The sequence below is a fragment of the Diuraphis noxia genome, unplaced genomic scaffold, assembly GCF_037042655.1.
Source record: "Diuraphis noxia isolate RWA-SAM2 unplaced genomic scaffold, SU_Dnox_SAM2 contig0003, whole genome shotgun sequence".
Classification (NCBI taxonomy): domain Eukaryota; kingdom Metazoa; phylum Arthropoda; class Insecta; order Hemiptera; family Aphididae; genus Diuraphis; species Diuraphis noxia.
In genome coordinates, this window is record NW_028301713.1 from 31800681 (window position 1) to 32377396 (window position 576716).

General features: G+C 30.9%; 27 protein-coding genes and 1 long non-coding RNA gene across 55 annotated transcripts; 15 read left to right on the plus strand and 13 right to left on the minus strand.

Moving 5' to 3' along the window:
• Positions 1–668: 668 nt before the first annotated feature.
• Positions 669–9612, plus strand: LOC107163250 (putative multidrug resistance-associated protein lethal(2)03659). The gene is made up of 26 exons (XM_089222047.1): positions 669–781; positions 1136–1222; positions 1565–1663; positions 1734–1868; positions 2992–3202; positions 3444–3666; positions 3744–3900; positions 3970–4108; positions 4476–4586; positions 4668–4958; positions 5016–5180; positions 5252–5373; positions 5439–5536; positions 5605–5690; positions 5776–6164; positions 6236–6513; positions 6579–6658; positions 6765–6915; positions 6995–7101; positions 7159–7282; positions 7341–7511; positions 8202–8329; positions 8419–8664; positions 8772–8944; positions 9034–9274; positions 9363–9612. Exons 2-26 carry the CDS (start codon positions 1143–1145, stop codon positions 9399–9401), a joined length of 4044 nt encoding a protein of 1347 aa, XP_089078173.1. The 5' UTR covers positions 669–781; positions 1136–1142; the 3' UTR covers positions 9402–9612.
• Positions 9613–19566: 9954 nt separating this feature from the next.
• Positions 19567–38672, plus strand: LOC107172710 (putative multidrug resistance-associated protein lethal(2)03659). The gene is made up of 26 exons (XM_089221790.1): positions 19567–19821; positions 25756–25842; positions 29362–29472; positions 29543–29677; positions 31259–31469; positions 31711–31933; positions 32011–32167; positions 32237–32375; positions 32742–32852; positions 32934–33224; positions 33283–33447; positions 33519–33640; positions 33706–33803; positions 33872–33957; positions 34043–34431; positions 34503–34780; positions 34846–34925; positions 35032–35182; positions 35262–35368; positions 35426–35549; positions 35616–35786; positions 36631–36758; positions 36847–37092; positions 37203–37375; positions 37465–37705; positions 37779–38672. Exons 2-26 carry the CDS (start codon positions 25763–25765, stop codon positions 37800–37802), a joined length of 4041 nt encoding a protein of 1346 aa, XP_089077916.1. The 5' UTR covers positions 19567–19821; positions 25756–25762; the 3' UTR covers positions 37803–38672.
• A 10167-nt stretch (positions 38673–48839) lies between these two features.
• Positions 48840–50458, plus strand: LOC149057231 (uncharacterized). Its single transcript, XM_089221791.1, has 3 exons — positions 48840–49820; positions 49897–50040; positions 50105–50458. The coding sequence occupies exons 1-3, from the start codon at positions 49104–49106 to the stop codon at positions 50429–50431; spliced, it is 1188 nt and encodes a 395-aa protein (XP_089077917.1). The 5' UTR covers positions 48840–49103; the 3' UTR covers positions 50432–50458.
• A 124-nt stretch (positions 50459–50582) lies between these two features.
• LOC149057232 (uncharacterized) lies at positions 50583–51833 on the minus strand. Its single transcript, XM_089223348.1, has one exon. The coding sequence runs from the start codon at positions 51831–51833 to the stop codon at positions 50583–50585; it is 1251 nt and encodes a 416-aa protein (XP_089079474.1).
• A 5623-nt stretch (positions 51834–57456) lies between these two features.
• On the minus strand, positions 57457–62345 carry LOC149057233 (uncharacterized). The gene is made up of 10 exons (XM_089221793.1): positions 61969–62345; positions 59677–61688; positions 59378–59618; positions 59210–59320; positions 58832–59142; positions 58637–58769; positions 58402–58578; positions 58241–58345; positions 57689–58184; positions 57457–57628 (listed from the first exon to the last, which is right to left on the minus strand). Exons 1-10 carry the CDS (start codon positions 62171–62173, stop codon positions 57538–57540), a joined length of 3882 nt encoding a protein of 1293 aa, XP_089077919.1. The 5' UTR covers positions 62174–62345; the 3' UTR covers positions 57457–57537.
• A 3448-nt stretch (positions 62346–65793) lies between these two features.
• LOC107166019 (hexokinase-4-like) lies at positions 65794–67593 on the minus strand. Its single transcript, XM_015514507.2, has 2 exons — positions 66666–67593; positions 65794–66302 (listed from the first exon to the last, which is right to left on the minus strand). The coding sequence occupies exons 1-2, from the start codon at positions 67591–67593 to the stop codon at positions 65794–65796; spliced, it is 1437 nt and encodes a 478-aa protein (XP_015369993.2).
• Positions 67594–71721: 4128 nt separating this feature from the next.
• Positions 71722–85681, plus strand: LOC107166512 (high affinity cationic amino acid transporter 1-like). The gene is made up of 12 exons (XM_015515208.2): positions 71722–72321; positions 76355–76483; positions 77179–77334; positions 81433–81537; positions 81632–81906; positions 83849–83946; positions 84110–84249; positions 84402–84504; positions 84600–84787; positions 84864–85018; positions 85127–85235; positions 85447–85681. The coding sequence occupies exons 1-12, from the start codon at positions 72096–72098 to the stop codon at positions 85548–85550; spliced, it is 1788 nt and encodes a 595-aa protein (XP_015370694.1). The 5' UTR covers positions 71722–72095; the 3' UTR covers positions 85551–85681.
• A 1435-nt stretch (positions 85682–87116) lies between these two features.
• mRpL22 (mitochondrial ribosomal protein L22) lies at positions 87117–89042 on the minus strand. The gene is made up of 3 exons (XM_015514726.2): positions 88714–89042; positions 88429–88642; positions 87117–87424 (listed from the first exon to the last, which is right to left on the minus strand). Exons 1-3 carry the CDS (start codon positions 88936–88938, stop codon positions 87204–87206), a joined length of 660 nt encoding a protein of 219 aa, XP_015370212.1. The 5' UTR covers positions 88939–89042; the 3' UTR covers positions 87117–87203.
• A 2741-nt stretch (positions 89043–91783) lies between these two features.
• Positions 91784–133710, minus strand: Tlk (Tousled-like kinase). 6 transcript variants are annotated; one of them, XM_015514818.2, is made up of 15 exons: positions 132837–133710; positions 132447–132513; positions 113036–113124; positions 95562–95990; positions 95214–95417; positions 94874–95121; positions 94436–94805; positions 94165–94368; positions 94012–94103; positions 93800–93947; positions 93596–93707; positions 93398–93536; positions 93203–93314; positions 93031–93138; positions 91784–92845 (listed from the first exon to the last, which is right to left on the minus strand). In XM_015514818.2, the coding sequence occupies exons 2-15, from the start codon at positions 132475–132477 to the stop codon at positions 92612–92614; spliced, it is 2520 nt and encodes an 839-aa protein (XP_015370304.1). In that variant the 5' UTR covers positions 132478–132513; positions 132837–133710; the 3' UTR covers positions 91784–92611. The 6 variants fall into 6 exon arrangements, with proteins under 6 accessions (XP_015370304.1, XP_015370309.1, XP_089078794.1 ...); XM_015514823.2 differs by having other exon boundaries at positions 132447–132550; XM_089222668.1 differs by lacking the exon at positions 113036–113124 and having other exon boundaries at positions 132837–133709.
• A 15699-nt stretch (positions 133711–149409) lies between these two features.
• On the plus strand, positions 149410–153044 carry LOC149057234 (uncharacterized). The gene has a single exon (XM_089222671.1). It carries the CDS (start codon positions 150830–150832, stop codon positions 152507–152509), a length of 1680 nt encoding a protein of 559 aa, XP_089078797.1. The 5' UTR covers positions 149410–150829; the 3' UTR covers positions 152510–153044.
• Positions 153045–157777: 4733 nt separating this feature from the next.
• Positions 157778–163887, minus strand: LOC107166061 (late secretory pathway protein AVL9 homolog). Of its 3 annotated transcripts, none has more exons than XM_015514578.2 (10): positions 163483–163887; positions 163056–163262; positions 162764–162998; positions 162511–162700; positions 162175–162451; positions 161977–162111; positions 161686–161908; positions 161384–161555; positions 159737–159825; positions 157778–159655 (listed from the first exon to the last, which is right to left on the minus strand). In XM_015514578.2, the coding sequence occupies exons 1-10, from the start codon at positions 163543–163545 to the stop codon at positions 159546–159548; spliced, it is 1701 nt and encodes a 566-aa protein (XP_015370064.1). In that variant the 5' UTR covers positions 163546–163887; the 3' UTR covers positions 157778–159545. The 3 variants fall into 3 exon arrangements, with proteins under 3 accessions (XP_015370064.1, XP_089078795.1, XP_089078796.1); XM_089222669.1 differs by having other exon boundaries at positions 163056–163279; XM_089222670.1 differs by having other exon boundaries at positions 162764–163015; positions 163056–163279.
• Positions 163888–176967: 13080 nt separating this feature from the next.
• Lar (tyrosine-protein phosphatase Lar) lies at positions 176968–335700 on the plus strand. Of its 4 annotated transcripts, XM_089222664.1 has the most exons (30): positions 176968–177282; positions 180174–180239; positions 217292–217374; positions 245039–245080; positions 247610–247915; positions 270958–271155; positions 289593–289703; positions 300023–300298; positions 302477–302761; positions 309982–310011; positions 312439–312539; positions 313840–314035; positions 314907–315040; positions 315562–315712; positions 317384–317683; positions 321584–321723; positions 321824–322020; positions 322162–322322; positions 322429–322700; positions 323813–324169; positions 324253–324672; positions 324738–324854; positions 324931–325125; positions 325527–325780; positions 327562–328483; positions 328886–329041; positions 329701–330012; positions 331658–331938; positions 332170–332305; positions 333581–335700. In XM_089222664.1, the coding sequence occupies exons 3-30, from the start codon at positions 217299–217301 to the stop codon at positions 333647–333649; spliced, it is 6195 nt and encodes a 2064-aa protein (XP_089078790.1). In that variant the 5' UTR covers positions 176968–177282; positions 180174–180239; positions 217292–217298; the 3' UTR covers positions 333650–335700. The 4 variants fall into 4 exon arrangements, with proteins under 4 accessions (XP_089078790.1, XP_089078793.1, XP_089078791.1 ...); XM_089222667.1 differs by lacking the exon at positions 317384–317683; XM_089222665.1 differs by lacking the exon at positions 309982–310011.
• Positions 180418–216466, minus strand: LOC149057235 (uncharacterized). The gene is made up of 2 exons (XR_016190826.1): positions 216273–216466; positions 180418–180677 (listed from the first exon to the last, which is right to left on the minus strand). It is a non-coding gene; the product is annotated as an uncharacterized LOC149057235 (long non-coding RNA).
• Positions 335701–338352: 2652 nt separating the features above from the next.
• Positions 338353–360378, minus strand: LOC107166003 (myophilin). Of its 2 annotated transcripts, none has more exons than XM_089222672.1 (4): positions 360048–360378; positions 340564–340766; positions 339440–339560; positions 338353–338794 (listed from the first exon to the last, which is right to left on the minus strand). In XM_089222672.1, exons 1-4 carry the CDS (start codon positions 360237–360239, stop codon positions 338612–338614), a joined length of 699 nt encoding a protein of 232 aa, XP_089078798.1. In that variant the 5' UTR covers positions 360240–360378; the 3' UTR covers positions 338353–338611. The 2 variants fall into 2 exon arrangements, with proteins under 2 accessions (XP_089078798.1, XP_089078799.1); XM_089222673.1 differs by lacking the exon at positions 360048–360378 and adding an exon at positions 345243–345536.
• A 7812-nt stretch (positions 360379–368190) lies between these two features.
• On the minus strand, positions 368191–392898 carry peb (zinc finger protein pebbled). Of its 2 annotated transcripts, none has more exons than XM_015515018.2 (4): positions 392645–392898; positions 372999–375107; positions 372052–372865; positions 368191–371190 (listed from the first exon to the last, which is right to left on the minus strand). In XM_015515018.2, the coding sequence occupies exons 2-4, from the start codon at positions 375098–375100 to the stop codon at positions 370768–370770; spliced, it is 3339 nt and encodes a 1112-aa protein (XP_015370504.2). In that variant the 5' UTR covers positions 375101–375107; positions 392645–392898; the 3' UTR covers positions 368191–370767. The 2 variants fall into 2 exon arrangements, with proteins under 2 accessions (XP_015370504.2, XP_015370513.2); XM_015515027.2 differs by lacking the exon at positions 392645–392898 and adding an exon at positions 389097–389243.
• Positions 392899–479640: 86742 nt separating this feature from the next.
• Positions 479641–486453, plus strand: LOC107166134 (uncharacterized). 3 transcript variants are annotated; one of them, XM_089224865.1, is made up of 14 exons: positions 479641–479699; positions 480110–480211; positions 480272–480401; positions 481381–481524; positions 481955–482089; positions 482181–482309; positions 482404–482512; positions 484616–484753; positions 484824–484941; positions 485118–485250; positions 485315–485465; positions 485651–485855; positions 485940–486115; positions 486171–486453. In XM_089224865.1, exons 1-14 carry the CDS (start codon positions 479656–479658, stop codon positions 486332–486334), a joined length of 1878 nt encoding a protein of 625 aa, XP_089080991.1. In that variant the 5' UTR covers positions 479641–479655; the 3' UTR covers positions 486335–486453. The 3 variants fall into 3 exon arrangements, with proteins under 3 accessions (XP_089080991.1, XP_015370166.2, XP_089080992.1); XM_015514680.2 differs by lacking the exon at positions 479641–479699 and adding an exon at positions 479831–480000; XM_089224866.1 differs by lacking the exons at positions 479641–479699; positions 480272–480401 and having other exon boundaries at positions 479832–480211.
• Positions 486454–486975: 522 nt separating this feature from the next.
• Positions 486976–488876, minus strand: Rpn6 (regulatory particle non-ATPase 6). Its single transcript, XM_015514631.2, has 2 exons — positions 487719–488876; positions 486976–487241 (listed from the first exon to the last, which is right to left on the minus strand). The coding sequence occupies exons 1-2, from the start codon at positions 488705–488707 to the stop codon at positions 487004–487006; spliced, it is 1227 nt and encodes a 408-aa protein (XP_015370117.1). The 5' UTR covers positions 488708–488876; the 3' UTR covers positions 486976–487003.
• Positions 488877–489342: 466 nt separating this feature from the next.
• Positions 489343–494601, plus strand: LOC107166295 (transformer-2 protein homolog beta). 4 transcript variants are annotated; one of them, XM_089224867.1, is made up of 8 exons: positions 489343–489624; positions 489890–490165; positions 490254–490382; positions 490446–490618; positions 490695–490820; positions 491326–491465; positions 491643–491980; positions 493984–494601. In XM_089224867.1, exons 1-7 carry the CDS (start codon positions 489610–489612, stop codon positions 491705–491707), a joined length of 924 nt encoding a protein of 307 aa, XP_089080993.1. In that variant the 5' UTR covers positions 489343–489609; the 3' UTR covers positions 491708–491980; positions 493984–494601. The 4 variants fall into 4 exon arrangements, with proteins under 4 accessions (XP_089080993.1, XP_089080994.1, XP_015370394.1 ...); XM_089224868.1 differs by having other exon boundaries at positions 494245–494601; XM_015514908.2 differs by lacking the exon at positions 491643–491980 and having other exon boundaries at positions 489344–489624; positions 494245–494601.
• Positions 494602–495691: 1090 nt separating this feature from the next.
• Positions 495692–498385, minus strand: LOC107166117 (uncharacterized). The gene is made up of 5 exons (XM_015514658.2): positions 497950–498385; positions 497633–497887; positions 497438–497554; positions 497061–497370; positions 495692–496973 (listed from the first exon to the last, which is right to left on the minus strand). Exons 1-5 carry the CDS (start codon positions 498121–498123, stop codon positions 496735–496737), a joined length of 1095 nt encoding a protein of 364 aa, XP_015370144.1. The 5' UTR covers positions 498124–498385; the 3' UTR covers positions 495692–496734.
• A 6523-nt stretch (positions 498386–504908) lies between these two features.
• Positions 504909–508218, plus strand: LOC107166422 (venom serine carboxypeptidase-like). Of its 2 annotated transcripts, none has more exons than XM_089224393.1 (3): positions 504909–505972; positions 507082–507758; positions 507987–508218. In XM_089224393.1, the coding sequence occupies exons 1-2, from the start codon at positions 505138–505140 to the stop codon at positions 507711–507713; spliced, it is 1467 nt and encodes a 488-aa protein (XP_089080519.1). In that variant the 5' UTR covers positions 504909–505137; the 3' UTR covers positions 507714–507758; positions 507987–508218. The 2 variants fall into 2 exon arrangements, with proteins under 2 accessions (XP_089080519.1, XP_089080520.1); XM_089224394.1 differs by having other exon boundaries at positions 504909–505065; positions 505128–505972; positions 507082–508218.
• Positions 508219–508368: 150 nt separating this feature from the next.
• On the plus strand, positions 508369–513214 carry LOC107166413 (venom serine carboxypeptidase-like). Its single transcript, XM_015515071.2, has 2 exons — positions 508369–509561; positions 511352–513214. Exons 1-2 carry the CDS (start codon positions 508790–508792, stop codon positions 511978–511980), a joined length of 1401 nt encoding a protein of 466 aa, XP_015370557.2. The 5' UTR covers positions 508369–508789; the 3' UTR covers positions 511981–513214.
• A 667-nt stretch (positions 513215–513881) lies between these two features.
• LOC107166055 (venom serine carboxypeptidase-like) lies at positions 513882–519252 on the plus strand. 2 transcript variants are annotated; one of them, XM_089224395.1, is made up of 3 exons: positions 513882–515432; positions 515546–516529; positions 518379–519252. In XM_089224395.1, exons 2-3 carry the CDS (start codon positions 515776–515778, stop codon positions 519044–519046), a joined length of 1422 nt encoding a protein of 473 aa, XP_089080521.1. In that variant the 5' UTR covers positions 513882–515432; positions 515546–515775; the 3' UTR covers positions 519047–519252. The 2 variants fall into 2 exon arrangements, with proteins under 2 accessions (XP_089080521.1, XP_015370050.2); XM_015514564.2 differs by having other exon boundaries at positions 513882–516529.
• Positions 519253–522512: 3260 nt separating this feature from the next.
• Positions 522513–535183, plus strand: LOC107165995 (ATP-binding cassette sub-family C member 4-like). 9 transcript variants are annotated; one of them, XM_089222912.1, is made up of 27 exons: positions 522517–523666; positions 523767–523850; positions 525162–525272; positions 525343–525477; positions 526895–527105; positions 528348–528567; positions 528993–529149; positions 529237–529375; positions 530521–530631; positions 530726–531013; positions 531272–531436; positions 531507–531628; positions 531693–531790; positions 531852–531937; positions 532027–532418; positions 532504–532787; positions 532859–532938; positions 533007–533157; positions 533251–533357; positions 533469–533592; positions 533664–533834; positions 533918–534045; positions 534104–534131; positions 534204–534349; positions 534436–534608; positions 534690–534930; positions 535030–535183. In XM_089222912.1, exons 1-27 carry the CDS (start codon positions 523659–523661, stop codon positions 535045–535047), a joined length of 3978 nt encoding a protein of 1325 aa, XP_089079038.1. In that variant the 5' UTR covers positions 522517–523658; the 3' UTR covers positions 535048–535183. The 9 variants fall into 9 exon arrangements, with proteins under 9 accessions (XP_089079040.1, XP_089079038.1, XP_015369954.2 ...); XM_015514468.2 differs by having other exon boundaries at positions 522519–523666; positions 534104–534349; XM_089222914.1 differs by lacking the exon at positions 535030–535183 and having other exon boundaries at positions 522513–523666; positions 534104–534349; positions 534695–534836.
• Positions 535184–546975: 11792 nt separating this feature from the next.
• LOC107166034 (venom serine carboxypeptidase-like) lies at positions 546976–549587 on the plus strand. The gene is made up of 2 exons (XM_015514530.2): positions 546976–548021; positions 548658–549587. The coding sequence occupies exons 1-2, from the start codon at positions 547256–547258 to the stop codon at positions 549299–549301; spliced, it is 1410 nt and encodes a 469-aa protein (XP_015370016.2). The 5' UTR covers positions 546976–547255; the 3' UTR covers positions 549302–549587.
• Positions 549588–553242: 3655 nt separating this feature from the next.
• Positions 553243–558027, plus strand: Arf1 (ADP-ribosylation factor 1). The gene is made up of 5 exons (XM_015515004.2): positions 553243–553619; positions 555508–555656; positions 555736–555845; positions 556028–556153; positions 556215–558027. Exons 2-5 carry the CDS (start codon positions 555509–555511, stop codon positions 556377–556379), a joined length of 549 nt encoding a protein of 182 aa, XP_015370490.1. The 5' UTR covers positions 553243–553619; position 555508; the 3' UTR covers positions 556380–558027.
• Positions 558028–559256: 1229 nt separating this feature from the next.
• LOC107166028 (26S proteasome regulatory subunit 8) lies at positions 559257–563600 on the minus strand. Its single transcript, XM_015514517.2, has 8 exons — positions 563441–563600; positions 562780–562930; positions 562388–562611; positions 562116–562308; positions 560467–560599; positions 560241–560394; positions 559963–560172; positions 559257–559564 (listed from the first exon to the last, which is right to left on the minus strand). Exons 1-8 carry the CDS (start codon positions 563459–563461, stop codon positions 559424–559426), a joined length of 1227 nt encoding a protein of 408 aa, XP_015370003.1. The 5' UTR covers positions 563462–563600; the 3' UTR covers positions 559257–559423.
• Positions 563601–565774: 2174 nt separating this feature from the next.
• On the plus strand, positions 565775–567358 carry LOC107166190 (NECAP-like protein CG9132). Its single transcript, XM_015514757.2, has 4 exons — positions 565775–565963; positions 566151–566356; positions 566419–566609; positions 566679–567358. The coding sequence occupies exons 1-4, from the start codon at positions 565878–565880 to the stop codon at positions 566925–566927; spliced, it is 732 nt and encodes a 243-aa protein (XP_015370243.2). The 5' UTR covers positions 565775–565877; the 3' UTR covers positions 566928–567358.
• Positions 567359–569330: 1972 nt separating this feature from the next.
• LOC107166176 (transcription factor HES-4-like) lies at positions 569331–573640 on the minus strand. The gene is made up of 5 exons (XM_015514748.2): positions 573510–573640; positions 573271–573355; positions 572961–573101; positions 572701–572793; positions 569331–570036 (listed from the first exon to the last, which is right to left on the minus strand). Exons 3-5 carry the CDS (start codon positions 573084–573086, stop codon positions 569578–569580), a joined length of 678 nt encoding a protein of 225 aa, XP_015370234.2. The 5' UTR covers positions 573087–573101; positions 573271–573355; positions 573510–573640; the 3' UTR covers positions 569331–569577.
• Between the last annotated feature and the right edge of the window lie 3076 nt (positions 573641–576716).

Below are 576716 nucleotides of genomic sequence, written 5' to 3' on the forward strand. Positions count from 1 at the left end.
TCCAGTGCTAAGAAGTCCGAGAATTTCCTGTTACATAAAATCAATTTAAATTTAATAATGTTGAAAGTAAGGATAACGCGCTCAGCATTTTGTCATAATTAGTTTTTAATAGGTGTATGTTGAATACTTATTTAAACAATGTGGCAAATACAATAATTGGTATAAATATACAGGTAGCTCATAAGTCACGGAGGTAGTCAAAATCTGTTGTATACAAATTTTGACTTATTATAGTAGTTATTAAATTAGTTGAACAGTTTGTATAAAAGTCAAATAGTACCTAGTACTTAGTGGGATCAGCAATTAAAACGGCAAACGGGTTAATCAAACTACCAAGTAAGACATAATTTCAGAACAGTTAAGGAATTACTGGCAAACATATTTTTTTGTCGCTTTAAATGATAAATAACATAATAGAAATATCAAAAAGAATATTTAATAGGTACATGATAATAAAATTCCTAATAAGAATTAATTGAGATAAAGTGATTCTTGTAAAATAAATGAACTGCCATGGGATACTAGTACTTCATTGTTTTGACTAGATATGTTATGAATTATGATATTACATGCGTTCGTTTTCGAGTTTAAAATATTTTGCTTTACTCAATGGCGTTGTTTAAATTAAAAAAATTTGGTTTTTTTTTAAGAAATAGAGAAATGTATTAAAGGAGCACATTATACATATTTGTAAATTGTTGTGTTTAAAAAATAATTATTGTTTTCTAATTATTAAAGATAAAATTTAAAATTATTCCATTTTATTTAATGTTGACAGAAAGTAGGTACCTATATTAATTTCAATATTTAGACTAAGTTTTTAAAAACTTAGTAAAATGTTTTGTTAATTGAATTTCATTCATTATCGTGAAGGTAATCGTTACATACACTGATACTTGCAGATTTTTCTATGATTGTATAGTTTTATATTGAAGTATTTTTGAAACTTTTTTAATTTGCTTATAGTCCGGGACTATTAGTCCCAGACATAAATTTATTTGTAATTATAATATTACTTTAATATTGGTGAAGGTACTAATGTTATTATAATATTTTTATATACATTACATTTCTGACTGTATTCTTCTACATTACATAAATTTACCTAAATAAATTGTTTTAAATATTGTTTTAGGTTCAAAATGGAAGCTGCGGGACATAAAGAAAAACAGCTACCAAATCCACGAAACAAAGCAAATATCTTCGAAATTCTTACATTTAGGTGCTACTAAGTTTTTGAAAAATGGTTGTGTTAGAATATAAGGTTATAACTAATAGAATTGAAAAAAAAACAACTTTGTCATGTAGTTGATTTTCTTTTTCCAGCCCACTCGTAACCTAGACAAAATGCCTTCACGTAAAATCACTTTTATTTTTTGAGTTTTTGAGAAATCATAGATAAAAAGCACTCATTTAAAAAACTATGAAAATAATAATTTTTCAGTGTACAACTACCGCCGACTCGTTTATATGTTATTGTCTCAAAACATTTGAAACATAAATTAAATTAATTTTTTCTATTAATTTTTAATACTTCTAATATATTTATTCTTTTATGATATAGCTGGATCTTAAAATTCTTAAAGAGAGATTTGGAGATCATTGATTTATACAATCCACTTAACGATCACAAGTCATCATTATTAGGATATGAAATTGAAAAGTATGTTTATAAGATTTTATTCTTTTTTAAATTAAACTTAACAAATGTTCTTAAATTGTTCCGACACAAGGAGATGGAAGGTAGAGATTATTAATGCAAAAAGTACAAACCGGAAACCTAGTTTATTAAGAGTTTTAGTTCGAATGTTTGGTGGAAGTTTTTTGTACTATGGGATGGCACAAATTTTCGTTGAAACAATGTTAAGGTAAATATATTATTTATTAAATCATAAAAAACATATATTAAATATTCTTATAATCGATTTATACTTGTATAGTTGTTTCATTGAAAGCAAACCTTTGTTTCTATTAAAAAAAAAAAAAAAATATTATATAAAACAAAACTAGGTCACTCGCTCTACTGAATAGTAGGTAATAACTAATAAGTTTACCAAATTATGTAATAATATGGTTCCTCAGGGAAAAGTTCCTATAATATACTATATGATAGTATGAAACGAACATTTTTTTCACCAATGAGGCAAAGATGGCTGTAACACGGTTGCGTCTGTTTTACCTTTTTACCTACAAAAAAATCAACACAATTGCACTCTGAGAAATATATGTTTTGCTCTTCTAAATATAGGTCTTTCCCCGATACAATTTTTTAAAATACAGTGGTAAACTCAAAATTGAAGTTAAAAGTTCGAGTTATCCAAGTTTGACAAGTTTAACAATATTTTCCTTCCCAAACTTGGTTAACTCAAACTTTTAATATCAACTATGAGTTTACTACTTCGACTGTATTTTTTAAAAGTGTATTGGACAAAGACCTATATTTATAAGGGCAAGACATGTTTTTATAATTGATTGCGAACACAGGTGGTGTGGCGTGCGGACGGTGGTACGGTGGAACTTTGATACATAGTACGCGCGGTGCACTATTTCTTTTTTTTTGTAACGTTACAATTGTTATTTTACAATGTGCCTATTAATGTAAATTTATATTTATAAATAATAAATTAATAAAATTAATAATCTTGTATATAAAATATTTATTATTCATACTAACACAAAAACCTTAGTAGAAAACATTTTCACTCAAGTATGTCAGTATGTGGTACATTTATACAGGTGAATACAGGAACGATATTATGAGGTCTAACGCCTTTTCCATAAATGTTGTTTTAATTGCGTCCAATTCCAAATGTACCTTGTCATTGAGTCACTTAAATGGATTAGTAAATTATAATTCAATGATAAATCATTGCTTATAATAATAATTGTTGGGAAAAGTCTAAAAATATTGACTATGTATATAAAAAATATATATCAGTGCTTAATGCTTATAATATATTAGTAGGATTAATGAAAGTGATTTTTTTTTAGAATGACTCAACCTTTACTCATTGGTAGACTGTTAGCATATTTCAACCACGACGAGTACAACGTAATCGACTCTAAACACGCATATATGTATGCGTTCGGTCTGTTATTAAGCATGTTGGCTAACATAATATTATATCATTATTCGCAATTGGAAATGATACACCTTGGGATGAAAATCCGTGTTGCTTGCTGTTCAACAATATATAAAAAGGTAAATTCACTTGCCAAAAATAAATAGTTATAGGTTCAATAAATTATGTATTATTTATTATTATATCTACAACTAAATATAAAAATATCATTGATGTTCATGTCAACATATCTGTTTGATTTTAAAACTTAAGAAGATTTTCTTTATTACTGAGTATCAAATGTTTCTTATGATTTATAATAAATTATTCATAATTGTACTTACGAAGCTATGTCTGATATTTTATTTTATGTACATGTAGGCATTAACATTAAGTAAAATTTCTCTGTCTGAAACTACTGTCGGTCAAGTAGTAAATTTAATATCAAATGACGTAAACCGATTCGATATTGCATTAAGATATATACAATTTTTATGGATCGGACCACTGCAGACTATTTTGGTCACCTACTTTTTGTGGCAAGAAATAGGAGTGTCATCCATAATTGGAGTAATACTATTTCTCGCATTTGTTCCATTACAAGGTACGTACCTAGGTACTAAAAGAATTGTTATCTGGAATATGATAATGTCTTTCAAATCAGAACATTTTTATTTTCAGGATGGTTGGGAAAAATGACCTCCGACTATCGATCAAAAACTGCCCCGAGGACTGACGAAAGAGTGAGGCTAATGAACGAAATAATATCAGGCATACAAGTGATTAAGATGTACACATGGGAGAAACCTTTTGCATTGCTTGTACAATATGCAAGAAAGTGTGTGGATGTGGATATATTTAATAATTCATTGTACAATTACATAAATGTGAATTTGTTTTGTTACAGGATGGAGATCGACCAGATCAGAGGAACATCGTGGATAAGGGTTTTTATGCAATCATTCAGAATATTTCATTTTAGATTAGCATTGTTTATTAGCATTTTATCATATGTATTATTAGGAAATACTATTAACACGAAACAGGTAAATATACGGGTAAAAAAAAAACTATTATAAACAACATGGTAGCGCTAGGAATTGTTTTCTCTTTTGTGTGAACTGGAGCAGATACTTTTGGTATATTGGCCACAGTTTATTTCAAAATTTTCAGTTATTACTCGGGATAAATGATTCAATTAAATTTAGCATAATAATAACACGAGACATTCAATAAGTTATTACATTTTTCAGTTGTAGGGCTGGGGTGGGAGCAAGAAAATTTTTGGGGAAGGCTAAATACCTCCTTGCACTATTAACAACATGCCTGATTATGTATTACCAAGAAAACCATAATACAATCAATGATTAGATATTACCTAGTTATATAAATAAAACGTACCTATTTCTATAGGTTTTCGTTATAATAACGTACTACAATATACTATTGACAACAATGACAGTATTTTTCCCACAAGGAGTTCTAACACTAGCTGAGATGCTGATATCCATTAAACGTATTCAGGTATAAAAAATAAAGAATTACTTTAGATTCTAAAAATATTTACTAATATATAATAAATAATTATTTCGTTCGTTCCAAAAGTCATTTTTACTACAAGATGAAAAGGATAAGTATTACAAACCTTTATTATTGAAATCTGATAAAAAATGGACAAATGGCGTAGAAATGTCAAACATAAATAGCGAAAATTATACAGCAAATACAACTGGAAATCAAGAAGATATGGACCGATTGGGTAATTTTGGAATCGTCGTTTCAAACGCCTCGGCTAAATGGGTACTCAATCAACCCGATAACTCATTAAATAACATTAATTTAACCGTTAGACCGGGGCGGTTGGTTGCAATCATCGGGCCCGTAGGAGCTGGAAAAGTATAAATTGGCTATATGGTAAATGAATAATATAATAAAAAATAATTTTTTATACAGAGTTCATTGATTCAGTCAATTTTAAGAGAATTACCACTTTGCGATGGAAGTATTTCAGTGCGTGGTACCGTTTCATACGCATCTCAAGAACCATGGTTGTTTAACGGTTCAATTCAACAAAATATACTTTTTGGTTCGCCAATGGATCATAATCGTTACAACCAAGTACAATAATTAAAAAATAAAATAATTTGTTTGTATTCATAAGTAGAAACTTCACGTGAGTTATGTATTAGGTTATAAAAGTGTGCGCATTGAACACTGATTTTAAACAACTTCCTTATGGTGACAGATCTTTAGTAGGAGAAAGAGGAGTTTCTCTTAGTGGTGGTCAACGAGCGAGAGTAAATCTAGCAAGGCACGTAAAACACTAGATTTATATGATTATGTTTCAATAATATTTTATGATTTTGATGGTTCTAGAGCTGTATATAAACAAGCTGATATTTATTTATTGGACGATCCTCTATCAGCTGTTGACACACAAGTTGGAAGACATTTATTTGAAAAATGCATTAAAGGTATTTCATATTCTTATTAAGTTGTCGTTAGATTACTCATTTGATGACATAATAACTTTAATTTACAGGTTATCTCAAAGAGAAAACTTGTATTCTAATTACTCACCAAATACAATATTTATCGAGTGTTGATCAAATCGTTTTGATGGAAAATGTAAGTAGTTACATTTGTAAACAGTTTTAATACAAAATATGTTTTGTTATAAATTGAATGATATTCTATTTTTATTTCTCTGTAGGCAAATATATTAGCCGAGGGTTCGTATCAGGAACTACAATCTACTGGCTTAGACTTTACAAAATTACTTAAACCGTCGGATGAAACAACTGCCGATACTGAAATCGATAATAAAAATGAACCTAATAGTGATTTGGAACCGCTCTCAGAATTATCTCGACAAGGGTCTCTTAAAAGTATTTCGTCATCCATTGATGAGAATAAATTAAATGAGACTCAAGTAGCGCCCGTTGAGGTGGCTGAAGCTAGGTCTTCCGGAAAAGTTTCACGTAGTGTTTATTTGTCTTATATTTCTGCTGGAGGGAATGTTTTTAAAATATTTTTTTTATTATGCATATGTTTATTCACTCAAGTGCTTGCTACAGGTGGAGATTATTGGATAAGTTATTGGTAATTTAAATTGTATTTTATTCAATGTCGATAATTATATATAGGTACATTTATTTGTTTAATTATTTTAGGGTTTATCTAGAGGACCATGTTTTTCCTAGAATAGACAGTAAATCAACGAATATCACTAATTTTATTAGTTACCTATTTTCCGATACACATTTGATAATAACTCGTCAGTTTTGTGTTATAATGTACTCTATTATAAATTTGACTCTGCTAGTAGTCATTTTTATAAGATGTGCTATGTTTGTATCATTCCTAATGGGTACCTCTATGAATTTACATAACAACATGTTTAACGCTATCACAAGAGCAACAATGCATTTCTTCAACACAAATTCATCGGGTAACGAGTTTTTTAAATAGTTATTGAACTGATTATTTAATAGGAAGACAATATTATTTTTTCAGGTCGAATTCTTAACCGCTTCACTAAAGATATTGGTGCTATTGATGAAATATTGCCAGTGCCTTTGTTGGATTTTGTTCATGTATTTACATTAAATTCATGTTGTTTCCTCGTTATAATAATCAATTAAAACATATGAATTTATACTGCGTACTAAACTTATTTTTGTATTTGTATCGTTTTTCCAGATAGCGTTGCAACTTATAGGAACTCTTATAGTTGTTGGTTTAATCAACTATTATCTTCTAATACCGACTTTCATCATAGGATTATTGTGTTATTATACTGTTAATTTTTATTTATCAACATCACGTAGTATCAAACGTTTGGAAGGTGTTAGTAAGTACTGAGTTAATTATTGTATAACGTGTAGTGTTTTTAACAACGAATTATTTTATGTTTCAAAAATAAAACACAGCCCGTAGTCCCGTGTATGGATATTTGAATGCGTCGCTTCAAGGATTAACTACTATCCGAGCGTTTGAAGTCGAAGACATTTTGTGCAAAGAATTTGATGAACACCAAGTAAACAAAATATATTACTCCTTAATAAAATGCTAATGATTCGTTTATAACGTTTAGGATTTACATTCCTCGACTTGGTATTTATTTATAACATCAAGTGAAGCATTCGGATTTTCGTTGGACTTGATATGTTTCATTTATATATGTATTTTAACATTAAGTTTCTTAGTCTTAAACAATGGTAATATACAGTTTATTCTTTTGAAATTTATTTTAATTTTTAGTTACTTAATTTTTAGATTATTTTGGGGGAGATGTTGGATTGGTTATAACTCAAGCAATCAGTTTAACGGGTGCTCTCCAGTGGGGAATAAGACAATTAGCAGAATTAGATAATCAAATGACCTCTGTTGAGAGAGTACTTGAGTATACAAATGTTCCACAGGAAGCTTCTATTGAATCTTCTCCAGGTAATAATATATTTGTAATATAAATATTTTGAAACTTTCTAATAAATATTAAATGTTGAGGTAGCATTACACTGTGCATATTGTATGGTTCAATAATTAAAAAGACGTAGGTAAATAATTTTGAAAATAATTAAGATATACTTTTTGTCTTCAGATTAATAAACTTAAAAAGTAATGGGTCTATATTATCAAAATCTTATCGAATCTTATGCTTATTCATCATGCTTATTTTATCAAGGTTATGGTCCGTACTGACATTGATGTACACCTATATAGGCAGAGGTACTAAACATTTTTATCCTGTCGAGTGTTCACAATATGTTGATGGCTCCCGAATTATTATGATAACATTTAAACAACATACGCATAGAATAGAATCAACATCTGTGAAAATGATGGTGACTTTAGTAATTGAAATAAAACTTCAAAAGGTTGCGTGGTGTGATTCGTTAACTTTTCATAATGATTACAAATAATATGTACATATAATGATTACCTATACAAGACCAGAGACCTAAATTATAATAATGTTTTTCGGTGCTTCGACGTGATTCCCTTCACAAATTCTTGTTATAGCTCTAAGAGCCTCAATGCACAGTTTAAAATTAATCCCTTTGATATACACTATTTAATGAATACTATTCACCATTTTAAGGTATACTTTTATTCAAATTTTTGTTTCTGCTTTAGATAAAAAGCCACCTAAAGAATGGCCAGATAAAGGTCAAATTGTGTTTGAACATTTTTATCTACGTTATAGTTTAGATGCAGAGCATGTTTTGAAAAATCTCAATATTCAAATTCAGGAAATGGCAAAAGTAATAATGACCAATATTTACTACTAATTACTATTATTTTTTATTCGATTTGAATTTTGATACAATGATAATATATTCTTTTAATTTAGATAGGAATTGTTGGTCGAACTGGTGCAGGCAAATCGTCGTTGATAGGGGCGTTATTTAGACTTGCTATCAATGAGGGAAATATCACCATCGATGGCATAGAAATACACGAATTAGGATTACACGATTTACGTTCCAAAATTTCAATAATTCCTCAAGAACCAGTTTTGTTTTCGGGATCAATGCGAAAAAATCTAGATCCTTTAGACGAATACCCAGATCATACGCTTTGGAATGCTTTAGAAGAAGTATAATTTCCAATTACACTTTGTTTTTTTATTCATGACATAAATATATTATGAAGTAGTCAAAAAAGTTTCACGAGTAAGGTTTTGTGGATTTATTACTGTTTAAGGTGGAACTTAAAACCGTCGTAGAGGATTTGCCCGATGGTCTGAACTCAAAGATGTCTGAAGGCGGATCTAATTTTAGCGTTGGTCAAAGGCAATTAGTGTGTTTGGCTAGAGCTATTGTGCGTAGAAATAAGATCCTCGTTCTGGACGAAGCTACTGCTAATGTCGATTCACAGTAACTATTGATACGAATCATATAAAATCGATTTCATTAATGTCCTCATTATACTCTTAAAACTGAATGCTTTTAATTTTTATTTTCAGGACCAATGCGCTGATTCAAAATACGATTAGAAATAAATTTCGATCGTGTACAGTGTTAACGATCGCTCACCGTTTGAACACAGTTATGGATTCTGACAGGGTGCTTGTTATGGACGCTGGGACAATGGTCGAATTCGACCACCCTTATTACTTGCTGAAAAATAAAGACGGATATTTGTACAAAATGGTAGAACAGACTGGAAGCGAAACTTCTGAATCGTTACATAATATAGCAGTTGAGGTACAACTCGAAGCTAATTGTACAATTTCTTCGACTTGTTTAATCGAATTTATCATATCGACTAACTGCATTTGTACTTTTTTTTTAGAGCTTTATGAACATTGCCCATGAACCTCATGAGTCATGAAGTCTACGGTTTTTATGATACTATGCAGAAATCGAGAAATCGAATCACAGTAAAAAATACCATCGAAAAATAATCAAGGAAAAATACCGTTGGAAAATAAATAACAAAATTTTATACTTTGCTGCATTAGTACATAGTATCACGTCATATTTAATTAGCTATAAGTTTTATCTTTTGAATAAAAATTTAGATCACTAATCTAGCTACTCAAGTGTTCTATGTGTTGTATATTCTCTTATCCGAATTTTTAATTCTTGATTATTTAAAAATAAAAAATGTTTTTTATACTTAAAAATATATAATAACTAGTTTAACTTTGGTATATTATGTTTTTAGTGTAGGATTTTCGTTTTGGGGAAATTTAGTTAACATCATTCAATTAACATTTTATATCTTATATCGTTGTACCTCTGTATGACTATAGGGGGTATTGAAATCGCCTCCTCGTGGTATTCTCTGGGCAATGTTCATCTTTTAAAGACGAACGGCTAAAGTTCTTTCAACTCGGCGTCCAAACTAGCGTTTATAACGCTCTCCTGGCCTGGTTACATGCAATCAAACCGAACACAATCGAATGATTCAACCCAAAAATATGGCCCTTTTCAGGGCCACCAGACAAGAAAGCTATGGCCTATCCTACGCATTTGCCAAATCAATATCGAAGGTATTAGCAGATCAAAAAGTGACTACATCTCCCGTATCCTGAGGGAACAAGACGTCGACATAGTGGCAATCCAAGAAACCCCCACTCAAGACAAAATCCAACTCAATACCAGAGGTAAGATACACGGATACTCTATAATCGGAGCCACATACCACCGGTCCTACGGGATAGCAACGTACGCCCGAAATAACCAAGCTTGAAAGCGTAACTACCCTACACGACATCCATATCGTCAAAGTCAATGTTGGATCAATCTCAATTATTAACGTATATAAACCACCAACTACTATATGGCCAGGCCATGTCCTAGGAGACATCTTTCATCCAACAATAGTCATTGGTGACTTCAACAATCACCACGTGAATTGGAGGTATTCTAGTAACAATATCAATGGGGAGATGCTCGTTTCATGGGCTGAGACTAATAACGCCCATTTAGTTTTCGATGCTAAATCAAAAGGCACATTTAAGTCAGGTAGATGGAATAGAGAGTATAATCCCGACCTATGCTTTGTGTCAGTAACAACAAACAACTTACCCATGGCAGCTAGCCGAACAGTTATGAACGACTTCCCAAATAATCAACATCGGCTTATCCTAATTGAAATCGGGCTCAAAATCCCACTAATTAACTCCACACCTTACCCCAGATGGAATTTTAACAAAGCTGCATGGGAAGAATATACAAATGAACTAGACAAATGCATCCGGTGTATCCCACCTAAACGTTCGAACTACAATAGATTTTTGCGACTCATCATTGCTATTGCAAAAAAACACATGCCAAGAGGCTATAGGAAAGATTATATCTCCGGCTGGAACGAACTAAGCGAAAACCTATACCGAGAATACATGAACGGGAACATTGATGTAGCGGATGACCTCTTAATTAGCTTTGATGAATCCAGGAGGGAAAAATGGATTAAAACAATGACAGCCCTTGATTTCAGACATTCTAGTAGGGAAGCATGAAATGCTTCTTTCTCAAGAAATTGGGAGGTAAGAAACACACTAGACGAAAGGAATCATCAATCTCACCTAACCAAGTTGCTAACCACATAGTTAACGTATCAAGAATGCCTTCGGACAAGAGACACACAACTCAGATAAGAAAACGCTTTAGAGACCTCATAAAAAAATGCACCCAAACCCATGAACTTTCTGCTCCTTACTCAGAAGCGGAAATTACCTCAGCTATAAAAGACTTAAAATCGGGGAAGGCTGCAGGGCCAGATGGAATGTACCCTGAATTTTTGATAAACTGTGGTCCTAACACCAGAAGATGGCTATCTAAATTTTACACTGACATTCAACAATCCGGCACGCTGCCTCCAGAATTTAGAAAATCTAAAATAATTTCTATCGTAAAACCCGGGAAATCAAACGATCGACCAGAAAACTACCGACCAATAGCACTACTCAGCGTGTGCTATAAGCTACTGGAGAGAATAATCTACAATCGAATAAGCCCAATTATACTAAATACCATCCCGGTGGAACAAGCCGGGTTCAGGCCGGGCCGAAGCTGTTCTGATCAAGTCCTCTCATTGACCACCTATATTAAGGCAGGCTTTCAAAACTGCCTAAAAACTGCAGCGGTATTTATCGACCTAACGGTGGCTTACGATACCGTTTGGAGACACGGCCTGTTGTATAAACTTCTTCATACTATTCGCTGCCGAAATACCGTCCAGATAATCAACACTATGCTTACTAATAGATCATTCAATGTTCACATGAATGATAAAATTAGCAATTCAAGAACATTAAACAATGGCTTAGCCGCTAAGCCTTAGCGCTAGGCTCGGTATTAACACTTCTATTATTTAACGTCTATATATAGCCGACCTCCCAATGACTCACTCCATTAAATTCGCATACACTGATGACCTAGCTATCGTGACTCAACATAAAGACCTTATTGAAACAGAAAGGATACTCACAGACGATCTCATCACTTTAGGTAACTACTTCATGCGTGGAGACTTAAACCTGACACCAACAAAACAGAAGCGTCCTGTTTCCATCTCAACAATAAACTTGCTAGAGCTCAACTAAACATATCTTTGGAGACGCTCTTAAACACAATTTTCACCCCAAATACCTCGGCAAGGACCTAATCAACGCAAACTTCGATATGATGATGAATTGGAAACAAACGTGGGTAGCCACGGTAGAGAATGACAACATCCTAGGTAACATATCACCAGGACATATACCCACAGGATTTGACCTACAGTGCAATCTGTAGTGTACACTTAATAGAATATGAACTTTGCACTGTAGATGTGCAGATTCCTTGCACAAATGGGGCATGAGAAACTCACCAGAATGTGACTGTGGATCAAAGAAGCAGACCATCTACCACATAGCTTTTATGTCCTATCTACGCCTATCGAGGTCCCAGAATCAACTGCCTCACAACCCCACCCTCATTTATTAAATGGCTGAAGGAACTAGAACTATATCTCTAATACCTTATTAATATTACCCATACTACTAATAAATAATATTTACCATATTAAAACTCTAATGCATGTAACCCCCCCCCCCCCCAAACCATACGCTAAATAAATAAATAAATGGCTATAATACCAATATGTGTATATATAAGTATATTGTAAACACGGCCACAAACGTACCAAAGGGCGGAATCATATGTTTATTAAATAAATATGACAAACACATTACACATCATAGAATTGGGACTATTATAAATTAAATAAAATTAGAAATTGCAGCTGATGAAACAAATCCAATTATAATTTACCACAGAAATCATATTATTAAATGTCAGTTATAACATATAAATAATTATTGTTTCGATTTACTATATACGTTTATAGCACCATTCACTGTTTATTATTTATACATGACAATAACTTTTTACTAATATTGGTGTAATGACCATACATTTTTTAAACTTTTTTTTTATGTTAAATCACTACATGGAGGCCGTACTGTATTCACATTGCTTAGCCCCAACATTTTTTAAACTCAATATTTATAGCTATTACAATCAGTATTCAGTGGTGTAATTATGAGACGGGGATATATCCTCCCACAGAGTTAATTATTATAGAATGGCAGTGCATTTAATCTACTTCAAAGCATACTTGGGGTCCTAGATTATAAAATTACTTTTAAATTGTATAATTATGTAAATTTATTCTATTATAAAAACTATCAGCATAGGTATTGTTAAAACTGTTGAACAAAACTTTGTTTTGCCGTACGTGTGTAAGATGTGGGCGACCCCCTTTTTGGCCAATATTTTTCAATTAACATTATTACCAGTAATTTTGTGAAAAAAATAAGAAAAAAAAATATTTGCAATAAATTATTATAAGCATAACCTATTACATTAATCGAATAAAAATTAATATAGTATTATAATACCTATATAATAATAATTAGATATTATATTATAATAAAATATGTATTCATGAATATGTCGAAAGTTAAGATTTCCTAATACAATAGTTGAATAAAAATTAATTTAATCTTATAATTCCTATATTTTTATAATGGCATAATGACTATAATATAGTATATTATAATATAACATATTGGCATTATACTATACTACCATATTTATATTAATTTCACTATTGTCTATACAGTCTATAAGACACATGACACATCACTATAACTGATTGGGTCGCATTTTTCGTTATATTACTTATATATTAAACAACTTACAAGGAATAATACTGGTTCTTTTTTATTTCCAAAAAAACAACTATGAACAAAATTTATATTGAAGAGTGAAGACTATAAAAATATTTTTTCAAACAAATACTAATTGTTAATTCATTCAACTAAGCTAATAATATGTTTATCAATTATAAAAATTAATCATTTAAAAAATCACAGTTTTGAATACAATAATATGAAGTTCAGTTGTTATGATAGTAAATTTAAAAGAAAACTGTAGGTACTGGCCGAAAAGGGAAGGATATATTTTTGCACTGACCGAAATGGAATGTTTACATTTTGGCCAAAAACGGTGACATCCGTAAGACGAAGATCGCCCATCATACGAATGCGACGGTTCCCTTAACAATTTATGTAATAATTATAATATAATGTAATATTTTATAATTTGTTAATTTTTATTAACTCAATCAACATTTTAGAAATCTAATCAAATTATGACCCGGTATTAAATTTGTATAAAACGTTAATTGTTTCTTTAGGCGTGTATATAGTATAAGAAGTAGGTATATTGTCCATTAAAGTGAAATAAATCATTAAATTGATCTCTTTGTCTTCAAAATATCCTTGCGTACATTGGACTTCATTACTATTGTTGTTTAATTACATTAAATCTGTTTTAATTAAACATCATTGCAATTTTTCTGATGAATTATCTTACATTTAGTTTATATAATATTTGATATACAAATGTATATGGTTATATTATTACTTATTTGTATACTATATTATGTTGTACCTGATCATTGAGTAGGTCTTTATATGTAATGGATGTGTTAAATTTGAATTCAATGATAAATCATTGCATAAGAAAAACGGTGTTTCATCGATTCCGCCAGACCTTTTATACTTGGGGATATGGTTTATCGATTCCGCCAGCATCGATTCTGCCAGTGCAGGTAGTCTAAAAACAACCTACCGATTTTATTTATTTAACTATGTATATTGTATTATTTTATGTATATATTAATTAACATTTCATTAGTTTTTCATCATCATATTATAAAAAAATATATTTGACTAAATTAATTTATATTAAAATTAATTATTTAATTTTTTTTTTTAAGCATTTGCTAGGCTGAGGTAAAAATTGGAAGGTGGCGGAATCGATAGGTTGTTTTTAGACTACCTGAACTGACGGAGTCGATACTGGCGGAATCGATAAGTCCCCAAGAAACACGATTATGAGTGAAGACAGCCTATACAGTGTCCCGCGAGGATTTACTATTGCGATATCTCACGAAATAATTGATATATCAAAACTCTGGTTTTGTAATAAGACTCACAGGGAGAAGAACTACAATTATTTCATTTTTAATTCATATTTTAATGTTTTAGTAAAAAATTTAAAAAATATATTTTTTTATTAATTATTTCCAAAAAAAAAAAATTGAAGATAACCATTTTGTAGAGTTTATTTTTCTGAAAATATTGATGTTTCAAAATTTTATTTTTATTAATTTCCTGATTTTTAGTATTTTTTTTAGTTTTGAAGAAATAAAATATTATGTTTTTAACTAGGCACACTAAAAACCAGAATTTCGAATCGACATTTTGGATATCACCGATATTTTGGGTGATATCGCAATTGGTAAATCCTCACGGGACACCCTGTATATATGACATATGTTACAGTAAAAGTACGAATATCGGTTAAACCTAGGATTTACCGGTAAATCCTAGGTTTCGCCGACTATTGTTGATAAATGTCCGAATTTGGGACATTTACCAATTGATTTCGGTAAAACCTAGGATACACAACATCGTTTGGTCAAACCCCGAATGATTTTTATAGTTCGGACTTTTACAAACGAGATTTGGTAAATCTTAGGATAAACAATCAGTGTTAGTAAAAGTCAAAAATTTTTACCAAATTTATTAATTATTATTATTATTTATGTTTATAGGTAGGTACTACATATGCCTATAATATATTAAATACACACATTTATATTATTGTTACCTACCCATATATTATGACAACTAAACTGAGATCGGCTTTTTTCTTCATTATCATAATTATTATTATTTAAGTATTGACTTTGGGAATTTTCATTTGACTTTCATATACATCATGATAATGAAAAACCTTGACACGTGTACCTAAATACTCATACAATCAAATCACTATCAATAGAATCACAATACAATCAATAAATTAGCCAAAAAGGTACCAAGATATGCGATAAAAGTTGTTCCTATTTAATACTGTGTTGCACATACAATTTATGTAAATGCCGATCCAAAAATGTATTGTGCAACTCGAGATGTCACAGTAGCCAAGCCTGCACAAATAAATAATTTAATAATACAATTAATTTAATCATAATGAAAATAATATACTAGTAATAAATGTTCCTAGTGCATTTAATATGTCAATTTTTGCATTAGTATTTTATAATAATAATAATAACAATAATATAAATGTATGTATTTAATATATTATAGGCATTGACGTAGTACCTACCTAAATAAACTTAAATAATAATAATAATTAATAAATTTGGTAAAAATTTTTGGACTTTTACTGACACTAATTGTTTATCCTAAGATTTACCAAATCTCGTTTGTAAAAGTCCGAACTATAAAAATCATTCGGGGTTTGACCAAACAATGTTGTTTATCCTAGGTTTTACCGAAATCAATTCAAAATCAACAGTAGTCGGCTTAGGTTTAACCGGTATTCGTACTTTTACCGTAACATATATACCTATTAGCCTATACTGACGCCTGTATATTTTATTCTGAATTTATATTAAACGACTTAGAACTAATTAAAACTGTCAACTAATAGAATGATTGATAACAAACTTGTGTTTTAGTCTAAAATACATAATTCCGATATTATGCTCTAGTATTATTGGGTAGGTACCAAATATCATTTTCCTTGTCATTCTTTCATCAGAATCATCCGGAAATATCCATTCCTTTTACCTGGTTTCCTAAAAACTAAGTATTAAGAATTACAGCATAATGACTTGTGATTGCAGGGAAATACTTTTATGCATTTTTCAAAAAACTGTGTTTGCTTAAATATTTTGATTAACACATAGTATTTCATTATAAAACTCTTAATATCTTTCTTCGCACAAAATCTTAAAATTTGATTGATTGATGAAATTCATATCAAAAATTTAAACTATAGAAAAATAAATAATTTTTTTTTGTTACAAATTACGTCGATATCATCGATAAATTGTTTATTTTCATTTTTGTAAGTCATATACCTATAATAGGTACCGATGAGCATTTCTTGGCTAAAATCGTACTAATCTTTTTTCGGCCGATTCTCTTTTTCTACCAAATTTCAGGGCCGTTCCTAGGCAAGGGCGAGCGGGGCCCACGCCCCGGGCCCCGCGCTTTGGGCTTATCATTTAGGCCCCGCGCTCACACACATGAAAAATCCCAAGTTTTCTTTATTAAGTACAACAATTTACATAATAAATATTACATATTATTTAATTTAAAATGTTATTAATTAAATTAAATCAAAAACGAAAAAATTAAATAATATTAATAAAGTAAGCAAAACTCTACAAAATGAAAAAATTTCAATTGATTTTGCTGTAAACAATTTGAAAGGCCTGAAACAGTTTAAGTATCGTGAAAATAGATTTAATGAAGCAAAAGAAGAAGCTATTCATATTTGCAAACAAATTGATATAACACCAGAGTTTAAATCTAAAGAAGAAGTTTAAAGAAACGAATGTTTAGTTATGAAAGCTTTCCTCAACAAGCTCAACAAATGAAGAAGAATGTTTTGTCAATGCTTTTTTTACCAATTTTAGATCAAGGAATTGTATCTATAAATCAACGATTCACCCAATTAGATCGTTTTAACAATTATTTTGGATTTCTGTTTGATATTGGAAATTTATCGACGGCTGATTCAAATATATTGTTAAAAAGTTGCCATGATTTACAGATTATGCTACAAATAGGGGAAAACACGGACATTATTGGAGTGGAATTGTATGATGAACATTGCCTTCTTTCAGAAATAATTGATAAAGGTACCTCACCTTTAAGAGTCTTACAAAAAATCCTTTGCAACAGTGTTGGTGATGTTTATCCTAATGTTGCTATAGCAATAAGGATTGTGCTCACATTACCAGTTACAACAGCAACAGCTAAAAGATCGTTTTCAAAATTAAAGTTGGTAAAAAATTACCTAAGAACACTAAGTCAACAGAAAACTAAAAATTTAGCAATAATATCTATAGATGATATAGATATAGATATCTATAGAAATAGTAGATGGATTGGACTTGGATAATGTTATTTGCACATTTGCTGATCTCAAATCAAGAAAAGTTAATTTTTAATTATTATTATTTCTGTCGTTACCTATAATATATAATGTTATCAATCTATTATAAAAATATACAGCAATTTAATCATAGATAATATATACTTGTGCATGTTTGGTGCTTTGGTGCAAAATGGTTATGTGAGGTACTGGTAAAAGTAATAGGCAAAAATACTTTACATACCTACTGAATAAGGGTGCCCGCAAAAATGTAAGTGAGAGTATGAATTTTTTTTTTTGTGGGCCCCGCTAAAAGAGTTTTGCTCCGGGCCTCGGAAATTGTAGAGACGGCCCTGCCAAATTTAATAAAGGTTAATACTTTATTTTAGCCAATTCACTTTTTGACCAAACTCAAAAGTTTAATATTTAATTTTTGTAAAAAATAAGTAGGATTCAATTTAAATACAAACGTATCCATCTCGTTTGACCTTGCTCTTGGACCGGACGCGACTATCATATCATCGCTCGGGTTCTCAAATTCTTGAAAAAAAAACCAATCTGTATAATAAAATAAAAAAAATAAATAAATTATATAGGTGGGTTATTTATAAATTAATAATATATTATTTTTGTCAATATACAATTTTTGTAGATATTATGGCCGAAAATAAAAGGGCACAATTTTAATCGAAAACGTTTCGCCTCACGCATAGAAATTTTTTAATTTGTAATTAGGTTAAAACTATTTTATTGGTTTACTACTTCTTAAAATTACACAATATTTATATTTAATTACATTAGAGTATAATAACATCAATAGACAAATTCATTTACATAAGAATTAGTATATATGCAAATATGCGTATTTTTCTATTAATCGTAAATTAATAGAAAAAAAAAAAACAAACGTACAAATCGCTTGCTCTATTACATAAATAAAAGCGGTTATCTAACATACTATTATGTATACTGGGTGATCAATCAAAGATGTAACATAAATTATTAGAATGACTAAAAGTGTCGTTTATTGTGGTTTTAATTTTTTTATGTCATTTGAAGACTAACAGGCATTAAAGCTACACTTATAATGTTATACGCTTGTCAATACTAAACTTTTAGCATATTTCTCATTACACTAATTTTGTACGAATTATACTTTATTTTAACCCTGATTTAAGAGTCAAACAATTTTGAGTAATAAAAATAAAATATCGATTATAAAAATTGAAATTAGAAAATAAAACACAAAAAAAGAACCTTAAAATCTCATTTATTTATTAAGTATAATATTATATTATACTTAATTTTATAATATATTAATCAGTGTTGGTACATGGTACACGTCAAATCAATCACCCGTTATAACATCATAATATGCTATCGCTGTGACCTATGTGACTTAAGCGACTATTATAGCTAGGTATAGGTACTTGTTGGTATTATATTCTACCATTTTTATTCACAACAGGTGCTTAATTTAAAATTAAATACTACACAAATTATTTAGTTATTTTTATTATCTAGTGTAACAATATTTTTGACTGTGACTTTTAACTAAATATTTTACTTGTAGTTCAAATATCAAAAATTGTATCGATTAAAATTGTTTTAAATTATATATTTTAATAGTTATGTTATGTTTGCCTTCAAGGTAACAATGTTTTTAATGTTAGGAGTCATTTTGTTATATGTTATAATAAATGTATTGTAATTTGTATACAAATAGTTTACCTGTGTACCATTCAAATCTGCATAAATCATACATCATTTTTATAAATTTATTTCATTTGGTACGTATAATCTGTGTTTTTTAATAATTTTTATTTAATTTGTTTTTAATTTATATACGTTCTATTCAGAGTATATTAAATAAATTGTCAGTCGATCAAAAAATTAAGAATTTACTATACGAATGTCGATTGAGAAAAGTAAAATAATTTACAACAAATACTAACAACTAAATTTTTGAAATCATTGATAGAAAATGTAGGAACCACTTCAATATAAATCTTATAAATGAAATTTTTTTAGTAATTTTACTATGGAAAAATATCATAGTATGTAATCGAAACAATAATGGGTATTCCCGAATATTTTGTAGAGGTATCACATATATGATGCATGTACCTACAATTATGCTTTACAATCGACATTGTTATAAAATATTTATGTGTGAGTATATACGTATACATTATGCATGAGTGCTAAAATACAAAATATAAATTATTCGGATTAGCGACAATCATCTGTACTTCAAAAGTTTCAAATAGCCACGAATAGTATTTTTAAATTATAACTAAAATCATTTTTCTTTGTTTACATATCTAATTTCACTAAAATTTGATTTTATATAATCATTATATAATATATTTATCGCTCCGATCAGAATCTATAAGATTAAAAATTAAAACTTAGAATTTAGAAAGTTATCAAAAAAATGTAAAAAATGTTTTTCGTAAAAATGTATTTATTGGTTTTGATATTCATACAATAAAAAAATATACCAAAATCTAGTACCAAGGAGTCCAGGACTTTTCCTCTGCATAAAAACAATTTAAATGAAAAATGTGTTGAAAGTAGGGATAACGTGAACGACGTTTTGTCATAATTAGTTTATACATTATAATATGTATATTATGTTCAATATTTATATAATAATAACTAATAGCCAATATCCCTTGACCTGCTTTAAATATAAAATATGTTTGTACTATTTGAAAAATACTACAATAATACAAAAAATAACAATTTACTTAGATCTTATAACATCTCACCAGTTGTAATAGCTGCAGTATTATAACTTATTAGTAATAAACTAATAAGTAATAGCAATAGACAATAGTTATAATACAATTATAATATACATAATACATATTATGTTCATATGTAACTATATAAGTATAGAATTAAATGACTAATATTTTATTCATGAAAACTTAAAGTAATAAAACTAACCTTTAACAATAAAAATAATAAATATGTATTTTAGATTTTACTATTCATAGAGGAGGATTTTTTGATTAATATATCCTTAATAAATCTATAGAAATGTATCCATGATATAAAAAAGCAAAAGATTGTATATTTTGTTAATGATCTATAAATACGTAACAGGTAACAATTCATATTTAAGTTAAAAAAATTAATTATCAATTTAAAAATTAAAAATTAAAAATTAAAATTTATAAACATAGGTGGTTTTTGGTTAGGTAACTGATTTTAATCCATTAAACAATTGAAAATTTTGATTAAAGTATTTTTTTGTTCGTACATAATACTAGGTAAAATGAAATCATTCGATTAGTAGAAAATATAAAAAGAGAGTAATGAGAATGACAAATAACTAACTTGTATTTTTACTCCCAATTGTTAAAAAAACCACACTAAAACTTAAGAAAATTACCCTAATCGTCACATCTATTACGAGATACCAATAACACAAAAACCGTCTTTACTTACTTGCTGTTATAGTTTGAAAAGACTACAGTCATTGTGTTCGGTGGTGCACGCAACGGTCCCATCAACGTGTTAATTCCCGATGGCCCAATCCGTCCTTGCCAATAGGCAATAGGAGGTATTAATATAGGTACCTAACAGATTCTGTTAGGTAGTAAAAATCTATTGTGTACACATTTTGACCTATTAAAGTAGTTATTAAATTAGTTTAAAAGTTCTTATAAAAGTCAAATAGTACCCAGTATAGGTACTTAGTAGGACCAGAAATCAATAACACTTAACGGATTATTACATGCAACTACCAAGTAGGTAGGTATGTCATAATTTCAGAAAGACTTAAGGAGTTACTGACAAACATACTTTTGTGTTGCTTAAATGATAATTTAAAAAAATAGAGATATCAACAAGAATATTTAAAAGGTACATGAAAATAAAATTCCTAATAAAAATAAAATGAGATTAAGTGATTCTTGTAAAATAAATGAACTGCCATGGGATACTAGTACTTTATTGTTTTGACTAGGTATGTTGTGAATGTTGTGATATTACATGCGTTCCTTTTCAAGACCTTAAAATATTTTGCTTTACTCAATGGCGCGATTTAAATTAAAAAAATGGGTAAGTGGGTATCGCTCTGCTGTACATTGGGGGTGGGGTGGACTTCTGACTAAGGTAGGTTAAATTTGAATGCAATGATAGGTATCAATGTATACGAAAAACGATTCTGAACGTAGACGGTTTATCTGTCTAGGATATATTATAGATTATTAAAAATTTTTAAATCTTAGATTTAAAAAGAAATTTTTTTATGAATTCCTAGCTCAAAATAATTTGCGAATTTTCGTGATTTTTACGTATGTTGTCAAAATTAAAATTTGAATGCATGTAAAAAAAAAATTGTGACTACGCATTTCTTTTATTTTTCAATTTTTATTGTAAAAATATATTATGAGCCTTGTATTAAATTTTCAAATCTTAGATATAAAAAGAAAATTTTTTATGAATTTCTAGCTTAAAATAATTTCTGTATTTTCGTGATTTTTACATAATATGTTGGCAAAACTCAAACTTTGAATGCTTATAAAAAAAATTTGTGACTATATATTTCTCTTATTTTTCAACTGCTATTGTAAAAATATGTTAGTAGCCTTGTATTAATTTTTCAAATCTTAGATATAAAAGGAAAATACTTTATGAATTTCTAGTTTAAAATAATTTGCGAATTTTCGTGATTCTTATGTATTTTGTCAAAATTCAAGCTTTGAATGCTTTAAAAAAAAAAATTATTCATACATATTTCTTTTATTTTTCAACTGCTTTTGTAAAAATATGATAGGAGCCTTGTATAAAATTTTCAAATCTTAGATTAAAAAAGAAAAACTTTTATGAATTTCTATCTAAAATAATTTTCAAATTGCCGTAATTTTTACGTATTAAGTCAATATTTGAACTTCAAATGCTAATAAAAAAAAATGTGCCAATGTATTTTTATAATTTTTTAATTACTATAAGAATAACTTATGAGGAACGTTGTATTACATTTTCAAGTATTTTGATAGAGCTAAAAATATTATATCGACACTTCAAAAGAAAATTTTCAGAAAAATTTAAAATGTCAGTTGTCTATAAATATCTCAAAAAAAGTCAAAATATTTTGAAAATTAAATCATGTAAAGAAAATTCTTTGTGAAATTTTCAAGTATCTACGACTTATACTTTTTGAATAATTACTAATATTTAAAATCGTTTGAGGATAAATCGTTATCGTTACTCTATTTCGTAAAAATTTAAAATTCAAACGCACTTAAAATTTTTTCTATAACGATGTTTCAAGTTTTCTCTATAGCTACTTGAAGTAAAACTAATAGAAAACTTAGTGTTGTATTTTTAATCCTTAGTTATAAACATAAAAAATTTCATGATTTTTCAACTTAAAATTTTCGCGTTTTGGACAGATTTCCTAAAAATTTAAACTATAAACGCTTATAAAAAAATTGTGACTTACGATTTTTAATTTTTTTTTAGCTACAATAACAACTCATAAAGAACCTTGTATTAAATTTTCAAGTTTTTTTGGTCGTCCAACATTTTTTTACCGGCACTTCAAAAAAAATTGAAAATTTCAGTGGTCTATAAATATCTCAAAAATTTGTGAAAATTAAACTGTATATATAACACTAACATAAACATTTGGTGAAACTTTCAAGTATTTATATTGATTAGTTTTTGAGTTACAACCATATAAAAAACCGATTTGGTCGAAAACTGGTTTTGCGTAAAAATTCCCGTTTTTCTGTCATTTTTTTTTTTGTTTTTCTCGATTTTTTTGAAAATTGTTGGAAAATGTTAACTTTTTACCTGTATAGGCACCAAGGATCTACACTTTTACATCGGAAAACACCCCCAAAGTTTGAAATTGAAGCATTATTTCGACTAGTTATGCTGTAAACGTAACGCATACCACGATTATAAAGAACAGGTTAGTCATCGGTAATACGATTTGTACACAGCTGCCCGGTCACAACTCGTTACGGCGTAGTTCCATTAGCTGCCGAGCACTGTTAGTCAGACCTGTCAGATTTTCATTATTCCATATTACATTATTACCTTTTGGTTATTACTTATTATTATGTTAGCCCATCACGATTTTAGATTTACATTTTACATATTAATTATTATTATGTAAACTACCACGGGAAAACTTAGTTGTTAATGATAGAACAGTTGTCTGTGAAAAACATTTTACTGAGGATCGATCAAATTATAAAAATGTGGGAGTCAGGTACTGGCTCCAATAAAATTGTGGTATGTATAACAAATTTTTATATTTTCAGTGAACTCCAGTCTCCAAGACCTAGATAACTATACTAGTTTATAATTTATACTTGTATAGTCATACCTGTGTTTACAATGTGTAAAAAAATTGGTGTAGTGACTAATTTAAGGAAATTACTGTATAGGAAAAAAAAGTTTTTGCCACCTCTGTACTTCATTGGTATTTGTTATTTTTCTAGACAGATTATTCAAATAAAACAAATAAGAATACAAACAAATAGTATATGATACTAATTATGGTATAATTGTACTGCAATAGAAGTTATAGAACATATTATTATGATATTTCAAAACTTTTTTCTTTGAAAATTAAGGAAGTTGAAATTTTTTAAATGTAGATTGCAAAAAAATGTTAGCAAATCATTAGTTACAAATACGTAATCACCTAAAATTCTCGATTATCCGCATTTATGCATACACTCATTAAAATAATTAAGTTCCTAAAAAAATATATTATACTTTAACTTAAGAGGACGCCAAATCCGCATGTGTTGTCTCCGTCGTACAAGTGCGTAGCATACCAAATTTTACGCTCAGCAGATCACGTTTATCTCCATTATTTTAAAATTTAGAGTGAATTGACCTATTATAAAAATTAAAGGCAAGATTATTACCGAGTGCATCTCATAGGCTTTTTATTATATTTTAATTTTAAACCGAGTTATGAGTATTTTTAGATATAAAAATTATTTACAATTTTAAAATACTCATTACTCGCTTTAAAATTAAAATATAATAAAAAGCCTATGAGATGCACTCGGTAATAATCTTGCCTTTAATTTTTATAATAGGTCAATTCACTCTAAATTTTAAACGTGATCTGCTGAGCGTAAAATTTGCTACGCTACGCACTTGTACGACGAAGACAACATATGCGGGTGTGGCGTCCTCTTAAGTGAAATTGTTTCCAAATCATGATAAAGTGATAGCCGATAGGTCATACACGACACACGCAATATCAAATAATGAAAATCTGACAAGTCTGACTAGCAGCGCTCGGCAGTTAATGGAACTACGCTGTAACGAGTTCTGACCGACGATCCAGCTGCACTCGTCGCTTAACCTGTTCTTTATAATCGTGAAGTATACTGATACTAATAACCAGATTTTTCTTTAATTTTAATATAGAACTAGCACGGAGGGCTATAGTTTTATTATAAAACGCTCAATATATTTTATTAAAATCATTTTTGTATAAATAAATTAGTAAATTATCTTAGAATCTGTTATTGTTTTTATACTGATGTATTTTCGAAACTTTTTTCCTTTGTTTATAGTCCTAGACAGCAATTTATACCTAACCTATGTAATGATAATATTACTATAATATTGGTATACTAATGTTATAATAATATTTTGATATAGATTACATTTCTGTCTGTGATATTCCATATTGCATTATCTAACCAAATTGTTTTTAAATAATATTTTAGGTTCAAAATGGACGCGGCGGATAATAAAAAAAAACAGCTACCGAATCCACGACACAAATCAAATATTTTCGAAATTCTTACATTTAGGTACTTATTAGTTTTAAATATGGTTATCTTAGAATATATAATATTCTAACTATAAGAATCGAAAGTTATTTTCGCTCAAAAATAAATTACCTTTCGCTTTTTGCCCATGTCACTTTTTACCAAAATATATTAAAACTACTTTTCTTTTTGGCCCAAGAATATTTTAACAATTTTTAATTTAATACACACTTTGGGAAACACTTTAGTATTATTGTTGAAGTATTTTTTATAACATATATTACAATAACGTCGTTAAAAAATTGTTTATGTTATAAATTCGAGAATGGATTTGTGTTAAAAGAATATTATAAATTAAAAAAAAAAAAAGCGGGTAAGTCGTGTATGTCGCTCTGCTGTACAGTAGGTTAAAAGTGGGTTACTGTAATGGATGGAATTAAATTTGAATCCAATGATATTATATCATTGTATACGAAAAACGATTCTGAGCGAAGACGGTTTATCTGTCTAGGATATATTATTAAAAATTTTCAAATCTAAGTTTTAAAAAGAAAAATTTTTATGAATTTCTAGTTTGAAATAATTTGCGAATTTTCGTGGTTTTTACATATGTAGTCAAAATTCAAACTTAGAATGCTTGTAAAAAAAAAATTGTGACTACGCATTTCTTTTCTTTTTCAATTTCTATTGTAAAAATATATTATGAGCCTTGTATTAAATTTTCAAATCTTAGATATAAAAAGGAAAACTTTTATGAATTTCTATCTAAGATAATTTGAATATTGCCGTAATTTTTACGTATTTTGTCAAAATTTGAACTTTAAATGCTTATAAAAAAAAATTGTGACTATATATTTATTTTATTTTTCAATTGCTATTGTAAAAATATATAATGAGCCTTGTATTAAATTTTTAAATCTTAGATATAAAAGGAAAATATTTTATGAATTTCTAGCATAAAATAATTTACGAATTTTCGTGATTTTTACATAATATGTTGTAAAAATTCAAACTTTGAATGCTTATAAAAAAAAATTGTGACTATGTATTTCTTTTATTTTTCAACTTCTATTGTAAAAATATGTTAGGAGCCTTGTATTAAATTTTCAAATCTTAGAATTAAAAAGAAAAACTTTTATGAATTTCTATCTAAGATAATTTGAACATTGCCGTAATTTTTACGTATTTAGTCAAAATTTGAACTTTAACTGCTTATAAAAAAAAATTGTGCCTACGAATTTTTAATATTTTTTAACTTCTATTGTTACAATGTGTTAGAAGCCTTGTATTAAATTTTCAAGCTTTTCTACCGAAAAAATAAATTTTTATCGATATTAATTAAAAAAAAACTAATAAAGTTGAAAAATTAAAATGTCAGTAAACAGCTCAAAACAAATCTAAATATTTTTAAAATTTTATCAAATATATAAAACGCCTATATAAACATTCAGTCAAAATTTCAAGTATCTTCGGTAATTTGTTTTAGAGTTACACCAAAATAAGGAAATCGCTAAAAGTGAAAATCCAATGTTGTAAAAATTTAAATTTCAAATGCTCATAAAAATTTAATTTGAATTTCAGGTGGAATTTTTATTTGTGATAAAGATTGAAAAACTTGTAAGGAATCTTGTATTAAATTTTTAAATCTTAGATTTGAAAAGAAAATTTTTTATGAATTTCTAGCTTAAAATAATTTGTGAATTTTCGTGATTTTTAAGTATTTTGTCAAAATTCAAACTTTGAATGCTTATAAAAAAAAATTGTGACGATGAATTTATTTTATTTTTCAACTGCTATTGTAACAATATGTTAAGAGCCTTGTATTAAATTTTCAAGCTTTTCTGCCAAACAAATAAATTTTTATCGATATTAATTAAAAAAAAACTAATAATGATCGAAAATTTCAAATGCCTATGAATAGTTCAACTTAAGTCGAAATTTTTTGAAAATTGCACGGTGGATAGAATATACTTATATAAACATTAGGTGAAAATTTCATGTATCTATGGTCATTTGTTTTAAAGTTACATCAAAAACCAAAATCGATTTTGTCGAAAAATTAGTGTGCGTAAAATTTCCCGTTTTTCCCTTAATTTTTAGTTTGTTTTTCTCGATTATTTAGAAAAGTATTAAGAATTTTTCACTTTAGACCCCCCAAAGTACCAACTAGATTCACTTTCTGATCGAACGAGGTACTGAAGTCAAAAATCGAAGCATTTTTACTGCCCCAAAACGTGATGACAGACACAAAAAAAAAAAAAAAAAAAACACACATCATGGTAAAATCAATACATTCATCGCTCCGCTCAGAATCTAAAATATAAACCGTCAAAATAAAGTTATCAAATTTATAATTTATAACAATTAAATGCCATTGATTTAATAAAATTATACCGATTGTTTCTGTTTTAAATTGTATTTTTCGTTATCGGTCAATGATTTTTTTCATCTTTGGGGCAAGTTCGTAATGAATACTATTCAATTCAATACAGTTCTAAGTTTGAATTTCACTTATAACATTTAATCAGGCGTAATTGAGAGAGAAATATGATAAATACTTTTGTTAAAAAAGAATGCCTTGGTGGAACTAAACAACCTTCAGCTTCTGAGACTTAAGTACCGATTAGATAGTCATAGTAATTTGATAATTTGTCGTTTATTGAATAGTCAGATAGTAGGGCCTTTAACAAAACAATTCGTTACTTCATCTAGATTTAAAAATATCTCGATGGCTAAACATTATTGACTTTATAAAAGTACTAGATTTTCAAATAATTTCATGGAGTTATTATCATAATAAAATATAATATTCAACTAACCAGCGTAGACACATAAAGGACATAAATAATTTTAATTGAGTGTTTCCCAAAGTGTGTATTAGGAAAATTCTTGGGTGAAAAGGTAAAGTAGTTTTGAAATATTTGGACAAAATGATAAAAAGTCATGGATAAAAAGTAAAATGTGATTTTTGCGCAAACAGAGTGTTGCCCAAAAAATAACGGTTTTCTGTTCGTTTGTTTTTTCTCTCTAGCACACTCGCGCAACATAGAAAATAGTGTATTTACTTAGAATTATATTTTCAAATTTTTGAGTTATTTTAGATTGAAATCACAAATTCAAAAAACAATAAAAAATAATAATTTTTCAGGGAATAAATCGCGAAAAATATAAATCGATTTGTCTATTATGTTTGTTATTGTCTCAGTTCATACATATCTTAAATTAAAATTAAAAGTTAAATATAAAGTCAAATAGTAACAAAATATAAAACCAATATTATGTCATATTTAAAAAAATATATTATCCTCCATAATTTTAGTTCTATGTGATTTTATTCTAAGATTACTCAAAAATATCAATAAAACTGATTTTAAGTGAAAGTATTTTATCTAGAATCTGAGCTAGCCTTAGAAAAAAAACAAATATTGCGCCGATATTCACTAATCCACCTATTTTACTTTTTTAAATAATAGTGTCGTAAAACCTAGATTCATATAGCTCAAAAATAAATATTTATTTAAATTTTAATACTTCTAATATATTTATTTCTGTATGATACAGCTGGATTTTAAACCTCTTAAAAACGGGACGAAAGAGAGATTTGGAGATCATTGATTTATACGATCCACTTAACGATCACAAGTCATCATTATTAGGATTTGAAATCGAAAAGTATATTTATAATATTTTATTCCTTTTTAAATTAAACTTAACAAATGTTTTTAAATTTTTTTGATACTAGGAGATGGAAAATCGAGATCGCCAATGCAAAAAATACAAACCGGGAACCTAGTTTATCAAGGGTATTAGTTCGAATGTTTGGCGGAAGTTTTTTGTACTATGGGATAATACAAATGTTCATTGAAACAATGTTAAGGTAAATAAATTTATTAAATCGTAAAAAACATATATTAAATATTCTTTAATTCGATCTGTTTCAATTGTTTCATTGTAAGCAAAACTTTTTATCTATTGTTTTTTTTTTTGCATTAATGAGTTCGAATAAAGTTCTTTAGATTTAGCTATTCTCAATATTTTGTAAATCAAATAACATTAATAAAATTTAAATTTGTCACCTAATCAATACATATATAGGCATATATTTTATTATTTTGTGACCGTTCGAAAATTTTTGTACGGAAAATTCTTGTACAACGTCATTTGACCGACTTTTCTTTGGGGCTAGGTCGCCAACCACGATCCGTGACTCGACAGGCCCGGAGCGTCGTGGATTTATGTGTTTTTTTTCTGGAAGAGAAGTTATATAAAGACGAGAAACGGCTAATAATACTAAATAAAACTCAAGAAAAATCGAATTGGTAATTAATATATTAAGTTGGTGCCGAAAAAGCTGAAAGGGTGTAAAACTCGGATAAACAAAAAGTTTGATACTACAGTGAATATAATTATTACCACACGACGACTTACCATAAATATAAAATTGAAATTTGTATAATTAATTATAACAACATTAATATAATAATATGTATATATAGTTCATATTGTGACCTCAATGGCTCCACTAGACGGTCACCGGTTGACGATATATGAGGAAAAATATACATGTATAATTTTTAAATAACAGAATGTACATCATTTGTATCGACCAGAAACATTTAAAAAAATAATTTAGATTACACATCCTCCTTTGAGATAAAGGACCAATGACCAAAGACCCCTCCTTTGAACCACCATGTTCTGCAACATGGACATCTTCGAGGAAGACGTCGGTGGCCGCTACTCCATATTTTTGAACAGCAAAGCATAGGTGGGAAAAATGTGATGCCGGTGTATATCCGTTGACAGCAGAAGGAAAAGAGCGAGAAAAAAAACGGACCGGACGGCATGAACCGGTCGATGTCGTGGAGAGAATTTGTGGGCGGCCGGCAAGACTTTTATTAATCAATATACTAAGTTAATAACATATTATATGCTGTGATTGCGAACACAGGTGGATCGGCGTGCGGACGGTGGTGCGGTGGAATTTTGATACATAGTACGCGCGGTGCACTATTTCTTTTTTTTTGTAACGTTACAATTGTTATTTTACAATGTGCCTATTAATGTAAATTTATATTTATAAATAATAAATTAATAAAATTAATAATCTTGTATATAAAATATTTATTATTCATACTAACACAAAAACCTTAGTAGAAAACATTTTCACTCAAGTATGTCAGTATGTGGTACATTTATACAGGTGAATACAGGAACGATATTATGAGGTCTAACGCCTTTTCCATAAATGTTGTTTTAATTGCGTCCAATTCCAAATGTACCTTGTCATTGAGTCACTTAAATGGATTAGTAAATTATAATTCAATGATAAATCATTGCTTATAATAATAATTGTTGGGAAAAGTCTAAAAATATTGACTATGTATATAAAAAATATATATCAGTGCTTAATGCTTATAATATATTAGTAGGATTAATGAAAGTGATTTTTTTTTAGAATGACTCAACCTTTACTCATTGGTAGACTGTTAGCATATTTCAACCACGACGAGTACAACGTAATCGACTCTAAACACGCATATATGTATGCGTTCGGTCTGTTATTAAGCATGTTGGCTAACATAATATTATATCATTATTCGCAATTGGAAATGATACACCTTGGGATGAAAATCCGTGTTGCTTGCTGTTCAACAATATATAAAAAGGTAAATTCACTTGCCAAAAATAAATAGTTATAGGTTCAATAAATTATGTATTATTTATTATTATATCTACAACTAAATATAAAAATATCATTGATGTTCATGTCAACATATCTGTTTGATTTTAAAACTTAAGAAAATTTTCTTTATTACTGAGTATCAAATGTTTCTTATGATTTATAATAAATTATTCATAATTGTACTTACGAAGCTATGTCTGATATTTTATTTTATGTACATGTAGGCATTAACATTAAGTAAAATTTCTCTGTCTGAAACTACTGTCGGTCAAGTAGTAAATTTAATATCAAATGACGTAAACCGATTCGATATTGCATTAAGATATATACAATTTTTATGGATCGGACCACTGCAGACTATTTTGGTCACCTACTTTTTGTGGCAAGAAATAGGAGTGTCTTCCATAATTGGAGTAATACTATTTCTCGCATTTGTTCCATTACAAGGTACGTACCTAGGTACTAAAAGAATTGTTATCTGGAATATGATAATGTCTTTCAAATCAGAACATTTTTATTTTCAGGATGGTTGGGAAAAATGACCTCCGACTATCGATCAAAAACTGCCCCGAGGACTGACGAAAGAGTGAGGCTAATGAACGAAATAATATCAGGCATACAAGTGATTAAGATGTACACATGGGAGAAACCTTTTGCATTGCTTGTACAATATGCAAGAAAGTGTGTGGATGTGGATATATTTAATAATTCATTGTACAATTACATAAATGTGAATTTGTTTTGTTACAGGATGGAGATCGACCAGATCAGAGGAACATCGTGGATAAGGGTTTTTATGCAATCATTCAGAATATTTCATTTTAGATTAGCATTGTTTATTAGCATTTTATCATATGTATTATTAGGAAATACTATTAACACGAAACAGGTAAATATACGGGTAAAAAAAAAACTATTATAAACAACATGGTAGCCTAGGAATTGTTTTCTCTTTTGTGTGAACTGGAGCAGATACTTTTAGTATATTGGCCACAGTTTATTTCAAAATTTTCAGTTATTACTCGGGATAATTGATTCAATTAAATTTAGCATAATAATAACACGAGACATTCAATAAGTTATTACATTTTTCAGTTGTAGGGCTGGGGTGGGAGCAAGAAAATTTTTGGGGAAGGCTAAATTCCTCCTTGCACTATTAACAACATGCCTGATTATGTATTACCAAGAAAACCATAATACAATCAATGATTAGATATTACCTAGTTATATAAATAAAACGTACCTATTTCTATAGGTTTTCGTTATAATAACGTACTACAATATACTATTGACAACAATGACAGTATTTTTCCCACAAGGAGTTCTAACACTAGCTGAGATGCTGATATCCATTAAACGTATTCAGGTATAAAAAATAAAGAATTACTTTAGATTCTAAACATATTTACTAATATATAATAAATAATTATTTCGTTCGTTCGAAAAGTCATTTTTACTACAAGATGAAAAGGATAAGTATTACAAACCTTTATTATTGAAATCTGATAAAAAATGGACAAATGGCGTAGAAATGTCAAACATAAATAGCGAAAATTATACAGCAAATACAACTGGAAATCAAGAAGATATGGACCGATTGGGTAATTTTGGAATCGTCGTTTCAAACGCCTCGGCTAAATGGGTACTCAATCAACCCGATAACTCATTAAATAACATTAATTTAACCGTTAGACCGGGGCGGTTGGTTGCAATCATCGGGCCCGTAGGAGCTGGAAAAGTATAAATTGGCTATATGGTAAATAAAATAATATAATAAAAAATGATTTTTTATACAGAGTTCATTGATTCAGTCAATTTTAAGAGAATTACCACTTTGCGATGGAAGTATTTCAGTGCGTGGCACCGTTTCATACGCATCTCAAGAACCATGGTTGTTTAACGGTTCAATTCAACAAAATATACTTTTTGGTTCGCCAATGGATCATAATCGTTACAAACAAGTACAATAATTAAAAAATAAAATAATTTGTTTGTATTCATAAGTAGAAACTTCACGTGAGTTATGTATTAGGTTATAAAAGTGTGCGCATTGAACACTGATTTTAAACAACTTCCTTATGGTGACAGATCTTTAGTAGGAGAAAGAGGAGTTTCTCTTAGTGGTGGTCAACGAGCGAGAGTAAATCTAGCAAGGCACGTAAAACACTAGATTTATATGATTATGTTTCAATAATATTTTATGATTTTGATGGTTCTAGAGCTGTATATAAACAAGCTGATATTTATTTATTGGACGATCCTCTATCAGCTGTTGACACACAAGTTGGAAGACATTTATTTGAAAAATGCATTAAAGGTATTTCATATTCTTATTAAGTTGTCGTTAGATTACTCATTTGATGACATAATAACTTTAATTTACAGGTTATCTCAAAGAGAAAACTTGTATTCTAATTACTCACCAAATACAATATTTATCGAGTGTTGATCAAATCGTTTTGATGGAAAATGTAAGTAGTTACATTTGTAAACAGTTTTAATACAAAATATGTTTTGTTATAAATTGAATGATATTCTATTTTTATTTCTCTGTAGGCAAATATATTAGCCGAGGGTTCGTATCAGGAACTACAATCTACTGGCTTAGACTTTACAAAATTACTTAAACCGTCGGATGAAACAACTGCCGATACTGAAATCGATAATAAAAATGAACCTAATAGTGATTTGGAACCGCTCTCAGAATTATCTCGACAAGGGTCTCTTAAAAGTATTTCGTCATCCATTGATGAGAATAAATTAAATGAGACTCAAGTAGCGCCCGTTGAGGTGGCTGAAGCTAGGTCTTCCGGAAAAGTTTCACGTAGTGTTTATTTGTCTTATATTTCTGCTGGAGGGAATGTTTTTAAAATATTTTTTTTATTATGCATATGTTTATTCACTCAAGTGCTTGCTACAGGTGGAGATTATTGGATAAGTTATTGGTAATTTAAATTGTATTTTATTCAATGTCGATAATTATATATAGGTACATTTATTTGTTTAATTATTTTAGGGTTTATCTAGAGGACCATGTTTTTCCTAGAATAGACAGTAAATCAACGAATATCACTAATTTTATTAGTTACCTATTTTCCGATACACATTTGATAATAACTCGTCAGTTTTGTGTTATAATGTACTCTATTATAAATTTGACTCTGCTAGTAGTCATTTTTATAAGATGTGCTATGTTTGTATCATTCCTAATGGGTACCTCTATGAATTTACATAACAACATGTTTAACGCTATCACAAGAGCAACAATGCATTTCTTCAACACAAATTCATCGGGTAACGAGTTTTTTAAATAGTTATTGAACTGATTATTTAATAGGAAGACAATATTATTTTTTCAGGTCGAATTCTTAACCGCTTCACTAAAGATATTGGTGCTATTGATGAAATATTGCCAGTGCCTTTGTTGGATTTTGTTCATGTATTTACATTAAATTCATGTTGTTTCCTCGTTATAATAATCAATTAAAACATATGAATTTATACTGCGTACTAAACTTATTTTTGTATTTGTATCGTTTTTCCAGATAGCGTTGCAACTTATAGGAACTCTTATAGTTGTTGGTTTAATCAACTATTATCTTCTAATACCGACTTTCATCATAGGATTATTGTGTTATTATACTGTTAATTTTTATTTATCAACATCACGTAGTATCAAACGTTTGGAAGGTGTTAGTAAGTACTGAGTTAATTATTGTATAACGTGTAGTGTTTTTAACAACGAATTATTTTATGTTTCAAAAATAAAACACAGCCCGTAGTCCCGTGTATGGATATTTGAATGCGTCGCTTCAAGGATTAACTACTATCCGAGCGTTTGAAGTCGAAGACATTTTGTGCAAAGAATTTGATGAACACCAAGTAAACAAAATATATTACTCCTTAATAAAATGCTAATGATTCGTTTATAACGTTTAGGATTTACATTCCTCGACTTGGTATTTATTTATAACATCAAGTGAAGCATTCGGATTTTCGTTGGACTTGATATGTTTCATTTATATATGTATTTTAACATTAAGTTTCTTAGTCGTAAACAATGGTAATATACAGTTTATTCTTTTGAAATTTATTTTAATTTTTATGAATTATGTTACTTAATTTTTAGATTATTTTGGGGGAGATGTTGGATTGGTTATAACTCAAGCAATCAGTTTAACGGGTGCTCTCCAGTGGGGAATAAGACAATTAGCAGAATTAGATAATCAAATGACCTCTGTTGAGAGAGTACTTGAGTATACAAATGTTCCACAGGAACCTTCTCTTGAATCTTCTCCAGGTAATAATATATTTGTAATATAAATATTTTGAAACTTTCTAATAAATATTAAATGTTAAGATCCAACACAATATTTTGATTTTATACTTATCATATTGAAAATTCAATTTTGTATCCACAGCTTTTAAACTTTAATATGAAATTAAAATAAGTACAAGTATAACGTAAAAATAAAAAAACCAATTTTGAGTTAGGTTTAATATTATGTAAATGTTGAGGTAGCATTACGCTGTGCATATTGTATGGTTCAATAATTAAAAAGACGTAGGTAAATAATTTTGAAAATAATTAAGATATACTTTTTGTCTTCAGATTAATAAACTTAAAAAGTAATGGGTCTATATTATCAAAATCTTATCGAATCTTATGCTTATTCATCATGCTTATTTTATCAAGGTTATGGTCCGTACTGACATTGATGTACACCTATATAGGCAGAGGTACTAAACATTTTTATCCTGTCGAGTGTTCACAATATGTTGATGGCTCCCGAATTATTATGATAACATTTAAACAACATACGCATAGAATAGAATCAACATCTGTGAAAATGATGGTGACTTTAGTAATTGAAATAAAACTTCATAAGGTTGCGTGGTGTGATTCGTTAACTTTCCATAATGATTACAAATAATATGTATAATGATTACCTATACAAGACCAGAGACCTAAATTATAATAATGTTTTTCGGTGCTTCGACGTGATTCCCTTCACAAGTTCTTGTTATAGCTCTAAGAGCCTCAATGCACAGTTTAAAATTAATCCCTTTGATATACACTATTTAATGAATACTATTCACCATTTTAAGGTATACTTTTATTCAAATTTTTGTTTCTGCTTTAGATAAAAAGCCACCTAAAGAATGGCCAGATAAAGGTCAAATTGTGTTTGAACATTTTTATCTACGTTATAGTTTAGATGCAGAGCATGTTTTGAAAAATCTCAATATTCAAATTCAGGAAATGGCAAAAGTAATAATGACCAATATTTACTACTAATTACTATTATTTTTATTAGATTTGAATTTTGATACAATGATAATATATTCTTTTAATTTAGATAGGAATTGTTGGTCGAACTGGTGCAGGTAAATCGTCGTTGATAGGGGCGTTATTTAGACTTGCTATCAATGAGGGAAATATCACCATCGATGGCATAGAAATACACGAATTAGGATTACACGATTTACGTTCCAAAATTTCAATAATTCCTCAAGAACCAGTTTTGTTTTCGGGATCAATGCGAAAAAATCTAGATCCTTTTGACGAATACCCAGATCATACGCTTTGGAATGCTTTAGAAGAAGTATAATTTCCAATTACACTTTGTTTTTTTAATCATAACATAATTAATACATTATGAAATAGTCAAAAAAGTTTCACGAGTAAGGTTTTGTTGATTTATTACTGTTTAAGGTGGAACTTAAAACTGTCGTAGAGGATTTGCCCGATGGTCTGAACTCAAAGATGTCTGAAGGCGGATCTAATTTTAGCGTTGGTCAAAGGCAATTAGTGTGTTTGGCTAGAGCTATTGTGCGTAGAAATAAGATCCTCGTTCTGGACGAAGCTACTGCTAATGTCGATTCACAGTAACTATTGATACGAATCATATAAAATCGATTTCATTAATGTCCTCATTATACTCTTAAAACTGAATGCTTTTAATTTTTATTTTCAGGACCGATGCGCTGATTCAAAATACGATTAGAAATAAATTTCGATCGTGTACAGTGTTAACGATTGCTCACCGTTTGAACACAGTTATGGATTCTGACAGGGTGCTTGTTATGGACGCTGGGACAATGGTCGAATTCGACCACCCTTATAACTTGCTGAAAAATAAAGACGGATTTTTGTACAAAATGGTAGAACAGACTGGAAGTGAAACGTCTGATTTGTTGCAAAGTATGGCTTCTGAGGTTAGTAAATTATACAGATTTTTTTGTTCCTTTTATTTTACATGTTTTTTATATTATTATTTTTGTTTTTTAGAGCTACATGGCCCGGAATAATTAATAGTTAAGCAAACCATCAATGATATTGATAATTATTTTTGATTTTTCAAATTGTATTTACTTAATTATTAAATTAATTTCGGTTTGCTCAATCATACAATTGAACATTTAATGATTTTGATTTTTTTGCTACTGACACTAAGTACTTTCAAAAAATTATAATTTTATAATTTAATTATTTATTGGTATTCTAATATGTTAATGTTTTTAAAATATTAAATTGGAAATTCTTGAATTTCTAGTCAATAGTTAGCTTCATAGGGTGAGCAATGGTTGTCATACGTTAAAAGGACACTACACGCATATCTATTGTCCCGTCTTACAAGTGTGTAACATAGCAAATTTACGCTTGGCAAAGAACTTTATCTGTGTTCGTATGTGGGTTTTTTACGATAACTTAGTTTTTAAGTGAGTTATGAGCATTTTTAATTTTCGTTTTTCATAAATGCATAACTTGCTACAAAATTGAACTAACGTATAAAACCCACATAGATAATCTTCTTAACATTAAGTTTCATAATTTTTTATTTCACTCTAATTTTTTAACTAATGGAGCTAAATGTGATATTCTAGGCGTAAATTTGCTGATTTTACATTTGTTATGCGCTCGTAAGACGAAGACAACAAATTGTTGTGTAGCGTTCTTTTAACCATTAAACTTTCTCGGAGAATATATTTATTATTTAACAATAATGTATTACTATTGAGTGTTGTTTGCTATTATTAAGCATATCTTTTGACTTTCCGTAGATATTCATCTAGGATAATATTATAATATTAATTATAGGATAATACTATAATAGGCTAATCTTAAAATATAAAATTGTTTTATTTATGTATGAATATGAATATGATTATAAAACAATTAATTTTATTTATGTCACTACAATCATTTGTGTACCTAGTTAATTAATTAATATTTTTCAATGCAGTCAGTAATTTAAAATTATTTGTATCTACCATCAGTTATTATACCATTGTACTGGCAGTTGTATATTTACTGTGTTTAATTGTTTATTTTATTTTTTTATTTTTTTTATTAACAAAATAACATTTACAATCTGTGCATACTAAAATACAATAAGCAAATATGTTTACAATTATTATAATAGTGACTTTGGATACATGAGAAGGGAAGCTATCCAGTGATAGAACCCTTTTGATTGAGACGTTTAGGACATGGAGTTGTGTTTCAGTTTAGGAGGTCGCGACACCAACGTCTTTTGAGGCGACGAGATCAGAAGATTTGGATTATGAAGTAATTTGGAATGAAACTTTTTGTAGTTAAGTTCTCAGCTGTTTCAATGTTTAAGTCTTTATGGAGGGTGTGGTTAGAAACAAACCAAGGAGCTGACGTTATTGTGCGGAGGGAAATGGACTGAAATTCTTCGATTGTTTTAATTTGGGTTGGTTTTGCACAACCCCATATTTGGGCTCCATAAGACCAGATTGGTCTTAACAATGATTTGTAAATTTTTATTTTATTATGGATTGGGAGTTTGGATTTTAACATAGGACGTAGTAAGTGAGATCTTGAATTGAGAGACTTTCTTTTGGATTTAAGGTGAGGACCCCAAGTTAGTCTTTTGTCCAAAACTATTCCTAGGTATTTTACTTGAGCCAAGGAGGGGATGGGAATTCCCTGAAATAAGATAATAGGTGTATTTTTTTTATTGAGGGTAAAAGAGACAAGAACGGATTTATCGGCATTAATTTTAATTTTCCAGTCGGAGGACCATTTATCAATAAGGTCAAGGTGGAGTTGAAGATCATTGAATGCTTCTTCTGAGCTTTTATTTGGGGATAAGATGGAGGTATCATCGGCGTAGGTGGCTAAGAGCGTGTTTTGAGTTGTGGAGATATCTGATGTGAAGATGATGTATAGGTCAAGAGAAAGATCGCTACCTTGAGGGACTTCAGCTTAAATTGGAAAAAGAGAAAAAAGAGAATTACCGTGACGAACTTTGAAGGTACGATGTTCGAGGTAAGATCGAATTAATAGGTATAGTGGCGCGGGAAGGAATTGTTTAATTTTATAAAGCAGACCAGTGTGCCAGGCCCTATCAAAGGCTTGCGCCACGTCAAGGGATATTCCTGGGCAGTATTTTTTATTCTCAAAAGAGGAAGAAATTGTGTCAACTAGCCTAGGAACTTGTTGAATTGTGGAATGTTTCGCACGAAATCCGAATTGAGCATTGGGTATTATTTTTTGTGATTCTGTGATTGGTCTTAGCCTTTTCAAAACGACTTTATCAAATAATTTACCTAAAGTTGGAAGTAGGCTTATGGGTCTATATGAAGTTGGTACATTAGGGGGTTTACCTGGTTTGGGTATGAGAATTATGATGGATAGTTTCCAGATGGTAGGAAAATAAGACAATCTTAACATAGAGTTGAATATATATGTAAGCAAGACAATTGTTTTTTTGGGGAGGTGTTTTAGGATTTTATTCGTTATCAAGTCATGCCCAGGGGAATTGTTGGGCTTTAACCTTTGTATAATATTAGAAATTTCATTCGGAGAAACATGGATTGATGGGACGAGACATAGGTAATGGGGCATCAATAAATTTATGTATTTTATCTAGATGAGCGGTATTAGGAATAATGTTTTGGTGAGGTGTGAAAATATTTGAGAGATGTTCCCCAAAAAGATTTGCTTTCTCAAGATCTGAACATGCAAGCGAACCGTCGGCTTTTTTAATAGGACTAGAGAATTTTTTTAATTTGAGCAAGCTTTTCGTGGTATTCCATAAAGATCCATCATGCGTATTTTGAAGTTTAAATATTTTGTCAAAAAGATCGTTTTTATATATTTGGATTAATTTTTTGATGGTATTTGACATATTATTGAGGATTGATTTGTCGGAAGGTAGTCTATATCTTTGCCATCGGGAGCGTGCCCTGCGTTTTTCAGCAATTAAAGCTTTTATATAGGGGGTAAAAGATAATCGTTGTGTTTGGATTTAGGGTGACAATTTGGTTTAGGAGGATAGGAACACTCATAGACCGCTGATTGGATTGAGCTGACTAAATTTTGAGCTGCGGATTCTATTTCGTTGCAAGACTTAAGTGAAATTTTAGATTCTGAACGAAGTGATGAATGTATTGATTTTACAATGATGTGTGTTTTTTAAAAATTTACCATTTTACCATTTAAAAATAGTACAATATTATCATTAATTTGAGGTTTTGACTGTTTTGAGTAAACAATGTTGGTAGTTCTGTTAACAACTACCATACTATTATTAATTTCAAAGCGATGTGAGCAGGATTAAGAGACTTCCTAATCTGTTCTTTATTTGTTGTATACATTTTCCATAATAATAATTTGTTTTAAAATCTATAATTTTCTCAACAAAATTAAAAGTTAAGTGGGTATTTGTATCAGAAAAAGTTAGAAAAATATAGATCAATCATTAAATAAGCTCTTAAAATGTTCTTAATTATTTATAAAAATATACTATACCTAGTAATAATTAGTTTTCAAATCTATAATTTTTATCAACAAAATGAAAAGTTAGGTATTTTTATCAGAAAAGATTAAAAATATACACATATTAAATAATCATAGTATCTACTATCATAGAATATACTATCATTATCATAGAAATTTACTACCTATTTAATACATAAAGGACAATACATAAGATTATATTTTTTTTGTTTTTTGTATAAAATATTATAATAAGGTACATGATAAAAACTGTTTTGACGGGATAAATACGAGTGATATCATAATTTCACAGCCACCTGCACCTTAATATTTTGATAGATGAGTCGGTACAAACGACTAACGAGTGTATATTGTAAAATGTCAAAGTGTGAATCACCCAATAACCTCTCGGAATATAATTCATATAAGAAAAATAAAAAAACAATGTCATTATCGTTATTAATATAGCTAATATAAATGCTAGCTGGAGTGCTCATAGAGTCTGTAAAAATTATCTATTTTTTATTATGCAAGTTATTATGCACTTATTATATAGGTATTTTTATATTTTTAAGTACCTTACCTGTAGTTAAGAATTCTATAGTATTCTGATTGGAAATATTTTAATAAAATAATTTATTATGGCCGTAAGGACGGAAAGGAATTTGCATTGGTCACCCTGAATTGAACTAAACTGTTAATAAAGATATTATATACCTAATTGGTATATGAAATAGGTATACATATTATATTAACAAATTAATTATGAGTTAGAATGAATCAATTCGAATTTGTATATATTACAATATTTTAGTATCCTGATAAACTTGTATACTATAAAATAAATATTATTTCCTACAAAGCAAAATATATGTAATAGTTTATAGTCTCTTTAACATAAAACAAATATTTGATACAGACATATGTTTTTATCGAGGTTGTAATTATAGCTTATAAATATTGTCATGGTAACGCAACTGTGTGTTACAACAATAGAATTATTATCAAGAGCGAGAGGAGTCCGGGCGAGATTTTTTTTAGGGATTAAGGGTGCATTATTTTTATCCACAACCAACAATCACCGCCTGTTGCTGCCATTTCTCAACGAAGAGACATTGACATTTTTTATCGTATTGAAATTTTATGTCAAAATTCATTTAATTTTTCATCATATTACATAAAAATGGTCACTACAGGTAATGGGTATAATATTAGGGCTGAGGGTGAGTTGCGGCCCGACCTTTCGTTTCCGGTGAATTCCGATCCGATAACATTTTGAGTACCTATAGGTTAGTTGCGGCCCGAGTAATTATCATTACATAATACATATGTATCTTATTTATATAATATATATTATATTATATACCTATTTATTATTATTATTTTTTTGACATTATTTAATTATTATCATTATAATATTATACTATATTCTTATAACTCAAAAAAATATTAATAATATATTTTAGATTCTGAACGAAGTGATGAATGTATTGATTTTACAATGATGTGTGTTTTTTTTTTGTGTCTGTGTACAGCATAACTAGTCGAAATAATGCTTCGATTTAAAACTTTGGGGGTGGTTTCCGATGTAAAATTGAAGATCATTGGTGCATTATAGAGGTCAAAAGTAAACATTTTCCAACTGTTTTCAAAAAAATCGAGAAAAACAAAAAAAAAAAAATGACAGAAAAACTGGAATTTTTACGCAAAACCAGTTTTCGACCAAATTGATTTTTTTTTATGGTTGTAATTCAAAAACTAATCACTGTAAATACTTGAAATATTCACCAAATGTTTATGTTTGTGTTATATATATACAGTTTAATTTTCAAAAAGCTTTTACTTTTTTTGAGTTAGGCTAGACCACTGAAATTTTCGATTTATTTGAGAATTTTTTTTGAAGTGTCGGTAAAAAAATGTTGGACGACCAAAAAAACTTGAAAATTTAATACAAGGTTCCTTATAAGTTGTTCTTATTGTAGCTAAAAAAAAATAAAAAATCGTTAGTCACAATTTTTTTTTATAAGCGTTTATAGTTCAAATTTTTACGAAATATGTCGAAAACGCGAAAATTTGCAAGTAATTTTAAAGTTTAAAAATCATAACATTTTTTCTGTTTATAACTAAGGATTAAAAATATAACACTAAGTTTTCCTTCAAATATCTATAGAGAAAACTCGAAGCGTCGTTATAGGAAAAGTTTTAAGTGCGTTTGAATTTTAAATTTTTTCGAAATAGCGTAACGATAACGATATATCCTCAAACGATTTTAAACATTTGTTATTATTCAAAAAGTATAAGTCGTAGATACTTGAAAATTTTACCAGTTATTAATATTGGCATTTTCTTTACATGATTTAATTTTCAAAATATTTTGACTTTTTTGAAGTATTTATAGACGACTGAAATTTTCAATTTTTCTGAAAAAATTTTTTTGAAGTGTTGATAAAATTTTTTTGGCCCTATCAAAATACTTGAAAATGTAATACTAAGTTTCTCATAAGTTATTCATATAGTGATTAAAAAATTACAAAAATACGTTTTAACCATAAAAATAGTAATTTCAACTATAATAAATGGTTAATTCTACTATTCACGATGGTTAATATTTTAACTATAATTTTATATTGTTTTAGTTGTCACTACTATATTATAGTTATCATTGCTATAATACGATAACTATAATAATATAGTATTATCAACTAATATTATAGCTGTCCTATATATAACTATAAAATATAGTTGGAATAATTAATAATTATAATGATAGTAACATCAACCACATATTTTTTTCCGTATATATATACAATTATACAAAACATAAATACTCACTATATACAAACTTATATCTTTTTAAATATTTGTACGTTCCTATAATTCGGAATTATTTAAATAAGAAATGAATGTTTAGGGGTCTTATAAAGGGACTGTATCGTGTAACATAAAAATTCAATATTATATTCCATAGATACCCAATATATACATGAAGAAATATATCTACATGATACAATATTCAATGATTTAAATTCGAAAAGATTTATATAGTTCTTTTGTTGGTTCACTTACGTTTCTGCTGTTGTTATTGACGTAAATTGTAATGTACTACTAAGAATTCCGTTATAACTGTATACATGTTATCCAGTTGGTAGTGATTTAAATTCATAACAGAAGTAATAGGGTACGCAGTGGCGTATTTAGAGATTTGATGCCCTGGGAACATATAATTAGTTGCCTCCAAAATTTTAACATTTATTTACCTTTGTTTTATGATCATTAAAGAATAACAACATTATCAGACATAGAAGTTTAGAACATGATATAATATGAAGCATAATAACATACATTGAAACATTTAATTAAACAAAAGAAACATTAACATTTATATTTTACGATGAGATTTTTGGGCAGCAAAATCTTCAATGACTTCATTATAACTTATTATAACTTCATTATTAGCCTTAAAATAAGTGTTTATGCTAGGAACTTTTGCCATAATATTTGCAATTTCAATTTTTTTATTTTTTGCTTTCTTGCGATTACTAGAACCACTAGGCTGCGTTCTACTGCAGGTTTTAACCATCTGAATACCATAAGCAATTTAACGAAATTAAAAGCAAGAAGCATTAAGCATTTAATAATTATATTTTACATATTATATTGCCAATAACACATTTTATATTGACAAGAACAAAATAATTTAAAAATACATACCGTATATAAATGTTAAGTAGATTGCAGTGATTGCACAGAATATTGTGAATGCCAAAGCCCAAAAGAATAAAAAAAATGTAGACTTTAGTATAAAGGAACGCTTTATTAAACAGTATCACGAAGCACGGACGTACTAGTCAAAGCAAACGCATCGTAATTAATATTTGCCATAATAGTTAGTACATATACGCCGCCCGCCGACGATGTAAAAATTGGTATTATTGACGACTGATGACTGACGGGTTCCGGGGTGTCTCTGAATTTCCCATCGAATAATTTCCTGATATGTACAATATACATCACAGATCAAGTCATCGCTACAACTATACATATAAGTCATACAACTTTATAATACATACTATTATACTATACAACCGCTATCGTGTTTTATAAATAACCAATTTGTATTTCTGAAATTCCGCGTGTTTGGTCGAGACGGTCGAGTATTATCAGTGATAAAACCGTCTCGACCTAACCATTATCTATTATAAAGATAATGGTGATAATTTATCACCATTATCTTTATAATAATTGAGGGAGTAGGTAAGCACAAATAACTTATCATGTAACACTATTATTATTAGCTTTTTTAAATAAAAAATTGATGCCCCTTGAAATTTGATGCCCGGGGCGATTGCCCCCTCTCGCCCCCCCCCCTAAATACGCCACTGAGGGTACGATGAAAAAACTACGTCTTTTGACAAATCCTATGCAATTATAAATAATATAAATACTAACTATATTCATACATATATCAATTGAAATATTTATACGTAAAATATTTCAGAATGATTTACATATGAAATGAATGTTATAGGGTCTGATTATGAAACTGTATGGTTTATCATGAAAAATTCAATATTATTACATGCTTTTCTTTAACTCACAATGTTTCATTTCTGTTGTCATCAAATCTTGCGAGTTTGGGGTGGGGGCTTAGGTTCCCTAATGCTGGAAATTCATCTGGGTCCTTAAAAACTGAGATGCCCCTCGGTCCGGGGTCTCTAAGTGAAATACCCGCTAAGTTAGACTTGGTAAAAAAAAAAAGGTTAAGTGGGGGGGGGAGTGTCGCTTCTATATTATTCTATACTCTATTCAAAATAAGATCAGGCTACGGAAATGGAAAGAATGAGAAAAATTAAATAATTTTAATATAGTCTTACATACTTACTTACTATGAAAAAAAAAATTTTAATAAGCTAATTTATACAAATTTATACTATGCATATTAGAATGTACCGTAAATAAAAAAAATTATGCTTTCAAAAATTCCTTTGTTTCTAATTTATTGTTATCACTAAAAAGTAGAAAAAATAAATAAATAAAAAATAAATTTTTTAAAAACATGCTTTTCTTAATTCTACTTAATACATGAACTAAAAAGTTGAAAATAAACTTACTTTTAAAACAATTTCTTAATGAAACTTCAAGTTTATCAAGATATTACTAAAAGTGTATCTAAAATGTATTTGTTGCAAAATTTTTAAAACTTGTGAATTACAAAAAACGAAAAGCATGGGGCTCCTATGAGTCAAGAATATCTCTTACAAAATTGGAAGTATGATCAATAATTTTTAAAATACTTTTTTAAAATTATTATTTATTATAATTTTTTATAAACCAAGTTTATCTAATGATTCAGTTGTAGAGTGACTTTACATAGGAGTTATCATAAGTGCTTTTCGTTTTTTGTAATTCACAAGTTTTAAAAATTTTGCAACAAATACATTTTAGATACACTTTTAGTAATATCTTGATAACCTTGAAGTTTCATTAAGAAATTGTTTTAAAAGTAAGTTTATTTTCAACTTTTTAGTTCATGTATTAAGTAGAATTTAGAAAAGCATGTTTTTAAAAAAATGTTTTTATTTTTTTTTTTTATTACATACATACTCAATTTATACATAAAATTATATAATACTACATAATACGACTGTATAAACTGTATCGTTTTACATAAAGAATTCAATAATATATGACATGGACGCTAAATATATTCCTGATGATATTTATTCCTTCATAATACGATACTCAATGATTTTATTTGGAAGACTTATATACTTCTTTTGTTGATTCACTTTCATTTTTGCTGCTATTATTGACGTAAATGGTAATGTACTACAAAGAATTCCGTTATTACTGTATACAGGTTATCCAGTTGGCAGTGATTAAAATTTCAAACAGAAGTAATAGGGTCCAATGAAGAAACTGTGTCAACATAAATATAATAAGATAAGCTGGTCGCACACACACACACACATAATTACTGTTCTAATTATTGTTTAATTTTTGTGTGTATTATATAATATGTAGATAATCGCCAATATCGCATAATACCGCCGCAGCGGTTACGTGAATATTATTTAACACAGCCGCCGTAACATTTTTGTGTCGTATAAAACGTTGCCGCGTCAACATCATAAATACTCACTATATACATACATATATCAATTGAAATATTTATACGTACTATAATTCGGAATTATTAAATTGAAATAAATGTTTTAGGGTCTGATGAAGAAACTGCATCGTTTAACATAAAAATTGAATAATATCTGACATGTGGATGCTAAATATATTCTTGAAGATATTTATTCCTTTAATACGATATTCAATGATTTAAAATCGAAAGGATTTATATAGTTTATTTATTGATTCACTATCATTTCTGCGGCTGTTATTGACGTGAATAGTAATGTACTACAAAGAATTCCGTTATTAATGTATAGAGCAGCGTTTCTCAAAGTGTGGGTCGCGACCCACTGGTGGGTCGTCAGTCAATTTTTGGTGGGTCGCAAACAATTTTTACGTGGGTAATAAATAATAATTCATGTTTTCAAATTATATAGATTCCAAGAAATTGGATGAATTGTGAGTAATAATGATTACTAATAATTCGTCATATATTTATTACGAAATACCTAATAAAAATGTATACATATTTATATACAACAAATTTTATTTTTTATTACCTACTTATTGAAAAGTGAAACAATGTGGGTCGCGAAAAATTTTTTCGGGGGAAATTTGGGTCGCAGTACTAAAAAGATTGAGAAGAACTGGTATAGAGGTATAGTGATTTAATTTCATAACAGAAGTATTTGGGGTCTGATGAAGAAACTATCGTTTAACAAATCATATAGAATGTTGCATACCATCAATACTCAATATACACATGAATATATATATGTTGTACATACTATAATATTTTATGATATAAATTTGAAACGAATATATTAAGTTCATATGTAGAATCTCTTTCATTGTTATTTGTTACCTATATTAATAACGTGAATGATTGTTCTACAAAGAATTCTATTATTATTGTATTCAGGTTATCCAGCTGGCAGTGATTTAAATTCATATCAGAAGTTATAGAATCTGATGATGAAACTGCATGCCTAAGCTACATTTTTCAATGTTTTAATTTCGAAATGATAAGACCCTAAGTCTTATGTAGAAACTTTTTCTTTTCTGCTGCGATTATTATTAGGGTTTATACTTAATATGTTATTAATATTTTATGTAAGTTTATCAATTTGTGGTGATTTAAATTCATAACACATACCAGTAGTATGATTTGGTATGTTCAGACCGCCAACCCTTCTGACCCTTCTGACCCTTCTGACCCTTCTGACCCTTCTGACCCTTCTGACCCTCCTGACCGCCGCCCGGTCGTGCACGTGCGCGAGATATATATTATCACTTATTATGTTATCAGTTATCATTTATCGCTTATCATATATGACTGGGAAAAAAACTACAAAATAACTGATCGACACCCTCTTATAACATTAACCCACTAGGTAAATATATTTATTTTAATTAAATATTATGTATAGTATCAAATATAACATAAGTTTAGTGTAATACGCAATAATATAAAATATATTTTATGTCTATCGAAAAATGGAGGCGGCTTTTTTCAAAGGATTATCGAGAGCGTGACTCGTCCTTCTATAATCAGACAATTGTATACGTTAACGGACATGCAATACACCTGCAATGACAGGAAGATGTTTCCCCCACCAAATAATATTCAATGTTCACGTTTAATACCATAAAATGAATTCAGTCGCTCTGCATCCACCCGAGTGTTCGTACGTTCGTATCGTTTTCAGTGTTTAAAATTATTTTTCGGTGCTTAAAATAAGTATGGCTGGACCAGTCGCAAATATGGCTGATATTTGGAAGAAGAAAAATTTTACATATGTACCTCCAGCACCACCCGCCGAACTTCTTGAAGCAACCAATTTCACGCTTGATTTTGTGAGTCGCAAGTTTATCCAAATTGGTATTGACCCGACATATAATTTCAAAGTCGTTTTGCTTATAATAACGCCATCGCGTTATGTTCGAATTACACCGGACTTATTAAAGAAGATATTGGATTTTATGGGTCATATCCTTTCGTTCATATTGGACCAACCACAAAGGTACAAGCGTTTTACATTTTTCGAAACCGATATATTTAAACTATCTAGTATGGTGTATGGTGGCGAAAATGTATTAGTGATGGAATCGAAAAATGTAGAAGGATGCAGAGTTCTTCTAAATCGTACAGATCTTCTTCAACTGCAACGTTTAGAATATGCTATTTTTGAAGCCATCGTTCGAAAAGATGTATATACAGTCCCATTAATTTTAAAACAAATTAATCAGTTTGGTGCGTACCTTGAAGAGAAATGTTCTCGAGAAAAATCGCCACCGAAAAATATTGAAGAAAGGAAATTGTACATTAAGAACATGCAACTCGATCGGGATGATAGGATCGTGAAATCTGCTCCAAATCTTACCAGGCAAATCCAGATATATGCTGTTACACAGTTGGCCGAAAATTGGGAAAATCGGAAGGCGCAAAAATCACAAGAGGTAATTAAAAAAAAAAAATATATATATATATATTATATTCATAGAAATATTTAATAAAAAATATTTTTTATTTTAGTCATGTTATGCTGATCCAAACTGTGAAATGACAGTAATACTGTCACCCAGCTGCCCACCAAAACCCATTATCACCAGCTTACAGGATGATTCCTGTACAATACGTGACGCATTTGATAAGCCGGAGGATCAAATTCTAGCTAAGGTAATAAATAGTTTTTAACTAAAAAAAAAAAAAATATTTATCTAATATTTAATTAATTTTCCAGCCGCTAGATCATTTTGACGGTTCGCAATCCCCCTCATGCCCACGGATCAACATAAGAGATGGGTTTGATTTATTCAATCGATTTGATTCACCAACCTCAACTCACGTCAATCACCTCACTGAAGCACCATTACGTGGAGTGAAGCGTCGACTACCACAATCACCCGCAAGTCCACCATCATTCGACGTAAATGACGGTCCGGATTACTTCAATCCAATCGGTACGTCAACACCATACTTCAATCCAACTTGTACGTCAACACCATATCAACCAACATTCGCCCAGTACCCAGCACCAGTAAGCGGTGTTAGACGGAGTTTATTTTAATATTTGTTTTAATATTTATTTTAATAATTCATGTGAAATAAAAAACAAGCGTGATACTTAAAACAAGTTTTTTTTTTTTTTTTATTAGAAATTAAGGTAATATTTACAAGGTATAAAAATATTTACAAGGTATAAAAAATAATTACAAGGTTCACAATTTTCTAACATCGCCACTAAATGGGTTATAAGTTATAATCTGATCATGTAGTATTAAACAATAAGCTGCAGTCTTTTCTGGAATAACTGTGTCCGTTTCAAAGTCTATTCTTAGGTCCACGGTCGATGATTTAACGTTATCGTTCTGGTACGACAAATCAACAACTACGATTGACACATAGTTTTGAAAAATATGTTTTGATAACAATGGTTCACAATAATCTCTTTCGTAATACGATTTTTGAAAGTCTGTATACGCTTTGTAGAGTATGCTGGTAGTATTGTTCTTAAAATCTGCTCGAAAGTCTTCATATGGATACACTTCAGAGTTTAAGTGTACCTTAAGATTTTTTAGTTGACAGTGATCAAACCGCCCAGCGTCAGTTTCGATATTGTTTTTTCGACTTGTTTGTAATCCAAACAAAACAAATCTCGGTTTTTCCAGTAAGCTGCTAGATTTAACAGTCCATGAGTGAGAAGTATTTCTTGGGAGAACAGGATACTCGCATAGATCCCAGGTCCTGAACGCACACGACAGTGTTTTACGAGAATCTAATACTTTCAATAACTTTAATTTTTCTTTATCACTGACTTTGATAATAGGCATCTTCCAAGTGACCTTGGTCAGTTCAATTGTAATTTTTTTATTTTTATCGACGGCGGCGGTTGCGCCTTCGCCCACAACATGTATCGCATCAAGGTCGGTAGACGCGCGATTCAAAATCAGTTGCTGATTACAATTGAGTAATATTTTTTTATAGTCTTCACAAAATCCGAATACATGTTTTAGAGGAATACATCCGGAAAATATATTATTGGTCATGAAATTTTTATTATCTTCACTATCCATGGCAGAGTCCCAAGCCGCATTCTCTAACGCATTCAAATCGTTTGGAGTATACGAGCAGTATGCTTTCAAGCAAGAAGACACTCCAGGTGATTTCAATTTCTGTATTTCTATTCCGTTTATTTCATATCGCATCTCGGAGAATAAAAATACCAATCCGTTATTCGAAAATCGAACTTCTCCAGATGCATCGGCTGGTTTGTTAACTTTTCCCTCGATGTAAATATAACTCTCGCACGGCAAAGTGTAAGCATCCATGTTTTGAATATTAATTCTAATTTCTTCATTGTATGATAGAGCGGTGCTTGAATACGGTGTGAACGAATGGTAACTCTTTTGAGTTATTTTACAGTCGTCGACATAGTCGGCCGTCACGTCTAAATATGAGTCTTCCATCATTGTAAAGAACGAAGAAAATTTAAATTATTTTTGGTGAGTTTGATATTTTTCGGCTTAGATGTTGATTTCTTAACGGCGGGCGGTATACTGATAGGTTTTTTGATTGTAGCTCTTTTTATATTAAATTTGAGTGCCATATCCACTACGGGTTATTTGTAAACGAACTGTTATTGGCTCACCGCGTAGATTAATCAGACAGTCGTTTTGATCTTTAAGCGTGATATTTACTTTAGTTATTGAAGTCGTGTTGAGACCGTAGAAAACTGGATGCCTAGGTACCTCAACGATTTTATATCCCGCGGGTACAGTAGGATAAAGCTCGTGTATGATCTGGCTCGGTGCCCCGTCACAGAATGAGCCGGTGATTAAATTACACTCTACTTTTATACAGTTTATTTTCATTATGTTGACAATATTTTCAGATTCGTGAGTAGCACCAGTAGTGTATAGCACATTTCTAAAACCTAGCAATTTCGCTATGCTATTCTCGACTCCTAAATCGACTTCATGACTACATGATATCATACACTTTAATGTTCTGCTGTTTGCTTTTAACTCAAAAAAACTGACATAGTCGGGCATCATTTTTTGTATAATAGACTCTAACTGATTCAACTCATACGTCCCCGTAGGTATAATTACGTACTCATTTTCATTGATTATATTACGAAAACCAATAGTATTGCAACCAGGTTCTATGTTTGGTATAGAATTATTCGTCTGCAAACTCAAAAGACAAATCTGTGCTGTATTTTCCACTTCTATCGGTGGAAAAATCTCGCATGACAACTCACTCGAATTTCCGTTTAATGTTATTGTATACATGATAAAAATTTTAAACACAAGTGTCCACAATTTGTAGTATTATAATCCTGCTCTCTGCTGTAATTGAAACGTATGTCGCATCCGTGAAAATATTGTTGTACTTCAATTGGAGGTGGTAAATTTCCAAAGCTGTCGTAATATTCGACTTTTTTTCCGATTTTTTTATACGCTACCCAATGCGTTCCTGTACCGTTTACCGTATCCAAGTTAATAATTGCTGATTCTAGATGTTTAGGACGTAGAGGCAACCTGTCTTTACTAAACACACCGATGAAATGAGGTATTTTCATTGAACGAGCGATTTTTATAAGTTCGAAATCGTACAACGCTCTACTGGGTAACGTGTCAATTAGTTTTTTGATTTTCTATATTTTTTCGCTTTTTGACCCCTACCACGCGGTGTTTCTATTTTGTATGAGTTGCCTTTATACGGTGCGAGATATAACCCTTTGCCCAAATGCGAAGGAATGTTTCTATTAAATTCATTAGCAACCTTCACAACGTTGGCTACACCGCCAGTCAGGGCTCCCAGAGCTGACAACCCGGCGAAAATCGGTATGAGTGGTAGCACACCGCCTTTTTTCGGAATATTTATTGTTCGTGGAACTTTTGTCTTCTTAGTTTTGAATGCTTTTCTCGCGACGGTTACACATTTTTTAGTCAATTTCATCAAGTTTTTTTCACCGGTATTTTTCTTTATAACGTTTTTAGCGGCTTTAAGTGCTGCTTTAAAACCACAGCCGGCGCCTACTTTACGTTTTGCTTTCATGGCGGTAGTCACGCCCCAAGCTACAGCTTTTTCTTTTAAACTTGAATCTTTTGACTTGAACCTATCCCAGGCTCGCTGTTCTAATATATAATCGGCTTTGTTACGATCTGCGATAGAGTTGCTATGTTCATACGCAATATCGTGGTCCCTACAAGCAGAGTCCAGTGGGTTTATGCCTTTATCACCGCGAGCTAATCGTTTTTTCAAATTTGTACCAGGTCCACAGTATTGATAACCTGCAACGAAACATTATTATTATTATGACAATATCGGATTTATTATTCAAGGCTTACCAGGCACGTGAACTTCCAACGGCAATTTGTTTATAAGCGTGTTGATAAGTCCGCCACCTTTATTCTTGCTGCTTCTTCGAGCGAGTGACATTGTGTACTGATTGCATTCCGTCGTTACAGAGATATTTATAATGAAATTCGTCAAACAAGATGTACAACTCACAGTTGAAAACGTGGACCCACCCTCTTCGTTTAAGAAACAAAGACATGGAGCGCTTCTACCTAATACGATTAGAGCACTTATCGTAGGTCCTTCAGGCTGTGGGAAAACTAATTTAATATTTACCTTATTAACACACATTAACGGAATACGATTTCACAACGTTTACATATATTCAAAAACATTGGATCAACCCAAATATAAAATGCTAAGTGAAATATTATCGGGCACTGATGTTGAATTATTTACGTTCTATGAAAACGAACAAGTTATTGAACCTGAGAAAGCTTTACCAAACTCTGTGTTTATTTTCGACGATATTATTACTGAAAACCAAAAGATTGCAAGAACTTACTTCTCCAGGGGTCGACATAATTTAGTGGATGTTTTCTATTTAGCCCAGAGTTATTCAAAAGTACCAAAACAACTTTTGCGCGATAACGCAAATTTTATTGTATTATTCAAACAAGACGAGACTAATTTAAAGCATGTGTATAATGAGCATTGCTCTGGCGATATGTCATATTCAGAGTTTAAAGACTTTTGCACTTCGTGTTGGCGTCTGGGGAGATTTGAGTTTATCGTGATAAACAAAGACTGTGAACGCGACAACGGTCGATATCGTCATGGATTTGACACATTCGTCGTTATATAAAGTGTTGTTATTGTAGAAATGCTTCATTCACAGTCATGGCTGCCAGTGGTGATGTACTAGGAGAATTGATCAAAGCCAAAGAAAATATTAAACGCAAGTATACAGCATTAAAACAAGGAAAAGCCGATATTCATTCATTAGTATCGGAAACGTTAAGTCCGATTATCGAACCATTAGAAAAAATAAAACGTTTCGATCCATCAACATTTCAAGCTCCATCATCTAAGGAAGACAGCGTTAGTGTTGAAGATTCTTTCAAAATAAACGACTGGTATAAGTCTTACGATATAGACAAAACGTATGGACCTAAAATACAGACAAATGGAAGTGTACTCTTAGGTAAAAAAGAAATTAAACTCGTTGATAATACGTTAACTATTGAAGATACGTCATATCCACTAACACAAGGACTTGGTAATTTAATATTTTCAAAAAATCCTAAGCTGTATACCAAAAACGATTTAAAAACATATAAATCAATATTAACTCAAACTTCAGCTCATCTGACAGCAGACGGAACAAAAATTAAAAGAGGTGGGAATAAATACACGGATTTAATCCAAAATCTATTTCCATCGGGCGCTGGACTGTCAGTCAAATTACAAAAACATAATTTAGTATACTGGAACGACCCTAACGAGCTTGTCGAAAGATTGAAGTTACTATTAGCATCAAAAGCAGCTGGTAATACAGGTGTTTCAAACGAAATACTCTCGATTTTCGAGGAATTGCGTGAAGCAGGGATAATAAAACATATTCCAAATGTCTAAACGTGAAATCTCAGTCGAATTGCACAAGCCGGCTAGGAAAAATTATATACGGCGTAGAGTTAATGTTTATGGCAAAAACGATCTATGGCAGGCAGATTTAGTCGAAATGATACCATATTCGAAAAAAAATAAAGGGTACAAGTATATTTTATGTGTTATAGACTGTTATACTAAATTTGCATGGGCGATACCATTAAAATCTAAAACTGCTAAAGAAGTTTCCAACGCAATGTCTAAAATACTGCTTAAACGCACACCAAAACTATTACAGCTCGACAATGGTAAAGAATTTTACAATTCTACATTCGACGCGTTGATGAAGAAACATAATATACACAAGTATTCTACGTATAGTACTATGAAAGCGTGTATTGTAGAACGGTTCAACCGTACATTGAAAGAAAAAATGTTTAGAGAGTTTACGGCACGTGGCTCACACGAGTGGATATCTATTTTACCGAAACTGATAAACGAATATAATAATTCAAAACACAGGACCATAGGCATGACACCAGTGCAAGCTGATGCAGATCCAATGACAGTTAAAATAAAACAACGAAAAATTATTAATCGAAAAAATAAATTTAACGTTGGTGATAACGTTCGTGTAAGCACATATAAAGGTGTATTTGAAAAAGGTTATTTACCGAGCTGGTCTACAGAAATATTTAAAATTGTTAAAATTAACGATACGTTACCTATTACTTATCAGCTACAAGATTATACTGGAAAACCGATTGCTGGTTGTTTTTATTCAGAAGAAATATTGAAAACAAATTATCCGAATGACTACTTAGTAGAGAAAATCATACGTAGGAAGGGGAAACAATTTTTTGTGAAATGGCTCGGATTCGATAATACACACAATAGTTGGATAAATACTTGTGATGTTAAAAAATAGTGTCAGTCTAGCTGCAGACATGAACGTGTTTGGTAGTTCTCAGTCTAGTGAAACTAATAAATTTTTAGTAAATCTCGAACAAATTGTTAAATCGTTTTTGCCTAAATTAGATAAAATCGACCATTTACTAGAAGAAAATCATAAATCTATTCTAATTCAAGAGGAACAAACAGAAAAGCTAGAATTAACGTGCTTAGAGATTACAGAGCACATGACAAGAGGCGAAGTATCATTACAATATATCAAAGAAACTATAGATGAGATTAAAAAAATAATACCAGCTATACTGAGCCGCCTTAACACTATAGAAACTTATTATAAAGACAAGGCATAATGTCTTCAGCCATATTAGACATGCAATGCATACTTGGCGTCAACAATAAATACATGATTAAAGAAATGTCTATTGTAGACACAGAAACATGGGCAACTCAGCATTGGATTTTTAAACATTCAAAATCCATAGAGGATAACAAAAGTCGTAAAACCAACAAGTGGCTGGAACGTAATTATCATCAACTAGCTATAGAATACGGTGATGTCGAGTACGAAGAAATAGGTAAAATATTGAATTCATTAAAATTCAGTTGCATCTACGTCAAAGGCGAACAGAAAAAACAAGTTCTTATGGAGTATATACCACACGTCGCACTCATCAACATTGAAGACTTGGGCTGCCCTCGTTTGGATCAACTATGTGATGACGAAACTTTACCTTGCTGTATTTTTCATATGGAAATTAATCCTAAACAATGTACATTTTATAAAGTTTTTGCTATAAGAAAATGGTTTGTAAATAATTCTTAAAAATGTGATTGTATTTAATAAACATTATATTATATTTTAACATTAAATTTTTTTTTTTATTTATATGTGTTAACATTTGTCAGATTTACAATTCAGGGTTATAGATTACATTTAAACGTAAATACAAATTATTCGAGTGATATTTACAATAAATATATATGGTATTTACAACATAACAAAATATATACATGGTATTTACAATAAAACAAAATATATACATGGTATTTTACAATAAAACAAAATATATACATGGTATTTTACAACAAAACAAAATATATATATACATGGTATTTTACAACAAAACAAAATATATATATGATATTTTACAATAAAACAAAATATATATATACATGGTATTTTACAACAAAACAAAATATATATATGATACTTTACAAAATAGATTACAATTTATATATTATATAAATTACAAAATATACATGATATTTACAATAATTTCAATTGTACGTGTTGTAATAGAAATATATCTCAAGAGTAATATAACAAACTATATACAGGTTGTAAAATCAGGTTATGAAGTGTAAAAGGTCTCTCATTAACCCTTTCTCTTCCTCATTCCAGTTTCCTTCTTTGTCTAATTCAGGCCAATCATCTCTCCTATAAAATTATAAATATTATAAGTAAAATAATTTAAATATATATTTTGTAATAACTTACTCTATACTATAATGTCCATGGGCCAGTGTGTGCACTTTATCTTGCAGCACTATCCTCTTATCATCATAGCTGTTATAAGTTAATTTGTTGGTCTTAATCGTCATGAGTTTATGTTTGAATGACCGTATTGACAAGTTTTCCTTATACGCCTCCACGTCAGCTTCTCCAAATAAACATTTCTTGTGGTCTTCCAATGTCATGTGGTTCTTAACCACATGCTGCCTTACCCCCTTTGCTTTTATTTGTTCACCTCCTACTCTGGCATCATCCCCAGAATGTACGTGGAAAGCGTACGATTTCGCCCGCAATGCACAAAATTCGGTGATTATATCACCATCTACTTCATCTGAGAAGTACCCAGGTTCCTTACTTCTAGCTGCAACATAACATGGATGATCACTGGGTAGGTTAGCTGTATCCATTCGATCCAACAAGCTGTGATTAGCTGCCAAGTCTTCATAAAAATCATTAGTTTTAATGTGGTATATCAACGAATCTAAAAATAAAAATAAATATAATATGTGAAAATTAGATAAGTTTTAATATATTTACCTGTATCAGTATACATTAGCTTAATTTTATCCCTATAGTGCTTCTGCATAACATTGTAGTGATAGTCATACATCAACGTCTTGCTGATATCCAGCACTGCAAATCCTATAGAAAGTAAATGTATGATAAAAGTGTATTATATAATTTTAAAGTATATTTACCAATATATATAGGTTTGTCAAATTTAATAATCTTATTCTCCAACGCTACTGCATTGAGGTTTTCATTGTAGTTAGTGCAGTGTTTAAAAGTAGTTTTATTAATACATTTTTGTAGCCTCCTCTCACAGGATACCAACTCTATTTTCAGCTGTTTTCGTTTCGATTCCATAGTTTTTCCTGCACAATAGTAAATTTTAAAAGTTTTAAAAGTTTTAAAAATTTAAAAGTAACCTACCAAATACAGCGTTGTTCATCAATTTAAAGAAGTCTTTCTCAAATGCGTTCCTAGCCTTTTTCCTCATTTCGGTGTTTAAATCTATATATTTAGCCAGCCAATCTGACTGGTTAAACTGTATCACTCTATGTACCTATAAAAAATAAGAGAAATGTTAAAAATCTGTTTAAAATCAAATAAAATACAAATATTTACTTTTTCAACAATAAGACCATTCTTAATCGCCTGTTGCAGGTTTCGATAGTGAATAATATAATTATTTTTCTTCTCAAACGTCGCCATCAACTTCTTAACCTTTGATCCACGCGGTACACTATTTTGTGGCAGGAAGGGCAGGTCATTGTGTTTGTCGTGTAAATTTTGTGGATATGTTATATCCACCTCATACACTCGTCCTATGGAGGAGGTATCATCCAAATCATTTAATCCGTTTAATGTAGGTTCAACCCACTTGAACCCACCGTATGGCATGTACTGGGACATCGCCCATCCATACAAGTTATTACCTATACAATTTAAATAAATATTAAAAAGTTTTGAAAAAAAAAAATATAAAAATAAATATATACTTACAATCCTGATATATTATCCACGATTTATCTTTCGTATCGTCATAGCCTGGGACCTTGCTATTGTTTGCCTTCGCATACCTCTTACTCGCCTGCACCAAACCCCCACGTATACCTATTTAAAAAATGTATTAGATTATTATATACACATTTAAAAAAATTATATACTGACCATTTTCAAACATCAACAACATGTCGTACTCGTCCAGCAACTGCAGCTTTTGCCCCGTGAACTTTAACATTGCGTCAAAGCTTAAGCCTGGGGCAGTAAAATAATGGGCAGCGTCTAAGTTATACGTCTTCATGCACAAGTCGCGGAAGTTCTCAAAAACATCTGCCAGTAGTAACACGTCAATTTTCAGGTACAGGTCGGAATAATCACCGAGTGTCCTACAGTTAAAATGACTCCATACCTGTAACACACAACAATTTTCAAATATAGATCTAAATACATGCGAAGTGTAAACATACCTCCTTAGCATGGTCAAATTCGCTCTCCTTAATCCCGCTCTCTGTTAACGTACTGTAAAAGCTCCTCTTACTCGGTAACCTAGTATCCTCTAGCCGCTCCCAACTATCTGTGAACTCGTACGGGTACACCCCCTTACGAGTCACGAGCGGCATATCTCCGGCGACAAAATGTTTGGCTGTCTCACGGAAGTTCTCATGTTCGGGTGTAAGCAAATTTTCAGCCAGTGACGACAGACTCGACGCCATAAACCGGAACGTGTCGATAAACCGAACAGTGAAGGTACTACTTATATATTTCGAGAAAGATATATATTTCTCTTCACTGTTAGGTATAACGTTGATCGTCTTAGTATCATACCCAAGTTCGGTGATTATGAAGTGAGAGTCGTAGTTTGTGAGATTATGAAAAAAGACAGGTACAAATTTAGGCTGTTGTAACTCTAAGTTACACCTAGAGCACAAGGTCTGCCTAAATTTGCCTGTCAAATGATCATGATCCCTAACCTTATCGTCCCCGACTAATATACATTTGCATAAATTACACTTCATACACTCTTGATGTGTTTTTTCTTCACCCTCAGTCATTTTTATCGGGATATTAGTCTTCATGAGATTTTCAATTTTCAGGGCCACCTCAACTATTGTCTCCACAAAATGTCTCGCTACGTCCGTCCTGTCTTCGCTGCCTCTGTAGATTACCGGCCCCGTCGGTATCTCGTGTTGAAGCAATAACTCTGCCGGTACGTCTTCGCTCGCTTTCACCAAATACCCATAACTCATAGCTTCGTGTTTCTGGGTAATCGTGGTACTATCCCCTCTTGCCTCCTCCGTCTTCGCCAAGATCGCCTCAAAATCCGCGTAAATGACAAACGGATGCCTAACCGTGTTTTTCCACGCCTTGAACTCAACACAATCACCCTCCTTAGGCATTTCTGGTAAAATTGGTTTGTGCGCCCCGCAAATCAATTTGTGTTGGTCCAGGGCCTCCTGCCCACTCAACTTGAATTTATGACGTCTGTCGTCGAAACTCATAAAACATCTCTTACAGAACACGACACTCTCAGTGTGTCTGGTTTTCTGAGCGCGGACCAGCCTGGAAAAATTCGAAATATACACGTAGTGAGAGTTGGCGCCGTCCGTCACCAACAACAGATCAAAGTGGTTGGCTTTCTCATCATCGACGACACGTAGCGGGTACACCTCGTACGTCGGATATTTACGCGGTGGCTGGAACTTTTTATCCAACCCATACACATTCACAGAGACAGTCGAGTTATTTTTCTCAAATTTAGCGATGTCTGATAGAGGTGTAGGGAACGATATACATTCAAAATTATATTTTTTCTCGTGCTTTTTATAATTTTCTCCGACGTAATATTTATATTTATCCGATACATTTTCAGTCACATGCCTCGCTAAAATCGCCCATTTAAAACACTCCTGATCCGTGTTTTGCGGGTTGATGGTGCTCCGTTTCCTTTCTATGTAGGCCGGCAACTCGATATACGATGATCCGCCCATCGGAGTATATTTGTAGACCGCTAACAATAACCCATCTATGCTCTCTAATATAAATCCACTTCCTCGTGATTTATATTCTTCCTCCTCCTTCAACAACTTTATAAAAGCCCTCTCAGTGATTGTACTAATGTCACTATCCGCAAAAAGTTCTACCGCCAAAGTCTTGAATGCCCGGTTCTCCGACGAGTTTGGTACGTTGGGCCGGTTATACGTTGCCTCGAGCTTAAGATTAAATTTAATCGCCCCTTGCTGAACGCGTGTTTTTAATAATTTGTTCAGCTCGGGCTCGAGCGATCGAAGAAACTCGGTATAAATTAATGTATTAGTAATATTTTTAGCATAATACCAAACTATTTTTCTATTTGCCGAAGATTTGATTTCTACGAAACCGGGGGACTGAACTAGACACATGCGTGCTTTTTTTGCCCTAGCAGCCGACACGGTGTTGGTGGTTGAAACACGTTTACCGTTAACGTTGGCGGTGTAAGAATCTTTAAAAAAAAAAAAAAAAACCTAATATTAATATCTAATGAAAATAATAAATTGGCTAATCTATTAAAAAATCCAATTAACCTCACGACTGATAAATAAAATCTAACGAAACAGCTATTTATCTTTTTTTAACTTGTGACATTTACAAATAATTTAATGTCACGTATTTCAAAAATCTATTTTAAATCTTACGATAATATTTCTCAAAAAATAATAATCTACGGAGGAAAAATCACCAGGTCTTTTAAAATCTAATTAATTCTTATAAATAAAACTAACCTGTATTCTCAAATTCGTCCATTGCGTTCATACAAATAATATCGCCGTTGTCGGATACCGCATTCGATCCACCGGCCGGGTCATCGGGGACAAATATTTGAGGAGCAATCTGAATATAACCTTGTGGAGTAGGCCGGGTAACACTTTGCTGTGCTGGTTGAACCGGTACGATACCTTGATCATTTTCAGACACTTCAGCGAACATATCATCATATCCATCATTAAAATATTTGTCCAGTTCATTATTATTGACATTATTCGGTGCGATTTCACCTAGTTGAGGTCTGACGCGTTCTACAGCTTAAAAAATAAATATTGAATTAAATATTAAATCAAGCTAACTTAACCTAACAGCTCATAAAATATACATACCATGAACATTTTTCATATGCCTATTGAGATGTGTCTTGTAACTGAATGTCGATGCGCAAATAGTGCAAGAAAAACGAACACCATTGTGATTTTTTTGATGAGCAGTCAAATTACCCTTACGCGTAAACGTGGATGGACACTGCTCGCATTTAAACATTTTTTCAAATTTTATTTTTAACAAAAATAACAATATTTTAATGGCTTAGTTCGCAAAAAGAAAAATATACGTGTTCAACGGTTTAAGACGATATACGTACTGAAGGGATGTAGGCTCCTTAGGGCAGTTTTTAAATATTAAAGACTTTTTACAGTACGCATGCGCTAGGTGGTAGTAAAGGAGTGGCCATCTACGAATGTAGGCTCATTAGGACAGTTTTCAAATATATTTTTAAATCTCGTAAAGGAATGTCACAAAAGGTATCTGCCGCCAAAGGATGACCCATATAACGACAAATCTTTGAAAAAGCCGCCTACATAGAAATCGGTCACATCGAATAAATTATCAATGACATAAAGAGATGACCTAAGAAAGCGGCATAACGGTAAAAGCGCTACATAAAAGGAAGGGTATCTGCCGCCAAAGGATGACCCATATAACGACAAATCTTTGAAAAAGCCGCCTACATTTAAATCGGTCACATCGAATATACCATAGCGGCACACTTATAACGGTAAAACTGGTAAAAGCGCTAACAGTCGTCTTGCCCGTCTATGGCTGATGACTAAAAAGCCGCCCACATTTAAATCGGTCACATCCAATAAATTATCAATGACATAAAGAGATGGCCTAAGAAAGCGGCATAACGGTAAAAGGATGGGTATCTACCGCCAAAAGATGACCCATATTACGACAATTCTTTGAAATAGATCGTATCGGCAGTGTATGAGCATCAGTCTTGACGAGCGCTTAGTGTGAGATTCACCCTGTGCTTTACTTGTTATAGTTTTTGTTATTTAATCTTATATTACACATATATACGATTTTTATTTATCAAATCTTTCGTCTGTAAAATGTAAGTTTTTTGTTTTTTTACACTATTCATAAATTGTTTAAGATTTACATATAACTCGATTTTTAGATGACTAATAATTCATCGTCAAGTATGCCGTGGTTTAGAGGAGATGATTATATCAGAGTTCTTGCAGCGACACCACCGGTAAGTTTTAAATAAAATTATTACTTAAACTCAATATAATATAAAATAATAATTTTTAATTAGACTCAATCCGAAGATAGTGGGTACTTATCCTATCAAGATTCACAAATAAATCGTACGTTTTCGCCAGTTGAACATTTAAATTCTTCGCCGGACATGTTTTCACCTTCAACACCGGATTCTCCCCCTTATTTTTTTCCAGCAAATGAAACAGTAAGTTTGTATATATCAATAGACCTATAATTCATTATAAAATTTGCATAATCTGCTTTTAGCTGAATAATAGCCCGTCACCAGGACCGACATCAAGCCCCGTAGATTTAAGCCAGTGCGGACAACGATTTGTGTTCTCGCCACGGAGCCCTCCTGTGAGACGGGATCCTCCCGTCGGATATTCTGAGATGGCAAGTTTTAAATAAAATTATTACTTAAACTCTATATAATATAAAAATAATAATTTTTAAATAGACTCAATCCGAAGATAGTAGTGGTTCCACCTATCAAGATTCATAGGTAAATCGTTCGTTATCGCCCGATATGTTTTCATCTACAATACCGGGATCATACGCATTGAATTTGATAGAAGCCATGGAGTTTTCTCCGTCACCCCCACGACAATCGCAGATAGACGAATGGCTTAGAACAACTCCGCTATCACAAAGTATGTCAAACATAGTACCTCCTGAATATGACTTGCTCATTAACGGGAGGATATTAAACACCACACAACCGTCCCAAAATGAAACTGGTTGGGCGGAGGATGGCTACAACGATATCCTGTCTGAGCATATGTTAGCAAATGATGAATGGTACAATGACGGGGCTGACGAGGTATTGAACATCCATATGGATGCCTTTGAATACCACGAAGGTGAAAAATAATTTTTTTAAATTAAATATATTTTTTTTATATATTATGATAATATTATACATAATATTTTAAATTAAATATATTTTTATTGTGATAAATATATTTAATTTATGATAAATAATATTTTGTATATTTTATATTTTTATTAAAATAAATATATTTTTTGTATATTTTTAAATCTCGTCTACTTAATTTAGTGAAAATAACGCTAAGTGGCCTAGTGGGTTAATGTTATAAGAGGGTGTCGATCAGTTATTTTGTAGTTTTTTTCCCAGTCATATATGATAAGCGATAAATGATAACTGATAACATAATAAGTGATAATATATATCTCGCGCACGTGCGCGACCGGGCGGCGGTCAGGAGGGTCAGAAGGGTCAGAAGGGTCAGAAGGGTCAGAAGGGTCAGAAGGGTTGGCGGTCTGAACATACCAAATCATACTACTCATACCTAATATATTATGTACCTTTAAATGAAACGTGATTTTCTTGACGCTATATTCGTCTCTCCAACATTATTATCATTTTTTGCGTATTTACAGAAATTTTCAATGGTTACGTCCGTGAAAATTTATATTTATTAAAGAAAAAAAAATAATAAAAATTTGAACACTGTATTTATTACCATAATATGTTCGTAGTTTTATGTGAAGTGATTTAATGTCGTAGCAGAAGTATCATGGATTGATGATGAAACCGTTCTATGATATTTCACATAGATGCTCGTTATTTAGTTTCATTTTTGTACGTACGTTAGGGCCAGTTGTACCGTCTACGGTTAAACTTCGATTACGCTTAATCAGCTGATAACAGATATTTAACCGTGCAAATTCGGCCGATTAAACTCCGGTTAACTTTAATCAGAGACGGTACAACTGGCCCTTAGTGTATGTTGGTTTCTCAATTGGCAATGTTTTATATCTGAACACATATCACATGTGTTAGGGTCCGATAAATGAAAAATGTTTTTTGCCGAAATATAGGTTGCTCGTACTCGACTATCCTTGTTAATGTGACTGATCTGTCTGACATGAATTGAGAGCTTTTCCGATGCTTCACCAGACGGTTTGCGTACCTAATCCTCGCATGGTTGTCAGTCATGGTGAGGCGTACAAGATTTCCTGACATGGTCGTCATTTCCGAATCAGCGTTCAAGACACACTCGAAGCACATGCTCACGGTCGGTAGTATAACTATTTATCATAATCTATAAATCACTTCTGTATACTTAAATTAATAAAATACATAATTTAAATATATCGCATGAATGAAGATGAGATGAAATCATGAGATGAAATCGTGGGATAAATAATGTTATCAATTGTTTAAAATTAAACTATCCACACTTTTAAATGTGTAATTGATTGATCATGTTAAAATTGGTTTAATTGGATTTATCGAATAAATTAAATACATATTATTGCATTTATATTAGTGCTGGATTCAATGGGATCGTGGCCAACAGCCTGGCCACAATTCGTGCATCCTGACAGCGCGATTGATCAATTGTCCGTAACGTAAACTTTGCCTGATTGGGCGTCAGTTGCCGCGCTTTGCTACCAACCGTGAGTGCGTACTCCGAGTGTGTCTTGAAAGCTGATCCGGCTATGACCACCGTGACAGGAAATCCGGTCCGCCTCAACACGACTGACAATCCTGCCGCGATCAAGTTTGCAGAGCGTTTTGTGACGCATCGGCACACGTACCGGAACAGCTCGCAATCCATGTATGATGGATCAGTCACATTCAACACGTCGGTCAGGATACTCCGAACAGCACTATGCGATCGGCTTTTGTCTGACTCAACTATCCACAGGTGTTTGGCTTTGAGCGCATACTCTGTATTCATGGCGATCGTAGTCCTACCTTCAAACATCGCCTGATTGGAAGCTATCTCCAAAACCGCTTCGCGCACCAACTCAGCCATATACATGCCTATAATAGTGGACCAAAAACTATTTTTTATTCTTTTTATATATTTAGGTCTTGAAAAGTGAATGATTTTTTAAAAATATTTATAGATACAAATTTAGTATCGAATAGAATTGATCCTATTTTACAATATTTAAATTAACAATAATATAATTTTTTTTAGGTATTTATAATATTACAATATTATAATATGTCTTTGATGTGTGAGTTTTGATTAATTTTTTGCATATTTCTCAGTTTTTCATATATATTTTTTTAATTTTGCTGTGCATAGTTTGACTATTTTTAGCTTTTATAACTTTCGAACCTTTAATAATAATGTAATATCGTAATCACAACAACGTGGCGAGAACGAATGTAACTCACCTGAAGTCATTTTCTCGTAAATTTGCTTGCTGGGATTTTGGGATTTGACGTCGAGCTGACGGTCATACTTCGTCAACAAGTGATCAAGCGCACCATCCTCGCCGAAAGCGCCCCATTCGGTGTTGATGACTTTACGACCGAATTCTGACACGTAACAGCAGTTACAACCATCGTCCACGACGAGCGCGGCACGCGTATCCGGCCTGTCCGCAGCACTGTGCATCATTGCCACACAAGCGTCGTTAAACACGGCCACCGGACCTACAACCGCGTCAGCCCTTTCCACGGCCGCCCGCAACTCGGCGACCACGTCACCGCTTATTGCGTCCGCACAGCCGAACCCCTTGGTCCATCGGCAGAGACTAGCCGCACTCCCCAGAGCCCCTGAGTGCCAGACTGGGAATCCTAACGTTAGTGCCAGTGGCAACCCGACCCGCCTCATGTGAAACTCGTCAGCGAACTCGGCAAGTCTACTAGCCACATGGTCGAACAGATTTGCAACCTTTCCGGTAATCAGGGTGCTGGGCGTCAGTGGATGATCACGTGATCTGGTCCTCACTTCGTTATGTGCATCCAACATGATGGTCGTAAACTGCGTGCTGAATCTATCACCATGACACAGATTCAGGCTCAAGAATTTGGGGACAACCGTATCGATGACTGAAGGTGGTGATGGACGCGATACTCGTGTGTCCCAGCACCTAATTGTGGCCAGCGCGCCAGGTTGTTCGTTGCGCCATAAACCCGCATCCATGGCATCCGACATGCGGCGAGCCACAACCGTCAGCTCGTCGTCGGACACTTCAAATTTCCGACCCACCTCCTCGGCGTTCAATCGCATCCGGAACATCTGTGAATTATTGCTCGTATAATTTCTCGTAGGTCCCTGGAAGTTTCTCAAGTGGCCGAATACACGTCCGGCTGTCATGCGGAATATATTGTAGGTAGAGGTAACGCTTGGTAACATTTCGTATAGTGTTTCGTAAGTATTGGTTTTATTTTTAAAATGTTGATTGGAATTAAAGTTCATACATTTTTAATGCGTTTTAAAAATTTTATTTTATTATTATACATTCACTTATTTTGTTTTTTGTTTATTTCACGTTTATCTGTCGTTTCTAACGAGCTACCAAACATGTGTTAGCATTGTGGTAATCTCATCGCCTACAGGTATCAGGAACCAAGGATAATGAGAAAGGTGACTCTTGAGTCTTGATTATACTTTAACGATTATTTAGTTTGTAATTTATTGCAATTGTATTTAAAACACACACATAAGTCAAAGATTTAATTTCACAACATCAGACTCGATTAATTCAATCAATGAAAATATTCTAAGAGTCTAGAAAAAATTTGATTTGACTTGTTTATTTTATAAGTCTAAAATATTATTCTGCAAGAATTACTCTAAGTCCAATTAATTATTTCAGAAAACAGACATTCTAGTTCAAAATAAACTAGAAACCTATTAATTATTTATATTTAAATTAGTATTGTGCATTTAATAAATAAATACATTTTGTTGAAAGTCAGAAAGTTGTTTTTGTCAGGGGGGACGAACGCCCCCCCTCCCGAAGTATACCTGGATTCAACACTGCTTGTATGTATAGTTGAGCGATGACTTATCTGTGATGTATATTGTACATATCAGGAAATTATTCTATGGGAATTTCAGAGACACCCCGAAACCCGTCAGTCATCAGTCGTCAATAAAACCTATTTTTACTTCGATGACGGGCGGCGTATATATTGTACTAAGTACTAACTATTATGGCGACTATTAAATATTAATTACGCTGCGGTTGCTCTGACTAGTACGTCCGTGCTCCGTGATATTGTTTAATAAAGTTACCAGTAACTGAAGTAAGAAAGAAAGGTACCAAATTACAGAGTCAGTATCCTGAAGATCTCGATGGATCATTTATAAATGAATGTATTCATTTTCATGGATACTTGAAAAGTTTACCAGGAAATGTGTCACCAAAATCTATTTTAGAGTTGTGCAAAATCATCGAAGATCACAATATAGCAGATGTCTATACCCACATGTAGATAGGTATTGCGTTACATATGTATTTATGATATCCGGTTTCTAATACTTCAGCTGAACGGTCATTTAGTGTTTTGAAAAGAGTGAAATCATACTTGAGATCTTCAATGAATGACAACCGTTTGGCAATTTTAAATATAGAATGTGAGATAACTAAATCAATTAGTTACAATGAGGTCATTGAAGATTTTGCTGCCCAAAAATCTCATCGTAAAATATAAATGTTAATGTTTCTTTTGTTTAATTAAATGTTTCAATTTATATTATGCTTCATATTATACCATGTTCTAAACTTCTATGTGTGATAATGTTGTTATTTATGATCATAAAACAAAGGTAAATAAATGTTAAAATGTTGGAGGCACCAAATTATATTTACCCAGTGCATCAAATCTCTAAATACGCCACTGGTGATAGTTACATATTAATTACCTAAATAACCATGTATTCCCTAGAGGGACGCCAGTCCATACACTGTGTTTTCTGCGTCTCAGTAAATAGCCTTTATTTAATCGATACGAATTCGAAAACAATTTCAAAAAATTATTAATTTATATTATTTTTAATCAGATTACAATATATTTTTACATTCACCTGACACGGTCAGCAGCGGCAACCAGTACAAACTGCAAGCTACCACAGCGACCGAGCGACCGGTTTACGCTTTTGTCAACCGCCACCACGGGTTACCGCGCGACACCGTCGACTCTCCTACCGCGCCAAAAAGGCACAAGCTGGGACGGGAAGACAATATTAGTCGCGCCGGATGCATACGGGCCACCGCGGCGCTGCCGATCTCGCTCTCGTAAATCGTAATACGAGTTGAGTAGTTGAGTTACGCCAGTTACGGGATTACGACCGCACATCGACTACCACCGTCATTGACCGTCGTGCAGTTTTCCGTCATTTAGGGCCCGTATTACAGTAGTTGAACTCCGGTTAAACCACGGAATTCGGCTTGTAAAATCAGTGGTTCAAGCAAAACCAAGGTTTAATGGTTTAAAATATGGTTGTAAAACGGGTCCTTAGACAGACCACGTTGTACCTCATCTTAATTTCCACGATACACATACATAATATTCAATTGTAATCTCTCACGTTATTCAACTATACACATTCGTATTCCACTGTAGTACTAACCGTTTTGTATTCTCTTGTATAAGATTACATTTGAATATTTGATTACCGTTTGTGAACAATCAACTTTCAATAAAACAACCATCTCTTTAATAATATAATACATCGTTTTGTGTGTCAAATTATTGGAATGTCACCTCTCATCCCAGTACATAACCTCGTAGTACTTCGAGTGCCATCTTATTCTCTCACATCACCAACACACCGGCGACCGGACAACCGTGGAATACAGTACCACCATAGTCCGTGTCACACCCATAATCCAAATTGAAATGATAGATCTCGAGTTTTTAATTTTAATTAAATTCTAATTTACAGAATTAATATACATAATAATAATATTATGTTTAAAAAAAACTCTTTTATTAAAATAACTAGGTTAATCAGTTTTATAAATTATCATTGTACAAGATGTACCTAAATCTAAAGCAAATTATCAAACAATTTTCAAATAACAGTTTCTATGCATTGACGCTATACGACTTATAATTGAAACGAACATAATAAGTTCTAAATAAATATATCGTATATATTTAGATGTGAATTGTGATGTCCATAAACTTGACCCACTCACTTAAATAGCTAATATACACTCCAAATATATTCAAAAAATGTAAAATGTCGAATAATTCGGAAGTAATAGCAAGTTATTTAAAAAATTGGCAAGTCATTGTCACATTTTGTATGATAAGCTTTTTATTAGGTGGGCCAAGTTCAACCAGTCAACCAACTCTACCCAACTCACTTTAAAACTATTCCAATATGCCAATATAAAATTACATGAGTGCCCAATATTACTTTTTGTACATAATATTTTTATGCATAATTCAAAATCGAAACTAATTTATAAATAAGTTTGTTAATGCATGCCTTTCTAAGTATAATCTAAAATTCTTAGCAAAAGATTATGTAAGATATCCGTATTATAAATATTAATTAATTTATAATTAATAATTATGAATAAAAAAATTATTTAATCGTACGTATTTAATAATATATTATACACTTTGGCCTTAAAAATAATACATAAATATTAAAATTTTAGAGCCATTTTCAAAAATATAATATCTAAATATTTTTTTACTTCTAGGTACAAAATTATTCAATTATAAATTGTGTTAAAAAAATATGTTATGATTTATGATTCGTTATATATTGTGTAAAATGAAATAGGTATAAGTTAATATACTAAAATAATAGGTACTGTACACTTTACATAAGCAATATATAGAGCTATTAATAAATAGTTAATCATTTAAACACAGCATTATTAAAATCAAAATAATTATAATTTATAGTAAAACGTTTGGTACACTTCAGTTTCCAACATTAAATAGAAGATAGAAATGAGCATTCCCGCCGAAAAACTTAACGCGGTGATCTATTTGAATTTTGAACACGCGACATCTATATCATACAACGATCCATCGATCAACCTCGGTTACACCTATAATAATCATCGTGTATACAATATGCACGCATCATTGCTATTATATCTTATCACCAAAATGTATTGACGTCGATATCACATCGTAAAAAGTATGTTGTATGTACGATGTACCAGTGTACCTACGCGTTATCATCTACACGCATAATAATAATTTATTATAATCTATATTACATATTAATATATTATAATACTTACGCGTGTGATAATACTATTATAATACATATATAAGGTGTAACAGGACTATTTAACAAATTCCCATTATAAATACTACCTACTATATTTGTCAAATAGTACTGTTACACCCTGTATATCACACTGTTATCATCTACGCTGCATCCTCATCCTTCTCCTCCTCCACGATGATAACACATCGCATAAGTGTTTGTACTTATAGCTGCAGCTCGTCACGCATGATAGAAACACGCGCAGTTTATACGTTGAACTCGTCACGCCACGACGTCGAATTTCATCCACCCAACAGCTCGCTCGTTCGCTCTCCCGTCTTATCCGACGATATTTTATAAATAAATTCAACACATATTATATTATATTACTATCGATCACCCACCAGCCGATATCATCTATCATTCGGCCGCATCGCACATAATATTATATACATATCATATACTTACGACATACAATTATTGGCCACCTCCGGCGACAACTTTCGGCTCTGTGCTTCCGGTTTTCGACGGATACGACTTCGGAGAGCGAGAGCGGGCAGAGCGCGTAGGTGGCGGTCTCCCAGCGGGCAGCCACGCGACTCTGCGCACACCACTGTTTAATATATACGATGGCTGTTGGCAAAAAGTTGAACCGGAAGAAGACGATGGCGGGCGTAGTGCGTGAGTCGTCCATGTTGGACAGGGTCCTGACCACCACCGATCTGACGGCGTTAGGTGTGGGCAGCACCATCGGTGTGGGGGTGTACGTCTTGCCCGGAGCCCTATCGAAGTACGTGGCTGGTCCCGCCGTCGTCGTGTCGTTTTTCATTGCTGCTGTCGCCTCTGTGTTTGCCGGTTAGTATAACAACTAACAAAGAAACCACAACGTATACAGACACCAAAACGGAGGTCGAGTTAATTTTAAGCGATTGTGTTAAGACAGCATTTTACACTTTTAGTTCAGTTTCACTGGTCTACGTTAGTTACTTCAATATTATGCTTGCGATTTACAAATGAACCAACCAATACTAATGTTGAATTATAATTTATGTTATATCAATAACAATAATAAATAATGTGTTTACAGTATATTCCGCGAGTTCAAAGTTTGTTAATCATACGAGTCATACACAGGGCCGGGCCGAGAGCCTGGCAAGGTAGGCGCCTGCCAGGAACGCAAAATATGGAGTATAGGAATGGGGGCGCAAAATTTGATATAATTAAATTTGAAAATCTAGGGAAGGGGCGCAAATTTTTATCTTGCCAGGAGCGCCACTATTGATCGGCCAAGCCCTAGTAGTCATACATTCTTTACAGGGAGTATTTTTTTTCAGTACTAAGAATAATTTAAATAGTTAGTTAGTAATTTTACTTTTAGTAAATTAATAAGTTATTAGTCTACACCGTATAACTTTATAATGTGAATTAAAAAAGTTTACCCATAAAATTACGTGAGCTTTTGGGATTTTAAGTTATATAGAAGGGTTACGGTTGATAAAGTTTGGAACGCCCGTTTGTTAGATGGGGTAAGTGGCTGCAATACGATTGGGAACAACAAGTGCAATCAAATCAATAGGCATCCAAAATTCGATACGATTCAGCAGAGAAATACGTACAACGTACCGTTTTTATTATTTATAAAATAAAATGTCAATATTTTTTTTCCTCACTTCTTCCTAATACTTGGACCATAACACTGATTGATTAGAGTAATTATTACTGTTTGAAAATCTTTCTTCCCAATTATTTCTTTATTTAATCATGAACTACATTAAATATATTTTAATTTTATTCAATAACTATCTTCTTGAATCTTGATTTTCAATTGGATTATCACGAAGTATTTCCAGCTATAATTTTTTTTCTATGCATTTTTAAAGTTTTAGAGAAACATTGTAATCTAAACCCCTTTCCTCAGCAGTTGTATTTGCCCAGTTCATAAAATTATTCGTATTATTTGATCGACTACTATATTATAAGCGTTAAACGTATTTTAACTTTTTATTGCAAAATAAGTACCAAACGTTGGTGGTCGGGAGAACAATACGAGATAGTACACCTACATATGGCTGTATGACATAAGCGCCAAAGGAACAAAAATGACCTACTATTTGCGCCAAAATCTATAGAACATAAGCGCCAATCTAATATTGTTACCTGCTATACCCAACATATGACATAAACGCCAAAGGTACAAAAATAACCTATCATTTGCACCAAAATTAATATTTTATATAAGTATTAAGTAGGTAGTTATTTAAAAATTTCTATGTCTTATAAAAATTATATAATATTAATATTATTATGTTGTTAGTAAATTATAATATACGTATTAGGTACAATAGGTACATGCACATCAATATTTAATATATAGATTTAATAAATTTGTTGATTTTTTATAAAAATAAAATGACACATTACCACTGGCCATTTATCTCAAAAATCTATATTTTTGCTCTTTAAATTTAAAAAAACACAACACCTTTGTTCGTAACAGTTTTTATAAAATCCATTTTAACGAATGACGCTTACACGGATACTTACGAAATAGGTATACTAACAATATGTTATAACTTATAACACAAACTGCTCACACACTGTCTATTTGACAATCTATCGTAATCAGATAATACATATTTTGTCGTTTGGAGTTTTTGAGCGATATAGTTCTAAATTTAATATCTGTTATTTAATTTCTGGCGCTTTTGTACGATATGACTTGTTTTTCTTATCCCATTTTAGCGCTTATGAACGATACGATTTTGGCGCTTTTGTACGATACGACTTTTTTTTTTTAATCTTATTTTGGCGCTTATGTCTTCCACCGCTACATATCGTAGACCTTTTTAATTTTAAATAGTTCAGTCAATCCAATTAAAACCGTAAAATTAGACAAATAAAAACGCGCGTGGCCCAAATTATCACATTTTGTGCCTGTTCGAGCCTAATGACATTCCTAGGTTTCCTATACATAATTCGTATATTTACCGATTTTCTTCTGACTCATAACACTTTTACCAACAGCCTATAGAAAACCACGATTGAAATAATCGCTATGCTTTACAATTAAATACTCATACGATTTGTAAAGCACAACGATTTGACGAATATATATTCATTCGATAGATTTAGCTACATACCTAGTATTTCAAAAGACGCGTACATGTGTCGGTGATTTGTTGTAGATGAACAGACAAATTAGCAATGCTACATGCGTTTGACTAAGCTGAATATAGTTGTTCAAAAATAGGGACCGTGCTCGATTGGGTTTCAGTGTGGTAAGAATATTGTTGCAAAGAATCCGGGTAACACCCATTCGAAAGCCTACGGTGCAGGACGATGCTTGACCGCAGTGCACATTATTGATGCAACCACTACACCACATCTGGACCCCAAAAACAAAATATAAATTAGGTATATAATTATTAAACCTAACTATTTATTACATAGATGCAGGTTGACGGATAGATACTTGATGATTTTTTCTTCATTTAAAACACATGCACAAAATAATTAACATATAACAAGATAATATAATGAAAGAGATATTTACTGCGAGATATTTACTATAAGTTTATATACTGTTTTGTATAATCTAAATACAAACCTGTGAGATTGTTTACATTAAAAATAAATAAATAAAGGGTTAATACTCGGAGATGTATAAAACTGTGTACATAGGTATTCATACAAATAATTTTTATCTATGTTTTATCAAAAATATAAAATGAAATGTATATAAACTCTAAAATATGTTTATATATATACTTATCATGGAACTAATTTACTGGTTATAATATATTATAATGTACTTATATTTGTCGACAAACTTAACAAAGCAAATTCAATAAATCCATTACATTTTAATATATGTACGTAGGTGCAGTTTTAAGTTTCAATAATTTCATAGCTACATAGGTACATATTATCAGTATTGTATATATATTATGTATCATTGAGCATTATTGACCCATAAATGGCAAATCACAGTATTAGTTATTATAAAAACTAAGGTCCATCGGTAAACTAAAACATTTAATAGTCGTTTCAAAACAATAGACATATATAGTTATACAAATACAATGATAATAATATACAGAAATAAATATATAATAATAGATAAAACATAAATTTAAAGACGCCTTACAAGTTACAATAACAACATTTTAAGATAAAGTCCTGACGACGGACCATGGCTGTACATTTGAAGTATTTTATGGCTTTCTTTTCTTCGGAACTATTTTTTTAAATACATATATTTATATAAAATATAAAATTGTATACATTTATGTACTTTAAAAAACTAAGAAATATTTATATTTTATATGGTCCATATATATGGCCAAATAATAATGCCCATTCAATGGCCCTTGAATAAAAAAGTTTGAGACCCCTGAGTTTTATAAATCTATATATTATTTTGAAAAACTAAGCTGTACGTATACACTCCTCGAATCTCAAGGAATATCTGTGAAAAATGTATTGTCAATTGGATTGAAAGTCTTTCCAGAGATTTAAGCGAGTACATAATATCATTGATTATAAATACTAGTAATAGTATTTATAATCAATGATAATATTAACAAAAGCACAATTAAATCATTTATATATAAATTATAAATATATAATAATAATAACGAAAATATGAAGTTATATATTATATCAAATATAGTTATATCAAGAATACCATACATAATAACATTATATAAATGTATACCTTCATAAAGTATCTGTATTGAAGATTTTATGGTTTAATTGGTGAGCATTTTTTACAACTTCTTTACACTATACATATATATAACAAGCAACGCTTTAATTTAAATCATTAATACAACAGTATATACCTACAATTTTGTACGCTTCTTATATTAACGTTAATATTTTCCAGGACTATGTTACGCTGAACTTAGCAGTCGAGTCCCCAGAGCCGGATCAGCTTATTCGTATGCTTATATCGCCGTTGGCGAACTAGCAGCATTCATAGTCGGATGGAATTTACTTCTAGAATATACAATAGGTATTATTAATATAAACTTTAGAAAGTATAGACCTTAATATCTAATAATCATCAATAAAAAGATAACCTTATAATATAACATAAGTAATTTTTTCAAAAATAAAATGTCATTCAAAAAAGTTAATTTTGCTAAAAACAAATATCGTAGTATAATATGGGAATTTATTATTATGTAAAAACTACGTACAAATTTGTTTCAATTTTTCTAAGCTTTTAATTTTACTTTTAATACAACTATATCATAATTTATAGTAATTTAGTATGATCGTTTTAAAATCAACTTAACTTTAGAAACTATAGAGTTGCTTAAATAAAATGGTAACATTTTATATGTTTAAACCCTTAATGTTTAATTTATAATATAAAACATTATAATTATTTAAGGGCATATTTTATAACTCTTCTCAACTACTTACCCTCGATCTCTAACACAAAATAATATAATGATTCTTAGTTGAATTCAAGGGACAATATTTAAGGATAACATCGCGATTGTATTGAGTCATCGTTCAAAATACTTATTAAATCACATATAATTGGTTATTTTTTAACACTTTAACAAAGACTTTTTATTTAATTAATGTATAAAAACAATAGTTTTAAAGTTCATGTCCGATCAATTAATGTTTTATATTGTGATTATCAATATGAATTTAAAATGTAAGAAAATATATTCATAGTCTTTTGTCCTGCAGGTGGTGCTAGCATAGCCAGAGGAATGAGTCTTTACATTGATTCGCTGACCAACAAGACAATGGAAACAGCTTTCAGAGAGCTTTATGAGATCGAATTACCATACCTATCAGAGTATTTTGACTTTTTCGCAATGTTCATTGTTATTGTGTTCTCTGGTAATAACAACTTACCTAATTTAATATAATCTATACCTACATCAATAGTTTGGGATAACTTATAACTTATAAGATTTGAAATAAATTTTCTACAGTTAATAAGTCAATTTTTAGAACAAAAAATTTTATTTTAAACATAGTGTAGTGAAATTTCACGTAGTGAATATATTTTAACTATGAATTCGATATTCATTCTATTTTTTTTAAATTTAATTTTGCCATACTATCATATTTTATGGATATTAGATACCAATATTTTAAAATTATATCGAATTAAATCATTAGTCCATTTACATCAATACAATTACAGACGTACAATCAAATATTCGAACCTAGTCATAAAAATAATCGTATCAAATTGAAAGAACGTGATTTTGTTATTACAGCTTCTCAATAAGCGACTATGCCTTAATTTGTATTACATGTATGTTAAATAAAAAAAAGTACTAATAATAATTAGTATGAGTACAAAGGTTAGAATAAGAAATACATGAAATGGAAAAAAATCGATAACATAAAATCATAAAGAACGTTGTTATATGAATTATTATTATTATTCTTATAATTTGATAATTTATTACGCCTTTGCGCTGATTTCTGCAATATTTCACACGCCGTATCAAAAGCTAATAACGAAATATATTATATTATATCATTTTATTATGTGAAATTTAACTTTAATTTAATTTTTATAAAAATAATGATTCATTGTTGTCTTTTCGGTTGGTATCGGTATAATAATAAAGTATTATATCAGTTGCACACAATATTCTTATATACCTACTCAGTGCTCGAATTGGGAAATTGAAAGAAAGAGAACTCAAGTAGAAATTAAAAAAACAGCGTTCCAACTGAAAATTTATTGAGTACTAACCCATGGGGGACTTTGCCCCCCACACCCCCTTAATGACTACCACAATATCACTATATTTGTATTAGTTAATATATTTTATTTCTCTAAATGTTAATATAATAATGTATTGAATAAAATAAAATTCTCCAACACTTACGAGTTTATTTTATTTTTTACAGTACCTATTTAATATTTTATAAGATTGAATAAATACAAAATAAAAATATTCATTGGCATTTAACACCGCGTACGGCGTAGCCGTGCGTTCTTTTAGGAAAATGTAGGGAACGCTATTTAAAATCAAAGGGAATATAAGAGCTGAATTCCCATGCGCCCCCTCCCCCCAAATTTGAGCACTGTATATACTATTAACAAATTGACATAATTGCTATATTCTCTAATTTATATTATATACGTACGTCGTACATGGTTAATAGGCACATTTCTCTATATACTATGTGTATTTTGTTTACTGTAACGTTTGATATTTTACGTACTAACTTGTATATTATACGCTTTAAGTAGGTACAGAAAAAAAACAAAATAAGAGTATTGACTAGGTATTATCGATAAACAATAACTAGAAAAATTTTAAAGCAGTAGAGTGGATTTGAACAGAAAAATGTATGAATTTCTTAAAATTTTAAATCTTCAATCACTAATAAAATAATAAGACTCATATAAATAATCCCAGAGTTTCATGTGCATAAATATTTTTATGTTTACATAAGATTCGGGTACCTAATATAAATTAAATACAAAATATTTATATACCTAATGTTAACACTCAGCTATATGTATATTATTATAATGCATTAAGCTTAATAAAACTAGTTCATAAATAGTTCATAAAAATTAACAACCAATTATAATCTTTACCATTATGATTTATGACATCAGCAAAAAACCTCATCTCTTGCGATTTCAGATAAAGTGCATTTCATTTTTCTAAATATTTAAATATAGTACCTACTCATTTTTGATCTCGTAGTTGCCAATATAAGGTAGCTAATATTATTTAGGTATATTATATAATAATCAGTATTATTACAATAAAATAAAATTATGATGCTTCAAAAGATAATCTACGAATGATTAGTGGAATATTTGTAATAATACTAATATAATACCTATACACAATAGAAACTTGAGTTTTATACGTCTTAACTTATAAATTATAAAACATTGAATAAATATTACCTACTTATAATACATATAGGAAAGCTCTGTACGAGATACACATATGATTAGCCTTGATAAAACAAATAGTTTAAGACTTCAGGTATCTATCTATAAATGTTTGAACCTGTATTATGCTTCATTTAAAATAAATACATTTATTTCGTTTAACATTAGATTTCAATTTTAATATATTTTATTATTTTAATGAAAATAATTATTTATTATATTATATTATATAAAAAAGAAAATTATATTATAAATATAATAATATAAGTACCATATACAGAGTTTTACAAATATTGTGTCACAAAAATGGTGGGGGTTATATTAGTTCTTATAAGTGATCCCCTCCCCATTTAGTCATACTCAAATTGGAAGACTTTTTATACATAATTATTATCAATGTTTTATACTTATACGTTTAGATTTTCGTATTGAAATCTTAATAAGAAACAATAGAATTTATTACACATCACATCGTATTAAAAAGTAATAACTACCTATAGTTAATCTTAAAAATTACAAATAGATGTTAATGAAATTAATAAAACAAATTTTAACATTTATCTTAAAATAAGTATGTATATATTATAATTTATCAACATGGATACTGAATAGACGCATTACCCTATACCTAATTACGTAAACCTAACCAGCCTAAGAGATAAAATCTGTGGTATTTATTTATTTTATCCTTCATTAGAATTGTTTTATTTATTAAAAGCTATTATAACAATCATAAAACTTACGTAAGAAGTCTTTTTGATTATAAAGGCACATATTTCAATTTGAATTTAAATAAACTTGTAGTGATAATATGCAAATTTTCAATTTTGACCTATTGACATTAATTGATTATATACTCGTATTCTTTTAGCGAGTTAATATTTAAATATCACTCGATTAATTCGTGAATTCAATTATCTTATCACCTGATCTACCGACTGATTTATTGAGTTCAATATAAGTAGAAGTTTGTAATTTATAAAATGCGTCATCTAGGGTACGTGAACCTACCTAGTATGGTATATATTGGAAAAATCTTTACTCAAAAGTAAACAATCTCAGTAATTTGCTTATAATAACAAGAAAAAACAAAACAAATGGGCATCTATACGTAAAATTAGTTTTTAACAAAATAGATTTATAATATATTATACACCTAGATATTGGTGTTTCTTAGATTTTACCAAATCCTTATAACAACATAATGTATAGTTACATGGGATTATTTTTAAATATTTATGCAATTTTTAATCTATTGTAGGTATCCATTTAAAATTATAATTTTTTTTTCTATAAACAAATTTTCTCATAATAGTAAAAATAAATAATAATAAGGTTAATTGTTTCCCTAATTTTATAGATATGACTAAAGGTTTAGCTGTCAAAGATAAAATATTAAATACAATAAAGTACTCGAAAAAAAAATCGAAAGATTCCGATGCTTCAAGGCAGATTTAGAATAATAATATATTAAACCAGTTATTTTAAATAGGCATAATAGCTGCTAATCACCGAATGATAAATGTTTTTTCTCCTTGCAATTGGTTCCCATAAGAAAAAAAATAACTTATTGGTTATTAGTTATTACCATTCAAAAATTTAAAATGAAATCTTTTTTTTATTATTTGATTACATTTTAACATGGTTTGAATCATATAATACTTGGCATTTTTTTGCGGACAACAAAGTTCATGAGGTCAGTTAGTACTAAAATATATCTAATAATAATTAATTAGATATATTAAGTATTATAAATAGATACGGAATAAATAATAATTGATAAATATTAAATCTGAAATTTCAATTTAATTTCCCTGAAAAATGTTTAAATTGTACACTCTGCAATGTACTTATAGTCTTAAATGATTTTACCAACCTATATAGCTATATAAATATATGCGTATGTGAAATATATATATATATATGTAAATGTGAAAATAATATACCTATACTCTATAGGGATACCTACTTGAATAAACAAATAATTACAAATATTGGTACATTGGTACCTTATAATACATTATCATCATTCATTACATAGTTATGTTCTGTTTCAGTCGCTCTGGCTTGCGGTCTCAAAGATTCGGTGCGTCTCAATAACTTATTCACGTTGTTAAATTGTGCAATCATGATCCTAGTAATCGTTGGTGGTTCATTTCACAGTAAAAATTATTTAGTTAGACGATTTGCCGTTCGCAGAATTTAATAATTTATATAAATTACATCGATTTTTTGTTTTTTTTTTTCGGATCACAGTCGATTTCAAAAATTGGTCACTGCCGAAATCGGAAGTGCCAAACTGGGCAGGTGAAGGCGGTTTCTGGCCGTACGGTTTGCAGGGAGCACTACAAGGTGCGGCCACGTGCTTCTACGGGTATGTAGGGTTTGACTGTATAGCTGCGTCTGGTGAAGAAGTGAAAAACCCTCAGAAGTCATTACCTTTAGCCATCATATTGTCGTTATTCATCGTGTTTCTCGCCTATTCCGGGGTGTCTGCCGTCCTCACGTTGATGATACCCTACTACGCACAAGTAAGCAATCACGCCATCAAAAATAAATTCTTCTAATACACGTTATCGTTCATATCGAAGCATCGGCCACTATCATGGTCATTAGCATTTTTTAAAAGGGTTACGGTTGATTGAAGAACACGCGTACCTATGTGTGGCGAGAATTTGTTACTAAAATCCCGGGTGGTCGCCTATCCGGGAACTATAGTGACACCGGCCGATGCTTAACCTCAAAACATGTTAGTGACTGAGGCTAACCACCGAGCTATACCAGTCCTCTTATTTAATATGTCTGTTTGTAGAGTTATTTACTAGGTATAGTAACCAGTATAAGGTACCTTTATAGTGTACTTACACTTTTGAAATAAAAAATCTATTATCTACTTTTATATTGTCGCAAAAATATTTAAATTTATTACAAGTTATATGTAGATGGAACTCAGGTCATAATGACTAAATGTCGCTAATAACATCGTGAATACAATATAAATATGAAAAAATACTTGCAGCTAATATATGATAATATAATACACATATTATCTATACCTATAATATATTAATTGAATGTTATTCATCCAAAGTACAATGTCAATATTAGTAATAAAAATGTAGTAGACAAATAACAAATGATAGTGATGTAAAAAATATGAAAATACACTAAAATATAATAAAGTAGAGGTACACATTAGGTATTCAACTATACAAGGTAAACCTAATAATAATTTAACTTCGTATTATTTATCATATACGTACAAAGTACATAATAATAATTGATAATTTAATTGATATTCAAAGTTATAAATTTATGATACTCCTCTTAGGTGGCAAATTGGTCGATTATCATGATGAATAGCATTTCCAAACATTTATACAAAATAAAGAAGCCTTTCTCACTCTCAAACATGCAGGTCATCCTATGTATGTGTCATAAAAATATTTACTAAATTTGATACGAAACTATATTATTTTGTTTCCTCTATAAAACTCGGAATCAACTTAAGTTTCAAATGCTGAAATTCCATTATTTTCGGGTATATAATCCAAATCAGCCAAATCGACTAGGTTAAATCGAAAAAAAAACACTCATTAATACTAATTCACGATAGATATGTTGATACGTTGTTCATAGCAGCTTTTTAAAAATCAAATATCATTGGTTTTAGAATAAGCTGTGGTTTTAAAACTATTAATGCTAAAAATATACGTTTGTTAAGTACTTATATCATCTTTTTTATTAGGGAGAATTATGGTATAACTTTGGAATAATTTATTACATGAATAGTATAAAGTTAGCCAAGAATACTGTATGCCTATATATGCAAACAATAATGTTGTTCCATCAATTATAAATTATTGTTGGTAGTAAAAATCAAAAATCAACCAATCACGAAATTTGTTTGTATAATACTCTACGGCGTCTATGCACTTCCAAACGATTTTATTTTTATTTTCTCTTTTACTTCTTTAGATAATAAAATAATATTGAAATTCAGTAGTTTTTAATTTTTTTATCAGAGACATAATAAATAATAATGATATGACATCTAGAGTTACTGAAACGGCGAATTGTTGCTATGATGGTTACAGTTATAATAGTTTACACACTGAACTTTATTTTCGTAGTTACATATGGTACCGACCTACTCTAAACAAATCAAATCCAACAACATAAGTACCAACCACTAAATAAAACCCAGAGCTGCGAACTATATCAGCGACTGCGGCAATATCTTAAAATGTAGTTTTACTACATGCAACTTTTTTTGTATTTGCAACATATATTTATCGCGACGTTTTAACAGTAGACCAAGTGGATGATATTATATGTGCTAAATACTGATGTATATTTTAAAAAATCTGTTTTTGTCCCAAGCAATAAGTTGTTATACCAATGCCCAAAATTGACCAGTTTGACATTGGTAATATTAAAATACGACCATTTCAATTACATATTTATGTCTAGGACGCAAATATGCCATTAAGTCACGCGTTCGACGTTATTGGATGGACGCCTCTGAAATGGATCATAGGAGTAGGGGCCGTTTTCGGGATGTGTGCATGGTAAGTAGGTATACTAAGTAAACAATTAATGAAAATAATATATAATCCTATGTACGGCAGTCAAATGGTTTAACAGTTGCTGCAGGCCTGCAGCTATTAACATACTGACTATAATAATAATAATAACAAGAATATAAGTTGAGTACCTACCTAACGTTTTCAGTATGTTCGGTTCAATGTTCCCACTGCCGAGGATTTTGTACGCAATGTCCAACGATGGTCTGATATTCAAAAGCTTAGGAAAAGTACACCCAAGATTTAAGACTCCATTTTTTGGAACGATATTTGCCGGCATCATTACGGGTACCTAATGAACTATTTTCACTCGTAAATTAATTATATTTAGGTATTATGTTGTATATTAATACATAATAGTGTTTTCAATATATAATATCTAACTAATTATTACTGATATAAAAAAATTAATCAATTGGCGCTTTCGTTTGTTGTATAAGGTTTTTTTTCCGCCTTACTAAATCTCCAACAACTAGTGGACATGATGACAATCGGCACTCTGCTAGTATACGTCATGGTCGCTGTGTGTGTACTGTACACAAGGTAAACTCAAAACTTTTCGGGCTTTTTCGTTATTTTTTTCTTGGGGATAACACTATTTTATTAACTTTACTATTTACCATCGATTTTTATAACAGATATCAAGAACAGAGCGATATGGACTACGATATATTGGCTGACGAATACATCGAATCTACAGCACTGGTCACGATAAAAGTAAAATACACAAAGAAGCAAATACTAAAACAATTATTCAACTTCCACAAATTCGTGAGGGCAAACAGTCTGAGTAGTTACGTGGCGTCTTTACAAACGACGTGTTTCAGTAAGCTAAACTATATTTGCCCAAAACTATCAAAAACCATTTTTACCAACGCATATTAAAAAAATGTTAATTTCAGCAATAACGTGTTTTCCTCTTGGTCTCTATTTAAGTCACTGGTATGAGCTAAACGGTACACATTGGATCATTGTCCAGGTTATTGTAGGTGTCATGATTTTACAACTTGTATCCATCGCTATGCAACCAACGTCTAAAACTCCAGTAGCATTTAAAGTAAACAACTACCTACCTAGCAAATAATAATTATTATTATATTAATGTACAATTATAATTAAAATCAAACTTAATTTATTATATGGTATTTATTTTATTTTTTTACAGGTGCCACTTGTACCACTTACCCCAGCACTGAGTATATTTATAAACATTTATTTAATGTTCTTTTTCGACATATATACGTGGACGAAATTCATCATTTGGATGATTATTGGTTGGTATTTATTACGTTTTTAGAGAATATAAAATTATAGACTTAGAGCTTATTTATTAAAGTAAATTCACAGAAGATACTAAATTCCTGAATTAATTAATTATTAATTAGTTTCTTCTATTTTGTTGAATAGTAAATGTCTACAAATCTATATTATTTTATTTTATAATTCTTTAATTCTTCTTGTTTATTAAACTTATATCTTTTTTAGGTTTCACAATTTATTTCGGATATGGTATTACACATAGCAAGGAAAATAATCCAGAAATAAATATTGTCAATAGTCAATCAAAATCTTCATTAAACATAGATTGACATAATATTTTAAATATTTAAAAAAAAACATGTTCTCATTACAGTTATTATCAAAGGCCAATGAAAATAATGAACAAATAAAAACATTGTTATTTATAACTATACCAATAAACATAACTTCTCATCATCTACATACTTTAGTAATATTTTCCATCATAATACTACATGATAGCTAAAGCAACACATCATGAGTGAAAGATCACTTAATTTGCGAAGAATGAGGTGTATTCTATAACCATAATAAATAATAGGTTAGGTTAGGTTAGGCTATAACAACTACATTCCAATATTGTACTTATAAAGATACTAAAATCAATTAATTAATCTTTAATAAGTGCTTAGATACTTCATCTTCAACTCGATGATATGTCTTATGCCCCTAATAGGTACCTAAGTATAGTAAACTATTATGTGCATCAACAATTAAAAATTTTAATTATTCAAAATATTATGTGGAAATCTTACAAGGGATCAATAATGCAATCAAAACATTATTTCAGATAATTACATTAATATTTAAAAGTTATAAAACTATTAATTATAAACTAATAACTATGTAGCATAGAGACTAGGATATTCTAGTATTTATAAAAAAATTACAATCAATGGTATTAATGTATTATCTATGATTGGTTAGGTTACTAAGCTTTAGAATTACTTATAATAAGTATTATATTATCATGAGAAAGAGTTATTTGAGATTTGACCTCTGAGTGTCTAAAATAATATTGAAGTTAATAAATATCTTTAAAACGTGACGATTAATAATAAATAAATTATAATCTAGACTATATTTTATCTTTTTTTTTAAGTATGAACTTTCTATAAATTATTTAAAAAAATATTTATCTATATATTGTATCATAAACACAATTCTCACTATACTAAGTTTATTTATGTTTAGGATCAAAGCAGAGGCGTACTTAAGGGTTAAGCTTTAAGTCTGAACCTCATTTCAGAATTTATTGTTTTTACATTATACATTATACATTATTTTTTATGGTACTTATAGCATGTCAAACAAATTGGATTCCTCTTTGAAAAATTCCTAGATATGGCCCATGACTTATTTGACTAAATAGGTACAATATACATGTAGTATTGTAGTGCCAGTATTTTATTTTTCAAAAATATATTTATCATGTACTAAAAAATTACAGTTTAAAATAAGTCAGTACATAAGTTAATCTGCATATTATAATTAATCACAATGTTTAAACAATGGATAAAACCATTAAAGGCAAAAGATACAATTATCAAAACCAAAATAATTTAAAATAATATAAAACACTAATAGTTGTCTATCAATGATATAATACACACCATTTGCGTTAAGAAGGAACCTTGCCAACCGTATGTTTCCAAGGCCTGGCTACACAGATGTTTGACTCACGAAGCTGATTAATGGGTGTCGCCTGACTCCCGTCAAACGAAAATTGGTAACGGCAGGGTTCTTTTTTAACGTGAATGGACTATAGATGATAATTTTTTTTTATCATTTGGTACTCAGTATTTCAGTTTGTGTATCAGCTTTACAAAGACAACAAATATAAAATGAACACATAATTCTTATAAGTTTACAAGCCTTTTTTTTTATTAAATTTTAGTTAATATTTATAAACAAATACATTTCTTATCACTAGTTAATGTGCTTTACAACGATCCTTGAATTTTACGGTCACGGACTTCATCAATCCAATGGGCTAACAGAGCTGGGCCTGTCTTAGGCCAGCTATAATAATAATTTTCTGGAGGTGTGCCTTCTTCTAATCTTACAAAATAATGACAATACCTGTACATGACTTCACCCATTCGCATCCTAGCATGTCTGCGCATACCTTTTATCACTGGACCTTTACCACAAAACGACTCAGCTGGAATAAAAAATAAATTAAAACTATTATAACATTTGAAACTATAATCTATTCTTAACTAAAACTGTACTAACAGTGATCATATCATTTACATTTAAACTTATTCAAATTTTTAAATAATACTTTATATTACATTTTTTTTCACTATAATAATAGGTAAAGTTTTTTAGTTAATTTCATAATAAGATAAGATGTTTGTTTTTTTATAACAACAGAAAATAAAATTCATATTCTCCAAAAAAAGGTACAAATACAGTGGAACCTAGATTAACAGTGTCTCAATTATCTATATTCACAATTAACCGTGCACACTCTTCCAAAAATTTAAAAATAAGCACGGCCTAAAAATATTATAAATTATGTAATTATAATTAAATATTTATTACTACATAATATGTATACAATATCGACTAACATAATAATGACATTTTTGACAATAACAATATGAATATAAACAATATTGTACATACATCGATAATTATAAATTATAAAACAAAGACTGATAACTTCATATTTTAATCCCTGATAATTTGTTATATATAATATTACGGATGTATAACATTATTGTGTGTATTTCTAATTACCTATAATTTAAAAAAAAATTTTAAATGTCATTACAGTAATAAGTCTCGATTAACCGTGACTTTTATTTATCTGTGAGACCTCTTTCAGACCATTATCCTGGATAATCGAGGTTCTACTATATGTTCTAATTTCTAAATATTTAACTAATTTATGTATCAAAAGGGATTTACAACTCTATTCATTCAAATTATTACGAAATCAAAAATATTTGAGTATAGGTATAGGTATAAACATAACTATAAAAATAAAGTAGTTTTAATTGGATTAAAATTTAAAATGTAATATACTGAGTAATAATTATAATAATAATAATCATTGGTGGTATGAAAAAGAAACATTAAAATCATGTTAATGAATTAAAATAAACATAAAAATGTACAAACAGTGCGATTAACAATTAAACAAATTTTTCTTCTTACCAATCCATAGATTTGTTTTAAATTCGACATTATGATTTTCAATGGCTAGCTTTTGAGCTTCTAAAATAGTATCTTTTACTATAGTGGCACCTTTACGCCCGACCAAAGGTAATTGTTTAAATGCTTCGTCAACTGTCATGCCACGCACAAAGCTTGCGACATACCACATTTTTTTGGGACTATATTTGATATTTAGTTTTTGGTGGCACACAAACTACAACATTCAATTAAAATAGTATAATTTAAGTATTCAACATAAGTGCATAAATACTATAATTAACATACAGCTGGTCTTCTCTCTTCCCCAGGTTCCTGTGGTGGGTAAATAACATCATTATATGACAGCCAACGTTTAGGATCATCTCTTGTACCACCAAATTTGATTGAAGAGGTGCTAAAGTCCGTCTTAGGGGTAGCAAACAGTGCTACACATTCTCGAAGATTGTTGAAGCTTGATGGAAGTCTACTATTACAAACTAATGTTAACTTACTGGCAACACAATTCAACATTGTAGAGTTGCGATGGTCGCGACTGAATGAACCAAAATGAAAATGAACACAAGCGTCTAGACTTCTAGAGACAGAAAACGCCGAATAGCTGCAAGATGACGACCTTATGCTCTTATCAATATTATCTCTTATCTTTACAAACTGAACCACTGATAATGTATGTTGATAAATTTGAAACAGTATTTAAAAATAAATTGGATTCCACACTAGTACTTATCAATCAGGGCCGTATTTAGGGGGCAGCTACAGGGTACTGTTGCCCCGGGTGGCTAAGTAGGAGAGGGCGGCTAATTTTTTTATAATTTAAATTTGTATTTTGTATAATGATTAATGAGGCGTATTTTTTTTTGTTGCCCCTTCGTGTCAAATTCCTAAATACGGCCCTGCTATCAATTACTAATTTATAATTAGCTAAATCAACAGGGTCATCATTAGCCGACAATAAATTGGTTAATAGCTTCTTCAAAATTTCTTTCAAAGGTTTTATTCTTGTGTACATAAAGCTTAATAGTTATGATTAAGAGGACGCTACACTCGCATGGCCGCATGACGTGTTGTCTCCGTCTTACAAGTGCGTAACATTGCGAAAAACTGTTTCGCGCGGGAAAGAACCGAGAAAGCTACAGTTATAATTTAGAAACGAAATTTTCACCACATAAAAAGGAGAATTTTGTCTGTGCAATATCGTTTTTATTTTTTCGATATCCGAACTACCAAACAAGTTATACATGCTTAAAAAACACTAAATTAATGTATTATAAAACAATAAGAATTTTATTTGTATAAGTGATATCGAAAAAATAAAAACGATATTACACAGACAAAATTCTCCTTTTTATGTGGTGAGCATTTCGTTTCTTAGTTATAACTGTATCTTTCTCGGTTCTTTACCTCGCGAAATTACTGTTAAGTAATTTGCATGATTTGTTACTTAATTTAGTTTTTGGTTAATTGGTTTTATTGTTTTGCTGATATTAACATAATTTGCAATGTAATGAATTTATAAAATATTTTGAAACTTCATGTTACCTCTTCAAAATAATCTAGTGTGTGAAATAAATATTTAGTTACCTTGTTCATAAATATTCAAGATTAGGATAATTATAAAAATGTATTTGAACTACAATATAATACAATAATTTTAATTATAGCAATCTAGAAATTTGTTAACTAAGACTAGTATGAAAAAAATGTACCGAGATGTTTGCACTACTTTGCACCATATCATTCACCTACATGGTTCAGTATCCTGCACCAGGATTTTATAGGAATGATATTACACCAGTTAAAGACCAACAACTTTTTGGAACACGATTCTAGTTTAAGTAATTTCATAGGTATAAGCTGATAGGTATATAGATCTTGAATATTTAAGTATAAGATACAAATTTTATTTACTTTCAATTACATTGATACATTATTTTATCAGACATCAGTCAGAAAATCAATAATAGTTAGTTTTGTATTTGTTTCAACATTTATAACATAATAACCAATGCAAGTTTAATGAAACTGACAGATATCTTATCTTATCCAACATGTTCAGGCTCAAAACAATTAGTGTCCTTTCATTATATAGTTTCTTTTAAATGGATAGTTAATATTTAAAAATATTGGCTGCACGATAACTCGACAAACCACAAACCCTGCTTTAAAAACGTTTACTTTATACTTAATAGACTTTATAATTATACTTATAGTTGCAACAATAAATAAATAGATAAATAGTGTTTATCAGGTAGTCACCAAATACTCCAACAATTCAATGAACTGACAATATGCCAAATACATTGAATGTGTCAATTAAGTAAAACTATTAAAAATATTTTATTAAATGGATTTTTTTTTATTTTTTTTTTTTTACATAAATGTTTATTAAGCAGGATACAAAATAAATATTTCTGGCAGATTTTTTGTTGTCATGGTTTTTCATTAACAAAAATATTATATTTAAGATTCATAGATTTTCCCTGTAGAGAAAAAATATTGAGTAGCATGGTAATGTTTGTTATTATTATTATTCAACAATCAAGTAGTTAATCAAATCAAAAAAATAATATTATTAAGAACATTTTTGAATGGAAAAAAATCAAACTTTACGCAAGGAGTTTAAGACAAAAAATAATAATAATAATTAGAGGTCGGATTTATATTCTCTTAAAATCCTTAAAATATGATGTTTTTATGTCATATAAATTAGGCAATATATTCTCTTAATATTCTTTTAAAATACCAGATATATGATGTTTTATGTCCTTAAATATGCAAAATATTCTTTTAATATTAAAAAAAAATCAGTTTAAATTTATTTTAGCTAATGAAATAATCTACGTGATATCGCAATCGATAAGGAATACCTGGAGATTAATTTTTATTAAAATCCAGAAATTAATTATTTATAAACAGAATTATTTAGTGAACATTATACCTATCAAAGTGCTGATATACGTGAAATATATTCATTATATGCCAATATTACAAAAATATTCTCAAATATTCTCTAACGTGTTAAATATTCTCTAACCCATAAAATATGCTTTTTTATGCAGAATAAAATTTTCCTATGAATTCTGTGTTTCATGAATCGTAAATATTTCTCACTCCCACTTAACTGCATAGACTAGAAACAAATATGTAAAATCATAAAAATCCGACCTCTAATAATAATTTAAACATAATTAGGATACACATTAGAGTAAAAAAAGATTTGGGTACACATTCTTTTTTTTTCAATTTCATTTTTATTTTATTTTTATAATAGTAATAATAATAGTATCAATAATAATTATACAATGTTTGTTATTACTAAAGATAGTAATAAACCTTACAACAAATCTAGTGTGTCTAAAATAATAATTATAAAGTCTCATTGGCTCGAAAAAAAACCGCCTTTTCATTTTTCCAAATTGTTGAGGAAAAACTATTATTATTATCATATTAATATTTCTTTTTCTCCACAATTTCTTTTTGCGTATTTTTTTTTTATATCACAACAAAATAAACATTTTTGTGTTAACAATAAACAAACTAAATAACATTTTATCGTCGAAATTCTTAAATCGAATTCACATGTCATTTACAAAAAAATCAGTATATATGTACAAATATATTTATACAAATATATATACAAAAAAAAAAAATAATAAATAAAAATGGTGAAACTGTACAAAGCAAAAAATAAAAATAAATTGTGATGATGGTACAATTATATCATTATAATGAAATCTAACATATTAGGTATTCACAGAAAATAGTTTATAAATTAAAGCTTTCATTCTTTTTCGCATTTTTTAAATAAACAACTTATCTTACTTTCGTAATGTAATTATTAATGTGTACAGAGTACAGTTAAAATTGTTGTCCGCAAGAATCAGGCGATTCTCGAACAAGTATCACTATATTTTATTTAGGTAATAGTACAACAAAAACATCATAAATGTACTCAGGAACTCATTTGCAGCAGTGACCAAAACGATTTGACTAGTACATTCATATAATAATATAATAATAATGATCATACAATTAAAATTTCCTAAGGCCGTTTGTGAACACCATTTTTTATTTGGTCAAATAATTTAATCCAAATGGCACAAGGCGTGTTTTATATATTGTCCGTTCAAATAATATTGTTTATAATTATTTCATATTTATTATTAACTCTAATATCTTGGTCTTAGGATGAACTAGATGCATTCATGTTCCCAAACATGCCAGATGCAAAATTAGCTGCTGATATTTGTTGCTGCTGCTGTTGTTGCTGTTGCTGTTGCTGCTGTTGCTGTTGTTGATTGTTGGCCGACTGACGGCCATGTTTAGGCAATGGTGGTTGCAAATATTCATGCCTAGATAATGTGAACACATCAATACGATCTTCCTTACGATATGCTAAACAGCAACGGATAAAGCTCTGTAAAAAATAATTTATCATATATTACTTGTATATTAATAATTAATTTTGAAATTGTTAAAATGATTGAGTCACATGCAATTTATTATTTAATTATTAATTGTTAATTTAATACATACTAATCATAAATAATATTAAACATTTGAATACTAAATAAATATTAAGTTGAGATATAAAATGTATACCTTTGCTTCATTACTGACTGTAGGTTTGTTGGCAAACTGTACTTCAGTAGCCTTTAATATTGTATTTTCTTCTAAAATTGTAGCTTGAGATTGGTTATGACCAAAAGGCTATAACAAATAATAATTATTATTATCAAAAATAAATCAGTTTAAAAAATAAAAGTTTTATTACCTTTTTACCGTACAGACATTGGTAAAATATTACACCCACACTCCAAACATCCACTTTAGATGATATTTTAGGCGGGTTTTTACCAACAACAAAACATTCAGGTGGCAAATACCTAAAAGAAAAAATTTAGTTATTATTTTTATATTAAAGGTATTAAAATTAATTGATATTTATTTTTGTAATTCAATAACTCACCAGTATGTTCCAGCTCCCTGTGATGTAAGGTCCATTCCGTGATCAGGATTATAATTTTCCTCATCCATCACTTTGCTAAGACCAAAATCTGTGATTTTTATTTCACCACAGACATTTCCTTCAGTAAGTAATATGTTTCCTAAAACAAGTTTCAAAATGAATAATCATTTTAATTTAATTTGAATAAATTATACATACCAGGTTTTAAATCGTAATGTATCACAGGAGGTTTGATCTCATTCAAATATTTAAGTGCAGACACCACTTGCATAACTATTGATCTAGCTTCTCGTTCTGCTATCGTCTTGTGCTTTAAAGATTAAAAATTAATGACATTAATTGAGGTATTTAACAATAAATTTATAAATTATATTAACCACTTGTATAAGAGATTTGCCTCACCTGTTTTAAATAAAAATCTAAATCGTGTCCATCACAATATTCAAGTACAGTGCAAAACGAATTTGCATCTATTTCAAACACATCGTACAATTTAACAACCCTTGGATGGTCCAAAGATTTATGAATATTGTACTCTCGCAGTGCATGCCTAAAAAACAATGTTTATTTATTAAATTTTCATGAACAAAAACTATGAAAACTGTGTAAATTACTTTATATAATTAGCCTTTTTATCCTCTTTCCAGTCTTTATTCAGTTGGTGAACCTTACATGCTACGTAACGTTGTTCTTTTAGATCAAACGCCTGTAAAAAAGGAATAAAAATAAAATAATAAGCAACCTATAGTTAAAATTTAAATACTCACTTTGTGGACTTCACTGAAGCCACCTTTTCCCAACAACATGAGCAACAAATAACGGTCATTTAACACAGGGTGATTGTTGAACCTAGATTGGTCTTCATTGTGAATCCTCTTCAGTTCTCTAATGTGCAAATTTCTTTCTCGCTCCAATTTCTCCATTTCTAGCTGCAAATCAGCATCTTCTTTTTTCAACGCTGACTGTCGCAACTGTATAGATCAAAATGTATTTATTAATCTATCAATTCAGTTGATCATATGCTAATATAAAATTTACCTTGAGTATCTCATCTGCTTCATAATACTCTTGCCACGATAAACCCGGAACAGCTTCTGGCTTTAGGAACGTTGCTGTGTCCAATGCGGACGATGGGGCTACAGTGCCGTTGTGCAAGACTGTGCCTGTTGTAGCACCAGTCACTTGGTTATTGTTGATACTTGCGCTAGGTAGCGTTATGGGTGGCGTAGAAACAGAGGGTGTTGAGTTGATTGGTACACTGTTAGTACTGGAACTACTACTTCCTGTACCTGACTGACTACTAGCTCGTTTACGTCCACCAGTTTCACTATTTGATGGCCGCTTTTTGACCAGCATCTTTTTTTGTCGGTCAATCTCTTCTCTTTCTGACGTTATTTCTTCTTGTCTTCTACTCAATAAATAAAAACATATTAACTTTAAATAATCTGACTATAAGAAAACATTTTTCACACATACCTAGACAATTCTTGAAATGCATAGCCATCAGTCCAATTTTCTTGAAATTGCGCCCCAACCCTTTGCGTTACAAACTGCCCAAGCCTAAGTCTATTTTGCATACACCGTTGTCTCGCTTCTTTTTTTTCTATATTGGACTTTTCTTTCAACAGCTTTTTCACCACATCTATGCACTTATTTATGTGTGACTTGTGCTGTTCGATTGTTTTCTGTTGACTGCTTAATTGGTGTTTCAGTTCTTCATTAGTCTAAAATCAAATAATTTTTTATTATTATTATAAATATATTATGTAATCATAATTTTTAAATTATACGAGCGATTTAAAACTAATGTCATTACCCTATTCAAATCATCAATTTTATTATTTCTGAGTTCCAAATCCGAAGAAGCCTGACATTCAAACTCTTGGATTGCATGACTCGTTAAATCAGTCTGTATACATTTTGTAATGGAACTAGAGTTAATCCTAGGTGGGTGGAGTATGGAAACATAGTCCGGAGGTAGTACGGGACTCAATGCTTGAGGCCCACTCGCCGGATTAAACTAGAAACGAAACGAGAAATCATTGTTAGGTATTGTTATTGCCGACGACAAGCACTTCTTTGATGGACAAGTTTTTGTTTATGTTTATGTTTTTCTTTTCTTTTTTTTTTTATATACAAATATTTTCTTCCGAATCACACTCACCATGGGGTAACCTTGTTGTGGTGGTCCGCCTGGCGACGGTGACTTCGCCCCGCCATGTCTCATTGGGTTGGACACAGGATGGGAACCGTGCTTGGTGAAATAGTCGTTTATTTTCTTGGTGTCGGCAACCGACCTTGGCGGTGGAGGAGGGGGCCCCCCGACCACCATGTTTGGCGGCTGTGGCTGTGGCTGGGGTTGCTGCTGCTGCTTGTTGCTGGCTATGTCGTCTATTTTCCGCTTACGCTTGCGCTCGGTAGGCGTGCGGGTGATAGAGTTGGCTTTCTCCGGAGTGTCCTGCTCCTTGTCGCTGTGCGACGAACCTGTACTCATATTCGAGTCTTGGCTATGAATAGTACTCCCCGGTTGAGGGTGTGGTAGGTGCATTTGGCCAGCCTGCGGAGCCATCTGCAGCTGAGTCCCGGCTGACATCTATACAGCACACAAAACGAGATATAAAATTAAAAATGTTATAATCTTATATAAGTACATTATACACGGCGACCAACACACGGTAATAATACAAGATATATAACAATCAATAATAATAATAATAATAATTAATGATCGTCGTGAAAAACATTTAGGATATTGTGGTTACGATGATTGCTTCAGTGACATAGAGAGAACGGATCGTAATTTAAATTATTTTTTCGATGTAGAAACAAGCCTTACATAGCGGGATCGATTTCAAATTATAATAATTATAATTTGTTACTTATAAGAATAATAATGATATTATTATTTGATGACTATAAACGAAACCTGTATGAAATATGATTAATAGAAAAAGTTCGCTAAAAATCTAAAATCTTGATTATTGATTAGGTATAGTTTTTATTTTTTAAAGTATGAATTATTATCAATTGCGAAAAAAAAACACCTATCCAAACCTTACATTAAATAACATATCTGTGCAATGGACAACTACAAGACAGTGTAAAACATATACTTCTATTAAAGCAACGTAGAAAAATCTATAAAAAAACAATAATCATGAAATAATATAGGTAATAGGACAAAATCTATCTATTTAGACATTTGATTATAGACATTGGCTGACTGGCCACCACGGAGGAACGTTAAAATAATCTATAGTTTTTCGTAATTCTAAATATACAGCGAATAAGCATTTGTGATATTAATTTTCTCTCAATGTAATGCATAAAAAATTAATGGAAAATATAATCAAAAACATGCATGTCTAATAATTTCTTTTTAATTTTAACGTTTTGATCTTTCTTAAAAAATATTTTGTATATTAAGCAATATACGCGTACAACTAGAAAACGATTAAATCATTTACTATATACAAATTATAGACGATGAAAAATTAGTAGTCATATTATAATTTATTTTATTATAACAACAAGTAACAACATTTTTATGGTAAACGAACGAAAGTATATTCACTTTCGGTGCAAAATATATCGTTAGCTGTACTGCGGAAATCTGGATAGCCGAGGAAAACCGTTAAAGTTTATTTTTCGTCAACCGTTATACACGGGCAGTTCAAAACCGGAATTCAAAGCGAAATCCGTTCTGGCGTTAACCGCGGCACAATAGCAGCAATATTGTACTGTTATCTATGAAACGTACGGTACATATTTGGTATTTCAGCCTATCGAAAGCCAGTTTTAGAGCGATCGGCGATGTAGATACCTTAAATCACTATATTTTATTGTGTGCGCATATAATAGAAAAAACGAGCGAATGCGTAATAAGAAGCTATTGCCATCATTTCGTAGGGTTAGATTCGATAGTTTATACAATGAGAAGTATCAGGTGGAGCGGTAGACGCCCATCTTTCGATATTTATGTATAATACTATAGGTAAGTACTAAGTATAGTAATACCATTTGAAAAATTCCGAAAACATCATCGCCGCAGCAGAGCACTATAAAAGCTATACGAATGCAATACACATATACATGTGTATAATACAGCACGGTCTGGCCGGAAAATCGGTAACCGTTCTCGCGTGACCTCAGAAGTGGCGGCGGCCTATATCAACTGAATCTCGACGGTAATGCGGATACCTACTTTATTGTAGCATTATTCGGTATGTCCGCATCGGAGAAAACGGCCGGGCAAGTTTCGTTAACACCAAGCATCGCTGCTGTTACCATAATATTTTATTGGTACACGATGAGGTTTCTTGTGGGTGACACCACGTCCTGATGTACAGAAATCGCCACTACTGCTGCATTAAATATTATAATATGTCCAACATTTGGACGCGACTTCGGATTGAGCATATTTATATAAAATACGATATACTGTTATACGGTGAGAGGAGGAAATCGGTCGATTGTCAACACTGTCGGCTTTACAACGAATCGATGTGTACACGCGAGCCAGCGGAACACTGCAGCGGCGGGGGTGGTAGCAAATAATATGTATAAGTGTATAAGCGTGCGTGTTATATATATAAAACAGATAAATATACACGCGCGCACACACACACACACATACGTGCACAATAGTCAGGGCAGAGGGGAAAGGAGGATAAGTTCGGTGATGTGGAGGGCGGTGGATCGCGCGGTGTGTCGGTTGGTGTGATGATGACGACGACGACTATACGTGGTGCACGGGTGAGGAGGTACGGGGTACCTACCATGTGACGGGAGGAGACGATGGCGAGGGGAATTACATTTCTGTTATATTCAGTTATATACACACAGTTTTCTGCCGGGCAGCAGCCACAAGCCCACAGCACACGAACACACACACAGAAATACAGACCCAGACACAGCCTCTGTAGCCCGACGTTGCCAAACCGATTCTTATAATACCACGACGACTGTGACGGGGTGAACGGCGGTGGTTGGAGGGAGGGTGACGTGACCGATCCCCCACCGCCACCAGCGACGATCCGGTAAATCCGTTTTTCCACCTCGCCTACGTATTATTATTTAGCCGACGCCGCCCGGGCGCGATAACCATACTACAACGAGCTACGTGCACCATATTGTAATATAGTTCGGCACATAAGAATAAAATATATAATCAAACCGTACAAAAGTAATTGTCACCGTCGACTTGCATGGTCATGACGGAGTGATACACGGCGACGACGTAATAAAACATGAATCGCGATCAATCTGTATAAAAAACCATCGACAAGGTTTATAGTATAGTGTCATGTAAACGCAATGCGAAAATCAGAGACCAGTGGCGATAGATGAGAGCAATCGGCCGAATTAGCTGTAAAATCGGCTTAGAAGGAGTGTTAACACATTTAAGGGTCGTCTCAAAAACGAAGGGTTATATACCGAGGAAACGGAGGATACATATACGTCGCTGCTGCCGAGAAAGAGGAGGTATCGATTATAAGAAGGCCTATACTCTATATACAGCTGCTGCAGCTAGTACTATAGTAGTGCTACTACTATACTTCTACAGTTCTACCCCTCATACCCATCACATCCTCATATATTATATATGCGTGTGTGTGTGACCGTTACCCGATTTTCTACCTTTTACATACATATAACCAGTACGAACTATTGATTTTGTACATAAACACATATACATATATATATATATATATATATATATCCGCTTTATATACTACCCCACCCTTTTCGGCACACCCCCTTACCCCCGCACACTGTATATGGACAGAAACGACTACTATACTACGACGATGACGACGACGAGACTATATATAATAGTTTGTATATACTGGCCACCACTGCTGCAACGGACGGCATGGTAAACATAATAATAACACCATATATACCAAGTACCAACTAAATAAAAATATAAAATAGCTAATAAGCATGTCCGTCTAAAATTGTACACAACATTATCATCAGTGATGGTTGCTGCAGTGCCAGCCACACGTTTCTAATTCATTATTATTATTTCTCGATTGACGCGAGCGTAAAAATTTTTATTTTTTGTTTTAATTTGACAAACACACGAATCGATATTAGGTTGTCGTCGTCCCCTTCTCACCCCTCCAGGGAGAAAACGTCATCTCAGATCGGCGAGTTTCATCCACAACAAGTATAAACACGGTCGCGTTAGCAAAATAAAAATTATTTTCTACATACATAATAAACATAATAATAATATTGCTTACAAGTCAACGTTATAAAAAAATAACATTATAACAAATAATATAATCTGGTAGCGGATGCACACGGCCGCAATGACGGCGGGTCACCGAACCTTAAACACTAAGCGCGGGCTACATTCCAGTCGACATTTAACCCGATTTTCTCGCCTATTATTATCATTAATTTAACATATTATTTTCGTCTTGTTACCGTCGGAAACTAGAAGGCAGTCGTCGGTTTTAGAAATCATTAGTTTCCCTCCCAAAAACAGTAATAATACTCGTAATTGTATCATCTCGTCGATATGCACATCACATCATAACAATATCGGTTATTAGTGGTCGTTACTTGCTACTAATACATTGTTTCAAGCGCATAATTTGGTCCACAAAATATGTACTACGCCGCCATCGACGTTTTCTTTCCGAACGAAATATTTTTTTCTCCTCAAAACGCGTATCATTACGCGCACGACAACGACGAACCTCTATTACTGTGTACATATTATATAAACCAACGCCGCCTGTATACAACGATCGCGTAAATGGAAAACACTAGCGTCCTTCCCTTATGTCCTCATCTTCCCCAGTTTAACGACAATAGGGTGTGCCAACCCGAGAGATTTCAATTCCTCGATTACACACGCAGATACACACGCGCACACACAAAATAATAATGGAAACCTGACAACAATGTATACACTGCGACGCTGATGCTTAAAAATATTCGATCCAATAAATAATTGTCCGACCAAAAACGTAAATGAAAATAATGTTTAATTATTATTACAGCTTATGTAAAGAATACTTGGACGTCAACATGGGTTTATCTGTTTTGACGTCGAGAAGATTTCTCGAACGACCCTCATATACACAGTGCAGTAACGGCCATCACAGTGTTATACCAACTACAATTAGTAATATCTAGTAACAAGTAACAAATAATTAATTTTCTGTTGTTGGTTCGCCAAATCACGAATAAAAACGTATTTAAAAGCCGTTTTTTACCGGCTACCCAAATATTGTTCAACACCTGCCTGGGCGGCAGGATATTTTGAAACAGGACTACATACACGAACTAAACGAACTAAACACACACACACACACACATTTTGGGGAGTACAAACGAAGTAGGATAAAAAAAACCTAGTTTAAGGGTTCGTAACCGGTTTAATGCGACATTTGCCGATTTCAAGCAACATCAAATCAAGGTTTTTTTCTTTTGGTACATACAGAACCACCTCTCCTGTCAATACGATATTCATTGTTAGAAAAAAAGATGCGCACAAATCAAATCATTGTAAAGCGGGGGAAAAAATGCAGAACTTAGGAATTGGAAACGCTCTGAAGAATCATCGATTAGGAAAACTGAAAGACAATAGTGTCGGAGTGAAGTCTAAAAATTGTTGTCGTTGCCGGGCGGGAAATCGTCGTAAAACCTCAGATAATAGCCGACCGCAAACAATAAAACGGAATATTAGGGTATAGGGTAAAGGATTATATTCTAGAATACGGTAAAAAAAGTTTTTCTGTATGAAAATCGAACTGGGGCGCGCGATAACGGTGGCGGTGGCAACGGTAAGTTCGACGACGATGATAATAATAATAATAATAATAAAATAATGAAATGTAAAGAGACGATGATATCCAAAATGGCGGTCTGATTCATACATACACACACAAACACAACCATACGCGGCGTTTAATTAGAAGAGGCCGAAGAGATGATCAGGGCACACGGAGAGAGCAACACGGCAACGTCGAAAACGGGTCGGTGGCGGCAGAGGTAGGCAGAGAGAGACGAACGGAGCGACGACGAAATGGTAACGCGGCGCTTCGATGAAAGGTGTCGCGGCGGCGGTAGATGGCGGTGCCGGTTTTGATTAGCCAACAATAATGCATAAGTAAGCGGTAGCGGGTAAGAGGTGCTTCCTCCCACCCATCCCAAACTCACCGTAAATACGCACCACATTATCGGGTGACGACCGGCGGGTGGTGCGTGCACGTTGAAACCCGGTCGTCGTCTGGTCGCTGCCGGCTGCCGCCGCCGATACGGAACAACAGCGCCATCAAAACGAGAACGACAGTGCACTCGACTACGGTGTAGTGTAAGTGTAGTATACTACGATACTACGATACTACTACTACAACTACTACTACTACTACTACTACTACTACTATTACTATTACTACGCCGCTAAGCGGTGTGAGTATATTGTTTTTTTTTACAGGGTTCTCGCAGGCACTTTAACACACGGCGCGCGCTCAGATAACCATCGGCAAAACAAAACCGGCCACCGGCGTGCGTATACAGAGCGGTTCAAATATCGGTTGACACGAGAATGCATATTATCGTCGCTAATAAAATAATATGATCATCCAGTCGTCCAATGGTATATCAATAAATATACGCCTGTGAGGCGGTATTATGAAACGCGCCGTATCGCACGCGCATGCAGACCAAGCCCACGGAGTTAAATCGTCATCATTTTATTGTGTTTTTCCTTTTATAAATGCTTCATAAAATGAAACGATTTTATTGTGCTGGCCGTGTTGTCGTTTTTTTTTTTAGAAAATTCATACCTCGAGCAGAACAGCTGACGCCGCTATTACGTCCATTTATATTCAGCGTGAAATGAAAATGAATAATATTATGATAGTTGTACGTGGGAAATTAGCGATCTAGAAAATGTTATTTACAAAAAGTTATACGAAACAGCATAAAAGAAAATAACGTATTATACTGATATTCTATCAAACCGATTGACCTTGTGTCTTTCCCCTCCACCTATTAGGAGGCCTACAATAATATGGTCAATTGTTTATAAAACATTCGAATCAGCACAACGATTGACCTTTTAGGTATTTTTCGACAAACAAACGACTTCATTGTGCAGGAACTTATAACCAAAACCATCGTGCACAAAACGTGTCCTACCAACTGATTAAGACACTTGTGCGAAAAGTCCGTTGTAGGCATACTACACAGTAGAACAGTAGGTACACATAACTGAACATTTTTTTTAAACATACACATACAATATTTTTGACTACCGTTTTCGTTTGATAGTAATTTAATATGCATTACTGCATACTGATCAATTCATTGAATAAAAGATTCCATCACAATGAGTAATTGGAAATTGTTTTTTTATTACGTTTTAAGATTAAAAAAAAGTTTTCAGTATTAAATCATATCAGTAGGTGCATGGGTAATTTTAAGATATTGTAATAAAAACGAACAACTTCAAAATGTAATAATTCAATACGTAACATATTTACATCATATACTCTTAAGACTAAAACTCATAAATTATCTCAGAAACACGAACAATATTAATAAAACAAAATACAATGACTATTTATTTATTTTAAAATTGAGCACTTTAAAATATATCAGGTATTAATAAATTGATAGTCACTTATACACTGTTATCTAACATAAATTTTAATAATTCTTAACATATACTGCAAATATTGTAAAGAAATTTACAATATTATTCAAATGAAAAATTAAGTCTTTAAAAAATAAAAATTTGAAATGATTAAAATGTTCTTTACTCAATAGTTTATCTGACTATTAGGTGTGTAATTTTAATCAACAAAAATCAGGAAATAATTTCTAGGTTAGCTTAAAAATAAAGTGTAGTCCAATTTATTAAGTTTAAAAGTTTATGCAAAAGAAATAAACTGATAAAAAAATATATATAAATCAGTATGTAAGTCACATTATTCATCAACGTGAAGACCAGTTTTTTTTTTAATTAACTGACTTTGGAAACCTTAGAAAATATTAGGTTAGGTTAGTATTTATATTTATTATATGATATTCTACTATTCACATATTATATGTGATCAAATTCTGAAATATAGATCGATTTTAAAATGTTTACTATTATAAAAACGAAAATCGATAGATACGTAAATCTGCCGATTTGTCAAGTATATGTAAAGAAAATGCACAAGTTAGCCACTTGTAAAACCAAAGATAAACGGTATTACAATAATTTTAAGTTTAATTCGCGAAGGTGATTCTCGGATTGAACAAAAAATACATTAATTACATCAGTTCCAATTTATTGTATAAAAGTATCTACACACTGATAACAGTTTACCTATTATCAACTCAAAATAGGTGAAGGAGTAGTTTATCAGTGAACAGGTTTTCAATCGAATGACCTTACACTAAACTTTAGGAAATTAGTGCGTGTACATTAATTACGTAGAGAACATCGCAACACGTATACCTGTATGGCTGTATATAAATAAATGGACCCGCAGAGCAAGCGAATGTAGAAACCGAAGTTTCGAAAATCGTCGTGCGTGCCAATAATACGTATAAAAATCGTAATCGATATTAATTGTCGAAATGGTTATTAAAACAGTATTAAACTCGTATAATATAATAAACCAACCGCATACCTTCAACAGCAGACAAGTCGCTCGGTTGAAAACAGAAAACAATAAATATGAACCTATCGTTTGCGATGTACAATAAATATACCTACATGTGTATACCGCGGGTTACCATATTATTTATTATAATTAATGAGGTGGAGAGAGAAAATATTTCTTAGTACGTTGACTCTCGCCAGGGAAACGAGCAAACTTATATACTGGATTCCGTTGCTATATAGAATATAATGTAATAATATGTATTGTGTGTGTGTATGTGTGAGTGTATCGGACGATCTCCTTTCATGTCCATATATATATTTATATATAATATTGTTATGTACAATGCACATATAAAATCATCAGCTCAGTTCGTCGTCACCGGCCTACTCTCCGGGCAACCCCCTACATGGTGCGCCGAGTGTCCATAACGATGACGTTCAGTTCAATTCAATTGTCTTGTCCTGTCTTGTCGATCGTTGCGAGGGGTGCAATAACACTATACGCAAGAGCATCAACCATCGGCAGGAAAACGTTGCAAGAAATTATATTTTATGGTAACCAATATGATGATAGCCAGGTACATGAAGCAAAAAACACAGAAAAATAAAAGACGAATAATAATATTACAAAAAAATATGATTTTTTTTTGGGAATGCGTCGAAGAAACCTTGAACCTTAACCCCCCTTCTACATACACACACACATAAAACGAACACAGACGCAAACGCTCGGGGCTATTAAAAGTCAACATAATATTAATATAATAGACACAACCTCCAATCGATTTCATATTATGTTGACGACAACTTACTATAATATTATACAAAATCTAACATCGTCCGACGGATTCTCGGCGAATAGTTGTTTTACCTGTCGTACATTCCGTCGAGGATAAAAAAAATCTGCCCGATAACGAATATCACACACATGCTTACCAATGTCCCATTATTATTATTTTTCTGCATGTCGGGGAAATCGTCTGTAGATCGATCGGACCCGACAAAAACCGACGTAAATAAATAAATTATTATTATAGTGGCCATAACTACCCGTCCAATTAGCACGAAATATACAATGGTAATAATAACACAGAACCTATACACTATTACAGTATTATAATCAAAAACCTGTTCGACGGGTTTTCTTTACTAAGCACACAATAAATATTATTGTAGCACAAGTATAATATTATTTAAACGCATCTCTCGTAAGCAGAGGTTCGGAGTACAATAATATAATATGAGCCTATATCTACCAACACACATTATATACCATAATATACTATTATATATGTATTTATATATATTCAATGTATATAATATAATAATATAGCAGTAAGTAGGTATTAAAATTATTATTGTGATCATAACCAGTGTATAATCCGTCACTGTTTAATTTGGTCAAACTGTCTGTTATACTCATAGATAATAAAGAATGGATAGGCCACGGCTATGCTTATAACATTAGGTGCTCACAAAGGTGCCTGTTATCTCGACTTGTGTTATCACTTATAGAAAATCTAATATTTTAGCCCACCACTTATTTTATTTATTTACAAAAGTTAAAGTGAATTTGTATAAACGTTATACAAATTTGTTTTCCCAGTGCCCTGAACAAGAATCATTTTTGGATTCACACTAGGATCAATTAATTAAATTGATTGCCCTAAAATATCTAGATATCCGTTTATTTCATGAAATCAGGAAAGTTAATGATCAAAACATTAAATTTGGCCGTTTGAAAGCAAAATTAATAAAAATGATTCTTTTTCACCATGAATAATTTAACATTTATTTATTTTATTTTTGTTTATTTTAATTTTTATTATAATTTCACTTACTTTTATAATATATTTATATATGCATATTTATATTGTCTATAATATTATACTTATATACATAAACAAATACCTGAAAACTATATAAATTAAATTGAAAAATTGGACTTTATATCCACTATGGTACTCGGGCACTATTCACTCTTAAATATTTTATAATTTAAATAAAATGTTCAAAAATATTTTAGAAATAAATACAAAATTTCATGGATTAGAAAAAAAGCACCTAACTTTAATAAATTGTTTGAGAACATATGATAAAGGCTTATGGCCTATCCATTCTTTATTATCTATGGTTATACCCGACCGATATATATTTATACGAGCCAGACGTGATAATATTAAAATATTATAAAATTACGTAATTATTATTATATTAAAATAATATATTGTATTATTGTGCACCGAACGCTATCCAAACATGTTGCATTTTCACACAAAATAGTTCTTCTTTTTAAAAAAGTAGAATTTTTTGTAATTTTTTATTGAAAACCTGTAACTTAATGGGAAATAATTAACATTTTTGTGTGGCTATCTACCTCGCTAACGGTTGTGAGACCCAGTTACATAATTAATAATATAGCATAAAAAATGATGTGCATTAATGCAATTATTGTTTGACGGTTTAATTTATAGTTAGAACTTCTATCATGACTATTTATCGTAATAACTTTAGTATGTATTACGAGGACTTTGAAGTCCATTATTTATCTGTGCATTGACAATACTTGAAATATACAAAATAATATCCACACAAGTACACACCTGCACGCGCGTTATAGGTGTGATAAAATAATTTTCCACCAATCAGAAAAAAACTGCTAAAAAGCTACCTATGAATTAAGATTTCCAAATTCGAAACTATTAAAAATTAATTAATTTAAATGAGGTTATGAATTTGTTGTCTGAGACTGTTAAACCATTAGGCTCGAGATTAGGTTTATAGTAGGGATTGGTTCAATATTTAATGATGATTGTCCAATCCCTAAATGGCACATCCCTTCATGTCCATAACTTTATGCATATACATTTTCCATTAATAATTTAGATGAAGTCACATAAAAATCCAAGTTGGGTTTATTTGTTTTGATGAGTAAACAAATCGATGATCGATATCTTTGTCGCGTGGAAGATCTTAAGATTCCAAATTTTGGGAATATAATATTATATTTTATAAAAATGTCTATATTATGACTTATATTGGTTAAGTGCTTATAATTCATAAGCGTTTAAATTATGCACCTCAGGCATCTACGTAAACAATTATAGAAACATTTACAGTCCAGAGGATAATACAACGCCATATATGGTATTTTAATTAGTGACTAATAGATTGATAATAGAAAGTCGTCGAATTCAAACAAGAAATTCCAAAATTCTTAAAGACACAGCTTTAGGTTAAGAAAAATAATACGGGATATAGGTATTGTATATGTGCGTGAAAACGATTGGAATTCATTAAGAGGTTAGAGGATGTCGTCAGCGCACTATTTGTTTTCTCTCTCTAGCCCACACAAGACATAGACAAAATGCATTTATCTACACAGAATTATTTTTTTATGTTTTTGAATAATCTTAGGGTAAAATATAAAACTTATGTTATACTATTAAAAATATTATCCTCTATAATTTTTATTTTTGATTATTTCGCTCTGAGGTTACTAAAAAATCATAAACAAAACGATTATAGGCGAAAAGGTTTTATCTATGTTGCGTATGAGTCTCAACAAGAACACGAATATTGGACTGACATCCACTTAAGGACGTTTATTCTGTTATTTGCAGTGGGCATTATAATATATAGTACCATGTTTACTTAAGAGTGTACGACCAGCAACAATACATTTCAATAACTATAATAGAAATCCGTTACTAAAAGACGATATAAAATTGTGATAATGCATCCAATATTCATTAATTAGTAAGACAAACACAATTGCGGAAGCTACATGTAGTAATTAAATAAATTAAAATAAATTTACAATAACATCTTTGATAGAATAAATAATAACAATACAATTCCTAGTAGAATTTAAATAATATTGGTTGATGAAAAGAAATAGATAATAAGAGATAGATTCGTCTATCTCTTGAAAAATAACGTGTGTATCTAGCGACAAGTGTTAGGTACGAGGTGAAATTTTAAAATGTATTTGTGAAAGAAGGGTAGGACAATCACAAGTTAGTTAAAAGTTTAACAAGAAATTCTAAAATTCTACATTATTTGCAATTGTCTCTGTTTGGCAAGATTTAAAATAATAATAAAAAAGTGTAAGAAAATTTGAAATTTAACAAAAGAAAAATCATTGCAAAATGAAAAAGGTGTAAACAATGAAACGATCATGTGGGCGACGCGGCGATCGCTCGGTATACGTGGCGGTAGCGATTACGTGGCAACGGTTGATCAGCCGTGGCGCAGGTTATGACTGTCAACAACCGGGCCCAGGCGGCGGCTAAGAGGAACAAACAGCCGACAATCACATGGCTACGCGCGTTCCGATCCCACAGACTGACTGACTGTGAGCATGAATGGCACACCGCCGACGTTCAACGCATGCACGCACGCCCACCGACTCGCCGGGTTACTACGTCACACGATATTACCGTGCCACGGCGTACGATAATTACCGTACCCATTGAGCATCAGCCGGCCAGCTGGCCGGCCGGCGCGCACTTCGACACGCACACGCCGTAGCGATCGCGTGACGTCGCGCACAGCGTATACACCACGGGGACAGGGTAACGTGTAAATATTATATCATGTATATAATGAGCTCGTGTATCAAAATAATATGTGTACAAGTGACGTGCATCGTTTCCATCGAAACGTTGACATCGAATATCGTTATTTTACCCATCGTTTCCGGGACTTTTTCCGCGGGCTGTCCACGACGACCTGCAATCGGACACAATCAAACGAACACTGTTGTTGCTGGTGCTGATGTTGCTGCCGATAATAAACGGGCCTGACGACACGACACTTGACCATAATGATGAAAGACGTTACTGGACGAAGACGCCGGCAGACGACAACGACACATGCCTCGGCGGAAGTGGTTCCGGTGCAGCAGCGGCCACACTACTACTACTATTACTAACAGTACACTTAACGGTGTTACTATTACACGTCATGTATGACTAAAAGCGCGTATCGAAGACAAGCGGTGAAATGGCTGTGTGTGTGTGTGTGTGTGTGTGCAGGTTGATGGTGAGCGGGGAGGTGGTGGTGTCGTCCACCCTTTCCGCGCACAACACAATCGTTCGTAGCCCTCCTCCGCCGCCACCGTCGACGACTATAAAAGCTCAGCGACCGACGTTGATCAATAATACACGCGCGAAAGGCAGCATCAACCGAACGAAACGTCGTTGTCGGAAACAGGATGAAAACGAAACACCGCGTAAACCCCGCCGACGAAAAACAACACTTCAGCCGACGCAGTCCCCCGTCGAGAGATGCGCGACTGGAGCGAATAATACACACTGCACCGTGTGTGCACCACCGGACACACGAATGTCGTCGTCGTCGCCCGATGACCCCGCCGCCGACAACTGCTAACCGAAACACACGCCGCTGCGGCGTTCACCTCTCAACGACGAAGACTCGGGGTTTGGTGGGCGGATAAAAATTGCGTAAGCGAGATAAAAAAAAAACTCCCCGAGACCAACAACAACAGCACACACACGAACTCACGGCGTTCGCGCGCGTACTACTCCGTGCAGCCCCGGCAATCGCGCACGTTATACGCACGACGTATATAATGTGTCAAATACATGTAGTTTGCGTGTAGTATTTACCATCGTAAGTATATACGGTTCACAAACACCAACAGAGTTTACGGTACGCTCCGCCGCACGGCGCTACAGTAATTTTCACTTCTAAACGGCGGCGGCTTACCGGGGAGAGCTCTACAGTCTACAGACGGAGTTGTTTACAACTACAATAAGAATAATATATATATATTATATATGTATTAGTTATTATTATTACGATGACGACGTCACGAGAGAGAGAAGTTAAATTAAATATGGCGTTCAACGTCAATGTGTGTGTATCATATATTATTATATTAAATTTCGTGTTACTTAGCTCGATATTCTTTTTTTCGTAGTGTTCCTCAAGCCCCCCCCCACACTTATCACAACACGACGACCCTCTACACTTTCCCCAACGACTTATACACACACACACACATATTCAATACATGCTTTATACTACACAGCGCACATGTGTGTATGCATGTACTTGCAAGTTATGACTGGATGGGGAGGAGAGAGGAGAAAAAAATCGACTAATAATATTATACGAATACGTATGTATTACTATTATACACACGTTATGATGCATACCGTAAAAAATATATTACACCAGTCATACCATTCGAAATTATTCCACCTCCGCGTAATGTTGTAGTACATACGTACATAGCCTATGTAACATAGGTACAATCATAGTTGTACCAAACACACCAGGTAAAAAAAATAATATATATATATATATATATTATACAGGGTATGCAAAGAGTACACAATAGAACTAAACATTTTTCAATATGTCACTTTCTTTGTTTTTACACGTAAACTAGTAAGACGAAAGTGATTACTTTTCGTACTAAATTGGTTTTTATTCTGTACTAAAACGGGACGACTTTACTACATTTTTTTTTTAAGAATACTTACACTCATCCTTGCACCGTGAGAATAGATGTGAACGTTCAACGTTTTCATTAGGAAATCAGCATCGCGGTGATGTAGTTGGTAGTAATACACAATTTTTGTCAAATAAAATATATATTAATTTATATAAATAAAGGAACTTTTAAAATAAAAATTTTCAACTCAATGGCCTATATTGCCGAGAGTTTAATGTACAATAAAAATAAATAAATAAATATTTATCATTATACATTAGTCTCTTCGTAATTAAAGCCCGGACAATATGGAGAAGACTTTTTCCTCAACCCCACTGAATATGGAAAAAATATAAAATATACATTATCTAATATAATATATATAATAAGTTTTAAAATAAAGATTATTGACTGAACAATGTGATGAGGTCGGTGTTTTACTTTTAATATTTGACAATTGTTAGCATAGAATTTTGTGTAGAAATATGAAAACGTAAAATAAAATAACTATATAATATAGTATAAACAGCTTTGAAATAGAAATAGAATAATTTTGTTAATGTAAATATTAAAAAAAACGCACAGATTTTTCAAGATGGTGCGATAATAAAATATAAAAACACATTCCGATGCTTAAAATACCTATCAATTTTTTTAATTTTGCAATGGAAATCGTTAGATAAAAATAACAATAAAACACAACGATTAACGATAGACATTATCTCGTTACTGTGTACTCTATAACAAGCAACACGTAAACGAGGAAATCGCAAGCTTGAACAATAATATTGTGAATAATCATAACTTGTCGAACTTCTAAGTTATTATATTAAATATTATGTAGTTCTCTTTAATTGTTCTATAAAAGATATTATGATGATGATGATGATGATGGCGACGATGACGAACAACTCGTTCAAACTTCCTCGACACGAGGTCGATTCGTAGTTACCCCCTCCACAAACGACGATACCGTTAAAAATAACCATTAACGTACAGAAAGACGCATACCGCATACTTATACTTATATAATGATAATATTAAAATATTATGCTCGGAGTTTGTTGAGCAGTAAACGATTGCGGTGTGTGTACCGATTGACGTCGACAGGGGATTTATAAATAGAAATAGGAGACTCGTGCAACTTACGTAGTTAAATACGGGCTGGAATGATGATCAGAATTGTTAAACTCGGGCACGACCAGTGCTATCATGGTTGTCGTAGTGATTTAGCAACGGTTTTCAAAGACGATCTTTTATGACACAGACAAAACGCACGAATACAAAAAAAAATAGTCACAATATGTCGCAGAGGGTCACCTTGAACCGCAATCAAATAATACTGGTAATCGATCGCTAACTGTTCCGAGACGAATAACACTAGTGTCGTGGAAAAAACATGAAGTCTTGGAGGGAAAATATAAATTTTGAACGATAACCGACGACGAGATGTCGAATACGAATATCGATATCAGTAAGGTACTCTGTTCAAGCGTCTGAAAGAATTGACAGGGACTGTTAAGAAATCGAAACACAGTTTTGCAAGTTTAAAAATTTAAAAATAAGCGAATGTTTAACGACGTGTATGTATAAATGGTAAACGGCAACGATAACAAAGACTTTCTATGATAATAATAATTTTATTTTGTAGTGTACGACAACTACGAGCGACGCTGGCCGGATGGTGATAACGTGAACGCGACGACGATTTTATGGATATTATTATTGGTCGAATAACGACATAACACGAATCAGCCGATTAAATAAAAAGAAAGAAAAATACGCGTCAATCGTGATTGCGGAGCGTATGTTTGAGTTGCTTCGTATATATGCTAATAAACTAATAAGCTAGGTAATAAATATAAATTGATCGATAATATTTTAAACATCGAGTGCGCAAATCACGTACCGGCGCATAATAATATAAACGTATATTATATATATATATATGATTTTTTTTTGTCGTTTCCGAGCCAAGTTTTGACAGTGTTATCGAGCAAGCAAACGGAACACTCGACTGTTGCCATTTACACGGGCGGCGGCCGTAACTCTATTTCGATTGCGCGGCATACCTACATAATAATAATATTTGTCACCCGACGATTAAAATATTTAACTGTAGCTCTATTATTCACAATTTATATCATTTTTTAGAACTCTTTTCATCCAGATTAAAATGTTATACCACTATTGTGTGTGAATACAGTTTCTCCAATGTAAATTATTTACTATTTTCTCCGTCCGCATCGTGGTGCACTGAAATTTAATGTTAATACAATTTATACACTGTGCACACGCGCGCACGGTCAAAAGCTGGTATTGTAAGATGGTGTGGGGTGGGTGGGGGAGATCAGCTCAGAGCTCACTACAATTATAACACAAACCATCACTGACGGTGTCATTACTTATTTCTTTTTAAAAGACATCACGTAACGATTACGAAAATTATTTTATGCTAAACATTATTATTATTACGATACTGTGTGCAGACGACGTGTGCTATTATGGTTTTTGTGTTTATTTTTTTTTTTTATTGATGTTGACTTACTCGTGCGCCGATGAACCTGGCTTCCAGTAATTCCTGTTTACGTGGATCCAGCGCAGCTTGGAAGTGATGCTCCATTTTGACGCTAGCACCTATACGAAACACAAAACCTTGGTCAGAGAAACTGTCGACAAATCAACTGAAAACGTGTAGGCACAATAACATAATAATATTATATGACGGCGCGCGGTGGCGTATATTATTATGTTTTGTCTCCGATTATATTTTACTTGGTTCCCGAGCTGCGCGCGGCGGCGGCGGCCTAATTAATCGCCCGCCAGTCTATCAGGGTGATCTCGCCCGCCTGCCTGATCGACCATCGGATTCCGATTAAACCACATACCACACAAGTGGTGGATTTCGATTGAACAAAATGTTATATTAATATGATTTGTGTTTACTCTAGGCGAAAGGAAAACGAAAAAATTTGAACCTATTATACTAAATATACACAAGAACATAATCTTTATACGGCTGTTGTCTGATTCTATACCTATATTATTATTTTTATTTTAGGCGACTCGCGATATTATGTAGGGAAATCTAGTTTCTACGGGGTGATGTGTGCGTGGCTACGAGATTGACAAACAACCCGATAGCTAGCGATCGAAATTCATATTCCGCCTTGCCGCTTTAACGGGCGGTTAAGTCAAAATAGCTTATTTTTAAACAGGTCGTGCGGTAAATGCCGAAGGTCAACGGCAAGTTAATTTTAACTAATCGGTATATTTAACAAAACACATAGGAGGCGTCAGCTGCAGCAATATGATATTAAAATTATATATCATAATCGTGTGTAATTACGTTTCGCTGACCAATAAATAAATTCCTCTTGATCCGTACCTCAATTTTTTTCGACATTTCCGCCGTGCAAACAACAAAATCTACACGGCAGTTTATATTGCTGTACTTTACCACCACGACCACGACCACTGACGGTCGTCCCCAAAATCATAATCAGGCTTGCAAACCAAAAATGAGCGCCGGCGCGCGGGGAGATGGGGAGAAATCTATTCTTACCGAGTTACCGCACTTGAGCCAACCTAATCAGAGCCTCCCTGAGGCAAACTCACCCGGTATCATTACATGAAAGTGCCACACAATACACGTCGTTGAGAGACGGCGTTAGTGGAAATCCGCATTCTGACTTGAGCGACCCACCGCCACCACTGTGTTTGGTATGCCACAGTGGTTAATCGAGGTTGCGAGAATTATTATTCTCCACTTTTGTCTAGCGCACACGACGATGTGGAATATCGTTTTATTATTGGTCCTCCCAAAGCCAGTTTTTTTATTTGTGTTTGTATAGAAAACCGACATCGTAGGGTTGATAGCGGTGATGGTGGTAGACGAATGTGGTGTTAGGGGTGTGTAAAGACGAATAATCATTCGTATAATTTACATTATATTTAATACGTATACGAACGACAAGAGAATCGGAGATGGCGTGTGTGTGTGTTTGTGTATCATGCACTCGATGGCCGTACACGTAATTATGGACATTTTCATCCCGACATTGTATTCGACCGCCGCCGATATAGCGCGCGACGTTGCCGGTTTGCGTACGGTCGAGAGGGCGGCGGCGAACTCACACAAACACACACACGGACTCGCGACCAAGACATCGACGACGACGGCCACAGCAGTCGGACGGAGGAGAAACGTACAAAGCTTAATATTATGTTGTTTTTTTTTTCCATTTCGTTTTGCTTTTTATATTGTTATTGCGTGCGCACTGTGCACACCGATATTCGTATTTTACAATACACGACGACGACGTGTATAATAATAATACTACACGTAACAATATACCAACACCGAGCGCACTCACTCCCTCTCACTCTGGCGCACACAGTTATGCATAAGGATTACACTCACACACGCCCGAACAGATAGACATACGCACACAACACACGATGTTATATATATTATTATTATTTTTATTATCGCGTATGTGTATGGCGTACGGGAGTATTTAGAATTCACACGTATCGAGTCGGACCAGGAGTGGAAGAGGGTGTTTGTAAGCGAGGAGGGGAGGTCATCCGCCGAGCTGCGTTGCCGGATCGTGTCCGTTTCACAGCGCGTCTACGGAAAAGGGCAGGACCCCGCCACCTCCCGCCGTCTGAGGGAGATGGACTGATTCGTGACACGAGGTATATATAATATGCCGAGTAGTAGCGGTGTACGCGTGTGTTGTGTGTGTTAGCCGAGTTAGGCTGGCGGGCGGGTGGGTCGGCGATGGCGATTGACAGGACGGCGGGTGGGTGCCAAGAGAAAACGATCGATTCTCTAGCTATTCTAGCAAACTCCGTTTTATACATATTGTACATACGCGCGATCGTGCGTGTGCGTGTGTACACGTAAAAGCCACTGTGTCGTTGTCGGGCGGCCATGCATAAGTAACACACCGGAGCGGGCACACAGACGTTTGAAAACTCCAGCGGAGTCTCACCCCGCAAGCCCTGCCATCCCGGCAGTCAAGGCAGTAACATTGCAAACAAAACCCATCGCTGCCGCCACCACCCTCCTGCCGACATTCGGTCGCTGCCGCCGACGTTACCCGTTACCCGGTAGTACCCGGTCACAGTCGATTTGACGGTCGTTGAAGACCCCGCCGTCGAGATTCTCACCCACCGTCAAAAAGACGCGCCCTCCCGTCCACCACCTCCACAGGGTCCTTCTGGTAGTCGAGCATCGTCACGATCACTTTACGCAATATTATTATTACAGAATATGACCGCGTATTGTTGATGCGAGGTATACAATAATATCATCGAGTCGGGTGGAAAAGAACAAAAAAGTATAAACACCCTCGACTCCCGGGCGTAAGCACACAGCCGTCATTGTCATTCTTTTATAATATACTGGAAGAGGTTGTTCAAAAAACCTTTATCGCGTTGTTTTTATACAACACGCATTCGCGCGCTAACAAACAAACAAATGTGACGATAATTCGACCGTAATCAGCGTCACCCGCCGAGAAAACGAGCTTTTGAAAACATCAGCGAAACGTCACAACAAAAGCTTTTCGCAACAGTTAAAAACCGAAATGGCGTATGAACGCGGAATCAGCAGGATCGCAAACCAAACAACTTCCCCGCCACCGCACGCCAACCGAGTGTAGTAGACGCACAATAATATACTTTTTGTACGATATCAATAAATGGTAAAAATGTCGAACACCCGCAACCGAGACTATGAAAGAGTAAAACGACAATTTGTCCAGAAAAAATTTAAACGCGTTACATGATACTAATAATGGCGTTTCACATGTAAAATATACCGTTTACGCTCAACACCGCCGTCGCCGTCGTAGTCATCGCTACGCATCATTTCGGCGCAGAGTGAGTGCTAATCATCATATTTTAATTTTTAATAATACTATCATAATATCACTATACGATGACGTTGACAGAGATACTTTAATAATAATAATAATATTAGCTTAATAATGACAAATGCGTTTAATTATGATTTTGAGAAAACGTTCGTGGAGCACGACGACCGGTCGTCATTTTTAAACGAAAAATGAAAAAATAAGTAAATAAACAAATAGTGTTCTTGTTGACTTGGAAATGAACAAATAATAATATCGCACACGCGATTGCTGCGCAAATTTCAAAACGCAATTAAATAACAATCGCCCGGCGGCGGCGAATATAATACTCAATGACAAACGAGAAAATATTCGTATTGTCATATATATATATATACGTTATTATTATATGTACCTACGTGGTATTTTTATTAATACCCACAAATTAGACTCCCACTGACCGACTGTCAGAGACGATGCTACGTGTGCGATTCGTACGTAACGTTTGCAGTTTGTATTGTATATTACAAAATCGTTAACACGATATTATAATAATAGTGTTATAGTGTATAGAAAAAATCCTTATTTCGACAGAACATACGTATCGAATCCACTTACACAGTGTCGTTATATAAACCATTTTTTTTTTAGATTAAAAAATAAGGACAGTATTGGGATCACTTTTTAAAAATATTCAGTAGTAGGTTAAAATTATTCTTCGAATGAAATACACCTTACCAACTACATATTATAATATATAAAATAATCTGTCTGATCCCATCATCGGCTAGTCGGAATCACTAGGAGCATGAAATTTGAACAGTAGTTTCGTTTTTTTTTTTAGGGGGAATCCGTGGTAACATAGAGGGCATTGAGTGTGGGGTGGTACGGTAAGGGTTAGTTTAATGTATTTGTCTGTAGGTTTTTAAGTTGGTAGTGTTGTTACACGTATTTGTGTATGTGTGGCAAGAATATGTTGTTAAAAATCCCGCGTATTATAGTTCGAAATATTAAAATATACTAATTTTTTCACAATTTCTGGTTACTACCTACACATATAATATAAAAACTGATGAAAAAAAATTATACGTAACACAAAAAACTACACACTGACGAAGCCGAGTTATTCGGATATTTAATAAAATGTATATAATTTATGATTTTTGTGAAGGTTTATAACACACGAATTAAATTATATGATATAATATTGAACTAAAACATACCCTCGGACAGTTTAAAAATTATATAATGCTCGGGCGGAAGGGTTGCTAAGAGCGTAACGCCTATTTTTTTTTTTTTAGTTTTAAAAATCGGTTTAGTTAATCTACAAACGCAAAAGTGGCGCAACGGTGGTGGTATTTTAAAATCGTTATTTTTGTTTTTAGATGGATATGATGTTATTACATTCGTCGGGTTGTTTTGGGGATTTAGAACAGGGCCCGCTCGCTTTTCACAAGGCGTCACGTTACCGAATTACCGACATTTTATAGTCTACGACACTAGGCCGACGACAGCGTAGGCGGCGGTGAATCGTTCAAACACGACGACGACGATCGTTCTGTTTTCTGTTATACGTTCTCTATAATGTAATATTATATTGTACGCGGCCACGCGGGAGAGTAAATTATTTTATACCGTCGTGTTTTTTAAACGCAATTATTATTGTCGGCCAAGAAAATATGTTCACTCACTCGTTGTTCGACTCTGCAGAACACTTTGGGGTCAACGAAACTCAATATTATTACTATTATTATTATTATATTATAGTTAGACGATAGAGTACCGTTTTTTTTCTATTTTCACAGTACTTGTAAATTCGATCATGTTGGTAATAAAATGATGGTTGGAAACGATTTGCACACGGCGATGTGATATTCACCGATCCAAGTCGAAAAATTAAACGACGGTATCTCCGCCATTCGGCGCAACTGTAAATGCTACCACGGTTACACTACTTCATTCAGATATATTACTCGCACAAAATCATAATTTTTGTTTCCATTTTTTTTATTCTTTTGATTGTACATTTGTACCTACGTCGACTGCGATAATTGATTCATTTATTTAATCATTTACTTATTGACAACATGATATTATGTCGTTTAGAGGTTATTTTTTTAGTTAACCGACGCACAACACATTGGTACAACTAATTAATATCGATTTAAATAAAATATAAGACTCGAGTATTCGAACACTTAGAAGTATTATAATACGATTATAATATACTTTAATACTTGTCGGTTGATTATTGATACGACGTTTGGTTAGATTAGAAGTGAAAAAACTACATAACGTTTATTAATATTGTAATCTTACAGCGACACGCCGACGACTCACGGTGAGAAAATCGAAACATTTTAACAATAAAATAGATAGAAAAAATAACTTTTATAATCAGTCTTTTCTAGGTCACATACATAAAATTAGTCCTTGGTCACGTTACACGGTGTCATTTTTATCAATTTAATATTCTATACAAATGTCGTTTCAAATGCGGCAAGCACATTTTTTCGTGTGTCGCGTTATTTGACATATTCTATTAATTATTCACCAAATTATAACTTATCAAAACTGTGAACTCGTCGCGTGATCTACGGTTAGAGGTTTGATGACTGTGTGAAACGTATTAGTTCTATGCACACAATAATAATATTATACTGTTCATTAAACGTTGAGCAATAATTTTTCAACACTACATCACATACATAGACCGGTAGAAATGTGTTTTCGAAAATAAGCACGCAAAAACGTGAGAAACGTCGAAGAGCCTCGCGCGACTAACCATCTAACTATTCAGATTTTTGTTTTTTTTAATATATCTCTTAAACAAAATTATAGTCGAAAGCGATTCTTAAGCGCAAGCGCATTTATCACTGCAAGTCGAAAGTCGACTTAAAGCGTTATTGACAAAGTGGAACGACGTCATACACTTGTAAACACATTTATACTAGTATATAAAGATTTGCATGATCGGATTCGTTTAGTGCCTGCTATGACACACAGCTAGAGGTTTCGTCGTAGTAATATTATTAAAGAAAACAATTTTTCAAGCGTACAGAATAATAACGTCGGTCGTCAGACACAAAACGTCAAGCTCCTTCCACCTACCTACCTATCTGCGTACCTGCCGACCGTCCACCTCTCGGACACGGCGGAAATGACGCAAAGGCGGAAAAAGCCGACTAAACGGTCTATCGGTGCATGCGTACACGACGAAAAGTCGCGGATTTGGGTTATAGTAGTATGGGACGCGCGCGCAAAAATAAAACACATCGGAATGCGGCGGCAGAAACTTTGGCCGGTCATCTCTCTCTCTCTCACACTCTCTAGCTCGAACTCCGTCTTTCTCGTCATCGGTGCACACACACACAAACACAAATACACACACAAATACGTATGCGCGCGCATGTATGTGTGTTTGTGTTCGGTATTCGGCCGCCATTGTTCGCGCGCGCCCGACTACACTTCTCGGCCGCTTATTTATTATACGACGTATTTATCCAGAGCACATCTCCGCTCGGCTCTCGCGCTCGCACAAGACACACACGCACACGCAAGCCGTCTCCCGCCCTCCCTCACTTCGCATACAAAAGACGACACAAGCGGCGAAGGCAACAGCCGTCGAGTCTTCCACGAATGTGCTACGCGAACTTGCCACGTACACGCACACAAACACGATGACGACGACGACGACCTATGGAGGAATCCGTTGCCAGAGGCGAATCCGATTATATGAAAAAAAAATAAAATCCACACGACGAGCATATTATATATATATATATATATATATATATATTATGAGTTCTTGGCATAAAATAATATTGTAGAGGAATTGAACGACAACGATGCAACAATATCGCCATTTACGGGTTTCGTCGTCCGAGCCGCCACACTATCGTACAACAACCTACCAACCAGCATGTGTGTGTTTGTGTGTATGTGTGTATGCCTCCATATTATATTATATTTATATTATATCGTATCGTGTGAGCAACAGAAAAAAATTTAATTGAACCGGCGACGGAGGAGGAACATTTTGCGGAGGGAACAAGGTAGTGCGGTGTCAGCTAATAAACAGTGGAGGGGGCGTGTTACGGCGGCGGCGACGACCGTCGAGCAATTTCTCGTACATTTTAGAATAAACGCAAACCGTATTTAAAAACCCACCGAGAGGTCGAGGCATTATCGATCGGCGGTCGTCCGAAAATAATACGACTACTACAACTATGGAAATGGAATACGCAACAAACACCACTACGACGACGGCGGACGGGGAGCAACCCTCTCTCGTCGTAACCTACCGACGAGAGGTTGTCTTTGTACGATGTAACCGTACATGTGTGTTTTAATAATATTTATAATAAAATCAGAACGACAAGGTACGTTCAAAAGAAGACATTTTATAATATTATAAGAGACTAGAGACATTTTCGACACGGGAAACGAGAAGCGAGTGCCGCCGGGAATGCGGAAGAGTCGACGCGACCGTAAAGCATAATATTATTGTTTGTACGCGATAAGCTTATACAATGATACTATTACAATATTACATTAAATTATATCTAAAGGTTTCTGAAAACGGCTTCTTTGAGGACACACGCGATAATAATAATGTTTACATAATATATAATATAGTATTATACGGTAATAATGATATACACAAACATATATTATTGAATTGCATAGTCTTGTGGAACACAAAAAATTTTACAGGTGTCGAACTAACCTTGGGAACACATCATCATCGATAAATGCGCACCGGTCGTTGCTGCTGCTGACGACGACGGCGAAGGCGGCGGTGGCAGCGGTACGAGGTAACACGACATATGCACTGGCGACGCAACAATATGAACTCTGCGCCTCTTCCATGGGCCGGGGGAAGTAGGGTGGCGGTGGCGACGGCGGTCGGTGACGGGGAAGATGTGTCGGAGAGAGGGGAGGTGGGTCGAACGGCGAGAAAAGTACACCCCACCGCCGTTCAATCGCTGCCGTTACACTAGTTAGGTACTGCTACTACAACAGCAGCCGTTGGCGGAACTCATCGTCCGAGTTTCCACACGACGTGATATTGATTTTACAATGAAATTCGCTGCCGACGACGAAGACGGCAGCCGTTAAAAAAAAGAATAACAAGAAAAACGCCTCGCGACGTCGGGCGTATGCGTCTCCTCCGATGGCACAAGACGAGGGCGCCGCCTCCGGTGTGCACCGGGTGCGAACGCGCGCGCGCGAATTCGGACGGGATTAAAAGCCGTCGCGCGTATTTACTGAATGTCCAGGCTTCGGGATATAATAATAATATTCTGATTAAAACGACAATAATATTATTGTTGTCGCGTGTAATCGCGTCCGCGGGCCGCGTCTGTCGGAAACCATAGGTACGGGACGACGCACGCGGACGTAGAAGAGAATTAGTGAACAGAACGGACGGACGACGACGACGGACGGACGCACACGCACTGCCGGCTGGCGGTTTTGTGAAACGATAACTGCGGCCCGCACGACCCGATGACCAGACTCGGAATGGGAATAATGACTCTATATCCTCCCGACGATAATATAATATATATATAATACATAATAATATATAATATGACAGTGTACACACGAGCAGCTGCTCTGCTCTTCGGGACCGCTCTCTATAAAACGCGTGTATTCAATAATAATATCATACACTGCTGCAGTGTTATAGTATACCGCTGTGTGTAGTAGTAGTGTGCATTCCTTTCCTGTGTTTGGTAATAATAATAATATTCAACTACTATAATTTTTTTCTCTCCTCTTCTCTCACATTTTTTGATTGCGCGCAATGCCCAATGCTGCGCGACCTTCGCACACCGCGCAACCACGCACCAGTGTAACCACTCACGGGCTCTTCCCCACCATCACTCTCACACACTCTCTTCTCTGGCGTTCCTACCCTGTTGCGAATTTTCACCGACAATTTTCAACCACCTACCGTGTGCGGTGTGCGTATCACACCCCGCGGCCCGCACACACCTCCGGCTACACCACCATTGTATAACGCGCGTACTTTAGCTACCCAACTATGCACAACGATTTTTTCACCCCTCACACCCATGTTCGTTTACGTCTTATCTTCTTTCGGTTTCCATCGTGAAAATGGTCGACGATAAGATGGTATACATGACAAACGTAGTCCCGACCCGTCGGAACAAGAATATTGCGATGCACTTTCCTCGACTATGTTATTAAGGCCTATATTATCGGTATGAGGAGTAAAACCGCTTGGATTTTCAAACCGACCGTCCAACGATCGTTGTTCTTCATTAGACAATAACAGTCAGAGTGGAAATTACAATTAACCCCTTCGTACGGTTAAATGGAAATTATCACATCAGATCTATCCACTCGCAATGACGTTTTTAACGAACGTTAGAGACAAGAAGAATGTATTTTTAGTCTCTACGAGACTTTCAAATATGTGTACAATGACTAACAATATGCACATACGTGCGTGTAAAGGAAAATAGAAAAACAAATCGCACTGATAGCGCCAAAAATATAATATTGATAGTGATAATATATTCGTATAGGGAACCGTGTACGGAGATTACAATATCGTATACATAGGTATCATTGTGTGCGCGTAAACGTTGTGCAGTAAGTTTTGTAGTTGTTATGCTCTATAACGACGTAGTTGTAGTCGCTGTACCTATATAAATTGTATGCGTGTGTTTTTGTGGTATCGTGAAAAAGATATCGCCAAATGAGGTTACACGATCGCTTGAGCTGCGGCGGCGGCAACGATGGGGGGAAAAACAAAACTAAGATGGCGCCGCCCATCGGTTTTTAGCGAAGTGGTAAATTGAAATGCACACACGCGCGCGCACGAGCTGGCGCGGCGTCCGGTGTGTATACCGTGTATTATAATAGTCGTGATTTAGTGCAACGGGCAACGGCCGCGTAAACAACAAAAATCCTCAACGAGAGTCCAATATGGCGACTCCTCCGCCAACGGTAATGTCGGCCCGAGAAGCGGCGTACGTGGTGTACGTCGGCGCGTTTCTCTCTATGCATATATAATTCATAATGTATTATATTATAATAATAATAATAATACCGGAGAAACACGAAAGGTATAAATAAGGAATAATATAATAGTAATATTACTAATAGGAGAGCGCGCACCAGTGTGTATTATGTACGTCATATAATGCGAAGCGCATGTTTTGGTGTGTGAGCGCGAGACATTGGGAAAAATAAAAAATAAATATGTATATAAGACCAGAGAACGAAAAGAGGAAAAGAACGAGCAAGAAAAAAATAAAATAAAACCGATGAAGGAAGGAAGTGTGTGCGTGTGTACGTCAAAAGGATCGAGCGAGGGGCGCGGGGGCGCACGGTTCGGCAACGCCGCTAGATTCGTGACGTCACGGCCGCGGCTGGTACGGCCGAGTGGGCAGTCAGCTGACGACTACTACACGAGTTCGAACGGTAATGCTACGATTATTTTTATCAGCAGGGCACTGCGGGGCACGTCTGATGTCTGGCGCGCGTACCGCGGCGATGTTTGGTCGCGCGCGCGCACCAGGCGCCGCACACACGAAACCTAACAGATTTCAACACACCCGGGGTATGTATAGCCTCCGGGTGTTTAAACACAATTTAACATCATCTATTAAATTTCTGGAGTAGGAAATAAAAAGCACGGTAAAATAAAACACGGCAGCCAGAACGGCGTGAGATTTATAATTGATCTATCGACGATTGATTGATTAATGATTCGGAAAAAATAACACGATAAAACTATTGCGCGGTAACTACTGAACAATCGTGTTTGCATGTCATCGGTAAAATCGGAATAGTGTTAAATGGCTACAATAATATAATGTTATGGCATATGAACGCGCTAAATCGTTTAATTGACATAGCGTCGACAACTCCACGAATTAATTGGCGATGTAAAAATAAGTGACGTATAAATATGTAAGACGTCCAGAAAGTTTATTAAATATAAAAAGAATAGAGGGCACTCGAGATGTGCATGTTTTAATTTCGAGCGTATATGTCATCATGACCTCCGACGGCGCGATGGTGGCGGTGATTAAATTTCATCGATTCAGCCGAAACGATATCGATTAATGGAAATTAATTATAAATCATAATAAAGTGACAATAATAAATAATAAAATACGATACGAATACGATCGACGAACCTGGTTATAAACTACATAGCAACCACGGCGACAACGAGTACGCGTTGACGTAATATTATTATTATTATTAATATTATGGTAATTGTGTATTTGTGTCACAGGCGTACGCGGTGTCGTCCGATAGAGAACGTAACCGCGCTCCCGGGTCTGAATCCCACAGAAACCACCTACGCCGCCGTATTACTACTGCTATTGCCTATTACTTCTATTCGGATGACTCGCGCGCGTGCGATCGTCGCCGACGGCCCAAGCGCGTATAAATGAACGGCCGGTCGCGCGCGCGCCGCTTGAATTGAATTATATTGCGTTTATAAGCTCCCTGTGTTTTTACGCCCGCGGGACAACGGAGGGCAGCCAGCAAACGAACGAAGCGGCGCCGAGTCTATTGTGTCCGACGGGTCGCGAGGTTGTGGTGTGAGCGGGGAGGAGGGGGAGCACCTCAAGGACCGGTATGTGCGAGGAGTGTGCACTGTGCATGCCGCCGCCGATGTAATTAGCGAATTCGATTCACTCTCGACGTTGCCAGACTTACGACAGATTTCACAATCGGAAAAGAAAAAAACATAATAATGAAACATAAAACATAACGGGGCAAAACTGGTTGTCAGTTCGTCGATTTTTTGCTATGTTTGCATAGGCCACCACTGACGGCGGCTGTACCGAATGTTTTTTTTTCCATGCATACGCCACTGCCATTGCTGCTCTACTAAGGAAACGAGAGCGGTTCACTGGTATTTAAACATAATATACGAATGTATAACACATAATAGTATAATAGTATAATAATATTGTGATGGTCCGTCGGATACGATCGGATAGAGGGAAACCATTCCTAGTTATGAACCGAGGAATGTATTCGGTTTATAACGATTATGAAGTGCGTGTTGTTGTGCATAATGACGTCTGCGATTTCATATTATGTGTGCGAATAGTTATCCGATGTATATTATTTCCGATACTAAATTGAACGTGGGTTTGGAAAGGTTATTTTTTGATTATATCGAGTTCTATTGTAATGAGAGTAAAGTAAAACTTCTCAACCAATTACGAAAAACCCGTTTTTTATAAAATCGATCTCAGTTTGTTCGATATAACTATAGAAAACGATTAATTAGTCAAAACTGTCACTAATCGAATTCGATTTTTTAAATATTTGTGATAATAATTTATTGGTTAACACATAAATACTTACAAATTAATTATAAGTAAAATATATTTTATGTTACATGTATTATAATGGCCCAAATCACTACAGAAGATTTCCTTTAAATATAAATAAAAATAAAATATGTATTAATAATTAAAAATATGTTTAACGTATTTTTCCCGAATATATCATTAAAATATATAGTAAAAACTTGAAGTTTGACAAAAAATATAGGTACAATTTTTTTTTTTATTGAGATTTTAACAAAACATAATATTTCGACAGTTAAAAAAATATAATATAATACATTTGTAATAATCAGATTCAAATTCATAACTACACTATAGAAACTAAAAATTGTGAAGTATATTGAACATATTTTTTTAATATAGGTATTGCTAATATCTAATAAATTAATACCATGTAAAACATGGGATTGATTTTAACGTTCAGATGGTAGAAATATCTAAATTATTTGTGCGAGGTATATTTTAAATATATTGAACTTACATTATGTAATTTGTTTTATAAGTAAAATATAAGATATATCTATCAAATAATTGTTGTACGTGCAGCAGTAGAAACTTTGAATTTTTTGAATAGTAACTAGACTGTTGTATACTTAGTTGTATGGTTAGGATTTTATATAATATTAGATTTTTTTATGGGCGGTTATATGAGTGTTCTAAATACATTTTACTCTGAGATCGATTAAAAAAAAAATATATATATTAAATTTATGACAGTGGTATTACACAAAACACGATAAGACATTCCAGATGATTCAAACGAATATCGTGTACAAAGGGGTGGGCCATATAACTTGGGGAAATGGATTTTCAGAGATTCGGATTCAAGAAATAGAAATCGCGAAAAACGAGTACTCAAATCACAGCGTTTAATCGTGGCTCTACAGGAAATAAAAAAAAAACAATCACCCACACGACCACACGCAATTTACACCCTACAATACGGTTTTACGTTTACAGTAGCGATGGTGTATAATAAATACGCATATGACAACGTTTAAACTCCTAAAAATGCAAACGTAAACACGAAAACGGGTATATAGTGTAATATAATACGACGAGAAGACTGTCCTAGTCTCCTAGACACAAGTGATAGGCTCATGCGATAGACTTTATCTGTAAAAGATAAATTCACGATTATAAAATAATATTATAATAACACTTTTTTGTCATTCGCGTAATATTATTTTCCTGTTCGGAGCATTATGTCCTCTATTTTTTTCACTCCTCTATGACTGCGTCGCCGACGAATAATATCGTAGGCGCACCGCGCACCACGCGCGCAATTTTATAGGAATCCGTTATTATGTTTAAATTCTTTTTTTTTTTACAAAATACAGTACTATAATAATATATTAGTGAAATATTATACCTTTACCGGAGCGCGTGTCTTCCACGCTCAACTCACCCGCCACCATTGAACGACTATCAGCTGATTACGTACACAAAACTGTGTAAGGCGGCGGATAGAAATATGCCGTACAAAGTATATGATACACGCCAATCGTCAATAATAATAATATATTATTTTTACTATGGGAAACTCGGCGTTGCGGTTATAAGTCGAAATAATATAAAGACACAATTCGATATCATATACAATATGCTTAGATTTTGTTTGACACAAAACATTTATGTACATTGTATACAACCGATTATATTAGGTATTCATTCGGTAGTGGTATTTATCATTATTATTATTATTACTATTATTATTACACCGTGGCGGCGGTATGGAACGACTCGACCTAAAAAAATTAAACATTACGGTCGAAAAATGAGAAGGGGAAGGGGGGCGGGTTGTAGGTCTGATTTTGCATACCAACATATAATATGATTATTGTTTCACAAGAGTATAAATGTCAAATGTTTTATTATACATTATAGTCGACTAGAACTATCCGTCTACGCAATAATGAAAATATCGAAATATACGAATGTGTAGCTATGTAATAATATACATGAGAATCCCGCGAGGTGAAAACTCCTTTTATGATATTATTATTATTATTATTTTTACAAAAACTGAGTCTCGTAAACGTGTATACAATATTAATATAATGTTGCTTACGCCATCGCACTGTAAAATCCAACACTATTGCGTGGTAGCGGCGTTAATCGTGGAAGGTAGAAACATAATATTCTGTAGGGCGTCGTTATAATTAAATCATAGTGTCAACATAATTCTCTTCCGATCGTTTTCCTGTGGATTCTGCACAGAGGAGCACACATGAAACGCGTGACGGGCAGACCAATTTTTGAGCGGAAAAATGTATTTTTTCTTTAAATTTTTTTTTCGACAAACGAGTGTAGGTATATGATTAAAATTAATAGCGCGCTTCATGTCAACTGGTTGTTAAACCGAAAATCTTTCGGTTTTTTTTTTTATCATTCCGTCGTGGAAACATCGGACCAGCGTTCCTCGGAACTATACACGAAAATTATCAGTACCGTCAATTACACACGGTTAGGTGTGCGCGCGCGCGACCGCTTGTATAATGTAATAATTTGTGTGCGTGTGCAGTAAGGTGTACGAGTGTGCGTGTGCAAGTCTACGGCAAGGAAAGGGTTACCCGTCGAGCGTTTATCCGGTCACGCTGTGACAATGATCCACGGCCATTCAACGACCTTCCGAAAGCATATTGGCACGGCACAGTGTTGCCATACGGCGTGTCGGAGATTATTTTTAAACATGATAATATTCTCGTTCGTTTCCCCGGCCCGCGCCACCGCGGTCGCCCACGAACACCGTGCGCAGCCGGCAGAGGCTATTTAACTCGTATCATAACAAACACGCTCGTCCCGCGCTTGCCGCACGCACACATGCACGTCGACTCCACTTGATTTCCGATGCGTTTTTCACCAACGCTTTGCGACCGCCGATTTCTCGACCGCAAAACGGGTGGCGCGCTTGGATTTGTGAATTGTTTTTTTTTTGTTCATCGTTCACGTCTGAGTCCCGCACACACGTCTGTTCATGCGTATGATGCAAGTCCACAACATTGCAATATTATTAAAACGATAATAATACTATATTATCATTATGCTGACTATTATTATTATTAATATTTATTGTAGTCAACGGTCGCGGAGAACGCTCGAGAAGTCGAGAAAATCAGTGTCCGTTTCGCGATGACCTACTTACTTTAGGTAAACGTCAGTTATTGATCAATCTCATTCTCTCCGTCACTCTTTCTGTCTCTCTCTCTCTCTCTCTCTCTCTCTCTCTCTCTCTCTCTCTCTCTCTCTATCTAATGGATACATAAACACAGTGCGCACACATATACACAAAACACACACAAATAGTGGCAAAACGTTTTGAACTCGATCGCTGCGATCGAATACAACCCCTCTGCCACCGTGCAAACAGCTTTTGCAACACTACTTATTAGTTATTACTGTGAACCGTAACCTATCTATCGCGCGATAAGAGGTTGATAGTGTATTCCGTTTACACGGCTGAAGAAAATGCAATACGAAATAAATATACTTTTCGCTACCGTATTTTGAAACGGCAGTAGCGGAAGGGTGACGAAATCGAGAACGGAGTTTTCCCCCACCGAGTGTACCTAACCAGAATGCTTTTGGTTGAGTTACCAGAGTGAGATGGGTGTACACGGTGACGCAAATGTATTTTAATAATAGTGCGGCGTATATAGACAAACGAGCGTGAACGTAATTCAAGTATAAAGTACGGTAGTGGTAGAAAATGAAAAAATAAAATAAAAATAGAGAGGCCCAATGTAATACATTTCAAAGCTTATTGATCGCATTTCAACACACACGCACACGTAAACTTACGCACACGCACACAAAAACAGTCAGCCAGCTGCCTGCCAGTGAGAGGATAGAAAAGGGGTCGGTGGACACGGCGGAATCGGGGGATTGTGGCGACGAGGACGGCGAGGTGGACGACTATATACAACAACGTCGAGGTGAAGGAGAGGAGGTATAACACGGGGCGTTTTACATTATCGCGGGCGCGACGGAATTCCCGGCGACATGGGCAGAGGATTTGCCCGGCGACGGCCGTTTGACTTTGATTTCGAAACCATTATGCGTGGGGTGGGGGGCGGTAAAACGACGGCAGTGGTGGGCACGGGTCGACCGGAGGGGTAACGGAGCACACCAAGATGGCGGACACCCTGGGATCGTTTGTTCGGCCGGGGGATAACTTAACTTTAAAACCCACTCCCGCCACCATCGCCTTTCGCATCATCCACCCCACACACACGCACACCGCACCACGGCGGTGTATATAGTTGACGTTTCTCACCGCCGCCGTATGTATAGTTGCTACGCTCTCGCTACTACTACTACTGCTACGTCGCTCTCAATTCGGCGGGTGTCGTCCAAGAGAATGTGGCGGCGACGGAGCGAGAACTTGCGCTCACACGATGCTCTGCACAGTGTGAGTGTAAAGAGGTTTCCTGGTCACAGCGAGTGAATTCCTCACGTATATACATATATAATGCACGATCGATGGGTGTGGGATCCACATATACGTGTGCGCACACACACGCACACGAACGCGAACACACGCCGGCGGGTTGAAGTTTTACAACATTCGGTGCTCCGGCTTGTGTATAGTTTAATATGTGTATGTGCGGCTATGTTTAACGAAACGACCGGAGCAGTGTGCCCCTCACATAATAAATATACACGTCTCTCCCCGCGTCACCCCGTCACAGTTGTCCTCCGCCTACCCGTCCACCTAGTCATCGCGTTTCCTCCTGCTCTTCCTCCACCCCGGGTTACGGCCACAGCAGCCACCGCCACCCGTCCTTCCGCTCAGCTCTCTCTGCGGTTCAATAGAAAACGCCATTTTATTGTATTGTACACACGCACACGCACGTACGTACATACAACCTCTCTGGCGGTTCAACTGAGAAACGACGACGTTTCGCCCCCCATCCCCCCTGTTGAATATACCACCTCTAGCTGTTGCCGCCGTTTTTGCGCCCCAAACGCACCACTACATACACACACACACACACACACTCCCCCATCCCTCCACCAGCCATCACGTCGTACACCTCGTCCGATATCCTCTCTCATCTACTACCGACTTGGTACCTGGCCGCCGGTCGATATATTCACCCGAGCGCGGTTTGTCGTAATGTAAGGGCGCAATTTTGGTTGTATTATTCACATCGAGACGTTAAGACGAGTGCAGGTGGTGGTCGTGGCGCCGATGGTGTCGACCATCATAATGTTATTCAACTCTCTTTGAATTTTTATACGAAAATAATAATACATATAAATACTGCGGAGGCGGCCGCGGCGGCGACGACAACGAAAATATAACATTACGTAATAATATGGTGTCGTCGTCTATAAACGAGAGGCACCATATCTGTCGGTCCGCTGTCCAGCACCGTGGCGCCAGAAGTGTCGATGATTTTTGGAAAATATTTGTTTTCCCTCTACATTACACAGTCGTCATGGCGGCTTTCGTTATAGCGTTATGACATGATTGGCCGGCGATCGACGTCGATACGACTTCGCAACAGTTCAACGGATGACAAGACGTCCGTACATGTTCGAGTACAGGCACACGCATTTTTACGTGCGAACGCGAGTCACAGCGACCGAGACACTCTAAGATATTATATTTTGTTTGGAAAGATATCGTCTCGACGTCGCCGTGATGTACAACACGGGTAAACGTGTATAAGGCGACTTTTGAAGGAAACCGTCCAACGCGACGGGCGGCGGCGATTCAGGAATGTCGTTCCCGCACGGGCGTCGGAAAAATATAACCTTTCGACCGCTGGCCGGTATCCACTACGGCACGACGTCACATCATTATACTACTACTCTCGGTGCAGCATAATAATAGGTACAACATTATTGTCGTGAAACACCTAAATAATACGACAAACAGCCGAACGACAGACGTCGCTGCTGATTACAATAATATTTCATTATTGTCGGCATTGCACTGAACTACCGGAACTGGGGAATGATTGTTCGCGGATTTGCGCGGAAAGCGTAAAATAAAATCTCTCGGTCGGGTCGTCGCTAGCTACAATGTTCAACCATATTCGTATCGAAAACGACGATTTCGAGCGGCGGCGGCCGATGTGCAGTCGTACACACACACGCACCTACACACACGCACACACGCACACAATCGTCTCGCCGCCGCTTCGGTTTGATCCCGATACTTGCACGCAAACAGTTAAACACCGAGAGAGGAGGATAGGCGGCGGCGGCCCACAGAATCACCGGTGTATAATATTATTACGCCGACGGCGAGGGGTTCGAGGGGGGTGGGTAGGACATATTACGTCGGAGAGAAGGACCCGCGGCTGACGGTTTTATTATATTTTTTTTCACGTTGGCCTCACTGATTATTAATAGCATCGAGTCGCATCGTGTATTATTTTTTATTTATTTATTTATTTATTATTATTATTATTATTTTCGTAACAGATCATGTTTTGTGATATTCACATTCAATGTGGTACCGTAGTGCGCACGCGCGCCCGTGTGTGCGACAAAAACCGGCGGCATCACACATACTCGCGCATTCACTAAACTCACGTCTGAATAAAAATCGATAAGACAATAATAAAAATGTGGTTAGGCATTTCGCCAAAAATCGTACACGACTCCGGCCGCGGTCGGTCACAAGTCGCCCGACTCGGCGTTAACGGACGACGGTATTTTTATTTTCAAAGATAGTAAGCTTATACGGATAATAATTGTTTTTCGTTAAATTTGTACTCACCACCTCCTGATAGCCAACGGATCTCCGTCATCCCGTCAGTTCATAACGCCAATGTTTCATTTGTAATCTGGAAACAGATACCAAACGGTTTTTGAAAAACTGCACTGTAATAAATATAACAAGACGATAATTACGTAGACGTAATATTCAACGCGTGGGGAATTCGCAGTCCTATCGGATTAATTCCGTTATCAGCGCGCATAGATGTTTTCACGTGTGATAACGCGCGACTGTTGATAATGCATCGTTAAAATATTATATATATATATATATATATATATATTATTATAAAATAACAAAACAACAGCGATTCCGTACTGGTGAATAGCTAATACGTTTAAACAATATATTATACGAATAACAATATCAATAACGTTTGGTGATATTTACCGTTGTCCGAGGTGGCCGCCGTGGTAATCCGACCGGCGGCGGCGGCTATGGTTATATATCGTTATAAAACGAAACGGCTGCGGCGGCGGCAGAGCGCACGCACACGCCGGATGACGGTTTTCGACGATTTTTTACACGATACAAATTATCACGACGGTAAGCAAAACTCGAAAACGACAATTATTATTTACTTCTCGAATTAAAACAAAGACGACGACGACGACGGACAGCCGTGCGTACGATTACATACAGACCGTCACACACAGACACACACATGCACACACGCAAACATTAAAACGAAAAATTGAAAAACTCTAAAACAAACAAAACAATCCCCGGCACCGGATTATTGATATTATTATTATTACTTCACTCGTTTATCGTAAAATAAATTGTAAAAAAAAATAATAAACGTATCGCCGAATATCGAAGAATATTTCGCTCCAACATTAAACAGATCTATCCAGTATCCGACGATAATATTACTACTATTATTATTATTATTATTATTATTATTTATTATTATTATTAATATTATGACACGCGCACCGCACGGACAAGTAAACTCGTCGCGTCGATTAAACGGCGAACACTACTACAACTATAATACAATACACACGCACAACACCATACAATAATAATAATAATAATAATACTATGCGGTGGCGGGCGGCGACCACGGTCGACGACGACGACGACGACGACGACTACGACGACGACGGCGGTGGTGGTGGTGGTGGTGGTGGTGGCGTCGACGACGACGACGACGGCGACGGGTAAGTAGTGCGTGCGTGCGTTGCCGATACACACACAAACGCGGACGGTGGTGATGACGACGAGGCGGCGGTGGTACACATGCGTTTGCGGCTAAACCGGCCGAATTAATAAACAGCGCAACCGACACTGAGCTGCTGCCACCGATGCTTGCTTGGCTGCAGCCGCCGCCATCAGCTCTGTCCGCTGTGCGTGTGTATGGTTTTTTCGGCGTGTGCGTGCGCGTGCGTTTGTGTGTGTGTGTGTGTGTGTGTGTGTGTGTGTGATACTGTATTGGCGATGCGGGCAGGTGACAACGCGCCGTCACCACGACCACCCCTCCTCACCCCATTTCCCGAACGACATCGCCATCACCCAGGTACCCAACTCACCGGCTAGGTTAGGCTCGATCACCTCCGAAGCGGTGAAAACAACTTCGCCAGGCATATCATATTATCATCGTCATCAGCAGGATTCCCTTTACCGGGTGGTTCCGAGCATGAAGACGCGCGACCCGTGCGTTCCAGAGTCGCGTTCGTCGGCACGTCCCTTTCTCGACCGGAAAATAATTACACCCTGCCTCCGCGCTCCGTCCTCTCACTCCTTAAAGTTTAGATCACCCAGGCCCCTCTGCCACCGTTGCCAAACGAGAACACCGCGCGTAAAAGTTTATGAAAACCGGTAACGTTATTATCACGCGCGTTATCACACGTTGGGTAGTACGTTAGTGCGTACTTAAGGCGTCGTCTCGTCATATCATTATCGGTCGACATTCGTACTCACCCGCCGATCGGAATTTCTTCCGTTATCAAATTCGCTGCCAACCGGTCGACACCACCTCGTTTCTTCCGATCCTGCGGCAATACCGTCCCGTCATAATAGCATTGTATACCACTTGCGCTTCTAATACGTTCGAACGAGATTATTTTTTTCCGTTCTATCGCTGAAATTTACCAAAACACTTCGATTACCGCTCGTCGTTGTTACGTTCCAAAATAAACATTGTCATTTCGAACACGGTTGTTCAGCATACGATGGTTGGAAAATAAGTGTTTGTAAAGCGCATCGGCACTACTGTTGCGGTTAATCATTCCGATATTCTATGGTATATTCCACCAACATAATAATTGTATTGTCTAAAAAAAGATAAGTATTATTTTAATCAGAATTAGCAGGAAGTGTGGTGTGTAGTTATATTGTTATCAATAATAATAATAATACAGTTATCGTGTACTTTTTACCGAATAAATCAATTTTCCGTTATAGGATTATAGAAACATAAATTGATTCAACAAGTCCTGTCGATTATATGCCAAGACACGATATAATAACACTACGCAAGAGTAAAAAGTTCACAAAAAAAAAAAAAAAAAATGTTATATCTTCATATTTTACACATTGATTTGATCAGTGTCAATGAATGACGTTAAATATTTAAATTTTCGAGTATATTTTTTATCAATATATTATGCCCAAATAAATTACAGGTACTTGAAGATAAGTGGCATAATACTTAATAACGGAACTGATAATTTAATTTCGTTAATAACCTAAGGTTAAGTTCAAATGTAAATTAGTTTATATGAATATAAAATGATCGTATCACACAATTATAATTTGAAAACGAAAAAATGTTAAATGTACACAATATTACATTTATTGATAACATAATCTTCATGCCTGCCTGAGTTAGAGTTACAACAATAATAGAATATTGGGATTGGCTAGTTCACGTTTAATTATCCTTTTGTCTGGCCCTCCGACCGTTATTGGTGGATTCTTCTTTAAGAACGTCTTATCAATTGCCTATCAGCTGACAATATCTATCGCTGGTATGATATGCTATGAGACAGCGAGAACTGAAAAATACAGTTAGCAATATGAGAAAAATCTGAAACTATTATTTTAGCCGCAGACGTGTATACGTGCATAATTTCATAATTTAATTTACCATCCGTAATTGCATTTTACAAACGATAAAGCATTGAATAAATTTTTATTTCCGGTTTGATTTAGTATTATAGAAAAGTTATAATTAAAAATTAATTTGGTATATTATGCTGAATACAATAAATAATGATTTATATTTAAATTTTAAAGTAAATGCATTTATATATAATTATGTAAAAGAATTTTTGCTCTCATTCCGTGATTATGGCACTTCAGATTTTCATTAAGAATGTCAAAGTTCGATAAATTTATACAATTATACTAATATGATATTATTATAAAATAAACTAATACAATAAAACATATGGATACCGATTCATGCAATATTTTCTCCCAAACGGTGCCTCTATCTAATCTATCATGATCACTTAGTACCTATTATAGTTTTAATAGATTAATAATAAAAATTAAGTAGCCATAACTTTATTATTTTTGATTTTTGAACAAATATAATTTAAAAATACAGTATGATAAATATCCATTAAATATTAATATTATACTTTTGATTTTCAGAATTCATTCAATATTCAATGTTATTTTTATACGATTACCGGGGTACAAGTGAGGAAAATATTTTTGATTAAAAATAATGGTTACTAGAGAACATTGTAATAGTATTAACAATCATCAAATAAATATATTTTTTAATTCCTACGATAAGTACATTCGAAAATAATTATAGTTGTAACACTTGTTACAATAGTTGTACTCATCAGTTATCAGTCATCATAGTATCACCATTCGTCAATAGTCAATACAGACAAAACGTGCATCTTGCATTCTTATTATTTATATACCTTTAAAACTCAACACATTAAAACATATTACTATATACATTACATTTTTTTCATTTTTAGCGCACGAACATAACCACGAAGCGGTAAAATCATATAATGCTATTATGTTCTATTGATTAACGATTGTGTATTTTCTAAATTGTAAATTGTAAATTTTACTGTTATGATGGATTGCTACTATTATTAGTTTTTAATCTTTGAAATTAAAATGTCTAACAAACTTACAATTTAATCACTCTATACCGATACAATATTACATTATTATATTACTATATACTACATTATAATTTACCTAAACTATATTATATTTTATTTTGAAATTTCTACTTTTGCAGACAAAATATCTATTTAGTTAGTTGGTGTAATATATTATACTTATTTCATATAAGTTTAAGCTTTATTTTAGCTAATCTTTTTCTTATGTATTATAGCGCAGACCTGCCCGTTATCAATCAATAATTAGGTTCCTAAATTTATATATACTCCTATATAATTTGTTATATGTGCTCCAGTATCAAGAGTAACAAATAGAAAATAGTAATTATTAATAAATTACACTTTATTCATATTTTTTTTCCATACATTTCTTTTATAATGATTTAATTGGGTTAAATAATTGTACTGATTTATATACAATAAACTATGCCTTTATAGGTACGAAGTGCTATACACAACACGGCTTAACACATTTTAGATTAGAATCGTGACTCACAAATCTTGTTATTTCTTATTTTTAAAACTGTAGCGTATAAGAACATTAAGAACTGTACCGTTTGTATTCATATTTTTATCGTAACGCAATTCAAACTTTTAGAGGTTAATTGAGAGATCTATTCTTCAAAATTATATACAATTTAATATCAAAACATAGGAATGTCCAATAGTTCAATTATTAATCTATAAATTAAAAATCATTAATGTAAAATAATTTTATCTATACTTACACAAAAATTATTTCAGCCATCAGGCCATTTACAACCTACACAATCCATAAGACAACATCAATGAAAAAACTAGGATGGATGAAGCCCTCTATTTTTTTCAGTTAATCTCATATGATCATGGATTATAGGATAAGAAATTTCATCTTTCACTGACAATGGTTTCAAATTTAATAATCAGTATTGTATTTATTAATTTATTAATAGATAAAATTAAATGAGAACTAATTAACTATGCGTCTATACATTTTGCCGGTGTGCTTTAAAACGGAGGGGGGGGGTATACCTACATATATCACAATAATGTAACCATCGCAACCCAAATTTCACCTATGTAATAAATCTAAATAATTATCGATGTTGTTATTATACTAGTAAAAAAAAATATTTTTAAGAAACATTAATTTTATTGAAATTTAATTTTAAATGTCTAAAGTTTATAATGTATAGGTTTCGAATGTTAAGTCGTGTAGACTGAAATCATGTAACAAAACTTAACATTTCCAAAACATCTATTGTATAAAGCTCATTCTCGGGTTCATGCAGAATATATTATAATCTGCTTATACCACTATCCTATAACGAGGTGTAGAGGTTATCAATGTAGTGTGAGTGGCAAATATAAATACAGAAATCACTTAATGTGCCGACTTTTAATAATAGACTTTTTTTAATCATAATAATATACGATCTTTATTTTTAGATTCGGAGCAGAGCAACGGATACATAAGTTTTACAAAGAAAGTGTACTTTATATTTTTGTGTAGTTTTCAGTCTATTGGAAGTTGGAACTGTAAAATTTTTTAAGTAGGTATTTGACTTTAAAGGCACTGACTTTTCGTAGCAATGTTATCTACAAGTCTATTTGGTACTTGGGTGGGGAGTGGACAGAGGGGTCCAAACTAAAGATTCATAGTAATTTTTAAAATGATTTTGCTCATTTTTAGCTGGTTTTTACTATTAATAGACATTTATAATATTTTCCTTATTTCGGTTTATATTGATAGTTTAATGCGTTTTACCAGTCAAAAATTGAAATCAGATACAAAGATTCTTATAACTATTATTTGTATATGCACTTAAAACTTTGAAGAAATTCGTCAAGATCTCGAACATACTCAAATTAATTTCTAATTAAAACTATAAACAATTTTAAATTTAAAAAAAAGTATTTCTCGTAAATTTTAATATGTTATTTTAATAGTTAAAAGCCATATATTTTACTTTTCAAGAGCATTTCAAATTGTATATATAATGAGATATTTAAATATAAAGAAATTATTTTTATTATTTTATTGAAATTCAAAAAAACTATTAATGGTAAAATATTGAAGGATTCTATTGCTTCTTTAATTATCATTTTCTATACAATTTTCAAAATATTATTTATCGTAAAGTATTTTTAAACATTTTAAATTCTTAATTTTTTTTTTTTTTTTTTGATAAATATTGTAATAATCTTTTGGTATTAAGTATGATAGAATGTTACTCGAGGAACGATTGTAAGCAGTAGTGCCGATCACAGAATTTATATATGACATTATGTTATTGCATTATACGCATCTTTGATAATTTGGCAAGATAATCGTTGCCAATATAAACATACAAACTACAATCTTTAACGAATTTGTTAAATATTATTTTATTGGATAATGTTATTGGATATGGTGAAATATTTAAAATGTACTTTTTTCATAGTAAGTTAAGATAAATTATAGGGTATCGCATTTGATAAAATAATAATTAAAACCAAAGATATATTACAAAAAATACAAATATTTTATTATTTAGGAATTTTATTTTATCTTAAGTTCAATGTAATAATCGAATAACTGTATAACAAACTTAGAAACGGCATGTTTAATTGGGTGAAAACTCTGAGATCTAACTGTTATCTGTTATTAACACACGAAAGAGACGCATTAAATATCATTTTTATCATTTATATATTCATAAAATATATTTTATCATACAGTGTCCCACGTGAATTTACTAATTTCAAACAACGGTGTGGCTGATAATGAATTCTTCATAATTACACTCACTTGTTTTAAAATAATAGTAAATCTCTACGGAACCCTGTATAGGTACTCTACTCTCTACCTATAGAAATAATAGTTGAGCTTTTATTTTATTTTTTATTTTTGTATGCTATAGAATTCACAACCACTAAAAATCAAATATGAAATTGTTTAATATAATGGGAAATCGATATTTTAGTATGTACATGTTCTTGAGATCTATACAGTTGTACCTACATTTACGATATATTTATAGGATGTGTTGAAAGATTCGTCATGATTTATTTGATAATATGTTTTCGCTTCTAATTTTATATTTTTGATCATAAGCATACGAAGTGGTCTGAACGGGATCTGGGAACAAGCCCTAACTAAAACTAGATTTTTACTGCTACTATATTATTATGATCTCGTTGAGAGTAAAAATATTCAATCCTGTCCTACTAAAAAATCAAAGCTACTTAGAAGTACTAATAGTACCTATATATATGCAATATGGTTTAATGGTTTTAATTTTTGTTGAAATTTAAATTTAAAACACAAAAAAATTGTATGAAATTTAATAGAGACAAGAGGCGCGTCCATTATAATTTTAAATTTAGTAAATGATTGTTTTTAAATAACACTTAACTGTTTAAAATTAGTATAATATATACCATTAAATGATAATCTTTACAATCATTTCCGAGTGTTCCTGAGTGGCTGAATACATAGTTCAAGTAGAATAAATGCTGCATTAACCAATTATGTATCAATAGTATCAATGACTATGAGTTTTTAAATATTTATTCAAACGTGTACATCGGTGAAATATATGATAAGTATATTTTAAATGTATGTTTATTACAATTTAATATGAGATAATAGCCTTATTTTATACTACCTATAATGATATTATATAGTTAGTTCATTAGTTGTTAATGGCTTATAGATTTTGATATTAATTTAAAAAAAAATACATTATAAAAATGTTAAGCTATTGATGGAAATAACTATATAGAAAACGATTATGATTTTAAAAAAATGATAACGGTGGTATAAATATGAAGTTTCTTACAGATTTCGAAGTGTAATTTGGAAAATGTATTTTGATTTTCAAAAATATTCATTTTGTTATCATAAATATAATTAGTTCATATTGTTCATAATATGTTAGTTAACAATTGTTGCGGGTGTTGAACTAAAATTTGTTGTTAAACAGTTAGTGAAAATAAAACTTAATTATTGACTTAATGCTGTGGTATAATGATACATATGTTTATTTTATCCAACTAGTTATTTCTAAACTCGACAAAATATGCGATTGCATGAATTTCCTGGCTTTATACCTACTATTTCACTATTTCATATTTCATTCTAAAATAAACCTTGGAAAAAATACCACGCATTCATTTACAGTTTACATAATATTTGTTTAAATGTTGATTGTAATTTTAAATAATAAAAAAAATGAAATCTATAGTATTGTAAATATTATAATACCCATATTGTAGGTATTTTTATAATGCATGCTAACATGTTTTTACATTTTAACTGATGATGAGGATTTATTAAATAATCAAGTATTACGTATACAATATAAGATCAATATTAATCTAAATTGTGAGTAAAAATCGATGAAAATCAATAATTCAAAAGTAATTTAGTGTTGGAATCAACAATGTAAAATAATATTATACATAGTTGCCTAGATAATATGGCACACATAATTTAAAAACATATTAATTTATATTCAATATTTTTTATACAAAGTAATGTGTTAATTTTTCATAAATTTTTATTGTAATATTATACTTTTAATGCTTATCATACAACCATAGTTTTAATAGATCGATGATGAAAAATGACTAAAACTCGTAATATTATTTACCACAGAACGAAATAATTATAATATGATTAAGTGTGGTGTCGGTTAGTGGTTAATGCAACATTTAAAACAAAATATGGTTTCAAAATATATATTAAGGATCGAATGACACAAATAACTTCGCATAATTTATGACATAAAATAAATATTTTTAACAGCAGCTAATTTATTGAACTGGTGTTTTAATAATAATTATATACTATTGTATGAATAGTAAATTACTGAGAATTTGTGTTAAAAGTTATCTAACAATTTATTTAGAGTTACCAACAAATATCAATTAAATAACAAATACATTATTATTAAAAACAAATAACAATGAAATCAGAAAAAACTGATGGTATTCCGTTCAAAGTACAAATTTAAATTAAAAATTTATAAATTCATCAATACAAATGTAATAACTGAATAATAATAATAATAAGTAATAGCGATATACAAATAATGTTATGTTATGCGTTCCAAGTGAAATATGAATAAAAATAAAAATGACTCTGTATTAATCAAAATGGTTTTGGCCGTTTTGGGCGATGACAATAATATTATTACATATAAATACCTGATGCCATATTTTTTGGAAATAATATTTCTTTATTCTATTGTAAGTTAGGACGTACAGTGTTGTAGTCAAAAGCGCTATAATACTTATAGAAATGTTAAATAAAAAGGAGTTAGGAGCTTTGGCAACGAATATTATATTATAATATACCATCATACAGGCCCCATTATTTGTAAAACTTCGGACTGCCCACTTACTTTTACTGCTTTAAACAAAAATTGTATGCACTATTATCTTAGAAAAAGCCATTTATTACATATATAATATACATTTAATATATATGTATATAAATATAAGTATAATAATTTAACAATGTAATCAAATAAAACGACAAAATTCAGGAACTACTCGTATTTTCTAGTAGCTATGCCATATTATGTAATTTTTTTTATCGTAGACCGTAGTCCTCACACGTTCAAATCGTAGTGCACACTTGTACATTATAGTGGTGCATATATTATGTGTCGCAGTGCATATAAAAATAAGGCCTGGAGTATCATCATATAATTTCGTTCTTCTAGCCTCTAGGTAGCTTTTAGATATAGCTTTTAGATGCCGAGCGAAGTGATGAATGTATTTATCTCACAATGCTATGTTTTAGATTCTGAGCGGAGCGATGAATGTATTGATTTTACCATGATGTGTGTGTGTTTTTTTTTTGTGGCTGTGTACAGCATAACTAGTCGAAATAATGCTTCGATTTCAAACTTTGGGGGTGGTTTCCGATGTAAAATTGAAGATCCTTGGTGCATTATAGAGGTCAAAAGTAAACATTTTCCAACAGTTTTCAAAAAAATCGAGAAAAACAAAAAAAAAAGCGGGTAAGTCGTGTATGTCGCTCTGCTGTACAGTAGGTTACAAGTGAGTTACTGTTATGGATGGAATTAAATTTGAATCCAATGATATTATATCATTGTATACAAAAAACGATTCTGAGCGAAGACGGTTTATCTGTCTAGGATATATTATAGATTATTAAAAATTTTCAAATCTTAGATTTAAAAAGAAAAATTTTTATGAATTTCTAGTTTGAAATAATTTGCGAATTTTCGTGATTTTCATGATTTTCACATACCTATGTTGTCAAAATTCAAAACTTGAATGCTTGTAAAAAAAAATTATGACTACGCATTTCTTTTATTTTCAATTGCTATTGTAAAAATATGATAGGAGCCATGTATTAAATTTTCAAATCTTAAATATAAAAGGAAAATTTTTTATGAATTTCTAACATAAAATAATTTGAACATTGCCGTAATTTTTACGTATTTAGTCAAAATTTGAACTTAAAATGCTTATAAAAAAAAAATCGTGCCTATGTATTTTTAATATTTTTTAACTGCTAGTGTTACAATGTGTTAGAAGCCTTGTATTAAATTTTCAAGCTTTTCTACCGAACAAATAAATTTTTATCGATATTTATAGAAAAAAAAACTAAAAAAGTTGAAAAATTAAAATATCAGTAAACAGCTCAAAACAAATCTAAATATTTTGAAAATTTTATCAAATATATAAAATGCCTATATAAACATTCAGTCAAAATTTCAAGTATCTGTAGTCATTTGTTTCCGAGTTACACCAAAATAAGGAAATCGCTAAAAGTGAAAATCCAATGTTGTAAAAATTTAAATTTCAAATGCTCATAAAAATTTAATTTGAATTTCCGGTGGACTTATTATTTGTGATAAAGATTTAAAAACTTGTAAGGAATCTTGTATTAAATCTAAGATTTAAAAAGAAAAATTTTTATGATTTTCTATCTTAAAATAATTTTTGAATTTTCGTGATTTTTACGTATTTTGTCATAATTAAAACTTTGAATGCTTATAAAAAAGAATTGTGACTATGAATTTCTTTTATACTTCAACTGTTATTGTAACAATATGTTAAGAGCCTTGTATTATTTTCTGCCTACCAAATAAATTTTTATCAATATTAATTACAATAAAACTAATAATGATCGAAAATTTCAAATGCCTATGAATAGTTCAACTTAAGTCGAAAATTTTTGAAAATTTCATGGCGGATATAATATACTTATAAAAACATTCGGTGAAAATTTTTATGTATCAATGGCCATTTGTTTTAAAGTTACATCAAAAACCAAAATCGATTTTGTCGAAAAAAGAGTGTGCGTAAATTTCCCGTTTTTCCCTTAACTTTTAGTTTGTTTTTCTCGATTATTTAGAAAAGTATTAAGAATTTTTCACTTTTGACCCCCCAAAGTACCCACTAGATTCACTTTCTGATCGAACGAGGTACTGAAGTAAAAATCGAAGCACTTTTACTGCCCCAAAACGTGATGACAGACACAAAAAAAAAGTGGATGTCGCTCTGCTGTACATTAGGTTAGGTTAGGTTAGATTTGAATGCAATGATAGGTATCATTGTATACGAAAAACGATTCTCAACGGAGATGATTTGTCAGTCTAGGATATATTATAGATAATTAAAAATTTTCAAATCTTTGATTTAAAAAGAAAATTTTGAATAAATTTCTAGCTTTAAATAATTAATTTACTTTCGTAATTTTTACGTATTTAGTAAATATATTTGAATTTCAAATGCTAATAAAAAAAAATTGTGCATACGTATTTTTATAATTTTTTAATTACTATAAGAATAACTTATGAAGAACTTTGTATTCAATTTTCAAGTATTTTGATATAGGGACGAAAAAATTTTATCAACCCTTCAAAAAAATTTTTCAGAAAAATTGAAAATTTCAGTTGTCTATTAATATCTCAAAAAAAATCAAAATATTTTTAAAATTAAATCGTGTAAAGAAAATGCCAATCTTAATAACTGATAAAACTTTCACGTATCTACGACTTATACTTTTTGAATAATAACAAATATTTAAAATCGTTTCAGGATAAATCGTTATCGTAACGCTATTTCGTAAAAATTTAAAATTCAAACGCACCTCAAATTTTTCCTATAATGACGCTTCGAGATTTCTCTATAGCTACTTGAAGGAAAATTTAGTGTTGTATTCTTAATCCTTAGTTATAAACGCAAAATTTTTTATGATTTTTCAGCTTCAAAATTACTTGCAAATTTTCGCATTTTCGATAGATTTCGTAAAAATTTGAACTATAAACGCTTATAAAAAAAATTGTGCCTATGTATTCTTATAATTTTATAATCATAATAAGAATAACTTATGAGGAACTTTGTATTAAATTTTCAAACAAATTCTTTTCTAATATCCATGAAAACATTTCGTAATCACAATATAATCATCTCGTCTAATATATATGTGTTATTGAACAAATTTTCAATTTTTCAATTTCCGATCTAAATATCTGGTGAAATTTTCAAGTATCTACGACTTATAATTTTTGAAGTATAACAAATAATATTTAAATTCGTTTGACTCGTTTGAGGATAAATCGTTATCATTTCGCGATTTCATAAAAATTTAAAACTCAAACGCTCAAAACATTTTTCCTATAATGACGCTTCAAATTTTCTCTATAGCTATTTGAAGCAAAACTTATGGAAAACTTGGTGTTAAATTTTATAACCTTAGATATAAATACAAACAATATTATGAATTTTGAACAACAAAATAATTTGCAAATATTCATGTTTTGATGAATTTCTGTCAATATTTGAAATTCAATTGCTAATAAAAATTTAATATGAATTTCCGGTTGACATTTTTTTTGTGGTAAAGATTGAAAAATTTGTAAGGAATCTTGTATTAAATTTTCAAATCTTAGATTTAAAAAGAAAATTTTTTATGAATTTCTAGCTTATAATAATATGCGAATTCTCGTTAAATTTTTCCTATAACGACGCTTCGAGATTGCTCTATATAGCTACTTGAAGGAAAACTTATGGAAAACTTAGTGTTGTATTCTCAATCCTTAGTTATAAACGCAAAAAAAATTTATGATTTTTCAATTTCAAACTTACTTGCAAATTTTCGCGTTTTCGACAGATTTCGTAAAATTTTGAACTATAAACAATTATAAAAAAAAATTGTGACTAACGATTTTTAATTTTTTTTTGCTACAATATGAACAACTTATAAGGAACCTTGTATTAAATTTTCAAGTTTTTTTGGTCGTCCAACATTTTTTTACCGACACTTCAAAAAAAAATTCTCAAAAAAAATCGAAAATTTCAGTGGTCTATAAATAACTAAAAAAAAGTCAAAATTTTTGAAAATTAAACTGTATATATATAACACTAACATAAACATTTGGTGAAAATTTCAATAGTATTTACTGTGGTTAGTTTTTGAATTACAACCATACAAAAATATCAATTTGGTCGAAAACTGGTTTTGCGTAAAAATTCCAGTTTTTCTGTCATTTTAGATTCTGAGCGGAGCGATAGATACATGAAATTTTCACCTAATGTTTATATAAGTATATTCTATCCACCATGCAGTTTTCAAAAAATTTCGACTTAAGTTGAACTATTCATAGGCATTTCAAATTTTCGATCATTATTAGTTTTTTTTAAATTAATATCGATAAAAATTTATTTGTTAGGCAGAAAAGCTTGAAAATTTAATACAAGGATCTTAAAATATTGTTACAATAGCAGTTGAAAAATAAAAGAAATTCATAGTCACAGCAGAGCGACATCCATGACTTAGCCGCCTTTTTTTTTTTTTTTGTTGCCAGTCATAACGTTTTGGGACAGTGAAAATGATTCAATTTTTTTCAACAGCATTTTTGCTAGTAAGAAAGTGAATTTAGTTGATACTTTACGGAGTCTATAAATTAAAAAATTCCCAATATACAAAATAATCGATTTTGTTATCAGTGTAACTTAAAAAAATAACCGTAAATACATGAAATTTGCTATGAATGTTTATTATAGCAGTTTTCGTATCTTATAATTTTTTTTCTATTATTTTTGATATAATTTTTTTTGGGTCATCAAAAAACTTGAAAATATTTTACAACGTTCCTTATAAATTGCTGTCAGTGGAAATTAAAAAAAAATTCATCGTAATTTAACAATATTTTTTTATGAGCGTTTGAAGTTATAATTTCTACATTTTACAAAATAAAAAATTTATCGAAAAGTCAAATTATTTCTTTACAATCGTTTTAAATCACCAAATTGTGGTGAATTTTTAACATAATAAATCTTTTAATGAAGTTATTCAGGATGGGAGGGGGGCGGGTGCTAAGGCATCTTTAAACTCTATAGATATACGTATAGGCAATTCAATTTTTTTTTGAATAAAATCGAACCTACGGCACATTTCCTAATGTATTTTCTTAGGTATCATCAAAACTTTTCAACTTTTTACTAGTTTTTTTTTTTTTAATTTTTAAAACTATTTAATTGTGCTATCAACTAAAACACACAATCAAACCCTAAACGCACAAATTATTTTGATCAAATTTAAAAATAATGAAAAAGTTTTCAAAAATCAATACTTTTGAATTAAAATCAAATATAACTCCAAATAATTTCATATTTACTATGGTTTTTATATTTATTTATTATTCTACTGCAGATACAGAATAATATCTATAATACCTATAATATCTTAAAAACTGTTGTTTTATTATCTTTCATAGTTTTTGAACGTGACCCGACGATTTTTGTGATAATAATTATTTTCAATGGGTAGTCGTGGAAAACGAGCTTATAAGTTTTATTTACAAGTTTAAAAATAAATAAAAGTAACTCTTGACTTTAATCTTAACTCACATTTTTCTATATTAATATAACTTTAAAAAAATAATGAACCTTACTTCCTTTTAAAATATTTTTTCATAATTTGAAGTATCATATATGACTCCGGGTCATTTTTTCATAATATAGAACACATTGAGATCGAATAAAGGTTAACTTAACCTACCAGGTATATATTTACATTTTAATAAAGTGTTTTATTTTATTAGTATCTAATAATATACATTTTTGAATTGATTTCTGCAAAGACATTGCATTTGAATATAATTTCGTCCAAATTTAAATTTAAAATATCTTTAGATTTTTTTTTAGCCACAGCGTGAATCTTTTTACGAGAAAAATGGTTTCAATTTTAAATTCTTAAGTATAAGCTCAGCTTAGTTTAAATGTTTTTTTCTATTAATATCGAAAGGGTTTTCCACCAGTCCAAAAAATTTGAATATTGAAAACATATATTTTATTACTGCCATTTTTTTTAAACACGTTTTATATATGTATTTTATAAAATACAGTACTTGGAACTTTGTAGAGTTTTGAAAAGATATGACTATAGTTAATAACCACAGTTACATATATAGTGAAAATTACTTTTTAATGTGTTGGTATCTATATTATCATAATTCAGTTTAAAAAGAAATGAATTAAATCATATATTTATAAAAGTTCAATAAGCAACTGCAATCAATACATAACATATGGATTATATAGAAATAATCAAACATAAATAAATTTATCGTGCAATAGGCGTGGAGTAAAAATTAAGCAATATATAAGCAGGCACGCAGTGAAGTACAAGTTAAATAAATAATAAATCATTCTGTATAGCTGATACATGATAAGTGCGAAATACTGTAGTCATCGAGTATTGACCTGGGAAAGCTCCTGGGTAATCTGCAGTGCACTCTATTTATTTCGTCCCCAATTTTCGATTCCACGTATTACATTTTTCCCAGTTTGAGTGCAAAACAAAAAGCTTGTACAAATATATAAATAAAAAGCTTCTATACAGGGTGATTCTTTTATCAAACAACACTCATTATTTAAAAAAGTATTGAATTTTTTCAAAATATTTTATTACATAGTTTCAAGTTGTTAAAAACAAACGCTTTTATTAAAAAATTATATTTTAAAATATTTTTTATCCTTATCATTTTTTAAGTTTTTTACTTTTTTGAATGGCAACATTGTTTTTTAATTTTATATTTCAAAGCAGAATATTTTTCTAAAAAATTTGATACATAAAAATCGAATTTAGGACGAGTGGTTTATGAGATAAGTATTTTAAGTTTTGACAAGCGGAGTAGTGGACAAACAGTTTGCGGGGTAACCCGTACCACACTCCACTCTGCCAATCTAAACTTTAAATACCTATATAACTCATAAACTACTAGCGCTAAATTCGAAATTTTAACGTAATAATTAATTAAAAAAATAGCTTTATTAATTTATGAAATTTTAAGTATAGGTCACCATTTGAAAATCAAAAGTTGATAGTGGTTTATCTAATAAATATAAAGGTGAAAAATATAAAAAAAATAAACAATTCAAGAAGAGTGTAAATCTACAATTTTGAAAAAAAAAATTTGAAAAAAGCCAATACTTTTTTTAAATAATGAGTGTTGTTTGATAAAAGAATCACCCTGTATATTATATTATATATATATATATATATATAGGTATATTAAAGACATATACCTAGTGTACTAAATTCTGTACCGTTTTTCGATTTCAATCGCGATACGAACCTGCCCGATAACATGCAAAGGTACTTTGAGTGTATTAATATTATAACTATATATATATACTGTTTTAAAATGTATTAGTTTATCGATATAATGACTGGGGTTATTTTTTAATTAATTTAAATATGACGCCTGCTGTATTGGTTCATATAAAACAAATGTTATCCGCAAAGGATATTATAGCTATTGCTAATCATTTTATATATGAGTAAGTATTTTAGATGTTTTATTATATTATATTGTATACTTTCACGATATTATAATAGAATTATACTAACGCGTAGCTCGTACAAACAAATAGTGTGGAATAGTGTAAATTGTGCTTTCGGATGTTTGTTTTTAAATTTTAATGTTAACAAAAAATAATAAATCCTAACGCACGAAAGATGATTAATAAATAATATTGTTCGTACTGAACGCTAATAAAATAACGAATTGTACGGTCTAAAAAAAAACACATATAAGTAATACCATAACTATGGGATAATAATATAACTGGGATTGTTATAATATACTAATAATTATTTGTTTTTACTGGCTGTACTTGCGTAGGCTGCATTATTTGTTTAAAATATTTAGTGATTACTAATCAATAATCATTACATTCATACTAATTATAGGAACATATTATTTTAATGAATTACAAAATAATATAATAATTGTATTGAGTAAATGAATAGCAGTTTTCTATATCGAAAACCCGTATCGGGTTCTATAATAAATTAGAACTTCGAAATCCTATTATTTTTAGGCGATTTTGCATATTTTGTGTATAATTTCAACTAGAGTGGAAACATCGACAAATTATGATTTGTGCAACTCATTATCGTATTAATGTGTCTTGCATTAGTGCATTTAATATGTGAATTAATATATTTGCGTGGTTAGAATTTATTGACTGATGTGTAAAAGATTATTATGAACTATTTATGTAATAACCTAATAACTTAAATAAACAATCATAAATAACTGTAATAAACCACGCGTGTTCGAACTGTTCGAAGTGCTGTAGTATGGAACTACAACAAATCGGAGTAATCATTAATTAGGTACCTATATAGGTAGTAGGTGCTCGTCGACAAAATATTGAAATTAATGATGGGACTAAATTTCAATTATATGTATTACAACGAAACAGGCCATTTAGGTAGAAATGGGATTCTGCCTTTCATGGTAATTTACGAAGTGCCTGCAAGCTCTTTAAACTTTATCAACTGTGTTAAATGATTAATACAATTCCAGTATGTATACAATTTTAGCCATGTTGTATGGAACTTACTATCTATGGATTGTGGAACATTCCGATTTCTGCTTATGAAAGAAAATGTTATAAAATATTCTTACTAACCTGATTCTGCAAGAAAAATGATTATTAATTGCAACCAATGTACTTGAACGTACGCGCGGAATACAAAGATCAAATCAATGGTAGTTAGAAGAAAACAACTATATCACATTATTAGTTATCATGCAGGTACCTATATAAGTATGAATTATAATCATATTGATATTATTACAAGATTTACAAAACACAAATCCTACTTTAAATTATAAAATATATGATATTAATGTTATAAATTGTTATTAATATATTGTAACTTTATAAATCAGTCGCGATAAGTCAACCATCGAAGCAAGTCGTTCGTTAATTGTCGCTCCGTATCAACGTTTTGCTATCGCCTTTTGTATAATGCCGGCGTCGTCTTCGGGCGGCGACGACAATCGTCCGCACGCTCCTAGCAGTTCGGTCGGTAGAATAGGAAGAGCACCAAGGGCATCGAATGCTTCCAGACCACACAACACGGATCAGGAATGGACCATCAAGACAAGTAGAAAAGCATCTCAATCTAAGAAGGTATCAACTCCAACTAGCCCTATATCTCCCACTCTACAGCAGATTAAAAATAATCCACCAGTATTAAATATGCCCAACAATACATTCGATTACGACATTTCGTTATCTCATTCTACTAACGACACGGCCTATAATAATATGAATATAGATATAGATTTATCGCATTCTACAACCGATCACGCTAATGTTCCCGTTTCCGTAAATACAACACACACCGAAGATATTTCAAACACTAATATAAATTACGATTCCAACGATATACAGTCCTTACGTAATTCCGAACAACTTAATAAATTTTTCTCCGCGGATTACAACGGTCCGTTCATTACCATTGCGGAACATTCAGATATCAACCTAAAAATTGATCACTGGCACCCGTTAAAATATGCAAAAATTTTTTCCACCAATTTCATTGGCATCAACAACATCAAACCAATTGGTCATAAAAAAATCAAAATCACCTTCAATACTAAAGTGTCAGCCAACAACTTTCTCACCTCCCCTCTACTCGCAAACATTGGATTTACAGCATACATTCCATCTACGCTTATCTACTCTTTCGGTATTATCAGAGTCGATATTTCCCTAACCGAAGAAGATTTCTGGGAAGGACTTGATAACACAGTCCGCGCTATTGCCTTCAAACGCATTTCAATCAAAAAGGATAATGTCCTAACTCCTACTCGTGTCGTGGAAATAAAATTTTTATCCCCCAAAATCCCAGATGCCGTATCGATTTACAACGTCTTTTTCAAAATTTCTACTAGCGTCCGTTCTCCCATACAGTGCAATAACTGTTTGCGATTTGGCCACACGGCTAAATTCTGTCGCAGTAAATCCAAATGCAGCCACTGTGGCTTAAATGACCATTCATTAACTACTTGCCCTTCAATCAACGCAACAGATCCAGTCTGCATCTTCTGTAAACTTCCCCACCTCTCCACTGACCGGAATTGCCAAGAGTGGTCATTCCAAAGGGATGTTAAGAAAATTATGGCTACAGAAAACTTACCCTTCCGCGAAGCAGTCTCTCTCAAGAAAAATAATTACTCCTCAAGTGCATTTAGTTATTCAAATATTGTTAATAAACAGTCTGTGTTAAATCCTTCTCATCAAGTTCCGGATACCTCCACTAACTCTTTTCCCCCGTTAACCTCTCAATCACATTATCACCATACACCACATAGGAAGTATAACAATCATTCTTCTCACTCTAAACAAAAACAATTTTATGTTCCCAACCAATCTAATTTTTCCCTACCAAATGGGCACTTTATAGATTATGCTAGTAAAAATCGGTCCCAGGATCCCAAACCTTCTCAAGCTGATCTAACTTGGGTCAATGCCTTCTGCATCAAACTCTCCGAATCCTTATCCAACTCCCCTAACCTCTCTCCCTTATCTCCCTCTTCCCTTCAAAACTTAATTGAATCATCCCTTATGTCTTGTCTCTCGATTCCAAACATCTCCGTTACTCCTTCTAATGGTCAATATTCTACAATGGAATGTTCGTAAATGTGGCGCAACCAATGGAACAATCTAGCCCCCAATTATGCCTCTTGGTACAAAAATATCTCACCATCTATCCCCTCTCATCCTTGGTTTCACAACCTCAAATTAAATCGTAAAATAATTACCTCTTTTTCACGTCTAAGATTTAGACACACCTTACTACCTTCTCACTTTTATAAACTTTCTCTCAATGACTCTCCTTTATGTATGTTCCACGTTCACGATCCCATGATTTGTGATATCTCACACATACTTTTTCACTGTCCCTCTCTGGTTCCCCAACGCAATACCCTCTTCACCCTAATTCACTCCTTTAATATCAAACTCGACACTCAATCCATTCTCTCTTCACCAAATGTACCAATTATTACCTCACTTTTATCCTTCTTCAACCAGACTGGTTTAAAAATTTAATTTATCTGTAATATTATTTTTGTTGTTAATCTTGCTTTCATATGTAATATTTATAATCATAATTGTCGAAGCTAATTGTTTACAAAGTTTCTTTTAATAAAAAAAAAAAAAAAAACTTTATAAATATGTGTAAGCAATATTATGACAAGTTGTGTACTCTGCAAGTGTTCTATATATAGGATCTATGGATATGGTATATCCAATAAACGCTTTAAATTTAAAAAAAATGTATTATCCTTCGAGTAGTCAACAAAGTTTTACGCAAGATAACATTTCTAAGCCAAATATTTGTAATTGAACAATTTTTTCTTGAAAATTTCCCGATAAGTGATTTTTGATGGATGTAACATAAAATTCACAAAGGTCAGACATTTCTCTGCCAAATTTAAAATATTTAATATATTTGAGTACGATATTATTTTAGGTAGGTACAGGTCGGAGTGATGAATGAATTGATTTTACTATTTTTTTTTTTTATGCTTACACGTGACAAATTATACAAGACATGGACAAAATACTTCGATCTCCAACTTCGAGCTCAAATATGGAGGTTTTTGATACCAAATTTGATCTATTTGGCACTTTCAGGAGGTCAATAATGGAAATTCTCAGTAATTTTCAAAATTATCAGGGAAAACAAATATATAAATAAATAAAAAATGATAATTTTTACACAAATGGTATACTTAAAATGTTCACCAAATATTCGTAGGTATTAGCATATGTATACATATAATATATTATATACTAGACATGACAATATGACTCAAAATATTTTGAGTCAATCTTTACATGTGCTATATTATTAAAGTACTTATTTGTATTTTTTATAATTTTACTATGCTCTTCCAAGAGCAACATTAAAACCATTCCAATTCCCAATCCACTTATGGTCTTATAAAGGAAAAATATCCTTATTTTCATACTAACACTGCCAGGAAATCATCGGCCCAGATCGAAAAGGAAGTGATGTCTCCAATCCCGACCTGTTACAATTTACAAATATTATAAATATATAATATTCAATAATCTATAACAAAATAAAAAATAAATAAAACTAAATACTTGTATACAATTGATTAGACTAAGTGTCGATATTGGACGAGTCCTTAATTAAGTGTTTTTTCATATCTATATAGCTACTATTAGTTTATAAGCTTATTGTGCATATTTTGTATAGACCCTTAATTTCAACCAATAAAAAAAAACTGTTGACGCATCTAGTTATAAAAACTAATGACAAATTAAAATTTTAATTATATTGTTATAATTCAAAAACATTATTCACTTACTTGTAAATTTAATGTAGTATATATCATATTTACACAATCAGATTTTAAAAATATTATGACATAAATTATTAAGTAAAATAAAATACCATACTATCATTTTATAAAATATACTTTTATACATACTACGGATTAATAATAATTGATTTTTAGATTCCTTCACTGATTACTGAATATAAAATATTTGGAAGTGGAAATCTAACAATATTTTAATACACTATTCAACTATATTGATATGTTTGCTTATATTATTTGTTAAACTCTTGCTAAAGTCTTCCATAATTTCATAAAACGGAGGAAAATATGCTGGTTATAAATGTTATAATTTATTTAGTTTTATGTTACTACAAATTACAAATTACAAAAAATATTTCATCCTAAATTAATTTTTTTTAAATAAGTGTTAACATTGCCATGTTGTCAGGAGGATAAATCCAGAAAAAATTAAATAAAAAAAAAAATAAGTCCAGAGAGAAAATGTCCTACATTCCAGACTCCAGATATTGTAGACCATGTATTATATTTTGACGGTGGAAATGTAGAATTATTGTGGTAGGTTAGGTTAATATATTTTTTTTAATTTCCGGGTGAAATAAAAACTTCGATCTATATATTTGTATATATAAAAACATTGCGTAATTGTTTCTAAAACGCAAATAAGTGAAGTGAACGAGATAACTGGGGGAATGTAGTGGGGTATGTGGGACTTGGGTATCCATTAGAAATTCTAGCCTCCCACAGTTTCGCCTCTTTTGGGATTAGATTTTTACATAAAGTCCCAGTATAAAAAAACTTTTGTCAATATGTATAATAATTAATTGTTCTATATGTAAATTGTATGTTAGGTATATCAATATTTTTATACATATGGTTTTGTTTTGGCTACTTCAGTTTTTGTATAGAAACTATCGTAACTACTCATTACGAAAATATGAAATATTATTGGTTCTTTTTCTTGTACGAAAACGAAGAGAATTTATTAAAACATACATAAGGTCTACCACGTGTCCACGTTATAAAATAAATTCAAAGATCTAGCTATACTAATCATAGGAAGAGAATAAGATTAATGAACAACTATAAGATAATTGATAATATTCTAAAAGTATTCGCTTCTAAATAAAAGCGTGTACCTACATTTATAGTATTTTTAAAATGTATAAAATGTGCTTACTGTAGGATAAAAAGATTAAAAAGTACACGCTTAGCTATATATTATTTTATAGTTAACAATAATTGAGTTTTGAGAATATTATGTTTCAATGACGATGCCCTTTCTCTTTGCTTTCGACCCTTTAGCTAATTTCCAACCTTTCCCAGGACTCCCTGTGACTGCTTAACTCTATGGTTTCGCCCATAAAGGGGGGAGGAAAGGCTTATTTCGAACTTTGATTTCTAATACTTTACCAGTCATTACTAGGTAGGTCGTATTGCAGTAGGTACTAAATCCTAGTTATACCTCTTTGGAACCGCGATGTGCTCACTGCTTACTGTCTAGAATCTTTTACTTTGATCTACTGTTTTGAAAATTCATCATCACTCATCAACATTGATCAACAGTTAAATTATAGAACAAAGCCATCGCCGAGTTAGATTAGGAAGATTTTAACTTACATAGCCTATAAAACACCCGCACGTGATTATAGGTACGTAAATTCATATGCAATCAAGTAGGTTATTAACACTTACCTATACGACCGCGACGGCTACAACCGTAATGGATAACTTTTCAAATGCGTTATTTGTAAATAGGATATCACCGACTGGCAAATGGCAATAATAATTTCGGACTTCGGCCATATAGTGCTGGTGTTCGGAGATTTTATATTTAGCCGTATCTACAAACTGTCCGGCAGCTGCGGCCGCGGTAGGTAAATATGCTTATTTGCCATTTTTCTTTTTTATAATGCACGCGACGACGGCGGCCAGACCAACGCAGCTACAATAATTAAATGATATTTATTACTATTATTTTTATCATTTCTCGAATAACACACCGCGGAAGAGCACTGCTGCAGAGGGCGCTTATTTTGAAGACACCTTACTCGGGGGGGGGATGGGGGGGTCACTAGATGGTGCTCTCACTGCTCTCTGTATTATTATTGCAAACGTATATAGTTAGTAATGGTACGTTAGAAACACAGAATTCCATTTAAGGGGATTGCAACAAGCGGCGACGATAATAATTGATGTCCTCGTCTATGGTATTATATGCAATGTAATGTAAAATATAAATGATAGGTATTATATTACATATTATGGACGTTTAAACTTACCGATGATCTATTTATGATGATGCGATAAGAATATAAGATTATATGAATTCTGAAAACATTTCTTAAATTTAAATATTATAGCCGTGGCTCGTAAAATCAATTAATGCATCACATACAATATTACGCTCCAATTTACAATTCACTTTGGTGCGGTTTTTACTTAAGATACAATCGAGCATGTACATATTATCCCGATATCAAGCTAATTTGTTTTCACAATAACGTCATTATCTATCAACTAGAATTCCTAGAAATATAGCATGATAATAACAATCAGGGACCCCACAAGGGGGGGGAGGGTCAGAAGGACCCATTATGGTACTAGGGCAAATGCAAATAATTACTTCAATATATATTATATTAGAAAATGTTTCAAAATTAATTGTTATTTAAGAGGAGCCCGGATTTAGTTCTGTATCAGTGCCAAAAATATGACGTGGGGGGAGGGGGCTAATAATAAATTATAATAATAATAAAACTGACGTCGAGGTTTGACGCGTTCAAGTCAAAGGTCAATTCCACGGGAATGGAGGGGAACATAAATGTTGAATTTTGCTTAAAACTCTTTAAACATATACCAATATCAAAATAAAATATATATTGTGAAACATCACAAACACAGACACGGGGAGGGGGAATCGCCTACTCATACAGAGACGCACCTGGTAAACATAATTGATTAAACGTTTTATGTACAACTCGGGAGTGGCAACCCTGTAGCACAGTTTTGGAGGGTAGTCAAAATAAAATATACATTATTCCCATTCTGTCTAAAAATAACGTGGTGTGACATTATGTGAGATAGGTAACACTTCTTAAACGCACACCGAAAAATAATATTATGATAAGTATTAAATACATTTGAGTTTAATGCAAGTGGCCATGACGGAACCTTTGCAGTTAGCCACTCAGTCTAGTAGTCTACCACTATAAAATATCTAGGTGGTAACTGCAGTCGTCACCATGTACGTAGATGGTAAGCCTAATACAGGACGGTGCTTGAAGGTATATGTTTTTATTGAATATGGTTTAATCACAAGCGCAATAAGAAGGGAATCAAGTCCCAGTTCTTGATCATATTTTAGTTTGAAATATCAATTGATGGGGTCTGTGCTGCTGATACAATTCTAGCCCCCCAATCCACACACAAAAAAAAAATCCCTTGTAACGCTTACAGGTATAATTATACTACACACATAAATATATCCGAAATGGGTCATTAAATTATATTCTTATGTTTTCCGTTAATTGATTAATCACAGTTAATAATTCAAATAACTTACACGCAAAAGTATATAATATAGATAATTATATTCGATTATTTAAGTACAACGCATCATTGTGTTGATTATTAACAAGTGTACAAACACAATGTCGCTATGATTGTAGTCAAAAAGGAAATGTTTTGAGCATAAAATATAAATTATAGTTATGTAAAAAAAAGACAAATTATGATACAATAAACATAACAATAAAAATAACAATCACATTGTATATCTAGTTTTACTATTTATTAAGCTAAATAGTAAATTTGGTTGGTACTGTAAATTAAAAATTGCAGGATGTTAGATAGAATGTTGTAGATTAAGAATCGAAACATTGTGCCAAAAAACAAACACATTAAAAATTGTTGTTTCTTTTAAACTTGTGATATTTTACTGTAGGTAATAATCTATTCATATGCAACAACAAGAGTGTAAATCAAATAACTTGTCATTGTGGTGTTATCCAATTAGTTATTAAGAAAATGGATTTAATTGGATAAGCCATGCTATTAATTTAAAAGTAATTAAGCATGCATACTTATGCTTGTTTAAATGAAATACTTATGTCAAACTTAAAACAAAGAAACAATTAAAAAAGTGCAATTGAATAATGAATTTTCCAATAATTATGGATACCTACACTGCTATTTAAAATAACAAATTATTGCATCTTTCAACGAACAACATATTTGAATCTATTAGAGTGGACACTTTAATGTGATCATATATTCACATTGGTGTTTTAATACACGTAACCCTTGATAATTCAATAAAAAAATTAATATTAATTGAGATTAAGTCTCTCAACTCTAATTTAATATGATTGATTTGCTGTTATCTGGTGATCACAATAAGAAACACCCACTGTATTAGCTAACTAGTGTTCAAATACTCATTAATAGTCATGATTACAAAAACATGTGATATATAAAAAAAGAAATTTTATTTTTGATAAAAGAATGATAATGATATATGATAGAATTTTAGCAAAATTAGGATTTGTTTACCCTAAACATAATTTGTTGGGATGGTTTAAATTTATTTGGAAATACTGGAAATGATTATAGCACAAAATATATGATGATTTTAATGTATTCTTGTAAACAACAAAATGAATTTAGAATGTATAAGTAAAAAAATGTAATACAATTACTAAACAATCATCACAGTTGATGTAAAACTAAGAGATTCTAAGAATTTAAAATTAAGGGGCATTTCAAAATTTTTTGTTTAATGTTTTTATACAAATAATTTGTGAATGTAACATAATATGGTATGTTTTATTAAAGATTTTTGTCCAAATTAAATTATTTATCAATTAAAAAAAGGTATGTACTACAAATATAAATATCCAGTTATTCTGAATAATTCTATATAATATGAAGTATACATATGTAAATCTATTTAAAAATAGACCTAGGGCATAATTTTATGAATTTGTTATTATTGTGTATCATTAAAAGTCATTTTTAACAAACACAAGTATTGAGATCAGAAGTAAACAGACTGTTTATACACATTGTTGATTTCACTATTAGTAGTATGTAGTAAAATAAGCTATATGTCACTTGTAGAAACTCCAATATCTTTTTATAATATTTATAATGCACAAGCCCCAGGTCCATATAGTTGTCAATGTCAAATATAGACAGGTTGAAAATAATTTACTTAACCTAAATGAAAAATTAATCATACAATAATATAAAAAATAAAAATAAAATAAAATATAAAATGGTATAACTGAACAAATTCAGAACAAAACAAACGGTAGAGTAAACTAGTATATAATTCATTATTAAACATCCTGAATAACAGGTGTATTTTTCTCATCTTCTAGATCTTGAGTTGTAGTTAAACTACTCCACCAATTAGTTACGGCACCCCTAGCTTGAGAAATAGCACCTCCTATTCCAAATAAATACTTTGTTAATATCATAAAAAAAAAAACATAAAATAATGATGGTTAATATTATTATTTACACATACCAACAACTTTACCCGTGGACGCAACTGCTCTACTTGTATTTTGGACTGCTTGGTTTAACTTTCGACCACTTCTACTGCTCTGCATTGTGCTATCCAACATAAAATTATAACATGTATTTTAATTTAATCTAATAATATAATAATACATTTATACATCTTGATTGAAACATAATACAACTAATTTAATAGTATTTAAGTATTATTTTTAGTTAGGTAGCTTGCAGAATTGCAGAAAATTAACTTATGATAAAATCTGTCAACAAACTAAATATTTGTGTTTACAACAAATTCATAAATCAAATAAGAAAAAAAAGTTGTTTAATGATGTTTTAATATTTTGCATTGACCTATTGACTAATAACAATTATTTTTCCATATAATTTTGCTCATTTTAGTTTAATAGAAATAAGGTTGTCTACTATAATATATTATTTATAGTCCTTACACTCCACCACCTATACTTTATATTGTTTATAAACTTATTCCACTCAACATAATATTAAAGTTATATTATAGGGTATATTAGAAAATGTCATAGGTATTATAATCCTTATTTACAGCAGAGTCATCTTATTCTGTTTCCCTCTAACCTAACTTTGTACTAACCAAATTTAAAAATCTTTTAATGCATACATTAAATGTCAGGCAAGCATTTAATTATTGAAAGTTTGAAAAATTGTTTAAATTATTACAACAGAAGTATTTTAAAAACAAACATAAATAATAATTTACAACTGATGTTATTATAATTTAATTACTTAATTAATAACATCAATATTACAATTAATCAAATAAGAAGTATATACCATAGACTTTATACTAGTAGATGGAGTTTTCCTGGCAGACGGGGTAGGGAGTTTTGGTCATGGTTATTCGTGTTAAATATTAAATATAGCAGTATAAAATATATTGTATAATTTATTATGCATGTGTCATGTAATTTGGCAACACTTGAACAGCACAATAACGTATGATCGCTGGAACAACATCCATACTTTATCTACTATTATAAGATCCATGATATGTACTCAATTAGTTAAACATAATGATTTATTTTATAGAAGTACTCATTATTTTAAAAATTATCAAAGATTTATATTTTTATATTTATATAATTTTGAGTTGTTACAAAGCAATAATTTAAAAGTTATTATTATTTTTTTTTTCTTAATGTGATATTTTTTTGAATTTTTCACTGTTGTGTATGACATATTTTTTGATTTTATATTCCTAACTCAGAAACTCAATATTATTTGTAAGCTGTACCATTTAAATACATAAAAATCTCATTTTGAATGGGTAGTTTATAAGTTAATGTTTCAAAACTTACTAGTAGCACTCGACTCAACTCACTTCTAGCAGAAATTCCCTAAATAACTCCACTTAAAATATTTCAAGATATATTTTAATTTGGAATAAGAAATTTAAAAGATATGTTGTGTCATTCAATGTCTAATATAGTAAAAAAAGTGAAAACATAAAAAAGATAATAGATAAAAAATAGTAATTACTTATTTTGCAACAACTTAAAATTATTTTTTCAAAAATGCTTAAGATTTTGGAATCAATAATGAATATTTGTCAATAAAAGAATTGATCAATACATTTATATTTAAACATTTAGTTGATATTGAGCAATTTACATACTGTGATATTCTTAGTTTCATATCAGCTACAGACAACTGACCAGCAAATGGATGACAAGGTTCAAGTGCCATAATTGCTTGGTGCTCTTGGTTTAACCAAATTTGGTAATTTTTTGTTTGTTGCCAAGCAGATATGAAAGCTGGATTAAAGTGATTTAATTCCGGCGCACCTTCTAGGTTAATCAAATAAATTGTATATTATTATAAGTTAAGTAGGTATATTATATTATTATATATAAATTACTTCAAAATTAGTAATTAGAAAACAAGAATACAATAATGAAGTATAAAAATGCTACTAACCACTTAATAGTGAAGTTCTTAATAATGATAACAGATAAGCCTTAAACTGTGCTCTTATCCATTCATCTCCACCCTCCCATCCAACTCCATCCAAAAAGACATCTTCTTTATCTGGTTGGACAACATGTCTAACAAGATAATCGGCAAAACGAAGGTCTTCTGTAGTTAAATGTAAATGTCTTTTTAACTCAATATTTTCTATTTCTACTTTTCCTTCATCAATCTAAAATAAAATTGTTTTATGAATATATTTATATATGGTATAAGCCAACTTAAATAATAAAACACTACCTCAACAATTACATCAGCTAAATTTTTCTTTTGTTTGAATAATATATTTGATGCTCCAATAACATATCCTCTAACACTTGGATCTGTTAAAATATCCATGTATGACAAGCAAGAATATGGTTGACATAAATTACCCTAAAATATTAACAAGTATAAATTATTTTCTGTCATAGAAAATATTAAACTATGCATACAAACATTATCAAAAATAGACATCGGGACTCCACAATCTTCAGAATTGATTTGGGCGATACTAATCATATTATACTGCACAGCAGCTTCATCCAACGAATCAATACTAGGATCTCTAGGAATGTTCGAAACAAAGGAACTGTTAGGAACTATGTCTTCATCAACAACTTCATTTGATTTTTGACTAACTATACTGTGATCATTATCTTCTATTTCCGGATTTATATTTGAAACAATAACTTCACATTTGTTTTTAGTTGAGGGTTGAATAACACTACTTAAACTAAGAAAAATCATATATTTTAATGTTAATTTCATGCATGATTATAAATATTTAGTTACTTGACATTAGCAGATTTATTAAGCCCATTTTCAATAAGTCCAGGGTGAAGAGATAATAAAGTCAATATTGTAGAACATAGTGGACGAACAGGAGAGTAGAAAAATAGTACTTTGCTTTCTAACAACATCAATTTAAATAACAACAATACTTTATGCCTAAACCTTGTCACAAGTTCAACTGCAGATAGACCTGTAAAAAAAGTATAATCAGTAGTATTAAATGATTTATAAAAGGTAACAAATAATTACAAACCAACAAAAAGATGAGGGCTGGTGCTAATATTGTCTATACTAGACAAACACGCATTGAGGTGATGATACGTGTCATGTAAGAGTGATATTTTACTAAAATCACCCTCTTCAAAATATGCATGAGTAATTAGAGACATCTTAACTTGAATATGTCCATATAATGGTAGCTTACTGAGTACACATACTGATTTTTGGATTGTACTTCTTGTCATATCAGGAGTTCGGTTAATAATTTTCTTTAAAAACAAAAATGCTTTAAACAACTCAATAGTTAAAATTGTTTAGTCATTTACTTCTAAAGGTATTTGTCTGTAACACGAAATCCCATAAATTGTTTCATTTGGATCTTGTTGGCTAGGTAGATGAAAGTATGCAGTGTCTTCATCAAAGTTGTGCGATCCATCGGGTAATGCTAAATACGGCAAATGCTTCCAAGCAGCTGGACATTCAGCAGAAACACCAGTGGTGTCTTCAATAAATGGCGGATAAGCATATTCTACCTAAACATAAAAATAAACTAAACTAAGTATTAACTGAGTAGTATTTTTAAACAAATTTTATAATTTATAGTTTAGAGAAAACAATACAAGGATAAAGCTATTTGGCTCTGCAACATTAAAATATTAATCATTTAAAAATTGATATTGATTGGGACGTAGGTACTGTTGACAAACATATTACATAAAATTATTAAACGTGTGGATGGAGTTTTAAACATACCTGACATCCTTTTTTATGATGGAATCCAACCACCAATACGTGTAGAATTGGATTTTCTGTCATGACGATGTATGTGTTACAATACTATTAGCAATTTGAACGTGTAAACATATCGAACACCGAGTGTACGTACGACGTACTAATTTGATTTATTTATTTATTTACAACTGGTCGGACGAAATCGTCATTTGTCGACGGCCATTCCTATCGATTTATGTGTACTATTTAACGTTTCATTAGACAGAATCGTAGCAACGATGGCAGAACGGTCGTCACCAGCGTGAGTAACGTCTGTTTTTACTCGACACCGACAACACGCAATGAAATTGGTTTTCGTAATATTGCGAACTCTTGAAGTTTTGTGTTTAGTGACTGAACTTTCGTCGTCGATCGATGATAACAATTATTATTATTATTATTGTTGTCACTAAAAACGTTTGCTCGATTTGATAACAGCGTATTGATAACAAAAGAAAAAATCGTGCGTACTTCGACGTGTTGGATGCGTAGTAAAATAGAATGAGTGTTTCCGCGCATGCGCTTTATATTTTCTGTCGTCGAAGCGAGTCTATGATGATGGAGATGGAGAATGGTCGAATGGTGATTGGGGCCTAACGACTAAGGCCTAAAAAATGGAAAAAGTTATCGTTATAATGGGATCTCTTGAGTCTTTTGAGCGTTCCATGAGTCATGAATGTTAGCATTATGTAGTAATCGATCCTATATACTTAAGTTCTCAAAACTTTTAGTCTGATTATTTTGTCGCAACCATTTTGATGAGCGATGTCGGTAGAGAGATCTTGTGGCCTTGTGTTCATTAAAACTTACTGGTTTATGGCTACTATACTAAATACAATTATCTAAATATTATCGTATTATCCGCATCATCGTATCCCATAGCCTATGGGCCATAGGTATTATAAAGTGAAATTTAGATGTAAATCTTTAATGTTTACCACTAATTTATTTTTAATTCACATTAGTACATTACCATACATTTGTCTAAAAATTAAAATGTGTAATGATAAATTAAACAATAAAATATTTTTAATCTTCGTAAAAAAAGTTATGACTTTATAATTTTAGTTAAAAATGTATTTTTTAAATAAATATAATAGAAACAATAGTATTATATATTTCAGAACTATTACTTATTTACTTAATATGATTCATAAAAGTTGGTACTTATAGCTTATATGCTAAAATCCGAATTTAATAAAATTATATAAAATAGGAACTTACTAACCACGAATGGCAATATGGCATCAATCATGATGGGTTAAATTGAAAATATAGGTTACTAAGCACACCCAACTAACTGAACTAACCAAGCCCCTCCAAATTTTGCTATTGTGCGTATCTATAACTTTACTATATACGAATATTATATACATAATATTATTGTAAGACGCATATGACGTTCCTTGGTATAAATAAAACGGCTGGGTACCTATTGTACCTACACATTGTTGGTATTATACTATAAAGGTGTAAGAAACAGGGCGGTGCACTCCTAAATCTACCTGTGCCGCTGTATAATGCCTTTCAGACGCGGTGTAGGTACAGTTATTAAAACGTATGACGCGGAAACGCTTTGCTACATAGGTATATATAATACACACACACACACACACACACACACACACACATATATATATATATATAAGTACATTATTTATTTGTTTTACTGTACTGTCCAAACACCAAAAAGTTTACTACTATTTGTAGTTTATACTTTCGCCTCCAGCGAGTGCATAAGATCGGACACTGCTCGCGGTCGTCTACACAAGTATATATTATGATACACACACAACCACACACTTCCACCCACGACAGAATATATATATAAGGTAAGGATTATAAGGTATACCACGCGATAATGGCCGTAAAGTCGGTATCTATGTGCCTCCGGAGATTCAGCAACGAGCACGATACTTACTTATTTATGTCTTTGTACCTTTCTACCCCAGAAGTCGACGATTTCCAACGCGATATTTAATATGTGTTGAATGAACATTCAAAATAATTTAAATCATCGCGAATAGTTTGGGTATATACCTAATATGATATTGCAGACGCATGCACGAAAGGATGTCCCAGGATAGTAATTTAATTATGTTTATATGCATGTATATTGGTGACTGGGAAGGGGTGATGGGAGGTTGATTTGTAAAACTACTTACATTAATCACATCATATTATGATGCGTGCATGGCGCATATATAGGTACCTAGATAATAATATAATAGATCTCGACAAATAATAAACATAAAAATGAACAAACAACACGGATTCTCGAGTTATTTAATTGAATGATAATTCATAAATTACGTAATAATTATAATTTTTATATCACCAATATGAAATTTAGGTACCACAGATTATGAATATAGGCAATCCCATTATTTAGCCATATATAAGTGTGCGCACTGCGCAGGCATTCGTGGCAGGATAGGCATCAGAGCCACAGGAAGACATTGAGAAATTGTAAGGTGTTGTAAAGGATAAGCCTCTAAAACCTCTTAAAAACCATTTAATCACTCCAATATTATTGATAAAAAATCAAAATAATATTATTAATTTTATAATTTAATCATTACTTTAAGTTAAATACATTTAAACTAAAAAAAATAGTTTAAAAAATTAACTAATTAAAATACATTCAGTAAAAAACTTACTAAAATGATTTAAATTTATACTAATATTATACCTATAAATATAATCTGTGCTGTAAATTTGATTTGTATATCATTATTATTAATTATCAAAACAAAAGTCTTTATTATAATATTATTATAACGGGACCGCCGTCATATTATTGTCATAACGATATAACATAATAGAATAGATAATAAGATACCCGCGCGAGAATGTAAATATTGTGTTATGACGTCAAAATGATGGAGACAATATGCGAATCGTGAATAGCTCGTCAATGCGTTTTCATGATATTTTCTGCGGTTTACGTCTTCCGGAATTGTATTTGAATTGAGAAATTAAGTTTAAGAAATGTCCAGTGACTTAATGGGTTGTAGTGTTTCAAGTAGGTACAAAGTGCAAATAAGTAAAAACAAAATGGCGAACGGTCAGTTTCGAGTACACTAAGACTAGTAAGACTACAGGCTATGTAAATACTAAACACGTTATTAGATTTTCTCTAATGGATACGAAAATACGTGATATATATTTGCCTCGTATTCAGTAACACACATTACAAAGATCAAATGATAATTTTTTGAATTTTGGTTTACAATCAGACTATTTACACACGAAGTAACAAATTAATTTTAAAATGTTATTTTCATTAATGAAAAATGTGATGGTTCTGATCGGACCGAATATACAACTTTTATTTGAATAATATTGTATACAACACTTTAAAATGTAATAGGTACACACATATCTGATGGATTGGAATTTAAGGTCCAATCATATAATATAAAATATGAACCTAAATATTTTATATTAGGTATGTATTAACAATTGTTCATAAACATTTTTATATTTAATTAATAATAAATAGGTAATACATTTATTATATTATATATAACGTTCGTATTTTACTTTAAATATTCATGTAGGTAGAATGTATATAATTTCTGTTCCGATTAATTAAAAATATTAATTTTTTATACAAATGACGTATAAATGATTATCACGAGTACACATTTTTATTTGATTAAAACTTTACAGGTGAAACGATAGAGCACGTCTGATACTGATAATATACCTAGTTGATTTCAAAATATATAACAAAAAAAAGAGAATGCTTTAAAGGCTTTTAAATTGCAATGATAGAATGAGTATTGACAGAATGAAAGTACCAAATCGAAAAGTTATGGAAGGAGTTGAAATAGAAAGCTTTTTTGACAAAAGGGCTTAGTAGAATACTACTTTGACAAGTTTATTATTAAGAAAAGTCTCTAGAGATCTATCGAAGTTGGTTGCACATCGTAAGACATTAAGAATATAATGAGAACAAATGCACAAAGTCGGATACTTTTCTCGTAATGATTATAAATGAAATTGATTGGAAATTTGGAATCCTGTACATTATACCATATAAAAGGATCAACACTAGCTATTTTAAACAAGACCGTTTATACATATTTATATATATAATATTAATGTTTCGCATAAACCATTGTGTAATATATTAATATGGCATAAATAATATAAGATACGTATTGCCCCGAATTTAATATAGATTTCAAGTAGGTGTCTAGCTATAGAAAAATATGATTATATTAATTATAATAATAATTACATTTACGAACCTTCTACAAAAAATATAACTATATATTTATTGATATCATATTATTTATCTTATATACTTTTCTTCTTTATACTCTAGTATCATTATGTAAATATAATTAAACTGTAACATGTATATCTTAAACGCCAATAACCCTGGTAGTTGAGGTGTATTTCTAAAAAAAAAAAAAAAAAAAAAAAAAAATAATAATAATTACATTTGTAGTTTGTACCATAGGTCCATAAAATAAAACAATTAAAATATTATAAATTAATTTTTTTAAGAAAATATTGAAAAACGTGTATTATATAATAAGTATAATGATTTTGTAATTTCTAAAATAACATTGACATATTTATTTTATTATTGATAAATATAAAAACTTTGACAGTTTTTAGTGTTTATACGGTTACAAAACGAACTTGTACAATTGTAAGTAAACTAAACCGGATTAAACATAACATTAATTTTCTTTCACTTAGAATTTTTTTTATTATTGCTTTACAGCAGTAGTATTTTGTGATGGGCTCACTTATATAGTTTGGCTTTTTGTTAAAATTTAAAGTCTAAATGTATACTATAAGACGTGGATATATCTATGAACATTTTCAGTGAAGAAAACGAAATATTCTATAGCCATTTGTAATTAATAATTTTATATTTTTAGAAGGTAGATTCTTTATGAATATCAGGCGATTATAAAGAAATATTAATTTATGTTTGTCTTAATAATAAAGTTTTCACCATTGTAACCTATACTGTTTGCGTGAAAAAGCGGCGTATATACCCATGAATATGTCAAGTAAGTAATATATAACTATACTATACAGTGTAATATTTTGGCAGCTGAAGCGCATTGCGAATGAGTGGATGAGTTTTGTAAAAAAACTAAATTATTATTCCAACATTAATATAATTATAAAAGGATCATACGAGTTAGGCATATATACGCATTAATAATTAGTGCTATATTTATTATTTGTTTTTAACTCCAAAGGCTTACAGATAGAAAAAAATATGTACTTAAATTTTAATGGTATTCTTGAAAATTAGGTACGATAAAATAGGAACTTGTACCCGAGAAGATAGTATTATTTTCGGTTTTAAAATTGATGATAGACGACGACCATACTGCAGGATGTATAGGTACTGTGTATGTCTGCAGTTGAGAATGTTTAGATATATAAAATATTCAAATGCATTAGAAATTACAATAAATTCAAAAAAATGTTATTGCTTTAGTTGATTTAATAGAAATTGTAAATAATTTAACTTATTTAAAAGAGAACGCGTGAAAAAATTATTTAGCTAGATATTTAATTATATAAATATGTATAGTAAATAGTAATACGCATTACTTTTAGATTACACTCATTGTTACCGAGATAAATGTTTTAGATAAGTATAATGCTTATTTTATTGTATATTAAATTATGAAAATTATAATTAAATTAATATGAGTTTAATTAAATTGTATTATTTGCGGCTTGCTGTTAGCGTTGATCATCATTTTGCCATTATTGTCGAAATCCGTATTCATTAAACAATAAAATCTTATTTTTGTTGATTGGAATTTTATGATTTATTTAAATTAATCCTATTTATAAAGTATTGATATTTTTAAAAACTTTATTAGCATAAGAAATTTATTTTAATTCAATATTAAACAGCAACAAATAATAAAAATGCATAATGATTTTAGAAATTAAAAAACCAAAACTATAATAGTTCCTATTGTATTGTTTGTGAATACCTTAGTATTTATGATTATATACTTATGACCAGGGTGGCAGGGTTACAGGTTATAGGTTAGGCAATTATCATCAAGGTCACAAATAGGTACCTCCTATATTAATCATGTATCTATATTTATTACTGTTTCGGGCAAAAGTCGAAATCGGGCAAACCTCAGAAATGTCCGGTCAAAACGCGAACTGCCCACAATCCTTGGACAAAATGTAATATTTCGGCTTTTGACCGGGTAAACCTAGTTATGATCAATCTCATTTGGGCAAAACTGTATACTGATTTTTATCGTAAAGGCAAAACCAAATAATCATAAATAATACAAATAATCATAAAATAAATATTATTTTACAAAATATATAATTGAATACACTTAAATAATAATAAAAATATAATGATATTAAGTACCTACTCGTATAAAAATTAACAAATAATAATATTAGGTACTCTTATAATGTTAAAATAAAGAATTAAAAAAGTTAATACATTTAAATATTAAACTTCATTTGAGCAAACCCATAGCGTCTTAAACTTCCCTAATATTAAATACAAATAAATAGCCATGTAACTAATGGCCACGTAGCTGCCGGGTTTTATTTGATCAATAAAAAAAAAAAAAAAAAAAAAAAAATGATCATAAAATATTGTAAAAATATAATTAAATACACATAAATAATAATAAAAAAATAATATTTTTGTTTAGTTGTTGCTAAACATAATAATGGACGTATTTATAATCGTAATAAAATCGTACGATAAAAATCACTATTTGTATTTAATATTAGCGAACGTATAATATTATAATGCACTATACAGTCTTGCCCTTACGAATTTACGATAAAAGTCTGTATACAGTTTTGTCCAAATGAGGTTGGTCATAACTAGGTTTGTCCGGTCAAAAGCCGAAATTTGACATTTTGCCGAAGGATTGAGGGCAGTTCACGTTTTGACCGGGCATTTCTGAGGTTTGCCCGATTTCGACTTTTACCCGTAACATTACCATGAATATTTCAGTTATATACCATCTACGCGTATAAGTATAAAATTATATAAGAGTTATATAAAAGCTGTATAAAAACTAATAAGTAATAACACTAATAACTATAATAACGTACAAAACATGATAGTAATTATTAGAAAAAATGTGAAGAGATAAATCACCCCTTAAACATAAATGATAGCAAAAAATCAATAAACGTATGAGTTTTTTAGTATACCTAAGTGCAATTATTAATATTTCTATAGATTTGATGACGGGCATGGGCAAAATTTGAAAGGAAGTAAATGTAATAATTGAATATAATAAAGTGTCTAATATCGACAATGTGAAGTATACAGTAAAATGCTTTATTAAGACAAAACTTCAGACTTGGCTAAGCTTCCAATAGTCTCATCTCGATCTCAAAGTTGGTGCCCCTACAGTGCTATTGACGCTAAAAAGGAGAATAAGATGTCCTTAAACATACCGCGCGTGTATACTCTGTAATAACATAAACTGCGTATATCCTTTCAGTTCAAGCGTCTCAAATTTCCCCTGAAGGTGGCGTTTGCAGTTTTGATTAACAAAGCTGGCAGAGACAAACATCAAAACACATTGCACCGTTCAATACATATATTATACTATAGATATTAACCAAAAGTGAGTCAAAAGTTTGAGTTATTGAGATAATTGTGTTTCTTTCACAAATTATATGCGATCGAGGATGTGTAGTATCATACGATGTAAACTGTGTACGCATTGTGTTGTGTAACATACTACTATGGTCTATGGAGTAAATGATGTACCTACATTTCAAATAATACCTAACAGTTATTTGGTTTTGATAGTAACAAAAATGGGAAAATCGTTACATATGTGAATATCCAAAGTAAAAATTTTAATTTTAAAAGTTTAAACGCTCATAAACATTTGATTGTTTTTTTATCGAATAAGATTATATGGATACTATTGTATCAAATTTTAAATCTGAAATTTAAAAAGTACAATTTTTATAAATTTCTAACTTAAAATATTATGTACATTTCCATGATTTTTACGAATTTCGTCAAAATTTTAAATTAGGTGATTGCTCATACAGTCTATTGTGAATTTATAATCAAAGTTTTTTTTAGCTTTCACTAACAAAAATTAACGAGGAGCTTTGTATTTAAATTGTAATGTTTTTGACCTAGCAAACATTTTTTTAGCTGACATTATAATTTAAAAAAAAAAACTAATAATAATCTAAAATTTCATATGCTTATAAATAGTTTATCATTATTTTGTAAATTTTATAATATAATTTATATAACTTATTTTGATATTTTAATATATTATTATAATAATATATATATAACCTATAAAAACATTCAGTGAATATTTCGTTGATCAACGGTAATTTGTTTTAGAACTACACCCAAAACGGCCAAAACCAAAATAAATGTTATCAACAACCGTTGATTTGTTTTTTGTTTAAAAATTCCTATTTTATATATATTTTTTTTTTTTGTCAGGTGATTTTAAAAACGACTGTGAATTTTATTACGATAACTTTGACTTCTCAAATGCAACTAGACTTACTTTTCCACTAAAAAATATACTTAAGTTGAAAATCAAAGCTTTATTTCGTCTATTTATCGTATACACAGAAACAAAAAAAAAAAACTTTAAATAAAACATACATAATAGTAAAATTTTTTTAAATCAATACATTCATTGCTCTGCTCAAAATCTTAAATCCGTTGTTATTAAATAAAATAATAAATTGCAACAATAAATAATATGTAATATATATATTTTTAAAGTTACGTTCTTAGACGTTTTAAAATTATTAAGCACCTACAAAAATATTTCTTAAACCTTATATAGCTTTTGAAATAATGAGTGTCTTACGTTAAATAGATCACAAAATACAAGAGCTATAAGTAACATAAAATAAATAATTTGAGTTTTTAACTACAATCAAAGTTTCGGTTTTAACTTATAATATTATTAGGTATTAATGTATTACAATTCAAAAATATGGATGGTTACACATTGAAGTAAAATTTGCATTATCAACGAAGGAATTTCAACTTCTGTTTTTTATACAAATTACTAATTAGAACATCTGAAAGTATCAACACAATTAGTAAGCATTCATTTTATATACCTTATATTAAACGAATAAATGAAACGTTTTTCTATTAGAAAATAATTTTATTTATAACATGGATTTTTTCATTTTTTAATAATATTAATAGAATTTAATTTGAATGTATGCCAAAAACATTATTATCTTCTGCAAAGTTAATATATTATACATTATTTAAATTTTTATAACTTTTCAATAGCGAGTTAAGAGTTTTATTTCATTAAAAATATTATCTTCAAACAATAAGTGCAGTATTATGAATACAAACGTTATGATAATGACAATAGTACACTAGTACTGAGTAAGTAAAAGTTAAAATATAAGATACAAAAATATGAATACAATGAGTAAACAAGTACTCTTTAATTATGATTGAGTTTTTTGTTACATACAATTTATTATTAACAGGATCCATTTCACATTTGTGATATAAAAACTTGTTTTTATTTTTACAAGTTTAAACAAAAAAACATAATCACAGTATTTTTTGAACACTACAATTATATTTTATTTACTTTTTAATTATTAGACCTATCTTAAACATCCTGCCATAAGTTTGTATAATATAATAAAATTAATAAAAACATTAATTTGTACCTTGCAAGGTCTGTTATTAATTATTATTAACATCAATAAGTTATATTAATTAATTATTAATAATATTACTATTTTTTATTTAACAACATTTTGTTTATTTAAATCAAAGGAAATGAGATACTTACCTGAAATTTGATATTTTATTAATTTCAGAAAAAATAAATGAAAAATAATACTGTTAAATAAAATCAAGTTACAATTTAAATACCTATTAAGATTCAATACTAAATGCATGGATCCTCTTAAGTATTTTTTAAATTTTTTTAAATACATTTCAAGCATATATTATATAGTATATTATATTTTACAAAAAATCATCTTTGTTCTAATAAGCAAATATGTTTAAGACATTTATCATAATGTGTATATTAACTATATTAAAACAAAGTGATTTAATAAATAATATACGCCTAAATTTTCCAACTTAAAACTTAAATACAACAGTCCAAAAGTGTTGCATAAATTACAAAAATTTAATAAACTTCTACAATTAAAAAAATAATTCCAGTAGTCCAGTACTTAAAATTATATTAAAAAGTGCCAAAAGTGTAATAATAATCACCAAGTTTCTTATGTTTTACCTCAGTTAATGTTATTCGTAAAGATATTAAATTGAACACATAATAGCATAACTTATGGACACGCTATTAAATTTAATAACTTATTTTTATTTTTATTATTTGTTCACCATTCTGCAGAAGAAGCTTCTTTTTTTCTTTTAAAAAGGTTTTAAAATTACGTTACGCAAAATCCGTATAGGATTTTAGAAAATCATATAACACCAAACTTCGATAATAAATAGTAGTTAGATACCTAGAAAAATCAATCATTTAGGTACCTACTTTTTTATTTAACATAGTAAGTTAATCATTACAGTAATTATTAAAATTTTTCAACAACTCTATGTTCTTTATACTAAATTAGTAAGCAATAACCAGTTGAGAAGGATCGCGTTCCTTATACATATATAGGAACGAAGTTTGGAAGGAGTTTTATCTAAAATGTTGGAATGAGAAACGGGAAGGAGTTCCTAAGGAACTTGAACGAAAATATCCATTCCTCAAAAAAAAAAAAAAAAAAAAAAATGAAAGTTATTTATTAATAATAATATTTTCTGGAATATAAGAATTGATAATTTAGTATCACTTTGTGAGTCACTATAGTACATATTAAATTACCACATAATGCAATACACCGTGATCTCGAAATTTTCATTTTTATCATAAATAATCTATAGGTATCATTGGTGTATTTTAATTTAATATTTAATTTTAAGTTCAATATTAGTATAATATAAAGGTAGATATAATATGATAATATAAACTACGGTTGTATAACTGCGGGATAAACGATAATGATGTTGCTGTGATAATTTGTAGGATGTAGGAAATAAATTCAATTATAAAAAATAAAGTAATAAAAAAAAAAAAAAACAGATTGTTGTATCATCCTATATATACAATCATATCCTATATGGGCTATATAGGCTATAGCCTATAACCTATATAATGTCTGCATGTGTGACATAGTGTACATACTATACATGTATAGAATAACATGCAATATATTATATATATTTTATATAGAGCGTATAGACTATAGACAGTGTTCATATTGTATTGATTATTAAATAATAAAACAATTCTGAGTGAAGGAGTGAATTTTTAGTTAAAACAATAAACTTCTTACTGGAGAAACTGGTTTTACCATCATTATTCGATTAAAATTTTAAGTTTATACGCTACACAATTTTTGAATTATAGCAAATAAAAATCGGTATTTCTTAAAATTATTTCTGGTTTAAAAATTTTCCACAAAAAACACCATCATCGACAACCACTGAGATCGTAAAAAAAAATGGGTTTTCGCTCTGTAGATCACGTTTAGCTTTGTTTGTTTAAAAATTAGAGTGAATCAATTTTTTATGAAACTTTATGGTAAGAAATTTATATGTGTACACCTATATGTGGGTTTTTTACGATGGTTCAACTTTTTGTAAGTTTTGCATATATTATATATAGCGCATAAATCAAAAACTCTCATAACCCATTTAAAAACTGAACAATTGTAAAATGTATCCCTTCATTCAAACACAGATAATGTTCATACTTCTTACCTTCAAGTTTAATAATATGTCGATTTGAGGTAAACGGCCTAGTATTTTACAAAAATATTAACGGTTCTATGGAAAAATTTAAAACCTATAAAGTTATTCGGGTAGCTTAACAAATATGTTATAATTTAGTATTTACCTACTAGTTTAGGACGTTTAGGTGCCCTCGATGGACCATATATTGAGTCAGTCCTGTGTATACTACGACACACAATAACATACTTGGCTAGTTGCCACACTACCCCTGATGTCAATAAATTCACTTAAATTATTTTCAAACTAAAGAAGCTAAACGTGATCTACTGAACTTAAATAGTTAAATTTGATACACTTATAATATGATATGTACTTGTAAGACAGATAACAAAATATGTTAATCAATTAATGTATAGCGTCTTGTTAATATCAGTTTTTTTTTAATTTTGTCTCTAAACACCTTTCTTAACACCTATAAAGTTGGTTAGAATATTTAAAATGTATACAATATTCAAATGTCGACTGTTTGATACCCACTTAAATTAAGTTTAAAAGTGTCCTGTAAAAACTATTAAAATATAATACCTACCTTATTATTGATTCCACGATTACGCCAACATACAAAATTACGAAAACAAAATAATATCATTTCAGTATTATACAACTAAACTTACTATAGGCAGGGTAAAAATAAGTTTAGCTCGACCCCTTCCCCCGTTCTAAAAAAATAATCGTTGCATAAACCTTAAGTACCTAAATATACTAAATAATATTTACGATAATATTATATATATATATAATTGTAATTGTTTTCATAAATGTGGCATATTTTTGATTTTTGAGTGAAGTCCTTATCATCAAAAGCATGCACAGGATTTTGTGTCTGGTGCAGTACGCATTTTTAACAGTTCAATTGATTAAGAAGCTGAAAACAAATTTTCCTCAATATGACATACAGCCATACAGGTAAAACGAATATAAGGTGTGCAGAGAAAAACTATCAAATTAAAAGCAACCAAATTTCAACACTATAAAGAGTATAATATTTAATGTTGAACGTTATTTTTATTTTTACGATATCAAAACTTAAAAAAATGTTATTCAAGCTTAAAAAACTCAAAAATATTGAATTCTTAAATAATAATAACTTTTTTCGTATTTGTGATATCTACCATTGCCCCCATGTTATTCCAGGTTAGTTTCACCCCTGGTGGACAAGTCATCGTTTCATAAAACGAAAATTAAAATTTGTTTAATATTGATATTTAAAAAATAATATTTATCATGTAGTACATTTGTTCTCAAAAGAGATTTAGTATACATATTAGCCATAACTCATAAGGTTTAATATATAACTTTTAACTCTATATTTTGGGAATATTTTGAAGTACGAAAGTCTTGACAATTCGCACTACGCGGTTGACAACGTATTCTCGACAAATTTAAAATTTAATGTAGTTATTTATAATTTATTGTTGAGCAGTGGTAATATTATATATTATATGCTGGTGTTGGCCTATGAGGAGCAGGCTGGTGGTGTGTTCCGTGACAGAATATTGTCGGCCGTCGTCCATTGGCGGCACTGTAGCTGTTATCACATTTCGGCGGCAATAACGTCCGCTGGTGGAGTCCACCAGGTGCCGCCGCTGCCGCAGTCATGTTTTGGTTTGGCGGTGGCGATCTCCATACGTGAGTGCGCGCGCGTGTTTTTGTGGTTGTGTGTGGGATTGTGTGTGTGTGTGTGAGTGTGTATATACACTATATCCCTTATGTCCCTTCCGCTCTTTATCGTAAACAAAATTATCGGTTTTTTCCGCTGTCCTCAAAATTGTACCAGGAACCGAAACAGAGAACAATTATCTTACACCGTTTGATCATCGGCCGGCAACCCGTGTGCCTCGCGTATTTGGACTATAGTGTGACGAGCACAGAAGGCCGAGTGCCGGTAACATTTCGAACGATACACGAAATCGAAGCTCCGTGTCGAAGGGACCGCCGAGGTAAGAGTTACTCCTTTTTTGTACACACCCCACCAACCCCTTCACCATCCGACACCCACACCCAGCCGTCATTCGTAGTGGCGGCGGTGCAAAAAAAACCCTTGACTGAACGGTCGACTGGCCGAGGTCGCTATTGATTTTCACCACTCGGCATTCTGACTAGAATTTTCCCATTTTTCTTCTCTCGTGCTCAAATTAAGCACTCGTTGAATTTTCCGGGAACCTCCCAGAAAACCGATCCAGTGCACATTTGGTGAGGATGATAAGACGTGATTTGGATAGTTTGCAGTGACTGACTGACTATTGCATGTATCGAGGTTTTTAACACACGCAATACACTAGCGGTCATTTTTGAAATATTTTTTGATGGTATCACAATTTTCACTGTTTTCATTAAAGACACAAATTTCAAATTTAAACCCATCTCTATTGATTTATAATGGTGTAGAGTTGTAAGTAAACATCTAGACTAGGTGCTAAATGTGTTTTTGATTGAATATATTTTATATTTAATTTGTTAATTTTATTTAATTTGAACTCTTATAGGCTGTTTCTACATTTTTAAGTATTATATTGTATCATGTATTCAATCATATCTTAAGTTGTTGATTTAGTAAATATGTGATAGGTACAATAAATAGGTAGTAGGTTAATATTTATTAAAAGTCATACAACAATCTTGAGTTCAATAGTCAACATTTTAAGTGGATGTTGTCCATATGTGTTGTCTCCATATTACACACATTGACATACCAAATTTATGTTTACCAGTTTCTATAGTATGCTGTTAGTTTGAATATAATAGTGCAGGGGTTGGCAATTAATTTCAAATGGAGTCCGGATGATTAAAATATTAAATAAATGAAGTCCAACTTAAACAATTGTTGTCAAATCTTTATATTTTTATAATAGTTCTATGAATACAAAAAAAAAATTGAGACATGTTGACAGTCCAGATTTGGATTGTGGTCCGCTAGTTGCCAACCATTGTTATAGTCTATTGGCTTATTATAAAATTTAAAGGTAAGATTGTTGTACAGGACCCTACTTAGGCTATTTTGGTATTATTATTTTTAAGTCAGTTATGACCTTTTTGAAACTTTTTATTTTAATATCAAAACTAACAGTTCAATATTGAAATTGATGAACATTAATTTGGAATTTTGTACGCGTATAAAACGTTGACAACACATGTGGTGGCAATGTCCTTATAAGTGTATACATTTCTTATCCTTAATATTTTTAATGGTGGAAGTTGCTTGGTATTTAGGTCTTTATTTATTCTGTATAGCCAGATTAAAATAAATTGTTTTTTATAAAGGCTATATTATTATAAGATAAGTACAATAACAAAGTAAGTGGAAAACTAATAATTAAAATCTGCTATAGAGTATAGAAATATGATGTATGTTTCAAATAAAAATTATGATGATATTTCAAATTGTATGTATTGCTTCTTGTGTTCACTTAATTTTTTTCACAAAACTGAAGAGCAGAAGGCATATTTAACAATTGATATTAGTGGATAGCCATTGCCCATCACTAATCAATATTTTACAATTCATTTAAATGTTTTGTGGGGTAACTATAACATCAGTCAATATAATATAAATTATTCATAATAATAATATAATCATTCATTTACCTAGGTAGGTAGATAATCACCAATAACTACAACCTTTTTGTTATTGAAATAGTTTTGATAGTATTTCTTAACAGCCTAATATGTGTTAGGCATGCTATTTTAAGCATTTTATAAAATAGGTATTAAGTATTAGGTATGGCGATTAAATTTAATCTAATGGTTTAAGACGCAGTAGTAAATTTATGGGTGGAGAGGAGTCAAATAAGCCTAGCAAAACTTTCTCATGGATACATACTTGTCAATTAAAATTCTTAATAAATAACTACTTTAATTTTTATGTTTATAAGTCGACAGAGAGTGTGTAATGTCATCTTATCTTATCACCAATTAAACTGATGTGATGACATCACTGGTAAACATGTATATAAATAATTTAAGTTTTTAATAAATTTATATTCATAAGTGAACTGGGACCCATTTTGACTCACTAAAAATGAAAAAAAAATCAGCCACATACTATTATAACCTTAATTTATTTACTTTTGGTTACTCACTTATCGCCATAATAAACCAGTGTACCATATTAAATTTTTTTTGTTAACTGTTTACTTATATTGTACTTTAAATCATAAATCATAGATTAAATTTAGAGTATAAATGTGATAGATGAATTATTTTAACTTAGGCAGGTACCTTATAATGTAAGGTATAATTAATTGTTTAAGTAGGTTCATAGTAGATTTATGTCTTATTTACAACTATTTATTTGGATTTACATGATACGACCTACTAGGCTATTACTATTTCTTTAGAAAAAGACATTATGTACGCATCAAAATATTCAAAATCATCAATAGTATCGACAAATGATGAATGGTCGGAAAAATTTTAATCTTAAAATGCATATCATGTATAAAATTAACAACATTATTATAGATAATTATTGCTAAAAAAATGCTAAAACTGAAAACATAGAAAATAAAAGTTCTATTCTTTGATGTAGAAACACACTTCATACTTAAGAGAGCATTGTCAGGGACTTCTCAAAAAATAGTGCATTTTGCATTAAAATACTATAGTTATGATTATTTAAACTTAAAAGTTTAGTTGAGTAAAGTGGATCATTTTAGTCTACCACCAAGGTGTTCACCAACGCAATTGCTCCCGTATATATATAATATTGTTTTGAAAAATGTTTGGCCTCAAAAAATCAAAATTCTGGATCCACTATTGTTAAGCTGTAACCTAAATAGTATAAATTGGTATATAATTTCTTCTAATATTAAATGTGTATTATTTTTTTCAGATGTCTTAATTTACGTTGACACTGTTTCAGTGTGGTACACTTATTTACAAAGCAATTCTTCATTTGGTAAGCATGAGTTGTGGTTTTTATTATAAACATTAAACATAATAACATGAATTATTTAATTGAATGAAAGACCCACAATATCACGATAGCAAACCATACAAATTACATGTAGTTTTATGATAATGAATGAGATAAAAACTTGGTACCTATATCACTTGCATATTTAAATTAATGCAAATTAAGAGTTTTTAATTTTATGCCATTTAATAATCTAATGTAAACATATTATACTTAAATACATGATGAATTTCTAATAGTTTTAGTTATTTTTAGTACCTATATACTTATAATTGTACTAAAAATTATTAGTAATTAAGTTTTTAATGTATCTTGTAAGTTAAGTAATATTAAAGAGTTTCCCAAGATTTATATGCCACTGATGTTGGTAAAATTAGTTCCCACATTATAGTTCCATTGTTGGTCTTCATTATTTTATATCTGAAACAATAATATTGTCAAGTTAGTTAATAAATTGATTACATCTGTTGGGTTCACACTAAAATAAATAATAATACAATCATTCACATGTTAGGTATTTACATTATTTATAAGGAAAACATATTTATAACATTAGGCTTTAGAATTCAGAGTTTAGCCACATGCTGTGTAGGTAGTACCTATAATATATATTTTTTATATTTTGTTTATGAGTGCTGGATATTATTATCTAAAACTGCTTTTTTGTGTATGCCTCAAAAACAAACCAACAGAGGGCAGCACAAATTGCACATTCACCAGGATGTATTATTTATATGAAAATAAAAATAATAGGTAATCGTAAAGATTTTGATTTTGTCTGGATACAAAAATATGTGTAAATTATTAAATAAGTTTAAAATTATAGTAAATGAATTAGGTTATAAATAATTTTTTAATTTTTTAGTCAAACAATTGATAAATGTTTAGAATTTTAGTTTCAGCATCTATTAAATATTAAAGGGTGTTAGATTAAAAAATTATTTTGTAAAATATTTGATTAAATTGTATAGTTTTGAAAATGCTGATGTTAAAAAATACTTAGGTGCTTAAATTAAAATATTTTTTATAATTATTTGTATAAGCACAAACAATAAAATACATTTTAATTACAAGATTAAAAAATATTCTACAACATTTTTACTTAATTCATGAAATTAAGTAATTGTTAATTGTTATGTACCACTTGGCACTGAAAAACTAAAGAGAAACAAATATTATAAATGGTATATTATAATGTTCATGTAGGTACAAAAATGATACATTAAGTATTTTCTAAAAAGTAAAAGTCATTATAATGATTTAATTAATTAAATGTCCTTAATTTGGAAACTGAAGATAATTATAGCATATTAATCATATTATACACTATAGTGAACATAAATTATAATAGATATTAATCAAACAAAAACATAATATTATATATTTATGTACTTTAATATATTTTAGTCTGTTTTTATAAAAATACTGCAATGTATTCCAGTGGAAGAATTCCTAGTAACTTCTTGGAGGGGGATGAATGGCTGTTAATAATAATTTATTTAAAAAATTCATATCTTTCATTGTATTACTTATATAACAAAAGCCTAAAAAATCAAACTTCTTTTTTTGTTATATATTTTTTTTATAGTTTTATCAAAATCTAAAGAAATACTTAATTGAAACCTCTTCTCTGATTTTTACCATTATTGCAAAGTTTTAAGTCTTTGTCACTTAAAACCAAACCAGATCAGAATTTTTCTTAATAATTTATATAATTTTATATTTAAAATAACCATGCAAACAATCAAGCTTATAAACTATAAATCAAAGAATAAAATATTATATTCAATTGACATAATATCTATTGTTATTTCATTTCAGATCAGTATAATTTAAGTTTTAAACCTTATACTATATTATTTATTATTTTATTCATACTCATGGATTCCTCATAAATTATTTCACAGTACATTTGGCTTGGCTCCAAATTGTCCTATTCTAGAATAATATACAGAGTACTCAAAACACAAATTTTTGCAACAAATAAAGTCTAGAGGAAAAAAGACAACAGCTTTCTATGTTTTTGTCTTGCAGTTAGAATGTAATGAATTAACCAAGTTTATAATAGAAAAAAATTATTCTAATAAATAATAATATTGGTAGCTACACTTCACGATTTTTTAAATATTTTTTTCACTCACTGAAAAAGTAATTTAATATATTATAGTAAGCGAGTCCTGGAAGGCTAAAAAGTCAAAAAGTTATCATTCAGTCCACCAGCGTACACGTTTACGGGTAAAATACGTTTTTACGTATAAAATAGTTGACTTCCCCATTGAGAATGTTTTGATTTTATTATGTTATATTCAGTCGTTCCAATATTTTTTTGATCGCAAAAAAAATCTTGAATAAATAAGTGCACTTACAAAATGAGTGTTTATCATAACGTCATTGGACATCATTATCTGTAGATTAGATCTAGTTTCGATGATTTCCTCAAATTGTTGTGTAATAATATTATGTGTATTGCAATAATTAGAGTAGAGTATAGATACGTACGTTAATACGTTAAAAAAATACATATTTAAATTAAATCTTTCAAAATCCCCAGTTTTAAATTTAAAAGAATATCCATACCGTCATGAAACATCAAACCATATCTTTCTAATTTTACCTCAAATTGTGGGCCTTTTACCTTTCCATACAGTTTTAATGTTACATAATTCTTGGGCTGCTTTGGTATTAAACATTTTTACAGACTACCAGGTGCTAAATTATAATTCTATTATTAGACTCACCATAGTTTCATTAATACTGTTTTACTAACACAGTGCAACGTGGTCGGGGGACCTTGTTACGATATTAGTTATCCAGGGAAGGTTTTTTATTCCTTATGTATAAGTTTTCCGTAGCTGGGGGTTAGAGAACTGTGTATGAGGTATTTTATCAATAATAAGACATGTTTGGTTTATAGATCCATATTAATATTATTATATTAAAAATAATACCTTACTAATGTAGATGGCTGTTAATAAGTGTATTTGGTGAGTTCGCTCCTGTTGATGGTGACTTTCGAACTAAATGCTGTGTGTCATTTTAATATTAAGTAATAATGTGCATGGGTAGAAAGTGTTGAGTGTGTATATTATGTATTGGTCAATCATATAGTGTGTGATGTTAAGTGTGTGTATAATATATATATAAGGTGTAACGAATGTTACAACAGTTATAACATGTATTTATAATATTACAGACTACAGTAGTTGGGTACATAGCTAGTGTTGTCTGTTTGTCATTTATAGTACATTTCGCCATTTTTAAAACAATATTACCGTAAATTTTTACATTTCTAATGGTTTGTATATGAATAATATTATGAACAACATTTTTTGTGAAATATTACATTAACTATCTCCGTCCAGAAATTTGTTGCCGCTGCCGTTAACTGTTAAGACACGAGTCCTGCTCATTATTGATGTTTTGGACTTTCATCGTGGTCTCTGTCGTTGTATATACTGATTCAACCATCGTGTTACGGTGTCGGTATTACATACCTACACACAACATAATAGCCTTTATCTGGAGGGGGGCCAGTTAAAGTTCGTCCACCTAACTTTGAGCTTTATTGCTTGCTCTAACTTAACCTACCGTTTATACAAGCGGTTGACCGCCTCCGCTCGGAAGATAACTTTCGGGGTCACTTTTCCAAGATAATTCGGCGTTGTAATTCAACGTCGTCGTCGACGTCCGTCCGTTCGTCCCTGAATCAGTTTCCGCCGCGGTCAGTTCGGTAGCTCGTTACACTTTTCACCCCGTACGACTTCACATCCTTCGTCTATCTATGATTATATAATGACAATCCTCAAAATAATAGCATCTTCAGTTACTGTTTTTGAAAAAAACTTTAAAGTTCAAAGTGAAAACATCGACACAGTGTATAGACGCTTGGCAGGATCCATAGTTTTTCACCGTCGCCCGCTTTGTTCGGATCCATATTTGATGTATTATAAGATATATCGCCGATTATGTGTGTGTGTACAATACTTCATTTTCGGCTCTTAAAGTCTTAGTCAACAATATTTGACTTAGCTCTGTCCTACGTATTGGCCAACATTTAGTGGCATTTAAAATATGGACTGCGTTCAATGTTGAGTTATATGAAATAACTCATTTCTTCTTTAGAATTGGGTTCCAATATTTTGTCGATGATTAAAAATGTACCTATACTATTATATCATGAAATTTAAATATAATTTTGCGCTGTAATAAATCAGCCAAAAATTTGTTTTAACGTTTATCAATTATATAATAGTATGTTTAACCAGCAGTGGATATCTCTTCGGATAATTTATGTGAACTTGATGAGATTAAAAATTATATAATGATGATCTCGTAATTTGGTAGCAAAATAAATTATAGTCACAAAATGGGTCACGAGATAACTGCTGGTTGGTTATTACTAAAATTAATAAATGTATTATTATTAACTTTATTGCACTGACTGCTAAGTATTATTTACTAATTAATTATATGAGTATAATATACTATACAATATGTTGATATTTCTTTTTCTTTTAGACTCGATAATTTATTTATTTTCCTATTCACTGTCATCTGTGTCACCTATCCAAACGAATCGTCATCGTATCGTATATTAAGTACTCTGCACTGCAGATGCATATATGTACCATTACACGAACACATATATATTTCACAAATTGCGAAAATCTCGACAATTTCGTTATGTGGACATGCTGCAGTAGCCCTTTGGGAATCAGCTCGGCATTAGTGTGCTTGCATAGGCAGGTAGTACCTATACTACCTATCCGGGATAATAATAGTAGCAAGGAACGCATTTGTAATATATTGTTCCGTAATGTTTGTATAATCGATTTCATTCGTCTGCTTGCATAATGTATGTGCAGTTATAATCCCCAAGCTCCCGCTTGTCGTTTTTTCGATTTGGATCGGAATTATGTTTTGGTTTTATTTGGTCCGCCAACAGAGGTCGATATTATTAACTGGTGAAAAAAAATAACGTACACATATTATAGTTATAAACATGAATACATGACGTTTAGGCGGCATTGCTGGACATGGGTTTAATTGTCTGACGGACATGCAGTGGTTTAAGTTCACCTGGTCTCCATGGGATATGTAACTTGATTACATCGTGTATCAGGTTGCGTGCGGTCTGGTCGTACCCTGAACTTTGAAATGTTCGTGTATATATTATGGATAAAATTGAAAAAGAGAATATGGATTATAATTATACTGTTATTAGTCAATTTATTATTACCTTCATCGAGCATAATATTTTTAGCATATTTTTTTATTACATTTTATTGAATATTCATCGAGTGGCATACTTTTCCTATATTTTATATAATGGTTAAATATAGTCTGCTAGATAATATGTATACTCGTATATTATATTTTGTTATATCAAGTACTAACTTTCTGAAATAAAGCATGACAATAGTTTTAATTCAATATATTTTAAATTACCAACGTTTTGCCTAATGTAACGTGATATTCATAGAAATGCATAGGATTTGGCGCTTACCGAGTTATGTTATTTAAAAGATTTCCGATAAACAGTGACAAAACATGAAAATGAATTTGTTTCAGTGCTATTTATCTATTGTATATAGATATATTATATAGGAAGTTTGTTGATAAAGAAGTAATTCACAAGACTAATGAAATCATCTCTAAAAGATAATACTAAAGTTAGTTAAAAAAAAGGAAACTTTTTCTAAGTTGAATACTTTTTTTTGCGACAGGCAGATTTTGAATTAATTTTTTTTTATGTATGAAATGTCATAATTTAATCCATGATGAAAACCTACTTCCTTGTTTATGCCAATTTAAATTCGTTTTCATCTGTATTAAATTAAAAAAAAAAATATATTCTTTGTTATAAGATGAATACGTTTCTTTTCGGTTACAAATGAAAGCTTTATGAATAAAATAGGAGTTGAGGTTCATGTAATTTTATTTATGTTCAGAGGATTAAATAATAACATAATTTAAATGTTTTTAGTGGGATATATTTGTTTTGTTTGTAAATATGTTTTTATTGCTATCCATATACTGGCAGTTAAAATTATTATGTAGGGATATAAAAGTTCTCAAGTTTTTAAGTTTATGTATATTATCGGTTTGATTGTTATGTGTATTATTATAGTTTTTGGTAAATACTTAATACTTTTACACACCGTTTTACATTTCAGAATGATAATGGCGATCCTAAATAATTATGCTTGACTTATTTAGGTATAGTTAATAGATAATATATTTTAATTGTTAGTATTAAATTACCTATATTTTTGGCAATAATTACTGATTAGTACACTTAGATCGCGGCCTTAATCTTGGTGCTCTCGGCTTTCATATTATACAAGTTAGTTCAGAAATTAGTCAACACTTGTAAATATAGTGTAAATATCTATAGTACTGCAGCAATTTGTATATATATATATATATATATATATATATATATATATATATATATGTATATGTATATGTATAGAGTTTCATGATGTTCTGATAATCGCGAGTGATATTACCCGGGAGAGTAATCGAACGAAAGGGAAAAGAAGAGATGAAGCAATGCTCCGACTGTCGAGTCCCCGATAAAAGTTTTATCGTTTTGAATATTTTCTTCGTCGATGATGGGGCCTGCAAAAGAGAGGATTTCCTCTGAAAACTGTAGTAGTTGTGGAGGGTGGGGTATACGATCTTCTGGGAGTATGAAAATTTGCATCGCACTGAGCATATTAAACGGACCGTGAAGTGTATATACAAAATGCCTCCCACTATCGAGTTGTACAGTGAAGACGTCGTCGTCGTTATACTGACGGTGTGCGATGACGACGCGGCTTCGTTGATTGCCCCGCAGATAAAATACGGTGGTCCTACCAAGAAAGGATGGTTTTGCATTAGGTAGCCTAAAGCAGCAGTAGGTATTATTTGAGCGTCGTATTATTTTTAATTTTTCCTCTGCCGCCGATAGGACGAAATATTATTACTATTATTATTATTATATTCACTGGGCGTATTGTCCGTCCCCGTGGGGGCTAAATCACCTAACGCGCCACCACCATCTCTGCCTAACTACGCGCGCTTTTACCTCGCGACGAATACGAATGAGCGTTTTAAAAACAAAAACGTTTAAACACGAACCACCGTCGACACCGCACACGCGGAGCGCTTAATTATCATTACCGCCGCCACAGGCGGTGTTTTGTTTGTGTGTGTTTTTCGTATGCGGAGCGTGTTGTGTGTGTCTAAGGGGAACTGACATTGATAGGATAGAGAGAGAAGGAGATATCAAGAAAGAACCCCTCAATTTTGTGGGTCGGTGAGTGGGTGGCTGTGTGGAAGTACAGATACACACGTTCACACCACGCGTACGGATATATAGGGCGAGGACGTGCGCACTTGTAATTCTGGTCGGAAGCGAAATATTATTATTCGTCGGAACGGTTTTTGTTAGCTCAGAACCACGGTGGAGGAAGAGGTATTATTATTATTATTACTATTATTTTTTGTTTTCCTCTGATGGTGAGAGAGCGAGCCGGTCCGCCGCAGGTGGAACGAAAATGTTACGGCGTTGTGCGTGGTAACGTGCTTTCCAATTATCCTCTGCGGATCGCTCTAGGGACAGCAGCCGCTACCGCCTCCGTATTAACGTCAACAAATATTGCAGGACCAGGATCGACAGCCAAACGTCGGCCGGTATTCGTAGCGTTGTGGGTCCGTCGGAAGCGTGTATATATGTATGATATACGTATATACGGAGCTGCATGTTTACCTTGTCCCTTGCTGCTGCTGTTGCACCCACCTCTGACAGTCGTGAAATAATAATCAAACGCTCGGTCTGCTTATCTGTTTATGTTATTATTATTATAATTATTGATTATAAATATACGTTTAGTCACATACGCCCCTTCGTTTATAGCGGTGTAGTATTTAGTAGGCGAAACACGTACCTATTATACGTTTTAGGTAACAACCTCTTAATTATATTATTATTGTGCAGTGGATGTACCTAATATGTGATTGTAGAAATATTACTAAAATTTAAATAACGCGCCAAAAAAAAAAAAAAATTTTGGTCTAATTATATTAAAACAGTGATCATATTATGTCACTATACTCTATGTTCCGGTGTAGGCATTACAGTTATTAAGAATTGTATATAAAAACCGCTTAAATAAATTTGTATAGTATTGGGGTGTTATTAATAACATTTTTTTTAAAATTTTATCTTCAATTACAATAAAATTGAAAAATTCGATGATGGAACATTTGAACTTGATGAACAGCAAATTTATTGAAGAAAATGGCTGGGTTGGGTTGGGTTGGCCTAATTTAAGTATCTAACTCAATTAGGTACATTTTTATCATCGCTCTGAATCTAAAGTATAAATTATAGATAAAAATTATATGTTTGTTATCAACTAAATGTTTCTTGAAAATTATTAAAGCAAATTTCTTTGTTTTTTTCTTAAAGTAGGTACTTACTAAAATGACATAAAAATCAAACATTTTAATTGATTACAAATTATATTCTGTTATTATAATAACATATATTGTATTATTTTGGAAGAAAAATGTAAATGTCTCCAATTTCATAGTTATAATTATTATTTATGACCCGCATACGTATACGTTTTTCACCACGAAATAATAATGTTGTGCGCGCGAGTCCATTGTTGTAGGAAGAAATGAAGGATACATGTTTTTTTTATTTTTTTATTATTAATAACAGATGTAGATGATTTGAAAATGTAACCTCAAATTTGCTTATTGGATTCATTGTTATACGGATTATTTTACTGCGTTGTTCTGTTTCATAATAATATTCGAGATGAATAACACGCGCGGGGGATCATGTGCACGATTTTGTTTCTGCGTCGTTTGTTTGCATTCGTTTTCAAATAACTATAGCCATATAACCATATACGCGCTTTTAATGATGATAAAAATGTTTTGGTTTAATAATAACAAATGTTAAACTAGAATATTGTTGTACTATATTGGTAATTATTAACGTCAGACACTCGTTTTCTGTAATTACTGTAGTGTATAGTTTAAAAAAAAATACCTCGTGTGTCGTGTATACTTTATATAATAATATAATATTGTGGCATATTATGGGCCGTATAAATTAACTCCGTATAGGTCGATGCAATATTGTGGTTATGTTCTCCTCATCATCATCATCATCACTGTATTACATAATAATAGTGTCTTGACTAAAAATATGTTGAATATTACTATGCAAATTAATGTAATCAGTCATATTTAATATACTTCTTTGTTTTAATTTTCCCTCTTGGATTGGTAGTTTTTGCTTTTGTTTTTATATACCTAAATTAAATGTATCATGAATGCTTCACTTTTTATTAAGTGTGAGTACTTTGCTTGGAATGACAAATTATTAAAAATATCATAAATTATGTACGCGAATCAAGGAATATTTTTGAATAGGTAATGTTGTTATATATTTAAAATATATAATATATATATGTAAATGTATCTGCCTATTATTATAGAATTTGATACTCTTGTAAAACATAATACCTTTTTTAAAACTTGTTTTTAAATATTTATCTATATATATTATACATTTACAAATGTTACATTTTAAATATCATTTATTGTATTAATTAACTGATAGAGTAGATTTATACATTATTAAAAAAAAAGTTTTATCTATTTAATAATTAATTTATTAATTTACATTATTTAAAGTTGATTTTGTGAAAAATTTAAATCACAAAATTCAGATAACAGAACCTGAGTGTAATGTACTTTTCTCGCTTTGCTCAAATTTGCACAAAAATAGTGATGTGTGAGGTATTCAATTTGATAAAAATTTAAAAAAAACAAAGCTGAGCTGAATTCGATCAAAGCATTTCAATTGCTTTTCTTGAAAAATATTCGTTGGTTGTCATTATTTATTATTTTTTTTCTTGTGCTTCGAGAAACTATATATTGAGAAAATCGAAAACGACCTCTTCAAAGTTCCATCTATACTCGATTTCCGATCTATAGAAGTACTACATGAAACTTTTTGAAAGTGTTCATAGAAAAGATATATCAGTAAAAAACCACATTTTAAAACCAATACATTACTCACTTAACTCAGTACTTAAAATGTTATACCTACCCAAGTAGTATTCAATTGTTATTACTTACCACTTTTCATGCACATATTAAATCATTTTATGAATTTGATATTTAGTGTAATTTATAGTACCTATTGCAGTTTAAACTTTCACAAAATTCATTTTTATTGACGTAAAATAACAAACAAATTAGTATATATTCAAATTTAAATTCGATATTATTAACTTATCGTTAAAACATTTGATTAACATAATATTATAAACAAAAGAAATCTACAAAATTTTAAATTTCATTGACAATTTTGTGTGATTTAATGTTTTTTTTATTTATTTATTTTTATAAGAAATTTATAATCTGTACTTAGGGCACAATAAGTGAATATGATACAAGAAAAGATATATAAAGATTGAAACAAGTAAATATTAAATAAACAGTTTGCAATAATTTATACATAGAAGGAACATGGTATGTTAGAGGAAAGCAGCCACACATTAGTGAAACTATCATTTGTATATATAGTATAATATAGTGTGTATATATATATAAATAGGTATATATTTATTTTTTGTTTTTTTATTTTTTTTAAATAATTTTTTTTGATTTACCTGTTATAAATAAATATAAGAAGATGATTTAATGTTAATTTTTAATTTTAATCAGTTATTTGAATAATTATATATCGAGTATCATCTAGGTATTATATTATAATTAACAATATTATATATTATAAAGGATAGCGATTAGTTCCACTAATCAAAAACATGTGAAAAAAGCGGGTAAGTCGTGGATGTCGCTCTGCTGTACTGTAGGTTATACTGTAATGGATGGGATTAAATTTTAATGCAATGATAGGTATCATTGTATACGAAAAACGATTCTGAACGTAGATGATTTGTCAGTCTAGGATATATAATATTTAAATATTGTCATATATTCTATTTTGAAACAAATATTTTATTTTTCAATTAAGATTCATTTTGCATATGGCATGGTTAATCAATTAGTGTAGTTATCATGTAGTTATCATAATTCATAATACCTTATATTATCATAGATATACATATACCTGGTTTGAGGAAAAATCGTTATCATTACGCGATTTCATAAAAATTTAAAACTCAAACGCTCAAAACATTTTTCCTATAATGACGCTTCAAGTTTTCTCTATAGCAATTTGAAGCAAAACTTATGGAAAACTTGGTGTTAAATTTTATAACCTTAGATATAAATACAAACAATATTATGAATTTTGAACTACAAAATATTTTGCAAATATTCATGGTTTTGACGAATTTTTGTCAATATTTGAAATTCAAATGCTAATAAAAATTTAATTTGAATTTCCGGTGGACATTTTTTTTTGTGATAAAGATTGACAAATTTGTAAGGAATCCTGTATTAAATTTTCAAAGCTTAGATTTAAAAAGAAAATTTTTTATGAATTTCTAGCTTATAATAATTTGCGAATTTTCGTAATTTTTACGTACCTATTTAGACAAAATTTGAACTTTAAATGCTTATAAAAAAAAATGTGACTATATATTTCTTTTATTTTTCAACTGCTATTGCAAAACTATGTTATGAGCCTTGTATTAAATTCTCAAATCTTAGAATTAAAAAGAAAAACTTTTATGAATTTCGATCTAAGATAATTTGAACATTGCCGTAATTTTTATGTATTTAGTCAAAATTTGAACTGTAAATGCTTATAAAAAAAATGTGTGGCTATATATTTCTTTTATTTTTCAAATGCTATTGTAAAAATGTTTTAGGAGCCTTGTATAAAATTTTCAAATTTTAGGTATAAAAGGAAAAGTTTTTATGAATTTCTAGGATAAAATAATTTACGGAATTTTTGTGATTTTTGTATGTTGTCAAAATTAAAATTTGAATACATGTAAAAAAATGTTGAAAATTAAATCATGTAAAGAAAATGCCAATCTAAATAACTGGTAAAATTTTTCAAGTATCTATGACTTATACTTTTTGAATAATAACAAATGTTTAAAATCATTTGAGGATAAATCGTTATCGTTACGCTATTTCGTAAAAATTTAAAATTCAAACGCACTTAAAATTTTTCCTATAATGATGCTTCGAGTTTTCTCTATAGCTACTTGAAGGAAAACTTATGGAAAACTTAGTTTTGTATTTTTAATCCTTAGTTATAAACGCAAAAAATTTTATGATTTTTCAACTTAAAACTAATTTGCAAATATTCATGGTTTTGACGAATTTTTGCCAATATTTGAACTTCAAATACTAATAAAAAAAAATTGTGCCTATGTATTCTTATAATTTTTTAATCACTATAAGAATAACTTATGAAGAACTTTGTATTAAATTTTCAAGTATTTTGACAGGGCCAAAAAATTTTTATCGACACTTCAAAAAAAAATTTTCAGACATTGAAAATTTCAGTCGTCTATAAATATCTCAAAAAAAGTCAAAATATTTTGAAAATTAAACTATATATAGATATCAATAACATTTACATTTGGTGAAAATTGCAAGTATTTACATTGATTAGTTTTTGAATTACAACCATTAAAAAATTTCGATTTGGGCGAAAACTGGTTTTGCGTAAAAACTCCCGTTTTTCTGTCATTTATTTTTTGTTTTTCTCGATTTATTTAAAAACTGTTGGAAAATGTTTACTTTTGACCTCTATAATGCACCAAGGATCTTCAATTTTACATCGGAAACCACCCCCAAAGTTTGAAATCGAAGCATTATTTCGACTAGTTATGCTGTACACAGACACAAAAAAAAAACACACATTGTAAAATCCATACATTCATCACTTCGTTCAGAATCTAAAAGGTGTTGGTAATTTTTATTTTTATTTGCTATTTGAAATTACTTTTGCGTTTCTAAAGTTATTCTCTTAAATATTTAAGAGGACCTATTAAATTATTATTGAAAGTATACTGAAAAAAAATATCAAATAATGGACATTTTTTAAAAGTTTTTACAAAACACTCAAAAATTGCGAGCACTTATTGCTAGGATAACTTTTTAAATTATTATATTTTGGTCAACAATGGTTTACTTTGTAGTTTTTAAGAAATATAAAAATAGTAAAACTATTATTGGAATTATAAATAAGTTTTTTATTTCAAAGAATAAAGTTATTATTTTTTGGAAAACGTTTAAACATTGTCATATAAATACACGTACACAGACACGAATACAGATGTACATAAATTTTACCTAAGCACTAAAAATGACTACACTTTTGGACTTGTGTTCTTGTATATTGAGTTATAAGCGTAGAGCATAGATTTTGTGTTAATGTATTTAAATACTTGGAGTCTCAATGATTCATAAACTATAAACATATATGTATACTGTATAGTTGGATTTGTATATTGTACATTGCACATATAAATAAAAGTGTTTTAATTGAAACTAAACACTATAATCATTAATCAAGTGTACATCCGTAAGAAGTATTGCAATTGCTTTCATTTCGTTGACCATTTTTTGAAACGTCTCCGGAGGTCTGTTCCGATCTTATACTTCCTGCTAACGCCGGAGGATAATTTATCAGAAGGACTAATTCTACCGGCGGGATTATAAATCCTAAGCTCGCTGCCGGATATTACCTCTTTACTTTATGGCGTAATATCCGCTTTTAACGAAAACCCAGTCTTTATCGATTTTAGAATTAACAGTGAATATACTTGTTTTATTCTTCTTATTATTTATTAAGAAATAAAATCATCAATAAAAACTAATTTCTAACACACTATTATAGTGTAATAAAATGTCTATATTTCTATTTAGTTTTATGAATATCAAAGAGAGTGTATGTATAATAATAAACCTATGTGGAATATGTTTATGGTAGTTTTTAAATTACAGTATTTAGGTATATGGATTCAAATTTTTTACAAATCATTTACAATATTAAAAATTTAAATTTGTTTTATCATACACAATTTTATAGTAGTAAAATATTATTTAGTTTCTTTATTTGAATAAAATACGAGTATTATGCGATGTAAGTATGTAACACATAAACAGTAAAATAACTAAGTATTTTATTCAATGTTTCTGCAATATTATGTGTATTTAACTTGTTTTGTGAATGGTAAGATTTATATAAAAAACTGCATGACACATTTTAATTAGGAAATTAATTTTGTTCTACTGATTGTATTTTCGTATTTTTTTAGTTATCCGCCTACATTAAAAAAAACAAAACAACCCCTGACGCGGTATTACGGCAAGTTTAACATTGTCCGCGGTGAACCAGTCGTTGTTGATGTGTTAGGTTGTCACACTAATAGATAGTAACACTTATATTGTTGATATAGTTTTACTTAATTCAAATTGACAATGGTTGGGGTAGCGAGTTAAATTTAAAATTCTTGAAGACATGTTTTACCCTTACAAATTATGATTGTACTTTCGTGAATAAATTGTACACACATTTTATTATTATTTTAATTAACGTCGAGGTTTCGCAAAGTTAAAATTTTAATTTATACTTAAGGTCAAACTTATTATGATGTGGTTTATGTTAGGTATATTTAATATTATAGATAGAATAAATATATGAAAATACAATAAAATAATAAGCTAGTGTTGTAAAAAGTACTTAAATAAATAATATGATATTCTAAAAATAAAATAAAATATATACCTATAGTATTTAATGAAAAATCAAATTGTTTACCAAGCTGCATTGTTTATTATAGCGCGTGCCACGTATCTTATTAGGTACATTTTGAGCAATTGGATAGGTTAGAAATTTAAATTAAGTTTTAAACTTTTATTTTAATTTTGCACCTAAGTACATATTTATTTAAAAGGATGCCATATTCGCATGTTGTTGTCTTCGTCTTACACACATACAACATAGAAAATTTTCGTTCACCATAGATGAGGTTTGAGCATTTTCAAATATTAATATTTCACATTCTCATAAGTCCCTTCAAAATAAAATATTTTAAAAAAATAGCGTGAAATCATAGATAATGTTCTCACATAAGAGATTAATAATAGGTCAATTCACTCTAACATCAAAACCAACCACACATTGTTGAAACTAGTGAACGAACATTTGGTATCGTATGTCTTGCATGATGTGTAAGACGGAAACAACACATACAAGTGTGACGTCCTCTTAATGATTATATCTTATAAACGATTTTAATAAATATTTTTTTTTTACTTATGGTATTCATTCTTCTCGAATGGTAATTTAAAAAAATCGCATGTGTATATCATTTGAATTAGATTAAACTTTAAAATTAATGTATTCATAATTATTACTATACAATTAATTACCTAAGTAAGAAATGTGTTTTAAATAAAATAAGTAAGAATCTTACATGATTAATACGTTTGGACAAGCGAGATGACCCATGGATTTATTTTAAATATAAATATGTGTAAACTATCGTCATTTCGCTTTTAGTCGCAAAAACTAATTTGTTTTTATTTCAACTTTCGATCAGTTTCTAAACTACGGTTGTCGTGTCAAAGTGTCTCTTCCTAGCCATCCTCTCTTGGTATCTTGTCTAGTGTGAGCTCAACGACAAGTTAATCCGTATGAGTCTTGCCAAAAACGGACGTAAAGTGTTCAAAGCTTCTATTCCTCTTACCCTTAATTTTGGTGGCGTGGCTGGAGTAATAAAACCCCTTTGGGAACGTTTCCGTCAATAACATACATCCGCGAAAAGCCCGTTGGCTCAGTGGATATACTAACACGTCTATCTGTATACAATTTACGTGTTACACAATAATAACCATATGATATATAATATATCATACTGTGTCTTATATTTTCCCAAGAGATTCCTAGTAACTTATAATGTGTGACATAATGTCTAAAAATCAATTTTATATATAAATATAAAGTTTTTTTTTGTATTTTCAACTGTAGGTAATGCATACATACCTCAATCAAAATATTTATTGGAGTTATACGACTTTTATCCATAGTTAATTTCAATTGTTAATATTAGTAATTTATATACAATATATATGTATGAATTATAGGTTCGTCAAATAAAATTCTTGTGGAATTATGTATTTTACTTAATAGTAAGGAATTTTATAATTTAACGGTAGGTTGGCATATACATATACTATAGTTAGATTATAATATAGTATTTTGTGTTAATTTGTATTACCTATATAACATATTAGGTATTTGATATTTAAAACTTAAAAACCAGTCTCGGTGTAATTGGTAAATGCTCATAAATACATTACATTTGGTATAATCATAAAATTATAGTTTTAAATAATATCGTATAATATTAATTACAAACAGGACCATAGTAAACTATCAAGGCGTGTTAAAAGTTATTTATTAATATAGTTTTATACACGTATTTACATTTCGATTATGGTTGGGGATAATAATACTTCATCCATTCTATATTATATTTATAGGTATGAGGGTGGTGTTCGTTTTGGTTTGCATAAAATGTAGTGGTACATTCGATCGGAGATTAACAGGTTTTTTTATTAGGTCCAATACAACTTTAAAATGGATGGGGAAGGGTGTTCTGCATAAACCCTATCGGATATATTGTCGCATTACCCACGTTTTATTTACGGCAGGTATCCATACACAGCAGGTGCTCCCTAGGTACCCCGTTCCACCTCATATCCTCCGATTAAAGGACCCTAGCTTTTTTCTCGATGAATTATTATCGACACGTTTCATGCGTGAGCTTCCCCAAAGGGTAAAATAACATTCGCCATAATCCAAATATTGCAAAATAGTGTTCATAATGGCCCACACTAGCATGATATACGGCATAATAACTTAGTTTAGTGTCAAAGTTTATATGGATGTTGGTTTTTTTCGATAGATTTTTAAAGTTCATAAAGGTTTCACTCAAGTTTATTATGGAAAATAAATTGTTAGTATTCAATCGATTTAAAAATGTCAATAAATTACCTACATAAAATATAAACTGACGAGGTCCTTAATTTATTTATATATCTCCATATTATGTTATTATTTAAAACGTGTAGTTAGAAACGTTGGCAACTTATGGCATTTAAATTCTAGAAAGTAATTATAAATTAATATCTAAAGAGTATTTCTTAAAAACACTACTCTATTAAATAATAAAAATATCATTAACTTTTTGTGTATAAAAGTAATGGTAAATTTTAAATTTTATTTTGTTTATGTTATTTGTGATAATTTCGGAATTTATTTTGTAAATAAAAACATTTACATATTAATAATAATTGAAAATTGGTTTACAAATATCATTTTAATTTCACTGTATTAAAATTAATTGTTTTGGTAATTCTTTTGGTAAAATAAATCTATTACCTATAAATCGGTGGTGAATAATTCATTAACTTCCCAACTATCCAGAAATTGATAATAAACCACTTACCTATACCAAGAGTTAAATCACAGGATATAACAATGGTGAAATTCCTAAGAGTGGATATTATTAGACTATAAAATTTAAAATTTAAAATTTAACGTTTCAATTCGATATTAAATCCTGTGTTTATGTAGGTAATGTTCAAATAACGGAAAAACTGATCGTGAAAATGTACAATATTATATTTTTATTTGGTTAAAGTCAGATAAAATGTTGAGCAACAAAAATCAAGATTAAAGAGGTTTCTTTTAAAAAGTACATAAGAAATAAGATTGGTTTTTTTTTTGTTTGGAAGATGTATTTTTAGTTTTCCGCTAACTGAATAACTATATGATTCATTTTTCTTAAGGCTCCTCTAAACTATTATTACCATTTTTAGATTCCAAATGAAGATATTTATATTTATCTTTATAATACTTTTAAGAGGATATCAATTTTATATAGCAGGTACATAACCCTATATTGTAGGATATAATAAGGTACCAATATAATTTTAAAAACACTTTGAAATTAATTACCTACGATATATTTCATGTTTTTTGATTTATGATACTCAAAATGAATAAACATATTTCGTGAAGTTTTTAAAATTTTGTTTTAGTAATTAATTAATTATTTGTTTACTGTAAAATATCATATGATAAAAACAAAATTCATTAATTGTAAAGAGTAAATATCTCATGAAAATAAATAATTGTTATAACTGTTATAAGTATAACTTATAAGTTGTAATGCTATTTACAAAAATGAAATAAATTTTTATTTTCCATCTCAAAACTGATTCTATAGTATTATTTCTTATATTATGAGAAATTATTTTCGCAATACATTAAAATTTACTTTTGTTTTATGTGAAAACATATTATCCATAAAGACGACGAAAAATCATTCTTTCATATCTTTGTGTTTCGTCACTTATTGAAAAGGGTTATTATCGGTTTTCGATTAGGAGTTCTAGTATACCATATTTTATCAAATGTCCGGGTCCCAAAATAAGCAGACTTATTGTTTTAGAGAAAAAAAAATTAGAAAATAGAGTGTTGCAATAGACACCAGATTTTGTGATAGGAAATTAAACAACAAAATTCTACTGCCAATTTCATCTATAACAACAAGAAAATGAGAAAATCATTTTTATTTTCTTAATTTTTGTTGAACATTAAATTTTTTAAGATTTTACTTGAAATTGTTTTCAAATCATTTGGATTTATAACCATACACATATTAATATTAGGTTTATACTATCTGAATTTGTTGTAATTAAAAATTTAAATGTCTATTTCTCCAAGTTTTATTAAGTAATCGCTCTATATTTTTCTTTTGTAAAAGAATCAATTTTTTTTGTGTTCTTTAGTATTAAACCTGATTTACTAATCGTGTATTAATAATCACGAGTAAACGTAGTTAAAAAATTTAAATTTATTTGAGTACAATTATAAGTTACATAAGTTTAGGAATTTTCGCAATAATTTATGTTTGATCATATTTGTTGATTTGTCCATGGAACATTAATAAGTAAAGCTATTTATTTTATTTTATTAATGAACGCAGTTAATCTTTATTCAATCGTTTAATTCGGAAATATATCAATTGAAAAATCAATGTCCATTTCTCTTTAGCAAATTTCCCCGGACAGGTGTTTTTCGAGTGTATTAAATTTCCGATTTCCGATCATGTCATCATTGTTAAACTATACAACATATCTATTGTCCGAAACTCCCGATATATTCGGATCGTATCTCCCTTTCACCATCCCTTTCAAATCTAAATGGGCTCGTTCAATTGCGATAACATCAGAACACACACGTTTGGACGTACCTATAACAAATTTTATTTTATGCTTCACACTCGATAATTATTTGAACATCTTTTGTGTATTGAAATTGGTTTTTGAAAAACTAACCATTACTGTCAACAATGTGTACTAAATTTAATTAATTTAATGGTGTTTAATGGTAGTTAATGATTATGAAAATGAAAAATGTTCAATATGTCGAAAGTAAATGTTAAAACAATAAAATACTAGAAACTAATAGACATAACTGTTATAATATTAGAACTTGATTCATGTATGACACATGTTACGTATAAATTAGAAAATTAATATTTTACTACAGAATTCTATGAAAATTAAATCTATTATCTAGGTATACCTATTATTATTTTATGTACTTTTACTTTCATAATTTATTCGTTATACATCTAATCGTTTTTAATTTAATTTGTCTCAATATTTTATTTTATACATTTTGAATATTTAATAGCGTGCCAATTTAAAAATCTTCATATATTTGTATGCATACCAAAAACATTTAATTTTGAGACGTTACTTTCCATAATTACTGTCTTATTACTATTGTACTGTAGAACTATTTAATGATTTTTTTATATATAGGTACAATAACCCAATTTTAGATTCAGAGCAGAGGTACGAAAGTATTGATTTGAGATAAGATAGAGATGTGTTTTTTTTTTATTTGTCATGTTTGTGTACACTATAAATGGTCAAAATAGTGCTTAGGTTTCTAACTTCGGTATCTTTTTAGTGAATATAATTGTTGCATTATAAAGGTCAAAATTTCTATTAGTTTTCAAAAGCATTTGGCAAAATAAAAAAAAATATTAAAGAAAATAGCAATTTTTACGCAAAATCGGTTTTTAACAAAATAGGGTAGGTAGGTGTAACTCTAAAAAAATACCGGAAGTACATGCAATTTTCACTCAATGTTTATATTTTGGCATTTTCTGTATATCTCAAAATTTTCAAAATATTTTGACTCATGATGAGCTATTAATATGTATGTGAAGTTTTGGGTTATTGTTAGTTTTTTTTTAAATTAATGTCGATAAAAAAATTTTACGTGTTGTTAAAAAACTTGAAAATGTAATACAAGGTTCCTCTTAACTTGTTAGGTATTATAAATGTAAATAAAAATAAAAAGTAGAGCGTAAATTAATAATAATTTTTTACGAGTATCTGGAGTTCCAATTTTGATGAGATTCGTATAATACAAGGCTCCTGATATGTTGTTACAAAAGCAGTTGAAAAACATAAAAAATACCAATTCACGTTTTTATAATCATTTATAAGTCAAACTTTGACAACATTTATTAAATTCAAATTTCACTAATTATTTTGTGGTTAAAAATTTTGGAATTGAGTAACTTTTATAACTAATGATTGAAAATTTAAAACAAGGTTGCATGTAAGTACCTAGTTAATTCTTTAACTACTTAATTTATCAATACATATTTTTTAAATTATATAGTTGTTTTAAGTTAAAAATTGGACGAAATTACATATCTAAACCCAAAATAACGATGGTTTTTAGATATTTTGTTTTAGTTTTTAAATCATTTTATTCGTTGGTACTTGGTTCATTTGGAGTAGGTATATTGTTATAGGTTTATTATACTTTATGTTTATGCACAAAATGGCATTTTAAAATTAATTTTAAAACATTTTTATTCGAATAATTTTCATTTAAAGTTAAAAAAATAAAAGACCAAAAAGAATTAAAGGTTTATTTTGGTAGTAAAATGTTATGAAAAATTTCACCAACTCTAATTACGATACATTATATGATTTTGTTTATATATACGTATTCAAATTGAATTAACCCACAACATTTTGTATTTTAAATATACTGTTTTCTTTATGAAAATATTTTGAAATAAAGATAACCCTAAATAAAATGCACAATAATTAAATAAATAAAACCTTTTAACCATAATTCTCATTAGGAACTTTTTGTGAATATGTGAGTATGTTGTAATATGTTTATTTGAAATTTTCTTTTGATAAATTGTATCAAACATTATTATTTTAACATTTTTAACTGTTATTATTTCCTACAATGCATAAGGATAATTTTATAACTAATCAAATTGCGTGTTGAGAATATGTTTTAAGATGATGTATACTATATATGCAATAAAATTATGTTAGTAGGTAAATGGATTTTTAAAGATAGGGACATTCTACTGGCAATAACAGGTGTAGTGCTTTGAGCAGCCACAAAGGCTTTTGATTTTCTAAAGACAGACAAACTCCAACGGAAAAATTCTCTAATCACGATGATACTTCAGGACACAACTCTCCTTTTTCATTTCTTCTCACTTCCCCCTTGATCAATCCCATGTACATTTTTTCTATCCCTCAGTTAAACGAATTTCTGTTCAAACTTTCTGCTGCTGATTTAATTGAGTTTTCTGTTTGACCACCTACTCGTGAAAGCATTTCAATGGTCTTATGAAGTTTTCTCTTGTGAAGATAAAAGATCAATCGAACAGTTTTTTAACTTTTGATTGAGCCCTTTATTAAACATTGTTGAAACAATAGACGATGTTTATTCCTCATATTTGATGTCGTTGATACATTAAAAACTAAAAATTATCAAGTATAGTTCCAATAGTTGTACAAAATTTAATTTATACTAATTTTTATAGTGAATGGATATTATAACTTTTATCAGTTTTTTAAATATTTTTGTTTTAGTGAAAGTACAACTTAAGGCCATTTCGTATTAAAAAGAATATTTTTCAATTTAATACTTAAAATAATAAGTTTTTACATTTTGATTATAGTATAAATTTGGTAGTGTAAAATATTTATTCGAAATAATATTTATAATTTAATTTATATAATTTTCATATAGTAGTTTAGTATTTACAATTATTATAAGAGTTATTATTTAAGTATAATATTATAGTTAATCAGTATTATGTATGAATATCTACGAAAAAATTAAAAAACAACTAATATAATTAATATAACAGTATACGCTGTTTGTATGTTTAATGTTATAAAAAAATAATGGTTTCTGTGTATAAATTATATACATATAATAATAATGATATTCTGTATAGAAAGAATTCTATATTCTGTGTATCAAACTTTATTTTAAAATAAATAATCTAAAATTGAACCAATTATAAGTAAGAAACTATAGTGTTTGTACTCAATTCGTTTTGTAATTATTGCCTATGAAAAAGTTTTAGCACAATAGTGATAATATTATTAAGTGTTATCTCCGCGGTCTAAACTTAATATTGTTAAACGTATATACGTATGAGTCGTATGATGTATGACGTATGAAGTATGTTATATTATGTATTATAAAATAATTATTCGGGTTTCGAAAGTTCCTTCGTATTTCGTAGTTCGTGCGTACGTTTGATTTAATATTACTTAGACGGCTGGTAAGTACATGTGAAGGACATTTAAGAACAATGATGGTGATATTAATACAATAATATGACGCTTAAACTGTCTACGTATACGTAACTCCCTCTCGAATACAATATTCCAAATAATCATCCTTTGTGTGTGCCGTGTGCATCCTTAAGCATGATAGAAGCAGGATAGAGGTGATATGATAACGGTGGTGGTGGGAGTCAGGGGTGAGTGTTTTGGAGTTTGATTGCAAATCTCCATTGACCATTGTTTAGTAAACGGATTCCTTCGTGGTGGTGCCTTAGGGTTTAAGAGGGGATATCTGATGAGATGTTTGGTGGGCGCGTGGGGTAGGGGGGCTAACCCGTTGGATTTGTCGCGTATTAATCTCTCGGCCTCACGGCAAATCGGGATTCACCACCACGCAAGATGTAAAACGCAATTACACGGGCTGACAGATTTATTGTGGTCAACCAGAGTAGGAATAGGAGACAGCGCGGGTGGGACCTGTTGGCGGATGTCCCGGCGGTGGCGGTGGTGGCGTCGGCGTGTGTGCTCTCACTCTCGGTCCGGCCGGGACACTGCCCTTTAAACAACGGTCAGAGGGCTTAATGAAATGCGAAATTAAACTCGTCGTCCGGTGCTTTGTTCCTCTTCTCACCACTTCACCACCACCGGAATGAAACCCACCGCCAAAGGCTTGCCAGTCATATAGCGCATATACCACCCAACCGACGCCGTCCGTACTCACAACCTACCCACCTCAACACGATCCCTGCTACCACCAACGCTCGTTCACAAAATACAGTTTAAACTAATAATAATGTAAACATCGCTGCTGGACCCATGCTCCCGCTACTGTCTCACATTGGACATGCTGCCGCTTTAGTCCGGCAACCGTTAAACGTTTTACATTTTTGTTGGATGCAACACGAACACCGGGAGGGATAAACGAGTGTAGTGATCTGAGGGGGTGGTAGGTGAGAGTTCGTTGTTGAAAAATGACGGAGATGAAAAAAAATTCACAAAACTCGACATTATTACGCTGTACTGTCGTGGGGTGTGTCGTTGCATAAAATTACCTTTGTTTTAACGTAACTACATACAATCCATTGTAAACAGAAACAAACACTAAAATATTTATTTTTTTTATGGTTGGTTTGACAGAGTTACACGTAAAATATTTAAAATCAACTGATTGTTGTCAAAACGCTTGTAAAAATTTAAATATGTTTACCTTTAGGGCTAAAATTATTATAATTTCAATACCCTTTAGCGAATTAAAAAATAATCTTATCAAAGATCTCGCACCAAAATTGAGTAACCAAATAAATAGGTTGTCTATAGATAATTATGTTTTTCAATGGTAGAAATGGAATCAAAATTTATCTAGTGAAACTTTTTAGTGGGTTGAATTTTTTTGTATTGTTGATCTTTGATTATTTTTGCCATAATATTGGATCTATGAAAATTTAAAAAATCAATTCTGAAAAATAAACTGTCATCATTGGCGGCTCGTCAAGGGAGGCAAGTGAGGCTCAGCCTCACCTAAGTATTATAAAGAAAAAGGAGGGAATAATTCTATAATTATTGTTATTTCCAATCGACTTCAAGAATATTAAAATACTCAATAATATATTATACATTTTAAAATACAAAATCTTTTTGTTATTAATGTTATTATATATTATTATACTGACAAAAAAAAATTTATTTTATCGTTTATAATATTATTTTATTATGATAGTACGTCATACTTCGTCACTGTTATCAAAAATCACGACGAAGATGTTCGTTGAACGATAGAACGCACTCGACGAAAGCCGAAGAGTGCCGAGAGGCTAGTAATATTTTGCCTCAGACGAGTACGATTATAAAATATATCATGGTAGAGGGGGAAGTCGGAATTTTATTATGAAATGAGACAGAATGATTCGGGCCTCAGAGTTTGTCAACATTATCCATTAGTCATTTGTCGAAGCGACGTAACTTCCACTAATAGAAATAGGAACTGGTAGGTTGTCGTAATGTTGTTTAGTGGAAGTGTATATCTCCTATAATACTTTTATCACCAACTAAAGATATCGGTTCTTATCTGTCTAGTGTCTTGTAATTTGTACTACAGTTTAGTAGATCTCTGAGAGTAATAAATAAAATAATAATTGACAAATTTGCATTACTCAAAGACAGAAGAATAGATTTAATTTATAAAACATAATAAAAAATGAATTTTGTTATTTTTTTAGTAAATGAGATTTATGTAAGAAGTATTATTTTTTTTTAGCTAAGTTTAAGTTGACTTTATTCTGATATTTCAAATAATATTGAGTATGGTTTATTATTTATATTTTTTTAAAGGTTAATATTAAATATTAAATTGAATTATTTTAAAGTTAACTTAAAACTCATTTTTATATAACCCCCTCCCCCCAAAAAATAATAATAATAATAATATTTAAAATTGTGTAGTAAATATTAAATACCTAAATAGAGATTTAATAATAATAAATATATATATATAATATAATATACAATTATCTTTGTTTAGTGATATATTGACATTTGTTTTGACGCACTCTACCGATGAATTATTATAACAGAACCTTCAAGATTTTAATGTTTTTGGTGGGAAATTATTTCCCATTGCCCTATGGTGTGTTTACATTTTGAAAATATCTGCCTCACCCATCATAAGGTTCACGAGCCGCCACAGTACTGTCATTTGTTTAATTTTAATTAAATATTTATATCTTGTTGGAGATTTTTTTTGTAGAATTAAGAATTTGGGTTACGAGATATCTCAATACATATAATTATTATTTGTCAAATATTAAGTCATTTTAATTTAATAAATAGGTCATTAGCTATAGTTAATTTCTAATTAATTTATTTGTAAGAAAATAACTCAAAACTCATAACTTTTTGTGTATAGTTTATGATTGCATATTTATAACTTAACACATTAAAAATATATATCTGAAACATTCATAATACATATCTGTCGTAATCGTGCTGAAATTACGCAATTGAAATATATTTAGTTTATTTGCAATAATCACTCGTAAATTTCGTATCTAATTAGTTATGAGTTTTGATCAACACACAATTTTATCTTAAGGTATTTTTTTTATTTTAGGCTGCAGGTATTATATTATCTTAAAAGAATTATGATTCAATGTTGTAATGTTTGATATATTATTAAATTTATAGTAGTATGGTATTATTAAAAAAAAAAAAAAAACATTTCATTTAACAATATTTTTCTTGTCAATCAAGTATAGCAATGAGTCCATATTATGTTTATTATAAGAATCTGTTAGGTAAGTTAATTTTACAAAAATAATTTAACCATTACATATATTATGTAAGTACGTAATGCATTAAATGATTAAACCATACATATTTAGATTAAGGTTATAAATTTGTAGATAACAAATACTTATAAATCTGGTTGTAAATTATAATATTTGTTATGGATTCCAAAAACGACTGAATTCGTAATCACTAATCGTATGAGTAAATGCTGGAAATTTTATTTTACTTCTTACATAATGTATATTTATAAAAAATAGTTTACATTTTCATTTTTATTTTAAACGTCTTATGGCTCACTGTGGTCGATTTAAATCACGCATGTTGCCTGTAATGCTTTTAGTCTCATGGGAGGTATTTGATGGTAGAAAATTTGCCCATGTAGCTTATACATATATTTTCAAATAGTCTTTTTGAACGTTACATTTGCAACTTTGAAAAGACTATCTAAAAATATATATAGATTTTTCGCTTTTTACCGCTATTTACGCATTTTAAAACAGAATTTATATATTTAGGGACATAAATCTATAAAAAATAGATTTATGTGCCTAAATAATCAAAGTGAATCAATTAATAAATAATAATAATCAATTTATAAATTATCAATTTTTTTTTTATAGTTAAATTATATATTTTTGGTAGCCTTTGGAATTTAAATCATTACATTCTTTAATATTTTTTTTTAGCATCTTGTAATAATTAAGTAAATGTTTTATTTATAAATTGAATCTTTCCAAACTTGCTAGGTATCCTTTATATTATTGTTATTAGTTGTGGAGCAAAGCTATTTTATATTGTAATGGGTTTTTCTCGTGTTTATATGTTTCTGTCTTAATCAGATGGGTTTTATTATCTAAATGCATTATCAAGTTTTACATAATATGTATAAATTATTGTTATTATAATTTTTAGTAATACATTTCTATAATTACGAAGACAATGTTTAATTAAGAATTAAACCATAATTTCCTAACGTTTGACAAATAGTCGCCTCTATGTAGGTATTACGAATTAGCGAATTCGTGACGATCAATTGCCTTTACCTTATTCCTATCTATTGAGTATAACTACCCGAGACTAATTAGTTAACAAGGAAGTAGCCAATCGAAATTTATGTTTGATCTGTGAAATTATCATCTGTAATTCGTTTGCTATTTTAAATGAGCCCATGTCTTAGCTCATAAATGAATGATTACAATGTATTTATGAAAATAAAATTTTTGATTTTATTAAACGATGATTTAAATGTATAATAATAATAATGTATTAAACTTGGTTAATAACAACATACGGGGTTTTAAATCAATTGGCTATCGATTCCTCAGACTATCAATTCCGCTGGATATTTTTTTATATTGATTCTGCTGGCTGTTTATTAAACAATAACCGATCTTTTATTTATTTTTTATTTTTACAAGAAATAAACAATCTGTATCATAAATTATATCTAGACACAATAGGATTATATGCTAAAATTTAACAGGTCATGAAATGTTGTTGAAAGGAGCCACCCATTGATGACACTTTCTGTTAGCTTGAATAGTTTAATTTAATAACATATTAAGTTAATTTAATTTATAATTTTTTTTTTTTTTTTTTTTTCATAACCGATCTTAATCTATAATAAGAGTTGTACCTACCTAAATGTAATAAAAATATGCCTTTTTTGTATTCAACTTTTATAGATTATATTAAGATATGAAAACCAATAAGATAATACGCGATTTCCGCTGGAATCAATATACCTGTGTATTGTGTATATATCATATAATATGTTTGGTACAGTTGTGTATACCAAGCTATATGTTCATCGTTTATGTAATATTTTTCTTCAACTTAATTTTTTATGAGTGCAAAATTGTAGTTTACAAATATTCAGTCAATTGATAGTCGGCCCAATATGTATGGAATCAATATGTAAAAAAGTTCGGCGGAGTTATTACGCAGCGCAATTAATAGATTTTTTAGAAGTGAAAAGGTAATTTCAATGCAATTGATATACGCCCCAACTTACTGATTGGTTCTAATAATATAATATTATTCATTTTGAAAATTTCTTCTTCTTAAGGTTTCAGTTGTTTAATACCTAATATACTCAATAGGTTCCTACATTATAATTGGTTGTTAATGTTTTGAGTACTTAATTTAATGGATTAACCAAAGAATTATTTATTTGTAAAAAAACATAGGTTTTTGATCAAAAATGGTAATATTTAATTGAATATTGTTTTGTTGGTCGGCATTTATAAAGTGTTATTACAAAGATAAGTTGAATCAATCATGATTCTTATATTTTATGTATAAATAATTATATTTAAGCACATTTATTGAAAAATAAAATAAAATATTATATTCAATTTTAGTATGGATAATAATTTGAAAACACAAAATATATTTAAATTGTACCAGTGTGGAGAACATTGATCTGATAACGATGGCAAGAATATTTATTTAAATATTGTAAGAAAACTAACGTTTCTGGTTACATATCTAGATCAATTGTTAAGATATGGGGAATATGTGTTAAGTCGTAAGTTAATCCGCCAACAATATAGTATATATTCTTAATGCTTATCTTTCATCTCGGATAGTATTTCTTTGAATCGTTTAATGGGTTATATGTGAAAATAAAATATAATACAAACCTAACTATTTGTAGTTGTCGATCTCATTACGCGATTTTTTTTTTAGTTTATGCCATTAATGGATTCTAAGTTTATTTCCTAGTTAGGTTTTCAACATGTACTATATTTCCCAACTTTTCGAGAATATTCTAATAATTTAAAAATGTTAACTCATCTTGAACGACTGCCTATTGATTATTCCACACTAAATATTTGGATCATTTTCACTAATTTTATATACTGTTATTCATAATCTACAATCAGAAATTCAGGACCGTTACGATGATGTATTAAAAAACCAGACAAATTTTTTTCATTAGAAACATGCAATCTGTAAACATTTAGTTTAAATCGAGGTGTATTTATTTATTTGAAAATAACTTTAGAAGAAACTATGGTGTTCCTGATAACAATTCATATTAGAAAAAATTTCTGTTTTTTAAATTTAATTAAATTTGTGGTTTAAAAATGATTATTTTGTTTCGTATCTCAAATTAGACAAATGTTCTAATCTTTGATTAGTTTTTCCATATGATTTTGTACATTTAGAATATTATATGAAATATATTTTAGCACAACATAAGCAAGTATAGTTTAAATATTAACGATTTCACGCATGGTTTTTAAATTAATAATAACAAGTTTTTTCATAAACCTCGTAAGGTTAGGTTAGTTATTTAATAGACTGCTCAATTTTTGATTGTTTAATCTATGTAAAAATATAAATATTTGGTGAATAGTAAATTAAGGGGTTTTTTTTTTATATTTATCGTAAATATTTTGAACATAATTCATTTTTATTATGGAAATAACTTAATACTATCACTTAAATAACTTATCACCCCAATGGGTTTAGAATTAAGATCACTTCTAATAAATTTGACACGTATTCTTGAACGAACATAGAGTGGAATGTTGAATTTTATTGTTACTTAAGCAACTAATTTCTCACTGGTTTCTCACTATGTTATACTGCATCGAAGTGTTGAGCAAAATTTGTTACGTTTTTATGTATAAATATATATTTTTTTTTACAATAAAGATTTATAATTTTTTCTTGTATATTTGATTTATTTAATTACAAGATAGGTACTCATTTAAATTTAATAATAAGTTGTTACCCTAATGATAATGTTTACCGATTATTTATTATACTAAATGTAAAGTAGCACTTAAATTATCGATTGGAAAATAAATAACTTGTAGGCATATATAAATTAATTATTCATGAGAGGTTTACCTTATACTTAATATAGTACTTAAAAAATATAATTAATGGGCCAACAGCAATTTTCATTATATTATATTTACTCCCCAAAATATAATGTTACCGATCCTTTACTTACCTGGATTATTACTTTTTTGTTATTATTAAACAATAAATTTTTATAATACTGTTGATTTTTGATAATTTATGTTTAACTATGAGTTATTTCTTTGTAAATGTACTTGTATTATGTCACCTTTCATAATTTTTATTTGAAGTATCTGAATATTGTAACCAATATTTTTTTAAATCAATGTTATCTCCTAGTAATGTACTTTTAAGTTTACAAGGTCTGGAGCTTTTTTAAATGCTGACATAGTGTTACATTTTTGTTATTATTATTATTTTTTGCATATTTTCTCTGAAAATATGACTTATTGGTATTATGCGTTGAAATCCATGCGGCAAAGCTTGTAAAAAAACTCATCAGACTGCAAAGAACGGTGCTAATATGGCTGAAAAGTCGGATGGGTTGGTGGGAAGTAAAAGTTTCGTAATATTTGTATTCCAGCAAATAATATACGTACCCCCGTTTTAAAATCCATTCGGAATTATTATTTTCTCTTGGGAAGAAAGTTTTACGGGCGTACCAAGACGAATCGACCAAGATGAATATTCATTTCGTGTTAATACTCCCCCACCCATCCTAAGAACTTTAATTTAAATAAAACATTAATTAACGGGTTTTAAATCTATTCGTTTTTAAAAACGATGAATTCTGATCATATTACTATTTATTATTAATTTTATTCGAAGTGTGTCTTTAAAATACGATTAAAAATTCGTGTAGAATAGTATATATGTTTTATATTATTTTAAGTTTATGAGTTAAGTTATAATTTATATATTATACAGCGTTGATTAACTCAACTTGCATTGGAAATGAATGAAGTGTTTGGTTAACAAGTTATTAGAAAATTATTTAATTTTAATTATTCGTTCTAGTAAGTAGGTATCGAATATAATTTAAAACTATTGTAAATTTTCGCAATGCTCAAGATTAGAACTTTTGGTCTTAAAATTATATTAAAAAATTATATTATACATTTAAAATGTTTTAATATGCACAACTGTAAATAATTTATTTAATTCAATTGTAAAAATGTATTGTGACATTTGGAATGTAAAATATATAGGTACTTTTTAATTGAAATTTATCATCATCGTAAATATAAATCAAAAATAATGCATTGCATATAATTATTATAATATTGTATATTTATTTAAGTTTGATAATATTTCCTACCGTTCAGAAAGTATGTTTATTCGTTATTGGTATATATTCGAAGTGCGTAAACTGCATCAAAAGTTTTTTCTGGTCATAATGGTAATCGCCCTTTTCAACACAAACTTTTTCTAATAGTGATCCCATTTTCACCAACAACATTTATTTTTATTTTTTTGCATAAAATGAATTTTATATGGGAAAAGTTTTAAGGCCTAGTCTATGATGTAACTTATATAGTACGCCAGTACGGTCACCAAATAGTTTTTATATTCAAACGTATTTTCAGAATTGATATAAATCATACCTACGTATTCATATTCGTAGTTGAATATATAAAACTTTGCCCCCTAAACAAATAAAGTATTCAGTTTTTCATAAATTAATATATAATGTATAACAAACATATATCATTTTTGGAACGAATATAGAATAGTCAGGTTTGCGTATTCTTCTTGAGCATGTTTATTTTAAATTTGATAATTTTTTTTTTTTTGTATTCTATTTAATTCATTAAAAAATGTTATGTTAATAATCTGAATAATAGTTTTTTTAATACTCATTTTATAATGAAGTAATCTGTAAACAATTGATTTTACAATAATCATTAAATTCATTTGTAAAAGGGCACGGTGATTTAACTTAAATATACAATGCATACATCCATAGTTTTTTAATTATAATAATGGTACCTATATATTGTAGTTGCAATAAAACCTTTTTAAGGGTTATAATTTAGTATGAAATCTAGTTTATTTTTAAATTACCTCGTAGTAAAAGATGGTTATTGCTGGAAGAATATTTTAAAAGTTTTATTTATTTCAGTAAATTTTGATTTTGTATACAATATGTTTATAAACACCTGCATTTAAACAAAAAATCATGTTGTGTATTCATTGTGTTCAGTTAAACCTGTCCAGATTAATTATTGTATTTCATTGATATTATGATATAATTATTTCTCAAGTGATTAATTTACAACAACGGTAATTTCAAAATGTCTTATTTTTGTTACATGTGATAAATATAATATATTTCATTATTTATACCGTTTAGTACTTATCAAACATGTTATATGTTTTATAGCAGTCAAAAGTTATTTTGATAATAGAGTATATAGGCTTTAAATTATTTAAATTTAATCGAAATATAGGTTGGTTGTAATTATATTTTAAAAAAGTAATGAATTATGTATTTATGGCACATAACGTTGAAAATTATGTTAATGTTTTATTACCTTAAGATTGTATCAGATACTTGTAAAATACAATAAACAAAATAAAGTTTAATATAGATAATATGGAGCCTGGGTGTATAAGTTAAATTTATAATTTTACCACCTATTTGTAGTCAATTTGTGAAGTGTCGGTACATAATTTAAACTTTAATTTAAAACCAAATCAAATTTAAAATAATTTTTTTGACAGTTAATATTACTTATCACGATAAAATATTATAATATTTTTGCACTTTTATATTTTAAGTTAATGTTATACTTATAAAGACACCTACACCTAAAAACCTATAATCGATCTTATTTATAATTGATTAAAATTATGTATTGGTACTTTTATATTACCTACTTTGTTGATGATAGTTCTATTTATCAATTTTTATAATAATTTTATTGCAAAATACCGATATTTGGATTTAAAAATACTTTTTTTATGATAAAACAAAAAACAATTTTCTTTTTTTTAAACATAATTATCATTCGTAGTTCTAATGTATCTCTAAATAGAGTAGTATTTCTTTATAATGGTCATATCAATGTCCGCTTTATGTACCTGTAGTGTTATGTACCCATTATTATAAATGACAACCAAATAAATTTTCAAAAGATTTCTATAAGATTTAGTAAAATTAAAATAATGAAATATTACATTGTATTACAGTTATTATAAACGTATATTTATGAAAATAATATTCGTAGTTCTTATTTGTTTTATATTCTCCCGTAATTTATGATGAGCAATGTTCGGATTTTATTATCCGGTATAAACTACAGTGTTATTATGGAATTTAATATTGTTTGTTAGTTGCTTATGTAGAATGTTATGCATATTCATGTTATTGATATATTATTTACGAATAAGAATACTATAAACATTTTATGAACTGATATAATTAACTTAAATTACTAATATTATTTAAAAATTTTGAAATAAATTGAATTATTTAAAAAAAAAAAACATGTAAAACACTGTATACGTTCATAATATTTTTAGTTCAACACAATATGAATTACAATAATTTATACCGTAGAATTATGGTATAATTAAGTATTTAAAATTTTCAATTATAGCTAAGTATGAATCACCAATATCTGTGTGCTTAGCATACCTAGTCACATTATATAACAAAATAAAATAACGAAATGTTTCTGGCCAGTATGTGACATGAAAAAACTTAATATTCTAAACTCGCATCAAACACCAGCATGTATAAAAAAATTAGACCAAATAAAAAAAAAAAAAACAAAAACAAAAAACATATTATACTTAAAATATTATAATCCGTAACGATTTCAATTAAAAATTGTAAATAGTTATGTTATTTTTCCATGTTTGGAACTACACGGGAGGGTCAAATTTGCTGCCAACTTGAACTATTAGAACAATACCTATCATTTTTTTTTTATTAAAAAAGAAAATAATCATAAAAACATTTAGACAAAGTTTATATGGAATCACAAAAATCCAATTATTTAAAAATGTTAAAACGATTACGTCGTATTAATAACCCAACAGATAATGGCATATATTTTATCTAACATAACAATTCAATGATTGTGGACAATGTCTTGCAAGTTATTTTGGCTACAACTCGTTTGCGCATATTTAACTTTGTTACAACTCATTTGCGCATAAAAAACACACTGGATTGCGCACAAATATTTTGACTACCAGTGACTAAAATCCTACTATCATAAACTTTTTGCCCACACATTTTCCTTCGCACCTTAACAGGCTTAGGATAATGCTGATAATGTTTTTTCTGGATTCATACATTGATCTTCGTAAAATTTTTGCATAATTGTGTCCTAAGTTTATTGTAAAATTATCTTATATTACTCTTCATGATAATCAGTGTCGGTTACTTTTATAATTTTGTTTAATTTACTAACAATAACACTCGCAAGACATTATTTATTAGTACATCTAAAATTTGAATATCTATACTCATTAAGATATGATATTTACTTGAATTTATAATTACCGATATTATACTGAATCATAACTATTGAAACTGTACTAAAAGTAGTTCGTTGGGTTTGAAAATTTGAAAATGATATAATCCGCACTATCGGTTATAACTTATAAGATAATATTGCTATTAAATATTTGATAGATTGTATTGTAGTCTGTAACGATACACCTATATATGTGTGTGAGTATGTCATTGTGCGCAAACAATTGATCGATTTTCAGGTAAACGACTGAATTCGTTGAGCGCAAGCGAGTTGTCGATTTTCAGGTAAAAAATTTTGAATTTGCGCAAACGAGTTGCAGCGGTTAGATATTTTATGTTGTTGATTGAGTTTTTTTAAGAAAAAAAGTATTATTTTTGTATAAAATGTGTATAATATATGGTGAAAGAATAATTTTGTTTTGTAAATATTCACTAATCAACGAGTTTAAATTTTTGAGAAGTTTCACAGTAGTTTTCAATGTATATTCTAGTTTCTTTAGCATAAAAAACTATCAAGTTTTTGTATTGCTATTTTTACAAACTGATATTAATATATTTTAACGTTTTTAATTATTTAAATTTCCTACTTGACTATACAATCATAATAACCTGAATTATTATTCATGTGAACATATTAATTATTGTATCCTTATTTTATTATCAGGTACTTCAAATTTTACCAAATTTGTATATTATTGTGTATTTCGAAATCTAATATATTTATTTAGGATGCATTTGTCCATGTTATATTTATGAAATTTATACTAGTGTATATAACTTTTATGATTAGTTAGGGGTTATCTTAGATCCTTCTATCCTTTGATAGCCTATAATTTATTAAAAACATTTTTATGTTGTGATTCGTTACCTCGGGGAGAAATATAGACGTGCTTATATAGCTGTTGAAAAAGAAGCCATGTATGTATAACGACCCCTGCACGTTTTAATTAATCCCAGTAATTTAATAAATTTGAAAATTTGAAAATTTGAAAAAAAACTTATCATTAAATAAAAAACACTGTCTCGTAAAGTATATACACCCCTATATTATACATTTGTCGACAATATATTATGGTGCTATATTAGCCGTAGTTATCGAAACTATAAAGTTTCGTATAAATTAATATATGCATGCACAGTGGTCAAAGCGGAATACCAACTCACTAGTGTTTTAGTTTATATTTTTATTCCTGCAGTCTTTTTTTTTTTTAAATAATGCATCCGTTGCCAAACATTTTTTTATTTTTCCTCAATTTTTGACAGTAAAAATTAATTTTATACGAGTACTTTCTGTTTTTAAAATAATTATTTAATAAAATTTAATCTAGCAATACGATTAGCTATATATATTATATTTATACCATTGTAGTTTGTAAATATTAATTTCTAATGATTCCTCAGAAAATATTAAAAAATGATATTTTTAAACCTTGTTGTATAAATGTTAATAATTCAGAAACTATTCATGCAAATTTCGAATCAACTTACCAAAAAACTAATTAATTTCTTAATACAAGTATTAGTCAGCATTAAAAAGACATATCTCATTTCATAAAATGAGTTATTGTACCTACCATAAATTCAAAAATATAGTGGACAATTAATATTATTGGAAATTTCAATAAATGTGTATAAAATATGTTTGATGGATACTGGCTTATACAAATCTTAATATCCTCAACCGGTTTCGAACACGGCAATAATGATATACCTAGTTGTATACTCGATTAAACTATTATTAATAATATTATTGTGCTTACCCTGGACGGTGTAGCAGCGGTGGCGGGAAATCGTTGTCGTCGATGGCTGTGGCGGTGGCGGTGACGGCAACGTCTTTTGAGCGATCTTCATCGGTATTAAAGGCGTCGGAGTGTGTTCGTCCCGACTGTTCGTGGCGTTCGAATGCCGCGCGCGTTTATCCGCCGTCGCACGCGCTCGGCGAGTCCGGCGATACCTGTGGCGACGGCGGCGGTGGTTTTTGCCAATTGGTTGCGGCGTCGGCGGCGATGATGGGCGGGTGCGCGCGGAGGGGGAGGGATCGGTCCGCGCGCGCGTTTCAAGCTCGCGGGGCGTGCGCCGCCCCCGTCGCGTTCAGTCAGTGTACGCGTACCACCGGCGCTCGTACACGACCACGTCCGTCGTCCGTCCGATCGACCGACCGATCGCATCGTTATCGTTTTTCACTCATCTACCGTTATCAATACAATATTAAGAGTATAAATTAATTTTTTTTTTTGTTCACCGTTATCGTGTGTAGGCAGTGAGTGATGCGATTTCATTTTACTGCCGCTGTCAAAATGCGTGTCCGAATCGAGTGTTATTACTCGGTCGTTATATCGTTTGACACAAGTCGCGCATCATTATAATAATTTTAAAAGTTTATTATTGTATATATATATATTCGTACATTATTATTGTTTTCATTTTGTGTTTCCGTGTACGATATTTTCACGTACAGGATTTGAGTGTGTACGCGTTATTTTTAGGACGAACCGAACCAACAGAAATCGGATATCCAATATGATATCGGTCATTTGCAACCTAACCCGGCCTAGCCTAATTTGAACAACCCCCTTAACTAACCTGAACACTACACCAGATAAACCTTAATTAGCGCAGTATGAATTTAGATTTAAGTATCCCATCATAATATTTAATCGTGTTTCGGATCGAATGTGAAACGAATTTTGTTATTTGTATGGTTTGCTCTCTCCGTCAACAAGAGTGGGTCCAAATGTGACATTCGGACACAATATGTCTTAACCATTGTATTTTACAGGCTGACGATGTGCTCGAGCAGCTCTTGGCAAGCACTGGTCACCACAGTGTTGGCCTGTTCAGCAGTCTGCGCGTTCGCTTCTGGTACGTACCTATATGGCTATACATTATATTATACATTTACATCCCCTCCATACATACGTTTCTGTTACTAGATGATCAGAGTGACAATAGCAAAAACAACATTAACAGTTTTATCTTTTAAAACAAACAGTGATTATGTATATTATTATATTATGAACGTGAGCGTGTGCTTGTGCAGGTACGGTTCTCCTCTTTTCATTATCAAGGCGTAGGTTGTTTAATTTTTAATTGTAAGAAGGAAATTGCTGTAATTATTTTTTATTTTCACCCAATCAGGTGCACTTGTTCACAACAAATAAAGTTACAGTAGGAAGTGTTAGCATACAATTTAATTCTCGGAGTCCGTCGCCAGTCGTAATAGTTTCTACTCGTTTCTCAGTCTATGTAGGGATTGCCGCGAAATTCTAAAAACGTCGCTTGTTTCACTACTTTATCCGAGGAGCGTTGTAAAGTTTTCAAAATATCCCCGGGCCTTGGGTTATAACTTTTAATGAATGACCGCATGTCACCGACCCCTCAAAAACAATAAAGACGTAATTAAAACCGTTCGGTCTCATGGCCCCTATACTATTTTTTTTTATCTTTGAATGTATACATTTCAAGAACAATAATTCTAGTCAATCATCCTTTTTCAATATTTTGGTAATTACTACTTTGTTGTTTTCCATATATAGCATATACTATTCAGTATGTTGTAGGTATACATATGCTATTATGACATTATGTGGCGAACAAATATTAAAAATATTTTCTTTCATTGTAAACACAATGGTTTTAGGTATTAATTAAAGAAATTTTAACATAATTCGTTAGGTGATAATTATCAATCCTACTAACTTTTGAGCTACAAATGAAGTTTTGAATAACTTTATTAGCTATACTATAATTTTACTGAAACATTTTAACTTGATAATTATGTTTATCAAATGAAAAACAATCGTTCTCATTTTATGTCATGTATTTTATTAAAACACAAACAATATCAGTACCTTTACCCATATTAATTTAGATATTTAAGTTAGCAACCTATTCTAAGTTTAGTATAATAAGTTTAAATGCATATTTCATTCACACGTTTGAATGTGTTGAAGAATAGATTAAGCATATTACGTGTAAAGGTAGACATTTTTTTTTTACTTATACTTTTTGTAGTTTTTAATCGGTTATATTATTTATAAGTGTAATTCATTGAGTAATATTTCAACTAAAGTGGTTATTATGCACTAAGTATGTAATTTAATAGGATATTAATTAAATGCTATATTTGCAATATATAGCTCGGCGTATGTTGCATTGAAATGCTAATAGTCCTCTACCTATAATTTAATTTTAATTTAATAATTGTAAAACGTTATAATAATTATATAACCTCTATAACATGTTTTTACTTTTGAAAATATAATTATATACTCTTTGATATAAAAGGAAAATCTTAGAAAATATTTGATTAATATTCATTTAAGTCTCAGTACTTGATACGGAAGTATTATGCTTACAAATTCGAATTGATATTTAACAAAAGTTCACTTATATAGTTATATGAAAATCAAAGTTACCTATATATTTTAAATTTTCAAATTTTTCTATTCAAAACAATAATTTAATATTATATTAAATTTATTGGGACATTAAATCTTTTTATTTATTCATGAATTAATAAACGAATACAAAATATAAAATACTATAATTATTTTGACCAGAATTTATTTTTATTTTATGGAAGATATCAGATATATACCGTGCTATTTGCTTACAAAATATTTGTTTCACATTTTGTTATAAAAATTATTTTATTAGATTTTGACAATTTGTTTTGCAATACTGAAGACCATTGTTTAGCAATGTGATTATGTTATATACGGTAACGTATATACGGTCTTATAGATCATAAGATTTCAAGTTATAAATGGCTACATACCTCCGCTGTTTAAGCTAGAATGATGTTTGGATAACTCGGTCATAATGAATGAAAGGTAGCTTGTAGGTATTGGTTGCACAATCATGAAAATTAAAACGTTTATGATTTTAAGATTTTGTATGATTTGTGTAGTTATATAAACTTAAGTAAGCAATAAAATTAAATTTTGGTATAACTTTATGTTTTATATTCCGATTCCATTTTCTTTGATTGCAGTATATGTTGAATATTTTTTATTTGTGTTCAGCAGTTTTTACTGTTATCAACAAAAGACAATCCTTAAGCTAGTCTATTGACTTTTATAGTATATATTTATACATAGTTTCTATCATGCAATAATACGATTGTTGTAGAACGAAAAAAAATTTCCGTTTCCAAGACGTTTAACTTTTTATCGAGTCCTTAAATTATTTTGATTTTATACTCTACGTCATACAAGCTGGTTTATTAATGATAAATATTTCTTTTATATTTGAAAATAGTTACGTTTTTAGAGTATTATTGTTTTTCAAGTTTTCCTTACATTGTCTATAAAATGAGAAATATGTGTGAGTGTATCTTTTATAAATTCTTAACAAATGTCAAAATACAAAATAAAGTAAGATAACAGTTTCTGTTAAAAACTGTATAGTTATTGTATAACACATACAATAAATACAGATATTTCCATTACAGTTTTTAATAAAATTTATGTAATTTTTAAAATAAATTAAAATAATCATGGTTGCAATTTTATTTATGTTTTGATTTTTTGAGTGATCGACAGTTTTAAGAATTATACTTTAAGTTTTTTTTTTTAAACCTTGTAAACCATTTTTTTAAAGTCTTACCTACTTAACGTTTTTAAAATTTTTGATGTAAATTCTTAAAAACATATTATAGTTTTACTGAATTATTAAATTTATATTTTTGTAATAATACATTTATTTCATTATAATTTTATCCAATTTTGTCAAATATTTTAATACTTATAGTATTATTTATTTATTTTTTAAGGTTAAAAAATGACCATTGATCGGGCATTGTATACTTGTTGCAAATAATTTTGGTAGAGATTTATTTTGAAGGAATAGCGATTTTGGTGGGTAGATTACTTTAGAGATTCAAGATAAAAATATCTTGTACTTTTAAAGCTCTGACCACATTTCAAAAATAAAAACAAAATATTTGCTATAAAAATATAATGTCTAATTTGATACCTTATAGTCATTTATAATTTCTGTAATTTTTGGCTGAATAAGATTTTCTATGACAGTTTTCTTATTATAAGGTAGCCCAATATAAAACATTATGGTCTCTTTTCATATTATGCAAATAAAAATATATTAGTTGTTCCAATTGGATAATGCAACCATGTGTTTGTAAAATTTTATTTGTCATTATAAAGTATTAAACATGATTTTCATCACACTATTGGTAATTACTAATTATACAATTTATACGTATTAAAATTTGTCATATTTAACATAGTTAATCTGGACTAACATAATGATAATCCCCCCTTTCAATTTTATATAATGTATTATGAAAACTTTTGATTTCAGCAGTAATACAAATAACCATCATTCGCTAAATTTATTTTTATACATTTTTAGTATCAAATAGTTTACTGGGATTTTGAATGAGCCATTGGGTTTTCCCCTTTTAAATAGTGGCCAGGTTGGTGAGGAACTAAGGAAAGTGTTATTATTGCAATGTAATGGAGCGTTGTAGTTTATAATTTAAGATATACTCCGACTTTTACTCTATACTTACTTCTACATTTCGTTCTCCCGTCTTAATAAAACCGTCGGATCAGACTGACAGGTTAACCCCTCTTTTCCTCTCCCATTAGGTAGTAGTTCATCTAATGCTTAAGTGTATAACGTATATGTTCCTTTATAATCTTTTTTAAATTCATTGTTATTATTTTTTTCTCGTCCTCTGTTACTTAACGAAGGAGTTAAAAAATTGAAACATTTCATAGTTAGTCTTCAAAATAAAACACTATTACTTACCATGATGAGTGTTTAATTAATAATACGTTTCTAAAATTTGTTTTAATAACATTTTGCGTTTACCTAGCCAAATATTTTAAAATAGGTAGTTGGTTTGTTTTTAGAAGTTTTTTTTTTTTAAATAATGCTCAGATTTGTTTTATATTCAAGTTTTGAGATTACTTATTATAAATTCTATAATTTGTTTTTACTAAAATTTAAAAAATCGTATCTACTTATGAATTTAAGTTTCAAAATATAAATTAAATTTAAGTATAATGCTGTTCTTATAAATATTATAAATGAAGAATCAAAACATTGATATTACTTCGAATGAAAGCTAATAAAAGTAAATATTTTTTTTTATCATCCGAACAAGTAAAATATTTCCGGATTGTTGAAGACTTTAATTTAAAATCAACTGAAAAAAATTAAAGACCAGGAGAAAAAATCAGATTCAATTGTGTAGTTCTTCTGGATGGAAAATCCTTTTGGTAGCAAACAGTACTATCAATAAAATTAAGTCTTTATGAATATAAAATATTTAAGATACTTGAGCTACAAAATGGTCTCTAGAGCCCGGCGTAATATGTGCCGTGAGTTACATTACTGTGAGCTGATATTTTTAATTTAACAAGATAATTATAATATAATCTTGATATTAATTTAGGTTGTAATGTTTTGATTAAACGGGGTAATAGTTAGGCAAATCTGCTACATCCTAGAATTTATGAATAATGAATTTTCATTTATCTCTATACTTAAGAGAAAATCTGGGAAATTACAATATTAATAATTTGAATAAAATTGTTGGCCATAAAATAAAAGACAATTTTTTTGTGCTTAAATTTTTGAAAGTACCACTTAAAGTTATTTTATACGTTCTTATAATTATTATAATATTAAAATCAGGCACTAATATTATTTTTAACAAAGATGTACAATTTTATTTAAAAATATTTGTATTACCTTTGATTTATTTTTGATTCAAATTTATGTATAAAATTCATAAACAATAATACTCAAGTATATAAGAGCATTTTGTAAAAAAACGTCGGTATTAATCATCAGAATTTACCGAGTTTTTATAGCAAATTGTATTATTACCAGCTCTTGAATAAATTTTACAACAATTAAATCAAAATTATTTTTAATAGACACGAGTTAGTATATTTTTATATCAAATATATTATTAAATTTGATTACGTATGAAGACTTCCAGATGAAACAGATTTAAAAATAAAATGTAGTAAAACGATGTGTTGCAGTGTGTATTATATGCTGTTACTGTTTGGTCATTTTTATGGTTCTATTTATTTATTTTTTAGATTGGCATTCTGTAGACTATTGTTACTGACATGGTCTTCTTACGACGTACGAGCGAGTGCCAACTTCGCCTTAAAACCCTCTAATTTCACATTCGAAACTTGGTAGGGCTGGAAGGGGTGAAAAAAAAGCTTATCAATTTCTTCGGAGGGGACAGGAAAATAATTTATGGACCATCCGAGGTATACAATAAACGGACTGGACCGGAGAAAAAACAACGGGAAATTTTTGGCTTTTCACCAATACACCGTAATGTGGTGGACACAGTGTGTGGGGATAGCCTAGAGTAAACGTCCCTTTTATTATATGCTCTGTGGTGGTGGTGGTGGGTTTTTATTTTTTTTCCCACTCTTCCCCCGGGCTTTTAACGTACATAATTCATGTTCCGGTATCGCCTCGAACAAACGCACCGCCGATTCGGCGTTTTCGTCTGAAATACTTCCGCGTACTTTTTACTCGAGTATAACGAAATCCTATAATCCCTGTCCACTATTACAAATGCCGTATAAATAGCAATATTTATTTTAAAAGTCAGTTACTTATTTTAGAATGACTAAGTTTAGTTGGTTATAACTGCAATTGTAGTGCAAATGTTTTTATTCTCAAATTTTTTAAATTGGATTTCCTCACAACGCAGATTCAAATAGTAATTGTTTTAACCATTAATATTAAAATGTTTTTCTCCTTAAATGATAATATTATATATTCCTAAGTGTTACTAATGGGCGACTTCTTATACAAAGAATTTTTGTTATGTTTAACCTCTTATACGCTTATTGTGCATTAAATTGTATAGATTGTGTATGTACTGTTGTTAAATAATAATAATGAAAAATTGATTTTTACGTTTAAAGCTGTAGTAATTAATAATAATATTTTAGTTTTAAAGTTCTGTTTCTATTTTCGAAAATATATTACTTTATTTAAAATTACAAATTCTATAAATAAATATTTGTGTTGGCAATTTTATAATTTTATATTACAGGTATATGGTTTGAATTTCAATAAACTTAAGTAGGTACTTATCTATTGTCTGTATAGTTTTGAGATTATTGAATTTATTCTTTGTTTCCTTCGTAGTGTTTGAACCAATGGATCATTGGTTTGTGTCAGTGAATTCAATCTGAATATATCTCGTTTATTTTTGATAGATTGGTTGTCGACGGTCGTTCATGATGTTTTGGAGGGGTTTTCACACTAGAGGGATATTTGACCTGCATTTTTATACGTATCTACAGATATTTATTTTTTTGTGGTTATGAAAACAAAATATTTTTTCCGGAACGTAGGAAATTGAAAAAATAATAAATAAATGGAGTAGTTTGAAAAAAAAATCCAAAAAAAAACTATGGACAAACAAAATGTCGCGTATGTATAACACATGAATACCGTATAGGAAAAACCTTAATCTCTCTGTATGATAGTTGGGTGCCAGAATATTTTCGTACTTGGTTTCTAGTTCCGTTTAAAAATAAAAATGTAATAAAAACGGTTTACCAATTTCGAGTTTTTGCAAAATAATATTCGAGAACCTTTGTACGTTAGTAGTGTGCAACTTGCACCTCTAGACGTTTTGCGGAAATTCTCTAAAAGTGGGTTTTTTTTATTTACTCATATTGTTTTCAGTTTTTAAAAAGAAAAAAGAAATATCTTTATTCAGTTTAAGAGTGTTAGTGAAGCCGAGAAACGGCCCTTGTGATTCAAAAAGCCACTACACGTAATAACAGACTCTCATCCTGTGCGGGACTTATCGTGAAATTCCCACCGGATGTGAAGTTTAACATATACGAGAAGTTTTGAACTCTCCCTACGTTAGTATAAGTTATACGCTCGATATTATATCCGAGTCTCATTATCATTAGCTTTAATTACGGACGTATACTTAACACATTGAGAGAAAAATTATTATATTAATACCTATAGTACACTCGAATAGTTATATAATTATTAGACTGATGTATTATGTATAACGACTTTTGTTTTTATATAAAACTTATACAAATATTTCAATTGATCTATTTATTTTGTTATTTTCATCTTATGATTTACGACTACATTAGGTATAGTAGTTTAGTTAAATTCAAAGATCAAAACGGAAATTCACTTGTTTATGAAAACGAGCTTAGTGGAGCAGTATTTGGAGAAAGCTACTGTAGCGTCAGTGGAGGTGTATCCCTAATCGCGTGCCAACCTTTCCACTCTAGCTATTTACCGTTTCGGACACCACGTCCGCTAATGGTACCTGTTAATATTTGATGGGTTTAAATTCGCAAATACCCCTAGCTATTAGGTACACCTCTACTCTCTCTCAGTTTTCAAGTCTGAATTATTAGAAAACGGTCGTTCAAATGTATAATGTCTGTTAATCGTTAAATGTGTTGCGAGTAATTTTACGAACGCAAAAGATATATTTTTAAGGGCATGTGTCTCGTCCACGTGTAACTGATTTTTGTTCAATATTGATTCGGTTTGACGTTGCATCCACGCTCGGAAAATTGAGGTCATATTAATGCATATGAAATGAGGTCTTAAATTATAGGTACTATACCTATATATGTGATTCGTAATTTTGTCCTTTATCCCGTATGGGGATACTATTATAACTGTCTATGCTGAAAGTATTCTATAATAATAAATTCGTATTGACTTTATGAAAATCGTGTTGTTGGAAACTTAACAGTAATTTACAAGTATTCAATTCTAAATATTAATGTTTTAATACATTTTTAAACAATAATAATACCTATTTAATTATTCTCATCTATCATTAATTGATTTTATAATTGATTATAAACACATATTATTTGATTAAATACAACCTATCGGAAATAAATGTTATAATTTGATATTTTACTTGATGTTGACAATTAATTATTTTTTATTAAAGATATTTATCAAATAAATATTGTTATCATCAAGATAAAAATGTGAATTTATGTCTTAAAAGTAATTATTTAAGGTACCGTGGATTATTACGATCAGTTAAATTTATTGTTTATTACATTTTTCATTCTCATTTTATAATTTAAATTTTGAATTTGGAAACATTGATATCTTCATTATATAAAAAATAAGAAAATGTTTTAATATTTTTACTGGTTCTAGTTAAAAAAAATTTTTTATTATATTTTCATTTTTGGGCATTTGTAAGGCTGCTAAAGGGTATTTATCTTCTACATAAGTCCATCATTACAGGTTTGAGGCACGTTTATCCCTTTCTTCTACTTGACCACTCTGCATACGATTTATTAACCAACCTTGGCTGGTTGTCCGCTGTAAATTTAGATTCCTAATGACTGTACCTTTAAAGCTGGAATTATATACAGGATATCCCAATGAATGTGACGTGGGTTGAACCGCTGAACCCTTTAAATCCGGAAGTTTATAATGTGTGTACAGAGTGATCACATTAATGTTTCTATTCAAAAAGGTTTATACCATGCGTATCAAGAAAAATAATCATTAAGTTTATAAATAGAGAACTACTGTTTTGAATTCAAACAAATTGGGATTAATAAACAAGTCAGTTATATAATTTATGGGTTATTAATCTTAATTAAATGTAATGTTTCATACTGATATAAATTTGATGTTTTTAAATCTATTTTATCAGTTAAATAAATATTTTGATGAAATTAATTTTTAATTTTGATTATTTCTGATCAGTATGATTGTATTCATGTATAGGGTTTAATTAAATTTCAAAAATCAGATGTTTCGTTCATTTTCATTATTTTTCTTAGGAAAAACATTTTTGGGAAAAATTAAATTATATTTTATTTATACTATCTTTCAATTCAACCATTTGCTTTAATGTATTTATTAGAGTTCAAAGTGAATACCTTTTCAAACATTATCTTTGTATGTACTTTAAGCTGCATTCGAATTGGTTCCTATTCCTGAAAATTGACATCCGAATTAGTTCACAACATTCCACGAACATACATCCGAATTGGCTCCCGATATTCTAGGTAAGTGAAACACATCCGAATTGAATATAGCTACATGTAACACTGTACGACCGTAATATAAACTTACATACTATTATACGCGTACATATAGGCAGATAGTTAGATGGACAGCTATATAGGTTTATAGAGATCCGTTATCACACTGCGATAAACACTTACAAAAAAGGCGAAATAGGATCTAATAATATATATATATATAACATATTTCCCAACATTATTAGTACAAATGTACCAAAAAATGATTTAGATAAATCGTAAGTCTGTATAAAATGAGAAGGGAAATTTAAAATGCTTTTTCCCGGGAACCAATTCGGACGTTTCGGAACGAATTCGAATACACTGGTTTCCGGTACTTTATATCTCAGTTTCCTATCATCACTTTCCTACATTCTGATTCATCTTTATTCTCTTGTGTTTACTAGAAAAATATAATTTTTAATACTCTTTTTTGTCTGTTTTCTTAGTTTTATCATTTATTATTATCATTATTAATATTATTATTATAAGTAGTAGTAGTATTATTATACCATAGTAATTTCAACATTATTAATTTAAATCATTGGTTTTATGTGGTTTGTACATTTGCATTTTTATGTTTTGTTATAAATAGCTTTATAAAATTCTCCGAAATATTAAAACTATACTAGTTTTGATTCACTGTATTTACGGTAAATAAAATTAAAAACTTTAATCTAATAAATGTATTTTATGATAATTATATGAATAGGTAGCTAGGTAATAATAATAATTATATTTTGTATTAACAAACAATTAATTACAGAGTGAAAAATTAATTGCATTATGACGTTAGATACTCAATAGGTAATAGATGTTGTAAAAATATCAAAATTGTATATATTGATACTTAATTGATCATTTCAGTTACGAAAATAATTTATAAAAGCCATATTTTCTAAATCATAGTATAATGTTTTTTGAATAGCGATGAACTACTCTTAACCTGAAATCCAATCAGAGATTCTTAGAATTATATTTTGATTATTATCTATTTCTTATACTTATGTTATTATTAGGGTAGGGGTAGGGAGACACTTTTCCTTATTCTTCACTATACCGTTTTTCCCAAGAGTTCTTTCCACAATTCCATTTTTCTAAAACTAATTATTTATAATATTAAGAAAAAGTTATTAATTTTTATCGAAATTATATTTTCCAATACTAAACAGTATGATCATAAAATTCAAAATGGTGTATTTATAGTATAAAAAATTTCAAATTATGACTAATGGCCGTGAGGTATGCAAGCATCAATCACATATAAAAATTATTTAAGTTTGGAAATTATATTTTTCGGCACATGCATTTTAGAGTTGAACTTACGGTTGGGTTTTCTTTCTCCATTAATGTTTGTTTATTTTTTTAATATGCACTCTTTTTTACTTTTAAATATTTGTGATGATGACATACCAGTGAATACAGTGTGATTAAAAATAATAAAAAAATATTAGTATGTCATCTCTATTGCGAATCGATATCCATTTATTGTTGTTTATCCATTCTATAATTATTTATTTCATGTTTTTTTGTAATGTATCGTGCATTTTATTACACTTTGGAATGTTTGGAATTTAATCATTAATAATAGTAGTATTTGATGGATGCGTGTGTTAGTCGTTTCAATAATAAAGTCGATGATACAATGATTTTACTCAGTGCACGCAGTACTTCGCATTCATTTAGTAACATTGTCCATTAAATGGTAAAATGTACGGGCCAGGGTAACGAAGTAAATAGAAATTCGACCAGTTGGACATATTATGTATATTAAATTCATTTTTATTATGTTCAAAATGAAAAGTATATTCACTTTATTACAAGTGCAGGGAAATAGATTTTTATCAAATTTAACTCTTCTTATCTTATTGTATTCATTTTTTTTAAACACAGATATAAGCATTTGTAGTATTTTTTTTAAAGATTATTATTATTTAGACTATAATATTAAGAAGTATTGATGTTTTTTTTTTTCATTAACTTAGTTTTTATCTTTCTTACAGCTTTAAATTCTACAACTATTAGGTATATTATTGATTTAGAAATAGGTACCTATATTCAATATTGGATTTGGAAATAATGCACCAAAAAGACGCTCACATTTGTTGCAAACTACCGTCCTTTTATTGGATTTATTATGTATGTAATAAATAGAGTTGATTGGATTTCACAATTATTTTATGAAAATATGAAAGAAAAGGAGTTCATCACCCTTTTTATCCCACCGCTATTCGAAATCTGATTTTATATGTTGCAGTTGTTGTTTTCTTAATTTTAATCTGTTTGTTTTAATTATAAATACAAAACGAGTGTAAAAGCTAATATATTCTTAGATTATTATTAATTATTTTTATGCAAGTATTTAATTAATATATTTTTTTATAGTTAATATTTATGTTTTTAAATGTCATGGATATATTAATTTATCAATTTAATTCTATCGCGAATTCCAAATATTTGTTTATTGAGTAGTGAAATAATTTTAATTATTTTCTCACTACTTTAGCTTCGTTTAAAACAGAATCTTAAGATTGTTTTTTTATCTCTTTAAATACGATAATGTCAAAAAACCTTCTGTTTAAACCATAAATTAGCTCACTACTGGCTATTAGCGTCGTCCGTCTTCATGCTAATGATTTTATCATTGGGAGTTTCGCCCCTCTTCTCTGGATTGATGGACAAGCCCAACAAAACATTAGCCCAGTTTTGAAGAAAGCTGACTTATTTTTTATTTTTAAAGTTATTTTTTCCACCCTTGCACTATGAAACATAAAACTTTTTTGTCCCATGGTCTAATTACTTAGGCGTAAAACTTTACTACTCTTCACACATACATCGTGATAGTATATATATATATATATATATATATATATATATATATATATATAATAAAATCTTATAAATTATTTATTTTTAGCATCAACTTCGGAGAAATCTGTCAACTTCAGCTTTCATTTATATGACCACCATACAATGATTTTATCTGCTCAAAAGTCCAATAAAAGTTTTTGTGCGGAGAGTAAAGTCATTTTTCTGTCGATTGCCCCAAGGTTTTGTATAGGAATATCTCATTACCCGCTGTGATTTTCTGGGTACCTTTATTCGGTTGCCTCTAGGCTGTCGGATAGTCGTTTTTATGTTTACAGGAACGGGTTTTTTGTCCGCCCTCCCATTTTGAAAGGTTTCGAGTAATCGCCACCCCTGTATTTGTGCCTTCAATTATTGGCCAGGTCAGGCGACGTAGGTGTGTGTAAAATACGTATGTGTGTAGATAGAACAACATACAAATTATTACCATATTCATAATAATGATTATAATAATAATAATAATAAAAAAAAAAAACAGACTGCAAAAAGTTTGAAAAAGCAGTATAATAACAATCGATGGTATTTTTTTTCATTTCGCTACCTAAGTAAACTCATTGCACAACGATATGTGACGTATCGATTCGATTTTAGCTCATTGGTATTTACGTCAACTAATATTATTTGAATTTTTATGGATATAAAAGCATTAGATTATTGACTCGATTTGTCTGTCTATCTTGTTTGTGAATGTTTATCTTTTTAGTTGATTTTGAAAAATAATAATATTTTGCATCCTATACATGTTAATAATATGTAGGTGTTTTTGTTTTTACTAAAATGTCAATTTAAAGTAATTTATATTAAAAAAAATATATTTTGGCTTTCAAAAATAATGAATTTTTTGTAAACTTATGCAATTATATATGCATATATTTATATATATGTTTTATTTTTACAAGTTTTAGTGAATTGATTGAGATCAACCCAAATTGGTAGATTATTTGGTGTATGATATGTTAGTATATAGGTAATTTATATTTTGTTTAAATCATATTCATTAATTTAATGTTACACTATTTTTATTAAATTGGATTGTTATCTTAATGAATATTCCTGAAATATTAAAAGAAAACAATTAATCATCAAAAATAATATTGGACTGTTTTTTTTCAAAATTATATATTGTGATGTAAGTAATAATGTTATTCAACAATTATAAATGTTTTGTCGGTACACTTAATGCAAATTTATTATACAGCTTAGTGGTTCAAATACATTTTTATTTTTGTTTACAGTTAATACTTGTATCAATCTACAATTATCGGAATACTGCTTCTTTAAAATTATTAAACTGGAATTTAATTTAAAAACATATAACAAAATTTATAGTTTAACGTATCAATACCTAGCTATGTGCATATTTGTCAATTGTTAATCATTATTTTGTAATTATTGCTATATTTTCTTATACTTTATTCTTATTAATTGTGTTGTATACTGTATGTATACAATCTATACTCTTGTGTGGATGTATTTATTTCCAATTATACTGTTTATTCATGATTGTTTTTATGTCTGGTTGATAACTTGTATTAGAAATATACTTTATATTTTCTTGTAAACAATTTAGCCGGCCAATTACTAATATATTTGAATAATATTCATGACAATAATATAACATACCAACGTTTAAAACTAAACTCGTGTGTTGCGGGTATACATATTTATATATATGCACTTGCGTATATATATGTAATATGTATTATATAGGTACTTGTTAGTCGTAATGGACGAGTAAAATCGCATAATAAGCTCAGAGTCAACAAACAACCGCGGTTATTTAACCTGGCGTTTCTAACCGTAATTAACGTGGACTGGGTGGTGGGGGGGGGGGGGGTGGCATGTATATATGTGCAGTGTATCCGGAAGTGGTGTGGTTGTGGACGAGAGGGTAGTTAGACAAAAGATGGACGAGCCCCATGGGAGGTTTTATAATGTACATTACCTACATGACCGACCTTACACGTCACCCATGTGCACGTGGAGAGGATAGCCATTGCGCGTTTAGGTTTAAGTTTCTTTTTATTCTCTTGGCGTACCTACTTTATATGTTTTTGCATTTTTTTTTATAAGTAACTAAAAATTATTGTTGAGAATTATTAAAATGACCGTATTTTACGAATTTTCAGTTATCCGATAATAATAAATAATGTATTATACATAATATTATATTATAATTGTAAATTGTATCGGGCCGAGTCAGAGAAAAAAATTTTCCCTTATTCAATAATGTAACTAGTTAACCTTCTCATAATTTCTTATTATTGTCGTCCATATTTATATATTCTTGGAATTTTCATGAATGAGTACTACGAATAATAATAATTTCCGGCTCCTTAGAACAACCGGAAATATGTGTGTTCTGAGGATAATAGCAAGTAGTTTATTTTTTAGCTTAAGGTTTTATTTTTTAATATTTGCTAGATAATTGCTTATGTCCTTAAAGTTCAACGATGCGTTTTACGTTTCAAAAACCACTGAACTTAAGTAGATTTTTACATATAGGAAATTATATTACTTTGTGCAAAACTCCTCTTTCATGTTCATGCGTATTTTTTGTATAAGGTTCAATGTAAAGAAAAGCGAAAATTCGTTTATATTCTATATTATTCAATTTTAGTAGCGTAACAAGTAACCATTATAATGATATAATCATATATCAGACATATTATTATATGTTTCATTTTGTTCAAAGTAAATTTTTTTTTTCTAAATTGACATATTATTTTGTTTTAATTTAATGAATTACAACTCTTTTTGATGAATTCAATGATGCATTGGCACAATGCCAATATCGTTTATAACAATTACTATTGTTATTTATATTGGAAAAACAGGTGAGGAAAAGTTCACCCTAAACTAATTTTAATCGTATAGTTTACAAATGACACTTGATATTAATTCTACTTCTGCTTCATGAAACAGTTGATTAACAAAATAATATCATTATACGCTTTATACCTAGTATTGAATAATTTTTAAATTTGAAACTACTATTTAAATGTATAAAAAAATAATATAAATATTTGATACGTTGGAATTGCCACATAATACGTCAATTTTATTGTCTCTTATTTTTTTTAATTGTTTTTTTTTTTTTTATTTATTTTTATTTTATTAGTTATAATATTAACCCATATCTTTAATCTTGGAATCAAAAATATAATAGTTTTCTAGATAATATTTATTTTTTATAGAATAACTTTTTTTTTAAATGTTATATGTGATATAACGGAAGTTTTGACTCTTGATAGTGAAAAATATATATAATGTGACATCGTCTACTAAAATTGAAAGTGGTTTAAAACAAATTTAGAATGGCATTTGCTGCCACTTGGTGCCGACGGAAACCGCCGCATAGAAGGTATATAATACAGTCTGCACAGAAATTTTAATTATACATGATGAGGTAAACGCGGGACGGAGTTTCTTTATATTATTGTAATTTATTAATTCCACAGTATCGCATTTTATTTTTCGTTTCTCGAGTAATTAAAATTTTTTTTTCGTTTGTTGAGATAAAACAGTAGGTGGTACCTATGTGTACGACGAATTCAATACAATACTACCTAATAAGTCTTCATATTCCGTGAGTGTGCTGTAAGTGAAAAGTTTTTCCAGTTGCTATACGATGATGAGTGTTTGGTTAATTAGTGCGGGTAAAAGGGACCTGCGATAACGTCGTTTGAATGTTTTAGTTTTCGGCTTTCGGTATATTATGATATCAGGACTATGAATATTATGCCAACTAAACCCATCAACTAGACTAGAGTACCTTTTCTTGTCTGGACGTAGTGCAGATAGTAGAGAAATCGCGTGGATGTCGGATAAACGGAGAGTATTATTCATACATATATGTGTGTGTGTGTGTGGATATAGATGCTCAGTTGCCATCACTTAGATAAATTAAGAGGGAACACTCGCTGCCGTCCGGAATGTCTGTAATGCGGATAATATTCGATGACGATAGCGCGAGCGGGGTTGGTATGTAAAATAACCATAATGGAAGGGTTTGTTTTTCATTTTTTTTTCGCTATGGCTTGCCGAGATACCCGCGTGCGATACGACGGGGTAACGATATTTCGCTCGTGCGTATACACGACTCTACAGTGGGCATACGATATACGCTTTTGACAGTTATATTGTTGTTGCAGCAGTTATATAATAATAATAACCCGTGTTGGAAAACGTAGTGCCGAAGTTCGTCGGGGTACGGTTGTTGTTGTGTGTATCGGGCAGAGGGTGGAAACGAAAAAAAAAAATAAGTATAAAAAAATAAAAACGATAACCACAATAACTATACCCAGACTGTGGTGTTATGGCGGACTGTTCCCTAGTCCGCGCGGTAATGTTTTTAGCGTGTTTCCACAGGTCGAAAGATAAGCCAAATGCGCGGTTACAACGCGTCCAGCTGGTATTGGTAGGCCGTATAGTCGACGGCGTTCGTCTGCGTGGTGATCTTGTTTTGTATATAATTTTTCAAAACCATAAGTTGCAAACTATACAAAACTGCAATTCGCATTAAGAAGGCCTCTACAGCGTTCTCTAACGCTATTTATCAAGTTTTTTTTTTTATCTATAAATGTCAATACAATTTTACTTGTCGGGTCAAGTTTGAAAATTTAATTCAAGATTCCCTATAATTTGATATTAAAAATACATATGCACGATTTTTTTTTATATTACCGTTTAAAGTGCAAGTTTCATTAAATTGAAAATGTACAAACTAGTTAAAATAGCTTAGATTGATGAACCGTATCCGTTCAGAATCGTTTTTTGTATTCAATGATATTATATCATTGTATTTAAATTTAATATCATTCATTACAGTGACCCACTTGTAACCTACTTTACTGCAATGCGACATCCAGTTACTCATACACTTTTTAGACCGGTTCTTATTTTATACTTAACGTTTGTTAATATTTTAATAACGGAAAAAATAGAAATTATACGTATACTGTATAGTAATGAATTCACACGGTGCACAACTATAATGTCACTTACCCAACATTTTTCGATTAAAAATTGTATTAGTACCTATTACGGTTTTTAATTTTTAATAGCCAATATAGTTGAGTTGAAATAATTTATTTATAATTCAAAATGACGAGAGACATTTTTGGTTCTCCTTCTAGTTGTTCGTTTCGTTTTAATTGAAGTGTCTATTATAATTTAGTCATAAATATTTATTTAAAAAAAAAAAAAAAACCAAAATAAATATTTATTTATCTTAGAAATTTATTATTATAAGACATTTTATAAGTACCTATTTAAATATATTATTTAATTTTTTTCTAGTTGGTAAATAATATAAAGTAATTTTGTAGTGGTTAAAATATAAATATTTGCCTTGCGAATTTCGTAGACATATCAATTACTTGTATAATAAGCCTGATATATTGTGGTACAGTCAAATGGTGTGTTAATGGTAACCGCATTTCATAAACAACAAATTTCTCTCGTTTTATTTGTCTCTGCTAGCCTAACCTAAACAATCATAGTTAAACAATTATTATTCGCCATGAGTTAAATACACGTTATTACGGGATTTCCCTCGGCTGTGTCCATATATACACGTTGTGTACACATACATGGACGACTCACGGTGGTCGTGATTTCTACAAACATTACAAGCATTGGTTCGTTGTCACCGCAAAAGGGAAACAATATATTAATATGACATTATGCATTGTGAAATGCATACAATAATAATAGTAAACAATTATTACAATAACGTTAAAGTGCAGTGGAGATTTTTTAAACATGATAAATGATAATTAGATAATATACCATTATCAAGTATGTTATAGTTTTAAATAATTGTATATTGTACATATAAATGGTAGGTATTTTTGTATTGTTTAATGTTACATATTATGTGATATGTATTTGTGTACAATTATATTAATAGTCTATTATTTAATTAATTAAAATTTAAAAGTATATATACTTATAGTTTTGACGAGCAAAGTATTGGATCAACAGTTTGATTCTCACTTCGTTTATTTAACTTTTAAAACTATAGTAACTCATAACTTATCATCCGAAATGTAATTTCTGTAAATCGAAGTTCAAATTATTAAAAATATTCTGCTTCTGAATATAAAATAATATGTATTCATTAAACAAGTAAAATATTTAAAAAATAAACCAATATTACCATAAAAATTGTGTTTATATAATTCTATTAAATAAACATGGGTATATTTTGAAATATTGAGTGTTCTTTCACAAAAGCATCACCGTGTACCTAATATACGAAAAATACAATGAAATTAAAAACCTTTTTTATTTTATTAATTTACTAAATATGCTTCTATTGGATACTATAAATTAAGACTTTTTGTAGCCTGCAAATATTATTGTATTGTGTTATATGAATTTAACGTTTCAAGTTGATAAAGGGGAGTACATTACTTTAAGATATTATTATACTCGGATGTCCAGATCGTAGCTGATTTTGAATGTTTTAAATAAGTCTGACCTATCGAATAATCTCGAGTTTTCCAATTAATTCAAGGGTTTCGATTCGATGAAACTGACCGGCTAGGCGTTTTTGCCGTTTTCCTTAGTATAATGAGTGTTACTGTGTGTATTCAGGAGTTTGTTTGATTGTGATGCATAACAAATAGCATATGTATTGTATAAATCCAATTTATTATGATTTGCATACGAATACGTTACATTCGAAATAAATTTAATCTCCAACAAAGTTGGTTTCCTCTCAAATTTATATTATTTAATCCCACTCATTTTATTAGCTATCACAATAGTCACTTTAAAATTTAAATAAAGTACTAATATAGTGGCTCTAGGCTGATGATCGATCGGCCTGCATATTATAAATGATTTACAACGTGAATTTAGTTGGAATGTCTTGTAATCTAATGATTTTTATTTAAACATCTATTCTGTGTGAACGGTTGAGAGAACCCGTGAAAAGTTTTGTAAGCCTAAGTTTTAGTTTTGAGTTCGTTTTATAAACTGACTTTATCTTGTGGATTACAACGCCCTCTATACAAATTGTTTATTTATTTATCTGTATTGTATTAATTTTATTTCGCTATGAACAAAATTGGTAGACTTAAGTTTAAACTCTGCGGTTGTATACTATATGACGGTGTTATACTTTATTGAGCGTATCTGTGTTGAATATTAATGTACATATTGTATAATCGTATAAACATTTATAGCTTATAATTTTTAAAACGCAATTTATGTGTTTGAAAATAAATTTAACGGCTAGTTTGAGTTTTTAGATTTTATGTGTATACTTAAAGTTTTGTCGAACTTTTTCCTCGGCACTAATAGTGTATACGATTTATTATTTAACAAAACAAATGCTCAATTATCGTTGAATTGTAGTTTCTATTTGTTACATTCTTATATATAGGTTTCATTGATTGTTGTCATTACGTCAGAGAACAAAACTCTATACCGACGTTGTGTTTTGATTAACGTTCGACTATGTTGGTAGTAGTACAGACGATGATAGTGTCGCTGTGGCAGAACCACGAAACTCCATTCGATTTATCATTATGTATGTGTTTATCTATACATATATAGATTACTTTAAGATCGTACGAAGTACATATATATATATATATATATATTCCATCGGCTTCATCGGCGGCAATGGTAGGGTAGCTTTTTCTCTTATTGTGGAACGAAGTTTTCGCGTATTTTTTCCCCTTCGGAGTTTACCGATGTGTACACAAGTGGATGGTGCAGCCGAGGGTAGGAAAGTTGCGTTAATTTCTGGACTAGAACTTCAGCCCGCTCGTGGATGGAGACGAAGCCTATACTGAACGTGTATATATATATATAAATTGATGAGTTTGTGTGTGTGTGGGGGGAGTGGTGTAGTCTGGCTAGGTGGTGGTGAAAAAAAAGAATGAAGTGAAGAGAAGAGTAACTCGACGATCTGGTACAGAGGCGATGATGATAGGAGGCAGAGTAAATTAAAGTTAACGCTGGTTTTCAATTAAACAATACCCTGGGTTTTTCTCGGTTACGTAGAGCGCGAAAAGTTCCGTTTTCCCATCGCCGAGCTACCCACTCCGCCAAACGTCGCCCTGCCGCAATCGCAGTCCCTCGTCGTCGTCATATACGCCATATATATATAATTTGCAGCCACTGGATGAGCTTGGTCTCCACACACACACACACACACCACCCACCTCGGCTAACACCCCTCCCAACCACTCTTCGCATGAGGTCCGACCTCTCGCCCCGTTCACACATGCAAGGCACTTATAACCCGTGAATCGTGGGCGCGTGCGTACACCAATACTCACGATGATGTCCCCTCCTCATTCACAACGTCAAAACCGTAATAATATAATAATAAAGGGGGATACAAGCTCACCAACACGCCTGGCCGGATATATATCGAACTCTTTTTCATCCATTTGTAGGACGGTGTCGAATATACTAATAATATTGTATTATATATATATATATATATAGTGAAAAGACGGAAACGAAGTTGATGTTACATCACAATCACTCGTTATATCGATTACTCGTTTCCCTTAAACTCGTTAGCGAGGTATATTATTATTATTAATCCTGTCATGGCAAATTTGTGGTTTATATGTACATACATATATATATACCGGGAGACGTTGTGTCCGTGAATTGTGATGCGGAAAAGTGAAAATAATTAATAATAACGCGTGTGGTACAACAGCAACTAGTCGATAATGATACAATTATGTCCGTTATTGTATATAAGGATTGTCAAGTTTCCCGACGAGTATATGGTATATAATTTATATATATTACGCAGCATTCTCGCGTGACTTGGATTCGTCATTCGTCTTGACGTAATCGGCAGCAGAAAAGTAATAATAATAATAATTGGTTGTCGCCAAATTTCGAAAAATTCGACTCGTTCTGTTTCTTCGCGCTGTTTCAGCTCATTTGTTCACTTCCCACACGTTCCCAAATCAACCATACAATTGTTATGTTATATCATCGATGGTGTATTACTTCGACGCCTGCTTATATATAAAATAAAGTGTGTGTGTGCGCTGCATAATATGTATTACTATATTCTGCGGAAGTTAACACATTCTTTCCTTTTGTACACAACTTTCCGTTGCGTTCCGTAATGATTTGCGTACGTGAAGCACGTCGTATCATTATACTTTTTCAGTTTCGACCCCCCCTCCCCCAACATTCTCCCAGCAACGGTTTTTACCACGGAATTGACCTATGTATAATATTTGAACGCCAAGGTTTTCTCGTATTGTTGTATCGTAGGTAGATACATATATACCATGATTATAATAAGTTATGATTCGTACCCCTCGAGTTCATGTGCACGCTTGTGCGGGTCGAAAACCAACGTCGATTAGAATAATTATTCACGTATAGGTCAATATTGTTTTAGTCGAATGTATATGCGTATTTATTCAGTGTTTCGTTTTCTATGCTGATTCTACGTTTAATCTCCGACTTCGAGCTCCTTCAGCGCTATTTCGCTATTTTTTATGAATTGAGAAATGCACGTTCGGTTGCAACAAACAACTCCGTCGTGTATTTACCACAGCGCGTATCTACACAATCAATAGGTTTATACGATATAATATAAGCACAATATTATTGGTAATTTCTATAAGAGCACTTGGCCGATTTTCAATTTTTTTTTTTTTTTTGGGAATCTCGGTTTCATTTGGTTGAACGACATTTTAAAAGTTCTAAAATAAAACTTAAAGCATTATAGTAAACATTAAAGTTATATTTTAATATCGAATAAATATCAATTGAAACATATCTTAAACATTTTTCTGCTTTACTTCGTCCGTGATACACAAATATTAATTAATTTATTTGATTAGTCTATAAATAGTGTTTATAAAATTGAATACCCTTAATCTGATTAGTGTAATATGTGACTTAAATTTGGTAGAATATTTTTATTGTACAGTTTATAGGATAAAAATTAAACATGTAACTTTACATTTGTGATAATTTAATCCCAGACGTCTCAAATGAAGTTAGTGCCGCTCAGACCTAAACATTAAAATTATTTAAAGTTATCAGGTTGTGTCAACTACGTATAATTTCTTTTATTAGTTTTTCATTTCTTTCATTACTTGCAATTCATTGTAAATAAATTACTTATATAGATTTAAATTTTTCTAAAATAAAAATAACTTTTAATTTAACAAAATAACATTTAAATAAGATTTGGTGATTCATTGAAACGTAATAATCTTAGACTTTAAAGATATTAATATATTATTTCATTTTATTTTACTGTAATATTTTAAATATTTTATCATCAAAGAATCGATACCTACTTTAGATTTCATTGAAAACTCTTAAATATTCAAATATTAAGTGATGAAATTTATAAAAGATTATTTTAGCTTATAATTAATTGGATTTTCATAAAGAGGATCAACAACATATTTTACATATAATTTATAATTGGTATCATTTAAGTAGTTATCATTATATACCTATTTATTGATATACTAATAAATTATAAAATTAATAATCATGTCTTTTTCATACTGAATGAAGACTTACATTATTTGATCGGTAAGTAAATATGAAACAAAAAAGTGTGATTATTGGTCTAAGCCCTAAGTACTGAATGAATTCTATGGTACATTATTAATATACATAATGTAATTTAAATTGTAATTATTAGTATTAACGTCTGCTCGAATGGTCAAAAATATATCGAAATAGTTGTGTATAAAAAAATATATACTATATATATATATAATATGTACGAATTCTAAAGCAATGTGTTAAGTCCACTAAAGATTTTACAGGTGATAAAGTGACTATGGGAGCTTTTGTATTGCTGACGGGGCGACAAAAAACCCGTTAGCTGTGTAATTTACCAGCATCCGGTCGAGAAAATCTTACACAATGTATGTGTTTTTCTGTATGTATATATATAAAGTAGAAGTATATAAATAAGGGGAATAAAAAAAGAAAAAGAAACTCTGGTCCTGCACGTTACAAATTAGTCGGTTGGCCGATCCCCCGATGATAAACAACAGCGATGAGGATGTTTTGGAGGTGGTTAGGTTAAGGGTGGGGGTTACAGCTGTTTTACACCGGACGTTTTTAAAGTGGTTCGCAAGCTGACACTACGTTAAGTACCACACTAAACCCGCCCAGTAGTAGTAGTAGTAGTAGTATTGGTGGTATAGTTGTAGTTGTGAAGACAAATAGTGGTGGGAGTGTTTTACTGTGTACGTGATATTGTTGGACGCAATAGCAACAGAGTGACTTTAGCTCGGATAATTGAAGTACTCTGTCCTGCCGAAAATCTGTCAACTCGAAACATATTTTAACTTTTTTTTTTTTTTTGTAAATACTATACGATACAGATAACAAAAATACATTTGTTCTACATCTTTGTTTATTATATTTCGTAGGTACATACATTTAACTTGACAAGTGTCGCAATACCTTTTAGCGAGTTAACTAGGAAAAGTAAATACATTATTGACTGTTTTTATAATTTAAATTTTAAATATAATGAGGTATAAGATTATTAGGTTATTATTATTTAAATTTAAATTCGAACAAATTAAAACTGACCAAAATTTAAATTATTATGATGCAAAATACACTGAGTTTAACTTTAAAACGTTGGGTACTTGGTTTTTAAAAATGTAATTTTTTACATTATTTTTTTATTTTTTCTAAAGAGCTTTAAAATAAAATTCTAGTAAAATATATTTGAAAATTGTCGTCCTAAAAGTGTAGTGATGTTTTGATAATGTATATGCTTTTTAGTTGTACAAGGATAAAAACTTTATAATTTTTTATAAGTTAAAACCCTCTTTCGAACCATTTATTCTGCACGAAACAAAAGTTTTCTTTCGTTTTTTATTTCATTTTTTTTAAACCATGTTTTAGAAAATAATATGTTAACATTTAAGTCACTGGATTAAATAAACAAGCTATTATTCAATTATATGCATAGACATCTCACTGTTTTAATAATTTTACACATTATCATCATGGAAGCTGTACCTAGTATTAAATGAGTATTTCTAAATAAAATATCAGTACATGTTAATTTTTTCAAGTTGTTCTTTCTTAGTGTTTCATTGTATTTATTTAAATTATATGTAATTGAACATATTAAAAGTGTTATCACTTTTTGCATGAAAATTGTTGTAAAAAAAAAAAAACAATGGTGCATTCGTCGCTCTTCCCTAAATTGACATTCATCATCGAATTAGGAAAATAAAACAATTATAATTTTACATGTCAAATGGTTGGCAAGTAACATGCTCGTTATCAATGTGTACGGAATAGAGAATATTTTATGGGAGTGATTGCACGTGAGAGGAAAAAAATATAATTATTAATTATTATATGAATTTGTCTAGTTTTACCCAGCGAGTTATATTATTTTACTGTTTCCAACGGCCCGTCATTCTGATTTCCGATTTCGTCAGAGGTTTTTTGTTATTTTATAAATATATATAGGTATACATTTTTTTTAATCGTGGTGAAAATACAAAAGCAAAATGAGACAGGTTTAAAATTCCAATTAAATTAACTTTCGTTAAAATTAAATCTGAACAAAAAAATAGTTTAAATACGACTGGTTATTTTTAATCCTCCGTTATTTTGCCAGGTATCATCAATCAATTTCATTATTATACCTATTCTAAAAATCACCAGGTTATCAATTATGATTTTTCTCATAAAATAAGGTTTAAAATGAAAATTATATTTTAAAAGAGTTACCTTATACTAGTCTAGTCTATGACAAATATGGATAAAAAGTAAAAAAATTCCATCCATTTTGATACCTTCTGAAATGTACTTTTTTTATAAAAAGATGGTATATATTATATTATAACCATATAAGATTGAGAAAATCTTAACTCACCAAAATTATTAATAAGTGTTTAATATTTATTTTACAACAGCTACCTACGTTGATTATTTTTAATTAAGTTTTTTCTCTATTATAATAATTTGTTCACTGATAAGTTAAGTCAAAAAAAAAAAAAGTTAATTTAAATGAATAATCGTATCTTCTACATAATATAATAATTAATATATTTTCAATTTTGAATGATGCAATTAATTATTTTTGTATTTTACATAAATATATTTATTTAAATTTTGTCCACAAAGTTATCGCATAATTGCCTTTTCAATATAATTAATTGCAGTTCATTATCGTTATCTCCTTAAATATTAATTGACCTATTATCCCCCATATGTGTAAAACTATCCAAACAAACATATTTTAAAATAAGGTATTATTAAACTTATGTAGTTCATGAATTGTGTTCTCAAGACTATTATATGGGCCCCTTGGCTATATTAAATTCTACTTTGAGATACCGTCATAACGCGTACATTCATGCTGCATATCTCATGCGAATTCGCCAAATATTTGCAGTGATGTTTTTATTCAATTTTGACAACCTCGAGGCTCAGACGATCTGACGATCATTCCAAACATAACTCGGTCGATCAACAGGTGCGCACATGTGTTCTGAAAGATGTCGATGTTAATCTCGACGACTGGTTACTGGTTTGCAGATGACAAAATTTCCATAATTTAATCACTGGAATTTATCAGAATTATCCGAGTGTTTTTATTTCCTTTCAAGAACGAAAAACACAACGTCATTTAAAAATCTCTTTTAAAATGTTTTCCATTAAACATTGGCATTAAAATAAACATGTTCTTTTTTTTTTACTTGGAAACTTTAAACTAGAGATAATGGCGTTCGGTGTATTCCTTAACAAACCCAGACCTTTATAATACGCGCATAACGAAGGGTATGTACAAAAAAAAAATTCTTTATACTGTAGCGGCGAACTGCAATTTGTTGCTTGTTACTTAAATCGAATAAGAGAAAATTACGGTAGTGCCCTCGGAAGGAATGACACATTAATAATTGAATGGACGGGCTTACTTTTCTGTGCCTAAAGTTTGGTACCACCGTCCGCCGTCTATATATAAGTATATTAAATAAATAATTCTCACTGGTATATCAAAAATCAGCAAAAGGTCTCTTGAATAAAGCCGATAGAATATTCATGGGGCCAATATCCGAATCTCCCCTTTTTCCATGTGATGTACCGCCATAGTACTCGTACAACACACCTCAATGGTCGAATTTCCAAAGAAAATCCCTTGTTTGATTTTTAATCATTGCCCGCACATGTTTTATATTTTTGTTCTTTTGATCTATTTAGGGGTTGTATCGTCGACGTCGTTTTGGTTGGTATCAAATATCAGCATGCCAGCAGATATGTTTTTGAACCTCAGTCGTGTCGAGTTCATATTATATAGAGTATAGTACCTGGCCATTTTTGAATGCGTCCCGCCATCGTATACATGATAAAAGAACAACAGTTTTTCGAAATCTAATGCGCAATATTATATTCTAAAAGAACAATAAACATTTTTTTTGAAAACAGATCCTAGATTTTGATCTCGTTTGGTACACCTACTGTATGAGGGTGATTTGACACTTGTTTTTAACGCAACTTAAACATTTGAACCTAAATACGTTCGTTATAGATAAATGAAAGTGATATTAATATAGCTTTTATGTGTTTATTTGGTCATTAATAAAATATGTGATATACATTTGCTGATGTACCGTTACATTTTATAAATGACCTGTACCTGAGTTATGCATTTAATATCATTAAATTGATGTTTGTGTGTAGGTATCTACAAAATTTATAAAACGTTAATGTTTTCATTGGTGAAAACACGCATATTATAAGTATTATGAAATGTCAATATATTATTGGACTGTCGAGTTACTCTGTCGTCTGTATACTTTCTCATAATATTTTTATATACATAATCACTGTTTTGTTTTTAAGAGTTGTAGGTATTAAATCGATAAGAATAGTATATTACATGCACCTGATAGGTTTACCAAAATAACGTTCCAACTTTTTGTTTTATTATTATCTATTATATACTTTATTACTTTTTACAACACGATCAAGGATGGGAAATATTGTCCCAAGTTTCTGATAGATATTATCTTGCATCTACTCTTAACGTTTCTTTATTACACCAAACAACTATTAATTTCCCCGCTGAAACTTCTTATTTTTAATTAATTCTGACACGTCTCTGTGCATATATATATTTTTTAATTGTATATTTATTCATGAAAAAGTGAAAAATAACCGTTTCACCGTCGGTATTAATATTTATAAAGGGACAGACAATAGGATTTTGATTGATGTCAAGCGGTCGGAAAACAGACATGGGATCCTAGTGTAATAAGACTGCTGTGTAAAGAATACATTTGCCGAATCTGGGAATTATTTTTGCAATTTAAATTAGGCACCTTTTTCTGCCGTTAGAAGACCGAAAAAATATAACCCTATCTTTTTCGTTAAATAAGACAAAGGTTAAAACCACGTAATATAGTTTATACTTTATTGAAAAAAGTACTTTGGGCTACGTGCTCTTATTGAAGGTCCCTAGGTTCATGTAAACACTTAAGCTATTAAAAATTTAACGCATCTAAAGTCTTGGTCGGATAATTTTCCGGTTTCTGTTGGTTTGGGGATGTTGCAAGTGGTATTCCTAATATTTACAGGCGCCAACTTCTCCGCATTTCCATTTATCCAATATTTGACACGTAAGTATATAACACTGCAATAAATAACCTTTGTTATTTGTCAACACAATAAAGAAAATGCGAAATATTTCAAATATAAATATTCATGTCGCTCTGAGATAGAAAAAAGTATTAAGTCAAGTCTTGAATTCATTTCTACTGTTTTAGTAAAAAAAAACTTCTATGAATAATCCAAAGGTTAAAAAGAGAAAAAGTTATCTAACGAATTTATGTTGTTTCGTATATGTCAGCCAGAGATATATAGCTTAAGTGACCCAAAGAAGTTTGTTTAGAGAAGTATCAAAAATTCGAAGTTTTTGTAACCTGGAATACAGTAATAATAATAATAATAGTAATAATAATATGACAGTATAACTATATAATATAATATAATATAATATATACTTACATTACTATACACATACTCCCGTTAAGGACTAGCAAGTTAAAAAAATACGGAGGATGAATGTTTAAACTATCTCTCAGATGCCTTGAATGTCCAAAATGTCATTCCGTGGTTGATCCTTTTTTGTAGGTGGGGGGTGGAGGGTGGTGCATTTTTAAAACACTGTTAGACCATGGAAGGCTTCATTGTTTTAAAATGGCTTGGATTAAAAAGAAAAAAAGGGAGTTATTATATATAGCTTATAGATGCTCTGTAGTGTCACGTAAAATGGTGGTTTAATATGAATCCAAATTTGTTATTCCGTTACGGTAAAGATTATCATACGTATGGCTTTCACGGATTTCAGTAAATGACGGACAAAATGAAAAGTTTTGGAATCTCAAAGGTTCGTAGTTTTAGAATATCCCGACTAAGTCTTGTTAAAACTTGTTGAAAATAGTTTTCATTGTAGTACAATTATTTAATTTGGGTCTTTTATTGTATGTATAATATATATACATAAATATTGTATATGTCCTGTGGCTTTTATATTTTTATATTTAGAACTCAACGTTGGAAATTACCATCGTTTTCAGGCATATTACATTTAAACGCAGTATATATATTATGTATATAAATGTAAAACGCATTATTTGGTCGAATTACGTATTTTATCCAATAAGTTTTATCCATCAAATGTTTGACAAAGTAAATCTCCGAGCATAATATAAACTCATAATCCTGGTATTTTTCAAATCATGGAAAATAATATTCAAATTTAATAATATAAAGATTCAAAGTTATTATACCTGCTGGCTGCTATGATGAACAACAAATAATTTAAAACTATCGGAAGGGAGAGATGAGTTTAATCATATTAAAACTGTAACTGACCCTAAATCGTCGTTGACACAGATATTATGTTTGTACGAAATGTAAATTACTATTTTTAATGATTTAAATCACTATTTTGCAATTCAGTTTTCGTTATATTTCTTAATTCAATAAATGTAGATCATGTCACGAGAGTTATCTAGGAAGTATATTACTGCAGTGTATTTGTGTAGGCGACCTAATACTATAAAACGTAATCTCGGTATTACATTTTTGTCGACATTCGTGACGAAAAGACAATTGATTGTCGTAATTTGCATGCTAGTAACTAAACAAACACATAGGTATACAATGCATTCATGTAGCCTATAGTTAATTTAAATGAATAATAATAATAATAATAATAAATAAATGCAATCAATAATTTTAAAATGTGTAAAGAACGTCACCATGCGTAATGCTAAAATAAATAAAAAATGCACCAATTTAATATTAAAGAATTAAAAATACATACCTTCATATTTTACAATATTAACCATTCACATTTAAAATCCATTCTACAATATAATTATTTTTTAAAAAGGTTTTATTATAAAATTATAAAACTCAAGTATAAAATAATTAGACATATAACTTTTAGTATTTTACAATTATATTTATTAGCTTTTTAAAAAATCAAGTAAGTATATATCATATACATTTATATGTCAATATAAAAATACTTTCATACTTACGTATATAATCAGTTTTTAAAATAGATTAAGAGCAGCGTAATAAAAATACCGGTATAACAATTTAAAAAAATATTTTAAATTTTTTACTCTTCAAACAATTGCTTGAGTAGTTACGTCGTGTTTTATCGTATACGATTAAGAACTCATAATCAGAGAATAAAATAATATCAAATTTAACTTAATTACTATATATATGAGAGTAAATATTATAATGTGAGTCGTGTTAACTATGGTATACCTATGCAATAATAAGAAAAATATGCCCTAACCATCCGAATGGTATAAAAGCAAAAAATTGGCTTCCGAAAAATCAGCTCGATATGTAGTTGCCATATTTCGAACCCTCGCATTGGTTGCGCATATTAAATAGTGCAGTGAACATACAAAATATTTAATTCCAGTAACTATACATATATCTTAAAAGTCATATTATGTTTAGACATAATAAAAGTCGTGCGAGGAAACCGTCGCCGTGAGTTTGGAAAGTTGTATCGGCAGCGTCTCGTGCGTCGAACAGAAATTCCATTTATCGCGACTGTGTAAATAGTTGCAAATATACATTGTACTTATTTATATATTTTGTTTTCGTGTCCGCAGAGCCACCGTCGTTGACAGTGAAGCCGAGACCGCAGCACGCGAAGAGCAACGCTGTGGCGTCATTCTACTGCGGCGCGCGTGGTGACCCTCGGCCGACCATCTACTGGCGGAAGAACTTGAAAAAGGTGTCAGCGTCGCTGAGCAGGTATGAGATCGTTGACAAGGTGGTCGGCGACAGCGAGACGGGCTCGGTGCTGCGTATCGAGCCGACCAGGGCGCACCGGGACAACGCGGTCTACGAGTGTTTCGCCGAGAACGGTGTGGGCGACGCAGTCAGCGCGAACGCCAAGCTAGAAGTGTACGACGGTGAGTGACCATTTCATTAAAACCCAGTAGTATTATAGTTATATAAGGTTTGGGCAGGTTGATTAAAATATTAAGCCAACTTGGCAACACAATCGCCAAACAAATAAATATTTATTCAGATTGCCTTACTACTTTAATCCTCGAGATACGGTCCTCTACAGTATTAAAAATAGGGTATGACTTTCCATCAAAAGTTTTCGTATCACATTGAAGATAATATTGTTGTTTTAAATTATAGCGATTTTAATGGCATTATAATATTTATGTATTAAATTATGTAGTTTTAACGAATACTACAGTATCAATGAAATTTACATAAATCGACGATCAACGTATTTATCATATTGTACTATTTAAATAAAAATAAGCATGCCTAATTTTTTATTTTTCCCAAGAAGAATAGACATATAAGATCAGTGTAGATTTATCAACAATTTATCTAGAACCTACGTACCTATAATAACAATGTTGACGTATATTAGGTACCTAGCCATTAAGAAAAAGTTCCTGGAATGATATTTCCCTCCACTCTAACTCACCAATAATATAATAATGACACTGGATAAAATATCTTGTGCGTACGACACGATACGTCGCGGCTAACCGAACTCAGTAACCGCGCGAATTCGAAAACCTCGGCCGCCCGTCCGTCAGTCTGTTTGCGGGTGGTGTGGTGCATGGAAAAGAAATAATGTTTCTTCACCCTCCCACCACCATCAACCACTGTGTTTGTTATTCCTCTATGCCTCTCCCCCAACTTCCATTTCGCAAAGGGTTTGCCAAGTGTTTGTTCGTTCAATCGCCCCCTCCAAACCCCCCTCCCATTAGACTACTACGGTTATTCGTACGCCGTTCCTGGCGTGAAACTGGAGTCGTCGCGCTTTATCGTAGCCGGTCGCCTACTACTACTCACTCGTTCCGTCCGCGCCAGAGCTGCTGCCGTGCTGCGAACACATTTCCTATTCGAAGTTAATCATGTAGAAGTTTACAATAATATAAAATTCCCTTTTACTCGATTTGTCGGAAGCGCACTATTTCTGCGTCAAAAAACGCATTCCCTACACCCAACGTCGGCGGCGGCGGCGGGCGTCGTGTATTTATTTATTATCTCGCCTAACGTCAACGGCAATGTTCTCTTCTGTACGGAATGCGTGTGATTTCGTTTCTTTTCATTCTCGTTTTTGGTCCGCTTGATAATATCAACTATTCCTCTCGACCCCTTCCCCCGTCGACCCGTTTAAATGATTCGTCATCGGGGTTTGTCGGGGCGACGACGGTAAGTACATTATTTGTGTTATAGTGTTTGCCCACACCTATATATGGCGTCGGCGAAGCTCGGAAACGTGAACACCACACATCCCCAAGCCACAGCCACTCCAACTGCACATAAAGCTATAGATTCTTCTACCCGCCGCTATATGGTCGTCAGCTTTCTGTCGTGGAGCGTCATCCTTTAAGACCCGTCCAGGCGTTTAATTGAATTTCGCACGCCGAACAACCGAAGACAGGGACGTCAATAAAATTTTCGATTCCACGAGCTAACTGCAGGGTATATCTGTCACGGCTCGTATAAATTCATTATTAACGCGTTCGTCCTACTGCAAGCGGTCCGTTCCGTATTTGCGAAACATTCAAAAGTTGCCGGCAGGTCCTCCCCATCGCCGTATCGCCGATGGCTTAATAATAATAAATTCATAGTTATATACACACTCCTTATCCTCCGGTGGTATGATTCCGTCACCTATATCCAACATTAAATTAAATGTCCCGCAAATGCCCGAGAAGATCGTTGTTTGTCCAAACACTGAAATGTGCGAATTTCCACTGCTCGTAATATCATAATAATAATATATTATCTTTATTATTATTATTGTGGAACCGACCTATTCTATATTAAATAATAAAACATGTTTTTGTCAAATTGATTAAGCCGAACCTCCCGTTGTGGTTGTATTATAATATCAGCTAGGTGGGTATATTCTTAAAATAACTACGATAATTGACGGTGAATAAACGATACGGGACTGGGTGGCAGTATTGTGTTAAACATTTCTCAACCGTTCCTGGTTTTTTGAACGGAAGAAAAAAAAAGGTGGGTAGGTATATTCTTATAAAACGTAAAATGAAGATTTTCCGCTGATCCCAGTAAAATCGTGAAAAGATCACTCTTTATTTTATTAACAATAATGTAGTCAATGATTTATGTTGCACGTTTTGGCAACGCAATTGAAACGTATAACTAACGTTAATATGTATATTATTTATGTATGAAAAACTTTATTGAACATTTAAATAGGTTTGATCGGTTTATTTGTATTCTACATTGTTATATCAATATTATATATCAAGTTGGATTTCCTAGTGTTACCTATTTATCATTTTAAACAAAATAGTAAGATGCTTAGTAAAATAGTCAAACATAAATTGTTAATTATCTGTGATCATTTGAATTTGAATGATGACATAAAATATTCATAAAAACCGATTGACAACCAAGCCACTTATATATTAAATTAAATACTGTAATAACTACGTATTACTAACAATTAAAAGTATAACTAGCGCTTTATCACGTTTTCGTCTAATTATAACTAATTAATATAGGACTAAATAATAATCACACTAGGTATTAAAATTTGTATTGAATAATCTGCTTGGCGCCTACCATGATGAGTTCGTCAATAATTAGTGGATATTATTAATGTTCAGAAATATTGAGCTTTTAATACTTTTTTTATATTTAAAAAAAATATTATATTTTATTTTGGTTTTTAATCATTTTATAATGTTGAAGTATCTATATAGTAAGAATTTAGTGATTAACAGGTAGTTGGGGATGGACTGAAAATAATAGATATTATTAAAAAGGTCGATGTGTAATCATAAAATTACGTTTATTTAACACGACCCATTTAATTTGTGAAAGTTTCAGGAAAACACATTTAAAAAAAAAACACGAAAATACCAAAGTTTGCATTAATGGATACCTAAATATGTAAAATTATATTATATAAATGATAAATGATATTGTATAATTATCTGTCTTTATATATCTGATATTATGAACTGAAAAATAAAATAAATGGTACGCATACTTCTAAGAATGTTTATAAATTATTTATAAGGTGTTGTGAGTCGTCCCCTCACGTATCTTCCTACGTATTTTAATATAATCAGACTTCGTGATTATGTGAGACTATATCAACTGTAAATTCTAAATAATAAATGCGTAAAAATGCTGAGGAACTTGGGAATATGCTTTGTTGACTGTTTTATTTATTAGTTGTGGTTCGTCCCACGACATGCTGCACTCGGTTCCTAAGCCTAAGAAAACAGGTGACACGTTTCGAATCAGAAGTACAAGGTCAACGTACATATTACGTATTATTACTATATGCTCATAATTGTATTCAGTAGAGCGAGTTTAAATAAAACCTCCTAAATAAAAAAATTATATATTCTAAGACATATAGGTATAATGACTAATATAATAAAGATATTTTAGCAGCCAATTCATCTTTAAATTATTAATTTTACTGATTAGTAAAATAAATATTTAAAAGTTAATATTTTAATATTACGTTTATATATTCAGAGAATTGAGTTGTAGTTTAATATTATGGTATATAAACTATTATATCATCCATGTGCAGTATCGAGTAATAATATAACCTGAACATTATTATTTTTGACAGAAAATCAATGTAAAGTTCATAAGTGTATATATACCTGTATACATTTTAAAATAACGACTACAAGACCCTAACTTAGTCTTGTAGTAGTATGCGTATGATAATGTAATTAAATTTTTTATTCACTTAAATACTTATTAATGTCATATATTTTGGTCATGATTTATTCACTATCCAATTATTATAAGATTTGTATTGGTTCTATTTTTTACGTACAGTTAAAATTTGATGTTGATGAAAGATTGAATTTATGAGTTTTACAACTACGAAAACCTGAAAAATTATGAGATTTTAACAGAGTAAATTATAAATTGCAACGTAGTGACTGGTTAGACATTCGTGATTATAAGTGAATAATTAAAACTAAAGTAATGTTTACTAGTCAGTCATATTTAAATCATAATAATTTAATGCCTTATATAGATGTTATGATAAAGATGATGTCAGACTGAGACCATCTATCAGTCGATGGTCAGTTTGTAAAATAATAATTTGTTTGTATTTTCCGAGTCTCGGGTTATTTATTTCGGTTAAAATTAATAAAAAAATAATTATAAAACATTTCATAATTCTAAATATTTTATAATGGTTCTATAAATTTTTTTCTATTACGTATTATTCTAAGAATTATCAAATTTAATTATTTTTTCTGTATTGTTTGTTCGGTAATAGCCATTGACAAACATATGAGGTATCTCCAATAATTTTTTTGCTAAATGCGTTTCGTTGATCTCAATAATTTTTAAAGAGGCTCCCTAATCTTTTTTCGGGTAAACGTAGTGGAAGACCGTTTTTGGACGCATGTTGTTGACTGTAGAGTGTGGAAACTTTTTTCTTCTATACAGTCGACCAGGCGAATTTCGTTTTGGTGGGTAGCGGAACAGGCAAGGAAAAAGTTACCGGCCATTAGAGGTGTATAACAACAAATCACATTAAAACGGACCAGATGCGACCCCGGTGTGAAAAGAATGGCGGAGCGGGTGTAAAAATAGCGAAGAAAATGAAAATTAATGGGAGAAAGTTAAAAGACCGCGGCGACGACCTAGCGGTAATTTTTCCCGCTCGGTTACAGGGAGAAAAACTTGCGTGGAGATGACGCCGCTTTTTTCCCCATTCCCTTCATTTTTGGCGGTTTACTGTTATTATAAAGTTTACACGCCTGAGGGTTGATTGATACTGTACGTGCGGCGTGCACGATTAGAGAGGCGACGCGCTCATTTATCATACCAGAATCCAAAACCGACGTTAATGTCAATTAATTCGCTAATTCTTCTTTTTACTTTTTTCCCTTGATTCTATATTTACTCCTCAGTAGTAATCGCGATTTGATATTAGGTAGGTACTAGATACGTCTTATATATGATACCTATGTAGTTTGTAGGTGTGGTATTTAAGTTTTTATTTTCTCAGTATAGTATTGGTAGAGCGAAAGAAATCGTTTAAACCCTGACATCGTGCAGCAACGCGTGGGGTTCGTGACAAACGCGGCGGAGTTGAAATTAATAATAATTCAAGTGAATCACACCACCCACTCAATATTCATTAACCATCACGAATTTATAATATTGTATGATTTTTATGAAATTTCCATAGAGAAAATAATGATATGCTATTTTTCACTCAGTACCCTAAGATAACATAATTAAATCGTCGTTTTAAAAGAATTAAAAAGTTGCATATTGTAATGTAATTTTTACTATCTATTACGATCAAGGTGACTTTTGAATTTAGAAGAAGAATACATCACTAACTTAATTTTTCCTCGTCATTATAACTAATTATAATTTGTATTTATTAATAATTAAAATTGTATTATTTCGTATTTTTTTCATTAATTCTAAGTTCTAATATTTTTTTTTTTAATTTAATTTTTTTAAGGCCTTTGATACAAATCACTTGGGACAACTTGTTGATATATTTTTATATTTTTACTATATTATGTATTTAATGAGTTATTATTCAACTATTTTTGCAATATAGTACTCAGAATTTATTTTTCTGTTTTTTTTTCTACTAAAATGGTTTGTTGATAAATACTTTACCTATATAATATATTAGACTGACCGACCAAAAAGCTACATCTCACCAGTATGTTGGTATAACTGTATAAACCTAAAATTTCCGGAATATATCGCCTTCAGGGTCGAGAATAACGTACGACTTATCAACCTCAGGTAAACCTATAGTTTTTTTTCCTTTGAGAGACGACAAGGCCTTCTCTCTTTATATTGTTTTTCTCTACGGAAAAAATAAATAATACGTTTTTCTTCGGAGATTAAATAGAAAATACGACGGAATATATAACTTAAAAAAAAAATGAATCAGATATACTTGAAAAATGCTTTAAGTGCGTCCTCGGAAAGCAGAAAAATATTCGCCAAAACTACTTTTGCGTGTTTGTTTTTTACATACAGTTATCGTTTGTGTATTGTACGCAATTTGATAATAATAATAATAATAACTCTGATTTTAAATTAATCCTTCTCCCTTCTGTTCCTCCTCTTGACCTCTCTCCTATGGCCCTTCTTGTATTTCACTAATGTAATCATAAAACAGAGACTGTTACGACCCAATTTGTTGTTACTGTTGAAAAGTTCACTGTTGCCCGGTGAATGGAAGTAGTGGAGTTAACGGTGGATATGAGGGTGAGGTCGTGCGTGTCCGGACTTTTAGACACGACATATTATATACGTTTCGACAGTCTTGCACAAGGTTAGAGTTTGAGAAAATAACAAAAATATCGGAGGCTAATAGTCAAGCTCGAAAGGTTCAAGCCTCATCACAATGTACAAGTTGATTTAATTTTAAATAGTTTAAAGAAAAATTGAAAATAAATAAATAATCATGTATAATTCTTTCTGTTATGAATTAATTAATTTTTAATTTATAGGTTCATTTTACTAATTAAGCTTTTAATTTATAAAGATATATAATCAAATATTATTTATTTACATTCATATTAATTTATTCAGATTTTACAGCTACTCATACACGATATAACACGAATACCATGTATGGTTAATATAAACAACTGTGTTTAATATTATCATAATAATTAAAGAAAAGATTTATTTATATCATATAAATTGATTGTTTTTCACTGTTTTGTATTTTGTAAGAAGCCTTGTCAATTCGTTTTTATTGAACATTTTTTTTTTTTTTTTAGTAAGGATGGAAATACTAAAATTATTTGCATTATATTTTATATATTCAAAAGTACTTATATATTTTTTAATTTAAAATGTTTAAGTCTATAAAATGGACTTTACTTTAGTTTAAAAGTCACTGAAACATTAAAAAGATATATATACGGATGTTAAATTCTTGGATATACATGTTATATTATTATAATGAATACTAGATGTTGCATAAAATCTGCTCCCTAATAGTACCCGACCGCTTCTACCTTTCAATCTTATCTAATAATTCTCATAAAATAATATAAGTTAGAATAATAAAAGTGAACAATTATTACTATTATTTGTATTCAATTTTTATATTAGTACCTACTTTTAAACTAAATTATTAAAGTTTTTTAAAAATATTTTTATCGTATTTTTTTTTAATAATAACATAATAAAAATTGTTTAGTTATTTTAATATTTTATTCCTAACGTAGTTTAACGTATTAATTAGATATTTTTATCTTTGAGAATAGTACTAATGAGTCAAGTCTAATACAGCTTATAAGTGTTAAATTGAAAAATATCCTTTCATTTACATTCTCAATGAAATTCAACTTAAAATTGAATAACATATTCAAATGTATTAAGAGTATATTGATTAATAATTGTGTAATTATAATGGTAAGGACTTCATTTAAGCCCGATTTGTCACTTGGCATTTTTTTTTTCAGAATCAAACGACACTAGTATTATTAAATTTTAATGTAAATGAATTATAGTTTTGTGACACATCTTCTTCTGTCACCTAGTGTGTATATGAACTCTTCCTAGATTCCTTATCGCGTATAGTATAAATTGAATGTATTATTTGGTCGCCTATCCCTGGAGTACTTCTCTTCCCCTGGATTAGAAAGTGGTCGGTAAACGATTTTAGGTTAAAGCTAGTGGTTACGAGCACTACTGAACTCAATTTAGTTAATACCGAAATAGGATTATGTCAAAATTCAACATCGACTGCTGTTGCTGCGTATACACAATCTGATGGTGGTTTATATGTAGATTCCCGAGTGAGTAAGGCATATGTGTATTGTGGTAGCAAGCTTTTGTTTCGACGACCATAAGCCGCCTTTGCGATGCATGTGGAACTTCCTATATATGACATTATACGACCCATTATTGGCCTTCGTGTCATCCCAGTTGCATGTCAGTGCACCTCCCTCCCCTTTCCCTTCGTCTAAAATGTTGTCGATTCCTTGTCCTCTACCGGCAACTTAATTATAATGGCTGATGACTATAATAACCATGTTCTAGTCGTTTTTGTGTACATCAATCGAAATATATGCTAAATTCCATGCATTTTTTCATGCGCTATCATCATGGTTAAAATGACTGTAATAATAACTTTTAGGTACCTACCTAACATAATTAAATTTCGAAATTCTAGAAAGCTAATTTTATGCATTTCAGTATTTATTTTAAAATTAATTTATAATTTAGTTACTGCTATTAACTGTTTTCGTATACAATTGAACTAAGAATTCCACCTGTTTCTCAACATATAATTTTTTCAACATATTAGTGCATTCAAAAAACTTTTGTTTTTTGTAAATCGTAATTTTGTGTATTCAACATGATTGGTCAGCTGATATTAATTTATAGTTATTAATATGGATGTTTTTTTTCTTTCATATTTATGGGTAATTATTAAGAATATAGTTTTTCATTTTTATGTTTAATTCTCTATTGTAAATTTTTTTTTTTTATAAATATTAGTTTTAAAATGTTAATTTATCATAATTATCGTTGTTGTTTTACGAAGAAATTATTTTGAAGCGAGTTTTCCATAGGTAGATATATAGTATCTCGTGTATATTTGAATGTTACTCGTTGCATGCATTTAATTTTATTTATTGCTGTTTTTGTTTTAAATATCTAGGTTAATTATGAATTATGATATAGTAATATCTAATTAATTGACGAGGAGTTGAAAACTGATATGTTTTTTGCAGCAATAGTTTTCTGAAACATGTCTAAAACCATAATTTTAATTACCACTTCTTACTTGTAATATGATATAACTTAATATAGGTTTGTAAATTATTACTTTCTTAAATACTGTCAAAAGTACGAAAATAAACATATAATTATTAAAACGCGTTATAGTTTTAGAATAATGAATTGTTGCACTTTTTTATGCTCATTATTTTTACACTTGATTGTATTTATTATTTTTCTTGGACGTTTGTATTTTTAACATCTACCAAGTTTTTTACATTATCAATTTATCATACATTATAATCTGATATATGTATTACCTGAGCTATTGTTTATACGATCCATGTTATTGTTGAAGGAGGTCTTTTCTTTACCCTGTTATTTTTTTCCATCGTCTTTATCATTTTCATCACCATCACTATCATCATCATCATCATAATAATAATAATCGTGAGTCCAATAGAAGGAGAGGAGAGAAGGGTCTCTAGCAATGCAACCACAAGAAAGCTATTAACGTTTTGTTGTTGTTGGCCGGGCGTGTTGTTCTTCTTGCCGGGGTGTACATTTTCCGTGGCATTAAAGGGCGTGTCCCAAACGTGGGATTTAACACCTACTCCGTAGTGTTTCGTAAGGGATGAAGGAATACGGGGTCCAGCTTTATTAATATTTACAACAGTGCCCCTTTGCCACTGTGTTGGGAGAGAAAGCGCCTTCGGCGTTGTTGTCCCACTACACTACCAGCCTTTTCTATGACGGTGGTGGCAGGAGGATTACCGTTAGGACAAAAGGTGCCGCCGCTACGTCTTGCGATTTATCATCGTTGCGACCTTTGCCGCTCCAAAGATAAAACTCTTAATCGCCCTACGATTTTTCCTCGTTTTCTGCTCCTTTTGCCTTTTGACTTACCTCCGACCGAAACGTTTATATAATAATGTCTGAACGCTCTGAAGGAACGAAGAAACCTGTCACAAGACTGATTATTCATTTTTTTTCATCCCTTTTGAATCAGTTTACACGGGTTTGAAGTATAATTCTGTCATTTTTAACTGAAGGATACGTTTGAGCGTGCAACGAATATTTCAAATCGTTTGTTTTATTGCCGTCGTCAGACATTTATTCGTCCATATTCCATTTTTTTGTTTGTTTTTTATATTTTGTCTTTACTTATCTGCTCTGAAGTGAATAAAAATGTATCGGTAATTCTATCTACCTGTAGTAAAGTTTCGATGTGTAAATATATAATAAACATACATATATATATAATATGTTATACATATGTATCAACGCTTGTACCGTATGGTTCCCTAGAGTGATACTACTCATATATATATATATATATATAGACTGTATAGAAATAGATAGAAACGGGAAGTATCAACCGACAATACTCCTGTTGTTTGTTTTCCACTTATTTGTATATTTTTCTAGTGTTACACGTAAGTACGTAAAAGTCGAAATGGGAATTCGTTCTCATAAAACGGCACATGATTGTATTAAAATTTTTATTGAAAAATAAAAAAACAAACGAATTGTAATAATAGAACTATCGGACAGTCGGAAAGTAGAGTTAAATGTTTGAAACCGAACCAGAAACTGATATGTGTTCAATCTAATCCGGGGTTATTGGTATATGAGCGCGTGTGAGTGTTTCCATATTGTATCTTTTTTCTTTATTTTAGTTTCAAAAATCCTCAAAAACACGCAAAACGACTTTAGTCAATTGAATATCCGAAGTTTCGTATATTTAGCTCAAATGCGTTGTTGTAGTTTTCTGGCTATAACACTTCTTTTATACGAATCATTTATATACTTGCCCGCTGTTAAAATTAATTTTATAAATGAGTCTAAATAAAGCATGCACAACAGTTTTTATTTTTATTTTATTTTATTTATTTATTTATTTATTTTTTTTTTTTGAGACAGCTAGATTCTGTCATATAATGAACGTATAAGAAAATACTGCACTTCTCTTATCGTTTAATTTAATAGTTTTAAATTAAGTATCTTATAATTGTCAACATATGAGACGGTATATTATTTATTTGCAGTTAATATGTACCTATTTATACATATAAAATCATATGTAGGTAAATAAATATTCTTTTTCACTATCCATTTTACAGTTTAATCGCATCTTAACATTAAACTGATTATTCAATTTCCTAATTTTATACCAAAAAAATATAACTTTTACTTAAGTAAATTGGATTATTAGTCAATTCTTAGGCATTTTGATTAAAGAATTCTACAAAACAGTTTAAAAAAAAGTGATTTCTTTTATTTTTAAGTAAGTAATTTCAAAAGTCTATTATATAACTTCTTAAGTTTGTAGTTGCTAGGATTCGGTCAAGTTAGATACATTTAATGGATTAGAGATGATAAAAATGTATGTTGAACTATATATATAAGAATACATATAATGACGTTTATTTTTAATATCTAAAGAATCGTCATGTTCTAATGTATATATATGTATATATATATATATTTTTTATTTAACTTAAAAACGTCAACAGCAAAAGTTGTGTGATTTTTTTCTAACATTGATAATATGGTTATCGTTAGTAGAAGATTGAAATTGTAGGTTTTTCTTAGGAAACCTAACATATTTGTGATGTATTTGATGCCTGGTCCTAATGCTTCATTCATGTTAATTGAAATGTTACATTTTCTTAGTTTGTCAGAAAATATTGGTAGCACTCTGTTATTATACGTTTTACTGTTAGGGTAACCCCACAGACGAGGGGGCTCCTCTTAAGTCAGCCTTGTGTGGCCTATTCGGAGACGATTGATTATAATTTTTTCTCTCCTGCTAGGGTCTTGCCAGTTTAAAATTGTGTTTTTCATTTCCCTGAGTTTGGCCAGTGATATCCATTAGTGAATTTGCTGTTTTATTTGAAATTTGTTTTTAATTTTAGTTTCGATATATTTTATTTACAATTCGTTTAGTTAATGCATTAAAATTCAAAATTAAGTTGGTTAAATAATAATATATACTTATCTATCATTATATTTTTTAGTTACCATTCATAGCCGTAGTTGTACATATAATTTTTATTATAGAACATATATTTTTGTAATAAATAAAAAAAGTTAATGATGTTGATGAGCATTAGTCGGTCAAACTGGGATCATTTACATCATCATCGCGGGTTGTTTTTAATATTGTTACATGTTAACCGATTTCAGGTGACAAGACATAAATCCTAAAATTTTGTTAATATTATCTGTTTAATTTTTTTTTTTTATGTTCATATGGTTTTTTTCTGTTTAATAATAAATCATGACTTTAATCGTTATAGCAATTTTGGCTGCGTTGTTATTCATTAACTGATGGACTATATATATAAACTATTTTTTAAATTGTGTTTTTTTATTTTTTTGTTACCACTAAGGGAGAGGATAACGACGTTAACGTTAGCAGCTATCCCAAAATATTAATCAATGTTAGGGCGAACAAATTGCTGTCGGAGATTTTTTTCACATTAACTGCCACTCGTTCCCAGATTTATTAGCATTGTCTATTAGGAACAGAATAAAACATTTTTGTTAACACAGTACTTGATATGTAACAGATGTTGTAAATGATCAAATCGTGTTTGTTTTTCCAACGACAGAATTTAGTTTTATTTCAAAAATTTCATTACTATTAAATTAGACGGGAAATTATTGTTGAATGGTTTGTGTATGCTTGTAAGTATATACCTACTTGATATTAAAATACAGTTCAGTGACCAGTTATTTACAAGTAACTAAACACAAATAAATTCACTTATACAATATCTAGTTGATGCCGTTGTATATACGTAGAAACAATTTTAAATTAATAAATTAAATATTAAATTAACAAAGCTAAAATTTAAACAGTGTTATTAAAGTATTGAATGAAAAACTTTCAAATACATTAACATTTCCTACTACTTATCCCTTACTTATCCCTTACTGTCTTCAGTCTTGTTCCAAAAATTGTTACTAAAATCTCTCAGAAATGATGCACAGGCTCTATTCAACCACCTTGCTACCGTGAAACGTTAACGACAAAATCTTTTGTTTCGAACTTTGCGACTACAGAAGTTAAAGAAAACTTTGTATATTCAAAAGACGCTGATGCTACAGTTCATTGTTTCTAAGAGTCTGGAAAATGTCTTCTAATTTGTACGTATTTTTTCTCGTTCCAATCTCTCTTTCTCACTCTATAATGACATTTCACATCGAGTGCATCATCAGCGCTATAGGAAGCATCAAAAATAATTATTCCTGTTTGTCACATTTTTCTTAATAACAACGTCAAATTATCAAGTCACGTAATTATATGCACATTGAACATGTTTACCACGGCACTTATTTTGATTTAAGTGTTCGACAAATATTTTTATTTCCTTAAGTTATCTGAGTTAAAGTTTTACAAAGTTTTATAATCCTTGTATTGTTACTCAAGTATTAAAACAAGAATACTGAATCTTGAATCTCAAATCTAATTGACCTACCTATATACATAATAATATGGTAAACTTGGTGATAATTTATAATTGCGAACACTGAACATCACAATTATTAACTTTTTTCAACTAATCTAAGGTTCATCATTTATATTGCCTTGATATTTTGCAATCTTATAACCATATTCACCGTTTATAAAATCAAACTGATTGATTATATACGATTTTTACTTTCCTAAGAATAAACTGAGACTAATTTCATGATCAAATAGTTTTTAAATATAATTTATCATTTTATTAGAATGCAAATGTTGTATATAAGAATAATATACATTATATACGATATGCATATTATATAATAAGTTAGATGTGTTGTTTAACAAATATTTTAATTATAAAACAATTGTGTTAAATTATAACTCTATTCATTCAATTTCGTTGCGTTATTATAATATTGCGCAAGCTATACGTATTTTGAAATACTTTTTTAATTTACGATAAACAAATTAATTAAAAATTGTGGTATTTTTTAGTAAATTATTAATTAAAGTCTATTAAACATTTACGCGTGAATATAATTGTTTAGTTACAATAGGTTATCATTCTCCTTGAAGAATAATGTTAATAATACCTAATATATGAACATGATAAGTTTGGATTATTAGTAATATGAAAATTAAACTTAACAATATTGTACAATATAAGTTAATATATAATTTGTTTGGTGATTGAAGTGTATTATACTAAGTGTGAATCTTACTGCAAGATGTCCGTCATGCTCAAATTTTTTTTATTGGAAATAAGATATTTAATACAACACTTGAAAAATCAAAAACTGTCTGATAAGTTTTTTTTGACAGTGTGTATAAGTTCATATACTGAAATAAACTCTTATGGTGGGTAAAATGGTGGTGGTGACATGTTATTGTCATAAACATTAATAATACTTGTCTTGGCGTATGACGGTATGAGTTAGTCAATAAAGGAAAGATATTGTATACAGCCACTTGTAAATTGTTATTTCATATAATGCACTATTACACTTACAAGTGGTGGTATAGCATTATAATTATTTTAACGACTCCTTTTGTGGGTGAAATGTTTTAATTAAAATTAATTAATTTTAAATTAAAACTGAGTTAATTTATGTCAGGCTATATATTGTAAATTTACTGTCACTTGGGATTTTTGAAAGCTGCCTTGTCAAATTTCAATAATTATTTCGCTATGCCTGAAAACACATACAGATGCTTACAATTCACGGCTCGACCTCGCCTCTGGTATTTTAAGCACCGCAAATAGGTGGCGTGGTGGGGCGGGTGGTTCAAACCGTGCCACAGAGAAGGGCTTAAATGAAGCAAAGGGAGGGGAAAGTACACCATGCGGCATGTTTATTATTATTGTAGTGGGGTGTAGGCAAAAAGTTAAGCCGCTTTTTCCATTAACGGGACTCCGCCGCCGGCACCTGCTAAACAACATAAAGGAAATTCTATCTAAAATTATATTCGTCTACCATCACTTGAATGTACCTATACACATAGGGAAGGTGAGAAATACGTCTATTTATTCGGTCGGATAAATGTTTTTCGTGTCAATTTTACCACCGAAAAATAAATATATTTATATTATATAATATATATATTTTTTTTTATTAGACCAATAAATTTTCGATGCTTATCGTTGTTATTTTTCATTCGTTCCCTATTGGCTAAAAAAAAAAACTATATAATAATAATGATAATAATAATAAAACAGCAATAATAATAAATGGGTATACGCATACACACACATTCACTCACTCACTGACGGCCATCGCATATAGAGGGAAACCTATTAAGTTCGGTTCGTATAATATACGTGTATTATTTTTACGTGCTCTGGAAAAATAAGGTTCACGCGGAATTATTATTAATATATTTTTTTAAGTGCCATTCCGCCTCCCTCTCGCCATGCGTCGAACGTTTACCCGAAAACCATTAAATCGTGTGCTGCGAATACATTCTGAGGTACTGTTATTACGCTACATATTTCACACGGTGCCGGCTAGATACCGATCTGAGTCCATAAAAATAAGATATTATTAATATTGTTGGTCCGTTATTAAAACAAAAAAAAGGCCCTGTCCAAGTTTACGGAAATTTTGTGAATTTATTATACGCTGTTCCGGGAAGGTGGTTTTTATATTATTATTATTTTTTAATGAAACCGCTCTATATAAACTGTTTTACAATTATGGATTTACAACTAATACCGCATTAAATAAATTATCGTTAATGAATAATTTACTTTTTGATAAATATCTTTTTTCTCAATTAAACTTACGTGCACCGTTTTTGTTGACGAAAGTTTTCGAGTGTTGTGCGTTGTCTGATTGCTAATTGTAAATTATATTGATGTTTAAATTAAATTGTATGACAAGTTAAGATTACAATGTCTCTATAATAGTGCATTTTATTAATGCATGTAATGATCAGTGTATGTTGTTAAATTCACTCCATACTATTTTTGATTGTATATAAACGTTAAATGTATAATGCATAATTAAAACTGTTTACTTATAGATAGCGTTCAGTTCATTTCATTTATTACCGTTCTTTAAAATATATGTTATGAAAGCTTAGATATTAAAGACTTCAATTAATCTTAGTTGGCACAATGGTGCGATGGCTGGATATTTTGAAATCGGGGAATGAAAAACATTGCGATAGAAGAATACACCTTTCTACTGATGAATAATATGTTTTATTATGGGATGTAGAGACTCTGTTAAATATCCGTCTTCAGCATTTCTCATTGTGCATGTGCAAATGTTATTTATGATAGGTAAATCCACATGGACAGCTTGAATTTATCTTTCAACTGAGTCTCCTTGGAATGACTTATTATGGCGTTATTAACGCAGACAGACAGTAATCAAAGGATGTGTTAGTGTTGTGTGTAGTGTTTGCGCAATGGGCGGGGTGAAGACGAGAAAAGAAAGAGAATGAAGAAAAAAAAGGTTAGGATTTTCTATCTCTAGCGTTTTTTCCCCGCCCGACTATGTGACAAGTCCCATTTAGATACAGGCTTGCAAATATAACAAGGGATAGGACAAATAAAGCACCCAGAACACTATGGTTCTGTAGTGTGTGTGGTGAGAGGGGGGTGACAAGTCTATTACACGAACCCTGGATAAACGCATTAGACGCGTATGTCCGTCCGCCCTCTCACGACTGTTTCAATGTTCGTCTAATGTTGCGCCATTCGACCCAAAATAAAACCGAAGCGTCAGGTGGAAATAAAGAACAACACACATCGCGTAATCCATCACCGTTACGACGATACCTAATGCTTAAAAATTTCCAGACCGACTCGAGTCAGCTGAGACTATATTCATTATTTATCATAAAGGTTTCTTGTAAGAGTAGTATTACACAGTACATTATATATATACAAATCCATGTGCGTATGATGTATATAAAAGATTTAAATATTAAATACGTTTTAATTCAACATCATTTTTATTTTACGACATTTAGACGCAGAGTGATCTATGTGTCATGTATATTCGTTCAAAATGTATGATCCTTATATTATGTTATGGCTAATATTATATATATATGTATATGCTGTATTTATAAAATTGATTAATTTAACGTTTAATTACACACAATATATATATCATATACAATCTCAATTTTTATTTTCAATGCTGAAAATTATTTATTCTTAAATATACGTTATGTGCATTCAATTAAGTCATAAATTTTCTGTAGGTGTTCATATATTATATAGGTAACTGTTAATAAATTCAAATTTTTATATTTTAGTTCTTATACATTTCTTTGAAAAGCTTTTTTTCTTATAATGTTCCATCTTTAAACTTGAGGCAAACATTGATGTACTCTCGTCTCTCGATTTTATACCATTATTACTATTTTTATATTTATACTAAATGATATAATGATATATGCACTAGTTTATAGTATATACCCCCTAAAGTATTTCTATTAATTTAGTAATGGATTAAGGATTTACACTTACATGGAATCTATTCCCCAACATGCATATTCAGACAATCTGCTATCAATTGTTGTAAGGCTCTTAACCTTACAATTACACACCAATTTAACGTATTTTTTCCTTAGGAAGTTTCTCCGATTGTCATCATTCAGCAAATACGAGTATATCCTTTCTATACAATCTCTACATTCCTCTAAAATTTACAGCCCCGAATCAGTATCTCGTGTTTCATTCAATGTTCCTTACCGCCCGTACACGATCATCTGTTCTATTTTCATTTTTAAATTACTATCTGAACTCTTCAATCATTCGTATTATGCTCATTCCCAATACTGACCCATCTTCTCCTTCTAAAAATTTAACCTAATTTCCATCAAGCATTTTATTGTTGTTATGTTCATAGCTAAAGGACTTGTCCCTTACTGTAAAATTAATATAAAATAAAATAAAGAAATAAAATTTTATAATTAATATACTTATAATAATGACTGTGATTCGAGCTGTGATTTATAACATCTTAATTTTCTTATAATAATGTTGTTTACTTTAAAACCAGTATTAAATTAAACTTAAACGATTCACTCGGAAAGTTTAATTGAGTTGAACGTGTTTGTGCATTTTAATAATTATTTTGTACATGATTTAATTAATTTAATTCTGTTCATATATGCAAAAAACATTTCTAGTACCGTAACGTCACTTAAAGATAATATTCTATGCAAACAAACTTTTTTTAGGAGTAATGGTAATGATGAGATCTTATTGAAATACATCATTCGAAGCTGTTTACAAACAGATGAGCGCTATAGAGCACTTCGGTATAATTCAATAAGGGTCTTTCTTGACTATATAGTTTATGTTTAAAATGTATGTCCCTTGTACTTGGTATATTCTTAGAAAATGCTTTTACAAATTAGTACATCTAACGAACGTATACCTACGTTATTATGTAACCAACCATTGTTCATTAAAAAATAATTACTAAATCCACAGAACATATTTTTATACTGATGCTTATAAATTTAATAGTCGTTAATGTTAATAATATATATTATATTATGTTCTGGCATTCTGGCTTAATGTTATAGTTATTTACCAAACATAATTTACTGATAAAGTTGTGTTTTTTATATTTTTAATAGTTTTGTCTTGCTATGTTATTAAATATTAATATTAATATTACTCTATGTGTTATTATTGTAGAATTTAGAACTTATCGATTGGCATCTTATGTAACCAATTATAGTTGATAGTTGGTACTTTTAATAGATTTTGTTCCATTTTATCATTATATTCACTTATTTTGTATCGAGAAATGGAAATTTATTAAACACTCTTTGTTCAATCTGCTGTGCATTTCCACACGGGTTTTCCCAAATAAGCTGAGGAAATGTTCCTTGAATATGGCAAAGGATTCTCGTTTATTAAAATATAAAATCGTCACCAAAGAATAGGATAACAGCACGAGGTGGGTAAATTTCTCCTCCTACCTATCCAAAACAAGAGGGCATGAGGATTTAATAACGTTATGCGGCCCGCGAATAAAAGAAGTACGCGTTGGGGAACAAAGCGCAATATCCCAAGACCTTTGCACATCTGCTGTCAGACGCCAAGAGAGATGACTTTTTTATATTTGCCACAACCTGGATCGTTATTAAAAGAGCGGACAAGCCAAGCTGGTCTTATATATAAATAATTATTTGTTAGTACGCCCACAGCGTCGTCTTTGACCGATTTTGAGATGAACCACCTGAGCCCAATCGATGAGGTTTCTTATTCCTTATGAAAGATGATATAATGTTATCCTTTAGGCATATTTTAATATGAAAAACTAAAAGGGCTGATTTTGTTTTTTTTTTAGTTTATAGTATATTCTATCTGAATATTATAGCCTATAGGTACCTTTATTTTCTTAATAATTATAAACAAACGTATGTATTTTCATCCTGAATTTTAAACATATTTTATAATTATAAAGTTATTTAAGTTGATTTTCATACAATATAAATCCTAGGTATTTAAGTTTTATAGACATTTTAAATAAATCTTTAGGTATTATAATTTTAATTAAAACTTATCAAACTACCTAAGGGTGAGAGAATTGATGGGTCATAAGGTCATATTGTTTTCCTTTCCTCGAGGTTACAAAAATAACAATAAATCAGTGATTATATATTCATTGTTAAATAGTATTATAAAATGCTATATATTTTTAATTTTATAAATTTATTAATATGCGTAGCTCCAGTACAACAATGACTTAGGTCTAGTACAACTGGCGTCATTAGTTAAAAAAAATAACAGAAGTTTAATACATAAATAAGACTGATTTTAAATAGCAAAAATAAAACAATTTTGATCAATATTACTTTAGACAGAATTTAAGAATTATAAAAACCAAATCGACGTATTCACAATTATTTACAATTATTAAAAATATGATTTTATATTCAATGTAGAAAATTACAGCTTATACAAAGAAGTAAAGATGTCCTCTTATAAATTATAATTTCTACATTTATGTATAATATGGTAACTTATAACTGTTTAGTGTTCATATTAAAATATATATTCAAAATAAAATCCAACTTAAATACAAACCATTCTTAAAATAAATGATTTTGTTAGTAACGATTTAAACTTTATTTTTTAAATAAAGGCATTATAAAAGTTTTTGAAAGGTGACTAATAAAAGTGTTTTCTGTTTTAAATAAAGGTATTAGTCAATTATTTAATATTTTATTTTCATAAATAATCTTTTTATTCCATTTGATGTATTTCACAGTGAAAAAATTAAATAATAAGTTCGTTTCCTGAATTCTAACTTGAGTTGTACCTATACTATTAACAATATCTTGTTGAAAACTCATTGAAGCATTTGTTCATTAAAAAAATCGTGTTTATTATATTTTATCATAATTCATTCCTACTTTTCTTGATTTAGATACTCAATTTGTATGAAATTGAAGTTTAATTTTCTTAATATTTATAATCATTCATTCCTACATTTCTTGATATAGATACTCAATTTGTTAATTTGTATGAAATTGAAGTTTAATTTTCTTAATATTTATAATGAAAATTTTCTTACTTTTAAAATTTCCAAAAATAACGTTTTTTTTAAAAATTTTGAGTTATCTTTGTTAATATTACCTATTACAAAAATTACAGAAAATCTTTTTGAGGGTATAAAATATTGATTTTACATTTTATTCTTATAGTACTATAAGTATTAGCCTTTAAAATTTAAATTATATTTAATTTAAATTATGTTTTAATTGTTTTGAGACAATATTTAACAAACCGATATGCCGCTTACTCAAAAATATTATTTTTTGTTGATTATGTAATAGATGATTTTACTCTAAGACTATTCAAAATTTAAAAAAAAAAGTCAGGGAATGAAAACAAACTGTGCGCTGACAACCTCTTGAATATATTATTTTGATTATCTTATTTTACTCAAGGTAGTGAATTTTACTTGATTCGATGTTTTTCATTAACAATTTCTAACTAATATGAGTTTCGAATTAATTTGTTTGTGATTGTTTCTATGTATATTATTGACTTTTTCATATATTTTATGAATACATAAATTTAAAAATCAATATCATTGAAACGCATTGATAAATTAATATTTTTATTACTCTTTAAAATTGCCTTGTGTCACGATTATGATGTTTTTATAACGTTCTTACCATGTTGTGTGCACCTTATGATTTAATTTAATTGCTACATAATAATATTTACAGTCAAAATGTTATAAACGGAAATTTTAATTCGTCATAAACTCAAAAGGTTATAAAAATAAATGAACAGTATTAAAGTATAATGGTTTATAACTTTGTATTTAAAATTAAAATTGAGGGGGTCGAATAATGAAAATATTTGGTTAAAAAAAATACTTATAATTATTAATTACAAATGTCAATATAATTGTTTGTTCGGGCAAATTAATTTAAACGTTCTTGACAGATGAAGTTTTTCTTATTTTTTCATTCATATCTTTACCGATGGTTCCCATGGGTTTCAGGATTAGCAACAATAATAATGAAAATATAATAAACCGTAATTAACAAGTCGGGTCGGTCCAGCTGATAAACAGACTTGTCCCTAGGGAGCTTTGGCGTTGTCTTAACTAAATTTATTAGCCCAAAAGAAAGTAGAAGGTATATACTATATATATACACACAGTAACCGCAGTTCAAGTTTCATAGTTATTCTTGAAAAAAATATATATATATGGAAGTGAAATAACAATAAAAAATAAATAAAGTAAAATTAGTCGCAACAGTTTGCTGGAGCTGTAGATAAAAACATTTGCTCTTTGAATTTTGAATAGATGCACTATGTATCCACACACAGACACACATATTGTATCCTTTTTACTTACTGCTCTTCCATTTATATAACACTATATATATTATATATATGTATAACGTATTCATTTTTATTCATGACTACATACACCGTAAGATTAAATGTTTATTCACGCCATATCGATGTAAAGAGAATACACAAATAACTGTAGTCGAAATAAATAAATAAAATATTCTATATTAGAATAAATCTTGTAATTTTTAACATTATATTATTAAATGGTTCGGAAGAGATTCATATACCTCTTTGACTTTCTATACAGATTAAGGTTATAATTATTTTGTGATTCTCGATTTAAAAAAAAAAAAAAAAAAAAAATACTTAATAACAATTTTTAAGTACTTTTATTATATACTTCTATATAGGTAGTATACTGTTTTACAACAAATCATAACACATTTATTATTTTACTATTGCTATAGAATCTAACCATGCGAAAAGATTAAAATTAAAATCTAATCAAATACATAAAAATTCCATGTTATAATTTGAAGCTTTAAAAATTTGTTTTATCTTAAAGCGTATATACATATCTTGTTGACTGACAATATTATTACGTGTCGATTATTATCAATAAACAATAATCATCCCTGAACCGACGTCGATGGTACATATTATGCGGTTAAACATAAAAATCATAGAGTTCTGTGGTACAAAGACAAACTATTCCGGGTACCTAATCGATGCACATTGCAGCGACCGGCCCTTGCACTCATACACGTATTACCTATAACTTATATTTGTGCACAAACTTGCAAATGGATACGAAACTATAGTAGGTACGTAACGAAAGTTTTGATACGTTCCTGTGCACCGATTGTCGGCACTATTGGGAGCCGGTGTAGTATGCATATTTTAGTATATACCTACACGTATATGTGTATATTATTGTGCATTACATATCAACCGCACACACACACACGTACACGCATGTTTGACATGTCCCTTCAACGGTAATTAACAGCCAGAGTCCCTCATAATTAAGTATGACACTGTCAAGCCAAGTTCAACGGGCACACACGCTTACCACCACTCACTATATATATGTATTACAACCTCTCTTTGGGACGAGTTTACCAAACTCCCTCTCCGTCACTTTACGGCTCACTCCTCGTCTTGTAGGGCGACGACATTGTTGAATAAATATTTGTTTCGGAGATACACGTTCGGCAGCTACACGGTTGATACAGCGAGAATATTCACGGTGACGTTGTAGGCATATACCTCACAGTGTTTGCCAATTTCATATTATATAATATACTTATACATATATATTATGTGTATATAAACTTCCACTTGTTGCCTAACGTTTCCACGTAGTCTATGATAGGGGTACTTAATAATGAAAAAAAAAAAAAAATGTTAACTTGTCTTATTTTTATTTATCTGGTATTTTATTCTGTTTTCAGAAAAAGATTTACCACCCGGTTTCCCGGTGATCACCGAGGGTCCGGGCACTCACAAATCTATTGAAGTGGGCCATAACGCTGTGTTGCAGTGCACCGCCACCGGTAATCCGCAGCCGAGCATCTATTGGCTTCGTGATAATATGCGACTGGACTTGGACACGAACCCGAGATACTCGATTCTCGACAAAGGATTTCCAGGTATGTATCTACTATCTATGTACATTATAATCTAAAGTAGGTTTACTGCAAACGAGGGTGTTTTTTCCCTGCGTTCAGCACACCATATCCCCTCCCTTGGGACCTCTGACTTGAGCACACGACCCCGTTTGTCGTAAAGTTTCCTCGGAATATAAGTTTTATTGGCCGAACCAAAAGGTGCGACGTTATGGCTTTTCAAACCTTCGCACTGTAAACTACCTTCTAATTTTTTTCGGAAAGAAGCATACCTATACATAGGCACTTTGTTTATACAAGCACCGTGTTTGATGTACACTCGACGGTGTTTCTCAAACATGGTTTAAAGAAAATGTGCCGATTACTATTACACACCGATCATGATGTATAAGATATTTTTATGACTTTGAGTAATCGTTGTTATCATGTTATCAAAACATAGACCTACCGGTATAATATTATCTCAATCAAAATCGATCGATTACATAAATATTTACGATGTCAAGCATCGACGGACGCCGCTAGTTTCCAGTGAGGTGACCACCTGAGTTTTTTATTAGGTGAATTTTCACCCCCCCCCCCCCCCCACACACACACACACACACGTGTTACTAAACCAACTGCAACTTTCTATATAAACGCTAATAGTTATAGTATCTATGCTTAAAATCAATAACAATAAAAATAATAAAAAGATTCGAGAGTTTTGATGTCTGCTATATTTTTTGTACCTACTCAACAACTGTGTTATTAAAAGCTCAACCAATTTTCTTAAAACAATCTCGTATGTATTTTATGACATTAATATGGTATATTTATAATGTTTTATGCAAATACTATATAATTGATCTTACATTAAAACCTAATCGTTACATATAATATTGTACTCGAGCTTATAACAAATGTGATGTGCGTGGAACAAAGTGTGCTTATACAATAATTAGATTAAGTCTTATAGTTTAAATAAACATAAACAATAAATAAATACATTAAAAACGTCATTAAAAGTACTGAAAATGTTAAAAGTCTTACTTATTAAAAATAATAATAATAATAGTGTTGCATTTATACAAACTTAAGACAGACTTGATGAATTTAAAAAATAACGCGATAGTTATTTAACACAATGAAAGTAGGTATTATATTAAAGATGTAATTAAAAATTGATGATAATTTTACTTAACTTTAAAATATAATTATTCTATACTTATAACATACATTATTACAATTTATAAATCATACAACTTTTAATAGGCACTTACTTATTAGTTATTACTTGTTCATCTTATTATATTTTTTAATTTGATATAGAAAAAAATACTGCTAATTATGTTGCGTGTTCAACCAAGTATGATTATCTCTAAATATAATACTCGTTTGAAATGTATAAGTACCAAAATTAAATATTTTAAATGAACGTTACGATTAATTTCAGTTACCCAGTTACTTGTTTCGCTAAAATTTTCAGACCATGTAACTCAATTATTTCGAGTAGTAAATCATGAGAAAGTTAGAACCTTATTGAGGAGTTGAAACACTAACAAACTTCGTTTAGTTCCTTAAGAATTATTCGTAAGTAAACCGTCCAAAAATGTTAATTTCATGAACACTTATAAATATTGTTATATATAAGAACTATAGTTCTTTATAAAAATGTGTTAAGATAGAATTTAATTTCTTCATCTCGACTGTATTGTACCTACTGTGTATTTTACATTATCCGTCTGATTGATAGTTGAATATTTTAGACTGTAACCGACAAATACTATAAAATAGTTATGACAGATATATTTAAAATATTATATAAATAAAATATATAGATTTACGTAGCAAATGAATCCATAAAAGGTCCACTGCAGTGGCTTAAACTGAGAGCATGATAATGCCGATGGCATAGCTCAGTTTGTTGAATGAGAATAATTCCGATTTCCAAATATTGAGACTAGTTGTGACTTGTGAGGTGATAACAAAACAGTGGGTGGTATAATTGGATAATATTATCTATAGGTATATCTGTGGTTTGTTGCTTGTTGATTTATTACCGAAACTGATGAGTGATGACTATTGTTCAACAAGAAGAATTGCATGTGAGTTAACTGCAACTTAAAAATATTGTATATTATGCAGTAATACCAGTTGGTATTTTTTTTCAGGCATTATTACAATACATTTATCTTACTGTAAAATACATCCCATATATCGACGCATTTAGAGCTTTTGACCTGCCACAGCAGTCCTTAAAACCTTAAAAGTAATATCATCTTATTTAAATTGTTCGTAATATTATGTAGGTACCTATTTTAAGCAGAACACATTTTCAAGTGTATGTATAGATACTCAATCTTATCCATACTATAAATATTAATTTTTAGTTACTCGTATATCCTGAAATATATACTGCAATGGGTATTAAAAATTTTAAACAAGAATTTAATGAATTTTAACTATATACATACATGCATAATTCTCAATCAGCACACACCCACTTAAGTAAATACAGTTGTGGATTTTTCTTTTATTATAATATTACTTCATTTCTATAAAAGTATATATATACGGGGTTTAATAACATTATAAGAATAATGACAAAATAAATCTTACATGAAAAAAATAAATATGCATATTTATATTTTATTAAAGAATATATCCGTAACCTAATAAACTTCTTGTAGGTACCTAGAATAAAAAAAAAATGTAACTTTGGAATTATTATTATTAACTACTACTACTATTACTACTACTACTATTACTACTACTACTACTACTTCTATTATCTTCTGGAATTTATATTTATCAACGAAGTAAACATGCAACTTTTAAAATGTTATTTTCTTTAATCCATAGTTTGGAAACTTAATTATGAATTAAAATATTTTCATTTGTTAGAAAATAAAACCTCATATTTCATATATTAGGTTATATAAATCAAATATATTTTATGCTTGCTTTCAATCATAATAATCATTCATATAAGTATTTAAATTGTATATTAAAGTTCACAATAATTTCTATTGATTTAATATAATATTTTGTTGCACTTGAAATGCATTACTTTAACGTTTTATTATTATTATTATTATTATGATTCCTAAAAGTTCTCGTGATCTAGTTGTTTGAATATTCAGGTGATTAATTCACACCGCGTATTATCTGGATTCTAGTACATCCTACCGTGCAGGATTTGCAACACAAAAGGTTCACAGTTATCGTTTTTTTTTCAAATCCTTTAAACCGTTTAACGGCCATCGCATAATAGCAGTAAAAATAACAGACTACCGCTGGTTCACGGATTTTCACTAAACAAACAGCTATAATGCGATATGCAAATCAACTCCGGAGACTGACTGTAAACTATTTTTTTTTCTTTTTTACACTGATTGAGAACTAAATACAAAACACTTATTGACCGTCGCTGGTGTTTTTATTTTACGGCGGAGTCAAAGACGAAATTGCATTAAAACGTGTTCATAATGTGTGCTCCGTGTATGAAATTATATGCACGCAACCGTTTGTTGTAGGTAAGTCTCGACTTGAAAAAGTTTATAATGAAAAAGCGTCAAGGTAGAGAGACCTTTGTGTTAATGATTCTATTCAGCGTCGCGTGCGAAGCAGCAATTTTTTTCTAGAAAGAAAAAAAACTAAAAAGGGGGAAAAGAGTCAGCAACAGAAATGGATAATAATAATCTATTGGAATGACCTGAGATGTAAAATGCACGTGTTTGGACGTGTTGCATCAGAAAAAAATCAACTTTTAAAGTATTTTGAGAGACTTATGTGAAAGAACTTTTTAAGTATGAGGCGTAGCCGTTAGAGGTGAAAAAAAATCGTAGATGCAAGATTTAACGGCCAAAACTTTGACACTCTAACGTGCATGGCAAAATATATTTTCCGCGAATATGCAAAGAGACGTTAACATGTAACTTTTGGTTGGGTAAACACGATATTATGAAAAAGAAAAGTTATTCAGACTTTTATGTATAAAAAATGATTAACCACTATGAATAAAAATACCTGATATGAATTTAGAAACATTTGATCTATAAAATGTATTTTACTCGTTTTATGATTTTCAAAACATTTAAGTGCAAAATAATATTATTAATATGACCTATATATAACCTGAACCTAACCTATACACATAATATTTATACTGGTTAAATTTTATCAAACATTATTTTAAAGTTTGGTTTTATTGGGGTAGAATTATTAATTATTTGCTATAATTTTTTATGCTTACAATACTACAAATCTTAGCAATTATACATTTTAGTAATTTATTCCAGAATAATTAATTATTGAAAATCTTGAAATTGGTTATTTGTTAGGTTTATTATATCTTTTTTGCATCGTTCATTAAAATAAAGTTTATCTTTTACTTGCCATTATAATGATAAAAGTGTTTTAATTATAAATAAATAGGATTGAAATTTTACAACATGTACATGTTTCTTATTGAGGTGAAAGTAAAAAATTAAAATTCAGTTAATCATCGAAATACACCCTACAGTGTATCTAATAATCACTAAATATAATCATAACATGCAATCTTTCGTATTACTTCACTAATATTTATCATATATACGCTCAATAAAATATAGTAACCATTTGTATTTTTATTAAGTACGAATTTTTGTACATGAAAACTCCGCTACACAGTTTGTACCTAGTATTTTAAAAAGATCAAAACCTTATCTGAATTTTAAGTTCTTTTAACATTTTTACATTGCATGTTTTGTATTTTTTTTACATTTGTGATGATCATTACGCAAGTCACGTAAGAAAAGAGCTAGTGTTTAATTAGAGCTTTTAAAACTAGTATTTTTAATTTAATTAGAGCTTTACATGTTTTCATGATATTAACTAATAGCAAAATAAAATTAACTCGTACCTATACAATTTTTGAATAATTTAATACCAACAATAATATTAACTTTTTATAAATAGATTTAAAATGTTTTTGAAGTTATAATATCATAATTTTTTAATAGGCTTAATTTTTAATAACTACTTTATAAAAATATGACGGATGACTATTAATACGTTAAAAAATAATGTCGATTAAACGAGCATTTGGATATACCGACATGTTTTGCAGCTTTTGACCTGAATAATGATAAAATATTGCTCAATTTAGATCCAGGCAACCGGAGACTTTTCTCTTATAACAATGGAGTTCTCTTTCGTTTGGCAATGGGGATATAGTAGCAGTAGAGGTGTATATATGAACATAATTAATTGCCATGCTATTATTGTGTCATGGTGGTAGTGGTGGTTGTCGGTGGCGGAGGGATGGAAGCTACTGAACCTTATTAACGGCATTAAATTAAACGGCATAACCGCGAGTAAACAAAAACTGTAAACGTATAGGTTTCTCCATATGCAAGGAAAAATAATATGTTGGTTTAATTATGCTATTTCTAATTCATAAACATCCTAACAATATACGTTTGTGTGTATGTGTGTTTGACTGTTGTGTTAGTTGAGAAATACACTATAGTATACTATACGTTTACAGGAGTTGATAACTTATATAACTTTAAAACAACAATTTATATATATTTGAAAATTTTTTTTTTTCAATCAACGTTCTATAATATTCTTTATAAGAAGGTGGAAATATATCTGTTGTCAGTCGTCTATAAAAGTATATATTTTCTCCACCAGTGTCTAATTTCACTGCTTATATAGTGTACTTTAATAACTTAGTGTATGTTTAACTTATCGACCGCGTTGACAACAGAGCTTACAAAGTTTATAAAGTGTTTTCACTTAAATAATGATCTAGAAATGCGGAAGCTATAATATAAAGATACTATATGATGGTAAATGAACAAATATTGAATTTATTTTTTCAATTATGTTTTAACCGAAAAATAAAATTCTAAGTAAACTTACTTAAATTATTTTGGATTTCCATAAGAATAATAATATAAATTGAATTAAATTTAAAGGTTTTCAATAACTACCCAGTCTAATCATTAAACATTTAACTACTTATATTATTATTACGATGAAAACCAATAAAATAAATCATAATGATAGTGACTATAACATCGTTGTGATTTTTTCCCGCACTCTTGTATGCTAGAAAATTTACCGAAGCAAACGTCGGAGGCACATAAATATATAATATATATGTCAATTACAACTATGTGCGCAATGTGTATAACTGCAGCTACGGATATATTACATAAGTGGAATGGCTCGTTTTTCGAGTCGATATACATATAAATTTGACATATGTATCTAATATGTATAATGTATGTATTATGCGTATACATTTAATGACTATACGCCACGCCGTACTGTCGTTAAAAGCGGACGTCATCGTCGGCAGCAACGGTGCTGTTGCAGTGTAGCGGTAACAGCGACGGCAGCCAGCCAAGGCGTGCCACTGCGGTGTATCGTTTTAAGCCCAATGAAATACGGCGGAAATTTTAATAAACGACACCTTTCCCTGGCTCGTGGTTCAGTTCGAATAGACGGGAGTGGGGCAGGGTACGGTTTAGACGGTTTTAACGTAATTAAATCTGGCCGCCCCGGCTCGAGCGAAAACAAACGGCTCGTCACACGGAGCTAAAGGCCTTGTTAATAATTTAATACCCTTTAATACGAAATCGTGTGACGCGCTCTCTCTCTCTCTCTCTCTCTCTCTCTCTCTCTCTCTCTCTCTCTCTCTCTCTCTTACTTCAGCGTGCCCCATCGCATCTTTGGAGGAAAGATTAGAGAGGGGTGGGTGGGCAAGAGAGTATATGTTTTGGGCGGGGTCGGTGGATACGCGCACACAAAAGCGACGCACGGCAGGGGAGGCGGCGGAACGTCGTATCGCTGTATTCGTTTTCTCTGGCCGCCTCCTGCACTATATAGCTTTACCTACTACTCGGCAGACTGTGTGAGACACATACAGCCGGGGGACGTAGTGGGTGGGCATGATATGGAACCTATACAACGGGTGCACTCGTCGGTAAGACACTTCCTATATATTCTTTATTTCTTATACTCGATCGCCATTAAATTCGCGTTTGTTTATTGAATTTACCGTTATTATATGCGAGCTATATAATATGTACGTATATATATACTAACAGTATGTAGGAGACTAGCAGATTACTCGCCGTGTATAGTCACTTGATGCACGGTGGCGGCCTAGAATTTGATGCTGGTTCACGATTTAGCATAATCCGATTTTATATATATTATACGAGCCGAACCCGAGACACGTAGTAGTATAGTGCTCATAGTAGTCGTATATCACATCGTCCGAGTGTCTTCCCACCCCTTTACCCTTCACCATCACCAACCACCACCCATACATATTTCAAAGAAAATTCGTTTTCCGTCGTCGCCAAACGAATTAAAATAGTTTAATTCTTTACGTTTCCGTCGCTGGAGGCATATTTATCGTCCTAAACAATAACGAACGCTGCAATGCACTTCTGTTTTGTTGTAAAAACTCGCGTAGATTCTGACCGATTCTCATTTCACGTCCAACCATAATGAGCGTTGGGGGGGTCTTAGCTATTTTTTTTTGTCTTAAATTCGTCTTGTTCTGTATCTGTTATTAATTGTCGAACGGTTTATATGTGTAGTACTATATGTTCGTATTTAGAGCGTGAGATTTATATACCTACCTTTCGATCCTGAATAAACATTTTACAGAAACCTATTAATCTGGGATAAGTATAAAAAAAGTTCAATTTTCGAATCCTTTTGTTTTTATTATGATTCGTATTTCCCATCATGGCATTTACAAACACAACAAGAAATATTCATCTCGTAAAAAAGACACATATGTACCTTTTCCATAAACACATTCCTTATTTCTTCAGTGCGCTGCACATAAAAAAAAACAACATGAACACAATATCGAATTGTGTTCATACTTGTGAAATAACAAAAGTCATACGACAAACATCCTTTTTTCAGAAACTTTCGTTTCTATATTTAAACTATATATAGTACATTGCAATCACACAGTAAGAGGATGTGTGTGTGTAAGAGTGTTTGAGTATGCGCATATATTCATAAACCAGAAGAAATATTATTAATATTAAAAAACTAAATTCCGTTTCGTATAACAAAACTTTACTACCCAACTATATAATAGCATAAGTGCTTACATATGATATTCCCATCGTCAACAGATAACGAGGAAATATATTATAATATATAGCATACACGTCGCTGCACATTATGTAGACGGTAATATAAAATTATTATATGCACCTCACAAAACTAGCAATTTATAGAAACAATATTATTTATAATATATTATAGTCATTTTTCTGGAATATAATATACAATATTTTGTGTACAGATTGTTTATGACATGGTAGTTTTCATGATTGCAAAGAGTATCTTGTCACACTGTGGGCTGTGGTCGTTCCGTGTCGATAATTAAAACGTCCCAGTTTCGGTTATATTTGTGTATATATATATATATTTATTATTTATATAGGAAAAAAAACGCGGCAGAAATACCGCAAACTCGACTCTAACGATCCTCTAAACGAATTCTGATGATAACTCTAAACAGAGGCTACGAAATTCCGGCGCGCACAAATTCAATATTAAAAACGCATGTGGCTCACCCGGTTCGTATATAATAATAATAACAACAACAACAACAACAACAACAACGACGACGACAGGCACACCCCTTTCCTATACATTACGTATTAAACATATATATATTTAGAATACAGAGGCTTGTCTGCCGTTTTACCCGCCGCTGCAGCCGTCGTTTAAGCCCCTAGGATTTTTGCTCCGGACTTCTTCCCAACATTATATTGCGCCGGATCGTTGGCAGCGCCGGTCGTATATCATATACGCGAGTTTATTAATATCGGCTTCTTCGTTGGAAAGCCATCTCCGCGTGCGCACACATGTGCCAGGCGGCCAGTGGTGTGTGTGTGTACGCAGCAGGACAAACGTCAGTGAATTACGGCGGTCAAAAAACGTTTACGGCTTTGCCGAGGAGAGAAAAGCCTCTTTGTTTTTCCCCCTTTCTCTTCTCTCCGGGCACCAGGTGACACACACACACACACACACACACACGCGCGCGTATATATTATATACTCGGCGTAGTTTCTCACCGTTCCCCAGGGGATCCTAAAAGTATATGTTTCTTTTCTTTCCACCGGTAGTGTTTTTTTATATATATATGTATATGTTATACTCGAGCACATTTTACGAAAGATATTAGAGAGAGAGAGAAGAGACGGCCGCGTAGATATATATATATATACACACACAGACGCCGTTCATTCCATTAAATTGTTGTCGCACATTCTCCAGGCCCGGAGAACAAAAAAAAAAAACGACATTACGCCATCTACGTTTACACGCTCCGACACGCAATGATTTGTCAACGTCCGGAAGCGAAAAACACGGGCGAACCGCCGCCGTTACACTCGCGTGTATGTGTGTTGGCACGAGTGGCGGGTGCTGAATTTTATATATATATATATATATATATATATATATATATATATATATATATATAACACGCGTGTCCAAATCCATTACGCTGTATGTATAGAAGAACCCACACCATCGCCTACGTCTTTGTGACGTGCCTGCGATGAGCTTATCAGAATCGGATTTTTTCCTATTTTTTCGTTTCGCTGGGCTGGCGCAATGCAATTTCTTAATAAAACAGATATTATTGCTGCCACCGCAACGGCGGCGGCGCCTACATAAGAGAGAAACATAATACATTATATGTATAGAGATGGACGGATGATATGTATATAATAATAGTAATAATAGTATTGTAGGCTGTGAGTTTTGTGTATATATTATATACTGCAGCAGTATGGGAGGAGACGCGTGAAACCAAAAGTTATCGGACCGAATGTAAACAGCCTGCGGATCGCTAAACAACAAGTATTCAAAGTCGTGTGTTTTGTTTGTTATCGATGTAGTATAACAGGATAGCTCCTCGGGCGCCTGGCCCGGCGGTGAGCACGCGATTGCGAGTGGAAAAGGAAAAGAGAATTTTCGAGTGGGGTTAGACAGAGTCGGAGATGAAATGTGCGCTCGAGAGTAGGAGGTGTTATCAACTAGGTATCCCAGAACCCTGCTGTAAATCAAAATACATATTATATTATACGTATGCATTACATTATGATATATATTTATTTATTGTTCGCGCTGTTTGTCACACACACACACTTACAAAATCATGCGTGTGTACTTACTTATCATATAAAATATAAATACGTCGTCGCGAACATAATATGTATATTGCCATTGCCACGGAGAAGCTTTTAACTTCGCCGCGCGTATGTGCAATCACAACAGCAGCATTTGACATTATTCTTATATCTCTGTGCCTTGTGCCCCTTTAGACCTCTGTCCAAACGTGTTTCGACCATCCATATAATATATCATGATGTACGATATATTTACACAAACAACTGGGAAACCGACGACAACGACGTTGGTGGACGCGATTAATATTTAGATGAAATTTTACACGGCAAATATTCTTCTTAGACGCACACGCGTAATACCATAACATAAAATTATATTTGTTGCGTTTGAACTTTTTGTTATTTAGATTCAAATTTTTACATGAAATCTATTAACTGTTCAATATATTGTTTATTGAAACAAAATATAATGATGATTTACTCATTTTATAAAACTGTAGGTAACAAAATAATAACGTCCCCAGGTCACCAGCGTATTGCGGTGGGGGGGGGGGTGTACAATTTCCTCTCCCAAAAATTAAATTTTATCATTGATTATAGTGTTATAGAATGTAAGTACATAAAACAATCCATTTAAATATATATGTTTATTTAAAACTGTAAGACCTTTAATAAATAACTATATGATTTGTTATTAGCTTTTAAATAAGGTTTAATTATAAATTTTATAAGCAAAAAAATTAACTGATTTTTACCTGAGTTGGGTAACTTTTTTTAATTGACTTGTAACTTTCACAAATTTATAAAGTAACTTTGAACATTAAACTAAACTTACATTTTTCTATATTAACTTAACGAATTTAAAAAAAATAATATTGTACTTAACTATCCATGCATTTTTGGATACCAAATTTACCTTTTATGAAATATGTAAATTACATAAAATTTGAATGGTCAAACTTTTGAAGTATTTTAAATATTCAATTAGTATTTGACGGAATCCCCTCCCCCTCAACCACAATATCTTGACTGTGGCACTGTCACCTGCTGAACTTTTGTATTTGTTGGGTAGTTTCTATTTCGATCTTAATATTTTTAACCGCCTTTAATAATATGTTATTAAATATAATATGTACAATAGTATATTACTGTTTTTGCTATTATTTTTGTAAACATCTAAAATAATATGACTATTTAGAGTCATGTATCGTGCGTTATTCAAATCCTGTTCAGTTACCGTGAACTATTATTTTTGGTTATTTTTTGGATATCAATGTTAACTCTTATGGTACCCATTAAGTATATCTATTGTAGACATTGATTCGCGGTGTTATAACGATTAAAATATGCGCTTGAGAGCTCATGTTTTAAACATTGATCTAATTATTTAATGTACTTATATATAGGTATTGTGTAATTGACGCTAATTTTTATCGCTTTTAAAACTCTTAATTGGTATAATATATACACACTGCACATGCACTATGTCACAATACATTTAAATATGTATGTATATATTTGGTATACGTTAAACCGCTAAATAAGTGCTTAATACGCTCCGTTTGTGTAGTATCAAAGGTCCCAAAGTCGTAATAATAGCCATACTATGTAGTACTACTCGGCTAGGCTAAGAAACGTTAACTTTTAAGTGATGTACATAATATCGCTTTAATAATCCAGAAACTGAATTTCATTCCTTATTATATATATATATATATATATATGTTTTTGTATATTATATTTAATATTTTTTTAATCGTTACACATCGAAGTAGTTCATCTCTTGCGCCATTTAATTGAATGCATAATGTATTTACGGCTCAACGATTTTTTAGTACCTAATGATTTTCGATGCTTCTCGTATTTATAATAAATATATTTTCATGTAAGACTTAACTTTAATGTAGGTACTATAGCAAGTTTTTTGTTTAATTTCACACATGAATTATCTCACATATGATAGGTAATATGAGTTATTTTTATTATTATTGATATAAATATTCGAAAAAACTTTCAACATAAAACAAAATCAAACCGCTATATCATTTATGCCGTTCATTTTGGCTCATCAGAGAGCAAAAGTTCTGTCTCGTCAGTTATAAATCTGTATGAACTGTGTTGTAGAACTAATAATACGACAAAAATACACTAGCGCAAGTACATCCGTTGAACGAACAAAATTAAAATAATTAAATATAAAACTTAGAAAAATGAAAGACACTTGAAATTTTACCGAAGATGAAGTTGAAGTTGCTTCGATAATAGCTGGAAATGTAACAAGACCATCACTGTAAATTAATAAACAATTCGTGGGAGTTTTAATACTTAATGCACGGTCTCGTCCTGGATCACAGGCAAAGTGAAATATGGAAAAACCAACGATGGATCGACTCGCGTGCATGGTAAAGTCGAAACTACAGTACAGAATACAGTTCGATCTATAAATATATAAAAATAGCATATAGGTCCTTGACATGAATCAGATGTATTTTAATTTTGGTAGATCAGTTTTGCCAAATCTGATCCGACTAATTACCTGCGTAATGTACATGTTACGTGTCTATTCATTCAACAACCTAGCGTGTATAGACATATTTATTTTTACATTAAGTTTACTTATGTCTTATCGACATTAGCTAGCTATAATTTAAACGATTTTATTGGCATAGGAATAAAAATATTTTACTTAATTTGAACAATATTTTACCATACCACTTTCGATTTTTAGTGTTCTACGTTTTATTATACTAATTCGCTTAAAACTATTCGTAAGTAGTTTCTCAAGTGTATAGTATCAATACATGAAAGTGTGTCAATATATGTAACTATTTATAATATACAAACAACACGATTTGAATAAATTCGATGTCTTCTAGTTGAAAACATAGTGAATGCAGACAAAGGTTTCTTTAATATAAAGAAATATGAAAAGCGTAAAACCGTCATAAGCTTTGTGAAATTCTATGAAACAATGGTTTTTTATATGAAAAAAAATCCCGTTTGTAGACCGTGGAACTGTCGGGACCCTGCTCGCGCGTGTAGACGTGTAATATATAATAATAGGCGAAATGGATGAATAAAATATGGGTATTTTCCGCTTATTAATATAAAGACGCTTCCCATCAAGATATTAAAAAACAAACCCTTATTTCCACCTTCTAACGCGCCTGACCTTTATTTTATGTACACTTTTATGCTTGAAAAAAAAAATAATAAATAAATATAAAACCAGAGTATAATACAAAAGCATTTCACACCGGAGAGAACTATATCAGGTGGGATAGGTGTTGTGCCTACGTGAAATATGTGCGTTATGGGTCTCAGAGCAGAGGGAAAATAATACGAGAAAAGAAAAAGAGAAGCGAAACGAAAACCCGCGTAGTGTATAATGTGTCGAAATGTCACGTATGATTCTCGTTAAGAAGACGTTTTCAGACTTCACCGTACCAGAGTCGGGGTTTGACCCTTTGACTCTGAAATCTATGCGCTGTGACAATATATTATATATATACGAGTACACAGATAAGTACAGAACGGGGAATAGCGGTGTAAGAAAAAAAAAATTACAGGTTTTTCTCCACCAACCATTAAAATCGAAATGTATATTCGGGGCGTTGTTTAAACGAATTTATACAAAAATAACATTTTGATATACATAGGCACACGTATATAGAAGGTGTCTTGTTATCGAGTTTGTCATCGTATACATACCCGCGCTACGTGACCTCTACTCTAAAAAATCTGCGTACGCTGTAATTATTTGTACCTAACCGTTTGGATAAGACAAGTACGCTGTGAAACATCACATTATATTCGGTTAACGTACTAAATATATCGTGTAACACTAGTGCAAACATTTGATGTTTTCTTTAACTTGTTTCTTGTATACGCCCTACACACACATATCTACATAGTATGGTGGTGCTGATGACATTTTCGGCTGATGATATCCTCGAGACGATTGTTTTTCTATTTCAATCCTCAGAGATGACGGTGCCTGCAGCAGGACAAAACTATCGACATTTTAGTACTGTCGCGTAGTTGCTTTTAACGTAATGTCTAAACTTTTTCCAATAGCTTATTAAACTTTTCAATAATGTATAAGGGTATAAAAGTCATTGGGTTTGTTATTTTTTTTTTCGTCATATCCACGAAGCAAAACGGAAAAAAAAATAATCCCGTGATCATCATCGTTATATCGGCGTGCGGCGGGAATATAAGCATGAAGCGATTTACAAACAATGCTAAGGTCAGCGGTGGACAGAAAAAAAACACGTGTGTATGGGTTATGTGTATATACTATATATATATATGTATATTATATACATATATAATTATATATATTTACATATTAATATATAAGTATACATATATACTCGCATATCCCCGGCAGGACTTAGAACGCTATAAATGGTTAATCCTCGGAGGATAAGTGTGTTTACCTCCGAAATGACGTCGTCGGCTTTAGTCCAGTTTTAATCCATTCCGATGCTATAAATTTCGGATGGCCGTCCTAATGGCCTCTCCTTTGTATTTCGTTTTGCCGGCGATATATACAAACGCGGCGGTAAACACGATAATCCAAATAAATCGACAAACATTAGAGTTATTATTATTATTATATATTCAAGCCTAAGCGTAGTAGCTTTTTTTTTGTTAAATAAAAAAACATTTCGGTATTGTTCTTTGTCGTGTTGACGACCGACGTCTAATGAACAATGTATGAGCATTAAATTATTTACTTTATGTGAAAACCGTAATTTTTTCCCGTACTAGCTAGAAACGTCAAACGGATATTTGGATGTCCGTGTGTAAATACGCTTAATATAAAATAATAATATATGCTTTATATCGATATGTTTATATTTTTTTTTTATCGTTAAATATTACACGGCGCTATGAGTAGGCAAAATAGGTACATGCGCGTGTTTATTTTATAGTTGGCCGCTACCTACTGAAGTTTTATTTATTATAATTTATTATTTACTGCAAAACGAGAAACTAGCAATTCATTAGTATATCAGTTATTTGAATTTAATAAAATCGAATGGTTTCGCTTGACCACCATCGGGTGTGTTGAACAAATATAATCGATTTTAATGGCTTCTGTTAGTGTATATTAATATATAGAAGATAGTGGCAGTAGTTTTAAAATAAATATGACCCTCGATCACGACGCCAAACAAATTAAACTCATATAAGAAAACTAAAATAATAATAATAAAAAAAAAAAAGGCTATAGCTTTGAATCACTTTGAGAATCGTCCAGCCTAATTACTTAATTTTATATGATAAATTAGTCAAAAGTATATTATATTTAATAATATAACTATTACTATAATAATAATAATAATTATTATTAATAATATTATATTCCAACAATTTTTTAAATAAACAATAAAACTGATTTTATGAAACGTTGCCTATTGATAAAACTTACAAATTTTCATCTAGATATGAGCATTGTGTATTATTAAACGTGTATACATACCTGGTCATGTCATACACACTGTCCAATACGATAAAACCTTTACCATTAGTATTATCAATTTTTACGTCTCAACAAATTATTGTTCCGGGTTTTTACAATTAGGTTTATTATTTTTTTTTTAAATTTTTTTTTTGTTTTATTTATAGCGCTCGTTCAAGAAAAACAACGGAAATTACTATTGTTGTTTCATCTCCTTAAAAAATTCGATTTCCTTACCTATTTCCCTATTTCAGAACCAAAATGATTTTTTTTTTATATTTTGATTACTATACACATTGACATTTTATTTGTCAACTGTTTATTCCTTACCTCCTTGAATAGACTTAAAATTATTATGAGTACCTATTTTAAAAATCACTCTTTTATAGCTGGCACCTACACTAATTTGGCTGAGTCTAAGACAAGGTGATTCATGTAATCATGTTAGTACAAAATTACAAAAATATGTGGTAACACTAGTGATACGTCTAAATTATAGTTTTAAATAGCAATTATAGAAATAGGAAGCTGTATAGCTTAATACATGACTAGTTTATATACTCATTTCTCTTCGAACTTAAAAACTTATTTTAAAGATTTTATCCGTAGTTTTAAACAATGGGTACACCCACTAAACTAAGCTATTTTTTTCTACTTAAAATATTAACTATAGTTATTAATGCTTATCCTATACTACTGTAATACTCGAGTAAACAATCGCAGTAAGCAATATTCTACTTATAGTGTTTTTTTTTTTTTAAATATAATTCATTAAAAAGTCATAATAACTTTAACAAATACATTCAGTTTTTTTTTTTTTTTGAAATTGAGAAAATTAATAATATTATGAAATATTTTTAAAAACGTGTCTTTGAAAAGCATGAATTTCAATTATTAATAAAAAGTATTATTTTTAAATTTGATTTGGCTTCATCATAAAATTATTAATAACACATTCGTATATATTTTAAAAAAGCTATTAGATTTTTGATTATGATCATCAAGTAATTATTATTATCCCAATTGTTTGTTCATTATACATATATATTACCTACATACATATATAGTTAAAGTTGTTAGCAACAATAAAGTGGTCTTATATGGTCCATTTAGCAAGTGTTATTTTAAGAAGCTATAGAGAGAAACATTTTTAGTTTATGCATAATAAACTATTTTATAACCCATCAAATTAATATTTAACTCAAAAAGAAGAGCACCGAAAATTTAAAATTGTGTGTTCAGCTACTACTCCACTTAAAATATTATTATCTGGCACTTTGTATAATTGCATAAAAGTTTTAATATAGTTAATATTCATTGCAACTATCTATACATTCTACAGATATTATAATCTTACTTTTAAATAATTTATTTGTATCTAATATTTGAGTTATACCTAATATGGTTTATATTAGTTTTTATTTTTATCATAAGAATTTAATTTTTTTTTTTTTTTGGTAACGTTATTGCTACTACCCTGAATAAAGTTCTTATTAATAAAGTAAAATATGCGTTAAAAATTGTTTCCCGAGTTGATTGATGATAATTAATTCAGATTCTAAAATAAATTATTTATCTTATATAATAGCTTTAAAATAATAATTTAAAACTTATCAACAGCTACCTATTCCTATTTATGTTTCATATTTTAATACTTATTTCACAATCTTCATTTAAATTTTAAATTGATGATAAAGTAGAAATTTTTGAATAATTATTCTTCATCAACTGTAGGTAGCTAATGTCCCTATAAAATCGTGGATGCAGTAAACGGTTCATTTGCGCGTTTTTCTTCCATCATTTGGAACCAAAACTAAAAATATTATTACAATATTTACAAATACCTAACATAATATCATAATATGATATATTAATAAACATCAAATTCTTAACCATTTGTTTTTTGTTAGATTACCCATATCTGCTTGATTCCATAAAATTTTCCAAATCAACAAGTTTTTTTCCCGTAAATCACAGCAATACAAAAATATAGTTAATTTATCACGACTATATTATAATATAACTACCAAAATTATGAAAGGTACCTGTGTCTATTGTATACGTCTGCATAATATTTATTCAGTGATGCTTCGTTTGAACCTTCATTATGTAATAATGATAATAATAATAACGGTTACCATGTCGTAGTTATAATTGAGAGAAATCCTAGTCGAATAAGTGAATTGACCGGCAACAAAAACCGTTCGTCCGGTTGACTATTATTATAATATTATTTGAAGGGTCGGTCGTTATATTCGCGTCGGCTTTTGGGGTCGAACTCCGCCGCATATAAACGCCGATGATGTCCGCTCCGTGATGTGGGCAAAATGGACGGTTGATGGCAGCTGCACGGGCGGAGAGGACGTTGTGCGGAATAGATGACAAGGGAGGTCGAGGTCGCAATAATCGAAAATATGGTCCTGCCACGGTCGATGCTTTCCGATAGCTTTATGTATGTAGATATTATGGTCGGTGGGGGTAAACTGCGACGGGCGCCTGTCGGGCAGTAAAAACGCGACCGGAAATCGTAAAATCCTTTGCACATACATACATTTATATATATATATATATATATATATATATATATACAATATTATATATTATATTGAGAGCTGCTCCTCTTTGCCCCGTTATTATTATTATTATTATTATATTACACAAGTCCTCGACGTTTATCAAACATCATGTTCTATCCATCCCTAATGGTTTCACCTTTTTCCCTCAAACTCGAACCCATCACAAACCGATCTCTATGTCGGTCGTGATGAGAAGAAAATAAAACTATTGCAAAAACTGTGAATAATGTGCGTGTGTTTTTTTATTTTGTGTTTCAGGTGCTTTGCAGATCAGTGACAGTCAGGAAACTGACCAGGGAAAATACGAATGCGTGGCAGAAAACACAGTAGGCACACAACACGCTACGACCATGCAACTTTGGGTCAGAGGTGAGCGCCATAATTTCTTTTTGTTTATTATTATTATTATTATTATTACTTTTGTGTGTGTGTGTTTTGTTATAATATTTTCGTTTGGACTACCGAGCAGTCTGCCTGCTGTATATATTATACGTACCGTGTTACACCTATACGCATTTTTCAACGAAAACCCAATTGTACGTAAAAACAAAGAACAAACTAGAAAACTGAAATCGCATTATTTTCCATTCATTTGTTGTTTCTTTTTCTTTTTTCATTCGGTGGGATCTGTGCTTTTTTTTAACTTTTATATTAAATGTAATTTACGATTCCGACCTACGGGCACGTACAGGTAAACGGGACCAAACGAATTTATGATGTCCCAGGACGATATACCCTTCGCGAGGTTACTGTTAATTAATTAGGTTAATTGTGAAACATTAGTGTGGGGTCTCCGTCAAGAAGATGGTGGGGGGGGGGGGGTTAGTGGCAGGCGTGAACCGTCGGATGTTTCATTCAATTTCCTCTGACGTTGTTGCGATAAACCAAAATATTTCCGTGAAGATCGTCAAATTCGCTTTAACAAAAGAATGTTATTTGGACCAAATAAACAGTAAATGAGAACATTTATACATAAATAATTACACTACAGTTCGTTATTCGTGCAGTTATTTTGAGTTGTATTTATCGATTGACCGTACAATAAAACATTAAACTGGAAAATTATTTAATATAAATACTAATGATTTTTTTTTTTTTTTAAATTTTTATCATTTAATATGCAATCTGTACAATTTAGGTACAATAAGCATATGCGAGAATAGTAGCACAAAAAATAAAGCAAAAAAAAAAAACAGGCGAGAAAGACGTGATTAAAGAAACCACCCATTATAGTGACACTTAAGAAGTTAATGATGATTATTTTTTTTAGAATACTTTAATAAAATAATTAAATGTTTTTAAAATCTAGATCTAAACTGAATAATGTGTCAACGCAGATTATAGTCACGTGTTTTTGTAATATCGCGTATGTTTTAGTTATTCCATTTTACAGAAGTGAGAAATAATCGAAATTTGAAAAACAAAATTCACTGAAAAATAATTGAAGACAAGTTATATATTTTTCCTCACAATTAGAGTGGAATTATTGAGAAAAATTTTGCACTGAATCTAAAAGTATCAATTTTTACAGAAAAATAGTATAAAATAAACAAAATAACAGCATTAGTTCACGAATACATTCTTTCTTTCGGAATTGAAATTTTAAGCAATATTGTGAAATCAATTAATATAAACTCGCCTCTATTTTATCGTAATTCTTAAAAAAAGTTAATCAGTACTTTCAACTTTTAAAATTATCTATTGAGTAAATGTTAGTCATTATTTTTTGAATTTATATGGTAGTTACATCTTTTGCACAATTTAAATAAAAATATTTTAAGTTGTTAAAATATTTTGTTACAAATTATTTGTGGAGAACTTTCTAAATGTTATAGTAGTGATCACTTAAACGCTTATAAAATATTTAAGACAACTTTCAAGTCCCAACCATTATAGAACGATAAAAAAAAAGTTCAATGATTGTTGTTCACTAATACTCGGGAAGAACTTTATCGGAAACCATTAAAGATTTGCGAAAAAAAGTAGTTGATTAATTTTATGATTTATGGCGTGTGCTCTCTTATTGGATAAATCTTATGATGTATATTTTTTAAATCCATTTTATAGTCTTTATATGCTTACGTTTAATGCTATCGGTTTTTACGATGGTGTGTCTTTTCTTCTTCATCAAACACTGTTTTGGCCTCTAAAATTGACCCAAAAGAATTTCATGTGTACCTCATCAAAAAATGATTACATTACATTTAAGAATTCAACGGAGATTTATTATGCCTTTAAAAACTCATCAGAATATAACGATAACATTTTCAAACAACAGTTTTATATATGCGATGAATTATCATTGATTAAAAATTTTAAACGACGCTTGCTTACGCCAAAGTTAAACCCATAACCACCAACCATAGTCGGACCATTTACCAATTGTTTAATTCGGTTGATACCCAGACTATAATAGGCGCGTTGATATCTATATAAATAATCAAGCATATTTAATACCACACCTACTTTTAGGATGATATAGAATTATAATGTTTGGTTGTATTATCCGTGCTAGGCCAGGCTTATAATGATGAAAAATATTTTAATAAATAATATAAATTTAAATTAAATTATATTTGTTGAATAATTCATTTTATAAACATGATACACTGCTGATTATTCTTTGAAAAAATATTTTAATATTTTTCACCTTTTTTTACCGGAACATTTCACTATTTGTTGCCTTGTAGTTTTTTTTTTTTTATTCAGTATTTAGAATTTTATTAAAAACAATTTGGCTATTCGTGTTTCAACTGCTCATATCAAATTTAAATTTTTACACTTAGAATTAATTTAATTTCTTTATTAATTTATTTCATTTACTCTTTTTTTTTTTTTTTTTACCAAGAATGAATTATTATACTACGCTATCCATGAAACTTATTACCGTAACCGTCATGTCTTCTAAGTTATCTTCAAAATTTAATAATTTTCCGTTGAAAAGTATTATTTTATTTTATTTTTTTTATATATTTATATAATAATACTGAAACTATTAAAAGAATATCAATTTTTTCGATATTTTTCTTCGCAACTGAACATTAAATTCTTAAAAATATTTGGCTAATAATTTATCACGTATAGGAACAAATTTAATTATTTTTTTGTAAAATTCATAAACAATTAATCGCAAAACAAAATACGGTAAATGGTATAAATTAACTATATAAGACGTATAACAATCACTGATCAGTCTACAATACTGTACGTGACACAATAAACAACTCCATTTTTTTCCCTGTTCCAAAAAAAACCCACAGTTAACTTGGTGCAGTGTGAAATCATTATACATCACGTTACGTCTTTCTTTTTCGTTTTGTGTACTATAGCTTATAATTTATAAATTAATTTTAACCTCTAGTTTGTTCTTTGCGAAATATCGAATGTTTTAAAATAAAAATAAAAAATGACTCCCATTCATACCTATACAGGAAAACTTTTTTTTTTTATGTTACCTACTGTTTTAAACTATATAGTAATCTCTGATTGATTTCCCAAATGGTTGTACTCAAATAACTAAGAACGAACACTTCTAAACTTCGATCAAACAATCAATTTTCTTTTCATATTTATGCGTTCCACCAATAAAAAACAATTGGCATTCCATTTCTTATATGTATATACAGTATATGTCGATATGTATGTTTATTATATTTGCTTAAACCACGAGCACGTTTTACGGTTGAATACGTTTTTATCATACACTCCACCGTGGCGAACTGTTCAATAAAACGTACTAGTTTTAATAATAAATGAGCACAACATGCTTGAACGTGTATACCTGCACATTTATATAAGTATTTTTTACTACATTTATATTATAGTCACTTATTACTATTGCCCTTATCACGCGTTATCATAAAAAAAAAAAAATCGAAACCATAAAAGTTTAACATGCGTTTACTACGGAGCATCGTCGTCGTCCCTTGAGGTTGCCGAAATGTCTTTACGTTGTACCTGCAGTAAGTTTTTCTTTATATTTTACAATTTTTTCTGTCTGCCGTCAAATTAGAATATCCCGTCCTCACAAACTTTGAGTTTTTGCTTTTATTCTCTGTCTCTTTCTTTTTTGTCTTTTATTTTCCCCTTATAAGACTCAACTACTGAAAGGAGTTTAATTGGATTATCGGGTTTGAAAAATTAGTGTAAAAATCCATTTTCCCCTGCCTCCAGCGCATGACGGAAGCAATTTTTTCGATCTCGTCCTTTATTCTAAGGAAAAAATCATATCCTATGGCGACTTGACTACACGTTTACAAAACTTAGTTAATAACTGTATCTATGTTATTGGTATGATTATTATATTAGATTCGGTGTCCATGTTAAGTATAGGTACGTTTTATCAGTATCTATTTCCACGTTGTGTTGTTATTTACGTCGAAGCGGTAATTGTTAATGTGTCGGCTAATTAAAATAATTACCCACCATATTTTTTTCACCCTCATTTTTTGTTAGTGTTTTTTCAAGTTCCCCCTGAAACGGTTTTTCTAATTACATTCAACCTGGGGTTTGTTTATTCCGTAAGCGGTTTACCGCATAATCCGCCGATTCAGTCGACTTAAATAAATATCGGACAATTTAAATAAGGATTTTAAAAACGCCCCCAGTTTTTCCCGAATAATAATTATACCATTTATTCCATCCGATTGACGCGATACGTTGATTAAATTGCTTAATATAGTATGGATATCGTTATATTTTAAATCATTTTATACTGACATAATATTTTATTGGTAAGATGAATTAAAACTGATGTTAATATAAATATTAACTACTGTTCGTGAATATTACAACTAGCACAATCACCGTGATCATTTATTATGTATTTGTAAATTCATAATTTGTATAAATACGTAACTGGTATTTGATTTCTTCTGGTTACATTTTTGAAAAATAACTTATATATATATAGTTTCTCAGCAAATATACATCGGTATGAACGACATAATATCTAATTGAACACGCATAGAATTATGCCTATATGTATGAAATTACACGAGTTTAACTGAAAAACAAAATTGTTTATATAAAAATATACAGTTAGACATGCGATAATACTTAAGTATGTATATATTATACATAGTTCGTTAACTCTATGCATAATAATAATAAGTTAATATTAATAGAATTGTATGAGCATTATTTGATACTAACGAATCCCCAGTTTTTGACATAATCATAGAACGAATAAAAAAAATGTTTGTAAAAGGGTCGTACATTATTGTATAGTAGTTATTCAAAGGAGGCGGCGGCAAAAACGCTGCCATCCTGTGTAAAGGTCGCCGTCCCGGGAAAATGGCATTGCTGATTGTGCAAGTCCACCGGAAGTGGTCTGGGTTAAATGCATGGCGCCCGACAAGAGCGTAATTGGGCACCGGTCTTCCGACGGCCGGGAAGAAGGGTATAGCCTCTGCTGCTGCACTTTAGCGTGGATGTGGGTGGACGACATGTGTGTTTTATAATGTCGTCTGGTATACGCCACCACCTACCGACTTCGTCCACCACGTATTCACGCGCGTATAAATTCAGAATCGCCTAATTGTCCCTCCTCTATATATTCTCGAGTTTATGGTTTCTAAATAAAAATTATTCTAGATGAATACTATATACAGCATGGTTCACATTTATATATATACACACACACTAACGGCTTGAGCATGCGTATGGGTAGATAATTAAATATATGTATATGTGTGTGTGTGGTGTGTGTGTGTGCGCGCGCGCGTGTGTGTGTGTTAATTAATTAAATTCAAGAACCACTAGACCATTGCCACCCTGTGTACAAACCCACTCGAAGCCCTTCATTATTATATAATAAATCAATTGTATAGAGTTGAATTAGTTTATACAATCATATGTGAATGTAATATTTTACTTTATTTTCATAATTGTATGGAATATAAAGTACACTGACGGCCGCAGCGTGTGACTCAGATATATTGATTCTTATACTATTAGCTTTGATATTTGACTGAAAAATTAAATTCAAAATAGTTGATACTTAACGATTCCCGCGAAACAAATTATGTGGGTAAAATAACGATACACACCTAACTATGCCGTATTAATTTATAACAAAAATAAACGCGTAATATACTTTTAACATGACATAAGCACTTCCAATACGTCCTGTTTACGTTTTGTGAAATTCATCACCATTGAATTGAAGCTTTATGTTAATCCTATTTTGGTCTTCTAGTTATAATTAGTAGTAGGTATAGTTTTATAACCGGTGCGCTTGAAACACTTAAATTGTACTTCATCTATTTAAAAGAGAGGTACCTACGTGTTGTTTATTATAGTATGATATGTAATTCATTTGAAATCAACAAATAAAAATATAATTACTACCTAGTGATGGTTTTTAAAATATTTCCAAAGACCAAAAAATTATGAATAAAATTATATTTCACGAGACATTTAGTTTTGATGTTCTATTATAAAATAAAATACATTACAAATATAATATAATGTATAGTTAAGTGTATGATGTACATCCATGTTCGTAATAAAAATTTAATATGCTAAACATAATTTATCGTTAAACGGTTTATGCCTTTAATATAATTTTTAAACACAATGAAAATTATCTATTATTTTATGCGTATAATAAAAAACCGTTAACACGTTTTTATACTCCTCGAGCGTTTCATTTTCGCTTCGCCTTTTCCCATACAGCTAATAATAATAATTTTAAGAAGCCATTAAATTCTTATAGTTTTCTTACAGTTAGGTATCAGTGTGGTATATATGATTCATACGCACTAATATTTATCGTTGTTTGTGATATGGACATATTAAGGCCATATATAGGTATATGCATGCATTTAGTATACCTTTGAGAACGAATAAATTATACCTATTAAATAAAACCCTGTAATGCGTGGTTTTGTAGGTCTTTTTAGAAATGACACGTTCTAATGGAATCATAATGTTTTAGAAAATCATGTGTTGTAAAATGAATACCTTTAACAGACCATTTATCAAACATTTTTTTTTTCAATAAAAATCTTCTCATATATGAAAAACAAATACTTTTATAAATTGTTTTGTGTCTATTATAATTTAAATTATTACAACATTTCAATGTTTATGATAAATATAGTGATTGCATTTAAATATAGATCGAAATTAGAATTTTCTAACTTTAGTCTTTTATACTAATATTATTATTTTTTTGTATGTTTCATTGTAGTTTTCATTTTTTTTTCGCTTTTATATATAGATAAATATACATAGACGATCGTATGATTTCGTTTCTTTTTTGACGCCATCGAATTTTTGTACTGAATTTATTTGCTAATAACTAGCGATTTGTATGTTGTAGTAAAGAAACAGGTATACCTTAAATTTTCTGAAATGATATACCTATCAGAATATCAGTTTTCTTAAATTCTACACGTAAATACTTGCATCTAAATTATAATATATGATGTAAGTGTAAATACTAGAATCGCTATTGGCACTTGTTGGAAATCTCTCTGCTTAGCGAACAGCTGCGTGGTCCGTCACTGCAATGGTTCTCGATTTCGACCGGCTTTAAAATAAAAATTCGTGTGCCAAATGACTTGGTGTTTCCTAGTCAGCTGGCAAAGTCATCAGTAAACCTCACAGTCGTTTAACGTTTTTATGATTGGTACTACCCACGTGTACCTTCCGTAGCCGACCGTCCAGACGGTATTACGACGACGATTAGCTTAGCCCGCGGATGCTTTCCGGTTTTCAAATTGCTCCATACACTGTCCCCTCCCCCTAACACAACCAAAGCCTAGTGTGTTTAACTACTCACTCACTGGGATAAGGAAAAACCTACCTAGACGGAACGGAAAATGCGCGTGGTGCACAGAGGGATCGGACGTAGGATTATTTTCAAAAACCCAGAAAAGGGCCACTGCGCTCGCAATCGGATTACTTTACGGGCTGAGGTGTGGTAATAATTAAAGAACCGAATTCCGTGTTTTTGATTACTGTACATTTGTTTAGCGTCTATTGCGCATGTCGTTTTGTTGAAAAATCTGGGGTACCTGCCTACATGTACTTTCTGGCGACGCGAACAATTTGATTACCAAAGCAACAAATCGTTTCACTCCGAACGCACCACCATAAAATATCTTGTAATTTCACAGTGCATTGCGTGCAATTTAGTGTCGTTGTTGGCAACAACCGTTTTATATTATATTGTAACACAAAGTATAGTAAGAATATCCGTTATTATAAATAGCTGCGGCGGTGCATTAATAATTTTTAAGCAAAACTGTATTCGTATATTATAGAACGTCCACAGTCGATAAAAGTTCATTATTATAGAAAACATTTCACTACAGTTACTCATCGTGGTATGTACAATATATGTAGCTGCTTATAACCTTTTTTCGACTGTTATTAATCAGCCAAAAAGGGGTTAGTCTATACTCTTCGGAACCAATCCATGATACTAACTGGTTGCCTGTATACCGAGTTGAATTATTTAAGCGAAACCTGAAAGTTTTTGTTTAAGTATTTAAAAAATATACTCTTTTTTTTTAAATTTTTAAATTTTTTTTTTTTATTGAAGATAAAAGTGTATTTACAATCTATACATACAGTGTATAATAAGTAAGTGTGGTGACTTAAAAAGAAAAAAAAATAACATTAATTACACAAAAGGAAGGCTCCCAGCAGTGCCACCTGACAAGAAATTAAAAAAAAAAATACTTATACATAAAAATAAAATTAATTTAACTAACCTATGATAGAATGACAATCAGGTTTTTATTCATAAATATTTTAATAAAATAGAGTTTTGCGAATAACCAATTTTTGTTTTTTGTTTTTTTGATATCAAATAATAATAGCACTAATAGCAGTGACATGTTTTGGATAAAAAGTTGTAGGTTTATAATTTAATGTTATATTCAAGTAGGTATGTTGTTTTCAAATAAACGTCTTATTTTAATGATATTAATAATGCAATAGGACGTATAACAAGGTATTAGGTTATAAAGCCACTTGTATCAATAAATTTCATATTTTGTTACTATTTAGTATACGTATATGCCTTTAAGGAGTGTGAATTTGGTGTAGTGATGAAAGTCAAAAGAGCTTGACGTTCAAACGTCTGAACCGTAGTTGCTATATAACATGATGTCTCTGAGCAAAGAGATATACTCATCACAGTATTCACATATATATATATATATATTGTATGTGTGGGACGTCTACGTCGACATTGAATCTTGAGTTAAAATTATGTAACTTTAATATAAATGAAATTTGATTAAACGATCAATAACCATACTATATCAATCATACATATCCTTTTCACTCACATGCGTACGGATAAACCGTATGGTATATAAGTCGTACGCTGTTAGGTGGTATCAAAATTAATCTAATTGCGTGGGAAGTATAATGTAATGCGATAATATTTTTCAAACAACAATATTTTCAAATGTTTATTTTTTTGAACTAACAGTTATTAACCTACTCATAGCGTTTTATTTATTTATTAATTATTAACGAATATTATCTAATTAAATAATATAGCTTTAAATTCTAAGTGTAACTATAAACAAATTGATTTTATAGTGTGTATTTTTTTTTCTTGTCCGTAGACTTTTTCCAGTTGAAAATATATTCTGATGATCAACTTTGAGGGAAGTTTCTTGTAACTAATTGGCTGTGTAGTTGGTTTATAGTTGGTACTTTTGGAAGATCAAAATTGAAAATTATCAGTACTCTTTAAATAATCGAGAAACACTAAAATAAAAATAATACGAAAATTTGTTAAAATGTTTATAATTTTTTATTAAAATTACCTTGGTTTGCAATTTGCAAATTTCTGAATAAACATTTTAAATATTTTAAAGTTTCAACTACTGATTCTAATTATTAAAAAAATGTTATGTAAAAGTAAATCTTTTAGTGTTGTCTCCGACAGTCAACAGTCAACCTTGATGATACCCTCAGGTCTTCAACGTTTGTCCCTGGAAAAGGTTTTTTTACTTCAGTGTTATAAAAAGTATTTGAAAAACATAATATAATTGTATCTAACTATGTAGGTTTTATAGGGTTGAAAAATATTTATAATTCTCTGTTCCTCAATCAAATTGTGCCGCCATCGTATTATACTTTGGTTCAACGGGGCTTTTGCATTAATTTTGCTCCAACAGAATACTCAAAACTTTCTTAAACAATCCGGGTGGAATTCCCACATTTTAGACAGACTGTATAAGCTGAGAGAAAATTTGACAGTACTTCATACATCTGATGCATTAAAAATGCCACACAATTACGATAATCGAGTTATTTCAAGTTGAATACTCGACTTCGTCTTATGCCATCGGCGTCGTCCAACACAACGTTCCGCCTCCGCAGCGATTGTCCCCGTGTTCAGTAATTCGCTTAAGTGCTATTTTCGTAATCGAAAAGAGTCCCGTCTTGATAATTTATTGACAGCGGAATTCCCTAAACAATTAGGATATCCGTTACTGTTGCGTGTATTATAATTTCACGTTAGTCTCTCTCGTCGCTTTATTCTTTCTGACAAAATGTCAACCATGCTAAAATAAAATTATCGACTTAAGTTACGTTTTTATATTTATACAAGCAGACATTTTGTTTCCCGATCGACGTCAAATGCGTTGTCGTGCGAAAATATTTTATAATTTTGAACTCGGATAATGTAATGTACGTCTTGTTTGTTTCAGTTCGTCGAGTGCCACCGCAGTTTTCCATCCCTCCGCCCACTATGGAGAAAGTAAAAGTCGGCGAAAACATCAGCATACCGTGTGTGGCCGTCGGTTCACCGATGCCGTACGTAAAATGGCGCCGAGGAAAGACAACGGAACTCTCGCCGGAAGACAAGTTGCCCGTGGGCCGGAACGTGTTGAACTTGACAAACGTTGAGGTTTCCGATAATTATACGTGTATCGCAGCCTCGTCTCTGGGCATGATTGAAGCGACGACTTTCATTAAAGTCTTGAGTAAGTTAACTTTTAACGTAAATTAAACGCGGCCCCGTCTCTCTCCTCTCAGCCACGCAGCATACATTATTATAATATAATTATTACGATATCATGATATCTGTTCAGCAGTGATCGTCAAAAGATAAAACTATTATATGCTAAGGATTTATTAAACTAATTAAACCCGTACTATATATATATACAATAATATGCATACATGTACCTACCTGCCTATATTATATAATATTATCTACTTTAAGTACCTATACCTACTACAGTGATTATTAGATAGCTAGTGGAACTTAACTCGTTAAGGGTTAAGTGTAATTAAAGTTAGTGGGAATTCCTATCACATTCAATGCATATAGTAGTAATATAAGCCTCACCATCTATATTGATTAGATGTTTTCAAGTTCTTCAGATATCGGTCGCCAACCTCGCATTTCATTCTGAACAATTGCGATTTGTATTAAATTACATTGACGTGTGTGTGTAATACTAGATACTCCGTTATTGAATATTATATTATATGGTGCATTGTATAGTATCGAATCGTTAATGCAAGTTTGGAAACTGGATAATAATACAAAGAGCATGGTATACATTCTTAATACATGATACGACATTGACGAGGACTTAAATTATTATAGACATTTTTATGATGATATAACGCGCAGGAATAAATATTTTAAAAATCGTATTTCTTTGAACTCATAAAAAGTAAAACACTGCGTGATATTAGAGAAACTCATTTTTCCTCGTCAAACATGAAAAACGAATTCTACTAAATCTTATTTTATGCATTTAAGAGGATACAATTTCGTCCATGGTGTTTATTTTTGGTACCTATCCAAAACAATTTTACTTCAATAAATGGTTCAATTTTTAAAATTATTTTTATTTTATAAAGCATCACGTGTCACATTATATTAAAACGTTTCTTTCGAGTTCGTATTTTTTTAATTTTTTTTTTTTTTATGCTACTATTCGCTATTATACATTCTATAATGTATTGTATAATACATGGGCTTTAAACTACATATATTTAACGCTCCCAGTTCTTATTTTCAAAAATGTCCTTTGTTCTTATTCACCCGTTTGCCTTTTTTTTGCTCATCGATTTCTTTATTTAACTACAGTGAAATGCGGTGTACACAATGTGCATTATATATTACTTATTTGTTAATTTCGTCGAAATTCTATTTGGTTTTCGTCTCGATTGTAAACCGATTTTAAAGGTAATCGACTTTTTGGTTTGTATGATTTATATATTTATTATACTCCTGCTGCAGATGGTTATCCCACGAGGATTTTATAAGTGATATATGTAAATACGTTTAAAGGTTTTATTATACGAATTTCACTATTCTACCGTTTCAACTTTTAAATGTATGTTCCTTGTACTTGGTTGAAAACTAGTGAAAACGTTCACACTTATAATAATATTTCTAGAAATGTAAAATGTTGCGACGACGTGATAACATCAATTAAATTAATCAAATAATCATTTAAGGAAAAAATTATTCACCTTACCATTTGCACTTGCATGTAATAGCAAACTTCTCCGAGATCATAATAATATATTATTTAAATTACAAAAAAAAGTTAAACATTTTAAATATTCGTAATACTCAATTTATTATAAATGTGCAATTATTTTAACGTTCCCAAATCATCGCAATTCTATTCTTTACCGTGTCACCGCTTATTGTGTATGTGATGGTCTTTATACGGCTTATATGCGATTTCCAGAAACTTCGGGTAGGTTGCATCATTAGAGTTCTGTCCAATGTAACCTATATAGTAATATTGTATAAAATGTGAAATCTTTTGATATATTCATGGCTAAATAACTATAGGTATGATCACATAATTAGTAACTTTGGTTCAATGAATGCGCATTCGCGGAAAAATCAACTTAATCAACTAATTTATCTTTTCCACCTTTGATATACTTATATGACGTCAACTGGCAGTAAATTTTTAGAATCCTGCCTGACGGGTTATTATGATTTTCCGTACCTAATTGATATTTAAGAATTCCTTCCGGCTGACGTCATCATTGACACGATCACGTATCGCCCGGAACTAATCAATCACTACTCAATGATGGATATATATTGATGTAGAATATTTAACATAACCGTATAGTAGATATATATACGTACAACCTAGATCGTTTACTTGTTCTCATAGCACTGCCCAGTCCGCCTATCGACGTCAAAGTGTCGGACGTGACGTCCACGTCGGTCAAGCTGAGCTGGTCGCACCCCAATCCGGACGACATACAGTACTACACGATATCACACAAACCCAGGTCGGCGTCTCAGTCGCCGGGCGTCATCAGCGGCGTGGTCACCATGTACTACACCATACGGCCGCTCAGCCCTTACACGCAGTACGAGTTTACTATATCGGCCGTCAACGGGTTCGGTCACGGGCCACCGTCGCCGCCCATCGTGGCCACCACCGGAGAGACAGGTAACATAACGTGAAACAAACTACCGTGGCAGATCCCGCCAATTCTTCGTTGTTTTTTTTTCAGCATTTTATAAAATTATTACAATTTTATTACTGCAGTGGTGCTCTGTCTCCCCGTTGTTGTTGTTCGTGACCCGAAAGCTAAATATTATGATAATTTAAGAGACAATCATATTGTTTTCGGTAAGGGATCGTTGTGGGGTCTGAATTCACGGGTCTGTGTATTGTATAATACACGTGAACACAGTCATCTCATTTTTAGAATTACCTACCGCCATCGTATGTATTATTATACGCAGTCTAACCTATTGGCATTTTTGTACCGCGTTTCTGTTATTGTTAAATTATTTCTGTTAATACTTTTTATGTTCTATCGTGTCGTAACGAAATCAATGCAGGGTGGTTACATAAAATATTGTATAGGTACTTATTATTTATATATAGTTATCCACGGTCCATCGTCGTAATATGTATATTCACTGCAGCTGCAGGTGGCCATCATCATAATGACATTATAATACGCGTTCCCGTCGAGTGTAAATTCTGTATAGCAAGATTAAATAATATCTCAGCTAAAAAGTCTATACATGTCCAATTGTTCGTACGGTGATGGGTGGTATAGTTAGATAGACTGTCACGTTCAGAGGTGTGTGACGGAAATCCATTAGGATAATGGTTTTTCAATTACATCTATTGACGTTATCATTATTATTTACTTGTTTATTTTTTGTATATTATTATTATTATTATTATTATTTTTTTTTTTTTTTTGGTCAAATAACAGCTTGAACAAACTTGCGTTTTTTATTATTATCATTATTATTTTTTTGGACAGAAGAAGTCTTTTATTGTTGTTTTAATGAGAACAACAACAACGGGGGAAAAGCACATATATACAGTCACACAGTGGTGGTGTATATATTTAGCTTATTCAGTAAAAGTGGAAATTTCAAAATGGTTAATTTCCCAGTCTAATTAGAAAACTAATTAATGGTGCCAGAGGTCGAATGCCTTTATTCTTAAACTTTTCCCGCCAAAAAAAATATATTCTTATTCTTTTTTTTCCACTGTGAGCTTTTAATTAATTTTTGACCAACGACCGAGAGCCTGAAAAACGTGTTATAAAAGACGGTAGTCTTGAATATAAACGCAACTCCTTTTATCTCCATCCATAATAACTTCTCTTCCTAAAAAATTAATGTTTTTATATGTATTTCATGCTACATTTGAACATGTTTTTAACGGATAAAATTTCGTTAAAAAAATATATACTTATCTAAGTAAGTGCGCGAATATTTTGATGTTTAAATGTATACACTATTTTTAAATTTTTTTTTTGATGTTTTGCACCTTTTGTGTTTTGATTGCACTTTTTTGACGTATGTAGATTTTGCACAGTATATATACTATTACCTATTTAAACGAGGAGATGATAAGTCTCAATCAAACTCACAGTAGTGATTAAGCATAGCACACGACTATACTAATTACCTATTACTTTTCTTCTTTCTGCCGTTTAGTACCTATATAGTATACATAAATATATATAGTTGTTTTTGTTTTGATGTGTATAATATATGCTGCACAATATTTTTTTATTTTTTTTTTTTGAAGTGTGGTTTTTCACATTTTAAGAGTATTACACGCCATTTGAAAGAAGTCCGTTAAATCTTTCTCACCAACGAACGTCGCGGTATACGTATATAGTTACAAGATAAATACCTTTTTTCATTGTTTTTTGTTTCGTTTTCAATTGGCCTGATGTTGAAATCAGTATCGACAGTATCGTAAACCAACAATTAATCAAGAAGTAAAGTGTTTCGATTAATATTTCATAATATTGTCATATGCAAATGTGTAACATTATGTTACCTATGGTAATAATATAACATAGAATTATTGACGACAAAACTTTTTTTTAGTTGAAAAAACCCAGTTGTTTAATAATCAGTAGGTATATCGTGGTAATTATTGAAATAGTTAGGTAACTAAAAGAATCATACCCAAACACAACAAATAATTTACATATTATCCGAATATCATAAAAACTTGGTAAAATAATTTATTATATATAAATTGTGAAAAAATAAAAACTTTTAACCAAACACTCGAGATCGTAATTAAATTTTAATTAAACTTTTTAATCCAAACCTAAAATAATTATAAGATTCTGATGAAAAAAAAATATTTGCGTTTTATCGTCCCCATTTTAAACCCAATATTATCGATTCTTATTATATTCTGTATATACACTATGCTGTTATTGCTTTTTGGGGCGGTACGGTGATTATAAATTAAACATACATAATATTATAATATATACGTGTACAAGCTAGTTCAGTTTAGGTTTTGCGTGTATAATATTATGCAGTGTTCAATCGGGCAAATAATTAACACCGCCGTGTATAATAATATCTTTATGAAACATTTAGCTTTTATGATGAGAATGTCCCCGCAAACAACACGGTAAATACAGCATTGCACATAATATTATTATTATTATTATTATCATTATCTCTACTGTGTCCCATAATATTCGTCGTACAGATGACAACCCATTAGCTAATTACATTCTGACGTGTCTCAACGTATACCTACGCCGTAGTAATATAATGTATGCCGGGGAAAAAATAATGTACAATCATAAGGGAAGGATTTATCAAATAAATATAAATCAAGGCTTTTATTATTATTTTCATTTCGTATGCATTCGTGTGTACTTACGCGTATGCCTTCCATAGAATATGTAATAATTATAATATTAATATTATAGCATTGCCATCGGCAATCGATTGTTTTTATTTTCATTTCAAACGGAGGTCCCCTGCCGTCATCCACTCACTCGCCTTACCTCGCTCGCTTTATAGCAACCCTCGTTACACTAAAACTCACGGACCACAACCTATTGATTTAGTTAATTCAATTACTGTCATCGTCATATTCATCATCGTAATCGTCGTCGCTGTTATTGTTGTTGTGTGGCGCAGTATAGTTATGCGAGAAAATATAGTTTGAATTTTATTTCATTCAATCCCCCTGCTGTCGCCGTTTCACTTCTCAATTTAGTTGCGATTATACATATAACAGTATATATCCCAGATCATTGGAAACTCAATTTTAATCATATCAATTTTCTATTCAAATACGACCTTTTTAAACTTGTAAAACATGTGCACATTTTTTTTTTTTAATCAGCCATTATAAAACATTATCTAATATAATAATCGGATTAAACCCGGCTATTACATTTTCTAAATACCTATTATTTTTTGTTGTTCATTTTTTAATAACATTTTTAATGAAAAGATCGAATATTAAAAATGTACAAAAATTTGCACATTTTTTCTGAGTTTATACAAATAAGTTAAAAAATGAAACCAATTATTCATTTCCCATTTCAAGCCAATACAGTATATGTGTGCATTTTTTTTTTTTTTTTTTTGACGCCAGAATTTTCCACTTTTCCCATTACCTTTATATATATACACACACACACACACACAGTATAATTTCGGCATTGTGTGCTGCACACACTGCGGACAATGACGCCACTGAGGCATGTGTAGTCCCCCCTCACCACGCTCATAGCCGCCCGTTTTCCAAAAACCGTTTTCCCGTAATTAACCGAAATTACATGCATATGCCGATGATGTTTTCTCTCATTCGTCCCCTTGCGGTCGGCGGCTTGTACGTGGTTATCATACAATGGCAACGCGCAGACAATAAAACTATATACTTATATATGTATATACATGTATAATATGTATATGTTGTACGTGCTCTCGTTTTTCCCTAGATTACGAGTGCCATGGCAAACGTGTGTGCTCATCGATTCGAAAAATATTAACATTAAAAATATATAACGTAAAATCGAATTCGTGTGTTGTGTACGCGTGTATAATATATATTGTTACTCGCCGCCGCTACAGCAGTTCGGCACTTTCTGGAATCCCTCCCTCCCTTTCCCGGGGAATGTTTCCGACGTAGACGTGAAAAATTAGAAACGCGGAATACGCTACGTTGAAAATTAAATAATGAAAAAAACCTTTAGGGATGTGGTTTTATATGACGTTTTGAATAAAACTTATTACGTATCTAATCTTCGAAATAGGATTTCTATGTTACATATTATGCATAAATAGGTTAGGTTCAAAGGCATCGAAATCCATAAGTTTTGACCCCGATTTATATTATACGTATCATAATAATGTTATTAAATATGATTTTTGTATTATTATTAAATTAGTTCCCTCTTTACAAGCCCGGATTAAGATAATTTGGGGCCCGGGGACAATAAACAATCTTATTAGGTGAATAACCAAAATATTGGTGACCCACAAATCAATAAATTTCAGAGACCAAAAAAAAAATTATATTTTAACTTAAAAGCAGATGTCTTTAAAAGATGATCTCCTTTCTTCTTTAACTTTACTGAGCATCGCTTAAATACTTTTTACAGCCACTCATAGGTATCCAATTTTTACTTCAAATTTCAATACTTATAAATTAAAAGTTGACAAATTTTATTTGCAAAAAATCCATGAACACTAACCACCGTTAAATCTTTAAATGTTACTACGACTTACACTAAAGACTGTATGACGTACAAGATTTTTACTGTTTTCGTAGAAAAACAACGTAAATAAAATTTGCTGGTTAATAATTAATAACTATAAGTTTATGTTATATATATAACATCTAATAATAATAATGTTTCAACCGTCGTAAATATGCAATCGATGGTATTCACAGTACTCTGGATTCCTATAAATCTAATTTCTTCACCATTATCTGCTAAAAATAGATGATATTAGAATAGTGTAATAATAATAATAACATATTTATTATTCATTATCGATATAGTTAGCCTATAAGAAATTTAATGCATTGTATCCAAATATTTCTGATTTAAAAAAAAATTGAACTATCCACCTGCAGGGGCCGACTATTGTTTAATATCCATTGTAGGCACGGGGCCATAGCCCCTTCTTCCCCCCTCCCTTAATCCGGGCTTGCCTCTTAATCACTAAAATCGATAAGATGTATTTCTAAGATACTAAAATATAATTTTTGCAGGGTACGAAATTAGGTTGATTCTCGCGATCACAATATATAAACAATGTTTATTAAACATAGGTACTATATCACGCGTACCTACTATATTATATTATGCACTCCAAGATTTAATTTCAGATTATTTTTGTTTTTGCTCGTATTCCCCCCAAAAATTTACGTCTATACATAGTACTTATACATTATGTTTATCGAATTATCAAAGTTTAAGCGTATATAACGTTAAATGATGACAACCCTTTGAATATCTTATGTTTAAACTTAAGAACACACACACACTATTCATATCATCGGCTGTGTCGTGACAAAGTATTTTATCTTTAACTAAACCATGTAATAAATATATTTACCGAACGCGCATGTTTCTCTTGATGAATGTATATTGTGTGTAATGTCTAATGGTAATTATTACTCTTTTTATTTCTAGTGGCATTTTACACGTTACTCTATCGTTCACCGCTTAAAAATCGTAAATCTCCGCCGAACAACCTATACGTTTGAAATTCGTATTCTATTTTATGGGCATTGTTATGTTCCTTAAATGTATTTGTTCGACGTATAATTATAATTGTATGTTATTGGTTAAAAAAATACTCCTACTCCTATGCAAGTGCTTCTCTGATAAATAATATATCGAACATATATCCTAGAAAAAACATCGATTGTGTGTAGGGCCTGTAACTTGATGTATATCATTTTTTATTTTTTTATAATATTCTAAGGCCAGCGGACAAAGTGCACAAATTACTGTTTATCGTAATATCGAATTAAACTCGAAGCTTTTCAACCGACCGCGTTAGCACGATTTAATAACTTGTTTTACACGCATTTTCTCGACGGAAGCATTCAATTTAATCACCTCCAAGAATATTGCCGCTGTACACCTATATTACATATTTTTCAGTGTCGAAAAAAAAATAATAACAGTTGGAGTGAGGAGGAGATTATGATGGTGTTGGTAGTAGTGGTGATGGTGGTTGCGGCTACCATAATATACAGTATACAGGGCCGTGGGTATAGCTTATACACATAGCGACTAACGTTTTTATCCCCTGCGTGACCTCCATTTTAGAAAAATAATATCACACAAGTTGGCTTATTATTATTATTAAATGTATAATGAAAAGTTAAATTTTATGTATATTAAAATAATAATAACAACGTTTAGTCTGCCGCCGGGTCGCAGCTTTCGGCCACGAAAAGTAGCTGCACTAGCTGTTTTTGCTGCGCTATGGCGACGGCAGTTGTGCTGTTTGACTGGTGCCAGGGGTAGTGTGGTTATATATACATTGTGTTGTTATTATTTTTATTATACTCCTAGACACCTTCCCACCACACCACACCCGTGTAAAGCTAACCTCGTGATTACGTAATGAATTTTTTTTAGCTCATTGTCTACAAAATCGCTGTTGTTGTTATAATTACTCCATTGTTTAAACGCTGTAAACACGGTATAAAATTAAAACTGTATATTAATTAAACGCGTCGTGCGTACATAGTATGTATATGTTTCCATGTATATAATATGTATACACGTATATGTATATATGTATATGGTATATACACAGGGGCGTGTGTTTGTGAACAGGTGTCATGTATTATATTATATGATATTAGTTTGTATGTAAACGACAAAACGGTGGTTGGTTGCGCATAAGATACGCTGATACTGGCGACAGAAAAAAAAAAGATAATAATAATGACACAGGCGTCAAATTATATCAACTAGCTACCAACAGGAATGAAAAACTTCTGTTTCATTAGTGTAAAAGCTTTTGAAGAACGGCACTGCAGCGTATAATATACATGTATATAATATGTATACTGTGTATATATATATACAGTATACACGCACGTATACATAATAGTTATAGATATCTCATCATTGTAGACGTCCGGCTTTTTACTGGGCTATTGAATACACTTATATTTTGATAACGCTTTTCTACGATATGTGTATACACCCATAAAGAGTTTTCTGGGACTGCAAGTCCGTATTTCAGCTCTTACTGGACACACAACACGTATTTACATTAATTATATATATGCGTGTTGTGTGTGCCGTGTGTGTGTATGTATATATGTATTAGATATTATGTACTATTTAACTCGCTCTCTCTTATATTTCTGTTTTTTTTTTCTTCTAGCGGGCCTATCTGCTTTTGGTGAAGGTGCAAGTAAGTTAGATTTAATTTTTAACCAACCTTGTAGTTTATTATTCAATACATATCATAATAATATGTGCACATATATAATATGAACGCCTATACCTTTTTAACTGCGAAATTAACTTTCTCATTTTAGCTGTGCTGTATAAATATATTTAAGATATTTACCTAACGCATAACACTTTTGTACTAACATTAATTGATTTATAAAAATTAGCTGTGAATATTTATAAGTGCCTATAGGCTATATTAAACAAACTAAAATTAATAATAATCATTATATTCCCTATTTTTGAATGACATCAAACTTGGTTTAATAATGTTTAAACAATAATTAAATTGTCTTTTAAATTTCTAGAATTGATGAATTTCCTTTTACGAATTCACAATTCCGTGAGTGTATAAAAGTTTTGTTCTCAATTCCAAAAATAATATGCTACCAGTAATTTATTCTGATTATATGTGCATTTATAATATGAATATCATTTTTCGAATTAAAACTTAAATTAAATCTATGATAGGTGCGCCTGTTTAAAATAATAAACATACAATTAGTCACATATTTAAAGTTTTTTTCTCTAACTAAACCTTCCATTGTTAATTTTATACAAACTTCATTATGCGTATAAACAAAATATTTTTTTATTAGTTCATTTACTGGAATGAAATGTTTAATATGAAACAATATTCACTTTTGATATTTTTAATTTTTGTGATATTTCAAAGCTTAAAAAACACATTTTTGTAATTCTTCCAGAATCTAAAATTAAAGTTAATATAAAAATAATAAATTATTAATTAAAATAGTTTTAGTAGAAAAATTAAACTTAATTTCTGTAACTACTTTTACCTATGATATGATAAAAACATATGACATAAATATTTCATTGCAAAACATTTTCAAATACATTTTTTGATAAAATACCACATAATTTGTTTAAAAATGTAGAAAAATGTAGATGATAAATTTATAATTTACATAAAATAGATATTTTTTAGTTCCCTATATTTAATATAACAACATAGTTTCAAATATATTCCAAACAAAATATTTATAATATTTCAAAAAAAATGATTGTTATAAAATCACTTACCTATTTTAACGCATATTATTAAAATTTTTGCACTTACTATACAACTTTATATCTTATCATAATATAGGTTTTTTTATTTACCTATTATATTTGATTTTTCTAATTCTTGTAGAATTATTTTTTAAACCCGTAGGATAAATAAAAATTTATATTATATTACCTATAACATGAGAAAAAGTGTTTGATAAATATTGTACTAAAAAAATAAAAATAAATATTTATTTCCAGGCTCTACTTATAATGCTAATTATAAATAAAGTAAATTTTATTTTAATTTTATTAATTTATTGATAATTAGCAATACAAATTCAAAGCTACTTGATAATTACAAATTTAAAAACTTTATACTTTTAATGTGTGTCTAAATTGAAATAAACGTTTTTACTAATTTTTCGTTTAAACTGTTACTATCACACTTTGAAATCGTTTTAATCTAAACTTTTTCTTTGTAGTGGAAAAAAGCAATTTACTTTAGTTTGGAAACTAGTCATTATACACTCCAAATACTTATTGCTAGCTCACTATTTGATCCAATCGAGAGAATTAAATATATTTTTGGAAGGAGATGATATTATTTATAAGGCGATGATGTAATTGTTTTAGTTTGTTTTTATATTTCAAAGTTGCATACATATTGATGTTGAATTTATATAGTTAGAGTTGCGTTTTTATGAAAAATGTTCACTATTATCCATACAATACAGTATTGAATAATAAACAATGTACTCGTAATATTTACTATATTTGTTATTCTTTAACTTGAGTTATTACTTGATTACGGAAAATATACATGGTGTGTTACAGTTAGAACTTAGGTACTCCGGGTTATTGTCATTTACATAGGTAAAAGTTATTTACTCGATTTTACGTGACTCAAAAGAATCGTATAATTTATAAAAATATTAAATATTAAAATTTTCAACGTGACTCAAATCGAAAATAAACGGACAATAATGGAAAAATCGTTTTCTTATGCGAACTTCATAATGTTTTTATAACAAACCAAAGTCTTTTGTTGCACTACCCCGCAAAAGGTACGAAAACTCGACTAAAATTATATATGGTGTGTAACAAAGAACTGACAAATGTTATTAACTTACTATGTAGTAACTTTTATTCTAATCAATATTTTTTGACTTTTTTCATAATATTAAATAAAAAATTATTATTTTTATGTTTTGATTAAAAAAATTATTACTTGATTTGTAAATTACACTTAAAATTAATGAGTAAATAAAATCGATTAGGAGATACCATGAAAATGTTCTAACACTTCTGTGGTACACCATAGTATAATGGAATAATACGTTTTAGACATCACGGACATTTTGTTTAATTTTAGAGCCCGGATCCGCTCCACGGAATATTCAAGTGCGTTTGCTCAGTTCGAGCACGATGGTCATACAATGGGAAGAACCCGAGACGCCAAACGGTCAAGTGATTGTAAGCACAATATAATAACTGTATTTTAGCTGTTAATGTCCACCTTAATATGATATGTTGCACGGAGGCGTAGTTTGAGTACAATTCGCTTATGCAAATATGTATGACTTGTTTTTACGCACATAATTTGGTACCTGTAAATAATTTGTTACCCTTAGGCTTTAATATGCCATTCTGTACCTACTCATACGACCGTTGTTATTTTCGTTGAAAAAAAAAACAAAAACAAATCTATACCAATTTTCTCCGATTTTAAAATATGAAGTTGTCACTCTTTTAATAATTTGAGTTCCTATTGGTTTAATATTCTAGCCAAATATAATACATAGAAAAAGTTAAAAAATCATATTGTAATAATAAACGGGTAAAAAAATACATATCAATATTTATATGTGTCATGATTTTGTGAATTATACAGCTGAGGTAAATAAAAAGATACAAACAAACAAAATATAGTTATTTTAAACATAAAATAATTTAATTGTAATATTAATTTGTATTATCATAAATGAAAAACTGCTTAAACGAAATATTAGCTGTTCATTTGCAAAAATAACACTCAAAATTCTTGATACATCTATAAAATAACTTTATTGTATTCAATATGTTAATATGTATGGAAAACTATTCAATAACCGTTAAAGAAAATGCTGCTGGTAAAAAATTTTTGCAAATAAGTTGAAAAATAATTCATACACTTATGCCCATGCCCATGTGTTCATATTTTAATAAAACTATAATATAATGGTCATGCGTTTATCAATTGTAAAATTCCACAATTAATGCAATAGACAACAATTAAGGCTATCAATGCTGGCTAAAATAAAATCGAAATATCAATTATAATGTTGTATAAGCATATTTTTGAAGATTTAATAAAAATTTTTAATATTTTGAGAAAAATAGGTATGATTTAATTCCAAAAAAAAAAATAGGATGAAAAATATATAGTACCTTTTTTCTTTTCAAGAAAAATTGTGCTCATTTTCTAGGAAAATGGTCCCACAAATTTGCACATACCTATCATTTTCTAAACTATAGCTAAATATCTCCAGGCTCCCAAAAATTCGAGATTTATGAAATTTAAAAATGTTTTATATCCAAAGCTATTTTTTACTTCACGTTTCGAAAATATTTAAGATTACAACATCAGCCTAGAAGATAAAATGCAATTTTCATTGTTAATGACTGACTAAAAATAATAATATATAATTTGCACAAACGAGTTTCTCCCTGACAGCAAGTCCAAAACTTCTCGACACCTTTAAATTATATAATTCAATTTTCTATTTGTCCTCAGCGGTATAAGGTCTACTACACTGTGAATCCGGACCAGCAGCTGTCGTCGTGGAATACCATGGTAGTCGACAACAATCAGCTGACCACTATCAACGAACTCACACCTTTATCCGTTTACACCATACGAGTGCAGGCATTCACTAGCGTGGGACCCGGCCCCCTATCTTCGCCGGTTCAGGTCAAAATGCAACAAGGAGGTAAATACGATCGCGAGTTTTTTTGTGTTATGGATTTGTGAGTATGATAATGATATGTCTCTGACTAGCTCTTTAAAGACTTTGGTGCATATATAGAAAGAATGGCTCGCTAGAAGGATTTAAAACACGATTAGATTTTTTTAATTTTAAACAACGTACCGACTGGTATCGTTATGCAAAATACGTTGGCTTAGGTAGGTTATTATTTATAGATATATAACTATAAAAATAAAATAGAATTATGTTTTTAAGTACATTTTTTGTGTTTTTTTAAATTATTATTTTAACATGAAGTTGCTGTCATTTGAAAACAATTAAACACAGGTTCCCTAATTTGTAGTATCAAAATTATTCTATGAAATGTAGAATGTGTTTTATGATTATAATATTTTATAAGGTTATCTCATACAGCAATGTAGCTAAATTGCCTATTCAAGGCGCCGTGTGATCATAATGTTATTTCTGTAGCGTCCCAGCATACAGGAATATGAGTACAGTATTGAAAAAATAATAATGTAAAATTTCAACGAAGGATCCCCAAAATAGTAATAGTGTCGAAAACCTACATCAAGTCTATGCCTTAATTGTTTTTTATGGGATCACTAACATTTTTTGTTTATTTAAAGAGTTTATACATTTATGTGTACAATGTATTAACAATTGACTGATGTTTTAGGTCTGTTTGCGCTATTTATAGTGATTGGTATATCTTATTATTTTAGAATCGATAGTTTTATAACTTACTTCTAGCTATTGCATTTTTTTATCTTTTATTTTCGACTATCATCTTTTTTCTCCAAATCTCGTTGTTTCGTTGTTTTCACAACTTCTATTTGAATTTGCTCTCATTAATGTAAAAATACGATTTTAGTGCCCAGTCAACCAAGAGACCTGCGAGTGAATGAAATCGGTGAAACGTCTATTGGACTCCAATGGGCTAAACCCAATCAAGTCGGCGAACAAATTCTCAGCTATGAACTCTACTGGAACGATACATACGTCAAGGTTGATATAACAAACAACATATAAACATATATATATTTGTGTGTGTGTGTAATGTGTATTTATTTTTCCTATTTACAACTTTTTAATCAACTCTCTTACTAGGTAACTTTCTTATTACAATTCAACTCATGATTTGTTGTTTTCAACAATTTAATGTACCTATAAAGAAAAAACATATTTTAACAACAGACATTGATGTATATATACCTGCCGCTTACGATTTTTAATTTGATTATCAAATAGCTGACAACAGTCGTTTATCCATACATTTTCTGCAATCAGAGTATTGCGTCCACGACTTTGAACGCAAATTGTTCTCATCAAAAAAAAAAAAAGTTTTTAATTTTGTAGTTTCTAACTTATAGTTAATCGTTAATATAAGTTTGTAACTTTTATTGTTTAACAACAATACAATAATCGTACCGTGAATCTCAAACTTGATGTATTTATAAAAACATAACGTCTTTGAACGGATATAAAATATATACATATTGTAACGTCTGCGTGTATACTTGCTGCAGGAAAAACATCATCGGCGCATCCCGGTATCGGAGAACTACTCGTTGACCGGACTTTATCCAAACACGCTATACTACGTCTGGCTGGCGGCGAAATCACAACGCGGCGAAGGGGCGCCAACGCCTCCAATCCAGGTCCGGACCAAACAATACGGTAAGTGAATGGCGTGCCGCCGACGCAAATAAAGGTCTCAGCGAGTCTTCTGTACTCGGTCGGCTATTATACGCGTATATCGTGCGAAAGACATTCCATCAGGTAGGAGGAGACGCGACCGGCATTATGATAATAATAATAACTTAATATAGAGTGCACACCACGACGCACCGGAAGAAAGCGACACATGCACGAGTGTTTGTTTACCGACCGCGCCGAGCTGCTGCCCGGCTGTACACGCCGGATGGGACGTGTGTAAAGTCTGAAAACGTGAATTTGAACTTCGCATAGTTAACGAATACAATATTATAAATCATGATATTATGTGAGATGATTTTTTTTTTTTTTTGACGGGGCACACTAGCGATTGCGCGATCAAACTCGGCGGCATTATAAGCTGCAGCAGTAATGTATTTATGACGATTAATAACTGGCGGGGGACCATTTGTTTTTGTTTTATTTTTTTATTTTAATTTGCAATTTATGCAATTTTGAGAGACTCGTCGTGAACAAAGTGAAAAGATCAATTTAATTTAATTTTTACTGAACTATAAAGGCACTCGAGATTTATTGTAACATTATAGACTGCAAAACTCTATAAATGCGTATATACAATAAACGATATTGTATGTGGAGCTATAGGTTAGGTTAGCTACAATACATTTTACATTTAAGTATCCATCGATATCTTCAGAAAAAAACATTCTACTGTACTTCAGAATAAAAAAATATAAAAACCGTCGCTGTATAATTTATGATATTATAGATAATATAGAGGTATGTAAGTCTTTGGCGTTGTACAGAGTGGATCTGTGACGTATGACATGCGTATCAACATTTCATTTTAGTTTAAAATCGTCAAATCCTCCATGTACATCCTGCATACAAAGTAAATAAATTGTAGGTACCAGGAATACAATAATAACAAGCGTCTATTAAGAAAAAAAAATTATCTTACATAATATAATATATACGATAATATTCCTATAATACATAAGGAAGTGATTATATAAATATATATTTTATACAAACACTATATATATATATATATGTGTAGTTATATATTGTATTGGTTTATGCGAAACGGTGATGGGGCGTGTTTGCAGTATATTTATAATACATATAATATTATAATTTAATGTCTGCTGCGCGTGTGTGTACATTGAGTCGGACGCAGCTCGGTGTTTTAATGACGTTAGAATATGCACTAGCACACATTTCGATATTATATATATTTAGAGAGATTTGTTATTCACGTTGGTTTTTTTTTATATGTATATACATATAAATCGTAATGTTACTTTTGTTTGAATCGGAGCGTATAGTACCTATACCATCCCGTACGGGTGTTATCCGCGTGCGCCATCCAATACAGAAACAAAAAAATACAACCGATCGTGTACTCAACGACGACAAGGGGATTTACATCGATGATGTTTGTCGTCTTTCATTATTATTTTGTTTTATTTTCACTCTTTATATATACCTACGAATATAATACGGTCTCGTGGTGGTAATATTATTTTTCGTTTTCGCCGTTATTATTATTATTATTATTTGTGTTATTTTTCTGTTGATTTTTGTTTTGTTATTTTGTTATTTCTTCACCACGACTTTTTATGTGTTTTTCCCCCGATACCCGCGGTGTACTGCTATTGCCACTGATCACAGTGCCCGAAGCGCCACCGCAGAATGTAACCGCCGAGGCCGTCAGCCCCACGTCGATCCTGGTCCAGTGGCAGCCTCCGATGTCCGACCGTAGCAACGGCCAGATAATCTACTACAAGGTGATGGTCGCGGAGAGCGGTATGTCCGACTCGGAAGCAGAACCTTACCGGGTGGAGAACGTCACTGCCTACACGCTGGAAGGCCTGAGACGGTGGACCGAGTACAAGATTTGGGTGCTGGCTGGCACGTCCGTCGGCGACGGTCCGTCCTCTTTCCCGTTAACGGTTCGCACACGCGAAGACGGTAAGCATATTCTCACACCAAAGACGCAACAGTCGCTATATACAACCTCCATTTTTACACACACACACACACACACAACACAAATACAAGTTAACGAGGCCAAATTATAAATGTATGACTTAAAATGTTATATTAAGCATTATATATTTCTGCTCGGGGGACCAATATATCACATATTATTATTATTCCCGATGCAATAATATTACCTGATAGAATATCATTACATGATACATATTTTGTTTGTTTTTCGCTATGCATTTAGGTGTAGGAAGGTAAGGTCGTGCTTCTTTCTCTTCTTCACCACCGCTATATTACTTTAGCAATGTATTACATCACAGTGCCGTGTTTAAACAAATTCCAGCCTCTTTTTTCTTACTAGTATGAGGTACCAACAAATAAAAACGAAAAATTTATTATTTATTTATCCGCAATTGTGTAATGAAAAATATTTTTGTAAAATATATGCGTCCATCTTGTTGTTTTCTATGGCCGATTTAATGATGATGGTTTATTTTCACTTTCGATTCTCTAAATAATATACCTACATACAAATGATAAGAAAAAATTGAATGTTTACAAATATCAGACACTCACTTGAGACTTTGAGAGGAAGATTCAATCAAACAACGAGAACAAATAATTTAAAAACCTTGATTACAAAGATTTTATTTTCAAAATATTTCGTATTATTTTTTTATAAACGATTTTTCAAATAAAACAATTGTAATTTGAAAATATTTTATTTTACTCGGAACATTACAATCGTTACTATGATAAGATGTGCCCCCCCCCTTTCCACTTGGCTTCACTTAACATGGCACTGTTATTGTACCACTCATACCGCATATTATAGCGATTACCTACTGTTAATTTACAATTATATTTAATATGTATTTGCTGATGTATTATTATATTACATTACGACAATCATGGTGGTGACGGCCGCGGATATGGATACGGATTAATATAGTACGGGTGGTTGTTTGAATCTCTTCAATTTATGCGCTGTGTTTCTTCTTTTCACACTGTCTTTCGCACCACACTGTATTATAAGTATTATTATACTACGATCTCTTCCGGGTTCGTGTAATCACTGTGTGTGTGTTTTTTTTTAATTTTCGGACGCACAGTGATACAACACACTCGGTATTATTACTATAATATATACAAGCACAGTAGAACAAAATGGTTTTTTAAACCAACGCACCACCACACCACAATGTTTTGGCCCATAACGATAATATCTTAACGCTCAATTGTTGTCGACGATGAAAATTGGAAATAGATCAGAACGCAATATCTACGCTCAATACTAATACCTACATAATAATATACGTTTGTCGTACAGCTCGACCGTTGTTATATATCTATACGTGTGTTGAACGATTATAATACCGAATTGGCTTTACGGTGTTTGTGGCCCTACTGCGATAGAAATCATAGCTATGCACAGCTGCTGCTAACTATATATAGAGATGTAAATACCTCGACCCGTGAGTGACAGCGAATTGGATGTTAGTCCGTGCGTATATATACTTAAGTCTTCGTTGTAATCGTCTGCGAGGAATGCCTCGTGGAATTTCGATCGCGATTTTTTTCCTCTTCGCGGACAACTAATATGACAAGAATTCATGACTCGCGTGGTCCCTTTCAATAAACGATATGACCGCTGTCATCCCTGCCAACAGCAGATACCTATTAGTTTTAATCAGGCCCTGCAGAATACATTATAAAGATCGCATCATGTATATAAACGACGTAGTCGTCGTCTTCGCGAATGAACCCAGTACATATCATATCATTATCATTACGCATAATCGTTTTCGGTTAGAATCAATCAATCTCTATGATCTCTGAGGGAGTAATTAATTAGACGCGTGGCACACCACACAATAACACGTATACCTATTATAACAACGGACGGCGGTATATTATGTTGGTATTCGATGATAATATTATAGGCACTGTTGAATATCATGTGAATATAATATATTCGTGGAATGCCGAATCTGGTAAATTAATTGTTATTATACCGTCGATATAATAATGTAATATACCAGCTCTATATTATTATACTGTGTGGGCATAGATATAACAATAAAAACAACAACAATTATATATGCGTCGATATATGGTTATGGGTCAGAACTTGAATTTCGAGCACCACTATATTATATAACGTTAAGTTGCACCTAGAATACGTATAATACACAGCTTTAAGTTAATATAATGCACATCGCTTGGATAATCACACATAATGTACACATAATATTTATTATTGTAATGTAAATCAATATATCAATATATGTATTATATAATATATATGTATATATATATATATACAGTGACGTAGTCGAGATTATTTTTCAATTGGGGTATAAAGATCAATTATCGGAAAACCATAGAAAATATATTAACAATAGTTCCCAAGAACTAGTTCATCATTAATACCAACACTAAATTATTTATAATAACATGACGTTCACATTATTGTACCTATAGCTGATATGTTTTGATATATATATAATTTATAGGTACACGGTATATATATAAATTATATATATTTATTTAATCTGATATAATGGGTAAAACGTAAAATTAATTGGTCATTTTTAAATCAATCGCTGCAGTTGATTTTGTCATAAAATTCAAAATATGCACATAAACACATAATTTTAAAGGTTTTTTAAAGGCGATTGGGATAGAGTAGTAGATCTGATCCCCCATCGAATACTTCACTGTATACGTATAAAATATATTTTTTTAAATATCACTATATATTATATATATATAACTGGATATTACGTACATACAAAAATCGTTCGATGACGTGCGTGCGTGCAATTGTTTATTGCACTCGATCCACACATACTATCCGTAGGTACGTAATAAATTTATCTGCTGTGTTTCTTTTTCACATTTTTTTCACTCTCGTCTCTCTTTTATTATATTTATATATAATACATATCCCATCTCCCGGACGGAAGTCTTTTCCCAAATAATATATATATACATATTACATATATAATATTATATATTATTATTATTATTTTTTTTTTTTTTTGGTAACGCTGCACACATTTTGTATTTTGGCAGCTCGACAAATTTTTTACGCACATAATTTTTACACACACGTATTTATATAATATATAATACGACTGCGTTTATATATTTTTTTTGTTTTTTGTATTTTTGACACTAAAAGTATTTTTATTGTATCTTTTTGGTACGATTTCGCACTATTTTTTATGCGAAACCGTCGTGTCTGTCTCCCCGTGGTGATCTGGTCGTCCAGAAATGAATAGTGAGTACACAAATATCAAACGCAACCAAAACGTAGTAGTGGACAAAAATAATAAGGTTTTAATTTTTTTTTCTCACCCCGTAGCAGTGATCGTCCGTTGACTAGCTCGGCGATACATTTTATATCTTTGGATTTTTTTCGTTTGACTTATATTTTTTAACAGTACTTAACCAATGTAATCCTTGATATTTTTTTTGGTAGATTTTGATTTTTGATCAATATAACAACCCTTAAATATTTTATTTTTGTTTTTGTGTTATCCTAAACATTTATTTTTATTTTTATTTTTTTTTTTAATAGTGTAACCCCGATTTATTTATCTTTTATTCACCTTCCAAATTTTGATTTTTGTTTGAAATGATGTAATTTTTTTTTACATTTTTATAATATATAATATTCACTCCGAAAACGTTATTTTTCCTCGCAACTATAACGCGACGAACGTTATCGGAGTGACGCAAGTCAAATGGATGTATAAAAGGAATTATCATAAACTGATCCTTTTTACCATTTCGCTTGTTTGCTCAACCATCCGTAAAACGTTCTTAAATACTAAACATATCTAATTAGCTTGTATGTGTATCGGTATATAACAGTGCCAGGACCTCCTACCGACGTCAAAGTACTGCCAGTCAACTCGACGACGATACACGTGCAATGGCGACCACCCACCGAAGAGGACCGACACGGCATCATCAGAGGTTATCACATACACGTTCAAGAAGCCAAGCCTGAGGTCAGCATGCCGTCGCCAGATGCATACAAACCTATATAGATCGTCATTGACCAATAGCTGTTTGCCTAATCCGTATCGTTTTTGCTTTTTCCGACCACAGGGCAACGCGCTGCTCAACGAACCGCTGAGATTTGACGTCACGGACGCATTGGAGAGCAACGTTACCGGTCTGCAACCAGATACCCTGTATGCGATCCAGGTGGCGGCCATCACTCGCAAAGGCGACGGCGATCGCAGTTATCCTGCCAAAATCAAAACGCCAGGCGGCGTACCCGTCCGGCCCGTCGTCAACCTCAAGTACTGATATTTACGATAGATTAATTTAACAAGATATTCAATAATTCGATAATATTATATTATGTTCATGTATAACCGCGTGTGACGAAAATAAATGCGATCTTTTGCTTTTAAAAATAACACCACGATTATGTTTTGCAGGGTTTTGGAACGAGAACCCAAAGTCAACATCGAACTAGAATGGACCAGGCCGACGAACACGTACGGGGAACTGTTGGGGTACAAATTGCGTTACGGGATTAGGGGACAGGAAATGTTCGAGATCATGATGACCGAGAACAAAAGGCGCATCACCGATTTAGGTTAGGATATATTATTATCCTACCGTAGAATTTTGATAGGTCGACCTTTATAGGGTCGTTTGTACGTATTAGTATGTATTAATACCAACCTGGTTTTGTTTTTCAGAACGTGGCGTTGAGTACGAATTTCACATATCCGGTCAAAACCAAGTGGGCTTTGGCCAAGAAGCCACAGAATACTTCAACACTCCCGAAGGTCCACCGACCGGTCCGCCGATAAACGTGTCGTATGAATTTCAGACACCCGACGTGGTCTGTGTCGTGTGGGACGAGCCGTCTCGCGAACATCGCAACGGACAGATAATCCGCTACGATGTACAGTTTCACAAAAAAATCGATCAGTCTACAATCACACATAGAAATACCACACTGAAAAAGGTTAGGTTAGGTTTAGAACACATTGACTAATTTAAATCTGAAAAAAAAACAAATCGTTAGCAGTTTGCATGTCTTACGCGCAAAGCACGGATATCTGATGCTCTTCCCTTCCCAACGAATAATTTGAAGATTTAAAATCATGATTTTAAACACAAATATCTTTAAATGAAATTTTTAAGTGCATTAAACATTTATTTACAATGTCAAAATGAAAAAAAAATTACATTAGTCGATAAATTTCTAATAATAAATAAAAACATAAGTTTCTTTAAAATTATTAATATTTACTGAAAAAATTAGTTATTAACTATATCTTATAACCAGGGATAGGATTTATATGCAATAACAAATTTTTACCATTCCTAGAATATTATTATTTATCATACTTCATAATTTATTATTATTATATTAAATATTAGTTTATATTATTACATGCTACTATGATATATATATATATATAAAACATATTATGTTGTTTCAAATGTTCAAATACGAACAATCGGCAATTTGAACGTAGAATAGATTTATATTGATTATATAAAACTCTTTTTCACATCACACGAGGTTATTGGAGCATATTTAAATGAAGCGATTTGTCCTCGAGTTAAATTAATATTAACTTCTTCTTCTTCCTCTTCATATTCGGCGTTTATATAATTTTACGAATTTATAAAAGTGTTTTGAATCCTTTATTCTTCTTAAGTATGAAATCCATTTTAGTTTTTACCAATTCTGCTACTCTCAGTTATAACTGACAGTCTGCTCTATAGATAAACCATTGTTACATGTTATATATTATATGATAAATTGTTAAAATTAGTAATTAGATATTTCTTTTTTTTAATTCTTAAAAACATATCAAATATATAGCTTTTTATATTCTTCATAAAATTTATAAATATCAAACTATAATAATTATATAAAATAAGGAATTTAAAAATGTTTAAATATTAGAAAGAGTTCAGTTGAATTACTGTGTGTAAATATGATAAATATTATATGCGTGTAATGTAAGATTATATCATCCAAATGCGACCTCCTTTGTGTGTCTTACAAATTTGTATGGCGTTTTAAAATTTAACTGTATTAATATGTTTTGTTTTTTGTCTTAGGCGGTATTTTCTGGACTAGAGGAGGGCACTGAATATGTTGTCACCGTTAGGGCAGTGACTGCTGAAGGTGAAGGGCCGTGGAGTCCACGTATGACCATAAACACCACCAGAGAAATGGTTCGTGCTCCTATGGGAGTTAAGGCTGTAGCAACATCTGATCAAAGTATACAAGTGTGGTGGGAAGCCGTCCCAGTGCGAGTAAAAATCAACGGTTATCGTATTTACTATACAATGACGGCAGTTGAAGATCTTAACCAATGGAATATAAAAGATGTCCCGGCCACTGAATCCACAGATCTTGCTAATCTTGAAAAAATGGCACAGTATGCAATAGCCGTGGCAGCTCGCATAGATAATGTAAATAATATAGTATTTATTTATTTCAATTGATTGTTTTTTTTTATAATTAATTTTGTTAATTAATGCATATTGGTTTACAGGGTTTTGGAAGACTGTCTGAGAAAATCACTGTCATTGTAAAACCAGATGAAGTACCATTAAACTTGCGTGCATCAGATGTAAGCACCCACAGCATGACTTTATCATGGACTCCGCCTATCAAATTAAATCCAATCGGGTACAAGATCTCGTTTAATGCAGTTAAAGAGTTTAGAGATTCGCAGGGCGTAACCCAGTTACAAATGGTACCAACTCGAATAATAGAGTTAGACAAATATGTTTTGAGCCATACAATTGATGAATTATCGCCATTTATAAGCTACGCTGTAAATGTTAGTGCTGTACCATCTGACCGTAGCTATAGACCCCCTTCAAGAATTACAGTTACCACTCAAATGGCCGCTCCACAACCAATGGTCAAACCTGATTTTTTCGGTGTTGTAAACATGCAGAAAATTCACGTAATTAAAATTGTTTATTCATAGTGAATACACATTTATTAACTATGTTTTATGTATTACACTAGGTTATATTGCCTCAAGCATCTGAAGAATATGGTCCGATTTGTCATTATTATGTAGTAGTTGTTCCAGAAAATCCAGACACTGCACTTATGAATCCGGATGAGTTTTTAAATCAGAAAGTATGCATTACTATTAACATACATATTTTGTAATTTATATACTTACAAGTTAATTCATGATTATTGTAAATTTTAGCTTGTTGAAATTTCCCAACAAGAAATATTAGCTGAAGGTGAACCATACATTGCAGCTAAATTCCCTCACAGAACCATACCATGGACCTTTTATCTTGGCAATGGTGAGACATATGATGGATTCCTCAATCGAAAACTAGACCAAAATGTGAAGTACAGAATATTTGTTCGAGCATTTGTTGACACCCCACAAAAAGTAAATAATAATAATTTTAATGAAATTATTACACAGAGGCTGTGTAGTTTAACAATATAAATTAAACAATTATTCAATGTCAGTTTGGCTCATAATTTAGTCCCAAATACAATTGTTTTCAGTGTGCCTGGATTAACCAATTTTTTAATTTTTATAAGTACATAACAGTTTATTACCATCACAAACAATAAAAGATGTAAAAAGGTAACCTAAATTTTATAACTTTATTTAACTTAAATTAGTTTTTTACTAAATACAGACTCAAATACAAAAAAATTTTCTTGGGGTCTCCAAATAGAAAAAAAAAAACATTGTGGCTCCGCGATCGCCAGGTAGCTAGGAGAGCCAGACTGACACTACAATTATTGATAATTTAATTTTACATCAACTTTATTTCTTAGCATTTATACACATCTAGTCCATTTTCTGAGCCTATATCGTTGGAAATGCGTGAGGTCGGCCCTGAAGAAGTACCCAAGCGACCTGAGTTAAGAGATATGAACCTGCCTACTAACACAGGTTCCAGTGGAACAATAAATGACCATGTGAGTGTCAGAAGCAGCGCTACTCCACCTGGTTTATTATGGTTGGTTGGACCTGTAATCGCTGCAATATTGCTGACTGCTGCATTAATATTATTGTTTGTGGTTAAGAAGTAAGTTTTATCGGTTTTTTATATTCACTTGGGAACTTTATGCTTATTCTGCTCGTTCAACCACCACTTTTCATACATAACTGTCAACAATTTACTTATTTTTAATTGCAAAATAACAGTTAAATTCACTTAAATATAAAAATATTTCAAACTTCTGTGTATAATATAGAGATGTGTTGAGTATTTATTTTACGATCTCTTACCATACTATTTATTTGATATACATTAATAGACAGTAGGCATGACCTTTTAATACTTTCTTGGTTAGAACAGCACTATAAGTTTTTACAGTAATTCCTGTATGTACAATCCTAATGAATGACGTTATATATTTATGCCAAAACAATCTCATGATATGTTAATAACCCTGAAGTAACTTCGTGTTTTTTTTTTAAATGTTACTATTTTAATCAGTAACATAATAATGTTTAAGATGTGATTTTTATAGTATTAGATAATTTCTCTCAGATTTTTGCTTTCAATGCAATAATCAATTTGTTCAAAATATTCCAAATAGAGTTATTGCCAAACAAACTAGCGGTTAGTGGTTCCACCAACTATGGAATTTTATTCCTATAATAGCGGCTTTATTTATTTGACTATTTCTTTTGATACTTATGTAAGTTATCTTATTGTCTCTGATGTGGTACATAAATTGATCGCACATAAAGTTATCTATGACAAATAGTGAAATAGGTAATTTATAATTTCAATAGTTAATACTATCGTTATAATTATGACAATAGTAACCATTATAATATATAAGTTAAATATTTTAACAATCTTTTATTTTCTCATAAAATTACTTTTTAAAACAATTTCATTATTCATTATCAAAAAATTACTCATAAACATACCATCAATTATAATTTTTGAGTTAGTCACTCAGTCAATATTGTTTTTTATTTTAAAGTTGTGTCAGATCTTATATTAATACCTACTATGAAACAATACTATATAATGTTTGATATACAGTTTCATAAAGACACTTTCTATTTTCCTACTCTATACGTGTTCTTACAGAAGCAATGTATAGAATTGATTAGAGTATTATTAACTTTTAATTTTATGCTAAATGATAGTGTTTGATAGTATTTTTTATCTTAAAAATGTATTAATTAAATTAATAAGATACATTTATGTATTTATATTCAATATTATGAACCTAATGTGTGTCATGTGTATAAAATGTCCATTGACAAACTACAAATTTTTTTGGTCTTTTTTCCATACTACATAAAATAGAAAATAATTATTAGTATAAGGATTTCTGCCTGTTGATTATTTTATATCTGATGCACAGTTTTGCATATGGTTATTGTATTTATTTTTAATCGAGTAAATTCTATCACACATAATATAAGGCTCATTTAATATTAAACTTTGCCAAGTAATTATTATTATTTGAAAATATTTAAGTTGTTTGTTTTATATTAAAAATGTTACCCAAGTGAAGTGATTTGTACGTGTATTGTTCGATATTTTGTCTTGAATAAATTCAAAAAGTATCTCTGGTATCGTGTGTTGTAGCCAGTTGTAGGAAATTCATTAAAACTTGTGGAGGAGTGTTGATACTTGTAATTGTAACGTGAGCTTAAACTCCTCCGGGTCACCTCCCGTTTTTGACTATATACACCTGTAACCTTTGAATTAAATGTTTTTTTTAATTTTGTTTTATCGCCACCTCCCTCTCCCGTTCTTCATTATATCGTCGACTGCGTGTGGTGTATACTACCTATATAGTGCTAATGTGCGTATGCTGTTTTTTTTTCGTTCCACAGGCGCCGCCGGCCGAGCAAGTACGGCGAAACGTCGGGCGTGACGAAACCGCTGATCGGCAACTCTCACCCGAACAACGACCCGGTGGAACTGCGCCGGTTGCAGTTCCAAACGCCGGCAATGGTGTCGCACCCGCCGGTGCCCATCAACTACCTGGCGCAGCACATCGACCAGCTGAAGGCCAACGACAACTTCAAGTTCTCGCAGGAGTACGAGTCGATCGAGCCGGGCCAGCAGTTCACGTGGGACCACTCGAACATGGACGTCAACAAGCCGAAGAACCGGTACGCGAACGTGATCGCGTACGACCACTCGCGCGTGGTGCTGCAACCGCTTCCGGACGGCACGCCGGGCAGCGACTACATAAACGCCAACTACTGCGACGGTTACCGGAAGCACAACGCCTACGTGGCCACGCAGGGCCCGCTGCCCGAGACGGCCGGCGACTTTTGGCGCATGTGCTGGGAGGTGCGCACGTCCACCATCGTCATGATGACCAAGCTGGAGGAGCGCACGCGGGTCAAGTGCGACCAGTACTGGCCGGCGCGCGGCTCGCAGGTGTACGGGCCGATCACGGTCGCGCTCGTCAACGTCCAGGAGCTGGCCACGTACGTGGTCCGTTCGTTCCACCTGACTCGAAACGGCGAAACGGAGACGCGCGAGGTGAAGCAACTGCAGTTTGGCGCGTGGCCCGACCACGGCGTGCCCGACCACCCGGCGCCGCTGCTGCAGTTCATGAAGCGCGTGCGGGCCGTCAACCTGGTCGAGTCCGGCCCGGTGGTGGTGCACTGCAGCGCGGGCGTCGGCCGCACCGGTTGTTTCATCGTAATCGACGCCATGCTGGAACGGGCAAAGAACGAGCACAGTGTGGACATTTACGCGCACGTCACGTGCCTCAGAGCCCAGCGAAACTACATGGTCCAGGTACGCGGGTCGGTCGAATCAATCGATTGGGTGGGGTTTAGTGGCGGGTAGGTAATGGTATACTTGGCGCTAAATTATTTTTAGTTTCCCAAATTTTCGATGGCCGTTCTCGTTGATATATTCTTGGTCTAACTTTAGCATCACTGTATTCGTGATGGTCTACCAACGCGTTTCGTATGTCACTGCTAATCAATAATATGCGTATAAGACGTATTAATTGAGCTATAAAAATAAAATACACCTTTGCAGCGGATTTTAGTTAGCAAATAAAAATTCTTTACTAAATTTGTACGATAAATAGGTATAGGATTACTATTGGAATGTACTGGGAACGTCGTTTTAAATTATACAGTCTCGTTGGTGACATTTTAAATCATAGTATTATTTTATTTCTCCCGACAGACCGAAGAACAGTATATATTCATACACGACGCTCTCTTGGAAGCCGTCACGTGCGGCGAAACGGAAGTGTCCGTGCGAAACTTACCCATGCACATTCAACAGTTATCCCAAATGGATGTTGGAACGACCGTCACCGGAATGGAACTCGAATTCAAGGTAATAACACTCCGATTTTGGAACATAAACATTTAATTGTTTAGATAGCGTTGTTGATAGGGAAGTAACTTAGACGACCCATATATGTGTTGTCTTGTACCTATGTGAATTTTTTTTCTTACTGTTTAAACTTTTGAATCTTCAATAAGATTTCAAAAAATGTGATGTTTACCAAGATTACGGTTAATGAAATATAATGTAAAGATCTATTTTAAAACACAGTAATGTGTTAAAATATAATATGTGAAAACTTGAGGTTCCGAAATCTCTCAATAATAATTTTGTTAATGGTATATAATAGGTAATAGTTTACAATTAATTAAAACAATCTATGTCAATTGAAGATTACGATGGTATTCATATGATATGATAGGTATGTTTAAAAAATTATATTTTTCGTGACCACCTAAATATATTTTGTGAGATAAATATTTTTTTTACGCATTTTTCACTACCGTTAAGAAGATTTAACAATAGTTAATTTCTCTATTTAGAAATTGGACTGTTTGCTACATTCGAAGAGTTAGTTAAATGATTTCGCGTTGCCTTATGCACCAGCCGGCGACACCGTTCCCTCCATATATTATTGCAGATATGAAAAATATAATATTTTGTGAATTGCAAAGAGCCTCATAATATCATAATTATATCTTTTTCAGAAATTAACATTGGTCAAAAGCGAATTCTGCCGATTCGTCAGCGCCAGTTTACCAGTGAACAAGCCGAAAAACCGTTTGGTGCATTTGTTGCCGTATGAGAACACCCGGGTGTGTCTAAGTGGTGGATCGTCACGTGGCATGGAAGGGTCGGACTACATAAACGCCAACTTCATAGACGGGTACCGGCAGCGAGGGGCTTACATCGCGACCCAGGGACCGCTGCAGATCACCACTGACGACTTCTGGCGCATGCTGTGGGAACACAACTCCACCATTGTGGTTATGCTCACCAAACTGCACGAGTTGGGAAGGGTGAGAGACAAACGCATATGATATAGTTGTACTAATAACGGATGTATAACAGTTTTTGATTTGTAACGTGTTTAATAAACTTTAATCAGCTGCCGATAGGGGGGGGGGGCAACAGGGGCATTTTCCTCAAGACCTCGTTTTAGAAAATATCCCCTAAAAAATTTCAGACCAATTTATAATATTAGAAAAAAATTATCTTTGTCTTTGTCGTTTGTTAGTCAAAAATACACCAGCTACCTGCAATTTATGGTATTAAAATAATTTATTATAACTGCGCAGCATGTTTAAATTGTGTACCAATTTTCCGTGCTTAGGTCTTAATATTAGAAAATCGATAGTGTTTCGTTTCTTAGAACTTCCTCATACAGTACTAAACAAATTACAAAGACGATATAATGTTATTTTTAATGATGCCCTATAATCTGTCGATGACACAAATTAGCCGTATATACTTGTTTTCAAGTTTTAAATTTTTAGACTTATACATCACTGCAGCGCTTAAAAATATTACATTTAATCACATGACGGCAGCTGCAGTTTCTTCTGAATTTCTTAATATTTAAAAAGTTTATGTGAACATCGCGGAACGTTAAACGCAAAAGTTTGAATCTCGTTAACCGATCACTGTTAAACTGTTTTTTTTTATTTTGTACATCAGTTTAGCACATTTAAATTCGTCATATCTTTGTGGATCATTGTGGTTATACATCCTGTATGGTGGTAGGGTAGGGGACAGTGGCGCCGAAGTACAAAATTAAATGTATGGCAAGAATCTCCAACAACCACCCACCCACCCACCCCCGCCACCTACAACACAACCCACAAATCAAATTTTGATTATCAAAATATTTGTTTCTAATGTTTCTATATACGATATCGGATATACCATATACGTATGTACATAAAATAAGTATACTCAATTCTTAAATGTATAAATAATAGTCGATAAGGCAGTATTAACATTCATATAATATATTAATATGGGTAATAAAGTATTTTAATTATTAAAAATAAACGTGCTTAAAAAGTCAAAACTCAAAAGACAAAAGTCAAAATAATAGAAAAAGTGATAACTAAAAATATAAACTAAGTATATTAAATAATAATTAATTTAATTATAAACTATTCAGTTAACAGAAATAGTTCATGAACACTAGTAGACAATAAACTCAACAAAAATAACAAATAAGTCGCTCACTCTGACCTGAATACTTAATAAAGTAATGACTGACTGCTGACTAGTGCTAAGCAACTGACACCGATTTCTGCGCTAATAGTTGTTACTGTTCTTACTATTGATTGTATTATTATTTATTATGAACTATTTAGCGTTTATTGTTCAGGGTTCAACGAAAACATTGATGTTTAATACCAAATATTCTCAATGCCCAATGGGCAATATTACTTAATAATTTGTGATCCTATTCCTATTAATTTTCATCTAAAGACCCACCCCCCAGCCAAATTTGTATATGTATGGCAGCTGCCATACATAAACATGGACTTCGGCGCCACTGGTAGGGGAAGTGATTGGATTTCACGTTTTTCTCGTTAGTGTCGCGAGCAGTGCTTATACAAATAGTTGCTAGTACGCATTCAAGAGATCTATCGTCAAATATTAAATTTATTGCTGAACGCTTTACAGGAAAAATGCTACCAGTACTGGCCGTCTGAACGATCTGTCCGGTACGACACGTTCGTCGTCGAGCCAATAACCGAATACAACATGCCGCAGTACATACTTAGGGAATTCAAGGTGACCGACACGATCGACAACGGTTCGCGGACCGTCAGGCAATTCCAGTTCACCGACTGGCCGGAACAGGGCGTGCCCAAGTCGGCCGAAGGATTCATAGACTTCATCGGACAGGTGCACAAGACGAAAGAGCAATTCGGCCAAGAAGGTCCGATCACCGTCCATTGCAGGTATATACATGAAAATAAAATGCATACATATTATATTATGATTGTGTGTTTTTATTTATAACAATTTAATATCCAAATTAAAAGTTTGTATTCACTGTAAACGATGTGTCATGTTTTCGTTCTGTCGACGACAGACGTCGACGGATCAAAATAACATTTAAAGTACTACAACGCCGTTTCCGGCGAAAATCGATACATTTATTTGAACTGAGGAAAAAAAATTGTTTACAGCGGCGGCGTGGGCAGGACGGGTGTGTTCATCTCACTGAGCATCGTGTTGGAACGGATGCAATGCGAGGGCGTAATCGATCTCTTCCAGACGATCCGGATTCTGCGGACGCAGCGTCCGGCCATGGTTCAAACGGAGGTTGGTCTTATACCTTGAAATAAAATCGTATTAGCTCCCCCTCCACCATAAACCAACTAAATACACCGGGGTTGGTAAATTGAGTCCCAAATGACCCTAACTCGATAAATTGAGTCCCGGGGAAAAATATGTCGTAGGTAAGTTGAGTCCCAGAAAAAATAAGGTAGTAGGTAATTGAGTCAATGAATGTCCACAAATCACACATAAAAATTTTAAATTTTAAATGCATATAACCTACTACCTATTTTTCCCTGGGACTCAATTTACCGCTTTCAAAATGCACCAAACTTATCTCGGACTCAATTATCTAGCCCCAAATACACTCTGGTTGACCCTGTTAAAATTATGGACTACAACTATTTTATATCGATTTTATGTATTTCGACTATTTCGGCAAATGATTTAAGAATTCAAATATTCCCATAATAAGTACACTGTAGTCTTTACAAAAGTCAGTATATATGAGTTATGTAATATGTAATATTCTACTATCAGTTATTATTTTAATTTAAAATATGTCGCTTACTGATTTCATGACATGAAACAATCAGAGAAAATTATTTTTAAGTACCTACCTACCTATAATATTCATAAAAACTAAACTGGATCTGTATTTGAAGTAGATATTCCTGTTGGATAAAATTAAAATTAATTTTAAATACTATTAACACATTTAGAACTTTTTCTCTGGTTTTGCTGGGATAATAATTTAATTTATCAAGAATAATTTTTCAACTTTGAGTATCAACATGTCATCGTTCATATATTATAATGATCATGATATCAATTTTTAGGAATTTCACAGTTCTAAACGTCACATCATTTTGTAACATTTTTCATCTCATCTGATCACTGCGATACCGACCCTAACCACTCCCATTTGGTGTACATGGCACTCCTATTTTTTTTTCTGTCCATAAACTTAAAATTCTCACAATAGAAAAATATAATAATATGAAATGACGTAAATCAATGGTTTTTACACAAAAACTGTTTCCAACTTCCAACTTTTTCAATTTGTTTAATTCACTAAAGGAGTATAAGTAAATACTTACAATTGCCATTCAACCCCATCCATAAAATGGATTGTACCTATTAACTGTGACGAAATAAATGTTACCAGTCAATCGTTACACGCAGTACGATGATAAAACTCGTGGCAAGCTATCAATTTTGGGGCATCCATATAAAAACAAAAACAGAAAAAACAGAAACAATAAACTCAAATCGCGCCACCTCCCTAACCGTTTTTCGTATGTTTTCTCTTGCACGCAGGAACAGTACCAGTTCTGCTATCAAGCGGCCCTTGAGTATTTGGGATCTTTCGACCAGTACTCCGACTGAGACAGGCCAGACGTGTTCACCTACACTGAGCACGCCGTTTGAGAAAATATAATAATAATGACGTAAAATACAAATATATTGTTATTATTACGTTTACGACAACGCGCACGTGGACAACCGGAACGCCGCCGTCGCTCGCCACACATAGATCATTAATACTATTATTACTATTATTATAATTATTATTATTTTAGTGGGCTGTACATATAGACATACTATACTACGATGTATATGTATAATATGTAATAGTCTTATATATAATATATACACACTCGCACACAAGTTAGTGTCTGCAGTGTCCGTCTGATGTAAAAATCTAGTCTCGAAACACATCACATAATATACATATATTATACACACTTACTCACTCACACTACGAACACACTACCACACACGTGTACGTACATCGCGTTTGTTGATGTTGGGGTGAATGGGTTGGGGGGTGACCAAATTCCTCTTGTGCCTCCGCCATAATACGCGTGCCTATAAAAATGTAATAAGAGTCTTTTAATCGTGATGAAGATATTGAGATATATTATTGTGCAATGCGCCGCGTGAACGGTTGACCCACTCATTTCTTTTTTTGTACTTAATAACAACAACCCTATTATTTTTTTCCGTGTTCTTTTTTTCATTCGTTTTTACTACCCGACTCGCTTGGTGTAACGACCACTACCTACTTCCCCCGACTGTTCGCCAAATCGCGGTTCAAACCGGTGGTAGGTACTATAATGATCAAATAACCACCAAGTGCCCCATATTATTATCATCGAGTCTATACCGTTACCGAGTTTTTTGTTTTATTTATTTTTTTTGTTTTGTCGTTTTAGGCGTATATCGTTACGAATAACTATATCATTATTTGTACTACATGTGTGTGTATTGTGTGTGTATCGACAATTATTTTTCTAGGGATTGTGTATAAACCGAAAACATTCGTAATCTAACTATTGTAAATTTAGACAATTTTTAAACTCGTAGTGACTCGATATCGTTGTATAAAAAAAAATCCATCGACTGATGTATTTAAGGATAATACCTTTTTGTGTTCCATGGTTAATTTTATACTTATATATATATATGATTTGTAATATTATTATTATTATTATTATTATTTTTATTTTTTACTTTTTTAACTTCTATTTAAGTTCCGATTTTTTTATTATTATCATTATTATTATTAATCTTATAGTTGGAGGTTAACGTTCTTCGTCCGACTTTATTATTATTATTTTTTGTTCTTTTATACCCGTGTCTACTATTATTTTTATATGAATATTATTTGTATGCTTTTTTTTCTTATTTTAATTTGTGTTACTATCCCCTCTCCCCACCCGGAGGATATTTCGACCGATGATGAACATCACATTTGCGTTAAATATTTGTATTTATTAAATTTTTTAATTTTTGTAAAAAAAACAAAAACAAAAAAGACAATATTATACAAACGTACCCGTCCTTGAGGATAAGCGTGTTAGCAGTATATTGATTCTCATCCAGTTTTCGTTGCTCGTGCGTTTTCCTCCCCCCCCCCCTTTTTTCTATGAACATTTCGGAGTCGCTCACGCTTAATCGATAAACAAAACAATCACTCTTGCAAACATTTGGCTTTTTCTATGCTTGTATAGGTATAAAATATATTTAACACACAAATCGGTCGGTTAACTGAATAATCGTTTCGGCATATCATATTATATTATAATAATAATTAAAATGAAGAAAAAAATATAATCGTTATCCTTGAGCAACATGTTTCTCTTTTGTACATAGTAGTATTTAATGATTAGGACACAATGATTATTATTAAAAAAAAAAAAAAAATTGTATAAATGAATAACAAATTCTGCGAAGTGATTATTTAATGTTGTTGACGATTTGATAGTTGAAAATTGTATTGTAAAAAAAAAAAAGTAAATTAATTGAAAGTAAAATTAATAATAATAACTTTGTATTTGTCATCAGCCTAACGGTCCATTATTAGAATATCTAATTTATTACATTGTTTATAGAAATATTAAAGAAATAAAGATAATATGGATTTGACAATTTTATTTATTTGTTGTTTAATTTTACATTATAAATAAGTTGTTTATAACAGAAGAGATTGTCATCTTCTATATCAATAATTCCACCTTCCTTGTGAATGTTATCTGAGCCAATATTGTTAAAAAATAAGAAAGTCAAAGTGAAATATTAAGATGCTTTTTTCATGTTTTTAGTTGTCTATAAAATATAAACATATAAGTTTCACAATCGCCATATCTGACCTGAGTGGTGATTAAAAAAAAAATAATTGAACTCTATTTTAACCGAATTTAGTGTTTTTTTTTTTTGCATTATTAACTTTAAACTTTTAGGGAAAAAAATATAATCTTAATATTACAACTTATAAGGAAATTTAAGGGGAAGCTATACCCTCATGTTTTGTCTCTGTCTTATAAATGCGTAGCATAGCAAATCACAAGCTTTTTATTTTAATTTTGAAGCGAGTTATAAGAATTTTAGGACGTACAAAAAATTTACAATTTTAAAATACTTATAATTTGCTTCAGAGTTAAAATATAATAAAAAGCCCATTAAGTTTCCTTTTTAATACTCTTAGCTTTAAGAGCTCAATTCACTCTAATTTTTATAGTAACGGAGCTAAACGAGATATAACGTCTTCTTAAAAGTATTTATAGTACATACATTTGCAACTGTTAGTATAATAGTAGATTTAAGTCTGTAGGTACTAATAAAATTCAAAAATATACTTTTTATTTTTAAATACAACACATTCTAGTTGATAATTTTCGTTTAATATAGGTAACTAGCTATATACCATTAGCGGCAGTAATGCGAAAGCAATTCCCACCATGTCGTCGGTTCAACCTCGAAAAAAAAGTACCTATATACCTATATTTGCCCATATTTACATGATTATACCATTGATTAAGTAAACTTAATTTATTATTTATTTATTAATTAGTTTACTTAATCAATGATTATACAATGCACAAAATTTAGATTTAATATAAAAAATGGGACCTTTTCCGTTAATTCGCTACCACTATTATTTTTTTCTGGTTTCTTAATTGTTTTTTTTTTTTTAGATTATTATATATATATTATATGGTTTTGATTTTGGGGCATGAAGTGTGCAATATGTTGTAGTATTGTTTCAAATAAATTATTAGGACCATAACGCTTACACCACATGTACTCGACCAACTAGCTGTTCAGCATTGGTCGATAGGTACTGTTCTTTATTTTGCTCCAAGAACTCCCGATAGTATTAATGTGAGCCAAAGTATTAGGATCTACAAAATTAATAAGCCAAAGAAACTTTTCTAGTTCCTGTTCCCGACAGATCAGCAAGTACATTGTTGCCAATTATTATTGAACATGTTGCTTCAGGCACGACAATAATTGCTGATGAGTGGCGCTCCTACCAAAGGCTTGATCTAACTTATCAACACATTTCCGTGAATCATTCCACTAATATAATATATAATCATATAAAAAACGGAAAAACTAAAAATAAAATAAAATCGTGGTAGTGAATTAACAGAAAAGGTCCCAAAAATGTCACTAGTAATACATACATCATTTAACTATCATTTAGCAAAAAAATGTAGAAAACTGAGGAACCATAAAGGGGTCCAGCCATAAGCACAGGCAAATCCACCTTATTGCTCTAAATCCCATTGAATGGTGTAATTATTATCAGGGTATAGTTATGACTGTTATGAGGAATATGCAACAAACGACTTCATTGACATTTACTGGACCCTTTACAGCTGCCCAGTCATGAATAAGAGAAATCTAGACAAACGGACAATCGTATTCAAGAATCGTTCTCACAAGTGCTGAAAAAGGTAACTTATTTATTCCTGGTTAAAAATGTCTGTAGTATCATTGTATGAATCTGATGATTCTAAAAAGCTTTAAGACAATAATAATAATTAGGGTTCGGGACTTGTTGCATTTGCATATTGCTTAATAATGACTGCAGAATAATCTAAGTAAGATTTAAATTTGTTTTAAATCATAACGGATTGAAATACAAAAATTTTAATTGCATATTTTCGCATATTTTGCCATTTTCTGAGCAAAATGCATATTTGCCAAATTTTGGCAGTTTAAATGTTATTTATAGCATATTTACGCAGTTTTTGTTTCATGTTAAGTACATTTATTTTAAAGAACTATAATTTTTTTTTACCCTCATGTGTTGTTCAATATAGACAAATTAGTAATCACTGATTAGTAGGTAATCAATCACTAATCAGTTTCTCCGTATAGCTCGGTTTATTAATAAAGATGAGATAATAACATTATTAACTGGATTTGGCCACTAGGGAAATACCTAATTATTTCTGCGTATACTATCGTTTATCGTAAATCGTCTAAGGTAATACTATATAAAAGGAAAATAAGAATTCAGTTTGGTTTCGTGCGTCGTGGCTTTTAAAATCGTGTAGCGAATTCTTGTAGCTTTCGTAATTTTAAAGATGCCGAAAATAACGAACAATACGCGTATTAGACAATATATAAAAATATATAAAATATATATAAAAATATTTAGTTGCATATTTTTCCGCATATTTCGGTTATTTTAAGTGCATATGTGCATGCATATTTCCTACAATTTGTGTGCAATAAGTCCCGAACCCTAATAATAATAAATAGGTAACATTTTTATATTATAAAAGATGTACGAGTTTTGTAAATAATTATTATTTTTTGTATATTTTAATAAATAATTATGTTAGTAAATAGGCACTGTGTGTATAATAATAAAAAACTGAGTATAAATGAACTTTTTGAAAGAAAAAAAAATATGTTTTATATAATAATTAAAATGTCGCTTCCTCGCGTTTAACAAAATATAATTGAATAATCATAGCAAGTCATTGTGAAAGTAGTACGCATAAATATCACTAAGAAGTGCACGTTTTTTATTCATAAAGTTGCTGTTTATTACATATGCCTCGAATTGCCAAAAGATCCCAATCCAGACTGGGAGGCTCCTTTGTTGAATCCCATTTGAAGGTTGAGGTGGCCCTCAGAAGCTCTCAATTGGTCTTCAGTAAATTCTCTCTTGTTAGCATCAGCCATCTTAGGTCCCAATGAAGGGCCTGTGTACTCCGGGTGCTTTTGGGTCTACAAACAAACATGCTTATTATCATTATTGGTATACCCCTGATATACTATAAAGGGAACACAAAGATATTGGTTATGTATTTACTAAATCTTGATGTTCACATTTGTATTATTAATTTCACATTTATTTTGTACTTTAATGTTTAGTATTAAGTCAACAAAGGAAAAAATGTATTTTCATACCTGTGAAGGTAAGAAAATGTCAATGCATCACATTTGTTTTCTCTCTCTTACCTACGTGCAATACAGCATATTTAAGTTGTCTAGAACCAACCCTGTATTGTCACTTTAAATATTAGAGTGAATTCATTTATTATGAAATTTTAAGTTAAGAACATATTAACTGCTGTGTATTTATTTATGAAAATCATACGCGTTTTTAAAGTGTCATAACTCTAAAAATTACATAAAATAGCCAATGTTATAGTGACACGGGTTATGTTCTCAACTGTAATACTAGATGAATTCACAATATCACTAAAATTAATAGGGTTGGTTCATTTTGTCATTTTGTATGTTTTGCTTTGGTCAGAAAGAGAAAACAAATAGTGATGTATTCTATTCAGTACAAATTTTGTTTTTAGGCAAAAATTGCAAATACATGCCCCTTTGTTATAAATCAGTCATATATTGGAATGAACTTACAATGCGAGCGAGGGCGTAAAGGCAGAGCGTCACTTGCGCTATGTTTCTGCGTTCGAACAAGTCGGCAGTTTGAAAAATTTCTTCTTCCGGTACTCCGTATTTTTTTATGGCCGCTTGAAATCTACAAGATAACACCATACACGGTCAGATTAAATTAGAAGTTTTAAAAATCAAAAATGTGTTCAAGTTTCAGTCTTAAAAGTAATAACACGATATATTTACATATTTATATACTATATATACATCCAACTACTTCAAAAATAATGCTATATACCTACTCAATCAAAAATGAATAATAGATAAAACTGTTGTCATTCATAAAAGTAAAAAATTTTAAAAATTATTGTGATAAAAAAGTAGTATTTTTAACAAATGACAAAACCCTTCAAGTTGGGGATTAGAAATAGAAAATCTAAATGAAAAATTATAAACTTATAAGCATTAGGCGTATTACATCATTATAAGTATCACTTTACATTGTAATTTATAAATTTTTTTCTAATTTTTAAAATATTCTATAGTATAGGTATTTCGGCATATAAACTAAGGGAAATATTTTCAATAAGGCTAATAATTTTTGTGATAGTGATGATAAGTAATAAGAATTACGAGTTACGACCTATAAAAATCTCTAAAATTCAACATGATTATTTCAATTTTCCAATGTCTACGTCAATAATATACTACACTTCTTACATCCTCTTAATACACTAATTTACCATACAATAGAATGTGTGAACATTTTTTTTGTTTTTAAGAATAAAGTACAAGGCCAAATATTGTGAAAAATTATTTTCTTATTTTTCTGATATAGTGACAATTAAAAACAACAACTATATATTTTGTACTAATATTATTTAACGTTTGCCGTTTGTAGTACTTTATTATATTTTTAGTGTTTATAAAAATTCTCAGGAATTGTTGAAGTGATGTGATGATTGAATATTATATGAAAAATAACTTATAAATTATAATAACTATAAAAACTAACAATTTAAAACCAATGGATACCCACTTTAATAAAGTCGTCCTTCCCAACGATAGATTCATTCCAGTTTGAACATTGGTTAAAAATAATATATAAATATATCAATGGTTTGAATTAAGTATATAGAAAAACGTACCGTTGAATGTTCTCCATCAGCTGGAAGTTTGAACCCTTGGTCTGTATTTTTTTCACCGATCCGGGGGCTATCTTGTTGATGAGATTGCAAAGTACGACGCCGTCCTTCAAATAATCCTCGTAAGAGACGTTTCCGGGAATGGGCTCACCCAAAACATTACCAATCCACTCCAACATCTCTTTTTCTTGTTCCTTGTTTTTAGCCTGTCAAAAAAAAAGTTGTTTTTTTAATTTTACAGATTTCCGGTATAAACCTCGTGTTCACAAAAACAGTTAGGATACACTCTATCTATAACTCAATATCTCAATTCCTATGACTATAATATGACTTCGTAACTTGTATTTTTCAAATACGCAACATTTCATATTCTTATCTGTGTAGCATGTTTTTAACTGTTTTAACTTACCTAACCCAATAATCACACAATCACTCGCATTTCAAACAAATCATATTATAAATATATTTGTTTTTACGACTTGTGAATTACATGAGACGTTACGAGTGAAAATACCAACGAGAATTATGCCTTACAAAAATTTATTTGACAATTTTTAGTTTCAATATTAAAATTATTTTGGAAGAAAAATTAGAACATTCTTTGGTTAATTGTTCAAGTTCCTTTTATTGTTATTAAAAAATAACTTGATTTTATTAGGACCATGTCTATTTACAAACTTGGCTTGAATTGGAATTTACCCAGCCTTGGACAATATTATTTTGCATAAAAATGTATTTATTTTTCCATGGCGCCCTCGATAGTTTCGATTTAATGAAATTTTTTTTATTATTATTTGTGATTATATTTTTAGACTGCGCGTGTATTATACTATTATACATCATGTTATGAGCCCGATAACGAAAACAGACTTTCGCTTTGCTTTTTTGGCGGTCGTTCAAAGTTTGATATGTATATATATAATAATAATAATAATAATAATAATAATAATAATACAGTATATATAAATGCGGGTGTCTATAAAAAAAAATTATAAAATTCATACTATATAATCTAAAAAATATGATAGGTGATATAATGAACTACAGACGCTGTTGATCCCCCATTTTTTCCTATCTGAAACAGTTATTAGTAAAAAATCAAGATATTATAATATGATAATATTAAAATTATTGATTTGTGGTTGGAAGTGATGGATAAACACGAACTTGGCACGAACCCAGTCGTTTTATAGATCTGCGAAACAATTTAATACCCGGTCCCCACTTTTTTTTCTGAGGTGTAACTGTCACAGTAAATGAACATTAATTTTTAATTTCACTACAAAATATTTTTCAATCATAAATAAATATATTGTATAATAAATTATAATTATTATTATATTTTATGCAGTTTTGATATCTAATATTTTACGAGAAACAATAGTACTTAATAAAAAATAATACTAACAATTTAAGCCATATCATTGATTATAGATGTAAACAATATTTTTGAGTTATAAAAAATGCAATATTGAAGATTTGGGTTTTTTTTTAGCTATTTCATAGCTAGAACGCAGACATATTTTATTTATAATATTATTCAGGTGTTCAATGACACTATAGTTAATTAATCACAATTTACAATTAAGCAGAGTTGCAATTGTATATTTAAACTAAAATAATTTTCAAATAAAAATTTTAATTTTTTTAAATAATTTGTATAGTAATATAGTACAGTCGTAGTATGTCGTATGATATGTATAGTATTAGAAACCTAAATAAAAACCAGCCCACACGTATTAATGAATATTTAATTTTTTTTACTTTGAGCAATTCGTGCAGATTTAAAGTCTACGTATATCATAATGTATTAAAAACAACACGATATTATATTATAATCCATAATGGGCATATAAAACTTAAATGCAATTTTTTCTCAATTCGTTAACTTAATAAACAATTTAAAAGAAATATCGTGTAGACTCTGCGATAATGTAATTGTACAGTCTAGTATTTGATACACATTATTCTTTACAGTGTAATTAGTGTAAATCGTAAAGAGCGTACAGTAATATTGCAAATTTCTTGACGATAATATTTAAGATACCTACGCGGTATAGAGACGATAGTGGTCCGACTGTGGCGCGCGACGAAGGAGGTGCGCCCGCCGCCTTCAAGACGCCACAGCAGCATAATATAATAGAACCATCGAAAAGAAGCGTACTTATAAATATTATGTCGTCGACTTGTCGTCTCCATTACACATACAAGTACATTGCAAACGTAATACAATTCATTAAGTATTTTTTTTTTTTTTATATAAGGCAGATGCGGATCAACTATGTGTATTAAACCATTTAAACCTGAACAGCAGGTATAATATCGTTGTCGTCGTGTTCTGCCTCTATCATGTTTTTAAAAAAGAAATGTGATCGCGACCAACGATTATTCGATTATAATAGCAAGTCAGCGCCACGCCATTGTCACACACATACATCACACGACAATATTACTATCTATTATATACCTTCATTGTATACTTAATATAGGCACTCAAAATGGATTCAAGATGTATAAGACACAAGAGTGGGGCCGTTTGAGAGGCGCAGAAGGGTAGGTATGAAATAACTGATCCACATAATAAATAATAATGATTAAACTTCGTCCCTCCCCCAACCCACGGCCGGTTAATCATTACCTAATAATGAAACTGCGTTGACACTGTAGTGAACTCGTCGAAGATGATTGCGCGAAAATATTATGTGTATAAGGCGTATTTTTTCAGGATGAATGAAAAAACTGTTGCTCGCCCACTGCAGCAATGTCATAGTATATAATATAGTCAAGAATAATATGAATGAATAGTTGCAGTTGTACATAAATAATCGTGTGGTTTCGTTCTACAGATATTTTTGACGTACATAAATAATTAGTAAACGAAAAATCGTGTAACAAACGCGAGATGCAGCCGTCCATTCGCAATATGCCAAAAACAAAAAATTGGCAAGTCCCCGAGGAGTTATACAATATATATATATATATATATATGTATAAGATTTTTCGGCGTTTAAACAGATTTTTTCATTCAAGTGCCGTTAATGAGTTATATTAAACAGCTAGTGCCGATTTGTTTTGGCCCTTTGATGATGGGTGCGACGTGGCGACTACCGTAGTTGCCTCGATTTTCCGCAAAATGATTATATTTTATTATACAGACAGAATGATCATCACACGAGTGTGTTCGGTGTGGCTTATGCTCGGTCGCGTGCGCCAGCCAGGGTGTTGACGTATTTCGGAAGTCGTTAAAACCGATTCTTGAAACTGAACCTTGTGAAATGTAATGGTTGTATTTTTAAATGTGACTTCATCACCGTTTTTATATAGGACGACAACATTTTTATTTTCACGTGGCTACAATAAATAATATGGCAAACGTGTCGTGTTTTTAGTCACGAATTAATACATTATTTTCCAATTATGTTTTCCACGCTATACGTTGTGCAACATGCGCGAGATTTTCACGTATTTATGGTGCAGTTGAAACACCGGATTTTTTAACATTTTTCAAAAATATATAAGTATTACACTTTAAGACATTTATTGTTTATATAAATATCTAAAAACTTTATTATAAAAAATAAAACGCTCCGTATAATTGCAGTTTCCCTAGTTTCAAGTTAACCTAAAATGTTATTGAACTAACTCAACATCAAACCGAAAAAACAACAACTTACTGACCTGTATAATCTAGAAATTTGAAAATTTTATTTTTGCTCAAAATTTTTACTTTGTATCATTTTCTTAATGTCTCATACCGATTTGCTTTAAAATTAAAATACCTACCGTAATAATGACATACGGATCAGTACTCCGTTTCGAATTAGCTAAAAGTTCGATAGAAATTGTATTACTTACATATACTGACCGAATATTACCGAGCATTCTCTGTATTGATAAGGCGTTATTAATCCACGTAGCATTTTATTAACGATATAATTTTGTACTTAGCAGTATTATACGTATATTTACTACGTACGATACTTGGGTCTAAAATGTTGTTTAGTTAAAAATTATTTGTTCTGAATACTGAAATATATTTTATTATGTACCTACCATAAGTACCAAAGCAATTTAAAATTTAAAAGTTCATCAATTTATTAGAAGTAAAAACTTTGATCATAGCAATGATACCACACATTTTACTGACTTTGAAATTCATTGTATATCATTATATTATTAGATATCTGCATACTACAAAACTCATGCTGTTTAGATGGCACGGATTAATAGAATTGTGATTTTTACTAGAGCCGAAACCACAAAATTACATTCTATCCTCATAATAATATTATAATATCTGTGTCAGTCAAGTATTATCTCATCGTCCAGCATCGGTAGCTAACCATAGTCAAGAAACGATATTATCGACGCTAATTTACACTTTATAAACAATAAATACTTCATACAGTCAACTATCGGTAACTCGTGTCTCGTACATCAATATCTCGAATATAAAAAATATTCTCCAACTAACACCATAACAATTGTTTGGTTTTTGATATATCGAGTGTATATAGTATATACTCGAGTACCCCTCTCTCTTACAACCATTCCACTTCCATTTCGAGCTACAGAGGTCGACTGAAACTTGCATGTATACTTAAGCTAGTATCTTATATACTATAAAATAATCTACATAAAAAAATGTACGTCGAATGGGTTGGGTTTTTGTAGATTCTTACCGGCATTTTTCTCGCGTTTGTACCGTCCGCCGCTGTATATAACAATAAATCGATTTATGAACCGTACGAAATTTAGATCGTTATGCTGGTTTTCGAGAGCACTACTGCGTGTCTTCGATGTGCAGCTGTTTGCTTGCGGTATTCGACGTCCGGCAAATGTCTTCACGCACACCTCACACTCAAGCCTACAAACACGATGTTCTACGAATTAATGAAAATAATATAAAATACTCGAGCTTCTACGAAAACGCCACTATCCTAGATCGGAAGCTACGACGCGTATGCTCACCGATCCTTCGGAGACTCGGGTCTATATACGCAGCGCGTGCGTCCGCCTGCCGCCACCCGTTTATTTTTAGACGCTGTTTAATTGCCCGTCGAGATCACGATGGAGATGACTTTCTCGGCAGAGCACTCACGCCGTGCCGCCAGTGATGGATAATAATAATATACGTAAGTATATATTATAATATTATGGGGTGATCCATTTATAACCGACAACGCACTCATTTTCTAGGCAAAAATTAAGTTCACCGAAATTTTAAAAACCTACTTGATGTTTGTCACCTTATAAATATTTTTAGATAAGTAAACATTTAACTAACCGAACGTCCAACCCAACCTAATCAATTCATTCGGTATTGTACAGTAAAAAAAAATTAGGTACTGCAGTCATCAAAAAATCCAATTGGGTCTTCCTCCTTTAATGCCCCACTATGTAATCTATTTGCATGTGAATAATTTTCTCGATGTATTAATTAGATCCAGATTTAAGATGAACGAAAAAATATTTTGATTTTTTAAATTGCCGGTATTTTTCATTAAATGCGTGGTTAATATTGGTGAACCTCATGTAGAGTAGAGTTTTTCTAAAATCTCATTAATTGATTAAAACAATTATCGTAGACTTATAAGTTACAATATTAATTCTCACTCAGCGCACTAAATATATCACCCTCGTATATTATGCGGAAACATATATATAGATAGGCAATTGTATTATTATGATTATAATAGTATATTACGAAATAACCTTAACCTTAATATAGTACAGTAGAAAAACACTATAATTTCGAAAATTTTATTGTACTTGAAAGGCGTTTAACTTAAAAGACACTATGTCATCTTTCTATTTTCCTACATTTTACAGAAGAAACTAATCTTTATTCTTTTTTTGTGGGGGGAGGGTGATTCTGCTTTTGGTAGGTGATATAATGTGTTTTACAAAAATTTTAATGTTTTAAAGATAGGTAATAATAATAATATTTGTATCCATTAAAAACAAGTATTTAAATAAAGGTATAAGTGTCAATTAGCGCTTTGAATTAACCGTATGTGATTTAAATAACACTCACAACTTGGAATCTACATCAAAACAAACAAATTCACACCCGCACACAAAAATCACGTAATAAAATAAAAAATATGTCATTCTTTACCTCCATCTTATTTCTTACACTACACAACGGCTGTTAGATGCAGAGGTATATATATATATATATACACACAATAATAATATTATGTACTACGAGTGGACAACATAATATTATTTTTACTGGGTAAGCGATACAAGAAATGCAGTTTGCCAACGTTTTGGCACCCACAATATTCGTGGTTTCAGACGATTTGACGAAATTGTATAATTAATAATAATAATGATAATATTCCTTATGTACGGGCGACATAAATTTCACGGTTGGAACCGCGTGGCGGATGAATGAAATAATAAAAAGAACACGAAATAAAATCAGCCGACGAATACGGGTCTTCAGTAAAAAACAAATGTTTTCCTCCTAAAAGTGGATGCCAAAAAGTCTTCCGATATTCGACAACGGCGTTTATTATGATTGATTGGTCAATCACGGTTCAAGCGCTTGCAGATGTACCTACATAATATTGCAGCAACATAAAATTGTAAAACAGTTTTAGATTAAATGAATATTTTGTTAAAATTATATTTTCGCCACTAGTATACACAACAATAGAATCCTTACTACGAGACATCTGTCTAATAAATAACACAATTTAATGTAATATACCTACTGGCTACTCTAGTTTTCATTTTAGATTCTGAGCGGAGCGATGAATGTATTGATTTTACCATGATCTCAACAAAAACACTACGTCAACTCCGTGTAAAAAAACGCTAAGTAAAAAAAAAAAAATATATATATAAATGCAATAAAATGTGTGATATAAGGTGGAATCTAAGTAAATAGTTTAATGAATAAAATGTATGTATAAATAATTAATTCAAATTTAATATAAATTGGTTATTTATATTAATTTATAATATGAATTATTTTAACTCAAATTGATCCAATTTTGGTTTACTTAGCCGGAAACAATTTATTTATTGTAATGGTGCTTTCATTATTTATTACATAAACTATTAGTACTTGGCTATACATTTTTTAGACTGAATCTTCCGGCCAAGTAAACCAAAATTGGATCAATTTGAGTTAAAATAATTCATATTATAAATTAATATAAATAACCAATTTATATTAAATTTGAATTAATTATTTATACATACATTTTATTCATTAAACTATTTACTTAGATTCCACCTTATATCACACATTTTATTGCATTTATATATATATTTTTTTTTTTTTACTTAGCGTTTTTTTACACGGAGTTGACGTAGTGTTTTTGTTGAGATATCATTAGTTTTTATTAGGGTCAAGATATTTTTTATTTTTTTTTCCATTATTATGATGTAATGTCTTATTTATAATTTTTTTAAGATGTTTAAACATATCGTTCTGTACAAAAGTACATTTTGTTTCCTATACTTCAGCACCCATTTTAATACTCTATCTGCAGTACACCTACCTTGAACCAGAGGCATTTTTAATTTACCAATTGATCTATTGGTACATTTTTCAATATTTAATAAAATGGAAATAACTGTTTGGATTTTGGATTCTTTCTTTTTAGTGGTACTTCATGTACCGTGTTAATACTGCACTGTTTAATAGTAGTACTATTATAACTTTCAACTACGATTTTAGATTGAGTAGACTCCTGATATTTTTTTTCCTCATATCTCGCGCCTTTTGGAGTTAAGTTACCATTTTTAATGTAGACACAATTCGACACAAATATGAAGACAGTCACAATAAAGTATTATAAATTATAATAAAGACTGTTATAATAATTATTATTATTATAACGACTATATATTATTTAACAATAAAATGCTCAATGGAAAATGATAGATAGTCGATACGGTTAGGTTTGGTGATACCACGTGCATTGAATAATAATATTATGGACACGAGACAATAACGCCGACAATAAGCTCGTACGCAGGACGCGAGACGAAAGAACGAAATTTCAAATTACGAAAACAGAATGCACCGATACCGATAACTGATAAGCGATTGTGGACCATGTTCGCGTGTTAGTATGTTGTATGTGTCTAGCGGTGGGGGGAAGCAATAGTATTGGGAGACACACGCCGCCGTCGCAAGAATCCTCTCACTCGTCCCGTCAACATGACGCGTTTAATACGGCAGCCGGCGGCGAAAGTAATATAAAATGATCACTTAAATATCCACAGTTTTTTGATCATAACTAAAATACTATTCAACCGATTCTATTTAAAATTATAAAAGCACGTAGCCTATGATTTTCTCGATCGATTGATATCTCATTCTAACTATTTGGTTCATTTATTATACCTACAGCCTTTAATAAAGAATACCAAAATATTAACACGTATTAAATGGGAATGTTTAGGTTTCTGTATATATACACGGTCGAGTGCTTCGCCTTCCTTTTTTTTTTACTTAGCTCGCGACACTACCGTGTCGCTGGATGTGTGTTTTTTTTTTTTTGTGTGTCTGTCATCACGTTTTGGGGCAGTAAAAATGCTTCAATTTTTGACTTCAGTACCTCGTTCGATCAGAAAGTGAATCTAGTTGGTACTTTAGGGGGTCAAAAGTAAAAGAAAAATAAAATAAATGTATAGCCACAATTTTTTTTTTACATGTATTCAAATTTTAATTTTGACAACATAGTTGAACATACGTAAAAATCACAAAAATTCCGTAAATTATTTTATTCTAGAAATTCATAAAAAATTTTCCTTTTAAACCTAAGATTTGAAAATTTAATACAAGGCTCCCAAAATATTTTTACGATAGCAGTTGAAAAATCAAGAAATGTATAGTCACATTACAAATTTGTGAATCTTTATCACAAAAAAAATGTCAACCAGAAATTCAAATTAAATTTTTATTAGCATTTGAATTTCAAATATTGACAGAAATTCATCAAAACATGAATATTTGCAAATTATTTTGTAGTTCAAAATTCATAATATTGTTTGTATTTATATCTAAGGTTATAAAATGTAACACTAAGTTTTCCATAAGTTTTGCTTCAAATAGCTATAGAGAAAATTTGAAGCGTCATTATAGGAAAAATGTTTTGGCGTTTGAGTTTTAAATTTTTATGAAATCGCGTAATGATAACGATTTATCCTCAAACCAGGTATTCGTATATCTATGATAATATAAGGTATTATGAATATGATAACTACATGATAACTACACTAATTGATTAACCATGCCATATGCAAAATGCGTCTTAATTGAAAAATAAAATATTTGTTTCAAAATAGAATATATGACAATATTTAAATATAATATATCCAAGACTGACAAATCATCTCCGTTCAGAATCGTTTTTCGTATACAATGATACCTATCATTGCATTCAAATTTAATCCCATCCATTACAGTAACCTACTGTACAGCAGAGCGACATCCACGGCTTACCCGCTTTTTTTAAATTATTGTTTCACGCCAAAAAAATTGAAAGCACAAAATAGGTATTAAATGATGAGATGACTTTATAGAATCAAAAGAACTTTTTGGGGCGATCTTTTAAATACGACCTTTTTATGACAGTAAAAAATATAAAACTCTATTTGATGTTAAACTAACAATTTTTCGTCTCAACTAAAAGACTTTTAGTATACATAATACATTACTCTAATGCGGAGCATAAATGTATAGTGGATTTCATATTATTTTAAAACGAAAAGTTTAAATGATCAATCTAAAAAAAAATATGCAATTGTTTTACAATAATTTTAGGCCGATACTAATCAACAGTCTACAAGTTGAGTAATGACGCCTGGGTCAAATGACACAGTCCTCCAATAACGGAAATTGAATGGAAATTGACATTACGTCCGAAAAAAGGATTATCTTAAAAATAGCATGCACGTCGAAAGCGAGTAGAAAATATTATGTAATATTTTTGTCTTTCTTTAGTGTTTAATTTTGGAAAAAACAAAGTCGTTAGCACTACTAGGATATTTGGAGGTGTATAGCAGTTCGTTCCAGTCGGTTAATAATAGACGCCAGATAATAACGTCAAGCAGCGCCAAATGAAATAATGCTGGAAACATTAATAAATTATCAAACCCAATTAAATAAGAAAAACAAAATTGACAAAATCACATCTAGTCGGTTATATTTCCTTTCAAGACGAATAGTGGCACATGCTATCGTTGAGATTACACAAAATTATATAACTATAGCAAAACTTTTTTCCCGGTTGAACCGACGACCCCGCGGGAATTGCTTTCGCATTACTGCCGCGACGCCGCATGGTTATATTATAACTACTATACGTTTTAAGAATCAATTGATTCATAACATTATTTCTATAGACTTCTATCTAGTTTACTAGGATTATTCGAAAATATTGAACACTGTTCGTACATAGTGATATATACGACTAGTGACTACACGAGGTGTATTAATATTCTTAACAAGAGAGAAAGTGATAGCGCCCCTCTATATCGCGATCGATAAGTTCACATTTGAAAATTGCGTCGAATCAAAATTTAATTCAGAAAGCTTTTTAAAAATACTCTTTCATTAAATATGTTCATTCAATAATACGAGATATTAGATCTGGAGATACCACCCGGAGCACATGGGTTGCATCAATGTCGTCTATAGTCGTTTATAATGTATAATAACTATATTTAAATTATGTATAAATATGAATGTAACCAAAATGAAAAACTAATTAAAAATGTTGTTGATGTTGTGTACAGTGTAATCACTGTAATCGTCTTTTCTCGTTTACGAACGCATTGATTGTTAATATAATTAATTAGCATGCAAATGGCTTACGGTCGTGACTTCGGGAGTGTCAATCGACGTTTCCTTTTGAAAAACAAACAAAATACATATGGGGATAGTGCCAAAAATAAATTTCCACAATTTTCTCAACCTAAATTATTGCGACTGCAATGTTATACACCAAGAAAATTGTTTACTGTGTCGTACAAATGACTAAACGCTTGTAAACAAAAATACGACTCATAGAAACGATAATTCATACGACTAAGATAAAATAACTAAGGGAATAGCAAACTCAACGCGACGACGTTACAAGTGACAATAATTAACTGAATACTATAGGGTCGATCCAGGAAAAAAAATTAGCAGCAAGTGACCGGGCCCAACTCCCGTCCACAAAAAAAAATTAAATCATTTTTCATTATTTGTTAAAATCAGTATCGTAAAAATATTTCTAATATTAATAAACAGATCCTGGAATCTGGATCCACCCCAATTAGGGCGATGATTCAATTTTATTATTTTTTAAATGACAAGACAATTATTTGTGATAGGTACTGTGAATAGTATTCTTTATAAATTTATAATATTCTACATTCTATTATATTTTATAACCGTTCGTTATTTCTATAAGAAATTAATATATTAGTAAAATTATAGATATATTTAAATATTCAAAATTATTCTCACGCTTTTACAACACTCGATCTTAGGAACAAGCTCCACCCACTTGCACGCGTTATCATACCTAATGTTCAGTCCATGAAGATTAGAGATATTTATCTATTTAGTATATTATTTATATTATATTATTTATATATTTATCTATTCAGTCTATTCCTAAAAGTCTATGGAGTCCATAGATGTCCATACTCCATAGTATGGGCTATAGGCTATGGTTAAAATAACTATTATTAACAGTTTTTGTTTTTTCTCAAGACACCGATTGTCGCATTATCATTGTCTTGCGGCAAAGAAAGTAATAACAGACGCATATTAGAAATTGAAATATGTAATAAATTTATAACTCTTTTAATACTATTGACATGCGTATTTTATAAAACAAAATTAGGAACTCACCTTACTAATTTATCTCCTTCTAGGAAACCACATAAGCTTTTAAGTTATGTGATTAGGTTACGTTAGGTATTATCATTATATTATATTTAGTATTCATTTGGGAAATCAAAAATGCTAACGGAAATCTCGGATATCAAATAGTCATACAGTTGATTTTCAAAACCTCAGTTGAAATTCATAAAATATATGGAAAGAGAAGTTTTTGACACCCACCCAACTCAACCATGCTTAACATTTTTGAATTTATAAAACGAAAATAACACTTTGAGTACAAATGTACAATATTGTTTAAACGTAACATCAGGCGGCTTTTGGCAAACATCTCGTTATAATATTTACTATATAGTACTACTGGGCTTTCCGCGTACACTAAACGTTGAAGACAGACGAGAAAGGCCAACGCGTTAAAAATAGTGTTCCTCGATTAAATCTCGAAAATGAATTATGTATTTCGATGTGTTCTATACCTGTTAATGATATATTTATATAATATAAATAAACATTCAATTGATCTCTATATAGTCATTGATCACGGTTATGTTTCGAAACTGTCATTATTTAATCATTCGAAGACTCTTATTTTCAATAAAATATTTTTAAAACTATTTCGATAAATCAATAAGCATACATGTATACCGATTTAAAAAAAAAACCAAGTGCATTTTTTTAAACAAATTAATTATACAGTACGCGTATTATTTTTTTCAAACTATACAAATTGTTGTTTGTTGTGGATATAGTATATATTAGGTACGTTTCAAATGTCAAGTTCCAACATGTACCTGCCTAAGACGAAGGTATTTAAAAACTTTAATCAACGCGCATATCCTGAAACAATGGCACCAATCGTGGTCAACACTTCCACCTAACTTAATGAGATAAAATCAACCATACTCCCATAGCCAACCTTCACACTATCCAGACGACAAGAAGTTATCATAAATCGACTCCGAATAGGACACCTGGACACACATGGTTGCCCACAAACACCTCATGACCAGAATGGAACCTGACCATGCACCACATGTGGAGAAATATTCACATTCAAACGCATTATTTACTACTGCCGAATCTACAAGTACATCCGATCCTATCTCCAAATTGCTGACAACCAGGGACGGTGCGAGGGGGGGGGGGCAATCGGGGCAGTTGCCCCGGGCCCCGTGATTTTAAAATTATAATCAAGGCCCCGCAGTTCTTAAATGATATTTTATACTGTTCAGAGATTAGTTAGTTAGGATAATATGTAATGTGACTGTTATTTATTTTGCCCGGGGCCCCGCAAATCCTAGCGCCGTTCCTACTGACAACCTCCATGAAGCATTTGATCCCAATCCAGCCAACATTGAACAAAATTTGAAATATTTGAAATTTACCAATTTATATAATCTTTTATAATATTGTACCAATTCAAAACGAGTAAACACTTTTATTACAGCCAATAATCTGTGTTGTTGTGGCTTATCCAAATAAAAAAAAAACTTTAATATCAAAGAATAAGAAAATATATAAAACAAAGCTCATATAATAAAATACTTGTGTGTATGTAGTACATATTATAATAGTATAACACAATACTACTTTGGTACAAATGATTTTGGTGTTATATCTGGTGGGCCCCTCCCTTGAGAGATTTCTGGCTACGCCACTGAATTATTCATATTATACGTCTACGATAAATTGGCCCATTTATTTTTCTCTCTTTTTACAAATTTAAATTAAGTTACAGTAGTTATACACTACGGTTATAACTTAACTAACCTTCCGAGGCTATATTCATTTAACAATAAAATTACAAACATTTAAAAGGTTGAATCAAAATGAATAGGTATAATATAACTTATGCATATACAATAAATATTCAGTAATCGATTTATTTTTAAATCACAATGGCCATTAATCATAATAATAAATTAAAACCGACCACAAACAATATATTATAAGAAATATATTTTAGTCAATGTAGAAATCAAATTAAAAATCTATCTCCTCGAGCCATGCCATGGAGTGCACACATTGACTTCTCTTTCCACATTCCACGATACCTAACGTCACAAAAAACAAGCTCCCAAACACTCGTTGAAATAATTTATTTACAGATATTTTAATTTTATCTTATAAAAAAACCTCCATAAAAACATAAAAATGTAAGACGTATATTTTGGTATGACATTTTTTAGCGTTACTATAAATGATAATACGAGAAGGTCAATGGTAATCAGCAGTGTAATGAAATGTAATGAAATAATTCACCCACTGGGTGTCTTGACATCCTGTATCTAACAATTGTTAGTTGGTAATATTATTAATTATTTATTTCAGATTTAATTGTTTTAAACTTAATTATCGGAAAATAAAAATAGTTTTAGGTATTGCAAGGCAACACTGGTCACTTTAGGTGGTTATCAGACTTTTCGGAGAGCGTCTGTTACAATTTGAAGAAATTTCATCTGTTCTGTGATACTATTATCTATCTAATCTGTTTTCATCATGATTAAAGATATACTGGTTGCCGAACGAGTAATAATAATTCAATATTCATTGACATTCATAAGTTCTTATCAAAGTACTCTGACTACTAGCGCATCCGGTGTTGAACATTTAAAACTATACTCTACAGTATCCAATTGAATACGATTTAAACTAGTGCTGAGCACAATATCCGGATCATCCCGTATCCGGATTACCGATCCGGATTGAAACAAAAGTAACAATCTGTTTAATCCGGATTAAAATACCAATCTAATTTATTAATATTTATTAATATTTACAATATAATATTGTAGTTTAGATGTTTATATTAACTGTATATAAAATATAAATTAACACTAATATAAACATTATCATCATTTAGGGTGAAAATTCCAAGTATTTAATCTTGTAATTCTTCATATGGGTTATTTCTATTATCGCGTGTGTAATGTTATTGGTCCATAAATTTAATTATTTTAATGTATTCAACATATTATATACAATATTAGTTATACTTTGTAATTTGTAATTTGTATGCATTCAAATTTAATGATAAACTTAATAATAATAATTTAATATACTTTAAACTACTATTAAATTATATTATACCTATCAAAATCATGAATATTTGCAAATTATTTTGTAGTTGAAAATTCATAAAATTGTACTACCTCTATCACCTGTGTGCAATATTATAGTTACGGACTAAAATATATCTTAGTTCTAATTGAAAAATAAATTATTTGTGTCAAAATAAATTAATATATTACAATTTAAATGTAATAATATAGCTTATCCTAGGACCTAGGCTGACAAATCATCTTTGTTCAGAATCGTTTTTCCTATACAATGATACCTATCATTGCATTCAAATTTAACACTTATATAATATATAATAGTGATCCATACAGCACCTAATGTACAGCAGAGCGGTACCCATTTACTCGCTTTTTTTTAACTTCAATGTTCCTCAGAGCAAATCTGTAATGTACATGAAATTATAGGGCTACATTTTTAACAAAATCCGAAATCCGAAATCCGAATCGACGGATTGGATCCGTCAATCCGGATAAAACGGATTGATCCGAAATTCGGATTAATTAATTGTAATCCGTAATCTGGATTGGTCAAAATAATGAGCATTAGCTCAGCACTAATTTATACCATATACAAAAATGTACATTAATTAATAATATTTAATATGAATATAAATAATTTAGGTATATTGTATTTTGTATATAATATTTTATCATATTTTGTATATATTTATGTTAAATAATATGTAATAGTGTATTTACAGAAGTTTTAACTGATATATGTGTAATGTACATTACAATGTGAATGAGGCAGTATAGTTGGCTGAAAAACCAAGAAACAAAAGTAGTAACATAAGTAGATTATAGAATTATAAATAACACTTACAAACCTTTGAAAATATATTAATTTTTATTGTTTTTCTGTTTGACTGAAATATTTTTTTTTTTTATTCTTATTTATTTAAGTAATTTACAATCTATACAACATTATGTACAATGAGCAAATTTGATAGTTAATATAATATAAAGTAACAGAATTTAACATTTGTGGGCAGGCACTCAGCAGCACCACCCAACTGACTGAAATATTTAAAATTTTAATTATGTATTTGTGCCTGTACTGGCTGTAGTCTATACGTAGCCACGCAGCCACGCAGGTAACTGTATTTTGTACATATTACATTATAGTTATTTAGTTATTTTTTCCTGTTTAACTGACAATACCTTGTATACTGTTGAGTTCTGATCATCATAACTTAAATTATTGATCGGAGTATTACCAATAAGTAATTAGTAATTAATAATTATTACTTATTAATTATTAGCTATTATTATTACCATTGATTTTATATTATATTATTATAATATAATATAATAATTAATAATATCGGGATTCTTGACTCTTAAAGTCTTAAGTATCTACAAAAAAAATCGGAAATATACACTAGATAGCGACAAAGGTCACAGTACTTTTGATAAGAACATTTGACGGTCTTCTTATCATTCGTCGTTCGGCAACCAGTATATCTTTAATCATGGTTTTCATTTTCATTATTTATTATCATATTATAAAGTTTAAAATTTGAATTACGTAGTGTAAAGAGTAAACACGTCGTAATTTTAATATTAAAACTAATAAATTTTGAAATTTAACGATGGAAAAAAGAAAAAAGAATTTACTGTTGTCTGTTTTATTTCAACAAAAAATCAAAAACAAATGAAAATAAAAGTAGCAATAATGAGGTAAATTTTTCTTCTTAACATGTTATGTTTTTATGATCTGTATAAAGTATAGAGTAATTCATAATATGAAGATGAATACTCCACAATTTATTTATTGCATATACTTAGTGTAAAAAAGTAAAATAAATTTTGAAGTACCAACTGAAATATTTTGACATACCTATCTATTTATTTATTGAAAAAAACAAAATTTAAAACATTATTTATGTTATGCCCAATAATTACCTTAATTTATTTATTACCTTAAAAATTGTAATAATTGATAGGTAATATTATATAATATAATTTAATTAATATTTATTATATGTTTATATTATATAATTATTTTATAATTTGTTGTTTTTTTTTTAATTAATAAAGGTTAGCTAATTTTTTTTTAAAGTAGACACCTAGTAAAATATCACTAAAAATGCCCTGGTATCTTCATGGATCCGTATAATACATCTGCAGTAGCTTTGTCACAGGATGGATATGCAGTTAACTCGGACATCCTGAATGCATCAAAAAATTGGCAGTAAAAAATAAAAATAACACTGCATTATTCAACCCATGTACTACTTTCATTGAAATGAAAGAACATGAAAATAGTGATTAGCTGTATCCATTTGATTCAACGGTTGATTTTTGTAAAAGAAGGACGGGAAGAATGACTTGTTTATTTAAAGAAAATATTCAAAAAATGCTATTGGAATCAAAAACGAATATAAGAAGTAAAATGATTAATTTGATTCAAACCGCATGTATCAGGACAGTAAATATTGTGTAATATATGTAAACTTAAATTCATCAAGAAATTTATAAATGTTTTAATTAATATAGTTAGGTATATAAAAAACTGTAATAATAATATGGCCCACTATAAAATTAAAACAGCAAACAAAAAGTTTTAAAAAAATAACACATTCATAAGAATAAATATTGATTTTATATTATAAGTATAATACTTATTCGCTATTATGTATTTATATATTTTAAACTAACTACTATTTTTTTTTTTTTTATTGTTGGGACGAAATTCCACGCCACCGAATAAAAATAATTATTTTATATTTACCTATATTACTATCGATTATTTATAAATCCTACCGAGAGACCAGTATCGAAATAAAAACTTAAATATATGGTTTATAGTCATTCTGTTTCCATCCTAATGTCATTTGTAATCTATCAAAAAAATTATCGAGAGGAAAAAAACACTTAACGATGTGTTTACAAATTGGTTCCTAATTTTTCAACAAGTATTCATTTCTAAATTAGGTACTAAAAATGAATAGCAAATAGCAATCATAACTTAAATAAATACATTATCAATAGTTGGTAGGTACTTATCAATTATCTCAACTGCAAACAGTTTTTAGAAATAAATTACTAAATAAGAATTTCAACATACAATACTTATTGATTTTACACTATTTCAAACTTAATTGTAACTACTAAGTAATACTTTTAAAGAAAACTATGAAAATGTAACAATTTTATCAAACAGGACATCAGACCTTTAAGAGATATTTAAATTTAAACAAGAATTCTTCCAATTTATTCTTTAGATATGCGATTATTTAATTATATGCATTTATCCCAACATTAACCAATCAACACAAAAATTGAAAAATACATGATATGCCTACAATCTAAAACAATTTATCATGTTTAAATCAGATAAATTGTTATTATATACAACAAAAAATTTAAGTCAGACAACGATATTTCACAACCTATAAATAGCAATTAATAACAATAGGTACTTGTACAATTTCATGATTTATTTTAGGTTAGTGATTTGACCTCATCAGTTATAAGTATTACACCCAGGCACATATATAGATAATAAACATAATATATTATCTATATCTATGTACCCAGGTATGTAAATTATATAATATGTAAAGTATCTTACAAAGTAAAATATTATAATTGTATTTAATTAAGTTTAATGCGTGGTTCCCAAACGTGCTTAACCACAAAGCCCTCAAGATGATAAAAAATCTAGGAAACTTGAAAAACCTGGAATATCAATTTTAAATAAAAATTAATGTTTATTATTTTATTTGCACCTAATTTATGTTACACAAATAAACTCGTGTTGTAATGATTAATTGTGATTTACTTCCTAATGTTACCCAAGAGCTACCTAGAATTTAATCTGATACTACATGGCACGTTTTTCAAGCTATTATATTATTGATTGCCGTCATACAAATATAGAATAATACATATTATTTTTGATTATTGGTTCAAACGACAAAAATATCTAAGAGGACCCCCTTACGACCTACGCTCGCAGACGACCGAAGCGGTCGCATTAACACTAGATAGTTATTGACTAATTATAATATTAATTATTATCTATAAACCTAGTCTGTACTACGAGAGAAAGGTACCGGACGAACGAAATCCTATCATTCTTGTACATCCGTCACACTTCATAACGCCTTGGCATCCCCTATATTTGCTAAAAAAATTGTACTATTGTAAGAAAACCTACAGAATACCTACCAACACAAATAATTTTCTTGCCATCGAATTTCATAAGAGGTCGTTTCACTCTAATTTTCGACCTAACGAAGCTACACGTGTCACTCGAGATCTACTGAGCGTTAATTTGTAACGCACTTGTAAGACGGAAACGACAAATACCAATTGTAAAGCGTCACATCCTCTCGAGTCCGCGGAGTAAACACATGTCTGTTTACAAAAGTAAATTGCACACGGGGACTCGATAGTTCGGCAACGGTGTAAGAATGGTACCTTTCTCTCGTTAGACAGACTACAGTCAAAACACTTCTTGTTGATAATGATTATTTTGATCGAAATTATACGATTTTTAAGTAATACATTTAAAATTTAAAAAAAACACTCACTTGTCTCTGCAGCATATGATGATATATTCTTTGTTTTCGCATACGTATTATTGGCTTCCTATACAACGACCGTAGGATTTCTTTCGTCTCGATGTCCTTGCGTACCGCGTAAGATAGATGGGCCTTCTGAACATCGGTTAGGTGGCTCAGCGCAAAGTATTTCAAAAAGTTGATCCTCTGCTTGGGTTTCATACTTAAAACGGCAGACGGCAAAAAAAAAAAGACAAACTGAATGATATTACTCGCTGTTTAGACTTTGATAATTAATCAGAGGAGCGAGTCAACAGCGCCGAGGTCGCTCGCAGTTGATGTGTGACGCCAGACACCGCACCGTCCGCAATGCTTTTAGTTTCTACGTAGTACGATCTAGACACACCGAAGACCGAACACGAAAATACCGGAAAATAATGTATTTTTATATTAATTATCGACGACGACAAAATTCCCGTCTAGTCGTGATCCGGCATTCGCATAGGGGAAGTCCGAAACATCGAAATAACCGATTACCCGAGTACCTGGTACCTATCATTGCACGAACCGGACCGGTCATTTTTCGTCAACAACGGCGGTACCGTGGTGGAAGGAGTCATTTATTCCGGAAACAATTAATGTATTTTTACACCACCGACGTCCGAGTTGTTCTCGTGTGCGTGTGCTCGACGTGTTCCAATAACCAATCAAACCGCAATAATAATAACGAGAACTATTATTATTATATAACGATTATCAAAATGATGATAATATTATTTAATACCATACAACCACGGAACGATAAATGCAACTAAATATTATTTCTGTTGTCTACGCCGCCATGGATTAAGTCTATTTTGTTTTCGTTGTATTCGGTAAATTGACTTGAGTTATTTTCATACGACACCGCGTCTTGTTCGTAGCAGGCTGTAGTGGTCTTGGGTCTTGAGAACAGGTTTAAAACATTAACGTAGATGGGAATAAAGTTTTAAAATGTTTGATACCGAGCAATTTATTATGTCGGTCGCAAGTAATCTTCGCTTATAAGACGATGATAGATTACACGGACAGAACGTAAAAATAGATGTTGGCGTAATGGTAGCATAATCCATGTACACTGGAAATTGGTGTGAACTATGTCTATATTGGACACTCAAAAATATGAAAACATTGAAAACATTATTATTTTACCATAATATGAACACGATTTTTATGCATTTTAGTATTTTATACAGGCGTACCACCTTGATCGCACAGTCTTTAATTTTGAGGTATACAACGAATATCTTAAAATATTCAAAATTTTGATTCTTGAAAATTATTACCAACCTTGCGTATTGCAACCGTGCCTTATGTATTAATGCATATTGTATTATAATATTAATTTTGACCTAAAACAAAAAATTAATTAACCGACGTCAATAAATTTATTAAATTGTTAATATTTTTCTTTACATGGTAGATACTTTCATAATGATAAATAATTAAAATATTTTGGACATTTAATTGATTATTCAATAAAACAATTAATAATATTGATCAAATTCTACTTCCTATAGTAATAAATATTTATTATTAGTAGTAATCAAAACTGTAAATTAAGCATATAAATAAAAGTAAAACGATTGACTAAAATTGAAATTAAATGTAATTAAATATGTTAGTACTAGATTAAATAATATAGATTTGAAATGGCACAGAACGTCATAATGCATGAAATATTTCGATTATGCATCTTAAGGCCGTTCTTACAATGTCCGGTTAAGTGTCGGTTAAGACTAACCGGTAGAATTCTATCGGTTAACTCATGATAAATTCTTCCGGTTAGTGTTATCAGGCACTAACCGAGCATTGTAAGAATGGCCCTTAGTCTTCCTTTTAGTCTGGTCTATAGAGTATAGACTTCGATTCAATTGGACCGACAACGGCGACTACCTGCTCCTCATACTTCAATGTCATCTAAATAAATGTTGCATTCACTTTCTACACATTCAAAACTGTATAGGTACATCTCTTTTTCGTAAAAAGTTATAAAGACACTACAGAACCTTATTATATCAACGACAAATTTGGGACTTCATAAAATAAAATAAAAGTTTGTAATCCTATATAGGACACTGTAGATAATATTATAATAAATTAATATAGAGCCGTTAATTAATAAGGGCCGTTCTTACAATGTCCGGTTAAGACTTGTAGTTAAGTTTAGGGCCAGTTGTACCGTTGCGTGATTAAACATTTATTAACTAATCGTCGATCATATTCATATATTATAAATTTATAACGATTATAGCATAGACCTATTAACTAGTTAATAACTTAGTTAATAGGTCTATGGATTATAGTTAGTAATACTCGCTATTATTTGGTAAAACAAGATAGCGATACGCGCTCTAGTGGTTTAATCCTCAACTCACCGATTTGGGATAAATATTGTGTTTACATTGCAATTGGCATTGAAAATGTGGACATTTTAAAGTTTTCTATATCATAAGTTTAAATTAATCTAATTAAGTATAATAAACTTTATTGTGTTGTTTAATTAATCTTTAAGTATGCACTTATTTATTCATAATAATATTAATATTTTATTGTACGTATTCTTAATAGTTATTTTTATTTAAAGTAAACTGTATATATCAAAGTATAATAAATGATGACATATACATATTTACAGAAATGATTATCAAGAATAAAAAACAACAATATTATTGTTCTATATTTAGATGTGACTATTTCTATTCATTAATTAGGATATTAGTTTCAATTGTATATTTGTATACTGAAGAGTGAAGACCAAAGACCAAAGACCCAAAACTCAAAAGTGTTCAAACTAACAAAAATAAATTATATTTTCATTACACCTAGTTTTAAGTTTATTAGTATATTACAGAAGATAATGAGTACTTATTGTGCCTTTACAATTTAAACAATTCACTGCTCAGTACAGTAAGCGATTACAAATGCTAAGACTAAATATTTTAATATTCTATAATAATTATCAATTCAGAACTTTGAAGTGATATTGTTAGTTTTAAAAATTAATTTTGATTTAACAATTTAACACCGAATTATAACACTTTGGACAGCTCGTATTAAAATTTGAACTTGCAAAATAGCTACAATTGTTCCCACTTTTATTCAATCCTTTTATCTGTCCATTGAATATGAATGTTAGAAATAAATCTTTCTACACTTGTATTATGAGTTTTAATAGTAAACATAAATTGACAAAGCTTAACCCACACAGCACATGTAGTCCAGTGAGTTATTTAATGGATGACTGACATATCCATATCACGTCTAAATTTGTTTTACTTTTTATTACTATCTTTAAGTATCTTTACATTTTAGTTTTAAGGTATAAATTTATTTTCGTGAGTCAACCGAAGTAAAACCAACATAACTATTATTGTTGTATATATATATATAGTATATATAGTGAAACCTCCCAATAGCAGATGTTTTTTTAGTTATTTCGATATATTTCCCTTATATGATTAGCCCTCTGAATAGCAAACACCTCCAAATAGCAGAAAAAATGTTGGTGTCCAGGGGTGTCCGGTATTTAGAGGTTTCACTGGTTTTACTATTTATTATTGAGAGTATGAAACAGATATGATGATATTATGATAAACAGATGAAAAAGTGGCGTTGCCAGAATTTTAAGATGAAGGGGAGTTAAGTATAAATTAAAGTTATAAGTTTTTACAGTTTTCGTTTATAATAAAATATAAGATTTATTAGGGGGGGGATGTTAAATAGGTGGGGAGAGTGAAACACCTGACCCCCCTGACTACACCACTAATTGTTGGATATTGTCATAGGTACAATGTAATATCCAGTAGATATCTAATGTAGATATTTTGTTCTGTGTAGATATCTAATAGTGTACTATGATAGATATTGTATAATATTTTTAATGGATATCCATAGCATTGGAAAAAAGTGGCCATTTGGATATCTAGAATATGTCAAATAGATATCCATGTATATCCAGTAGATATTATGGATATCCAGATATTATATTCAATGAATATCCATTAAATAGCCATGTGCTATGTGGGAAGTAATTCGTCTTGCAAAACTCTTAAAAAGACCAATCCATTTCTCATAAGAAAATTCCATATTATAGTCTATTTATTGTATTGTCTTTCATGCAACTATTTCACTTTTGGTCAACTAACTTAGTATCACCTATGTCAATTCCTATATTTTTTAATATAATTACATGTTTACTTTCAAAATTTTTCTATTGTGTTGAAGTATTTAAGTTCACATAAGAAAATAGATAATATCTATTATCATTGGTACCACAGATATTATTGGTAAAGGCACAATCCATTTTCTTTTTAATAATCATAGGCTGTTGAGTAAAAGTTAATTATTTTAGAATTAAATTCGGTTGAATTGATTACTGAGCTTTCATTTGCTGAGAGAATTGACTTAGAGGAATGAATTTCCATTTATATTGTTCAACTATTATTTATGTAGTTTGTTTTTATACAGTAACTTTAACTACATATTATTTTATTTCCTAAAATTTTTCTAGTAGGATTTTGAAGAATATTTAATTTACTTTGCAATAATAGTAAATCAGTATCACCCATTAAATCAGTAAACAAAATGTAAATTTTATTTATTTATTTAAAATGTATATTTTTTATAAAGCTTTGATAACAAAAATGGACTTATGCTTTGGAAATTTTTAAAATTCTTTCTTTTGCTGTGAATAAAAAAAGTCAGTATAAGTTTTAATATTGCATCATTATTTTGTTCAACAGGCAATAACATCAAAAAAATCTTTAAATCTTTTTGTTGTACACTGCCACAGTTAATGTTGAAAAATAATTTAATATTTTTAAAACTATTGTTTTAAAATATCTGTAGTAGTTTGTATATATTTGTGCATTATAAGTGCTGGTCACTGGGCATCCTATTTCTACTATTTTTTCATCGATAATAAATTTTAGTTTACTAAAAATATTGTTTTTCCTCTTTTTTTTTTAATTACCAAAATAAATGTTTGCATTGTCAATTTGTCCCTAACAAACTCTATACATTTGTTTTAATCAAGTAATAGTGTTTTTAGAATATTTTCACAAAGTATAGAAGCTGTCCACAATTTTTTTTTTTAAACTAAATGGCAAATAAAAACATTAGTGATTAAAACAACTGTTTTTGTTCCTACTTTGGAAATCTTTACTGCTATTTTCGAATCAGCATAACTCTCTTGAATTAATTTAGTGGTAATTACAGCCTGTTGTTCACAATTTAGGCTTGAGTAAGTAAGACATTAATTTTTTCATTTAAATTAGGGATAGGTATGAGACGTTGTTGTTAGCTCTCAATGGCTGACCGGAACTTGTGGTAAGGTCGTCAACTGGCGACTATGAGCTGAGATCTTTAAACCGAAGCACCATGGGTTTGTAATTGAGAAGAGAAGAAAGAGAAACATAAATAATTCCATATATCAATTACAAACACTTGACTGCAGCAGAAGATTTATATTATAATAATATACAGTATAGTAAAACTATAATATAATATATATTTTAAGAGATAGTTTAAAAAAACGACACTCGTGCCAAGAATTTATCTTATGGATATCGTGGTTTAATAGTAATTATCAACAGCTTGATGTTAATTACTACTCTGGTAATGGATAGTACCTATAATCTATTTTACTTCAGCACAAATCAAAGAGGGGAAAATTCACAAATTATACGATTAGTCATCAAGAAACATCTTTGTTTAGTCGCATGTTTTTCAAACAAACATAAAACAGGATAAAGCAATAAAGAACGCAACGACAGTACTATTTTAAGTAGGTTACCAGACTACACCTTACATTAATATATTGTTAGGTATTATCATTGAATATAAATATTATGATATTGTAGTATTTATAACCAATGGTATTATAATATAACTAATACGTACAGAGATGCCAGTGAAAACAGCATTTCAACTCGATGCTGTTAAATTTTAGAATCTGAGTGGAAGAACTAATTACAACATATTTTTTCCTGTTTGCATATTATTCTTTTGGGCGTTAAAAATATTTCAAACTCTGAGAGTGATTTCGTGTCTCTGGGGATTCAACATTTAAAAATTCCTACTTTTCAAAATAATTTCAGTAAAAGCAAAAAACGGTTCTGGAAAATATAGTTATTGCTAAGGTCTGTCTCATCGACACAAGATGCTGATGATTTGCATTATTGCAATTTATCATACCCGTGTCGATTGAACCTAAGACACACATGATCTTCTCTCCAACAATACCTACAAACTAATAATTTTCAAGTCGTTTCCTTTAACTCTAGAAATTAATTATCTTATTCACGAACGTATTCACTACCTTTTACAGTTGGTAACAAAATGTTAAATCTCACGTAAAATAATTTGTCATATAAATAGTCAATAGACATGATTGTTATTTTAATGTATTTAAATTATAAGTACGTTACAAGTACGCGCTATACTTGTACCTCTACTATAATCTAGTTAAACTTATCATTATAGTTGGTATAATTTTTTATAATAATATGGAAGTTGCATCATTTAATATATATATAATCATATAATCATTGGTTTTATCTTATACTTTTTTAGATTCTGGGCTGAGCGAGGATTTTGATTAGAGATAAGATTTTGTGTCACCACGTTTTGGGGCAGTAAAAACGCTTCGATTTTCGACTTTAGTACCTCGTTCGATCAGAAAGTGAATATAGTTGATACTTTGGGAGGGGGGGGTCAAAAGTAAAGAATTCTACATAGTACATAGTCACCATTTTTTTTATAAGTATTTAAAGTTTGAATTTTGACAACATACGTAAAAATGACGAAAATTCGCAAATTATTTTAAGCTAGAAATTAGTAAAAAAAAATTTTTTTAAATCTAAGATTTGAAAATTTTAAATAATCTATATAATATATCCTACACAGATAAACCGTCTCCGCTCAGAATCGTTTTTCGTATGAAATAATATATTATCATTGGTTTCAAATTTATTTCCATCCATTACAGTAACCCACTTGTAACCTACACTGTACAGCAGAGCGACATCCACGACTTACCCGCTTTTTTATTTTTATTGATTACATATATTTGTATAAAATTTACTTTCAGCTGTAATAGTATGTAATATTTGTGTTTAAAATTGACGTTCGGCGTTTACTAATAAAAATAAATTCATAAAAATGTATGAAAATAATTTTTTTTCGCCTATTCGTATAAAAACAAATTTGCCGTTTTCATACATAGTATAATACCTATATAGTTACTCGCTTTTAATTTTTTTCCGAATCCAATTGAAAAATACATTAGAATAATCTATTGTATAATATATAATATTATAATATTTTATAATTGAATAATCTATTACCCATCGGCAATAAAATATTATACGTTTTTGACATTTAACGTGGGAGTGTTAGAAAATGCCATCATATTATACGACGGTGTAAATATTAGTGATTTAATAAGATATTTATTATGGTAGGACGAGTCCCGCGAGAAACAGACAATTTATTTTTTTATTGCATTATACCAATATTTTCAATATGATATTTTATAGTTATGTCTTATGTGTATATATAACCGTGAACATCACATTTTCAAAACATTTCGCAACCGTCGCAAATGTTGGTGTGTATAGCTGGTATCGTATGACTCGCTATATTGATGTATTCGAATCGGTTATTTATAATAGTAATGATGTAAATTATTATTCGTTTTTTCACGACGCGTTAACTTTTTTATTTTTTTTTTTTTGTTTGATGAAATCATCATAATAATATGAAACTCCGAGGAAATGTGCATATACATTCGTTTATCTGGCGTAGATGATGCAGTAGTTGACAGTATAGTTGTTCTTGGAATTTTTTTTATGCCTACACTGTGACTGTATTTTCTACGACACGTTTACACCACTTATACTTACCAGTTACCATCAAATACTTACCTCGTCAAACCATCCGAACGCGAGAACAGCACGACGTGACATTTCACTGCTGTGACAATAATTATTGTTGTATTATAATAAAAATAATGTTGTGAATTAGACGTTCATGGAAAGAATGAGAAAATGGTTCATTGGACAATCCCTTATAACACTATGTATAAACAATATATTTTCGGGGATTAATGATAAATAACAACGCAACAAAATTCACTCACACTGAAGTTTATTTTACTTCTCAAAAACAAACTTTTATAAATTAATAATAAATACAATATCATATACGATTTCTTTTTAAATTATTGCTTTTTTGCTTATATTATTATAATAATCGGAGTTCAAACACACAATAGAACTACGAGATAAATAATATAATAAATTAATTTAAATATAGGTAATGATTAATATTGCTTTAGCACTGTCTATATTACTATACATAAGAAATTATAATTAAGGTATACATTCGCGTTTAGTCTATATAAATAAAATAATGTTGGCGACTGTTTAATAATGGTATATAATAATAATAATAATAATAATGGGACAAACTTTAACCAATATGTATATAACGACTAGTATCACTTGCATAAAATAATAACCACGAAAAAAAAAAAGATAAAATATGTCAACTTACACACGTTATAATATTATAAAAATATCATGTAGGTATATACATAAAAAGAAAAATGAGATGAAAAAAAATGTTTACAGTCTGGAAAAAAAATGTATCTAAATATAAGTAAATAATAATTATTGGTTAAAAAGTTATAAACCTTTATAATAATATTATGATGGTTTTGGAACAAAGAGGAATGTACAGAGAGGAAGAAAAGGGATGTGCCTTACATAACTAAAAACTATATCTAACCACGTTTGTTATCAATACGATATTAGGTATTATTATGGCCAAAAACGTCGAGGGCTCAGTACATATATTTTTTGCACTATTATTATATTAAATTATTTCATTAAAATACATCTCTCGCTCGACTAGATTTTTTTATTTAAAATTAATTTTTTTTTTCATTATTTTTTAGTTTAATTTTTTTAATGCACAGTTAATAATAATAGTGCATCCCGAAATTGACGAATAATAATAAATATAATAATGAATAAAACAGTGCTTTATAATATAATATAATATAGTACATGGCATACACTCACACACTCACACACATATACATGCATATTATGTATATCAATAAAATCTAGTATTACTAATACATAATTAAACATTTCTAGAAGTATATAATTCAATAAATCATAATATACATTAATGTCAGCTATAGGATAACAACCACGTTTATATGTAGTAATAATATTATTATTGATGGTAAATTATTTTATGATTTCTTTTTACAGAAATTTTACAGTAATATATATATATACGTTGGTGCAGTCACGTCAGACTTGCAAATTTCAAAAACAACGAAACCGCACGCGGTACCGCTTCTGGTGTCAAAAAAAAAATTGTTATTTAGGTATAGTGAGTAACACACTTAAAACTAAGCAAACCAATAGTATATATATAATGGGGTGGGTTAGGGTGTGTCTGTACAAGTTATTTTATTAGTTCAGATTTAATTCTCCGGGACATGGACGTTTTTTTACGCGGTCATTTGATCTAACCTAACCTACACAGGGCTCGAGAAACCTATGAGCGCGTGTGTACGTTTGGTTGCGTGTCAATCCGGCGATCGACGTTGCAGCCGACACGGTCGAAATTGCATATGGCGAGACAGTGCGGACGCGAGTCGAAAGATTCTTTTGCCGAATAATATTTCCGACCAATCCAGAGATTCCCGTAAAAGAAGTAAAAGTTAATGCAGAACGAACGAAAAAAAAAAAAAACTTTAAACCCGCGAGACTGTCGAGTGGGCGTTTACTTGCCCGATGGTGATGGGCAAGTAAACGCGAACTCGAGACGTTCTCGGGCGAGCGTACCGAGAGAGGAACATAACAGAACGAAAGAAAGAACAAATAAGTAATCAAAAACAAAAATAATAATACCAGTAACGCGGTGGTTGGTCGTCGTACACACGGCGAAACATGATGGTAATAAAAAAAAAAAAAATCGGTATTAAATATTTTTTGTATTATCGACATCGACGACCTTAGCAGCAGCGGCCGACCAGATCGTTTTCCCTAGTGGTGGTGGTGGTGGGTTTTAAATGCCGTAGACGTCAAAAACGACTTAGGAGATCGAGTCGGTATCGAAAAGAAGAAACGCCAACGCAGTCTCTCATTTTTGGGTACCGACTCGGTCTCGTCCATTACACTACTGACGATACCAACAACTATGATATACCACTAAACTCGCCTAAAATACTAAAACTACTCTAACGATACACAACGGATCCGAGAAACCGTTTCAATGATAAACAGTTTGAAATACAATTTACGTTCTTAAAATTAATGATAATAATAATAATGATATTTATTGTAGACGCTCAGAGGCCAATTCTTACAATAATATCGACTAAAATTTAATAAGGCAACAACGGTCAGCCAATAACACGATTGGAGTATATATAGTAATATACGGCAAAACGCGTATTTTCTTATAATATAATTTATGATAAAATAATAATAATAATAATATTTACTTAACACTATGATATTATAGTCGTCGTCTACGTCGACGACACACACGCTCTCTCTCACTCTCTCTCTCTCTCTCTCTCTCTATGCATAGGTATTGGTTCATAATAATTATAATAGTAATATTATGTGTGTAAAATTATTGACAAAATCATCATACACAAGTGGACCGACCACCACGGCCTCTAGTCGCTGCAGCTGCTTTTGATTCCCAGCATTTTGGCCGCGTCTTCGGGCGACTTTGTCTGCAACACCTGATCGATGACGGTGCTGTCGCGGATGCCGAGCAGCGTGCCGATCAGGCCCGTGTCGGTCCGGCTGCCGCAGCAGTCGTCGTAACCGTTGACCGAACCGTTCGGCGGAGGCGTGCTCGGAGGACTGGCCGACCTTCGTTCGTGGTCGCTACCTGCCCCAGCGCCGCCGGCCCCGTACTGCTGGTCTTGGCAACCGCCGTGCTTTTTGGCTATGTGCCGGACCATGCTGTGCTTCAACGTGAACCGGCGCTTGCACGACATGCACGCGAACGGCTGTTCCTTGGTGTGGGTGCGCATGTGCCGGCGCAGGTCCTCGGCCGAGTAGAAACGGTGCAGACAGAACGCGCAAAGCACCTGAGAAACGGAAACAAAAAAAAAAAAAAAAAAACGATTTATAGTATCAGTTACAGCGTATGCGTGTACCTACATATTAAATAACTCAATATATTATAACATTATTATATTATGATTGTAAAGAAATTGCTGAAAAGAAGTAATATTGATTTTCAAATCTGAAGCAGAAAAGTCTTCTGAAAAATGCCATGCCCAAATCGGACATTGAATAAATAGTTTTCATTGATAATATTCATCATTTGAAGTTTAGCCTATTGGAGCGAGTAGCGAACATGTAACTTTTAGTGTAATTTTTATTCAAAAACACAAAATTTTAATTCAGAAATATTAAAAGAGAAATCTGATCTGATTAGATCAACTGTAATAAATAATTAAGTTTGTTTACTATAATAATAATAATTTATTTACATTTATTTAAGCATTATGCTTAAAGGGGAGTTGCAAAATGATATATCGTTGTATATAATTATTTGTTTTGCTAAATAAATTAAATATTGTTATTATTTATAAAAAGTATTATGTAATATCGTATCTATATTTAAATACATACATTGCTTGCGGAATTTTGATTCTAAATAAACAGAAATCAATTTAATTTTTTTTTATCAAGTACTTTTTATAATTATTTAGAATCGTGAAAAAATTGAATTAGTAAAACAATAAATTGAATAATTATGAAATAGTAAAAAAAAAAAAAGGTCAACAATAAAGCGCGATGGAAACGATAGAACTACAATAACTATAAATCCAGATAAAAACAAACGTGCATGTTGGTTTATTGAATTGTAATTTTTTTAATTGAAATCACTAATAATAATATCATAATCAACATAAAACGATAGTATACGGAGTGCAACCAACCTTCCTGTTTTCCACGTCGTCTTGTTTGACGGCCGACGAGTCATGGTCGTTGTCCATGGCTCCCTGCGATACCAGTATCTCGTAACACTCTGCGTGGTCAATCCGGATGTGGTCCAGAGCGCCCTGCCTGTCCAGGTAGCTGCTGTCGCACAGATGACACTTGAAACACGGTTCGGATCCGGTGACCGTGTTGGACGGGGTGGTACTGGTGGCGGCGGCGGCGGCTGATGTCGGGGTTGTGGTGTTGGCCGTGGTGGTGGTCGCAGTGGCCGCGTTGTTGCCGCACCATCCGTTGAACATGGTCATCGAGTAGTCGCGTTCCGACTCACCACCGTCGTCCTCGGTGCCGTCACCGCCTCGTTCGTCATCCTCTCCCGCGCCGCCGCCGTTCTTGTCAAAGTGCACCCGATTGATGTGGCTGATCAGGTTCTTCCGCTTGGAAAACGTCACGTTCGGGCACGAAGTGCATTTGTACGCGTTCTTGGCGTCGGTCGGCGCCACGGCGGTCGTCTCGTTGTCGGACGACGCGGCCGACTTGCTGGGCGGAGTGCAATGCAGGCGCAGGATGTGTCGGTCGCGGTTTGACTTGGTCGAGAACGACAGCGGACAGTGTTTGCACTGGTACGGTTTTTCGCCCGTGTGCGTGCGAATGTGTCTTTTCAGTGATGAAGTCCACGGGAACGACAGGTAACAGAACGGGCACAACACTCTGTTGGGCGCGGCCGCGTAAGCACTGACCTTCTTCCGCTTCTCCCTGTTCTCGTCCTTGTCAGTGTTGAAATTTATGTCTATGTTGTTGTTGACGGCGTTGATACTGTCGGCAAAAAAAACAAAAAAAAAAAATTGTAAGTAAATTATTTAAACTCGTCACTGCAGCATGCACATTATATGTACATATCAGCGATCTTATTGAAGTTTTTCTTTTTCAATTCGTTTTTTTAACTTACCTAGAACCGTCGTTTTCGGAATAACTAGCAGCCTCGCTGTGTTCTTCTTCACTGCTTGTCACCTCGTTGTGGTCCTCGTCGGATCTGGTGAACTGCGGAAATGTCTGGTGCGAAGCGTTGTCCAGCAGTCTGGAGACACTGACCAGATCGGCGGATTCCTCTTTGACCTCTGCGCACTTTTCTTTGACCCCGGCGGGTTTGTTTTGCTCAACGCCGTCTTCTACTATGACGAGTTTGTCCTCCTCCTCCACTACGTCGTCATCTTCTTCTTCCTCGTCCACTTCCTCTTCGGTGCGCAGCAGCTGTTCTGACGGCCGACATTTTAGCGACAAGGCCATTTTCACTTGATCCGATATCGGCGACGTGTCCTGCTGTTCTTGTTTGACGGCCGAGAACTGTGGTTCTGACTTGGACGACAACGACCTGGGTTTCTTGTGCCAATCGGTCGGGTGTTGGTTTTTTACGTGTCGGTCGCGGTTGGATTTCAACGTGAACGCACGTTTGCACGTCTCGCAGACATGAGGCCTGTCCGTCCTGAACCGTCTCTGCTTGGGCACCAAAATACCGTTTTTCATCACCAACCGCAACCCGTTGCTGTCCTTGTTTGGTTTCTGCGCAACGTCCACGGACGTTGGTGCCGGTGGCGGAGGCGGCAAGGCAGCGGGCTCGGGGGTCTCCGGCTTTGGCGGTACAACGGTGTCTGCCGACTCTTGTGCCGGGACGACCACCGGTTCGTTCATCTGCCGCATTGCGCGAATCATGTCGACGGTTAGTGGTATGGGTAACATGCGTTCTGCGGCCGGGTACATCCCGTTGAAGAACATGCGGTGCTCGTTGAGGAAATACGCGTGCAAAGGCGTGGGTAACGACAGGTCCATGAAACCGGGCGGGGCGTGCGGCACGAATTGCTCGCGGAACGCCATCGTCGCGGTCTGTTTGGCGTCCTCCTCGTCCGTGAGATCACTGGCTACGACGGCGGCGGCGGCGGATGACGACGAACTCTTGTTGTTGATGGACAAATCTTGCGGCTCGCATTCCAAGTCCTGTTTGAAACGCTTCATGCTCAGGTCCAGCGGCTCGTCGTACTCGTCCTCGTCGTCCTCCGAGCTCTTTTGCCCGGACGATTCGTACTGGGAATAGTCCGTCGTCGTCTGATTGTGGTGCTGCAAGCGCAGGTGGTGGTACAGTTCTTCGCTCTTGTCGGCGGTCGCATCGTCATTGGTCGACTGTGCCGACCCAATCGGTTTTTCTTCGTTCTTGAACAGAATCGATGCCTTCACCTCGGCGTTGGATGCCTTGTGTATGGTGCGCAGGTGCCGTTCGCAGTTGGCTTTTGTGGTGAACGCATACGAACACTTTTTGCACACGTACGGCGTCTCGCCCGTGTGGCCCTTCATGTGGTGGTTCAGCGACGCCTTTTCAGTGCTTGCGAACTCGCATATATTGCACGCGTACATGCCATTGGTGGACTTGTTGTGGCTGGACGAGTTGTGGCCCTTGAGCGCTCGAAGGTTACCGAACACGGTCGAGCACAGCCTGCACGCGTACGTGCGCTTGGCTTTCATGTGACCGTTGCTGCCCCGCTTGTTGGCCGGCGAGTGTGACATAAAACCACCACCGGCCACGGACAGAGGGATCTCTTCCTTGGGCGAGCCCCCGAAATACGAGTCCTTGTCGGACGGATATCCATCGCTAAAGTCCGTGCTGCACGTCGAGTCACCGTTGTACGAAGACTTGACCGGTGTGACGTGGGCGAGTTCCGGGCTGTTGTTGAACGAAGCCGTTTTCGCCGGTGACTTTGCGGTGAATGCCGCGCTGTTATTATTGTTGTTGTTATTACTACTGTTATTGTTGTTGTTGTTGTTGTTGTTGTTATTGTTGTTTATGCTGTTGTTGTTATTGAACTCGCGATAAAACGTTTTAGCGGTCAGGTTTTGTGGTTTCAAGTCCATGTGGACGGTCTGCAAGTGCAGACGCATACTGTACGTAGTCGAAAACATGGCGTTGCACACGGGACACCGGCTTTCCCTTTTCGTGTCCAAGACGGAATTGCAGAACAACCTTTGTCGCAGATTATCTACGCGCAACATTTCCGATGACATTTCAGACCTGAAACAGATGCGAATAATACTCTTATAATGATATATTAAATACAACGGACGAGTCGTGGAATGATGTTGGTATGGACATTTTTTTTAAAAAGCTGAGACGAGCAGTCAAACGCTGGCGGGCGCGTCGTGGCCAGCGGGTGTGTAAATCGATTTGACAAGAGAACGAAATATATATAATATGCAAACGTGGTTAAGAAGAGGAGGAAGAGAACGTCGACGCGGGCCGTTCGGGCGATACATTCGGTCAGCATGGCAACGAGCGTTTATATATTATAGTAACAAAAGTTCAACCGCCCTTGTGATGTACACACGCACACACAGACAACACGGCGTACCAATTCGTCGGTGTGTGTGTGTGTGCGGGCGAGAGAGAAGAAAGGTCGACCCGTTCGAGTTCATTCGTCGTCATACGTATATTTAAAAAATGTATGATACGCGTGGCGTGTGTATGACGACAAGGTGCGATTATTGTAATATTGTATACAAAATTACGCACGCACACACACACACACACACACATGTGCAATATAAATGTTACCTATATATGATCTATGTGCACAAACACACACACAAGAGAAGTGGCATACGAAACAACCACCAGCAGGTGTTTGCATATGGGCAAAACAAAAAACGGAAGCTAAAATATTATCGGTTCTATATTATACTATAATATTACTATAATATAGGTACAGCCGGATGGATATGCTTGCCGATCGATAGTCGTGACAAAAACAGCGGGATTTAAGTCCGTCGCTCACTCACCTCTCCGATGACGAGATACACATACAAATTGAGTGAATTAATCGGCCGTTCGGTGCGGTTATTACACGTAATACGCGCTGCAGTTGTACACTTGTAGTAATCGACCATATTATATATAATGATATAATATATTATAATAATAGTATATAATATAATAATCATAACGATCGACACCACAATGACGATATGATAATGATGGACCCGGGACCATTCGAATGTATATTAAAGTGTAAGGGGGGAAGGAATCGAAGCAAATATAATATATTATGTAGCTGCCAACACGTCGAGCGGGTGTGCGCTGACGTCGTTGGCCTTTGACACACCGGCTTGGGGTCCGCCGTCGCGAGGGCTGCATCCTCCTCCCCCAGCACAAATCGAACAACAATAATCTTTTAATAACAATAATGCACTGGCGGCGCCTAAACCAGCGCACGAGCGCCCCGCCAATATAACAATATAATAATAATAGTAATAATAATAATATAATAACACCACGCGTCGTCGGGGGATGCGACGGCCGCCACGAGTCCGGTTTGGAATTTCATATCTCCCCGAGGGACGCTGCTGCCTGCTGTCCGATTGTGTTGTCGCCGTTACCTTAGTCACTATATCGTATTAAACGCTCTTTAATAAAAACACACGCATATACTTTTCAATTACTTTAATCGGCGGGGTTAGGAGACCATATGCTTATCATATGGTTGATTACCGCCCATGGCTTTGGTTACGTCAATTTAATTTTTTAATATTTTTCGCGTATACCGCCTACTCATCCTTTTAAGTCAATTGGAAAATATCTTACTGTGGGAAAATATAAGCTGTCACGCGTATAACGTTTGCAAGACCAAACACGTTTTTACTGCAATGTTCAAAATTCAGTTTTCGTAGTTTGGTAGTTGTTGGATATTATTATTCATGTCGACGAAAAAGTACTTGTCTATGTGTAAAAGGATTAAAAATCGTCGTAAATCAAACTTTTGTCATTACCGAACACTGTTACTATTGCATAATAATAAACAATATAGGTTAGTATATTATGAGGTGTTGGAAAAATCTGTTTGGCCGATGACGGTCGGTCGGGGTGTATATTAGTAATAATAATCACGAACCGTAGCTTTCGATCCAATTACATTAATTATATCATTCGGCCTGCTGCAACGGAGGCAAATCGAATTGTGCTGAGTTTTTCATTATTTTTTTTATGGCCCGCACAGGTAAGTCACGGGAAAAAACGAGCGAGGGTGTGTGTATACACAAACATTAATGTTGTTACGAGTCCGCGGCGCCCTTTTCGACGGCGTCGTCATCGAGGGGGATGTAGTCACCCCCATAGATACGGCGTGTGTTTATGGAACACAACAATAATTTAACGACAGCTTCACATTTGTTATTGTTATTATTAAATAGCGGTGTGGTGGCAAAAAGCCGATCGGCGGCGCTAATAATCCAACGCGTGCGTAATGTTATCGACATATTGTTATCTTGTGACATTGTTAAATCGTTAAAACACTTTTCATTTTACATATTGTATACATAAGTGACGATCCACTTTACTATAGTCAAAAGGAACTTATTACGCTAGTTTTCATAGTTAATTTTTTTTTAGAAAATAATCATTATTTATCCATTTTGTTGTCAATGTGGTTTATAATATAGTGTCTTTTAAATTTTTAATAACATATAACAATAGCTAATTTTGTATATAATTATATCGGAAGCAGAATATGGTTTTCTGAAACTGAATTATTAATTATTTAATATCTGCAGGTATTAAACAATAAGTTAGTGGTTAGAATTAAATAATTTTTAGTCTGGATGAGCGAATAACTTTTGAGCCCTATTTTAATATAAATACTCTAAAAAAAAATCCAAGTAATGGATAGGAAAATTAGCGTAGTTATAGTGTTTGATGTTTTTCGTGAGACATTATACACACACATATATGTATTAATATAATTGTGTATTATTCTTCGATGTTTCTCTAGGTCTTCCGGGAACGATGTTTTCGCCTCAAATTATAATATTTTCAAAGATGAACGAGTAATTATTATTATCGCGTTCCGCGCTAAGTCGCGTCCGTACAATAATATCGTAACACACATACGCAAGAATATAAATAAGAGAGGAAGGAAAACAACAAAATACACGCGCGTATAATAATAATAATCTCACAGAACCTCGTGTGTGTGGTTACAGGACCGGTGAACCGTACAAGGCGAGCACGCATGCAGACGACGTCGTTCGTATAATGTGTATAAAATAATATAATATTATCGTGTTTGTACTCGCGAATTGGTCTGGGCACGATAATTGCGTATGCAGGCGGCCGGGATTTTTCCCAAGGTATACTACTCCTACATAATATTATATATTATAGTCTCCTCTGTGTGTGGATGTGTGTGTGTGGTGATCAAAGATGGCGACGGATGCTGGTCATTGATGGGAAACAAAACGCACACACACACGTGCGCGCGACGTGTAATAAAGGTCTTTTGTACACACACACACACACTCACGTACTTACGAGCAGTCATGGAGGACACGGTAATAATAATTATAAGCCCACCGCCGCCCGCCCTCTCGCGAGAGCAGTAATACATAAAAGCGAGCGCGGTGGGGCGAGAAAGACCAGTCGTTTTTCTCAAGATCGTCCGGTGGCGATTACGTCTTGCCCACCCCCTCCCCAGCCCCACGACACAAAAAAAAATAACCTATGCGTGTTCTCGCCCGCGGACCGTCTCCTAAACTATATAAGTACACATTATATTATTATTATCATTATTATTATTATTATTATTATTATTATTATTATTGTCATTATTGTTGTTATTATTATGTTTAAGAACTCGAGCGCGGTTGACCTTTCCCAAAACGTCCGGTTTAGTTTTCCGATTGACGAGATTGGTTTGTTTGTAAATAATAATATATTCTAAAACGTTTAGTACGTCATCGGTTAATGCGCACAAAATTAATTTCTAATATATTTATTTTTAGTTTTGTAAAAGCTATCGAACAACGCGGCCAACCTACGTGGTCCCTTCAAATTTTCGAGGTACTTATATAATTAGTTGCATATAAATTATAAAGATCATGATAAAATATTTTATATTTCCGATTTTCTTCCAACAGAAGGTTTCTATTTTAGCTGCTTTGCAACACCGAGATCAAACGCCAGTTCCTAGTCAAACTAATTTATAGGTAAAGTGGTCAATTTGACAATACTGTAATATACAATTTTATTCTATGAACTTTCCTCTAATATTACAAATCAAATTTTAAAACATTTTAAAAAAATTAATCGATAAGAAGATCGAGCAAATTATACCCTACGTCACTGCACGTAACACCAATCTCACGATGAGCTGTAACTAATAGTCGATCGACCTTCATGCATTGTTATGAACATATATTTTCAAGTCAGTTATTACTAATTAGTTTAATTTTTAATTTATGAACTATAAATTATGATTTTTGCTCGCGATTTGTCTCTTTTTTTCAAACAACTAAGACGTGTTAAACTGTAAAATATTATCAAATTATTATTTTAAATAATTAAGTTTTGTTAGTCGGAACACGGACCGATTTTGTCATGGCAAGGCAATGTTTTAACAGTTTTTAATCGAAATTTGTTTAACGTCAGTTATTTGTGTTCTCGTCATCTTGAAACGTCCTCGGTTGCACGCGCCAGGAAAGTAATATTTTGCATTTTCAATGTCGATCCAAGAGCTGTAGACGGCGAATAATATACTTATGTATTATTATAATTTTGTCAATATTTTGGAAACGCAAATCGTTTGTTTGCGTTGCGACAATCGTCACGCACTATACATACACAAAATATACACATGAATAACCGATATCGTGTATTGTACATGAAATAATAAAAATAATAAAAATATTATATACAATGCAGTCGAGAACACACTCGCGTGTCCGTGACCTTCGGTCCGAGATTTTTGGTCTACGGTGTTTATTTTTCGTCTCCGATGATAAATTATATATTATTATTTATATCATATAATTAAAACGATATTATATTATATCCCTGATAAACGTGGCACAACCGCACGCATTCCTTTAATGTACATATACTTACCGACTTACCGTGTATGATGTGTATAATGTAAATATAGGTATAAGTACTCAAGTAGAAGGTAGAGCGTATAATATTAATATGATGGAGCGCGCCAGACGACCGATCTCCATCAAAGACGATTATATTACTGCTGATACGCGAGAATAGTGTCGTATAATAATATTGTGATTACAATAATATCAAATTAATAATGTGCAATATGGAACACGAGACGGAACAGCTCCGACCGCTAAACGATTATAAGACGTATCATACTAATAAAATTGTCGGTCACAACGGTTAAAAAAAAAAATAAAAACACTACCGCCGAGAGATAGAAAAACGCACCGTCGTAGTTAACAGTATTTTTATTTTTCGATGCGAATCGCGAATTATTGGAAATCGAGTGTAGTACACACGGCCGGTGTACTCATAAAATTATGATTTATGGTTATTATGCATGACGTGTATAAAATGCAGCGAAATATAACGACGACTCGAGAGGATAAACATCACCTCGCGGGACAATTTGAAAATACGTCTAATTGCTGTTAAACCGTCCTCGTCGGCCGGAGAGCGTAAAAACGGTGATTTTTTTGTTCCTGTTTACCGACATGTTCGTCGCGCGTATTTGAATAGAATTAAAAACTGTTGGCTCAACGATTTCGATCGAGGCGAAAAGTACCTATATAAAGATGGAAAAAAAATATTTACACAAAAATATGATATTAATAATATCATACACATTATAATAATATTATATGTTACGCTCCTCATCGTTTATCATATCGCGTATACACGCGGTCGAACGTAAATAATTACTGTCGGGCTTAATATTATTATTATTATGATTATGTTTTTTCTCTCTGGGTATACACGTTTTTAGCGATATATTGTTTACAGTTCGTATTTTTTTCCGCCGGTATTCTTTATATTATTATGTAGTAGAATAAAACAATATTATGTGTGCGTTATGAGTAATTTCTGCTGTCATTAAGATTAAAAGACGCGCATGAAATTGCACATTATGCGACATCATAATATATTGTATTCTGTCCGATCCAACTGCGCAAACTGTTTCAGAATATTTTCAATAACTGCAGTGCGAGCGATCGATATCCAATGATCTACTTAACTCTTATCATTGGTGTGTTTTACATAACGAAGAGCCAAACTACGCGTGTCGGGTGTGTGACACTTGTGCTTTTTATTTTTATTACGTGTTGTGTGTGTATACTCTATATTATCATGTCAATTGGGCTTACCGCGGCGTGAAGGATATTTCTATAGCATAAGTTTGCATGTAAGTATAGGTAACCACGTTGTAATATGTTTTATATAAGTCAAAAATTGTATAGACTACACGGTGTTCATTATAAAAAAAAAATAACTATAGAGAATGGTGATTTTTATTCTACGTACAGGAATTATGATGCAGTCGAAGTCTTGAAATATTATTACACTCAGTGAATGATCTCAAAATTGAAAATTGGTAGAAAATATGTCAAGTTTGTTCACGCAACAGCCGGAGGCATTATTAACATCGCAACGTACATACTATTATATTGACGTTATTATTTTAGGTTTTAAAGAAAAATCCTGTTTTGGTATGACGCGCAAAACAAACATCTGTTATGAACATTCGGAGTCGTTGAATTCGTCATATACGCGAAAGGATATTTACAATAATTTCATATTATTATATTGTAGCTCGTCGGTCGTATAATACGGTAATATTTCTGCACACGTTACACTTCGAAGTTGCGTCGAACGGATCTCGTCGGTGAGGCACAGCCAACCAGCTTGCAGTCGCGTCAGCTTCCCGCGCAGGGAAATAAACGACCGAATATTATTAATTACATCGAACGAATTTGAATGGAGAAAAAACGAGTGCAAGTACCGAACTGTATAAATAATATTATTATTATAATATTCTTATTCGTTACGCGGGTATAATTTTTATTTTTTCGTTTTACCGACGACGCGCATAATATTATTAATAATAATAATGATAATCATATAATTACACTTCGTCGGCTGCAGCAGTATAATAATAATAGCGAGCGTTATTATAATATTATATAGTTAGGTATACTGACTGTTGCAGGTACAGACACGAACGCAGCTGTTTTTCAGAGCAATGATCTGCGGGGCACGTGCTGCTGCTGTCCCGCGTACAGCTGCACAGTCACCTGGATAACCACCCACTACTTCTATATCATATAATAATGTAGGTTATATACCTGTATATTATACCACATTATAGTCTATAGTCTACATACATATAGTACATAGCACACACACACACACACTCACATAAGGTCATATATATATATATTATGCATATCATATATAGGCGCACACGCCTCAAGATGATAATGGTACACGCACTGCAAACACCTTTTTTCCGTTTGTTTTTTCCCCGTTTAATTTTTGTAATAATTTTTTAATTTTTTTTTTTTTTTTGGTGTTCGCCGCGACGGAGCGATTCGAAACTCCGGCGGCAGAAGCGGCCCCGCGCAAACAACGCGACGGCGCGTTTCTTTTGACACGGCTTGTGTAAATAATAGTATAATATTATAATAGTTTGTGTTTTTTTTTGTCTCCTCACGACACCAAATAATACTACAATATACGATATTACAACATATACACACAAACGGGCGCGCACGGATGGAGTGTCGTCGTCGTCGTATGAAAAAAATTTTAAAATGACGTAGTTCCACGCACTCAAAAACCAATAAATCGTACATTATAGATTACAGCGCTCAATAACACAATATGACAAGTCGAGTCAGCGGTATATTATTCTTAAACAATATTGCGCGAGTCGTATAACACCGGCGAAGTCAACGACGAGTTTCCCCGCATTTAGATAGGTAGGTAGGTATACAATGGAAGATTTTCAGGAGGTTAAACCTCTAAACAGAAGAAAAAATAGGTAATAACTAATAACAAACAATAGTTTGCCCAAACCACGTGTGTAGATAAAAAAATCAAAAACACTTTTGGCGATATTTCATCTAATACATAATATGGGTATAATTCCAGCCTGCAGGTAATAATATCGTTGTCATCACAAGTCGCAGAACGATTGCGAAACCGATTTTGATTTTTGGAGTTTATGCCATAATAAACCGAGTGCACATAATATACATTTGGTACATTAGTGTTAGATTGAGGTACATAAATGCTGTACATTTAATATAATTATGTCATGCTGACATGCTGTTTGTAGCACAATTATTATGATTCGAGATCGAGTAAAAAAAAATTGACCTTATCGATGTAATATGTATATTAAATAAAATACGGCGAGAATAGGTAGGTGTTTTTTTTTGTGTTTCACTGATATGATATTTATTACACGTGTTCGCAATTTTTTGGACAGTACGTTATATCGATGGCTAAGCACGAAAAACCACGCTCTGTAACCGAGATAATATTATTGTAAATGTTACGGAAGAAAATAATTTTTTTTCAAATATCATCTTTCGATGAAGGCCATGAGCGATAAATATTACTATCGTGATTACGGCGAGTACAATAGGTGTAATTCCGCGATAGGTATTATTTTATCTGAAAATAGATCTACAAGTTTAATCTACAGTAACGGACTCGTGTGTATTATAGTGTAGTAGAGAACGGATGCAGAATAACGTCACAGATGAAAACAATACGATAGCGAACTAAATATTTGGGTTTCCGAAAGGATTCCATCGTTTTGTGGTCATAAACCCCCACGACCACAACAAAACGATCTCAATACTCGACCATAAAGGCACGATGCGAAAATAATTGTGAGATTATATTTGGTTTACTAATTACTAGTATATTTAAAATACCCTACTGTTTCTCACTGTTCATATTAATTCAAAGTAAATACTCATTATTATTTTAATGAAAAATATTAAATTTTTTGGGGAAAACAAATATTAATAATTTCGGATAATCTAAATTGTTTGTACTTTCCTCTTGGTACATTTGTCGATTAGTTCTATACTTCAATCTATACAATACTTCGATAATTATAGTTAAATTTTGATTTCTCAATCTACTTGATTTCTCGTTTCACATTTTCAGTAATAATAAATCGGAAAACATTTCTAAGCTACAGGTAATGAATTTCTATACATATAAGTATAACCAAAACAAATTGTAAGTCCCTTATTGCCGCCTTATGCAGTGCACCAACATCCGTTTGGGGTTATCCTTATCACTGTACAAGAACAGAAATTATAAACAAAACTCGAGCGTTCTAACAAAAATTATAAAGAATGATTTCAAATGGACTCTGAACACCAACTTTAAGTTATCTCTAAATTTCAATCAAATATTAGGTACATCAATACACTTCAAGCATTTCAACGACAAGTTAGCTGCGCGAAATGTATCGGCTCAAATGTGGATGACATTATTATATGATAAAATCAAAATAATAAAAAAAGACAACAATGTTAATAATTACTATTTTTAATAATTTTACCTATTATTATTATTATATTTAATTCGTATAACATTAAGAAATGTATTTTTATAGTAAATGATTAGTCCAATCTAAGATTGGATTTAGATAACTAATTCCGGATTGCGTAACCTGTCACTAAAAATTGTACTAATCAATAGTGTGCTAATGGTTCCTGCAGTTTCATGCAACCAGATATAAGTCAGAGAAATTTAGATATTAAATTAAAAACACCTACCATATTTCATAGGACGCTGGCAAGGACGTACGAAAACATAAAAACAATAAAAAAAAATATATAATATACTATGGGTCAGACACCACACCCAGCCGGCGAAAATCGGTCTCTCGCGACGATCGGGGTATGAGGTCATATAAATATCGTGTAATGGTGATAGAGTGTGCGGTGTACTGGTGTGTACGCATTACGCGTTTACACGTATACATTGTATAATAAAGACGATCCCCGATCTGTAGATCGTTCGAACGATCGCCGCCGCCAGGACGACGAAACCGAACCAGTTCAGTCGCCGTCGCGGCGGTGCTGTACCGGAATCTCCAGAGGCAGACGACAGCGACACCGACCGTCGTCGCGTCTCCGGCGTCGGCTGCGACGTTTTAACGACGCGTGTAATTGACCCGCCGCCACACCGAGGCGCCTCCGCCTGCGCTCGCCCATTTACTCTCGCCGTCGCCGTATTATTATATTGTCGCATGTTGTTGTTGTCGTCGTTGTTGGTTGTTGTTGTTGTTATATATACATAATATATATTATTTCTATACAATCTTGATTTACGCGATCGTCGTGTAGGCGTTCATCCCCGACAGAAAAACCCTTCGGCGGCAATGTACGTGTAAATACAAACAATTTTGTATGGAGCGAATTGTTGTGGCACGGCACCGTCGTGGGCGCAGGCACGATATTATATTATTATTATTGTTACGAAACACGCCTAACACCCGTCGCCGTATATAGTTCGAAAAGTATTTCCGCACAACGGTGATGGGAAACATTATAAAGGTACAAATAAGGATAATATTCTAAATATTTTATGTTCTACGGACACAGTTTTGGATTCTGAGCGGAGCGGCGAATGAATTGCAGAAAATATAAAGATGTGAATTAGCGTGTTCTTTGTATAACTTTTTGAACAGTAAAAATGCTTCGGTCTTCAACTTCGTTAGGAATCTTAAGTGATAGGAAAATAAATTTATATAGTAAGTACTTTGAGGAGATCGAAGGCGAAAAATTTCTTGTACTTTTTTAATAATTGGGGGAAAAAAAAATAGATTAAAGAAAAACGAAAATTTTCACACGATATACTAGTTTTTAAGAAAATCGGTTCTGTTATTTTCTTTCAAGTACCAACTGCCGATATACCTACCTCAACCTGCTTGGAATGTTCACCAAATATTTAAGTAAGCGTTTTCTATACTGAAGTTAAAACAAAGTATAATTTACGAAATATATTGACCACGCATTTCGGAGTTTTTTTTCCATAAATAACAATTAAAAAATGTGTGCTCAGTCAAGTAGGTAGCTTGAAAATTTAATACATGGTTCCCACATAATATAATAAGTCGCCGTCATCCGACGAATATTCCCGCACGTTCGTTGGGGAAATTATGCGCACACACACGTACACGTTTATTTACCTAGGTAATATTATTTTATATGCTACATATGATTATAGTTTTATTCTTCTCTAGGCGGTCCTCAGTAGCGTTATTTTTAACGGACGTATATATTATTATTATCTTTCGTAGTCGTCGTCACACGCACATAATAACCGAAAAAAAAAATCATTATACATTATATTGTTTCGTTTATATATATTATAATATTATGTTATTATATATTATATTTGCGTCGGGTCTCTCTCGCGCGTTATTTAAGACAAAAGAGGGAAGAGAGGAGTCATCAGAACGACAAACGCGTATCGGCGAGATGGGGTCTTCGTTCCATTGTCTATATACGTGTTCGTAATGAAAAGTATCCGGTTTTCGGCTTCTGGACCGGGTACGGCGGCAGCGGAGCAGAGCGTCGATGAGTGAGGTGACGGCGGCGGGGTGGGGTTTTATCTGTCCGCGGATGAAAGGGGGACGGCGGCGGTGGCGGCATCGAGCGGAAGAGGAGAAGGAGGCGGAGGACGACTACAGGAAAAGAATGAAAAAAAAATAAACGTCGGACCGGACCACATCCTGTGTCTGTGTGAGTATGTGTGTGTGTGAGCGCGTCTTCTTTAACACATATAATATTCTTCCCGAGCTCCCTGTATTCACACACACACACACACACATACACACACATGTATATACATAAGTGCAACGATGCGTCGACGGAGAGAGACTTGGTCCACGCGCGTTATATATTGTATAGGTACCTAATACCTATACCTACCTACATCTATATATATCATTATTACGTCCGTTGCACACACCTATGTGCATTACACCGACGACGTCACCCGAGTGTACGATAATCACACGGTGTAAACCTACGAGTATATAGAATAATAACTACCGCGGTGCTCGTGTATATATGTAAAAACGGAGCACTTGTACGGTTTTCTTGCCGTTTCCTCTTTGCCGGATACGCGCATCCTCACAAGTGTGTCTACCTCGATCTACCTATATCTATAATATATCCTCAACGCGTCCGTTTGCGAGGGTCGCTGATGGAACGGGTGGTGATCGAGACCGGACGGGGTTTAATATTATCGATTTTCTTTAAATATATTGCATATTATGACATAGGAAGTCGCATGGTCGGAAGCGAAAATAATTCGATCGGATCAGAGAAAAACGGCGGAACGACCTCGGCGGTTCGAGCATATCGTCACACGTATGGTGTATAGTATAAATTTGGTGGTTAGCTATGCTAGGTCGTATATTATGCGGTTAGAAACATTATTGGTTTATATATATATATATCCGTCTATATCGCCGTCGCAGCGGCGATCTCGGGATATGCATTTCGGTCGGACGATTCACGTTTCGTTTTTGTTTGTTTGTTGTTTTTTTTTAACGCCGGAAACGTTTCCTATGATTAACCAGTACCGCGATCCACAAACGGGTCGTTTTTGGCCGGGTGAGGGGGGGGCATCGCCGCGAGTAACGACCACAAGGTGCGCGCCGTAACGGTTTTGCGCCAAAGGGTTAAGAGTATTGGTAGGTAGGTACATAGAAAGTGTAAGTGTAAATAGCTTCCGCGTCTTTATAGGTAGGTAGGTACGCGAGTTAAACAAAAAGAGAATACACTCGGAAAGCGGGATGACCAGTTTTTTCACATTGCCTCGATGACCTTTGACAAACGACGTAATAAAATTGAAATGAAAAGGAATATGGAAATTAGGGATTATCGAATGCGCCCCGCGGATCTCGGCGCGAAAGGGTGCACCACGTCGGGTCTCGCGAGGGGGACGCGGAGAAAGAGAGCGAAATAAAAAGCAAGACGGAGAGAGAGAGACGAGAAACGAATAAATGATGATAATATATATATTTTATCTATACGTTCACTAGAGAGTATAATAATGTAATGTATTTTTTTATGCAGAACAAGACTGTTGTTATGAGGACGCGATGGATCACTCGAGACACATTGTAAATGCGCATCGTCGTTTATCTCTGTGACTCGTGGAGAGCCTCTTTCGTCGTATAATGTGTTTCATCATCGTTCGATAGACAGATTAAACGCCACGCTATAGGCACAACATTACTGTATACCTATGTACGTGTTTCTTAATTCTTTCCGATTTCATATTGGACGCCACCGGTGGTGGTTTATCGGTGATAAAGACAACGGAATATTATGATGCAATATTGAATATTTATTATGCAGAAAAACGCGTTCTAGTGCACGGAATATTTTTTTTTCATTTCCCGAGTTTGTTTGTTTGTCACTCGGTTTATTTTTTCTGTTCGAGAGCGTTTCCGGCGAACGGTATACGACTAGTAAATAAAATATTCGACAACAACGACTGCCGCCGAGAAGAACGCGACGAGCAAATTTTAAATAATAATAATAATAATGTTTTTCCCGATCTCGTGTCGTCCGATTCTTTCGTTGTTTCAAAACACTGGGACGAACACAATACTATAATATAACATCGTCGTCGGAACAACAATATCATCATAATGCATCACTTTATGAGGAAAAAAAACGTTAAGCAAGACTCGACGAAAAATATAAATCGAATGCGTATCCGCTGACGCAGGTAAAACCCGGTTACATGCAAATGGACGTGCGACACATACGACCGCATTGTATTAACTCCAGCACGGGTGAAGTCTTCCAGAGACTAGTAAAACAGTAATAAATGTCTTGCAAAATTAAAGTATAATTATGTATAAAATATTTGCTTATAAACTAATAAATATTACAACAATATTGCATAATAGGTACCTACTAATATAATATGAACACTAAAATGAATATTAAATTAAATTGTTAACAAATATAATTGATAACCAACAGAAAGTATTGCAGTTATACAACGATAGTAGAGGTAGTATAAGTAAAAATAATTATGTTAAGGTTTTAAAAATAATTGCACCATAATAAAATGAATAGGTGATTGTGTTTTTTCAATAATAATGATGGCACCTAGGGCCCTGGCTTTTCTTAATCCTAACCTAGTCTGAGCGTAGTGCAAAATGATCGTTTAAACCGTTTTGGAACTAACCTTGTGAAAAGCCGGTAGACATCCGTTCTGAGCAATAACGTTGTACAATAACATGGTAACAATATCGCAGCAGAAAGAGCACGGTGACAGCGTTACAATAATGCATGTCGGTACCGATATCGAACGCCAAAGAGACAAGATTAACGAATAACGACGACGAATTATTGTTTTTAGAGTAGAGAAGATTCGAAGTGTTCTCAAGACATATTATTATTGTTATCGAGAGATAAGGCGGATAATTTTCTGCGATCACTTTTAGGAACTTCAGACAAACATATACACACACTCACAGTATTTACGTATGTGTGTGTGTGTGCTGTCGTTATCTTCAGCTAATACTATATTGCGACCGTGACGTTTGTTTAGGAGATAAATAAAATGAAAAAAAAAACGCGACAAAGAATAATAAAGCTGCGCCCTTTTGCCGGTACCTATATACATTTCGTTTCCCGGCACCCACCGCGGCCGTCGCAAGCAATCGATTATTAGAGGCAGAACAAAAAAAAGAAAAAAATCAATAGATGTAGATTATTCTTATACATATAATGACATTATATCGGGTTAAAAATAAAACACATTTTCCATTGAAATTCAATATTGAAGTACCAATAAAAATTTCAAAGTATCGTGATTATTTTTAATCGTTTTCGTAACACTACCGAGAAATCGTCCGATTTGTTTCCTGAAATTATTGCTCAGGCGTAGGGCGATATTTTCATCTTTTAATTATTAATATTGTGAGTTGAATTACCTATCTCGACTAGAATAGAATAATAACGAATTATGTGATAAACCTCAACATCAAAATACCAACTAAGAAGCTGTAACTCAAGCGAAATAATCATATCGAAACCGAACTTTTTTTATGGAAGTGAAAACCATATATAAAGAAGAATTTAAAAATGTACGAACACTTGTGAATCTTCCCATGTAAATTATATATTATGCTATTTTACATACTTACAACCGTACAGGAGATTCGGGAATATATTTAAAAAGGGTAGTTAGCACAAGAGTATGAATTGTCGATGCGCGAGTAAACTATGCGTTTGGCATGTCGATATTAGTAATTATTAATGCCAGAATTGATGCACTGCAACCGATAACTTTCATTTCCAGGAATATTATTAGATCAAATTGTTTACCGCTCTATACATTTGATATGGTTGAATAAAGGAAGTCTGAGGGAACCAGTTCACGAACGTCCTCGAAAAATGTTGCTGTTAAATCTGCCGTCTTCCTTAAATACGTAATTTAACTATAAAATTATTATTAAACACAAATAGATCGGTCGCTGCGGGCTGGACCGCGGCCGAATAGATTCCGCGCGCTCTGTATATACAGCGGACCACACGATTGCCACACTGTTACCGTTTGTCACTTCCGATGAATAATTATTTGTTTTTATTTTTAAATATTGTATCACACACATGAAAATGCTTTTGATAAATACCCACACGCGTATGCCTGCCTACACGGTACGGGCCGGCGCTGAAGTGGCTCGTCGATATGGTACACAATAATATATCAACTATCGTATTATTGTATAGTCGACACTCGTTGTATATATGTCTATATCAATAATTCTAATATCTAACGTGACAAATAAGTCTTCCTCTCCCACCGTCGTCGCCGCGTAGAGGTATTCGTTAATATTTTAATCAACGTTTTATCTGCTCCTCGGCAGAGACATGTGATCGGCTGCGGCACACCCAGAGAGATGTTTCGTCGACGGCGCGTACTTTCCAAACCCGTATTATTAGACGGCGGCAGATCGATAAAAATATTAATGATGATTCCCATTATTAGATCTCGAAAGGGAGAAAAAAATAATAATAATATCGCACATCTAACGACATATAGAAACAACCTGGATAACAGTCGGAAAAGGATCATTCCAGCTCTCCCGCATACGGCTAATATAATATTATTTTAACTATTTTACACGCCACTAACACACAACAGTAGTTACAGTTATACGGTGTAGCCCGAACGAAATGTTTTTTACCCACACGCTTGGTTATCGGATCGGTACCTGCGTAATTGGATTTGTGAGTACAGAGAAGACTACCAAAGCACCCGCAGCCATGGGAGGTATTTACTTTATGCACGACATTATCGATCGTCAGACGGAAAGTGGTTAGCCGCATTTTTCCGTCGGGGGTGCCGAAAAACCCGGAAAAACTCGCAAAATCTCCGCCGTGAGCTCGGTGAAATGGAAAAAATTTGAAAATGTATTCTGGGCCCCGAGCCGGTGCAGCAACGTCGTCGTGTGCGCTCGTCTCCCCGGACGGCGTGCGCATCCGGTTCTCGCCGGGATCACCGAGCACACGCTATCCAGTTTTCGGAGACGGGCTCGCGCGCGCGCTCCCCCTCAGGTACCGAAAAGGGGTCGAATATTTTCATCGCTATTATTATTTTTATTATTATTACTATTATTTTATTACGATTTTATTGTCATTCAAATCCACCGCTGTGACCCCGGAAAAGAAATACACGCACGATGGCTACCACCTATAGCCTGTAGGTATTGCAACTACCCACGTCCTAGCTAAACCGTCGGCAGCACAATCGAGAGAGACCCCGAGTCTGCGAGCAACCGTCTCGGTACAGACACAGCAATGGTCGGGTGTACGTGTTATTATAATTACAATATCACAATAAATTGTACAATTATTATGTACACGTACATCTCACGTACTACACGCAGATAACCCGCACACCGCATGGTATATATATTGGTATTATAACTCGACGCTATGCCGCCTGTTCGTCGCCGCCGTTCGTAGATTAGTGTAACACAATATTATGATAGAGCAGGTGTGACATAGCTTTGAAAGCAAATATCGCGTCGACGACGACGTATTGGCAATATTATTATTATTATTTATTGCTCAGACAGTCAGACCGTGTAGAATTTGATATTCAAGTCGGCCGAGGAAATTATATTATTACGTGTTTATAATCAGATAACGATATAAATAGCGTCGTCGGTCGTGTCGTACTCGAAGAGCTCAACGACAATAATAATTATTGTCTTGCAGCGCGGGACGTCACTCAACCGTCGGGGACCGACCGGACGGATCGCGTACGACTCGCGGTTTCCCGAGAAAGTCGGTCAGCTGCAGAGTGCAGATCGGCATTTTATTGAAAGCTGACACACCGCGCTGATAACGACGTGTGCACAGTCGTAAACACCGGAGATAATATTTTAAATCTCGAACCGAAAGAGAGTACGAAAATAGTCGGATCGGTATCATATCATTATCGACGACGACGACCGCGACGTTAATAACTCGGTATCGGATGACGGGAAATAGGAAATATGTATTTTTAAACGCGCCTGCTACCTGCCTGCCTCCGATCACAAATACCATGGTAATAAAATAATATTAATTACGACGACGTCTGAAATAGACCCTCGCGGACAACGATAACGATATTCACATCGCGAAATATTCATGTAAAAGTTTTCAACGATTTCAACGTCCCTGATAATTTAATTTTACCACACATTTTTATATTTAATATTGCGTTTTTGTTCTTACCTGTGATGCGAGTTGGTGGTGGATCTCTCGGATGGCGTCACGTATCCTCATGGACGACGGCGGATGCGAGCGAGACCGTCGTCGATCGTACGTAGCGAACGTGTGTCGTCGTCGAAGAGGTGACTGATATCTTCAGCGCGCGAGACAACTGGTGCGCGTGTGCGTATGTGGTACGTGTGGACGCAGGCGCGATGGTCACGGTCCGTTCGGAGCAAACTCCACTGCGGTCGTCGGACACAGCAGCAGCACTGCGGCGGCGGCGGCGGCCGCGTCGCGGGACAGGTTGCACGCGGGGCACCGGGTACAGAGCCGCCGCCGACCAATCCGGACGCGCCCACAGCTCGCCGAGTCCTCCCCTCCGCGCCAATCTTCGCGCCGATCTCTCGATTGATTTGCGTCGGTTACGTGACCGCCGCGCCGCTCAGCGCGCGCGTACCCGGTTCCCCACCACCCACTCAGACCACCCGCCCGCCCCTATGATCATCATCAGTAATGCGGCGGGGAGGGTTGAGCGGCGACGATGGTCGCGATTGCGGGATGAGGGAGGGGGCGACCGTCGTACAGAGTCGGTTGTGTGTTGTATTTTCTCTCCTCTCGTCGCTGTCGACCCGTCGTTTTATTTATTTATTATTATTATTTTTTAAAACTTTTTTACCTCGCTGCGGATGTCGCGCTCGGCGTATTTGTGTGCCACCGCCACCGTCCGATATCGATTTGGAAAAGAAACGCGCGCGCGCGCATCACACACTCGCGCCTGCAACTATATATTATATTGTATATATTTATATACCGTCAGCGGACGCGATAAGTCTAAATTATCGCGGTCGTATGAACTGTGTAATGCGTTCATGTAACATATTATATACAACGGACGGTGTAAATACCACCATATAACAGTTACCTATGGTAGGTATATAATAACATAATGGTATTTATGTCTGGCGGGCTCGTCGCCGGATTTCGATTTAAACATACAACATAACATTATGTTAGGATATAGGCGAATATGGTGCTTGTGCATCTTACGAAATAGACTGTCCAAGAGGTGCAGGAAACGTTTTTAAACGATTTACCACTCCCGATCCATTATCAGACGAAAAACAACTTTTTTCTACAATTTTGAACTTTTAATGGAATATGGTAATATACTATTTAGAAGTTCAAAAGTTGATGAACCTTAATTTACAAACATAGCTTTGCAGATAATAGAGGTAAACTGGTAACACCTTGGAACTACATGTCTGTATATAGTATCTACAGTTCATGAGTGAAACTGACATCATCAGAAGAACAATGTTGCATTGGCAACATACTAAGTGAAAACAATTATGTGACATAAATATAAAGATCATATAAGTTCCCATTCCTGGTATAAAAACATTAAAAACTGTACCTTTAATAATCTTTTTTTTACATTCAGCGGATGAACGTATCCCACCTCTTGATAGTATAGTATGTATAGTGGTGTATATAACTTTATAACGTACATACCTAAATCAAAATCAGCTCATCGTCTTGTAGGCCCATTTAATGATGATGCTGACCTCACCGTCGTCATGCAAAGGTGCAATTAAACGGCAATTGTTTTAATCATATTTTAGATTAAAATATTAATTATCTGCATGTATAGGTTTCTACTGCTGATATAACTTTAGCCACGCCCCCCCCCCCCAAAAAAAATGTTCCTAAGATGCGCTTATATTATGTCACCATGTCTGATGAAGTAGACATTTGCATCCGACTGTTGCGATCGTAAAATTGTTCATTCATTTTAGAGTCTGGTGCATAGATCGAATAAATGGGAGATCACGTCACTGGCAGATCATTGTTTCGGTCTTTCGGATTTTAACAGATTGTCTGCGTGACTGCTGTTTCGATAGATTTTTCCACCCAGCACTGCACATTATATAATATTATAGTGACAATTTATATCAGCTATCAATGAACATTTTTTCAGGTCATCGTGTTACTGTATGATATTTTCATTTTTATAATTTTTTTTCCAAAATGATTAGGTATATGCGTTATATTAATCCGCGCGTTTATAAATATTTATAAATAGACGGCTGATATGCTAGTATGCTATATATTCTACCCTTCATTGCGGCTGCGAACTTCGACGGGTGTACTCGTTTATATTCATATATTATAGTATAGATATTTAGTTATACAGAGAAATAGAAAATAATCATTTATTATTGTAGGATTTTTTTTATGTATAGCAGAATACATTTTTCCGTTCCAGATCTTTGCGGGCGGAGACAATATACTCATGTAGACTCATATACATATTATATATAATTAACTACGACGATATATATTGTAATATTATAATTGTAGGCGTAATTATCTATTTCGTATACATATTATGCCTATATAGGTACAATTTCAATTCATGACGCGAGCATGTGTCTAGGTATTTTATGCGTTTCACATACCTTGACCGTCTTACATGTTTCACCACTTTATTTTTTTTTACTCTTCAGAGCATAATTATTATAAGCTTCGTGTGTGTAGCCCTCCCATCTCCCCCCCCCCCCTTGTTCGTTGTAGTAGTGCAACTACTATAACTAAAGTCAACAATCTTATAATATTCCGTATTGGCTCTGTCAAAATTATAATGATGTACAATATACATACGATACTATACGATAGTAATAATTATTCGGATGCACTATAATCATTTCGGTCGTCGCGAAAAACTAATCCCTTGGCGTATAGTTTGGCTATATTATATTGAATAGACTGCAGAGACGACTTAGGTTAACTGTATATTTTATAATTTTGCTATATTCTTTGCATTGGTCCTATATAATATAAAAGGTATAATACGCATTATATAATAGTTTAATGTCGTTAAAGTCTACAGAATATTCATATTTGTTGTACCTATATATAGTTATTATCAACAAAGTTTTCTAATTCAGCAGCAATAATCGTATTTAAATCTCTTAATGAAATGTTTTAAAAGATTTTAACGAATTTAATAATCTTGTAAACAAAAATAGGAGAACTCATTTGTATAATATTATACCTATACATCATAAGGTATATTGTACGTGTACATTGTGCATATTATGTTAATATAACAGCATTGTGTACGTTCACATCATCGTGTATGTGTAAAAAAATATTTATGAATTTAATATAATTTAAAGATCCATAACTACGGACTATTACCAACAAATTACAATGCGTTTAAAACAAGCATCGTGGGGTATAATTAATTTGAAAAACAATTCTAATTAACACGTGTTAAAATGCATCAGTTAATATCTCAGAATGATCAGTATTATTGTTCGTGTATATATAGGTACATAACACATGGCTCTATTTAAATTATAATTATTCATTTTTACCGGTTTAGAGGTAAATTAACTTCGAGGGAATTCTTTGAAAAGTGGAAATTGTTAATTGCCGAATATTAGGAAACGATAATAGGTACATACACATAAAATTTATCTATATGGATGTATAATATTAATGTGCTGCAGTAAATACTATTTAAGGTCTTTAAATGTTTTATCGTTAACAGTAATTGTTCCTATATCTTTATTGTTATTTTTATGTTTAGACATCATATTATAAGATATCTTATAGATCGAAATTATTGGTACCTACGTATTTAAAATAAAAATTAAAAAATTAAATAACAATAAACATTTACACTTTCTATAAAGGTATAAGGTTGCAGTAATTTGCCATTCTGCATACCGACGAATAATTATGTGTTAATAGTTCGATTTAAAAATGTTGGAGAACTTATATGATAATACCTATTATATTTTCAAAAGAAAACGGACTTATATTTTAAATAATAATCCTATTATATCTATATTGATATCAATTATACATATATTCCTCAATTTATCGTGCACCTTCGAGAAGACATCATCAACATCATCGTTAGATTATATCTACAAACGCATTGGTGATTACCATAATACTTAATTGATGATTAGTTTTCTGCACACTGGTATTTTTGTAAATGTACGCACCCTCATTTAAAATTAGGTAGTTAATAAGTACCTACTAAAAATACAATAGCTAATGTGCGCGTTAATATTTTATATGGTATTTAGCATTATGCTAGTTGTTAATATGATATTATCGATTACCTATTCTTTATTCCAATGAAATTATTTAAGAAGAAAAAAGTCTTTTGCCTAGTATATAATATGTAATATAATATTTATTATAATATATTGATATATATGGATCGGTATTATTTCTAATTATTTGAACTAAATACAGTAGATATTCATATATGTATCGTTTAAGTCTTATACATATTTATATTATATTTAAATAAAAATAAAAATATTAATTATAACACAGTATTTTAACGGTAAAGAATCCATGTGATAATTAATAAATATTACATATCTTGCAGAATGAAAAATTGAATGTTTTGAATAATAATTCATTTTTGATGTCAAATATTGTGTTTATTTACAACTCAAATTATATTTGAATCAATAATGTTCTTAAGTCGTTTTGATGTTTCAGAGATGACGTTTATTTGAGTTTAACTATTTTTATAACCTTAGAGTAAAACACTGAGTACCTAATTGGTGTCATTATATTATATATTAATATATTCTCATAACTATATCCCCTCCATTTCATCCAGTGTACAGTGTTTAAGTTTGTACATTTTTAATTACTCTCATTAAACTCATTTATAATCATTGCGTATTTATAAGTATATATATATTTATATGTATAATATAACACGTTTAAATTTCTTAAATTATATATTATACTTAGCCACCTAGGTACATATATGTACATCATCTATATTCTAAATGTATTACGCTATTATTTATATAATCATTTCCCATGCCGTAATATTGTCTCATCATACAATATACTACATACCTACAGTATTTTTTTAAATATATTTTATTATCTGCAGCAGCAGCTATAGCAAGGTTATTCATTTATTCCTAAAACGTATAGGTATATATACATATAATACATATTATATTATATAATAACATTAAACTCAGTGGCGCATTTAATGTATATACGCGCCGCGGGGCAAAATAATTTTTCCACCCTCCCCCATTGGACCCATTACAAAAAACGCCAAGTGTCTGTATTGTAAAAAACTATATTCAAAGTCCAATGAAGGATGGATTAGTTGTCTAGAATGTAGGAAGTGGTCCCACAACTCTTGTGCAGGAGTTGAGAGCGACGATGAAGCAACTCATACATGTAAATATTGTTCAAAAAATAAAATAAATTAATAAAAATAAGTATTTCTGTTCAAAAAAATAATATGTTAAAATGTATACACCATTCTACCCTAAGGTAGGGGCAGAATTGGGCAAAATTTTTTTTTTGTATTATTAATAATAAAGTAAAATATATTTGAGTAATTTGATTGATCATTGAAGTGAATTGATATTTATACTGTTAAACATTTATTGATTGAGAATTGGGTGCCTTACATTAAGTAGAATACTGGAAAATCGATGTTAAGCATTAAGTATCCCATTCTTCCCCAGGTTCCCCTAAGTTAGAATCTTTTGCCGCCTCCAAAAATTTGTCGCTTGGGGCATTTGCCCCTTTCGCCCCCTCCCCCCTTAAATGCACCACTGATTACACTTATCGTAGTCTACCGATAGGTACTATGTTTAATATAAGTATATAACTAACGGTATTTGTCATTGATAAATAATATATAACATTATTATTTGATTTTAATAATTATGATATGAATATGTTATTATGTAAAAATTTCTTCCACAGTAATATTTCGCAACGAGTACCTATACTGCCGACGGTTTACAATATAATAAACACACACTGTGAGTGACGATCAGGAGAGAGGTATATAAAAATGAACATTATTTTTAAAGTCAATATTTGAAGAGAAAATAATGGACGAGTACCTATATGTATTTATAATATTATGTATGTACACAGCATCAATTACACATGCGGTGTTTGTGGATTTCATGGAAAAAAACCGCTTACACGTACATATATTATTAAAATATAATATATTATGGCAATGAGAACGAAAACGTTCTCATGGCATGGTCCTATAGATAGTTTGCAAAATATGACGTGTGTATAATGGCGCTGTGGCAAGACATCCGGTAAACAATATGTACCTATATAGTATATATGAATGATAAGTATAATATACAAATTCGTTTGCAGCGTGCTCGTGTAAATATATAATAATAATATGTATGTTGTATACATATTCGGTATATAGATATATGTGGTATAGGTATGCGACTGCTGCAGCATTATATAGCAATAACGGTCGTAAATTCTTTTCCCAAACAAATCACAAAAATGGTAATTCGTTTTAAATTCGATTTTAATGCCGTCGATCAGCTATTCTGGCACGCTGCGGTGGCGACGACGACTGTCTGGACTCTGGAAACAAAACTGTGCGTACTGCGTATACTGCTGCTGCTGCGATCGCGTTTAATATATAGTAAAAATAATATTATATTCTACCCGCGGGCTGCAATAATAATATTATAATGATGTCCGTCGTCGTCCGCGACAGAAGTGAGGAACGTCCAGAAAAGTCTATGTCTTTTATATATCACGTTTCGGCACAATAAAATATATTATACCTTTAGGTACTTTATATTATTATTATTATATAATAATATATAGAGTACAATTTTTCGGCCGTTATATTTTCCGTTCGACGCACGAGACGAGGTGAATGATAAAAAAAAAATTCGTAACGTACATTTTGATCGGAAAATAAAAGAGGGAAAAAGTGGCTGTATGTACATATACATATTATTATTATTATACATTGTACAATGCCCGAATTGACCTACCTTTTGATACGTATCACGACGCATATTGAAATAAATGGTCCGATTCCCATGGGGTTTTCGTTTATATATTTTCGATTTGCATATTCGTATTTGTACGACACACACACACACGCACTTATATAATAATATATCGCATTATATGGGCCGTTCGATGCGTGCAGTGTCCGAGTGTACGCAGATAATGAGCGGTCGCGCGAAGAAAGCAGCACCGCGTGCAAATCGCTCCAGTTGGCAGGCAGGGACCGCGTGACAGGTAACTTGACCCTTTCGCCGCGGCGGCTGCCCATCACCGTCGTGTCCTTTTCACCCTCCTTTTCTTTTGCCACGGGGTGCACCAAACTTCCGGGGTTAGACCGTGTACGCGACCTCTGCAGCCGCCCCGCGATATACAATATAATATGTTGTTAATATATTAAGCGAGTGACCGCGCGTCCGCGTATCTTCTTCACCGGGGGGTGGGGTGTTCTTCGGGATGTAACAAATTTAAATAGGGTCAAAGAGGGCTATCCGGTCGTCGTCGTCGTCGTGGTACCTATGCGCATATATATTTATATATACGTCCGCGCACTCATAATATATTATTATATAATACTTGTCCCGTTGTGCAGGATATATTATATATAAATATATATATACGGTGTGTGCTTGCCACGGTGAAAGGATCTATATACAATCATCGTGAAAAGAATATTTGGGTATTATTTATTATTATTATTATTATTATTATTATTATTATATGCAGAGGAATCCGCTCGGCGGTCTATTTTTCCGGACAACAGCCAATCGTAGCCCTGAGTTTGCCCCGTCCACGATGTAACGGTCGGTATCAGCCTTATGTGTATCGTAAGTATAATAACGTAATAATAAGACTGTATGGAGACCGCACATTTTCTCGAAACACGCTCGGTTAACGGTTTTTTCTTTTTCTTTTTCAGCTTATAATACATATATATATATATATGTATATACCAATTTTAAAGGAGCGAGGCTTTTGTATATAACGTGTATGCTATAGCTATATACGTTGTAAATAATTTATGTTTATGTAAGTGTGTGTGTCTATGTGCAGAAGTAGTGCAACCTTTTGAAATATTTATCATCGTCCGCGCGTTTGCCGTAAGTCAAGAAAATTAAGCGTAACAATCGATAGACGCGTTTCGTATATAGGTACTTTACATGCATATTTTATATGATTTACTGAATACGCGCGGACTACGACTTGAAAAACTGACGTCGGACGTTCCATAAATAGATGATTCTCTAGCTGTTCAGAAAAAAACATGCAATTCCTATTTAAAATATAATATTATATATTTATCCGTGGCATATCACATATTAACTTATTTCCATAATAAATCATTTGGCTTATCTCCTATTTCTGTTGTTAACCACATAAAATGTATTATATTATGACTTAACGTATTCAGAGTACAAAAATATTAGTTATCAAAACAATATTGTTAAAAACTGATTTTGCTGCCTTTCTGCTTCAGTCAGGAAAACAGATATTCAATGGAAATTATTTCAAATTAGACTTTTTTATTATTATAATATAGCAAAATAATTAATAAATAATAATGTTGTATTAAAATATCTAACAGTTGCTAGTTGATATATATACATAAGTGATATTCACGTAAATAAACAAAGATCTACCTATGCAATGGTATATAAATAAAAATTTAATCTTTCAAATATTTTTTAAAATAATATTATTGTTGCAGGATAAACAAACTTGACATGATTTTTACAAAATTAAAAACGTGTCAATCGCAAGAAAATAATATAAACATCTACGCTTTATCGATGCGGATATATGGATATAGCTAAGTATCAGCACACAGTTTTCATTGCAATAAATAGATAATATACACCATACACCAATCCTATCTATAGAGAAAAAGAGAATATTAATACTTCTATTTCAATCGATAAGCATAAAATGTATTATTATGTAGGCATGTATATATGTAATGTTCTATGTGTTACATTTGAACGCGAATATTATATGTTTATACATTCAACATGTAGTCGTACTCGTATAATATAGTATTTAAGTTTAATTTTTATGGCGAAGATCTTTCCGGTAAGACGTTCTTGAAACATTTTCGATATTAAATAACATATAATATTATAATTTCATGGTATATTTAAGTATATATTATATGACTCTTGGTTCTCTTAATATAGCTACGATGAGCTATCTATATATACGTCTTCTGCTGTGTATACAGGGCACACACCATGGACAAATGTATAAACGGCGTGCATAACTTATAGGTAAATAGTACAGGGCGATTCTTCTATCGTGAACCAAGCATAATATCTTAGAAAGTAAAGTGGTTTTTTTTTTTGAATTTTATGAACAATGATATTAATTCAGGTGTGCAGACTACGTGTGTAAAAACAGAAAGTGAAACAGTACGTTGAACAATTCCTTGTATAGTTCCCAAGACATTGCCCGGTTCACGGTAAAATAATCACCCTGTATACATATGTATTCATATAAATATATTTATAAAAGACGTATATTATCGTATACGTCGACCATGCTGCACGCGCGCGTTATTAGAATATAAATCCACTGTCTTCATGATTTCACGATATCGTTATCTCCTGCCGTCCGCGTATATATCGCGCGTGTTATATTATTATACACGTACACTTACTGACTTACTTGCCTTCGGCACAGCCGCCGACCTTCACCCAAAATTTAAAAAAAAAAAAAACTATAATCCTACTATCCGGAGAGTTTTTTAACGGACGTCCCAACTTAATATAATAATAATGGCTCTAAACCGGGCATTATTGCAGTCTTTATACGCAGCGCCTCCCGCTGCAGCGTGAACGGCGATATACAAACTAAATGATAAACGATGATAACAATGCGAAACGATGATAACAATGCGTGTACGATCCAACATAATAGTCTATAATAATATTATATAGTCAGTGATTGGCGATTGCCCGTAAACGTCGCGCGATCCGTGTCCTAATTTTAACGCCTCGGCGGCGCTGAACTGACGGACGGACGACTTTGCCTCGCGGCGGGTCCCTTGCCGCATAATTTCATATAATATGTGCATATAATTACTGAACACGCCACCGTATTGTGTACACACACGATGATAAGTCTTTCGATTCGTCACGGTTGACACGGTTTCTTGATTTGGTTTTTTTCGACGGGTATACCTAAAATATGTCTATATACCTATATTATATATATATATATATATATATATAATATAACATATAATTCAGTTTACATATATTTATAAAATGTAATGTATGTGATGTGCAGCGTGTAAAATAATTATAGTATACCTATGTGAAACCTATACGATTTACGTATATTATATTATTATTATACCATTTATACCTATATACTATACGTTTACTGCAGTTACCGATTTGTGCCAAAATTTCGTTTAGCACTGTGTTTTTATTTTTTATGATTTTATATTAATTTTCTTCTTCGTTCAATTCCTCTTCTCTCCACAGTTTAGCCGATTTTGTATATTATACTACGCGTTTGGCGTGTGGTGATATCACGAAAGTAGCGGGAAAAAAAATGGTTAAAACAATTTGCTGATGTCAATTATACTGCAATCTTATATAATATAGTATGTACCTACCTATATGAGGCAACTGCTGTTAAATATATATATATAATTAACAAGATGATATTATATAATATAATTTCACCAGGGCCACAGATTTAACGGAATATAAAATAGCCCTAACCACAAAAGTACTTTTTTATAACCATAATACTATATTTTACCAGCACTGCATCTTGGTAAGACTTAAATTACAAAGTTTCAATGCTCTATAGAAGACAAAACCTTTTACGATTAAAAATTAACCCTTTAAAGTTTAAATATGTAGCCCTTATGTGTGTTGCTAACCGTTAATCTGGATATCCGGCTTAATAATATAATGATTGATAAAATATTAAAATATCATTTCATCCCATAATTTTAAAGTGTCTCGTCTAACAGTTATAGTTAATAACAGTTAATATAAATTATTAAATTTCGCTTCTTATAATACGACCCGCTATATTAACGTATTTCAGGTTTGTGCGCCGCCTTGTTTAAAAGTCGATTCAAATGCATTTTCATTGGTACCTTCTTCCACAGACACCTATCCATTTTGTCCGCCTGATTTTGAAAGGTACCTACTCAATACTTAGTATTTACTATGATCTACAGGTCGACATTGAGAAGAAGAATCCCACACCTCAAATTTCACTTACTATTTCCGTCAGTGGTTTGGCCCCTTACCACCTCTTCTGTTCAAAACGTTTTTAATTTTTCTCTAATTATGTTAAATTGTAATGCTGTACAATCATTACAATCATGATAGTTAAAAACTTAAAAATGATCTAATTAAAATTTGTCAACTGTCAAGCACTTGTTTGTGTTAATGGATATTATGTTTTTATGATACCAGTATGAGATCTTCGAGATGATCTCAAGCTTAGTGGATAAAACAATCTAAAGCGTATAAAAATTTTGAGTTTTGAAAATTATTATTTAGTGACGCACTTAAAAGATTTACACCAATGTTAAATGCGATAAATAACATGTAAAACAAATTTACTTTTTCAATAATATTATACTAACAAAACTCTAATCGTAATAATATAGGTTGAAAATGCACAACTGTAGGTTGGAACCTAATTTTATAATATTTCTTACACTATCGTATATTATTCTCACCACCTCCTGATATTTGGTCTGGTTCAAGGCAGACTAAAAGTCTTAGTTCATCACTACCGCAGTGCAAATAGTACCTATGTATACAATGTACACACATAATATTTAACCGATACGCGTTATAGGCGGATAGTATATTATTATAATAACGATTATTGTTCGTATATAATATAGGTATTATACAACTTACGCTCAGCATGAGGACCGAGAATTGATTTTTAATATGTCATTTGTAAATATAATATTATATAATATGATTATCGTGTTTTTAACATTTCCACAACGTTTAACAACCTGTCGTTTTGCAGATGAACGAGCGCAGATTAACGCGCTCATTAGGTATATATAATTATTATATTAATAAGGATATAATTGTTAACGATGCGCACATATTATTATTGTGTAACTACGAAGCAGTTTACCCTTTTAACGATATTGTTTACAGTTAAGACTTCTATCGTGTAGTCGTGTGTGGCCTATCTGCACATAATTTTAATACGTACTTGAACATTTGTTTGCCAGCAAACCATACGCATCATCATCTGCAAAAGTGATATCACTTATAATATTACACAAGACCGTATAAATTATACATTATATATTATTGGTATGTTTATGTGTATATTGCAATATAGGTAGGTAGGTACGCGATAATTTATAAGTATCGGCCCGTTTTTTACGGTTGTTATAAATTATAATATAAATAGTCCGTTAAAAAAAATTTTTTTATTATAATTATTGTTTTTAGATATCGCTTAATCTATTACTTTTTGTGAAAATAACGTTTTAAACCGTAAGATGCGTAATGATGAACTACTGCTGCAACAGCAGGTGCATTCCGTACATATTATTTTATATGATTGCCTTTGCCGTCGTAACGGTTTTTGTTATCATCGTATTGTATAATATTATATATATTGTAAGACTGTCGAGTTAGCTCTCTCTCTCTCTCTCTCTCTTTCTATCTACTTATATTCTTCTGTGTACATTATGATGTATACGTCTATACGGTCTACCTATAAGTATTTGTATGATATATAATATGTACCTATATACAATAATTTATAAGTATCGGGCTGTTTTTCGCCGTTGTTACATAATTACCGTTAAAAAATTGTTTATTACTATTATAGTTTTCAGATATCGCTTAACTTTTTACTTTTTGTAAAAATAACGATTTTAACCGTAAGGTGCGCAATGGTGGTGTACTATATATAGCTATATATATACTACCACAGCAGGTGCGCCGTGTATATACATATTATATCCGCACATCACATATATAAAATTATTTTTATATACGATGGCCTTTGCCGTCGTAACGGTTTCCATTTGAATATCATCGTACGCGATAACATAATAATGCGTAAGACTGTTGTGCGGCAGTTGTCTCTCTTTCTCTGCCTCTCGGGTCACACGTTAATTGGTGTCCGCTATATATATATAGAGCTAATATATACACGTGTATATTATATATTGTACTGTAATACATGTACTATATACATATATATATATATAGGTAAATGCGAGCAGAGGACGCGACGCTCGGCGTCTTCCTGGCACCTGTTCCGTCATTTTTTTCTTGTGCTCGCACACAGACTGCCGCACATAGTGTATAATATAATAATATTATAGTGTCCCATCGGCCATCGTGTACACACACATGTACGCGACGAGACGTTTAAATAATATACGACGTGTATTATATTGATGAGTTTAACCGTCAACCTAGGTATACGTATATATATATATATAATCATCGTACATAATACCTAAAGCCGTTACGGATGTAATTGACCGTTACACGCGGTGTGGAAAGAAAAATAATATAAGTAATATTATTATTATAATATTATATTATATTATATTATCATCATGTACGCGACAACCAGAAAACGAGGAAAAAAACAACTAAATATTATAATATCGTACCTGCGCGTTTATGTACAATGTTATTATCTGTGATTATTATTATTATTATTATTATTATTATTATTATTAGAACGACATACATCGGTTAAAGTGACAAATGTAGCGGTCTCTTGAACTGATAACTGTGAAATAATTTAATATACCTAATTCGAATTACGCCAACGGATAATATCATTGACCCGAATAAATTTCTTAAGTATATCAAATTTTTGATTTGGAAATTTTGGTCAATTTTGATCTTAAAATCACCCCTCCCCCCGCAAGAGTTCACGGAGGGTTTTAAGTAGATGCATGTAACTCGATTTTAATTAAATTATACTCGTCGATATCGATTACAACGACATCATTAACACCTTGAATCGATTATAATGTACAGATAATTCAAATACAACATTTTACTTTTCATTCATATTTTGGAGGTTTTTTGCTTTAATATATTTTATAGATTTTGCTTTGTTAATGTATATTTGTTCACATTTATTGTTTATGGATAAATTACCAACGAAATGAAATAATTCAAATTTCCTTTGACCAATTTAAAAGATTTAACACCTGCTATCAGCCCTCTAATATAAAGGTTGTCTTACTAAGTTTGACCGTAACAAAAATATTTTTTAATACATTTTAATAAATAATGTAAGTATTATATTTTTTTTAGAATCCATTACATTGTTTTTAGGTAAAAAGATTTTTCTTACCGAGAAAACACCATGCTCGGATGTATAGTCTTATAAACAGACATGGCAATATTGCAGTATTTTTGAACATAAATAATTATGTGTAGTTGAATTTTATATTAGAGTGTATCTATCACCACATTATCAAACGTAAGAATAATATTATACTCATCCAGGGAATTAAATAGGTTTTTATTAATATTTTAATTTTAAAATGATTAATTATAATAATGTAAAATATTAAATTTTTTAAATGCTTGTATAAGTCGTTTCAAAATTAGAATATCAAAATAAAAAAAATAAAAACATATATGAATTTATAAAATAAAATGTTTCATTTATTGTTGATATTAATAATTCACTTTGAACAAAGCTATCAATATAATTTGATTCAACAGAACTTTAATTTACTACATTATTTTTGTAAAACATAGCAGCGCATACCTTCAATTTTGAATATTTATCTTTAATTTACTCAAGCTCTAAATTATTAAATATAGTAACATGTAACGTTTAAAAATGTATGAAAATAATATATTGTGCTATTATTTGTATCAAATTATGTTTTATAATTTTAATTACATTTTTGGACTAGGGACTGGGGAGGGCAAATAATACATATAATAAGCGCATTTTTCGACGTTTTTAGCGCTATAAATCCCGATCTTTGATGATATTAATGAACATGGTTGGTGATTCAATTTATATTCTTTTTATGTGCAAGCTATGTTTTTCGGTAAACATTTTTGCATGACGTTTAATGTATGTTACAGGAACCCACCTGTAAACTAATAACTAATAAGGTGGTGACGATGTATTTTTCTCTATATGGAAAGCAATAAAAAAGACACGCGAATTCAATTATTATGATATTATTATCAATCATTATTTATAATATTATTTACATTTTCCGTCCGTATAATAATAATTAGACGTTCTGTGAGAATTATCGCGTGCCCATAATCCAACTCGTGTGTGTGTATATGTGTGTGTGAATGATTACAGCAGTAGATATAGGAACCTATAGCAATGAATGGTCGTCATGTGAAAACACTATTATAATATACTACGCACGTGGAATATCGTTGAATTTCGCTGCGCACGGTGTATAATACATGAATGTGCGTGTGTTTTTGTTCGACATCTCCATTAAAATATATCATTAACCATCATGTCCTAGCTATAGCTGGTTCGGACCCCCAAAACGAAACTACAAAGCATCTTCGTACAAAATCAAACTATTTATTCGTATTGAAAAAACGCACCATATAGATTTACAAGACATATATTAATATGTTTATCATTAATTTTTTCATAATTGCGATGTTATCGATTCTATACGCAAACACGCAATTGTATTACAACATGATTTTACCATCTAGCTGTGTGCGAAAGGTGCGCTTCCCATTTTATTTTTTTATAATCGTGGCACTTAAAAAGAGCCCTTGGCAAGTGGTCTTGATCTGATTGACTAATGCACATTCTGTATAAACGAAATGCAATATCTAACAATGCATAAAAAAATATGCAATTCACACGACCGGCTATAGTTGCAGTTGTTGTACGATGAGACACGCCTAGTACTAAAGCAGCTAAAAAAATTTGATTTATTTAAAAAAACGTCATTAATTTTAAATAAATCAACATTTTAAAACCAAAATATATTGGACCTATCCACTAGAAAAGTTATCCACTAGAAAATAACACATATAATTTTGGTTTTGGTAATAACAATAATGATATCTTTGATTTTAATATTTATATAATAGATGAACATTCCGATTATAGATTTCTTTAAATGATCGGTGGATTCATGCATTCAGCTATAAGTAATGAATAGTAAATTTCGACTGCAGGCAGTGATGATGCGAATGAACCAGCTGGTCAAAAATTAGCTGTTAATTTTTATTACGTCCAAATATTATGTAATATACAATAAATACACAGAAACTTCGTTGCCTTAATAATGCATATTAAATATTATGATCGGATATAATTCAATAGTTAATTATGATATTATAAATTAGGTGTAATTATTTTATAAATTACACAATATTTGGGCGTGAAATACTCAAAATTAATATCTGTCTGTACCAATATACTATGAACCACGAGATATTTACGTCCTGCATAAAATATTTGAGACATTGTCGTACACTATAAATATCCATCCACCTACAATTATAATAAATTCGCATTGTTAATATAATATATATATATTATATATATAATATATATATATATATATTGTAGACGTCCTATAGCTGATATTGGTCTGTATAGGTACGCCGTTTCGTATTTATCGTTCTGGACATTTTTTGAATTCTCCTTCGACGATAACGGCGCCGCTATAATTATGAGTCATGCTCACTTACGTGCCCGCACACCGCGCCGTTGGGCTCTGACAGCAATATTGTAATAGGTAGTTATATAGGTACTGCGTGTTATTGTGATGTTCTTCGCCGATTCGACATTCTTCAGCATCACTGTTGCACCGGTGTATAGATTATCGTTATCGAGTCTTGAACACACAGTCTCAAATTCCTTGGCTGACGTAGCTGATAGTCCGCATGTATTGTGTATAATAATAATAATTAAATTGAGCTACAGCAGCATAAGCAGCGTAATTATTATATTGTGCACTATTGTATCAGAGTTCATTTTTTGTTTAGCACGTACAACGCACGTCGTCTGTTAGACATACATATTAGGTACCTATACTATCCATCGAGGTTTTTATAATATTCCATTTTGAAAATCGATCTGAAAATACGTACTATACAGACATACAGTTACAGTGATAGTATATAGGTACACCGTATCCCCCGTGTTAATTAATATTCGAACAACGACCGTTTTATAGCAGGGATTTTTTAGGCCTTTTAGAGACATAATATTATATTTTTTTAGTATAAAATATATGCTTCAACATCTTGTTAATCTGCCTACAATTTTGTAAAATTATTATATAGGGGGAGAGGGTTCAGCTATTTCATTCAATACTGTCTTTAATATAGGTACAATTTGTATTAATTAAATATTATATAATATTTGTTTTGAATTTTATACATTGATAAAATTATTATTATATTAATTTGCAAGAGGGCCGTAAAGGCAAAACAACCCACTTCATAATTTTATTTTCACTAGGAAACCTAACCTAATGGCCTCAATCACGAATTTCATATTCATTGAATAGCGAGAAAAAAATTACAAAAATAAATCCCAGGTTTAAAAATTCATGCTATAAAAATGATGGTATGTTTCTAGCAATTTCAAAATAATAACAATCCTTTTTGAATATTATATAATATTTTCATGACATTTTAAAATGTAACGAAATAAACAATTCACAACAAATAAAACAAATAAAACAAATATGTAAATTAATTAATTACACAGTATTAAATAGGTAGATACACCGTTAATGAATGCAATAGACATTTTAAATTTAATTAAATATAAACAATTCATAAGGATAATAAATTATGTACCTATCTATATTATATTTAGTAGGTACCTAATATATTATAACATAATAATATACCTTTAACATGCATTCATGCCTATTACATATTATATAACATTTACCTTTTCGTATTTTATTTTATTATTAAATTATTCACTATTGTCCAGAAAGTATAAAAGTCAATTAATATTAAACTGAGGATTTTTTCAGATGAACTGCAGTCAGCAGGTCTTAAAATTATGATGAGACATGTATTTAATAATAATCCAATGCGACGGTGTGACATACAATGTAATGTACCTATATTTATGTATATATATAAGTATATATTTATAGTGGTGTTGTTGGGGGTACTCGTCAAAGCTCTCTACAAGTTATATATAAAAATAAAATTAAAAGACTCCCCTGAAAGAACCTCAGACTACACGCAATCGATTCTAGTTATACGAGTGTCCATAATAAATGTGCGACGCGATCTAATTTACTGATTGGGACATTGGGTAATGGGTGGATTTGGCCCTACAAATCTTTCCCAAGCGTGTCATTAACGTGTAAGTTATACGTTGGTTTAAATCTTTAAGGAACATTTTCGGTCCGTTTATGTGCCTCTAGTCTGTACCCACCTGCAGCCATAGTCGGAAATTGAACTACTACTGCAGTAGTATAGTTATTCATAGCATAATATTATAGTGATAAATAAGTATATCAATACAGGCCATCGTTAGATGTTTGCCACACTAAATCGACAATTTTAATGCTGCTCTTCTTAGCCGAAATTTATTTAATTTTAACATCTTAAAATTCATTAAGATTGTATTCCACCCTAAAACGTACGACATGCTCGTAACCTATTGCAAACGGACCTGTATCTGCACATAATATACCGTATCTAGATTATATGCGGTATATATTCAATATCCATCTATAATTTCTATACACTTCGTCCGACCGAATGAAACGCTGCTGTGTTGGCGTGCGACGATTTACTAGCCAATGTATAAATTAATTACCACTAATGTCAATACCTACTTTTTATTTTCGTAATCATTTCGTATTTCACATGATTTTCTCGTGACCTATATACCTAAAACCTAAGTGTACTGTTTGTCTGTTTAAATATAGGTATATTATTCATAAAATATTAAATTATTAAAATAGAATAATGAAATTAATTACGATGTAAGAATAATATAGCCATAGGCTATCTTTTTATAGATACCTATTATAATATTAATACAATAAAAATCGCAGTGAAAAAATGTATTCTTCAAATTCGTTTTGAAATCGAGATTTCTAATAATATATTACAATAATATGTATGTGTTTTATTTATAGTAGGTAATTTTATTTAGGTATATCTAACCTATCTATATTATATAGAGTAAAAAACAATTTATATGCTAGATTTCTAAAAATAGAATCATAACAAACGAACTAAATTAAAATTCACCAATCCATAAATCATTTATTATATTAATTTCCAAGCAATCTTCCGTAATAAAGGATACTGTGGTGACGCCGGAGACATAATGATTACAGATTTAAATTCCGATAGGTTTACAACAACGTTTATTAATACATTTCAACGCAGATTAAATGTAATTTTCTTTTTATTAAATCTTATACATGTTTCGTCGTAACAACGTTATATATTATGTGCAAAGAAAAAAATTCCTACTCAGAATTCGTAATTTTAATCATAATTCTTAAGAGAACACGTAGTATCTATTTCCTGTAATTTTTTTTTTTGTATTATAAAAAATAACGTTTTTTTCTTCATTTGTGATTGTCTCTCATTTTTTTTAAAAATTTTTTTTTGTCGTTTCACCGTTTACAATGAATATAGCGTTACAAAAATTAACAGTCCCCCCGGTCCGTCGGCGTCTGCTAAAACGTCAATGTTTCTTAAATTGTATTATTATTTAATCGTCAGCTGCGCCGCGTATCCGGAAATCGCCGACGAGACCTGTCCGTTAAATTACACACACACACACATTCAACGCTGACTTTACAACAAAAATCCCGGGAAGCCTGTTCGTACACGTGATGTATACCGAAACCGGACTCGTCCCAACTGGAGTGTTAAATCCCTTCCGGTCGATATACACGTCATATCCCGATCTGGTCCACTTATTGTGCGTAACTAGATCGACCGCCCTTCGACCCCTAAACGGCCCTTCCGCGTTTTCTCACGAGCCATTGATACATCATACACCTATATGTGCGATACACATAATCATTTTTTTATTTATTTTTTTGTTTGTTCCTCATTCCTACAACAAAACGACCGACATCACGATATATTTTAAATTGTTACCTATATCGTATATACTGTTGTGTTACAATTGCTGCAGCACCGCTTACATAATATAGGTACGCGCGCGCATACCGGAACTGTTTCTCATGACGGACGACCGATAATCCAGTTTGCGGGAGCCCGGAAACCCGAAATCAAATCGCTCAACGCGTATTGTCCGAAATTATTTAAATCGTTTCCAATCGCGTTATTACGGTATAGATCGCCGTCCGCTGGACGTTACATAATAATAACAATATTATATAGATCGTTGACAAAAACCAGCTAAAACATAATACATTATAACATTACTGGGGGTAACCTACCAATATTATATTTACTACATGTAATATCTTGGCCACACCGGTGTAGTGAACTCTTGATGCGGGGCGTTTGTCGTCGCCCCGCGTGTGAACGGTTTGGTGCACAACGGCGAAAACTTTATCAGCCGTTTTGAGTTCCACCATGATAAACGCGAGATATAACCTATATACTTGCCTATATAATGTACACATTAAACTATTCACCTAGGTATACACAATGAGCATATTATATTATGTAAACACGCGTTGAAAAACGAGTAAACGAGTAGCGGCGGCCAAAGGTATCTTATCAAAAGTTTTTTTTTTTATACATAGGTATAATATAATATATTTACTCATTGTTCAGTGCACATAATAACGATACTTATTCGAACGGTCCTGTTTTTTATTTGTAATTCGACAAATGAACTGTTAGCCACATTAATTGATGCACCCATATATAACACATATAAGTGTTATATACACATATATTAAAATATACCTTAATGTAATATCTTTGAAATAATACCTATATAATGCATAATGCGCTCAGTGTATACTCGGTCACGTGTACCTATAAAAGACGTTATTTCTGGAATCATCCAGCGAAGTTTATGCATAATATATTATTTTATAAAAGTATGAGCCGTTTTGTTTTTTCAACAATAGAAACAATTTTTTGAGATTTTGTAATATTTGTGATCTGAAATATTTTGTTAAACATGAGTACATTATTTTAACAGAGTATGAAATGAATAATAATAGTAAAAGTATATTGCTGTTGATTTCTGTAAATTATATTATAAATTATTACTCAAATCTTTGAGATTCCTTTGAAATTAATTCCCAAATAGGTAGATGTTATGCAGTGGATAGATAGATAGTACTTAGCATTTAAGTAGCTAGCCATAATTAGAGAATTTATTCAGTTATAGCAGTTAAGTAGTTTAATTTTCAGTCATATGGATGACGAGAAACTTCTCTCAGAAATGCCTTCAACTAAGTCACAGGTAAAATACATAATTCTCTGTATAACCTATATTCTATACGATACTTTGTGGAATATATATCTTGGTATAAGGCTTAAAAATTAAACAAACATTATAACTTTTTTTTAAATTTAATTTGATTATAAATCTTGTACAATAATTTGTTTTACAATTTGTTTATTAATTTTGACGAGATGATTTTTCGACTCACTACTTTTATTTTGTTTGAAATGCCTTGTATATTTTATTTATGCTACTACTAATTTAATAACACATCAGAATTGACAGAATTCAATTGACTATAGATAAAAAAAACCTAATAACTGTAAAATGCACATCTACTCGTATGTTGATTAATTTACCGTTTTGTTTTTTAAATAATGCAAAACGTCACAATGTTTTAAAATCCATAACAATACGATTTCATTATTCTTATTCGTTTGAATTTAATTAGGACTTGGTATTTTCTAAAAGTATTTATATGTACCTATCTTTATCCGACCGAAACAAAAACAGAAATTAATTCGTTATGTAGGGTATTAGGGGTACGGAAACCAAGTTAGTGATCAAATTATCTTATTTCCTTAATATTTACGAGTTTATGATTATGATATAAGCCCTAAGTATTATTGTGCTAGCTAGGTATGGTACTGTAAGGAAAAAGTGCAAAATGGATTTTGCGAACATCAAAAAATCTAGTAGTTACATCTACACTAAGTCGATAAAATATAATTTTATAATATAATATATTTTATATAGATTTTAGCTGGGTATTATTAAGTATTGAATTAGTGGTATAATGACTTAAATATTATTTAATTTAGGGGTAGATAGTTCAAGATTATAAAGTTATAACAAATTATAGTATATATACTTTGGCATACTAATTCAAATTATATTATTCTAGTTTTTCGTCTATCTCCTCTGAAATATATCGGATTATATTATATACTCGTACGACCGTGTCTTTGTTGTGCGGCGGTGTAATTTTTAAATGTTCCATTCGTTTTTTATACGGTTCAAAAATTTGTGGGCGTCGTTTAAGATGAGACTTTCCGTATTCAATTGTCATCCATGCATACAGGTCTGGTTCACATGAGTATTTAATAAAGATAATGACATTTTGTATTGTTTTAGAAAAAAAACATGGTTCATTTTATTCTTATTAAATAATGTAATCTACATTTTATGTTATAAGTCACTAGGTACTAAGGTTATTATAGGGCTCGAATTAAAAATTCAAGTGATCTAAAACCATAGAATTATGGCCGAAAAATAAAAAAATTAGGAAGTTTAAAATATTTGACATTTCATTCGTAATGCACAACATAATAGGTAGCTTACCTGACAATAAATCTAATAAGCCTTAAAAAAACATACAAATGCAACAAACCTATATATCTACATATTGTAGAGCTCTAATCTTTATTAACTTTAAAAACTGTTTATTAAATGTGAAATATTTACCTTACGAAAAAAATGAAATATTTTAATAAAAAGTAATAGAATGACGTTGATTATCGATTTTAACCATCACGGAGACCGAACGTCCAAAATCCATTTTACTTGTCGTAGTGGACAGTGGACCCTTCACGCTTCTTGTTTTAACAATAAATTGTAGTATATATATACGCACGTATCACGTCATGTAAGTTGTATACATCATATTAATAGTAATAATCGGGTGGAATATAATAATAATAATTAAATAATAAAGTTATTAAACTTTGTAAATTAGAATTCGTTTTCTTTGGGCTCAAAGTCTGTACATGAACATGATGTCCACGAGAGTCTAGACTTTGAGAGCTGGGCGTGTCCGCCAAACACGTTATATAAAACAATTGCCATCCGGCAACGTTATGAGTACTCATATTAACATAATAATGTTATAAATTGTTATTACGCTTTTTAAAGAGTATAATTATCGTTTTATATTATTATTTTACGAATAAACAGTGTATACACTGCATTAATAAATTGTAAAAGTATCGAACTGAACCTAACCCTATTTTATATACCTATTATATTCAGAAATTGTTTTTCTTGAGTCTAAATTAATATTCTGCAAAATCAAGATTTTTTAGCATTCATAATTATATTTTTGTTTTAAGTTTTTCTGAATATTAAACAGTTATTTAAAAAAATAACTTTTAAGCAATAAGAATAACATAGAAAATATACAAACACGAATAACGTGAAGAGGAGACTTTTCATTAACAGAACCTCAGAAATTTTTTTCCCCCTATTTTAGGGGATCTCTAGACCAAAAAAATAACTTTCAATAACAAAACTTTCGAGATTCGATTTCATTTTGCGTTTGAAATATATATCTACCGACAAATTCGGTTTTATCTATTCACATAATATACAACTGTACAAAGAAATGAATAAGATCGATTTTTCAGTTAAAAGTCAATAATTTATTATGACGGCCTACAAGCATCATCATTCTTGTGCTTGAACAATATTTATCGATTTCTTCTTTACTGTAACTTCAATTGATCTTATGAAAATTGAGTTATTAAATCGTTCATGATTATTCTCTTCCTATTTTGTTTGAACGGTTTTTATACAAAATACTATCTTTTATAATTGAATTTTAAAAAAAACCATTCATTTAGGTACCGGCTACACATTCAATCCAATTTTATTACCTGTACAACTTTTTTTTTACGTTCTTTATTGGTAACCTATACCACGTGGTCTATTTTATCAGGAAACCCTTCTCTTGTCCACGCTCATTTTTAGTGTTTCTCGGTGTGGAAAGAAGCTTAAATAGTGTATACATTTATCTGTCGACTATAGCCCGTGGGTCACAACACGATATTTCAACCGAGCTTTACGCGGGTTGTTAAGTTTAAAACACTAATATAATAATATAATACTAAACAAAAAACATTTCTATTTGTTGAATTATATTACATCACTGCAGATCATTGGTCAATATTCATCTGTTACAAACATTAAATAACAATAATCACTATATATATAAATAGAGGTACTGTGTTTGCACAGATCCTCCATTGCTGTCGGTTAAATAATAATAATAATAAAAAGCTAATATTCTTATTCAGATTTAATCATACATTTTGTAGTACTGACTAATTTTGTATACATAATTATTCATTGTTGTATTATCGTTAAATATTACAATATTATACATGCCATTTTGTTTGGTAGTATTGTATATTTTTGATTTGCACCTTACGTATATTATGTTTTATTTCGAGCATTTTGTCTTATGCAAGGTGATTCACCAAGCACTCCATTATTTTCCTTAACTCAATTTCAATTTATTAATATTTTTTTTTTATATTTATCTATCCAAATTTCGAAATAAATAAAGATTATATTTTCAATGATTTAGATTTTTATACTTTTATACTTTTTAATAGGGAATATCCGATAAATCTTTTTTTTTAAATCTGAACCAACATTTTTTGTAAATAATTATTATAATAGATAATAATTTTTTAATATTGAAATAACTAAATCAAAATTCAAACCTGTAGTTTCTAAGTCATTAAAATGTTGCTCATGCTTAAAATAATAGTCCAAAAAATAGTTTTCAAAAATATAAAGTAGATAATAATAAATCAAGTAATAATTATTATATTAGGACAATTTTACAAATTATAAAATATTTAAATATTTATGGATTAATATTAATTATGACTGTAGCTTAGAAAATCATATCTTCTAAACGTATAGTATAAACATATAATATAAACCTATATTATCATTAATTTACAGAGAAATTGGTCTCGCTATTCACCACTGGAGACTTTTTAAAAGGTATACAAATCTAAATACTTGAAAGTATAGCTCTTAAGAGCAATTCAAAATTTAAAAAATAATTATTAGAATAACTCAGAAGGAAAATTAGAAGGAAATATTGAGTTAAACACACTTGGTATATATTGCATGTAATATAACATATAGATATTTGTTGAGTAAATCAATCTAATCAATCAAATTATTGAACGTACTTAAATTAATAATTGAAATCCTCAAAAATATATTTCTAGTCTCATTTGAAAGACAGTTTAATAAACTTAAAGGTTGCATGTAAACATATATATGACTACTGACATTTGAAGTAGTCATTTGATAAAAAATACTGTCCAATATTACATGCGATTTCGTAAACAATCTTTTAAATTGATCATATTTTCTTGTTTTCAAAATAAAATAAAATAAATACTTTGTTCTTATCTTGTTATTATATAGTGTTTGGCCATAAATAAAAAGTAATCCGATAATGTGTATTGAAAATTTGAAAATCTAAACAGTTTATACAGATATATTTTATTTCCTTTTATTGCGTACTTTTAAAAATAAATAAGTATTACTGTAAGTTTTTACGTTATGATGTTATAAATAAAAAATGATCAAAAAATATCACCTTAACTATTGTATTGCAGTAGCTACTATTATATTTTCATGTTATTTATCCGTATGATAAATGCTTAAGCGTATGATTGAGATACATAACCATAAATTGTACTATTAATAAAATAATATCATACACATTTAATTGTTTTTAATTAATCTTATAATTTAAATATGTAAACTGAATACTATTGATTATTTTAATATTAATTTTTCACCTCAGAAGAATTCAAAATTAATTTCCAATATTGTGTAGTTGAAAATACAACGATTGCGCGGAAGTATAATAATAATTAATAATGGTCACAGAGTGTCACACATGAGTTGATAACTGCTCAAGTCTCTAATAATAGTTACAATAGCTATATACAATATACATATATAGGTTGCACGGCACATGCATATTATATACATCGTATAATTTTTAATCAATAGGTGTATTATATTTCATATACCTAGTTTGATTATGCATTAATAAGCAATTTGGTTGACATTCTAACATTGTGTCGAAGAATTGAAGGAGATTTCAAAATTATTTTAAACTCGGCAATTAATTAATATGCAATTACACACATTTCCAATGACATTTTATGTAATACAGACTGCAACTGTATACTCTTGGCTATTATACACGCGATATGTAGTTATATTATTTCAATCTAGTCGGGAAAATTGGTTGTTTTTTATCAAACCAATATCACAACATTATATACATATTATTTGAAAGTTCGATAAAAATATGATGTTATCAGTATGATTAATGGTTACAATAATTGTTTTTCGGTCTGTATACATTATTATACCTGTGTAATTTATGTTTTATTAGTTGAATGTAGTAGGCAACCCTTTTGTAACGATTTATCCCGTTGTTTAAATTGTAATTTATAAACGTATGTCAATATAATATGTACGTATAGATAGGTACTACAATCTTTTCGAATCGACACCAACAAAAAATCATACGTATATTGTTTTGAAGATAAAAACCATATTTATTTGAGAACATTTAAGGTATGTACAGATCTAGCATTTTTTTCCTACCCACACGTTTTGTCATCTTTGTTGGATAACCCATTTTAGACTTCGAGACGTTGACTTTTGAACCCACATATTATATTTCTAATGTCATAAAGTACGATTGTGCTTAAAAATTTTTATATCTATATTAAAAGTCAATTATTATCTTATATAGTAATAATTATTATAAAACCTTTTAAATGGAGTATTGGACCACACATTTTGTTATGTTTCCTTATCTATATAGATTAATCTTTTTCAACTTTATAAATGCTTATTTATAAGCAAAATACTATCCATTAATATTTCTGAAAATGTTTTTTCTTCTTTAAAAATACTAATTGTCGTTTATTAATAAAAAGTTACAATTGGGTTCACTATAACGGCGCAAACAAATGTAAAAAATAAAACCTACATAAATCCGTATTAAAAACTTTTCTATCTTTGCAGATTTTTGAAAAAAAATTATACTTTTCGAATTATATAGCTGCCGAGTTGTTAAAAGAATGACATAATGGCACTTTAATAATATATAATATATAGTATCTATATATAGGTACATTGTATTATTTATATTATATCTTATAGTCTGTAGTGTACTTAAGTATAATTCCAAATATTCAAAATGTGGCCATGTGGGGCGTGCAAATGTTATAATCAGAGCTCGGGACTTTATGTGCTTAAAGGTACGTACAGACCAAGCAACATTTTGTTGGCAACGTGTTGCCAACAGTGTTGTCAACATGTATCTCAGCAACTGGTTAAAAGTTGACGGATACACGTCAATGTTGGGCGGCATGACATCAAAGAAATTTGTTGCGTGTTGCTTGTATCTGAGTTTTCCAATCGAAATGGAAAACATCGCTCATTATGGACGATTTTGTCAACAATTACTGTCATTTTATATTGATTTGTACACACGTTCGCATATCGTTTAGTTGTACTTTTTAATTTTTTGCATTATGTTGTGGTCAAAAGAGCTCGTAATAGAACTGATTGAAATGCTGAAAGCTGCCCCTGCCTTGTGGGACATACAATCCAAAGAATATCGGGATAGAAACTTGAAGTTTGATGAAACGTCCAAAATAGCATCGCACTTCAAAACAAATGTGGATGAAGTATCAAGGAAAATTAAATCCCTAAAAACTCAGTTTAGCCGGGAACGGAAGAAAATTGGAGAAAAAAGTAAAAGTGGAGCTGCTACAATTTCGGAAGATAATATATGGTTTGGGTATAATATGATGAAGTTTCTCGTGGAAAATAACATTTCTAGGGGCAGTCGCAGTACAATTGAGGTAGGTATCTAGTTGTTAAAAAATAGTAAAGTAGAAGTTTAAAATTTTTTAAATATTTATATATTTTAACTTTCACTTTCACTTTTTAACACTTTAAACTACAACTACAACAGACGGATGTGGACTGTTGACGCGCAACTATTATTTGGTTTGAACGCGCCACACTGTTGACAACGTGTATCTAGATACATGTATCTGAATCCGACAAATTTGTTGCCAACAATCGGCAACGTGTTGCCAACAAAATGTTGCTTGGTCTGTACGTACCTTTATAGGTACATACTATATTATTTAAAAAAAAGGCCAAAATTGTTGAATGTGATGTCTTTAGATTTTTTTAACACCCAGCATCTTCTATACCTACCAATTACAATTTGTTGTATTAAAAAATAATCATTTTATAATTCTAATTATGTACTTACTTGCATTACACTGAAATATTAAATGTTTTTTGATTTCTCGACTTTGAAAGACCTTCTATTATTCGTTAGTAAAGTTTTATAGGCGGAAAAGGATCTTTCTACGTTTACCCATGTGATTGGAGCATATTTAAAATATGTCAGATTATTAATTATCCAAGTCTTCTGGTAAGTCTTTCATGTCAATTAATACACCGTTAAGAATATTTTTAATTTTCTTTACCATAGCAAGATCAACATATTTCTTCAATACATTTTTCATCTTAGTTCAAATATTGTTTCCAGTTGTCCCAGTAAGACGTCTCATAGCATTAAAAATTGATTTACTAGTAAATTATAAAATTTTTTTTTAAAATATGCAATAAAAATCAATAAAATCTTAAAAATATGCAATTGTAGAAAAAAATCCAAAATATGCACAATAAGCTTTAAACTTTAACTCCAAATACAACAGCACCAATTTGTAGCAGATCAGATCTATTCTATTTACTCCCCGAACAAATATGCAAATGAAGCCCTGGTTATAATATATAATAATATGATCAACGGTCATTATAATGTCGGTATTAGTTTAATTAACCAAGGAAACTCGCGGCGAGAACTGCACTCATTGGAGTTGACTCGACTGGTACATATAATATTATATTATGTACACATACGCTTAATACGACCCAAACGCACGGAAAGTTATTTTTTTTAGTTTTTTACGTCTGTATATATCATCATAAACATTCGGTTTTTTTCTCCATCGTCACTCCTGTGCACAATAATTATAATATCATAATATCGTGTGTTATATTGCAGTCAGCCTGTGCGTACGTATAGAAATAGTTAGGTACGTTTTATTAGTGAGATTGTTTTTACTTTATTATTATTTGTTTGATAAAACGCCGCACAATGCATCATGTGGGCCAATGATTCGTGCGACGCGTACCCACCTATAAATAATATACGTATAAAAAGTACAAAAACGAGAGATATGATATTATTACACGTGATGAGGATAATATTATATTATATATAGACGCCGTACTTATACACACACACACACACACACATATATATAAATACAGTTATCGGATGGCAGGAGGGGTGGTTCGCAGCAGGGAGTGGGGGATGTATATGTGAGGAGCACGCGAGTATTTTTCACCCCGTTTTACCACCCACCACTCTCTTAGCCATAACTATTGCACGCGCTGTGGGGCGGATGGTGGTGGAGATGGGTGGTCGCCGCCGCGGGTTAGGCGCGGTTTATACCTATACACACACATATAAAACATTCATAATAGGTGTGTGTGTATATATATATATATATATATATATTTATTTATCATTTCGTCATCAGGTCTTTCGTGTGGCGCGGTCGGCCGGTTGACTCACCGGAACACGCAGCCACCAGGCGTATATATACTGCCCTCGCAACCACCCCCAGCACACACATTCAACGAAACTTTTATATATATATGCGAATAGGTCGTCCATCGCAGACCGTTTTTACCGGCCGCCTGTCCGCCGGTTCTCTCTGCGCGTGCATATACCCACGCAGGTACCTATATATAATATATAATACTAGCTGCAGCGCCGTAAAGCGGAGGGGTGAGCGCGATCGGTCGGTCTGTAGGTATATATATATACACTATGTTATGTGTTTGTTTGCTTATAGGGCGGGGGAGAGTTTTCCCCGCGGCGCGTTTTCAGCTTACGGCCGAAAGTCACCATGGCTACGTACGTATCAACACGAAATCCGACCGCCCGAAACCACCCTCGCCCCAACATCTCACACACACACACACACACACCAATATGCGTATACATATATACGTATATAACCGTAGTAATAGAAAGCGACCGGCTTACGACGATGTAACGCGGTGTGTTGTATATACGTATATATATTATACATATAGATAAGTCGTGCAGGTAGAGTCGTCGTCTTGGTTATCGACCGATTTCCCGGGGGCCGCCGAGCTGGGATGTTAGCGCGCATATTTCGGAGTAGGTAGGTTTATATACATATATTATATACATACCTATAGGTATATATGGTGCGCGGGCTCACCTACACGCGTGCCACCACTATATACCTTACCCGACGACGACTAGCCGACGCGTAAAACGGCCGAGCTGACCCGCACGTTATACAAGATGAAACCCCTCCTGAGTGTATAGTATATATTTATATATATGCCTACGACATGATGCTTGTGCATGTGTGTGTGCGCGCGAGTTTACTGTCGTACATTATTTCTTGTACTTGGCTTCTCGGTTTTTTTTTTTTTTTTTGATCGATAAGACAGTTCTATAATATATTAATATTATAGTATGGTGATTCACCGAGCGTGTTCGCTCCCGTTTTTTACTACAGGTAATAATTGATCGAATAATATATTCAAATTGTGATTTTTGGAGTTTTCTGGTGTACCTATTTTAGAAAACCATATTTTCAATAATTTATATTTTTTTTATAATTAACGGAATATCCTGTGGCTAAGCTAAATTATTTATTCAAATGAAAATCAATCAACTTTAATGAAAATCTTCAAGCAGAAGATTTTTTTTTCTGAAAATATCTAAATAAAAATTCGAATTAGTAGTTTCTATATACGTAATATGGTTTTACAAAAATCTAAAATAAGCAGATTTAATAATTAATTTAGCATTTATTATACTCGGATAATATTTGCGAATTATAAAGTATTGATTAATTAACTCAAAAACTATTCGTTTAAATTTTGATTTACATATTACACCATTGTATTCATAAAAGACGTTTGCTTAACAATTTACAGAAAAAAGGCGATTTCCATTTAGAAAAAAAATTATTTTCGCCACCTGACACTCATTAAATTATATAAAAATCTAAATATATACTTGAAGATAATATGGTCGTATTCAAAAAATATTAATATTGACATAATGTTGTTGTTTTAAATTCGAACGAAGTGATGAATGTATTGATTTTACAATGATGTGTGTTTTTTGTTTTTTTTTTTTGTGTCTGTGTACAGCATAACTAGTCAAAATAATGCTTCAATTTCAAACTTTGGGGGTGGTTTCCGATGTAAAAGTGAATATCCTTGGTGCATTATTTAATACAAAGTTTCTAATAAGTTGTCCTTAAGATGATTAAAAAATTATAAGAATACATGCATCATTTTTTTTTTTATACGCGTTTATAGTTCAAATTTTTACGAAATCTGTCAAAAACGCGAAAATTTGCAAGTAATTTTGAAGTTGAAAAATCATAAAATTTTTTGTGTTCATAACTAAGGATTAAAAATACAACACTAAGTTTTCCATAAGTTTTCCTTCAAGTAGCTATAGAGAAAATTCGAAGCATCATTATAGGAAAAATGTTAAGTGCGTTTGAATTTTAAATATTTACAAAATAGCGTAACGATAACGATTTTAAATATTTGTTATTATTCAAAAAATATAATATGTAGTAGATACTTGAAAATTTTTGACTTCAGTACCTTATTCGATCAGAAAGTGAATCTTGTTGGTACTTTGGTGGTCAAAAGTAAAAAATTCTTATATATTTTTCTAAATAATCGGGATAAACAAACTAAAAATTAAGGGAAAACGGGAAATTTTACGCACAATCAGTTTTCGACAAAATCGATTTTGATTATTGATGTAACTTTAAAACAAATGACCATTGATACATGAAATTTTCACCGAATGTTTTTATAAGTATATTCTATCCGCCATGAAATTTTCAAAAATTGTTGACTTATGTTGTACTATTCATAGGTATATGCAATTTTCGATCAATATTAGTTTTTTTTTAAATTAATATCGATAAAAATTTATTTTTTGGGTAGAAAATATTGAAGATTTAATACAAGGACCTTAATATATTGTTACAATAGCAGTTGAAAAATAAAATAAATTCATTGTCACAATTTTTTTTTATAAGCATTCAAATTTTGAATTTTGACATAATACGTAATAATCACAAAAATTTGCAAATTGTTTTAAGCTAGAAATTCATAAAAAATTTTCTTTTTAAATCTAAGATTTGAAAATTTAATGCAAGATTCCTTAAAAATTTGTCAATCTTTATCACAAAAAAAAATGTCCACCGGGAATTCAAATTAAATTTTTATTAGCATTTGAATTTCAAATATTGACAAAAATTCGTCAAAACCATGAATATTTGCAAATTATTTTGTAGTTCAAAATTCATAATATTGTTTGTATTTATATCTAAGGTTATAAAATTTAACACTAAGTTTTCCATAAGTTTTGATCCAAATAGCTATAGAGAAAATTTGAAGCGTCATTATAGGAAAAATGTTTTGAGCGTTTGAGTTTTAAATTTTTATGAAATCGCGTAATGATAACGATTTATCCTCAAACCAGGTATATGTATATCTATGATAATATAAAGTATTATGAATTATGATAAATACATGCAATGTTTTTGGAAAAATTGATTAACCATGCCTTATTCAAAATGCGTCCTAATTGAAAAATAATTTATTTGTTTCAAAATAGAATATATGACAATATTTAAATATAATATAGGTATCCTAGACTGACAAATCATCTCCGTTCAGAATCGTTTTTCGTATACAATGATACCTATCATTGCATTCAAATTTAATCCCATCCATAACAGTAACCTACTGTACAGCAGAGCGACATCCACGACTTACCTGCTTTTTTTTCTATTTAGGTTATGCTATTTTAGAATGAAGACACTAGAAATTTATTAAAATTTAAAATAATCTTTTTGATTTGATTTTAGAGTTTTGATCTTGCCCCGGGTGGGATTTTATCCTGTGGGCGTGCTTGCATCCGTTCAATAAGAACCACAGCCCAATGATCCTGCGGGCTCACGGACTGCCTATTGGGAATCACTGCATAGGATGAACCAAAATAACGGTCCAGGGATTTAATACTTGGCTGTTATGGCCTCCTACTTATATCAGATAGGTACCCATAAACAACGGCGTAGGTACGATTTTTTTCTGGGGGGAGTTTTAAAATATATTTATGACACAAATTACACGTTATTAGTTAAACTAAACGTCATTTTTATTTTGTTTCAAATTGGTATTAATTCCATCATCGAAAAAAGCGAAAAAACGATTACTTTAAAAATAATCAGTATCACAGAAGATAAAATTAAAAATACCCATATAAAAAGTTTTTTTTTGGGTGGTTGGTGGGGAGGGGGAAACCCCTTACACCCCCCCCCCCCCCCCGTAACTACGCCACTGCCCATGTACTGTTATTAACCTGCAGTAATTGAATTTAAATAAATTCACTCTTAAAACGTTATACACAATACTACAATAGAAATATAATACTTAAGTAAAAATATATAATAAAAGTATAATATTTTAGCATTACCAATTATTGTATATTTGAATTTTGAATTGTAATTCACTACAATAGAGAAATGGAATCAACAGCACATTTATAAATTATATATGTAAGAGTTTTTTCAAGTAGGTTTTAGTTGGCATTTAAAATAATATTTATAATAATGAAGGTAATAACATAATAACCAAAGTGTAAAAGATCTATAGAAAAACCTATCCTGTCGTAAAAAATAAACTAATAATTATTACATAAGGTGTCATTTATCTCGTTGTTCATGAGCGCAGTGCAAAAGGAAGCCCGTTAAGTTCTCGATGATTCGTTTTTACATCGTAGATATATGTAGTTCAGAATTAACTTTAGTTAAATCAAACACGCAAATGCAACTATAAATAATTCAAGTATTAATACCGTCATATATAATAATCATATGAGTAAACACGATATTTTATATTATACGATCAAATCGGATTTTATTCATTAATTTATAGCCGTCGTGTTAATTGATGCACGAATATACATATATAATATATATAGCTGCGTTCTGGACGAGAATGCGTTACACAAAATACAACGAAAACAATAATTATTATTATACTGCCTGGCCACTCACACAATCCGTCGTCACTTATTACAATACGTGCGCAATATTTAATATTTATAGTCAACGGTGTACTGTTGCAATAAAATGTTATATATACATATACAATATGAATGATTACTGAATGATATATATACGAGTAAACCTGTACATAATACAAAATTTATCAAAATATAATGATTAACTTAATTTTTTTTTCAATCAAAAAATAAAATCTCGTCAATTCTGGCTATCGATCTGACAGTGGTTTAAATTTTATTACTATTATTACATTATAAACTATATTATCTACTTTTAGGTATTATTAGAAAATTGACAAAATCACAACTACTGCAGTATTACAATAGTATTAAATTATATACCTATGTCCTATAAGTATAGATAGATGATGTAGGTACTTATTACCTACGGCATAATATACGGTTTATTTTTGCGTCTATGCGAGATCTGATTTTACTGTGACACAAGTAGTTACGAATTTTATAGTGTATAGTACCAATCTAAATTGAATATTTTATATTAGGTATACCTCACTATTTATATGACTATTCAGATTATTGTAATCGCCTAGTGCTAAGAAAACATTATAGTGGTTTGAATTTATTATAATACATCGTCATGTGACAGGAAGTCAATCATAACGATGAGAATAATTGTATACTATTTGTAACACATGCATTGTGCAAATTTTATAAAGCTCTTGTAATATTGCATATAATATTAGGTAAATAATTGTATTGCCTTTTCTCATTCTCGCGGACTATCTTTTTTAAATTGCAAAACGTTTCATTGACTAATATAATAATATTAATTTTTCTAATTTTTTAATCCAATGTCAATGTGTAATAAATGTTGTTTTTTTCTTCTTGTCAAATACCAATAGGTCGAGTAATATAATAATTCTATCACCACGGATAGTAGCAGTTAATCTGTGAAATATTTTCATACCTACGCGTTGGGTATAATCAATTTGCAAACAGTTTTTGTTATTTTTTTTTTTTCTAATACTTTTTCGTACGTTTGTCGACAGAGATCTGTCGACTATATGCTTGGAAAAAATTGTTTGTTTCTACTTTTCGGACATAACAATAATTATTATAGCCGACGAATATACGAATAATATAGTCGTATATACTGGCGGTGTAATCGTGTACAGTAGGTACTTTCCTATTTTACAGCTATTAAATGAGTTATTATTATGATTATTGTGTTGCGTGCACATTAATCATATATTTTTAAATAATTTATATATTGCATATTATAACTTGTAGAGGTTGATTTCGAATTAATATAATCGAATTAAATTATTTATACGACTAGCTGTAGGTACACACTGTTGAATGTGTTAAGATATGAAAAACTGTTCATTAAAAATAAAAAAATTATATAACATTATATTTACGAATGTATAGCTAGTGTACCATACGTCATATTGTTTTATGAAATAAAATACATAAGGTGGTTCAATATCAGAGCACGGAACAACTAAATAACTTAACGTGGTTACTATAACAAGGATGTAAATAAACACAATAATTTATGCAAATTAATGTTAAGCTAAACTGGAAGCGGCCCATTGCAGCCATAACTCGAAACGTTATATAGCGGTGAATACAAATTATATACACTTTCTGGAGTAATGAATTTAGACGCTATTTAAAAATCCAGAGTCTAGACACGTATTAAAATATGCTCATAACCTTCACGAAAATCGTAATAATAACGTATTATTAGTTATATCTTTTAACGTTGTCTATATACTATTATGTACAATAGTGTCGATGTTCTACTAACCCCTAAAAAATAAACATCGTATTTATTTATTGTTTTGATACGATAAATTTTAAACTTTAAGTGTAGGTATATAATACATATGAAATATAATATACAAAATATTTTATTTTAACGTTACACTAATTATTATGAAAATATTTTTTACATAATTTGAGGCCATTCAAAAATAATATTTTTTTAAATGTAGTAAAACTATTGTTTTCTTCGAAAATTATGTTTGTTAATGTATCTTCAAATTATGAAAGAAATTTAAAATTTAAACTTTAGCACAGATTACATAATATACGTATTAAAATGTACTTATTGGTGGTGCAAATTACAAGTACCTACTCAACTTGATCTAAAATAAGTTCCTTTATTCAATAAGCACAACAACAAAAGGAAAGGTGGGTCATTATTTATGATAAAAATTGATTTTAAAGTATAATATATTGATAAATTAGGAACTAATAGTACGTTAATGGTTAAAATGTTATTATTTTAAAATCAAAATAACAATGATTTTTTTAAATTTATCAGGATCTTATATTGTACTGTATTTAAATCATTATATATACTAGCGAGCGAAATAACTTGGTACCCACTGGCGCACCTTTATTTCACAAATGTATTTACTAGTTATATGTTATATACTTTTCTGAATTAGTATCTATATATATTATATATACTTGAATGTTGAATAACTTTAAAAAGAATCTTTTACAAGACTGAATATAAGATTGTATTTTACATCTACATCACGATTTAAGATATACAGGTTGCCCATCGGCATATGATAAGGTGAGAACCAAATTGAGTTCTTTGTGGTGCTGGAAATTACAGTAAGCGCTCCATGTGAGAGAAAAGTTAACTACCGTATCGCTGCCGGTTGCCTGCTGAATTTTAAATTTTCTATTTTCAGTTTTGTGTAATAAATAATAATTACAAAAGAATTATTCTTTTTACTAATTTAATTTTACAATTTTATATTATTTCCCAAACATTTAAGATTTTATTGAAGTCTGCTTTCAAGCTGTACAAGTATAACAGTAATAATATATTATAAATTATAATGTAAGTTATATAGATTTTATTATTTTATTATAATTATCAAGCTATATAAAACAACCAATATATTTATTTATGAACTAATTAATTTATATACTTTTTACATTTATGTACTAGCTACTTATTACCTTCTTAATCATGATTTAACTAATTTTGACAACTTTTTTTTAGTTCGGAACTGTTTTTTATTTGCTTGATTTATACAAAATAACAAAGTTTTTTTTGCGATTGCGACTAAGTAGTAGTAGTAGTAAGTACTTAAAGTATATTTATATGTATCTTAAATCGTGGAATAGAATCTATAATTCCAATATTCCATACCCATTACCCTACCAATATGGCCATATGGCATATACCATAAATTCAAATTATTAAATATTAAGTGTGATAAACTGATAATTAGTTCGAGATTTAAATTGTGATAGTAGAGGGCGCTAGCGTCGTTTTCCACAGCTGTGAGTTAATCTCATCTTCATACTTTTATCATTTTAGTATAGGTCGATGGGCAACCTGTATATCTTAAATCGTGATCTAGATTCAGATTCATATGTAAACTTATAAGCTAGACAACATTAAAAGTTGTTCTAAATATTGTTGCAAACATATAAATTGTAAATAACTAATATTTTTATTTTATTTAAATAAGGCTTCAACTCCTGAGGTTATTAGCCTGTAACAATTACAAAATAGTGGTAATAGGTCTTAAAACTATGGGAATACATTATGTTTAACAATAGAGGGAGTTTATAGAATATATGTACATTTGGTTATTTTTCTAAATTAGTTTTGCTAAGCCTGTGTTTCTGAAAAAATTGTATATGTTTTTGTTATAATTAATATTGTTGGTGCAGTATTGACACAATTAAATTAATAAATTAATACAAAAAAAAGCGGGTAAATCATGGATGTCGCTCTGCTGTACAGTAGGTTACTGTAATGGATGGGATTAAATTTGAATGCAATGATAGGTATAACTTGTATACGAAAAACGATTCTGAACGGAGATGATTTGTCAGTCTAGGATATATTATATTTAAATGTTGTCATATATTCTATTTTGAAACAAATATTTTATTTTTCAATTAAGAGGCATTTTGCATAAGACATGGTTAATCAATTAGTGTAGTTATCATAATTCATAAAACTTTATATTATCATAGATATACATATACCTGATTTGAGGATAAATCGTTATCGTTACGCTATTTCGTAAAAATTTAAAATTCAAACGCACTTAAAATTTTTCCTATAATGATGCTTTGAGTTTTCTCTATAGTTACTTGAAGGAAAACTTATGGAAAACTTAGTGTTGTATTTTTAATCCTTAGTTATAAACTCAAAACATTTTATGATTTTTCAACTTCAAAATTACTTGCAAATTTTCGCGTTTTCGACAGATTTCGTAAAAATTTGAACTATAAACGCGTATAAAAAAAAAAAATGTTGACTAACAATTTTTAATTTTTTTTAGCTACAATAAGAGCCACTCATAGGAACCTTGTATTAAATTTTCAAGTTTTTTGGTCATCTAAAATTTTTTTACCGACACCTCAAAAAAAAATTCTCATAAAAATCTAAAATTTCAGTGGTCTATAAATATCACAAAAAAGTCAAAATATTTTGAAAATTAAACTTTATATAGATAACACTAACATAAACATTTTGTGAGAATTTCAAGTATTTACAGTGATTAGTTTTTGAATTACAACGATATAAAAAAAATCAATTTGGTCGAAAACTGATTTTGCGTAAAAATTCCCGTTTTTCTGTCATTTTTTTTTTTTTGTTTTTCTCGATTTTTTTGAAAACTGTTGGAAAATATTTATTTTTGACCTCTATAATGCACCAAGAATCTTCAATTTTACATCGGAAACCACCCCCAAAGTTTGAAATCGAAGCATTATTTCGACTAGTTATGCTGTACACAGACAAAAAAAAAAAACACACATCATTGTAAAATCAATACATTCATCACTTCGTTCAGAATCTAAAAATTACATCTATATGTGACGTAATACACAATAATATGTGATTATTGTTATGTTTAAGGGAAGTTTAATCAAAGCTTTTGCTGACGTGGGAACTCAGGAGGATTTTCCTATACATAGTTTGGTATTATTATATGTTATATTGTTAATATGACATCATGCATTTCTTTTTAGTGGCATATTTAAAATTTATTTTTTTGGTCGCGGAGCGGGGGTGAAAAGTTTATTACATTATGATTATATTATTATGTATGTATATAATACAATTATAAAAAGATATCAAACTTACTTTTTCACTATGTGTTGATTCCTTCATCGATCTTAAAAATTATCATTCTGCGAATTGATAATGTGGCAAGGCCATTAAGCCTTTTAAATTTTCTGAAAAAAAAAATAAACTAAAAAATTGTATTATTGTTTTTACTAATTTACTTAAAAATGGTTGTATCTTGTATATTGATCTGTAAAATGCATTATACACAAGGTTGACGAACATGCCTCAAACATAGTGTTTCTTAAGTACGTTTTAATTCTTTTATCATGGCCACCAGCTTAAATTATTTCCTTTAAATAAATAACCTATTTTTCGAAAATTCAATATTTGTGTATAAAAATGGTCACAAAATATTCTGTAATGGAATATGAAATAAAAAACTTATGTTTTCGTACAAATAACTAATAAATAAATAAATACAATGATAGTAAACATTAAAAACATATTTTATTTATTCAAAATGTTGTTTTGTAATCATTTAAAATCATACAAGCTAAATATTTTCAAAAAATTGTACAATTTTTGGGATTTTACAAACTACTTAATTGCATTGCAATTATTTTCCAGCTGTTTTAACCATATTTACTTCTGTAAAAAGTTATAATCAAAATAAAAACTCAAAAATCTACACACACGAGTACACGACTATATGTTTATTATACTTTTTTAAATCTAAATTTTTGGTTGAAATTCCCAGTAAATAATAATTTTAACTTTAACTTCTGAATAACTGTTTAATTGAATTGGTTCTTTTTCATATAATAAAAGATTCCTAATTGTTTTTATGGATATTTTGAAAAACGTCGTATAAGTATAAACTATATGAAATTTAAATAAAGCAATAGTGATTTTCAAATAATTATAGTTTAAAAATTCATATAAAGATATCAAAATGTTAAATCGAACCTAACTATTTACCTATGCTATCAAGGCCGTATATGGGGGGGGGGGGGGGGGGGCTGGTTAAGGGTTCACCTCCCCCCCCCCGAAAATTTGTTCCAGCTACGGCCCTGTATGCTATATAAATTACCTATCTGAATGGGTGTCCATATTATAATTCTGAATACAAATGTTTACACATCAAAGTTATACTTGGTGTTTAAAATGGTTGTAGTAGAAACATCGCGTTGAACACATGTGGTCATCTGATATCTTTGTAAAATAAATTTAAAAAACTGTCATTTAAAGTAGGTAAGTGTGGTAGCAATATACATATTATCTTTATATTAAATCCATTTATGATTTGATTTAATACTCGATCGTTATATGAAGACTGAAGAGTAACGCTAAATAATATTATTACGATATTAGGTGATAGCGTTTTTGCAGTAATTTGATATTTAAAAAAAAATTAATGGTTCGTCGTCAAAGTTCAGCTTTGGTCACTATGAAAATGCAGGTTCAACTGATATAAAACTATAAAAAATTCGTATCGATTATTATTAAATCTAATCTTCTCGTGTGGAATCGAAATCGTTGAAAATGTTATGTACCACTATATGCACCGACTAATATGTGAAATGATCACATTATATAGGTATAGTATACGGGTACCCCATTCAGCATTGGTTGTTTATGCGATAACGACGTGAAATCAATGATTCGTAACTATGGACAACAAATTGATATTTTTGTTGCTGTCGGTTCTATATATTTCGAACAACAATCATTTACCGCCAGTGTACCTATCGAGTGCGTTGTTGAGCTTATAAATTATTAAAACGTTTGACGGCGCGCAGTACGAAACAATAATAGCCTTGTTTGAGCGAAATGTGTAAGGATAAAAAAACAAAAAATAACTATAAAATATACTGACCGTTACAACAATTTAATGTAGAGGGGAGGAGTACTTGCAAAAAGTCTATACATGATAATATAGTTTCACGAAAACCTAAATACATATAAACCCTTCTTAATATATGTAAATTATGTTTCTAAAGAATAACGGTGTATTTATACAGGGCAAAAGAGGCAGTTTCCTTGGGTGGTAGATTTTTGTGGTCGTCGACATTTTTAAAGCTTATTTAAAAAAAAAAATAATAAACAGGATCCTGTATTAAATTATATATTTTAAAACGTTATTTATTTTTAATTTTATTTCAAATATGTGTATGTATATATAGTGGAGGATCTTATACTTTAGGTTAGGTTAGGTTAGGTAATCGTTTAGAGTTTTAATCATATTGACGTGCGTCAAAACGATTTATAAAAAATGATTTTCCAGTCAGATTGATATTCATAATTTATATTATATAGTATATCAAATTATTGTTGTTCCGTGTTCTGGATCGCGCACATCAAACCTTCGTTGTATATTGTTTAAACATTAATCATTAATATTTTCGAACGCTTTCTACACAAATTACAACGTCTGAACTTCGCGTGTACATAATTTATAAATGCATATATATATAGGAATATTATGTACGTGATGTGTAGCCAACAAAGGTAGGCAACACACACAGTATGTTATGACAGCGAGTCTGTGTGGCGCGATTACAATTATTTATACAACGGCCAACGGGTATAGAAAAAACTGGTCCAATATATGCACACTTCTATACAGCCTCTCATGATGCGCATATATATATATATATATTTAAATGGTAAAAAAAATTCAAAATAACGACATAAACGTCGAACACGCGCCATCTGTCATTCGCCAGCTGCTCCATCTCTGTTATCTGATGCAGCAGGTGTCCTCATCTGCCACAGCAGTACCAGTTAGTATAGGGTACCTATAATATTACCTATACATAATATATATAAATACATCACATCTACACCAACCATGCAATTACCACGTATACCATTATATCGTATAGATAAAGCTGCATCCGTGACATATATACGTTTTTGATCGCCGCCGTCATCTGCTGTGCCTCTTTCACTCTTTATTTACGCCAGCAGCAGCCAGCAGCTCGTATATACCTTATACATCAATATGTTTTCGTTAGTAATATAATAATTACGCGATGTAAAGAAATGCAACTGGTTTATTTTTATTTTTTTTTATCGGATTCACCGAACTGCATTTACATAGTATGCTGATAGTATTCAGAACTTTGCATAGTGCGCAAAAAAATTAAACCAAAAGCCAACGATTGTGAGTGTCACATGCAAAATAGGTAGAAGTGCATAAATATTTAAAAATGAATTTTAATTGAACATAGTACGAACTACGAAATTTAAAAAATTGATAAATTTTTATTTAATACAAATAAAAATGATTAAGTACCTATAGGTGTGCAAAAAGTGTATTAATATTTCGCAACAACAAAATTGTAACAGCTGCAGGCAATAGTTATTATTAATCTATTCAGAAGATAAACTTAATACCTACCTGGTTCATACTAAAAAGAAGATACTAGAATTGTTTAGTAAATACATCAATAACTAGAAAGAAAGTTTATAATTTTTGCTATAAAAAATGAATAAAACATCAAAATGTTTTTGTTCGTTTTAGAAAGTTATGTATCGATTTCAATAGCATTTCTATAAAATATAAAGGGCATCTTTGTGATACGAAATCCCCACTCTTGAATCCCACAAATGACGCCTGTTGTATAGTATATTATGTGTCATTATACATTTTGGCCTAAAAATTCAAAAATTTATCAAAAGTTCACAAAAATCGCAGCTCCCTTGCTGTAGTATGACCATGCAAATTGCATGATGCAATACCTAAAATGAGTTATATTAGTACATACTACATAGTATCACTATTCACTATATGAGACAAAATTTTGGAAAAGTAAAATCTAAAAACGATATCATAATCTAGACGAGCAATCGTTCGCGCTGTCGAATAATTATACCCTACGACGCGTCGCATTATTTTACGTTTTATATTATTTAACATCCATCGTATTTTTAATTTGTATAATGTGCAACCGTGTTGTAGGTAGGTACATAATATTATATTTGTAGTGCACAGTACGCGTCGTTATTCGTGTCCAGTTAGTACCCGCTATCGCTCGAAATTTGTCCGGTCGGGGGTAAAAATTACTTAAACACCTACAAGGGCGGACATGAAGGTTCCCAGAGACACACACTACTCGTACGTTATATATATATATATATATTTATGTAGCAACGGCTTAATAATAATAATTTAACAATATTATTCATAACATTTTTATATATACCGTGTACGTTAAAAAAACGTTATATAGGCGCACTCTTAATGGGACATATTCTGATATCGACTCGGTGCAGGTCACAGGTACACACATAGTATACATACCTATACCTATAATAGCATCATATTATATTATTATAATATTATTGTTATGAGCGAGTGTGTGGGTATTTATGTATACATGTATACGATATAAACGTGCGGAGGAAATGACGGCGGAAAGGAAACGATCGGATGAGACGACACCTGTTCTAACGGACGCTTTAGTCTTGTATATATATATAGATATATACATGTATACACACATCCACTGCTGTGTTATACGTATAAGATAGGTGTACACGTCGCGTATATTCACTTCAGTAATGTATTATTATAATATGTGTTATACTACGACGAACTCACGGACTTGCTGCATTGTATAAACACAAGTCATACTCAAATACGCATTATTACGTATTTATAATGTATTAATGTATATATACACATACACGCATGGACATGGTACATGTTTCAAGTGCGTAGTATATACGGATATAATATATTAATATTATGTAAGTTCTGAATAATAATAATATATTAATATGTGATATTGTGTTGTAAGGGGTTGACGGTATTTGCTAAATGTATATGCTAATTTCACCACATTTATTCCATCGTTTTGTAGTTTTGTACACGTCACAGTAGTCACCCCGTTTCAGTGCCTAACATTTTGTGTTTGAGCAAATTTTGTTATTACCCGCATAGGAAAAACAACGTTTTTCGGGGAGTCTTTTAAAATGTGTTTGACCGATTACTCCGTACATGACGAGAGGACGAGAGGACATTTTATTTCGTAAACGAAAATATTGGTTAATATTTATACATTTTATCGATTTATTTGTATATGATATGATGGCCGTACAATTTTTCAGTGAATTGAGTATAATAAAAAATATCAGTCGGAATCGACCATTGGAAATATGAAGTTGTACACCGAAAATATGAATTCATCACACCCGAATAACTAAACCTATGTACCTAACCAAAGAATTAATCATCTTAATTATCTTTCAATCCATTCAGGGAATTGAAACTTGATTTGATTTCGTTTGTTGTTTAGATATAATTTTTGAATTTATTTAATATATATTTTTTATTATTATTTCGATGAAAGCAATAACATATATTGACATGAACGTTTATACATTATAAATATATGCACCAATAATTGCAGTATTATACTCATTAGTCATTACTCGTTGATATATCTGATTAACTGGCAGTTAAATATTTATACAATGCTCTGAATTTCTGTAAGTATAGTTCACTATTACACAATAAAAATATAAATATAAAGAATCGGTAAATACGTAATATGACAGAGTCTCAAGATAAACTATATTATATAAGAGCGTTAAGCCGTAAGTGTTCACATTCGTCGTAAACAATTCCAATTCTGTTTCAATGTCATCGTTAAAAACTCGAGTATCGATGATATGGACCATATGAATCATATTTTACAATATTGATACTATTTTATTATATAGACAATGCGTGTTTAGTGTTTTATATTATTATAATATTATTACATATTTGACGTCATTATATTCTTCCGAAAACTGTGACCACATCGGTGACCTCGTACGTATAATACTATTATTATTATTACTATCATGATAGGTATTCGCGAATAACTGTTTGGAAAGTCACTTAAAACTGCAAAATTCGACACATAGCCGAAACGTTTTCGTTTTTAATCTTTTACGACACATCACACGAGCTCGCGTATACAACACGTTATAATAATGCATAATTGTGGCCTTTAGCCATTAAACTCGTTTTAAACGACATATTATTTTAATGTAATTTCAGTGAACAATAATTACTGTCAAATCCTCTTGCAGGAACACTCATACACGCACCTACAGTAGTCGGGTCGACAAGTTTGCCCATACGCGTTAACCTATACCCATAATTGATGTAATATCATTATACCTATATATATTGTTATTGACGTATATAATTATAATAGTATTATGATATATTGGTAAACCGTGGAAACATCTGCATATTATTATATCACAATAGTATTAGTGCAGTGTTACTTATTCTTTCAATTATACATATTGTTGGTTGCGTTTGTGCTGTCTTATTGTCATCTGTGAGCATGATTTACGATGCGAGCTCGAGCACACTTAAAACAATAAACGCAACGTACGATATTATTATTAGTTATTACTATTGTATTATGTACTAAGACACGGATCTACACGGTCTGCGGCTTATAAAATATAATATAGTTGAAGAAGGGGTGATGATATCATAATATTATAGATTTTTTTTTCGAAATGTACCGATACGAATCGCTACAGCGCACATTATGCGACACATGCGTTCGTTTTACTTAACAATGTTCAACAAATTATTAATTTATTAGTTTACACAGTTATTATTTTCCGGTGGACGAATCTGCAGCAGACGATTCCTCGCAACACGTACATAATATTATAATATAGTATATGAGTAGGACACACGTCTCATCGAGGCATGACTTTATTATAGATAATATATCATATTGTATTCGGCTGTCGATGCAGGGTAGTTTTTTCCTTCTATAATTTATATCAGATGATGTTTGGTGTGCAATTTTTTTTTAGAATATTCTGAATATTGCATTTATCTACGTCAGGCAAACTCGTAACGGATAGTTACAGGAACTATAAGAGCGACTTATAATAAAATAATAGGTGTATAATAAAGCGTGTTTTGATCTGATGAAATGCATTTACTCCGCTATATTCACTACATAATGGATTTAAAGGATTTTCGTAGTATTATATTATTTTCTGCATGAACAAAGTCAACAGCCTTATAATCGGTACGAATAATAAAATTTATCACACATTTACGCGGTCGGTCGTTTTACGCGGTCGTTATAGAATATTATCAGCTATACCTACCTACCTATATATTATTATTGTGATATACACTATCCGAAAATGTAAATGTTTTCCGAAGAACAATGGTGGTGCGATTTATCTTGGCGGATGGACATCGTCGGCCAGGAAGTCGATTCGGAATTAATTAATCAGACCAACGACACTCTGGTTTCCCTCCCCTCCCTCTCACTATTATTTATCCTTGCCCGACGGTCTAGAGCGGCGTGTGAGTCTCTCTCCCCGTGCTGTATCAGCGCATTATCATTCATGAATATCATATATACACATACGATATTATACGCTCTGACCCCTAACACACATACGCGAGCGTGAGCACGCACACGTTGGTCATATATAATAGTATTTCATATTTTTATGTGCACAGAGTTCACGGTTGCCACCGGTAAGCAGCAGCTATATATAGGTACACGTAGACTAACTCTCGCCGAGTTTTGCATTTATAGCTATTTAATATTATTCTTTATTGTTTTTTCTCTTGTCTACTGTTGTGCTGTGCAACGCGAGCCTGAACAAACGTGAAGCAAACACCACCGTTTTACGCATGCGTCGTATAATATACATACGAATAAGAGTTTAATCTCACTTTCTTGGCCTTTCTGGATTTCTACTTAAAATTGATCACCCCAACACGATTACACACTATAGTCATGAATACATTAAAACTCTGTTTACTTGAAAGTAGACGAGAACGAGCTGACCAGCAATTTTTGTTCAAATATTGCTTCAGGGGAGGGTGACTCCTAGAATGCATTAGTTTACGTGTATCAAGTATTCATATCAAATCACAAGAGCCATTTCTCCTCACCATTTCTGTGTCCAACTTTCTAAAAAAACATCCCTTAGTCAGAGCCATGCGCTCGTCAAATAATAATAGTATTGATCTTAATAAAACATATGTTTTTTCCATCTCTTTTATTTTCTAACCTTTGTATTACCTTGTTGTTATAACTAATTATGTATTGTTGTTTTTATTCATTCCAATATAAAAAGTCATTTGGCATTCATATACGTATAAAAAAAAAATAAATAAATCTAGGGATCTCTGTATGTTATACATTTATATTATGTATTTTATTTATGTATTGCTAAACTACGACGATCGAGATCGTTAATAAACCACAGGAGCCCAAATCATAATAATCGCTGCAGTATGTCATCTTCAATCGTGACAGCAAAGCGTCACCCCGGACGGGGCTGTATTATCGTTGTGATTCTGAATCCGTACAAATGTTTTTCAACCATTATTTTCATTTGAGTTTTTAGAATATTAAACTCGTCGTTTTTGATGACAGAACAAAATTAAATATAAATGAATCTATCATCACGTTCAATATTAAGCGGTAAAAACGATTATTTCAAATAACAATATAAAACAAACGCGAAACATCATGATGATTATGCTCCTTATTATAGTTCAAATTTTATTTGAATGTATAATATGGGATAATTCTTCCACCATTGTTAAGTTCACCGTGCTAGGACGAGTACAATGAAGATCATCCTTACGCTTTATTTCATATAATATAAAATGCTTTAAAAAAAATATTATGTAACATTTAAAGCACATCATACATATTGTATAATATAAAACTATATGCATTAAAAAAAACTAATTTTAAGTTATTTTATATTAGAATCTTAATCAGCTTATGCCTGTAAAGTGAAAAGAGAAATTAGCGTTTTCAAAACTTAAATTTATATAAACGTATAAGTTTATTTTTTGAACATTTATGTTGAAACACTTTTTTTGACCCGAGTGCAGTTCCATCATTATCTTTATCTAACCACAGTTTTATTCGACCATTTAATTTAGTTAAAAACCGCAATTATTTGAGTGGATTACCCGTCCTATATTCCTTATCTATCCTTATTGACCGCAGTCTCACATTCCTTAGTAAGCTTACAAGTAGTTTACTATTGAGTCACTCTCATTGTTATTTCAAATTAAGTTTCGTCACGTCACACTAGCAATGCTTCTTTAGATTCATTATTATCTCGCTTATATGAACCCTCTTTGAACTTTAATTTATTTAATCTTTATTATAGGCATACTCACTTTATATAATGTTTATATATGTTAAACGTTTTGTAGGACTCATATAATATCATTAACTTATTCTTGTTGTTTTATATTTTAAATTTATTCTATATTTTATTATATGTAGGACGTAGGTAGGTACATTATAGTATAGTTTTTTTTTTTTGTCCGATGGATGATTTAACCTAACCTGTTGTCATAATAAATTCATTAAAAAATGGCATAACAATCAAACAATATGATTAGAAAAGCAAATAAACACACATAAAAAGGATCATCTGAGATCTCACCACCCTAAACCCTCCTAAATACTTGCCGAGTATTAGCATTTAGGTCTGCAGCTAAAGTGGATTCGATTTGGAGTTGCCGTTTATATTTATATTATATGTAACTGCCGTAAGCATATCGTAGTAATAATACTTTTATAAATTAGAACTAATGACCTAGTAGCCAATGTAACAAAAATCAATAAAAAATAAAAATATTATATTGCAATTAGTAAAAATATTTTATTAATATTTTATTTTTCTCCTGCTGCTACAGCTCATGACCCAAGTTGCAGTAATGTCATACTTTCAGTTGGACTTTATAACTACGTGGATCATATTACTACTGTAAAATTATAATATACGTCGTTATGTATGTTATTTTTAGATCACGCTGCAGCGTACGGTGATGTCTTTTTACGATGACGACGATTATGACAGCGATCCAACGACCAACAGTAGTCATTCCCAGAACGGTCTCATCGCCGGAGATGCGCGAAATATGAGGCGTTCCGCGAAAATGGCACTCTAATAATTTATAAATTTAAACTCTATACGAGTATGTACTATATAATAATAACAATATTAATAATTATTATATAATTTTATAGTAACAATATTATTAATATAATATCATAAATATTTCAATATTTAAAATATGCAACCATGACAGACATGTATATACTTTCAGGGGTTAATATTATGGTGACGGAATAGTATATATATATACCATATTATAGTATTATTATACTAATGCAAAAAAATATAAAATGTTGCGTGAGAGCAGACCGCTTTTTTGGCCCAAGCATTTTTTCTCCGAACTCGTTTTTGACGAATTCACTAAAACTCAACGACACTCTCTACCCCTTCCCTCTTCCACACTATTCCTGGTACATATTATTTAGATTAGTATAATTTGTTATAATAGCCTACATACCCATATAAAAAGTATTTTGCATATAGGGAATCAAAAACATTTAGCATTCTAGCTGCAAAGTGCATACTATTCGCTCTCAGCATATCTATATAGGCAAGAGTATAAGAGATTTTCGAAAATTGGAAAAGGAAATTAAAAGAAACAAAACTTGTGACTATTGATACGCTTATTATAAAGTTTAGCTTAAATGCGATTGATGAATTTGTTTGAATTTGGAAACACATAATAATACATCAATGATGTTCTAATTATTAATCTTTAATCTTTTATTCAGCTGTCTTACAGCATAGTAATATAATAATAACGATGTACACGAATGCAGTGTGATTATGTGTCTCACATTGAGTCTGAACAGTTTTTCAAAAGCCATTTTTTCTCAATTAGATGATTTTACGTTAAAAATATGTGTGTGAGATTATGCGGTGAGCGTACGTATAGGATACCTAGCAAAAGTTATGCGGTTAACTTGACCTGCAGCAGCAGCGCAATAAGCGTTATTGTATGTTTTCGGACCTGATTAAAAAAATATATCGCATGGTGACAACGACGGTTTGTGTTGAAGCAATCCAAATTATTTTTTATTTATGATAAATTTCTACAAACATAGAATCATCGACGAGCAGCGGTTGAGGGAAGGGCAATACGGTTTTATTATTTTATTATTTTATTAACATTACCAATATGCTATATTATACATAGTAAATAATATTCAAATGACAAATACCACACGTGGTTGTTTGGTTTGAACTCATTTCGCAGTGTGTGGCCGCTGGGAGCGCACGGACGTGGTTCGCCGGGCCGTCATCTGCCATTTTGGCGAAAGCTGCGCGCCCATTCGTCCGTCGATCCGCGAAAGCTCGACGGTGGTGAGCGGGCAGGTGGGGCAGTCGGCGGTCGTCGGTGGCGGTGGCGGCGGGAGCAGCGCGCCCGAGATCAATACCTGCACCGGCGGCGCCCGCGGGATAGGATCGTTTATGTTTTATTTTTTTTTTTTGCCCGGCCGCCGCGTGTGTTGTGATGTCGTTACTGTAGCGACCCCGCGTCGAGGGAGCTTTTCCTCCTCAACGTATACTCGCCGCGTCCCACTACATATAATATATACCCCCGCAAACCGTCACCCCTCTCTCACAGCCGCACCCACTCGACGCAACGGCACGACAAAAGACCCAACCCTGCTGCAGCTTAAGGTATATGTTATCATTATATAATATACTAATATACTATCATATATATATATATATATTATATACACTACGGTGGTTCTCTTATAGTCTTATATAGTATTATAATAGTATATATTATATTAACCGGCGGGAGAATCATCGGTCATTGATATCTATGAAGGTGTAATATAACAATAATATTTATACATAATCGTCATATTTTCGATGCTATACAGCGAATTGTAATTATATATAAACAACTTAAGCTGCCAGATGTTAAAAGCATCCTTTATTCCAACACAATAACGTGAAATTGTACTACGGGGGAAACTTTGATTTTTTTTTAAACATTATAACTCGAGAATTTTTTGAGATGAATATAGTACAATTTTTCCCACCCATATTATAGTCATGGATGTAAAAATAGTTGTCCTAATTCCCACTAAGTAGTTATTCCCACTAAGAAATGTAAAACTCTAGTTGGCTATTTTTAAATGTTAAAATGATTAAAAAATCATATTATATACCTGTTGTGTTATGTATGATAATAATACGTGCAATTATTACTAAATATTAAACAGTCATTGAATTTTACAGATATTCCGAGTATACCTACGTTTTAATTTATCAAAATTTGTGAATAATTAATTTTACTATTGTCATCACTGGAAAATATTATTCGATGTATTATATTATGTATAACTTATACAATAAAAAATGATGTAGATTTAAAGCTAACTATAAACTAGCAGGTAATAACCCTCTTAAGTTTCTTTTATTTTTTTACATTAATAAATTTCTTTTGTGTAGAAGTTTTAAAATTTTTTGGAAAAGTGTACAATATATTTATTTTTTAAATTAGGAATTTTCATAAAAAAAAAAAACCTAAATAAGCTAAAAACTAAAATTTTTAGCAATTACACATTTTTAAAGGAATGCTTATAATATCTCTATATTATTTTAAAATGTACAGTCAATCGTAATATTAAATAATAATTTATATTTATATCATACATTTTTAAATTTTGTCATATGACTGTTGGGTGTGTTAATACATAATATAAATATATTATAACTTCTTGTTTTTAAATTAAAAATATTTATTTTAAAATTTGTGTTTTGGTTGTATTTATAAAAATAAAATTAGGGTAGTTTCAGCCCTACCAGACCTATCTGCTGGACGTTCCTCTGCTAATAGAATATTAGCTCCATAATAATATGGTTTGGGAAGATATTGGGTCTCTGCAGATGATATTTTATACTGATTTAAATTGATTTATTAACATTAATAGTCTTTAGAAATTATCCAACAACAATAAATATAACAACAGTAAATATAACAACAGTAAATATACTAGACCCAAATTGTACTTCTATTTCATGATTTTGGAAACCATTCTTAAGGAATTTTATCCTAACTACTAAAGTTTAATAACTAATGAACTACTTGATTGAAATTTGAATTAGGCACATGAACATTTTCAATAAAAATATCTGCTAAATAACTATCAGTAAAAAGGGGGTTCTTATTTTCAAAATATGAGTTTGTATCACCATAAGACACTCCTTAGTAGTTCGAAAAATTCGAAATTTGAATTAATATTGGTCTTTGAGTAACTATGTTTGAAATTCCCAAAAATTTGAATTCTAATAAGTTAAAGACTAAATGAAAAAATGGAAGTTAGCTTACATAGTGAATCAACCCGTACCTATGTTAGTATTTAATTATCTAATGATTATAAATGTACTGTTTTATGATAGTATTTACGTATTTATACGTATATTGTAGGAGATAAACCAAAAAATATGTCGAATAAAAATAGTGAAAGTAAAAATAATCAGCTCAATAGCATTAAACCTTCGAAATTTGATACGCAATTTTCACAAATGAAGCAGTTGCCGTGAAATAATAATCAAGAAATATAAATAATATTACATTTATGTAGTATTGTTTATTGAGTATTGAAGTATGACGAAAGATGTGAACGGTGGTCTCTAGAAACGAAAATAAGAACATTACTTTAAATCACGTTAAAATAATCACTCTGTATAGTGTATATAGATACTACGAAAAACACGATGTGCACTGTATATATTATAATAATTTTCTACGAGCGAACCCTCTGCGCAAACCAGCCCTGCCAATCGGATCTCGCGGGAATATATTTGACATTTAGGTGGACGGAAAATAATAATAATAACAATAAAAATAATTACACCGCATATTATGTTACACACAACGAGTAAATATGTATTATGCATCAAAGTAAATTCGATATTTTTAAATTTTTTATAGAATATAATAATGAATATTTAAATGTTATTATTTATACATCGACTATATGTGCCTATATAAGTAATATATATTTATTGTAATATTGTTTTTATAAATTATATCGATTTTACTCTAACTTGTGTCTAAAATTGTGTTCTTGTCGAAAATCCACGGCCAAAGTTTTAAGCAGGATGCAGGTATGTAGGTAAAATTATACTATTATAGTTTAAAAATTATTGTAACTCACAATGAAAATTTAAAAAAAAATATATTTTTAAAAAACTTCCGAAAAAACAAAAAATTATGTACCTATCTCTTTAAAATTTGATAATAGTTAAATTTACGATTAATATTAAAATTACTGGAACTATAATGAAATTTCGAATGTTGATTTGAATTATTTATAGATATTTGAAATTAAAATTTTTTTTTTAATTTTTTGTTCTATAAATGTCAATACAAGTTCAGTTTTCGTTGGATAAAAAGACTTGAAAATTTAATACAAGTTTTCTAATAATAGGCTCTTAATAGTTATAATAGTATAGGTCGTTTAGAAATATTAAAGATCTACAGGCACGATTTTGTTTAATGAGTATTTAAAGCTCAATTTTTTTATAAAAATTATCGAATAAATCTCGAATATTCTAAAAACAATTTTAGTTAAAAAATTGTGAAATGTTCAATTTTTGTAGCTAATTATTAAACAAGTTTAAAACAAGGATTCTCATAAATAGTTCATGCATTAACATCAAGAATAACGGTTTTAGTTATTTTGTAGTAATTTAAAAATAACAGTCGTTATAGATATATGAAACTTACTTTTGGAGTATATTACTAAATTTTATATGCACAATAACATTTTCAAATGTAAATTTTTTGGGAAAATGAATTTAAGCTTTACTTTTGTACTAATGCCTATAATAGACAATAGTAAAATGTAATACTTTAATCACATTAATGATCAATCATCAAATATAGGTACTTATAGGCTTATAGTAACAATATAGGTAATATAGGCTTTATGCTGAAAGTTTTAAGATAATAATAATATAGGCTAACAGATCATCTTCGCTCAGACTTGTTTTTTATATCTTATGATTTTGTTTAATCGAATTCAAATTTAACACACACATAACAGTGACACTCCAGACACTCATTGTACAGCAGAGAGTTACCCATTGCCGCTTTTTAGTATTTAATATTTTAATTTTGATATCTAGTTGGAAGCTGAATACTTATCTAAAATTTGTATGTACCAACTATACATACAATTATATTGAAAAAATTAATTAGTTTCTTACTAACAAAAGTGTTTAATGTTTTTTGATGAGTCTGTGCTCTGTAAATTTTCAATCGGCGGGGTTCTTAATCACCACTAATTATATTTATATAGATAATTGGCGCCCATGACCCATAACCAGGTACCATATACGATTAAAATAAATGCGCGGTATAATTGGGTGATTTATAAACGTAGTAGATGTATAAAATAAAATATCAAATGTCCCGAACGACTTAAAAATGCCTGGTGATTATATTTCCAGGCAAATAATTATTAACGATAGTCGTTATGGTTAATGTGCGACTGGCAAAACTACATTGCATGCAGCAGCTGAACCAGTGCTGCATCATTATTATATTTCCGTGTAGAGAAGCACCTTAAAAACTTAAAAACCTTAAAAAAAAATACACGCGCCACAGTGTACTGTACTGCCGTTAGACAAAAAAAAACCATATTTTACAGCTGTAATTAAAAATATATTTTAAAAATAATGATGGACAATGTATAACGCAGGAAATATTATAATGCCTTGTGCGCGTATTATTATTTACTATTATGCATATTATATTTTGTTAAAAAATTATTGATTTTACAGACGGGCACGGAAATAACAAATGATCAGATCGTTTCACTCGGAATGTTGTCAATGTGGTTATAAAACATTATTGTACACCTTCGCGTACTGCTGTTATTATAATATTATATTATTATACCATTGTAGTTTTTGTGTACACCGACATTCTGTTATTCCGACAATCGACATATACAAAAAAATGGAACTCTCTCGCTCCATGGAAAATATTTCTACGGCACGTGATCGATTTATTTCAAATTTTTTAGTAGGCCCATCGCGTTGATTCGTAAATGAGTTTAGTTGTAAAATCACGCAAATATAGGGTGATATTTGCTGTAACTGTGCACTGTCAAAAATCACATTATTTTAAAATTGTTTACAAAATACTTCATTTTATTAAACAAGTCGTTAGTTTCGCAGGATTTTTTAATAATTACTAGAACACAGATATGGATTCTAATGGATTTTAGCTTAAAATTTGCATTGATTTTAATAAGCATATTATTGTAATACAATAATAGGTATAATAAGTAATTGGCTTTTCCAAATCCTAATAATATGATCTAAATTTAAATTCGTCATCATCCTGAGGAAAAAAAATAAAGCCCTCTCCTTATATTTATAGATTTTTAGATAAATGGACACGCGATACTATATTATTATTGTTGAAAATGGTTGCAGCTTGTTTAAACAGTTTTGTCCGGATGGTGATATTTTCGAAGTATAAGTACTAACTTTTACCACTAGTAATACAATTTAAAAAAAAAAAAACGACGCATTCCTTCGATCAAGCACTATAGGTATCTAAAATGTTACGTTATGCTAGGGATAAACATACTTATTACTACTATAATTTAAGCCGTTTTGGCCAAGTGCATATACGATTATTATCAACCAACCAGCAAAGAATATTTTTAAATAAAATTAATCATTTTTTCTTTTTACAAAAAAACCACCGTAATCATAGTAGGATTTTTATTTCGACCTTGGTTTCTTGTAGTTTTTGGAAAACGTATATCAACTGCAAAGTATACACTTCAATAAATTCAAACTTACGTACTATTTTATGTATAGCTGTCGGTACTTTAAAAATCCTTGAGACCACATGGACGCTGCAAAGTATATTGTAAATTACATGCTGACCTATGATTTGAATTTTTTTTTTAGTATACATACACGAAGTCAGGAACTGGTTATATTGTATGGGTGTTGGACTGGCTACATAAAACGATGGATACAGTTTTGAATTGATAACTGCAATAGTAAATAGATAACGAGGTTATAATGATCGAGTACCACAATTATTATTATTTTTAATTTATAAACTTACGGTGATATTGTTATGATATGATTAATTTTTAAATAAACACATTGGATGGCAATATCGATTGAAGGTTTGTTCTAATCCAATTATACATTATTTTACACTTTTACATGTACACAGCATCGTGAGAACGTACTTATAATTAATGCAGGATGCAACGATATAACAGAATGAGTTAACGCGTGTAATTAACCATGCTATGTAATACATTTTATTCTTATTAATTAAAAAAAAATAATATTTTAAATTTAGATATTGTAATTTTATATTAAATTTTATATTTAAAATAAAAAAATTAAAATTGATAAGAACTTAAGTATTATTGTATGGTTACCTATGGTTAATTTAATTTGTTAGTTATTTCTATTACACCCTATATATATGTATAAATTATATTATTGTGGTCGTATCGAGTATATATCTAAGTAGCAGTAGCCAGGTTATGGTATATTATGTATATGTTATGTACACCCTTTCGTATCAATGTAGTCACGAGTTATAATAAGAAAATGCAATGAGAATAACGCGTTCAAGAGCATCCTTATCATCGTTGAAATTAGTATAACAACTACAGTCTGTTATTCGCTTATACAATCATATCGTAATAGCTGTTGATAATTGCGCCATGAATCGAAACTATATTATCAACACTCAAAATACATACTGCACCACGCTCGACTTGGGATGCGGGTCATAGCGAGTGACCCAAGGAAAATTTCAGAGATATCTAAACACGCCTTTTTAAATGCATGCAACGCATAGGGTGGAATGTAATTTTAGCCAACAAGTTGACGAACTCTTCTCCTCTTTTGGATACTTGAAATAATTTCAAAAATACATTTTCCTCTATTGTTTATGGAATTATTTATACCCTGGTATATTCTAGTACTTAGATTTTTGTGAAATTTCAAAAATTGTTAAAATAAAAAACTGTTTAACATAATGTAGCCATAGGAAACAGAAATTATTTATTTTACTTTGTTAAGGAATTGTACTATTTTATAAAATATTATGAAATGTCTATTGGTCTGTGGTAATACCTTAGTGGTATGTGTTGGTGTGGGGACTTAGCCCCCACGGTAATACGAGGTTAGGATAGGTATAAACTATACACTTATGTGCTGAGGAACGCACATTTTTTGTATGTCATCAGAGTTCTCTTTCATATTTTTTTCCAGTCAAGTCAAGCACTGCTGTTATACGCAATACACTAAATGGTATGTGGCGAGTATTTTTATGTATAAATCAGATGTATAACATTACCAATAATAATAACATTATGAAAGGCTTATTTAATTATCATGATTTTTTTGATTTATTTATTTAAATGGGTGTACTATTAAAATTATGATATTGATATTATATGTACCCTAATACCTTGTTCTATTTGCGGTTGCCAAAAAGTCTACAGAGCTTGTCTATTGGTAAGTTAAGGTGCACAATATATTATAATAATATGCTAAACATGTTCAAATAAGCGATTGACATATTTCATTCGTGTATACCTATTTAATCATCTTTTATACGATTATAATTATCCTAATAATAATGTCTTCAAATTTATTATTTTAGATACCCAACGAGAGGAGTTTTTTGTTTTGTAGACATTTTTTTCGGACGGTAACAAAACTAATTTATTATCAATATATAATATAATATTCAGTATATTAGTACTCAAATATATAAATATTGATAAGAAAAACGGTGGTGGTGAATAATTCTCGTATACAGTATTTTCTTAGAAAAACTTTAATCGAAAACAAAGTAGTATTGTATGTTAATAACAAGAAAAAACGTGTACAACTAAGGCACGGTATAAGCTGTTGTAGAATCGAAGTAATATTATCATTAAATTATTAATTAGCATTTATTAATCAACACACCAAGTGAGCAATATCTATATAGAGCTGGATAATAGTCGGGTCGGGTTTTTAAACTGCGTAAGGCCGGATGTTTAGACCTCTATCGTATTCGTGTGCGTAATAGCTGTTGACTTCTCATAGTTCTTATACATACATATATGTGTGTGAACGCGCATACAGTTGTCTCCAGTGGTCATTGGCACAATATGTGTACTGAATATATGTCTACATAAAAAAGACAATTTCCTTCAATCGCTTTCTATACGGTAAAACGAGTTGTTGTCGTTGAACGTTATTTTATAATACAATAATAATAAGCGTTGTAAACATTCGATTAAATTTTCAACGTCATTGGTATATAATATATGCAGGCAATGAGATAAAATATATTATATTGTTTTATTTAATAAAAACACGATTTTTGATGTTTAGACGAAATTTCAAACGCATTTTTCTGACTTAATATTATGTGTTTTTATAAAACATGGTTGCTGTTGAAATTACAATCGTTGATGTTGTTTTCGAGTGATTAATAAAGCGTTAACGCACTCATTTACACCTAACAATAAGATGTAAAATTCCAATCTCTGTTTACATTTAGGTATATGACATAATATTTCAGCATTAACACATTAATATTCCTATTAAGCAGGCACCTTCACCATGCGACCAATAATTACAACATTTTTATATTCTATATGTATTTTATGTAGAAAATAAAACTATTGCAATTCAAGTAAGTAATATAATTTTATGTTATATGGTCTGCACTCTGCAGGTACATTGGGAAATGTGAAAATAAATCAATGTTTCCAGGTGATAGCTATTCTAATATACTATATGAGTAGCTAGATAACACAATATTGTATAAGATCGTTCTACATGCAGCTATGTTTTCTGAGAAGTTTACCACATATCAAGAGGTATATATTACATATAATATTAGTTTTAGCTGTGCGAGGGACTTGGAGTATTGGACATTTTCACCCTTTTACAATTGAGTAGTATAATACGTCGCTAACTTATTAATCTCGAGGGTTAGGTGTTTGACCAGTAGTATATACCACACATCAGGCGCATATAGGTAAAGAATAATATTACTGACAGTGAAACGTATTATTATTTATATACTTCGCTTATAATATGTGACAGAATCAAATCAGATGCGATCACGCGTCTTCGCGGTGTCCACGAAAAACAACGATCAAATACCAAATTGTTTTTTTTACTGATTCTTCTTTGCTGCAACACGAATCTTCCGATCGTGACTGTGTATATATATTATGCAGTGCGACCAGCTGGAAATAAGTATATAATGTAGAGTTAACACACTCATAAATATACATATGATTCATAGCTATATACGAAACGAATACAATATTTATAAACACATGTAGGTATACTTATAAAAACATTATATACATACACTGGTGTGCTCACATCATATTATTGCGTTTATGTCGAATGTCATTTCGGGAATCGCAGCCGCGGAACCGCGCCATCGTACGGCGAATATTGAATGGAAAAAATCGAAGTCGGAGAAAAAAAAATCGAGTGAAGTATAATAATATAATGACTACAGTGGCGGACTTACAGCAGCAGCAGCAGTAGCAACAGCAGCAGCAGCAGTGGTATAAACCGCGGTGGTAAAGTCCGTGACGTGTGACACGATGTATGTATATCTGGGTACACAGTGTTTGAAAGCCGCTGCAATTATCGCCCCGCTGTGTTATATGATAATATATGATGGGTGTATATACTTGACCATAAGATATAGATATTACAATGGTATATAGTTTTAACGGTCCGATTCTGTGCACGAACGCACCTCCGGTCAGTAGACACACACACACACACTTGAATTTAAGTATTATATTATATATATACCTGGAGTGTCGCGTCTGTATGCGTGTGCGATGCGATCATGTTAATTTCATGTGTATATACACTGTAAATAATATATATATGCATGTATAATATAGTCAAGATATAGTGAATAATATGATCTACATAACAATATATATATATATATACACACGTCGTAGGTACGTGTTATTATATATACACTCAAACAACGGTCACGTCTTGCGGTTATCGCGGCGACCAGTTCCGGTCAGTTGCAGCGGTACGGGACCCGTTGACGACTACTACGACGAGAACAAATAATAATAATAATATCATCTTTGTATTGTATTTGTCCTGAAAAACGTTATTGTCTTAGCTTCTGCTGTTGCTGCAGGCTGCTGCTGCTAACGATCTTTACCGGCGCGCGCGGCCACACCGCACCGGAAGTCTTAAGTATATATTACTATTATTATTATTATCATCATCTATGTAGGTATGTATATAATATATATTATATAGTGTACATGGACGTGAATGAAACCGACGGCAGACGACGTTTCGTGCAGAGATCGTCCGAGGAGATATTATATCAAACATATTATTACAGACGCGCTAGAGAAACAGAGGTCCTCGGCGGTGTCCGTTGATGTCAGGTACTCTGTATGTATTGAGATTTGAAATGCATAAACTTTTATCGGTTTATTGTTCTATGATGTGTATTAATAAAAATGTAGTGTGTGCTGTGTGAAGATGAGTACATCGAATCCAATGCTACAGTTTATTTATTTTAATACATATACATTGATTCCGCCGGCACTTTCATCAATATAATAACAATATGTTCGAATATTAATTTTTCAAATATAAAAGAATACAAATTTTTCGATTATTGAAGATGATTATATAATAAAATCGTTGGTTGTTCGAGTTTCGGCCAACTTATAAATAATAATATAATAAACAGATTTGAATTTTATGAACCACAAACGGTTAACCATTTTTAGTTCTGTATACGTCATTCGATATGACTACTTAAATTGCTCATATATTGTCTTAACATCATGATCATCGTCCATACTACTCATGATTATGGCAATTAATATTGATATTGGTAAAAAATGAATATCGTTAGATAGTTTACTATACAATAGGTAGTTAGCCAACTTTATAAGTAAACACAAAAAAATTATGACAAAGATTCTAGTTCCAAATTAGTGCAGTAGATAACTCATTTAACGGCCATTGAGGAATTTCCGAAACTTATTTGTTTGTTTGAGATCTATTTGTACATAAGGCGATGACCGATATCTATAATCATTTAACGAGATACAAGCTGTGACAAAATATTTGCGTTTACTAGAAAAGTTTTTTTCCCATAATTAATAAAAAGTATATTCCTATTATGTTTTATTGTATCATATTTAATGAACACTATTCAACACGTCATAATATATTATATAGTAATAGTTATAATGTCGTTGAAATTAATGCATTTTTCCTGTATACCGTGTTTAGACCGTTTTCAAAACAACAAATATAACTCAATACAAAATATAAAGAGAAATCTCTAAAAAGCGGACATAGTGGAGCTAAAATAAATGGAAAAAATTTATCATGGAAAAAAAATTCAAAAATTAAATAGGTAAGCAACTACAAAATTAAACTTTATAAAGTCATTAACTAAAAAATCATTTTTCTGACATGCAATAAAAATGTTTGTATTTTTTTGTAAAAAGATTAATAATCGCATGAAATTGAAACATTTCACCATTATTTAAATAAACTATCATTTTCTTATAACAATTAGGTTTTTAAAATATTCTGACAAATTTTAAGCTATAGCGGTATTAAACAACGGTATTTGAAATTTCTGAATTCATTTAGTTTTTTCTATAAATATTTCTGATATTTATAATAGTTTAAATGCCATAAAAATTCAAAACGAAATTCCAGATAAGATGTTTTTATAGTTATAGTTAAAAAGTATTATAAGAACATCATCTGTACATTTTTTGGATAAGCGTTTGAAGTTTAAACGCCGACAAAATTTGTCAAATCACAAAAATTAACAAAGTATTTTGTAATTAAGAATTTGTAAAATCATTTACTCTAATAACTAAAGCTTGGAAATTTATTACAAGATTCTTTGTGAGTCATTCTTATAACAACAAATAAAAAGTAATTCAAAATATTTGTTATAGACATTTAAACAAAACTAACAATAGTAATTATTTTATTGTAATTAATTTCAAAAATATTATTCATAGGGATTTGACGATTTTTTCCATTATATGTAGTATTATTTACTATACAAAATTATATTTAAGCTTTTATTCCACTAACCTATTAATAGTACATACTGTTCATCCACGGGATGTCAGCATTGACTTATGTATTTTTAATTTAACTATATTGGTACTATACTAGTAATATATATATATATATATTTTTTTTATTGATCTTGAAATGTTCACAAATAAATTTCTGCTTCGATAACGTGGCCTACTAGCGTTACATTTTCAGTAAAATACAATTATATATAATTTAAAAAATTTTACAATATTTTAGTTGTGACTTACAAATTACAATAGGTTTATTATTTTTATTGTTTTGAAAAATTCTATTGTGTTAGATTAATTTTCAGGGTTTGGACCTAGACTTATTCCAGTGTCGTGACTTATGTTTATTAGTAATATTGAAATTTGTAATAATTAACCCTTTATGGTTTATGTGGTTTTTATTTTGGCAAGAATTAGTTTAACCTACCATAATACTAACAGAAAAATAAATTTCTTAAAGTAATATAAATATAAAATAAAATATCTTTAAAAATATATAAGCAAATACGATGACAGTATCCGCTCAAAATCGTTTTTCATATGCTGGGATGATTTACCTTCTAATTATTTAAATAACACATCTATAACAGTGACCTACTCAATGACGAAGTAACTTGACAACTATGCCATACATCAGACCACGTTCCCCAATGTTTTTTCGTTAAATTTTTCTATTTTTTTATTATAAAATAATTACAATATCAAATGACGGTATTATCATTGTTAACTTCATTATATTTCCGGTATAATATGAATTTCGTATCTTATATTACGTTGCCATTGATGAATAATAAAATTTAATAAAATACGCTTATTGTTTTTTTTCTTCTCGTATTATTAAAACGTATGCATTTTCGAAATTTAATTTTGATGAATGCAATGAAGACTATTTTAATTTGTATTGTCTTGTCGATATGCATATTATTCATAATACGAGTGGAGATTTTTTTATGATGAATAAAAAAAAAAGCTTAGTAATATAAGAATAACACAATATGATTAACTCGAACAATATTATTTTGTTGGCTTGACGACATATTATGATGAAATATTCGCTATGATATACGAATCATTAACCCAATGATTGTCGTGTATATAAAAACAATAAGTGTGAAAAAAAATTTTGGGCGTCCGGTACATTCATTAATACAAAGGTGATGTTTTAAGAATGCTCACTCTATTTTTATGATAAAATATATACAAAAATATGTATTCTAATTCTGATTTTTAGAATTTTTAAATATTTTTAAAACTATATTATTAAATAGGTACTTGAGTTTTTTCTGTACCATTTATGGATACTCCTATGATAATACATAGTCTATGTTTTCAAATAGGATACTCCCCCCCCCTTTCACTTTTAATTATTCTGCAAATATTTTTTGGGAGAATATTGGTGTGTATGCCAATTGATTAACATAATTTTAAACTCTTTTAATTAAAAAACACACACATTTATATCTTTTCATGAACCAACAAATCCTTGTATTCAAACCTCACGTTAAAATTAAAAATTTTAAAAATGACTTTAAAGCATACATCCTCGGGGAATGGGGTTGCCAATCTATAGATTAGATATATTTGCTTACACATACGTATATTGTATATTACATACACACACACACATTAATACCTTTTATTAACATAGATAATAGATATATGTTATAATGGTGTGTACCTACTCGAGTAAATGATTCGATATGTCTTTTACATAATTAATTACTGTGTTTTCGTCTAAAATTTAGATTCTAAATTATCGTAATGAAAGCCAACTGCGGTGAGAAATTGTATTCAATAATATTGAAGACTCCAGTATGTATTTTGGTAAAATCGATTAAAATATTAATATGTCATCTATGTGCATGGGATGACTTATATAATATTAGTGCATACTATTTCACCTCTAGACTAGGCTGCGCTTCATAGTTTTTCTGAAAATGTGACAACTGTGTGATGTTATTCGTCTACGCTAATGATCTCCTAACGATATAAGAACATTTCGGGTTTTGTACAACATATAGACGTCACGCATTACGTGTACACTATAATATTTTATAATAATAGATATAATGTATATAATATTATTATATTCAACAGTAACAAGCTTACAACAGTAACAAGCTTCATTAAAAGCCAAAGGATACAATGGCTAGGACACATAATGAGAAGGCGAGAGAATGAAATAGTTAGAGTGACATTGGAATGGAAGCCAATAGGTAAAAGACCAAGAGGTAGACCGAGAAAAAGATGGATAGACGTGGTAGAAGATGATTTAAAAATCCTTGGAGTCGAGAATTGGAGGGAGACAGTTCAAGATAGAGACAGGTGGCGAAGTGTAGTAATGGCGGCAAAAACTCTTAGAGAGTAGAAATGCCTTTAGAAGAAGAAGAAGAATATTATTATATTCAAAATGACCAAGAGTATCCACATACCCATTTTTAGTATAGTGCGGGTAGGGGATGAAAACCTAAGATTTAAAGTCTAAACCCAATCTTTGCGTAATATACTTTTTAAATTTATTATTACGAAATTTATTTATTTATTATTAAGTATGTTGTCATGTTGTCTCCAACCTACTAAAGCATAACAAAGCAAATTTTACGTTTAGAATAATCCATTTCACTTTGTTATTTTTAATATTAAAGTGAATTAGCCTACTACAAAATGTAAAAGTAAGAATTTTATTTATAGCCGTTTTATAGTATTATTTTGATATTTTAATTTTAAGTTAATAACCAATATTACATATTTTATTTTTATTTTACAGTCTTTAAATGGTTATAACTTGTTTTATAATTAAGCTATCAAATGCAGCCCTATGTTAAAATAACCTCCGTGAATTATATTCTTATATTTAATTTAGATAATATGCCTAATATTGCTCTACAATAATAAACTATTATTTTGGATTATTTTGATTGTAAAATTGTCCATGTTATATGCGTTATTTGAACGTTGTTTCTTGTTATATCGGTACAACGTTCTCTAAGTTTATTGGTTTGACAGTATTTTAACTACATATTAACATATTATTATTATCTATTAAGACAACAAAATACAATAAAAATATATTAAAAGACAATCATTTAACTTATTATTAGTATCTAATTATGTAATACACTAATACCTATCTGCACTTATGCATATACATTAATAATTAATCTAATATTTTATTAATAATAAAATAATGTATACAGAAAAAAATGCAGTAATAGAAAAATGAACTACCTATACTAACTAACAAATGTTTAAAAATCTACAATATATGAGGGGTTTAGTTTTTACTCTATACCACCTTTATATACCAATATACCATAACCATAATACCTTTTAATTTCATCCTTATAATATCGGTAATAATATTTAATGGGTGTATTTGGATAAAAATTTATCTCCATATAATATACCATTTGTATCAGTTTATATAGGTTAGGTACCTGATGGTATAGCTCTGTGACAAATTACTACTCAACAAATACGTCCCTAACCAAACCTGCATGAAGTATGATTGATGTATTAACATCAAATAACCTTAGGTTAAGGGTCTTTGCAGCAAACTTCAGTGACATGACTTTATGAATAATTCGTCAATTATATGTTGTTTACGAGTAAACAAAGATTGCGTCGGTAAATACCATTCATCCGCTCTGGGAATCGAACGCATTTCATGTAAACCTATAGGTACCTGCAAAAGAGAAAATCGTAAATTCTAAAATATACCTTATACTGTTGCAGTACCTACATAAAATACATATAATTTTGGATACGAATATATCAGTCTTCATATGAACACAATATTGTGCATTTCAAATATAGTCGTTTACAATCTGCGAAAAAGATCGAGAAGTGCAATCAAGGTTATGTTAAACACTAATCGAATGCCATTAAGCTGATTTCAACACCGAACTTCTTTTGCACACAATATATATTATGTAAACTATGTATATGCTATTAAAATATTATATAATAAGTAAATTATAATATTTTATTGAATTCCGATTCGAGGTGGATTTATCCTATATATGAGTGTCATTATATAGGGATTTTTCTTTCATCACAGGCAATTTTATAATGTTATATAAGTAAACGTCAATATGGCCGGTAGTAAAAACATGCCTACTTAATTAATAATAACATTCCAAAACGTTGCATACTCGTAATTACACATTTAATTAACATTTTCGGTCAACCATTAATCATGCGTGTAGTGTCCCGAATAATAATTATAGTATAATAATAGCGATTTTTTGGTGATAATATACAGTGTATATATTATTTTTTTTAAAGTTAAGGCTTTGACATCTGAGGTTATTAGCCAGCCTGTTTTTCTGTTATAGGGGTAACAGTTGGTATGGTTGGTACGGTCGTGGATAGGCACACGTGATATGTGTGGCAAGGATTCACCACTAAATACCCGAGTGGTCACCCATCCGAGAACTAGTGGCGCCAGCCGGTGCTGGCCCTCAGCGCACATCAGTGACTGAAGCTGGACACAGCGCAATACCAAGCCTCATAGACTATAATATTATAGTTCAATATAATAAGTATAATAATATATACCTACCAATAGCTGAATATTCAGGGTGATGGGTCTGGAAATTTCGCTGTGTATATAAATAATATACGCTCATCGATTTTGTGATGTTATACGCATACCGGACAGAAACATTTTGCAATTCTTAGCAGATTTGAAATTTTATGAAAAAAAAAAATAAAAATTAACGAGAATTAAAATTGCTCAACAGGACGTGGACTATAATAATAATGTGACGGCGGTGGCGACGACATTCGACACCGACCTGCAAGGATGGACAATGACCCGGCGGCGTTCAGCCACTCATTAATACAAATTATTTTTCGCCCCATCATCATCGGCTGTACAATATAATATACATATTTATATACTATAGTATTATATGAATATAAATATGCATATGATATATAAAAGAATCATCTCGACACGTGCTATTTCGTTTAATATAATATTATCATATGTATACGCGCGAATGTTGTTATAATCCGGTGAATCGTTTTTTTTTTTTTTGAAAGAAAACTAAAAAAAAAAATTAATTCGCGTCTCGAAACTCCGTAAAATACATATGTACATATGTATATGCATTATAGTTATATACATATATATAATATTATTGTAACAATTATTATTATTACTATACGCCGTTCAGCGAAAATCCGCCGATATTCCGGACGGCACGGAAACGCGTCGGGGGGACAATGACCGTCTGACATCGACATCTTTAGTTTCAGCGATGACGATTGCGAATTGAATCAAACGTAGGTACCTACTCATGAATGTATTATAAAAACGTTTCCTGCAATAAGCCAAAGTCGTCGTCTAACACCTACCTTTATATATACATACAATTTGATAACATAGATTTCGTCGCCAAGTATACACACACACACACACACACACACTGCACATTTATTTACATTTTAAAATCTCCCATTTTATACTATACCTACATATAAATATTGATACGTGCCAGGCATACGTAGTTTGTATATTTATGTATATATATATATATAATTGATACCCGCGGTATAAGTTAGGTTGGTATATTATATTAATATAGTTCGTGTTCAACATGTGCTCGTTTGGACCGAAATGCATTCGAGACGAAACTATAATAATAAATTGCTGTAGCTGCAGCAGACGTATTTATAATTTATATACATTATTATGTATGGATATATAAATATGATATGACGCCAAATAAAGTTATTACCTATAGACAGTAAATCGTGAGACTTCGTCCGTTGCAAATCGAATATTTGGTGAAAAGAGGAGGAAAAATAATAGGTTGACATAATATGGTAATAAATATAATAATAACGAATAACGGGTTAGCTGCAGCAATGAAGTCAGTGTCAAATGGCAATATCAATTGATCCAATTATAAACATTTTCTAAACCTTTTAAATATTCAAAATATTCTCATAACATCACAATATATATAGATAGATAGGTAATATATTATAGTATATGAATAGGACATGCATTGTATTCCAGTGTGATCAAAGACTGAAGGGCATTCTAGTTACCACAGCTAGTGGTTATATAGGTATAAGCAACTAAGTTTAACTAGTTTGAGGTATCCACTAAATTGGCACTGATTTATTACTTGTCTCTACTCGAGTTAAAATTAATTTATCTTTCTATCATTTTCCGTTTTCCTTTAGTTTGAAATGTTTAACACAATTACAATGATTGAAATTTATGATTTACAACTTTTGAATTCTGGACATTTTTTTATGTAACACAAAAAACTGGATAACGATAAAACGAATACTTATCGTCCAAATTTATAGGTAGTCAACATTCCTTACAGGATTCGACATGTTCGTTTTTGTGCGTACATCAAAAATATGTTCAGAATTAAGAAGTTGCAAATTATAACAGTAGTTGTTATTACAACTATTTTTATAAATCTCGCATAAAATTTAGCCATGAGGTCGTTTATGATTATAACTGTTATCCGCTACTAAGATCATTGACGTCACTAAACCTAACAATAAAACAATACTCAGCTTGTAAATCTGACCTTTTTTAGTTCGCGCACAAATTTATGCATTCGTCTCAATATGGCGGAGTTGCATAAAAAAAACCATAAATAAAATGCGTAAGAAAACTTAATTTCATTATAAATTATAATGTTATATTATGATTCACGATGAAGGATTATGATAATTACATTATTTAATGTGCATGCTACATACGTTCTGCATGTGTTAGTTGACATTGTTCGCGTATTGGACCACAGTACATTCAATAACCAACTGTGTGACGGAGAGAGGACCTGTCACCTTACCCTGCTGGCTTGCGCCGTTTTACCATCATTTCACAGAGAGGCAAATCCACCCTTCGCAACGAGTCCTCATCCCTCCCGAGAGTCTTACCCGGTCGCCCTGGCGCCAGACGGATAGTGGCTCCCTAGTAACTCATTTAAGGCTGATCGTTGGGTTTCAAGCGACTCGCCAAGTATTGCCAGAATGAACCACCCGCATCCTCACTCCTTCTACTAAGACGTTACCGCCATAGCCCCCGCTAAGCTATCCATAAAGCCCCGGGCGTGCGACGGTTGGACGTGACGACAACCGACAAGCTCGGCGCAAAGCAAGTCTAGCTCCACTTTTCCACGTGGCCAGTGGTTGCCACCAAAGGTCAGATGGAATGAGCGAAGGGGCTGCTTCAGACTCCCGCGGGATGAGATTTTGAGAGCCGCTCTCTCAGGTACCTATACAACGACCTCTTTCCCGCTGGCCTGGTCGCCGGGGTGGATTTCTCACACCGCGGTTCCATTCTACTGGAAGTGTGGTACGTTTTTGAGATGGGTTTCCGTTCCCATACCGGGGATTCCCCGGGTTTTAAGTCCCTATTCCGCGGACGGCCCCGAACCAGCCTTCCACGCGCACGTGTTCCGTCCACAGATGTGCTGGATCTGATTGTGGACTCTCGACCAAAGTACAAAGAATGTTCCGGCTGACGTGTGATCGGAGGTCCGGGTGTGTTTTTTATTATCTCCCATCGGTTGCTTTGGCCCGATCTTTCCGTCGGTATGTCGCAGAGTAATTCCGATTCGTACTCCACTCGCGGATGGATAATTCTCGCTCGGAGTATAGAGAGGACAAAAGGTACCCTTAATGGCTCGTAGTACTGTTATTCCCGCTCAATCTGAGGAAGTCTCATGCCGGAATCTAAATTAACGCCGGGTCATGTCTAGTGAGTCTACCCTACATCGGTACGCCCTAGTGCGTCGTGAGTAAACGTACGCAGCGCCCGGAACACGACCTCTGATTCGGTCAGGAACTCGGGGGCACACGGCCAGTCCGCTCCAGCCGCGCGCACCGCGTCCCCAAGTTTTATTCTTTCTGGGGTAGCTAGTGGGAATTCATACAGAAAATGCTCGGCGGTCCCGTCAAGGGACCCGCAACGGCAACTTGTATCGTATCTAAGGTTGAAACGGTGGAGCGAGTGATTCAAGTCCGCGTGGCCCGTCATCAACTGCGACGTGTGATGGCCTGAAGTACACCAAATACGGGACAGCCGGGTTCTAACGTCCGGGAACCATCGCGCATTGGACCACAGTACAGCAAGAACTTTATGTTATACACAAATGTATGTAGAATGATGTGACTGGATAAGAACTTTGATATTATAATTTTATACGTATATGAGCTATTTTTTTAAACTTTCAACTGATACGAAAATTTTAAAATTGTATATTTTCGTTACCTATATAACTATTATTTTCTGACAATTATAATGTATTGTATGTATTATATTAATATAATGTATACAAATATTAAAAATCAAACAAATGTGGTTTAAATTGAGAAATTTATTTAATTTTTTGTTTGTAGTTTCATTGTGATTAATGAAAATGTTCAAAAACTATATTAAGTTATATTTCTAAGCAGAAACGCATTACAATTTATTGATAAGGTGAGTTTCTGATAGGAACTAGATGAGCTTTGACACGTTGTTGGGTTATAAAACTATATTATTATTGGGCGTAAGGATTTCTAGTATTTTAATTTTTTTTTCATAGTTCAATAAATGGCATACGACTCGGAATATAATGAATCTAAAGCTAAAAATTTTGCATATTCCAGATTTTTTTTCTAAAGCATACTTACGCATTATCTTTATTCAAGCATCTTATAGTGTTTAAAAAAAAAAAATAATAATATTGTATGAAAAAAATCGTAATGTCCGTATTTTGAAAACATTGTGCGCTTACGCATAAAGCTCTACTGGCGATCCTCACCACCATTTACGACAAATAAATGTAGTATAAATAAATATAATACAATAATTTTAGCACTTTAATCAAAAACATTTTGTTTCAACTCTTGGTGCGGATATGATTATAACCATCATTAGATTATATAACATTAGTTTCCGGTGAATACTAATTTATCTAACTGCAAGCATATTTGTGTGTGTGTTTTTTTTTGTTTTGTTTAGAACTACTTACGTTTCTAGCCTATTATAATATTACACCTAGGTATGACGTTACACTCGTGGTAACGTGTCGTATAATATAGGATGAAAAATAGTCAAAGACGGAGAGAAAAATACAACGAGAAAAAAAACTATAAATGCTCGTCACACGCGGTCGATTCGGTATTCCGATGGCGGCCGGCGGACCGTGTGCACGATAATAATAATATTATATTCCTATATTATTATTATATATTATGGTCGGTAGTCGTCGTTGTCGTTAACGGCACTTTCTTCTGTACCTACGGCCGGCCGGACACACCACATACGCACACGCGTCTCCTCCGGTGATGATGCGAGCGGCGGCGAAGGACGAGGGCCAATGTCCTACACTGGGTACCCATCGCACATAACGTTTTACGTATAATATATGTCTTGACCGTCACCGTACGGCGTTTATTTATTTATTTTTAGTTTTACGCATAATGATTATGTCTGCGCATGCGCGTATATCGTATTGAACACTAGCCACGCGATGTGTCCCGAGATGACGGCTTCAACTTTCGACCGTGCAAATACGTTTTGGAATTTTTGCAGCCGAGTGAGAGCTGTTTCGAAATCGAACTATACGCGAGACGCTGCTCGGTCGTATTTATATATATATTTTACAAGCCATAGGTAATAATAATAATAATAATAATAATGATGATGATGTATTATACGCACCCACGAATGACCGCTTCGTATGTAGTATTGAGTTCACGAGTTCGCTTATGATGGCTACATAAATCTATACTGTACGATATCAGAACTCAGGTACAACAGAAGTAGGTCATATTTAGAATCTTGTCACCGTCACAATAAAACTGCGTATCCAAATTTCGATATCGGAAAAAATAAAAGTTTCAATATAATATTACAACAGTCACCTACACGTGCGTTAGGTATCATCATTATAATATTATTAATTGTTATAGGTAATTTTTGATATTTTTATTTTATGATCATTGATCAACCATAATCAACCGACATAATAGTTATATTATGCATTGCAGTATACCTCAAAAATTTGTAAATAGACCATCACATTTTAATAACGAACGATTATGATGGTCATATCACTTGATGGTTATTATAATACTGCATGTCTGCGATTTTCGTCAATGATTTTTTTAGATGGTCATAATAGTTTTTTTACCTCTTAAATATTATTATGGATTTGTCACGATTAATGACAAAGCCTATTTCTTTAATCCCGCGTGCTTATAATAAAAAAAGTATTACCTACTTTTATGACATTTTTATTGTAAGACTTTTTTATGCAAAGGACAGTTTATACTACAGATATGATTTGGGTGGTACAATTATTTGCGGACGTTTAGTGTGTTTTCCAATTTTGATCGATATTATGTTATCATATTGATTCTGTTTATAATAAGTGACATTCCCAATGTTATTGTCAGTGTAAAATAATATTATAATTTATAATATTATAAATGCTGAAATTTCTCTGGTTCCATTGACGACATCCTAATAAACGTGATATATTTTTATTATAAACAATAACAAAAACCAAATGTCAACGATCCTCGTTCTTGTAACTCACGCACACGAGTACTTCCTCCATGTAAAATAAAAATTATAAAGATCAAGGATATTAATGTATAGTACATAATTTGTAATATAATAATATACAAATCGATGTGTTTGATTGAACTTTATTTACATTGGGGAACGATTATAGTGTTTGTATTTTTAATTTTAAACCAACGACGAAGTGATATATGTGCTTTTAAAATATTTTATATTGCAGTGTTTAGTATTTTAATTATAGACATAATATAATAGCATACATAACATGTATTTATATATATTCTACATACGCCATATCGTATACACATTATTATGATATTGGACCGATTGCAATATTTGTAATATATATATTTTAAGTATTGTAAACAATACTATATTATGTTATAATACTTTGTTCAAATATTGTATAGATAAGTATAATTGGAGACGTTATTATATTTATATATATATATATATATATATTATACACAGACTTGTTGCACCACTCGGTACCTATATATGATAAATAAATATATATATATATATATAAACATACCTCGTAGTTATAACATCATATAGGTAGGTATAAATTATAATATTGTATGTGCTTGTGCATTTTTGTTTTCTGTTTGACCCAAATATTTGTATAAATACTTAATATTGAAATTCATAAGAAAAAAATGTAATACAAACACATGGGGCAAAACGTGAAATTTCATCCGTCCTTTATAACTACTTATATATATCTATATATCTTCTATACAACTATTACCTATGAATTTGTATGTAGGTATATACTTTAAAATGTAAAATAATTAATAAATATAGTTTAATCAGCGCTTCGTGCGATACGTCATCACCGATCATCACATCATATCCATCGTATATTATTATTATATGAATTCCATTTTAAAATATTTCGATCGATATAGATCGATTATGGATCGTCCACCTGATAATTTATTATAATCTTCTACAATTAATGCAATGCTTGAACGCGCACGGTATCTATTAATTTAATTTGTGCAATAGTGCGTTTGAGCTGTATTCATGTTACACGAGCCACGATCGTGTATATAATATTATACATCCTGTTTATAGATGGCGGGAACAGCGCAGCAATAAAAGCGCACGTGTGCTAATTAAATCGACCATAATATTAGGTACAATATGATATCGAAGACACGGAACATGTGCTCACACCAAATTTAATCTATTGATATTGAATGTACATAACATTCAACTTCTGATTTTTGGAATTTTTGAGTAAGACACACTTCTCCAACATCATATATTCAATGATTAAGATTTTTGTATACCATTCAACTATAAGAATGTATTGCAGTGGTACAAACATCTTTTTTTTTTTAAGAGAATCAAACCTTTTTTACTGTTAATTATCTGCTAGATGATTTAAAACCACCGTGACCTCCATATCTTCAAAACATATTGTCATACATCTATAGTTCTACATTTTCAAAAAAGTCATCTACTTAAGTATAGATTTACAAAGGAAAGCGTGATCCATGTTTAATAAAAAAAAATATATATTGGTTTCATTCAGAACACTTCTAAGTGGTAAAAAATCTAAATATTTGATAATAAAATCCTCTAGTTAACTTGAAAATTCCAAAAATATATGAGTATGAGCATGTTGGATTAATCATATATTGTAGCATATTGGGTTTATTTCATTTCTTTGCTTACATCAAAATTTATTTTACGAATGTATGATCCTATATTATGAGGTATAACATAATAGATGTATCCACGTAATTGTACTCACATATCACATGTTAATTGATAATTCCAAAACCATACCTCATTTTATCCATACTGCAATTATACGAATCAAATTATACAATGCTGCGAAGACTAACATTTCAAATTATAGTTTTGATTTATATGGTCCAATATAATACTTTATAATAGTACATAATTATATATATATCACCGTAAATAATTATAATTATACTTGAAATATAATTATTCTATGTTAGCTGTAAATCGTAGTAGATAGTAGTAGAATCGTAAGATATTGCCACAATTATAATAATTTTACTATATTATGTTTGACTTACCTTAACATAAAATTAAAATATTCATGTTGCATAATACCTATTCCGTAATAGCTAATTATTAACAGAATATTAATTATTTAATTTATTATCAAGATAATATATACAACTAAGGCCTTCCTCGTTCACCTGTGCATATATAGTGATGGTATATATATTGATATTATCGTATACGTTTCAATGTCAAAATTATATCCCAAAAACGTCTATTAGTCGAACCTACTTACAGTTTACTCATATCATAGTAATATGTAAGTGTTTCGTTTTTATAGGGTGCAGTATCTATATTAAATAAGCTCGAATGCGTGATATAAATTTCTAGGTATGTATTATCATAAAATAATCAATTTTACAGTTAAATATAAAAAAATTGACCATTTGTGTGCTAATAATTCTGAAAACTGTGTATAATTATTCGAGACTTGAATTTTTATAGATTGTTAAATATTTAGTTATACATATAATATTATATATTACGAGTACATTATTTTGAACTGTTGTTTTTATTTGATAAAATTGTATGATATATTTTCTCTAAGACTATTACATTAACATAATATATTATAATATTATTTGTGCTCCACAAAATTTTATCATACAAAACATATAGATAATGATAACGCATAGACTTTAATATTATATAGGTATATTACAAAGCGACAGCGAATAAAATGTCAGACTATAATTTTTAAAATGTACCTGCGCGCTCGTTTATAGGCATGGCCAGCCAAGTATAAAATTGTGTTTTACGATTACTCGACTATGAATATCTTAATTGAAAATGAAGATACAACATGTATATATATATATATATATATATATATATATAATGTAATGTATCTATAGCAGTGATAAGTCTCGAAATATATTTATATAGGTATAGGTACACGCTGATTTTATTAAATAAAAACGCTTTTCCTCGGATCGCACCACATTGCCACGGCGTCGTGACTATATACTATATAGTATATTATTATGTATATAATATACGAATACGTACTTATACATGAGCACGCACAAACACACATCGCAACAGCCTATCTCGCGAGTCTGTCTATAGCGACTTTTCCGCCAGATAAATTTGAACCGTGACGGACGATACGCGTACATATAATTTATTATAATTTATAACAGCTATATGTAGTATGTACACACAAGGTATTATATTATAATATATTGTATAGATAGCTGGTATAAAATTTAATAATATATACATATTATGATATAATTGTAATTCTCGATTGTTAGCATCCTATAATTTACGTTTCCTATGGTAAACCGCTAAAATCAACATTTATAATCTGATAAGAAACTAAATTTTTGCTGTTCATATCTATCGTATCACTATATTATGATATTATATATATATAATAAATGTGACCTTTTTATGTTGTTTTTTTCTTGTTATAAGGGCAGCCACTTTTTCTACAGCTGAGTATAATATAATAATGTGCTTCTGCTTGAAAGTGATAATTTATACCTATAGCTGGTACCTATACCTAAATACTGCAATTTATCTCACGAAATCTGTTTAGTAATATTACTGTCGTAGGTATATTATGTAGAATGTACTCTAAAGCATGTTGCATGTTTAAATTTGAAGTGTTGAACAAACAAAGTCTAGTTGATTATAATTTATAAGTACCTACATAATATAATATCATTCCTCTATTAACCAAGCTATAATCTTAGTATACACTGCAGATTATATCTATATGTAATATATGTATGTATAGTAAATATATACTATTCATTTTTATCGATTTTAAATAAGTCATTGACTCTATTTTCAAATATAAGTATAATATAATACTCATTTGGTGTTACGAAAATTAGGATCATATTTAAAAATATCGACTTGGCAAACTTAATTTATCAAACTACATAGGTATTTGATTTCCTGCTCTATAGCCTATATATATACCTACCATAAATAAATCTAAAATCTTAATATATCCATAACATAAGAGTTATATATAAATGAAATAGTAAAATTAAATTAAATTTACCTTTTAGCCTGTAACCTGTCGTGTATAGGTACTGTGGCGCCGATCTTGACTATAATGCCTGCAACTGGTGCAGTAAAGCAGAGCAGTTTTATCGAGTTGGTGGGTGCAGCAGTGCCACGTTTTGGGAGTGCCATTGAGATTAACCGTTTTTACATCTAAATATCTAATACAAGGTGGCTAGCGGCATATTTTTGAAGTGGGTGGGGTATACTTGGAAATTTTTTTTTACCATGATAATTTCAAAACATATGTTTTACTGCACGAGCATACCGCAAAATCGTTTTTCAAACTATTATATTAAACGGTAGCCGGTAGGTATAGTTCGATTGAGTCATGAGGAACATACCATCTCAAGTAGAATTTCTCTCAGACAAGAGAATATAGAACATAATATTATATATTTACTTAAATATATATATATATATACAGAGTATATACCTAATATACTATATATAGTCATGTGTATTGTGTATATATATAACTAATATACCGTTTCCATAGAATTATATATTATATAGGAAATTATCCTCGCAATCCGATGGAAGAGTTTAAAAGAATTCAGAAGAGTTTGCTTACTCTTTAATATTTGTAATTGTAACCTGCACTGGGCTACAAACCTGCAGTATACCTTTTATTAATAAATAAATGTTATAGACGTTTGTCGATATTTATTATGATATATACCTCCATATTCACACACATCACAATATAATATAATATGTGCAGACGACTATGCACAAATTAAATGAGGAGACACGACTCGTCTGAGATGCCGACCACGTTTCGTTTGCTTACGCTGTAACCATAGGGAGAGAGGCGAATGATCGATGAGCTCGTTGCAAACCAACCGGACAGCATATTATAGGTACCTATATATATATATATATACACCTATATATATAGGTTTGTGTGTGTGTATGAGGTAGATATAATATTATATAGGTAGCTGGTGTGCGAGAGAGGCGAGAGAGTTTTATGTTTTTCTTTTAAAAATCACGAGTCGTCGTCGTCGTCGTCGTCGTCGTCGTCGTGGCCGTCGTGCGTGCATTATTGTACGACGTGGAAGCTTGGCCAACAAACCGCGCGTCTGATCCATAACTCTCCGAATTAAATCTTCCTCACATCACCGACGCACCCGGACGGAATACTAATCGCACTTTCCCCGCGCCGCAGCTCGCACGACGAAAATATTATACTATAATAGCATATATAACCGTAAAGAATAATATTATATAGGTAGCTATATGTATTATGTATAATATCTCGCGATCTCCCGACATTGCAGTACACCTCGCCGTATATAGGTACATAGGTATATAACAGTTGGTAGATTTAGGTATGGTATACATACCCACACCTTTTCATATTATTATTAAATTGCATGATAAATGTATATATTATACATTTATACACATATTATATAATATATTTATGTTTTACGTATATATTATATTATACAGGATGACATCCATTTACTTAGCTGTATATACATTTTCGGAGCAAGGCCGTAGACCACGGGGTAGTTAGAGGGTTCAACCCACCTCCCCGTTATGACATGGGAAGTGTATAAATGTTCTCAAAAATGCAGAAAAAAATATTATAGAATCAACCTATTTAGCATTCGATATTTATACACCAACATAATTGATAGATAGGTATAGAGGAAAAAATAACTAAAACATGAAAACCCTCAATGATAAAAAATAATAGAATTTATAATAGAATGTATAATATAGGTAGTAGGAGCTAAGTAGGTATTCAAAAATATTTATTTTTTTCAATTTAATTATTATTAGAAAATCATAATACAGCTAGTTGAATATATCACCCGATATTATATATATTATATATGGTTTGTACACTGCAACATTCACTCACGAGATGTTTACATACATAATATATACCTAACCATGTGGCTTATCGTGTGTATATAATATAAAGTATTAAAGTATATATATAAATATATATATATAATGCATTGCTATACTACTGTTACAGGTTAACCTATACGTGCTTAAGTCACGTGCATAAAATAGATATGCGTTCGGGATATCAAACACGTATATTAAATTATGCGAATCAGAGGCGTAAAAATAATACCAGAAGCTTTTTTATACAACCGTAAACGGATGCTGAAGATGCTGTTGTCTGTAGGCAAGACAGGCGAGTATTAAAGGTAAATACTTAATACTTATACTAGGTATCTAATATCTAATATCTTATGTATTTCTTACTTCTACTATAAATAATCGCTGCATTAAGATTAAAAATGTATCAGACACTTTTTTTATGTTCAATACAATTATAGCTTTATATTTAATTTTGGCGTTTAGCGGGGTGCTTAAAAGTTTTCGGGATATATATAATATACAATAAAAATCGTCTCAATTAGTTAATTACCTCTTAAAATGTATGTCTATTCTTAAAACAGTTAAAACTATATAGTTTATTCTGTTACATATATACACATTATACATATAACATGATATTATTTATATTTTTATATAATATTATGAAATCTGTGCGGTCGGTGACGCCATTTTGTTTCCGGTCGCCACCGTAGGCGGACGATCGTCTCTCCCGGATGCTGTGATTGGATCGATCAGTTTCGGTCGGTTTGCCCAACAGGGATGCGACCTCTGCCGCGCCAGCGCAGCTTCATCGAGATCACCACGTATGATTATGTATGATATAAAATATATGTCTAAAACGAGGATACACATTTTGTCATAAGTATTATATATAATATATATAGGTACCCATATTATCCATTATTTACATACTGAGTTGTTTATTTAATGCGATCCACTCATTAATCTCTGTCTATTCTTCTGAAGTTTACCAAAATCACGTTTTTATGCGTTGCATGTTTGAAAATATTATTATTATAATATAATCGTTTTTTTAACTATCTATTTTTTATTTTTTTTGCAATATTTCATATTAAGTAATGGCGATTTTTAGATTTCAATTGTGTACTTATAAAAAATATAATTTGGTGACCTATATTTTTTTTAAATATTAAATCATAATCCAAAAGCAAAATATTTGTACATCATTGTTTGTATATTAAGCAAATATTTTTCCAACTGTTTAAAGTTGTGTGTGATCATCATATAAATAAAACATATAATTCGTTCAACAGATGATATTTATTATCTGTCGAATTTTTACAAAAGGATTCTGTTATTCAAAATAAAAAATATAATTGTGATAATAACAAAATAATATTTATATTAAAAAAAAAAAACTATAGTGTTATAATTATTTCAAACCAGTAACCACGTAAACACATTATTTTCACCAACACAAAAATTAACCGGGATAGGTATAATAAGTAATGAGTGGTTCATTTATTAAAAACTATACACAGCTATTATATATTTTAGTTATTAATAACATTTAGTGGATGTACCTACAGAATATAGTGAAACTCAATAGCGGACATCATATTATAACTATAAATTATTATTAATTTGGTACATTTCAACTATATAGTAGTATTCTAGTTGTAATATCAAATAGATAGATGTATAAATGTGTATAAATGTATAATTTATCAAATTTAGAGAGTATAAAATATGTGTAAAATTTATATACTATTATTGATATACCTATGCATTATTTTCATGTAAGTACTTATGTGCTAATAATAGGCATGATTTTGATTAATTTTTCATGGCCCACAATTCGATTACCGGAACCACAGTTATAGGTATAGTAATATTTAGCAATACTTTTTTAGTCCCATTATACCTATACCATTATGGTTCATAAGAATTTCAAAACGATTTTTTTTTAAACTCCATATAGGTATTATACTTTAGTTCTATTACTTCTTCTTGGTCGGATGCCCAGAATAAGGGGTGAGAGGGGAAATGCACAACGATACGCGCCTCTGTATAACAATATATACATAAAACATCATATGCAGTACATACACGTAGGTATGTATATATATATATATTAGGCATTTTTTCAGATTAACCTTTGTGGAAAGGTCACATGGCGTATAATATTAAATTATTTTCCTTATACCTGCCTTTATACAATAGTACATATATATATTATATACCTATGTGTATTTTAATCGTAATTATGCTTTGGTTTATTTTTATCGTATTGTTGATGTGGTTTGTGTATATATTAATATACAGTATATACACACATACCTATATAGATATACAATTTTTAAACTGTTTGTTAAAAATTCGTGTGTAAATATTATATAATATAATTATACAGGTAGCTAGGTAAAGTATAATGCATAGTGATTTATTTTCACGACACGGTCGGTCTACTACTGTATTATATTATACAGTCAACAGGTATTATGCGGTACCTTATATCGATAATAAAATTAAAAACACTAGTGTAATATATATCTGTCTAATAATAATTAATAATTATCGAGGAAAAAATCTAAATAAAGTCGTTAGGGGAGAAAATTAGTTGCACTAACGGTTATAACAGCTAAATCACTTTAATAATTTTTTACACACATCAGTTCAGTACGAGAACTTTAACGATTTCTATTTTTAAACACAAATTTCATATATATACCTATTGGCTATTACATATTATTAAATATGATTATCTATGTCTTTACTAAGCACAAATAGTACAATACAGCCCAATAGCGTTTAGGTACCCCAAATACCCAATGTTATATAAACTATTATGGAGCGCAACTGTGGTCTGTGAGGTGTTCTTTTAGGTAAGCTTTTTATGAATAAAATCAATACGACGACAGCATAATATAATATTCAGTTGTCAAATGGCATAGTTTTGACAAAATTCCAAACAGGTAAAATGTGTATGGTAAATAAAGTGTGCAAGTATAATAAAGTATGTATATATATATATATATATATATATGCTATGTTGATAAGTTGATACATTTATTATAATAATTTAATAATTTATAGGTTATAGGTATAATATATTGGTATAATTTACTATTTCATCATTATAATAAACTCTTAAAAAAAAAAAAAATTAATCGTTAAAATATAATAAAACATTACCTGTTAGATATATCCGGTATACCACATAATAATAATAATAATATAAATAATGATATTAATTATTAATTTATTAAATGCCTGTTCCCCCTAGAATTTTTTTTAGAGGAGCGCATTGGTCATTACTATTATCTTCCTGGAGAATAAAATAAATATAGATATTTTTACATACATAATATTTAAAAAACATAAGTTTATAGTTAATTAACTATTCCGGAGGAGAAGTAGGTACTGGCACCATGGTTCCTCCTCAGGTTCTCGATACTAACGGGAGAAAAAAAAAGTTTATTAACTACTGTTATAAATTATATATATGTCTGAACCACTAAATTAACATTATCAAAAACATTTAAGCAATATGTATATAGGATTGAATACACTGTTTGATACACAAAATATGTCAATGATGAGTTTATAAAAATACAGGAACCAATATTCAAACTCTCAGTATAATTATATTGAATCAAAGAATTTAAATTTAGTTGAGTACAGATTTGTCAAAATTCATTAGTGAAAAATGGTAGTAATGTACCAAATACCTACTTCATATTGACTATGAGTATTGAGTATTGAGTATAGATAGTAGTTGAAACGTTGAAAGTTAAATATTTTATTATATATATACATATATAGGTACTGCAATATACATACTGTATGGGAATAAGATATTCTTATTTCTTACTACGATGATATAAATTACAAATAAACTATAAATTAGTGTATTATTGTAATAATTCATAATTAATTTTAACATTATAAAATATGATAAATGATTATTGTTAGTTTTACATCTTGTATACTAGTATACTTCTAAGTTATATTTTGTATATGAATAATTTTTATAAGAAGATCGGGATAGTTTGTAATTAATAAAGCATGTTAGTATTTATATTTGTTGCTCTTTGTATCTTTTTTAATTTTTTTTTTAAATATTTATAAAAGCGTTATTTTCCTAATCTATACTGACAATTGAAATATTTTACTTATAAATCTTATAATTATATATTTATCATATTAAAATGGCAAAATGGCAAAATCAAAATATAATCTCATAAGTCATTATTTATATACTTATAGTATAATACAGTACAATTATTTAGATTCAATAGATTGCAATATGAAAACAAATTTAATGAAATATTTACATTAACAGAGTATAAGACTTTACTAAAGGTGAGAAATAATAAATATTACATAAGTCAGATTTATTTTTAACTGCGAAATCGCTAACATGGAGCAGGGAAATGCATGAGTATTTTTTCCTCCCAGTCTTATATAATATATTAATGTAATTACTAATTAGGTATAACAAATTAATTTTATATTAGGATTATTATTTATACTTTATAGTGGTTAATATTTTGTTCGGTATAATATACATTGAAAAAATGTTATTATAATAATATCGTGTATAAACGCATGTACCTATAAGAAAAAAAACATAAGTAGTATGTTTTCGGGATACCACTAACATATTTTTCATACATTATACAATACATATGGTATCTATGGCATTGAATGATTTGACAATATAATATATACACAATTTTACGATGACCACCGTTACAAATCTGCAAAGCAACATATTAATATTTATTATTTAATAGCAACTTGGTGTGCCATTTTTCAAGGTAAAATGTACCTATTTAATAATTGCGAACTTGATCGATTTATATTATACAAAGTTACTAATTGGTGTATACACGACATGAGCGTGTACAATCAAAACGCACTCTTATAATAACATATACACAAGTAATGTCGATTAATTTAGTTATGAAATTGTCCGTCATCGATATAATAAGAAAATAATACCATGTTTTCGCAAGATTTGTTATATTATCAAAGTAGGTATCAATATTGAACCGTTTTTATATTTTAGTGACGGACAACGAAAACGAATTTATGCGTAAGATATATTCATAGGAACTAACTTCGTTAGTATAGGATTATTCTCCTTAATAATTATAAGTGGTCTTAGCTATCTTTACCTAAGCTATTAATTATTTACTTGATAAATCCCAGTATCCAATTATGTAATCGTTATATTTGATAATATAGTGTCATTGTTAATTAATTAACATAATAATATTATTATATCGCATTAATAACGTCATGTACCTAACTTTCCTGTAAATTATCGAATAGGCAACCAAAGCGGTACTCGTGAGTTTATGAAATATATATCGACACTTTCCCGGCTCAAAGTATATATTTTTCTCGCTTTCAGACCTTGGTACAATTTAAATTGCGCATGATATCACATTGCGGGATGTGTATTGCATTGCATTTGGGTTCGAAAAGTCCAATGGCACGAGGAGAGTAAGTAGTAGAGGGGCATCATTCGACTTTTTTGTCTGAGAGGGTTATTATGAGTTAGTCCAATTCCATTCCCCATTTGTATCCGTTCATGGATCTGGTTAAACATTAAAATAAGAATAAAATATTATGTACTCCTAATTTGTAATACATATATCTAAATAATAAACGTAGGTATGTGATTGGCATGATGGTTTGTAGAGTAAAATAATCAATCCGCCATGAACAAAACGCGAAGAAATGTCTTGGGACCGGCATGCCCGAAATGAAATACTTGCGGAGACTTACCATGATCATAACAGATCGTCTGCACTTGGCTACCTACTCGAAACACCGTCGTCATCAAGATACAGCTAGTGAGACTGCACTTCTTCGGCACCAACTAGTGACTACAACAACATGACCGCGACTTGCTGACATGGTTTGGTGGTTCATGAACCTTTATTCTTGGTGTAGTACATCATCCGTAATTTGAACGATAAAATGTATAACCCTGGTACTTATCCAAAGCTATTGTACACTACACCGTCGACATCTACAGGAAATATAACGACGCATGCAGCATTCCTAATCGGTGCTTTTATTTTAAATAAGACTAAATATAACTAAATTGTAGTATTTTATGTAAAATTGACGACGATAGGTTCAATGTTTAGTATTTTTTTTGGATTATTACTATAGACATTTTAGATTTTTAGGTTACTCAAGGTGTAATGTAGAAGTCGATTTCTGCGGTTTTCTCTGATTCTATTTCTTTTTTTGAGCTAAAATTTTTTATTCATTTGTAAATGTATAATATAATTTGCTGTGCAAATAAGTTCCAAAATTATGTTGAAATAGTCAATACACCACTTATTACCAGCTAATTTTTTCAACTCAAGCGATGCACCTTTCGGTAAGTCAGGTATTTTAAACGCTGTGTCTATATAATACCTGATTATGGTTGGTAATATAATGTACGTTATACTATAATAGTGGTGTGTTGTAAGTTCATGAGCTATTCGATTCGACTCGATAAGTCGACTCTTTGAAATTAAATGAACGAATCGAATCAGTGTTTCAAGATTTAGCAATTAGCTTCAGTGATACAGTTCAACGTTCAACTCATACTTATCTTCTATTTTATAAGACAGTGGGATTAACCGTTATATAATATATAAGGATTATATATACTTATATGATTGTACCATAAAAGCATAGAAGTTCAAACAAATTTAAATAAAGTTAGGCCTTGGGAAATTTTCATTCCCTGTTTTGTGCCCATATGTAACTCGTAGGTATGTAGATTGTACATTGTACATTGTACTATCGTGGTTATAAGAATTTGAGTTAAAACTTCGGCTACAACTCATTTGCGTACATTTACCTTTTTTACAACTCATTTGCGCACAATTTACGAACAATAGAAACCTTTTTTCCAAGAAATGTATCCACGTATAGGGTGTACATAATCTGCGCGTACCTCCATATTTTCAATTTGGTCAACACTGATAGTGGACAATAATTATTATAGTCATACAACATTTTCCTTCGCCCTTTAAAAGGCTTAGGACTTTCAGTATCATCATATTCTGATGTTATAGACTGGCGGGTTTGAAAATGTTGTTTTAGCTATTTATTTTAGAATAGCTTCCTTAGAAACATTATTCACAATTTTGTCAAATTACAATAAATTACGGTACTGCTCCTGTCTGATAAAGCGGCCCATACACCATCAATATTGACCGCGTGTATTGGCTGTATTGAAGGTACTTCAATTTTTTTTAACGGGTGATCATTGATATCAATAATATTGAACGTGTTGGGCAGCTTAAGACACTGTACATCCAAAATTGTACCTAAAAGCTGGTTTTCATTGTTTACTATTTTTTGCGCAAACGAGTTGTCGTAAATTTAAAAAATATATTAAAATGTGCGCAAACGAGTCTCCACCAAAACTTCATACGTTATGGTTTCGGTTTGATTATCTTTATTTTTTTATTTTTTATTTGGGTCACGATCTTTGAGATTGGGTTGCAATGGGTCAGACTTCTATAATGTCGTATACTAAGACATTAAGCAATTTGAAATTTATTTGGCTAACAAAGCTGACATAGTGAAATGAATCGCAAAAAATGTATGGTACGAAAATTGGGTCGCGATTCAAAAAGTTTGAAGACCACTGCTCTGCTTAATATTATCTGTGGTTCAATATTAGGTATGTCTCTATTATGTCTAATGTCTATTCTATGAGATAATAAAGAAATGTATGTGGCTTGGTGAGGCATGAGGCGCTGTCATACACTTAATCTGCGGAAACGTACTGAGCGTACGTACCGGCCGCAGTTGCTAGCTCCCGGATGGGTAACCACCCGGGATTTTTAGCATCATATCCTTGACACACATACACAAACACGTGTTACAACCCTACCCACTTAAAAACTTACAAACAAATATACAAAAATAACCCCTACCGTATCACCCCCACACCCAATGGCCGATGTTGCCACGGCCCCACGGGTTCCCCTTACAAAAAAGAAAAAAAGAAGTGTATTCTCTATTCATTAGGTAATCATTTCTGAAATCCGAGGTAGGAAGCCACGCGGCATCTTGCTCGTGGTGGCGTCAAAAGACCTTGGAGCAAGATCAGCAAGCCAGTAATTACCGATTAATTAACCATGAATCATCTTCGAAACCTTGGCATGTCAAATGGAGCCAATCTGCCAATCCCCAAAAAATTGTCCACTTAGAAGGTAACTACTATTTTATGAAGATGTAGAACCGTTGATTTTTATTTAATTCTGTAATATTGTGATTACAGTGATAACGTTGATTTTGGTATCTTTTCGTTATGAGATTGATAACAAACATTGTATGTCTGGAATTATTCTGAATCTATATTCTATTCATTGAAATTGTTGTTTTCAGTTTAGTAATTTGTTAGTTTGTTACTTGTTTAATTGAAAATTAAAATTAAGTGTTGTTTAGTATTTTATGTGTATAACTAATAACTAATAAAATATTCGTGACATTACTTTTATCAGATGTACCTAGGTAGTGTTTATATGCTACTGTTGTTAACTGCCTGTTACATTTTTCAAATACAACATATAAGTATTTGATTTTTAACCATAATTTTTAAAATAATTTATACTGGTTTAAGATTGTCGATTTCAACTGATTTGCAAGAACATCTCAGTCATCAAACATCAAATTCTGAAAAACCAAAGATGCAAAATAATGTTTCTCCATCATTTGATCCTGAGTAATATTTTTAAAGTATTTATGAAGTTATGTATTTAAATTTATATTGTTCAATGTGTAGGGTTATTACACCGTTATATGACATAAATGATTTGTATCAAAATGCTCAATGCTTTCACAACGCTCAATGTTTTCACAACGCTCCTGAAGTTAGCAATAAAAAAAGCAAAAAAGCAAAACTAAATTTAAAAGTATGTAATGAATAATCAAGTTATAATATATCAGTGTTATAGAATTTAGCAAAAAATAAAAAAATAAAAACAACAAAATTGTTGTAAATACAAAAATAATTTATTAAAAGTCAATATTTAAAAATATTAACTTTGTAACTTTTCATCTATTGTACATAATTTGTTGCTATTTTATTTTTACAATGTAATACAATTTAATCTCTAAACTTATGCTGTAATGCTTTAAATAAGCGGTTTTCAAACTTTTGTGTACCACTTTAGTATATTATCAATCAGTCAAGTATCACTAATGATTAAAATTAGAATCATTCATACTTTACATAGTTAAATACATTTATTTTAAACAAAAGGGCAGTAAAATACTATGATAAGCTTTTTTTATTAATAACAATTTATTAGTGTTTTTAAACTTACGACTTCCATGTACCACCATGTAGTCTTCTACATACCACAGTTTGAGAACCACTTCTTTAAATATTAAAGGTTAGAGCACAGACTTCTATATAAACTAGATAAGTAACTCCAGACATAAGTTGAAGCCGGGTTCCGCCATTTTCTTGGTTGGCAAATAGTATGAAATATTATATATGTATTTATGGTAAAAATTAATTAATGTTGTATTGTATTTTATTATTTCTAGACTTGTTGTTTGTAACAAAACAAAATTATTTTATATAGGTCATTTTGTCATTATTGTTATATTTCACCTATAAAAAAATTTATAATTTTATTTTATTTCTTATACATTTTGTGTATGCCAACCAATGTTTTGCCAACCAGCAAAATGGCGGTCGTCTCCGTGCGGGCTTCACTGACAACAATGTCAATATTATAAGAGTACCTTATCTAGATAGTATAGAAGTCTGTGGGTTAGAGGTAACAGTTATTATTAGCAAAATCAGCATAATCATCATTTTAGATATTATTAAATATTTAATAATTGTTACCTATAACATAAATTAATTAATTATTGTTTCAGAATAATGATAATTTTCAAATCACTACACAATTTTTATTTGGTCATCATATGCCACCATATTATTCAGTATTAAATCATACACTAATGAATAAATATTTATTGCATTTATTCAATCCTAAAGCTCCTATTGCTAAAGTTCTGACGGTTAGTATATTAAATTATATAATATATTTAAATAAAAACCTAGAAATCCACAACCTTTTTACTTTTATTTTAGTAATTACGCCTTTCACAAGCAGGCATTTGCTTCACTTAAGATCTGTTTTTGGGCATCAGTGATACCGAACATAATTTTAATGAGTAAAGTTTTATGAAGACAACATTTTGATGCCTGTATTTCAGTATTTACTGCTAATAATAACAACAATGTGGTTGAAATAAAAAATTTTTAAAAAATTAAAATACAATTTGGACTTTTTTAAATTTTTGTACAAAAATAATTTATCTTTAAGTTTTCAACTAAAATATTATTTCATATAGTTATTTATTTACAGTTTAAATACTTCAATTGCAAAAACCATGGATTACATTTTGATTTTATTAATTTATTATATATTTTTTTAAATATGTTTAGATGCATAAGGGAATTATTGAACATGAGCGAGAAATGTTTGATCATTGGCTTTCAAACCTTTGGGAAGAAAATTTGAAAAATCGTCGACTAAATGCCATACCGTTCATTGAGAGTTATATTAAATCTGCTTGTAATGTAAGACATCATTCAAAATATAAATGTTTAAAATAAGCACTTGAAATTTACTATTTATGTAAAATAGCTAAAATGTTATTGTATGTTTTAGTTTTCAAATGATTATATTAAATCTCACTATGGTGGTACGTATAGTTCAAAGATGAAGATCGACTATAATATAATAGATGAGGTTGAAGTGAATAAAATTGAAATGATATATTGTAAAAGCATACATACTGTAAGAAATAATTATTTTTCATCAAATCAATAATCATTCAGTCCTATTATTGTTGTTAATTAATAGTTATAATTCAAATTTTTTTAATAACTAGGATACAAATCATACAATGATTAATCTTCCTATGAAAATTGATATTGAAAATTTAGAATCAAAAATTTCCTTTAATGACGGTGTGTTTAATCCACCTCAGAAAGTTCCTTGTAAGTATTAACTTTATAATACACAAATTATATCTTTTTTTTATTTACTTAAAAAATGAAAACATTGTTTAGTTATTTTAATTAATAATTATTTAATCATATAAAATTTAAACAAATTTAATCATACCAATATTGAGTTTTGGGCTGATTGGTTCAATTTTATATATATTTGACTGTTGTAATTTTAAAAGACTTCACTACCATGAGTGTTGTTTCAATCACTTTTAAAATACAAAACATTAGTTTAGCAGAACAGGCTCAGCTCTAAGCTGTGGGGATAGTTAGCCATGGGGCCATGGACGGCATTAAACCTCTCTATAAAAGTTCTAACCCACTCATTGAAAAATGTAACAGATTTTCGCATCTCAGTTTTACAAATGTTAAATTATTATTTTAAAATAATGATAGCTATTTTCTACAATTTCAACAAAAAGTATATTTGTTTAGATAAAAAAAAATATATATATAGATATATTTTATTCATTTATTATTGCATTTACTAAATATACTAAGTATTAATTATAGAATGGAAATAAAGATATGTACCTAAAATCTTTGGCTAAAATTCAGTGAGTCATATTTATCTGCTCAATAATAAATACAATAATTTAAATTTATAAAGTTAAATGAAGCATAACTATTCAACCATAAAGGTGTATGTTATAGAATTAAAAATAAAATTGTCAAATTTATAAATCATTGTTAATGAAGTTGTTTAAAGTCTGTATTAAAATATTTTCTTATTTATATTAACAAAAAAAAAAAAAACATTACTTAACCATGTAGGAAGGATTATTAAAAACTTATTATTTATTTAAAAGTCCTTATATATTCTATAAATAGATTTAAAACTATTCAATGGTTTAAAAAATTAAGTGTGTTACTAATTTACAATTTCAATGTTATATTAAAATTAATTTGATTAATTATCTAAGTAATCACTGTTGTTTTTGAAAAAACCTTAACCCATATATTAAATATATTTATTTTACTCAGCACCCCCCGTGATAAAAAAAACTTCTTACGTGACTGCAACAGAACTAATTGTGTGTAATTAATTTTAATTACTATTAATTCGCCTTTTATTTAGGGGTTTTTGTTGGCTTTGATTGATATTTTTTTGTTATTAACTGAGTTTTAACTAAGTAAAATATTAGAATTATAAAATGCTTAGGTATTTATATATAATATTCTGATCTGTACGACTACATTTTATTTAGTTGACCATGCAAATTGGTTCTTTTGAATGAAATTTTGCTGTTATAAGATTATAAGATAGTGACAAACACAAGTGGGTGTAGCACCCTTTCAATCTACTGACATTTTGTATATGGTCTAACAGTGTTAAAGTGTATTTTGATACTTTCAAAACTAATAGTTTATAAATTAAATTTAAAAAAAATTAAAATTAATATTAATTAATTGGCATTCACACTGATAAAAACATCTATACTCTGTCTTACGAAAAAACGAGATTGTGTCTCGACCAAAATCGGTCATTCTTGCGCATCCCCACGCCGCACCACAGTGCTGCAACGACGACGACAGTCGTCGCTGGTGGTTGTGGTGAGGAGTAAATGGTGTAGCTCATTCTACATGCGCGAAACGGTCCCGTTCTTTCGTGAGACAGGCTATACTTGTGACACTAATGCAATTTTATTTTAGATTTCAGTAATGTTGCTTTTGCAGTGGAGTAATTATGGAAGAGATTTGGGTGTATATCCTCTCTATGACTTAAAACTGGCAATTCATATTTATTTAAGTGTTTGATTAACTATAAATAATATAGGTATTAGGTATACTATTACTTATTATAAAAAAAAAATGCATAAAAATCTTGACTCCCCTTTACTAGCTATACAGAATTAAGATAATATTACTTTATAATAAACACCAATAATACTTTATAAATTTATAATAAACAACAGTTAGTTCCAAAGTGATTATTTGAAATTATTTCGGAAACCAACATATTTCACCGAGTTAAGAACAATCTAATCAGAATTTGTAGGACAGAGTTACTTTTAAATTTATACTTTGAAGATTTATGATATTTATGTCTTATGTGATGGCTAATATGATTTACTAATGTGTTATTTATAGTTGTAGAAGATGAATGTTGTCGTGCACTATCAAAAGAACATGGTATTGATGTTAACATATGTTTAAGTAGTATGAAAAATATTATGAATTTAGAGAAACCAAATAGCTTATGGATTATTCCTGTCAATGTAGATATTGGTAATTATGGTGTCATTTTTGAACGTTTAAACAAAGACTATAAAAAAATATATCAATTTAATCTTTTTAGATACTGATGAGTGTAAAACAATTTATGTTGGAGGGACATTAGGTACAGGACATTTCTCTCAACAAGAAAAAAGTTGGTACTATCTCAGAAAAGAACTGAAAAAAAAATTCAAAAAAGTGTAAGATATTCTATAATTAAAAAATAATCATATTATTTTTAATCATTTGAATATATAATTTTTCTCTAAGTGAAAAATTAAAAATTGTCTATTTGCCTAAAATTGTAATTATTGAAAATTTTATAGTTTTATTTGAAACTAAATTAAATTATATCATTTTATTTTTATTTTTGTAGCTTGTCTAATGAAGTCATTCAGAACAATAATAATAATTATAACTATGATAAATGGATGTTAAAAGTTAATGATGTCAATGGTATCAATAAATCATTTAATTTACTTGTAAGAAATAAACCACATGGTATACAAGTAAGAATATTTCATATTGAATTAAATATCATGTAATTATCTGTAATAATCTGTATATGTTTAGCAACAAAGCAAACCACTCAATACTCCAGGAGTATTAATGCCAAAGATTGAATATCAACCAGAATTTGGCTTTGAAAAAATCAGTGAAGAACAGCTTGTTGAATATTGGCTAGATACAAGCTACAGATGTCCTAACACCAAGTTAGGATTAGGTATTGTACTCACAAAATTAACATAATTTAAATATGTCTTGTCTTGCACACAATACAATAATTTGCCCAGTACATGTCAGTGTAAAATATTTTATTTCGACAATATAGTTTGAAAATAACTTTTGTTCCTCTGATTTTAAGCTAAAACTAAGATAATAATAATATGACTTTATTTTTTCATCTAGTCTCAGTACAGCATAATATGGACCTCATGCAGGTAAAATGGACAATTGGAGAAATAGAGAGTATTAGTTCGAAAGGCAAAGATCAAATTTACCTACAAAGATTGTATATCACTGTAGACAAACTCTCACAACTAGACAAAGGAGAATATGTACTGCTACATAACCCTAAAAAACCATTCCATGTTGACGTCTACCAATCATCAGCGTAATTAAACAAATTTGAAAAATACTAAACATTGTACTTGATGTTATAATTTCTTGTAATAATAAGAAATTATTACTTCTCTAGGTATGGTGGTTTCAATTTAGTGAACATGTATTTAGTTTTACAACAGACTGAAGTATCTGATTCATTGGTTTGGAATCCTATAGATTGGCAAATATTATGTCCAATTCATAATTACTTCAAAGTTGCACCGTGCATGTTCAGGCCAAATTTTAATAATTTAGATATCAACACAATAAGTATGTTACGTATTATTTGCAGATATTTAAAATTACATTTTACACAAATGTTTAGGTGAACAAGTGGCCAAATTTAATAAAGACAAAAAAGCCAAAGAGGATTACGAAAACGCACTTCTTCTAAGAAAAAAGAAGAAGAAAATGGAAAAAAATAAAATCAAAAGAAAATTAAATAGAGAAAGTGATATTTTATATAATATCAAAAATAATATGAAGTAACATAGACATTGGTAATTCATCGAATCAATTAAATTAAAAAAATTGTTCATTGTTAATTTGACGCGTTGGTGTCTGATCTTTTTTTATGAATGGAAATAAATGCATTGAGTAACATTGTATTCATTGGGTTTGAAGTAGTATTTAAAACGTATCTAACTAATAATCTTGTATTTTCTCCAACAATTAGTAAGAGCTGACACCATTTGAAATATTTAGCTAAGGTTGAATTCATTAATATTATTTATATAGAAATAATAAACATATAATGTTAATCAATCAAATTAATATTGAACAAAAAAAAAAGAAATACATTTTTATTCTTATAAAATAATAAGTAATGAAAACAAGTAAAATAATGATTAGTAGTTATTATTAATCATTGTATCAATTTACATAATTTTATTTACAAAGAGAATAAACTGTTGATTATAAATTTATAAAATACAAGTTGAAAAAATAAACCCCTTACATAAATTTGTATGACTAATTACTCCGTCTAATTATTCCTAAAATCCAGTAATCTAAATGAAAATAAATGATACTATATTATATTTTTTCTCATTTCAAGTTTATATATTTTATAATATTTACCAGAAGAAATATTATGTACTCCAAATACAAAGAATTTTTAACTTTTTAAATTTCGGATATAATTTGTTAGTTTATTTTTCATGTTAATTTTTTAGCAGTCTGATACAATGTATCAACAACTTTGCTCATGCTATTTATATTATCTAAAACTAATTCATAAGTTTCATCGATTTCAGCTTCTTCAAATACTATAAGAATGCCTTCACCCTGGTCTAAGATACCATGGAATTTTTTATCCAATATCATCTGTGAAAGTTTTCGTTCAACATTTTCCATTGGTAAATTTATTGATTTGGCAACATACTCAACTTGTACCCTGAAAATACAAAAAAACAATACACACTTTTAATAATTTTGTTATATAACCTTAATCATATCTAGTAACCACCTTTGTATCTTAAATTCTTAAATAATTGTAGAGCTAACATAGTTTATACAAAATGCTAAATAATAATTAAAAAAAAAAAAAAACTATGCTCTAAAATTAAAACTCAGATAGATCTCTTAAAACAAGGAGGGGGGATTCTGATGTTCTGTTAATAAATGGTCTCCACTTTACGTTATTTATGTTTGTACATTTTCTATGTTATTTTTATTACTTATTGTAACAGATTAAATATATTTAAATCAAAAAAACCACAATTTAATATAAAGTCATTAATAAGAATGAATATGTTAAATAATAGGTTTTTTTTTATAAATATGATTCATCCAGAATAGTACAATACAAATTATACATTCTTGTACCAAGAAATTTTAATTTCATAGTTTGAAATCTGATATTGTTATTTACCTCGAGTATGGTTCAATGATTCTACACAGATTTTGTTCCAACATATTTCCATAAAGTGTATCTAAATGTGCTCTGACAATTAGATCTTCTTCCAATTCTTTTTTATATTCATTCAACGCAATTTGAAAATCTGCTAAAGATCTTTTGTGACTAGCCCTTGCAATGCTTTTCATTGCTTCTACATCACGACCTGTATATTTTAATGCTAATTTACCGCTCACGATTTGTTGCACATCTTCTGCATTATTTAACATTATCTTTGACAAAAGCATGTACTTCAATGCCTTAAGTGCATTAGATGTACTGTCCACACTGTCGAACCCTTCAAAAGCTTCATAGAAATAAGAATAAGCAGTTTTAAAGTCTTGCTCGTCAGCTGCATGTAAGATTCCTGATTGCAAGTCAAGAGAAGATTGCATTTTAGGTGGACAATAAATCGAGTTTGCCGTGGTTCTAGCAGAAGTTAGAGAGGCCCTTGCCTTAGACAAGTTATTCAGAGCATGGTAGGCCTTGCTTTCCAATAATAAAACGTCAACCAACAAATTTTTATCATCCAATTTTTTCAGTTCTTTTAATAGTACTGCGCCGTGTTGTAACGCTTCTTTAAACATGCCGGAATCGAAGTAAAGGGCCATTAAACGAGACTCCAGAGATTGCCTTAAAAATGTTCGTCGCTCTTCCTTAGCCCATTCTATACACTCCTTGCACAGTTGCAATTCAATCCCTATGCCTGCTTCGAGGTCCAGGAAGAGGTCAACCAGCGACCGCACTAATTTAGCCGCCTTCGCCTTACTTATTTCGGACAAAAACGGTCTGGTCTCTTTGATTAGGGCGGCCAGTTCTTTGGCCTTACCTTCTTTTTTTAAGAGTTCACCCTGCGTGAGGATCATTTGTTCGCGTGCCATAATTCTGTCATGTTCTGTTTCGACTTTCTTCATGGCAAAATCGGACGGCTTGTTGATGCGCGCCAACATCGTAGCACCTGCCATTTCGATACGTTCGAAAAGTGCGATCACGTAAAATACTGAAACAATGTTAAAAGTCTTCAATCACTTCGGGTGATCACTTATAAGGACGAATAATAACAATAATTATTAAATTTGAAACGAACTAGGTCCCAGGTAACACTAAATAATAGAGACTATAGAGCAAATCAGCAAACTGACAAGGGGAAAGAGCATGACCAGCGATTTACTAAAACGATAAGTGTGACCAACATGAATCAGTACCAACCAATTACTAACGAGACAAAATATTTTAGTATACTGGATATGGGGCCACTGATACGACGGGTCTTGCCGGTTTCGGTTGTGGTGTAACGGCGGGAAATACATTCATGAGAAATGGCCTTCCCCAGCGCCTGCAGCTGCACCACGTCCTGTCCTGCTTGTCATAATCAATATTGGTTAAAAGTTTAAAAAAATGAGAGTTTAAAAGAGAAATTAAATTTGTGAGAGGGTAAACAAATAAATTGCCAAAAAATCTCGATGAATGAGCATTGTTGTTTGGTTTACTAATGGAAGGAGTCACGCGTACGTTGGCCGCACTGGTAAGTGACGCCGTGACAATGGTGTGGCGCGGTGAAGAAGACGCTCCCTACTCCTCTGGCTGACTAGTTCACAAGCTTTGTTTATTAGTTTTTAGCGTCTGCGTTTCTCACTACATTAAAATTGTGTTTTGTCGTTCGGCAATTGTTTCTTATTTTGTTTTCTGTCTCCTTCACTGACCGCGAGAGCAAAGTAGATTTTGGTATTGAATTTTACTTTCGGTCGTATCGTTTTTTTGCGGTACCACCGGTTTTCGATCCTTGTGGAAGATTTTCGACTAATCTCGCGCGAACGAGATTTTAATTGACTCATTGACGGACGGACACGTGAATTGAGCTTCGAAAATGAGTGACGTCGAGGTGAGTAACAACTTAGGGGTACTGCCACCACCCATGTTAGTCGAAGTAAAACGTGACGTTGATTTTCTATTCTATCGGCGGTGCGTGTCGCGTTTTCGGAGCGAATTCTATGAGTTCTCTCTTGACAATAATTGAGGTTATGTTGCATCAAGAATATTATTAACATAATTTTTATAATAGCTTGCAATTGTTCTCATCGAGCCCCTCTGTCTGATTATTTACTTTATAAGATCTATGTTCACCGACAGTCATTTCGATGTTTCAGGATCGCAATGGGAATTCTAAATCCCGTTCCATCACTCCCAGCCGAAGCCGTAGCAGATCTCCGAGCGATCACAAGTCTCGCAGTCGATCACCCACTCACTCTAAGACACGTTCTAGATCGTTGTCTCGACCACCCAGCCGCAATGGCAGCAAGTATAAGAGCCGCTCTAGGCATTCGTATTCAAGGTCACGTTCCCGGTCCCGTTCGTATTCTGGTGATCGTCGACGCAGTTACCGCAGCCACTCTCGAGGCTCAGGCTCAAGACGCGGCAGACATGTAACTAACATTATATATAATAACAGCGTTAATTCCCGCGCATTTTCACTTTCTTTTGTTTTATTTATTTATATAAACATCGTTTTAGGAAAACCCAAAACCTAATAAATGTCTTGGAATATTCGGCCTTAGTGTGTATACTACAGAACATCAACTCTACGATATATTTGCTAAATACGGTTCTATCGACAAAATCCTCATCATTATTGATGCCAAAGTAAGCTATTAAATATCAATTAATTACTTGGTACAATTTTTCAATTTGTAATATTAATTTCAGAGCGGAAGGTCTCGTGGTTTTGGTTTTGCTTATTTTAAAAAGCATGAAGATGCAAAGGTAGCTAAAGAAGAATGCTCAGGCATGGAAATTGATGGTCGCAGGATTCGAGTAGATTTTTCAATTACCCAACGCCCTCATACACCAACACCTGGCATTTATATGGGCAGACCAACGTAATTATATTCTTTTACATTAGTACTGATGATTTTGTTTGCATAAAAATTAATATTTTGTGATTTTAAATTTTAGAATGAGAGAAGAAAGGTCATCTAGGAGAAGGGGTTATGATAGATATGATAATAACCGGTATGATCGTGGTGATCGGTATGACCGCGGAGAGCGTTATGACAGATATGATAGAGATAGAGATTATGAGTAAGTAACTATTCTTAAATAGTATGTACTTAAGATGACTGTAGTTTATACCCACATATATTGTCTATCCTACATGTGCGTAGCATGGTGAATATTATTCCCGGTAGATCACGTTTAGCTCAGTTTACAAATTTAAGGGAATTTATCTATTATTAAATTTAAAGATACAAATCTTTTAAGTTGGCCTTATAAGCTTTTCATTATGTTTTAATTTTGAAGCTAGATAAGTATTTTAAGATGTATTAACAATTATCAATTTAAAAATAAAATTTAGTTAAAAGCCCATGAGGTCGTATGAATAATACTCTTACCTTTAAATTTTATTAGAGGTAAATTCACTCTAATTTTAAGGTGATGGAGCTAAATATAATCTGTTGAGCATACAATTTTATATATTATGCACTTGTAAGATAGAGACAATACAGTGGGTATAATGTCCTATTAATAAATTTTTCTATTACCATTGTAATAAATAGTTTGGTAATCGACATTTATTTGTTCTTAGCGATTACTATGAGGGTGGTTATAGAGGCGGTGGCGGTGGTAGAGGTGGTGGTGGAGGCCACTACAGAGAACGCAGATCACCATCCTACTACAAAAACAGATCGCGTTACGATAGGTCACGTTCACGTTCTTATTCTCCACGTAAGTCTTAAAGATTTTTTTAGTTACTAAATATACGATATTAGTACCCTATCCAGCAATCCAGTGTTTTTTTAAGCTTATTTATTAACTTGCCTATCCCATTATTTTTTCTTCGTTTTCTCGGGTTTTTCTCATATAAGAATTTAAGTTTAAAAAATAATCAATTACTTAATGCAGTTTTTCAGCTTTCAAAGTATTTAATCAAGATTTCTCACATATTCAATTTTTTATTCATTTCCTGAAGAACATATTCGAAGAAAAGAGAATATTTCAAACTGTCAAGATAATAATATATATAAATTGACTTGAAGACTTCTCGAACTTCTATAACTTTAGAACTTTTTTTTTAAAATTTAAAAAAAAAAATATTAAAAGAAGATTCTTCAAATTACAAAAGTAGAACACATGAAGACCCATGTTCTCAATATGACCCAAGGGTAGAAAATTGGTAGACACTGATGAAGATCTTGAAGTTTGTCAAGAAAATTAACAGTTTATCGCCACTAATTACAGAGGTAAATTTATAGAACGGTGTAAATTTCCTCTAAAAAATAACGTCCCAATAGCTTATAATAACTTAAAAATATCAAATTTTGGTTTATGCATGAAAAAGAAGTTCTTTCTTAGTAATTTCCTAAAACAATTTCTATAATAGGTCTGGTTTTGATTATCTTAGTCCCAACATTTCGGTTTATAGTCAATGGCGTTAATACTTTTGTCCAATTATTTGGTAGGCTAATTTTGTTGGTGTTAGGTGTGGCATCAGTTGTGTTATGATATGATATTAAGTTACTGCTGATTTCCCTTTAATTCCCTACAAACTAATCTTGTCTGTGTTATTTTGGATTGGAGAAGTCAAATTATCAAAAATATGACCACTCAACAGACATATTGTATTTTTTAATTTGTCTTGTGGCATATTTTATACAGGGTAAATTATGTACTTAGGGTGTAAATATTTTGTATTTAACAACTCTATAACTACAAAATAAATAATTACCTCTGACAAGTACTTAAAACATATGATAATATTAAATAAAATAAAAAATTGAATGTGTATAATCTTTTGTGGCGAAAACTCATTAATATTTTGTATTTATTGTATAGAATGTGATTTTTCTAACATAATTAAGTGTTTCTCGGATATTTTTTTTCTTGTATATATAATATACATAAAATTTGAAGTACTTGTTTTCTAGGTTTAAAAGTACTTCAAATTGTAAATGTTTTACATATTATCCAAGAAAGTCTTAATTATTTTATGCAATCACCCTATATATGTATTTTTTATAAAATATTAAATGATAATTGTTCTCCCAAAACTATCAAGTAAACTATACCAAGCTTTAATATTACTATTTATACAGCACATTTTCAGATTAAATAATGAAATTGAGTATTTAAATTTGGTGCTAGTTGTTTATCGCTCTACTACTATACATAACATATTATTCTACCAGAATGGTGACCATCTGTTGTACTAAGATATTAGAATATACTATTTCAAAAATTAAGTAAATTAAAATTACATTGCTTGGTTAGTAATTAATATTATACATGTTAAAGATTATTTTCTTAAGATCCTTTATATTTTTCTTTTTGTTCTATTATATTATTATAAGAGGATGCCACACCCACATATGTTGTCTTATGTTTTTCAAGTGGGTAACATAACATAAACTGTTTTGTGCAGGAAAAAACTGTGAGAGCTAGAGTTATAACTAAAACAAAATTTTCTCCATATAAAAAAGAGAATTTTGTCTGTGCAATATCGTTTTTTCAATATCAGAACTACTAAAAAAGTTATTCATGCCTTAAAAAAAATACGAAATTAATGTATTATGAATCAATAAGAACTTTTTTGTATAAGTGGTATCAAAAAAAAAAAAAAAAAAAAAACGATATAGCGTAGACCAAAATCCCCCTTTTGTATGGTGAAAATTTCTTTTCTTGGTTATTATTAGCTTTCTCGGTTTTTCTCGTGTGAAACAGCTTTTGCTATGTTACACACATGTAAAATAGATACAACACATGTAGGTGTGGCTGGCATCCTCTCATTATGAATGCCAGTATTAACCATCACAGTAAATAATAACCTATTTTTTATTCCTTTTTAAGTACCCCAGTTTATAATGTTATATTTCTACAATAATAGTGCATGTTAAATTAGTGATTACCCATACATTTTAGTAACAAGCCTGCAACATACTGTCATGTTTTGATTAAAATGTTTTCAAAAAATCTTCTAGTTTATTAACCTAAATGAATAGGACACATACAGATTAATTTATAATATAGTATGTATCAATATTTATCAAAATAATAACATTTTTGATTTGATAGCTGATGTAAGGTCACATGGTGTCTGGTAGGGTGATAATTTTTATGGGGTAGAGCGATAATAATTAAGTACTTATAATTTAGTATTTGATTATGTATATTTATAATTTATATCTTATTATAATTAATAATTAAGCTCTTCGTTTTTTGTTTTTTTTTTTTGTTATCTTGAACACAGGTCGTAATAAAACCTAAATGAGCTGGAATATCATCAACACAGGAATGTTTTGTGAAGAAATAGAATATACATAATTTTTTTATTGCCCAATTTTTTTTTTCATACACAAAATTAATTTTTATCTTAAATATTACCACTTTGTAACAAGAAAATTAGTACTATTAAGTTAATCGACTTCATTATTTTTTTTTCATTCATAGGAACATTTTTTTTCTATACTAATTATTACTATGTATTTGTATTTTCATTTGTTCTGCTAAGGTGCGGAAAGAGTTTAAGAAATTTTCTTTGAAGACTAGGGATAACATTGTAATGTGAAGCATTTGTCAAGTCTGAAGAAATTTAAAAAGGAGTGAAGATGTTTTAGTCAAACATTTTGACATTGTAAATTTAGTGTCGCAATTTTAGTTTTTCACAATATTATTAGGCTCACCCTATTTAATTGCTCCTACCTAAATTGTTTTTGGTAAATATAATCAACTTGTAAATAAATATATTTTTTTTTTAATTTAAACTTGTCTGACGCTATATTATGCATATGTTTAAATTAATTAATTATGTAATAAGCAAACAGATTTAAGAGTGAATAATAAAAGTTTTCGTATTCTAAATATATAATATTACTAATTGATCTCTTTTCCTAAATCATCCTATTTGGAACAATCTTTATCCTGTGAATATTAATTAATACACAAGTGCTTACTCCTTCATCATATGATATGTTTTATCTTAGATAAGTATTGGTTTTAGAGAAAAAACTCTATTGTGGAAGTGTTAGGGCCAGTCGTACCGTCTACGGTTAAACTTTGATTATGCTTAATCAGCTAATAACAAATATTTAACCGTGCAAATTTGGCCGATTATCTTTAATCAGAGATAGTACCACTAGCCCTTAATGTTAATTTTTTATTTCTTTAATATTAACCACTGCGAATGTAGAGAAAAATGTTCGCGCGATAGTAATACAACTTTGTGTACAATAACTTTAACAATTTGGATAAGTATAAGTTTATATAATTTGTAGAAGATAATATAATATGTTAACGTAGAAGTAATATATCAGAATGAAGTTATTAACTAATGTATTTTTATTTGTACATGTTGATTTAGTAATTTTTGATATATCCACTACGATTAAAATAGTAATTTAAACATTCCAAGTTATCTACTAATTAGATACTAATAATTTAAACTGGTGTTTCTTAGTCTAATCTATTTTAGTAACAAAATGGAAAACTATATGACAATTATTATTAAAAAGATATGCCAAGGGTATAATGAATTTCTGGAATAATCGTTATCATTGTCCTTCCCCAAAAGGTATTAATGATGTTGAGAACTCATCAATGATATTTACATGTTACTTTGGTATCTATATACTGCAGTGGTAACGATAAATTTTGTCTGTACTTATTTTACTCTTACCACCGCAGTGTGTGGAATCCATCCTTATAATTAAATATTATCATTTTTATAATTGTCACCAATGTTCATTTAATTTAAATCTTTGGATTATGACCTTTTTTACAATAATTGATCTCAGAACATGACCTATAAAATAATCTATTGCAGTCAATTATTAATTGGCATATTATGTTTAGATTATGACCATGAGTCAACACAATTTTGAGTCCTAATAGTTTGTTTTCCTTGAATATAAGTGTGATTACCTAACTACTAAGGAATTTAAAATCAATAATACATATAATTAACAATTGAAAATATAATATAATTTATTGATAGATATAGCTGAAAAATAAATACATACATAAAAATAATCCTCAAACCAATTGTTATGTTTTGATTTCTTTACCACCTTTGAATTAGATTAGGTGTAAAAAGTTATTAAATAAATATAAGATTAACTCAAAGAAATTAAACAAAAAACAAATACTGAAGGAACTTTAACCATACTGACATTAAAAAAATAGGCAATTTAGTGGTTAAAAAGAAACTGTTAACAATAATTTAACACTTATATACTATCACAAAATAAATGTTCATGTTATTAGGATTTGCCAAAATGTTGGCATTTCTAAGACCTTGGATGATCCAATTGGTATCTTTTGATATAGGCATGTAGTACTGACCAGTTTTAAAGTTTAGTGCATAAAATAAAGCAGTTATGATTATACAGAACATGGCAACCCTAAAAGTACTTACAACACAATGTTACATACTATAAAACAATCATACATCAATAATGGTTAGGTAAAAAATATTTGCTTAAATAATATTGACTTTGTACCATGTAAATAAAATTTTCAATAAATTTAATTAATGTAAATGCAACAGTTGATACTTTGAAGAGTGAAGAGAATTTAAAATAATTTTCAGAATCTAAATACCTATACGTAATAATTGTAAATAGAAATTAATAACGCTGGAAATCTTTTAGTTACTTCTAAACAGCAAAAGCCTCCGATACTCAACACATTTTATATTATCACAATAAAAGTATGTTAACTTCCTTAATACCCAAGATTTGTACAGTGAATTGATTTTTTAATATCAATGATTGTCTGATGTTCATAGGTTTTCACTGTTAATTATGATATTCTATGACCTTGATCAATAATGATGTTTAAAATATTAATATAGATATTAAGTAGCACATTTTTGAAACCTAATGTTTAATTACCACAGTATTAAAATATATAGGATTTAAAATTTTTGGTCAATGTTTATCCGCTAACTAGGTTATGTAACGGATTAAGATCATTTAGCTGAATACTTATTGGACGTATATAATCACGTCACTGCTGGTGTGTCTGTTATGTTTAAAATCAAGTTTTGCAGATCTTTTTGAGCTTCACTAGTGGAAACTTGAGTGAAAAAATCATCTTCGTTTTCTTTGATTACATAAGGTGTACTATCAAACTGATAGTGTATACCTAACACAATGTTGAATGCTGACATGTCATACCCGTGACAACTTGAATATCTGTACTGTGGTTTCTTATCATATCTACACCCTTTGGTCTGCGCCCCTATTGAACAAACGTGAAATAATGATTAATTATAACATTATGTCAGGGCAGTGATTACAATAAAATGTCTTTTCTCTAAGTACAAACCTATGGGGGATATGCATTCACTGATGAGCGCACATTGAATCCATGGTAACATGATGTCTTGATGCATGTCAAGAGTATTGTACACAATAAGTTTATTGACTAGGACGAGGGGAAGAAAGAAAAAATTGTCTGCAGGTGTTCGAAAGTAATCAAACATTTTGGGGTGTGTGAGTGTTGTTGTGGCCATCCTTGTCTCCCAGCCGACAATTGATTTGTTGCTGTAGAGGGTGAAAAGTTTTGAAACATTTGGAGATATTATCCGAACATTTGGATCGAGAAACATCACGGCACCAGCGCGATTCAAAGCATCCTAAATGAAAACACTTTAGTTAACACCATGATACCTATACTTTTATATATTTAAAATAAGTTTATACCTGTAACACAAGAGGCCGATATGCTTTGATATGTGTACGGCTTACATGAGATGGAAATTTTGATAGATCAAAATCGATTATTGTACACCGGGTGTTGTTATTACAAAATGATTGCATCTACAAATTATATTTAAATCTTAATAATAATCAAAAAATCTAAATTTAAAAATATATGGAACACTAAGAATGTCTTACAAGGATGAGTTGGTAGTCAGATATTCCCAGGTTGTATACAAGTATAGCACGGTCAGGTAAGTATTTGGCTACACATGTCACAAGCCCAATAGCTTGACTGTGTTCCCCGTCCAACACGTATGTGACTACAATGGGAAGAGTAGAGTTTTTCCAAGATGAGTCTGGATAAATAGCCGGTTTTTCAACAAAACCCAATGCGTACAGATAGTCTTCATTGACCACCAACTCCTTTTGCTCGGCCACCTTCAAATTGTCCTGGAATGAAATTGAAACGTTTAGAAACGACACTCATATTACCACAAGATGGGTTCGATTACTTTGAAGTTTTTGAAGTTGTTAATCTGCTTGTGTGTTTCAGTGACCAGGGTCTCGATGGCTGGCCGGCTCAGACTGTTTTGAAACATTAGGAACAAAATGCTAAACGAAAAGACGGCAATGAAGCAGAAAAGCATGTACCGTGATCGTAACCTCATGTATTGTAACTTAAACATGGAGCTGACTTTGTAGTCAACACCTGTTTAAATGAGTAAAACACAGGTGCGTTTACAACAATACAAGTCGAAAAATCGAAACCCAATTGTTTTGCGACCACGTCGTGCGACGGGATAAATATACTTATCGGCTATTACATAGATATTGTGAGCAATGTGAACGTTTTATGCAAACATTTCCTAAAGCATTATGGACCATGGAGGCAGACAATTACACTAATTTATATTTAATTTTAGTTTGTAGTGTTTGTACAGCGACGGGCGGCTGTAAATTTTTATCAGCATAAAAGATTAGTTGATAAGGATTATCATTTTTCAATTTTGTTCCGAGGTGATTATGACCATAGAAAATAGATAAAGGTCATTTTGATTAATTGTTTCAACTTTCAAGTAATAATATTTTTTCTTTTGTTTTATGCCTAGTTTACACGCTGCGCAGTACTTGTCATTAGTGCTTGTCACTCGCACTATGACTAGCTACTTGTCATTAGTAAATAGAACTGGATTCTATTCACTCGCACTCTCGGTTTTACTAATACTAAGCACTATTTATTCTGTTCACACGCAATGTGTGAGTGCGAGTGACAAGTACTAATGACAAGTACTGCGCAGCGTGTAAACCCGGCATTAGTATTCTACTTCACAGTTCACATTAGTTTTTGCGCCATCACAACTACTATTCTATATTTCTATTTTAATAATTATTATTTATGATACATTTATTTATTATGCCAAATTCATATATTTTTCTTCATTTTAGTTAATTTTTTTTCAGTTTCTCAATAATTGAACTACCTATATAGTTAATTTACTTTTTAATTAACACAATAACTTAACTAGTTACAGACTTCATAGTATAACTTAGCTTTTTCCGGTTGATTTGAAATATAAATCGTCAAGTTAAAATCATGTTTTTGTGTAGATATTACCTAACATGTACCATGGCCTCGTGGCCATAGCCAGCATTTATTTATTTTTATTTTTTTTGAGAGGGGAGGGGGGTTCATTTTTTAATCTAAAACTTGAACATAATTTTTAAGAATTTAAATTAAATATAACCATATCATTGTTTTAGGTACCACTACAAAGTACAAATACAAATTTACTTTATTATTCAAAATACATCAATTTTTAATTATACTACAATTATTTAATAAAAAAAAATTAATTAAATTTACTACAAATCAGAGTTTGATTTTAGAGTAACATAATTTTCTTTGACTGTTTGGCAAACTGATTTAGCACCTCTTCTGAATCAACATTTATTTCCCTGTGAATTGACATTATGCTAATCCCTTAAGCTCTTTTTTCCTTATTAATTTAATTGTATCAACAGTCAACACACCATGTATTTTTACAATGTTAATTGTCAATCCCTAAAATTACTGTATTAGGACGTGACTCTTCTTTAGGCCATTTTGATTTCCATATTGCAAATTCCGCTTGAAAACAGTAGGTTCTATCAATATTTGGGAATAAAACTTTACGCTGTCGTTAATTTCTTCACTAGTGGCATAAAAACATTTATTCGGAATAATTTATTGCAATGAACTTATTAAAGAATATTATATATTATTATATATTATTATATATAATATCTATCAGAAAGCTGTATCCTCTTATATGGTCAAGAAATGGCAAAAAAATATTAAGTTTGTAATACTCTTCAGAACTATTAGCGGGCACATTATTACAGTGTGTTCGTCTATTTACTAAACGAGGAACATTTATTTTTTCTTTATTTTTATTCAGCATAGTCACAGCAATTTAAAACACGTCTGAAAAATGTTTATTGTTATTTTCTATCATTTCGTCAAAAATTACTAACACATTATCGACATCAGCGGTTCTCAACTTTTTTATAGTCACGTACCACCTACACAATTTTAAAATCTTTACGTACCACCTGGCCATTTTTTTTCTTATTAATAATGTAAACGTCTATGTTATATGTATAGAATTTTATTAATAAATTAATTTTTTATAAAGGTAGATTTTCTTCGCGTACCGCAGGTTGAGAACCGCTGATCTTATGCTTCGACAAAATCATCATTTTATTGTCTGTAACTGTTTACACAACGTCAACGTATAGGTACAAATCAATTATTCTCAACTATTTTGAGAGGTAGTTATAACAAATTTAGCATCTTTAATTATACTTAATAACTGACAATAGACTTTTGAGTGGTTTCTTTATTTATTGAAAATTTGAAAATTACAACTTTTCTAATGCAACATTAGTGACTGGATATAGTTCTTTGAACCACAAGACACTTTCATGTTTGCAAACCCAACGTGTTTCACATAATGCCACTAATGTACTATGTCTTATATCTGTGGAAAAGGTTCAATGATAGTTGTTCTCAATACTTCGCTACGTCGAGCAGAAGAGTGAAAAGATGTTCCGAGGATTTGAATTATGCTAATACAGTTTCTTATTGAGGGCAATGAGTTGGCGTTTGCCAACGCAAGGTTGAGCGAATGAGCACTGCAGTGTACATAAACAGCCACGACAAAGTCTTTTTTTATCTATTTATTTAATTGTAACACTACACCAAGTATTTTTACAATGTTTTACAATTTATAATAATTATAATTATAATAAATTGATTAGTGGCGCAACCAAGGGGGGTGTTTTGGGTGTCTGGACGGGGTGTCTTGAACTGTATAATAGGAAATCTATATTTAATTATATTCAATTACCATTGAAAAACATTTTTCAATCTTTTTTAAAATCTAAATCTAGTGTTATAATTTATAACTGATAAATGTTACCAAGTCTTTTGTCCATAGTTTATCGACAATTACTAAAATTATATGTAACTTTAATCTAAACATACGTGTCATGTACTCACGTGATATAAATTGTTTAGTTAATTAAATGTTGGACGTCAGTAGTGTATTCAGAAATAATTATGATGGTGGTTTGATTCAAATCGTTTGAATAAAATAATATAATAGGTTATAGGTAAATATTTAATAGAAGTCGTGACGAATGTCACTTGTACATAGTATACTAACAAATTTGGAAATGAATTGGGGAAATACTGTATACACTATTGGCGGACACCCCTTGAAAAAATCCTAGTTACGCCACTGTAATTTATAGTGTAATTACAACAGTATTTACATTTACTACAATATTTTTAAATTTTGGTTAGCTTATGAGTCTAGGTCAGAATCTGAGGTTGAGTTGTTTTCAATGGGTTCTAGTAGGATATCCAGCGGTAGTCGAAGTTTGAGTCTTAAATTGGCGAATCTTCTGCCGATTTTGTAGTAAGTGCTGAAAGTGCTCCGTTAACTTTGTGAAGTTTTTCGTGTACATTTTTAAATTGTTGTGTTGGCCCGGTAGATAGTTGTGGTAGGCTCGTATCGTTATGTAATTGTTTGTTTCTCATGAACCAAGGGGCCTTTAGGGCCATTCTTAGGAATTTATTTTGGAGGGTTTGTAATTTTGTAATTATTGTTTTTGAGGCAAGATTCCATATTGGGCATGCGTATATTACTAATAATGGTCTTATAATTGCTGTTTATAGGAGTAGAGAACATTTCATTTGTATAGTAAAGCAATGATTTTATAGGGGTTACAGTATTCGCAGCCTAGTGTACACTTGGTTAATAATTTTTTGTTGATGTGTATTTTCCAGCTTAGTTTTTCATCGAGGTGTAAGCCTAGATATTTTACTGAATCGTCTTTATTGTTCAAATTTATTTCTTGATTGATTTCTTTTTTATGTATTCTTAAGCGTTGAGCACCGTGTATAGATAAACCACTCATGGCAGAAGCACCGTCGTAGCCTTGATCAACTAGAAACTGGCAATTAATTACTGTTATTTTGCAAACTACTCATTTTTAAGGTTGTAAGTAATAGCTTATGTAAATTACACAAAATCTTGACGAATTTTTTATTTCTTTTGTCATAATAACGCAAGTATACAGACATTTTCTAATAACCTAATACTGCTATACCGACGTACCGTTTCGATAGTCGTCGACGATAAACCGTTTCTTAGAGAAAAAATATTTAACTAAGCTATTAATCTTTGAAAACCGATATTGAATTGTCTATAAATGATAAATACCTATTTAATAAATTAGTGTTATAACGTTGAAGCGGAACCAAAACGTTAGATGGCACGATATTTATTTTGTCGTTTAATTTGTATTTAATAAGGATAATAAACAGAAACAAATTATAAATTAAAGTAATTTAAAAACCATTCAAGTACTTCGAAATAAAAAGTATTTGAATACTTTTACTTAGTAAGCTTTCTTTAGCAAGCACAGATTTACAAGACCACATGCACAAAGTTTGAATATTGCCTATTTCTAACTTCTTAAAAACTATCCGTTACCGTGATCCCGCTTCCTAATCTAGAAAAATTGTATGTAGACTGTAGAGGCATAAGAATAAATTTCTGTTGTCAGAAATCCCCAACTAAATACCTCAGATACATTCATTAATAGTTGCAAATAAACAATACAGAATGGTCGTGGAACATAATATGTTATGTATAAGATATATTATTATGTACTAAGATATAGATATCTTAGCCCAAGAGCGTGACTTATCTTTGTTTATTTAATTAATGATCATACTTGCTATAATTTATATAAAATAATTTCATTTTGATTCGGCTCGCGTGTTGTTTAAGTTTGGCAACACGTGCACCATTCGCAATACAATGTTACATGATTTTATTATGGACATCCGGTCAATTAGTCGTCAACAATAGGTCTTAAGGTCAATTTGGTCTACAAAATATAATTGATTTCACACATGAGGTAAATATACACTGTAACTCGTCAGTATACATTATAGTATAATATATATATATATATATATATATAGTATAATATTTTGTTCTTAAACCCTATTATATAGTAATGATATGTGAATATAGTCATAATAGTTATCAACTAATAACTATCGTAATGATAATATATATATAAATATGATGCATCACTTATGAGTATAATACTATATGTATATTCATAAACTTAATACTGTATGTCTGTATGTCTGTATACATAATATACATTACATATGTATTTCATACAATTTTTATGATTTTGAAGAATTTTGTTAAAATTCTACCTTCAGATGCTCATAAAAATAATTGCGTATTAACGCTTAAAGTTTATTTTATTTTCAACTTTTGAGGAATCTTATTAAATCATCAAGTTTTTTTGGTCGTGCTAAAAATAATTTATCAACTTTAATAACAACAAAAAATTTAAGATTTTTCATGAGTAGAAATAGCTCAAAAAGAGTGAAATTACTTTGAATTTTTTTTTGTATAGAAAATGCTCTTATAAACATCTGTAGTTATTCGTTATTGAGTTACTATAAAATGACAAAGAGAATTTCGGCTTCTTTTTTGCTCTACTACTTTTAAATTATAGGAATAGGCAATAGGAAATCTCCTATTCGAACCTGTTGAATATTGTAACTAGAACACGTAAATAGTGTCTCAGTATTATAAATAAAAATAAATAAGCACAAATGCATAACTGTCAAAACCATATATTACAGTTGCTATGTATAAGCATGCTAAAAACACAAAGGATACGAATGTCAATACATAATTAGCAAACGGATTTCAGGAGAGGCCAATCTTGCGTGGAATGATTATCCAGTTTCGACAATACCTTCATAATATGCAAGAAATAAGCATAATATTTTTATTAATTTATTTCTAATATTAATTCACAATTAATTAATAATTAGTTACTAAATTCTGAGTGTTTAATGTAGTTATTTTTGTCAATAACGAAGAAAGTTAAAAGTTATGTAGGTATAGGGTTATACTTAGGACATAAGTTCCTAATAGGCATTATAATTCTGTGTTAAAAGTAAAATTGATAAAAATAATTTCCAAGCTATTATTTGAATTTGGAACATTATTATAATAGTTTACGACGTTTTAAAACTTAAAATATTTACTTTAAGTAGGTAATTAAATAATTCAAAATTATTTCGTTGTAATAGTTTGGTTTTTCTTCATAATATTAATAATTTTTCATTTACAAATTTTTATTACAATACTATTTAAGAGGACGTGATACCCGCATATTTGTCTCCGTCTTACAATTGAGTAACATAACAATTTTTACGCTCAGCAGAATCACGTTTACTGTTTAGCTCAGGGAGTTTAAAATTTAGAATTAATTGCCCTCTTATAAAAATTAAAGTTAACATTATTATCGAGGACTTCTCATAAGCTTTTTATCAAATTTTAATTTTAAAGCTAGTTATGAGTATTTTAAGATACACAAACAATTTACAATTTTAAAATACTCGTAAAATTAAAATATAATAAAAAGCCTATGAGAAGCCCTCGATAATAATGTTAATTTTAATTGTTATAAGAAGGCAATTCATTCAACATTTTAAACGTGATCTTCTGAGCGTAAAATTTGATATGTTACGCACTTTTAAGATGGAGACAACACATGCGGGTATTGTTGTGCAGCTTTTTTATTTATAGGTTATTAATATTATTATAGTAGATAATAAAATACATAAAAAACTGATAATATTGCAAGTAGATAAAAGCGGAACGTAGGTTATGGACATGCAAACTAGTGTGCTATAATTATTAGTTATTACATATTTATAATGATATACAAATTATTATAATAAATATTTTTTTAATCACTAATCAGCACAGCAACACTGCGACACTTTTGTATACGAACGTGAACGACCTCTACATTTATAATCAATAATCATAAAAAAAACCTAAATCTATTCTATGAACACTCTAACAACCAGCTGTTAGATTAGGAAAGTCCATTATAGCATGAGATTCAGTCAGATCTCGCCTATCATAGGTACCGCACATATGATTAATTTTAATACTAGTAATCAATTAGTTGCTCTACCGTTAACTAAGTGTCTATAATATGTAACATGTCTATTCCTAAACATTAATTTGGTAAATATATCACATAAAGATATAGCTATAAATGATCTCGGGTTATATCAACGGATTTATAGCAGGCGTACCATGGCATCAGAAGTGGCCAACGTCCCCATGCTACGCGAACACTCGCGGTGGCCGTGTTTCACCCATTGTTTGTACTTCGTCACGTTTTTCGCCACCATCACGTTGTTCGGCGCGATTATTTATTACTGCAGTTCGGGGCTAGTCGACAACGGCTATAACGATAAAGGGGTCCTGTACCTGTCACCCATGATACGCGACGGCCTGATCGATGAGGCGCGGGCCGCGTGCAAAGTGCGCCTGGACAACAGTACAGCGGCGGCGGCGGTGGCGGACAGTTGCGCCGGTTACCTGACCGTGGACGAAGTACGCCGTTCCAACTTGTTTTTCTGGTTCTTCCCCGCCGCGAGTGGAAAGGTAGATGCTCCCGTCGTTCTATGGCTTCAGGGCGGCCCGGGCACAAGTAGCCTGTACGCCGTGTTCAACGAGCACGGCCCCTTCACGGTGGACGCCGCCGGCGTTCTAGAACCACGCCAGCACGCGTGGACGGCCACGCACTCAATGCTGTATGTGGACAACCCGGTGGGCGTGGGGTACAGTTTCACAGGTGACGATGCAGGTTACAGCACCAACCAGACAGCCGTCGCCCGGAACCTGTACGCCGCCCTGGTGCAGTTCTTCACGCTATACCCCGAGTACCGTCAAAACGAGTTCTACGTGGCCGGCGAGTCGTACGCCGGCAAATACGTGCCAGCCGTGTCGTACGCCATCCACCAGAACAACCCTGGGGCCCAGGTCAAGATCAATCTCAAGGGGCTGGCCATTGGCAATGGGCTAATTGACCCCGTCAACCAAATGGTATACAGTGAATTTTTGTACCAGCGGGAGCTCATCAACGGTATACTTGTTCATCTGATAGTTGTTTATGATAGGTTTCTTGATAGCCAACACAACTAGATATACATATAGAACATTACACGACACCCTGAGTGGGTTTAATTTGTCTTCTAGGGTGCGTCATATAAAATCTACGAGGTCTGGGTATCAAATTAATTTATTGTTGTACGTAAATTATATTTTGTCCAATAAATTTGTAGAAGGTTTGTATAATATATGGTTTGTTCTTAAACAAAGTCTGCTTTTTGGGGGTGTTCGTTGTAGGCGATTTCACTGTACATTAATAAACCATAATATTATGTATATATGTTACTGTGAATGTCCGCAATTGGTGGATGCTAACAGTCACCAGGTGAATGTTAACATACACCTTATAAATCGGCGAATGTTGAAAAATTAAAATAATACAGACATTTACGTTAGAATGTTGGTAAATGTTGACATAGGTAGGTAGTAGGTACGTATTCGCACATTTAATATAGCATTGTAGTAAGTACCAACTATAGTTGAATATATCATATCATATAATATTATAAAATAGAATCAACATAATTGTGTTTAATTAAATCAAATAATAATTATTATTGTTATAATGCATTTAAATTATGATTATTTTATATTATTACTTCTTACAGCATGATATTATAATGTGTACTACATAAAGTGGCAACATTTCTACAGCTACATGCACTTTTTTGTAAATATAATTGTTTATCCAGATTAAATAAGAGTAGTTTGGTCAGGTAAAAAAACATTTGATCAAAATTATCAATTTGTACAATACCTTATACTGCAGCATATAGGTACTAGATAGTATAAGATACTATTTTTTAATTGTGACCCTTCCGTTATTTCTAAATAAGATTAAATAATATCGGCATTACCAACATTCAGCAATATCGCTGTATAAATGTCAACATTCACTAGTGAACGTTTACTAAAATCACAAATTTAATCAATAAGCCAACATTCACTAATGATTTTGGTGTACGACGACATTAACCGGTGACTGTTCACAGTAACATATTATGTATATGCATTTGAGACGTGTACGTTTATTAAGCGTGTTTTCGTACGAATATATGTAATTATATATGTTAATAATTACAGAGAACGAAAAAAAGTGGTTGGAAAAACTGGAGGATAAGGCCCGAGCTCTGATTGTTGAGGGTTATTACAGAGATGCGTTCCTTGCGATGTTCATGCCAATTTTGATGTACAAGAAAATTACCGGCCTGGAGTACATTTACAACGTGATGTGGAAAAGCGATCCGATAACATTCAAGAACTGGTACCAGTACGTGCAGGGCCCATCGGTGCGGGCCGCTCTACACGTTGGTCAGCGTCGATGGTTTAGGATGGAAGAGGTCTTCGTTCGGATGGAGTCCGACATACCGGTGTCCGTGGCCCCATGGCTCGCCACGCTTCTGGACGCCGGTCGGTATCGTGTGCTCCTCTATTCCGGACAGTTGGACGGGATGGTACCGTACCAGGGTACGCTGAATGTGGCTAAGGCGCTCCGATGGAAGGGAGCAGAGCGGTTTGGAAACGCGAGTCGTACGGCCTGGCTGGAGCCCGAATGCTGGCAGTGCAACACCAATGAGTTGGCTGGTTACGCTACGACGTACGGTCCGCTTACAGTGCTTCTGGTCAGGAATGCCGGTCACATGGTGCCTTATGATCAACCGGCATGGACCCACAGCATGATCGACCGGTTCACGTCCGGCAAGTCGTTTCACTGAAACGCTTCTATGTGGCGCATCGCTGCCCTATGCAATATATATCATGTATATAATATTAAATATAGAAACTACGATATATATAGCTGCAGTATAACGATGTTGCCTCATTCTCAAATATTTTACAATAAATCTAAATATTTATTATATTTGTATAGGTCCCTATAAAAGATATGGCATTCTTTTATATTTTTAATGTTTTTATATGTTTAATCTATCATATTATACATATTTCTGTTACACTCTGTATGAGTAATAATAATAATATGTTGGTAGGTCATGACGTGCCATTCACTTCAATGTGAAAATGTGAAGCGACAACATACTGCAGCAGGTAATAAATATATTAATGTACCTAATGTTACAGTTTTATTATAAACGATTTTAATGAATGATAACATTGAAGATTGTACTTGGTCGATTTTATGTATAACGGATTAATTATTGAATGAAATTATAAACAATTTATCTCGTTATCCCTTTTAATAATTAAAATTTAAGTCATTAAGTTTTTTTTGTGTTTTAATTGATTATTTATGTACATAATTTATAATACTGTATTATAGTATAGTTTATTCATCGTCGCGCACTACGCCACGGGCAAAAAGCTCGATTATTCGGTTGGAGGGAGGGCGATTCCGTCATTGACATAATGACATTCTCATGATGTGTTATCGTACGATTTCGTGGACACTACACAAACGATTCCCATCATATCATACACCGGTAGTCGGTACGTTAGTACGTACAACGTGCTTGCTCGCCTAACCAGCAGACATACATCACGGATAATGTTTTTATCAGTCGTCAAGAGATTCGGAAACCCTATTTTCGATATTAATTGTTAATTACCTATGCGCGTTTTGTTTTTCTACTTTTAATCATTAATACTAATAAAATACGCAAAACCCATCATCACGTGCGAAGTGATCAGCGAGCGGAATTACGATTCCAAATAATATCATAATAGTATTAATTATTATATAAATCAGACCGATATTGTTGACGACTACGCTCGGTCACGTGTACCACCGTAGTTTTTATACCGAGCTGGCCGCGACAGTGAGTAGTCCGTCGTCATGCGTCGTGAACTCCAAATGCGACGGTGGTGTGATGTCGCGTTGTTCGCCGCCTTTTGCTGCTGTAGCTGTTTGGCGCGAATTAACTTCGAGGACAGTCTCGACGACGGGGCACTGTACTTGTCACCTATGATACGCGACGGTCGGGTCGACGAGGCGCGAACCGCATGCAAAGTGCGCCTGGACAACAGCACCGCAGCGGCTGTGGACAGTTGTGCCGGTTATCTGACCGTGGACGAGGCGCTACGTTCAAACTTGTTCTTCTGGTTCTTCCCCGCCGCGAACGGGTCCAGCGACGCGCCTGTCATGCTGTGGCTGCAGGGAGGCCCGGGCGCGCCTAGCCTGTACTCGGTGTTCAACGAGCACGGTCCCTTCACGGTGGACGCGGCCGGCGTTCTACAGCCTCGCCGACACGCATGGACTGTCACGCACTCAATACTGTACGTGGACAACCCGGTGGGCGTGGGGTACAGCTTCACCGGCGATGATGCAGGTTACAGCACCAACCAGACAGCCGTCGCCCGGAACCTGTACGCCGCCCTGGTGCAGTTCTTCACGCTATATCCCGAGTACCGTCAAAACGAGTTCTACGTGGCCGGCGAGTCGTACGCCGGCAAATACGTGCCAGCCGTGTCGTACGCCATCCACCAGAACAACCCTGGGGCCCAGGTCAAGATCAATCTCAAGGGGCTGGCCATCGGAAATGGACTAATTGATCCCGCAAACCAAATGGTATACAGCGAATTTTTGTATCAGAACGGGCTCATCGACGGTACTATATATTTATTATCTATACTATCATTATCTCAATAATGTATAATATTATAAGAATTAGAGAAGCATTTCAGTCCATGAAGGTTTTTGGCACTTTATTATTTTTTCAACTCCAATAAGTAATAACTAAAAATTAAAATCCCAAATAATGTCATCTGAGGGTTATATTAGTTTTTTTAAAAGACCCCTTTTAACATTTTTAGTTTTTATACTGATTTTTGTGTAATAATAACTATCAATTATCCATAAGTATTGAAAGCACGCCTATTAGATATTATACTTATTGACTAGGTACTGCTAAAGCATTATTGTGTATGATAATTAATAAGTAATAAATTAATAACAAAGGTTTATTTCCTAATTCAACATATTGTTACTTCATCAAACACATTTTTATTTATTTTTTTGAACTTATAAGTTGCACAAATTTGCAGTTCAGTATATATTTAAAACCATCTGATCATCTAATCCATCTGCCAGTGGTGTAATTAGAAATTAGTCCTGGGTGGGTGAATAGATTTTTGTTCACGCACAAAATTGTAAAATACTTATAATGTTCAAGTACAACAATGAGTGGTAGCTGGGAATGCATATATTATAAAGAATCTGGGGATCTCTATAATTTATTATTCTCTCTTAATTACGCCCCTGCCATCTGCTGTTTGCAGGCGATCTCGATTGATATCGAATTATTATGGTGCAATGGAAACGATACATTATCTATAAAAGTATAGTACAGTGTTTCCAAATTGATTTTATTTTTCAGTACTATATGTTATTTTAGCAACAAAAACAATTTTAGATGTATGCAGGATATACAAAGATAAAAATTATTCTTATAATGAATATGAAATATAGTCGTATATACTGTATACTTACCTTAACATTGAACTTAACATTGGACATACGTAACACTATGCTGCTATTAACCAGCGTTCCGTCATTATAAATTGGATAGTATAAAATACAAATAGTAATTGTCGACGAGGCCAAGAGGGGTTATTTTATTTACCATTAATCATTGAACAAAAATTTAAAATCAATTTTGAAACACCTAATGTAAATAATTTATTGCACTCACATGTTGTGATATTAAAATACAAAATATTTATAATATTTATGTGTGTATATATTTTATTATAAAAATAATAGGTAATAATTACGAAATATAAAATAGTAAACATGAAACATATGATAGTTTTATAATAATTGCAGAAATCCACATTCCATTATATTTTTCGAATAAAATAAAATAAATCGTTCTTATAAAATAACGTATATTGGACCCACGCTACCACCGTCCACGCGTATAATTATTTAAAATTTTTAAACTGTTGAGAAATTTAATATCTTTGAAGAGAGAGAAACTTATATCAAATGGTTAAGATAAATATTCAAATTTATACTAATACACAATTATAAACCGCATGGCATCACATATGTCAATAATTTTAATAAAATAGTTGTCATTTGAATAAATTAAAAATATTTGATGACCTCAAAGTGATATAGCATTAAGTATGAACCTATAATTTAGATATTTTACTGATATAGCTATTGCTTATTAGTATATAAATCAAGTTGATATTGAATGAAATTTTTTCAAAGTTTTTCACGAGGTGACATTTTATACAATGGAGTTCTGATATCTTTGTTCAACATATTATATTATTAAGTATAAACTATCATAATATTATTATGTATAAAACAAAATATTCCAACACATTTAAACCGCGTTTGAATATTAATTCCGTTTTGATATACGTATTATTATTAATATCATTGCAGAGGACGGCAAACGATTGTTTAAAGAGCAAGAGGATGTGACCCGAGACCGGATCAGCACGCGCAACTATAAGGACGCGTACGATGCGATGACCAGTATGATGATCACCACGCCGTCGTTGTACAGTGAGCTGACTGCAATGCGGAACATCTACAACGTGGTGTGGAACAGGAACCCGATACCATTCGAGGGCGGCTACTGGGATCGGTACGTGCAGGGCCCGGTGGCACGAGCCGCGCTGCACGTGGGCCGTCGCCAGTGGTCGTCGGTGGACGCAGTATACGAACGGATGAAGTACGACATACCGCTGTCCGTAGCACCGTGGCTCGCCGAACTTCTAGACGCTGGCCGATACCGCGTGCTCCTCTACTCCGGACAGCTGGACGTGATCGTACCGTACCGGGGCACGGTGAATGTGGCCAGGGCGCTCCGATGGACGGGCGCTGAGCTGTTCGGGAATGCGACGCGTACCGTCTGGTACTGCGCCGCAGAGGTCGCTGGTTTCGCGACCTCCTATGGGCCGCTCACCGTGCTGCTGGTGAGGAACGCTGGTCACATGGTGCCGTACGACCAACCGGCTTGGGCACACGACATGATCAATCGGTTCACGTCTGGCAAGCCATTTGACTGAAACGCCACTTGGCCGCGAACGCACGTTGCCCATTTATGTTAAGCGAAATACAATTTAGGTGCAGTATTGAAGTTTGCCTATACCTACAAACTACCATAATAATCGCAAGTCTATTTTTCTACAAATTTATTTCAATATTTTTGAAAAACCGTTTTTATTGTTCGTCATTTGCGGTGTGGTGTGATTTTAGTTTTGTGGTTGTGGCTGCAAAATGTTCACTTTACAGTCAAACCGTCGACTGCGATAGTTAGCGATTGCCAATAACATATAGTTTAAACCATGGGCATTTTTGTCGCCTGTGAAGGTTTCGGCCGTCATCGGGGTGTATGCAGGATTGCGTACATATTGGCAACTCCATTCGCTGTTTCCCGAATATAATACAATGAAGTGTAATATAATATATAATATATACATTTCAACATTTGTAGCCTTGTAGGTAAATTATATCACATTCGTGAAGCTCAGTTCTATACATATGCCCATCACTCACATCGACGGTTGCATACATGATGCATGCATGTCCATTTTATGAAACGTAAAAACTTTTACGATTAGGATATAGCTTCACTTTATTATTTAATACTTCATTTATTTTAAAAATTTTTTGCTCAACGATTTATTTTATATTTTTTCAACAGAACCCTGTAATCGTTAGTAACTACACCAGCTAAAGTGTTAAATAATAACGATAATATTTATGAATTAAATATATGTATAATTTCTATGTAATATAGGTGCTAATATAAAATTCTTCTTTAAAATTATTTAAACACTAATATTATATGCAAACAATATGTGATTATTTAAATATATTAAATAATGTATTTAGTTATTTAATTATAATAAGAACAATTGTTTTAATTTTCTCTGTATTAATAATTGTTAGTTATTCAAAGTTATATGTTTTTAGACTGTAGTGTAAATACATTTTTTACTCGATCAAGAAATTTGTAAATTTAGTACAAGATTCCTCATAATATGTTTTTATGTTATTATTATTACTAAGAATTATAAAATAGTAAAGTAGATCAATAGTAATAAGGCATGATTTTTAATTAGTTAATACCACGAAAATGTGTACATTTTAATAGGTTTTATATGTTCATTTTTCAAGTCTTGAAAACTCAATACAATTGTAATTTAATTTGTATTGTAAAGTTTATAAAAATAGTTATAATATACTCAGACCAAAAAATTTAGAAAATTTAATATAAACAATATTTTTTTACAGATATTTTAATTTGAAAATTTGGATGAAATTAAATACTTAAACATAATATTATTATTCGTGGAGATTTGAAACTTTTACGGTTATTATATTTTTTATATACATAAAGTGTCAATGCCTATTTCAAAACAATTAAAATAACTTAATACAATTGCCTTTCTATACCATAAACTTGACTCAAAAGTTGAAAAATAATAACAACATTATTAATATATTAAAATAATCATATTGTTAATATAATAAATGCAGTATTTTAGGAATTAAAAAAAAAAAAAAACTACTCAATAGTAAAATAAATTAATTCAATATAATTATTAATAATAAATATACCTTTTATAATTGAATTCACAATATTATATAATTACTTAGTAACATAGGTTGACAGACAGTCTATGCTCAAAATATTTTTTATTTTTTTTATTAACATAAGATAAGATGTTCCTAGCCTTGGCTAACTACATCCATTGATATTCACAATGGTACATTTTTAACAATTTGAACAAGAGTATTAATTTGTATAGAAATTTAAATTGTAAGATGAATTTGCTATCTAGTATGTACATAAATGATCATTAATATTAGTGATAGTTACGTCGAGACGTAACTGACTATAATTTAAGTAACAGTGAACTGATATAATAATAATTAACAATAAAATTATATATATTATATATATATAACTAGTTATAAAGCTTAATATTTGACGCTAGAGTAACAAACAACTGCTGTATATTGTGTGGAGTTGTTCGACCAGAAGGTCATGCGAACGTCCACATTTTAATCTACGTTGAGGCAGATGTACGTGGAGGTTATAGTGAAGTGAACCAGAAGAGTTGAGCAATGAGGTATGGAAGTTTTTTGATGAGGTTTTTATGTGGTCTATGATTTCCTGGATCTGAAGGTCTTGTGTAGCACTTTATTTTGAAAAATTTGAATTTTACTGATGTGAGTGGTTGCGCGCATTTCTCCCACACCGGACACGCATAAGTGAGTAGTGGACGTAAAATTTGTTTAAATATTATAAGAAAGCATTTTTTTTTTGTATTGGAGATTTTTTATTGCAGATAATAGGGTATAACATAGAAAGGCGCTGATATGCCTGTTGAAGTTTGGATGAGATATATGGGCTGCCGTTTTAGTCGTTTATCCAATGTCAAGCCGAAATACTTTACTGACGAGCTCCGAGGTATATTTACATTGTTAAATGTTAATTGCGCAGGGGGCGGTAAGGACGAAGACTGAAAATAATACCTGTGCTATTTGACGCATTTACTGGGATACGCCATTTATTACACCTATAAGATATTGTATCACAATGCACTTGCAGATTTGTGGTAATTGCTTGATGCTTCAATGTTACGTGATTCGGTGAATATTGTAGTATCGTCTGCAAAAAGGGCAATATTCGTACGAGAAAACTGGAGGATATCATACGATGGGGACCAGCTTAGAGCCCCAAGGTACACCAGCAGTTATAGACCTAAGGTCAGGGCAGTGATATAACTATATAAGTACCTACCTATTATTTAATTCAATTTTTATTTAACATACACATTACAGTAACTTACTTTTCAGTGACGAGGTATTCCTCAACACCTACAACTACAAAGAAGAGTAGACAGTAGTTATCTATCCCTCTTCTTTTAATTAATTAATTTTATGAATATCTACTTAATCTATTTTTTTTTTTTATGGTTAGGGCTTCGACAACTGAGGTCATTAGCCTGGGGAACTGTAGGGGAAGGAACTGTAAGGTTTTAACTCGTGGGTTTTGGGCAGAATTTTGAATGGGTACCCGTGGGTTTCTGCCATGCCCGGTTGGGGGGCCGGCGGCCTCTCTCCAGACATCGCGAAATGCCCAAAGAGTGATGCCGCCCGTGACCGAGATTCGAACCGGCGACTGCGTGTGTCGCAATCGACGCCTTAGTCCGCTCGGCCACTCCACCCCCACTTAATCTATTGTTTTTGATTATACATTTATACCCAGGTTATTGTTTAGTCCCTTCAAATTTTGTTCATACGAGATTATATACTGAATTTTCAATCGTATACCAGGTAAATATTAGATATAAAATTAATGATTAATAATTAATTAATAAATATGTATTTATGTGCGGACTAGTGGTAGCAGAGTCCTTTTCAGTAGGCCGTTACATAATCGATATGAGCAGAATAATGTTGAGCGTATACAGTCTGTTGAATTTCAACCTATGTTACTAAGTAGGTAATTATGATAACATTCAAACGATATTCGTGACCTTCTCACCTCTCTCTCTCTCTCTCTCTCTCTCTATATATATATATATATATATATTCTTTTATTGTACATATAAATAGGTGATAACGCTAATTAGTAATTAATACCAGCTAAAGTTCACTGCAAGAATGGTTTTGATATTTTACTCATACGCAAACGATCAACCGACCGCAGTTTTGAGATCAGACCAAACGAAGTCTATGTTGGTGATCAGTAAACATCGTGTTATTATTTAATAATAAGTTAAACGCAAGTCTATTGACACTCGATTTGATCTATAGAATTATACGTTAATAACCATCTTCCAACGATGCGTCTTGAAACTGCCTCATCGTGGCTACTGTGGTTGCTCTTGCTGTTCACGTTTTTCTGCAGTTATTCAATGGCAGTGAAGCTATTCGACAAAGGTCTACTCCTAACGCCACTAATACAAGCAGGTCGAATCGACGAGGCTCGGTCTGCATGTAATGTGACGCCCCTGAAGGGTGACATCGAGAGCTACTCTGGTTACTTGACCGTGGACGAGGCACATGGTTCAAACATGTTTTTTTGGTTCTTTCCGGCCAAAAGCGGAAAAGCAGACGCGCCCGTCCTGTTGTGGCTACAAGGTGGCCCTGGCGCGTCAAGTTTGCTCGGAGTGTTCAACCTGAATGGCCCATTCTCGGTGTGTAAGCGCTGCGGAGACGAGCTCAAGTTGCGTGACCACGCATGGACGACTACGCACTCGATGCTGTACGTGGACAACCCGGTGGGGACAGGCTTCAGCTATACTGATGACGATTCGGGTTACAGTAGCAATCAAACGGATGTCGCGCGAAACATGTATACCACCCTGGTGCAGTTTTTCGAGCTTTTCCCCGAGTACCAGCACAATGATTTTTATGTAACTGGCGAATCGTTCGCCGGCCACTACGTGCCGGCCGTTGCATACGCCATTCACCAGAACAACCCTGGGGCCAAGGTCAAGATCAATCTCAAGGGACTGGCCATCGGCAATGGTCTGGTCGACCCTCTCAACCAACTGTTCTACAGCGAGTTCCTGTACCAACACGGGTTTATTGACGGTAAATTTATGTATTTATAATTTATATAATTATATTGTGAATATTGTGAATATTGTGATATACAATACCGTCTATGCTTTTCTTATACAAACAATCATATTATAATATTATTGAAACCAGGAAAAAAATTTCCATTGAAGGTATCCATAATATGTACACTTATATGCGCGGTTAACACATTAACGGCATGGCTGTTCTTTTAGCATAATTACAACAAATTCTATCAATTTTGTATCACTTTGTATAGGCTAATGCTACGGCGTTCATGGCATACCGTGACTTAAAAATCGTGATTGCTATAGCATGGTGTGACATATTATTGTGTTGAAACGTTTAGGAATGTTCATTATTATTGATAAATTAAAATATTTTTTTAAAGTAAAAGATAATAAGATAAGAACTTGTAACTTACTACTAGTATCTAATTAATAAGTAGGTTACTAGTTAGTAAATAGTAATTATAGATTTATACTTTTAATCTATTTGGTTTTAACATTGACATTTGACACACAATATATAATAGTAAGAAAATAATTTTAATTGTAGGTATAGCTAGTATGATAAATGGGATGCAAAAGTACCTAACAACAGTAACTTCTACATAAAAGATAATATGCAATGATAAATTTTTACATTTGTTCAGTACAGTATTGACAATGAATACTTCTTATATCTTATGTAATCTATGACGAATATTTTTTTAAATTGTACCGATTGTAGTATTATAATTTCTCACCGTGGTTTTAAATTTCTTTTTAATATTGCATTATACAGGATGTCCCGCGAGGATTTACCCATTGCGGTATCTCACGAAATAATGGAGATATCGAAATTCTGGTTTTATAATAAGATTCAAAAGGATAAGAACTATTTAATAACTAATTATTTCATTTATTAATTTATTTTAATGTTTTTTTAAAAAATGTAAAAAATATATATTTTTATTTAATTATTTCCAAAAAAATTAAAGATAGCTATTTGGTAGAGTTTATTTTTCTAAAGATAATGACGTTTCAAAATTTAATTTTCATTAATTTCCTGAATTTTAATATTTTTTTTGGTTTCGAGAAAAATTGCGAATTATTTAACACCGTAATGTTATCAAACATGTGACCCGCCGCGCCACGCACATTCCCATACGGCCGGCCGAATACCTTCCGTGTTTCAAATAGTTATAAATTATTATCATATTTTATTTTTCAAATTGCAATGGGTAAATGCTCACGGGAAACTCTGTATATTTATTCATAAGCATAAATAATGAGTGTATATTATTGTGACACAGTAAGCGAGTTTCATTTTTTTTTCGAAAAAACTAACGTTGTGTGACATATATATAATATTATATTGTTTTCTTTCAAATTTTTATTAAACCAGTTTTTTCGTCAACAAAGTTGAATATACTTTAAAATAATCGTATACAACTGGGTGGATAATCATTATTTGTGTGAATTGTGTGAATTAATTTATCAGATACGAAAAAAAATATATTATATGATTTAAGGATAATTATACTTAAAAAATGCGAGTTAAAGAAATAGTGGATATGAAAAATAAAATTGTTGGTTAATAATTGGTAATATTGTACCTTGCAGTACCTAACTAATGAAAAAAAAATTTTAATGTACTTGAGTTTGATGGTATAACATGGATTGGATTTAAAATAAAATATACACAATTAATGCGTTCGAGTGGCTTTCGATAAAAAAAAAAAATATGAAATATTATAATTGTTATAATATGAATTTAAAATTTTTAAAATTATTAAATTTCATGATTTTGTATATCAGTCAACGTTAAAAAATGGTTTTTGAAAATATTTTTAATGCCGATTTAAAAATTGTTACAGAAAACGGAAAACACAGATTTGAAGAATTCGACAATATTATTCACGGTCAGATCCTCAGTGGCGACTACAAGGGTGCGTTCCAGACGTACGACGAGATGTTGAATGGCATATTCTACCCGTATCCGACGCTGTTTCAGAACTTGACTGACATGCAATACTACTACAACTTACTGTTGGAACAGAAACCACCGTCGGAAGATGATTGGGAGACGTTCGTGCAAAAGCCGTCCGTGAGGGCCGCGCTGCATGTGGGCGAACGGTCGCTAAACGATAATAAAGTGGTCTATCGCCACATGCTTGGAGACGTGATGCAGTCGGTGGCCCCGTGGATAAGTAATCTGTTGGACACCGGCCGGTACCGAGTTCTGTTGTACACTGGACAGCTTGACATCAAGATCCATTACCGGGGCACCATGCACATGGCCCGGTCGCTCGAGTGGTCAGGCGCGGAACGGTTTCGAAACGCCGCGGTGCGCACCATTTGGCGTGTTCCAAAACAGAAGGATCGAAGTGACGACGGTGACGAGACTACCTTGGCCGGTTACGCGACCACATCCGGTCCGCTGACCGTGCTGTTGGTCAGGGATTCCGGTCACATGGTTCCGGCCGATCAGCCGGTTAATGCTCTCGATCTCATCAATCGGTTCACGACTGGGAAAACATTTTAACCAATAGGAGCCGGTCAGCGTTTTCCAGTCGACTACAATATTTTACTAGTCGATTCGATGTCATATACCTAATAGTCTCATAGACCCTTGGATCATTTGATCTAAGTATAGACATTATATCCTTTGAATTCAAATCGGTTCTGTGATAGAAGGCAATTCACATATTAATAAACATGCATTGTAACCATTATGGACAAACTGGTAAATTGTTTAAATTGTTTATTTCCAATAGGAATATTCTGAAAGTTTTTATCCTTCTGATCTATATTAATTCTACAACGTAAACTGAAAAAGTAATTTCTAAAACAGAATTTTTTCTAAAATAGGTTGGTACCTATTAATGAATCATAATGATTTTTTAGTGACGAAATATTATAACTGTGTGCATTCATTGGTTGCTCAGCATATGTTAACACACGATGTATAATGTAAGATTTACATTGTAAGTTATAATATAGATAGGCCTGTTTATGGAAATTATACAATCGATACTAAAGTAAATATTGTTGGAAGTCAGATATTCGAATACGATATTTATATATAATATATATGTATATTTTAATCAAAACATATATTATACAGATCGAAATTAATCTACCTCCTGTAGCTCATTATACAGTTTATGTTGAAGATAAGAAGCTATGGTTACTACTAATTATAATATAATAGATAAGAACAAAATATAAATATATAAATGTGTGTTAAGATTCAATACAAAAATCTAAAAACTTATTATTGAGATTACGAAATATATTCTAAAAAGGAAAAACGTATTATTTTATATTGAACAATATTAAACAATCTTAATGATATAAATAAATTAAATAAATGATAATGAAGTGCTACAGATACAATAAAACGAAATTGAAACAAACTAGGAATTATTATTACTGCAACTCATTATCCAACTCCAAAAATTAATATTTATACCCTAAGCATTTAATATTAACAATTTCACCCTCAAGTTTTTTTTTTTTTTTAATTCAAACGCATGGAATTGAAAAACGTTGGTCCCAGATGATCCACAAAACACTGACCAAAAGATTTATTTGCATAATTAACAATCAAATCATATTTCCTCGATTCTCTTTTATTGCTTAATTCCTTATGATGATTATCTAAATTAAATTTCTTAACCAAGTACATTATAGACATTTTTTTATACAAAAACCTTATTGGCAATACTCCTGCAAGTTCTTTATAGTTGGCATTCATAGGCGATAGGCAACAATATTAACAACAATACATAATTTTCAATTTATTTACGTCTTAACGATAAATTTCAATTAGTAATTTTTTTTTTCTTTACCTTTCAATATTCATCTATACGATTTATGAAGGTTTATTATTGTTAAAAATTTTAAATATATCAACATCATATTTTTCATTTTTTATTGTATTTACCTAGTTAAGTTAACTAAATGTAATATATTGTTTATTTATTCATAATTCCATGTACACCATTAATAATTTCATATAATTGGCTTTTAAACCTTAAATAAATATACTACATAATTTACAATAATTGCTTGTCTCAATAATTTTATACGAATTTATGATATCATATATACTTGATATTAATTATAGCTTCGAATTGTCTATACAATGCACCACATCGTCACAATAATCAATGCTTGCCTAGGAAATCTCTTCAATACTAAAAAGTCTTAATTACATTTTGAGTTTTCAAGTTATTCTATGAAGCACACACCTACTTAGTACCATATGATTGTAAAATATGTGTATAAACTAATATTATACAGCATATTAATTAAACATATTTATATTTTTTGATATTAAGTGTTTACGATAAACGATTATTGGTGCACTAAATTTAAAAAAAATGTTGATTATCTATCTTGACTTGTTAAAGTTATAAACGTATTTATTGGCTCTATAACATTTGTACATACATTCGTACCTACATTTATAATTTATTACAACAATTTAAAAAATAATATTTAAATCTCATCGGAAATTTTATCTAACATTATATAAACTGTATGTAAATATAGTTTTTCGAAAATTCAATGTTATGAATTTTTACCTGACCGTATAAAACTATACAAAGTATCCGCATTGTTTAAGGTTTAACGAATATTTCAACAAGTACAAAGAGATATTTTACCATTTCAAACGTTGTTCGAGCTTTATCATTTCGTCAATCCGCTTAGGTTTGTGTAATTATTATTATTTATTTAGGAGTCGGACGTTTGAGCATGTGTGGTGAAAATATTATATCAGATTATGAGAACGATAAAAAAATATTTAACTTAGTTCATATGCAATATGCATAGATGTAATTATAATATATTGTATTAGAATTTTAGCACTTTATATAATTTTAACAAAATTTAGTACTTACATATACTGTTCAGTAAAGATAAACTTTAAACGTACGGCTCAAGTTAATCTAGTTAACGTTTAATCAAATCAACACTACTTACATATACCTAATACGTATAATAAATGTAACTTTTAATTCTTCTAATTAATAGAAGCCTTGCACGATGCTTTAAATTATCTTAAATTCAGTAAAAACATGTTTTGAAAACGATTAAGGTGGTCACGGATATATAAGATCTATCATTGATTAATGATTATTATACTAGATGATCATGAAAGGAGTTGCACGTGACAAAATTATTAGCCACTCGTTGATTTACCCCTTCGTTATATTATTTTATATACCTATAAGATGCACATACCTTAAACACAATTGTTTTGCTCAAATTTAAAATACCTACAAGTATCAAAATATATATACTATCACAACAACCATTACCTATCTACTAGGTATTATTCACAGTACCCGTGAAAACTCCATCAAAATCAGTTAATTGTATCGAATCCTTTCTCAGATGACCATTTTGTATAATTGTAATAATAGATGTGTTAAATTTGAATTCAATGATATTATTTGAATTTTATATTATTTTCGGTTATTCTTTTTAGAATTACAACAAAATAAGGAATCGTGAGATGAAAAATCTCTAGTTTATAGCCTTGCGGGTAAATAGCATCCATTTGATTCATTTTCGTTAAAATACGAACTTCAAATGATCACAAAAAATTATTATGACTTTCCAGCAATCTTTTTTGCTTGTCGAAGGTAGAAAAACTAATGACGAATCTTGTATTAAGTTTGCAATGTAAATAAAAATTTTGTTTTATAAATGTCTAACTCATAAACAGTTCAAAATTCTAACTTTAGACGTTTCTATGTTTTTTCGATTTTATTAATTAATAAATAATCGTATATTTTTTATTCTGCATTATTTTTTGTTTGATGTTGTTCTTCTTTTGTATTTTGTCAATCATTGTACCTATTTTGTTTTGCTGTATTTTATTTTTTTTTCACTTTTCGCTTTCTGTTTTAAACATCTTTAAATACTTTAATCTTTTTTTATTTATAGTGTTTTAACCAATAATCATACTATACTATATGGCAAACAATATATATAATTTTGTCAGTGGCCTGTATAAGTAATATTTAATTTGGAAAAAATAGCATTACCTACGTGTTTTATGGAACTATGAAATTGACAAAATATTTAATGCATAAACACGCATTGATCATTGATATAATGCCAATAAAAAATATTTGATTAGAACAAATGTTTACGACGACAAAACTCGAACTGAACATCTAAAGATATATCATTGGACGTCGATTTTACTGATTTAAGATTATTTAACAGGAAATGCGGGTAGGGGTTATTTAAACTTTGTCCGATAATATAATACAAATTACCTAACTACTTATAATCTGTTATATTTATATAAAAACCACGTTGGTGTAAAAATCTTAAAATAAAATTTCAAACTCATACTTGATTTTCAAAAACCCTAAAATGATCTAAAAACTAAAAAATCCCAAAAATACAAAATAAATTGTTTTATTCTCATTCATAAGTACATAAAACAAATTTGTTACCAGACAAGCATCGCACAGTAAGCTTTGGAAAACAATGCAAAGTGCATCGAAATCCCAGTCCTAGTTATTTGTTATAGAGATACACCAATATCTAAAATTTATTTTCTCAAAAATTAATTATGCGTGAAAATTCCCATTTTTTAAAATTTATTTTTCCCGGTGCTTTTGAAAACTACTGGGGATTTCAAAATTTGACCTCCCCCGCCAATGCATCAACTAGATTCACTTTTCAACCGGAAAAGCTACTGAAGTTGAAAATCGAAGCAATTATATTTATTTATTACAATTGTAAACAACGATTTTAGTTGACTTTGGTATAAATATATGCTTAAATGAAGAATGGAACGAGGTGAGAATTATCTATTCATATATAATCAGTCTTTATTATTATAGTAGGTACTCTGAAGTCTGAATGATGGATACTGATTAGATATTTCAAATCACACTGCAGGTTATACGAAATAGGAAAAATCATTGCGTTTTATTTTCAGTTACCTACTTGACAATCGACGTGTGTGTATACTAATAATACATTGTAATAGAAATATTTTTTTTTTTTTAATATCTATACGAGGAAATACATTTTATGATTAATAAATATTAGTTTCACATGATTACTAACTAAATAATCATAAGCAGTCATAATACGAATTCCTCGACCGTACTATATACATTATGTACAGGTAAATTATCAAATGTATTTAAATATTATGTTTATATTATTATAATAAATTAATAAGTAAAAACCAACTCAATTCATATTTGTTTGTTTTATTATTTAAGAGAAACATCGAAGGTATATAGTAAAGTAGAACGTCCTCAGAACCCAAGACGTAGTGCAAATATTTTTGAAATCATCACATATAGGTAAATAAATTAAAATAATATGTTTACTTGTATATATTTCGTTAAAATATGATTGTATTTGAAAAATATGGTATGACAGAATATACTGATTGGTAAAAGTTAAACAAAAAATGTCTTGTTATGAGAAGTGGTTAAATTAATAAATATTTTATATCTGAAATGGTTCCGATTAAACAAAATTATACATTGCTTAACTATATTATATCTGTTACGAAAACAGGAAAACATTGTTAGTCCATCCATCTCCCATAAATTATAATGCTAAGAGCTAATCCTATACATTAATTCTAAATATAGTTAGAAAGAGATAACCTCACTCTAAATTTTAAAATATTTAAAATGTTTATTAAAATTAATTATGCTACGCATTAATATCCAATTTTTAAACTTTAAATGCTAAAAAAAGTTATAAGAATTACGAACATCTTTATTTTTTAATTACAGAAACTGTAATTTTTAGTTTTTTTAAACTGATATTTAAAAAATGTGGAAAAACGTCGAATTAAATTTTTTATATTAATTAATTTCAATTATAAATATCCATTACAGTGACTTATTTATAATTTACTGTACAGCAGAGCGTCACCCACTTATCCATTAAAAAAAGAACAAAAGTGTTTATTATCAAACTACGTCGGTATAATAAATTATTTAATATTGTCAATTATCTACTAAATGAGTGTACATATAGATAATACAAGTCTACAAAACAGCCATTAATCCTGTTAAATACGTTTTTTAAGATACACCTTAAATACGCCTATAAATGAGCTAGATAAATATCCCAAAATATATTTTAGTTAAAATATATAATACAAGTGTTAATTATATACTATAATTTTAAAGTTTGAACAGAAAATACTGATAGTAATAGTAAAAGTAATCGTAATATGTTATATAGTACCTAGGTACTAATAAATTCAACATTAGTCCTATTTAGATGTAAATTATTTTATATATATATTACGAGTTATGACGATCATTACTTTTATATTATACTACATATAAGATTTATTATATATTATGTTCATTATATTTATAGAAATTTAATGGTTTTTAATAATTTTCTCAAATGTATTATGTATTCTACTTTTAATTTTAAAATTATATTATATTTGTATGCTAATATTACCACTAACAATAAGATATTTATCTGAATTCATAGATATGTACAAAGTGATGAATTTAATGTTTACCTTTATTTTCTAAATCAATAACTGTGATTTGAAAAAATAATACATGATTACAAAAAAATATATACATTTATTTATAATGATACTGATGTTCAAAATTATTATATGATTTATTTAGTTGGATGTCAAATCTATTTAAAATAAGACAGCACAGAGATTTAATTGAAACAGATTTGTATACGGCATTAGATGATCACACATCATCATCATTAGGCGATCAATTAGAAAAGTTTGAAATTTATTTATTTCTTTTTATCTTACTTTGAACTAAATTGGTATTTATTTTGGCACATATTTAGGACATGGAGATCAGAGTTAGATAATGCATATTTAGTGAAACGAAAGCCGACATTATTGAGAGCTTTGATCCGAATGTTTGGTGCTAAATATATGTTTTTCGGGATTATAACTTGCATGCTCGAAATGATTTTCAAGTAAGAATTAAATTATTTTTTCAATTATTTTTATAACATTTAGATTGAATAAACTAAAACGTTTAAAATCTATATTTTAGTAAATCTGATTTCTAGCCAAAAATGTAGCGTCCAATATAATGGGGACAAATATTGATTTACTATACATTAATTAATTGTTTTGAATACAATTCTGCATATTTTAGTCACCTTACATAGTATTATGAAAAATCCAAACTGAATTGATAATTATATTATAACTTTTCTTACAGTAGGTGTGGCTTCAGATACATGGTTGGGAGGTGGCCATGCCATTATTTTCAGAAAATATTTGGTATTAAAATATGTTTTCTCTTGCTATTTTTTTTATAACACCATATATTTTTTCAAAGAAATACGAGCTTTGTTGGGGATGCGATCCCCTATTTTAACCAGAGGTAAAATAACCAAAGTTTATTAGTTAGAAAAAAATACTATGATTAGAATAATAATATATAATATTACACTATTCATTTTTAAATAAAACTTAAAAATCATTTAATTCATAATTGCCAAGTACTTAACTTATACATTAGAATAATTCCATATTTTCAACTTTAAAATAACTTGCAAATTTTCGTGATTTTGATTCTGATTCAAAATTTGAACTTTAAATGCTTGTAAGAAAATAATTACAAAATGAATCAGTATGACGAACATTTGAAAATTATTTTGTAATTTAAAGTTTACAAAATTTTCAATTTTTATAGCTAAAGATAGAAATTTAAAACAAGGTTTCTCGTAAGTAAACAGTAGTTAATATTTTAAACAAATTAGCTAAAAAAAATATGTAAATATATTATTTTTTTTTAATAGACATTTTATTCGTTTAAACTTGGATAAAACTAAATAGTTAGGTAAACGAAGTATAACGATATTAGTATTATTTCGTTATAATTAAAAAAAAATTATTTGTACGTATATTATACATTTAATTATATGCAAAGATATTTTTAATATAAGCTTCTACCTACCATGCTCATAGGCAGGTTAGTTCGATTGAAAGGAGAGAAGTTCCATGGTGCTATTTTATTCTGGTATGCTCTTAGGAATCTCCCAAAAAAACAAAATTAATTCACTTATTCGTTGCAGAAGGAGTTAATCCATGTTAATCATTACAAATAATATTGTATTTTTATGTTATTTGTTGATTCATAATATTATAGTTGTTACTAAGCCTAAAATATGTTTGAAATAGCTTTTGATCATTAAAGTTTCAAATTCATAATTCATACTCGCCGAATAATGTAACTATGTATACTACCGTTTTATATGACCGTATTTATTGTTGGTTAGGCATATTATTTAATCGTATATATTTTATTGATATAATAATAATTTAAATACAAAAACATTTTGTTTTATTTTATATTTTAAAGTACTTACACCATTATTTCAGAATATTTCAACCTATATTACTTGGTGAACTATTGGAATATTTCAATCACGACAATCTCAAAAACTCTAATATAAGATATGCATATTTATGCGCATCTGGTTTATTGATCAGCTTATTTATAACAACAATTATACAATATTCAACGGACCAGGAAATCTCGAATCAAGTGATGAAAATGCGAGTTGCTTGCTCTTCTCTAATTTACAGAAAGGTAAACCTAAAATGTTCCTGATGGTGCACTCAAAAACTCAAAATTTAAGATTCTCAATCGGTTTCAAAAGTGTCAGGAAAAACAAGAAAACATTTTCTAACGCAAACCAATTTTCAGAAAATAAAATTAATTTTTATAAAACTTAAAAATGCTAACTTAAAAGCAAACAAACGTAGGGACTTGAAATTTTAAATATATAGTAACATTTTTGAAATGCAATCATTACATTCAAATCGAATACAGTAAAATTACACTATCCTGTCCGAGGACCGAAGGGACGATGTACAAACATCCACCACCGAAATGCTGATCTACTTTTTATAACTAATACTACAAATCTTAATAAAAGATTTTGTACACATTCTTTTATCTTAAACAAACAAAAAAGTGTGCAGGAAATTTATGTTGTATATAATATATATAGACATGAGATAAATTTTTCGATTTATTATATTTTTATAAATTATTAAATTTGATTATTTTGATAAAATGATAGTTACTCATTTAATAAACATGACAATTTAATAAAAAGTTCTTCAAAAATTGTTCTTAAAGCAATTTAAATTGCTTTTTTTATAAGAGTTTGAATTTCTAAAGTTGATTCAATTAGTTCAGTTAAAAATAAAATAAAATTAAACTTATAGGCCCGTAATATTTAAATTTCTATTAAGATAACATTATGTATGTTTAAGTTATGTTTTATATAAACAGTACTAATAAAAATGTAATACACGAACCCATACTTATTTTTGGGGTCAAAATTAATCTTTTTTCAATGTTAGAGGGGCTGTATGGCATAAGCGCCAAAGGTACAAAATTAACATATCATTCACGCCAAAATTAATATTTTATATAATTAGTTATTTTATATTTCTGACTTATAAAAAATTAAAAAATTATATTATGTTAAAAAAATGTTCAATAATAAATTGTTAAAATATAATATTCATACAAATAAATATAAATTTAATAATTCCGTTAGTTCAAAATTTAATATCTGTTATTTAATTTCTATTCAACGTGACACACGGGTACTTAGGATTTTGGCACTTGTGTACGATATACGATTTTGGCGCTTTTTTACAATATGAATTTTTTTTTCTTATCTCATTTTGGCGTTTATGTCTTTCACTGGTTAGAGGGAGTTCACCTCTCGAAAGGGTAAGGTAATCATTATAGCTACTTCAGTATGCTATAGAGAGTTAAAAATCAAAATAGATTTATATCATTGTTTTTACTTAGGTATTATATCTAAATACTAAAATTCTTGATGAAAACACTGTTGGCCAAATGATAAATTTGATATCAAATGACGTAAATCAATTCGACGTAGCATTAAAATTACATTATTTATGGATTGGACCTCTGCAAACCATATTGGTTACATATTTATTGTGGCGAGAAATTGGAGTGTCATCATTAATTGGAATAGCTACCCTTTTATTTTTTATTCCGTTACAAGGTTAGTTATATTAAAGTTTAAGGTCTACAAATTATTTGTAATCAGTGAACTAAATACATTTATTTGAGAGCAACATTCATAATAAATATTGTATTACTTATTTTCTATATTGTAGTAAGAGAGGTAGTGAGGTGTGCTAAGTACTTCCCCCCCCCAAAAAAAAAAATTTAATTAAAAAATCATATGTTTTAGTTTTATTTTTATTATCTATGAAAGTTATTGTAAGATAAAATATAAAGTCGTATAACCTGTACAGAAACTTAAACTTAAAATAAAACTTCGATATCATTAAACAAAACTTATGGTAGACCCATGTTAAACCAACTCTGTGTAAACACGTTATCAGCTCATCACAATATCTTCACCCCCCCCCCCCCCCCCCACAAAAAAAAAAAATAGTTGCTAACTGACGTGTTGAATTTTAGGTTGGATGGGAAAAAAAACGTCTAAAATTCATTTAAAGACGGTTAAGAAGACCGATGAGAGAATACGTCTAATGAATGAAATCATTTTGGGAATAAAAGTGATCAAAATGTATACGTGGGAAAAACCTTTTATTAAACTTATAGAATATATGAGAAAGTATGTCATCCAATAGAATAATTTTTCACATTTAGTACGTGCATGATAATGTTAAATAATATACATTGAATACATATTAAATTGTAGAATAGAAGTTAAACAAATTAAAGGATCGGCATTTATTGGATTTATTTCTTTATCGTTCAAAGTATTTCAGACCAGATTTCAATTATTTGTCAGTATCATGTCGTATGTCTTATTTGGGAACCTCATATCTGTGCGCAAAGTAAATATACAGTTAAGACTTTAAGAGTCTTCTTACAAACGTAAAACAAATTTACCTTCAACAAAACCAATTCTATGTTTTTGCTTCTTAAAATGAATGATGGAGTAAAATCAATTATCAAACATATGAGAGTACGAATATTATACCAATTTATGTTTGAAACTTATCATGTTGGAATTGTTAAATATTTTAATTTTTAAGTGGCCTAGTCACGGGTTTTCAAATTTTTTGCTATATTATAACATTTTAAATTAAAGTTTTTTATGTTAATCACACTCTTAATTTATGCATTGAACCAAAAATAATGCAAAAATTAAATAAACCGTGTAATATTCAAACTCTTATATAATAGGATTATAAATAAAATTTGGAAAATCAATCAAACAAAATTTAATCTTCTGATTAATTTAAAACATAGTTTTATTGTTATTATTTTCTTATTTATAACTAGCATGGAAATCAAAAAATCATAATACGACCCTCGACATCGCATAGGACCCAATGCTGTGGAGAACAATAAAATGATAGTTTTTTTGAAGTCAACAGGCATCTATAACTTAATTTAATAATTTGCAATTGTTTTCCTCCTTTTTTTGTTTTTTTCTTCCTTTTTATATACCTAAATACTAAGAAACTATACTCTTATGCCAAATACCTCTTAAAAAAAAAAAAAAAAATAAATATTGTTAAAATCTTAAATCTTGTAAACCTACCATAATTTATTGTAACTTATGGCCATGTAGCTTCCAGGTTTTATTTGATCAATAGGTAAGAAAAAAAATCATAAAAAACCGACTTTGATAAATACAAAATATTTGTTCATAGTTCTATACATAAAATCAATCTTATATCAAAGTATTCATCAGAAAACTGGGTCTGTTGAACACACATTTAGAATAGTGAACGTTTGAAAGACGAAAACAACACTATTAGTGCAATCTTCGTAACAACGTACTATACTATTTGACATTATAACTTTTCTACAAAGAACTAAGCTTTACAACCTTATATAATGTATCAATGTATCTTTATTTATGTTTATGTTAGCCTATAACCTTAGTTGTTGAGGCTTAAATAAATAAATAAATATACTATTTGATCATCGATTTATGTTTAACTAACATATGTTTAGTATATTCTTATAGGTTTATGTTCTTACATCAATATATAATATATTGCATTTTTCAATGGCAGTACTATTTTCTTATGAATTGTTAAAAATTGGTGAAATTATGGTATCCATTAAACGCATCGAGGTTATTATAAAATAATTATATTTAATTATTTCAAAATATCAGTAATGAATAATGTTTCATAATTAATGAATATTTGAAAAAAAATTTTGTTTAGAACTTCTTATTACTTGAGGAAAAATATCAAATTGAAAAATGTTGTACAAAATCTGACACATCAGTGGAAAATGATGTTATTCAATCATTAATTTCTTATGATAAAAAAATAAACTGCACTGAGGATTTTGAAAATAAATCTGGACTTGATTATGATAATAGTATAGTAATTTTAAATGCCACTGCAAAATGGGCAGACAGTCAAAATAGTAACACATTGGAAAAAATTAATTTAACCATTAGAACTGGACGATTGCTTACAGTTATTGGATCAGTGGGATCTGGAAAGGTTGAGATACAAAATATTAAACTATTTAAATTAGCTACAATTATTAAATATACTATACTATATTTTGAAGATTCTTTCACTGTCATAATCAAAATATTTATCAATTTAGAATTTAGAAAAAAGTTGATTTAAACGTTACTATTCTACAATGTTAACTCATAATATGTCAAATGTAAAATACCAAAATAGAATTTAAAAATCTTTGAACTGTTTTGTGAGACCATAAATCATAATTAGCAATTATAACATTCTATATAGAGTTCATTAATACAAGCAATTTTAAGAGAATTACCCATATGCGAAGGTAAAATTTCTGTGCAAGGTGTAGTGTCTTATGCACCTCAGGAACCATGGTTATTTGCTGGGACCGTTCAACAAAATATTTTATTTGGATCACAAATGGACAAAGAACGTTTCAAAAAAGTAAATACATACAGATAACATTATATGCCTAATAAAAGCTTAATGAATAACTGATATGGTTTTTAAATAGATTATTGATATATGTGCCCTTAAAAGCGATCTCGAACAATTTCCACTTGGAGATGAAACAATAGTGGGAGAAAGAGGAATGGCCTTAAGCGGGGGACAAAAAGCTAGAATTAGTTTAGCAAGGCAAATATAAACTAGACGATTAACCATAATTTTCTGTTTAATAATTCTAAATGTCATGTTTCAGAGCGGTGTATAAACAAGCAGATATTTATTTACTGGATGATCCACTTTCAGCTGTTGATGTTAGAGTTGGCAAGCATTTATTTGAAAAATGCATTTTAGGTATACATACAAATTTTTAATCTTATAAACAATATAAACTTATGTTGAATTAAATTAATAGACTTCCTTAACACAAAAACATGTATTCTGATTACGCATCAAGTACAATATTTATCTGGTGTTGATCATATTGTTTTAATGGATAATGTAAGTATAAGTGTGCTTTATATTTTGCGTTATTGGATAATATAATAGTGTATTAACCTTAAATCTATGTTTTCTACTTTTATTTGTAGGGAAGTATAGTAACTGAAGGATCTTATCAAGATCTAAAAGCTTCCAACTTTGACTTTGCTAAATTACTTAGATCTTCAGATGGAAGAAATATTGAAAATGAAATTGAAACTAACAGTATAAATAGCAATAGCAGTGACACATATTTGGTTTCATCTCTCAATGGATCCAACAACAGTATTATATCGTCCAAACATGAAAATCAAATTACTGTTGAACAAGACTCAAAACCTAACAAAATATTAGCACTCCATTCTTATGAATACAATTCCAAAACTATGCTTATATCGTACATTTTGTCGAGTGGTAGTACACTTAACATTTTGTATTGTATATTTACGTACATTTTTACTCAAGTACTTGCTACAAGTGGAGATTTTTGGCTTAGCATTTGGTACTATTTATACGATTATACATCAACTATAAATTGGTGGAAATATAATTTTAAGTATTATGTGTATTGTGTATACTAATTTCAGGGTAAACCAGGAAGTATATGAATATCATAAATCATTAAATACATCTTACAGTAATAATATATCAATGCCTCAAGATTCATATGGTGAAACATTGTTGTTGTCGAATTTCCAACAACATTATATAATGATCTATGTCGTATTAATGGTTTCTCTGATAGTATCAATTATCATCAGGTCTGCTATATTTGTCAAAATGACTACAAAAGCTTCAATAAATTTACACAATCAAATGTTCAATTCCATTATAAGAACAACCTTAACTTTTTTCAATATAAATTCTTCAGGTATGATATTACCCATATGATTTACATAATATTTTATAAAATATATTTTTTTGTTTTATGGTTTTATGCAGGACAGGTATTAAATCGCTTTTCTAGAGACATGGGTGCTGTAGATAAAATATTACCAATAATTTTCATGGATTCTATTCAAGTAATTATTTTTATTTACGTTAAACATAGAATTATTTGCATTTATTGATCATTTTTTTTTTTTAATAGATTGTTTTGTTCATTATGGGAAATGTATTTATTGTTGCAATAACTAATATTTATCTTTTGATACCGACATTTTTCGTGGGAATTATTATTTACAAATTAAGATATTTGTATTTCAAAACATCTCAAAATGTTAAAAGGTTAGAAGGAGAAAGTAAGTGACGTATTTAAATTATAAATCAATGTATACCAAATATATTTATTTTATTTTAAATTAAAAATAATATTTATTTATAACTACACACAGCACGAAGTCCTGTATTAGCTCATATGAATGCATCATTACAAGGTTTAACAACAATAAGAGCATTTAAAGTAGAGGATATTTTATCTAAAGAATTCGATAAACATCAAGTAGGTAACTTAAAATCTTTATACAACGATGTTAACATTACAATTTTTTGAGTGGTTCGGATATATTTTTATGGAATTCATATAAAAAATATTTGTGCTATATTCATTTAGGATTTACATACTTCTGCATCCTATTTGAATGCGTGTTTGAATCATGGACTTGGGTTTTGGTTGGATATAATCTGTATTATATATACTGGTATTGTAATATCCAGCTTTTTAGTAATCGGCAACAGTAAGATAAGAACTAAAAACAACCAAGCAAATTATTACTATGTTATTTAAGGAGATTTATTATAATTTTAGAGGCATTTGGTGGAACTGTTGGTATAGCCCTTACACAAGTGACATCCTTACTGGGTAGGATCCAATTTGGAGTAAAACAATCAACAGCTTTAGAAAACCAAATGGTAGCTGTTGAAAGAATATTAAAATATACACATTTACCACTAGAAGATACTCTCCGAGCTACTGCTAGTAAAATTTGAAAATAATTATTTAAATTATTTATTTTTTGTCCAACGATTGCTTAATATTTAAAATATTATTTTGTTTTTAAGCAAAAGCGCGACCAACAGGATGGCCTGATTCGGGGAAAATCGTATTCAAGCATTTTAATTTACGTTACAGCCCAAATTCATCATATGTATTAAAAGATATAAATATTCAAATTCAGTCAATGGAAAAAGTAGGTGATAAATGTAATATTTTAAATGGTAAATGATGATTGTTTTACACTTTTATAGGTGGGTATAGTTGGTAGAACCGGTGCAGGTAAATCATCCTTTATCGGAGCATTATTTAGATTAGCTTTGAATGAAGGTAAAATCATCATTGATGGTATAGATATACATGAATTGGAACTCAAAGAATTAAGATCTAAGTTTTCCATTATTCCACAAGAACCAGTATTGTTTTCTGGTACTATGCGAACAAACTTAGATCCATTTGATGAATACCCGGATCATGCCCTTTGGGATGCTCTAGAAGGAGTATATTTTTTTTATTAATTTAGCTTAAAAAATAAATTTTTAAATTATTTAAAGATTTGGCGATAATAATTAATTTTATATTATAGGTAGAACTCAAAAATTTTGTTGAAGACTTACCTGACGGTCTTAACTCAAAAATATCCGCGAGTGGTTCGAATTTCAGTGTTGGTCAAAGACAATTAATTTGTTTGGCTAGAGCAATCGTACAACAAAATAAGATCCTGATATTGGATGAGGCCACCGCCAATGTCGATCCTATGTAATAAAAGTGTTTAAAACTACAATTAATTTGTAATTCAAAAATATTTAACCATCACTTAAATTTTATTATTTTTTAAAGGACAGATAAGTTGATTCAAAATACGATTAGGAATAAATTTAGATTTTGCACAGTACTAACAATTGCTCATCGTTTAAATACTATTATGGACTCTGACAGAATACTTGTTATGGATTTTGGGAAAATAATTGAATTTGACCATCCATGTAATTTGTTGAAAAACACTGATGGATTTTTCTACAAAATGGTAAAACAGACGGGAAAAGATACAGCTTATTTTTTGCATAGTGTGGCTTCAAAGGTATCACAAAATACATTTAATATTCTTATTTTATCAATAATAAACCTCATGGTATTTTAAAATTTTATAATTTAAATATTTTTATCATATTTTGTTTAGAGTTTTAAAGCGACCTAATCTCCAGTTGATGAAGAAACATTTTAGAAATTAAATTATTAATGAATTGGTTTAAATAAAACTTTATTAATCAGAATTATATAATGTCTATACTCTATATAGTATTATAGTTATGGAACAATTTTTTTTCTTCAAATTTTTCAGGTTATTAGCTTATTTTATTACCTTTCTCTACAACTAACCAAAATAAATACTAAATAACCGATGAATGGTGCATGTAAAAAATCAGTTTTCAGCAAAGGGAATATGGCCCTTGACAAAATCGTTTTTCTGTCTCTGGACGGTATATGAGTCATACAAGTTCCTGTTACCTGTAAATTATGGTACGTGTCCATAGTTATACGGATAGTGTTGAAATAGCGATGGACCTAAGTACAGGTGCGTCCCTGAGAGGGTCGATGAGGGCGATCGCCGCATATGTGACTTGAAATTTGAATAATTATTAATTATTTTATAGGAAAAGTACAACCAAGATTAAATATGCTACCAGTAACCTCTTTATAATTGAATTTCTAATATTTATCATTATTTCTGCTAGAAAAGTATCATCAGGTACAAAAATAAAAATCGGGTAAGTCATGGATGTCACTTTGCTGTACAGTTGGTTACAAGTGGGTTACTGAAATGGATGGAACTAAATTTGAATCCAATGATATTATATCATAGTACCTATACGAAAAACGATTCTGAGTGGAGACGGTTTATCTGTCTAGGATATATTATAGATTATTAGACATTTTCAAATCTTGGATTTAAGAAGAAAAATTTTTATGAATTTCTACCTTAAAATGATTTGCAAATTTTCGTGATTTTTACGTATGTTGACAAAATTAAAATTTGAATACTTGTAAAAAAAAATCATGCTTATGTATTTTTAATATTTTTCAATTGTTATTGTTCCAATGTGCATTGTATTAAATTTTCAAGCTTTTCTACCCAACAAATACATTTTTATCGATATTTATAAAATAAAAAACTAAAAAAGTTGAAAAATTAGTCAGTAAACAGCTCAAAACAAATCTAAATATTTTGAAAATGGTATCAAATATATAAAATGCCTATTAAAACATTCATTGAACATTTCAAGTATCTGCGGTCATTTGTTTTAGAGTTATACCAAAATAAGAAAATCGCTAAATGTGAAATCCAGTGAAAATCCAATGTTGTAAAAATTTAAATTTCAAACGCTCATAAAAATTTATTTTGAATTTCCTGTTTTTTATTATAAAGATTGACAAACTTATAAGGAATCTTGTATTAAATTTTCAAATCTTAGATTTAAAAAGAAAATTTTTTATGAATTTCTAGCTTAAAATAATTTGCGAATTTTTGTGATTTTTACGTATTTTGTCAAAATTCAAACTTTGAAAGCTTATAAAAATTGTGACTATGAATTTTTTTTTATTTTTCAACTGCTATTGTAACAATATCAATATTTTAAGAGCCTTGTATTGAATTTTCAAGCTTTTCTACCCAACAAATACATTTTTATCGATATTAATTTAAAAAAAAACTAATAATGGTTGATAATTGCAAATACCTATGAATAGTACAACTTAAGTTTAAAATTGCATGGGTGGATAGAATATACTTAAATGAACATTTGGTGAACATTTCATGTATCTATGATCATTTGTTTTAAAGTTACATCAAAAACGAAAATCGCTTATGTCGAAAACTGATTGTGCGTAAAATTTCCCATTTTCCTCTTACTTTTTAGTTTGTTTATCCCGATTATTTAGAAAAAAATTAAGAATTTTTTACTTTTGACCCCCCAATGTACCAACTAGATTCACTTTCTGATCGAACGAATCTAGGACAAAATATCCAAATTTTACGTAAATTAGTAGATTACACTTTATTTTCTAATAAAATTAACTCCTAAATATATAAATTACGTTAATAGTACTTATAATAATAATATAATATCACAAAATATTGAAAAATACTGGCTGATTTTCCTACAAAATAGTAGAACAGACATGCAGTGTATAGATATAATATGAATCATACGAGTGTCTGTATGGTACGTTTGCACATAGGTAAGTATGTATACTGGTGTAGCTGATGTTATAAAATAGCAATGTATCTGATTGTTTATAGGTTAAGTTTAACAACTAACGCGTTTCATTCAAATATTGTATTTATACCTATTATTATGGTAAGGTATAGCAAAGTTTACATTTGGGTTCGTGGATCTTGTAGGATTACTGGATGAGTAGTATTGGGTCCTGAATTTTGAGGACGTCAGCGCACTACTAATTTATTTTACCTCTGTGAATCACAATTAGTACCGAAATTATTATTCAGAAAAACCAATCATGTTTGTTTTTAGCTTTGGTATTACTGTATTAGAATGTATGTTTTAATACCGAAATTATTATCCATTTAAATGTACAATAATATACAACTGCAGTTGATGCTACCCGATGCATTTAATTCAAAAATTGAAATAATTTACTTTTTTAAACGTATTTGCCCTCAAACAGCTATAAATGTATACCTGAATGCAGTATGTGGTGTTTCGATAAATCATTTTTCCACAATAAATACACTAAAGTACAATAACTTATTATTTAGTATTTAAAAAATGTACTTCCTTCATAGTAAATATCAGAAAAAATATACCTAATAACTTAAAAAAATGTATATATATATAGATTTAGGTATAATTATGCATTATCTAAACACTCGACTATTTTCAAAGTATCTATATTATAGTACTTAATAAAAATTGTTTTTTTCAAGAACTTTACTTGAAAAGGGTTTGTATCAGTGTATACTTGTCTAATGTCTAAGATTTCGGTTGCATAGGTATTCTTTATTAATTTATTTTTAATTCTAACTTAGAGGCAACATTTTTTAACAAGTCAAAATCATCAATTTCTAATAAATTGTAGATACTAAAGAACAATGTTTTTCAAAAACTAATTGTCATACAAATGTTTCTAATTATACTCAGTTATGCATAGATTTTAGGTAATATTTCTTTTGTTATAGTTTATACGAAAACCGTGACTTTCACAAACACTGTATTATCATACGTTACAAATTATCACCACTCATATGTACGAATAATTTCATCGTATGGATAAAGTTATGCATCAACCATAACCGTTTAAAGTTTTTGTATACGAATGATGTTACAAAGTATGCCGAATTAGAATTTCATGCAAAAAATGTCTAATTTGTCATATACGAAATACATTATTTTACCGTACACAATATACAAAACCTGTAGAATATAGACAATATTTTCACAAACCGCATACATTAATGCTGTAATAGTTTGACCCGTATATCAATAATACACATAGGTAATATCATAAAATAAATACCAATCAAATAACACAATGAATCGTTTATTCGTCTAAACGTACATTGAACTCCTACGAGTAATGTGGTATAGACATTTTATTATTTAGAGGTATAATTGTTTCACTAAGACTTGTCCTCAAAAATATTATCTGTTAATAATAAAATGGCTATACTGCATTAATTCCAGGAATTATATGAACATTTATACGAATAACCGATTATTTGTATGTTATTTGATTGGTTTTAATTTAAAATACTACTTATGTATCGTTAATAAACTCGGCAAACTGGAATATATGTATGTGATTTGTGAAAATATTGTATATATTTTACAGGTGGTCTATTTTGTATTCGGTACATAAATTTTGATATGAAATTCTAATAATTTTATTGTCTTTTTTTAAAATTAATGTTTAGTAATATCTTTCGTATATGACCACTTTAAAAATTTATAGTTAATTTTTAACTTAAATCATACGATGAAATTATTGAAATTATTCATACATGTGAGTGGTAATAATTGCAACGTATGATAGTACAGGGTTTGTGAAAGTCACGGTTTTCGTATAAACTACAACAAAAGAAATATTACCTAAAATCTATGCATAAATGAGTATAATTAGAAACATTTGTATGACAATTAGTTTTTGAAAAACATTGTTCTTTAGTACCTACAATTTATTAGAAATTGATGATTATGACTTGTTAAAAAATGTTGCCTCCAAGTTAGCATTAAAAATAAATTAATAAAGAATATGCAACCGAAATCTTAGACATTAGACAAGTATACACTGATGCAAATCCTTTTCAAGTGAAGTTCTTGAAAAAAACAATTTTTATTAAGTACTATAATATAGATACTTTGAAAATAGTCGTGTGTTTAGATAATGCGAACAAAACTTTAAAGCCTTAATATCACATAAAGTTTTCGAAAATATATATTTTATGACATATCTACTGCGAAAAACATTTAAATTGTTTGGTTAGGTATGTTTGGACATATCTCTATCACAATATAAATATGTATATTGATTAATTTATGATAATAATAAAAAAAAATGTTTAACATAATATAGTGGGCTGTACAACACGATTAAATAGATAATATTATTAAAATATACATTGAATCATATATAATGATATAAAATAATTAACATTTAATTAAGGGGCATATTACTAGAGCCACAACAAATCATTAGCAAGAAGAATTTTTTTGTCCTACTCCATAATGATTTACGTCGCTTTGCAATAACCGGGGTTATCGTTGGCTCCTTTCCAGCACCATCACTACCACCGACGTCGGTTATCAGTTCCAAGGAACTAACCGATTCAGACCGTTTTGACAAGCCGCCTACAGATTCCGAGTCGACCTCACCAAACTGTATAGCAATGTTGGGCATCGATACTGCTCGAATGCCTCGAATGCGAGGTATCGAATCCTCGAGATCATCGATCTCAGACGGCTGAACCAATAGCGTAGACGGGGCAAGTTCGATCTCGTATTTTTCTGAAGTAACAGGCGTTATTATTTTCGTATTCATCAATGGAGTATCGTAACAAAATGTCGTACTCGGAATTGGTCCTGCAAGTGGCTCGTCTGCAGTCGAGACTGAATCCTCCACCGTCGTCCACGAGTCACTGGACAGTGTATCCATCGCGACATCCTCGGGGTGGTCCTCGGTGACAGAAGATGTATGCATCACTGGCATATTGGGCATTGAATTACATCTTCTGCTTAGCGATAAATCCACGGGTCCATGACTTTCCACTACTTTTGGCTGATTTGTACGGAGATCAGAGAAGACCTGCAACATACGATCGGTCGTGGATAGCACGAGCGGATCGCCGGCTGAAGATCTCTCCATCTCTGGAACTGAGCTAAGTCTTCCGGACGTCTGCAAATCATCTATACTTTCCAAAATGTTCTGTTTAATTCCCCGAAGATCGTCAAAAACTTGATGCATCAAATCATTTTTGGACGATTCAATTTCCAAATTATCTCCTTTCAACATCTTCAATTCGCTGATAATTGACATGATCGTTATATATTAATCAAAATGTACGTTTATTTTTGATTAATAAAATTAAGTAACACTTAATGAAGCTCGATAATTCTATAGGTACAAGAATATAAATAGACTTTATAACTTTTAATTACAAAAGAACGATATATGTATAATATGACGTGACCGTTGCAATACTATAGTAAATTATGAATGACGAACATTTTGAATGTTTATATTTCAATACTTATTTTTACCATGGCAACAATATTTTTATTTATTATATTAATAAAATAAATAAATAAATACTAAAACTCTTTTTAATTTTAAAATGATTAGGCTCGTATCAGTATTTATATAATATTGTTTCTAGAATATTTTGTCGTCCTTTTTACATTTGTCTTTATTTTTTTTTATTTTTTTTTTTTATAAATGTTTTATTCAATCTGTTACAAAAAGAACAATAAGAACAATTGATGAAATTGGAAAGTAGAAGAAAAAATAAATAAAAATAAAAATAAAATAACAATCTAGATATAAGTATATAACAGAGCGTTGAAGCCTCCCAGTGGAGGTACTACATTATCAAAAAAAGAGAAAAAAAGAGATGAGTATTAAAATTTAATTATTCAGTAGGTTTCTACACCATTTGCGTTTTAGCCGTTTGGGAGGATTACCTGGGGTAGTCAAGGAAGAGATGTCGTGCATGAGTGGGTTTCTATGATTTAAAAGACGGTTATGGAATCTTTTGTAGTGTGTTTTAGCCACGTCTGCTACAAAGGGTATGGAAAGATCGTGATGGAGTGTGTGATTGGAAACGTAGTATGGTGCTTCAGTGATTTGTCTTAGAGTTTTGGATTGATATGTTTGAATTCTATTGATGTTGGTAGGTTTTGCTGATCCCCAGAGCTGTATACCATAGACCCATATTGGTTTAAGTAGCATTTTGTAAATAAGGAGCTTGTTATTCAGATGAATATGTTTGGAGGTCAGTAGGTGTCGTCTTTATTTTTAATTGTTTAATGTCTTTAGGGCGTTTTACAGTGCATATTTTAGTTATATTTAGTGCTTTAAAAGCTAAACCCTACTGATAACACATGTCTTAAATATTTAGGAAAGAATGTTAAACATTTTATTTAAAATTAATAAAAATTAAATATAATGAATATACCTACATTGATTATATGATACTTGTATAAATCAAAAATTTCCATTTAAGAAGATGTGCAATCAATTATTACTTGTAATTATACTTAAAATGTTTGTCTTATTTCATCAAGAGAATGTCGTAACAGCATGTGTTATCTCCGTTTTACAAATGTACTACATATCAAATTGTCATTCACTAGTTTCAATATTGTGCTGTTTATTATAATATTTGAGCGATTGGACCCATTATTGAACTCTTATAGGTAAGGAAATTATCTAGTTTCTGTCGTTGATTGTTTACAATATATTAATTTTTAAGTGTGTTACGGAACTCATGTGCAATTTTCAATTATTTTTAATTTACATACTCATAACTCATTTAAAAATAAAAATATTGTAAAAAACCAACGAGAGAACACAGATAATGTTCTTAATTAAATGTTCAACAATGGGTCAATTTTCTTTATCAAAATTACAGCACACTATTGAAACTAGTAAACGAAAATTTGATATCTAGTAGATGTGTATATACACAAGACGGAGACAACACATGTGGATGAGACGTCCTCTTAAAACTTCGACATAATACTATAAAAAACCTTAAGCAAAATATAATTTGTGTTTTGTCTGATGCTTGTTTTTAATGTTTGTAATTTAATCATTTTATAACTAAGAAATTATGAGTTGGATATTTAAAAATCAAAATCAAAAATAATGGATAAAAGAAGAATAGAGCTGCTCCGGCAGCGTCAACTCATAATATTATTTGCAACATCGCCGTATGCATTCCATTATGGTTCATATAATACTGCATATAACAGAGATGACGAACCTATGATATGCGCGTGTCACTCTGTAAGACTGTGACACTATTTTATTGACATACACAACTGTGTAAAAGTTCGTCATCAAAAACCACTGGTCGTAGGACCTAAACTAAAATTATTAATTCAGTGGCACTAAAGATTTGAGCATCGAATTTTTTTTTTATGTGTATTTCATGTCTGCGTGGGATTAAAAGGGAATACAATATTTAATAATAAAAAAATTGGAAAGTTGTAAGTTATAGTTTTTGTCTTGCATACCAATCTTATTTGTCATTAAGTTATGGCTTACCAATAAACAATAATATACATCTTAGCTCTTAGTATTTATAAATACAAATATACATTACCTCCATACATACTACATTATACGTATATGGATTTAATGAAACCTATATTTAAACTTATTTGCATCAACCATCGCCACGTTTTTAAATCGTATGGTAGGCCAAAAGGGTCATAAAAAGACAGAATAAAATAGGGATGCAACAGTTCATCCATCTACTCTCAAAACAATGATGCCCTTATATTTATTTGATTTTCGTTAAATGTTAAATATAAGAGAAAATAAAGAATGACAAAAATAAAATATTCAATTTTCGTCATTAATCAAAATATAAATACTTTGAATACTTTGAAATTTGAATATTATTTAAACAATGTTTTATAGTGATTTATTAACATTTAAAAACGTATAAAGTGTTTAAAAAAAAACAAATATTAATCATTTTTCAGCAATCGATTTGGAATTCGTGAACTATGGTATTTTAATTTTATTAGTATTATACCATGGCATCTGGCAATACATATATACGCAAGGTATGCACAAATTTAATGTTTCTCATTATAGTGAAAGTTTGAATTAAAAACTATTTAATGCTGCAGTTTCTGAATTACCAAATCCTGATCCCTCTTCCTCATGTTTGTCATCCATAAATTAAAATGAATTTGAGCTGTAGTTTATTTTATCGTATTCAATTATGTACGTAAGCTTAAAAGATCACAGTACCTGCCTTATAAAATACAATCGAATTAAATGCTATTTATTCGACAACACCTTGTTTTTCACATTCTATTAAAACCCCCACACAGAATGGTGTAATTATTTTCTCACAGGCAATAAGACCAGGTGTTCTTCAAGAAGATTTCTACGTTTAAGAGCAATAACATTCATAGCAGGGTGTACCTTTACCTCAAAAAGGCCTTCTGTAGTTCAAAATACCTCTCAGTTATCACACGTTTAAAATATGTTTCCCATTTGAAATAAAATTAATAATATTAAATAATATTATTAAGATTAATTTTTATGACCTAGTTTAGATCTTAGATGCTATTTTTCATGCTGTAAAATACATATGAAATGTTTCAAAATTATTCAATTTAATAAACTACAATTATTGCAAAGTTTAATATACTATGTTACTCATTATTTTTTTTGGACATACCTACTTACAACCAACGATTAAATTGTTCGCATGTAGCTATCATAATTCATAATACTTTATATTATCATAGATATACATATACCTGGTTTGAGGATAAATCGTTATCATTACGCGATTTCATAAAAATTTAAAACTCAAACGCTCAAAATATTTTTCCTATATTGACGCTTCAAATTTTCTCTATAGCTATTTGAAGCAAAACTTATGGAAAACTTAGTGTTAAATTTTATAACCTTAGATATAAATACAAACAATATTATGAATTTTGAACTACAAAATAATTTGCAAATATTCATGGTTTTGACGAATTTTTGTCAATATTTGAAATTAAAATGCTAATAAAAATTTAATTTGAATTTCCGGTGGACATTTTTTTTGTGATAAAGATTGACAAATTTGTAAGGAATCTTGTATTAAATTTTAAAAATCTTAGATATTAAAGGAAAATTTTTTATGAATTTCTAGCATAAAATAATTTATGAATTTTTGTGATTTTTGCATAAAATGTTGTCAAAATTCAAACTTTGAATGCTTATAAAAAAAAATTGTGACTATGAATTTATTTTATTTTTCAACTGCTATTGTAACAATATGTTAAGAGCCTAAGATTAAATCTTCAATATTTTCTACCCAAAAACTACATTTTTATCGATATTAATTATAAAAAAACTAATAATTATCGAAAATTGCATATAGTACAACATAAGTCAAAAATTTCATGGCGGATAGAATATACTTATAAAAACATTCGGTGAAAATTTCATGGGTCATTTCTTTTAAAGTTACATCAATAATCAAAATCAATTTTGTCGAAAACTGATTGTGCGTAAAATTTCCCTTTTGCCTGTAATTTTTAGTTTCTTTTTCCCGATTATTTAGAAAGATATATTTTAAGAATATTTTACTTTTAACCACCAAAGTACCAACTAGATTAACTTTCTGATCGAACGAGGTACTGAAGTCAAAAATCGAAGCACTTTTACTGTCCCAAAATGAGATGACAGACACACAAAAAAAAATATTCATGGTTTTGACGAATTTGTTATCAATATTTGAACTTCAAATGCTAATAAAAAAAAATTGTGCCTATGTATTCTTATAATTTTTTAATCACTATAAGAATAACTTATGAGAAACTTTGTATTAAAATTTCAAGTATTTTGATAGGGCCAAAAAAAATTTTCAGTAAAATTGAGAATTTTAGTTGTCTATAAATATCTCAAAAAAAGTCAAAATATTTTGAAAATTAAATCACGTAAAGAAAATGCCAATCTTAATAACTGGTAAAATTTTCAAGTATCTACTACATATACTTTTTGAATAATAACAAATATTTAAAATCGTTTGAGGATGAATCGTTATCGTTACGCTATTTCGTAAAAATTTAAAATTCAAACGCACTTAAAATTTTTCCTATAATAATGCTTCGAATTTTCTCTATAGCTACTTGAAGGAAAACTTAGTTTTGTATTTTTAATCCTTAGTTATAAACGCAAAAAATTTTATGATTTTTCAACTTAAAACTAATTTGCAAATATTCATGGTTTTGACGAATTTTTGTCAATATTTGAACTTCAAATACTAATAAAAAAAAATTGTGACTAACGATTTTTAATTTTTTTTAGCTACAATTAGAACAACTCATAAGGAACCTTGTATTAAATTTTCATGTTTTTTTGGTTGTCCAACATTTTTTTATCGACACTTTAAAAAAATCGAAAATTTCAGTGGTCTATAAATAACTCAAAAAAAGTCGAACATTTTTGAAAATTAAACTATATATAGATATCACGAAATTATATCTTTGATTAACTTTATTATATTGGAATCCATGTTGTTGCAAATTACCATAAGCTATATCGGTATATCGGCTTATCATATTATTATATTATTGATTATTACTTATTAGGTACCTCATAGTAATGGTAGTAATGGTACGTATTTTTCGTCGAAATATAGTGATGGTGGGGCTATAACAGAAACGAACAGTGGTATCAATTCTTTTTTCCCTCGAGCTTTAATTTTAGCTAATAAAATTTGCATACATTTAGATATTTTTTTTCTCTCATGCAATTGCTTTAAATTTAAATCTATGTTATTATTAAAAAATATGGATTGATTAATATGAAGAAAAAAAAAATAATAATAATAATAATATTTTTAGTGTAACTATATAATTTTATATATATATATTACTTTTAATTCAGTATTATTTTTATATTTTGTTATCTGTTTTTGTTAGGATTTACTACACATATTTAGTTTTTAGTAAATTGTAAAAGGGTATATACCCGTTGATATACAACATAAATAAATAACAAACCTGAATGCTGAATTGCTGTGCTTTAAAGTTTTCACTCACCGTCACGGGCTATAACAAACCACTAACCAGTATACCGAAAGGCGAAAATTATGACATAGTCGTCTCAAACTAGTCTATGGAGTCATCCTTAATTGGGCACCTACACTTAGTTCAGTAAATATCAACTTATTGTAATGTAAAACACCAAGCACAATTTTACACAGACACACAGTATAATAGTTTTATATTTTCATTAAACTACTTCTAAATATAATTGTTGCTTCTAATCTAATTGTTCCATGTAATATAAGCCAACCTGTGATTATTATTATAAAAGCAGTAAAAACACGTTTTGAAAACGATATTAACTAATAGCTAAGCATATTAATATTATTATTTAAAATATCATGGATTGAGACTCTCGTAATAGTCGCGGCATCAGATGGTAGTTGGGATAACGGAAAGCATCTATATATTTTGTTACCTACATTATAAATGTAGTTGTTTAAATAATTTAAACACATTACACAATAATTACTAATGGTCATAAATGATAAAATGATAATGCTATACTTCGAGCGCGATAGCATGGATGAGTGGACTACGTGAGAAGTGATGGTATAGATTTTTCTAAACTGTTAACACCGCGTATATATTATCCTACATTATACATTTATACTGTATACATAATACATACACGCACAATGGCCAGTGAGTCGTCTTAATAGAGTGACCTCTACCTCCACTATAATTTATCAAATAGGACATAAGTACATATTGATTTTATGTACATCCTTAAATAATCAGTTGTTCGACGGTGGTGGCGACGATCTAATCTACGGTGTGATAATAATTAAATACAATAATAACATTATAGGTACATCACACAACACCGTATTATATGCTCAGTTCAAACAGTATAATATTATCATATCGCGGTTAGGTTTTATCGGTTTTCAGTCGGCTGCCGAGTTCCGACGAGATCGAACGTTGTTGGCTGTTGCTATTCCTACAGCGGCGATAATAATAATAATTTATTCTCGTCGTCCACCGAGTCGATTTCAGATCGTAAAATATTTTTATTATTTCTATTTTGGAAATAATTAAATTCCGGCGCAGCTAGTTCGCTGAAACGACTCGTGTTCTCAACAATATAGTCTGACCAACATGCGTTTAGTGATGGCGATGTTAACGTCGCCACTTTTAGTCGCGGGCCTCTACTTGTTCGTCTGCAGTCGGACAGTCGTGGCGAAGGCATCCGGAGACGGCAATAGCGATGGGGCTCTGTACCTGACGCCCCTGATACAGGCAGGCCGGATCGACGAGGCACGGGAAGCGTGCAAGGTGAAACCGCCGAAGGCGGATATCGAGAGCTACTCCGGTTACCTGACTGTGGACGAGAAACACGGTTCCAACATGTTCTTCTGGTTCTTCCCGGCCATGAGCGGCGCCCGGGACGCGCCCGTCATGCTGTGGCTGCAAGGCGGCCCGGGCGCGTCCAGCCTGTACGCCGTGTTCAACGAGCATGGTCCGTTCTCAGTGGCCAAGACCCACGGCCTCAAGCTGCGCAACCACACGTGGGTGGCCACCCACTCGGTGATATACCTCGACAACCCGGTGGGCACAGGATACAGCTTCACCGCAGACGATGGAGGTTACAGCGTCAATCAGGCATCTGTCGGCATCAACGTGTACACCGCCTTGGTGCAGTTCTTCACACTGTTCCACGAATACCAGAACAACGATTTCTACGTGACCGGCGAATCGTACGCGGGCAAATATGTGCCGTCCGTGTCATACTCCATCCACCTCAACAACCCCAAGGCCGAGGTCAAGATCAACCTCAAGGGGCTGGCCATCGGCAACGGTTTGGTAGACCCAATCAACCAATTGATGTACAGTGAATACCTGTACCAACACGGGTTCGTTGACGGTAACTATAATTAATATACCATACACATAAATAACATATAGCCATTAGCCATATATAGAAACGTCATTATTAGAGCTTAAAATATTATGATGCATTGTAGAAAACAGAAACATTTAAGAAATTCAGTTTAAAATGCATTAAACACCGCGGACATGATACGAATCAAACTATTAAATATATAAAAAGTACCGAGACTTATTGAAAAAGAAGATAGGCAATAACCATATTACACTTATATATTTATATGTTCATAATATATAATATTATACAAATCATAATAAAAAATGTAATTAATTTATAGGCACTCTAGCTGGCAGAGACATTCTAATAAATTACAATAATACACAGCTATATACAGACTGTATAATATAAAATACCGTAAAAAGTGATCAAATGCGATATAAAAAAAAAATACATAATAATTCAAGCTTTGTGCAATGAAAACTTTATGCCAACAACGCATAAGCTAAAAAAAAGCATAAAAATTGTCTTCAAATTCACTGATCTCTAGCTAGTAGTTATATATAATAATAAATTATATCATGACGTGACTATAATATGACGATTGAGATAACATTATATACTCGTGTTATTTAATAAAATATATCATAATAATATTATTTCATGTCTTCTTAGAGTACGGTAAACAAGAGTTAGAAGAACTGGAGAGCACGGCCCGTGTCCAAATCCTCCGCAATGACTTCGAGGCTGCTTTTCGGACTTTCGACAAACTACTGAATGGCGACATCTACCCATATCCGTCGCTGTTCCAGAACCTGACCGGCATGCGGTACTACTTCAACATGCTGTGGGACCGCGATCCAACTCCGTATGGTGACTGGGAGAAGTACGTGCAAGAGCCATTCATGCGGGAAGCGCTGCACGTGGGCCAGAGGCCGCTGAACAACGGTACGGTGGTCGAACAGCACTTGGCCGATGACATGATGCAATCGGTGGGCTCGTGGTTGGCTAACTTGTTGGACGCCGGACAGTACCGAGTTCTGTTGTACTCCGGACAGCTGGACATTATCGTGCCGTACCGGGGCACGATGAACATGGCAAAATCGCTGAAATGGTCGGGCGCAGAGCAGTTCCATAACGCGACGCGGACCATTTGGCGGGTGGGCTCCGAAAACTCAACCGTCGTAGCTGGTTACGCGACCACGGCCGGACCGCTAACCGTGTTGCTGGTCAGAGACGCCGGTCACATGGTGCCGGCAGATCAGCCGATTTGGGGGCTGGACCTAATCAACCGATTCACAACCGGCAAACCGTTTTGACCAGACAACAAGTTCGACGATTTCATGACAATAATATTGTAATATTTTATGTTTTTTCATATTATAACAATAATTTTATAATTGTTACGCATTTAATCGCCAAAGGTGAGAATATTTTTATACCTATTTATATTTTAATTGGCATCAGTTGCCGATAAAATATGTGTTATAATTTATAACCTCCCGCGTCAGATGATGATTAATTATTTTAATTTTGTATTCTATATGCATACCTATCTAATGATTTACTAATAATAAATAAATAACAATATTTTATACACTTGTATTTACGCCTGTTATTTAATTGAAAATTAATCGGTTTTTGTGTCTAATGGTATTCAATCCAAGTCTTTGTGTCATTATTATCATACGTCATAGTTGTGTACCTTGATTACTACAACACTATGATTCGTCTTTTGAGAGTCGATAAACAGCAAAAGTTCATCAATGCAGTATAATAATATGTATAGTATATAGTATGTTGATAATAACTTTTGGATTATTGGCCGTATTTGTTATTCGTGCTTGTTTATACTTTAAATAAAATAGTTGACACAATGTTAATAATAATAATAATATTACACGATGAGACACTAGTAAACAACATAATAATGTATTATAGTATATTTATATTTTATGTCCTATGATAGCGCGTCACTCCGATTTACAAACGTAAATATACTACATGACAAATTTGTATTTAGCCATTCCAATAACGACGTGTGTACTGTGTAGTAACTAATAAGCTATTATTATTACTATGAGAATGAATTTAATTATTATATAACTTGAAGCTATATCACCTGGGTCTTTGGTTTTTAACGATATTTTAATTTTCAGAGAGTTATGTGTTAACATTTTTAAATTGTTATATTTTATAAGCCTCGTAAAAATCTCAAGAGAAAATACAAATAATATCGTACTTTTATAAGTGTGAAGACTTTGATTAAGACCTTGATCTTAGGACTTATCAAACTATCAGAGATGAGAGCTGGTAAGCTACATGCAGTTGACAGAAGCTCAACGTAAAATTAGAGCAACATAAGCAAATAAGGTAAATTTTTTTTTTCGTATGGCGCAATGTCCGGGTGTAGGCCCGAAGGCCTAGTTCGGACGCCTGTTTGGCAGAATTTCCATTGGGGCACCCGTAGGTTTCTGCCATGCCCCGGAGTGGGAAATTCCCCCATAAGGTAAATTAACGCAGTGTGCCAAAAAATTTCAGACAAATACTCTTTAATCTTTACACGTAAAAAAACGTTAATCGTAGAAGAAAAATTCAACAGTCAAAAATTTTGACTCAAAATGGCAGTCTTCGCTCTTGAGAAGCAATTTAAAAAGTATAGAAAGAGCAGGATATCATTCTTCAGCCTCATTTATGGTTTGTGAAGACGTTACTCAAATGCATATCTATGAGCAGTGAGTGAAAGCACATGCCATCAATTATACTATCAAGTGGTGTTAGATTCAATTTCCTAACAAAAAAAAAAATAAAATAAATTTGAGAAGGTTTTTAATGCTCCAAAAAGTGGTAAACAGGTACAAAATTTGGACAAAAATACGAAATTAGATACCTATTTAAACGAGAATAAAATTATTTTAGTTATTTTGATTGAAAATATTATTCATGAGAAGGTACTTGAAAATCTTAAAGTATATTATTTTATTTTGTACACACAATGACATTTATATGATATGTTTTATGAAAAAATAATTATTTTTTACAGATTTTAACCTGCCATCTAATAATAAAAATATGACTTTAATAGCAATATTAATATATCATAACTCTATCAGTAATAGGTTTAATAGGTACAATGTGCATATTGGTATAATCAATATAATTTTGATCATGTGTAATAACTAATAAGTAGATAATAACAAACAACACGCCATAGCATCGTTCGTCTGTAGGCACTATTGAACGTTATAGACTACCGTGAAAAAATTAATTAAATTATCAAACTTTCAAACTGTTCTGAGAAGTTAAATTAGTTAAAATAATCAAATATTATCAGTAATTAACAGAGCAATAATTACGAGTGCCCCGTACGTGTCTGCAATTTTTACCTAAAATGGCACTACGGATGTTGTCAAAATTTCTTGGATTTTTTTGAAAAAAAAAGATTGAGGTCTCATTTTCAGATTCACATTTAGTAAGTTATGAACAACATTTTGAAAATTTTACAAAAATATTAATAGAACCTATTATATAGGATAGAATAACTGGATAAGACACTTATATTATTCATTTAATGTTTTAATTCTCACCAAATGAAAATTAATATGTATATATATAAGTTTTAACCATGTATAGTTTAATTATGTTATTATATATAATAAAATATATTAATTTTAATAATTCTAATTAATTTTGTTTTATTTGATATGTTTTGAATTTTTAATAATATTATGCTAATTTTATTTTTAATTACAAAAATAAACAATTATCAATTATTATATAGGTATATTTAAATATAATTTCAAAACATGAAATTTGAATAATTATATTAAAATATTTTAATTTTTTTTTTATTGAACTTTGAATAACATCAACAACAAAGGTTATTGGTTATCACTTTATCAGACTATTTGACATAGTACATTATAAATAAGTATGTCGTATTGTAATATATTATAATATTATTAACAGTCATTATATCATACTAAGGAAAAAAAGTGTGAGAAGTAGGTACCTACTTAGTAGTGTTATCATACAACTGTTTTTTTTTTACACATTGTCAAAACCACTTCTCTTAGGAAAGTCAACATTTTTGAGATGTTTTCGATATTTGGTCCCAGCTGTAATATATTTAATCCAATTAAATTTAAAATTAAAATACTTTATAGTTCATAAGAGTAGGTACAAATATTTTATTTAAAAAAAAAATGGCTCCATATGAGCACCTTCAATAAAATAATATTTCCTGTTTATACATTGTAATGAATAAACTAACTATTGTAATTGAAATTATAAAACAATTTTGTGTTTCATTCATGATTTCAAATTAGATTGATATAAGCGGTACGACATTGGACCCCGCCCACCATTACTGATTTAACGTCAAAACACAAAATAAGTTTTCAACGAAATTAAAAACAAATGTGCCTCATTAAAATAATATCTAAAATATATAATAACTAATAAAGTATCTCATTTTATCACTGCTTAAAAACAAACCATTTAAATTGTTTGTTTCCGCCCAAAAATATCGTCTCACCGCCGCTGACGGTTACGATTTTATCATTAAAGTAGAAATAATTATAATAATACAACTGCGACGAGTGCGACTTCGTACACTGACGACGGCGGTGGCCGGTTAACACTTTAACAGTCGCATACCCCATAGTGCAATACCGAGTACTGACATACTGTACTGTACGTCAGCTGTACTGTCGTGAGTCACGACTCGTGGGCCTGACGGCAGCAGCTGTACCGTCCCGCCGTAGTGCCGTACGGCGTACGCAGCATCACCAGCATCATTACTTTAATACTTATCACATATTGTCGTGTCATAACAATCTACCGGTCACTAGAGATACTGCATACCGGGCATAGCGCCACATGTGTGATTAACAGCGAGTGTCCTGGTACCGTGGTAGTGGTAACTACGTAATGAGTAATGACACACCGGTCCGGCGGTACAAGGTGTTACCAATCTACGATCGGGCCCACCCGAATGTCACGGGCGGGCCCGTCGGCCACTGATCGTGGGATACCGTGGTCGAGGGGCCGGGGCGCGAAAACGACGACGACGACGACGACCGGCCGATTTCATGGCAGAAACGGTGATTGATCACGTGACACCGGTAGACCAATGGCGGGCGCGGGCCAGGAACAATCGTGCTCTATACGTGGCATGCATGTAGAACCGCAGGAGCGGCGAGAGAGAGAAAAGTAAATAAATGAAATACAAAAAAAAAATAAAATAATAGAGAGAAATACCAAGTCGTCAAGAGAGGAACCCGTACGCCGCCGCCATCTTATCCTATAATCGGTTAAATACATATATATAATTATAGTACAAGTAATACGTTGTATATAACACATTTATATAATATATATATATATATATTAAAGTGTGTATGTAGATACGTATACGTTTATATAGATAATTATTGTATTCGTTACTCGCGTCGTGATAATATTGTTATATCGTTTTTCGTTTCGATCCGGCCGTGTCAGTCTGTATCGTCTTGCGTTTTTATCAAACTCTTTTACCGTCGACGCGCCCCGTTCCGCACATACGCACATCTCGACCTGCTGTTCGTCTTCGTCATCCATTCCCGTACAACCGCTTTGACCTACGTCCAACATCGAGTAAGTACCACACCGACACCGACAGCAACCTCCAACACCCGTGTACCAAAAACGAGATGCATCCTAGCCGTGTAGTCCGCGGTCGGATTTTACGGCTCGCCGTTTTATCGCAGTGGCCGGCTGCTGTGTGCGTGCTCGACCGCTGCCGGCTGCTACGTGTACGGTTCCGAATCCGACCAAACGCCCGAACCTCTGGTGTGTCTTATGGATTTTGACGGATATGACGTGTCGTCAGCACAACGCATTTTCCACGGGTGTTAAACCGGCACCCGTCTTCGGGTTCCCGATTTGGCGACTTTCCTGTTTACCGTCGACTGTAAATGCCTGTGCGGCTTGTCCTACTTTTGTAGAGACTCGAGCTCTGGATCATCGCCCTCGAGATCTATTGTGAAATTCAGAGATATTAAAGTCCTATTATAGTATGTGTACGTACTTAACCCCAAAAGACATCTCAATAGTGGGTACAATATGTAGCAGATTGTATTTGTTCGACAAACAGAAATGTATGTTATGTACAGCATCTACATAATAATCAATTATCCGACTATATTGTCAGTTGTGATTGTTTTGATCTTCAAATTATAGACAAATGGATCACGCATTCAATTCATAATCGTCTAAAAAATCTTTCCGAAGATCATTTCTTTTCATATCCTTTGTACCTAATTAAAACACATTTTATAATACCCCGTAGAGACTCACTGTTTATAAATTCTATGGTATTCTTAAAAGTAAATACTTACTGTAAATAATTAATCAAAAAAAAATTTTAACATTCTGTATTTGATTATTTGATTAATATATTCTCTGACAAATATAATGTACAATTTTATGGGATATAATTAGTACCTAGTTACGGCTTATTCTTTGAAAATGCCTACCCTGTTAGTATTAAAAAAGCTCGTAAAAAAATAATGATTTTAAAAAGAAAATATGATGTGCAACAGGTATTTATTATGATTCTCTGTGTTTCTTTTAATATTCTTTATATATTTTTAATTGGGTTAATTGTTTTATTGTATTGATAATATCTATATTTTGTTTTTATTTAAGCTGTGGCAAACTACTCCAACTTATCTATTTATTGATCAAAGTTCCTACCATATGGTATTTAGTTTTTTAATTTAATTATTAATATTAAATACTAATTGTGTTAACATCTGATTTGTTAAATATGTAATTGATCTCAAAATATTTACATGCTTCAATACTCTTTCATTTAAATTTAATTTATAAACATTCTAATTTGATAATAAGTATTATTGGCATTGACATAAAAATATAAAAGAAACTTATTAACTAATATTACAATTATTTATCACACTCGACATACAACATTTTTCATCTTGTTAAGCAACAATGATAATTACGAAATTATTTTTTTTTTAATAAAATATTTAAAATAAAAATTACTACTTCAGATGCCTACTTTAATGTCATTTTTAATTGTTTATAAATGGTTATTGCAGATAATTGTTATCAATTGATAAGATAATTCTGAGTATTGAGTTTTTATGGGTGCTATAAAACTTAATTTATTTTTTTTAAATCATTAATTTAATTTACAAGTTTTATTTATAATTTGATACATATTATATTAGTCTAATTGTTTATATTTATCTTCAATTTCTTATTAATTTTTATTCAAAAACTAGTTTTGATAATTAAGAACAATTTTAACCCTATGAATCAAAATTATTTTGGTGAATTCAGTTGTATTTTAATAGGAGTTTTCTGGCAAATTATCTCCCTTTGACCATCTGCATACATTTTTATGTTTGTTTTACATTTTAATTTAGATCAACCCTCTAATAATATTCCAAAATAGGCCACTTAACTTATTACTTATACAATTTGTATATTGATTTTTATTCTAATTATTTTTCAGAATGGGGAATGTTTTTGCGAATCTGTTCAAAAATTTATTTGGCAAAAAGGAGATGAGAATACTTATGGTAGGATTAGACGCAGCTGGTAAAACAACAATTTTATACAAATTGAAATTAGGTGAAATTGTTACCACCATACCGACTATTGGTAAGATATTTTTCTATTAACTAGCTCAAATTATTATTATTTATAAAATATTAAGATACAATGACTGCTATTGTTTTAGGTTTCAATGTGGAAACTGTCGAGTACAAAAACATAAGTTTCACAGTGTGGGATGTTGGTGGACAGGATAAAATCCGACCACTTTGGAGGCATTATTTCCAAAACACACAGGCATGTATTTTAATTTTTATGTGTACCTGAAGATATTATATTAATTTAGTGATGTATGGACAGAAGGTTACAACTATTTAAAACAAAAACTTAATTAGTGGAATAAATATACTGACACTATTGTAAAAAGGGAAAACTATGTACACAAATAAATAATTATGTAATTTTTGGGTTTTATGCAGGGTTTGATTTTCGTAGTAGACAGTAATGATAAAGAACGTATATTCGAAGCTAAAGAAGAGTTAATGAGAATGCTTGGTGAAGATGAGCTTAGAGACGCCGTCTTATTGATATTCGCTAATAAACAAGTAAATATAAATATAATCATAATAAAAAATTATATATTTTAATATTGTCTTATAATTTTAGGATTTGCCTAATGCCATGAATGCATCTGAAATTACTGATAAACTAAGCTTACACACGCTACGCAATCGTAACTGGTATATTCAAGCAACGTGCGCAACTAGTGGTGATGGTTTATATGAAGGTCTTGACTGGCTGTCAAATCAATTGAAAAATGCCAACCGTTAACCGACTCCAAACTACATTATTATTATTATAAATATTTAAATAATAAAAAAAAACTTTATTTGTAATTCGTGAAAACAAACTTAAGCATAATATATATATACATATATGTATATATAAAGCAGACTAAAGAAATTTTTTTTACTCGCCATCGAAATTAATATTGTCAAATGTGTTCTTTTAGTTAAACCGTTAGTTCTCTGTCCACAGTTGTAATTAATTCCTTAATAAGTTTTATCATCAATTTCAATGATCAAAACTATTTTAATGAACCGTTTGACTAATATTAATTTTCAATATTAAAATCATTAAAAAAAAAAAACAAATAAATAATTACTAATTACTATAATTGTATCTTTCCTCTAAACGAAACATTTTATAACTTATATTTTGTCTGAATTTTGTAATGCAGAAAAAATAATTGTTATGTTGATTTCCCCACATTTTTATTATTTTAGCTTTATTTTGAAATTTTATTATTAGCTTAAAAACACATTTTTTTTTTAGTGTATACATTTTTTTATATAAAAGTTACATGCCCAAACCGCTATATAAAAGATAAATATGTATAATTTTTTTTCTTTTTAAGTTATACAAAAGCTGAATTTTTTTGTAAATAAAATTTACTATTTATATTACTATTTAAAGTTTAAAGAACACGTTTGAATTTGTTTTATAACTTCGGTTTAATATTCCCTATCCATCTGGTGATAAATTGTTCATAACCGATAAATGTAGTTATTCGATTGTTATACAACCAAATCTTCATACTCAAAAACAAAGTGATGTTTTAAACATATTCGTTTAATTTTGGACTAAATATCTGATATTAAGTCAACCGTTAGTGTAACATTTTGTTTAATATTAAGAGGACGCCACACCCGCATATGTTGTCTTCGTCGTACAAGTGCGTAGCATAGCAAATTTTACGCTCAGCAGATCACGTTTATCTCCGTTATTTTAAAATTTAGAGTGAATTGACCTATTATAAAAATTAAAGGCAAGATTATTACCAAGTGCATCTCATAGGCTTTTTATTATACTTTAATTTTAAAGCGAATAATGAGTATTTTTAAATTGTAAATAATTTTTATATCTAAAAATACTCATAACTCGGCTTAAAATTAAAATATAATAAAAAGCCTATGAGATGCACTCGGTAATAATCTTGCCTTTAATTTTTATGATAGGTCAATTCACTCTAAATTTTAAAATAACGGAGATAAACGTGACCTGCTGAGCTTAAAATTTGCTATGCTACGCACTTGTACGACGAAGACAACACATGCAGATGTGGCGTCCTCTTAAAATAAGTATATAACTTGACATTCCATTTTTAAAGTGAAAGTTTGTTAGGTCACTGACATTTTTCGTATCTGACGATCTTGGTATTTGTATCTTAATTTGTTTCTCACTTAATTACCTGGTTGGAAATTTTTTTATTTCTTAGTCATCTGATTGCGACTGAAAACCAAGACCTACACTCAGTTGTTGCTGATTTATTAATCTTAACTTTTAATTTTTACTATTCCTTATTCTTTGTCCATCAGTCATTATATTAACATTAATCTTATGAAGAAAAATTTATTTTATTGTATTTCTAATAAATTTTAAAAATACATGTAAATACATACTTTTTTTATATATATTATATTCTGAATATCATTTCATTTGATGATATACGTTGTTATCGACGCAAGATGATATTCTGCTGTTGCTAACAGAATGTACAGATATGTTTCAACTATACTTTTGAAGTCTTTTTATTTTTTTTTTTTGATATTATTCACCATACACTGCTGCTATTGAGTATTATCATTATGCTATATTAGTCAATAAACTAGTGCAGTATTTTATGTAATTCTACAGTTGGTCTACTGATGCATTGTTTATAGAATTCTAATTTGACGACCTAAATATTTCAAGCGGTTATCTTAAAACTAATATCAATCATAAAAAAATATATACCAACAATGATGAATTTTGTAAACAATACAAATATAAGCATCTTTGATCCATAAACTCTTGTATTGACAAACTACTGGACTTTAAATTGCATTCAAAGAACATTGTTAACATACAAGAATTAATAAGCATTTTAAATAAATTACAAACATTTGTATTTCAACTGATACGAGCAAAACATCAAGAAAAAACATAGCAACAATATCTTTTAAAGTTCATTAACGTTTAAAGCTCGTTGATTTAATTAATTATTATAAACTTCAAACAAATAAACACGCATTGTTAAAAATTATTAGTCTGTGGTAACAGTGAATGAATTTATACATAAAGATCAATGGTTTTCAAACTGTATGCCACTATTGTAATAAATCAGTTATGTTTATAAATTAATAAATTTACCTAGCTAAATAAAAACTAAATTCAGTGAAGAAAGAAACTAAGATTTGTCTATAAAAAATTAAAGATATTTCAATATTTGTAATACCCATCAATCTCATATTTCTCAATTTACACACTAACTATACTATTTTGTCATAAATAAATTTAAACATAAAAGAAATTCATAACTCCCATCAAAAACAAATTCCTAATAAAAAATTTAATTATAATTAAAAACAATTTTGTTTATCTAATTAGGTGCAAATAAATTTTTTTTTTAAAGCGCATTGTGGTGTGACAATATTTTAACGAACATAGTTGCTGTGTTTTAAACAAGGATCAAATCTTGAAGTACAGTTACAATTTATCTATCATTGGTTTTAGTGTACCAATTAGAATATATATACTTAAATGAAACTACCATTATTTGGAAAGTATACAAATTTAATATTCTATTCAATTGTGACACAAAATCAACAAAAGATTTGTGTCCTTCAAATTGATTTATTCCATGGATTAGACCAGTAAACAAAAATGTATAAAATACGACATTGTATATTTATTTTATTAATTGAAGGCAACATATAATATTAATTTAATGAATAGTTTTTTAGTTGTTACTCAAACATTAAATAACTACATTTAAATTGTCGTATAAACATAAGAAAAAAAGATACAATACGGAATATAATATAATTTGAAATTTATTTCCAGAGTTTCTTGATAGACATATTTTTTTCAGAGTCCTTTTGCATTACTTTAGCGACAGCCATTTCAAAATCATCTTGTGTTACGTGCACACGCCTTTCACGTAAAGCGTACATTCCTGCCTCTGTGCATACCCCCTGCAATATAAATGGTTTGATTAGAAGGTTATCATAGTTGCAATCTATTAGTTAAAAACTTTACATTTTATTAAAACATATTTACGAAAATAAATAAATATATATTGATTTTTATTAAGTAAATCTCTAACCTACTAATATATATTATTATCTAAAATTATTTAATGATAGATTAATATCTGAATATAATATAATAAGTATATGAACTCTTAAATAACAAGCTAAGATCATAATATTATAATATATTGTTTCATTTTGATAAAGTACATTCGTTAATATTTATATAATATTGAACATTTTTAAAATTAGGTAAAAACAAATATAATTATTATTGAATGAATCTAATATTATATTGTGTTTTAAAATAAAATGAGTAAAAAGATGAAGAATCACTATACCTTGACTTCGGCTCCAGAAGCTCCAGGCATGAGTTCAGCAATTTTCTTTAGATTTATACCCCTTGTCAGGTTCATTTTTCTAGAATGAATACGCAATATATCCCAACGGGCTTCTTCATTTGGTGGCGGGAATTCAATTTTACGATCAATACGTCCGGGTCGTAACAGAGCCGTATCCAAAATATCAATACGATTGGTTGCCATTATCACCTGGAAATAAAGTATGTATGTTAATTACAAATACCTCTTATAAAAGTTTTTACCACAACTGTTCCCACCTTAATGTTTTTAGTTGCTTCAAATCCATCAAGCTGGTTGAGCAGCTCCAACATAGTTCTTTGTACTTCAGAATCCCCACCACTACTAGATTCAATACGTGATGAACCAATTGAATCAATTTCATCCATGAAAATAATACTAGGTGCATGCTCTCTAAATAGCAATAACATTAAAAATTATTAGTAAATATTATTATTAATTACTTTAAGACAATTAATAATATACCTTGCCATAACGAAGAGTTCTCTGACCATTCTTGAACCTTCACCAATAAACTTTTGTACAAGTTCAGAACCAGATACTCTGATAAACGTACATTCTGTATGATGAGCTACAGCTCTAGCCAATAAAGTTTTACCTATTTGAAATGAAAATATTATGATGAATGAGTTTCATATTAGTATGAGGTATATAGTAATAGTACTGAGCATTATTTCAATCAATCCAGATTACAGATTACAATTATTTAATTCAAATTTCAGATCAATCTGTTTTATCCAGATTCGCCGATTTAATTTGTCGATCCAGATTTTTGGATTCAATCTGTTAATTTGGATTTCAGATCCAATATGGCTTCATTGTTTTTGAAATCGTAGTGGTTATTTTCACGTCCGACGTGAAATTATTTGTTTTCACGTCCTGCCCTGTGATTGGTCGTAATATTGATAAGAAATATTTAAAATTTAAATTATAATACAGTCATACAGAATACAGATTAATTTTAATAATTCAAGTCAGTCGTCAGTGTATAATAATATTAAAGTAAGTAAATAAATCAATAAAATAGTTTAAAATGCATGGTCTAAATGTATAGTATAAAACTTGATTAAATTTGTTTTGTTTTGCAAAATTTGCAAAACCATATTTTTTTTTAAATTAGGGTTTACATTAACACAAATAAAGTGGAACCACTCTAAATAGCGATTACAACAAATTGATTTTGTTGTAGCATCATTTGACCATAAGAGACAGACCAAGTAGGTGTTATTTTTTTCATTTGAATTACTTGTTGGATAGCAAGCCAACTTTCTTCAGATAAGTAACGCTTTATTTCATTGATTGCTATTGCCTTATCTAAAACTGCATTTGAAACCTTTTCAGGTATTGTTTCAACATCTTCTTCATCTATTATTTTATTTTGATATATAGCAGATTTAGCAATAGTGTCATGTACAATCCAACATAATATTTCATACTGCCTTATATCTGTTGGAAGTTTTTCAAAAGGAAGTAGTTTGTCTTGAGTTTTCTTTTCTTAGGTACACCAATCACAGTTTTGTCTTTACCTACATTTAATAATAGTTAAAACATGTACCTATATTAAACCTATAGAAAGGTAATGTTACCTTTTGGTCGACCTCTTTTAGGAACTCTTGGTGATATAGATAGTAAAGTATCTTCTGAATTGTGGTGATCTATTTAAAAATTTTAGGGGGTCCGATCCCCATGGACCCCTCCCCCTGGTTACGTAATTATTTTATTAATTAAATAAAATCAATAATTCAAAATTACGCGGGTTTCCTTATCAATATTACCAATCACAGAGCAGGACGTGAAAACAAATACTTTCACGTCGGACGTGAAAATAACAACTGCCTTTTGAAATAATTAGCTATTTGTTAAATTTTTAGTAAAATATATATTTTGTGTAGTTAAAGAATTATATAGTTATATATTTAGATAAATATGAAAATAATAACTGTTTTCAAAATGCATAATAATCTAGATTTATATCATATTCCGAATTAGGTATATTAATCCAGATTAAACGGATTGTAACTTTTGTTTCAATCTGAATGCTCAGCACTATAATATAGTATATATATATATATCATACTATATAGTATGAGATGTTGAAAACAGGGTTAACTAACCAGTTCCAGGAGGTCCGTACAACAGTACACCTTTTGGTTGGGCAATACCAAGGGCATCAAATAACTCTGGATGTTTGACAGGTAATTCAATTACCTCTTTAATTTCTTTGATTTGAGTGTCTAATCCACCAACCATTTCATATGTGGAATCTGGTACTTTTTCAACCATCATAAGTGAAACCAAAGGATCCACCTAATAAAATCAATCATATATAGAAGTATTAGTGTATCTAAACAACAAAATTTAATGTTGAAAATAAATATTTACAAACCTTATTGGGCAGAATTTTGTGCAATGTATAACTTTCATTGCGCAATGCTACTCGACAATTTGGTGTGACATCATTGATATCAATATTTTTATCAATGTCCACAACAAATTTTCCTTCTGGATGTACTTTAACAAGAACTTTTTTTTTGTCCATTGGCTTCACTACTTCGCCAACATAAGAACCTTGTTCTTGAAGTAACTGCAGTTCTTCTCTCAATAGCCTCACTGTAATCGAATAATAAAAACAATCACTAAATGGTTTGTATGATATTATAAAAATATTATTCAATCACACATATATATTTTATTAACACATGAAATTACTTATTTGACTTTTGAAATATATACATTATACATCAATGTATTATAGCTTATTTATCAATAATTAAGTACCTTTAGCATTAAGTTCATTCCTTTGAGCCTGTAAACGTCTGAGGTTCATACTTTTTTCTGCTACAACCAATAACAGCTCTTCAATTTTAGTAGTATAGTATGATTTGAAACCATCTCCCCTTGAACCACTATTTTGATCCACCTCCATGAACTAAACATAATTAATAATTATTAATCATAAAAAATAATTGAAATAGTCCAAGATAATAAAGTAAACATTGTTTTTTCTACTATACACATTTATTTAAATATACATGTTTTTGGTCCAAGGTAAATGTATTTACTGTTTAACAGTTGAAACTCATCAAATTTGGGAAACTAAATAAGTTTAAGAAAACCCTAATAGTGTAATTATTTGGTCAACAATCAATACATGAGGATAAATTATAATTTAACCATTTGGCGACTTAATAGCACCAACACATAAACATACAATATGAAATGTTTGTCTACCAGTATAACATAATTTCAAAGCTATTAATTATAATTAAGTAACCAATTCAAATAAGAGACATGATGATAATATATTAAGGTAAAAACCAATGTAACTTAATTGTTACAACAATGTCCAATTTAAATACAATTAACGAAAACAAGAACAAACATGAAATTACTAGCTTAATATAATTTGGTATTGAGGATTAAATCAATTATTTCTTACTTCAGGTGGATTAGGCGTCATGGTGGTGATGAGAAAACTATAGAAACAATTGATAACTTTTTTTAAACACTTAAAATTAAAACCACAAAATGACAAAATCACTGTGAATCGTGAATAATAATAATTGTACAGCAGCTTCCTACAAAACCTACTTGTAATGGTTTTATATCAATGCTCACTTTATCATGGTCTGTGGGGATTTTTCACAGTAATATTTTTGTTCCATGGATTATTATTCGATAGTTTTGGCGCTTGTTTTTAAATTTTATAACTGCTTTTCTGTAATGGTAGGTGTTTGTTCTACTTTTTTTTGTGAACTTTGTTTAGCACGATAAATGGTCATCTGACAATCATACGTTATATTTTTTAATCGTAAATCCAGCCCAAAGGGTCCCAATCAGGGTTCGTCAACTTTTTTCTCTTCGCTCGACAGTTTTATCTTTTATAATATCAATATCGTACACTCACAATCATATTCTATTATCGTATTATTTAATATTACATTATAATATTAATAATGTATTATTCAACGGTTAAATTTTGAGCATGTTTTATGATTGTTGTGGCATAGTGATTAGCCGTGATCACTTATTCGTTCGGCATTATTGCTATATAAACAGGTTAAAAATTCAACGTAACATAACATAATCTACTATACCTTTTACGGCTTAATGCCATAGATGATAGATGTTGATGCTTGACACCAATCTATATAATATATAAAAATGGATTTCTATCTGTTTGTTTGTGCTTTATGCATTCCTAATCGGCTGCACCAATTACAAAGAAATTTGGTACAGAGATTAGACCTGTGGCTGTGGGCATAAGATAGGCTAAGTAAGTGATACGCTCAAATATCATTCAATTGAATATTTGAATTGTCAAACTTTTTTCGATAAAACGAATAAAATTACATAGTGATTAATTAAATTGAATGTTGTAGACTTGTAGTAAGATTATTACTTAATATATTATTTTAACCATTATCTATCTTTATGTACAAAAATATACTACTAGCATAATCACATGAAACGAATTTAACACAGTTTGAGACATGTGAAAGGTACTAGGATTACTAGGAGTTTTTTCAACGGACTACAAAGTGTACGGATTCAGCTAGTCATTTAAAAAAAGAATAATCTTTTATCTCGCGGAAAAATTATAGTTAGGCGTCAGGCCAAAATGCTATTTGGATAAATTTTAGGTATACATTAACTACCAGTTACCACCCTATATGCAATAACTGTCATAATTTTAAAATGTATTTTCAATAATTAAGATTGATCATAAATTTAATTTTCAATTCCTAGTTGTCGCCGAATCCGCACATGTGTTGGCTCCGTCTTACAAATAATGTAGAACATCAAGCATGGTAATGAACGAGTTAAAAAGTTAAAATTAAGTAGGTAATTTGTATTAACTTAACTGATGTTTACTTAATAGATAACGAATTACTTTTAATAAAATCTTAGTTACGTAATTTTTTTTTTTTTAATTAGTAGTGTCAACCAATCTAGTACTTTTATGTAGTATTGCGAATTTTATTTTATCTTAGTAGCTAGGTCTATTGGTCATTGTCTTTTGAATCTTCTACGTACATTACCGGGAAGTGAGATGGAGGATAGTTGTTTAATTAATGCATAAATGGATTACTGTGAGAGTTTAACTTAGTATGAAATTTAAAGTCATATATTTTTGCTAATTGATAAAGATAAAGTAATTTTTAGGTTTTTTTGAAGTACCATGGAGAAGACGGTTACTAGCCGTAGACAAATTGATTGAAACGCCTAAAGCATTTAGCCCATTTTGGTATTGGATGACTTAACAGAACTCTAGGGATGAATACCGTATGTCTAAACTGGTAAAATTATTGACTTGTATATGGTAAATTTATTGAATTGGGACTATAAGACTATAAAAAGTCTACAAATTTTGTAAAAACTTGAAGCATGTAAGTATAGTTAATTCATTTCTCGCGTTAAATCTCAAGTGTTCAAGGGGTTGAGATCAACACCTCGATAGGGGAGGTTCTCCAGACGCCATCAAAGGTTATTACGATAATTGTTTAGAACAATCTATTAATTTAAGACCATGGACCATGGTTGTTATTTACATGACCATTCAAAATTGAATACTAAAAAAAAAATATAATTACAAGATACAAAATACAAATCATCATGAAGACATCTGACATGGCGTAAAATTATCAATGATTTCTCTCAGCCACATAATATTATTAACACCGTGATCCAAGCCGTTCGTCACTCCCACGATTCATGGACTAAAAAAAAAACAACGTACACTGTACAGTGATAAAGTCGAATTTGATATATTTTTTTAACACGATTACAAGAAGAACAATACATTTATTTGTTGAATTGAAAGAATTGAGTCCTATTTTTTATTAGTTTTACATTATTTTGTTTTAAAAGAAATCATGGACACGTATGAAAGCATATTGTTGGTAAAAAACGAAGTGTTTGTATTCAAAATACCGCCGAGAACCACCAATAGAGGATATAGGTAAATACTAAATATTATAATTTATTTTGAATTAAATTGGGCAGATTGGCATTTGACAATTGTCATAATAAGCATTTACTCTAAATTATCTCAATTTTCAGCTTAAAACATAACTCAAAACCAACAATGTATGCAATAACAACTATGTGATTGTTTGTATCTTGTATTTTATATTTAATTTTTTTAGGGCGGCCGATTGGAATCTTGCTGAACCAACTTGGACAGGCCGCTTGAGAATTGTCAGTGTGGGTGATGCTTGCACTCTTAAACTCGAAGACCGCAACACTGGTGAACTATTTGCCAAATGTCCCATTGAACAGTATCCAGGTGTAGCTCTTGAGTCTGTATCTGATTCGTCTAGATATTTTGTTGTCCGAATCCAAGATGAAAATGGTATATTTCTTTATGACCTAATTTCAATATTTTATAAAATTACTTTATATTTCCCAAACCAGGTCGTGCTGCGTTTATTGGCCTTGGATTTGGAGATCGTTCTGATAGTTTTGATTTAAATGTTGCCTTACAAGATCATTTTAAAAGAATTAAAGTCTGTGAAGAAATCGCTAAGGAAAAAAATGAACCCAAACAAGAATTGGATCTGAAATTCAAAGAAGGCGAAACAATTAAAATCAATATGAAAATTACAGTAAGCTCAAAATAATGTTTGATAGTATGAAATTATTTATAATTAAATTTTATTCCTTTATTTGTTAAGAAAAAAGATGGAAGTGAAGGCGTGGCTAATAAGCAGGCCACTAAACCTCGACCGACAATTACGGGTAGTGGAGGACTGTTGCCTCCACCTCCAGGCTCATCCAGTATAAAAACCATTCCAGCACCGCCATCACAAACATCATCTCCATCACATCAATCTACAAATCCAAATAATTGGGGTGAATTTACTTCTGCAAATAATACTTCTCAACCAGGTGGAAATTCTAATCCTAATTGGGTGCAATTTTAAAACCAAAATATTATGTCAGGTAACCAAATATTGGAGTTAATTATTATTATTTTTTTTATTATTACTATTATTATTACTATACTAAACATTTTTGTTATATTATAATTTATTTATTATTATAGATGTTCTAAATATTCAAAACTATTGTTACAGTGAGTTATTTTTATTATGTTCTTTGACAAAACATATTATTTAGCTAATTTAAATCCTATTATGTTTTTACTAAAATAAATTATCAAATTTATTATAAAAATAGTGATTGTGTAATTATTAGTCTATCTACATTAGTGTAAATTGCTATACAAATGTTACTTTTTAGAATTAAAAGTAGCACTTAAAAATTAAAAAAGTGTTTAATTAATTTCATTTTTTTATAAGATTATTGTATTTTTATTATTATTATTATTAAATATTAAATGATATGTGAATCATTCATTGTTATTTAATTAATTATTGATATTTGTTTAACATTAATGTATTCAGTATTATGATATATAGTAATACTATAAGAGTATTAATATAAAAAAGCAGTATTTACTTGTTTAATAATATTTCAGTACTTATTTGTTAATTAAATTTATAACATTATAAACTTATCACTAATAATACATATAATAATTGCTATTCATGGTCATACTTAAATCTTATTACAATTTTTTTTTAAAACTGTACAATTAGTAATGATTAATTTCATACATTTCTTATTGAGCAATAAAAATTGAAACATTTAATCATTATTTATAAAAATATTTTTATCATCTTATTGTATCAGTTTTAGTCATAAAAAATAATTCTCTCAAAGTTGTTTACATAACTGTTACTTCTGAATTTTAAATATATAATTTTTACTTAAAGTTTTGAAATTAATTTATGTGGAAGTAGTTAAAAATAGTATACAAATGATTATTGCATTCAATGTTTGTACTTTGTTATAGAAATGGTAATATTGTCTAAATTGATAGCCTACTCTCAATTCTTATTCTCACAAATTTAAATTAATATGCTGTAAGTGTTTATAATTGTAATTTCCTGTACAAACATTCTTGAATTTTGTATGTATACAATAAAAAAAGACTTTAATAAGTTAAGAATATTTATAATAAACATACATATTACATGTTTTGAAGTAAAAAACCATTTTTAATTAAATAACTTAATTGTTAAGATAATTTTTTTATAATCCATACAAAGTATGCTTTTTTATTATTTTAGAATAATAATTATATTCAAACTGTTAAGTTTAGTCCTGTTAAAGTATTGAATATTTTTGAGATGTACAAATTTTGGTTAATTTAGTAATGTATGAACGCTCTAGTGATAATTTTATTTTTGTCATTTGTGTTTTTATACAATCTTATTTTGATTAAAATTGTACATCTTAAATTATAAGTATATTATATAGTTCTAGTATTTTAATGATTCATCCATCTCATTATATTTAGGATGAATTTAATTACTCAAAATCCATATATTATTTACTTAAACAAACTAATATATTATCTTATTATTAATAAAAATACATAGTATAATCTAAGGGATGGTTAAAACTTAAAAGTATTATTTTTCTGTAATTTTATCATGAATTATTTATGTAAACTTATGTTTTAATATTATTATAAATATTTGGGCTAATTGTTATTAACAATTCATCATTATAATTAAAAACCTATGATTAAATTGTTTTTACAGTGTTATCAAAATGTCAAATGCGCACATACATTTCACTAATTATTTATATTATCATGGATATTAAAAAAAAAAAAATAGAATTTTGGGCCTAATTTTTTGTATTTAAAAATTTTTGAACCATTCCATTTGTAAATACTTATTTACATATTATTATTTATTATATGTAAATATTTTAATATTTAGTATTGATGCCACCAGCTACTGAAGCTTCTGAAACACAATCACATTAACAATATAATAATATTTAGTTAATCTTCTATTGTAGTATTGTATGATCAACACTAAAAAGGAAATTATTAGATATATTCATTTTTTCTTTTGAATTATATTTTATATTTTAAGTGTTCAAATACCTACCTACACCTAAACGATTGTATGCTATGATGTAACCTTTATCATTAGTTAAAAAATCGTTTGTTTCTGTTACAGACGTACAGTCCTGAACGGTTGTGTCTTTTTATAGAAATACAAGCAATTACGATATATCACCTAGGTGGCTAGGTACATACTACATAATAACAAGATTAATAACGTTAATTTCCATATCGGATAATTACTGTTTCTGTGAATAGTGTAGTGCAGAGCGAATTTGTATTGTTACGTTTTGTTCTAGGTTTACACCAATGTTAGGGTGATTATATATATATATAATTATTATATGCTAGTTTAAAATGGTTGAAATAACTAATAACAACGAATAATAAAACGACATGATTGAAATGATAACGATTCGATTGATTGTCTTATTATTTAAAAGATAAAAACACAATCATCATTATGGTCAAAGTACAACATTTAATATTTACATATGTCTTACGAACTAAAGTCTTATAGAACAGATACAATAACGGCATACAATTATTATTAAAAATCAGAATATTACGACGCGATGATGTATAACGTATCACGTATGACAAACTGGGGCGCGAAAACAAGAGTGATGTGGTACCGCGGCTGTCAGTCACCAAGGCCTCCACATCAACTTTGCGGGGGTGGCGTTTCGGCGTAATTCCGTCGCCGCGTTACTGTAGTCATCCTCGGACGAACAAGATGACGACAATGAGCTAACGTTGGTATTGTTCATGATCGTAACATTGGTGTTCGGCGATTCGTCCGGAGAAGATGCCAAAGACGACGATGACAATCGGTTCGTCGGCGCGTTATTCAGCCTCCTCGCACACGACTCCAAGTGCTCAATCATCCTTTGACCGGATATTTGTCGCCGCTCGTCCGTCCACTGTTCGGCCAACAACTCTTGGACCTGTCCTATGCACCTCCTGTATCCGGCCGCGTAAACATCCGGTCCAGGCGGTGGTGGTGGTGGTGCTGAGGCCGTCGACTTCCGCTTCAGGTACCTGACTGTCATCTCCAGGATGTCGGCTTTTTCCAGTTTGTTTACTCTAGAGAGGTCTTGCCCGGCCTGCAATCAACCAATAGTGATAATAGATTAATAAACTTTTCTCAATCCTTAAAATTAACTGATGGGCGATGGTACTAATTAAATTATTAAACATATTAGCTATTAATAGACGTTTCCTTTATCCTGCCATAATATTATTGGTATACCAACATTTTATTTTAACTCCACACCGGTGGCGTATTTGACTTAGTTGTATGGGGGGGGGGGGGGGGGGGGGGGCAGCGACACTAAAATTGTATACACAAGCTTACATTTTTTTTAACAGAAATTATGATAAATATTAACTTTCAAAAGATTTATGGGAGCATATTTAATCTTATTTGTTCTTTTTCCATATAAAACCAATAATTATTCAAATCATGGGGAGGGCAATCGCCCCATTGGCCATTTCCCTCCCACCTTAAATACGGCACCGTTCTGCACTCATATATAAATATACATTTTGATACTTATAAAAAGATACCTACCTAACCTACCTATAGTTATGTGTGTTTTAGATTCTGAGCGGAGCGAGGAATGTATAGGTTTTACAATGATGTTTTTTTTTTATTTTTTTTTTATTCTATAAACACTTTTTCTCCCTCTAATCTTGCTCAAAAGTATCAAGTGTTGCATATTTGTTGATAGGTAATGTTCTTGAGTTGGTACTTTAAAGAGATCATTTTTCGATTTTAGAAACGGTACCTACTCGAAATAAAAGCGGTTAAAGGAAAAAAGTACGATTTCACGATTTTATAATATTAAATAATTTACGGACGTCGTTTTATACTAGAAATATTGCTTCAAATGAAAAATGACAAGAGATCTTTTTGTTGTATTTTAGATTTTGTTCCTTACAATTTAAATTTCGGAAAATTTTAGCCATTTTTGAGCTGTTTCTTTTTTTTCATTTTTATGATATTTTCTAATTATAGTTATATAAATTACCTATTTATATAAATTTTTCTTAAGCTGTTCTTATAACACTTTGTGTATCACCATAGAAACGAATAAAATTTAATAAAAAAGATTCCCTCAGCCGCTCAGAATTGTTTGTTATCGAATACAATCATTGCACTCAAATCGAATACAGTAAAATGACATTATCCTGTCCGAGGACCGAAGGGACGATGTACAAACATCACCACCGAAATGCTGACCTACTTTCCATTTAAATTAAAATACCGTTTATCGGTCAATCAAATTATTATTATGTTTTGACTACTACAGGGATAGAAGTAGAAATTAATAAATTGTAGGTGAGTCCCCGTTAACAAACTATAAATAATATCCAACAAACATTTTGATGTCTAATGATTTTTAACACACGATAAAGACGATACCACGATATATACCTATATGTTATTATATGATATTTACAATAATCTCACAATAACATTTTACTGGCTTAAAATCATATTAGCAGAATTGGTTAAATTTAATCATTTGATCTATTATATAGCTTAAATTGAACAATGTTTACATATATGAACGTAATTAGTTTAACAATAAACTTTTTAAAAGTAAATATGTTAAACACGACCATGACTAATTATCACAAATTGTGCATGTTTTATACAAGTCATTAAAGTAAAATGTTTAGTGCTTTAAGTTGTCTCTGTCGGTTGTTAATTATTGTAATTGTCACATTAGATCAAAAATGAGCAAAATCTGGCAAAAAAATATAGTTATAAATTCAGCCGTCGTAGCACCTACATTACATAACCTTGCTATCGATCATTAGTTTTTATAGAATATATTATTATATGTATTAAATATCACCATATAGGTGATGAGGTTTAGTTGGAGTCACAGAAAGTATTAATATTTATTTAAATATTTTAGTAACTTGCGAACCTTATTATGAATTTATTTTTCCGTTGAGTACTTATTCATTTGCGATGTTATCTCATAATAATGTTATATAAAGTATGTTTAAAAATAATAACTAATAAAAAAATAATACATTCTCTTGTACATGTATTATATATAAACGCCCCCTTAACGTTTAGGGGACCGGTCAATTCTGAGCTCAAATCCTTAACTATTAGTCTTGTAGATTATCCAGCGTGGATGGTTGTAATTCAGAAAGGGTTCGATTTATTAAAAGATTCAAATAACACCTTATCTAATGGGAGCAATATTATTGATTTCTTACGAGTGTACCCGGAACACGGTCATGTCTAATATAGGAATTTTTTAATAATTATTTTCTATGGGATGTACTAATTTAGATAAATGCGTAGTGATGCATTTATCGTCATATACCACTGGGCACATTTTTATTTTTTAAACTTAAAAATATAAAATATTAGGTATGTGGTGCAATGTGCATAAGTATGTACGAGTAAGTGATACACCGATTCGTTAGGTAGGATTATATGGGTATACCTAGCGCACTCTCATATATAATCCGTTTCCGTTTCCCGCTTTTATATGAATGACCGTAAGAGTACAATTCATTTGACGTATAAGAATATGGATGTTCCACGATATTTTAATATGGATTTAAACAAATAATAATGGATGTCAGCTGAGACAACAATAATATTTAACTGTTTAATTCTATCTACTATCTACAATTCTACATGTATGTGTGTAATAAAAAATAATTTATAGCATTAACGTGTCGTGGTAGATATACACACTACACAATATTATAATATATTATATTGAGGTACTTACGAATTTCTCAGCGTCCACTACGATTCGTTTAAGTTCGTCCAGACTCTGATTTATTCTTGCCCGTCGCTTTTTTTCCATCAACGGCTTTCGGATCTATAATTAGGAACGAAGCATGAATAAAAAAAAAGTTCACGTTGAGTATTTAATAATATAGCCTATGATGATGTACAGCGTGGCGCGGCTAATTTTAAACAGTATAAGTCATCGCCACGCTGCACGTCATACGGCGAGTTACGAAAATAATAAATATTTTTTCATACCTTCCGGGGCTCGATGTGTAGTTTTCCAGGTTTCTTGGAGTTAGTCGTCGGCGGCGGCGGAGAGGTTGAAGAGATCTCGTCCATGTTTTCGTCGTCGTCAGTACCAGAAATCGTTGTATGGCACATTTTGTCTAAGACAAACTAAAACGTAAAAAAATATTGATTAAACAAAACTAAACTATTTTGCAAAAATTATATTATGTGTAGTCTAGTAACGTATGAACAGTAGGTACTCCAGAGCACTAGACGGACACATGTAATATACAGACGAGGTATGAATTACAAAAAAAAAATAAAAATAATAGCTCACCTGAGATTATCAATAAAAAAACAATAAACAATAATTGATTCACGGGGATGAAAACGATCGTCAGATATAGCAGTTACTTGTTGTTCTACGTATAATAATAATTAATTAATGCGTACAGCTATGAATATGTTGTGTATTATGTCGGTATTTAGCGGACAAGTGAAAAAAATGTCCGCAAAAAACAATAGCAATTTATAATTAAAATATATTATTATCAAATACGAGTGGGTATAAATTACAATAGTGGAGCGGCGGACTGAGGTCGACGAGGGTGAATTTAGCACTGAACGTGCGCGTGCTGCAACAGTGGCAACCGACCCTTAAGAACGACTGAGCACTACAGACGGCCGTGACATCGAATAAAACGGACGTCTTATATTATCATTACGCGTTTAGGTACGTTTTGTATATATATATACTCGTGTTTTCCCTCTTCTTTCCGACGTCGCCGGTGGTGGTGGTAAAGAGTACATCATTGCGGGTTTGGGAGTGAGTATATACATATCATTTATACGTGTGTGTATTTATGTATATATATATAGGTACACGGTCGGCGCCGCCACTGGGGGTTGTGTGGTATATTAGTGCGTGCGCGTATGTGTCGGTGGGGAGGAGAGAGAGTGAGAGAGAGTGACCGACCATCAAGACCGAACGGACACCGCAGCTACTATATATATAGGTATATTTATATATAAATTGGGTTGGTGTAATAGTGTTATATATTTTATTAGTTTATTGACTATACCATATTATATATAATTGTATTATGTTTATTGTCATCCGTTGTACCTACCGCGTTCTACATTACGCACTTAATAAAATATTATGTATTTAGTTCTCGTTCGTCATGTTGCGCGTTCTTTTTATTTTTTTTCCTAATGGCTAATCGCTAATTCTTCAGTGATCCTATTATTTGTTTATTTTACAATTTGGCTACAGTTTTTGACGGTTACAGTTTTACTAACCATAAATACTACATAAAGTGCGCAATGTTTTTTTATAGATTCAACATTCAAAGTACGATTCAAAAAACAATACGTTATCAAGTAACAGGCGATTCCGTATCTTGCATTTTTTTCTATGGGGAGAAATTGGAAGGGAGTTCAAAATTTATTATAATTTTTATTCAATTATTTAGAAAGACCTATTAATAAAAATGGGATTATTAATATCTGAAGTAGGTACAATTATTAAGTTATGTATAAGTAATATTACTATAGGTTATCTATTAGGCTTATATTTTTTTTCTAGAGATTAAAATGAAAACAAAATCACACATTTGTCTCAGATATAGTTCAATAGTTGGTTGTATATATGTGGACAGAAGATATTAGTACAATAATCATAATATTTCATTTACTACAAGTTAATTTTAATTTTTAAATTTTAAATTTTAAAAATCATTATAGGTATTTATGTGATTTGATATAAGTGAATATATTATTATTATTTGAAGAGACGTGTTTCGTAAAAAAAAAAACTTCAGGGATTGTTTAATTCAAGACTAATAACAGAAAAAATGTACAATCCATACAGGAAATTACATTTCAATAAGCATATTATTTATGTTTTGAAAAAAAAATGGTAATAGGTAAATATTAAATATATTATACCTAGATATTGTGTAACATATATATTATCTTATTTCTCGGCCATCAGAGTTGCGGAGGATACTTCTTCCTATACCTACCTAATGTCTATATACATATTGCAGCAATCGAATAGTTTTTCAATTCCAGACACATCATTAACAATATATAACAACTAACAAGTGTATATATACATGTAATATATTATACATATACATGCGTATGATATACCCCTTTGCACGCGTGGACTCATTAAAATATATTACACGGTACGCGCGTTTACCTAGGTAGGTATATATATTTACCTGCAATTGTCTCTGAACACCATTAACTCCGAATCGAATGCGCAGTACGTGATTATTATCCAAAATCAATCTATAGAATAGTATATAATATTATAGAACACCTAATAATATACGTATAGGTACCGCCGATACGTATTCCTCGGCGTACACGTAGGTATAAACGTGTAATAGGTATATAGAGGATACATACGAGAAAAACAAACATAAATTAGTTTTAACAAGGTATAAACTATATAAGAATATAAGATACACACGTAGAGACTGGGTCCGTCATCCGGTTGCACGCTGGGCCATCGTCTCGCTCCGCTTACTTCAGCACTGTTTATTATTATTTTTTTTGTTTTTGAGTCTGACTTTTTAAATCAAGTAGACACATCTGAGTCGAGCTCTTTTTACAGTATTTTTCTTCTTCGATACGCCTTGGTACATTGAAAGAATTATATACTTATTAATATAATATCTAACAGTAAATTTTATTAATCGATTTTAATGGTCAGCTGTAAGTAATTGACTGCATAATACTATAATAATATATGTTATGACGAACATTTTTTCACAAGATTCAAGATTTTTCACCTTTTATGTAAAATAAGTGTTGATTTTTTCGGGACATTTATTTATTTTTGTTGAGTTTTTTTTTAGTTTAAAAATAATTTTTAAGCAATCAAATAAATAAATATTAAATATTTTAAACTCATTTTGCTTTCAGAGTCTTATGAAATTGATTTTCCTTTGGTGATTTGGTATATATATATTCGTTTATGGCGTACTTATGAATATTTAATTGAACAAAAATTGCTTAAAAATATAACTATATATCATACATAAATATTTTTCACAACGGCCATTAGGATTATGGAAGACTTGAATGCTCCGCTTGGGGTAAGATCTGTATTTATATTCTATGTATAATTATACTATACAAAATGTAAATTTGTTTCTATTACTGTTGTACAAAAATCAGAAAATGTAATTACAGTATTCCAACGACAACTATTTTACTTTTTTCGAACTTAATGCATACCGTCTAAGTATTTTATACCGTATACTTTCAGTCAACAGGGTACAAAGTTTTATTTCATAAATATATAGGTACATAATATGTTTAATAGTTATATCTTATACAATACAATTGAAAAGAAATACTAATTTCTAACTTATATAGATATTCCAATATAAAATGGTTCTACATAGTTTTGAGTTTTAAAAATATGACGTAAACGAAAATATAGGTAGTTCGGTAGTAGGTTGTAGGTAGGTTGGTATATATACTTTTGACCTATGAGATATGGTAAGTAATTGTTTTAAAATATACAAACAATGATAAATATACAGACGACTCTCAGTAATTCAAACATTCAATAGTTTGAAACTTTTGGTGATTCGAAGTAAATGCTCGATCCCTTGAAAATCACGCAGTAATTCGAATAAAAACAATGCATTTAAGTACACTCAGTAATTCGAAATTAAATTTTGGGAAAACTGGCCACTAACTGCACATCAAAATCCGTTCGACGCTCGGTAATTAGAAGTATATTCACCAAATGTAAAA

What these genes read in the sequence shown, in the direction of transcription:
- LOC107165995 (XM_015514468.2), top strand. An exon ending in TTAGGCGATCAATTAGAAAA is followed by an intron (nt 525,273 to 525,342) that starts GTTTGAAATTTA and finishes GCACATATTTAG; the next exon opens with GACATGGAGATCAGAGTTAG. An exon ending in ATTTTTTATTCCGTTACAAG is followed by an intron (nt 528,568 to 528,992) that starts GTTAGTTATATT and finishes GTTGAATTTTAG; the next exon opens with GTTGGATGGGAAAAAAAACG.
- LOC107166028 (XM_015514517.2), bottom strand. Translation starts at nt 563,461, where the DNA reads ATGACGCCTAATCCACCTGAA. An exon ending in GAATGAACTTAATGCTAAAG is followed by an intron (nt 562,612 to 562,779) that starts GTACTTAATTAT and finishes ATTCGATTACAG; the next exon opens with TGAGGCTATTGAGAGAAGAA. An exon ending in GTACGGACCTCCTGGAACTG is followed by an intron (nt 560,600 to 562,115) that starts GTTAGTTAACCC and finishes CATTTCAAATAG; the next exon opens with GTAAAACTTTATTGGCTAGA.
- LOC107166295 (XM_089224867.1), top strand. An exon ending in GCTCAAGACGCGGCAGACAT is followed by an intron (nt 490,166 to 490,253) that starts GTAACTAACATT and finishes ACATCGTTTTAG; the next exon opens with GAAAACCCAAAACCTAATAA. An exon ending in TTCACGTTCTTATTCTCCAC is followed by an intron (nt 491,466 to 491,642) that starts GTAAGTCTTAAA and finishes TACTTAATGCAG; the next exon opens with TTTTTCAGCTTTCAAAGTAT.
- LOC107172710 (XM_089221790.1), top strand. Translation starts at nt 25,763, where the DNA reads ATGGACGCGGCGGATAATAAAAAAAAACAGCTACCGAATCCACGACAC. An exon ending in CTTGTACAATATGCAAGAAA is followed by an intron (nt 32,168 to 32,236) that starts GTGTGTGGATGT and finishes GTTTTGTTACAG; the next exon opens with GATGGAGATCGACCAGATCA. An exon ending in GGCCCGTAGGAGCTGGAAAA is followed by an intron (nt 33,225 to 33,282) that starts GTATAAATTGGC and finishes TTTTTTATACAG; the next exon opens with AGTTCATTGATTCAGTCAAT.
- LOC149057232 (XM_089223348.1), bottom strand. Translation starts at nt 51,833, where the DNA reads ATGATGGAAGACTCATATTTAGACGTGACGGCCGACTATGTCGACGAC.
- LOC107166061 (XM_015514578.2), bottom strand. Translation starts at nt 163,545, where the DNA reads ATGACAGAAAATCCAATTCTACACGTATTGGTGGTTGGATTCCATCAT. An exon ending in TAGCTGATGTAATTGTTGAG is followed by an intron (nt 161,909 to 161,976) that starts GTAGTGTTTTAT and finishes ATTTTATTTTAG; the next exon opens with ATTGATGAAGGAAAAGTAGA. An exon ending in AAGAACTTCACTATTAAGTG is followed by an intron (nt 161,556 to 161,685) that starts GTTAGTAGCATT and finishes TGATTAACCTAG; the next exon opens with AAGGTGCGCCGGAATTAAAT.
- LOC107166117 (XM_015514658.2), bottom strand. Translation starts at nt 498,123, where the DNA reads ATGTTTAAGTTACAATACATGAGGTTACGATCACGGTACATGCTTTTC. An exon ending in ACAACTTCAAAAACTTCAAA is followed by an intron (nt 497,888 to 497,949) that starts GTAATCGAACCC and finishes ATTTCATTCCAG; the next exon opens with GACAATTTGAAGGTGGCCGA. An exon ending in TGAATGCATATCCCCCATAG is followed by an intron (nt 496,974 to 497,060) that starts GTTTGTACTTAG and finishes TTTGTTCAATAG; the next exon opens with GGGCGCAGACCAAAGGGTGT.
- LOC107166003 (XM_089222672.1), bottom strand. Translation starts at nt 360,239, where the DNA reads ATGAAACCCAAGCAGAGGATCAACTTTTTGAAATACTTTGCGCTGAGC. An exon ending in ATCATATGCTGCAGAGACAA is followed by an intron (nt 340,767 to 360,047) that starts GTGAGTGTTTTT and finishes TTTTTTTGACAG; the next exon opens with GCTAAAAACAAGGAACAAGA. An exon ending in TTTACGCCCTCGCTCGCATT is followed by an intron (nt 338,795 to 339,439) that starts GTAAGTTCATTC and finishes GTTTGTTTGTAG; the next exon opens with ACCCAAAAGCACCCGGAGTA.
- Arf1 (XM_015515004.2), top strand. Translation starts at nt 555,509, where the DNA reads ATGGGGAATGTTTTTGCGAATCTGTTCAAAAATTTATTTGGCAAAAAG. An exon ending in ATTATTTCCAAAACACACAG is followed by an intron (nt 555,846 to 556,027) that starts GCATGTATTTTA and finishes GGTTTTATGCAG; the next exon opens with GGTTTGATTTTCGTAGTAGA. An exon ending in TGATATTCGCTAATAAACAA is followed by an intron (nt 556,154 to 556,214) that starts GTAAATATAAAT and finishes TTATAATTTTAG; the next exon opens with GATTTGCCTAATGCCATGAA.
- LOC107166176 (XM_015514748.2), bottom strand. Translation starts at nt 573,086, where the DNA reads ATGTGCCATACAACGATTTCTGGTACTGACGACGACGAAAACATGGAC. An exon ending in TACACATCGAGCCCCGGAAG is followed by an intron (nt 572,794 to 572,960) that starts GTATGAAAAAAT and finishes TCCTAATTATAG; the next exon opens with ATCCGAAAGCCGTTGATGGA. An exon ending in TAGTGGACGCTGAGAAATTC is followed by an intron (nt 570,037 to 572,700) that starts GTAAGTACCTCA and finishes GGTTGATTGCAG; the next exon opens with GCCGGGCAAGACCTCTCTAG.
- LOC149057231 (XM_089221791.1), top strand. Translation starts at nt 49,104, where the DNA reads ATGGCTGGACCAGTCGCAAATATGGCTGATATTTGGAAGAAGAAAAAT. An exon ending in AGGCGCAAAAATCACAAGAG is followed by an intron (nt 49,821 to 49,896) that starts GTAATTAAAAAA and finishes TTTTTATTTTAG; the next exon opens with TCATGTTATGCTGATCCAAA. An exon ending in AGGATCAAATTCTAGCTAAG is followed by an intron (nt 50,041 to 50,104) that starts GTAATAAATAGT and finishes TTAATTTTCCAG; the next exon opens with CCGCTAGATCATTTTGACGG.
- LOC107166422 (XM_089224393.1), top strand. Translation starts at nt 505,138, where the DNA reads ATGGCATCAGAAGTGGCCAACGTCCCCATGCTACGCGAACACTCGCGG. An exon ending in CCAGCGGGAGCTCATCAACG is followed by an intron (nt 505,973 to 507,081) that starts GTATACTTGTTC and finishes TAATAATTACAG; the next exon opens with AGAACGAAAAAAAGTGGTTG.
- mRpL22 (XM_015514726.2), bottom strand. Translation starts at nt 88,938, where the DNA reads ATGTTGAATTGTGTTGCCAGTAAGTTAACATTAGTTTGTAATAGTAGA. An exon ending in GGGAAGAGAGAAGACCAGCT is followed by an intron (nt 88,643 to 88,713) that starts GTATGTTAATTA and finishes TGAATGTTGTAG; the next exon opens with TTTGTGTGCCACCAAAAACT. An exon ending in TAAAACAAATCTATGGATTG is followed by an intron (nt 87,425 to 88,428) that starts GTAAGAAGAAAA and finishes TTTTTATTCCAG; the next exon opens with CTGAGTCGTTTTGTGGTAAA.
- Lar (XM_089222664.1), top strand. Translation starts at nt 217,299, where the DNA reads ATGTGCTCGAGCAGCTCTTGGCAAGCACTGGTCACCACAGTGTTGGCC. An exon ending in TCTCGACAAAGGATTTCCAG is followed by an intron (nt 271,156 to 289,592) that starts GTATGTATCTAC and finishes TTTGTGTTTCAG; the next exon opens with GTGCTTTGCAGATCAGTGAC. An exon ending in GAATGGAACTCGAATTCAAG is followed by an intron (nt 329,042 to 329,700) that starts GTAATAACACTC and finishes TATCTTTTTCAG; the next exon opens with AAATTAACATTGGTCAAAAG.
- LOC107163250 (XM_089222047.1), top strand. Translation starts at nt 1,143, where the DNA reads ATGGAAGCTGCGGGACATAAAGAAAAACAGCTACCAAATCCACGAAAC. An exon ending in TTTGGAATGCTTTAGAAGAA is followed by an intron (nt 8,665 to 8,771) that starts GTATAATTTCCA and finishes TTACTGTTTAAG; the next exon opens with GTGGAACTTAAAACCGTCGT. An exon ending in ACTGCTAATGTCGATTCACA is followed by an intron (nt 8,945 to 9,033) that starts GTAACTATTGAT and finishes TTTTATTTTCAG; the next exon opens with GACCAATGCGCTGATTCAAA.
- LOC107166019 (XM_015514507.2), bottom strand. Translation starts at nt 67,593, where the DNA reads ATGACAGCCGGACGTGTATTCGGCCACTTGAGAAACTTCCAGGGACCT. An exon ending in TTACGAGAAAATGACTTCAG is followed by an intron (nt 66,303 to 66,665) that starts GTGAGTTACATT and finishes CCACTATTATAG; the next exon opens with GCATGTATATGGCTGAGTTG.
- Rpn6 (XM_015514631.2), bottom strand. Translation starts at nt 488,707, where the DNA reads ATGGCAGGTGCTACGATGTTGGCGCGCATCAACAAGCCGTCCGATTTT. An exon ending in ATCATTGAACCATACTCGAG is followed by an intron (nt 487,242 to 487,718) that starts GTAAATAACAAT and finishes TTGTATTTTCAG; the next exon opens with GGTACAAGTTGAGTATGTTG.
- LOC107166134 (XM_089224865.1), top strand. Translation starts at nt 479,656, where the DNA reads ATGGAGCCAATCTGCCAATCCCCAAAAAATTGTCCACTTAGAAG. An exon ending in AAAAAAAAATTCAAAAAAGT is followed by an intron (nt 484,942 to 485,117) that starts GTAAGATATTCT and finishes TTATTTTTGTAG; the next exon opens with CTTGTCTAATGAAGTCATTC. An exon ending in TAACACCAAGTTAGGATTAG is followed by an intron (nt 485,466 to 485,650) that starts GTATTGTACTCA and finishes TTTTTCATCTAG; the next exon opens with TCTCAGTACAGCATAATATG.
- LOC149057234 (XM_089222671.1), top strand. Translation starts at nt 150,830, where the DNA reads ATGCCGGCGTCGTCTTCGGGCGGCGACGACAATCGTCCGCACGCTCCT.
- LOC149057233 (XM_089221793.1), bottom strand. Translation starts at nt 62,173, where the DNA reads ATGTTCGCTGAAGTGTCTGAAAATGATCAAGGTATCGTACCGGTTCAA. An exon ending in GTTGTTGATGTTTGAAAATG is followed by an intron (nt 59,321 to 59,377) that starts GTCAGTATATAA and finishes TTTTTTAAATAG; the next exon opens with GTATACGTGGGGGTTTGGTG. An exon ending in GCTAATGTATACTGATACAG is followed by an intron (nt 58,185 to 58,240) that starts GTAAATATATTA and finishes TTTTATTTTTAG; the next exon opens with ATTCGTTGATATACCACATT.
- LOC107166055 (XM_015514564.2), top strand. Translation starts at nt 515,776, where the DNA reads ATGCGTCTTGAAACTGCCTCATCGTGGCTACTGTGGTTGCTCTTGCTG. An exon ending in CCAACACGGGTTTATTGACG is followed by an intron (nt 516,530 to 518,378) that starts GTAAATTTATGT and finishes AAATTGTTACAG; the next exon opens with AAAACGGAAAACACAGATTT.
- LOC107166190 (XM_015514757.2), top strand. Translation starts at nt 565,878, where the DNA reads ATGGACACGTATGAAAGCATATTGTTGGTAAAAAACGAAGTGTTTGTA. An exon ending in ACCACCAATAGAGGATATAG is followed by an intron (nt 565,964 to 566,150) that starts GTAAATACTAAA and finishes TAATTTTTTTAG; the next exon opens with GGCGGCCGATTGGAATCTTG. An exon ending in AAATCAATATGAAAATTACA is followed by an intron (nt 566,610 to 566,678) that starts GTAAGCTCAAAA and finishes TTATTTGTTAAG; the next exon opens with AAAAAAGATGGAAGTGAAGG.
- Tlk (XM_015514802.2), bottom strand. Translation starts at nt 121,180, where the DNA reads ATGTCGTGTTACCTCGTACCGCTGCCACCGCCGCCTTCGCCGTCGTCG. An exon ending in AAGCAGATGAGATACTCAAG is followed by an intron (nt 94,369 to 94,435) that starts GTAAATTTTATA and finishes TGATCTATACAG; the next exon opens with TTGCGACAGTCAGCGTTGAA. An exon ending in GCTTCAGTGAAGTCCACAAA is followed by an intron (nt 94,104 to 94,164) that starts GTGAGTATTTAA and finishes CCTTTTTTACAG; the next exon opens with GCGTTTGATCTAAAAGAACA.
- LOC107166413 (XM_015515071.2), top strand. Translation starts at nt 508,790, where the DNA reads ATGCGTCGTGAACTCCAAATGCGACGGTGGTGTGATGTCGCGTTGTTC. An exon ending in TCAGAACGGGCTCATCGACG is followed by an intron (nt 509,562 to 511,351) that starts GTACTATATATT and finishes ATATCATTGCAG; the next exon opens with AGGACGGCAAACGATTGTTT.
- LOC107166034 (XM_015514530.2), top strand. Translation starts at nt 547,256, where the DNA reads ATGCGTTTAGTGATGGCGATGTTAACGTCGCCACTTTTAGTCGCGGGC. An exon ending in CCAACACGGGTTCGTTGACG is followed by an intron (nt 548,022 to 548,657) that starts GTAACTATAATT and finishes ATGTCTTCTTAG; the next exon opens with AGTACGGTAAACAAGAGTTA.
- peb (XM_015515018.2), bottom strand. Translation starts at nt 375,100, where the DNA reads ATGTCATCGGAAATGTTGCGCGTAGATAATCTGCGACAAAGGTTGTTC. An exon ending in TCCGAAAACGACGGTTCTAG is followed by an intron (nt 372,866 to 372,998) that starts GTAAGTTAAAAA and finishes TTTTGCCGACAG; the next exon opens with TATCAACGCCGTCAACAACA. An exon ending in ACGACGTGGAAAACAGGAAG is followed by an intron (nt 371,191 to 372,051) that starts GTTGGTTGCACT and finishes TCCGTTTCTCAG; the next exon opens with GTGCTTTGCGCGTTCTGTCT.
- LOC107166512 (XM_015515208.2), top strand. Translation starts at nt 72,096, where the DNA reads ATGGCTGTTGGCAAAAAGTTGAACCGGAAGAAGACGATGGCGGGCGTA. An exon ending in TTTACAAACGACGTGTTTCA is followed by an intron (nt 84,788 to 84,863) that starts GTAAGCTAAACT and finishes TGTTAATTTCAG; the next exon opens with CAATAACGTGTTTTCCTCTT. An exon ending in AAACTCCAGTAGCATTTAAA is followed by an intron (nt 85,019 to 85,126) that starts GTAAACAACTAC and finishes ATTTTTTTACAG; the next exon opens with GTGCCACTTGTACCACTTAC.